General features: G+C 45.5%; 1 protein-coding gene across 3 annotated transcripts; it reads left to right on the top strand.

The window, feature by feature from the left end:
* Window positions 1-65,538: 65,538 nt before the first annotated feature.
* On the top strand, window positions 65,539-463,747 carry LANCL3 (LanC like family member 3). Of its 3 annotated transcripts, XR_011284080.1 has the most exons (6): window positions 65,542-66,425; window positions 127,382-127,505; window positions 194,326-194,523; window positions 362,153-362,360; window positions 441,140-442,649; window positions 460,359-463,747. XR_011284080.1 is itself a non-coding variant. In XM_069639247.1 (5 exons), exons 1-5 carry the CDS (start codon window positions 65,877-65,879, stop codon window positions 441,190-441,192), a joined length of 1,101 nt encoding a protein of 366 aa, XP_069495348.1. In that variant the 5' UTR covers window positions 65,539-65,876; the 3' UTR covers window positions 441,193-444,590. The 3 variants fall into 3 exon arrangements, 2 of the variants coding, with proteins under 2 accessions (XP_069495348.1, XP_069495347.1); XM_069639247.1 differs by lacking the exon at window positions 460,359-463,747 and having other exon boundaries at window positions 65,539-66,425; window positions 362,153-362,329; window positions 441,140-444,590; XM_069639246.1 differs by lacking the exon at window positions 460,359-463,747 and having other exon boundaries at window positions 441,140-444,590.
* Window positions 463,748-552,904: the final 89,157 nt, after the last annotated feature.

Genomic DNA, 552,904 nt, shown 5'->3' with positions numbered 1-552,904 from the left:
TCAATTAACATTCTAAAAAATAATTACAACCAACGTACAAACCCTTCAATACATACCCTCTTTACCCAATGCTCTTCTAACAAACCAAAACCAACATCATACTAAACTAAAATAGCCAGTAGTGCGCCCAGTGTTCAGGATGTCCGCAGACAACTGCGGTGACCGCGGACGCCGCAAACACATCACAGCCTTCTCCCACCTAAACAAATACAGCATTTGACCCATCTCTTACTCGCCCAACCTCTCCAAGCACGCATACACACCAGCACTCCCCAAAATTGCATTTATGCTCACTTCCAGAGCATGTCCGCACATCCAATATGTCGTGCGCATCTAAACAATTTAACCCACCTCACACCTCATCCCAGCCAGTCAGAGAACACGTCTCGTGTCCTCAGACATGATGCAAGCCGATTATCCAATTGGTGTCCTGTCCGCGGAGTGAACAGGGAAGTGTGTCCGCGAGCGGACATAGATATCACTAATATTTTTAGACCTACTTTTTGGTTGTTTTAAAAAAAACTACTGGATGGATTTTCACCAAATTTACAAAAGCAAGCTTTTGGGACCAAGCTGCCGCTCCTGCCGCAAATTCGGTGAAAATCCGTCCAGCGGTTTGGGCTGTAGGCGCGACAGAAATGTGTTCTCCATTCAGTCTATGGGAAAAAAATACATTTTGGGTCCCCCTTTATAACTTTGCTCTCCCCTGGACCAAACCTCACCAAACTTTCAGAGTGGGCCATATACTTCTTTTGCAAAGTTTGGTGAGGATTTGTCCACGGGGGAGCCAAATTATAAGCTGCCCAAAAAGTGCACTTCCTATGATTTTAGCCATAATTGCATGGCCATACCGCAGGCCATGTAATATATATATATGGGATACATTACTCACCGTAATCGTATTTCTGATGCTTGTATCTGCTTAGATTCACATGCTGTGCATAGGCCGACATCTAGTGAAAGCTGCGGAGTATTGCAGTTTGTTTTTTGAAACTTGAAAAAGGGCGTCGACACAGGGCGTGCCAGTAATACTATCCCTAGTGTGACGTCCACTGTACCCATGATCCCTCACGCGTCTCGAACCCTCAGATTGTATTTTTTCTGACATGAGGTAGCATGAGGAGTAGCGCGAGTACAGATAATCCAAGCAGATAGAAAGGTAAGACTACAAGGATCCATGCGCCTTCTCTCAGAGGGGAGGAAGGGTGGGTCGCAAGTGAATCTAAGCAGATACAAGCATCAGAAATACGATTATGGTGAGTAATGTATCCCTTCTGAGGCTTGTGGAATCTGCTTAGATAGCATGCTGTGCATAGATTAGCGAGCAGTACCTGAAGAAGGAGGTGGGATGTGAGAAGGGTCATGAGCAAATAAATGTCTTAGAACCGCTTGTCCCACTTGTGTATCTGTCTTGGAATGAGTGTCAATGCAGTTGTGCTGAGTAAAAGTGTGAATAGAGCTCCAAGTAGCTGCTTTGCAAATGGTGTCAAGGGGTACATTTGCAATGAAAGCCAGAGTGGCCCCAATGCCTCTTGTAGAGTTGGCCCTAGGCGTGTAAGGCAGAGTTTTTTCATAAAGTGAGTAACACAGCTGGATACAGTTAATAATCCAATTAGAGATGGCACCTTTAGAGACGACATCCCCCTCTCTGCCTGTAGCTACGGAGACAAACAGCTGATCTGTTTTCTTTAGCGGTCTGGTCTTGTTTACATAGTAGAGGACCGCCCTACGCACATCTAGTGTGTGTAGTTTCACCTCAGCCGAGCTTTGCGGGTCTTGGAAGAAAGCCGGAAGCTCGATGGACTGGTTCACGTGGAATTTTGAAATAAACTTAGGTGAGAACCTAGGGTGTGTGCGTAAAACCAGTTTATCTTTATGGACAGTAAAGAAGGGATCTTGCACTGACAGAGCCTGAATTTCACGGACTCTTCTTATAGATGTAATTGCTACTAAGTAGGCTGTTTTGTAAGTCAGGTGTTTGAGACTGCTTTTGTGCATGGGCTCGAATGGGGGGCCAATGAGCTTAGATAGCACCACGTTAAGGTCCCATCCTGGTGGTGGGTTAGAAATAGGAGGGTGAAGTCTCTTTACTCCTTCCATGAAGGCTTTAACTATTGGTACTTTCCACCACGACACCTTGTTATGGGAAGTGGTGTATGCTGACAGGGCTGCCAGGTGTACCTTCAGTGAGTTAAAAACCAGTCCTGCATCCAGCAGGTGGAGCATGTATGTAACAATAGTGGAAGGAGTGCAATCAACTGGGTTGATTTGTTTATTCTGGCACCAGATAACGAATCTCTTCCATTTGTCAAAGTAGCAGTGCCTCGTGTTAGGTTTCCTAGATTCCTTTAGGATGTCCATACACCTCTGGTAAATTGAGATGTCCGAACTCTATGACCTCAGGGGCCATGCTGCCAGGTTCATTGAGTTGGGTTGAGGATGCACTGTTTGACCTTGGTGCTGGGACAGTAGGTTGTACCAGCCCGGAAGTTTGATGGGTTTGCACACCGCCAATCTGCGTAAGTGTGGGAACCACGGTTGTCTTGCCCACATGGGAGCAACTAGGACGAGTGTCATTGATTCTCTGTTCATCTTGTTGACCACCTTCCTGATTAGAGGAGTTGGTGGAAAAGCGTACGCAAACATCCCTGACCAGTTCATCCACAGGGCGTTCCCCTGGGAGTCTGGTTGGGGGAACCTGGATGAAAATCCTGGGCATTGTCTGTTTTCGCTTGTGGCGAATAGGTCTATAGTGGGGAAACCCCACTGAGAGAAGATATCTTCTACGACTTCTCTGTGTAGACACCATTCGTGTTCCTCTGGGAGGGGGTCTCTGCTCAGAGCATCCGCTAGGGAATTGAGATCCCCTGGAACATGTTGCGATGACAGGAAGATGTTCCGTCTGAGTGCCCATATCCAGATTTTCTGGGCTAGCTTGGACAGATTTGGCGACCGAGTCCCTCCTTGCTTGTTCAGGAGAACATGGCTGTAGTGCTGTCCGTCCAGATTTGCACTGACAGATTTAACAGGTAGGGCTCGAACGCTTGAAGTGCTCTGAATACTGCCAGAAGCTCTAACAGGTTGATGTGATTCCTGGCCACTGAGTGCGACCAGAGACCCTGAGCTGTGTGGTGGAGATGGTGAGCTCCCCACCCCGTCAGGCATGCATCGGTTGTGACTACCGCCTGTATCTCAGGATCGTAAAAGGGTTTCCCCTTGGACAGATTCTCTCTTGTCCACCAGTGAAGGCTTTGTACAAGTGTTGGCGAAACGACCACTAGATCGTCCCACTGACCACTTGTCTGAGACTTCTGTTTCGCCAACTATTCCTGCATGGGACGCATGCGCAGGCGCGCATGGGGGACCAGGTAAATACATGACGCCATCATGCCCAGCAAACGCATTGCTTTGCGTACCGTTATCTGGCGACCGGACTGATATTGCGGAATTTGCAGCAGTATATTCCGAATTCTTTCCTCGGAAGGAAAGGTTAACCCCTCTTGAGTGTCTAGGATAGCTCCTAGGAACTGTTTGGATGTGCTTGGCACCAGACTTGACTTATTCTCGTTTATTGAGAAGCCCAATTCGAAGAGGAGGTCGATAGTCCTTTGAATGTTTGCTCTGCAAATTACTGGGGTCTCCCCCGTGATGAGCCAGTCGTCCAGGTAAGGCTACACCGGGATTGCCTCCCTGCGTAGGTGTGCTGCTGCCACCGCCAGTACCTTGGTGAATACCCTTGGAGCCGAAGCTATCCCGAAGGGCAGTACCTTGAACTGGTAGTGCCGACTGTCCACCTTGAAGCGCAAGTACTTTCTGTGCGCTGGGAACATGGAAATATGAAAATAGGCATATTTCATGTCCAATGTTGCCATGTAATCCCCCTTTTTTAGGAGGGGGATTACCTCCTGGAGAGTAGTCATGCGAAACTTTTGGGGCTTGACATACTTGTTTGCAGGCCGTAAATCCAATACTGGGCGCATTGTCAAATCTTTTTTTGGCACAAGGAAGTAAGTTGAATAAATACCCTTGTTTACCTGGTGTCCCGGGACGAGTTCTATCGCATCCTTTGCTAGCAGATTGAAGATCTCCTCGAGGAGGATCATCTGGTGGTCCAAGAAATGTATTTATTGTCGTGGAGGATGGTTTCTGGGACGCTCTAACAGTTCTATGCAGTACCCTGCGGATACTGTGGACAGCACCCATCTGTCTGATTTATTTATTTATATATTTATAACGCGCCGGAGCTCGCGAGCATCAGGGCGCGACAAGTACACGAGAGGACAAGATCACAGGACAACATAGAAAGAAGAGAAAAGAAGTGACAGGGGACTCAAGGGAGTCTATGCTGAATATATAACAATTACCGAAAGAGTAATGTTTTCAGCTGCTTCCTAAATGGCAGGTACCTACTTTCACATCTAAGATTATCCGGCAGCTTGTTCCAGAGTGCTACAGCTTTGGTGGGGAAGGCTCTCCCGAGTCCATTAGCTTTGACTTTGGTGTGGCTGGCTTTGAGTAGCCCTTTTTTAGCAGATCTTAGACAGCGGCTTGGTTCGTACCAGCGAAATTCCTTCTCTAGGTATGTGGGGGCCGTGCCATAAAGACAGCGATGGACCAGTGTCAAGGATTTGAATTTAATGCGCTCCTCAATGGCGAGCCAGTGAAGGCCTATGCGTTCATGGGTAATATGCTCACGCTTGGACTTCCCGGTGATGGTTCTAAGAGCATTGTTTTGGATTATTTGGCATTGTTTAATGCAAGAGTTACTTGAACCGAGCATTAGCGCATTCCCATAATCCAGTCGGGATAAAATCGTGGCTCTAGCAATCGTGGCGCAATTTGTGGCATTAAGATACGGCCTAATGCGGTGTAGGAGTCTCTGATAGTATTGACAGTTTTTTTTGAGAAAAGTAACCTGGGCATCTGCACCTAGTGAGGATTGCAGGTATATGCCAAGTGTTTTCACCTTACTAGAAACCGGGATATTGGAGTCCTTGATAGTAAATGATGAGTAGGCTGAGCCTAAATTGGAAAGGGCTTTTGGAGATCCGAATGTCATAAGTTCAGTTTTTGAGCTATTCAGACACATCCAGTGGGCTTTCATCCAACTTTCTATAGTATTATAGATTGCTGAGAGTCTGTTGTTGTCTCTGGAGTGGTCACCGCTGAATTCTATAATCAGTTGGGTGTCATCTGCGAAGTTGGTAAAGTAAATACCCAGCTGTGAGAGGAGGGCGCAAAGGCAGCGGATATAAAGATTGAATAAGAGAGGGGAGAAACTTGCACCTTGTGGGACACCACAATCCACTGGGTTCGTGCCAGAGGAATGTCCACCCCATGTGATTTTAGATTTTCTGTCCTTCAGAAAAGAGGATATCCAATTGATAGCTTCCTCAGCACAGTTACCTGCTTTTCCCAGGGCCTCACGGAGCTTCCCATGATCTAGTAGGTCGAAAGCTGCCGAAAGGTCCAATAGAACAAGCAGGCCGGCCTTGCCTCCATCCAGAATTTCTAGCATCTTGGATTGAAGGTCAAGTAATGCTGATTCCGTACTATGTGCACTTCTGAATCCTGATTGCTGGGGATGTAACAGATCGTGCTTGTCCACATACTCTTGTAGTTGGTGGGTGGCCACTTTATCGAGAACTTTCAACAAAAAGTTGCAGCTCGTGATAGGGCGGAGATTGGCAGGATTTTGCTGGTCAAGGCCGGGTTTTTTAACCAATGGTGTGACTGTGACTGTTTTGAGACTAATGGGGACGGTCTGGTCTCTAAAAGACGAGTTTGTCATACGGCAAAGAAAGGGTGAAAAAACGTCTATATTATCTAGAATGAACTTGGGGGGCAGTATGTTTTCGGGGCATGATGTGATCCCTTCCCAAGCTTGGGTGAAGTTGGAAATGCGTCCCCCTACTGGGGTTGCGTGAGAAGGGACCCTGAACGGAGCGTCACTGTTTTGGTGGAGGCGTGCCGCCTCCTCTACTGGGGCTGCCTCTACCTTTTTCATGTCCTCTTTTATTACCCCTGCCGTAACTCTGGGTAGACTGTTGGTTATTATTGCTCCACGGTGTACCCTGCCCCTGGGAATAGTTAGATCCTCTCTGGGAGTTTTGGCCGCGTGGTCGACGAAAATTGCCAGTCCCTCTCTGATTAGGGGGTTAGTTGGCCTAGGGATTTGAGTGTTTCATACTCGTCAGTGGCATTTTTCAGCGCGTCCTCGACCGCCTTACCAAACAACAGATCCGGCTCCACCGGTTTATCTAACAATGATGCTTGGGTTTCAGCTTTGAATCCAGACTGCCGTAAACAAGCGTGTCTCTTGATAACAGTTCCTTCTGCTATCAATCTGCCGGCGTTATCCGCGGCATCAAAGGTTACTTTTAAAATGCAACCGGACACGGCTCTTCCCTCTGCCGAAACTCGCGCCAAGTGGCTCTTTAAGGGTTCTGGGGCGAAGTCTATGAGTGCCGCGACTTCTTCCCACTGATGGCAGTTGTAGCTGGCCAACAGGGTGGTGGAGTTGGCAATCCTTGCCTGGTAGGCGGAAGTGGAGGCTACTTTCCTGCCCAAACCATACAGTTTCTTGCTCTCCTTGTCGGGAGGAGCTTCGGACGATGACAAGGCTGTTCCAGCCCTCTTACGGGTGTTTGTAACAACCAGGCAGTCCAGCTTCAGATGCCCCCTTATATACAGTTGGTCTGATTGGGCTGCCCTGAAAAGTTTCTCAATCCTGGGGTTCACTGCTCTGGTGAGGTTAGGATTTACGAGTGAAGGGTCTATTCTCCTCTGAATAGACTTCAGGATAGGGATGGCCTGAGCAACAGGCCTCCTTTCTCCCACTAACTCCTCGGCGAAGTCCCTCTCCTCTTGAGCACCCTGGGTGTCAATGTGGAAATGTTCAGCTGCTCGAGACAGAACTTCATTCAGGAGAGGTTGGTTGTCGACAGGGGAGTCGGTAACCGGGGGTTCCTTCTCTACCGGGGAATCTACTCTGTAGGTTTCCGGGTCGTCCTCATCCTCTTCTTGGTCCTCATCATCCCCATAGTAGCCCGTACCAGTTTGTTCTTCCAACATGCCCAAATCTGGATCCTCACAAAAGGATGACTCTCCTTGATACTGAGAGTACGGCTGTACATAGAAGGGGTCTGAAGACCGTGTTGGTGTTTCAAACCTGGACTTTTTACTTGGAGGTATAGGATCCTTAGAGCCTGAGAGTGCTGACCCGTCATCACTAGACCATTTTCTAGAACTGGGGATGACTCTTTCTGGAAGTTTCTCTGACTTATCCTGACTAGACATGGTGGTCGGAGCAGGGGTCTTTGTGATAGCAGAAGACTTGGACTTGTCTGTCTGTTTCTCCAGCATGGGGTCTGGCATGGATTCACATGCTCATGAATATTCCCCGTCGTCAGGCTGGGAATCCTCGGTAAAGAAAAAATCAGTATCAGTTTTGTTTCTGATCTGTCTTTCGTAGTAGTAGCCAATCACGGATCTCTTCGTCATGCTGACCACAGCCAATGACTGCCCTCTACCTAAGCCCCGCCTCTGGCAGCCATCTTCAGATTTTTACCGCACGTTCAAGTGTTGGGATCCTCGTGCTATTGCTCTCGAGCGTTAGTGCTATTTTTTCACGTTTGTTCTCAAAAAACTTCTATTTTTCGGTCAAAAGAGCCTCAAGCTCCACCGTTTCTTCATCCGATCAACGGGGACCCATGTCGGATACGTCTACGCCCCTCAAGGGTGAAGATTTCGTCGAGCCACGCTTTTGGAGGACTCCAGAAGTTTCTCAGGCCCATCTCGGACATGGCCCATGAGAAGGGAAGCTCGACGCCCGGAAAGCTGTTCAGGGTCTGCCCTGGATGCCAGCTTCAGAATGTCTTTAAGGAGGACGAACACTCCCTTTGTCTTTACTGCCTATATGAGGACAAGACGCACGTGGAGAAGGACTGTGCGTTTTGCTGCAATATGTCGGAGTGGACCATGAAGGACCGCCATCAATGTCTCGCCAACTGGCTGGAAGGGAAGAGCCCGTCAGGCGAGAAGAAGAAGTCCGAGCGGTCTTCTAAGACCTTTGAGGACGCCCCGGCGACGGGGGTCCAACACAAGGCCAAGCACCGCGAGTCCGCTGGCACCGGGAGCGCCAAACGGTCGGGCTCTACGGGCGCCAGGCAGGGCGCATCCTCCCCGGCGCCATCAACCACGAGCCAACGCTCTGGTTCGGGTAAGAGGAAGGCCGAGCACCCGGCGAAGCTCCTGGAGAGACCCCGGTCGAGCTCGAAGGCCCCATCGGAGGGGGAGCGAGGCAGTGACCCTCCCTCCAAGGAGAAGGCGGTGAACGCACCTAAGGTGGTGAAAGCCTTAATCCATCCGGCCAAGGCCTCTATCGAGACAGTCGCGGCGGCCCTGGCTCAGCCTGTGGAGGCTACACCAGTGGTGGCAACCTCGGGGCTCAGAGTCTCCCTGCCACCGCAGAGGGAGTCCTCTTTTATGCCCATCGACAGGACCCCCGTGAAACCTCCGACGGAGAAGAAAAAGGGGGGGCAGGAGGTCGTCGTGGATTCGGCCTCAACCTCTGAGGAAGAGCTGAGCGAAGTCTTAAGCCACGGCGTTGGCGTGGAAGAAGACCAGCCCGTCGGGAGGAACCCCGACGTAGGAGACGACAATAACATTGAGGGTGCCGACGGGGCCCCTGACCGCCCGTCGGACTCCCCTCAACCAGTGCCGCAAGACAACTCAGCGGCCATTTTGTTGGCTATACAGTCCTTATGCTCGGAGATAAGGACGAGACTGCCGTTACCACCACCAGCGGAGGAACCGCGCCCGACGGGGGACCCGGAGCCAGGCCCTTCTGGGAGCCCTCCCCCTAAGAGAAGAAGGATTCATCCTCCACCTCCTTTTCAGCCATCGCGCCCTGTTCAGCCCTCCTCCTCGTCCACGACTCGTGGGGATGATACGGGGACTGACACAGCCGCGACGGGTACGGACGAAGAGGTTTACGACGAGGATCTGCCGTCGTCACCTCCCACCCGGGCTTCCCCGCCCGACGAGATTGGATCGTTTCACTCCATGATCGCCAGGGCATCCGAGCTTTTCCAGCTCTGCCCGGAAGAGAAGAAGAAGGAAGGTTTCCATTATCAACGGCGCGAGGCCAAGAGGAAGACGGTCCTCTCTGTACCTCTACTGGACGATATTTGGGATGAGGGCCTCGCCCTCCTCAAGAATCCATCCACGACGCCGGCTAGAAGGGATCGGTACGAGAAGAAGTACCGGGTCCTGGACGCGGCCCCCTTGTGCCTTTGGGCACAGCCGACCCCGGAAGAAAGCGGGGGGGGCGCGGCCTCTACGTCGACCTCCCTGCCGGACGGCGAGGGAAAGAAATTAGATACGATGGGACGCAGAGTCATCTCGTCTGCAGCGACGACAATTAAGGCGGCCAACGCCTTGGCTATCGTAGCCCGCTACGACAGGGAGTTGTGGTACAAACTGGCCCCCCGCTCGACTTCCTACCGGACGACAAGAGGGCGGAAGCCCTAGAGATCTTGCAGGAAGGAGAGGTGGCATCGGAGCACGCCATTACGATTGCGACGGACATCGCTGACACTGGATTTCGCCAGTTGGGCAACGGCATGTGCCTTAGGCGGCCTGGATGGCTCAAGGCTACTGACTTCCGTCAGGACGTGCAGACCAGAGTCTTGGACATGCCGTTCGACGGAAACAACCTGTTTAGGAAAACAGTGGACGATTCCCTTCAACCCATCAAGGCAGACACGGAGACAGCCCGGGCTCTTGGGGTTCTCCAGCAACGGCGGCCGCCCTTTCGGAGCGGCGGAGGCAAACAGGGTGCCTCCAAAGGTTCTGGCGGCGGATTTTCCACCTATCGTCAAGCGGCCCGTTCGTCGTCGCAGGAAGCTTACAGGGGACGAGGCAAGTCAGGCGGACCCCGCCGTCGTCGCCAAGGAGGACAAGGCGGCAAAGCCTCGTCGAAGCAGGACTGAACCGGCCGTGGGGTCGGGCCCCCACCGAAGCACCCCGGTGGGAGGCCGGCTGGCGAGCTTCGTCAGCGTGTGGGAGTCCATCTCCACTGACGGTTGGGTGCTGGACGCCCTAGCTCAGGGTCACGCGCTCGAGTTTCTAAAGAGGTGCCCGCTCGTCCCCCCTGTGGCCAGGAAAGAACATCACGTCCCTCAACTTCTCTTGGAGGTAAAGGCGATGCTCAAGAAGGGCGCCATCGAGCTCGTCCCAAGAGGCTTTGGGGCTCCGGAGTTTACTCAAGATACTTCCTCGTGAAGAAGAAGACGGGAGGATGGCGTCCCATCCTGGACCTACGACGACTGAACAAATTCATCAAGGCACAGAAGTTCCGGATGGTCACCCTCCAACACGTTCTGGGTCAGCTGGAGGAGGGCGATTTCCTGTTTTCGTTGGATTTGGAGGATGCCTACTTCCATATTCCCATCCTAAAGGGACACCGAAAGTTTCTCAGGTTCGTGGTCCAAGGGCGTCACTACCAGTTCAGAGCCCTTCCCTTCGGACTGAGGTCGGCACCCAGGGTGTTCACCACATGCCTCGCACCAGTGGCGGCGCAGCTGCGCCGAGAGGGGATCCACGTCTACTCCTACCTGGACGACTGGCTCATCCGAGCGAAGACGAAGGAGCTCGCCGTGGAGCACACGGCAAGGACCGTCCAACTTCTCACGGACCTTGGATTCTCCATAAACTACGCCAAGTCCCACCTGGTGCCCGCGCAAGACGCACTGTTTCTGGGAGCGAAGCTCGACACAGTGTCGCTTCTGGCCTCTCCGTCGGAGGAAAGGACGAGGGCCATCTTGGGCAAGGTGCCGAGTCCCTCCTCGGAATGATGTCTTCTTGCATTTACCTCATCCCCCTGTACAGGCTCCGGATGCGCCCGTTGCAGGAGTTCCTGGACGCGCGCTGGATCCAGACGATGGGCAGCTTCGAGGAGAGGATCACACTCGACAAGAGTTTCCGATGAGCGATCCGGTGGTGGGGCACCCATGTGCATCTAACGGCGGGCATGGACTTCCAGACCCCCGGCCACCAGGAGACAGTGACCACGGATCCCTCCCTGGAAGGGTGGGGAGCGCACACCGAAAATCTGCACGCGAGAGGCCTTTGGCTCCCGACGGAGAAGTCCCTCCATATCAACGTCCTGGAGCTCCGTGCAGTGTTTTGGGCCCTCAGGTCCTTTCTTCCGTCCCTCAAGGGCAAGGTGGTGAGGATCTTCACCGACAACACCACCACCATGTTCTACATCAGGAAACAGGGCGGAACCAGGACCCCAGCCCGGTCCATGGAGGCGCAGGATCTGTGGCATTGGGCCGTCGCCCAAGGGATGTTTCTAGTGCCGTTTCATCTGGCAGGGATAAAAAACACCGTCGCCGACTCACTCAGCAGGGAGCTGCGCTCGTGCCACAAGTGGGAACTGCGACAGGATCTAGTGGACCGCCTCTTCCGACGGTGGGTCACACCCCAGATCGATCTGTTCGCGACGGCGACGAACTCCAAGTGCCGGAGGTTCGCCAGTAGGTTTCCCCAGCCGAGGAGCATGGGCGATGCTTTCTCGTTCCCCTGGGAGGGCCTGTTTCTATACGCGTTCCCTCCATTGCCATTGCTGATCCAGCTCATCAACCAGCTCAAGAGGTCACGGTGCAGGATGATCCTCGTCGCACCTGCCTGGCTGAGGCAGATATGGTTCCCGGACCTTCTGGACTTGTCAGCGTCCCCGTCAATCAAGCTGCCAGTGGACGCGGATCTTCTCTCCAGGGAAGGAGGCGCCATCCTCCATCACGACCCGAAGTCGCTGAACTTGCAGGCCTGGCTCCTGCAGCGTTAGAGTTTGGAGGATACGACATACCGGCCGACTGTAGAGAGGTTCTTGCAAAGGCCAGGGCGTCCTCAACTCTTAAATGCTACGGACACAAATGGAAGAGGTTCTCTGTCTGATGCCACGCACAGAAGATTAACCCTCTACGGATTACGGCTCCCCAAGTACTGCCGTACCTACTGACGCTGGCCAAAGCTGGACTGGCGCACGCGTCCATCAAGATTCATCTTGCTGCGATCTCCCGATACACCAGAACCACGGGGCGGACGTCTTTGTGGTCTCATCGTCTGGTGAAAGAGTTCATGAAGGGACTGTTCAGATCGTTCCCGCCGGTGAACGCTCCGGCCCCGGCGTGGGAGCTCAACGTGGTGCTGACCAAGCTCATGGCACCTCCGTTCGAGCCTCTGCACTCGGCTCCGTTGAAGTTCTTGTCGTGGAAAACAGCGTTTCGTTTGGCCATCACCTCCGCACAATGGGTGGGAGAGATCCAGGCCCATTCCTGCAAGGCCCCGTACTTGACTTTTCACGACACGAGGGTAGTGCTCAGGACGCACCCCTCCTTCATGCCCAAGGTGCCGTCGGACTTCCACCTCAACGAACCCTTGGTGTTGCCTGTTTTCTTCCCGTCGCCTTCGTCGCCGGCTGAAAGGACTTTGCACTCGCTGGATGTGGCTAGAGCGCTGAAGTTCTACGTGGACCGCACGAAGTGTTTTCGGAAGACGTCACAACTCTTTGTGAACTTTGGACCTGTCAATCAGGGAAAGGCTCTCTCGAAGGCTTCCATTTCCAGATGGCTCTCCGGCTGTATCATGTACTGTCATCGGTTGGCAAACCGACCGCTGCCTGGCTGTCCGAGAGCCCATTCCACCAGAGCGATCGCAGCTACCACGGCGTTCCTATCTGGTGTGCCCTTGCTGGACATCTGCAGGGCTGCTACGTGGAGGTCGACGCACACCTTCACGAAATTCTACTGCGTCGATCGGGATTCCAGGGAGGAGTCCAGGGTCGGCCAAGCAGTGCTGCGCAACCTGTTCGCCTAAGGTGAGCCTGGTGAGGAGGTAAGAATTGCTTAATGTTGAGTTTGATGTATTGCTTAATGTTGAGCCTTTGCCACCTCCCGTGGTTGTGCATGTGTGTATTGCTATGTATTCTTTATTCATGAGCATGGGAATCCATGCCAGACCCCATGCTGGAGAAGGAACACGTTACTTACCTGTAACTGTTGTTCTCCAGCATGGGTCTGGCATGGATTCACATGCGAACCCTCCCGCCTACCCCTCTGCGGCTCTTCACTTGGTCATGCTGCCACTTCACGTGCTACCAAATCTGAAGATGGCTGCCAGAGGCGGGGCTTAGGTAGAGGGCAGACATTGGCAGTGGTCAGTATGACGCAGAGATCAGTGATTGGTTACTACTACGAAAGACAGATCAGAAACGAAACTGATACTGATTTTTTCTTTACCGAGGATTCACAGCCTGACGATGGGGAATATTCATGAGCATGTGAATCCATGCCAGACCCATGCTGGAGAACAACAGTTACAGGTAAGTAACTTGTTCCTTATGAGGAGTGGAGTGTTTTAAAAGTGTGGAAGTAGGCAGAGGCTGCTTCCTTTGTTGTTTTTCCCCCCTCCCCGTGAGTGGAAGAGTGTTTTCCCTGTTTTTTCACCCCTTCGGAGCCTTTCGACGCCTGGCGTCGAGGTTCAGGGGTAGTGTCCCTATCCTTCGAGTGTAGGGGCTCGGGAGCCGCCGTAACGTAGTCTGCGGGCGCCGACTCCTGGAGTGCGGTCTGGGGATGGAAGTCGGCTTCGTCCTCCGACGATCGAACTTCCGTTACCTTGGGGAGCGCGGCACTCTTGGCAACAGTGGATGATTGCCTGGAGTCATGCGGCGATCTTGATCGAGAATGCCCAGAGGATGCCGACTCGGACCGTTCTCTATGTGCCTCTTTCCGAGAACTCGACGTGCGCGTCGAGTCCCGGTTGGACTTTATGTGTTTTGTGGAAGTGCTGTGGGAAGCACTTGTGTCGCCGGGGGTCTTCCCCATAGCCGCCCTGCCGGACGATCTTCCGAGGTCGGGGACTTGCGCTCAGCTGTCTTTCGATGCCATAATGCCCTCGCCGTCCGAAAGCACGGCGTTGCTGCCATCGCTGAAGGCGCCCTACGCTGCCATGGCCTCTTGACGCCTGGCGTGGTGGGCCCAAAGCTTGATCGAACTGTCCTTAAGTGTTTTGGGTTTAAACCTACTACACGCTCTGCAGTTCGCTTCGGGGTGGTCCCTCGGCAAGCAGAGATTGCACGTGGCGTGCCTGTCGACCCAAGGGTACTTGCGGTTGCACTTGGGGCAGAATTGGAAAGGGGTACCCTCCATACGCACCTTGTGGCAGCGGGCTTGTAAGTGTAGGAATATATAAGAATGTACCTATATACCAAAAGAGTGTAGAGTATGTGCACCCCCCACTCTCCCTACTTGCAGGGCCAAGGCCAGCGGCCTTCCAAGGCCTGGGCCGAGGCCAGAGGCCTTCCGAGGCCCAAATCTGTCATGCAGCTGTCGACGGTCGAATTCTTCTCCGGGCCGGCGTCGAGTGTGGAAGTTCGGTGACTCGACGTTGGGGTGCAGAAATCGGTAAATTTAACAATATTTAGCAAAAGTATGGCTAAGGCCAGGGAACTCCGCGAAATGCTTCCGACCAGTATGGCGGAAATAAACTATCTGAGGGTCCTAGACGCGTGAGGGATCATGGGTACAGTGGAGGTCACACTAGGGATAGTATTACTGGCACGCCCTGTGTTGACGCCCTTTTTCGAGTTTCGAAAAACAAACTGTAATACTCCGCAGCTTCCACTAGATGTCGCCTATGCACAGCATGTGATCTAAGCAGATTCCACAAGCCTCAGAAATATATATATATATATATTCACTGAGTGACGTTATGGTTAAGTCGCACTAATAAAAACCTATGAAATTCAATGATAAAACATTGTTAAAGGGACGTTATGGTTACAAGTAAAACCTCAGAAATTTGCCAGTTATGGTAAGCTAAGCAATCATAACTCGCGCCACCACCGTTCACTGCTAAAACCAACACCCAGGACATCAAAGATGACATCCCAAATGTCATTGAGGACATCACTGATGATATCACATATCTGGACCGCTTGGTTTTGTTCACTGACATATCTAGACCTGGAGGTTTTGTTCACTGACAGCCAGAATATTAAAATTAAAAAAGGTGCTATATATCTAGACGTTAACCTTGTCATATTTTCGTAAAAGTACTTTCCTTAGGGTTTGGTCTCAGCTCATGGTGCATATAGATGGGGCCATAAGCAGGCCTCAAACACACAATTCATTTGTATACATGAAGATAAACTTTAATGTTATTAAAATGTTCTGATGATGCGGTTTATTCCTTACTTTACATTTATGTGCCTCTGATTTGTATGCACTGTGGGTCTTCATATGTATTGTTTGTACTAGAACAAGTGTGTAGTATGTCTTGAATTGTTAGCTAGTTATTACATGTTTAACATTACTCAAACCTCCGATAAAGTAGCATTCATTATTTTACTATCCAAAATTACAAGATTATAAATATTGTACTTCTATGGTGCATGCTGCAGCCATTGCCAATGTCTATGTATGATTAGGTTCCTGTATTAACAACACTCCAATACAATGTTGTTTAGATGAGCACATTCTTTAATAGATTAAGTACTTCGTGATAGGTATTCCGATCACCCCTGACATCTTGTTACCAACATTATAACACAACCCCTTTTAAGGACTTTTAATCAAAATTTATTTCACATGTGATGTCATCAGTGATGTCATCAATGACATATGTGATGTCATCTTTGATGTCCTGGGTGTTAGTCTTAGCAGTGCACGGTGGTGGTGCGAGTTATGGTTGCTTAGCTTACCATAACTGGTAAATTTCTGAAGTTTTCCGGTTTTAACAATAACGTCCCTGTAACAATGTTTTTTCATTGAATTTCATGGGTTTCTATTAGTGCAACTTAACCAAAACGTCCCTTTAACCAAGTTTTTCAGTGAATTTCATGGGTTTTTACTAGTACATGCTATTTTCCTACAATTTACTAATATCATACTTACTCCAATATAGCAAAATGTTTGTACAATTTACAAAGTTGCACCTTAAAACTGACCTTTCCCCCTTTCTAGCATCATTTTTAACACATCTATATACTTTTTGCAGCTTTTTCCACCGTTTTAGCGTCCGTCGATGTCCGCGAACGTCTGACGTCATTGCAGACCTTCAGGACAGTGCCACATGACCATGCATTCACGCGTGGCATGATGACGTGTCAGCTAATGCGTCGTGCTTCGAGGACACTTCGGAACTGCATTTTCTACTGATGTAGGAACTTTCAAGCTAAAAATGTACCCTTGCACAACTCCTACAGCTAAGCCTACTCATTATCCATAAACAATCTAGTAAAAAGCACATACTTGAAAGAATATCAGCGAAACTGCTATTTATTTTAAAAATGGCATCAGCTATTTCCATCCCTCCTCCCCAAGAGCCACCACTACCACCAGCTGGAGGACCTACACAACAAAAAAAGGTGCAGTACTTCCAAAGACAGTGAAGACAACCAACTACATGAGGTAGACGAAATGCCTACCTCTCGCACCCAGAGAGAATCATGGGTGTGGCAGTTCTTTACCACTGTAGGGAATGTACCAAAGGCTAAAGCTAGCAATGTGAAATGCACTGAGTGCAATTCATTCATGGACTACCTGGTCAGTACTCCTATGGGACCACCTCCATGCACTGCCACACCAAATCCAACCACTGCAATGCTCTCAGAAAGGTTGTTCCTTTCTCAGCAAGGAGTAGGCTGTCTTCCTCTACCTCATCTTCCTCAACCAATACTGTAACCACACAGTCTACTTCTGTGGGACACAAAATCCCACTAGCTACCTTGCAAGCATTAAAAGAGGCCTTTGATCCATATCTTTCACAGACAACAGTCCTCTATATATACTGCAACACACCACTCTGCGAGGGGAAGCAATTTCGAAGTGCTTTGAAAGCTGTAATTGAGGAGCATGAGAAACACTGCCCCCTACCATAGAAGTAACACACGCGCGACATCTTCTATTGTCGACCGGCCTCTCCAAATTAGTGCTTGGTGCCTCTTCCCTCATTTCCCTCCCCACCTTACGTTCTAACTTCTCCTGCAACACAAAAAAAGACATCAAACAACAACAAAAGGAAGGCTCCTTTAGGAACCACCTTTCACAGTTAAAAAATAGAACTAAGAAAAAAAATCTTATAGGCTCCATCTACTTTACATTTCTCAGTAAAGTACATAGACTCAATAAGATTTTCCAACATTTCCATTATCATTTTGTGTTATGGTAATGTGAATAATGTGGCGTTCATCTGCCGTTCCAGGGACTGGAATAGGGGATAACGGCCCGGCAGCCCGAGTTATCGGTCCAAGTGAAGTGAGGGCTGATAATGAGGGCTCCGGACCGTTATCCCCTGCATCGTCCCACTGTAGGAAGGAAAATCCTTTTCCAAGATGGCCACCATGGAAAGGGAAGGCGGGACTCCGTACAGAGCCCCTATTTCCTTTCCATGTCAGCCAGTAGAAGGCGAAGAGAAAACTCTATGACCATATTAGCACAAGCACACTTTTTTTTTCCCTTTCACACCTATACCACTTTCTAATAACTTTACCACATACCCGGTCCCAGGTGGACATGGCCACTTTCACCCCATTTGTCGTACCTCGTGGTCATGGCCAGTAGCCAGATTGTCCAGGTCATTACCTTATGCCATGACCCAGACAATCTGGTCACTCCACATGGCCACAGGCTATACCTCAGTCACCAAAGGTATATCACTATTTTTTGTACCTACATTATGACACTTGGCACATTTGCAAAACCATGCTTTAAGGTCCTTGCCAATGCTCCTTAAATGAGTTTGCTGGAAATCTGCCCATGTTTTATTTTTTCAAAAGTGTCAAAATGTATCCACATGCAATAGTTATATCACTTAGCCCCCACTTGACAAAATCCATTCAGACTTTACACAAACATTCAAGGTTGGGTCTATAATCTTTCTGGAAACTTTTGTCCACATTTGTCAAACGGCAACAAAAGTTATAAACCATTTAAAAATGTTGATACCCCCTCTAATTTAGCCCCCTCTTGACAAAATCCCGCTAAACTTTACGAAAACATTTATATCTAGATCTAAAATGTTTTTGCAAACTTTTGTGTAGATTCGTCAAATAGCACCACATTTATAACCCTTTACAATATTTCAGGACCCCCCTCTAATTTTGCCCCCTCATGACAGAATCCAAAAACCATTCAGAATCAGGCCTGGAATAAGATTCCAAATTTCATGCAGTTTCATTGAGTGGCGCCAAAGTTATAAGCCATCCAAAACCTGCTTTTCACCAACCCTGTAATGCAGAAATAGGCATAGATGTCCCTGAACATCTGAAGTGTCCGCGAACATCACAGGACTGTCCCAAAAATCTGGACTGTTCGCAGACTTCAGGGATGGAAAACACCTGTTTTTTGGCTTCTTAAGGCCATATTCCATCCCATCCTCATCAGCCCTCACTGCCCCAGAGGTTGTTTGATAAGTTTGACAAGTGCAATGTTGTGTTTTTTAAATGTTTTTACTGTGATGCCCGCGGACGAATCCAACATGGCGGGCATTTCCAAAAATCTGACGCACTTCACGCTTTTCAACATCCAATCAGAGGGCACGTCTGATGTCCGCGGACATCACGTCACACTCTAGGCCAATCGGATGTCCTTCCGTGGACCTAACTGGGAAGGGAGTCTGCTGACCAAACCCAGATATCACTATTTTTTTTTACCTGCTTTTAGCCCGTTTTAAAGAAAACTACTGGACGGATTTACACCAAATTTACAAAAGCATGTCTTCGGGACCAAGCCGGCGTCCTGCCGCAAATTTGGTGCAAATCCGTCCAGCGGTTTGGGCTGTAGGCATGAGCAAAAAAAAGATTTGGGACCCCACTATAACCTTGCCCCCCCCTTGATGGAACCTCACCAAACATTTGAATTCAAATGGGGCAATATACTTTTTCTGCAAAATTTGTAAGGATTCGTCCAGGGGGAGAAAAGTTATAACCCACCCAAAAAGTGCTCTTCCTATGAGTTGAGCAACTTAACCATAACTACAGGGCTGCTACCCACTACCGCAGGCCCAGTAAAATATATATATATATATTTGAAAAAAGGGGAAAAACAGCCAGGCTTCCAGCACCCCAAAAGGATTTGCACTCCAGTCGATCTGCACAGTCCTCTGTGCTGGCCAAATCCCAAAAACCAGCCTAACTCAGTCGAATCCTCACAATGGGCAATTTTATTTAATTATTTAACCATTTAAAAAAAATATAAGAGAGAAGAACGCTTGTACGACGCGTTTCGCAGCGTACTCGCTGCTTGTTCACATACAGATAATCAGCACACCAATGGTGATACATATATTTACACATACCCTGCGTCTCTATGGTTTCGGCTCTATAGTTGTCCCTTTTCTCTTTCCTCTTTTGTCCACATTCAATGCATTGTGTAAGGTGTTTAGCAGAGACACTGTGGCGGCCGTTTTGGAATAGTTTGCTTACTTCTGATGGCATGCTTATAGGGCCTTTATGTGGGCTTCATTATAGTATATTTTCTAATTAGTAAAAGGAGTTTACCATTTTAAACTATACAATGCATGAAAGCTATTCTTTTTAAGAGAAAATTCAATTTAAAAATGCTAAATGTGTAAGAAACATAGCAGCTACAGTCACTATTCAACAGTGCTCAGTGACTGAAAGTGCTTAATAGCTGCCAATGTTATCATTCTGCTCATAAAGTGCTTAGTGCATTCCTGCAAAATGTGCATCTTAAAGTGCATCATGCATCCATTATAGCATCCATAGCGATTGTTTCCAAATTAAAATGCTAAATATCAATCCTGTAGTACAATCCAGGCAGGGAAGAGAGGCAATGATTTCTAGATCAAACTTCATAGTGAACATATAACAACTTCATCAATACCTCTCTGCACTGTATATTGTGTGCCCCCTATTTGAGGCAAGCTGAGAATGACTAGACATGCATATGATGAAGTGCATGATACTTACTCCATTCTAGTAATATGCTTAGGATTCTAGGTTTAACCAGTATTAGACACTTCAATCACATAGATATATGATTCTAATGGGACACCTGTAGACAAATCATCCATAAAACTAACACAAGACTGTGCACCCTGTCTAGTTACCAATTAAAAAAGAAGATAGCATTCAGTCATCTCTTCAAATGCTACAGTGAAAACACAATATTTATGAGGAAAATTCTAATAGCTTCATTAACTACAATTCTCTATTTTTTGTGATAGGACACACTTTCTTCCTTGTTCCTTGAACATACAATTTATAGTCAAAAGGAAACCTGTTTGAGGGAAGATGTCAACAATAATCACACACGCTTCAGGCTTATATATACATTCAAGTTCCTAGGAACGTGTACAATTCTTCGTCCATATTATGACCCCTTGGCTTTTTAGTTTCAAAGTCTAGGATAAATCTTGTTTCCATTTGTCAGAGTTCTAATTCTCGGTTACCCCCTCTAGGGTTTTCCTTCACATGATGTACACAACAATATCTAAACTTTCGATTTTCCCTCCATGGACTTCGTTAAAGTGTACAGCCATTGGATATGAAACATCAAAATTCTTAATTGCTCTCGTGTGCTGTAGGACTCAATTTCAACTTCCCAATAGTACTTCCAATGTACCATAAATTACAAGAGCACGTGAGGGCATATACTACAAATTCTGTGTTGCATGTGATTCTCGTTTTTAGTTCTACCGTGTGGCCCAGAACCGGGTGTGTATAAGTGGTGCTATTAATGGAGTGATGGCATGCCTTACACTTCAAGCACATAAAGAATCCATTTACATTTCCGGTTAACCACATACCGGAGGTTAATGTTTTGGTCACAGGGGGCATGCAACTACTGACAAGTAGATCTTTGATGGAGCAAGACTTTCTGTAGGTAATATTAACCCTTTCTTCTAGGTGTGATGACAAGGCTTCATCTGAGCGTAACACATTCCAATGCGCCTTGAGTATCTTTCGTATGGCACTAGAGTGTGTGCCATATGTTAGGATGAATCGAACAGCATTTTCTTTGTTTAATCTAAAGTTAGATTAGTTAGAAGTAGCTCTCTTCGATTCAAATTCCGAGCTTTAAGATACGCTCTTTCCAATATGGCTTTTGGATATCTTTGTTTTTTGAAGTTCATTGCATTATATCTGAATTCTTTATCGAAACATTCTAGGTTTGAACAATTCCGTTGAATTCTTACGAACTCGCCATATGGGATACTCCATTTCAGAGCAGTAGGGTGATTACTGCTTGCGAGTAATGGCATGTTGGAACTAGTCGGTTTCCGATGGAGTTAAGCAATGATTTCATTTTTGTCCGATTTTACTACAACATCAAGAAAAATGATTGACTACCGACTTTGTGTTTCTGTGAAATTTAATTTCAGATCATTGATATTAATTATTTTCACAAAATCGAGCCAGTCTTTGTCATCTCCATTCCATAGAATAAAAAGATCATCAATGAATCTGAGCCAAAGGACCGCCTGATCGGTGTATTTACTGTTAGTTTCAATCCATACTATTGTTTTTTCCCCACCAGCCCATTGTTAAGTTGGCACAGGACGGGGCGAAGCTAGTCCCCATGGCCGTGCCTCTCAGCTGTTTGTAGAATTTGTTGTTGAATAAAAAGACATTGTTGGTTAAACATAATCATGTCCATGATCATTTGGCCATGTGAGAGATAGTTGAGTGATCTGCTGTCTAAGTAGTGTTTGCACGCTTTTTTCCATCACAATGCTCAATCGAATTGTACAACGACACTACATCTAATGTGGCAAAACATATAGTCCTTCTCCCATGTGATTCTGTTGATTTTGCTCAGAAAATCCTTTGTGTCACGTAAATACGATGGTAAAGTAAACACCAAGTGTAGGAGAGTCTGATCAATGTACTTAGACATATTTTCTAACGCTGCTCCATTTAATGTTACAATAGGCCTGCCTGTGGGATGGGAAAGATTTTTGTGCACCTTTGGCAGTAAATAGATGGTGAGTATTGTAGGGTATTTATTGAATAAGAAATTGCAGTCATCTTCACTGAGAATATCTTGGTCCAGCCATTTATCAAGTAGACCCTTTACTTTAGTTGTGATTTGCTCTGTTGGATTAATGGCCAATTCTTCATAACAGCTAGTGTCTTTCAATTGTCTATAAGCTTCCTTAATATAGTCATCCTTAATTTGGATTACTATATTTGTCCGCATGTCTGAGGCTTTGATCACAATATCCTTTACATTTTGTAATTCTTGCAGGGTTTGTTTTTCTTGAAATGATAAATTGGATTTCACTTGTTTCTTTGACCTGACTTTGAGGTCATAGATTACCAGATCCTGAAATGCCTCTAGATGCCCCCACCCCCCCCCGGCTGAAACATAGGGTTAAACTTTTATTTGGATTTCAGATTGCTTTTAAAGGACCAGTCTGTATCGATGTTAAGCATTTCCAATGTTACTTCGGTCTCATTTCCATTGGCTTGTGCCATTAATTCTAGTTGCACCAAATCTAGTAACCCTTCCAGCTCCTCAATGGGTACTGCTGTTTTTCCTTGCAGTTGCTTTCTAAGTTTTTCCTATGGAGAATTCATGACAAAATATTTCTTTAGTCTTATCTTCCGCATGTATTTGTAGAAATCCACTCTTGTTTCAGCATAATCATAGCTTGCTGTGGTCCAAAAATTGAATCCATGTTGAAGCACTTTGATTTGCTCCTCAGACAATTGATGTTTAGACAAATTGATAATGCTGTTGTCTGTATTCCTGTGGCTCATTCCCTGTTCTTCTGTCCAGAGCGAGTTCTTGTGTTCCCATCCGACTCTGAGCTACTTATTCCTTTGCCCCCTCATTTTCTTTTTCTTCCACGTTCCTGTGGTCTTCCTCTGCCTCTTCCTGAAGTCTTTTTGGTGTTGTTGTGTCCATCTAGTCCCAACATTCTCATTTCATCTAATAAATTTGTTTGTTTAGGCTGGTTGTCACTCTCACTAGCAGTGGAGTCTACATCTGAGCTGGAGGCTAATTCGCTTGTAGTTCCAGATTTCTTCTGTGTGTTTTGGCTTAATATGTTCTTTCTTAGATGGTCGAAACGGCGGGCGAATGTGTAAACTCACCCCTTTTCGTAGTCTTCTTTATAACGAAGGAATTTCCTTTGCTTCTGCAATTTTAGATCTTCTTCATATATTTTGAGACTCTTCGATACTAGCTCTGATTTTATTTCCTTCTTCAGTTGGTGTTATTTGGGAAAGTAATCCACTTATTTCTTCCATATTTGCCATTATTTTCTGCCTATCGATCTGTGCATATTTAATTAGGATGTTAAGAAATTGACCTGAACACAAATTCGTTGAGTCCCCCCATTCCTTGAGCATCTCTGGGTCCTGTTCCTCAAATGAAGGCGAAATTAATATTCATAAACCCCGTGGAACTCTTCCGACGTCTACATAGTTCTGCAGTGAGCGTTCCTCCCAACACTTACTGATTTCTTGTTCTGATTTTTTTCTAGTTCTTTCAGCAAGTTTATTTAATTTTTCTCTTTTTGCACAAAGTCCGGTTGTGTGGCGTTCCTATCAGCTGCATTCCCATGTTGTGTTTCACTGAACAGGGATTGTCTCGTTCACGTCGAGCGCTCTCCCTATATATATGTGTGTTTGGTAAATTTGGGAACTGGTTTGATAATTTGAAAAATGTAACTTGGATTTAATTGTCAGAAATTGCGGAACTTAAGTTAGCCTTGAAGAAGCTCATGGGGGGGGGGCACATGGATTGATGCAATACAATAGCGAAACTCGTGCTGGCAGAGACTTAGGCAATAATATGTAAAGGCGAAAAACAAACTGTATTGTATATAAATGTCTTGACTATGTATATTGAAAAGGCTCCCACCAATCCCCTCACGCCCCTGGCCTAGAGGATCGCGGCCCAGACACCCGCCACAAGAGGAGTTTGCCTATCTACCAGACGACCAAATACCCTGATAGAGGAACATATTGATGTGCCCACCAGCCTGCCCTGCCCATGCCGACACCTGCGGCATGGATGAACTCGACTGAACCATTCAACAGTAAATAAACACATTGTTAGAGATGCCATGACGACCTAGCCAACGGTCAGCACACCCGTGCAAACATGCACACTGGTCACTCCCACACCAATCCACACGAAGAACATATTCAGTGCTATGACATAGGTGACGGACACGCCCACTGACGCGCATCGTTATTATTTTTCACATAGGTTTTCAAAATGCAGAAACGCAAGACGCACAACGAACTCATCTAAAATGCTTGCTGACGCTTCTCCTAACCCATACATTGCAATGAGAAATATAACGAAGACATGATACTGGGGATAAAGCAATATGATATCATAACCTAAAGCGCCGTGCATCAAACATTCCCACCTATGCACCAGGCCCAAGTAGGCCGCAAGCAAGAGCCTCCATTAACATTGAACGAGCAAGAGTACAATTGCCGACCCTGCAGAGTGAGCCCGGCGAGAACAGACAGTCAAGGGCACAATGTTGCAAACTCGCATGCCACAAGCCGAAGCCAAGGTCACACCTGCAAACGAAGCCAGACACACAGTGGAAAATGCAATTTTAAATGTGCAGAATTCTGCCTCAACCACGGTCTCTCCTCACGTGACCAAGCCGAACCTGACAGGGTGCCAGACCCAGGAGGAAGGAGGCGCCTGGATCCCACGTTTTGAGACACAGGCAGCAACAATGAAGCGACTCAATGGACATCTGCGGCGGTGGGAGTAGTCTGCCCTCCAGCATATGAACAAATCCTCGCATTGTCTGCACATACCCATAGTTATACATTGTTGCAAATGACAGGTGCACCGCGAGCTGGGAACAGCGATGGTCCCAGACTGGGGGGCTCGCGAGTGGACCAATCAGAACATGGGGCACTTATCACTGACGCCATTAACATTAGCCAATCCTCAGGGGTCTTCATGTAACAATTTTCATGTATCTAATTGAAGGGACAACCCAAGTATACCTTGCTAACTTTCCCAGGTGACGTGAGTAGCGCGTCATACTGAGGTAAAAAGGGCCTATGAGCCCCACGAAGAGACAGAGTGTCAGGACGGACGCGTACGATCCTTGACCCATCCCTGCCATTTTGTTTAATAAACAGCAGAATCACCTTGCTTCTTGCGTGTGCCTCATACTCATTTTTGGGATACGCGGGAGGAGTTGGGGCCTCCCTGCCCGGAGGTCCGCGGACGGCCCAGCCGACCCCGGGAGAATTTCCCCCCGACAAGTTGGAGGCACTGCTGAGATCTGTTTAAGATCTGCTTTTATTTTATTTTTCCGAGTGCTCCCGTTGCGAGGAGGCCCGGTGGCGCGGCCCGCTCTGCCGCTGCCCCCTTTTGAGGACTACAGGACCATCGCGGAACTGCAAGAAGACCGGACAGCGCAATCCGGATATTGGCCTTCGGGAGCCAGTTGAGAAGTATCCCGCCCGCGGTTGGGGAGTGTCCAGACGTGGTCCAGATGAAGGGAGGTGGCGAGCCGCTTGGAGCGGTGCACGCAGTCGAGCGGCCCCGCATCAAGAGTACTTGGTGAGTATGCCACGCCCAACAAGCAATGTGAAATTGTGAGGGAGGGGGGAGGAATAGAATACGGGAGGCGGGAGGTATTACACAGGTGCGCGACGAAGGTTTGATAAATCAGTATTGACGGTGAAGTGAATGGTAGCTGGACAAGTGCGAGAGCAGTCTGCTACGTTATGGAAGAGGAGGGGGCGGAGCACGAAAACATCATGTGCGGCCGCTCGTAGAAACTGATTGGCCTAGGTCGCGACCACGTGTAGGGGTGTGTGTGTGTGCGGTTTCCTACGATTTGGTGATTATTGATCAATGAGTAGATGAGGATCCCTATTGATCGAGCAGGAAACTCGATAGATAGATGACGTTTCCCTGTAGGCGGTAGCTAGCTGGTTGCCTAATACGGAAGATAATTGGCTGGTTAAGCCCTCCTGTCGAGGGGCGTATCACACGCGAGGCGACGCAGCGTGCGCAGTCCGATTATATTGTTGATTACCTTGTTCCAGGCGTGACAAGAGGACAGCTGTGGGGTTAACGGGGGTGGATTGCAAGCATATTTTGGCCTTTTAAAAAACATGAAAAGAACTTACCAATAGTTTTGGAAGAGATAGGTGACGTCACCAGTAGGGCTTTCATAGGATATCTCGAACGCGAGGCATTTTTCGGAGAGTGGTGGGGAAGAGAATAATGGTAAGGGAACGGAGACGGAGATAAACGGTAACGAGTAGATAGGGGCAAGGTGAAAAGGGGGACGTGGCCGCGCACGGAGAACGCCGGCCACGACAAGTGAAGAAAGAGGAGGAGGGGTAAAAGAAAGTGGGACGGCTGTACAAGAACGTCACACGGGGCACGCAGCCGCAGGGGGCTACGTGCGCCTCGGCCGCAGGGGGCCGTAAAGGTGTTCGGTAAAGGAAGAAAAGAAAGAAAAGAATATAGAAATGCAAATGCTATATTTTACTATTTTGTTTTAGCGGACAATCGCAAATTACGGGGCCAGGTAAAGATCTGAAATTGTATAGCGTACACTATTAGTAAGATAACCACTACTATATAGAGGGAGAATAACAATTGAAGTGCTACTATGTCACACGGGACAGGATCGGGAGGGTGGGGAAACACCCTCACTACCCCGCTTCAGCATATATGTAAAACACTGTCACCCCATAGGGAGAAACTGATCAAATACAGCATAGAATGGACACAGGGGACGGACAACAAAATGACGACACCATGGCCGCCTAATGGCAGTTTCGATCCATATACCCAACATTCACTATTAACCCATCTGCAAAACACATACAAGGGGAAGAAGTTGACACACCACGTGGAGGTGTTTAACTTATGGAGGATATTCCAAGGGTCCCGACCAGGACCAAACGGAATGTTCACTATGGGGGAAACAATGGAAGCGAAGATTAAGGAGGAAGGAGAGAATGGGGAAAAAGAGAGTGAAGGCACACAGAACACGGGGAACGGACAAGAGAGCGGAGAAAAGAGTAACAACTCAAACGAAAATGAAATAAAAAAGGAACAGAGCGACGATATACCCCTAGCGAAGGTAGTGAAAACGGAGGGAGGGGGGTTGTATCCTTTAAGAGAACTAGGAGAAATAGCAAGAGAACAATTAAGGGCGGCTGATGGGTACTGGAACCCGGCATACAGCCCGCCACCATATACAGCTACAGGTGGCCACACGGGAGGGGAGCGGACTAGTACAACGGGGTCAGCTCATAGGAAGATGCCCGCAGGGGAGGGGAGGACTGGCAAAGAGCAGATCGCGGAAATAGGACATGATGAGTGGGTAGCTGCGCAGGTACTATTAAAATTACGAGGTTCATTAACACGAGAAGAGTAGGAGGTAGTAAGGAAAATGGACAAGGATAATACCAGGAAGAGTGAAATGAAAGGGGAAGAGGGGAAAAGAAAGGAGGAAGAGCTGTTACGACAAAGGGAAGAGATTTTGGAGGAACGATTAGCAGAATTAAGGGATGAGCAGAATACACTGATCAAGCAGCTCGAGAGAGAGCATGGGAGAGGAAAGAAAGTAAGAATGAGTTGGACAAAATGAGGGAACGAACTGAGGAGCAAAAGAGAGAAGCCGAAAGGGTAAAGGCAGTAGCAGAAAGGGTATCCAGAGCAGCACTGCGTGACAGGAAAAGAGAGGAAGAAGAGAAAGAAAAAGAAATGGCAATATGGAAGAGGAGATTACTATCAGAATCGACAAGGAAATACGAAGAAGGGAGGATGATAGAGAGTATATTAGAACGGGAAAGAGCGAGATGGGAACGGAAGAAAGAAGATGAAAGGATATTGGAAAAGATGAGTAGTGAAGTAATGGAAGAATTGAAAAAGAAAAGAGAGGAAATTGGTAGAGAAATAGCGGAGAAAATGAAGGGGAAAAGAGAAGATAGGAGAGGGGAGAGTGAAGTAAAGAGGTATGTACACAGAGACACAGAAGTAGCAACAACATCAGCACAAAGGGGAGCAATTGGTAAAAAAGAAACGGGAGGAACGGATCTAATAGACTTAAAAACAGTAACGATTAGGGGGAAAAAAGACAGATTGGGGGTTGCCATTCCTGAATGACTTTTGTAGTGAGGAAGAAGAAGGAATAGAGAAGGAAGGAAGAAATAGTGAAAGGGAAAGCCTAGATAAATTATACATCACCCGGACAAATAGAGACTCACCATGGGCCTGTAGGAGAAAGGAAGAACTGGAGGGAAGTGAGGGGGAAGAGCAAGGAATGGCGGGAAGGCAGACACGTGCAGATACACCCTCATCATCCCGTCCAACATGCTCCACCACCCCACACTCATTACGTGCAACATGCCCACCTAAACTCGCACCCTTCCCCCACGAACTGACACCCTATGCAAGAAGGCTTAGAGACCTCCCTGGACGCAGGCAGGGAGAACGAATACACACGCCCACATTAAATAAAGGAAATGATGAAAGAAGGGGAAGAGATGGAGGAGAAACAGTTACGAGCAGAAGAAATATGGACGCAATTGACGATGTAGAAGACACGGAAGAAGAGGAGGGGTGCGCGGACTCGATTTTGTGGAACCCAGGGCGTCAAACAGGACACAACTTAATGCCACTTCTGGAGAGGGCAGGGGTTAGACCACAATACGTCCCTTGGAAGCATGCAGACAAGGAAAATATAAAGTGCAGGCTCCCATCATTAAGTGGAGGTGCGGGAAAATGGATATATGAAATGGAAAAACACACTGCAGGACAGAAACTGGCAGTGGGGGATGTGAAGGGCCTTCTAATATCAATATTGGGGGATGCAGCAGATGACATCTGGAAGAGAGCAGGCTTCCCCGGGGTCACAATAACAAACACATCACACGATAGGGCACCATTCGCAAACTGTAGACATGCATTATGGCAAGCGCTGAGGGTACAGTACCCAGACACATCAGACATAGGAGCAATTACCTCACGCAAGATGCGTGAGAATGAAGATCTTGTTGATTATATCCAGGAAATTCAAGAGAAGTGGCGTATGGAAACTAGAGAACAATGGGACAAAACACCAGCAATATTCTATCATATACTAACACAAGGGCTCCCAGAAGCAGTTCAGAAACAACTGAAGAAGGTAGTGGGGATGGAAGCAAAAGCATGGCCAGAAATACAACTGACGATAGTACATCATTGTAGGACATGGCAAGAAAAAATGAAACAAAAGGAAGAGGATAGAAAAGCGGAAGAGGCTAAATTGGTACAGAAAAAACGTACTAAATACACGATGGAAGGTGCACTAATAACTACACCTGCAACAATGACTAAAAACCCCACACAAGTAGTGGCTGCACAAGATCCCTCCCAAATACAACCATCACAGATTGTAGCACAACAGCTGCCACCGCCCCAACCATACACGACTAACATGGGAGGAGGATACTCAACGCCAGGAGCTGGATATTATAATTACAACAGGGGAAGGGGAGGAATGATGAGGGGGAGGGGATACGGATATAACACACAACAGCAAGGGGGAGGATTCAGAAATTTCTACCCCTCCGGGCAACCAGTATACCAGGACAATTCAGGGAGCTTTCCATGGCAGAACAGGGAACCGCCGGTATGTTGGATTTGTGGATTACTAGGGCACATGTCACACACATGTAGAATGAGACCAGGCACACCATCATGGGGAGAACAAGGGACAACGAGGGCCTACAAGAGAACAGCAGGACACCCAACAACAGCAGGCACTGCAACCGGGAAATGTGCAGCAACAACTAGTAACACAACAACAGCCACAGACATATTCACTACCACAACAACAGGTAGCGATAACACAACAACATCAAGTGCAGCAAGTACAGCAACCTGCCCAAATTCAAGACCATAAAATAACCTCTACCAATACACAACTACAGCAAACACAACTGGGAAGGGTGACGGTCCTGGGACACAACTCTTACACAGGAAGTGGTCAATCATTATACCCACAATAGGACAGCCCACAGACGGCCTTGGTTTGTCCCATCTTGTCGGTAACACCTAATAGTGCGGAGGAACCACGCATAGAGGTAACGATAGGTGACAAAAAATTGTCATTCCTTGTTGACACCGGGGCGACCCGGTCTTGCATAAGGGAAGGTAAATTTAAGATGTCAGGTGAAGCCATGAACACCCAAGGATTCTCTGGGGCTAGGGGATTGGTTCCCTTTACTGATAACATTCCCTTATCAATAGGGGATTATGACATGTCCGTCCCGCTTTTATATTCTAGGGCCTCACCAGTAAACATACTGGGGAGAGACATAATGAGCAGGTTGAATATGACAATCTCCTTTACGGAGGACGGCATAATTTGCTCCACTCCAGGAATAAACATGCTCACTGCACGACAAATTATGCAAGCCTATTGTGGACAGACAGTGATTAGGGCTGAGCCAGAAGATGGCGAACTATTTCAGTACGGAACAGACATGGCATTTGCATGGATGCCAGGAATAGAAGGAAAGACCTGGAGGAGGCCAACAGCCTATTTGTTTAGACCAGAAACACCAGCCAATGAACCAGAAGGAAAGGTGATTTCAGTGAGCATGGAGAGCATTATAGCAACTGCTGATTATATCGCAGTACATGCCCAAGACAGAGAAGGAAGAGCATGGAGGGCAGTGATAGCCCTAGCAGAGGGATGCAGGCTCACCCAGGTGTCAGACGAGGAGCTCTTTTCAGAAGAAAAGGAAGAAGGTGAAATGGTATTTATGATGAGTGTAGACATATGGCTAAGAGTAACATACAAACAAGTGGCACAGAAAATTGCAATGGCACTTGAAGCACCCACATCCACCCCAGTTCCCTTCTTTGAGGAGGATATGGCAAATGTTCCAACATCATTATGGACTACTAGTCCCTATGACGTGGGGTGCATAAAGAGTATAGGGGGAGTAAGAATAAAATTGAAAAAGGTGCAATACTCCCTAGACTGAAGCAATACCCACTATCAAAGGAGGCAGATGAGGGCATATATGAAACAATAACGGCCCTTATAAATAATGGCATATTGGTACCATCAGAATCACCATGTAACACAGCTGTATATCCAGTGCGCAAAGCTAAAGGAGGGTCTTGGCGTTTCATCCAGGACCTCAGGCCCTTGAACAACATAGTGGAAGCAGAATACCCCATAGCAGCAAACCCGGCCACAATATTGTGTGGCATTCCAGCAGAGGCATCACGATTTACAGTGATTGACCTCAAAAATGCCTTTTTCTCAATACCCCTACATCCAGACTCACAAGATCTAACAAGCTTCACGTACAGAAACACAAAATGGAAACACACCAGATTGCCACAAGGGTACTGCGAGTCACCCTCAATTTTCAACAGAGTAATACAGATGGACTTGGGAAACATTGAAGTGGAAAGCACAGTGTTGCAGTATGTTGACGATATAATAGTTTGCAGCACAAGCGAAAAACAATGCAGAGAGGACTCATTGAAGATGTTGACAATATTGGCTGAAAAGGGTTACAAGGTAGACAAAGAGAAGTTACAGTACTGTCAGGAACAGGTACTATACATTGGCCAGCTCATATCCCAATACAGAAGAAAGATTGCACCACAAAGAGCACAGGCCATATCAAAAACGCCGTTGCCACAAACAGTGAGGAAACTGCAGCAGTTCCTGGGACTGTGCAACTACTGTAGAGCATGGGTATTTGATTACAGCTCATACATAGGACCCCTACTTGAGGCATTAAGAGAAGTTAACAAAGGGGAGAAAAAATTGGGGTGGACAGTGGAAATGAAAGAGGCCTTTGATGAACTGAAAGATGCAATATCAACTGCTCCGGTACTGGCCACCCCAGATTATGAACGACAATTCTTTATATTTTCACATTGCGACTCAGCAGTAATGAAAGCAGTGTTGGCTCAAAAAACAAGCATGGGTTACAAACCAGTAGCATTTTACAGTGGTCACTTGGATCCTGTAATGTTAGGACATTTCCCTTGCGAACAAGGTCTCGCCGCAGCTGCCTTCGCGGTAGAGAAAGCATCATCAATTACAATGGGATGCCCAACCACACCATTTGTGGAACATGCACTATTTGCAATATTAAACAAGCCTAAGTCCACACTAACCACACAGAGGGCGTCAGGTTATGAGATCATCTTGTCTAGACCAGAATTATCAATTGTTAGATGCAGCACAGTTAATCCTGCAAGGTTTATAGTGGAAGTGATTGAGGAAGGCGACTATGCACATGATTGTACGCAGACTACCGAAATGTACTCATGTACTAGAAAAGTTGAAGAGGACGCGCTAAATGGAGGAGAGCTCTTGTTCATTGATGGGTCATCAACAATAGGCCAAAGTGATGGGATAAGGAGAACTGGGGCAGCAGTGGTAAAAATGACAGAGGAATTGGTGTATGTGGCGGTGAAATGCGTACAATTACCACAACATTACTCTGCTCAAACAGCAGAATTGGTTGCACTGATCTTGGCGTTGAAGGAGAGCTTTGACAAAAGAGTAACTATATATTTGTCTACTGTCCACTCAGGATTGTCCAAATGGAGGAGAAGAGGGTTTAGAAGAGCTGACGGCACCCCAGTGAAACATGCTCTCTTATTAGCTGAATTAATTGAAGTAATAAATGACCCCCAAGAATTAGCTTTGGTCAAATGTACTGCACACACTAATGGAGAAGATCATATCTCACAAGGAAATGCAGACGCACATGCGAAGTATGCCGCATATTTTGGTGAGATATGGAACCCCCCAGAGTCAGAGAGAGGGAGAGGGAGGGGGATAGCTAAAGAGATGTTGATAAGAGAAGGGTACACCCATCTCCCAGCCACACAGATAATGGAGTTACAAGCGGCTGCACCAATGGCAGAAAAAGAAATATGGGTAAAAAGAGGATGTACAATGTCACCAACTGACGTACTATGGCGCCAGGGTAACACTGGGAAGATGGTAATGCCATTGGCACTATTGAACACCGCCCTGAGCCAACTCCACCACCCAGCCCACACAGGCAAGGAAGTTATTGCAGCACGAATTAGGGAAGATTGGTTCTGTCCCGAGTTAAATTCCCATGTGATAAATTTTATCAGCAATTGTCTCACATGTCAACAGTTTACGGCCGGCCACACGCTGAAAGTGATAAAAGGCACTATACCCCGGCCAGAGGGACCCTTCCTGCACATCCCTATTGACTATGTTGATATGATCAACGTATGTCAAGGAAATAGGTATTTGATTGTAGTAGTATGCCCATTCTCCAGGTGGATTGAGGCAGGACCCTGCTCACATCCAGACGCATTTAGAGCAGCTTAATTTCTAGTGAGGGAGGTTTTCCCCAGGAGGGGAGTGTGCGAGGTACTGCGGTCGGATAACGGCCCGCATTTCGCTAATGAAATGTTCCAGCACATCACATCCTTACTGAACATCAAGCATAAATTTGCATGTGCATATCACCCGCAGGCCAACGGTGTATGCGAACGCCTGAATGGCCTACTGAAGGAGGCAATTGCAAAGATACAGCAAACAACAAAGAAGAGTTGGTTGTATTGCCTTCCGCTAGCTCTATTTGAGCTGAGGAATAGACCAGGCTCCGACCACCACCTCACTCCTCATGAGGTGGTGACCGGACGACAAATGCGCCTTCCTCTAACGCCAACATCAAGGGCATTCACAGACTATGAAAACACTGCAACTGTTCTTGGTGATGAAATGTACCAATATGTGTCTTCTTTGGTTACTAGTGTAGTGTTTGTGTCTCAACAGCTCGAGCGCACGCGGGGCGGGTCTAAGAGTTACCAGCAAGAAGACGAGGACCAAGGACCGGAAAAGGAAAAACTGTGCAAAATTGCTAAAGGTGACCACGTGCTACTCCGCAATTTCAATAGACAGTGGAACAGTCCACGCTTCACTGGTCCCCAGCTTGTAGAGGAGGTATCTACGAGAGCAGTAAAGTTGCAGGATAAGCGTGCTTGGAATCACCTACACGACGTAAAGATCTGCAAACTCCCGACCCGCCCTAGCGTCACCGACAGGGCCATTGGCAGAACAGCGACAGCGTCACCCACGGAGGAAGATACTTCTACCACAGCTGACGACCTTAGTGTCCCCATACCCTGCCACCCCCCAGATTCTCCAGAGACAACTACTGAAACTGGTAATTCCTATACCGCCCACCCCATGGTCACACGATCAAAGAGTAAAGAGACTTCCGCCAGTTGAGCCCAAACCCTCTGCCCATCGATCCCCTACCCACTACAGTAACCACCCAATTGAAGGACATTGTCTTGCACATATACACATGTAAACACTTGAATGTTCTCTTCTTTCTTTCTCGCACATGCAGGTACCGCGTATTATTGTATTGCTAAGAAAACAGATAACTAACAAAGTTCATTGCCCAGGAGTAGATGCTACCCTCAGACGATAACTACCCTGAAGCCCTATCACACCAATTTGTCTATCACATAAAAAGGCCAAAGTACCTAAAAAGAAGGAGGGCACGTGTCTACTACACAGCATTTATCTTGGCCATAGAACAATCAATGCCCCATCTTCACCAACACTTGCCTGCCCTAAGAGACAGATTGCTTAGATTGGCGTGGGAACAGCTCTTTGCCTGGGCACTGAACGACTACTTGATAGTGAGAGCTTGAAAACAACAACTAACACTAATAACAAGCATATTGAGAATTTTCAGGCGCAAGAATAAGCTGCCGGACTGCAGCAAGGTAAGAGCAAAATGCCAGTGAGACTAGCCTCTGTAATAAAGATGACAGGGATTTTGATGATCACCGGGTTTTTGGCTGCCTCTGTATGGCAGAAAAGTTATGCTATCAATATTTTGGCTGTACCCAAACCTAATATACCCCCACCCACGGCTGCAACAGGTGTTACGTCAGGTGGTACTAGCAAGATTCCACATAAGGGAAATAGAGTTAAACGCAGCACATACTCAGATAATAAAGGTATTGATAACTACATAACAGATTCAGCACACGTCTCGAACAACATGTGGTACCAACACATGACCCAAATAGGTAAGCAGACAACAGAAGAGAGCTGCTACGTCTGCTCATTGATCCCATACGCCATGAGCGCTTCCCGAACATTTGTTGCCACGGAAATAGATGAAAAGACAGCACGATGTATAATATACTTGCCACTGTTCCAAACGAAAGGGAGATTTCAAGGGACGGTGGTGCACCTGGTGTGGAAAACGCGAGACACATATCCATACGAAAACAACTTCCTCAAGACTTATTTGAGTTACCACAAGAGCAGTTTGCATGCTGAAGCATTCAGATACATGACAAGTGGTCCTGAAAAGGGAGAAACAAAGAAAGTAACACTACAATACCTACCATGTGACTGGTACGCCACTGAAGTTCCTGGTAAACAAGGGTGTTGGGAAAGACCACTAGTAACAATAACAGGGAAGGTGTACATGGACAACAAATGGGACATAGGAGTGATTGGCAGCAACATGGTAACAAGAGAAAATATTACAACTATTGATTAACACAATCACAGATGTTGGACGATTTGGGGCAAGTACGTACCCATGCTGACATGGATGGAGAAGGATGAAGACCTAATAAGCATACTGCCGCTGTCTGCACCTAAGGTATGCTACCAACATAGAGGAGAAGTGGACGTGGGATACAACACCAACTGTGCAAGCGTGACAGAGTTACCTGAGGGGGGAGCAGGAACAGCAGTATTAATGGACCATTACTGGGTCTGCGGAAACAAGGCATACCACACACTGCCCCCTCTGTGGAATGGTATATGCACAATGGTACACGTTAATGTACCATCACTAGTGGTGCCCCAGAAACATGTGAACGTGGCGAACTTCCCTAAAATGGATGAAGGAAACAAGAGGAAGAAGAGATCTGTAAAACCTCAGAAGGGGTCAGAGAAGGAAAACAACAACAACAACGATGTCCTGAGTAGAAAGAAGAGACAAGGAGAACCTCTGACAGGAAACTACCTATGGGGAAGGTCGGAAACAGCACTCACTTCAATCCCACCAGAACACAGACTATTCAGCAGAGCAGCAATGTTCTTCTCGTCAATAATACATCCGGGACTACAAGCTTACGCAAACGCAAAATGGCTCCAGATAACTCGATGGGAGCTAATGATGACAATTAATTCTACAGTAAATGGATTCAACGCAATAAAAGAGGAGCTGCGAGCAGTGAGGATGGTAGCACTATAGAACAGATATGTATTAGATCTCCTTACAGCAATGGAAGGAGGAGTTTGCGCAGAGATAGGACAATCATGCTGCACATTCATTCCTGCTAACGATGCTGACAATGGTACACTGACATAAGCAGTATCACAACTGGCCCAGATGCACTCCAAAATTATGGAAGAAAGTAAAGGAGTGAAGAAGGATGACAGCTGGTTTTCAATGTTATGGTCATGGATGCCATCTTGGCTGTCGGACGGACTGAAGATTATAGTTGGATGCATAATACTGGCTGGAGCTGCACTGATCATACTAAGATTTTGGAAGGCCCGGAAGGCATGCACTACAGACGAAATGATCGAAATGGTTGGTATGCACCCCTTAATGCCGGCAGATGATGGCCAGCACACGGACACAATAATAAAAGAAAGAGAAAAACTGCGCAAACAGATCATCACCAACCACCTGGACCCACCATCTGTGAAGCTCGAAAACCCAAGAAACCCAAGGAGCTACATAGGGAAGTGGGTATACTGCACACCTGGAGGAACCTGTGTATATATGTATTGGTCATTTGAAGACCATGTCAACTACTATGGACACTTGGGAGGAGTAACTAAAATATGGAGAGTGAGAGGAGATAAGGAAAAAGATATGTTTGTGGTTGACAAGTCGACCAGAGGGGGGACTGAAGTGGGAGAATGGAACAAAAGGCTCCCACCAATCCCCTCACGCCCCTGGCCTAGAGGATCGCGGCCCAGACACCCGCCACGAGAGGAGTTTGCCTATCTACCAGACGACCAAATACCCTGGTACAGGAACATACGGATGTGCCCACCAGCCTGCCCTGCCCATGCCGACACCTGCGGCATGGATGAACTCGACTGAACCATTCAACAGTAAATAAACACATTGTTAGAGATGCCATGACGACCTAGCCAACGGTCAGCACACCCGTGCAAACATGCACACTGGTCACTCCCACACCAATCCACACGAAGAACATATTCAGTGCTATGACATAGATGACGGACACGCCCACTGACGCGCATCGTTATTATTTTTCACATAGGTTTTCAAAATGCAGAAACGCAAGACGCACAACGAACTCATCTAAAATGCTTGCTGACGCTTCTCCTAACCCATACATTGCAATGAGAAATATAACGAAGACATGATACTGGGGATAAAGCAATATGATATCATAACCTAAAGCGCCGTGCATCAAACATCCCCACCTATGCACCAGGCCCAAGTAGGCCGCAAGCAAGAGCCTCCATGAACATTGAACGAGCAAGAGTACAATTGCCGACCCTGCAGAGTGAGCCCGGCGAGAACAGACAGTCAAGGGCACAATGTTGCAAACTCGCATGCCACAAGCCAAAGCCACACCTGCAAACTAAGCCAGACACACAGTGGAAAATGCAATATTAAATGTGCAGAATTCTGCCTCAACCACCGTCTCTCCTCACGTGACCAAGCCGAACCTGACAGGGTGCCAGACCCAGGAGGAAGGAGGCGCCTGGATCCCACGTTTTGAGACACAGGCAGCAACAATGAAGCGACTCAATGGACATCTGCGGCGGTGGGAGTAGTCTGCCCTCCAGCATATGAACAAATCCTCGCATTGTCTACACATACCCATAGTTATACATTGTTGCAAATGGCAGGTGCACCGCGAGCTGGGAACAGCGATGGTCCCAGACTGGGGGGCTCGCGAGTGGACCAATCAGAACATGGGGCACTTATCACTGACGCCATTAACATTAGCCAATCCTCTGGGGTCTTCATGTAACAATTTTCATGTATCTAATTGAAGGGACAACCCAAGTATACCACCTGACTGACCCTCAACCACTAACAGCGTTCTCTATATGTATGCTATACTAACCCTACCACTCGAGGAACCAATCCAGAGTGGCGATAGGTTTTTTGCTAACTTTCCCAGGTGACGCGAGTAGGGCGTCATACTGAGGTAAAAAGGGCCTGCGAGCCCCACGAAGAGATAGAGAGTGTCAGGACGGACGCGTACGATCCTTGACCCATCCCTGCCGTTTTGTTTAATAAACAGCAGAATCACCTTGCTTCTTGCGTGTGCCTCATACTCATTTTTGGGATACGCGGGAGGAGTTGGGGCCTCCCTGCCCGGAGGTCCGCGGACGGCCCAGCCGCCCCCGGGAGAATTTCCCCCCGACAATATATTGAAAAGAATGAACTAAGACAATGAAACATATTTAGACATATGTAATGGAATAATTTCAGATGTTTAAGGAGTTATTTAAAAACATTTTGCTTTAAATTCTAATGAAATTCGATGTACTGGAAAAATATTTGCGCATTGGGTTGGGGAGATATTGTGAAGTAGTTTGAAAATATAGCTACTATATCATTTAAATGTACACAAAAGAGTGTAATTTCCCGACTCGCTCTCCAATTCAGTTGAGTACATTCATCCATCTTGTAGGGAAAATCTCAAAGGCCACCTCCTTGCCACGTTACTGACTAAGCTATGCCCCTATTAACAGAGTTCCACTTATGGGGCTTTTCTGCAGTTACAAAACAATACACATCAGCTTTGGTGCTGAATCACACTCATGTAGACTCTTGCCCATGAGAATTATATCCGAGACTACCCTGCACCCTGGGACAATTTGAATTTTAAGCACCCTGAGATTTTTTTGTTTGAATGCTCCACTACAGAAAAAAGTGAATAAACAGCAATGGCATATGCCAATTTGCACCAATAAAAATGTTAACCAGACCTCAAAACATGCAGTTTCTTTGAACATAACTGAATGTGTCCTTCCTCTGTATAATACATTCACTCACATAATACCTCAAATAAAACACATTTTAACTGGTGTAAAAAGCAGCCAAGAAACAATAATTAATAATAATTTGAAGGGTGCTGGCTGCCCTTTACATAAAGACTATCGACCTTGGGACACTGGGATTGTATAAACATTTGAAATTAAGGGCCTTGATAGATTCTATGCATACCTTTTGTGGCTGAGAACGGATGCATTCCTGGAGGTGATAAGAGAATAATTTCATGAAATGGTGAACCCATTGAAGTTTATGGGAATCATTTGGCTTATTTGGAAGGTGAAATTGAGTGCGGTGGGGCATCCTCTAAATGAGAGTACGCTGAGAGATATGCTCATACACAGCGGTACACTGATCAGTGGGGCGGGGGCCCGCTTGCTGCCCTAAAGGACTTTATAGTGTCGAAAACCAGAACATTTCAGAGAGATCCAGGACTTTTCCCCAGCTGCTCCCTTCTCGGGAGGGCCATGTGCTGCTCTTTAGTTAGGCATGCTGTACGGCAAAGATTTCACACTTGTCTTTGTTTCTTGCATTGCCCTGCTAACGGGCAGCAGTTTAATGTAATTGCTGCAGCCACTCCCATCCAATTTTGGGCTGTTGTTGAAGGGAACTGCTCACCTTCACAGCTGCAATGAACAGGCACAAAATACAGTTGATAAAAGGCACCTTAATAAAGACCTCTCAATTACTATTGAAAAACATTTCATTCGTTAGCAGTGTCTTTCTTAGGAACGAGTGTTTAATCAATTGGGACAATGATAGGACGTTCACAAATGAAAGATCCCCCCACAACTTTCCAGTTACCTACCAAATCTGTGTTTCAGACCAAGACAATTAAAGTGAGTAACATAAAAAAAAACATCTTTTAAAGATTAATTATATCCATGAGATCTGCTAGCATGACATTGTGAATGTCAAAAAAGAGTGGCCTTAATGTTATGGTTATAATTAGGCAAAAGGTTTTAACCACACTTGATTGCAAGACAAACGGACAGCATCCTAGCATTAACCTATGTGACGATTCACAGGATCTCGTCAATTTGCCCCAGAGAGGACCACTTCCCTGTGAGGCTAGGGAGGTGAGCCTGCTACGCAACTATCCCCATGGGTGGCGGAAATCGGAACCTCAAAGGGAGAGACTCCGCTCATGGAGATAAGGACTCCTGATCCGTGATGGAACTCCCTAAACCCCTTACCTTTGAGAACACGCCATCCTCAAGGTTTTCCAAGAACCAACCTGAGAAGACTGCCATATGTTATTATAAGACTCCCTCCTTCCTTATAAAAAAAACAGTACCAACACAAGGAGGAAAACACATGGTGATCCTGAGTCATCTTTCAAAAGTACTGAGATGAGGAAGATTGATGGAGTGATGCAAACTACTCCTTTTCTTTTTTCCAAGTATAAACAGTACTGAGAAGAGGTGGCCCTAGGAAGCATGAAGAAGGTCTCATCGACACAAAAGAGAGACTGGCACTCCGCTGGTGAGGACCCAGCTAGACACCATAAAAAGCAAACAGGGAGTTACTGAAATGAGCACCTGGCATGAAGCCTGTCAACCCCGGGAAGTTCAAACCTGGGAATGAGGAAGCAAGCTGAATAAGTGGAACCTCGGCTGCGATGACATTGTGGAAGGCTTGGAAGAACTCACCATCTTGGAGCGGAGAACCGACCTAGGCAGAAGCTAGAACCAGGCTAACGGTGGTGTGACCTCAGGGAGGTGGACCGTGCAGGCCTACAGCTACACTGACACCGAAATGCCTAGTAAGCCGCAGAGCCAATGCGGTACAGCAGAGAATGGAGAGAGAGAGAGACGCTAGAGCCCTCAACAAGAAGACGCAAGACCAACACCCCAGAAAGTGTCTGTGACATGGGCCTAAGAGAAAGAAGTTATCGAGAGTCACAGGAGACCCAGTAGGGGTTTGGCCAATACTGAAGGGTACCTCAGGAGTAATCTCCCTCATCACAGTAATTACCAAGAAGGTATTAAGATTGGAGAACATCTCAAGAGTAATCTCCCTAGTCACAGTAACAGTGATAAAGATATGACATGGGAAGATGCATCGGGAGTGATCTCCCTCCTCACAGTACCAGTGCCAAAATGACCAAGAGTGGGAAGGGCATCAAAAGAAAGCTTCCATAGCAGAATAATCGAAAGGAAAATTGCAAAAGCGAAGAGTGCCTCAGGAGAAATCTCTCTCGTCACAATAATCATACGAGAGACATTGAGAGACATAGGAAGTTACAACAGGGGTCTCTTTAACAATAGTGCTGTTAAGGATAGTGGAAGAAGCCAAGGATACTTCTGATTAATCTCCCTTGTTTCTTTGCTCAAGGAGAAGACCAGGGAAGCCTGAGACTGTACATTGTATTAAAAAGGAAGAACTGTTGGACATTTGGTCAAGACATGAAAAGTCGCTGGGAGGAACTACAAGAACGTTTGAAGGCTGTCACCAGAGACTATCCAAAAACAGTAATTAAGATTGATGCAGTTTGACCAGGAGACGGCAGTCATTTCCTGGTCTCACCTTTTGTTGAATCAGAAGCCATTTCAAAATATTGTCAGAAAACAGCCCTAAAGCGGAATCAGCTGAACCAGGAGAAGGAAGTTGTTTTCCTGATGATCTGTTGTTTAGAGCATCTTTTGTTAGTGCTATGGTTAGAGTAGGAGATTTTTGGACAGAGGACGGACACTTTAGTTGACAACCACCCTGATGACGTGCGCCCAAGTTAGAATTCAGTTATGTAGGTAAAACCCTTTATCAAAACCAAAAACAGTGAGCAAGGTCAGGAGAATCTACTTGCTGACCAACGACCAATACAATCTTGGCTGAATCACCCCATTAGTGGGTGGACACATAATTATCACAAAATCTGTATTCTGCAGCTAGAATTTTATTTTGAGTGCAGTTAGTGTATAAATACCCTGCAAATTTTCAACAAAACTGCAACTTTTTAAAAAAAACATAGGACATTCGACATTTAAGACGGACAGAGTGTAATACCTGAGTACTAACAATCAAATGGTGAGTATTTGAGCAACCAAGTTCTTATGTTTGTACATTCTCTACAGCTTCCATGGGAAGGAAGCTAGAGAATTTAGTGGAGTCATAATCAGGTAGATTGCCCTTCAAGTGTGGGCACAATCAAGAGTTGAACAACGACAGATCTCACATGTCAACACAACAGTGTTTTGGCCATTTTGTGGGGAGCTGTATGAGCTCTAGTGGTGTAGGCCTTAATCAGGACGAGAGTTTCAGGGGGTGGAGTATCCTATGTCGTCTGTTGGATAGAAACAGACAGAAAGTGTGTCAAGATAATGTTGGTCGGGAGAAACTAGCAGTAGATATGTAAATGAATACTAAACAAAATGGATGCCGGTGCTTACCGGGTCCGAAGAGCACAGTGGCTCAAAATCTGGAAGTGTCCAAATCAACTTCAGTAAGACAGAATAGTCATCTTGCAGGACGCGCGGTAATTCCTGTTGGGGCTGAGGTAAAGTTCAGTGACTAGTTCAGGCGCATCCTCAAAGCCTGTAGTGCGTCATCGGCTAGAAGAGGGTGAGGGTCATCATAGTGGTGTTATCAATGACCTCGTCTATGGACCCACTGTGAGGTTCTGCAGTGGTGCCGTGTCTAAAAAAGGGAGCAGAGCTTCGTGCGGTCTACAAATGACCAGAGAGGTATTACCCAGGTGGATGTGCCTCCCAAGTGCGATTAAGGCGGCCTGGGTCAAAGTGTTAGTACATGTTGAAACCGCCTCGTGAACCTGGTGATGGTATGTGGAGCGTATTGCTCGGCGATACTGCTCAGTGAGAATGCCCCTTCCGAGTGAAAAACATGCAGTCATGAAAAGCATGCAAGCGTATACCATGCTGCGTAGTGTGGGTTATCACTAATGATAGTACATGCAGTGCTGGTGGGGTAAGGGATATAGTTGACCCCGTGTACTAGTGGGGGAGAAAGAAGCAAGGATGCCAGGGTGTCTAATGAGAATGTGTAGAGTGTCAATCTATGCTTTATAACCCGCTAAATGCAATCTGCGTGACGAGGCTTACCTAGAGCATGCGTGACGTGCTGCCGAACGATGCCGGCGGTGCAGTGTCCTCTGGATGGAACTGCTTCGAGTGCGTGCAAGCAACTGCGTCAGTTATGTTCAGGGTGGCGGCCATGATGGGAGGTGCCTACACCAGTGCCTGTGTCAAGCATGGGCAGGGTATCCACAATGAGGACAATGTCACAATAAATGTAGAAAGGCACGGATATTGTGTCATAGAGTCAGGTAATTCCGTCAGCTGAGTAAAATGGCAAAAAATGGCAATACATGCCTGATGCCGGTTACGTGCAGGCAATCAGCGCGGGCACTGTGTAGTTGTTCAAGGGTGTTGCATGTCAACACGTCATATACATATACACCCTGGCACAACTACACAGTGCCCGCGCTGATTGCCTGCACGTAACCGGCATCAGGCATGTATTGCCATTTTCTCCAGCATGGGGTCTGGCATGGATTCACATGCTCATGAATATTCCCCGTCGTCAGGCTGGGAATCCTCGGTAAAGAAAAAATAAGTATCAGTTTTGTTTCTGATCTGTCTTTCTTAGTAGTAACCAATCACTGGTCTCTGGGTCATACTGCCCCCAGCCAATGACTGCCCTCTCCCTAAGCCCCTCCCCTGGCAGCCATCCTCAGATTTTTACGGCACGTTCAAGTGTTGGGAGTCCTCGTGCTATAGCTCTCGAGCTTTTACTGCGTTTTCTCGCTTTTTTCAAAGAGATTTTCTCATTTTTCGGTTAAATCGAGCCTCAAGCTCCACCGTTCTACTTCCGATCAACGGGGACCCGTTTCGTAATTTTCTTTTCTACGCCCCTCAAGGGTGAAGTTTTCGTCGAGTTACGCTTCTTGGAGGATTCCAGAAGATCTGAGGCTTACCATGGACATAGCCCAGGACAAGGGAAGCTCGACGCCCGGATCCAAGCTGTTCAGGAACTGCCCTGGATGCGGGTTACAGAATGTTTTCAAGGAGGACGAGCATTCGAGATGTCTCTACTGCCTTCATGAGGACAAGACGCATGTGGAGAAGGACTGTGTGTTCTGCTAGAACCTTTCGGAACGGACCATGAGGGATCGTCGTTCCCGCCTCGCCAGCTGGCTGGAGAAGGGCCCAGCAGGTGAGAAGAAGAAAAGGTCTGAGCAGTCTTCTAAGTCCTGTGAGGGCGCCCCAGCGACGGGGGCCCAACAGAAGGCTAAGCATCGCGATTCCGCGGGCACTGGGAGCGCCGAACGGTCGGGCTCTTCGGCTGCAAGGCAGGGCGCACCTTCCCCGGCACCATCAACCACGAGCCAACGCTCTGGTTCGGGGAAGAGGAAATCCTAGCACCCGGGTAAGCTTCTGGAGAGGCCCCAGTCGATCTCGAAGGATTCGGCCGAGGGGGAGCGAGGCGGTGACCCTCCCCCCAAGGTGAAGGCCTCAAGCGCGCCCAAGGTGGCGAAGGCCTTCATTCACCCGGCAAAGGCCTCTATCGAGGGAGTCGCGGCGGCCCTGGCGAAGCCTGGGGAGGCTGCACCAGTGGAGGTGACCTCGGGGCCCAGAGTTTCCCTGCCACCGCGGAGGGAATCCTCTTTGCAGCCCATCGACAAGACCCCCGTGAAGACCCCGGTGGAAAAAGAGGGGGGGTGGTGGCCATTACGGACACGGATTCAGCCTCTGAGGAGGAGCTGGTGGAAACCGTGAAGAACCTCAACGAGAGGTGGTCGAAGAAAGCGACGGTGGCACCGACAAGGCCCCAGTGGAGGAGCAGCCATCCCTCCCGTCGCAGCCATTGGCCGAGCCTCAGGAAATCTCGGTGGCCATTTTGATGGCAATCCAAACCTTATGCACGGAGATAAGGACGAGATTACCACGAACCACGGCGGACGATCCTGAACCGGGCCTGTCGGGAAGCCCTCTGAACAAGCGGAGGAGAGTTCACCCCGCCCGCCCTTCCTGCCCTCACGACCCGTGGAGCCCTCATCCCCCTCACCGGACTCCAGGGATGACACGGCGATGGGGACAGATGACGGTGGTGACGATGGGACGGACCTTCCATCACCACTCCCTCGGGCCTCCCCGCCCGACGAAATTGGCTCCTTTCACGCCATGATCGCCAGGGCGTCCGAGCTCTTCCAGCTCTGCCCCAAGGAACAGAAGAAGGAGGGTTTCCTCTATCAACGGCGAGAGGCCAAGAGAAAGACGGTCCTCGCAGTACCGTTACTTGACGATATCTGGGACGAGGGACTTGCGATCCTGAAGAACTCGTCCACGACGCCTGCCAAGAGAGACAGGTACGAGAAGAAGTACCAGGTCCCGACGTCGCCCCCTTGTGCCTCAGGGCTCAACCTACGCCAGATTCGGTCGTCTCAGCGGCGGCCAAGAAGAAGGCGGCGGGGCGACAGCCTCAACCTCTACTTCCCCACCTGACAGCGAGGGTAAGAAATTGGACGCCATGGGGCGACGGGTCATCTCCTCGGCGGCAACGACAATTAAGGCGGGCAACAATTTAGCGATTGTGGCCCGTTACGACAGGGTGCTATGGTACAAGATAGCTCCCCTACTGGACTTCCTACCAGACGACAAGTGGGAGGAGGCCCTGGAGATTCTGCAGGAAGGTGAGGTGGCGTCGGACCACGCCATAACGATGGCAACGGACATTGCCGTCACCAGGTTTCGCCAGTTAGGCAACAGTGTTTGCCTTCGATGACGTGGCTGGCTCAAGGCGACAGACTTCCGTCAGGACGTGCAGACCAGGGTTTTGGACATGCCGTTCGACGGCAAAAGCCTGTTTCGGAAAACAGTGGATGAGTCACTGCAGGCCATCAAGGCCGACACTGAGACGGCCCGAGCCCTGGGAGTGCTTCAGCAATGACGGCCCTTTCAGAGCGCCGGAGGCAGACAGGGGGCCTCCAAGGGATCAGGCGTTGGCTCCTCTACGTACCGCCAGGCAGCCCGCTCCTCGTCCCAGGAGGCTTACAGAGGTTGCGGCAAGCAAGGAGGATCTTGGCGTCGTCGCCAAGGAGGCCAACGCGGCAAGGCCGCCTCCAAGCAAGATTGAACCGGCCGTAGCGTCAGGCCCCGACCGAAGCACCCCGGTGGGAGGTCGGCTGGCGAAGTTCGTCAGCGTGTGGGAGTCCATCTCCACCGACCGTTGGGTGCTGGATGCCTTAGCCCACGGGCACACTCTCGAATTCCTAAAGAAGTGTCCCTGCATTCCTCCCATGGCCAGGAAGGAAAATCACGTCCCTAAACTGCTGTTGGAGGTAAAGGCGATGCTCAAGAAAGGGGCCATCGAGCTCGTCCCCAAGAGGCTCTGGGGCTCCGGAGTATACTCAAGATACTTCCTCGTCGGAAAGAAGACAGGCGGTTGGCGCCCCATCCTGGACCTACGTCGGTTGAACAAATACGTCAAGGCACAGAAGTTCAGGATGGTCACTCTCCAGCACGTGCTGGGACAGCTGGAGGAGGGCGACTTCCTATCGTCGTTGGACTTGGAGGATGCTTACTTCCACATCCCCATCCTAAAAGGACACTGAAAGTTCCTCTGATTCGTAGTCCAAAGACGCCATTACCAATTCAGAGCTCTGCCATTCGGATTGAAGTCGGCACCCAGGGTGTTCACCAAGTGCCTAGCACCAGTGGCGGCGCGGCTGCGCCTGCAGGGGATCAACATCTACCCCTACCTGGATGACTGGCTCATCCATGCAAGGACAAGAGAACTCGCCATTGAGCACACGGCGAAGACCGTCCGCTTACTCACGGAGCTGGGTTTCTCCATCAACTACCTGAAATCCCATTTGGTTCCGTCGCAGGTGGCACTGTTTCTGGGAGCGAAGCTCGATACAGTGGAACGATTGGCGGCTCCGTCGGAGGAAAGGACGGAGGCCATCTTAGGCAAGGTGCAGCACCTGCTAGCCACGGACGTGGCCAGGGTGAGATCCATCAAGTCCCTCCTCGGAATGATGTCCTCATGCATCTATCTAGTACGCCTGTGCAGGCTACGAATGCGTCCTCTACAGGAGTTCCTCGGCGCCCGCTGGATGCAAGCGGCGGGCAGCTTCGAAGACAAGATCCCACTCAATGAGGTTTTCCGTCAGGCGATTCAGTGGTCGGACATCCGTGCACACCTCACGGCGGGCACGGACTTCCAGACCCCGGCACATCAGGAGACGGTGATGACGGACGCCTCCCTGGAGGGATGGGGAGCGCACACCGGAGATCTCCACGCAAGAGGCCTTTGGCTCCCGGAGGAGAGGTCTCTCCACATCAACATCTTGGAGCTCTGCGCCGTGTTCTGGGCGCTCAAGTCGTTCCTCCCGTCTCTCAAGGGCAAGATCATGAGGATCTTCACCGACAACACCACCACGATGTTCTACATCCGGAAGCAGGGAGGCACCAGATCCCCAGCTCTATCCAAGGAGGCCCAGAATCTGTGGCACTGGGTCGTCACCCATGGGATGTTTCTGGTTCCCTTCCATCTGAGAGGAATAAAAAACACCATTGCCAACTCACTCAGCAGGGAACTACGTCAGGATCAAGTGGATCGGCTCTTCCAACGATGGGGCAAACCCCAGATTGACCTGTTCGCGACGGTGACGAACTCCAAGTGCCAGAGGTTCGCCAGTAGGTTTCCCCAGCCGAGGAGCATGGGCGATGCTTTCTCATTCCTGTGTGCGTTCCTCCGTTGCCACTGCTGCTTCAACTCATCAGCCAGCTCAAGAGGTCCCAGTGCAGGATGATCCTCGTCGCACCGGCCTGGCCGAGACAGATCTGGTTCCCGGACCTTCTGGACCTCTCAGCGTCCCCACCAGTCAAGCTGTCGACGGACGCAGATCTTCTCTCCAGAGAGGGAGGCGCCATTCTTCATCACGGCCCAGAGTCGCTGAACTTGCAGGCCTGGCTCCTGCAGCACTAGAGTTTGGAGGGTACGATATCCCGGATGACTGCAGAGAGGTTCTTGCAAAGGCCAGGGCGTCCTCAACTCTCAAGTGCTACGGACATAAGTGGAAGAGGTTCTCTGTCTGGTGGCGTGCACAGAAGATCAACCCTCTACGGATTACCGCACCTCAAGTGCTACCATACCTACTGTCGCTGGCCAAAGCTGGACTAGCTCACGCTTCCATCAAGATACATCTGGCAGCGATCTCCCGATACACCAGAACTGCAGGACGGCCGTCCTTGTGGTCTCATCGACTGGTGAAGGAATTTATGAAGGGACTGTCCGATCGTTCCCGCTGGTGAAGGCTCCAGGGACGGCATGGGAGCTCAACGTGGTGCTGACCAGGCTCATGGGGGCCGCCTTTCAAGCCTTTGCATTCGGCTCCATTGAAGTTCCTGTCATGGAAGACAGTGTTCCTTGTGGCCATCACCTCCGCACGATGCGTGAGAGAGATTCAGGCCCTATCCAGCAAGGCTCCATACTTGACTTTTCGCAATACGAGGGTGGTGCTGAGGACGCACCCCTCTTTCATGCCGAAGGTGCCGTCGGACTTCCATCTTAACGAGCCCTTGGTGTTGCCAGTTTTCTTTCCGTCACCTCTGTCGACGGCCAAGAGGACTTTGCACTCGCTGGATGTAGCTAGAGTGCTTAAGTTCTACGTGGACCGAACGAAGAGTTTTCGGAAGACATCACAGCTGTTTGTGAACTTTGGACCTGTGAACCAAGGGAAGGCTCTCTCGAAGGCTTCCATTTCCAGATGGCTGTCCGGCTGCATCATGCACTGTGATCGGTTGGCCAACCGACCATTGCCCGGCCGTCCGAGAGCCCATTCGACCAGAGCGATCGCTGCTAATAAGGCGTTCGTGTCTGGTGTGCCCCTGCTGGACATCTGCAGGGCTGCTACGTTGAGGTCGACGCACACCTTCACGAGATTCTACTGTGTCGACCGGGATTCCAGGGAGGAGTCCAAAGTCGGCCAAGCAGTGCTGCGCAACCTGTTTGCCTGAATGTGGGCCTGGTGAGGAGGTAAGAGTTGCTTAATGTTGAGTTTATGTAATGCTTAATGTTGAGCCTTTTGCCACCTCCCATTAGTTGTGCATGTGTGTACTGCTATGTATTCTTATATTCATGAGCATGTGAATCCATGCCAGACCCCATGCAGGAGAAGGAACAAGTTACTTACCCTGTAACTTGTTCTCCAGCATGGGGTCTGGCATGGATTCACATGCGAACCCTCCCTCCTTCCCCTCTGCGGCTCTTCACATGGTCATACTGCCACTTTACGTGCTACCGAATCTGAGGATGGCTGCCAGGGGAGGGGCTTAGGGAGAGGGCAGTCATTGGCTGGGCGCAGTATGACCCAGCGACCAGTGATTGGTTACTGCTAAGAAAGATAGATCAGAAACGAAACTGATACTGATTTTTTCTTTACCGAGGATTCCCAGCCTGACGACGGGGAATATTCATGAGCTTGTGAATCCATGCCAGACCCATGCTGGAGAACAACAGTTACAGGTAAGTAACTTGTTTCTTTTGCCATTTTACTCAACTGACGGACTGACGGAATTACCCGACTCATGACACAATATCCATGCCTTTCTACATTTATTATCCCCATTGTAGATACCCTGCCCATGCTTGACACATGCACTGGTGTAGGCACCTCCCATTATGGCCGCCGCCCTGAACATAACCGACACATTTGCCTGCACGCAATCGCAGCAGTTCCATCCAGAGGACACCGCACCGCTGGCATCAAATCGTTCGGCAGCATGTCGCGCATGCTCTAGGTAAGCCTTGTCGCGCACATTGCATTTAGCGGGTTACACAGAATGGATTGACACTCTACACATTCTCATTAGACACCGTGGCATCCTTGCTTCTCTCTCACCCATTAGTACACAGGATCAACTATATCCCTTACCGCACCAGCACTGCATGTACTATCATTAGTGATAACCCACACTACGCAGCATGGTATACGCTTGCATGCTTTTCATGACTGCATGTTTTTCACTCTGAATGTTTTTCACTCGGAAGGGCCATTCTCAACGAGCATTATCGCCGAGCAATACGCTCCACATACCATCACCAGGTTCATGAGGCGGTTTCAACATGTACTAACACATTGACCCAGGCCGCCTTAATTGCACCTGGGAGGCACATCCACCTGGGTAATACCTCTCTGGTCATTTGTAGACCGCACAGAGCCCTGCTCCCTTTGTTAAACACACCACCACTGTAGAACCTCACAGTGGGTCTATACACGAGGTCAATTGATAACCCCACTATGATGACCCTCACCCTCTTCTAGCCATTGATGCACTACAGGCTTTGAGGATGCGCCTGAACTAGTCACTGAACTTTACCTCATCCCCAACAGGAATGACCGCGCGTCCTGGAAGATGACTATTCCGTCTTACTGAAGTTGATTTGGACACTTCCACATTTTGAGCCACTGGGCTCTTCGGACCCAGTACGCACTGGCATCCATTTTGTTTAGTATTCATTTACATATCTACTGCTAGTTTCTCTCGACCAACATTATCTTGACACACTTTCTGTCTGTTTCTATGCAACAGACGACATAGGATACTCCACCCCCTGAAACTCTTGTCCTGATGAAGGCCTACACTACTAGAGCTCATCCAGCTTCCCACAAAATGGCCGAAACACTGTTGTGTTGACATGTGATATATGTTGTTGTTCAACTATTGGTTGTGCCCACACTTGAAGGGCAATTTACCTGATTATGACTCCACTAAATTCTCTAGCTTCCTTCCCAGGGAAGCTTTAGAGAATGTACAAACATAAGAACTTGGTTGCTCAAATACTCCCCCATTTGATTGTTAGAACTCAGGTACTACACTCTGTACGTCTTAAATGTCGAATGTCCTATGTTATTTTGAAAAATTGCAGTTTTGTTGAAAAATGTCAGTGTATTTATACACTAACTGCACTAAAATAAAATTCTAGCTGCAGTTTACTGGTTTTGTGATAATTCTGTGTCCACCCACTAATGGGGTGATTCAGCCAGGATTTAATGGTCATAGGTCAGCAGGTAGATTCTCCTGACCTTGCTCAGTGTTTTTGGTTTTGATATTACTGTACCCACCTGGGCAGACCAAGGCAGTAACCAGGCACCCTTAAATATATTAGGTAAAACCCTTTAGCTGTAGGGAGAGAAAGTTCCTTTTTCCTTTTTGTTAAATAAAACTCTTATTTGAAATGCCACCTATTTGTCCGACTCCTCCTGACTTACCACACCTACTCCCAACTAACTAACCCGCCCTACCATCCAGACCTGCTCCTTTTATCGTTTGCCAAATGCTCAGCACCATATTTTTCAGAACCCTAAGTGGGCCTTCCAGCATGCTATTCCCACCTCCCGCACAAAGTACTCTTTTGTCCTGAGGGACTAGTCTGCCTTCATTGTTCAAGTCCACTAGATATCACGTGATGGTGCTCTTCTGGGTACAAATGGTGGCGCACGTGTACTTCCGGTCACATCCTCCTCAGATGAGGGGAATGGGGCCTACACCCCCTGACGTTATTCCGGTGCTGATGTGAAATCCATTGTTGGAGCTGGTCTAGACCAGCCTGATCCACTGGCTCAAGCGCGGCAAACTTGCCCCAGTCACCCGATTCAGGCCGAAAGTCTATGCTCAGTACTTTTGGGACTGCACATGTGACCCCACTGTAGTATTCAGCAATGCCTGGTGGCAATAGGGACAGAGGGGTGCCCTAACAAAAGTCTGCATGGATTTAAAAACGAAATAATAAACACTAGGTACATCGGTGACACCATGATGAGAGCGAAAAAAACAAATTCTTCTAATTTTCCTTCTTTCTAAGATCCCCTGATCCCACTCCCTTTCATAATCTTCCCTATCCCCACAATTGATATATATATATTCTCATGCCTGTCCTTGACTGGGGGCTACGCACATCTACTACATGCAAAAAAAGGTTTGCTTTTATGTGTCTAGTCAAATGTTCATAACATCATGCAGAACGGCAAGATGGAAGTTTGCGACAAACACGCTTTATACCCAGGTGACCACACTACGCAGTTTATTGTAGGGGGTGTCTTAATCAAATCCCTAAGGTCTAGCGATTTGTCATGACTAAATAACCTGCAAAATATGCCGTTTTTTTTAAAGCGCAATAACTGTAATTTTAACAAAAGCACCTGCAAAAACTGTCGTTTGAAAAAAAACATAAAATCTGCAGTTTAAAAATAAATCATGCTACTATGAGAAAAAAAGAGAGAGAGAGCGGTGGGCCAGTGAGGGACTAGCGGACCAGAGTCCAGATAGGCAACGTTGGGCCAGAGTCCAGAGAGGCAGCATTGAGCCAGAGAGGGAGTGGTGCGCATTGAGCCAGAGGCCGGAGAGGGAGTGGTGGACCAGAGACAGAGCAATGGGCTTGAGACAGAGCAATGGGCCTGGGGGGGGGGGGTGATTGGGGGAAAGAAGCAGTAAGCAGAAGATTGGACGAGAAGATGGGTGGGAGAGCACAAAAGACTGCGAGAAAGAACGTGAGATGCAGAAGGAACAAGAGATTGGGGGAGCAAGGTGGAAGACTACGACAACAAGATATAGAGAAAGAAAGAAGGACTTCAGAGTGCAAGAGGAGCTGGAGGGTGTGAAGTGTTGGGAGCCCAGTTGGGAGTGTGAAAGAACTTGGGAGTTTGTGTTGAGACTTGCCAGTGCTAATGAGTATGCCCATGACTGGCAGAGTGAGATGTTGGGAATGTAAATTGGCAATTAGTGATTGTGAGGGATGTTGCTAAGTGTGAAGGGCGTGGGTGACTGGAGGATTGGAGGTCAGGGAGGATAGCTCAGGGGCAACGTGCTCGCCTTGGAAGCAAGACGACGCAAAGCAACACAGGTCCAATCCCCGGGGCCGCGCTTAGAATCCTCTGGGTTTTAAGCATGTTATAAATAACCAATTATAATTATATAGAAGGGGAATATTTGCATCAATATATGTAACATTGATTAATAAAGTTAATAATTTAAAATAAACATGGACGTCAAACAAAGAAGGTAGGGAAGAACAAACACTGTTCTTTCAAGCCAGGCACATCTGGGACTCTTTCTATTAAATTGCTCGCAGAGACAACATACAACTGGTGCAAATAATGACAACCTAGCTCTCTTGCACCCTTGTGCACTATCCATTGCTTTCCCGACAGGCTATGCTATACCTAGAGAAGACAGGATAGGCAGCAAAGGAGGCTGGGTAGCTTTCATTTACAAGGATTATATTCCACTTTGTCAGACCACCATTGCTCCTATCCCCAATTGTGAAACCCTAGCCACTAAGCTCAGCTGCTCACCCAACTGCTCTATTTTGCTCTACCTACTGTACTGAGCGCCTGACCCACCCATCATCTTCGAAGATGATCTTTTCCAAATCAGGAGGTGCCAACCTGAAGCCCAACACCCAGTTTATAGTCCTGGGAGACCTCAATCTTGGCTTCAATGACCCCCTGGATATATACGCCTCAGCTGCTTTCAACAAATCTTAAACCACACACATTCCCAAGGCCACGCACTAGACTGGTTACTCGACCACAACTGCAACACATCAATAATCTCCAATGCTGCACACCCTTGGACAGACCACCACTGTGTATCTTTTTCCTTACCTGTGCCACAGAAACAAAGCACCCTGATCTCCCACCTAGCTCCCACTCTAGGGCGCAGTATCCAGAACCTCATGAGTGATCGGCTACTATCACTGCTCACCACCAAACCACCATTGCACCACAATGTCATCAGCCTAGTGGAACAGTACAACTCACTTTTATCCAATGCAGTGGAGTCCATAGCTCTCCTAAAAGCCATGTAAAGAAAAGGATACCAACCACAAAAATACATCGTTTACCATACAACTCCCCTTCCTACTAGCCGAAAAGCAAGTTGCCGAAGCGGCTTGGCAGAAGTCTTTGAATGCATAAAATAATGCTCTATTTGCAGAACAATCTAGAAAATATAAACAAACCATCCTCACTACCAAGGCAGCCTCCTACAACAGTAGAATATCAGAAGCAGCCTCAAGCTTGGGCAAACTGTATATCATTCTCCATGAACCCGAAACCTCTACCACACCCCCACTGACTATCACCAAAATCCTACCTGGTGCAGCAGCATTCAAGATGCCCTTATTGGTAAAATCGCACTATTACGAACCAAAATGAAAGCCAAATCACACAACATGACCTCCAGCCCACCGCAGATCCTTCATAATGTACCTCCTGCCCACACACAGTTCGTCCAGTTCACGCCCATCCCTGAACATGACTTGGACAACCTGATGAAGGGCCTCAAGCCCTCACGTGCAAAGGTGACACCTGCCCTGCCACCATGTAAACAATGCCTGGAACCGCTCACCCCCCTTTATCACCACCATCATACATGCATCCTTCGCCTCAGATACCTTCCCGTCCCGCCTTAAAGAACCCTGGATCACCCCTTTATTAAAAAAGAATTAACTTAACCCTACCATACACACCAACTACTGTCCCATCACCACCATCCCATTCCTATTGAAAATCCTAGCTAGAATTGCCTACATCCAAATTCAGGCATTTTTGGAAGAACATTGCATCCTCAGTCCCCGCCAATCCGGCTTTTGCCAAGGTCATGGAACAGAAACTGCCCTCCTTGACCTAAAGAATCAACTGGACAGTGCCAATGACACCGGAAATCTCTCCCTCCTGATATTACTTGATCTCTCCACCACGTTCGATCTGGTGGACCACCAAACCCTATGCCACCACCTGACATCAATAGTATACTTCTCACCGAATGCAACTAGCTGGGTTGCCTCCTTCTTTGAAAATAGAACTTCACATGTCTTTGCTGGCGAAGCCGCAGGCCCACCTACCCCAATGTCCTCTGGTGTTGTGGGATGTCTTAACCCACTTATGCTCTGCCCTGCGGCATCATTGTGTCCTAGTGGTGCCAGAAATATCAAAATGGCCACAAAATCCTTGTGCACACCAAAACCTATGAAAATGGCGCTCTACAAAGCACAAACAGATGGCTGACAAATCTACAATGCTTGTTGTCAGCGGTGGAACGGAGTTCTCACTCCTGAAACCTATCATTGGGCTTCACAACAAGTAAAAATGGAGCACAGAGGGAACAGCAGTGCTTGCTGAAACAAATCCAAAATCTCGCCTTTAAATCCCTTTTCTTGGTTACTGAAACTGCAGAATGCTGGTACAAAACACCCACAAACATCCAATATTCTTGCTGGGTGTCACAATTAACTGAATTCAAGAAATCATTGTGAAATTGCAATATCCTCAAAAGCTGAATTTGTCATAAAAACATCCACAGCGCCTTCCTGTGGGATCTGTCAAAATCTGGGCGCACGCAGTACTCTCAGCCGCCTGAATGACTATTTTCAAAAGCCTGCATTAACACTGTAAACTTATACAACTGAAATCTAATGTCTGAAATTTAAGTGACTTGTTATTGAGAGTAACCTAGGTTGTAACTATTTAAATCCCATGGTTTACAATCTGAAATAAGGGTTATAGCTGCTTGTTTGGAAATTACAAGTTCATTTTAAAGCAAGAAACATTTGCAACAAAATGACATTTGAATTTAAGACTGACTCCAAGCCAAACCATTATAACAACTCCCTCCACAAAGGCCAGGCCTATCTCTCCACCAGGAACTCACACCCATGTGATGATTAAGGGGTGGGAGGAGAATTTGGGCTGCTGTGGGACGGGGACAATGGACTTCCTCCAGCTCAAGGAGATGCTAATTAGGAAGGATCGTTAATGGCCTCTGCCTGAAGGAACTGGGAGGAGATTGCTCCTGAGCTGCAAGAAGAGGAAGGAGGCGGGGACAGACAACCATTTGTTGATTCACACGGACAAAAAGCACATTTTTAAAAAGAGTGATAATGTACTGTGTAAAATTGTGAAAAATATGTAAACCCCAGACTTATGAATCTAATTTGTGGCTGCACATTTTAAGAGGCGCCAGAACTCTGTGCTATGTTCTGGGAAGTAACAGTGGAAATTATGGTTTTATACCAAATGTATTTATGTCAAAAGCATGAAACTTCACACGTGTATGCCCATATACAATGCGCACATTTGTGGATATTTTCTCCGAAATTGGACCATGTGTTCAGGACAAAAAGGCTGAAATTCGGTCAAAAGCAGACCCAAGATCCTCCAGCGACGGGGCTTGGAAGAGTATCTGCTCCACAAAATATGTAATCTATATATTTTATTGTTACAGAGGTTGCACATTTGTAAATATGTATTGTACTAAAAGTAGATTTTATTCTCAAAAGGCAAGGGGAGGATTCTCTGACTCATAAACCCACATCATCATGGTGACATCCTGTTTTCTCCTCCAATCAAGGGAGAGAGGAGGCTCTAGCCAATAGCCGGCCTAGGGAGCACGCTTAGGATAATCCAGCATACACACCCTCTTATCATAAGCATAAATAGAGACAGCTGAGGACTTAGAAAGACACACAGATTCACCCACCATCCTGATCCTGGCGGAGAACCCTGCGAGAAAACCATCCATCTTCCTTGCTCCAGACTCCAGAAACTTGGCAAGCAGAAAGGCCCATTCCTTTAGATAAACCATTTTCAACTAGGCCTTGAATTTCCAGAACCAGAAAGAATCCCACAAAACTAAAAGGGGAACAAAAAAACAGCCGGACTGTGCTGTAACTGCTTGCCTGCTAAATAATTATCTTCAGAACCAAGAAGGGCAGATTAAACCTGTGCCGATCCTGTCCAGTCCTGTCGTGCGGTGACCAGAGTGCCTTGCTGATTGCAGACCCAGTCCAGTCCGGTGTGCCCAGCAGTCCGTACCAGAACCAGAATCCCTGACCAGAATCACTGACGGTTCCATTTGAAACATATATAGTGAGTATCCATAGAATAGGACTGTGTCACTAGCATATTTACCATCCATAGTCTATCCCTATCTAAATCCATCCTATCTTGTTTTTAGAACCTGATATTGTTAGGAGTACTGTTGAATTGTCAGAACTTTCTTGCGTTAAGTCTCTCATTTGTATTTAAATTCATAAATCATTAGGGTTGTGAATAAATAATTTGAATCCCAGAAAGAAATTGATTATCCACTACATGAAGGGTCCCTGGCCAGGACTGATGGAGATTCATGTGTGGAATTTTCTTTTTCTATAGTCATAATCTAGTGTAAAGAAATTCCATTTGTCTTTTTAAAGCACCTACCTATTTTCCCATTTTTGCGCCTATTTGAAAAAAACGACCTCCACTAAAACGTCCATAACTTCTTCAATTTTTATGCTAGAAACAAAACGTTTGCTTGTAGCTAACATTCTCAGCTTTCCATAGAACCCAAAACCACATTCCAAATCCATATAGTTTTCCTGCAATCGCGATTACCGCGCATGGAAAAGTTTGCAGTGAATTTTGTTTTAGGTAAAATTCTGTCACATGTAAAAACAGCTTTCAATTGCACCCGACCTCAGTTTTAAGTTTTCACATTGCTTCTTACTATCAAATCATAGCTAGTGGTTGTTTGCAACCATATAAAGCTGCTCCCATTAGAATTTAAACAATTTTAGCAATTTAAACCATAGTTAGCATTTTACCCAATCCATTTTCCAGATAACTTTAAAACCATTTCGACAGTTTCCAATCAATTCTGTTTCTCTCTTGTGTTGCTGGGGGGGAATTGGGATTGACATTTTGTTTGAAGTCTGCAATCCTGAATACCTGCTGTCTCTCCTCCTATCTCTTTACATTGCTTGTTTGAGGGTTGAGGGGTGTGCAGGGGGAAATAGTAACCACATTTCCATTTGATTGAACACACACAAAAGTATTATTGCTGTGCTGAATTGTTTTTGCTCATTATTACTCCTTGTGATTAAAGAGATTGCTTAGTGTGATATCACCCCATTGGTGATTAGTGTATGTCCATCAAACAAAGTGTGATACTATTGTGAATACATAAATAAATATTTTAACTTTGCAAACCTGCCTGATTCCTGGGTCAGTGTGACCAGGAGGGCGCGGGGGGTTCCAAGAGAGGGGCGTGATATAAGTGGTACATCGTTCAGAATAAAAGAACTTTTAGACACAAAAATATAAATAAGGATTTCAGTTGTGCATTACACTCTAGGCGTTGACTTAGGTGAAGTGCCAGATTGAAATCACTTACACTGTCCCATAGGGATCCTGTGTCGCCCCAACCCTGTACAACATTTACACAAAACCTTTCTTTGACCACCTTGATTCCATGGGTATCTGCTTCACCAACTATGCAGATGATGCACAATTACTAATCCCCCCAACAGGATCCTATGATCAGGACTGCACGACGGTAAACGCCATCTACGAGACAATCCAAACCTGAATGGCCTAATGCAACCCTTGCCTCAACGACGAGAAGACGGAGCTCCTTCTAGTCGGACCCTCCAACCCGTCTCACGAACCTCAACCCTGCATACATCTCTTCACCATAGATGGTCACAAGATTCCCATCTACACCTCAGTCAAAACATTGGGCATTTACCTGGACGCCTTGCTGAACATGATCCGCCAAATCAACATCACCTCTGCAACAGCATAAACTACAAAATTCATACGAGCAAGCAGACCTTTTTTATCCAACACCAACCGGCTCACGGTTGCCCGTGCGCTCGTGCTGTCCAAATTGGATTATTGTAATGCCCTACTGTGTGGGACCTCAGACAAGAAGCTGAATAGACTTCAAGGTCATTCAAAACAATGCTCTCTGAGCAGCCCTGGATCTGAACAAAACTGGCCACATTTCGGAGGTAAGGCGGTCGGTCCACTGGCTCCCCATATGGAAAAGAATTACATTTAAAATCCCCTCCATTGCACACCGCTGTTTGGATAATAAAGCTCCCTCTTACCTCGTCCAGAGGATCAGAAGATATTTATCAGCCAGATCACTCAGATCTTCCAACAGTCAACGACTCCTCACCATTAGATTCAGACGGAAACAAGCAGGTGGTTGTAGCTTCACAGTTGTTGTGGCCAACCTCTGGAACAGCCTGCCATTACACCTGTGATCTGAGATGTCATACCAGCTATTTAGAAAAAAACTAAAGACTCACTTGTTCATCAAACTCAAGCCTTGTGCCACCTGCCTGGACTCTCCATTCTGTACCTACCAAGGTAACTAGCACCCAGATGCCTGAGGGCTTGGCGTGCTGTTATATATACAAAAATTAATAAACTGCATCTTTCTTGCACCCTGATTCTTACACCCTGGTTTTGACACACACTCCAGTCAATAAAAAATACAACAACAAATATATCGTGCTGCAAAATGTGCTTTTCTATGCCAAAACAATGTTCATTTTATGCAGTGTTATCCTGGAGGGTCTGCTTAAAGTGCTAAAGGTAGGGTGGTGTAAAACAGGACATTTTTAAAGTTGCATTATTTTGCATTCTGGTACTGTATCTTTTCATTCAGGATACAATAATCTTTTGGCTTAATATGTTTCTAAAAGGATTAACATACTGCCAGGTTGCTTTAATATGTGATTTGTGTAGTTTGCAAGTAATTACTATTAAAGCAATATTATTGTAGTCACTGAAAACAAAACTTAAATATACGTACCATGTAAAATGTGAAAAGTATGTGGTCAAGTGCCCAAAGTGCAGAGTGGGATAAAATCCTGAATTCTCTGCTTAACGAAGTGTGACCTCGGGCAAAATAGGTAACATCAATGTGACTCAACTGCAAGCATTGGAGTCCTTAAAAGTGATTAAGTTCACACTACTCTGAAAAAAACTCCCTTTCTATGGCGCAGGTGAGCAAATGATTTGGGTGTGATTGACCGCATTTTTTTTATCCCAGCAAACTGACTGCAGTTGATCTGCTTGGGCCCAATTTAAACACACTTTTTTTTTGGTCCCCTGCCTCCAATTTTAAGGCAACGGGCGACACCCCTGCACCCACAAAATTGCAAAATATCAAACATGGGGAGCGGGGACACCCCCGCAAACCTTGCTCTCCAGGGTTGGTATTTTGCAATATATGCAACCAAATTGCCCCGAAGGCCAAAACACCCATGCAAAATTCGATCAAATTGGTCATTAGGTCAATTGTTTTAGGTCAAAAAGGCTAATACCGGGCAAATTGCTCATGACCCTCTGTTAGTTGCCTTTGAAACCGTCACCTAGAATTGTGTTATTGTTACACTGGCTTGCGCTCCATCCCTTTACACTTACTGCAGGACCAACAGCAAAATTCGATCAAATTGGTCATTAGGTCAATTGTTTTAGGTCAAAAAGGCTAATACCGGGCAAATTGCTCATGACCCTCTGTTAGTTGCCTTTGAAACCGTCACCTAGAATTGTGTTATTGTTACACTGGCTTGCGCTCCATCCCTTTACACTTACTGCAGTACCAACAGCAAAATTCAATCAAATTGGTCATTAGGTCAATTGTTTTAGGTCAAAAAGGCTAATACCAGGCAAATTGCTCATGACCCTCTGTTAGTTGCCTTTGAAACCGTCACCTAGAATTGTGTTATTGTTACACTGGCTTGCACTCCATCCCTTTACACTTACTGCAGGACTAACATTAATTTCCTCCCATGTTGCTGCCAATCATTGAAATTGATTGGCCCGTCGAGAATACTGTCTCACAGGCAAATTAGTGAATCTCTTTGATATGCCTTGTTATGTTATATTTAGTCTTGCATCACAAACCTTCTGCTGTTTTCACAGGTTCTTAGAGCTTCATAGGGGCGTTGCTAGGTCTGGAAAAGATCAGGGGCTAAGCTAATGTCGGGACTATCTATAGCTTTTTGGTTGTAGCCCCTAAGCTTCTATCCTGGGCTACAACCAAAAGACATGGGGCTATAGCCCCTCAGCAACCCACTAGCAACGCCTCTGGAGCTTCATGATCACCACAAAATAGAGGCTTTCATGGAAGCTGGGCAAGTTTCCTTTGTTGCAATGTTGATATGTGCAAACCTGAAAAGCTGGGGCTTTCTGTGGTGTGCAAGTTGTACATATTTTGTGAGATGCCTGGAGCGGTAGTTAATGTCTTCTCTAGGTTTGCTAATGTAAATTGTTACTGTGGTTTCTGTGGTGTCTGTCAGAGTCACTTTTAAGGAGCGTGGAGATTTTTGTTAGTCTATTTAGGGTGAGTTAATGTGATGCGTGGGGAAATTTAGTGTAGACATGTGCCTTTAAATGGTTTATGTTCCGTTGTGTAACGTGTTGCTTCAGGGCAAGAGTTGTGTGACAAGATGTGCTGTTCGCATGGATTAACATAGAATGATGTTGAGGTAGTTATTGTTACCATGTCTTGCCCAGCAAAAAAAAACAATAAACGGGGAAAGGCTTTTTCCCTTTGTTATCAAAGTTGGTCACATTTATTTATGATATACATGAAATAAAGTTCTCTAGCTGATATACCTTATTTTAGGATGTTCAGCTAATTGATACTGTCAGGCGAGACTATGCCATGGCACATATTCAGGGCCCACAGTTTCTATTTAGTTGCCCAGGACCTCCCTTCTGAATGTCCACTGACACCTCAAAGCAACTCCAACTTTGTTACATGGGATTATGGGAAAATACAGATGGACATGAACTAGCAATTGCCAAAGCCACCATTTGAAGCATGTATCTACCACAGTTTTGGAGTAGTTGCGCCCCGGGCAGAAGATATGGCAAACAAAGCAGGGGTAGCCGTTCCTTTAAAAAAATCTCAGCTCTCGTTAAGTGTTACAGACAATTGCTTGATGTGAAAATGTGGGGCACATGATGCATACCTTCGTAAAACGATTTTAAGCAGCTGGGTTTATCACAAAGGCTCTTCTGGGGGTGAACAATTCTTGAACTTATTAAGACGTATTCGACAGTTTATGGAGATCTCCGTTTTTCCAAAGTCAGGTGTGAAATAATGAACCATTCCTGCTTTTTAAGCAGGTGAAAAAGAAAAAGGCACATTTAAAAAATGTTTGTGTGATTGTGTGTATGTGCACATAGGTGTATGCACATGTGCGTTTGCGTGTCTGGGGCAAAGGTGCAGTTTATGGGCACCGAGAGTGACATGACGCAGAACCGGACTCCGCGTTTGCATGCATTGAGGTTGTCGACATGATTTGATTTGCACTCTAGCAGTTTGAAAGGAGGGCGGGATGGACATATATTTTGGAGACAGGTCTTTTATTGACACTAGCAGCATGAACCTGTGTTTAACAGAGGCAATGCTGTCATATATTGTTGAGAAAGGCCTCCTGTTTTTTTCTTTGGGAACAGGCAACATCAATACCTGTTACAAAATGTTCCTTTGTACTGTTGGTGATCTGGTATCTTTTGAAGTGTTTCATTGGGTGCCCTCGGAGTGGAGCGTAAATTCTACATTGTTACTCGATTTTTCGGAAATGATTGCTCTGAAATTGTGGTATCCTCCTTCCTTCCCTGGTGTTCATGTTGGCGTCAGTGTCTGGGCTGTTACTGTGTGTGATGTCATCGGGAGAAGGTTCCAGAAATGTCAGTTGGAGCTGGCTACCTGGGGTGGTGGAAGCTGTGGGTCTCTATGACTTTATTTACTAAAAGATCTACATGTAACAGTAATACGCATATAGGAATTTACCAATAAAACTTGCCTGAAGACTACAGTGTGATCTGTGCAACAAGGACATAACAGAAATGCATGATTGCAACCCATTTTTCTTTAAATGGGTAAAGTACAGGACACATCCTTACTGCATTAGCTCAGGTGCACTTGCTTGTATCAATTAATGTACATCCCTACATTTTACAAATTCACCTGCTGCAACTGCGCTAGACAGTAATGATATTGTTGGAGTGGACATGGACACCCATAAAGATGCCTAGGTAGGCCTAGCTACCTTATTTTACCATGCATTGGGAGAACCCAATTGCCCCCATAAAAAAACAGGACTTTTTCTATAATTCGCCATCCCTTCTTCCCCCTTGTTGGGGGCTGTCCCGGTCCACCGGGCAGCCCCACACTCGGGTCGGGTAGCACCCGACACCACACGCTGCAGTGCGGCGATCACGCCGCGTGATGAAGGGTGGGGGTTCATCCCACCCGCTCCGGGACACCGGAGCTCCCCACATGGCCGGTTGGCAACCGGCTCACCGCGGCCCCGGCTCTGGGGGCACCCAGGCCGGGGTCGCCCCAACCCGCCTCACATGGCTGGGGGATCCACAGGGACGGCGTTGCCCGGCAGGGGCACCGTCCGGACGGCGTTGCCCGGCAGGGGCACCGTCCTCAAGCTGGGCCCCGACCTTGGGCCCAGCACACGTGGCGAGGCACCCCCCCGGCACCAACACAACACACACACGCGGAGTCAGGTTCACTCGTGACTGCCGAGCCGGAAGCGGCTCGGACCTTTTATTAGGTTGGTCACATGGATAACCATGTGACCACACAACTCCATGGAATGTACCATGGCCCCTCACAGGGGTGCCATGCAACACTCCTCCTTTTTCATAACAAAATGCAAAACTCCAAAATCCAACCATAACTACCACTACTACTACTGGAGCCACTCTACTACTTTACACACCCTTTATTAACCTGGGTGAGTGGCTCTCATGTCCCTGAACGGCACCAGTGAGGGCTACTGGCACCACATAAAGCACTCGGAGCCTACAGGTGCGCATCACACAACATTGCCCACTAACTGGACCATTTTAAGCAAGTCCATGTCTGCCGGCTCACAGTCTTCCGGGGAACGTCACTCATGATGTCCATCTTCCTTATGGAGTCGCCGGAAACCAGCTCGCACCCTCACCAGAGTTCATTTAGGACAGTTACACCACGATCACACAAAACACCGGCAAAGCCGCACCTGGGGAGGCCCAGGGGCCACATCGGCTATGTCCACTTGTATGGGGGCAAACCTCATGGCCGGATGGCAGAACCCGCTTCCTTCGCGTTGTTGCATCCGCAGCCGCCACCACCCCTCTTGAGAGAGAGGCAACCCACTTGGTGGGCGGTACCCGCCCCTCTCCTGGACCGGGGCCACCTCAGCTGTGCGGTGGCCCCCCACACCTCTTTTCCTTGCTCCTCGGAGCGGGCACACCCACCCTCGCGGGCCGTCCCCCTTCAGATGGGAGTGGGGACAGCAGAGGGGCAGCTGACTTCCCCACGGCGGCGGATGCCGCTCTATTGCCTGTAGGGGCAAGGCAGGCAGCTCTTCTGCCCGCTCCTCAGAGCAAGCACTTCCCTGTCCTTGCGAGCCCAGCTGGTGCTGGGCCCGCCTCCTTTGTTTCCTTTGCAGGCCCGTTCGATTCGGGCCTGCACCATCCCTTTTTTTTCCATTTTTTTTTTTCCTTTTTTTTTTTTTTCGGGCCCAGCTGATGATGGGCCCGCCTTCCGTTGGGGGCCGCGTCAGCTGTTGGGCGGCCCTACCCCAACTCCGTGCCACGGCCGATGCCGCTCCTCTGTCGGGGCCGCCTCAGCAGTTCCGCGGCCCCTCGTTTCCCTCCTCCCTGATGCCGGGGAGAGGTCCACGATGGGGGAGGGGCGCAGCCACCCACGCGGCCGATGCCGCGGGCTTCTTCCGTCTCCCTCGGGGGACGGGCGGGCCGCTCGCCCACCATGTTTTCCTTGCGGGCCCAGCTGATGTTGGGCCCGCCTCCTTCTCTTTTCCCGCGGCGATGTCAGCCGCACCAGCGCTCCTTGCTGCGGCCGACGCCGGGGCACCCTCCCTCCCGACGGGGGAAAGAGGCAGCCCCCGCGTTCTTCACTGCGGCGCGGGCCGCACACTTCTCCCCCCTCTCGCGGCCGACGCCGCAGAAACTTCTCTCCCCCACGGGGATAGGGGGGAGAGTCGTCTCCGCTCCTCCACATCGCGGCCGACGCCGCATCACACGCAGGGCTCCAGCCCTCGTCGCCATTGTTGGGGGCTGTCCCGGTCCACCGGGCAGCCCCACACTCGGGTCGGGTAGCACCCGACACCACACGCTGCAGTGCGGCGATCACGCCGCGTGATGAAGGGTGGGGGTTCATCCCACCCGCTCCGGGACACCGGAGCTCCCCACATGGCCGGCTGGCAACCGGCTCACCGCGGCCCCGGCTCTGGGGGCACCCAGGCCGGGGTCGCCCGAACCCGCCGCACATGGCTGGGGGATCCACAGGGACGGCGTTGCCCGGCAGGGGCACCGTCCGGACGGCGTTGCCCGGCAGGGGCACCGTCCTCAAGCTGGGCCCCGACCTTGGGCCCAGCACACGTGGCGAGGCACCCCCCCGGCACCAACACAACACACACACGCGGAGTCAGGTTCACTCGTGACTGCCGAGCCGGAAGCGGCTCGGACCTTTTATTAGGTTGGTCACATGGATAACCATGTGACCACACAACTCCATGGAATGTACCATGGCCCCTCACAGGGGTGCCATGCAACACCCCTGGTTACTCCGCTGCCCATGCATAGTCTACCACCCAGTCACATATATTGTTGAGCACAATGGCAGACATTTCGGGAAGTCGGTCCTCACTTTCCCTCCGGTTTGCGGAGGGGGTGGTATAGCCATGAATTTCAACGGGAGTTACAGAATCAACCGCAGGAAGGAGAATCGCCAATTACCGGGAGCCAACGTGCAGCAAGCTGCAGCCTGCTGCAGGTCGTGGCTGTCGTCCACTAAGCCCGTGCACAACCACCTGGGGCACCAGAAATGGGCCAGCCTGGGCCCCTAGCTTCTATTTCGTTCCCAGATTGACGTTTCATGAAAGACACGTGTTTTTTTTTTTTTATTGTTCTTTGTTGCTCTCCGCAGTGCCTGGCGTCATGGAGCCGACATTAAGTACAGAGAGCAAGCGCTGCTTCCAGAACCGCTTCGGTGACTACCAGGATGGCAGCGCGCTAGGCGGCGGGCAGGGCGAGGCGGGGGTCCCGCTAGTCACTGCCACCATAGAGGGCATCCTGCGGCAGGTGCCGGTCAATGACGGCGAGGGCGGGCTGTACAGCGGCCCGGCCGGGGTGGCCTACATGCTCTACCACGTCTCCGAGTGCCCGCTCTTCTCCTCCAGGCGGGAGGGCTACCTCCGCCGCGCCCGCAGCCTGCTGGAGCCCTGCCTGCGGCAAGCCGACGCCGAGCCCGACAGGCACACGCGGGCCGCCTTCCTGCTGGGCGGTGCCGGGGTCTACGCGGTGGCCGCCCTAGTGTACGGGGCACTGGCACTACCAGACTCGGCAGAGGCGCTCAACAAGTTCCGTCAGCTGTGGCGAGTGTGCGCCCAGCTCACCTTCCTGGACTGCGGCTCCGACGAGCTCTTCGCGGGCCGCAGCGGGTACCTGTGCGCGGCCATGATGCTGAGGCAAAAGCTGGGCGTGGAGGTAGGATGCCGCGGTGGCAACCACCGCCTCTATGTTACCCGTTACTAGTGTCACTGTGTGCGTCTTCTATCGAAGGCAAAGTTACTTCATAGTCCAAAACGTAGCCTGTCGTTGTTTTCTTTCATTATTAGCTTTTCATTTCTCCTTTTTCTTTCATATGCTCCCTTCCGCTCGTTTATTGGGAAAAGGAACTACTGGTATTCTGACTGCATCCAAACACGCGGGGAGTGGGACGGCGGGACAGTTTGGCGCAGGGGGCAAAGGGTGGAGTTGGGGGCTCAGGACAGGGCAGGTCAGTCTTGACCTTTTTGGTTTCCAATGTTAAGTGGCTGCATTTTTTTGTAGTGTCCACTGGCCAGAGTAGACATTGACTGGAATAATACCCTAACATGGTGCTAGGTTTGTCCTGGACAGAATATCAAAACAATATATTCATAAATAAAAAAATGTGATACAGCTGTGCATGCAAATTAAACAAGATACTATTTGACAGCCATCTCTTAAGAACATGTGTATTAGTGTTAGCACTTACACGAAAACACACAATTACAATTAGTTCAAACATATTTTGATTGGCACTATAATTTGAACTGTGTAGGGCTCTACACATTGTCAGTAGGCTAAAATGTAATTTTCCTACATGAATAGTACAGGAAGTTAATCCATCTATGACAGGTGACAGTTTATTGTTCATAAATTACTGTATCTTTTCTCTTAATGAATACTTTTGCTTTTTACGGTAAATGAGCCCAACAGATATTCAGTACTTTAAGCAAGCTCTTACCTGTACCTTAAACTCAATACACGTGGCAGTTGGCAGTAGTCATCTGGCTGCATACACTTCTATTGTATCCAAATATTGGCAAAGACAACGGTGGCTTTTGTGTAGGCATGGGGTAGGCATTTGCCATGCACTGTCAAAATGGTAGTACCTGACGATAAAATACAACAGCTAGAACATGGTGTGATTATATAGTCATATGAGTGTCTTGCATATGCCTTTCTAATACCTAAACACAAGTCAATCTGTTGACTTTGTCGATGTTTGTTTAGAAAGGACATTGGTGCAAGGAACATATATAAATGAAGTGCCTGAAGACACGATTTCTAAAGATTTTTTTAATTATACCTGAATCACTTTTGCAGATGCAATTAAGCCATAACTCTGAATTCTTAGCAGACGACTTAGAAATAACACTGGCATGCCAAAGTCTGACGTTACTGCTTGATAGAGCTAGTTTGAATTTTGTAATTTTCTTAAATTATTTGGTTAAAACAATAACCTTTAACAATTTTCTTAGCGCTAGCTCACTGATATCGTTGGAGGATGTGTTTTGGAAAGGTAGTGAGGAGCCAGTAGTCCGTGGGAATGACCATACAGATCAAAATGGCCACAGACAGTCGATGGGTTGGTAAATAAACCATATCCTCAAATTGTGTGTCCCTCCTCACATATCCTCTTCTTCCTAGCTTTACTCCAGCGCAATACTTTTGCCTGATAGCCAAAACTAAAAATGGACTTAAGTAAAACCACGGTACAAGTAAAGCTCTGTGGTTTGGTGTCCCTCTGGTTGCCACCCCCCTGCTCATTGGCTGTTCTGGTGAGTCACTCTGCTACTCTGGTCCACCTGTTGTCTGGTTTTTGACTCCCTGGTGAGTCGCTGTCAAAAACAAATTGAAACAAAAGGCTTCAATGTTCTGATATATGATTTATTTGTATTGCGCTCATACACATTTGTTTCAAAGTGGGACGAGGCAAGGGAGGGGCACAAGGGAGGACAAAACAGCGAACTTACTAGGCCCATTGACATTGAGAACGTGCAAGTGGAGGGGAGGGGGCATGAGGAAAGTGCAAGGGAGAGGGGAAGAGGTGGAACGTGCTGAACAAGGGATAAAAACAACAACTGGTAGTGCAACCAGCAAGGTGGCAAGTGCAAGGATTAAGGCGCAGACAAGGGGTGTCTGATAAGTGCAGGTAAGGGGACTGTAGGGTTACAGATATAGACCCAAGTTGAATGTATATAGACCCAAGTTGAAGGATTGCCAGGAGGCAGTGCGGGTGTGTGTCTTGGCGGGCAGGGACCTGGGCCTGAAATGAGGGTAGCCAGGTGCACAGAGCCAAAGCAGACAATTCAGCAGGGTAGAGGAAGAGCGAAGGCAGAAGCAAAGAGGAAGGTCTTGAGTGTGCTGTTGCTGTTTGAAGTACACCTTGAAAGCCTCAACTTCCCACTCTTGCATGTTGTGTCAATGCAATACAGTTCACCATTGATTTGAGAAAAATATGGTAACAATAGCCACTTAAAAATCACTGTACCTCCCATCCTAATTGAAAAAAGATTGTGGCACATAGCCTGTGCACCGAAAAAATACAGGTTACAAAATGGAACATGCACCATCTGAACGCATACATTTGCACAACATTTTTCCTAAACACCAAACGTACCCACCACAGATACACCAACACAACTCCCCACATTTCTTAAGCACTACTCTGATAGACCCACAGACAACCACACAAACAAGTACTTTAGCAACCTGTAGTACACATTAACTACTGCTCCAGACAGCTCACAAAATATCCAAAATATACACTGCTTAGAGCCACATCTTCAGATCAACACAGATCGGCAACAATCTTGCCCTGGTCCCCCGCTTCTGGATTAGTTTCTTACGCGACTACTTGCAGACCCTGAGGCTCCTAGAAAGTGACAACATTTTAGCATTTGTGCTACACAAGATGCAACAAAATAGCATAACGGACAGAGCAAAACGTTTCACGCTTTCTGCTGTGGAGTAGTACTCTGCATGGCCCAAGCAATTTCTGTGACTAGCAGCAACACGGGAGAAAATTAATGTTGGCTCTGCCACAGTTAGCGTACCAAAGAGTGTAGTAGATTGACTGGCTGCTGAGACTATATATGTGCCTGTCAGCTCAAGTGCTATATGACTGAGGGAGGGCCAGTACACCAATAATGAAATTCTAGGTGACAGCTTTGAGGTCCACTAGCAGAGGAGCAGAACTGTACACTATTTTCTTCCTACTCATTAAATCTGTCCCATTGCAAGGGTGTCTTTTGTTCAAATAGTATGATTGAGTTTACACTATTTGCAGTTATGTCAGAGTGTGATTGAATAACGGACCAGGATCACACTAGCTAAACAGTCAATCAGGGACTTTAACCCACTCTGCAAATTTGGCCACATATCTTCCAAGGTTTACATGGTACAAATATTTAAGTTTTGGATTTTAAGACCTACAATAATGCACGGCATAAATTAGTTTTCAAAAATTGATTAGCATAGTTTGTGAATTAATGTTCTTGATCAGCAAACCAATCAATTTCATTAGCAATGCTGTACTAACATTTGTAATGTCAACAGACATTATTTGTACACAAAACATAAAATGAGCATCAATATAGCATTTTTCGTCTACTGCTGAAGTAAGCCATTAGTGAGATGAGTAAGGCCTGGTAAATTCTTCTGCAAAACCTGCAGGTCTCATAACTTAGTTTATCTGCTCTACCTTAGAGAAATGCACCCGGCCCATGGCAATGGATGACAAAAAATGAAAATCAGCATTCTGAAAATGATACATGTCACCACAAGCCCACTATGTTTGGCACACTGCTGCCACCTAGCGGCCAACCATTCACAGTGAAAAATGTATTTGACATTTATTGCAAACCAAGTAAATGTTAAATAAATGATTCAAACATCCCCAGCAAATGGTACTCGCCTTCATAAAATCTACTTTGCAAGCCCTGAATGAGTGACTGTAAAATGTAAAAGGCCAGCTGCATGAATGGACACAAACAAATAGATATGATAAAAATGTTCTGAAAACAGTTTGGCCAGCACTCGAACGCAGGTGCGAATATATAATGCAATCAATCATAGAGCAAAGCGAGCTCTGGAGGCTCACTACAGTGTATGGTATTGCAGCAGATCTATAGATGTACAGAGTGGATGGAGCTATTGATAACTACTTTGCATAAACATCTAGTTAGCTTTGGCTAGTCATTATGCAATAGAAAAGAAAGTAAGAGACTAATCCAAGTGGATCACGTAACAGACAAAGAACATGGAAAATTAGGTGGTTACAGTTTTCAGCCATCTCACTTTCAGGAATGCTGGTATCAAGCAACAGGGTGATAAGTTAGAATTTCAACTAGTATTGGATCAGCTCATGGGTTGAGTACCAGTTGCACAGATGCATGCAACGAACATGACACCAGGGGCGTTGCTAGGGAGGTGCTGAGGGGGCTATAGCCCCGGATCTTTTGGTTGTAGCCCCGGATCGAAGCTCAGGATCTACAACCACAAAGCTAGCTAGCCCTGAGTCCCGACAGCTTGGACAATAGCGTAGCCCCTATCTTTTCCAGAGCTACCAACACCCCTGCATGACACAGACATAGGTTTTCCACCAAAGCATTTGGTTGTGTGATCATGTACATTTTTAAAATGATTCACTTGTCGATGTGATGCAACTTCCCAATTAAATGAAATATAGTTGAAACTATGAAATTTAGATGCACTAACCCACATTTTGCTGTAAAGCTTGGAGACAAGAGTTTTACAGATGCAATACTGTAATGATGAAACAACTTACATTTTTAGGAATGAAATTACTTGACTGTCCTTCAATACTGTTTTTTTCCATAGAGGATATGGTTAGCTTAATAAAAGTATCATCCCAGTTAAGTCTAGTTAACAATTATTTGAAAAAGAAAAAACATATCTGACCTTGCACTCCCACACAGGAATTTGGCATTTAAGATTGGAGGAGAGGGTTACTGCTGCACCCTCTCTCCATTACCCCTTTGGAATTTGCAGTGAACAGAAATAAGAGGGTGGAGAGAGACCGGGGCAAGAGGAATGTAGGGCGAGCTGTGCTTTCATTGAACAGGGTAATTTAAATAGCTAGTTTTGCTACACACGTGCCAATTTAATTAGCAAACCTGCATATTTGCATACCAAATTGCTATGCAACACTACTTATGTTATGCCTTGTAATGCCGTATTATAGAGTGCACTTACCAAATATGCAAATTGCATAGTAAAGCCACGTGAAAACATGTAAACACTTATAGCAACAACTCAAGATAATGCAAAACTGAAAAAACTATTTAACCTCACTGTACTATCGGTGATTTAAGACACAATAAAAGAAGCTGTCTAATAAAGTTAGATAGCGAAGGAGAGGCTTTATCACAAACTTCCAGCTCGTTGTTCTGCCTGATGTTGAAGGCATTTTTTATTTATTATTTTTATTTTAGTGTGTTTAGTTTATTACAAACTTTTCACTATTTTATTCCAAATCTGTGGTGATAAAAACAATTTTCCATTCCCTTCTTTACGATCACCAATGCCACTTCCCATGTTGCTATACAGAAGTATGGAATTTAATCTAGCCTATTGCATCCCTCTCCCTCAATTTTTTTAAAGGCAGCCTCCAAGAATTTTACAGTCGCTAAATTAATTCTCTTGTTTTGACACCGTATATGAGTACTCACGATTTCTCTGCGTCAATTCCTCCTGGACCATATTGGGCCATGTAGAGGAATCATCCTTAGATCTTTCAATTTCGAGCAGAATAATGTCAAATGTCTCAATGATTCACTTTTCAGTGTACAAAGGCGACAGCTGATAGAACCCTGGTGACTACCGTACATTTGGAGAATAGTTTCATTGTGGAGCACGTTAAGTCTGAATCTTAACAGTAGATCACATTGCTTGCAATGTGGACATTTTTCCAGTTATTGTGGGGCTATATTAATTTCTCTGCAATTTTTCCCTGACAGAGTGTGCGTTGATGATTTTGATCGCACTTCTTCTGTTTTTCGTCAATCATCCCCCAAAGAATCTTCTTTATGAGCAATCAATTGTTAGCTAGGTTATTGACAGAAGATCCAAGGCTTTTCAAGATTCTGGTCACAGTCTGATTTCCATTCATTCAAGACCCAATCTTGTTTCCTGGTTTGTGCATTCCAAGTACTTCAAATTGGGGAGGGCAATCACCGAGGGTTGCCTTTCTGAATAACATCAACTTGTTCCATGTTACTTTGGCACTTAATTATAGCAACCCTAGTTCGTGCCGAATCACGGCTATGGGTGTTGCCATTGGTAGTCGTAAGATGCGTTTCCAAAAGGAACACTCGAGAAGGTCCCATGTCTCTTGCCGAAACCCCAGACACGTCTCTCCGCCAAAAGTGAGTTCCAGGGATACCTTTTGTATGTGAAAAGTTGTTATAGGTTGCAGGGAGAATTTCCCAAATCTTCTATCCACCACCTTTCCTTGTGCAGTAAGTCGTTTTACTTTAAACTTCAGATCATATATACAGGCTTTCTCTCCTTGCGACAAGCTTAACAAGGCACCCAAATATTTCATGTCCTTTGCTGGTTCCTATCGTTTTCCGTCCAATAGCTAGCTTTGTTTATGTTTCTTCCTTCCTCTTGCGTCGCCCAATATCATTATTTCTGAATTTGTGGCATTTATTTTCAGGTCCTTGTTGGTCACCTAACTCACTAGCTGGTTTAGAGACCTTTGGTGGCCAACCTTAGTCTGGTCCAAGAGAATCAGGTCATCGACATATAAAAGTCTATCCACCTCTGTACCATTTAGTTTCGGAGGGAATGAGTGTTTGTTATTCGGTATCTTTTTCATATCTTCTATGAAGAAACTAAATAGGGTGGCCACCAACGGGCATCCTTGTTTTAACCCCTTGGTAGTTTTGATTTTCTTTGACAGGTTACCACTCTGGTCCAGTTTGACTTGCATATACGTCTCGGAGTAGAGCTCTTCTATGGCCTTTAATAGGACACTTGTGCAACTTCTGGATTCACATTTTTTCCATAACGCTCTTCGATCTATACTATCAAAGGCTTGCTGGAGATCAATGCTGGCCATGTAGATTTTTTGTTTGTTATGGAGAACTCTTTTCTTTAGTAGGATAAGTAGGAATAGATTAAGACTGCACCCCACCTCTTTTTACGAATCCAGTCTTTCGGTTATCAAAGGAATTGGTTTCCTTAATCCAGTCTTTCAAATGTTCGAGAAGTAGCATGACAAACATTTTCCCAGCACAATCGAGCAGCGCAATGGGGTGATAGTTTGTTGGTCGCATCCGGTCTACTTTTTTAAAACTAGGGACCACAATCGCTGCTTTCCATGATGCCGGCACTTTGCCCATTTCCACTATTCTTTTGAATAGAATCTCACAGAATATAGACCAGTGTTCTGGATTTGCTTTTAACACTGTGTTCAAGATTCCACCAGGCTCCGGCACTCATGATCGACTTGCTTTTATAATAAGCAACTCAAGGTCTTATCGTTTATACTCCAAATTCCAGGCCTGTGACACTTTATCTCTTTCTTCATTTCCATTTTGACTATTATTTTTGTCTTCAAATAGCGTTTTAAAGTGTTCTATCCGGGCTCTCTCCGCAATTGGGTTTGAAAGACATGGGTCCTTGGAGTCCTTTCTTTCATTTAACAGTTGCCATAGGTTCCTACTATTTGAGTTACCCAAGGCTTTTAACATAGATTCTGCATCTTTTTTGAAGGGGTATTGCTCTGTGGGACTTAGGCCAGTACTTGTATTGTTGTCTTCTTTTCCCATCAGCTCCTTCTTATTGGGCTTGTTTGATGTTTTCAGAAACAAAAGATATTTTCTCAGCAAATGTCTTTGTTTGGCCACTTTAGTGTCGTATGTGTGAATGACTTTAAATCTGGGCTTTAGATGCTGCTCTTTACTTTCTTTGAACGCCATTAACATCTGGTCATACTCCACTGATTGTGGTTCCCGGTGTTGCCACTTACAAATCTTTCATTAACACCCAGATATCCTTTGGTTTAATCTGCAGTCGATTGCGACCTCCCTCTAATTCCACCCAGCTGGTCTTGGGCTCTTTTTTTCCTTTCCGAGATATTAACAATGATGGGGTCATGATCGGTCTGAGGAACAGCTTGTACCTCTAGCGACAAAATGCTTGGCAGCAAGTTTCCTGAGACGGAAAAATAATACAACATGGCTTCTCTAGTACCGTTGGACCAAGTAGGAGCGGCAAACATATCACCTTCAATGTTACCATTAAGTCAATGTATGCCTCTCAGCTCCATCTCTTTCATCCAGGCTTTTCCCCGACAACTTTTTCCTTGTCCTTGTCACAGGTTTTAATCTCGGGGTCCTTTTGCTCTTCTTCCAGACAGTTGTCAGTGAGGACCCCACAAATCACTATTTGGATGTTTTGATGATTCTCTACCATTTGATCAATACAGTTGGTTACCAGATCTAGGAATTACTCTCCCTCCACATTCCCCGGGTTCCAATAGACATTTAATAAGAGGAGGGCATTGTGTCTCGGAATCCTTCTTGCCAGTTTTATTAACGAGATCTGGATATAGGGATTCGGGTTTATGACTTCAATGACTATTATGTCTGCCCCATTTTTTATCATAGTCAGCAGGCCGGACGAGGGTCTTCACGAGGCCCCCTCTTTCCTGGGTTGAGCAAGACTATGTATCTATCCTTCCAAAAGAGGAGTTTATTTAAGCCAGGATTCCTGGATACATATTATTCCCAAATTTGACATCGGTTGTCGAGTCTCATTAAAAACGTGCCTGAAACCCCTAGTGTTCCAGCTCCCTATTTTCAAACTTGTGCAGGTGTTTTGCCTCGGATCCTAGTCCCGGGCTTTCGTGGCTAGCACACTGGCAACCCAGCTCCAAGATGCGAATTTTCTGAGGAGGGTCGATTTGCTCCTGTATGGGGTGCCTCAATAGTATTTGAGTCGAATGTGCTCTCCCCTTGATAGTAATCCGAATCTTGTTTAGGCGTTCCATATCTTTGTTTGATGTTTGAGGATGTTTATTATCATAGTTTCAAATTTGGCTTTAGAGCCAAATGTTTAGTTGAGTCCCGATCCAACCATGGCGATCTCTTAAAAGTGGCAGGCATCGGCGGCGAATCAAGAGTGTGGGTACTTTTTGGGGGCAGCCTGTTTATTCCACCCTCTTTGCTGTCGATTTTGAGGGGCATCACTCCTCTTGATGTCAAATCCCAATGCTCAGAAGTCATCACTTGTGTCAAGCATTAAGGTGGTCAGGGCAGCAGTGTTTAATATCGATACCACTGAGTCATCTATTTTCTCATCCGGGAAACTCACAATCTTTATATTTTCGGACCGGATCACTCTCAGCCGCGGGATATATTGCAGCAGCTTCATTATGATTGACATATTCAATATTAGGCCATCCTCTGATCTCAGAATTATTTCCAATGTTATTGTGACATTCGGGTCCTTACTTACTATTTTATTATCAATTGCCTGGTTATTTGATTTCCCTCGTGAGAATAGATCGGAAGCAAACATTGCATGATCCAAGACGTTTGTGTCCTTATATAAGGAATCCTGTTTTGGTTTTATGAGCAGGGACTTCATTATTGATTCCTGTGAGGAGGCATTAGCAAACAATTTTGTTGAAGGCCTACATTTTTCCTTCTTTTCGCTCAAGGTCATACAATGCGAGGCATCGTCTTGCCTCAGGCACACCTCTCTCTCTTCATCCTTGGTAAAACCATAGATCTTCCTCACAGGGTCTGTGGCTTCCAAGTGTTCATACTCTTCATAAACTGATAAATCGCATAGTTCCAAAATGCTTTCTACAATCTCGCTATCCCAATACATTAGGACTCCTGGGACGGCTTTGTTCCTGCAATGATTTAGATTGATTCTTATTCCCAGCTAACCCTTTCAGTTGTTCTTTGCTGATTTCCTTGGGGGCTGGGGGGACAGACACTTTTCTAAAGAAGCTTCTGGAGCCACAATTCTTCCTTATATTTGATTTCATCATATTTGTTGACTTGCAGACCTGTTTGCCCATATAGATTTTCTTTCTTGGCTCCTCTGTTTCTTTGTTCAAAAATAGAGAACGGATTGTTCTGACCTTTGGGCTTCTGAGTTGCCGGTTTCAGCTGGATTTGATGACAGTCGGTTGAAGAGACTACAATGTCTGTTTCCTCATGGTTCCTTGGACCACTGATAAATTTGCTTCTGTGGGAAATTTGATGTGCTAGAATAGCTGGTTGACTGGAAGTTTCCTGAATCATTGCTCGTCTGCATCATATTTCTGCAGCTTTTTGTGGAGGAATCCACGCCCAGTTGTGACGGTAGGGGAGCCAATGTACGGGTGATGTCAGTTCCCGCCGCATTTTCAGACAGATTTAGTTGTGTGGTGGGGCCCCTATTTTGCTGGTTAGAGATATTAGACCATGAAGCAATTTCTCAGACTCCCTCTAAAAATATATGCTTGTCGGACTTGGCGTCCTCCAAGTGATCTATCAGGGATTTAAGGATAACTTGTTCCATTTCCTTTTCTCTCCCTTTCTTCTCTCGGAGCACTTCCATAACAGATTCTACATATATTAATTTGGAATTCATCAGGGCTATTAGGGTAGTCTGATCTTTGTAGTTTTCACTCAAGTTCTCATATAATTTGAGAAAGGGAGCTAAAGTTATTAGAACTGCTGAAGTGATAGCCACCTGCATCTCTACCGCCCAGGGCATTTTAATGGGGTCTTTTTCAGAGTTGAAAGCTCCAGTTTTGTGTCTGTAAATGGATGAGTGCTTGGGATTTTGGCTCTTTTCTTGATTCCATCCATAAATTGCACGGTCGTCCGAATCATACGAATCCTCGAGGTTCATGGACGTCCTTGGATCCTTCGAGGAAGCCCTGCCATCTCCTTTTCTGGATCTGTCCACTTTTTTCCTGTGTAATGCTGCTTGGGTCGAGGAGACGGCTAGTTCACCTCCTGGTTGATCCTTGTTGTGCAGCCTCTGTTTTTTGGTTGGTATGACATTTGAATCTTCCATAGCCACCTCCTCTGAGTCCATCAAGGAGGCCCGTTGTAGAGAACAGAGATTATGGCCCCTCTCCTGACTGTTGTTAGGTCCATCCCTGGCTCTTCTTGCCAGGTGGTTAGGGGCTTCGAGATAACAAAGGCCCCAGAAGGGTTTTAAACATGGATCCTAGTATTTTGGCCTCTTTAAGGCCTGTCCCCTGGCTTCCATCAAGGTAACCCCTGCACGTGGGGGGGGGGGGTGGGAGACTTTTCTGCATTATCCAGATCGACTCTAGAGGCCCTATCCGGATTCTTTGTTCCGTAGGCTGACGAGGGAACAAAACGAATGGGTGCCGCCATTCCTGAAATGGCTTTATTAGTTGAGTTTGTCACTTCATTTACTTTTTTTACTTCCAAGAGAGGGATTTGTTCTGATTTTACACACTCTGGACCTGCCTCCTTTGCGTCCTGATATGGCAGTAACCCTTCTTCTGGTTCCAGCGTCATCTCCAACATTTTTAGAAGTAATCCTAATGAACTCTGTGATGCTCCGCGTCCGGAGTAGAGTTTTTAATGATGTTATCAACTGTCACTTAAGACAGACTCAGCAAGCGCAGGGAGGCACAGCATGCCTCAGGAACAGCAGACTCCAGCTCCGTCACACCAGCAGGTAGAAATCTCCGCAAACACCTAACTGTACTATCAGTGATTTAAGACACAGAATAAAAGAAGTTGTGTAATAAACTTAGATATGTAAGCAGAGGCTTTATCACAAACTTCCAGCTCATTGCTACGCCTGATGTTGAGAACATTTGGCTAGTGACAAAAGTGCAGCGTTATATTTTTTCATGTCAAGCTAGTAGAGCCTTGATAAAAACAAATCGTTAAAAGGGTGCTTTGTGCTGCTCAGTTGAACTATCATAGATTTGCCAGGCAATTGGTGTTTTGCAAGGTCTTTCAGTTGAACATGTGCCATCATGCATATGAAAGACTCTGCTGTTGATAAAATAAATGTGTCTAGAGTTCGTTATGGTGCACAGGCTGCAAAGCCACGGATGCTGTCTGTGTGTCTATGGCTAGCCGTAACTTGGGAAATTGGCACAGCTTGAATGTCCAGGCTGTGGTGGTTCTATACTTGGCTCGGGAGAAAAGAAACACGTGCAGGAGGCTTTTCTTGAGCCTTTGAACGAAAGGTACGCTCTGTAAAATGCAAACAAACTAGTGGTACATCTTACCAATGATGTATATTACGCTTCCATCTCTGAGTATTGTGAGGAGCCAGGAATGGGATCAGACACAGGCGGTTCATGCTTATGGTCAAATACTTTTATTAAAACAAAAGGGGGTTGGGAAATGCCTTTCTGTCCCTACTTTGAGGTGTTTCTCTGCCTAAACCAGAACTAAGGGTCTGTCCAATGTCAAGATGTCCAAAGCAAACTGTCCTGTGTCCAAAGTACTTTTCCGGCCCTCACATCTAGGAAAACAAACTCTAAGGTGAAAAGGGAAAATTTCTTTGGCCTTTAGTAGTGCACAAATGTTCAAAAAGGAAATGCGTAACTTCAACACAAAAATGTCCTGTCGGACAGATTTCCTTGTTCCAGAGTGTGGTTCCCTGCCCCTGGATTTCTCTTCCTCAAGTTTCTTTTGATCAACCATATAAAGCAACTTGTCCGTTCGTCTGTATCTTACTAGGATACCTGGTGTACTCTCCTGCCAGGGTTTCATTTCTCTTTAAGGTGTTTTCACAGCCATCTTCCTATGTCCGGATATATTCTGATCAGGATTTCCTCAGGTACTGTATACTGCACACTGTTCAACTTGACCATGCCTGGTATGTTTTTCCTACCTGGGCTTTTTCACATAAAGATACTTGCAACTTGTATCTGCTTGATATACTCTCCTGCCAGGGCTTCTCTTATCTGTATATATTCTTATGACTTGAGTTTGCCTGGTATACTCTGCCGCCAGGGATTTCTCACATGTGTATATGCTTGTACCTTCAATGGGCCTGATATACTCTCCAACAGGGCTTTTCCCATGTGTATACCCTTGTAACTTTAATTTGGCGGGTATACTCTCCTGCCAGGGCTTTTTTCATGTGAGCATTGTACACAGTTGCAGACTTCATAGTATTTGTAAGGCGCTCATACATCAAGAAACTGTGTTTCAAAGTGCCCAAAGGGCAACAAGGAGGGAACATTATAATAATAATAATGAAGAGGAAGAAAGAGGCGGTCCTACTAGGCCTTGTGATTATTCAGAACATGCAACTGCAAAGAGAGAGTGTCATGATGCCTACCCTCGGGGACCCAGACCAAGTCCAGCGATCCCGGAGCAGGCATCAAGTTTTCCCAAGCAAGCCCAACAACCCCTGCTAGGGACTATTTGGGTGCAGTCCTGGCGTCTATGGCGCCAGGCTCATATGGAGAGGCAGTCATGGCGCCATAGGCGCCAGGCTCATAGATTAAAACCTACCTGATGCAGACCATGCTGCAAACTTACCTGACGCAGACCATACTGCAAGAGCTCCAAGCCCAAAGAGGCTTGGAAGGGACTACTTTACCTTGGGACTATTTTTTACTCGGGTGGGGCTGGGGAGGAATACTTACCTGGGACTACTTTGGAGGCTATTTAAACCACGCCCGAAGAGCAGCACATGCTTTGCGTTATTCTGCATCCAGCAGCGTAACGCTCACCGTGCCTGCAAGTCTGCATCCAGTCTTTTGCCACGCCCGCCTCGAGTTTGGAGCTCCTAGAAAAAGGGAGAAAGAAGGAGAAAAGGTTAGAACAAGAGCAATACCTTGATCCTTACCTGAATTCGCGATCCATCGTGCCTTCGAGCTGGAAGAAAGAAGTTATTTTATGCACGGCGCCTCGCCTGCTGCAGCGCCGCGCTGAACTCACCAGCCTTCGCAGCATCTTTACATTCAACCGCATCCTCCTGCATGTTCCCGCCGCACTCCGGCACCTAAGGAGAAGACAAGAACAGCAAGGTGAGCCAAGGGAATACACAGAGGAATATTAGATACCCCCTCATAGACTTACCTGATTTTACCACCGGGGATACTATTCCTCTTCACGGGTCGGCGCAGCTTCCACTGCTTCTTCGCCGAACCCCGGCCCTTAAGGGGAAACAAAAGGACAGCAAGGTGAAACAAGGGGACAAACGAGGGGAACCCTCCTCACCACAATAGACTTACCTGATTTTACCGCCGGAGGCATTATTCCCGAGACTTCATACTTTCTCTCAGCGCCTGAATCAGGGAGAAAGCAACAGGTGACATATTGACATTTTATCGAACTGTTGGATAATACCAGTCCTCACCAGAATATTACCGGTTGCCACGAGGAACTCTTCTCTTGGGTCAAGCTGCAACCTGCAAGGAATCGGACAAGAGTGAAAGTCAGGCATTTGAACTCTTACGAACTACATACTTACGGCGTCTTTCTGGGAATCTCGGAGTCAATATTGTTCTGGAACTCACCAATTCCTTCGAGCCAGTGAAGCAACTGGTTATCTATGCGCCCCTGCGCTCAATGCAGGATGGAGAGCTCATCTTTCCAAATCATCAGGTGAGACTATAAGAGGGGACATCAAAGGTGATCAGTGGGGAGAACAGCGGGGTTGGGGGTATTTACGCTCAACTCCACGGGTGGTTAATTCCCTTTCTCCATTTGCAGAAGAATATTCCTACGGGCCAAACAAACAAAGCTAAGTGGGCCAGTCCAGTCCGTCATCTCAGCCCTCCACGTCACCTTGGTGGAGACTGCACCTGTCCAGTTCAGATCGACGCCTCTGTGGGAGCCAGGTGAGCGTAACAAAACGCGAAGCCTACCTACAAATTCCTACCCGGGCGTTATGGATACCTCAGAAACTGACCAATTGGCCCAATTATTAGGGGAACTGAGGGCTGCAGTGCATTCTGCCCGTCAAGAAACCAATGCTCTTAGGAGAGAACTGATTTTGTCAAAGGAGCGAACTGTGACCTTGCTAGGCAACTATTGCAAAGTCAGGCAGGGCAAGAACCCCTACCTGGTTCCGGGGAAATCCAGTTCCTGTGTTATCAAGTAACCCTGTGCAAATAAACCTACCAGGAAATATTCCATTAGCTCCACCTGAACGCTTTGCCGGAGATCCCAAAAGGTTCGCCGTGTTTATGAACCAATGCTGCTTGCACTTTTTATGCAGACCTGGAGCCTTCCCAGACGATCAAGCCAAGGTAGCCTTTGTATTGTCATATCTCAGCGGCAGTGCAGCTTATTGGTCAATTCCACTAGTTACTCAGGATGACCCAATTCTTCGAGATTTTCAGGGCTTTCAAACGAGCATGGAAAGACTATTTGCCCGGCACTCCCAAGGACAGGCCCTGGATAACGAACTTTTGTCCCTACGACAGGGTAACCAGGACCTTCTATCCTACATCGCGACCTTTAATAGATTGATAGTGGAAACTGGGTGGCCTGAGCTAAAAACGAATCACGTTATTTCATCGAGGGCTTCGAGGAGAACTCAAGGATGTCTTGGCTCAAGTCGTGATCCCACCTCAAGACTGCGCTGACTATATAGACATAGTGGTCCAGTTAGATCACAGACTTCAGAACAGAAAGGCTGATCGAGCCAAGTTTGAGAATCGGGTGTTGGTTAAAACCCACGCTAACCCCAAAGGAGTAGATGCTTCAGAACCCTTGCAAATCGGAGGGGTTAAAGGACCCTTAACCCAGAAGGAAAGAGAAAGGAGACGGCAAATGCAATTGGGTCTATATTGTGAAACTCCTGGGCATTTTCTACGGGATTTCCCTGTGAAACCACCTAAGAAGGTGGTAGGAGCTGCTGATAAAAGCCATATGGAGTCAGACTCGGGGAAATGACCACGCCCGACAAGCGTAGAGGTCCGCTTGCCGAGCTTGAAGAAGGATACTCAGACCTCGCATTTCATCATACCAATGGTCTTCGTAGATCCAGGGTAGCCATCGCGTATGCACGCAGTAAGGGCCTACATTGATAGCGGGGCCATAGGAAACTATGTGGACTACGAATTGGCTTCCAGGGTGAATCTACCTCTCTGCCGAAAAACCACCTCAGATGTCATCACCACAGTCGATGGAACTGAAATCGCCTCTGGGCCTGTAACTCATTCCACCGCAGAGATGACACTATTGGGTCAGGATGGGCATCGGGAGACTATTGTGTTTGATCTAATCAAAGCTCCACAGTTCCAAATAATACTGGGGATACCTTGGTTGGAAACACATAATCCTTGTATTGATTGGCGAGAGAAGAGGATAACCTTCCCGGATTGTGCACAAACCTGTTACCCAAAGAAAAATCTGAACGCAGGCCTGGCCACAGTAACCACAGCAGTCATGCAACTACCTCCAGAATACCAAGAATTCCAGGATGTCTTCCAAAAAGATCAGTCAAACACCTTACCTCCTCACAGATCGTATGATTGTCAAATCGATCTCATACCCGGTGCACAACCCCCTTGTAGCAGGATCTATGCCCTTACGGAACCTGAGAACCTTCACCTACGACAATACCTAGACCAGTACCTTGCCAATGGCTTTATTCTCCCATCCAAATCCCCTGCATCTTCAGCTTTGTTCTTCGTGCCAAAAAAGGAAGGTGACCTCAGAACGTGCATAGACTATCGTGCATTGAACCAGATAACTGTTAAGAACCGATACCCATTGCCTCTGATCTCTGAACTACTAGACCAGATGAAGAACGCCTGCATATACACTAAATTAGATCTCCGGGGGGTATATCATCTGGTACGTGTAAAAGAGGGCGATGAATGGAAGACTGCTTTCCGCACTAAGTATGGGTTATTCGAATACCAGGTGATGCCTTTCGGGTTGTGCAATGCACCAGCAGCCTTCCAATACTTCATGAACGATGTCCTTCGTGAGCTCATTGACGTTTGTGTTGTCGTATATATCGATGATATTCTAGTATACTCCTCTTCAGAATCTGACCATGTGAAGCACGTCCGAGCAGTCCTTGAGAAATTGCGCCAGCACAAACTATATGCAAAACTGGAAAAATGCGTTTTTCATGCCACAGAAGTTAAATTCCTTGGGTTTTTCCTGACCCCAAAGGGTGTCCGAATGGACTCACGAAAGGTGGACGCAATCCTTAAGTGGCCATCACCAAATTCAGTTAAAGGAGTACAAAGCATGCTCGGCTTTGCCAATTTCTACCGCAGATTCATCCCAGATTTTTCACATGTCGTACATCCCATCACAGCACTCTTGCGAAAAAATAAACGCTTTATGTGGATTGAAGAGGCTGAAAATGCCTCTTCAATCCACGCGAAATTCACGTCTGCACCTGTATTAAAGCACCCGCGCCCTGAACTTCCATACATAGTGGAAACTGATGCATCCAGTCTAGCCATGGGAGCTGTCCTGTCTCAAAAGGACCCTGAAACTGGTCAGCTTCACCCAGTAGCATTTTGGTCCAGAAAGTTCTCGGCAGCCGAGTTAAACTATGCGGTTACCGACAAGGAGTTATTAGCCATTAAATCCGCCTTCAAGGCTTGGCAGCACTATCTTCTCGGTGCCAGGCATACCATTACTGTGATCACCGATCACCGGAACTTACAGTATTTGAAGACAGCCAAGGCCCAATCGTCACGTCAACTCCGATGGGCATTGTTCTTTGGCGACTTCAATTTCGTGTTTTGTTTATTTTCAAATTTCTTTATTGGCATTTATAATGAGTACAACAGCAGTGTAGCAATGGTTGCTGACTGCGACTTGAAATACAAATGCTTGTATCAGTCAATCATTGAATGAACATATTCAACTTATAACATTTAACAGTAACAAGGGAAGTCTCCTCATGATGGGTGTATAGTTTGTGTGAAGGGTCAGTTTAGGGGGGAGAAGGAAGGAATACAGGAAGGAGGGAAAGAGGATCGGGTCTGTCCAAGCAGTAGTTTATTCGGGTAAAGTTTGATGGACAAACCGGCATGGGGGCAATTTGTTCAAGGGGGTTTGTCATCATTGGAGGGATGGAACAGAGCCCATGTAAGGGCCTTCCAGGCATCTAATGTCTGGCTTGCGTCATCAGGGGAGCTGGCCATGCCGTCCTCCCAAGCTGAAGTCTCTGCCTCAACCCAGCGTAATAGTTCACTGTGCCATACCTGAAACCGTGGGCCACCCGGTCGTTTCCATGCCATGGCTATAGTCCGTTTCGCCAGAATACATGACAGATCCATGAGCTTCACTGTGTGCTTGATCTTGGCCAGTTTAGGGTAAGTCCCCAGAAGACACTCTTTGGGGGTCCATTCGTACCGAATCATACCGGCACTCCTGCAAGTTCGTTCCACTTCAGCCCAGAGCTTTTGAGCCTTGGTGCATTCCCAAAACATGTACATTAGGTCCGCTTCGTCTCTGTTGCACCATGGGCAGTTATGTTGGGGCTGCTCATAAATCTTCGCTATTCTAAGTGGCATTAGGTATGAGCGATATACGTTAAGTTGGATCAACCTGAATCTGGAGTTCCTGGAAACCTCCTTGGGGAACACTAGCGCTCTCTCCCATTCTCCATCAGTTATTTCATGCCCCAGGTCTTTTTCCCATTTAAGCTTCAGAGCGGGGCTGCGGGGATTGGGCCTGTCTATCAGGTGGCTATATATCTGTGACACTGGTCTCCCACCATCTCCCAAACTGTACAGGAGTGTTGCAAAGGGACTGGGCTCGGGTTCTTCGGGCCAAGTATCCCAGTTGGTTCGCGCCAGCTTCCGGATCTTCAGGTACCAGAGAAATTGGCCGGCAGGTATGCCTTCTTCGGATTGTAGTGAGGAGAAGTCTCGGAAGGAGCCCTCGTTGTATAGGTCCCCCCAGGTGTACACTCCCAGTCGTTCCCAGTATCTGATGGTTGCTAGATCGACACTGCTCTGGCACAGGTCAGTGAGGAGCGGAAGATCTGGAGAGTATGCATGATTCAGATGGAGTAGTGATTTAGTTCTATGCCAGATCCGTTTGCCTAGGGTGAGCAAAGAGGGGGCTTGTCCCATGAGATGTTGGGCGACCCAAATGAGTTCGTTCAGCCGAATTGGGGCAACCGGATGTTGCAGGAGTGCCGTCTCAGAAGTGACGTTGTCAGCTAGCCACTTGGTTATGAAGCTGAGCTGGGCTGCCAAATAATATTTCTCCAGATCTGGGAGTTGGATGCTGCCCTGGCTATATGGAAGGGTTAATGTAGATAGTGGCAGTTTGTGTCGGCCTTTCCCCCACAAGAAATCCTTAAGTATCGTCTCTAGTAGCCGGAAGAAGGGAGCTTTGATGTAGTGGAATACATTTTGGAATCCGTAGAGAAACCTTGGGAGGACAATCATCTTAACGATGGATGCTCTTCTCATCATGGACAGGGGAGCCGGGACCAGAACCCTATTGACTTGCGCAGAGGGGGTAGCGCCGCCGCCGTGTTATTCTCGTGCATGAGTTCAGATGTGTGATATACGTTGACTCCTAGGTAGCGGAAAGTAGTGAGGTGCCAGCTCACCCCTAGTAGAGTCAGATCGTCCATGTGTTTGTCTTTCAGGTGACCCAGCGGGAAGAGACTGGATTTATTTCTGCTGAAGTGTATGCCGGATACTTTGGCGAAGTTACCAAGGACCTCCAGTATGGTTGGAACATTCAAATGTGGATCCCTTATATAGAGGAGGACGTCGTCCGCATACAGGGATATTATATGGTCAGTCCTGCCCAGCCGTATGCCGGCATCGAAAAATTGTTTCCGGAAGTAGATAGCAATGGGTTCGAGCCCGAGGATGTAGAGCATGGGGGAAAGTGGGCAGCCCTGTCTCGTGCCCCTTTGTATGTCCCACGCAGCAGAAATGAATCGTCCAGACTTCACCCGTGCTCTCGGTTTGGTATAAAGGACTTCACCCCATCTAATGAATTTCTCTCCGAAGCCGAACTCCCGGAGCACTGTCAGCAGCCACTCCCAAAAGATGGAATCAAACGCCTTTATGGCGTCCAGGGAGAGCAGGGCATAGGATCCTTCCTCTAAGCTGGGATGAGATAAGATGTGCTGGAGCCTGCGTAGGTTGGCCGTGGTGTTACGGTTTGGCACAAAACCATTTTGGTCAGGGGGCACCATGCTTCCTATTACCCTGGAGAGCCGCTTGGCCAAGATCGTGGTAAGGACCTTGACGTCATAGTTAAGCATTGCGAGTGGGCGATAGGAGTCGCAGTCTTCCGGAGGTTTGTTAGGTTTAAGCATTGGTATCACCAGCGTCTCCCGCATACTCTCAGGTAGAATCCCCAGCTCATAAGCCTCTAGAAAAACCTCGTGCAGCAGTGGGGTTAACTCAGGTTCGTAAGTCTTATAGAACTCGGCAGGCAGCCCGTCGCTGCCGGGGGTCTTGCATGTGGCCAGGGAATTAATTGCTTCAGTTACATCTTCCTTAGTGATATCTGCATCAACTGCTTCTTTATGTGCATGCAATAGTTTAGGTAGCCCTATCTCATCCAGGGTATCCAGAATCTCGCTCGGGGGCACCTAAGTGTCAGAGTAGAGCTGAGCATAAAATTGCTTAAAAGTGTCATTGATGCCCTGTTGGGTCTGATGAAGCGTGCCCTCTACATCTTTTAAAGCAATAATTGGGTGCCTGGGGTGTTCCTTCTTACATAACCAGGCCAACAGCCTGCCGGGTTTATCCACCTGGGTGTGGGCCCTGTTGGTCTTAGCGGTATAATCAAACTTAGCTAGTCTGTCCCATGCCTTCCCACATTTAGTTCTAATTTTCTTGAGCTTGTCATCTGCTCGCTGAGGGTCACAGGTATCAGACTCTAGGTGTGTTATTTCAGCTTCCCATCACTCAAGATCAGTTCTTAGGTGCCTCCTGATGCCCCCTGCTTTCGCTATGATTTCTCCGCGCGTGACCACTTTCAGGGCGTCCCAAAATGTGCTCAAATGGTCAACGCTATTTGTGTTTTCGTTTATATAGTTCTCCAGGGATTCCCTGAGATCGTCTCTGAACGCCGGGTCTTTTAGTGCATCAGTGGGCATCCTCCAAGTGGGTATCGGGGATCTAGGCCCTGTGGTGTTCCACTCAATTGTAAGGGGAGAGTGATCGGAGATAGTCCGGCCTAGGTATTGCGACGATTCGATCTGGGGGAGGCTTTCTCGGCCAGTGAAGATGTAATCAATCCTGGTATGGAGGTTATGAGGAGACGAGTAGAAGGAACAGCCCCTATCACTTGGGTGTTGTTCTCGCGAGATGTCCACTAGTTCAAGGCGGTTCAGCATGACATTCAACGCCGTAGTTGATGCTGACGGGCCCCCGGGGGGCGGGCCGGACCTGTCAAGTTCTGGGTTACTGACACAGTTAAAGTCTCCCCCCCCCAGACAAAGAGACCGTTCCTGTAATGTGTGACCTTGGCATACATCCGATCTAGGTGCTCTGGTATGTTGTTGTTGGGGAGGTGTGAGTTAACGATACATATTTCGGTCTGTTCAATGTGGCCCCATAATATCACATACCTTCCTTCCGGGTCTGATTCAACCTTGTTGGGTTGAAAGGGGATCTGGGGACTAATCCATGTAAATACCCCTCTGGTGTATTTGGAGTATGTGGCCCCAAACCCCTGTCCTCCCCAATGCGTCAGGAGCGTCGCAATGGAATCATTTGTGAGGTGGGTTTCTTGTAGGGGGGCCAATCCTATCTTCTTCCTATGGAGGTATGATTTAATCCTATTGCGACGAAGATAGGTACCTAGGCCTCTCACGTTCCAGGTTGCGATCTTGATGCGTGTAGCCATAGCAGTGTGGGGTTAAGTCCGAGTGCCCGTATCCCATTGGCCCAACCTGTTCTTCTGCTGTTTGTGCCCTTTGGGCGTTTCTCCTCATGGGTGATTATTGTTATTGTGCATTCCATTCTCCCCCGTGACCTCAATAGCTGAGTTACTGTAAAAACTGGAGACTTGTCAACGGCTTCAACTTCCACTCGAAAAGGTGGGGTAACAACATATGGTAACTGTAAACTGCCCCCAGCAGCTGTTTCAAGAAGGAAACGCTCGGGGGCTTCCGCCACTCGTTGGCCTATCCAGGTCGTGAGGTGCGGATATGGTGCTAGCAACGTGCCGGCGCCGGTTGCAATGGGGCGGGTCGTGGCGGTGCTTGTGTGTGACTGGCCCAGCTCCCGCTTTAGGGAACACATATTGCCTCCTGCCATGGAGTGTCACCATTGAGATCGGTGTTCTGGTACCATACCTGGGTGCGGTTTTATTCGCGTGGTACGTGGTTTCTGTTCAGTCCTTCCGCCGCTGTGTTGCGCTCGTCACCTTCTGCTAAGTTATTGTGCTCCAGCCACATGTTAGCTGCGGCTGGAGTTTCCATGAAAACTGTTTGTCCTTTATAGAGTATCTTGAGGCGTGAGGGATACAGGAGCATATATTTGAGATCGAGCTTGCGCAATCTCGCTTTAATTGGTATGTATGAGTTCCTAGCTCGCTGCACATTAGGGGTGTAATCGGGATATATGACAATCTTGGAATTGTTTCGCTTAATTTCGCCTCCCTCTCTCGAGAATTTGAGTATCGTTTCTCTGTCCCGGAAATTTAGGATCTTAGCGATCATTGGGTGCGGGTGTGATCCCGGTGGGGGTCTTTTTTGCAGAGAGCGGTGAGCTCTTTCTACTGAGAATCCCTGCGTGAGGTTGCCAGGCCCAACCTCTTGAAGTAGCATAGATTCTACGTATTCTGTTGGGTCGGGTCCCTCCACTCCTTCCGGGATTCCGAGAATGCATATATTGTTGCGGCGAGCTCTCCCCTCCGCCTCCTCAGATCTTGACTCCAGTTGGGCAACTTGCCGTTCAAGCGCACTCACCTTGGTTTTCAATTCTGTGGTGATAGCTGTGGTGTCTTGCAGGCTCCCTTCCATTTCGCCAACCCTATCTGTTAGGTTGCGGGCATCCTGACGTATTAGCTGCATGTCAGCTCTAAATTCATCAATCTTGGTTTCCATAAATGTTTGAAGTGCCGCAATAGTTTGTAGCACCTGAGTGTTTTTAGGGTCATCTTCGGGTGAGGATGGGTCTGTCTGCGTAGTAATTTCGTGCCGAGATTGCAGCTTGGGTCTCGCTCCTGAGAAGTTGTTGCTTTATTCTTGTGTCGTGATGTTGACATTCTGTTCACTATTGCGTGGATCGTTGCAGTGGTTTCTGACCCAGGTCAGCGTGGTGCGAGGTGGCCTTTTGTGATGCACGGTGAGTCGTACCTTGTGTTCCGGTGTTGGTTCACCGTTCTGGCGATGGGCTGCGTGTTGCCTGGGAGCCGACGGTGCTAGTGCCCAATGCTGCTAGGCAGTCCTCGGGGGAGCGCTCTGCTATGGGGCTCGTGCAAACCCGCTGTGTTGTAGAGCACAGAGATGTTCCTCGCTGCTGCCTGGGAAGTGAGGCCCCCCAGGAGGGGAGCTGTCCATTCAAGCAAGAGTCGCACAATGGGCAATATGTTATCAGTGCCCAGGCAGATGTGTCCTCGGGCTGTCTTGGGCGCAATTCAAAAGTGCCTCTGGGCTCCGGTGCCTGTGCGGCTGAGTGCGCGGCCAGGCAGGGAACTCCTCTGCTGCGTACACTCCGTCGCGGTCCCGGAGGCCTATCCGCAGTCCCAATCTTCGCCAGCACAGGGAACGTGCGGATGTAATGAGGTGTGCCTCTGGGCTCCGGCGCCTGTGTGGCTGGGTGCGCGCCCAGGCGGGGAACTCCGCTGCCACGTGTGCTCTGTCGGGGTCTTGGAGGCCTCTCGGCAGCCCCGGTCTCAGTCAGCAGAAGGAGCGTGCGGATGTGATGAGGGGGGGATGTGGGTCCTTGCCCCGTGTGCGCCAGCGCATCGGTGGCCCCGCTCCCGGTGTCCAGGGAAGCGTCCCTGTGTCTCCTTAGTACGTTGGTACCGCTTTGTATATACCAGGTATGCGGTCCGTCAGATCTTGCCATGGTGCGCCCAGTGCGATCTGTTGCGCTCCTCCCAGCAACTCGGCGCCGATGATCCAGAAAGTTGGGCCGCAACAGTGGCCACGAGCGCCTGTTTACCAGTTCGTTTCAGGCCTTCGGCATGGTACAGGCCCTTCCCCCCCGCCAGAGGCTGCGGCTCTGATCAGGCCGCCATTGCAGTGGGACCCCCGGGGCCGATCCGGAGTGCTGTTCCAAGGTATGCGGGCTCCAATTTTTGTCGGAACTCAGTGCGGGAGCTCGGCTCTGCTGCTGGCTCACTCCGTGAGCTCCGGCCACCACTGTACAATCTGGCTATGGTAAGCAGTTCCCGCCGCAGCCACCCGGCTTCTGTGGTTACCGGTGCTGCAGCGTAGAGCACGGGTGTATGCTCACCAGCGCAGCTCAGGCGGCCGACGTGCAGGCAGGCTCCTCGTCTCCAGGGGCTATGGCCCCGCTCAGGCAGACGGCGGAACGGGCACCCGGGCCTGTTCGGCACCGCTGTGTGCAGAATCTCGCCTTCCGTTCTGCGCCGGTGTGAGGCCCCCGCTCCCTATGTTGCATCGGGGGGGGGGAACCGCAGCGAGCCCAGCGCGGTGCAAGTCCTCGGCACTTCAGTTACAGGTGTCCCAAGTGCTTTCTGTGGTCGCGTAGCTTTGGTGGTCTATAGGACCGGGCCGTGGGGTGGGCGCCGGGCCTCCGCTCTCTGGTGCGCCACAGGTCTTTCAATGCGCGAGCAGGCTCCTCCCCCACCAGCAGCTCCCGCTCGGATCAGGCCGCCATCGCCGTAGGTCCCCGGGGACCCTTTAGATATCTCGTTCGGGGCAATGCAGGCTCCGATTTTCGTCGGATTTTCGCTGAGAGGTAGCAGAAATGCTTCTTCTGACTAGGGCTATGATTATTGAAAAGAGTTTTAGTCCATGGCAGGTATAGCAGGATCATTGAAAAGTATCAGGGCGGGAGCTCAGCTTCGCCGCTGCTTCACTCCATGAGCTCCGGCCACGCCCCTCCCTTCGATTTCGTGATAACCTATTGACCTGGTTGTAAGAATGGTAAAGCAGACGCCTTATCTCGAATAGGGATGGGAGAGGCAGAGGTGAACACAGAACCAGTATCTATAATTTCCGAACAAAGGACTCTTGGCATGACTACTCTACAGACAATAGAGGTCATTCAGGTAAAGATCCAGCAACTCTTTGATCCTACATTCCTGCAGGACTGGGTAAAGAAAGGCCCGGACTACTCTGTCACCAATGATCTGCCTTATTACCAAGGGCAGCTATTTCTGCCACACAAGGAACTACAAGAGCTAGTCATTTCCCGTTATGATACCCTAATGGAAGGGCACCCAGGTATTGCAAAAACTGAAGGTAAAATTAAAAGACAATTCTAGTGGCCTACCTGGCGAAAGGATATTAAATCATTTGTGATGTCTTGTTGCATTTGTGCCCAAAACAAAAGTCAAAAGAAAAAATCAGCTGGTCTCTTACAACCTTTAGACATTCCCCCTACACCATGGCACACCTTATCATTAGATTTTATTACTGATCTACCCCATGCAACGGATTTAACACCATTCTAGTTATTGTGGATCTTTTTTCCAAGATGACCCACTTTATTCCTTTAAAGGGGTTACCTTCAGCTTCAATCCTGGCCAAGGAGTTCCTCGAAAACATTGTTCGCATACACGGATTTCCGTCCATATTGGTCTCTGACCGGGGCAGTCAATTCATTTCACATTTTTGGAAAAAATGCTATCAATTGGCTCAAATTGATGTGAGGTTATCGACCAGACCGATGGTCAATGGAGAGGACCAACCAGACTATCGAACAATACCTGCGTTGTATGCTACATCAGACAGAGTAATTGGAAAGACATTCTTTGGATCGCCGAATGTGCGTACAATAATTCAGTACACTCTGGAACTGGACAAAGCCCCTTTTATACCTTTATATTTGCACCACCCTCGAACCTCAGACCTTGACTCTCCCCAACACTTGGAAATGCCCGCAGTGGACCATCTGCACGCTACGATTACACAAGCCTTTAAGGAAGCAACTACACATTTAAAACCGGCGAAAGAAAAATACAAGAAAGATGCTGATCGGCATAGAAGTGATACTCCAAAATACCAGATAGGGGACCAAGTATGGTTAGCCACAAAACATATACCTCTAAAGGGAACACGGATCTTTAACCCCAGATATTTGGGACCTTACTCTATTAAGGCCATTATCATCCCGGTGGCTGTCAAGTTGGACTTACCTGCTAATATGCAAATTCACCCCGTCTTTCATGTGTCACTTTTGAAGCCAGTGCAACCAGGGACAAGATTAACCAAGCCACCAGACCCCATCCTTGTAGACGGAGAACCCAAATTTGAAGTTAAGAACATCCTGGACTCCAAGCTGATAAAGTCAAAACTTTTTTATTTAATCGACTGGAAAGGTTACGGACCACAGGAAAGGTCATGGGAACCTAGCGACCATGTTCATGCACCTCAATTGGTGAAAAAATTCCACCGAAATTTCCCAGACAAACCGAAACCACAGGGAAGAACGACTTTAGGAGGGGCCTTGGGGGGGAGGGGCTATTTGGGTGCAGTCCTGGCGTCTATGGCGCCAGGCTCATATGGAGAGCCAGTCCTGGCGCCATAGGCGCCAGGCTCATAGATTAAAACATACCTGATTCAGACCATGCTGCAAACTTACCTGACGCAGACCATGCTGCAAGAGCTCCAAGCCCAAAGATGCTTGGAAGGGACTACTTTACCTTGGGACTATTTTTTTTACTCGGTTGGGGCTGGGGAGGAATACTTACCTGGGACTACTTTGGAGGCTATTTAAACCACGCCCGAAGAGCAGCACACGCTTCGCGTTATTCTGCATCCAGCAGCGTAACGCTCACCGTGCCTGCAAGTCTGCATCCAGTCTTCTGCCACGCCCGCCTTGAGTTTGGAGCTCCTAGAAAAAGGGAGAAAGAAGGAGAAAAGGTTAGAACAAGAGCAATACCTTGATCCTTACTTGAATTCCCGATCCACCGCGCCTTTGAGCTGGAAGAAAGAAGTTATTTTATGCACGGCGCCTCGCCTGCTGCAGCGCCGCGCTGAACTCACCGGCCTTCGCAGCATCTTCACATCCTACGCATCCTCCTGCATGTTCCTGCCGCACTCCGGCACCTAAGGAGAAGACAAGAACAGCAAGGTGAGTCAAGGGAATACATAGAGGAATATTAGATACCCCCTCATAGACTTACCTGATTTTACCACCGGGGGCACTATTCCTCTTCACGGGTCGGCGCAGCTTCCACTGCATCTTCGCCGAACCCCGGCCCCTAAGGGGAAACAAAAGGACAGCAAGGTGAAACAAGGGGACAAACAAGGGGAACCCTCCTCACCACAATAGACTTACCTGATTTTACCGCTGGAGGCATTATTACTGAGACTTCATACTTTCTCTCAGCGCCTGAATCAGGGAGAAAGCAACAGGTGACATATTGACATTATTTTATCGAACTGTTGGATAATACAAGTCCTTACCAGAATATTACCGGTTGCCACGAGGAACTCTTCTCTAGGGTCAAGCTGCAACCTGCAAGGAATCGTACAAGAGTGAAAGTCAGGCATTTGAACTCTTACGAACTACATACTTACGGCGTCTTGCTGGGAATCTCAGAGTCAATATTGTTCTGGAACTCACCAATTCCTTCGAGCCAGTGAAGCAACTGGTTATCTACGCGCCCCTGCGCTCAATGCAGGATGGAGAGCTCATCTTTCCAAATCATCAGGTGAGACTATAAGAGGGGACATCAAAGGTGATCAGTGGGGAGAACAGCGGGGGTGGGGGTATTTACGCTCAACTCCACGGGTGGTTAATTCCCTTTCTCCATTTGCAGAAGAATATTCCTACGGGCCAAACAAACGAAGCTAAGTGGGCCAGTCCAGTCCGTCATCTCGGCCCTCCACGTCACCTTGGTGGAGACTGCAGCTGTCCAGTTCAGATCGACCTCTCTGTGGGAGCCAGGTGAGCGTAACCGAGAGAAGGGACGAGGGAGGGGGTTAGTGCTAGGAGTTCCACGGAGGAAAGTGCTAGGGAGTAAGTTGCAAGCAACTGTTAAGTGCCTGGCAGAGATCACTTGGTAAGAGTGGCCCACTGCCAAAAGTGCAGGCCTGTGAGACAGCACAGGCCAGTGTTCACCCAAAGGCAAGTGCTGGGAGTGGGCGGAGGCTGAATATGATTGGGGAAAAGACCAGGACCCAGAAGGACACATAAGTGCCCTGGTCACGAATCTCAGCGACTGTGGGGTTTAGCAAGAGGGGGGGGGAGTCAGAGTCTGAAGTGGGAGGAGAAGGGGGATGCAAGCGGATGCAAAAGCAGCAGCTGACACTCATTTCATCAGGCAGATGTCCATGACCGAGGTTGGCAGAGCTGGGGGAGGGGCGGTCAGAGGGCAGATAGGACCCAAGTGAGAGGAGAGGAGTGAGTGGTCTGACCAGGAGAGTGAGGTGGTGAGTGGGATGAGAGCAAAACACCTGTGTGGATCAAGGCATTAAGAGTGTGTCCAGCCGAGTGGGTAGGACTAGAGGGGAGAAAGGAGAGGGAGAGGGAGAGCGAGGTGCAGAGGTCATGGAAGGAAGTGGACACTGTGATTGACAAGTCAAGGTGGATGTTGAAGTCATCTAGGAGAAGGAGTTTAGAGGTAGATGCGAGGAGTGAGGAGGAGAAATCGGCCCATTCTGAGATGAACAGGGTGATAGAGCCAGGTGGCCTGTAGATGCTGGCAATGGTCAGGGAGGGAGGGGGGAGAAATGACCAGCTTGCAGACCAGGCTCTCGAAAGAGGAATATGGCTGGGTGGGTATGAGGGAAAAAGGTACCCACATAGGAAAGATCAGTGCAACTCCACTGCCTGCACAGTGAGGGAGAGGCTTGGAGATGATCTTGTAACCATCAGGGAGAAGGGAGTCAAAAGCAGTGACTGAGCTGACATTGAACCACATCTCGGTAAGAGCAAGGATATCGAGGTCAAGGTCTTCAAGGAGGACGCAGATGTCAGCAAAATGTTTGATAGCAGAGCAATCATTAAGCGTGGCTAAATGCAGCAGGTCACTGCCTTTGAAGGTTTTCCGAAGAAGGGTACAGGGGCATGTACACCAGTTGGAGTAGGGGGGACAGAAGGAGAGGAAGAAGGTGTAGCAAGGAAGTTGATGAGGGACGGCAAGTGCCGGTCGAAGAGGAGAAGGTTGGGTTGAGGACCCTGAGCCACGATAGTGCCATTGCGATAGACCTTAATGATACACCTGGATGATGAGAAGCCTGCTAAGAGTACTTCCCATCTAGTGCCACCATTAATGGGTGAAGATGTGAGAGGAGAGAGAGTAGAGATAAGATGAGTCCAAGGATCTGGAGAGAGGACAGAAAAGAGGATATCAGTGACAATCTGTCTGGAAGTTGTGTTGACGTAGGTGTCTGCAATGGGTAGACTGGGGTTAGTGGTTACGATATCTTTTTTTTCTAAACTTTTTCCTTCCAGACTTCATGAGAGAAGAAGGATAGATGATAGTATATCAGTCAGAATAGATAGGGGAGATGGTGAGTGCCATAGGGGTGGCGGAGAGATAAGGATGGAAGATGGAAGGAGAGACTGCACAGCACGAACACAAACTCAGCAGGCGGCCTAGTAGCCGAAAAGTGAGAAAAACAGATCCAATAGAAACACTTGAGTACCAAAAATGGGGATGTAGAGTTGTTAAAACACACCAGGATTCGAATTTACCAGAAAGCACAGAAATGCAATGCAAAATGGGGGTGACAAGTTGTTAAAAATACACCAGGATTCAAATTTACCAAAAAGAACAGACACGTACTAAAGAGAAGGGATATAGTAAGGCATAGAAAGGCAGAATGCCATAGGCACACATAGACCCTCGTTACGATACTGGCACTAAACCATGGTGCTATTAGCACCATGGTTGGTGCCAGTATCGTAACGAGTCCGCCAATGTTCAATGGGGAATTACCACCCCATTCCAAGGTCGGCGGGGCGGTAATTCCCCATTGAACATTGGCCCTTCCCCATTCCGATTTTTGCCCCATAGGGCTCAATGGGACTGGGGAAGGCAGTAAGTACGGCACCGCAAATTGCGATACCGTACTTACCTCGAGAGTCCCTTTGCGGGTCCCTACTTTAACAGCTCGTCTAGACCAGCCGTTCAGGTCGGGTCCCGCAAAGGGATCTCGTAGTAAGGCGCTAAGGGTTTAACGGCGCCGCAGCCTTTTACGGTGCTGTTAAACACTTACCGCCAGGGTCCTAATGAGGGCCATAGATTCAACAGTTTTGTGAGTTAGTGAAAATGCATAACAATGTCCAGGACATGACTCGCATGCATTCTTATTGGGAGTACATTCTGGCCAGCAGTCGTGGGGACCCCCTACCACGCCATCATCTCTGTTCAATCCACCCAGATTGGCTGTGTCGTATTCCCACCAGTGTTTTCAAGTGGAAAAATGCCAACTTCTATGTGCCTGGATGCTGTTTCTCACATGCAGGCCTCTCCAAGCGCCTGCACGCAAGTGCCAGCCTAGGACAACAAGGATCTACCCATCTTCTGTCTGCGCAATTCAATGGGCCTACTCTCAGTGAATCTGGGCTTTAGCATGCGCTCCGTGCTATGGGTTCCGCCATACTGCGGTACACATCAGGGCTCTGTGAGGTTTCCCTACTGCGGATCACACTGGACGCCACTTCCATACCGGCTTACCGCTTCTCCGCTCCATGACATGCGGCTTACAACCCGCTGTCTCGCTGGGTTCACCACTGCATCTTTGGTACAGAAAACGCCAACTCTCTGATGCCGCACACCCTCATCTGGAGCCCACGATCGCGCTCCCCTTTCTTCGCTTGCCCGCGAACCTCAGGCATTGCACCGGTGATGATTCTTTCGGATCCTTTGCAGCAATCTGCTCCACCGCCAAAAAGCAGACCGCTGCAGCTCACGCTCATGACTTCCGATCTGCCCCCACTCACATTAAAGGAAGAACATTAGATTGGATCCTCTCGCTCAATACTACTATTAGCATTGACTCAATCTCACCTTTAGACTGGGCGGACCACCACAATATCAAGTTCACCCTCATCTCCAATGAACCTCCTCCTATCAAATCTAAAGTAACTGACACCTACGAAACTAAAAATCTTCGCAAGCTTACACCTGAGAATCTTATCCCCATGCTTAGTAAAGCCTTAGATTCCAGGTCGATTTCCAGTGACAACCCCTGCTATCTAGAAGACACTTACCATAACTGTCTCACCTCTCCAGTCAATGCCGTAGCCCCTCTAACTACAAAAACAATACGCATTGACAAACGCTTGTGCTTTTGGTTCAATGATGACCTAGTTATACTCAGGATAACTAAACGTACCACTGAACATGGCCACAAAAAACACCCCACCACAGACTCTGGAGAAGCCTTCCTGGCGGCGAATAAAATCTATAAAACAGCTATCATCACTCACAAAGCTAATGCCTATAATGCTCCGATCAGTAACGTTGCATCTGATTCTAAAGAGTTGTTTTCGATCCTGTGAGAACTGGAAAAATCCCTCCCCGGCTACCAATACTACTATTTCTAGCAAAGAGTGGTGCACCACTATTCAAGATGCCTTAGCCGCTAAGATTGATCTTCTACAAAACAAAATTACAACTAAAAGGCAACTACTAGCCGACAAATCCTCCACTGATAACCACATCTGGAATTCTAATGTGAACACCAACCCCCTTTTCTTCTTCACCCCTGTCTCCCAAGAAGTAGTGCTTGACACTATATCCAAACTCAAAGCCTCAAATTGCAAAGGAGACTCCGTCCCAGCGCAAGTAGTCAAATCATGCGCCCATACCCTCACACCTATCATAACCAATTTTCTTAATACTTCTTTTAATGCCAAACTGGTCCCAGCCAGCATTAAAGAAGCCTGCGTTACACCCTACTAAAAAAACCTACTCTAGATCCTACTGTGCCCACTAATTACCGGCCAATAACGACAGTCCCGTTTTTGCTTAAAATCCTCGACAAAATTGCATACAATCATGTCCAAGCTCATCTGGAACATAACCAGCTCCTTGGCACTAGACAATCCGACTTCAGGCCCAATCACAGCACGGAAACGGCTCTTCTTACCTGAAAATCCAGATGGATACCATCAGGGACACAGGAAAACTCTGCATTCTACTCTTATTGGACCGATCCGCAGCATTCAACCTTGTGGATCACAATAAACTGTGCTCCACGGTAGCCAAAAATTTCAACTTCTCTACTGATGCCACCATGTGGATTAAATCTTTCCTAGCTGAACGAACCTCCAGAGTTTCCATAGGCAAAGACGCTGCAGACCCCATCCCAGTCCCCACTGGAGTACCCCAAGGCTTGTGCCTCTCACCCACCCTCTATAACACAAACACAAAATCCTCTTCTGAGCTCTAGACGACATGGGTGTCATCTATACGAACTTTGCAGATGACGCCCAGATCCTTATTCCACTCTTAGGGAACTACACCCAAGATACTCTGACTATTAACAAAATCTATGCCATAATTCAAAACTGGATGGCACTTAATAGTCTCTGCCTCAACGATGAGCAGGGCTGTCAGAAGATGTGGTGATGCCCGGGGCAAAACATTTGGTGAGGCCCCCTTACAATTTTTTGCACTCGGCCAGCGGCGGCACATCCACAAACAGAAGACTCGAGAAATCTACCCTTGAGTTTGTGTGCAGGATCCCAAATATGGTGTATTAATACAACTCCAAATCAACTACAGCAAAGTTAGATTTCTCTACTGAAGAAAGGTTCATGCCAGACTAACTTTTTTATCATATGAATAAATATATGTAAGATGGCATGAGCTCTCCACTGCGCCACCTCCAATTCTCTGAGGGTCAGTCACTTTTCCAAGCAAAGAGTTGAGGGCAGATCTTTCTTCGGCTGGGGCCTCCCTCTGGAAACAGCCTCCCTGCCTCGCTGAAACTTGAGGAGAACCATCTTCGGTTCCGGAAGCACCTCAAGACCTGTCTCTTTGCTTCTGCCTTCTCTCTTCCTCTCCCTTGCTGATCACCTGCCTGATCCATGCACTGGTCACCTGGTCAAGCTCTGAATTTGGGCCCAGGTCCCTGCCTGTCCTGTTGCAATCCTGCACTGCCTCTTGGCTCCCCTGCACTTGTGGTCTGTATCTGTAACCCTACAGTCCCCGCTCTTGCTCTTATTCTCCATCCGTTGGCTGCACTTATGAGTACCCACACTTGCCACCTGTTGGCTGCACTCTTGTTTCTCCTTTGTTACTGCACTTCTGCATCCTACACCACCCTCGGCACTTCTCCCCTCCCCCTTCCCTGCTCTTACGCGATCTGAATGACACAAGGCCTAGTAACATCTGTGTTTTGACCTACTCTTTTCTTTCTCCCTCCTTGCCTTGTCGCGCCTAGAAACACTTGTGTACAGGCACGTTATAAATGCCATATCATATTATTAAGGAGCACCCTGCCCCCGTGTGCGCATTAAAACACACATCATACACAGTGACAAATGATGTACAGTGGAGGCAGGCACATTTCTGAACTTAAGAGGCTTAAATGTGTGTGCCAATTAGGCAGGATCAACAGAGCACAGTGAGGGAGCCCAAACCAAACAAGGGTTGCTTGAGGGGGGTTCTCACTCCCAAGAAAATGTTTGAAACATTGGGTTAAAAGTATGCATTTTACAGCACTTTCTTTGCAAAATTGGGTAGAAATCCATACAGTTTGCAATTGGTTTTGTATGGAAGCACATGGAAATTCCCAATAGTTGCAAATCACAAATTGTGCATAGGAACATTTTCCAATACATTTCATGCCACCGTTCCATGCGAGATATGCTAGTATAAAAATATATTCATGTTGGTTGTTCTAATTATGTTGATGCAGGCTGCATCAATATATGCCATTATTACCATGCACGGACTCCCAGCCAGTAAAAATGCCATGCCACAGAAAGTATATCCAGGCTGATTGTGTACCATAAGTGTTATTACTGGTTAGATTGGCCTACTTTCAATGTGGGCCAATTTAGCCAAGTAGTATGTTTGCTTTAACCTTCATGCATAGTCCTGTCCATCAAGGGTCAAGCAAAAAGAGCACTGGCAATGCTAACAGTATAGGCATTTGTGTAGGCATGGGAAAGGCACTTCTGTATTGGTATTAGCTGGCCATTGATAGTGCCAGTGCAAAATGGTTTGAGTACCTGAGCAGCTGATAGCAGTGCCTGGTAAATGCCTAATACTTATACACAAGCCAAAACTGTTGTCTTTGCCAATGCGTATTTTTAAAATAACTTCAGTGAAAGACACGCAGGGTGTTTTTAAATTGAGTGGCCAAAGGCAGACCTGATTAAGACATTTTTATTACACCAGTTACGTCTTTACAACTCCAATGAAGTCATGAATTCTCAGAAGACTCCTTTGAGGAAACACTTGCAGGCACATCGAGGGGAACGTTTGATTGCAAGGCATGTTTAAAGCTAGCTCAAAGAGTTCCAGTGAGGAGGTGTTTTGGGTGGTGAAGGCACCTGCATTCATATCCATACATTTTTAGGTAATTGAAATCGTGATGTGGGGTTAGCACTTGCAGGCTAGGGGAGTGATTAGAAGGGAAGTGGTGACATGAGATATCTCATTCTCAAGCAGTCCTTAAGTGTGACGTTTCAGAAATGAAGGCAAGAGGTAGCTGCTTGTAACATTGAAGCTTCACCAGAATAGTCTCATTCGAAATGTGGGAAGATGTTAGGTGCCCCCACACAAGGAATTTTGCCCCTTCCTCACAGCCTCTGATGTTAGCGCGTCTCCCAACATTTGAAGTGTTAGTCCCCTTTCCCCCTGACATTTTAGCCTAGGTGCACCTCTGATGCCATGAACCCACCCCTTAATGAAGTGGCCCCCAGGGCGGTTACATTTAGGGGTGGTGCTGAACACACACTCACAAAAAACACTTTCACCCATGCATTCATCCACCAGTTACACAACTCCATACATGCATGTATACATAAAACCAAACGCAGCATTGACACAAAGACCAACATGCACACATGCATTCATAAATACACATATACATACTAATTTAATTTAAATACACATATACACTTTTAATTTAAAATATAAAACACTTACCTTACCTCTTTGCACCCTTAAAAAGCATCCACACAGCCGACACGTAGACATGCTGCCTGACAAGAGAGAACTCCTCTCCCATCAGTCAGCATGAGCATGCTGACAACATGAACACACCGGCTGACAGGAGAGGAGTCCTCTCCTATCAGTCAGCGTGGTAATGCTGAGCAACGTGAACACACTGACTGACAAGAGAGAACTCCTCTGCCATCAGTCAGCATATTCACGCTGACAACATGAACACACTGACTGACAGGAGAGGAGCCCTCTCCTGTCAGTCAGCGTGGTCATGCTGAGCAACGTGAACACACTGACTGACAAGAGAGAACTCCTCTCCCATCAGTCAGCGTGGTCACGCTGAGCAACGTGAACACACAGACAAGAGAGAACTCCTCTCCCATCAGTCAGCGTGATCACGCTGACAACATGAACACACTGATTGACAAGAGAGAACTCCTCTCCTCTCAGTCAGCGTGGTCATGCTGAGCAACGTGATCACACTGATTGACAAGAGAGAACTCCTCTCCCATCAGTCAGTGTGGTCACGCTGAGCAACATGAACACATTGACTGACAGGAGAGGAGTCCTCTCTTGTCATTCAGCATGTCCACGTTGTCAGCTGAATGACGGGAGGCAGCAGAGCCCACTTCTGAGCCCTGCTGTCTCCCATTATTTTGCTGTTTGTTGCGGAGCCAAACGGCTTCACAAGAAACAGAAAAATCGTTGCAGGGGCAGCACAGTCCCCCGTGTGAATAAAGGACACGGGAGACTGTGCTGCCTTCCACTTAGGAGAGGGGACTGCGAGGCCCCCAGCAAGCGCGAGGTCCGTGGCAGTTTGCTCCCACCTGCCCCCCACTCGTGACGGCCCTGATGATGAGAAGGCAGAGATTCTCATTGTGGGCTCCCAGTCTAAAATATGTGGTCTCCACCCAGACTACTCTTCCATTAACATTGACGGCACAATGATACCAGTACTGAAGCAAGTAAAAACCTTAGGAGTCTAATTCTATGCGAACCTTACAATGACTAAACACATTAGCAATCTCTCATCATCCACCTCTTACACTGCCAAACTAATTGCCCTAAGCTGCCAGTTCTTGACCCCCACAAATTGCATCACACTGGCCAGGGCTTTGATCCTCTCAAGACTTGACTATTGCAGTGTGTTGCTACACGTTACACCTATTGCCAATCTAAAATAAAACTACAACTAATTCAAAATAAGGCCTTAGGGCTGCCTTAGGAATAAGAAAATCTGATCATATATCCAAAACCAGAAGAGATGCTCACTGGCTTCCTATCGAAGTGAGAGTCCTCTTCAAAACTCTATGCATCAACTTCAAGTGCCACCATAAAAAAGCCCCTATCTACTTGAATAATGTTATAACCAGAAAAGAATCCACAAGAACCCTAAGATGTAATAACAACCTACTCTTAGCAACGCCTCGCTTTAGAGACACTAGAGCAGGGGCTAGTAGCTTCCAATACCTAGCCCCTAAACACTGGAACTCCTTTCCATTCAGCATCAAAAAAGAGGATTCCTTCACAAGCTTTAAAAAACGGTTAAAGAACTTGGTTATTTAACCAATACTAAGAAAGCCACTACCTTGAATTTGTAAATAATCACTGCATCTGTGTTGTACTAGTGTCTTGTTGTAAATACTTTGTATGCTTGTAACCACGCTGTAATTGTCTTTCAACTAATGTTTTTAACAAGCTGTCTGTAACCTTGCCGTGATACCCAAGGGTCTGGGTGTGTAATAAATGTAATAAATAAATATAACCATTATATTGGTGCCAGATCAACGACCCAGTTTTCTTCTGGTGTTCCAACACCAATCCAAGCATCAGCCCCACCTACGTTGCACACAGACTGCCCGCCAAGGTCAGCCAGGAATGTAGCCAAGACACTGGTTGCTTCCCCTCTCACTGCGACCACCAGCCAGGGCTCCCCGATGTTTTCCCAAAGTGGCTCGCTGCTTATATCTGCATTGTCCTGTCTTGAATCCCCATGGTATGCTATCCTGTCAGGGTTTCTCTTATAGTTGTGCTGCATACGCTCACAAACCTGATAATCTATTATATTTCAGCATATCTGCATCTAAAGTGTATGGGTCTTCCCTTATGCTTTGTCACAATGTTCATCATGGGACTACCAAGGGGTCTATTGCTTTCCCCCAGTCCTTTTTAAACTTTCAGGTGCTTTTCTCTGTGTTTCATCCCTTTCACACTGGGCTTACCAATGCTAGGAGCTGCCCCTGGTTCTCCGTCGCTTCTTCCAGCATACCAACCCTTCTACAATGGGCTCATAGGCTGTGCGACTTCCTTCTGGCTCTCTGGCTTCCTTAATCTTTGAGTGCGGGACCCCAACTCGCTTGTTGCCTGGTAAACCTTTAGTCTCTTAATGTTCACAAGGCTTTTCGACCACTCTTGTGGCCTCTCTAGGCTTCTCCTCTGGTAAGCCTGGCGTTAGCATTAAGCAGCCCAGTGTCCCAATGTTTGTCCCTTGTGCTCGCCGTTATTTGGTAATTGCTTCGGTGTCCCTCATGCTGCCGGTTGTTGCGATTGTTGTTAGGCAGCTCCCCAGGAGAGCGTCTTGCTTCTGCTTCCTCTCAACTTCGGTCTTCAGCGTCCCCTGCCAGCCGCACGCTGCTGCTGATGCTTCCTCTGCAGACCTCTGCCTTTCCGGCACTCGGGGATCAACGTTTCCCTGAGCCGTCCCAACTTGCGTGATCATGCACCTTTCCTTCACCGCTCGTCGGTCTCTTCCGCAGTTCAGCTTTCTGTGGGAAGCCAACAGGTGCTGACTGCTTGCCTCACATACATTCCTGCAGTCAGGTACTCCATGCTCTCCAGCACCACCTGTTGCAAAATGAAACATCCCAGCAATATGTGTCGTCTTCAAACAACTAGAGCTCTGCGTGGAACTCTGCGCTCTGTAATTCCTCATACCTCTATTCTTCTTCCTTGTCTCAGTGCTTTCAGAGGATTTATATGAATGGAGTGAATAGTTAGCTCTTGTCATTTTATTCTTAATGTATTGTGCGATATTATCAGTAAGATTTGTATGTTTTGGAGGGGGTTTACCACAAACGCCATCAGGGCATGTGGTATGGAGGGAATATTGGAGGTGGAGTTGGCAAATGGTTGAGGGAGAGTATTACAAAAGACCATCAGGGCCTGGGGAGGAGAAGGAACATCCCTAAAAGGAAAGAGGTGGGTGTGTCTTATTCCAATGATGCTGTGTCCTCTCCCCTAGTATCACCACCCTCCATGTGTTTCTCCCTTAGATAACCGCCTTCAAGGTTTGTATAAGAAAGCCTCTGCCCTACCCTGGCCACATAAGGGACGGTTGCCTCAGGAAAAGGAGTGATGACATTGTTGGATTCGTCACAGTATGCAGTGGCGGGTTAGAAGAACATGGACTCTTAGATGATGTGATGCACAGTATTTTCCCTATCACTTTGGGTGTTCCCTGCCTATATTACTAACTAAGGTGCTAGTTCGTTAGTTGTGAATATCAAAATCAACGAGTCCTCTGTACAAACCTATCCTATCTGGCCCTACCACTAAGAAAATATACTTAAATCAGGAGAACTGCTCCCTTCTCCTGAGGGTATTCCTAGTACCAATATGTGTGTTGTTTATTAGTATTTTATTCGCAAATAGTCACTTCTGACTTCATGGATCAGTCTCTTTAGTTCATCAACTGCATTGTTAAATCTTTCTTTCTTCTTAGGAATCCCTTTCGGGACTTTCTTATAGGATTTGTATCTCTCGCCGTGGCTGTTTGTGCATCTTGTGAAAGTGTCATTGTTCTGGTGGGTCTTCCCTCCTGGCCAATTGTATATTCCTTTCATTTGGGCTATTTTTCTTGATAAATAGTCCTATTGCCTAGTTCTCTGAAACTCAGGTTCAAATTTTGTTCTCTCTCTCAAATTGCTTTATCTTATATAAGGTATTTGGTTACTTTCCCCTTTACCCAGGGTATTTCCTCCCACTGTTTTTCTCTAACATCAATAGGATTTACATTCATTTGTTTCCATTTGAACTCTGTTTCATATTCTGCACTGAGACAAGTTATTTGTGCAGTATAGTGATCCCCTCAGTGCCTCCGGTCCTTCCCGTTATCTTTGTTTGTGACGGGGGACGTCATCAGGAGCTTTCTCAGTGTGGCATCACAGACCGCTGTTTGTTTCATTTAGCTGCCATCTCTCTCTCCACCTTCACTTGGTTCTCTGTAGTGTCTCGGTATTTCACTTTGTGACTAGACACCTAGTGGCTTGCTTCTTGCGGTGGTATCATCGATAGTTTATGGATAGACTATACACCACGACTTTGCATTTGTGGTCTCGCCTGCTCTTGCATTGCTGGTTTCTCTCTGTTCGTGTTTGCAGTATCACAGGCATCCCGCAGTGCATTCTCAGGCGAGTTCAAAACTTGCAGGCATCAGGGTTTCCGTCTTCCCCAGGTATGATGAAGCATGGGGTATCCCCAAACCTATGTATATCCTCATCTCTCTCTTCTTGTTGCCTTTTCACAGAGGACTCATTAATCACCCAACTCATCCCAGTAAATTGGCCATTTTTATTTAAAGGGATATGCTCGTTTTCCATAAGATAATGGCACCAGTGTTGTGTTTCTTCTTCCCAATTTTAATTTTTTGTATCTTCTGGTCCTTTTTGAGCATCCCATATAAGCTGCAATGTTTCCAGCTTTAGGGAGTTTCTCATGGGAATGGGAGTCCTTGTCCCCTATCTCCCTTTCTGGTCAGGTTAAACTTGCCTCTACCCAAAGGGTGGGTATTGTGCTGTGGGCTCACCTCCCTAGCCTCACACGGGGGGGGTTTCCCTTTGGGAAGAAGGGACGAATTCCCTCAACTCGTCACATACCTTTCCCCTTATCTCTGTTGCTTCCACTTTTGGATTCATTGGAATGTGGCTTAAGAAATCGACCTTCCCTTGTTCTTGTCCTTTCCGAAGTTCAACTGAAACACAAATGGGTTGCAAGTCCAGGAACCATCGCATTACTCTAGCATCAGTATCTTTTCGCAGACTCATCCAGGTCAGGGGAGAGTGGTCCGTGGTTAACGTGAATTTTACGCCAGTTAGATTATATCGTAAGTGGGTGACAGCCCATTTTATGGGTAAGGCTTCCAATTCCACAAGTTTGTACCCTGGGGAACAGTTATTGAATTGTGTACAATATGGGTTCTTCAATCTCATCATATTCCTGGGAGAGAACAGCGCCACGCCAAACCTTGGAGGCTTCAGTTTGTAACAAGAATTCTTTGTTAAAGTCTGACATCTAAAGGATGGGATTGCTGCAAATGATATTTTTAAGCCCCATGAAACTCTCTTCATATTCCTTACTCCAGAGTAGCCTATGTGGTTGGGCATTTTTCAATGTAATAGTTTGAGATAAATCACCTGTAGTAACCCGTCAACCCCAAGTAGGCACAAAGTTCTCTTTTCGGTCTTGCGAGTAGGTGTTTTTAAATACACCTTAACTTTTTTCAATTTGGAGTTGAATTAGGCCGTTTCCTACAACAAAACCAAAATATTTTACTGCTGACTGGCCCAGATAAAATTTTCTTGGGTTGGGTCTGAGGCCTGCTTGTCTAAGGGCTCGGATGATCGCATATAGCGGGTGAAAATGTTCTGGCCATACATGACCGTGGACCGTAATGTCATCTATGTAAGCTGCACAGAATATGGTTTCAGTAGTCTGTGCATTAACCGCTGAAATGAGGCTGGGGCCCTATGAAGGCCGAAGGCCAAGACCTTGAAATGAAATAGGTCCTGGGATGTCAAAAAGGAATTTATTTTCTCCATTAGCCGGATCCAAATGTACTTGCCAATATACTTTTGTTACAGCCAACATGGATATATATTTAGCTGTGCCCAATTTTTCTATGAATTAATCAATCTCGATCCTCGGCATCTGATTATTATTGCATAATGAGATTTAATTACATTTCCTGAAGTCAATGCAAAAATACCAGAACTGATCAGGTTTTGCTACTAGAACTATAGTGGCTCTCCAGGGACTTTCTGATGGTTCAATTATATTTGCCCCAAGCATGCCCTCTATTGTTCAAACACCTTTTTCAGGCTTCAGGAATTCTGTAAGGCCTAAGATTTATGGTTTTCCCCACAGGTGTCCTAATAAAATGACAGAAGTTGGTAACTCTCCCGGTTGCTCAGAGAATACATCAGGAAACTGGTCTAACTAATCTTTGATATCGGACTGCTGTGATTTTGATAACTCTGGGAAACTCGAGGTGTTTCCCTCATCTGCATTATTAAGGAGAGCCGCCATGGTGACAGTGATGTTCTCACTATTATCTACCTTCCTCTTCTTAAGCAGGTTTACTTGATAGACTAGCGTCTTCTGACATATGTCTGGTTGGGAGATGAGGTAGTTTAATGTACCCTTCGGTTCCAGAACTATATAGGGATCATACCATGGTGAGACCGTTTTATTTTCTGATTTGGATGGAAGAACTAATATAGACTGTCTAACTGAAAAAGTATGGGTGACTGCACGTCTATTATTGACAGTCTGTTGTTGGTCTTGGGCATGTCCCAGATGTTTCTTTACAATCTCCCGTTACTTCTTTCATATGTGACTTCAATTTTTGGGTAGTATGGGGAATTGTCAATATGTATTCTTCTTTCTCTCGCCCCAGGTCTCCTTGAGCATGTCCAAGATCTCAGGGTTCCCTTCCAGAGAAAGGCTCAAATGGAGAATACCCCAGAGAAGCTTGTGGAGTTTTCCTGACTGCAAAAAGGGCCCAGGATCTCATCAGATCCTAATTCTTTTCGTCACCAGCTTTCTTAGTATTTGTTTAAAGTCTAGGTGAAACATTCTATGAGACCGTCTGTTTGGGGATGATAGACAGAAGTCCTTAGTGTTTTGATATTTAGGATCTCTTTTACCTCTTGCATCAGATGGAACATAAAGGTTGTACCCTGATCTGTAAGGATTTATTTTGGGGAATTCTACCCTGGAGAGGAAAGGCAACAGGTGTTTTAAAAATGTGTTGTGTAGTATCATTATGTAGGGGAAAGGCTTCTGGATAGCGAGTGGCATAGCCAAGGATTGCAAGGATGAAATGATTGCCTACTTATGAGGATTCTAGCAGTCCCACAATATCCATAGCAATCCTAGAAACTGGAACCACAATTATTGGCAAAGGCTGTAATGGGGTGGGTGGTACGGAAGTGTTGACCATCTTCTGACATATTTCAAAAGTGGATAGAAAATCCTTAACGTCGGCAAAGACACACGGCCAAAAGAACCTAGGTATTATGTGGTTCTGGGTTTTCTCTATAACCTGGTGAAATGCGGTCAAATGGGAGTGTGCCAATGCCATAAAATACAGACCTTTGTCATTGCGGTATTCATGGAGAATGTAGCTGCGAGTAACGGGTGCAATTTCCTCTCCCAATATAGTGCTCTTCAGTTTCATACAGAAGCAGAACATCTGCTCTAGTGATTCTAGGAAGTACAGCATGCAGGCTGCAGCCTGCGGTTCACGTTTACTAAAGCAAAAGGCAGACACGCAGAAACTGTGTCTCAGCATGCTGTCATGTTATGTTTTTGTCCCTGTCCTCCCCTTCTCTTGGCCTGCTCCGTGCCTTCTTCCTCCTGGACTTTCTACTTGGGTTGCCTCTCTTCCTTGTGTTGGTTCCTACTTCCTTGGTCTTATTGTCTCTTACCATCTGCTTCCTTGGGCTTTTCATCGTTCTCCATCGGGCATCAGTTTGCACATTGTCTGAAAGGTGCTTTTCCTGGAAGTTAACCGCAGTCTCCTTGAGTCTGCTCTTCACTATAGCACACATGTTTTTTACTTTCTTCGGGAAGGTTTGATTTCTCCTGTGTTTTTTCTGGCAATCTCCAGAGGGTTACCTGGCCTGGGTAGTACCTTTCAGGCAGGGTGGTGTCTGGAGAGTCTTGCACTTACCTTAATGATACTCAGTACAAACAAAAGTCTCGTCAAGGAAAGGCCCTTCATAAGCCATCTCTAAACAAATCACAGGTGAGCCAATCGGTCGATCTTGAGAATGCTCTGAAAATTTGAGACGCCAGTTGACCATTGAACCTCTGACAATGGACCCATTGCATGATTGTTACGTGGGATGCAGGAGTTCAGCACAGAAATGCAAACGCCTAATGCCGCCAATGCAGCTCTGCGTCCATTGGTCATGCATAGAGATGTACTCGCCCAGGAAACCCCCTCTTTAGGAACAGTTATGGAGCAATATAATGGTTCCCCAAGGGAATTACGTTCGTTCTTGAATTCTTGTTTGGTTCACTTTACCCTCAAACCTCATTTCTATGCCTCCAATAGAGCAAAAGTGGGCTTTATCATCTCTCATTTAACTGGCAAAGCACTTACCTGGGCAACGCCTTTAGTCTCTGCTGGGGATCCACAATTCGATAACTATGCTGTTTTCCTAGCCACGTTTAAAGCAACGTTTGACCGCCCAGACATTGTTTATACTGCTCAAGAAAAACTGCTGGACTTTCAGCAAGGATATCAGGACAAGCTAACATATGCCACACAATTCAAGCAGTTGGCTAAGGAAGCAGATTGGTCTCCCCACACCTGTTTCACTCTCATTAGACGAGGGTTGAACAAAGACAAAAAATAAGTATTAGCCAGGGTGGCTAGACCTGATAGTTTTCAAGCTCTCCTCGATTTGTCCATGCAGAATGACTTTTGTCCAGATGCGTTGCTAGGGGGGGCTAATGGTGCTATAGCACCAGGTCTTTTGGTTGTAGACCCGGATAGAAGCTCAGGTACTACAGCCAAAATGCTAGCTAGCCCTGAGTCCCGCCAGTCCCGACATTAGCTTAGCCCCTGATCTTTTCGAGACCTAGCAACACCCCTGCTTTTGTCTACATGAAAGGAAAGCAGAAAAAAGAGGTCCTTGCATAGCTGCACTAGATCATCACCAGTGTTTCCCATACCTCTATGGTCTACCTCCACTTCTTCCATCGAACCAGAACCCTGGCAAGTGGGTTCTGTGCGTGGTCCTTTAACTAGTGAGGAAAGAAACTGTAGAATTGAACAGGGCCTCTATTTATATTGTGCCTCACCTAAACACATGGTACGGAATGGTCCAATAGTTCCCCCTCGGCAGGAATGGAGCTAAGAAACAGGAGGATGATAACGGCTTTTTTTTTTTCTTTGACCCTTGATTCACCTATACATACCTCTCTAGTAGTACTTGGAGTTACATTTCACTCAGACGACAAAGAAACCTTTGTGGTCGAAGCCTTAGTGGACTGCAGTGCTATGGGTCTGTTCTTAGATGATGAATGGACAGGACGTTACCACATTCCTCACGAGGAGAAAGACCAAGTTCAGACCATGGAAGGAATTGACAGAAGAATACTCTCCTCTGGCCCCATAACACAAAGATCAAAACCAGCAAGGTTTGTGTTCATCAACAACTGTGAAGTCCTGTGATTTGATCTTAGGAATGGCCTGGTTACAGAGGTATAATCCTTACATTAACTGGGCTGTTTCTGGGATCAGAATGCTGTCTCAACCATTGTCTACTAGAGAAAATCGAATTGACTATGGATACCACCGTGGACTTGAGTAATAAACAGGCAGTATCTCTCTCTAAAATCAGTCATGTACCTAATCTATACCAAGAGTTTGCTGACGTCTTCTCTGAATCCCTAGAAAGGACTTCCCCCCTCATCGCCCAGAGGATTGTACTATTGACACTCAACCGAATGCCATAATTCCCTTCGGGAGAATGTCCATACGCTCTTCACCAGAAAAGGCAGCTTTAAAGGAGTATCTGGATTTCAATTTAAGACACAGCCTGATCCGACCCACCAAATCCCCGGAAGGGGTATCCCTCTTTTTTGTACTGAAAAAGGAAACTACTGAGCTACGCTCCTCTCTTGATTACTGTGGTCTCAGGTTACTCAAAAAAGATAAATATCCATTGCCTTTAATAGCAATATACTTGAAGCATTGCAAGGGGCTGTTCTGTTTTCCAAATTGGATCTACAAGGAGCGTACCACCTCATCTGGATAAAATCAGGGGATGAGTTTAAAACAGCTTTCCGGACGCACTTCGGGCATTATGAATATCTCGTTATGCCCTTTGGATTATTGAACGCCCCAGCTATCTTTCAGCGGTTCATGGACCGGGTTGTTTCTGACATGTTCTTCCATTATATTATTGTCTACCTCAATGACATACTTATATACTCCCGTAAGACAGAAGAACATCAAGATCATGTTACTAAAGTCTTAACCTGTTTTCGAGAAAACCATCTACCTGCTAAACCAGAAAAGTTTCAGTTCCATACCCCCTCCATTCAATAGCTTGGATTCGTCATCCGTCAATCAGGCATTTCCATGGACCCTTGCAAGGTTTCAGCGATTACATGCTGGCCACAACTGGTTTCTGTGAAACAAATACAATTGTTTTTTGGACTGGGAAACTTCTATAGGAAGTTTATTCCTAATATCTCTACCATTGTACAACCTATACAGCTTCTAAAGAAAAACACACCATATGTTTCGTCAAATGAGCAGGAGAATGCCTTTGTCCTATTGAAGAAAATGTTCACGAAGCTCCAGTTCTTTGCCAACCTGATATCTCTAATCCTTTCTTAGTGGAAACGGATGCTTGTGAAGCAGCTACAGGGGCCGTTCTGAAACAAATCCAAGATGATGAGGAGGAACATCCAGTTGCATAGCTATCTAGAACACTTATGGACAGTGAGAGACACTATTTAGTTCTAGAAAAGGAGTTGTTGGCCATCAGACAAGCTTTTCTTGAATGGCAACATCTTTTGTTGGGAGCCTTTCACCCTGTACAGATTAGAACCGACCATCGTAACCTCCAATTGGTTCAGTCTTTAGAATGCCGGACCAGCAGACAATCCAGATGGGCCTATTCTGGGGATTCCTATGGAGTCTGTCGGCTTTTTGTACCATCAAAAAGCAGGCAGACGTCATTGGAATCCATTGCCTATATGGCAGGTGGTGTTTAGTATTTTGCATGGTGGAGTGCAACAGGGTGGTTTACAAGCGTGTACGTGCCTTTTTGCCCTGCCCTTTTGCACTCCACCATGCAAATGAGGGATATTTGGTAGCAGTGCTTCATCTATACTGAGGTGTAAACATAACTGGTCCCTGTCGTCAAATAACAGGGAAATCGAAAATTAGCCCCATTGTGTGTTTTCTCCCTTTAGTGATCTGGGAATTTGTTTTGTCTGAGGTGGTAAAAAGGCACAGGCACCACCCAGATTTTGGTGCCTTTAACCTTCCCAAAAAAAGTGCAAAATCTAACAAAGTTCACCATGGAGGTAAACAAGGTTGTGTAGGCACTTCACTCTGTCAGATTTACAGGCTTGTTCAGAATGAGACTTTAAGTGGGTTCCATTATCAATAGAATACCTGCTTTTCAAGACTGCTTTTGGAGCGTTCTCAGCTTTAAAAGAAAAGAGGAGGCCCTTCCCTGAGGTTAACCTGTACACTCCAGATGGCATTCAAATAAGGGCAGGTGTTACATGAGAAACTTTCCAAAGTGGGAAACAAGACCTTCCACAGACAAAAACACTTTAAATGTCTGTGGTTCAACTTGAGTTTCAGATGACTTGATCAGGAGTCCTGTGCCAAAAAGACCCCTTAAGACTAAGGAACAGAAGAATTTTCACTGGCTGTTAATCTTGCAAGTGCTGCCCAAAAATGGCAGCAAAGTGGCACAGTATCTCAGATACACTGTAACAAGTAATGCAAGCAATAGCTGGGCGGTTCAGCTGTCATACAATGCAAGCAATGTACCTCAGACATCTTTAAGCATGCAACTCGTTAATGAAACTTAGGTGGAAGAGGTGTGACCCGGTGTGAGGTTTGGGTTAGAACTACCACGCAGAACTAACTCCAAAATATCCGGACCAGGCCCCCATGTCACCATACTGTTCTCGATGTCCCCAGGACGATTTCTCCCAACCCGGGTGCTATAATGACGGCCATGTCCAGGAAAGCAATACCCTGAAATGTCATACTTGCATACCACTGACCACTAACCACATACCACTAATATGTTTCCATTGTGCTTCCTTTCTTCCCGGCTGGGCCCGATGGGACACTATGATGCTGCATTGATAATGAATCTTCATGCCATAACACTAACAAAATCGTTCAAAGTAGTTGATATCGGATGTCAACATTTTATGAAATCATGTAAGCTGATTAAGAGTCTCTGACATTAATGTTTAGTTCCTTAATAGAGGATTACCATTTCCCAGCAGCACACATTAATGCCTAGGTTTCTTTCTTATCAGAAGTTGAAAATGCTGTTTTTTAAAGTTTCTTTTACTTTCAATGATTAATAAATATACCTTCTGCATCGCCATATACCAAATGCATACAATAAAATTATATTCATTAAAATATAAAAACAACAGAGTCAAGCATATCTTCATATATAATGCATAGTCACATAGTAGAAGAAATACATCTCTTCAAATTCTTATAGTACCTGTCAACCGGCAGTAATATTACTCCTTTATGTTTCTTACTTAAATGGGCAATTTGGTGGGCGACCCATGCCTCGGGACGACTCCTAGGATAAGGTTATCTGCAGATACGCCTGACAATGCACACAGGGTCACTCATGCTTTGCTCAGCTTTTTCAGCTGATGATTCTTAGGTGAGAACTAATTGGGCCAGATTTGGATTGGTTCAGTTCTTTTACTGGGTGATTATTTTTGTACTATACATACCACAAATGTAACATATTTTTATTGAGTTTCTTTTCATCTTGTGGAGTATTATAATGTTGTTAAAGACATTAATTCAAAGTCGTTAAACACAAGACTGAAAAGTAAACCAGGTTATTCACTGTTGTTCTGCCTCAGCTATTACTATCCAAAATGATTATCCACTGCTATCATGTCACAACAGTCGATAATCGTTTTGCTCTGATAGTGATGCCTGGATCTCGAAGACCCAAGAGAAGCTGTAAAAGGATAGGTCATGAAGCACTTGTCACCAACCATTTTGCTCTTTTTGATTGTCTCTTGATAGAGCTGAAGGATACAAAGGAAGTCCGCATTGCCTGCTGCCTGTTGCAGCGGCAGTCCTCTATCTGCTGCTGATCCGTGCAGATCCTGGGAAACAGGATATACCATCTGTGCTCAGCTACGGGTCTATCACTGCGACAGTAGTGCTTTCTGGCTCATCCCGGAAGTGCAGCACCAGAAATAGAAAAGGTTTTATCACTGAAAGTCTACCAAGTGCAGCACTCCTCAAGCTCTATCAACAGGAGCAACTTATGCTTGAGGTCAGGGAAATAGTGGGACTAGGATTGATTGTGTATGATGTGTCAGGTAAATAATGCTCCGGAGGGAATTTTGGGAGGGGCGTATAGGCATGTTTTCATTGTGCATTTGGGAAATTGGCACAGGTTTTTGCTAATTTGTGAACATTTGAGTGTGGCGGGAGACCCTATAGTGATGGGTGCAGATGCCCAAATATTTTCTCTATTTTATGATAGGGTGAGACCCCAGAGAAGGTGGATTGGGCAACAGGATATCTATTATTCTTCTTTCACCTCCTGCATAGCTGGTCCATAACTTTGTAGCTATGTATATATCAACAATGGATGTTTTCCACCAAGATGTTCTTTGCGACCCCATGTAGTCAATGCAAGTTTTGCATACATTATGTATAATTTCACACTGAATGCTTTTCTGGAAAACATCCCTGTTGTTGACATGTAACGAAGTACAATTCTATATGCATCCCTTGGATGAGGTACGAGGGTACATACAAGAGAGATGTTCTACTCAAAATATGTCCTAATGAAGCTATTGCTGATTTATTTTATTCATTTATAAAGTGCGCTTCAGCCCTTGGGCATCGTGGTGCCGTTGCAGAAATCTTATACATAAGTTGCAAGTGGAAGTCCAGACAGTACATACAGTTTTAGATGACAATCCAATTGAAAATGAGTGCTCACCAGAAGCAGACTTCGTGTGTGATTGTTTCGCTTTAATGTGAGTGAGTCATTTACTTTGACTGATATGCAACTTCTGCGTTATAAGTGATGCTAATTGTGAAAGTGGAGATCACACCAAGGCCCCTTTTAGCAATGCTTATTATGTGCACTGTAAGAATGAAGTAGGCTCTTTTTCTCTGCTATAGGTGACCTTCGTCTGATATTGCATTTGTAACTCAATATCTGCCTACATTAGCTTCTCAGCGACTCTGCCCATGTAACTTACTGAGACTTTTTGTTCTGACCAGCCACCTTATTTCACTGAGTGTTCTTAATTTAACATGGGTCATTACATTCTTTTTAAGGTTGGGTGATCTGGCCCAAAAATGATTTACGATGACAGACTGTCATCCAGGTCATTCGGGTGAAAACAAATGAAAGGTTTAGCAACAGCTGTATCACCATTAACATTATGGTATAACCTCTGTAGTCACATTGATCTTGTATGGCTTCCCTTGGAACACTTTAGTCAAATTTTGGGACATTTATTTCAGGTGGTGAAGAATAGGTCAGGGTGTCTTGGCGCTGTCCTGAAGGAGCAGCAAGCTGATACCTCGATAACGGCAATATTTAGTAAAAGAAGTATCTGGAAAGGATGACCGGAGCTCCTCCATGAAGGAGATCCTAGACAAAAAGACAGTGAGTGGCGTAGGAAGAGGTGGGAGATCATGCCATGTTCATCTTTTGGGGCAGTCTGCATTATTGAATGCTTGAATTCTCTTTTTAGTGACAGAGGAGTAGAAACTGCTGGAGCTATCACTTAGATCTGGCCCTGTGGAGGTAGATCAGCTGGAGACCCTGCAAGGAGGATGAACATTAACTGGGGGAATGCCCTCTCTGGCATGTTTGAATGAGGGGGTTGCTCCTCAGCGACAAGCTGCTACTTCTTGGGCTCTTTATAACACATAAAGAACATGTAATACTTTATTTTACGCATGGGTGAGTGCTGCAGTAAGTCACCCCATTTCAGTACCTTTATGTTGCTTTCCTGGAGACTGGATGTGGGGTCTGCCCCCTGATGAAATTTGGGGCCTTGTCTCCACAGTTTATTCTTCTGGGTGGACCAGTCCACCACGTGGGGCCACCTGAATTCACCATTCATGACCCGCACTCTGTCTGTCCATAGGTGGTCCCAATGCCCGGGTGGAAGCACGCCATGATCAATTCCGAAACACCCTGCACAATCTGTGCTTTTCAGCAGCCCCCTTGCCATAGGGGGTCTGGCCGACGTCACCGCCGGGTCCACAGCTTTATTATGTTCTGGGTGATTGCCCATGAACACAGCCATGCCCTGTTGCCATCTTTTCCTTCAGGCGGTGTCCCTGTTTCCCTGTGCACATTTCAGCACCCACAGCTGTGCCTCCAGATTTGCGGCCGCTCCCTCTGTAATTGCGACGAAGTGTAGGAGGTGAGCGGCCCATGGAGATTTGAGGAGTCCCGGACGGCATGCTGAAGCTCCCTGTTTCACTCAGACTGCTCTGATACAGCAGCCCAGGACTTCTCTTCACCCGGGCTGGCCGGTGGAGCAGCCTGGGTCTTACCCACCTCTCTCCTCTCTTCAACCAGGCTACCCACAGGTTAGGAGGACTTTTCTTTTTTTTGATAAAACATGTTATTGTTTTTTAAACAAAACAAATACAAACACACAACAAATGGAAGGTCGTTATTTGGTTACCTTCGAAATCATACAATTAGTTGCAAACTGGGTCCACATTATACAGAAAACTATACCCCCTTCCCCTGGTATGAGAGTAAAAGGTTACCGAAACGGATCCCAGCAAATTAACTTGATCAATCGTTGAAAACCGTGTTTTAGTGGACTTCTTCCCATCTTTGCCATATTTTCTGTGCCTTCGCCGGGCATCCTCTAGCTGTATACACCCTACGCTCAATTGCAACACAAATGTCTATGTCTGTCACCCATTTGTCATAGCTTGGCGTCACCTCAGATCCCCATAGTTGCGCAATGTTCCTCTTGATCAGCACTGTGGAGGTAAACAGAAACAGTTTTTCATATCTCGACAGCACATTCTCATCCTCTTCACCCAACAATAGCAATTTTGGGTCTCTAGGGACCGTTTTGCCCATGACCCTCGATAGTTTGTTGCAACAAGTCTCCCAGAATTGTTGGATGAGGGTGCATTCCCACAGGATATGGAAGAAGGTGCCCCCCTTGGTTTTACAACGCAGACAGGCTGGATCGCTTATCTTTCCCCATTTATGGAGCGCTACTCTGGGGTAGTATATCCTATGTAATATATTTAGTTGGATCAACCTGAGTCTGGTCGATATAGCCACTTCCCTGGGAAACATCAGTGCGGAGACCCATTCCTCTGGTAGTATAGCACCCAGATCCGTTTCCCACTTGGCCTGTATTCCTGACAGCTCTACTGTGGCAAAAGAGGTTATGGCACTGTACAGGACCGATGTTATTTTGTGTTTGATTTGTTCTGGGAATAGGTTTCGTTCTATTGGGGTGTATTCTGGCAACGTGTTTATTTCAGGGAGGTGGGCTTGTAGTGCATGGCACAGCTGGGTGTAGTGGTATCGTTCCGTTTGCGAGGGACTGAAGTGGAGAGCCAGTTCTGTAAATGGAATTATGTTGCCTTCTTTCACAACATCTCCTATTTTAAGTATCCCTTGGTGTGACCAGTACGGCCATTTCGGGAGCATGTACAATTCCGGGAGGTTCTTATTGTGCCATAGTGGCTGTGCCTGGGACAGTTTGTTTTCCCATTCCACGTATTTGTGTATGTCTGCCCAGATTCGTGTTGTGTGTGATTGCATGGTTGCGGTGGCCATCCGGGTTTTCCCTTTGTAGAGATATTTCATGATGGGTTTTTCCAGGGTGTGTGTTCCTGGTGGTCTATTATGTGGCAATGAGGTATCTCCATGCAGTTTATCATTCACGACTGCCATCGGGCTGGCCCAGTAGTACGTCTGCAGTTGGGGAAGCCTGATTCCACCCTCCCATATGGACCCCTGGAGGGTAGCAAGTGCTATGTGTGGATGTCACCGCCCCATAAAAGCTTCCGGAGTGTTTGGTCTATTTTGCGAAATTCATTTTGTGGGATATGCAGTGGAGCATTCTGTAATATGTTTATGAAATGGGGCAGGGCCATCATTTTAAAGGGTGCCGCTCTACCTAGCAGTGTTAATGGAAGGGTTGACCAGTGTCGGACGTCTTCCGCAAATTTCGTCATCACCAGGTATAAGATCTTGGGTATGTAATCATTGAGATTATTTGTGATTTGTATACTGAGGTATCTAAATTGTTCCCTTTCCACTTGGTAGGGGCAATAGTTGGTACTGCGTCCTCTCCCTGTCCTATTGGAAATAGAGTGGACTTCAGGAGGACTTTTCAACTGGGCCTGCCTCGCCAGCCACGAGATGGGGCATCAAGTGACATGGCCAGGTTGCACAGTTTGGGCTGCCCCCACATGCTGCCTGGCCTGGGCGACTCGTAATTGTTCACACCAGTCAGCACCGCACATGCTGCCTGGCCTGGGCGACTCGTAATTGTTCACACCAGGCAGCACCGCACATGCAGCCTTGGCCCACAGTAGGTATGGCGGGTCGCTCTACCCACACAACGGGGCTCTGGATTTTCTTCAGGTGCTGCAGGGCTACTTGAGGACACCAATGCCTCCCTGGGAACTCTCTCCTTTCTCCTTCCATCTCTTCTCCTCCAACCATTTTCTTCTAACGGTTTTTCTTTTTTTGATTTAAATCTTTTTATTGATTACAAAATATAAACACAAACAGTGGAACCGTACACCACAGAAGAGTAATCAACGCATAGGTCAAAAGGCTCTTTGTCAGTACAATAATTTTGCCACTGACAACTGTACGGCTAATAATGTGACATCCTATCAAAAAGTGTATCTTGGGCTCTGGCTCCCCCCCACCCCCCCAACCCAACAAACTCTGATTCTCCCCCACGCCCAAAACCAACCCCACCAACATATTACCAAACTAAACAAACCCACACATTGCTCTTTGGGAGAGGAAAAAGGAAACGGCAATACCAAGTAATATTCAGTGGTACAAAACTGGGCATCTCATTCAAATAATGCTCCCACACCCGCCAAAAGCATGACCACTTGATCATAGGTAGGCCAGACATAAGATTATCATATCCAACATTCTGCGTCCCCTTCAATTGTATTGTTCGTATAGCTCCCGTAGCCTCTCCATCCTGTCCATTCCCTGCCGATGTACCAATGCCTGTCTCTCAAACCCACAAAGACTAGACACCAAACCTTCCCACAAACCTACACTAGGTCCTTCACAGGCTTTCCACTTAACAAGGAGGGCCTTTCACACGGCAAACAACATTATATGCAATAGTCTAATAAAGCAGTTGTCGTCATGCCAGTCATCCACATCTTTTCCAAAGAACATGACCTCAGGGCCCAACACCAGGCACACCCCTGGAATCCCACTCAGTTTCTCACTGATCAATTTCCAGAACCTTCGTGCCACCAGACAAGGCCATAACATGTGCCCCAGTTTTCCCCACTCCCCAAACCCCCACCAACACAATGGGGACGTAGATAGTTCCATTGCTGCCATCTTAACCGGGGTGTAATAGTATCATTGAACAACTTTATATTGTATTTCTCTGTTACCAATGTTAAACAACACCTCATTAATCATTAGGAAATATGTGTAGATGTCTGTACTGTCTATAGGGATATCTGCCGCCCATTGTTCCGCCAGAATCGAATTCCACCCCAAGTTGGTCGGGATGATAAGCAGATAATGCGATTTCAATTTACGGAAATCCGATATATTTATTTCCAATTCGAGCTTGTAGTCTACTGGGTTTCAAGAGAAAGTTACTTCCGTTATTTGGTCCCGAATCTGTGATATAACCACCCAGCGCTCTAGCCAGTCTGTCCATTGCAGACCCAATACTGCTCTAGCCTCTGAAAGGGGTAACAGAATATCATGCTTGAAGAGCTCCATAATGTGCACTTGATGCCAGGCCTTTGAATCGACCCACCATTCTCTCTTCTTCGTGCATCTATAAAACAACACGCAGAGACTAAGGCATGGTGGCAGAACATTAGTGTCCACCCCAGCCATTTCAACAATTTCAACCAATGCCGCAGTGTAACATCAACATTGGGGTGTCTCTTTATACAGCGCAGGAGGCTGGTCCACAGAATCGAAACGGCCTCCTGAGGTGTGAGTGGTTGGAGATTCACCAATTTCAGCCCGGTGCCAGTATGCTTCCTCATCTGGATTGAACCACTGCTTGATCCAACACGCCTGTGCTGTCAGAAAGTAGGCCTGCCATGAGGGAAGAGTGAGACCCCCCTTCTGGTTTGGCTGTGTATAGCCACTGTACTTTTAACCTTGCCCTCTTATGCTTCCAGATGAATTTCTCCTATTGTCCGTCCAGATCCTGTCTCATATGTATCGGGGTCAGAATCATCTGAGCCAGGTAGACCAATTTAGGGAGAGTGTTAATTTGTACTGCATTTATTCTTCCTGACAAGCAGAGAGGGAGGACATTCCCCCTAATCAAGTCCACCTGAATTTTAGATAGCAGCAGAGAGTAATGAATGCGATCTAGCTCATCTACTCAAGCACTAACATGAATCCCCAAATATTTAATTGCATGCTTCTGCAGCCTGAATGGGGCTACCCCCCACTACCCCAGGGTCCCAAGGGATGTCAATACATAGTGGTAGAATCTCAGACTTGTCATAATTGACCCTATATCCAGCCAACAGGCTAAATACCTGCAAAATTGACTGGATCTTTGGCAAACTATCCCACCATTCCACCAGGTACAAAAGGACGTTGTCTGTATATAACGATATGCAATGCTCTATCCTGACCCTAGTTATGCCTTCAAAGCCGCATCCAGTCTAACTCTGGCCGAAAGCGGCACGATAGTCAATGCATATAAAAGTGGCGACAGCAGGCAGCCTTGATGTGTGCTTGAGTGTAAGGTGAATGGAGCTGAAGTAAACCCATAAGTGACCACTGACACCCTAGGATTGTGATAAAGAAGCCTTACCAGATCTAAAAAGTATCCCTCGAGGCCGAAAGAGCACATCATTACAAACACATAGTCCCACTCAAATGTATCTAACGCCTTCCCGGCATCGAGGGATAACACGACTTGCCCCGGGTCAGCCCCTCCAACTATCATGTTCAATAATCATCTCATGTTTTCACACAAGTGTGTATTACGGATGAAACATGTCTGATCTGCATGGGCCAGTTTAGGGAGAAAACGCTTGGCAATATCAGTTAACCAGAGGGGTCTCCCAAAAACTCAGAGCGTCCTGCCGAGTCCATCACTATGGAGCCTGTGCTTCTCATTGCTAGCCAATCGTGGCCGGACCCTGGGTTGCTTACCCTTTCTTTGCCAACGAGCTTGCGAGTCTGATGGGTCATGCTCATGTTTTCCCTCAGTGGGGGTGGAGCTCAGTGGTTCCAGGTCACAGATAGCCTCAGGACTTAAAATATCATGACAGGCCAAGAAGTGCCATGCTTCAATGGGGGTGTCAAACATGTGCCATTTCTACTCCAGTTAAAAACACCATATCGCCGGGAACTTCAAATAATATCAATGCATGGATCCCTTCAGAGCATCAAATAATTGATTGAATTCCCTTCTACGTTTCGCTACTTCTGCCGAGAAGTCATTGAAAATGCGCACTTGCATGCCATCAAGCAGGATGGTATTGTGTTGCCTATGGGCCTTCAACAGCCGTAGCTTCTGTTGAAAGTTCAGGAAATGCACCCTGATGATCTAGGGGTCTCGTCCTTAGCTGGTTCCGGGATGGGTGCTCTGTGGGTGCACTCAACGATAAGCTCCCTAGGATTCTTGAAGCGAAGTGCAGATCCCCAGATCACTTCCTTCTGCTTCCTCGGGCACTCCAACCACCTGTACATTGTTGTGGCGAGAGTGATTTTCTTGGTCATCCAATTTTGCTCCCAGGCTCTGAATTTACTTAATCGCTGCGTCAAGCTCCATCGCCATTTCATGGTGATCGTCCTCCACCTCACGGATGTGCTGTTCATTGCCTGTGGTTCTTTTGGCTTGAACATTAAGGCGGATATTTATTTCTTTCAGCTCCTTTGCCACATCCGGGACTGTCAGATTGGTCTCCTGAGTGCACTGGTTTAAAGTCCTCATTTCTGTCATAATCACCTGAAATTGCACAGCAGTATCCATTTCGCTATGAATAACGGCGAGGGTTGCTACACTGTGTGAGCGAGTCCGATGCCTTTCTGATGTGACACGACCCAGCAATGGTGTGGACATATCCTGCCTCCACCAAGAGGGACCATTCGCTGACCCTATGCAACTAGCTGTCTAAGGAACTCAGTTGTTGAAAAAAATATTGAGCCATCGTGGCAGTCATTTAGGGGTACATATACAAAGGTTTAATAGTCTCCACAATACAAAGCAGGCAATTAGGTGCCTAACCCACAGTGCACCATCTGACAGCACCATGTGCAGATACATGTATTTTCACCATCCAGCCCTGCAGTAAAGTGGTTTGGTGTCCATCAATCCCATAGGGGCCTCTTCTGATGCCTTGACATATAATTGGTACTTGCCCCCAGGGTACCCCGCGTTTATTGTTATTTTTTTTAAATGTATTGTTCATTTGTAATGCGCCTATATACAAGTGTTTCGAGGCGCAGCAAGACAGGAGGAAGAGTGGGGAAACGGAAAGAGGAAAGTAGCGATCTTAGCAGGCCTTTGCGACATTCAGATCTTGCAAGTGCGGTAGTGAGAAGTGCAGGGGGTAAGGGAGATGGGGTAGTGCAGGAAAGGGATGGAAGGGCCTATGAGAAGGAGTGTGCCAGGGAGGACAGGTGGACATGGCCAGGGAGAAGAAGAGAATGAAGGGGTCCACAATTTAAGTGCAAGTTAAGGGACTGGAAGGGTACAAGAGTACACGCCAACCAGCTAAGTGTAGGCAGGAGGGGGGCGTGAGGGTAAGTGCAGGGTAAGTGCAGGGTATGGGTTAGAAGGAGCGGGGATGGTAGAATAAGTGCAGAGGTAGAGTGGGCAGGAAAGGGCCTGGCATCATGTAAGACTCTGAAGGAACCAGGCCACCAGTCTCAGGAGGAGGAGGAATTAGCAGGGGAGGAGGAGGGGGAAGGAAGGTTTTGAAGAGCTTCTGTAACTTAAGGAGATCAGGATCAAGTGTGAGAGGGGCTGGGAGGCCATTCCAGAGGGAGGCACCTGCGGAAGAGAAAGATCTACCCCCCACTCTCTGCTTGGAAAAACATCTGATTAGCAGGGAGTTGGAGCTAGATGAGCAAAGGGCTCTAGTGTGGAGATATTTAGGGAGAGAGAGTTGGATATAGTGTGGTCCTAGGCCCCAGAAAGCCTTGTGTACTGTTTGTTTTGTTAATTGTATGCTCTGAGGTCCTTGGGCAATTTAGCACATTATAAAAATGTAACTAAACTAAACTAAACTTGTCTAGAAACCTTGTCGGGTATTATGGGAGGAAAAGACGGAAATACAAGTGGAGTTAAGAGGGGGGCCAAGGGAGGCCTGGAGGAAGAAGAGGTAGAGGGATGTGGAGTAGGGGTGAGTGAGGAGAGGATGTCCTGAGTTTTGGAGATTAAGTGAGAGGCATTAGAAGTGCAGAGTGCCAGGGAGGGCAGAGGAGAAGTGGAGACTGCAGTAGGGTTGTCGAGTTCCTTGCAGATTTTGAAAAGTTCAGCCATGTTGTTAGAGGCCGCGGAGATGCAGAGCCGCAGCCTTAGATATTGGCCCTCTTCTTAGAGCAGATGGCAAGTCTGTATTACCTTTGGAGCAGGCAGTAGGCCAGTTCGTCAAAGGATGTGCTCGAAACATACCACTTCCAGTAGGAGGTGGAGTGAAGGAAGCAGCAAAAGCGGCACTCGCTTCATCGGTCGAATGAAGGAGAAGAAGCCTGTAAGTGCGGGCGAAGGCTTAGCCGGGGGACCAAGGAGGTCGAGGTGAGCGGAAAGGAGGGCATGATCAGACCAGGAGAGAGGAGTAATAAAGGCTTGGAGAGGTATGAGGAGAGGAGAGCATCCAAGGTGTATCAGACAGAATGAGTTGGATCAGAGGGAAGAATGGAGAGGAAACGAGTCACAGAGGTTGCGGATAGTCCCAGATGCTGCATCATGGGAGTCGAGGTGAATATTGAAGTCTCTAAGGAAGAGAAGCTTGGAAGATAAGGTCACAAGAGAAGAGGAGATGTCATCCCATTCAGAGAGGATGCGGGGGGCCTGTAGATGGAGGCCAGAGTCAGAGAGAGGCCAGGGGAGACAGCAAGCCTGCAGACAAGGGATTTAAAGAGGAGTAGGACTGAGTGGGTATGATAGTAGCAGGGACCCACTCGGGGACAATTAGGGCCACTCTGCCCCCAGGTCGGTTAAACCTTAGCTTTGAGAGGATCTTGTAGCCCTCAGGTGAGTGTCAAAACTCGTGTCAGAGCTGTCCGTAAACCATGTCTCAGTGAGAGCAAGGACATCTAGGTTGTGGTCCTCAGGGAGGTGGCAGATGTCAGAGGAGTGTTTGACGGTAGTGCGAGAGTTGAGGGTAGCTAAGTGGAGCAGATTACCACTTTTGAAAGTCTTCTGAGGATGGGTACAGGGGTGTGGTACACCTGTCAGAGATGGCAGAGGAGCCAGAGGGATGACAGACGGAGGAGTGGCAGGAGAGGGGGTAAGGCGGTGGGTTTGAGACGGGAGATGCCTATCAAGAAGGAGGACATTGGCTGAGAGCCCTGGGCCATGACAGTGCCATTCTGATAGACATTAGTGAGAACCCTAGAGGAGAGGACGGATACCAAGAGTACCTCCCAGCGGGTGCCACCATTAATGGGAGAGGATGAGAAAGGGGAGAGTACCGAGACCATGAGGGGAAACCAATGGGATGGAGAGGGAATGAAAAAGAGGATATCAGTGAGGGTCTGCCTGGACAAAGCATTGACATAGGTGTCAACAATAGGCAGGCCAGGGTTGTAGACCGGGATATCTTTCTTGAACATTTTCATTCCAGTCTTAGACAGAGGGGTAAGATAGGTGGTAGAGAAGCAGTTATAGAAAATGTGAGAGATTGAGATAACCATAGTGTAGACTGGGGAATGGAAGGAGAGACTGAGTGTCATTGCCCGAGTCCTCGCCAAATGCCACCACTTGGCCATGCGGCTGTGAACCCCCCGGTTACTGGAGCTCTCGTCTCCCGTCACTGTGCTCTATGCGAAAACGGGCACCCCTGGACCACTCACTTGAATGGGTGCACACCCCGAGCAGACAGCTCATAAAGTCACCATGTGAGGCTGGTGGCAGATGCACAGATAGAGCTCCTTTTTCACTGAACTTCACATTGAAGCGGCCATCATGCTCGGGATCTTGAGCACCCCTCACGGTTTTTCTTTTTTGAATGTCTTCTCCACAGCACAGTCAATTCTTGGCCAGGAAGTTCTGTCTTTTTGTCCCCTTTTTCACATTCCATCCAGCCTGATGTTGGTGTGGAGGTGGGACTGGAGACCATGTAAGACCAGGCGCCCCTGTCTCCTGTTTCTGGTGTGAGCATTAAATCAATCCAGGAATGCAGCCACCATTACACATGGCGGGCGAGGAAGAGTGAAATAGGGAAGGATGCTTTCTGCAAAACATCAGTAAGGTCCACATCATGGGGAAGTGGAAAGAGAAAATGCTAGGCCACACGGTTAAAATGGGGAAAGTGAGATTAGGCTGTAAGGAAAAGAGGAGAAGAGGGCTGAACATTGAGCGGGGAAACAGACACATACCTTTCTGTGTAAGTATAGAAGGAATGATAAGGTGGATAGTACAAAACACTCACTACTATGTGTGGCCTGTGGGGAGGGTTGGATAAAAACATGAGAGAAAACAAGAAAAATATGAAACAGAATAAAATATGGAGGAAAAAGGATGAAAGGTGTGGGCTAGGTAATAGATTGGATGGAACAATGAATCTGTAAAAAAATCAAAAGGTGTTATCTAACGAGGAGGCTGGATGTGCTACTCACTCCGCATCTTTCATCCTTTTGCAGACACATTATATCCTTCACTTTTTTCAGTTTTAGTTCTATTTAGTTTGCTAAGGTGCAGAACCACCTATTTACAGTATGGTGACATGCAAGATAATGCACATTTGTAAATATTCTCAACCAACAGTATCCCCAAACAACTGGAGGGCATAGAGGCAAGGGGTAGGGCACTGTAGGGTGTAGGGGGAGGCGGAAGGTTGGAAGACATTACAGGGAAACACAGATATGGTAGTGGGGCCACATTTTACATTTTGTTTTAAAGGAGCATTGGTAATCTGGTAATCTGCACAACAGTATTGTACAGGTTGATGAACCTGCACGCATTCATTGCTAATTTTTTCATTGTCTGCTTTTTGCACTGGCACGCACACAGGTAATAATGTTGAATTATCCATCTGCTGCCTAGTCATATTTGTTATGTTAGTCCACTTAATTGGTAGTAACAGAAATGCAACTGGGAGGCATTATTAACAGGCCCATCCCAGTAATGCCCACAACTGCAGCAAACCAAAACTCAATAATTTACACCACCATATTATGAGGCATTATTTGAAGAGAGCACAATGGAGTACAGCTTTACTAAAACTGACTTGGAGCTATTAAAGTGACCCTAGCCTTAAAACTGAGGAAGATTGTCAAACAGCACACGCAAAGTGTGGTTTGGAGACTTGTCAGTTGCCTTGTCGTAACAATGGGCAATATATCTGCTCCCTTGAACGATAAGACATAAAATATTTTTAATTCGATGCATTTAAATCACACTCTATATTTGATCTTCTTTGAGATTTGGCAGATACATTCTTTGGGAACTGTTCACGCATGATTAAGTGATCTTTGGTTGAAGAACAGCACTGCAAACTATAATTTTTTGTTCTTTTGCTGTTTGTTGTAGGTGCTGACTCCTGCACAGATCAAAGCAATCTGCCAGACTATCATTGAATCTGGGAAACAATATTCAAAGAAGAAAAGGAAGCCATTCCCTCTCATGTACTCCTACTATGGAACTGAATATTTGGGTGAGCGCAGCATGATTGGTTCTGTCTTCCTTATAGTCCCCTTGTCATACTTCATAGTCATGCAAAAGACTCAATTCTAAGATTCATAACAACATAACAGAGCAACATGTCATTGGTAAACATCTAGGATCAGATCGCTTGATTAAGAGTCAGCATTAATGAGTATTTTGCATATAGTCGACCTGGCACTTCTGCGCGCACTCGATCTGGCCTGGGCCCTGTTCTTATGACTTCCTGTGACTCAATTTACCCAGCTGTATTAGGGAATCCATTGTTTATGCGTCTCATAAAAGTGACCATGCTACATATTTTTTTTTGTTGCAGTGCCTAGTGTAGTGCATATCTGTGGCTTAACCTAAATGCTAAGAAGTATTATAAATGCATGTAATAAAATGTAAGAGTGTCATGTCACTAATTATGCTCTTACTGTACTTCCTGGCTTTGATTTCCACATTGTGAGCTATTGCTTGTATTTTCATTGAATGGAGATCCTTGATCCTGTCACTTATTTATTGTGAGACACCTAAAGGTGTCTCACCTGCTAGCCCCTGGGGATCTGTCATCCAGGTGGCCAGGACACAGCCTATTGGATCCGGTTCCTGGGGGTGGAACAGTGCGGGAGGATCACCTGGATAGGAGGGTCTTTGGGGAGTGGAAGTGGGACACTGAAGGGTGAGACGCGGTATCCCCTTCCTTATGACACCTTTAACCGATCCTACCAGGTAGGATATCTAGAAACTCAACCCCCTCTCCCCTTTTCCGACACAAGCACTTTCTCACGGGCACTTCACCGTGAGCGACAACGGACTAACACCAGAGCCGTATACTTGACATGTCCCAACAGAAGGGTCAGGCAGAGTCAGGCAATTACTGATAACTACACACACCTAACTTCCATCACATTTCCCCACACAGATAAAAGGAGGAACACAAAAGCACACTCTGAACAAGGCAAACGCATGAGGAAGCAGCTATTCCAGGATGTCAGTTTAGGAGGGAGATACCCTTGGCCTTTTCCGGACAAGTTGGTTGTAGGTATATGTTTGGGATGTCCAAAGTTGGGGGAGAGGTTTTTATTTTAGCACTGTGTCCGTGTGGCTGGTTTGCGTTTGTGTGTGGTTAGTAAAGGGAAGAGAAATTGAGAGTTAGTCAAATAGTAGGGAGTGTTCTTGGGGGTTTCAAATGATTGGTCTTGCCATTGATTGCGTTATAGTGAGAGGTGTTTGGCTTCAGTGTGTTGATATGTGAAGATGACCTGTGTTGAGGTTTAGATATTCTGGGAGACAGGGCAGGCATTCTCTTATGATTTTCGCCATGCCTCGGTGTGATGTCTTCTAGCCATTATAGGTTCCTGAGTGTTGTATGTTGTGTTCTAGGTGGACGGCCAGGAGATAGTATGGCGTTCCCTTAGGCTGTGTCTGTGCATGAAAGTTGAACTATTGAGGAGTGTCCTTTCCGCTGCTTGATGGGTGTAGGTTGTACTTTCTGCCTGTAAAGCATTGAGGAGTCAGGTTGTTGAATGTTCCTGAATCTCAAGGTGCCCCGTAAGGTGCGGATTTCCCTTGCCTATGGCGTCCCAGTGTTTGGCCACCAGTGTGGAAAAGGTGGAAGCTTCTTGTTGTTCGCTGCATAATCTTCTGGTTTCTAATAGGCTCTTGTTTCTTGATATTGGGTCACTTGTTCGTTGGTAGGGTGAGATTTGAGGAATTCTGCTCCTGACCTTCAAGTGCTCATGGGCAATGTAGAGGGCCTTAAACTGGATCCTTTTTTGGAATAATAGTTAGTGGAGTGTTCTGAAAGCTGTTGATATAGACCCTTCTGTTGAGTCCGAGTTGTACTCTAACTGCTGTGTTTTGGAGCAGATGAAATGATTTTGTGAGGTAGTCCGGCTAGGTAAATGCTGTTTGCGTAGTCGGTTCTTAAAAGAATCAGGGAGATGACGGCCAGCGCTCTGTGGGCAAATGAGAGGTAGGGCCTAATGCGTCATATAATGGGCAGATGGTTGAAGCATTTTTTTTTACTGGTTTGTTGACTTGGGGTTCCAGCGTGTGTTTGTTGTCCATTAATATGCCTATATTCTTGATTAATTTGAATGGTTTAGGGCAGTTACCCATTTCCAAATACCTCGGTAGCAGTGTTTCAGGTGTGGCGTCGGCTGAGAGTATTATTTTTTCCATTTTGTCTGGGTTTATCTGGCCATCATCTACTTGCTTATTCGGGTAAGGCAATTGCTGAGGGTGATGTTGGAGTTTCCTGGTGAATTTTTACTGCAGAATTCTGCGTAAGCATTCAAAGTGGTTTATATTAATTCAAACTTGTTCTGCATTGAGCATGCAGTACAAATCTTTTGCATGCATTGGGATTGTAGCCAATAAATCATTGGATTCAAGCAATAAATGCATGTCTTTGGAGTCTGAACTGGTTGATGATGTTACTTGTAAGAGGACCAACACTGCTTCACTGTTTTCCTTGGGTATCCAAGAACACTACATTCGGGGTACAATGATTGGTATAATTTATTTTGCATAGAAGGTCCCTCCCTAGTAGGCTACGAGGAGGTGATTGAATCAATACAAATATGCAATTGTCAGTAATGGTTCCTAGGATAAAAGAGAATGGTTCAATGACTAAGTGTGACACTGATGTATCGGATATGCCTTCTGCATTGGCAGCCATTGATGATAAATGGATGTCAGGGAAACATTCGGAATGGATCGCTTACCTACTTCACCCATATCTACTAAACATAAAATGGTTTGTTCTCCCACCCAGACAGCACATACAGGCCATCTTGACCTACTGGAACCAGGGGGATCATGATGAGATTATCGCTCAGGCTGTCTCAGTATTGATTTTTATCTGCAGCACTTGGTTCTGGCTTGTTTGACTTGAATATAGGGGTTCTCAGATTTAGAAACAAGTGTGAAGGTGGTACATTCTGCTTGGGTCGATTTGGGCATTTGTTCATCCCGTGGCGCTACTGCTTGCTAGAATTACAGGCTGTAGAGCTAGGGAGCCCCCTGCTGGTAATACTTCAGAGCACTTTTGTCTCTTTCCCGACCCTTCACTTTATTTTACTCTTGGAAATGCCCTCTTCTCCTTTGGGAATTTGACCTTGAATATTTTACAGTTGTAAAGCCATACACTTATTCTCAATATTTTCATTTTCCTGTTCCTGACAAGCGACACAATGATTTGCCACCATCACTAGCTCAGAGAGGTGTTTGGTCTGGCATACAACACAGATCATTTTGAGCTGCTGCCAGAGTTTAGGTTGAAATTGTGTAAGAAAGGCGTGAGCTACTGCCCCCTCTTCAATGTTTGCTGGTTTGAGGATACCTGAATATTGCATTTTGTAGTCTGTCTAAATAGTCCGCTAGTGATTCCCCAGTTGTGGTTCTGCTTACAGTTGTGAACAATCTGTCTTCCCTTTTGCGTACCTCATAAATAGCCTTTTGCTGGCTTGTTCCAGTTCCATATCTATTCATGGGTCTTCATTTGGCCCAATCCTTGTTGGATAGGTCTGTCTGATCTCCCTGGCATAATGACCCTCATGAGCTGGTTCATATCAGCCCAAGTGCGGTTATGGCATTAGATGATGGTGTTTTCAGCAAAATGTTGAGATTCCTCTCTAATATTTGGAAATTCTTTGAGATTCCGAAGATCTCCAAGGGATCATGGCACATGTATGGTAGCCAAGTTCTCAACTCCGTCAATTGTAGGCCACATCAGTTATCTTAGTGTGTCTTGAAAGATGGGTCTCTCCTGCCATTGGTGCCTACCGAAATGAGCGAAGCTGAAAACGGGGATGAGACTTGGATGTGTGAGAACCTGATAGCAGCCATCTGCCCATACAAGTGTGTCAGAGAATGTGCAGGTGGTACTTCAATGGGTCACAACGTCTGCTAGTTGGGAACACCTGGGGGGAAAACTGAGGAGCAGTTGGTCGGTGAGGTAAAATAGGCTGTTCAATAACCAGCTTTTGGGGGCCCCTGAGGCTCAGAAGTCTGGGCTGGCCTAGTCATTGTAATAGCAGCCGTTGGTTGGGCACTGTTACCCCACTGCCTGCTCGCTCTGCCGAAGAGCAATCCACGTACTAGTAAAGAATTCTAGTTTCCTCTACCATTTCCTCATCCTGATTATTTTAGTATGAAGTTACAGCAGGGTGGGTGCTGACCCTGTTTCTTTCCCTGGTTGTTCCTTATTTCTTAGATTTTTTATCTGAGTTTTTAACTTCTCGTCTACAGCATTTAATCCCCTAATTTGAGAAACATTTTGTCTCTCTGAGTCCGCTTTTTACTGATCAGAATATACCCCTCATTGCTTTGGACAGACTATTCTTCTTTTAGATTCTATCTCGCGCTTCAAGTGGCTAGCCTGTCAATATGAAAGATACCTTCTACTGGGAAGTGGTTATGCCTGTATTTACTGTGTTAAAATCACGTTGTTATTGTAAATATTTGCATGTTTGACTGTTCTACCTCAGATACATAAAATGTGAAGGTGTACCTTTAGGTGGCATCAGCACTTCTTTGGACTGTTATGTACCCATGATTTATTTTTATCCTTTTTAAAAAAAACTAGATGCCCACAATGTTAAAGTCACTCATCATCATTCATCCCATATATAAGGAAAACTCCACTTTTCTGCTGCCCATTGGAGGACAAAAAGAGTATGGGATCGGAAAACTCTGGTAAGTGTCCCTGAGAATTAAAAACTCACACTCACCCCACCAAACATATCAAACATACTATTCCGATTTTGCCCACTGAGCATTAAACCTGACATTGCATTTTACAATCAGAAAATTATGTTTCTATATCACGACCACTTCCGATACAACAATTTCTTATTGATTTTCTTATATCTTATAAGATCTTACATAAATCCTACTTCAAGCTTGCACAATTCTTTAAGAATTGAATAAGTACTTCAGTGTCATATAAGTTCTTAGAAAGTTATTATTGTTACAAAAAACCCACTGGTTTGGCGGTCAGAAAGCCGGCTAGTTTATCTTGTGGTACGACAAGTCTAAGTCGTGGCACCAAATTCTAGGAGAAAATGGAACCACACAAATCAATTTAGGGTAATAGCAAAACACACCGTTTTATTATTTTGTAAGATATTCAACAGACCAATATGCTTACGCTATCAGACCAATTCTGCAATAACCTGACCCACCCATAAGACCTCAATCTTTAAAGGGTATGACCTCCATGACCAAATTGAAACTTAGAAGAAGATCCTTTGAACAATAGTCCATTATGCAGTGTCTGAGCAGTGGCCTGGCTCCTCCGACCCACAGTTTCCAGAATGTTCTGATAGTCTGTTGTCAATGCAGACAGCTCTATCACACTGATCATCCACCATCCCCATCCAAAGGGCAATAAGAATCACTATTTTCCATAGTCCACTTTTCAGAAATTCTTTCACTAATACCCGCTTAAACGCTCAGCTCGCATGTTCATCCAAAGAGATACATCTGGTGCCTCACACAAAAATGCTTCATCAGCTGCTTCTATATTTCACACATTATATTATATTGCGTGCATCCGAAGTGCATTGGAAGTGTGGCTGTTGGGCTGGAACGTCTGTTGGTTTCCCGTCTGCAGAGTCCCGTCGGCAAGAGGAAGGCAAACTGCTACTGTAACGCGCCGGATTCGGATTGATGTGTGGGATTTACCCACTGGACTTTGGACTTGCTCCTCCTTTTGACCCGCCCTCCTGCCCCCCTCCAGTCACAGCCACTTCTTAAGCACTGGTGCACACGCATCTCGCGCACGCATCCGAAGTGCATTGGAAGGGTGACTGTTGGGCTGGAATGTCTGTTGGTTTCCCGTCTGCATAGTCCCTTCGGCAAGAGGAAGGCAATCTGCTGCTGTAACGCGCCGGATTCGAATTGACGTGTGGGATTTACCCACTGGACTTTGGACTTGGTACTTTTGCTGTTTTTCTCCCTTTTTTTTTCTTGTTTTGCTTTTTCTATCTTTAACCAAGACCGCGGGGTTACCGCGGGTCTTGCTGCTGTCTTGTGAGAGAAAGCAACAACACTAAAACTCGCTTTCTACTCTGTTGCAGCTACTCCTTTTCACCAGCCCTCCTGCCCCCCCTCCAGTCACAGCCACTTCCTCTTAAGCACTGGTGCACGCGCATCCGAAGTGCATTGGAATTGTGGCTGTTGGGCTGTTAGGCTGGGAGGTGTGGGAGTTTGAAACCCTTCACATTTAGTGTTGCTACTGCAAGTTGAAAGGTAAAAAAAAGTACTTTGGATTTACATGCCAGTAATTGAAATTTGAAAATTATATTAATCAGATTGTTGGAATGTGTTATTTTGTTTTATGAGTTGTGCTGTGACAGCCTTTCATGATGGGTAAAACCTCCAAAGCCATTAATATTATGAAGGACCCGCGTGCCGATTTTTTTCTCGGCGGTTACTACTCGTAGAGCAAGTCTGGCACCAGCGGCTGCATTACCTCTCCCACCTCAATGTATTGAGGAGGAAGAACTACTACAATGCGCACAAATATGCTCTAACCAGTTGAGATTAAATAAGTGTTCTGAATCTAATGAATGTTTGCAATCACTTTATGCTGAAGACTTGGTAATTCAGTCAGAGAAAGAGATATTAAAACGTCAATGGAGAGAGATGATCAATACTCACATTGATTTAAACATTGATAATCATTCGTTTGATGACACTCCTAGTGTTTTCCAAACGGTTGATATGGAGTTCCTTCACTTAGATAATAACCCTGACAATCAAGAAAAGGTGATTGGTGATATGCTGAAGGATACTGTAGTTGACACCAAGTAATAGAGACATATGTACTTTGATGAGGATCTTTAATAGACTGATCCTTAGTGAACTAAGACGACAAACGGAGATCTTAACACAAATTAACATGTCCGTGCAACAGGTACCATTGAAAGTGAATGATATGTTACTAAATCCGCTTGCCATGTTGTTAACATTAGCTAAAGGTGCTGCTACTGTAGTGAATCGTAAAGACTCCTTTATTACAACGGAACTCCAACTCTCTAAGGAGATAATCATGATTGATGACTCCCAAAGTCATATGAAATCGACTGAACTGAGGAGCGACGCTATAGAGGCTTCTGTTGAGTTTATAGAGCAACAGCAGCCTCCAGTTGTCAAGGGTGTCTCTACTACTGCACCTAAAAACATCACTAACGCGAATAACAAAAAAGATAAAAAGAAAAAAGGGCAACAGATTTCTGGGAATCAAAACAAAAATCTGAATAAATCATCTCGAAAGTATTTAAGAGATGTTGCATTTAAAAATACTATTGAAGAGGCCAGAGATGAGATTGTTGGAACCATTAATATACCAAAACCAACGATAACCTTAAATGCAAGGGCAAATAAAGAAAGTAATGAAGGGATTAGACCCGCTATGCAACTGATGCAGGATGGCTATTGTGAAGCGGAAAATTCTATCTCTGAGGAGATGAAAAAGAAAAATGAATCGATGGATATTGCTTCACAGCTGTCATCTCTGAAGTCTGGCTTGGTGGATATTTTTAGATCTTTAAAGCAAATTTGTTTGCAACTCTAAATTCGACTACTTCAAAAACAAATGCTGATATAGTTGCTAAAGAACCTGCAACCATTGAAGGAATAATAGGCAACGATTCTAAGCACAAGACACACAGAGAAACTGAAGCAAATAAAAATACTCTGTGTCAAGAACCAAAGTGTAAGCCAACTACGGTGAATACTGGGTTAGGTGACAAGCAATGGCTCAAGGACGATGACATAGCCAATAAATCTTATGCTGGTTGCTTTACTACAGTTCCTCATGTGGATGATTTTCCAACTCTGGGTAATGTTGATATGCCTGTGTCGGAAACTGGTAAACTACATGAGGGAGATCTTTTAAGTGATGCTAAAATATGGTACATCATACGCACAGGGGTGATATGGTTAATGATGTGACCAATAGAACCAGAAAAGATGACGTAATACTATTGTGAAAATATTTTTGGAAGATAATCTTCTTAGTAAGGAGAACAATAGGCAAATGACTGCTAATAACCAGGCCCCGTCTCGAGATTTTGATATGAACTACCAAGATGCCTATGAACGCCCTGATCTGGTAAATGATATGCAAGATCTGAGAAAACCGGCCTTAAATGATATACCTAGTCTGATACTGACAAGTTTGTTCGGAGAAGGGAAACACATATCCCTGAACCGCCCATATATTCTTTCGTTATTTGCAGCCATTCCTGCACTGTCATTGATATCATCTGCTGACATTGCTCTTGTTGATTTTATACACAAACAAAGATTAGAAGCACAAAAGCAGAGTGCCAGTCCTGTTGGAACTAGAACCCTTTTGAAAATAACTGCATGTAGATTCTTAGTTGGATTAGGTCAGATATTTTTAATTAAGTTTTAATTAGGAGTTGTTTTAAGATTTTACCAGTTAGTGCCGTAATTTGCGTTTTGTAAATCATTGAAATCTTTGTACTAATCATTTTGCTGTGCTTACCTTGTTTTGATTATGAAGACAGCCGCTTGTTTTCACTGCAAGCAAAGCGAGTAGTTTTCCTTGCAACGCTGCCCTCGGCACACGTTTTCAGATGGTAGGAACTACAATGCCCAGCAGGATTGTAGTCCTCCAATCAAATTTCTCCTCAAACTCTCACGGGCAGGCACAGTCTGCTTCAGTGTGTGCAAGGAGGTGCCAGGTGGTTGCTCCCTGAGTGGTTCCTTGAGGTAAGAGAGGTAGTCTCAGGAAAACCAGTCATACATTAGTTGTGTTGTGTTAAATCTGTATCACCCAGTAACTTGTTTACCTGGTTGCCTACAGAGCACTCTCAGGTACCCAGTGGGCAGGCTATAGGAAGAGATGTGGGGGAAACTCCCTTAATGCGGAAAATCAAGCTGGAAAGTGCTGTTCTGCTGCAACTCCCCCATACACCATCTCAACAACATAGTCTAGGGAGTACAGAGCTCGCCACTAAACAGCCACATGTCATGGCAAAGCAGAGTAAAGATCACACATTTGACCCCACAAGCTTGAAAATAGGTCTCCTTAATACACACTCATTAAGTAAACACGCCCTCAGCGTCCACGACCTCATAAAAGAGAGGGATTTGGACTTACTCTGCCTAACAGAAACCTGGCTGAAGGAGCCTATTGGCCCAGTAGTTTCAACTGCCGTCCCAGAGGGATACATTATGTACAACAAAAACGGAGACAAGGGACAGGGCGGTGGAGTGGCAGTTATAGCAAAAGAAGCTTTACAGCTTTTTAAAGCTAGCTTTGAATGCACAGGCTGTGAGGCTATCCAGCTAAAACTGACCTACACACCCAACAACTGTCTACATATCATTGTGGTTTACAGAACCCCTGCATTAACCTCTGACTTTGTAAATGAGATTTCCAGCCAAATTAGTAAGCTAACCTCAGCAAACTCCTCTACTATTCTTGTAGGTGATATGAACAAGTGGAGGGGGGATCCGGTGGACAAAGAAGCATTGGCACTAGAAAAGTCCTTGAATAATACGGGTTTCCATGTAATTAATAATAACCCTACAAAACCCCAAGGAAACCAGTTAGACTGGATTTGCACTAACAGCATACAATCAGAGCACGTTGCCACTGAGCCGTGTATCTGGTCTGATCACAGTCAGGTTTCTTTCGAAATAATACTAGAACCGCCTCCTAAAAGACAGGAAAACCCACATATAGTAATTCGGAGCAGGAATTTCAAGAATTTAGGACCAGAACTACTTAAACCCTGCTTACAGCAAGTCAAAGAATCATTTACTGAAAATGACAGCTGTGAGATTATGCTAGCAAAATACTCTACAAGTCTGCAAACATTAGTTGACAAGTATGCCCCATTGAAAAACAAGTCAGTTAGAAAAAATAATAACCAATGCAAATGGTATAATGATGAAATTAATACATTGAAACAAGCGAAGCGTGCCAAAGAAAGAGTATGGCTACCGAACCAATTGCAAGAGAATAGAAATGACTGGAAATGTAAGGACATGGAGTATAGAAAGGCAGTCAAAGAAGCCAAATTAAACTATTACAATAGAGAAATAGTCAGCTGCTAATTCCACAAGCAAACTCTTTGATATTCTCAAGTCAATTGACAAACCCAAGGCACTCTCACCCATCCAAAGAAGACTGCGAGAGAGTACAAGAAGCCTTTGCTGCAAACATTTTAAAAGCTAGAACCAACATAATACAGGCAAGGGAGTCCACCAGCCCAATAACAGGCACTACTGAAGAGCCCAGAATAGGAAATAGAGAAAGCTTTCTGTTTGAAGCCATAACTGAGGAGGATTTTTGTCAGGTGCTGTCCAAAATGAAGCCTACATCCTGTGCGGAGAACATCCTGCCCACAAAGATCATTTTGGATAATAAAGAGCCTTTTGCACCCACCCTCACCAAAATAATAAATGCCTCGTTTTCTGAAGGGAAAATACCAAACATCATTAAAGAAGTAACGATAACTCCTCTGGTCAAAAAGGCGGGTCTGGATCCGAAAGATCCTTGCAACTTACGCCCGATAACAAACTCCAATTTTGTACTAAAGATTCTGGACAAAATCGCCACGAATCAGTTACAAAAACATGTAGAAACTCTGGAGATGTTACACACCCAGCAATCGGGTTTTAGGACAGCCCATGGTACGGAGTCAGCCATGCTGGACTTACAATCCCACATGCTAGAGCTGATCGACCAGGGCAAAGCTGAGATGCTCATGCTGCTGGACCTCAGCGCAGCTTTCGATCTAGTGGATCACCAACTACTACAAGCTGCACTAGATAAAATTGTAGGCTGCTCCCCATCAGCACTGGCTTGGATAGCGTCCTTTCTAAGTGATAGGAAGGCACGTATCCACTGGGGAGATAAATTCTCTGAAGCAGCTCTTATTTTATTTGGAGTACCGCAGGGAGCCAGTCTGTCTCCTCTGCTTTTTAACCTTTACATGCGTAGCCTCTGTGACCTATTGCAAAGCATTGGTGTGTTCTTTACAAACTATGCCGATGACACACAGCTGGTTTTCGAATTAACAGGAGATTACACGAGAGACAGCGCTAAAATAGAGGAGGTTTATAAGATCATTGACATCTGGATGCAGAGGAACTGGATGTGTCTAAATAATAGCAAGACAGAGCTCATGATCTTTGGATCCCAGCAAGTTAGATCCAAGTTAGGAGTCCCATACAGGGAATTCATTATAAAAGAAGCCAAAATTCCAGTGCTATCTCGTTAAAACATTAGGGATGATGGTAGAAGCATCAGTGGGGGCTGAAGCGCAGGTAAATTATCTATCCAAAAATAATGCATACTACTTGCGCCTGCTGAGAGCCATCAGACCATATATTAGCGAAGCAAACGCGGCAAACATCGCAAGAGCGATCATTCTGTCCAGGCTAGACTATGGCAATGCGTTACTAGTGGGTGCCAACAAGAGGGACCTGCAACGATGCCAGGTCATGCAAAATTATGCCGTTCGTATTGTCAAGAAAGCCAAATACGGAGAACACATATCGGCTGCAAGGACAGATCTCCACTGGCTCAGAATTGAAGAGAGAGTCAATTTTAAGGCCATGACGATTGTTCATAGATGCCTATATGGCAAGGCGCCAAGGTACTTCAAAGAGAAATTCTCACTCTACACACCAGGGAGAAATCTTAGGTCAGCCAATATAGGCCTCCTGGCCACCCCAAGGGCCAAACAAGCAGCAGGTGGAGGTAGATCTTTCCCGATCAGAGCAGTCAATTTCTGGAATAGTCTCCCATGGAAACTAAGACGGGAAGAAAATGTCAGTAATTTCAGGAAATCACTGAAAACCCACCTATTTCAATAGCTCCCAGACAATCCAGGGCGTCTTCTTCCTGGGCATTTCACAATAGACCTGATATGCCTGGTATTTTAAAGGTCTTCTCACTCCCCATGCTTTCTCCTTTGTCATCAGGATGTTCACTGCGCCCTGATGCCTGCGGGCTGTCGGCGCGTTATAAACACACAGAAATAGAAAAAATAGACTACGTACGTTTGGTAATCCCCTCGCCTCTGGTAAGAAATCTGTTGATGAAAGAAGCTGAATCACTACAGTGGAGAGGCTTCGATATTTATCAATACATTCCGACTGAGCAAAAGATTAATGGGGACTACGCAGCAAGTAAGGTGGCTGATAAAAGAGCAATAGATCCAAACAAAAATAATGGGAACAATGTGGTTGATAATTGCAGTAACAAACAGGAATGGAGAGGGTTGACCCTTGCTCTTAGGGAAGCTATTAACTCATTGAAAGATTTGGCGAAACCCCTCTAGCAATGCTGGGAAATCTACCCTAGCAAGCTGGAACTCGAGAGGGCATGTTCATTTGCTTAAGAACACTGAAGTTACAGATAACTTGCAATCTTATGATTTGGTGCTATTGCAAGAAACATGGGCTACTATGCCTCTGGTATGGGAAGGTTTCGATATTTGGCAACTACCCGCCATTAAAGGGCCCAAAGGTAGACCAATTGGAGGTTTGCTAATTACATGTAAACAGACACTGGAAGTTGATAAAACAAGTGAATGGTGAAGCTTGAACTCCTTTCTATCTGTGACATGTAAGATGAAGATTGGATAATATCATGGATATATATTATTAATGAATATTGGAATCCTCTCAAATATATACCGAAACACCGTTGATTAAAGAGCTAAATAATGTAACTATGAAAATTGATGCCTGGCGTGGAGCTTGTGTGAATGGGCTGGTAATTATAACCGTAGACCTAAATGTGGACTGTGACATTGATACCATAAGATTGATGCGCTAATGTGTGATATTGGATCTGCTAGTAACAAATAGACCTGTTAATGGTAGTGCGAAATTAATAGGAGCCATATGGTTGAACTTTCTTGAAATAATGGGCCTAGTCAAAATAACAAATACTACACACACATGGAATGCCAGAGGCTGCACCTCGATTTTAGACTATATTTTCGTGACGAATGGTTTCGATAAATACATTCCCAATCTCATTGTAGAGAAAATGCCTACTAGTGACCATAATCTTCTGTCGATTGAGATTATACATACGAATACAGTAGGACGAACTGAAACCTACAATGAAGGTCTAATTGTGAATGTCAAAGGCAATCGAATACGGTGGTTTTATGCTAAAACAAAAACATGTACATCTGTTTTATTAAAAGACTTTGATGCTATGACTAATGAGGAATGTTTATCTAATTTATCTGCAACTATTTTTACCAGCTATGTCAATGATATCACACTGAAGACATGCATGAATAAGAATATTATGAAACACAGTTCCAAACACGTGCATGATTTTGATATAGAGACCCTAAAACTGAAAAAAACAGTTGAGACGAGAAATTCGAGCTGCATTGAATTCTGTATATACTAAAGGTGAAGCAAGTAAGAAGATAAAAATGATCAAACAACCGTATTTAAACTGGCAAATTAGCAGCAGATCGAGAGAAAATGCTTTCTAAAATTAAAGGAAAAGATATCTCCAATTTCTGGTTAATGATTAATGACATACAGCTAACACAAAAAGACATGTTGTTCATGCAAATTAGTGAAAGAACATGGAAAGACCATTTTATTAATATGTGTGTTAGCAGAAATGATGATGACATGGTCCAACATATAAAAGATCAAGCATGGACTCTAGATATTTCAGTTAACAAAATTGCTAGTCTAATTAGAAAATCGGAAAAGTCAGCTGCCCCGGGACCTAACAACTTATCCAACCAAATTTTAAAAATTGATATATTATTGTGGGAAAATATCCTAAACATATTATTTAAAGATATACTACTAACCAAATCGATACCTGTGTCATGGAGAGTAGCGCTTGTGATTCCTATATATAAGAAAGGCTCAAGAATCTCACCAGAAAGTTATAGACCTATTGCTATTTCAGATCCAGATTCTAAGATATTTGCATCTTGTCAACTCCAGACCTCCCACGCTCTCCCAATTTCCACTCATCCTCACCTGACTCTTCAGATGATGACTTCCTCTTTTGTTCCTTCTTCTTTCGTGGTTTTTTACGTGAGTAGAGGCAAGGCTGTCCCCAGATGGAAGCCACCCTGGCACCCTAACTGGACAGGGATACAGGGGACTCCTCCTCCCCCCCCCCCCCGGAGGGTCCAATGAGAGGAAAAAAGCAAATGCTAAAAGAAAACTCTTGTAGGTGGTGCAGGCAGGGTGCAGATAAGTTCCAGTATCGGAGACCATGGAGGAAGGTAGCAAGAAGAGTCTCGAAGGAACGGAGAGTCAGGGATAATTTCTTTAGCTGTTCTTCTTAGCAGGTAACTTGAACGGAAGAAGGAGACTTCCGTGATTGAAGAACGTGGATGGCGGTACTTTGACGCAGGGTAAAGAGCACACACCAGAACGAAGGTACAGGAAGGGAACAGGACGAAGAGGGAAGGGAGAGGGCAGGTAAGAAGGAGTGAGAAGGTAGCGGAAGCAGAAAGACCGAAAAGGAAGCACCGGGGAAGTAAGGAGAGAGGTGGGAGAAAAACACTGGCCCGGCTAGTAATACCGGAGTCCGGACCGAGGAAAAACAAAGGCGAAAGTAAGGTAGAAGAACTGACACCCGTCTAGAGGAAGACAGTGACAGTGACGGTGAGCAGGAAGCAGAAGGTAGCAAGGGAGGAAGGGAAAGCAATCGGGACGAGACCCGAAAAAAGGCAGGCCGCCGAGGCGAAATCCAAAAAGGAAAAGCGTAGGTACCGGGAGCAAGAAGCGAAGGGTTGCAACGTTCCGAACTGAAAAAAGGGCAGGGCTTAAGAACGGAAACAAAACAACCAGAGGAAAACAACTAGACCGGTAAACAAGGAAGTGAAAGGAGGAAAGTGGAACAAGCTAATGACGGAAAAGCCGCCATCTACTCCACAAGCGCCATGATGAAGGTCGCACAAAGCGCATGACAGTATGCCCCCTCCCAAGGGGAAAACCCCCAGGCTTGCCAGGATGGACGCAATGGAATCTCTGCACTAGCCTAGGGGCATGGATATGTGAAACAGGTTCCCAGGAATCCTCTGCGTGTAGGTAGCCTTTCCAATGCACCAGGTATTCCAATCAGCGCTTTCTATATCTTGAGTCCCTGATAGTAGCCACCTCAAACTCTTCAGGAGCATCATCTCGTACTGTAGGTGATCTTGGTAGCTTACGTTGATAGGGATCTTCCTGGTACACCTTTAATTGGGATGATTGAAAACTGGATGAATATGTTTCATATGCTTGGGTAGCTGGAGGCGATAGGAAACTGGGTTTAGACGGTCCAGGATGGCAAAGGGACCAAGATACCTCAGGGTCAATTTTGAGGGGGTGCAACCAGCGAGGTAAATATCTAGTAGACAACGATACTTTCGTTCCTGTGTCCCATACAGGGGAAGGAAGTCGGTGAGGATTCTTCTGCTGACTATATCGTAACTGACTTGTCTGTAGGCTGTCAGAGGCGACCTTATGTGCTGCAGCTATATTGGATAAGATGGCGTCAACTGATGGCATGGCTGAGGAGGGAAGATTCAAGTCCGGGATGAAGCTGGGATGAAAACCATACGAGCAATAGAACGGACTAAGACTACTGGCGCTGTGTCTAGAGTTGTTATAAGCAAATTCCACAGTGGGCAATAATGAAACCCAGTTGTTCTGTTGGGTGTTCACAAAACATCATAAATATTGTTCTGAAGAAGCGTTGGTCTGTGGGTGAAACCCCGAAGACATAGCCCTCTCAATACCCAACGTATCACAAAGTGTCTTCCAGAAACGGGAAGAGTACTGCGATCTTCGATCTGATATGATCTTCTTAGGTAACCCATGTAGACGAAAGATGTCCTTGGTGAAAACAGATGCCATCTCTGCAGCTGACGGAAGACCCGATAGGGGGGAAACATGAGCCATGTTAGTGAAGCAGTCTACGGTAACCATAATGCAAGAGCATGCTTCCGAGGGAGATAAGTCAACAATGAAGTCCGTGGAAATAATGCTCCAGGGTCTGTCAGGTGGGGGTTCCTGCCGAAAGAAGCCCACTGGCTTTTGTGTACTATATTTAGCGCTGCAACAAACTGGACAGGATGAGACATAGTTTGCAGCTTCTTGTACCATACCAGGCCACCAAAATTGCCTTTTAAAAAGATTGGATTTTTTAGAAATTCCCCTATGTCCTGCCACTGGGTTATCATGGCACCATCGTAAGGCTCTCAGGCGGGTCTTCTGATCAGGTAAATATAAGCGATGGTTGACGAAATAGAGTCCGTTGCTCTTCTGTAAGGTATTTCCATAGCCAAGATATTCCAAGGATGATCGGAAAGTGGGCAGCTCTTATTAGGTCAAATTGAATAGTCTCGGTGTGCTGTAAAATCTTCATTTCCTTCAGTGGAGAGGTGTGTGATGAGACCTGAACTGAGGGGTTTGCCATCCACACCCTCCACTTTCTGATCCACCTCCTTCTCTCGTCGCTTGATTCCTGACTTGTTGGCCCATACTGTGTCCATGAAACAACCAGAGGTCCCACAGTCTATAAGGGCTAGTAGATCAAAGTGTTCTTTACGGAAGGCTAATTGTACAGCTACCACCATCAAGCGATTGTCTTCTGATGGAGTTGTTGAACTTATGGACATTGATACATAGGGACCCGGTGACCCTCCTCGGTAACTTGTCCCTAATAGTTCAGAGGACGAGCGTTTCCCGGCCGTCGTGCGAGTACTTCGGGACAATCACTTAAAAGGTGCTGTTCCGACTGAGAATACATGCACAGGTTATTGTCTCTTCTCCTCTTTCTCCTATGTGTTTATCCTAACCTCCCAGTCCTGCCTCTGCGGAAAGCTACCATTCCACCAAGTACTCTTCATGGCTCTGCACCTCTTCTTCGTCTGAGTTGGAGTCGCATAGGTTTTACTTGGGTCATCTGCTCTATGCACATACATAGGATAGTTGGGTAACATGGACGTGGGGTGTAAGGGATATGTGGATGTATGCGAGGTGGGTATAGGGTTGGAATACCACATTTACCCTGAAATCCTCCTGCTGAGAACCACCCCCAGGGGGAGTTTCGAGTAGCGGCCTCACCTCCCTGGCCTCATGGGAAGGGGCTCTTTTGTAAGGAGGAGGACAAACTATTCCATTTTTCGAGGGCTAAGGCCTCCATAACCTCAGGTAAGGTCTTTTCCCCCAACCACTGAGTCAGCGTGTTTTGATTTTGTGCCCCTAATTCTAAGGGTGTTTCATTATGGTTCAGCTTTACCTCTCGGAACTTATGCTAGTAAAAACATTCTGTCTGTCCTATTCGATGTTACAAACCTTGCTTAATTTCGTTAAAGAAAGTGGTTCCATGAGGGTTTAGGGTTTGAAATGAGGCTTAATCTTCCCCTCGCAACTACTCCTGGAATCTAGTGTCTGTTTGTATTTGGTGAGCAGACAGGCATTCTAATAGGGTCTCTATTGGGTTCATTTTGACAGAAGTAAGGGGGGAAAAGAGGACCTCAAGAACTTTTTTCTCTAATGTTGTTAATAATGGGCAAGAGGGGTTCTGGTTTTTCTATCAAGAAGATCTCCTCCTAGGACTCATTCAGGGAAATTATTTCTTCCTGTGATATCTCAGACTGTTCTGAGCTATCTTCCTTGGAGGTTACTGAAGTCTCAAGAAGAGAGTAGATCCCACAGAGGGTAATTTCAGGCTAGGTTTTATACCTAAAGAGCCTATTGGTGGTAATTCCCTGCTGGGTTTCACTTCCAACTTTAACCTTGAGTTTGGGCTGATGGACTAAGCATAGAGTCGTAATTCATTTACTAAGGCTCTGCCCTTATAGAGGAGTCATTGCTGATTAATGGGTGTAACGCTCACCTGATTCTCGCAGAGGCGCCGGTCTTGACTGGGCGACTACCGTATCTTCGAAGGTGATGTGTAGCACCCGGTTGGCTCTTTGGGCTGGACCTCTGTGCACTGTATGCCTGACGTGTAGAGTAAGATGTCTGCAGATAGAAAATATGGGGTTAATGAACTGGGGTTATTGGGGTGTCCCTATCTCTTTCCTCTTCTCCTCTCCTGTAGACCCCCAAAGGTTAACGCTCTCACCTTAGGTAAGTGAATGCCGAGCTCTCCATCTGCCTCGGGGCAGGGTGCTGTAACCAGTTTCTTCACTGGATAGGTAGCGCAGGCCTCTTGACTTCAGAGGACTGCTGTCCGTCGTTTACTGCACGAACGGTAAGTTTCGAGTCATTCAAATGTCTTTAAAGTCTTTAGTAATGATGTCTCTTGTTTTGCAGGGTTCCGGCGATGGCGGATGACAGGCTGAAGTGAGTTGAAGATGGAGCCCGTGTGATGAATAGAAGCGCCTGGAAGCACGTAAGTAAGCGCTTGTTGCCTGCTTCACTATGCGCTCTAATTGTCTTTTATTTAAGCAGGTACGAGTTCGGAGCGGCTGCAGGGTGCCGGAATACCCACTGGATTAGATGTGGAAAGGAGTAATGGCACGTGAGTATTAAAGTTCCCCAATGTCTTTAAACGCACCTTGTTTTGTCTTTCAGATGCGGGATGCAGCGCCGAAGGCCTCCGGAGCGTGCGAAGAGTTGGTAAACTTTTGTCTTTCAGATGCCGGAATGCAGTGTGAAGACCTCCAGAGCGCACGAAGAGTAGTTAAGCCTTTGCCTTTCAGATGCCGGAATGCTAACCTGTTCTTTCTTGTCTTTATAGGTGTTGCTGAAGACTGGATTCAGGATGGTAAGCCTTTTTCCTTAGGCCCAGGACCGGATGCAGAAGACGCGATGAGCGTTCTGCTGCAGAGGTTGCAGAATAATGCAAAGCAAGATTCATCCACCGGGTGTGGTTTAAATAGCCTCCTGTAGTGCTTAGGTGTCTCCTTCCACAGCCACGCCTAAGTAAGAAAAGAGTTCCTGGTAAGAAAAGAGTTCCTGCCTTCCAGAAGAGTTCCAGTGTTCTGAATCTAGGGAGTGGCTCCAGCCCCACCCAACAGGAAAAGTAGTTCCAAACAGAAGAGGATCAGAGGCTCAACTGGCAGGCAAGTAAGCAGCATGGTCTGCTGAAGGTAAGTCCACCCAAGCATTATGAGCCCGGCGCTTCCAGCGCTGGGACTGGGCACATTTATGAGCCTGGTGCCACTGGCGCCAGGACTGGGTCCAAAAGGTCCCAATTGGGACTGGTTGGCACTCGGGACCTGGGTTATGGATCTGCTTCCAAGGGAGTTGGGAAAACCCTGACCTTTTGGAAGCAGAGATCATGACAGTACCCCCCCTCAAGGCCCCTCCCAAACCGGGCTTCTCCGGGGGTTTTGGCTTGTCAGGAAATGTTCGGTGAAATCTTTTGATTAGGCGAGGAGCGTGGACATATTCAGCAGGTTACCAGGATCTCTCTTGGGGGCCGTAGCCTTTCCAGTCAATTAGGTAGAATAGTTTAGATTTGGAGATCTTGGAGTCCAGAATGCTTTTGACTTCAAACTCGAGTTCTCCATCCACTAGGATAGGTTTTGGAGATTTGGTTAGTCGGGTTTGAGGTTGCACGGGTTTTAATAGAGAGACGTGGAAGACCGGATGTATCTTCATGTGCGGGGGCAAGTCCAACTTGACCGCTACTGGGTTTACTATGGTAGTGATGGAATAGGGACCAAGGTATCTTGGGTTGAATGTGCGTGGCCCTTTTAGAGATAGATATTTGGTGGATAACCAGACTTGATCCCCCACTTGATAGTGAGGGGCTTCCTTCCGATGTTGATCTGCTCCTTTCTTGTATTGTTCTTTAGCCCTTTGAAGGTGAGAAACAGCTTCCTTAAAGGCTTGGGTGATTGTAGAATGCAGGTAGTCTACTGCTGGTGTTTCAAGATCTTGGAGGGGATCCAACTCCGAGGTTCGAGGGTGACTGCCGTACAAAAGAAAAAACGGGGTTTTCCCAGTTCCCGAATGGACAGAGTTATTGTAGGCATACTCGGCTATCCAAAGGATATCTTTCCAAGTTTTTTCAGTTTGTTGCAGCATGCAGCGTAAATACTGTTCCAGAGTTTGATTGGTCCTCTCGGTTTGTCCGTCGGTCTGAGGGTGGTGACTGGTCGATAGTCTCACATCAATATGAGCCGACCGACAGCAACTTCGCCAAAAATGAGAAATAAATTGACTACCTCGATCCGAAATTAGAACCGAAGGAAAACCGTGCAGTCGGACGATGTTTTCGAGAAATTCTCGGGCCAGAGTTGCTGCTGTTGGCAAGCCTTTGAGCGGAATGAAATGCGCCATCTTGGAGAATAAGTCCACGATTACTAGAATCGTATTGTATCCGGAGCATGGAGGTAGATCGGTGATGAAGTCCATAGAAAGCGTATGCCAAGGGCGAGGTGGGATGTCAATAGGGCGTAAGAGGCCTGCTGGTCTTTCCTTTTGACTCTTGTTTTGGGCGCATACTCCACAGGACATTATAAAGTCTCTGATATCTTTTTTCCAAGACGGCCACCAGAAGTAGCGCTTGATCTTTTCTGAGGTCTTGGCTATACCGGGATGACCTTCCATGAAAGAGTAGTGATAACAAGAGATTACTTTTTTCTGTAAATCTGTGCTGGGTAGGTATAATCGTTCTTGGAAATACAATAAGTTGTCCTTTACTGCAAAGTCCTTTCCCTGCAGATGCCAATTCTGTATGTCTGCTGGAGTTACAAGTTGCCTGGCTTTATCCTTAATTTCCTCTATGGATTCTGTGGCGATTACACCCAGAATTCTTTGTTCGGGAATGATTGGTACAGGTTTAGGGTTGACCAAGTGTTCTTCCACTCCCATCCGAGAAAGGGCATCGGCTTTATCGTTCTTTGTACCAGGTCGAGGGGTAATTATGAAGTCAAACTCGGCAAAGAATAATGCCCAACGGAGTTGTCTAGAGGATTGGGCTTTTGCGGTCTTCAAATATTGCAGGTTTCGGTGATCCGTAATCACAGTAACGGTGTGTCGGGCCCCCAGCAGATAATGCCGCCAAGCCTTAAAGGCAGACTTGATAGCCAGAAGTTCCTTGTCAGTAATCGTGTAATTGATTTCAGGAGGCGAGAATTTGCGGGACCAAAATGCCACGGGATGCAACTGATTGGTTACCGGGTCCTTTTGTGATAGAACTGCCCCCATGGCAAGGCTTGAAGCATCAGTTTCCACGATGTAGGGGAGTTCGGGGCGAGGGTGTTTTAAGATTGGTGCAGAGATAAATTTAGTCTTCAAATCCTGGAAAGCTTGTTCCGCCTCGGTAGACCATTCAAAACGTTTGTTTTTCTTTAACAAGGCAGTGATGGGCTGGACTATTCGAGAGAATTCGGGGATAAACCTGCGGTAAAAGTTAGCGAAGCCTAACATGCTTTGCACACCTTTTACGGAGGATGGTGATGGCCATTTGAGAACTGCATCGACCTTCTTTGAATCCATACGCACTCCGCCAGGTGATAATATGAATCCCAAGAATTCAACTTCAGTCACGTTGAAAACACATTTTTCCAACTTAGCGAAAAGTTTGTGTTGACGCAATCTTTCGAGGACCATTTTCACGTGTTTCCGATGTTCAGATTCCGATGAAGAATAAACGAGGATGTCGTCAATGTAAACAACAACACATACATCTATGAGCTCTCTGAGGACATCGTTCATAAAATATTGAAAGGCGGCCGGGGCATTGCAAAGTCCGAAGGGCATGACCTGATATTCAAATAGCCCATACTTGGTGCGGAAGGCCGTCTTCCATTCATCGCCCTCTTTTACTCGTACCAAGTGGTAAGCTCCTCTAAGATCCAGCTTTGTATATATGCATGCTTTTCTGACTTGGTCCAGGAGTTCAGGGATCAAAGGTAACGGATATCTATTCTTAACGGTGATCTGGTTCAGGGAGCGATAATCGATACAAGTTCTAAGGTCTCCTTCCTTTTTTGGAACGAAGAACAAAGCTGAAGAAGCAGGGGACTTGGAAGGACGAATAAACCCATTTGCCAGGTATTGATCCAGGTATTGTCGAAGGTGAAGGTTCTCAGGCTCGGTGAGGGCATACATTCTACTACAAGGAGGAGTAGATCCAGGTATCAGGTCTATCTGGCAGTCATAAGACCTATGAGGAGGTAGAGAGTTAGCCTGATCCTTCCGGAAAACATCTTGGTATTCTAGGTATTCGGGAGGTAACTGGGGAGTCTCTGAAGAAATTGCGGCCAGTGCAACACCAGGTGGAGGGTGACAAGTAGAGACACATTCTGGAAACTGGACCGTTCTTGCTCGCCAATCGATCAGAGGATTGTGTTTCTCTAACCAAGGTATTCCTAGAATAATCTGAAACTGAGGGGCCTTGATCACATCGAACATGATCTTCTCATGGTGTCCATCTTGACTTACTAGCGTCACCTCTTGAGTGGTATGCGTTACTGGCCCGGAGGCTATCTCCGTACCATCCACCGTAGTAATGACGTCCTTTACAGCCTTGGGACAAAGAGTTAGATTCATCCTCAAAACCATTTCATGATCCACATAATTGCCGATGGCACCGCTGTCGACGTAAGCTTCAATTGCATGTAATCGATCCGGATTATCAGGGCTAATGAGGACCATAGGTATCACGAAATGCGAGGTCACGGAACTGGTTTTCACGCTCGGCAAGAGGACCTCTATTCTTGTCGGGCGAGGTCGTTTCCCTGCTCAGAGTTTGTAACTTTGATAACTGCAGCTCCTACTGCCTTCTTGGCAGGTTTCACCGGACAGTCTCGAAGAAAGTGCCCTGAGTTTCCACAATATAGGCATAATTGCAACTGTTTCCTCCTTTCCCGCTCCCTTTGTGTTAGAGGACCTTTCAGACCCCCTATTTGCATGGGTTCCCCGGAGTCTACTCCTTTGGAAGGAGTTGGCGGTTTGGAAAATACTCGAGCATCAAACTTGGAACGATCGGCCTTCCTGTTCTGCAGCCTGTGATCTATTTGAACGACCAAGTCTATATAATCCGAACAGTCTTGTGGGGGATTCACTACTTGGGCTAAAACGTCTTTGAGCTCTCCACGTAGAACTCTATAAAACAGCGTAATCCGTTTGTCCTCAGGCCATTGAGTTTCCACTATTAGTCTATTGAAAGATGCAATATAAGCCAAAAGGTCTTGATTACCCTGTCGCAACGAAAGAAGCTCATTGTCCAAGGCCTGCCCCTGTGAATGTCTTGCGAACAGTTTTTCCATACTAAGCTGAAAGGCTTGAAAATCATGGAGAACCGGATCATCTTGATTAACTAGAGGGATCGACCAGTCTGCCGCATTGCCACTAAGGTACGAAAGTACAAAAGCTACTTTTGCTTGATCAGTTGGAAAGGCTGCTGGCCGGCATAAGAAGTGCAACCGGCACTGATTGATAAATACTGCAAACCTCTTTGGGTCACCAGAAAATCGTTCGGGCGGAGCCAGAGGTACATTCCCAGGTAGGTTGATCTGCACTGGATTCATAGAGGATGTTGAAGGAAGATTTGCCCCTGATGCGGGTAACGCGGTCTGTCCGGCTTGTGACTGTAGCACTTGTCTAGCAAGATTGTCTGTTCTCTCCTTGGAAATAATTAGCTCCCTTCTTAGAGCATTCGTTTCCTGACGAGCTGCATGCACTTCTGCCCTTAGTTCCCCAAGTAACCGGGCTAGGGGGTCAGTATCCGAGGTTTCCATAGCGCCTGGGCGAGAGTTTTGCGGTAGGCTTTGCGTTCTGTAACGCTCACCTGATTCTCGCAGAGGCGCCGGTCTTGACTGGGCGACTACCGTATCTTCGAAGGTGATGTGTAGCACCCGGTTGGCTCTTTGGGCTGGACCTCTGTGCACTGTATGCCTGACGTGTAGAGTAAGATGTCTGCAGATAGAAAATATGGGGTTAATGAACTGGGGTTATTGGGGTGTCCCTATCTCTTTCCTCTTCTCCTCTCCTGTAGACCCCCAAAGGTTAACGCTCTCACCTTAGGTAAGTGAATGCCGAGCTCTCCATCTGCCTCGGGGCAGGGTGCTGTAACCAGTTTCTTCACTGGATAGGTAGCACAGGCCTCTTGACTTCAGAGGACTGCTGTCCGTCGTTTACTGCACGAACGGTAAGTTTCGAGTCATTCAAATGTCTTTAAAGTCTTTAGTAATGATGTCTCTTGTTTTGCAGGGTTCCGGCGATGGCGGATGACAGGCTGAAGTGAGTTGAAGATGGAGCCCGTGTGATGAATAGAAGCGCCTGGAAGCACCTAAGTAAGCGCTTGTTGCCTGCTTCACTATGCGCTCTAATTGTCTTTTATTTTAGCAGGTACGAGTTCGGAGCGGCTGCAGGGTGCCGGAATACCCACTGGATTAGATGTGGAAAGGAGTAATGGCACGTGAGTATTAAAGTTCCCCAATGTCTTTAAACGCACCTTGTTTTGTCTTTCAGATGCGGGATGCAGCGCCGAAGGCCTCCGGAGCGTGCGAAGAGTTGGTAAACTTTTGTCTTTCAGATGCCGGAATGCGGTGTGAAGACCTCCAGAGCGCACGAAGAGTAGGTAAGCCTTTGCCTTTCAGATGCCGGAATGCTAACCTGTTCTTTCTTGTCTTTATAGGTGTTGCTGAAGACTGGATTCAGGATGGTAAGCCTTTGCCTTTCAGATGCCGGAATGCTAACCTGTTCTTTCTTGTCTTTATAGGTGTTGCTGAAGACTGGATTCAGGATGGTAAGCCTTTTTCCTTAGGCCCAGGACCGGATGCAGAAGACACGATGAGCGTTCTGCTGCAGAGGTTGCAGAATAACGCAAAGCAAGATTCATCCACCGGGTGTGGTTTAAATAGCCTCCTGTAGTGCTTGGGTGTCTCCTTCCACAGCCACGCCTAAGTAAGAAAAGAGTTCCTGGTAAGAAAAGAGTTCCTGCCTTCCAGAAGAGTTCCAGTGTTCTGAATCTAGGGAGTGGCTCCAGCCCCACCCAACAGGAAAAGTAGTTCCAAACAGAAGAGGATCAGAGGCTCAACTGGCAGGCAAGTAAGCAGCATGGTCTGCTGAAGGTAAGTCCACCCAAGCATAATGAGCCCGGCGCTTCCAGCGCTGGGACTGGGCACATTTATGAGCCTGGTGCCACTGGCGCCAGGACTGGGTCAAAAAGGTCCCAATTGGGACTGGTTGGCACTCGGGACCTGGGTTATGGATCTGCTTCCAAGGGAGTTGGGAAAACCCTGACCTTTTGGAAGCAGAGATCATGACAATGGGGATCTTTAATCTTTCTAATATTAATGTCTTTATTGTAGAGATTTGGTCATCTGGGGGAACTTGCAAACTGATTTCCTTACCTTGTAATTCTTTAACTGTCGAGATAATAGATTTTTCACATGGGATGCAAAGGATGGTTGTAGGTGTCTTGACCATGGGTATCTTCCACTATTTATCAGGTGGATCCGCATCCCACTACTGACACCATATGTAAGGGCGCAGAAGGAGGAGTCTGACACACAGGCGGCATGGGGCATCTTTGTTGGCATAAACTTTTATTATACCAGAAAATAAAGAGAAAATCTGCTGTCACACTCACCTGGGTCACTGCGGGAGCGAAGAAGTCTTCTGGACCTTTTCCCCGGAGTAGTGGGTGGTACTACTGGTATCTGTGGAGAGAGAAGTCGCTGCTTAGTTTGCCTGGATATGGCCCAAATCCCCCTTTCCCTCCTCCCGTGTGTGTACTGTGATAGAGGTGTAGGGGTATCTGGCTCACCTTTAGGATAGATTGGGCGAGCTCTCCATCCTGAACTAGGCAGGGGCGCTGTATCTCTGAGACCCTTGAAACTTAGTTAGGTTTGGGGTACTTGCTGGTGTTCTAGTTCCAGATTGCAGGTAAGTTCTAGTTGCAATTGCTTCACTGGTTCGGGTTCTATTTGCAGGTAAGTTCTAGTTCCAGAGGGCAGGTAAGTTCTAGTTCCAGTTGCGTCACTGGCTCAGGTTATATTTGCAGGTAAGTTCTAGTTCCAGAGTGCATGTAAGTTCTAGTTCTAGTTGCGTCACTGGCTCGGGTTATATTTGCAGACAAGCTCCTATTTTAGTTGCGTCACTGGTTCGGGTATTCAGCGTGTCTCTGAGAGACCTTACTATGCGGCGAGTTCTGTGCGCGGTTGGCAAGATGATTACTACTTCTGATCCTGTTCTTTCTTTATTCACAGGTGATTCGCTGTGGTTCTCGGAGGGATCCGACAAAGGAGGCGCGTTTAAGAAGTGTGAACGCTACCTTAAGGTTTTCCAAGTTTCGGGTAAGTGTTCCTGCTGACTGCTCGCAAGCTCGCTCAAGAAGGTGGATTGCAGCGAAGGCACTGACAGGTACTGCTTTTCTTATGCTGTCTTTCTGGGATCCAGGACGTGCGCGCGGATGAAGCCGAGGAAGGAACAAGTCGAGGATCGCGGTAAGCGTGTTGCTCGAAGCCACAGTTGCTAAACGAAGCACGGGTCTGCCTTTGGGCGTGGTTTATATAGCCAACCACGGCCAGAGGCTGGATCATGCCCTGGTATTCACAGGACTCACAGGAAGTCTCCTTGGGGCCATCTTGAGTGTACTGGAAGTGTTCCTGGGCCAATCAGAGTCCCTAAAGAGGGCCGGGGCTAACTGTGCAATGCACCTCAGTGCAAGAGTGTGGCAAATGGATCTCGGATGCCTGCAAGGCGTGTTTAGTCTGCCAGGCCCTAACCCATCTAGCTCCTGCCTGTTCCCCAGCATTATGACAGTCGTCCCCCTCAAAGCCCCTGATAACGGTGTACCTCCCCCCGGGGTTGGTGGGATTGTCCCTGTGGAATTTACGGAGTAAACGAGCGGCATGAATGTTCTCCCTGGGTTCCCATGACCTATCCTGGGGTCCGTACCCTTTCCAATCTATTTAATAGTATAGTGTCTTCTTGACGATCTTAGAGTCCAGGATACGTCTTACCTTGTATTCGGGTTATTCTCCTTCTACCACCATTGGTGTCTGGGGAACTTGCATTTGAGTGCCAGGATGTACAGGTTTTAATAGTGAGACGTGAAATACTGGGTGTATTCACATATTAGATGTCAGGGTTAGTTTCATGGTTCCGGGATTGATTACTTTTGCAATGGTCAATGGGCCGATGTATTTTGGCTGAAATTTTCTGGGCTCTTTCAAGGCCATATGTTTAGCTGCCAACCACACAGAATCCCCTGCTTGGTAATCTGGAGCTTTCCTCCGATGTTAGTCTGCATATCTCTTCTGGGTAGCCTTGGCTGCCAGTCAATGTCTGGTTGCCTCTTGTGCTGCTTGTGTTATTCGCTCATGTAGACTTTTTACCACTGTTAGACTGGAAACAACCCTATAGTATGTATAGTATGTATATTATGTTGGCCAGAAACCAATTGCATCATGTGACAGACATCACAATCGCAGAATTGTCAATGTAACCAGAGGGCGTCCATTTTGTGAAATGTCCGCCATTTGCTTTTTTTCTTTTTGTCAAAACGCTTTGCAAAATGTATTCTATGCTTCGAACTCACACACGGTGCAAGGCCATGGCCTGAATGCTGAAAGACTTTGGGCCTCATTACACAGTATGCGGTAAACAATGGCGATATTAGCGCCATGGTTCATGCCGGTAATTTACCAGTACCGCCTTGGAGGAAAGGGGAATTACTGCCCTATTCCAAGGTTGGGAAGGCAGTAATTCCTCCTTCCTCCATTGCGCTTCCCCATTCCCATTTTTGCCCCATAGGGCATAATGGGAATGGGGAAGGTGCTAATTACGGTACCGCAAATTGCGGTACCGTAATTAGCACCCCGGTCCCTTTGCGGGTTCGTTTTTTAACGCGTGCTAAAAGCAGGCGTTAATGTACCAACCCGCAAAGGGACCTCGTAGTAAGGCGGTAAGGGATTACCGTTACTGGTAAAATACTGGTACCGGTAAACCCTTACCGCCTACCGTGTAATGAGGCCCTAAAACAGATAGGAATGCCAAACGATACAGAAATACATTGTTTTCCACCCTCATGAAGTCCTTGGAGGCAGCAAAAGCCGCATCTAATCAGCAGACCAGGTGCCGGCTTGTCTTGCAAATGCTATAGTAAAAGGCAGTTAAAGCATGAATTATATTCTTTTAGTGGTACTCCTTCGTGGAGACTGGTATTTTCTTCCTCAGAACTGTCTGACCCTTGGTTCATGAATAGAAACACATAGATAATGTGCTAAGGAATGTTTCTCTCCTACAAACATGATATACTTGCTGAACTAAGAGCTTTATGATGTCCATAACAAAAAGCTGTCTCTGCTACTGTTGCTAGAATAACTATATTTAGAGTGAATAGAGGCTTGTCATAATGTGTCATAATTGTCAATCACCGAACCCTAGCCTCAACGATACATTTATGGGCGGTTTGAATTGCCTTCAAAGATTGCATGTTATGTATATATATTGTTGCTTGAGTGTTGTTCGCTCTCTTGCGTCTCACGGGATCTGGGTACACACGTTGCAAGACGTTTAGACCCCAGTCGGCCGACTGAGAATACTTTGAAATAAAGCAGACTTGTTTGGAAATGGAACCTCGTGCCTGTTGTATCACTAGAGTATATGGTTATTGTGCCTTAGTTTCCATATGCAGTCTTTATGGCCTCGCAAATATGGCGCCCAAATAGGGACCCTCCCCCTTTTGCTCCATCGTATACATTGAGTTTGAAGAAGGCAAAACGAGTTGAGGACGAAGCCGTCGAGCCGGGATCAAAAGGTGTTCGGGGCACCCCTGTAGACGTGATGAGACTCCTTTGCAGATCTGTACATAGCCGATCCCTGATCGACAAGCAACGGCCAGAGAGCATCGAGGCAAGAGTCCTGAAACGAGGCAGATTGAGCCAGACACGCAGTCACAACAATTTTTGGTTGCGTCTGTATACGGACGAATTGCGTCCTGAGTGACAAATTGATTGATCAGGTGAGTCGTGCCCCGATTCTTAAACGTCCTGATATTGATTGAGGGTTGCTTTTGCAAGATCAAACGCCAGGGTAAGAAAAGTGTAAGGATTAATTATGCCTGGGAAATTGTCTTCCCTCCTAGTGGGATTTTTCCACTGCGGTAGACAATCTTTGGAAACTGACCAGGTCGCACCACCCTCAGGGTCACCAGCATTTGAAATGTACGTAAAATACTGTATAGGGGCAATAGTGTTTAATGCGATTTGGCATAGGCAGACCAGGCATGTATCAGACTTACAGTGGCCTAATGATGGGAGCTTTGAATTAGCATGTATAGAACACCTAGAATCAGTATTGCTATGTAAGAGGCCAGACCAGCAGCGTTCGACGTTGTGAGAGACTGGAGGAAGGAAGCTAATCTCTGTTTGAGAAGTAGAGAGAAACACGCGCGCAGACATAAAACGAACGCAGAGGAAGCGCTAGAGCTTGATCAGCATCAACAGACAGAGGACCTTAGGAAAATGGACAGGGCTTTCCAATTAGGTGTACAGAAAATATATCCGCAGCAAGATTTGCATACATCAGATTAGCGAAGAAGTGAACATCAAGGTACTGACCCAGTTGCACCTCCTCCTTATGTACCTCCCATTCCCGTTATTCCATCTGCACCAGTAGCAAGTTCCTCTCCCCCTGTGCTTGTGACATAATTTCCTCCACCGCCGTCAGAGCATGAGTTAGCTGCTTTGGTAGGCAATTCTACAGAGATGGGGCCTGCGCAAGGAAGCAGTAGAGGGACTCGTACGGTTAGCAAAGACTGGAAAGAGGAGCTGAGAACTTGGTCAGCAACATATGTTGAAGGGTGGCGATGAAGCAGCTGTGCAAAGTTCCATATCTGATCATAGAGGCCATGGTGAACAGCAGGTATTGTTAGAATGCATGGGGAATTAACTTGTGAACATATGGAGTGATTTGACTGACACAGTGGCACCACAAGAGTTGCGTGATTTGGTTGTTCTTTCTCATTTACGGGATAATGCGACAAAAGTACGAGAACATGTAGGCCGAATATTTGTGTTCAAGCACGAGCTTGATCACTTGCATAGAGAAAGATAAACCGCATGTGTCATATGTCCAGCAACGTTTTTTTCCGCCGTTCAAACCTGTTGGTGAAGAGATGAGAATTTGTACGTGAGATGTGCTTAGATGGATTTTGGATGCTGCCATTTCTCCGATGGAAGTGCAAGATACGTTTGGTAAGTATACACCAAAAATGCAGAGAAAGGTATTACTGGCCATGGTAGAGTATTTGCAAGATGAATGTATGAAGAATAAGACATGTTGTCCTGCTGATTTAATGACGATTTATAAAAGAGCATTTTTGTTTGAAATCGGAATGACTGCTTTTTCTCTTGATTTAGCTTAATTGCTCAGTAAACAAACAAATGTAGAAACACCTAGTTTGCAATTACCCACGAGGGAAGTGCCTTCCACGTTTGTCCCGAAAGTAGAAGTTGCTGTCACTGCAACGACTGTAGCGCACACGATAGAAGCCCTTTATACTGCGCAGTTTGTGCATGTCCCTTTTTCTAGACAATAAGTAAATAATATCAGGCAGATGATTCCTGATATTAGGAAAAACCCATCACAATTCTATAAAGAAATTGAATCTGTTTTGAATTCATCTGTTTTTACATTGAGTGACATTGATTTATTGTTTCCCGTGATTCTTCCTGTAGACATATGGAAACAGGTTAGAAATATAAATGACGCGGCAATATTAGGTGATGCATGGGAGAATTTGATTAGAATTGATGGTGAGAGAAAGGCTGGAGAAAAACCGCCGGAAGTCATGTTGGCTTTGCCATCGCGAATAGTAGAGAAATTGAAAACGTTGGTACCCAAGAAGAGAATAGTTCGGGATAAATTGACTGTTTGTTTACAGGGCAAAGAAGAAGGAGCAACTGATTATTTGAATCGATTTGAAGAAGCGTTTGCAGACTTTAGTGGTCAAGACTTGAGTACTGAACTCGGAAAGAGATTGATTGTTGATAAGTTTGTGCGAGGGTTGTTACCAAAAATTCAAAATGTAATAATGACATCTGAAAGTACATGGCAAGCGAAAACACAAAGTGAAGTATTACACATGGCCCAGTATTATGAAAATAAAGTAAATGCAGAGAAAGACAAAGAAATAAAGGACCAGGGGAATTTGAAAACGAGAGTATTGATGCAGCAAGTAGCAAACAATAATAGAGGTGGCGGGAACGCACAATCCAGAGTACAATTTTCCAACCTTCAAGGTGGTCCAATAGGGATTAATCAATGTGCTTATTGTAGACAAGAAGGCCATTGGCGAGCACAGTGCCCACAGATCCAGAATAAAAATGAGACTTTCCCGAGAAGACAGAATAGAGATCGCCCGGGAACACAAGGACAGAATAGGAATCAAAGAGCGCCACAATGTCAGAATAACCAGGGGAATCAGAATTAGAATCAGAACCAGAACCAACAGCGAAACAGCACAAGTGATGGAAATGTTTTTGACAATCAGTCCAATGCATATTACACTGGCGACTTTACATCTGACGATGTATTGTTTTACTAGGACAGCCCGAGACAGGGGTTGGAACCAGTATCTATTCTCGTAGACCAGAAAGGGCCCTACGTAGAAATGAAGGTTGGGAATAGGGAACACATTTTTCTAGTGGACACAGGTGCACAAAAATGTTCGATTAACCAACAGCAGGTTCCAGATATACCACTGTCCGGGCATAACAATGTCTCAGTAGGGTTCTCAGGTACACCAGTAATTAGTCCATTGTCACAATCAGTACCTATAACTCTAGGTCCATTCACTGAGTCTTGCCATTTCTTTTGACGAAAAATTGCAGTGAAAATTTGTTGGGATTAAATTTGTTGAAGAAATTGAATGCCGTTATTTATTGTTCTCCTGATGGTGTGCATTTGACGATATTGCCACAAAAGACCCCTGTATCGCAATTTTTATCTAAGCCATTACCGACTGAATTGAGTAAAGTACCAGCTTGTATATGGGCAGTGAACGACAATGATGTTGGTTGTTTAAAAGTAGAACCAGTGAAAATTGTTTTGAAAGAAGGAATTACATTGCCGCGTATTCCGCAATATAAAACTTCGGCCAAAGGAGAGAAAGCATTGAAATGCATTGTGTCAGATTTGATTAAAAGAAACGTAATTGAAGAAATTTCTGGTAGCACTTGCAATAGTCTGATTCTTCCGGTTTACAAGAAACGAGGTAATGACATACCATACCGTTTCATAATTGATTTGCGCGGAGTAAATAAAGTTGTTGATTCACAATTTCCATTAGTCCCGGATGTGACTACAATTTTGACTATGATTCCAGCATCTGCATCGTACTTTAGTGTTGTAGATTTGAAGAATGTATTTTCCAGCATTCCAGTACATCCAGATAGCAGATATTTTTTTGCTTTTACTCTCAGAGGACGTTCATTTACATTCACACAAATTCCACAGGGCTACACTGAGAGTCTGAGTATTTATAGTAGAACATTAAAGGAACAACTAGCTATGTTGGAACTACCAACAGGTTGTGTTTTGTTACAATATATATACATTTTATTGATTGCAGCAGACACAGAAGACATTTGTAAAGAAAGCACAGTTGCACTATTGATACATTTAGCAGCACATGGAAACAAAGCTTTGCTAAAGAAATTCTAGTATTGTCGAAAGGAAGTAACCTACTTGGGCTGCCTCCTTTTGAAGGAGGGAAGAAGATTGATACCAGAAAGAATAGAAAGCATCTCTGATATGCCTATTCCAAAGACGCAGAAAGAAGTCAGGGCTTTAATTGGCATGGCATCATATTGTAGGCAGTGGATTGCGAACTTCTCTGATTGTGAAACCAATAGTGGCATTGACAAGGAAAGATGTTACCTTACCTTTGCCATGGAACATGGAATGTCAAGAAGCTTTGACCTTCTCAAAGCTGCATTATATTCAGCTCCAGTTTTGGGCACACCAAATTATGACAAGAGTTTTAAGTTATTTGTGCATGACAACAATGGTTGTGCTTTGGCTGTTTTGACTCAGGAACAAGGATGGAGAAATAGACCATGCGGCTAATTCTCTTCCACGTTGGATCCTGTTGCATGCGCATTGCCGCGTTGCTTGCGAGATGTTGCTGCAGCCGCTGCGTCAGTAAAACAAACTGAGGGTATGGTTTTAGGTCACGCTTTAACCGTCATGGTGCCCCATGCAGTGGACGTTCTTTTAAATAGAACGCAGATGCAACACCTTACATCAGCGAGATTAACAAGGTAACAAGATTAGCAAGGTACGAAATTGTCCTGTTTGCACCGCATATCCAAATTACAAAGTGCTGCGCTTTAAATCCGGCCGAGTTAATGCCCACTCACAATGAAAAAGGAGGTGAAAAAGAATTCCCCCATGATTGTTCAATGGTTACTGAACAAGAGACAAAAGGAAGGACTGATCTAACTGTTACCCCACGGAGAGAGCCAGATGGAGAGCTGTTCTTGTTTTAATTTACCAGATGGCACATCAACTGCTGCATATGCCATCCCTACACTGAAAAGTATTGTAGAGAGCAAAAGAATCCCATACAACTCAGCACAAGCCGCAGAGATAATATCGTTAACCAGAGCAAGTGAAATTTCTGCAAACCTTAATGTAAACATATATACGGACAGTCAGTATGAATTTGCAGTGGAACACAATTTTGGTCGACTATGGGCTTTCCTGACATCACACAGAACTAAAATCCAACATGGCACTTTGATAGTGAGACTGTTGTCTGCACTGGCGCTTCCCAAACGATTAGCAATAATGAAATGTGAAGCACATAAAAAAGTAACATGTAATGTTGGAAAGGGAAACGCATTTGTAGACAGAATTGCAAAACAAACTGCCACTGATTTACACACAAAAATGTACGTCGAAAAAATGAAAGAAGTACCATGCATGATAGAAATGGGATTTCCACAGTTAAGGAAATACAAGCAGAAGCTACTGCAGATTAAATAAAAAACATGGTCTGAGGGTCCAGCAGAATTAGACTCTGAAGGTTGTTGGGCGGCCAAAGAGAACAAAAGATGCATGTTGCCAAATGCCTATGTGAGGGCAATGGTCACTATGGCCCACAGTCCAACGCACATATGTGCTAGAAAAATGATTCAACATCTAGATACGGTATGGCAGAATCCACATATTAGAAGAACTGCTGACAGATTGGTTCAAAATTGCATGACTTGTCTACAACATAACATTGGAAAAGGAACAGCGACGCCAGTAGGAAGTTTTGCCCCCCCCCCCTATATGCCATTTGAAGTAATCCATTTTAATTTCATAGAAATGGAAAGGTGCCAAAAGTATAAGTATGTCCTCGTGGTGGTCTGCGCATTTAGCAAATGGGTAGAGGCCTATCCCTTGAAAGATTGTACAGCTATGTCCACAGCTAAAGTTATGCTAAAAGAGTACTTTTCCCCTTTTTGCCTACCCTGTGTCATATGGTTAGACTGGACTCTCCCCCTATGAAGTAGTTATGGGGAGACCAGCAAATGTTTGGAATGCTCCACAGCCAAAACGGCTAAGTGACATAGAATACCCGTTGCTTATTAACTACTGTAAACAGTTAACTCAAAACCTACGTTTAATTCATCAGCAGGTGCAGGAGACTCTTCCTGTCAGATATACCGGCCCAGGACATTGTCTGCAGCCTGGGGACTGGATACTGATTAAAGATTTTGAGAGAAAATCTTCACTCGCACCGCGATGGAAGGGCCACTACCAGGTACTCCTGGCTACACAGACTGCAGTCCGAGTGGATGGTCACAAGTCCTAGATCCACGCAACACACAAAAAGAATTCCGTTTCCTTTGAAAGAGCTGCCTGATCCTGACGCCGAATGAAATACAGCTGCACTTGATCACAAAGATACCATTGCCAGTTCTCTGCCAGAAGTGCTTCCTAAGCCCGAGGAAGGGCCTGGGGAGATTACAACAAAGATCGAATGGCCAAAAGTGCCTCAACCTTGTCTGACTACTGCCACATCATCACTCATTGCATCGCAAGCTGGCACTGATTCTGCATCTGGATATGAGAGTGCATTGTTCATCGATCATACTGTACCTGGAGCCATAAGGTACAATCTGTGTTCACAAAATCGGAAGTGATCTGATTTGTCTTGCCTCTACTCCCAACATGGATGAAGTCGGAACGGAGGCCTAGGGAAAAGGAGCGGATGAGCTGTATCAAGCTGCATCAAATTGAAAGCTCTGAAACGTGGTTTCTCGGTGCTACCATTGAAAAGTGAAGGACCAGTGCGACCCCGTGGGGACAAGCGGGGGCAAATGGTACCGACACAATTGATGCTTGCTCCTGCCTTTTTGGAGCTCTGTGCGAAATCACATCAGCTTGCTGTCATTTATTTAGTAGGCTAGCCTGAACGGACCTGAACGCTTTGCTGCTACTTGAATGCTTTGCTGTTAACATGTATTGCTGTGGAGAACTTTTCTGCGACGAACATTGAAAACTGTTCCTGAGATAAACATTACAGACAATGCATACACTCACTCCTGCTCCCTTCTGCACCAATGCTGTTGATATTGTAGAAATAGAGACTAAGCCTGTTCCTAGAAAAACTTGGTTCGGAAAAAAAATGTGCTAATGATTATGATACCGCTTTGCATTTTGATTACGCTGATCCCAATATTCTGGTATCTGGAAACTGTGCATCCTTTGAACTTTCTTTTGTCTGCTACCAATGCTCCTACTAAGAGCAGCCCCGTGCATGTGCTCTCTTACACTCTCCCCTCACCAGAAGTGAAACATAGAAAAGGTTATGACAATAATACATTGATAGTGATTATGAATATGACATATGCTATCTTGAATAGATCCAACTGTTAGGTCTGCTCCCATTTACCCCAGCATGGTGGAAAAGAAATGGGTTGGTATGTACATCTTCTTCCACATAATACTGCATGTTATGCTTCATTGAGAGCGTTATTTTATGGGAAATGGAATGACAGTGCTACTGGCCAGTTTGATGGAACAAACGTCGATGAATTTGAAAGAGTGGTATTGGAACCAGTGGGCTGTTCCATATTTGCAAGTGCAAGCAAAATAAACACGGTAACAACAAATCCAGTAGATAGGCTCTCTAGGCCTTACAAATCCCTAATTACTTTTAACATGGCTCCAGTAGGAAACAAAGATGCTGTGCCTCCCTCCTATACTGTTAATCACAGTCCGCTTTCTGTCCCGTTTTGCTTATGGAAAAAGGGTTCCTATCCAATGGGAACATTTACTAGATGCATGAATACTGCCGTACTTGGGCAAGAGGAGAAACCATTATATATAGGAGGTTCTGTTTATTTTGTATGCAGAGATCAGGCCTATCCATGGTTACCTAGAACTTGGGAAGGGACCTGTTATTTAGGTATACTTTTTCCTGGTGTATTTCTTTCCAAAACTTCTGAAATATCAAAACTATCCAGATCTAGGCCACAACGAGATGATACCGCAGGACAGATTGCAGGGGATATAATGAAGTCATTCATACCATTTTCGGGACAAGCAATAAATTCATGGAATATAAGGAAACTGTCCAGGGTGTTAGAAAAGACGATAAATGGAACTACAGATATACTCTATAATATGACACTAGAACAGAAAGCAGTTAGATTACTGGCATTTCAGAATAGAATGGTCCTTGATATCATTTTGGCTGATCGTGGTGGGGGTGGCCAAATTATTGGGTCAGCGTGCTGTGTATTCGTAAGTGACTCCTCCCCCACGATATTTGAAGCAATCAAGAAATTGCAGGTACTGAGCTCTGATATTCGTGTCCCCACTGGTGGTTGGAATCTGAGTATAAGTTCATGGTTTTGGGAACTGCTGTGATCATGCGTATGGAAACTAATTGCAATTTTGGTCACGATATTTGGAATCCTCATTTTCTGCTGTTGTTGCATACAATGCCTCCCAAGCCTCTGCTCCCAAATTACAAATGAATGTGTACACGCAATCAAAACGAAACCTCCTCGCGTATTAAATGAATTGTCTTGGGAGGATAACTCAGCGGCAGCGTGCTCACCTTGGAAGCAAGACGACACCGAGCAACACAGGTTCGATCCCCGGGTCCATGCTTAGAAACCTCTGGGTATTAAGCGCGTTATAAATAACATATATCATATCAAACAATCAAAGAATTTATGGCAATTAATGTCTCTGATGACGATTATAATAGTATGCATAGTTCAGAATTAGATACGTGGTCAGATGAAGATGCGATGTATGGATGATGCTCTTGTCTTACGGCCAAAAAGAGGGTTTGTTAGACCAGAAACAACCCTATAGTATGTATAGTAGGTATATTATGTTGACCAGAAACCAATCGCATCATGTTACAGACATTGCAATCGCAGAATACTCAATGTAACCAGAGGACGTCCATTTTGTGAAATGTCTGCCATTTGTTTTTTTCCTTTCTGTCAAAACGCTTTGCAAAATGTTTTCTATGCTTCAAACTCACACACGGTGCAAGGCCACGGCCTGAATGCTGAAAGACTAACACAGACAGGAATGCCAAACGATACTGAAATACATTGGGGGTCATTACGACCCGGGCGCAAAGGGATACCGGGCACCAGTAATCCCTTTGCGCCCTATTTCGAGTTCCCTTTGCGGGTCCTTCCCTTAACGCCTGGTTTTAGCTGGCGTTAAGGACGGGACCCGCAAAGGGAAAACAGGGTCAATAATGGTACCGCAATTTGCAGTACCGTTATTGCCGCCTTCCCCCTTCCCATTGAGCCCTGTGGGGGCTCAAATGGGAATGGGAATGGCATTTCAAATGGGGATTTACCGGTCCCGCAAAGGGCAGAATGGACCGGTAAGTCCCCATACCGCCAGGTCGGTGGGTACCGGTATTGGTGCTAGTCATGCCGCTATTAGCGCCATGACTAGCACCGACCTCGGAATGAGGGCCATTGTTTTCCTCCCTCATGAAGTCCTTGGAGGCGAGCAGAAGCCGCATCTAATCGGCAGACCAGGTGCCGGCCTGCCTTGCAAACGCTATAGTAAAAGGCAGTTAAAGCATGAATTATATTCTTTTAGCGGTACTCCTTCACGGAGACTGGTATTTTCTTCCTCAGAACTGTCTGACCCTTGGTTCATGAGTAGAAACACATAGATAACATGCTAAGGAATGTTTCACTACTACGAACATGATATCCTTGCTGAACTAAGAGTTTTATGTTCTCCATAACAAGAAGCTGTCTCTGCTACTGTTGCTAGAATAACTATATTTAGACTGAATAGAGGCTTGTCATAACGTGTCATAATTGTCATGATTGTCAATCACCGAACCCTAGCCAGAACGATAAATTTATGGGCGGTTTGAATTGCCTTCAAAGATTGTATGTTATGTATATATATTGTTGCTTAAGCGTTGCTCGTTCTCTTGCGTCTCACGAGGTCTGGGTACACACGTTGCGAGATGTTTAGACCCAATTCGGCCGACTGAGAATCCTTTGAAATAAAGCAGACTTGTTTGGAAATCGAACCTCGTGTCTGTCGTGTCACTAGAGTATATGGTAATTGTGCCTTAGTTTCCATAAGCAGTCTTTATGCCCTAGCGGGTCTTCTCCTTCTACCACCATTGGTGTCTGGGGAACTTACATTTGAGTGCCAGGATGTACAGGTTTTAATAGTGAGATGTGAAATACTGGGTGTATTCGCAGATTAGATGCCAGGGTTAGTTTCATGGCTCCGGGATTGATTACTTTTGCAATGGTAAATGGGCCGATGTATTTTGGCTGAAATTTTCTGGGCCCTTTCAAGGCCATATATTTAGTTGCCAACCACACAGAATCCCCTGCTTAGTAATCTGGAGCTTTCCTCCGATGTTGGTCTGCATATCTCTTCTGGGTAGCCTTGGCTGCCAGTAGATGTCTGGTTGCTTCTTGTGCTGCTTGTGTTATTCGCTCATGTAGCCTTTTTACCGCGGGCATATCAATCGTTTCTGGTGGGTCGTACACTGAGGTTCGTGGGTTTCTGCCATACAAAGTATAAAAGGGAGTCTGCTGTGTTGAAGCATGGATTGAGTTGTTACAAGCGTATTCAGCTATCCATAGGAGTTCCGTCCAAGCTTGATCGGTCTGATGTAAGAGGCAGCGAAGGTACTGTTCAAGGGTCTGGTTATTGCGTTCAGTCTGCCCATCGGTTTGGGGATGCTGACTGGTTGACAATCGGATTTCGGTCCCTGCCAGAGCTCAGCATTTTTTCCAGAAGGAAGACACAAATTGACTGTCCAAAATAATCACCGAAGAAAATCCATGTGCTCTTACGATGTGCTCAAGGAAAATCTGTACTAGGGTTGATCCTGAAGGGATTCCTTTTAACGCTAGGAAATGGGCCATCTTGGAGAAAAGATTGACGACTACTAGTATGGTGGTATATCCAGAGCTCGAAGGTAGATCCGTAATGAAGTCCATTGAGATGGTATGCCAAGGTGTCAGTGGTATTGCCATGAGTTGTAACAGACCAGCTGGTTTCTGTCTGGAGGTTTTGTATTGTGTGCAAACCTAAATTAAAGAAAATCCCACAAATCAACTTCCTTCCCTTACCACTCAGAGTGAGCCGACCTAGATGTATGTATACTTAATTCTTTGCATTCTATAACCCAAACAAAGGGCACTTCACCATGTGGTTATCGAAAAAATACATATTTTAATATTTATCACAACATGTTATCAATTCAAATATACAATGTTAAAACTACACATCAATTTGTTCCAAACACATACTCAACCACATATCTTTGTGTGTACATATTTCTTCATTTCTACTGAAAGCATAGAAATATATGCTTAGAAAACCTTTTCTATGCCTTTCTATGGTGTATTCTCCTCTTAGAACCACCACTCTTATTTATGCCCTTCCCAATTTCTCCGGGCAAAAAGGACGGTGCCAACACTTTCATAAGAATGTGTTTCTAGAACCAACATAGAATTGTATCTTTAAGAATAGGCGAGTCAAATAATCCCTATTGCGTATCCTGTTGGTACTGTCTTCAGGGCACTCGGGCTTAATTCATGTTCTGGTTTTCACACACTTAATAGTATGCCATAATTTGCAATCTTTCTCTCACTGGGTCTTCAATCTTTTTGCCCCGATCGAGCTGACTCGCATTTACACCGTTCGGGCAGTGTTGCTTCCCGGTTGTGTTCTCTATATCACGGGTAAAGGCAAGAGCAGTCTCCCTACTAGTTTACAGCCTTAATCAATGAGGTCATCTCTACTGCCTTGGAGTTTCCTTTATTTATATAGGGGGAAACTTCATCTTTCATCACCGTTCGTCTAACCGCTGCCGAGTAGCAGTTGTTCATCGCGAGCAGGAAGACCAGTTGCAGATACATCGCGAGCGGTAGGACAGGTTACAGACATATCTATGAGACCACGCCTTGAGCGGTCTCAAGAGAACACAACCGGGAAGCAACACTGCCCGAACGGTGTAAATGCGAGTCAGCTCGATCGGGGCAAAAAGATTGAAAACCCAGTGAGAGAAAGATTGCAAATTGTGGCATACTATTAAGTGTGTGAAAACCAGAACATGAATTAAGCCCGAGTGCCCTGGAGACAGTACCAACAGGATACGCAATAGGGATTATTTGACTCGCCTATTCTTAAAGATACAATTCTATGTTGGTTCTAGAAACACATTCTTGTGAAAGTGTTGGCACAGTCCTTTTTTTTTTGCCCGGAGAAATTGGGAAGGGCATAAATAAGAGTGGTGGTTCTAAGTGGAGAATACACCATAGAAAGGCATAGAAAAGGTTTTCTAAGCATATATTTCTATGCTTTCAGTAGAAATGAAGAAATATGAACACACAAAGATATGTAGTTGAGTATGTGTTTGGAACAAATTGATGTGTAGTTTTAACATTGTATATTTGAATTAATAACATGTTGTGATAAATATTAAAATATGTATTTTTTCGATAACCACATGGTGAAGTGCCCTTTGTTTGGGTTATAGAATGCAAAGAATTAAGTATACATACATCTAGGTCGGCTCACTCTGAGCGGTAAGGGAAGGAAGCTGATTTGTGCAATTTTCTTTAATTTGTGTATCATTATCCTCACCCACTCAGCCCTGAAAAAGAGGATTATTGTAGCTCACGTAAAACTTGATGAGATTGTGTGCAAACCTCACAAGAGTTTGCAAACTTAGTCACGTTTTCCCTCCATGTCGGCCACCAGTAATGTTTCCTGGCCTTCTGGAGGATCTTGGAAATCCCTGGATGGGCTTCCAGAGGCGAGTTATGGTAGTTGGTTATAATTTCCTCTTGAAGAGTACAAGTGGGGAGGAAAAGATGACCTTGGTAGTAAGGTAGACCATTGCATAGTGAACTGTTCTCCTCTTTTGTCACAGGGCTTCTTTTCGTCTTCAGGGAAGGTATCTCTAACAGTTTGTTGCAAGAGTTCTAGCGACATGGGAGATCCCCCACAAAGCCCCAGGATGTTATGACCGGGAATGATATCCACCGGATCGGGGGTGATGTAGGCAGTCTTCGCCCTTGCCTATGCGAGAGAGGGCATCAGCCTTGCCGTTCTTAACTCCGGGTCGATATGTAATCACAAAGTCATACTCCGACCGGAACAGGGCCCATCAGAGCTGTCGGGATGACTGTGCTTTTGCACAGGGTAAATACTGTAGGTTTTGATGATCCATTATGATGGTGATGGTGTTCTTGGCCCCAGTTAAGTAGTGTCTCCATTCTGACAGGGCGTCTTTAATGGCCGGTAGTTCTTTGTAACTGCGTAAATCTGCTGGAGTAAACTTCCTGGACCAGAAAGCTACGGGGTGTAAGCCCCCCGTTTTCGGATTTTGTTGGGATAGGACAGCCCCCATAGCAACACTGGAGGCATCTGTTTCCACGATAAATGGGAGGTCTGGTTGTGGGTGTTGAAGCACCGCTGCCGAGATAAACTTGCCCTTCAAGGCTCGGAAGGCTTCTTCTGCTTCTTGTGTCCATTCAAATTTTGTTTTTTTGTGTAGAAGGGAGGTGATTGGATGAACCAGATGTGAATATTCAGGTATAAATCGTCGGTAAAAATTTGAGAAGCAGAGGAAGCTTTGCACTCCCTTTACTGATGTCGGTGATGGCCATGTGACAATTGCCTCCACCTTGCGGTTGTCCATTTTAATTCCGCCTGGTGATAATACAAAACCTAAGAACTCTACTTCAGTGATATGAAACGAGCATTTCTCGAGTTTGGTGTATAGATGGTTTTCCCTTAACTCTTAAAGCACAGCTCTTACGTGCATCACATGTTCTTGCACATCAGTCGAATATATAAGGATGTCGTCGATATATATACAACTGCGCAAACGTCCAGCAGCTCTCTGAGAACATCGTTCATGAAGTGTCGGAACGCTGCTGGAGCGTTGCAAAGCCCAAAGGGCATCACTTGGTATTCAAATAGACCGTATCTGGTCCGGAAGGCGGTTTTCCATTCATCGCCCTCTTTGACGTGTACTAAATGGTAGGCGCAGTGAAGATCTAATTTCGTGAAAATCTTGGCTCGTCACACCTGGTCGAGTATTACTGGGATCAATGGTAATGGGTACCTGTTCTTTATCGTTACCTGGTTCAAGGCCCTATAGTCGATGCACGTGCGTAGGCTGCCCTCTTTCTTGGGAACAAAGAAAAGCGTTGAGGCTGCGGGGAACTTAGAGAGCCTGATGAAACTGTTTGCCAGATATTGGTCCAAATAGGTCTTTAGGTGAGCATTTTCCTTTTCGGTCAAGGTGTAAATCCGGCTACAGGGTATCTGTGCCCCAGGTATCAGATCAATTTGGCAGTCATAAACCCTGTGTTGGCTTGCTCCTTGGTGGCAAAAACGTCTTGGAATTCTTGATACTCCGTAGATAAGGTTCCTAAGCCTGATATTTCCTTAAAGGATGCTGGTAGTGGGCGCCTCCCTTCCCGATCCTGGTGATAACAGTGGTTACATTCCCTGGAGAAGGTTAAGGTTCTGGCGCGCCAATCTATAAGCGGATTGTGCAGTTCCAACCATGGTATGCCGAGTATCAACTGGAACTGGGGGCCCGCGATAATATCAAATGAGATGCTTTCCCTATTGCCGCCTTGGCAAATTAACGTTATTGGCGGTGCATTGAGTTGCTGGGCCAGAAAGCAATTGGGTTCCGTCCACTGCTGTCACATTCTCAGCATTCCTCTTCGTGCAAAGGGGCAACCCTATCCTGCCTGCAGTCTCTAGGTCCATGTAATTCCTGATAGCCCCACTGTCTATAAACACTTTTAGTGCGTGCATCTTGTTTGGGTGTTGCTGGGATGCCAGGACCACTGGAATTGCAAAATGAGAGGTCAGATGAATCTTTCTTGTGCTCGACAAACCGACCTCTAAGTCTGCCGGGCATCGGCGTTTCCCGCCTCATCTTTCCCTTTGACACTGTCCATAGCTCCTACTGTCTTTCGTGGAGGCTTTGCGGGACAGTTTCGAATAAGAAAGTGACCTGATTGGCCACAATACAAACATAGTTGTTCCTGGCGTCTTCGTTCTTGTTCAGCCTTACTAAGAGGTCTGCGAAGAACCTCCAGTTGCATGGGTTCGGTATGTGATTCCGTGTGTCACTGGGTCGTGTTTTCCTTAGGTCGTACGTATATTGTCCGACCTTCCGTATGGGCTCGATCTGCCTTACGGTTCTGTAGGCGGTGATCTCGTTGCATAGCCAAATCTATATAATCTGCAAAGTTATCTGGAGGATTCACTACTTGGGCTAGGACGTCTTTGATCTCTCCTCGTAAACCCCAGTAAAATAACGTGATGCGCTTTTCATCAGGCCAGGTCGATTCAGCAATCAGGCGATTGAAAGTGGCAACATAAGCGATAAGTTCCTGGCTACCCTGCCGGATGGACAATAATTCCTCATCAAGTTCTTGACGCTGTGTGCGGCGGGCAAAGAGTTTCTCCAACTCTCATTGGAAACCTGCGTAGTTCTGTAGTAGAGGGTCATCTCTATTGACCAACGGAACCAACGAATCCGCTGCATGACCCCCCTAAGTACGAGAGCACAAAGGCTACCTTTGACTGATGCGTAGGAAAAAGTCCGGGCTTGCACAAAAAGTGAAGACGACACTAAGCTCCAAACCGTCCGGGATCCCCTGTGAACCTCTCTGGGTGGGCCAAGGGTACATTCCCCAGGATGACTACTTATATAGGTGTTACTGATAATGCTGTTGGATTCAGCCCTTGAGGAACCCCCCCGGAAGAGGGGACAACCCTGCCTGAGTCTGCAATAGCTGCCTAGCCAAATCCTCAGTCTTATCTGTGTTTACCACCAACTCTCGTCACAATGAGTTGGTCCGAACGAGCCGCATGCACTTCGGCCTGCAATTTCCCTAACAATTGCCCCAACTGGTCAACCTCAGAAGTCTCCAACGCTCAGGCAGAGTGTTTTAAAACGGCTTTGTGTTCTGTCACACTCACTTGGGTCTCTGTGGGAGCGATCAAGTCTTCTGGACATTTCCCCCGGAGTAGTGGGTGATACTTCTGGTATCTGTTGAGAGAGAAGTGAGCTGCTTAGTTTGCCTAGAAATGGCCCAAATCCCCCTTTCCCTCCTCCCGTGTGTGTACTGTGATAGAGGTGTAGGAGTATGGCTCACCTTTAGGATAGATTGGGTGAGATCTCCATCCTGAACTAGGCAGGGGCGCTGTATCTCTGAGACCCTTGGAACTTAGTTAGGTTCGGGGTACTTGCTGGTGTTCTAGTTTCAGATTGCAGGCAAATTCTAGTTCCAGTTGCGTCACTGGCTCAGGTTATATTTGCAGGTAAGTTCTAGTTCCAGAGTGCAGGTAAGTTCTAGTTCCAGTTTCGTCACTGGCTCTGGTTATATTTGCAGGTAAGCTCTGATTCTAGTTGCTTCACTGTTTCAGGTATTCAGCGCGTCTGAGAGACCTTGCTATGCGGCGAGTTCTACGCGCGGTAGGCAAGATGATTACTAGTTCTAATCCTGTTCTTACTTTCTTCACAGGTGATTCGCAGTGGTTCTCAGAAGGATCCGACAAAGGAGGCGCGCGTAAGAAGTCTGAACGCTACCTTAAGGTTTTCCAAGATTCGGGTAAGTGATGCTGCTGACTGCACGCACACTCGCTCAAGAAGGTGGATTGCAGCGAAGGCGCTGACATTTACTGCTTTTCTTATGCTGTCTTTCTCTTCCAGATGCTGAGATCCAGGACGTGCATGTGGACGAAGCCGAGGAAGGAACAAGCTGAGGATCGCGGTAAGCGTGTTGCCCGACGCCACAGTTGCAACACGAAGCACGGGTTGCCTTTGGGCATGGCTTGTATATCCAACCACGCCCAGAGGCTGGAACGTGCCCTGGTATTCACAGGCTTCACAGGAAGTCTCCTTGGGGCCATCTTGAGTGTACTGGAAGTGTGCCTGGGCCAATCAGAGTCCCTAAAGGGGGCCGGGGTTAACTGTGCAATGCACCTCAGTGCAAGAGTGTGGCAAATGGATGTTGGATGCCTGCAAGGCGTGTTTAGTCTGCCAGGCTCTAACCCACCTTGCTCCAGCCTATTCCCCAGCATATGACACCTACCTCTCACTAACTGTAAGGGGGGATTCCCTGCCTCAACTAAAATACTAAGGATTCGGTCAGGATGTCAGCATAAATCAAAAAGTCTACATCATGTTTCCAAAAGCCTACTTCTGTCCCTTAAACTTATAACTAACTGAACTGAAAAGGTAGTGAATCTTCTTGGTCCAGAAGAATGGCTCCCTTCTTCTTGAAAGCAGATCACAGTTCCAGTTGTTAGGCGAGATCTTTATGTGAGGGAATTACTCCCTTCCCCAGGTCTCAAACCATCTCCAAGGCACAACACAATATCCCACATTGTAAAGAAGTAAAGTTCTCAGTTCAAACTGAAGAGGTAAAGTTCCAATTCAAACATCAACATTCCTTATTGCCCATAGTTATTTCTTCACTATTGGGTTCCCAGAGAATGCCTCCCTTTTCCAGGTATCTTGCTCCCAGTGTTTTCATAATGCCAGGGGAATGACTCCCTTCCCCTGACCTTCTTCAAACTTACTTCGCAGTTCCCAACACCAGGGGGAATGTCTCCCTTCCCCTGGCCTTTTATCATGCTTGCTTTTCAATTCACAAAACCAGGGGGAATGTCTCCCTTCCTCTGGCCTTTTCTCAGGCTTACTTTACACAGTTCACAACTGCTAAAGGGATCTCAGATCCTCATCTCCCTCTCTTTGGTTTGGCTCACTTAGTGCACCCTCCTGACAGGAGGAAGACACCTTTGTTTTGCATTTGACTCACAGACCCTGCTTTCTCTTCCATTTAGTTCTGACCAACTTGGCTCCATCTCTCACCAAGTACTGTCATGAGCAAGAGACCTTGTTTTTGTATGTGGGTCTAAGACCCTGCTTTCTAAGCCTCCACCGGCACCAGTGTCTCTCACTTTACCTTTGCAGGCCTCTGGATACTCTGCCGATCCTCCTTGGGTGCCTGCGGTCGTTTGCCGAGCTGCATGGGTGTTTCTCTGCCTGCCAGCTCTGGTTCCCTGCTTCTCATACCCGGTACCAGTCTCCCGCTCCTGTGACTGCTCTAGGTTTGCTTCATGTTACTGGGTTCCTTGTTCCTCCAAGACCAGTGGGATTTCTTCTTCTCTGCATCTTGTTCGTATATTCCGGGCTGGGCGTTACTTCTTCAGCTGCTGTAGCAGCTGTGGCTTTTCCCAATGCAGTTCCTCTGGCTTCTCAGACAATTCTGTCAGTTTATATCCTAACCTCTCAGTCCTGCCCCTGTGGAAATCTAGAATGGTGATTACCATTCCACCAGGTATTCTTCATGGCTCAACGCCTCTTCTTCTCTGTTGGAGTCGCATAGTTTTTACTTGGGTCATCTGTCCTCTCCCTTGTCTCAATAGGGGTCAGCCCTATAGACACACATGGGATAGTTAGGTAACATGGAGGTGGGGTGTAAGGGATATGTGGATGTATGGAAATTGGGTATAGGGTTGGAATACCACATTTTCCTTAGATGATTATCCTGGTCCCTAGGGGGAGTCTATCCCCATGAGATTCTCCTGCTGAGTACCACCCCCAGGGGTACTATCAGGTAATGGCCTCACCTCCCTGGTCTCATGAGAAAGGGCAACCCCGGGTAGAAGTGACGACACCTAAGGGTTTGTCACACAACATTGTTTCCAGGCATTGTTGCTATGATCCCTAACATTTGGCTTTGATTGGGTATTGTATTGGTTCCAGTGTCAGCATCACAGGTCATCCTGAAGGCTGTGTTGGCCATTTTATGGGAGACAGAGCTTTTCCCTTCTGACTAACACTCGGCACACTCAGCACATACTGCCAATTCTAAATCGCCTCTGACGCCCCTCAATCTTACTTAAATACATGCTTTCACAAAAGAGTGATGGCAAATGGGTGGCTTACTCTTGCACACTTGTAAACTTACTATGGTGCTCTTGTGCATGCCTTGTATCCTTCATAGTCTCAAGGACTCCTGCTTTCATGATAGGTTTGCTGCACTACCCCCTCAGTCTGCTCCACCATGAATCATCATCATCATCATCATCGCTGACCCCATCATCAGACTCTTGTGACAAAGTGCAGTGTTTGAGGCTAGAGCATGGGACTTTGCTGACCCGGGTGGCCACCACCCACTTCATTATATAGTCCCCATAGGAGGTATATAGTGGATCCCCTGGACTTGATAGTCAATCCCTAAGCTCCTATTTTTCCAAAACATAACACCAACTACTCCTGGCATTGTGAAGATAGGCTACAATAACAGCAAAATAGTGGAATGGCAGGAAAGGGTCCTGCTTTTCAGAGACCCACCAGCCTGGGCGTTTGCCTGTTTTCTAAAAGTGAATCCTGGTTTGTTAAAAGGTAGCAGCTCGGAGGGTGTGGCCCGCAGCCGGACGATGAGGACGTGAGTTTTACTGCTCCCGTGCCACCGGCCTCATCCTGTACTGATCCTGCCGTGATATGTGTCTGTGGGAGGCTACAAAACGTCTCATTGGTGCATGAAATCCTACTGCACCGAATTTCTCTGAAACTGCAAAATGGAGCGAAAATCGGACCTCCGGGCGTGTGGAAAACACAGGATCCAGAACGAACACTGCTGCCAAGATGGCCGCCGCGAGCGTATACTAGTCGGAAAGTGCGGCAGAAGAGAGCGAGTACCAGAAGTGGATGGAAACAGTAATTGCTGCTGGTGAGCGTGAGGCGGCGAATTCACGCCCATCGAATTGATCTGCCCGGGAATCCTGTGCAGCAGCCGAGGGCGAGCTCTGCCCGATTCCCCGCCGTGTACCGGTACTGCTAACCGGCGCCGGATGGGCGCACCCGCCTCGTGGGTAATACCCAGTGTGCAAGCCTGGTGATGAATCGCTGGACGGCAGCCAGGGAAACTGTCTTGAGACTTAGGGGAAGCGTCGGAAACTTCCCTTTGCAGCGATAGGAGGAGACAGGGCCTCGGTGGCTTCTGCGATGCTGCAACACCGCGCACTATGGGCCATCAATTGAGAGGACCGACAGTGGGAAAGCGGGCACTCCGCATTGGTAGAGCGCCTGCACTGAATCCCCCTCACTGAGAACAACTCCATTCTGAGATACAAGACGCAGCGGTAAGGAGAGGGGGGTGATGGGATAAGGGGAACCGGCCCTGAGAAAATGAGACATCGTCTGCCACCCCACCCCCTGCTGCTGTTAGATGTTCAACTAGAGCCCGGGATCTCATCAGTGCTCGCCCGTCCCTGGGGAATATTCCAGCACCACCGTCCAAGTGGCTGAAGCAAATACCACAACACCAGAGGCAAGCAGCACACTGGCATCAACAGAAGGTAACCCATAAGGCCACGTCACATCACTGCTACCGGACACGTACGCTGCGCTCTCCTCCGGCTCCACCAACCCTCATAAGCAAAATGTGGAAGGATAAGCCCAGGAAAACCTCTACACAAAGTAGGATTGAACAATATGCATCCACACCAATATCTCGCTCACCAGAGGTGCTGCCTTCGGCTGAACTAGACTGTACGAAAGAAAATATAGCCCTCAGAGATATGAGCGCCATTGCCAGCTCCAGGACCTCAATGGAGAAAAAGATGGACGGTATCGGCGCGGACGTGTCCCTATTACGACATGACCTGCAAAAGCTGACCTTCCACACAGGAGAAGCGGAGGCACGGATCTCGGAAACCGAAGGTGGCTTGCGAGGAGTAAATCGGCAAGTGTCGGGCATGCTGGCATGCATCAAAATGTTCTGTTCCTGGAAGAATGGCTGGTGAACACCTATGACGCAGAGTCCTTCTCCAAGTTCTTCTCGATTGAGCGAGCCCACCGCATTCCAACCGGCAAGGTCACACCAGGGGCTCAACCGCGCACAGTCATCGCTAGATTCCTGAACTACAGGGACAGAGACACAGTACTCCAACTGGCGAGATCGAAAGGGACAGTCACGTTTAACGGATCAAGGATTGCCTTCTTCCCTGACTTTACCAGAGAGGTACAGAAAGCGCGGCAGTCTTTCGACCCGCTCAAGAAACGTCTGCAATCGATGGGAGTCAAATATGGGCTAATCTTCCCCGCCCAGCTCAAGATATTTCACAAGGACACAACTGTGCACTTCACAGACCCTAAGGAAGCATGGAGTTGGGCTGAGAGACATATAGAGGGTGATTGGAGCACGGAGGGGAGAAGAAGAGGAGAACGCGACAGCCCACGCCCGGAGCGGCCACCGGAACAGGGACCGCAGCAACAACCACGACCGGACAACCCGTAGCAGGGAAATGTATAAACTAAGCGCAGTTTTGCGCATAATGCTAAAACCACCGGGAAGTGAAATGCAACAGAGCTCTTGCTCCCCATAGCAAGTTAACCACAGAGCACATCTAGGCCGGTGGCCAACCAAACACCCGCCCCCGGACCAAGACTCAATCTCCAGCACCACGCAGCGGTGCTGTAAAGTTTGACTGTTCACGAGTTCATGTTGGGTCGACAGATGCTTCAGTTGGGGGTGGAGTATAGGGAAGGGGGAGTTGGAGACAATGTTTGTTTACAATGTTTAGCATACAAAGGTATTAAGAGCACAATGAGCATGGCCTATGCTGTAATCTTGCTGCAAACGCACCCTAGGAAACACACCCGTGAGCCTACAGTCAACACACACAATGGCACCTGAAGCAGCTCCAAACACAAGGCGCCTAACGCTCATGACGTGGAATGTCAATGGGCTAGGTTCCAGTATCAAAAGGATGCTGGTACTACAAAACCTAAACCGTCACTCCCTGGACATGGCTCTCCTGACTGAAACCCTTCTGTCGGGAACCTCATACAAGTTCTTCTAAAGGTGCAATTACTGCATAGCAGTACATGCAGGTTTCTCAATGGGTGTGAGAGGGGTGCTAACATTGATTCATAAAAGGCTTCCGCTGGAGATCGCGCACATCACACAAGATAAAGGTGGTCGCTATGTACACATTCAGGTAACACTCTGGAATCAAACCCTGGCGTTTATGGCAATATACTCAACCCCCCCCCCCCCCATCCCTACTCAGTGCTCTCTTAGCAGACATTACTCCGATCCTGGCAGAAAATGCTGCAGACACGTGGGTGATGGGAGGGGACTTCAACAAAGTCATGGATAATGTCTCAGACCGCTGACACCTGAGAGCCAGGAATCCTGTCGCCACCACCAAACTGGCAGCCTTTGCGTCCGCAATGGGGCTACGAGATGCATGGCGAGACATACACAAGGAGGAGCGGGAATACTCCTTCCACTCCGGAGTGCACGCCTCAATGTCCAGATTAGACTATTTCTTCCTTCCGAATCAGAATGTGCACAAAATATGCAGCGCTTCCTTCCTCCCACGAGGTATCTCGGATCACTCCCCGCTGATACTTGAATTAGAAACGGTGAGACCGTGTCCCCCGCCTACATGGAAGTTGAACTCCTATTACCTAGGGTTCCCAGAGCTACAGGAGAAGTTAGAGGCATCCACTTCTGACTACTTCGAGCTAAATTCAGACTCGGTCAATGACCCCAGCATACTGTGGGAGGCCTACAAGTCAGTCCTAAGAGGCGAAATCATTTTGTGGACGTCCGCAAACAAAAAAGCACAATGTGAACTGATCAAAACGGCCGAAAAAGAAGTGAGCAAAGAAGCAGAGCACATTGCCAATGATACCCCTCAGTCCAACCGAGCCCTAACGCTGGTGCATAAGAAACTGCACAATCTATCGCTGGACTGCTCCAGAAAAGCACACCATGCCATGAAGGCACGCCTTTATGAAACGGGAGAAAAAGCGGGGAAGATGCTTGCATGGCTGGAGAGACGAGAAGAGGGCAAAGGAAGGTGAGGTGTATTAAGACAACACATGCAGAACTAACCTTCACCGATGTGGAAATTGCAGAACGATTTGCGGATTTCTACGAAGATCTCTACAAACCCCCAACAACCACACCAACCTCCGCCATGATTGACAGCACTGATCTCCCAACACTCACCACGGAACAGCTCACTATGCTTGCTAGATAGCAAAATAAAGTGGACGAAATATCAGCGGCCATCTCCCAACTTCAAACAGGCAAAACTCCAGGACCCAACGGGTTCCCAATCGACATCTGGAAAAAACTGAACCACCTAGACATATCCACCCAGCTTCTCAACATGTTCGAACACTCCCTAACAAAGGGTAGGCTCCCTCCAGACCTCCGTAAGGCCACCATAATAGTGATCCCCAAAGAAGGCAAACCCTCAGATGAGTGCAGCTCGTATAGGCTCATATCCCTAATTAACAGTGAAACCAAAATACTTGCTAAAGTACTAGCCAATAGGCTCCAAACGGTCATTACAACACTGATACATCCAGACCAATGCGGCTTCATGCCCCAAAGGTCAACAAGAATGAATATTCGTAGGCTTCATCTGACACTAGAGAGAGCACCTGTATTACAACAATCACTAGCACTACTGGCCATAGATTTCGTGAAGGCCTTCGATTCAGTTTACTGGGAGGCCCTATGGGCAATCATGAGGAAGATGCAATTTGGTGAGTCCTTTATAAAATGGGTCCAGCTCCTCTATAACTGCCCAACTGCAGAGGTGAGGGTGAACGGTTGGCCTTCGAGCGAATTCCAACTGGCAAAGGGAACCAGGCAAGGCTGCCCACTTTCGGCTATGCTGTTTGCATTAATAATAGAACCACTAGCAGTCATCCTGCGGGGCTCGACCACATGGAGTGGTTTCCGGTGGAACTCAGACTGGGAAGACAGGGTATCCTTGTATGCCAACGACCTCCTAGTGTATCTGGGGGATACGGCGGTCTCCTGCCCTATAGTAACTCAAATACTGAAAGACTACGGAGTCTTTAGCGGACTAAGGGTGAACTGGTTGAAGTCAGTGCTCTTCCCGGTGAAAGGGGTAGACTGCATCCCACCACTCGGCTCCCCATATCTTATAGAATCCACACAATTCTGATATCTCGGCATCCTGATTGAGGATAAATTAGATAGCTATGTAACCCAAAACCTGCAACCACTGATCAAAAGGTATGCCCAAGACGTGGCACACTGGACATCTCTGCCGCTAACACTGTTGGGCAGAGCAGCATTCTTCAAGATGCTGGCCCTGCCCTGATTCCTCTATGTCCTCTAGAACGCCCCTCTCCATATTCCCTCGGCAGAGTTCCGCTTAATAGATAGAACAATACGTAATCTCCTATGGGGAGGGAAACATCCGAGGATAGCGCTCCAAACCCTCCAATGCAGTCTGGGAGGGGGGGATAGGGCTCCCGAACATTCGGGTCTATTACTGGGTGACCCAGATGGCGACGATTAATGACATCCTGCATGGGGACGCAACACTTCCCCATATACAGGCTGAAATTGCTGCCCGACATGATATGACCCCGATTGAAAGCCTATACAACAGAGTGAACCGCCACCCCGGTGGCACGATTAAATCACATACGGCCTAATATGGAAAGAAGCTCATAAGCACATAGGTTGGGACAACACACTCACCCCAGTCCAGCCTATGTGGAATAACGCCCATCTTGAGGGTCTCGGCACTCTCCCTAAATGGCCAACTTGGGCAGCAGCTGGTATTCATATCATCCAGCAAATATATGCAAATAACCAAATTACCCCATTTGCAGAGCTCTCGACTACATGCAGCCTCCCTGGCGCTGAAAGTTACCACTATAACCAACTACATCATACACTCACGGAACAGAGACCCCTCCTGCTGGAAACGCCGGAGTGCACGCCCATAGAAAGAAATGTAGTCATTGACAGTGTGAAGAGCAAGATCATATCCACCATGTATAATGCTATCTCCTCGTTTGCCACCAAAGAACTGACGAGCCTGAAATTGAAATGGGAAGGGGATGTGGGCCCGATTCTACCTGAAGACTGGATTTGAGACCCTGATGTATCCCAAGGATACGGCAATCCCAAGGATACGGCAATCTCGGCGAGAATCGGGCTCATTCATATGAACATACTTCACAGAATTTACTACCCTCGAGTGGCACTATACAACTGGGGCAAAACATCTGAACCAAAATGCTTACGTTGCAACCGGGAGGAAGGGACATTCTATCACATCCTATGGCGATGCACACGTATACAACACTTCTGGCGAAGATGTTGCGAAAGACTCTCCAAGGTCTTAAGCCGCCCTATCCAACTGACCCCAAACTCCTTCTCCTGGGTATCAATGCGGAACAGGACCTATCACGCTTTGAAAAGCTGTTACTCTCGATGTCCACAGGAATAGCTAAAAGAAACATTGCGCAGCCATGTTTGAGCCATGGGGCTCAGAAGTCACTCCACAATATGATCAATGGATATCGGACATTGATGCATTTATCCTAATGGAACGTCGTGTGTACCAAGCAAGAGGTTGCCCGAGCAAAGCAGACAAAATCTGGAGGAAATGGGAACTAACGTTGTGAAACGCATTCACACTGAACTAATGCAGCCCGATGAACAGCACTATCGCTGCCCCGGGGCTTTACAATTATGTCAATAATACCTCTCTTCACCCTAAAGAACCAAATGGGAAAGTGTCAATTGACATTTGATGTGTTTAATGTTTCCTGCACTTCTACCCTCACTGGTGCTCCGAGATGGGTGCACATATATGCAGCAATACCTCAAACAGCTCTACCACATGTATGCAAAGTTATATGTTTGTGAGTTAAATGTCATTGTATTGTAAGACGAAAATACAATAAAATATGTTATCAAAAAAAAAAAGGTAGCAGCTCATGAGAGCACTCTTGTTCACACAGATCACGCTCCATTGGAGTCAGGATGGTGCAGAGCATTAGGCTGCAAGCCTTAGACACATTATGGTCAGTTTCTGTGTAGAAAGTGTAATGAAGATGATGGCTGTATGTTTTGATAGATCATCTCACAGAGCTGCATAGTGGGCTTATTGCTGAGTTGTCTCAGGTGCTGATCCTGTAGTCCAAACAAGAAATGGAAAATCCCCCTCCCCCCGAATCACCACCGCAGCTGAGATACTTTTCCACTTGACAAACATAGACCCATGCTGTTGCAGGTATTGAAGGGATTAAATGGGTCCAAGCTTGATAAGGGTACGAGTGTTGTGATCCAGTGAGGTTGAAAGAAATGTGAGAGAAAGAGAAGTGGATGAGGGTGAAAGAGGAACTGGGGTGGGAGAAAGAGGTGCAGAGTTGTTGAGAAGAGTGGAGCTGGCCAGTAGAGCAGATGAGGGAGAAAGAAGAGTGGAGGAGGTAAAAATAGGAGAAGAGGTGGGAGAAAGAGGAGTGAAGTTAAGGTGATAACCAGAGGGAAAGGAAATGGAGAGCAGTGGGAGAAGGAGGGTACCTTTCCCGCAGGTAGCCTCTCCCCATGTGGCTAAGTGACGGCAGCCACTACCTAATCCTGATCCTAGGGGTGGCTATGCGAAAGAGGATCACATGCTTGGAGGTGAATCTGGGAGGAGCAGGGGGTTATGGTGGAGTGAGGGAGTGAGACATTGTCAGATGAGACATGGTATTAACCTTTCACTTTTAGGGATATCCCCTCCATTCCTCATGCCTTGATGGCAAATTGCAATCCCCTTCCTTTAACAACCCACAAGGCCTGCTGACAATATCCTTTGATATTCTGTAACCAACCAAATGACAAAAACTAACATGAGGAAGAGAAGAACCAGAATGAAGATTGCTCGACTGAAGCAAAACGAGCAGTCTAGCAGTTGGAGAAATCTGATTGGCTCTGAACAACTCCCTTCCTTGGTGCGGGAGTTCAAAGCTGGAACAGCTGAGCAACACAGGGAGATCTGACCGGCTAGCCATTGCCTGGGAAACCAAGCTGTCAGTTGGACAGGTGAACACAGAGACACGAGAGAACCGTGGAGAATTCTTCCCAGCTTGGCTGCGAATCCAGGAGGAAGCAAGCGAAGCTGAAGAGGGGACAGACAGCCGGATAGGCGGCGTCTGTGTTGGCAACGCACTCCCACAGGCATCGTAGAAGCAGATGAGGAACGCGAAGCAGAGAGGAAGCTTTGTGCCAGCAAGAGAAGCTGGGGCGACACGCAGACCACCATCCGCTGCAGATCTGAGCAGTCTGAACTGAAGAGAGAGAGCATGCGCGAAGCAGGACCGGAATGGGGGACGGAGAAGCTATGGAAGCTATTCAAGGAGCGATGAGCCTGCAGTGGAAGATTGGGGCACTGGGTGGGAATGGGAGAAAGCACACCCAAGCACAAGTGGAAGGTGAATACCTACAGCTTGCAACGTGGCTAATCTTCATAGTCCCAGTACTTGTGGAAGAAGGAAAATACATGCACCCAAATGAAAAGGGGAATTTGGGGAAGCTAAAAAATAAACCCTTGATTCCAAAGCTGCTGACTGTTGTGTTTAAAGTCCTGGCAGGAGAGTCCACCAGGCAAGCGGTGAGTCTGGGGCTCTCACCCAAAAAGTTGAATTGATTTTCTTGGCAGGAGAGTATACCAGGCAAGCTGCAGAATTAAGGCAAGACGAAAGGAAGAGCAATACCCCTTCTTGAGAAGAACGGTCCAAAAATCTAGCAGGGGAGTACACAAGGTGTTTTGTCAGCCTAGGACCCACACCCATGTTGTGGGACTTCAAAAAGGGAATGCAAAGGAGGATTCATGCCCTTAGGATTTTGAACTGCATTGCATGAGAAGAAGACCTGAGGAAGGGAGTCATTTCCATGGGAGTGAATTGCAACACCAAGAGGGTTATCCTCTTGGGCTACAGGAACTTGGTTATTCTTTTTTGAACTTTTGCTTTGGTGGAGAGAAACCTGTGGAAGGGAGTCATTCCATGGAACTGTGACCACTATCCATTGGAGATTTCGGTTGGATTTATACCTTTTTGTTGAACTTGAACATTTGTGCACTTTTCAAGCCAAAGACATTACCCATAGCACCTTATGATTACTTTTAGAATGAGAGGGCTAGGGTAGGATTTCGGACACAGGATGTTTTGTTTTCTTTGGATATCCTGAGACAGGACAGACCCTTAGTTTTTGGTTGAGGTAGGGACATACCTCCTAGAGTAGGGACAGTGAGGCCTTTCCCAACCCCCTTTTATTATAATAAATGTTTATAGCCACAAGTGTGAGTTCTCTGTGTCCGCGTCTCATTTCTGGTTCTTCATAAGGGGCAGAGTTGGAGAGAACAGTGCAACAGGGTGAGAAAATACAGAAGAGCAGGAGGAAGTAGAGAGAATGAAAGTCGCAAATAATGGAAAAGTATTAAGGGGGGAGGTTGGAGATGACAGAAAATAAGGAGGGGTAGAGAGGTGAGGTGAAGAAACAATCTGTGTGGCAGAAGGGCGTGGAAGCCAGCAAATGGGAGGAAGGGATTAAACAGAGAACGCAGGTGACAGCAGAAAAATAGACAGAAAGGAATGAGGAGGAGGAGAAAGGGAGAGTCGAAAGACAAAAGGGACAGTCCCAATAGTGTCAATCCATAACCTGAGCACCCAGTAGTGGGGATTGATATGGTGTCATTGGAAGGCCTGGAAGAGAAACCAGTTGCGCCAAGCCAGCACCACTGATAGGAGAAGATAATCCCATGAATCCTAGGGTCTAATACCAGCACAAGAGTCTTCATGGCCTCATCAAGATAGTCCAAGGCACCAGGGGTGGTGGTGTCAGGTATTCCAGGATTCCAGTTGGATCGATGTGACAACTTGACAAGACCAGCCCAAAACAAGATTGATTCCTCCAGCTCTCAAGAAGGAATTGTAGGGGCTTAAAGACCCAGAGAGGTGAATGGCTGCTTTTCCACCAGGAAGTGGATTAGTTCAGGGGCTAGTAGAACTGACTGAGGGCAAGGACTCTAAAGAAAAGCTTCTCCATTTGTATATGCTCCCTAACCCCATCCCTTGGGGTTAGTCACATGGATCCAGTTAGGAAACTGAACTGAAACCTTGAATTTGAGTTGTCTAGTGAGCCCTAGCTATGACACCTTCCAAAAACCCCAGCAGCGGGCTCTTTTCGCCACGAGGACTCTTGTTTTCCTCATCACATTTACAAACCGTGCATCCCCTTCCAAGATTCCTCTTCTGAAGAGAGTAGGTAAATGCCAACATCAAGATCACTGTACTCACCGGGACTGTATACTGAGTCAACCCCTGATCTGGCCACTCCTTTCAACAAAATAAAACCAACAACATAATAATCAACTTGTGCAAAGGAAAGAGGAAAAGCCTATGCTTGAAATGTGGCTTAAAATAAATTAAAGACAAATAAAAACACTGAAATGCTTCTAAACACACACTAATTAAGCTTTCCCCAGCATCAAAAGGGACACAAAAACATGTTTTCACTAGCAAAAAACAACCCACAACTAAGTATGGTTCTTCCCACTAAAAAGGGAAGTTTTCCCTAACTAAAATAAACCATGCCATGCATGAAGATCAGTTGAATCTTCCTCATAAAAGAACCATTACCTACCTTAAGTGTCTACCAGCCATCCCCCAGACTTTGGTAGCCAAACAAACCCCACAAAGGCAGAAGGAAATCTCTGGGCTATGTCTGGACACACAAACTGGCTATCATATACTGTAGAAGCATCAAGCAAGCATACAACTTTTTTAGATTTACCTCCATTTGTATTGGTTCTTAAAACAGTAGCAACAGTATAAAAGGCATTCATCCAATAAGCACATAAATGTGCTTCTCAGTGAGAATAACCATGGTCACAAATTCCAGTGTCTTCAAACATGTGCAAGCTTCATAAACTTGTTTAAAATCACACAAGGATTTTGAATGGCCTTATTTGCCTGAGCCCAAATCTACAAGAAGGAAAAGAGTTTGTATTTCCCTTTTTTAGAAAAATCATTGCCGCTGGTATATCATAAAAGAAATGCATATTGATATCAATGGGAAGTTAAAAATCACTGAAAGACATCGGAGAGATATTCAGACCACATGAAAAATGGTGGACAATATGTTTGAAGCACTAGATGTTCACACCAAGTTATTGGAATGTCAAGTCGCACAGCGGTGTAAGAGAAATCGGAAAGTAATTCAGATATGATCAGATGAAGAATAAAGCATTCCAATCAAAATGGAGGAAAGGCTGGAAGCCATGGAAAACTGTATGCAGTCAGGAACCGCTGGTATTTTGAGATCCAAGAAGAAGCCAAGTAATCAACATTAGGCATGGACGAGTTCATGGTAAAGATATTGAAGGACACTGCTGAAAGATGAAAAAGCTTTAGGTTAGCATAAATTGATTATGATCCATTTGGGCTATCACAAAAGAGAAATGAACCAAGGAAAACTCTTGTTTCTTTCATGTCTAGTTCTTTTGATGAAGACAGTTAACAACTCAAGCACATCCCAGGAAATGCTTCACTTTTTATGCAATATCTAATGTGTCTTGCGGTACGGATGAGAAACATTGGTGGTTTGGGCTGATCACTAGGATGGTGCATTTCTTTTGAAAAAAATGTTTCTTCCCGGCCTGGATAAAGGTGATAAATAATGGTACATTGCATTTCTTTAAATTTCTTTTATCTGCAAAAAATGCTTAGAACATTTGTGGCCTGTTTTGCTGAGGAAATATGGCAAATCCCTCCCCTTGTCTCCAATATCGAACAAGGAAGCTCTGAGAAAGTTATTGGAGAACAAAACATTATAATAGGGTTGTTCTTTAGTAGGGATGGGCTAGTCTCAAATTAGCAGTATCATAATCATTGCACAACCAGGAGGAGCTGGGAGGAAGAGGCGTGAGAAACCATAGTAGTGACACATTGGGTGTGAGTGTGGTAGTGAGCTTTCATCCACGTGAGGGTATGTTGAAAATAAAAAATCAAACAGGTAAGTGAAGTTACTTATAGCGACAGACAAACCAATATGAATTATTTTGGGATGTTGAAGATGTAGGCTTCAGTATTATATTCTCTCAGCACTGCTTTGTGGATGCCATTTTGCTACCCCTTCACTTTCTGCTTTCTCTGCCCACCTCTCCTCGGCCTCCCTCTTCAATCCATGCTTTCTCATTCCGCGGTGGCTCTGCCTTTTCTCCTCCTTTCACTTTGCCCCTGAAGTCATGGGTCTGGCAAGAAATATGATATAATGTGGTGCCATGGAATCGACCTCATAAGAGGCATCTCAGGACACCTTCAAATGCACGTGTTTTGTTTAAAAGAAATGGCAGTTGTTTTATATACTATGTTTTACAATTACCACAATATTAATAATGTTGCTATTACTGTAAATGCACCAAGGATGTAAGAATGCACTTTGTAGATTTGGGGCTGTGAAAATCTGGATTATTGCAGGAGGTCTTTTATTCACTTGTCCTGGCCTTGGGGATCCTGCTGTATAGTTAGACCAAACCTCCTCTTGTAATTTATTTCATTTTCTCTTTGTTTATTCTAGATGGCGATTTCAGAGTTATTTATTAAAAGAAAGAATGGAAAACTAAGCAAAAAGATGACAAACTTACAGAACCTACAGTGCCAAATAAGTCTCTTGAGATCTAAACTCACCCATTTGTTGGTTAGTTTGATCATTCCTTTGAGTGTCTGATCTAAGATCATTGAATAATGTTCAGTTATCCAATCACAGTAAGATGTTTGGTGTTTTAATGTATTTTCAAAACCGCTCCAATAAAACCATGTGCCATGAGGAACAAAACATACATCAAGAAAATGACACAGCAACAATTGTAGTGACTGTAATGTCACCGTAAGACCCCCAGAATATCCCCTTCATATCATAGTATCCCAAAGAAGATAAAGGTTAAGCAGCTATAAAAAAAAAGTTGCACTCAATGTCTGTCAATATAGTTCATGCAGGGACCAGGATAATATGATCCCCCAAATGTTACTAAATTGCAAAAATCCACTCTTCATGAAATTCCCACAGAATTCAGACAAAGAATCCCCAGTAGAAATCATAATTAATAGTAACACCTCTTCCGCCACCCCGGGTCCTAACAGATATTCCCTATCCTTCCGTCCATTTCTTGTGGAGATTATCTGGTCGCAGGAGAGTCCCTCAAGCCTGTTGGCACAAACCAGAGCCCTTATCTGATTCTGCTATTCAGTATTGTCTAGTTGTTCAGTTCTGAAAAGCAAAGGCTTGTCTTCCATTTATGTCCAGATCCCATTTCTTGTCTTAGAAGTTTTCACTGTGGCTTGCATATGAAGATTTCCCCAATGAACCACTTTGACCCAAAGAGAGCCGGTTCTCATTTCAAATGGATTTAACCGTTCATTGGGCTTATCAAGCTTGTCTTCAAGCTGTAATATACTTCTGTATCGTGTTTAAGGCAGCCATCACCAGGTCTCGGGCAGAAGCAATGTCCCATGCTTATGTGTTCCATGAGTGCTGCATGTGGCAAAAAAGACTGTGGGCCTCAATACGAGGAGGGTGGTAAGGGGTTAACAGCGCCGGTAAAGTGCCGGAGCCGTTAACCCCTTACCGCCCCATTACGAGGGGCCTCATTACGACCCAGGCGCTCCCGTAATGAAGGGTGCCGGTATGGGACCGGCACCGTTCATTACGGGATGCCCTATTACGAGGTTCCCTTGCGGGACCCACTCAGACCGTCTGGTAAAACCAGACGTCCTTAGCGGGTCCCGCAAGGGGACCAGGGGGCTAATAACTGGCCCGTTATTAACAGGCCTGTTATTAGCTCCCTCCCCATTCCCATTGAGCCCTATGGAGGCTCAAATGGGAATGGGGATGGGTTTTTTCAATGAGGAATTACCGGATCCTCCAAGGTTGGAATGACCCGGTAATTCCTCATTGAAGGAACCCGGTACTGGAATCCGGTATGGAGGCAGCCATGCTCTTGTTAAGGACATGGCTGCCTCCATACTCATAATGAGGCCCGAGGTCTGCTTGCGGGAACCCGCTAAGGATGCCTAGCATCCTTAGCGGGTCCCACGAGCAGACCAGGATGCTAACAACGGGCCTGTTAATAACGGGCCCGTTGTTAGCATCCTCCCCATTCTCATTGAGCTCTATGGGGGCTCGAATGGGAATGGGGATGTACCGGGTCTGGTTTCCTTGAATGAGGAATTACCAGGCACTCCAAGGTCGGAATGGCCCAGTAATTCCTCATTCAAGGAGCCCGGACCCGGTACCCGGTAAGGGGGTAGCCATGCCGCTAAAAGCGGCATGGTTACCCCCTTTCTTGTAATGAGGCCCTGTGTCATTAAATGACCACTTTCCTGTAGGAGTACAAAAATGAGTAGGGGCTAAACCGCTAATACAAACCCAACAGTAATCCCAATCATAAAGGCGAAACCGGTGCAGTCCAGTGATGTACCGCCTTTGCTTTTTGTTTTAATGTGGGCCAAGTGCACACTATACTCTTACAAGGCGTTTGAATGTGAGGACAGCAGCCACCCAACCAGCAATAGTACAACAGTCCAAAATAAAGGAATCTCCATTCATGGTTCTATATATATATATATATATATATATATATATATATATACTTTAATTAAACACACCACATGCAACACATGTACTATCAAAACATTAATAAAAATCCACATCTGTGGCAAGAACACAGAATTTGCAGAATGTAAATGATGCAAGCCCGCTGGGTAATGCTGCAGAGGTGAACTGCCATAGATCACAACAATGTTACCAAAAGGAAATGTCTTTGTTAAAATAAATTAGAATGGATGGCTTAGCAGTCTCTAGGGTCCCAAACATGGTCCAAGGAAGCTGGGCCCTTGCAATGGCACCTTTCTCAGTTCTTGGCAGTTCAATGGCATCGAACCAAGCTTTTAGGTCAAACTGGATTCGGATGAGGCGAACCGTGCTGTCAAAGCAACGAGCTGGTGTCTAGTTGGTTCAAAGAGATTGCTCGCTGTGGGTTGAACGTGGCATTCACCAGAGTCAATTCAAAGGTCGAGTCACTGCGAACTGTTGGTAACTGCTGGTTAGGCGCAACTAGTGACGTGATGCTTCCTGTGGTTCGAGTCGCGGTTTGGCAGTTTGAAGCAGTGATCTTGATGATCCAACGCAATGGTCAAAGAGGTGGTGGTCTGCCGCGGAAAGCTTGTGTTTGAGCTTGACAGGAGACATGCTCTGCTTGGTATGATGCAGCAGCGAGGCGGGTTGATGGATGCAACAACAGCGGTTTGGGTTTGAAGAAGGTTCGGAGAACTGCCAAAAACAGTGCTGTGGTTCCTTGTGGTTCAAAGATGTTTGAATGCTGTTGAATCACACTTCAATGACTTTTCAAAGCTGTAAAATGCAGGAAACAATCTGCTCTGCATCTTCTGCTATTGTTAGTCCAAAGCCAGGGGCTCAGGGACAAGATAGGTCCCCTTTCTCTTCACTCTGACCCAAGAGCTAGCAACCACCTACAGGAGTCCTTCACCTCCAGTGAGGGGCCTGCTTACCAGTGCAGCTGGCAGAGAGGCAGGTCTTGCTCCAAGACCAGTTCACCTCCAATGTGCCTTGGATGTCTAGGGAGTAGAACTTGCCTTTGCCTTGGAGCAGCTGTCTTCATCTCCGGCAGAGGGCTTTGGAGAAGACTGCTCTCCCAAGAGGGTCCAGAGGAATTCTTCCTGTTGTCCTCGAAGGTTCAAAAATGAACCAAAGAAGGAGTGGGAGACCACTCCCTTATAAAGCCAACAAAGCACAGGGAAATTGATAAAAGCAACCCTGCTTTAAGGCATCCAATCCCTGTTATTGTATTGTATTATATTTGTCATTTAGATAGCGCCATTTCCCCATTTGTAGGGCCTGAATACGCTTTGTGGTTGGAACGCCCTCGAGGACCGAAGTCCATGTATGGGAGATTCTAAGAGTTAACTGTAAGATGCGTGTGTGCATTCTGCCAGGTTAGGGCTTAGGACAACTGGCTAGGCTCCAGTAAGAAGCCTGGAGCTCAGGCACGTGGGCGTGTGGTTTAGTGGTTTAGTGGTTTAGGATAGAGTGCTAGTGCAGGAGACTATGTGTGTCTAGCCAGACCGAACATTTTTGTAGGTTGTCGCTGTATACTAATGACGGAGGTGTTGCAGCACGTCAGGGGTTTCAGTGTGAATGGCTATGCGCGCTGCTAGACCAGATTTGCAAAGCCATAGCTGCATTCTATAGTGCATTGATGGGTGGCTGTGCCTGCGGCATGTGTCCACAGATGTAGTGCAAGTTATACGCACCTTAAACTCGGATGGAGTTCATCTTCGATTTTGCTTTCCTAGGTCCAATGCAATGATTGGTCTATGTCCCTAGACCTAGCGCCTGAGCATTAGGAGGGGCCCGGAGGGACGGGGGGTGCAAGTTTATCACAGTGTGCCACTGCGAATGCTGCTGCCATCCGTGGTGGATAGGGAGGATAGGTGTGTTGTCAGGTTTGGGCCAGTGCTTCTGTGCGGGATCAATCACAGTACAGGGCACAAGAAAATGTCAAGATGAGGAAGGGAAGAGTCAGGTTTTGAGCTCCTTTCTGAATGCCAGGTGATTGTTAATGTTGCAGTTGTGGAGGGGCATAAAGTTCCAGATGATTGGAGCTTGGACGGAGACAGAGGAGGTGCCCAGTCTGGTGCAGTTGTAATGGGGGACAACTAGGAGGGGATGCTGTGCTGGATCTGAGGGTCCTGGAGAGGTGGTGGCGAGTGAGTTTGTCTTGGAGGAATTCCGGTTCTGTGTTGTGGATGGCAAGTTTAGTGATGAACATGGCTTTAAAAGTAGTTCATCGATCAATAGGGAGCCAGTAGCATACTCTTAGTGTAGGGCTGATATGTTCTCAGGGATGGAGGCCAATTTAAGCAAGTTGTTTTTGGATCAATTATTAGTTGTTTTGGGTATCAGATCTTTACTCCACCAGAAACCCTCAGAGAATATTCTAGTGCATCACTGGTCATTAGGTGACAATGCTGATGTAAATTTAATCGATGGGGAGTGTGGTGGGGATCCCCAACAATCAGCATGGGCTGACCAACTTGCTGGTGAAAGATGTCCTCATTGACAAATTCTGCTTCATCAACTTCATCCTCTTCTCCATTCTCACTGGCGTTCGATACACATCTTACTGCAACTTCCTCCACAGTCTGCCCAGCCTTAAGGGTATATTTGGGAGTAAATTTGTAAGCAGCCTCTTCACCATCTCCAATCTGTCGCTTTAATCTCCAGTTACCCAGAGATTGATCCATGTCAGAGTAAGGTAACAAGTGACTCTTTCATCATACACAAAGTGGGTATCTGGTTATTCCATTTAATGCCATTCCATCAAGTTTTTTCCATCTAAATAATTTACATCAAATGCATGTTTTTGGGGGATAAAGGGTTAATTTTTGTTCAGGAGGATTTTAAAAGGTAAAAAAACAGGGGTTTGGAGGGGTAAAAATGCATTTGATGCACATTTTTTAGATGGAAAAAGTTTGATGCAAATGCATTTAGATGCAAGGAATTTGATGCAATAACCATAATCCCACAACGTGTTTTGCTGTAAAGAAAGTGAGTGAGACAGGAAGGAAAAAGGGCTCTTTGGTATGCAACACCATGGCATGAGGCTGACCCTTTTGTTTAAGGTGTGCATTCCCCTGTGGGCATTTCCTGGGCTGGAGAGAAGTGCTACTCAACCTCACAAAGTATCAAAGAGAGGCACACTCTTCCTGCATAGTGTTCAGCTGCCTGAGGAGAGGCGGCTGTCTGACTAAAATACATTGAACCCTTTCATGGCTGGCCTGGGCTCACAATGTTGACAATTGTATGATTCAGATCTGGTTTGGCTTCAACATTTAGGTGAACTATCAGCCACCATACCAAAACTCTGTTATGGCTTATATTTCCAGATTACCCTGCCACCAGGTTATAGTTTATCATAGTTATTATGGTTTAGGTTTAGAGGAGCATAATTAAATGCAACCTCTGCACTGCACTGAGTTTTCTGTCACAGCAGCTGCCAAACAGGCCTCTTGTGACTTCTGAACCTGTTCAGTTGCACTGGAGAGCGTGGACTGCAGATCAGGAAACTTATGCAACAGGGCACAGGTGTTCAGTATGCCTTTTTCATAAAGTTTACTGAAAGGGCGGTCTGTTCTGTAGACCACTGTTTTTTCATATGGATTACCTGCATAATTGTATTATTTATAAAAATCACAAAGCCAGGCCTTCTTCACAGTCTGTCATAATCTGTGCTGGGGCCTGATTATGGGCTATGTGTTGTCATGAGGGTAGTGATGTCACTGATAGAGAATGTGGAGTGTTGGTGGATGTTTGTAGTGCTGGGTTTCACGGGAGTCAGTTGGACCTGCTGGGCTGGGTGGATGTCCCAGTATTTTCTCTACTGCACAACTACAGAGAATAAACTTACATGTAAACTTACCTTCTGGTTCCTGGCTCTGTGTAGAAGGTGGCTTTGTTTACATCACAGTCCTTCACAGTCATTGTCCAGCCCTTTACCTTTTTCCTGCCCTTTGAATAACTTGTTTTCTCCTCCATACTTGCTATGCATCATGTGTGGGATGTCACACCAGAGTGTCGCTGAACTATAACCTTAAAAATGTCAGTGTAGTCATTACCTCTTACATTGTTGGTAGTAATGGCCTCTTGGGGCCATCCCTCCTGCAATGTTCCGCGGAGATCGCTCTAAACACTGCCCTGCTCACTTGTGTGGGGTTTAAAGCATGAACGAGATTCTGAGGCCCTCTGACATGCAGACCACACCGCCCAAATGCGTTCTGGGAGTCCATTGGCTGGACCCAAGGCCAAGAGCTATTGTTCCCCTGGGGTTCGACTTCTGGAGTGAAACCCATTATTCCGTTGTGCAGTGTTGAACTGCACTGCTGTTACAGCTACTCAAGACAGGGAATGTGGCCACCACAGCCCACCCCGCCACTATCTAATGAGCATGTCCATCAAAGCAGCCTCAATCCAACATGGGTGCCCGGACCCACGAGTGGCACAAAGCCAGATGGCATTAACCTTACACCTTATCCAACTGGCCAGAGGGTAACTTCAGAGCCAATGGCTGAGTGCTGCTATGAATCACTCGGTTAGTCCAGGTGCAGTATTAACTGGCTCTGGACCAAAGCCAGGTTAAAGAAAGCCTCCAGTGCAGGTTCTATGGGGTTTAACTCCCAGCTCTTATTTCCTTTGCTGTGGGGATCGGAATAAAGTGGACATCTTGATGGACAGGTAGCAATGCCCCATTTTTAATATGTTTTGATTGTTTTCATACATACTCATGCTCAAATCTCGAATGGACCAGACTCTTTAAATCGGAGATCACAGAAATAATTTCATATCAAAATAAGCCCGCCATTATTAAACTGTATAATGAACCAAGACGGCTCCTGGTGAAATTAAGCGTATGATTCTTATTTTTAGGTGCAGCTCATGGCCTTTCCTCCATCCTACAGATGCTGCTTTCACACCAGGAGCACCTGCAGCCTGCAGATCGAGAGCTTGTTTGGCAGAGTGTGGATTTCTTGATTAACCAGGAGCAGAACTGCAATTGGCCGCCAGAACTTGGCGAGATGATTGAGAGAGAGAACGAGCTTGTACACTGGTGTCATGGTGCTCCAGGTAAGATCCTCTTTTGTTTTCTCTCGGGAAAGATCCAATGGACTGGCTTTGTGTTAAAGGGCTGGCTTGCAAATGCACGCTGCAAAATTTGACCTCTAATAGACAAATAGTGATAAGAAGTGAGTGATTAGAGAATAGATGGTGAGTGAAGGGGGACTGAAACATGAATGGAGCATTTAAGGAAAGAAAACAAAATAAGAATGTGCAATTGAGAGGGTAAGAGAGGGTGGTAAGGAGATTAGAGATTTACTGAGAAAGAGTGAGAACGATCAGAGAGCAGCAGTCAGTGTACCTATATGACCAATCTGCAAGCAGAAAGTGGTTTAGAAGTGGTCACAACTTGGAGAAAACAAAACCCTGGTGAGAATCTCTGGGCTGTTTCAACAGGGCACATTGCATCTGTGTGTGTTTTGAATGCCTACACCTTCAACCTCCTAGTTCAAAATGTGCAATTCTTTAGCCCAATGTCTTTCTTCTATATTGGCTCAGAGCAATATTCAAAACTTCCTACCATTAGCCTGACATTTCAGTTCCTATCATTGGTACATAGTGAACTTGCAGTACCAATGGCATGCATACGCTTAACCAAGCAGGTGATTTAATACATGTGACATTACCCTGTCAATAGAATAGACCTTTCAGGCTAAGATTGTTTTGGACTTTTTTAAAGTATTTGGTATCGAGCTGACCTAGCTCTAAGGAGTAGCAGATCACTGTATTCATTGTAGCAGAATCATCTTGAAGTTGAGGAGCTGTATGTAGAGTAGTATTATGGGTGGTGTCTGGTTGAGACTCTATAGTAGAGCTGTATTGGGAAGGGTGGTCAAAGAAACCACATTAGATGGCAAACTGTACAATTGGTTTCCATAGTTACATCATATTACTCAGGTATTTACAGTTTTGAGGGTAGATAAAGTGAACAGTCAAGAATCACTGAAACAGAGATTAGAAGTGTGGTCTCCAGGTGCCAAGATGAGCAACTTGGCCATATGACTGCTAACTCTCTTATGCTATAAACTGGACATCTGACTATCTGCTCTCAGAGAAATCTTGTATTTTCTTTGTGGGAAAAATTGAAGGAACATGGGTTAAAATCTGTTGTCGTAGTGATTACAAGCACACAAGCTTGTGCCCCCCGTTAACCCCTTCTGTGTTGCAGCCGAGAGCCACACACAGGATATCTCCGAAGCTGCCTTACTCTAGCCTGTAGGAATCAAAACAGTTACGAGAGGGAGGCAAAGAGATTGTATTGAAGAACAGCCATTTGATCTTGGGCATACACTAAACTTGCTGAGATCTTATTTATTTATTTTATTTATTGTTCGCTTGTTAGGCGCTTATACAGGAAGTAAATACTGTTTCAAAGCACCCACAGGGTTACAGGGAGGGGACAAGGGGATGAGAAACAATTAAAATACCTAAGAAAAAAAATATTAAATACAGTTGGCGGGGGGAGAACCTATTGTGCCTTGTGAGTATTCAGAACGTGTAAGTGCAGAAGGGAGGGGGAATGGGATAGGTGATGGGGTGCACATGGCAGGGCAACAGGTGAAGTGCATTGTAAGGTAAGTGCAAGCTAATTGTGCCGGGATACTACCCAACATAATTAGCGTTACCGCAACTTGGTCCGGCGCAATTTGCGCCGGGTCCCGAGTTGCGATAGGGCGATAAATTCCCATTCCCAATGGGTCAGATCTAGTGTGGGTTTCTCTGCGCTTTTCACACTGGTGCAATTAGCGCTGCACTGATGGCACAGAGAATGGGCAGAAAGTGGTGATTTTACCTCCAGCAAAAAGCTGGAGGTGAAACTCCCATTTTCCACTCAACTCGAGATTGGGCGGAGTGGAAAATGCGGCAGTAATAGCGTTACCACTGCATTTTACTGCTCCGCCCAACTCGTGCTGACCCCAAATCTCCCACCATCTGCCCAACTCGAGATTGGGCAGAGCAGTCAATGCGTCGGTTATAGCGTTACCGCCGCATTTTAGCGCTCTACCCAACTCATGATGAGGCCTGTGTGTTTCCAGAGAGCTTTCATCCCGTTTCTTCCAAAAAAGTATTAATGACCTGCTGCTGCTCAGCATTTGCATTTCTTCAACTGATGCACCATGAGGGCTGCATCAGCAGCTCAAGATTTTGCAGAGCAGAGAAATGAAGATGAGATTTGGCTAGGGGATGGGGAATGGGCAAGGCCAGCTATATTATTTTGGTTCAGGACTGTAGGTCCAATGTTTGTTAAAGTGTTGGGTCATCGTCTCCGTTAGTGAGGGTTCATGTTGTTCCAGTTTGATTTATAGGGCAATGAAACCATAATTCTATAGTTCTTGGTTGCCACTTTGGCCCAATTTATGGAATTTATTGTGCGGTAAATAGGGGCTTTGCATGCCAAACCGAGTGCCAAATCCTGTTTGTCGATTCATAGAATCGACTGCGTGGTACTTTTTCATACTTTGCAGGGACTTTGTGCAGGCTCAGCACGTCTCTGTGAGCGGCCGAGTGCCTTGCGCAAGACAACACACAGAGTCTGGGCATGGCCTACACAGAGGGCAGAGTAAGGAGTGGAACTCCGAAAATGAGGAAAAACAAGGGAAAATGTGGGAATTACTAGGGACGGTCCGCAGGTAGTCCATTGCACACCCACAAATGCGTGGAACAAGACATATTCATGGATCCATCGCTCAACCTCTCGTTGGGGAAATGGCCACGCAAGGCACTCATTCTATCCACCAACTGAAGACAGGCGTACACACACTTGCGCATAGGATTCACTGCACGGAGGTAAGATCGCATGTTGGATTTAGGGATGCTTGCGCGCAGTCTGGGTTCCGATCAGACTGAGGGGTGCACGTAAGCAGTGTAGCAGGGTGAAGGCACAGTTTACAGGGGTATGCACGCATATTTACCGGGAAATTACAACTTTTACGATGCATTTTACGCATGTTGTCGGGGTGCTGTGAGCAGTTACCTGGAAACCTATGCAGTGTTGCAGGGGTGTTGGCTTGGTTGCGGGAGACCCCACGCGGGGTTACTGAGATGTATGAGTTTGTGCCAGACGACTGCGCATAGGTAAGTATTAGTGGCTACATTTGTTTTGCGGGGGGTGTGTCGGGAGCGTTCCGGTTGCGACTTGCGCATAGGGTTGCTTTGGGGGGCAGATTCCATGAATACGCAGATCACGCACAGGTGCCTCATGCGACAGTGGGAACATGAAGTGCCTTCCGCTGCGTGAACTTTGCCGGGTCTATGCACACTTTTCCATGAAATGAATCAGGCCCTTTGTGTTCTGTCCCATTGCATGTTTGCAAGAGGGTCTGTTTGAGTCTCTTTGGAAGTAATGAAGAGACTGACTTGATAGTGCCTGAACTCCCATAGTTCTTGTCGGATGAGTTGTGTGTGGCTACATGAAATATTTGTGTAATTTTGTAAAGAAGAGGTTCTGTCTGGTCGATGCTACAGAGAGGGTGCGTTGGATGAGAATTTTTTGCTGTCTACCTGCTGGTTTTAATTGATTAGCCAGGGATTTTCTGAAGGCAAGGTGATTTTCCACTGTGTCCAAATGTTTGGGTATCGAATTCCAAAGTTTGATTAATTGGAAAGAGAAGGAAGACACTTTTCTCACATGGGGCAAACATATATGAAGTTTGGCTAGTTTGAATGCACACAGTGCATTGCTGTTCGATCAGAAAAGGAGGTGTACTTCCAAGAATGGCTACTGGGTCGCTCTGTGGCATGTGTGCTTGTTGGCTGAAATCTCATATTCTACTCTCACATTTCAGATAGGGGAGTTTTTCCATATATTATTTAAACCAATCATAACCTTGATCACGTTTGGTAAATGCGCCCCAATGCTCCAATCACAAGGATGCCAGACTACATCACATTGGTGATCTCCAATGTGGGTTGGAAACGTGATTGTCTGCATCCATCAGAGCTGTCTTTCTGTCTGTCTTGCATGAATACAATACCATTGCCCATTGACCTGCAAGATGAGCACATTTTAGTCGCATGGATGCTTTTGTATTCTTTTTGGCAAATGTGCATACCCAAAATGCATTTGTCAATGGTTCCAAGGAGGGGGTAGCGCAGTAGCGTGTGCGCTTTTTAGCTAAAATTGCCTATTCTCTAACATTTCAGATAGAAGGGGTTCACCATCCATTTTTAAAAGTCACGTAACTTTGATGGTCTTTAGTTGAATCAATTGAGGCCTGGGGAACCAATAAGTTCCAGGAGCCTGGTAATGAAGGTGTTAAAAAGGAGAGACAGTAGTCTAGGGCCTAGGGGTACTCTGCATATGCGTTATGGGGAGGGGACATGACCTGAAGGGGCCATGTGTGCTATTTTGACAGTAAGCAATGAAGTGATCAATTATAAAGCAGGTTGTTTAAATCTGCCGTCCAGAAATCTTTTCAGCAGTATCTTTTGGCTGATAGTGTTGAAAGCAGTGCAGATGGCATGAAGGATTAGTAAACTGAAAAAGATGGCTTCCCTGATTGTTTGGCTGTCTCAGATAAAGCATGTGTGCATTCTGTTCCTCTTGTTGGTCTGAATCTGTGTTGTGATTCGTGGAAGAGGTTTTTGTTTTCGTTGTGCTCTGATAACTGTTGGTAAATAAACATCTCAAGAATTTTTTTTGCAGTGAATAGTGTATTGGAAAACAGACTGTTGGGTCGTTGGGAACCACTTTGGGGTCCCTGAAGAGAGTTTTGATGTAGTCTGTTTTGAAAGTGCGAGAGATGATTCATTGTTTAATGGAAGTGATGAGGAGGGATATGAAGGAGGGCGCTAGATTGGGTTCTTTTGTAAGTGTAGAGGGGCACAGGTCTTTTGGCCGGCTGGCTGGATTGCTAGGACTGAATGGGGATAGGAGGTCCTGAATTGAGAAGGAATTATGTGCTCTCAACGCTAGAGTAGGTGGCCTTCTTGGTTCTGTTTCCATTTCTGGGATTGGAGGTGTTGGTCATTTAAAATCTACGTGATTCTAGATGTTTCGAAATGTTGTTGCCGAAGTGCGCTGCAATAGAGTCCCAGAGATCTTAATATGTTGTTGGTCCGGTGGTATAGGCTGCAGTGTTTTTGAAGTTGTGGATCATTTTTAAAAAAACTTTTTCTGACTTCATTGTGCTACTACTATTGTGTGTGTACTGAAACCTGTTAACTTTGCTTGTTTCCACAGTGTGTATATTTCTATCTGTTGGTGGTAAACCATTTTGTTTGTTGGTATGTTATTTTTTCTACAGATTATCTAAAGCCTCTAGTTTTCTTGTTTGAGCGGATTAAATTTGGTGGCGATCCATTTAGCAACTTGTTGGACTTGATTTAATTTGTTTATTTTCAACACGCAAATCCTTGAGAGGAACCAAACGGAAAACTCCATCTAGGCGCAGATGTTAATAACAAATCAAAAGTCAGGAAAAGTGAACCACAATATACAACAAGAAATACTGGAAAAGTTGAGTTTTCAGCTTCTTCCTGAACAAGGAGAGTCTCCGAAGGTCAAAGGGCAATGAGTTCCAGGCTCGGGGGCTGAAGACAGAGAAACACCTATACCCAAGATGCAGAGAGTGGGAAGAAGGGATTGCCAAAAGATTTTGACCACCTTAGCGAAGAGATCGATTTGGATGGTAGGGGGAGATCTTGGAGACAAGATAGATAGGAGCCAACCCATGAAGGCACTTTTAAATACAAGACAGAGAATCTTAAAAAGGATCCTCTGTTGTACGAGTAACCAGTAAAGGGTTCTACGAAAAGGTGATACCAAGCATTTCTAGGTAAGTTAAAAATAATGATGACAGCTAATTTTATGAATATTTGAAAGGCTTGTTTGGGGCTATAGTGCTGAGCGTGTCTGATATTCAGTTATGAACGGATGAAATTGCAACCATAAAATTATGCATTCCAGACACTGTAAGGGGTTACAAATTCCTGTCACACCACAGTCGCAAGCCCCGTCGCCGTTCAAAGCTCCATAACATAAGCATCTGGTAGAAGATACTGTAGTTCTGCTAAGGGCAAGGCAATATGTTCCTCCTACATGACGTTGTTCCAGGGATGCCGTGTTTTAGTGTGAGGAGGAGTAGGCAGAATTGACAGCTATTGAGGCTGCAGACAGATATGTTTGCAAGAAGGTTGTAGAATAGGTCTTAGCCCATTTATGTTTGAACTTGTGTTTCATAACACCATCTGAAGCTTCCATATCAGAGGGCAGGTTTTGCCAGTATTGTAGATGACTACTGACATTTCTCTGAAAAAGGTATTCAGGACTGAAACCCATCTAATGTAAAGTTTGCCTCTTCTAGGTTTCTCCAGGTGAGCGACAACATCCTTTGAAAATGCTGCACCTTCTGATAACCAGCAAGAGAGTGGGAGCTTTACTGAATTGTTCCCATGCACCACCTTAGTGCTCCCACCGGACTAGGATTTTTGTTGCATAAAGGGCCCAGACCTTATTTCTTGATTTGCAGTGTTTGCTGCCAGTAGTGGAAACAGGAGCTGATTGTTCATTGTTAGCCGACATCATGGAGAAACAACTCTGTTATGGCTGACCGGGGATTTGGTGGACTAAGAGCTTTTTAGATGGACTCTCTAACTAGTTTGTCACAGTAAGTTGAGAACTTTGGCTGCACATGTTGAACCAAAACTCACTCAGAAGGTAGCTGTGGTGCATCAACCTTTAATGAGGCAGATGTTATGTGGGCAGCAATTGGAAGAGAGGGCAGTGAAGGCAGCAGAAGACCAGGATCTGGGTATTTTGGCTCCTTCAAGGTCTTCGTCATCTTCATTTTCACAGAGGGCTCCTGCTTTAAGATATTCTCTTTGTACTGCTGGCCTGAAAATGTCCACATCTTCTGTGAAGGAGGGGCGTTCAGGACATGACACTTCTTGATTATCATTTAATCAGCCACTGACTTTGCAGTGGCTCTCACTACACTGATCTTAGAGTAGAAAGTTGAGATGACTTCATACAATTATTTGACAGCTTGGCAGTATCTCTTGCAGATAAAATGTTGGTAGACATTTTGAGCAATTTTTTTCTGATAAGATTCAGTCACTCTGCAGTTCTTGGAATTCCCCATTGAAATGCGAGCTCTGCATCAGAGTATCAAACATTTCTTGGAGAAGGTAGAAAGCATGCATGCGTTCAATAAAGAGTTACGCTTGGGCTTTACCTCCTCCTGCTGTTTGTGTTGAAAGTGACTAGGGTCTTCTGTCCTGATCTAGAACTAGACCTGGAGAAGGATTACTACCAAATCCTTCTCACAGGTTTCACCACGTTTCTGGTCCCTGTGTGGGGCTTTTTCACAGAAGAGGCATTCTTGGCCATCCTTACCTAGTCGTCAGTAATTCATGGATAGATATGGTGGCAGATTACGATCCCCTAGAGACCTTAGAATAAATCATCAACTAGATTAAATATTATCTTCTATGCTGCTAGAGAGTAGAATTTATCAGGGCTACATTTGGTTCCATAGCTGGCAAAATCTACCCTCCTCCCTTCAGCCTCCCTGTATTTCAAACCTTCTGGGTCATCTGAAGCTTTTGCTATCCAACTCTTTGACAGTTCATCTATGGCTACAAACTCAGAGAGGCACTGCCCTTTCCATTGAATGGTTCCATGGACCCCTCTCCATGTCAGGTTGATGGCATATCATATCCTGTGACATTGCCCTCTGTGTTTATTTTGATCCATCACAGCTTCCGTACTTACCATAAATGCGATCAGCAAAGGCCTGGGAGTAGTTTTGTCGATGGACTCCACCTAATATGGTTGGTCTTTAGTAGAGGCATGCTGGTAGTCAAGCTGAAGTATCTTTTCTGCAAAGGAAACAATACAATAGATGCCAAGTCACGAACAGTGAATGTCAATATTTAGTAGCATCAGGAGGAGAATAGCAGAATTCTGAGAGCCTTTTCACTGGCCAGGTGCTGATAACCACATTACCCTCAGTCGTAAGCATTCTAGTAGTTATGTGCCTTGAGCCCTTCTTATGCTCCCTCGCTTTGCTGAGGCACATACGTTGAGCTTCTGAGCACTTAAATCATAACTGCCCTTAATGCCCTCAGCCATGGACAAAATGCTTCATGAAGCCGCACTGTACCCAATTAATCCGTAAGTGAGGCCTACTTCAAATTAGTATAAAGTACACTGTGAACTGAATCTCTTCTGTGGTAAGGAACAGTGCAATGAAATGATTTGACCACGATTAGACACGTTGGTTAGGTGGCGATGCCGGGAAACTCAGACCGGAATTTAGATAATTGATCACTTCTCTTTCTAGCACAAGCAGTACAACCAAGTACACCTATTTGTGAATGGTTAGATTCCAAGGCCTACAATTATTGTTTTAAAGAGTTCACTTTCATAATTAAAAAACATTTCAGAGTATACTGTAATCCTATTGTCCCCATCATAAATTGAAGACTTAAGTACCAGACTGCATTATGATGTTAGCCTACAAAACCGCTCATATCACCTGCTTACAGTAATCTTACACTTTGGTTTGGGATCCACTCATGAGTAAAACATATTTGATTTACAAGAGGAAAACGAATTGCAAATTATCCTACTTTCCCAGAACCTGGGAATCTGCCTCATATGTGTCAGAGTAGTTTGCACTTCTGTTTATTTTCAGATTTAGGGGTTGCTTATTGGTTTATAAAATTGCTATACAAAGGGGATGTAATTCGTACTTCATTATCCTTTTTAAGAATTGGTCCAAGAATGTTTTATTTCTTAAATGGTTTTACTCATATAGATAAATGCAAAGTGCTACAACATATTCTTTTGGATTTTCAAAGTGTTTTCATACTTCCTTAATGAAACACGCTTGTCCTGTTGTTTATCAAAGTTTCAGGAACCTTTTATTCGAGGGTACTTCAAGGACATTCACCTGGTATCTGGAATCGGGTAGGCTAGTGCGTTTGTCTGCATTCTCAATAATCAATCCGAAGAACCACCTGTTCAACATTGCAAAAGTGACAGTACCCAGAGTGAGCTGCGGGTAATTGGTAACCATATCCATGTCTGGCATGTCAATCCAAGCCAGTGGAAGCTGGTAAATGGTTTCACTGGAGGAGTGTAAATATTACCCGCAAATGAGCGTGAGCAACCTGGAGGGATCCCCGACCAAACCAAGGGGATTTGGGCTCAATCCTCATCTGAATTTCTGTCAAATAAAGGGTTATAATGATATGATCTGATATGGCACAGCACTTGTAACGCACCTATACACAAGAGTTTCGAGGCGAGACGAGGCAAGGAAGGGGGAACAGAGTGAAGACAGAGACAACGATCTTACTAGGCCAAGTGACACCGAGATCGCGCAAGTGCAAGGGAGGGGAAATGTCAACACACTTAGGGGTGTCCCCCGGATGAACCATTCAAAAGCAAATACAAATTTAGTGGCCCAGTCTTAACTCATACTGGGTCCCACTCTGTAGGTTATTCACATCACCACACAGAATGTAATACACAGTGCACTAGAGTTTTCATTTAATATAAAAAAGTTTTTTAAATTTTATTGCATAGGCATGAGTCCTACGTTTCACAGAGTAAAACAAACCACATACAAACATATATTAATGTGGAGAGTGTAAATATGCATCTAATAACATTATTATGATTAATTCATAAAAGTTCAAGGTGACACAGCCACAATTCTCTAAGATGGAGGAGACCGGGCACACATGCTGTCTTCCTGGCCCTATCTGGCTAACAAGTCACAGAAATACTCCATAAAGCAGTGTCACCTTATGCAAATTCTAAAATTACTTCAACATGGCGAAGTGAATTGCACCTGACCAAAAAACACACATCCCAGGTCACATGGCGAAGTGAATTGCACCTGACCAAAAACACACACATCCCAGGTCAAGGGAGGGGAAATGTGCCAGGGTAAAGGGCGGGGGCAGTGCTGTACATGGGATCAAAACAATAACAAGAAGTGCGCCCAGCATGTGGCAGGTGCAAGGGTAAGTGCAGACAGCAGGTGACCAAAAGTGCAGGAAGGGGGACTGTAGGGTTACAGATACAGACCCACGTGCAAGGGTTGCCGTGAGACAGTGCCTGTGTGCAACTGGACAGGCAGGGACCTGGGCCCGAAATCATAGGGTAGCCAGCTGACCAGAGCAGTATCAGACAGGAAATCAGCAGGGGAGAGGAAGAGAGAAGGCAGAAGCAAAGAGGAAGGTCTTGAGGTGCTTCCGGAACCGGAGATGGTTCTCCTCAAGTTTCAAAGAGGCAGCAAGGCTGTTCCAGAGGGAGGCCCCAGTCAAAAAAGGAGATCTACCACCAACTTGTTGGTTGGTGAAGCGACTGACCTGAGGGAGTTGGAGGGGGAGGAGCAAAGAGTTCGAGTAGGAAGCTATTTACGAAGAGAGAGTTGGAGGTATTGAGGACCCAGGCCCCAAAGGCCTTGTGGACAATGCAGAGGGTTTTGAACTTAATACTTGCAGCCACTGGGAGCCAATGCAGGCATTTCAGTGCTGGAAAGATACGATCCCTGGGCTTGAGGCCAAGGACAAGTCTCGCAGTCTTGTTCTGGATGAGTTGCAGAGGGCAGAGAGTAGAAGCAGGCAGATTTAGAAAGAGGCTGTTGCAGGAGTCAAGCCTAGAGAGAACCAGAGCTCCAGAGACTGTGAGCTTCTGGGGGAAGGAGAGGAAAGGAAGAATACCTCTGAGGAGGTGCAGTTGGTAGACATCAGAGATTTCAGGAGATAAGGAGAGTGTGGAGTCGAAGATGACCACGAGGTTCTTAGCCTCACAGGTGGGAGCAGGAAGAGGGAAAAGGGAGGCCAGCCAGAGAGTGACAGGAAAGGAAAGTGCAGGTGTGCTGATGAGGAGAATCTCTGTCTTACTGGCATTAAGGCAGAGATTGTTGGTGGCACAGCATTCCTGGATAGCAGACAGAGAGTTAGAGATGAGAGAAGGAGAAGAGGTGGCAGAGGGGAGCCGGAAAGCGAGCTGAGTGTCATCCGCATAGCACTGAAAATTGGAGCAGGGAGCGGCAATGTGGTGGGCAAGAGGTGCCAGGTATTGGTTGAACAGCCAGGGAGAGAGGTTAGACCCCCTGCGGAACACCACAGGTAGAGAGTGAAATAGAGGAAAGGAAGGACTCAAGTTGGACCTGGGAGGGTCGATCAGAGAAGAACGAGGTCAGCCAGGCAGGGCCTGATTGGTGATGGCCATGTTATCACAGAAATGTTTGAGCAGGATGGCATGTTTTTTTTTTAAATGGTTTTTATTATTTTTTTTAAAACAAACAATACAAACCAAAATGGCAGCGCTTTTTGCAACAAACACACCTCCCCCCTCAAGAGCTTGTTTGTCCTTCTCATTCCGTATCTGCTGCGTGTGGCAGGGTATCACCTCCTTCTGAGACTGCAGAATCCGTTATTGTTCCAAACAGTCCTGCTATTAATACTCTCCATGCCAGCAGGGTACCCACTTCTGCTTCCCCACACTTGCTACATGCCTCCTGCCATACCACCGTTTCAGCCTCCGCCCATTTCTGCAAATCCCGCCACCATACCTCCATCCGTGGCTTATGGTGCTGCTTCCATCCCATGGCAATCATTCGTTTTGCGAGCACATATGCCAAGTCCTTCAATTTCCCAACATGTTTAAGTTTCCGTGGTCTGGGAAACCCTCCCAACAGGCAGGCCCAGGCCGTATCTATGAGCGTGACCCCTTTGTCCGCTAGTGTTTGCGCCACTTCTCCCCAGAAACTCTCAATCACTGGGCAAGACCAAAACATGTGTGTCATATCAGCATCTTCCTTGTCGCATTTTGGGCACGCTTGTCGTCCCGCATTTACAAACTTCGATATTCTCATCGGGGTCATGTAAGCTCTGTGCGTTATATACAACTTTATTTGTTGTAATCTGGCATTTCTTGACACCTTCTTGTGGTATCCCATAGCACGCTCCCACATCCCATCTTCCATCTGTGCTCCCACCTCTGTTTCCCAGTCCAACCTCAAATGCGTCAATTCCTTCCCAACCCGGGTCATCACCATCTCATACAATCTAGAGATCCCATGCCCCCCTTCTGATATGTCATATATTGTCCCCATAGTGGCGTCTGGTTCCTCCGCCAATACAGTCTCTGGCCAGATTTTACGAATATTCTGCACCAGCCTTAGATACGTGACATACTGGCCTCTATGCAAGCCCGCCTCCTCCCCTAGTCCTTCAAAATCCCTAATGGCCCCTTCTTGCCAGACATCCCCCAATGTAACCAGCCCGACCGACTCCCAGTAGGTCCTGCTTATCATCATTAGTTTGTCTTCCCCTGCCAAAGCAACCAACGGCACCTGCGGGGAACACGGGTACGGGTCAGCAGGATGGCATGGTTGACTGTGTCAAAGGCAGAAGAGATATAGACTGAGATGAGGACACAGGGGAGATTAGAATCAACGTTAGAGAGCAGGCCTTCACAGATGATCAGAAGAGCAGTTTCCGTGCTTCTGGCTTCTCTGAAGGTCATGGAGACAACCAACAGATTCAGTGTGAAGATTAAGCTGGCAGGTGGCCAGCTTTCCCAGGAGTTTTCCCAGGAAAGGAGTGATGGAAATCGGGCAACAGTTAAACCTGTTTTGACAAGACTTTGATAGATCTTAATTGTCTAGAAACCTTGTTGGGGGAGAACAGCGGAAAGGAAGAGGGAGGAGAGGTGGCCACAGGGGGCCGGAGGTAGAGGAGAGAGTAGAGGGAGGAGAAAGAGAGGACACGAGGGTGGACAGGATGTCCTGGGTTTTAGAGATGAAATGAGAGGCCAGGGCCACGCATAGGGCCTGGGAGGGGACAGGGGAGGTAGAGACTGCAGCAGTATTGTCCAGCTCCTTGCAGATTTTAAAGAGTTCGGCCAAGTTGTTAGATGCCGCAGAGATGCTGGCTTGGATGTGGTCTCTCTTCTTAGTGCGGGCAGAGAGCCAGTATTGCCTTTGGAGCAGGCGGCAGGCCAGTTTGTCAGAGGATGTGCAAGAAGCTAGCCATTTCCTCTCAGCCACCCTGCACTTGCGTTTAAGGGTGACGAGGTCAGAGTTATACCAGGAGTTGCACTTGGTTTTGGGCTTCAAGCAGATCCTCATGACAGGGGCACAAACTTCAAGAGTATCAGAGATAGAAGAGTGGAGCATGGAAAGGGCTGTGTCAGGATGTGAGTCAGGCATAGGAGGAGGAGGAGAAGCAGGGGGAGAGAAAATGGCGGCGAAAGCCTCAACTGACACACGCTTCATGGGTCGGATGACAGAGAAGGTAGGTGGCAGTGCTGGAGTTGGCTTGGCCTGAAGGGTAGAGAGGGAGAGATTGGAGGAAAGGAGAAAGTGATCACTCCAAGAGAGAGGAGTGATATGGGGGATAGAGAGTTAAGAGTGGCAATATGGAGAAGGTTGTCAACCTTGAAAGACTTCCGGGGAAGGGGTATAAATCAGAGGTACGCCCTGCGGAATAGTAGAAGGAACCCAAGGGGGGGCAGAAGAGGAAGGAGGAGAGGGCAAGGTAGCCAAGGAGGCGGCAGAGGGGGGAGCCAAGGAAGCTGAAGAAGGGAGAGAAGGGACAGCAGGAGAAGAAAGGAAATTGATAAGGTGTGGGGAGCATCTATCAAAGAGGAGAAGGTTGGCCTGAGGACCTTGGACCAAGAAGGTGCCGTTCAGGTAAACATTAAGGATGACCTTAGAGGACTGGAAGGGGTCAGGAGGGCCTCCCACCGGGTGCCACTATTAATGGGAGAAGAAGAGAAGGGAGAGAGCACAGAGACCATATGTAGAGTCCATAGGTCTGGCGAGGGAACGACAAAGAGGATGTTGGTGAGGGTTTGTTTGGAGGAAGCACTGATATAGGTGTCAGCGATAGGAAGGCCTGGGTTGGAGACCAGGATATCCTTTTTGAACTTCTTCCTACCAGACTTAGTGAGGAGAGCAGGATAGTCGATAGAGAAGCAGTTTGAAAAGATAGGAGAAACAGAGGGCACCATAGAGTAAGTGGGAAAGAGGAGAGGGGAAGAGGGGCGGAGGGGAAAGGTGTGGAGGAGACACTAGGGGACGACACAAGGAGGGGTGCAAGCAGATGAGACAAGACAATAGTGGACGATTGACTAAGTAGACAAGAGCTCAGATAGAAGAGCAGGCAGAAAACGAGGCAGTCCGTTAAGCAAATGGTGTCTTGTACAGCAACATTTTCTAAATAAAATGCACAAAATTCCATACTAGGTAACAGATGAAAGAGTATGATAGATGCCAGGACACCAACAATAAAACAGGAGCATTTCTGCGTGATAACATTACTCACAAAATAGGCTAGCATTGTCACTATAAAACACTTCATGATGCCGGTTTTCACAATATATGTCAAAATGTTGCCAGTGTAAGAATATGTCATGATGTCTGACCCAACATATGGCAGTATTGCCATTGTAAGAAAACACTCATGTTGATGCACCCAATAATGTCAATATGACACCTGCAAGATGACATGATCATGGTGGCCGTGCCAATATATGCCAGTATTGCCACTGTAATGACACATTCATTTTGCCGGTGCCTGATAATGCCAGTATTGTCAATGTTGTTATTTATATATTACAATAATATGTATTTTATTATAATAATGCAAAGTGGACAACGCATAATTGCACATACTATTTTTTCATTTCCATCATCTTTATTTGCTCATGTTAAACCTATTGACTCTCATGCTTACCATTGTTCTTTGTTGAACATTCTCGTCAGCCCCTTACCCACAGTTTCTTTTGCCTGTATATATTTTCCTCTCACCTTGCCTTCAAACATGCTCAAGCATGTGCTGCTATATTGTATGAGATCGCTCAAAATTCTGCTAGACGGGTAAATGAGTGAATATTATAATTGCTCTATAAATCAACTTTACAGAACCATCCTTCTAGAATAAACATGCCGACCAACACACTGCATCACACAGGTAGCTGATGCTTTTTATTTCCAGAATGATTCTTGAAATGGCAGGTCAGACATTTAACTAACTGTTATGAGGTTGGCTCTGTAACATGAGGCACTGTCTTTACCTTTGAATGCCTAGATTACTTGTGGTTACTGGGCATGTGATAACAAAGCAAATGTCAGATCAAGATGAGATATTTTGTAGCATGGTAATGGCAGTAGAGCTTTACAAATATACCCATTTCAAGAGTGACTTACTATGGTGCACTAGTGAATAACATGAATATTTGTTTTCTTCCATTTTTTTTATAATTTGATTTTTTCATAAACTGCTAAATGAAATGAATATTGTTTTTTTTGTTTGTTTTTTAGGACTAGTAATACCTTTCAACTGGATGCACATTAGCAATCTGTAACAGAGCCTATTAATAATGTGTAGATAGGTTGTATGATTTGGACCTCAGTACAGAGTTACGCAAGCTGAATTTTTCTTTATTGTAACTCACTTTTACTAACATCACAAATTGTATGTCCCGAGGGAGAGTCAAGTGCTTGAAACATGTGTAGGCCCAAGAGATGGAGCCTCATTACGAGGTTGCCGACAACCTTGTATTACCGTTTCTGCCACCTGACATCTCGGTGTTACCGGGATATCACAAGCTGCGGCGGTACAGTAAATTCCCATTTCCATGGAGTCCAATACGACTAACGGTGCTGGTGCTTCAGTGAGAACCTGCCGGCAGGGGCCTAAACTACCAGCAGGTCAGACTTGCTGGTTGTTCAGTGCCTCTACCAGTAGACTCGAAGTGACCCAGTCTGGGAATAAAGCTGCTGGTGTTGTTACTGGCACCTTTATTTCTGGACCCGGTCACTCGTAATGAGGCAGAGTGGTATCTGCATAAGAGGTACAGTGGTATCATTAACATTAGAGTTACTACATATGAGTGTACTCATTTGTGGGCTCATTCAGTGCATCCAGTTGACAGGCATTATAAGATTACATTGTTCATGCAACGAGGCACTAATTAGGCGACATATTCAGGAGACAGCAATAATATTTACAGAATTACCGCATGTGGCATCATTTGTTTCACATGATCCCAGCCCTACAGATAAGGGGTGTATTGACCACGTTGACTCCCTAAAAATAGCCAAATACTCCCAAAAAATGAAAATGGGGAGTCAAAATACTCCCCAAATAAAATAGGAAAAAGACATGTAGAATCCTGTGCCCCCTGGTTTCACCCTCACTCCTCCATGGATATGTTTACTCCAGCAGTGCACGTAGTACCACAGACAGAAACTACTATTTTAACTGCCTGATTGTAAGAAGTAAATATGTGTCTTTTAATGTGCATGAATAACTAGGTTCAAAGAAATAAAAATGACAAAAATATTTCAGTTTCAATTAAAATACTCCCATTGGGAATTGGAATTACATTTTGACTCCATATAAAATCTCCAAACTTTAAAAACGTCCTTCGACAGTTAGGCAGAGGCAGTTTGTGATACAGGAACCCCACGTTGCTTTACATTTTTCAATCATTTTCAGGGCTACTCTTGCCAACACCTCTAAAGGCACTGGATTCTCCAAAAACCTTTTGAGCATTACTCAAGTCTGCCCTTTCTGAGCTGAAGCTGAAGGCCATTAGGGAGTGTGTGTGAAGATGTAAGGACTTTGATGAAGAAAAGTAGGACTATGAGAAATTGGGATCACTGGTAAATCCTCCAGGCATTACTCCCAAGTCCATTTTCTGTGTCACAGTCCTTACAAAGTGACATATACTAAAGCAGAAGGACCGGCTGCAACCAACCAATCAAACAGAAGTCAAGATACAGGGCCACAGTGCTTCAATAACTGTGAGCTTATTACTCAATACTCAGATCTCATTAGCAGTCGCCGATAGACTATGATAGACTATGATCTCATATACTGCAGTCCCAGAAACCCTGATGTGCAGACGTCCACAGGACCTGAAAGAACATGGGGGGACAAAGGTATCTGCTCAACAAATGTAAATACTTGGCTCATACAGAGCTACAGCTTAAGAAACTGCACTTTAATTTGGCTACCATGCAGAAGGAAGATCATGTGCTCATGAACATGCATGAGTTAGGGTTGTATGATTAGCTATGAAGAATCATCAGCCAGGGTCCATGGCAGCGACCAGCCAAATGCAACTCTCTTAATTGCCAAGGGGTCATTTCAGATAGAACAGAGTAGGTATTCATGTATTAAACATTTAAACAGAAGTCTGAAAAGCCATCCCAGAGACCACAAAAAGCATCCTATAAATTAAAAAAGGAATTTCTCTAAAAACTCAGACGTAGACTGCAAGGAACAGAATACCCAAGACCTGCTTCAAGGTGAATGAGAGACCTAGTAGACCAAGTAAACTGAAAAATAGGAAACTCAAAAGGCACTTGGCAGCTAAATATTCTTTGGCTGCCAAACCACACCAATATATCCAAAATTCTCTAATAGGGGTCCCTAAAAAGTGGGGATGGGGATTGTAGTCCAAATCATAACTGGCCTGAAAGCTGTGAAGAATGTGATAAATGAATGAAAGAGTTGGCATCCCCACAAAGCATGATCCAACATAAGCAGCTACCCCAGTGCCTCACATAGGGAGACAGGGTAGATTGTGGAATATAATGATCAATCTCAAGGCAAACCCTAACATTAAAGTCCCATCGGACCCACTTCCCAACAATGATGTCAAACTCTATGAGCCATGAAATTGGTGTAAGGGTAGGGGAAGATTCAATGGCAGAGCCCGCTCCAGAGGTACTGGAATCTGTTGCTAGAAGGCTAACATTTAGGACGAGAAAGCACTTACTCAGAAGACAAACAACCCTAACCAGCATTATCCAGACTACTGACAAAAGTCTGTCAACCTCTCTGAAAGAAGACAAAACACCCAGAATGAAGGTCTTGCAGACATATATGCCATGACTTCCGAAGACAGTAAAGATGTAGCTTGGCTCATTGCTTTACAGAGATCCAGAAGGCTCAGCAATCTTAAGCATGCAGCCTTTGTTAACACTGCTACTCTCATGGCTTAGGCAGAGGCTCTATGAGATACATTAGCCTGGATGCCCACTCTTCAAATGCTTGGACCACGTAGCATCATGTCTGAATGAGAAGTTTGTCTTTGAGAGGACGTCTGGAGTTGCAGGGATTACGGGTGGGTCAGCTGCATTGGAAACAGAGGGTAGGGGCGTGGAAACGGAAAGATGATTCCCTGCAGTGCCGAAACCTGGTGTAATCTGAACCTGAGTTATTTTGATGTAACTTGACCATTTGGGGCAGTGCAACCCTATATAGTTTTGATGTGCTTCTTGCAAAACAAGCACGCGCCTAGGGCCAGCCTTTGGGGTCGCCCTCACTTTTAAAGCATACTATTCTTGTGAAATAAATGTGAAGAAAGAGGACACCTGTCAGCATTCACCCCTTCCTGTCTCCCAGCACGACTTCTCGTATAACATAACGTCATGCCTCAAAATGTGCACTCTCCACTAGCCATTGGCTAGTGATCATTGATTCTTGCTGAGTAAGAAATTGAGTGCTGTGTGTGTGGTGAACTGAGAGGGTGAGTGACTTTTTATGCTCGGCTAGTGGCTGACAACTTGAACTATTTACCCCTGATCAAGTAATGGCTTCAACAGGGAAGTCGTCTGATCCTGGTTACTGTGCTAATTCACCTTCCTACTTTCCCCTCACATGCTGGAGATCTAGGAAGGGCATCAGCACCTGGAGACCATCAGAGGTAAACTGTGCTTCATAAATATCTTTATTCATTCATTAGTAGGCACTACCTCCTTGCCTTTATGATTGTGCCAGTAAGAGCCATCTTATTTGCTATATATCAAAGATGGGTGATTTTTCCAGATACATACAGCTCTGTTCTCTGTACTGGTGTCTTGACTCTCTTTATTAGCCCTTGCTGATTGATACCAATGGCAACCCCAACCTTCACCACAGATCTCTAGACATAATGGCGATACAGAGTGTGGTCCTAAGTGAAAAAATAGTTTTAGTAAAACCGAACCAAAAAAAGGTCGATTTAGAAAGACTGAATAAAATCGATAATTCGGTCTTTCTTAATACTAAGTGCTTCTACCGGGAGCACTTATGCACTCCTTACATAGTGCTGTTTCTCAATATGTTCAGCCCCCCCCTGCAGCCTGATGGTGTCTTGCCGCACTTAGAGAGGGAGGCAAGACAACTCCACGCTACTATGACGGTGCATCCATGCTTCCTCTTTCAACACATAATATTACAATAAAGTGCATTATCACAAGTGAAGCAAAGCAAAACAGCATCTCTCCCAAAATGCACTAGAATGGAAAATGGGAATGTGCTAGTCACTTCTGTCATCAGGTTCTGCAAGACCTTGCTTGCTCGCTCTGTAGGTAAGCGTTGGTTTTGGTTTCACTGCATCTTGTGAACACTGTGGGTTTGTGAACTCCTTGCCCCTGTTGATAGCATGTCTACGGCTCCTGTCCTGAGCTAACTGTTACCTTTGGCTAGGTGTTCTGGTCTGGATATTGTAGTACAGCGGATTTGACTCCGGAATGAGACACCCAGTGGGCCAGTAACATGTCTCGAGGGGAGCAAGCTTGCTGAATCCCTCCTCAAGCACCCTCTGGGAGGCACATTGGTTAGCAGCTGGACCAGCCAAGTTCTTGGCCGCTCACTCCCCCCTCACACAAGGATGGGCAGTTCAGACAACTCAACACAGACTGTAAAGTCATACAGGGTCTAGATGAAAAGAAAGTAATAGTCCAAATGCCAACATTGAGGCAACTTGCCTAATGATAGTATCCACCCACTAATCATTTACAGAAGCCTGATTCTTTTTGATGCAATTAGATTACGGCTGACTTTATCTTTGGGGCAAAAATCTGATTGATGTTCGGAAAGAACCTAGCATTGATATGCCATTTTGAAACCATTAACCATGTAGCGGTTATTACTCTTTTATATTTTGTTTGAAAATAACTTGCCATTTTGATGGAGTTCTTTTAGTCAACTTATATTAGGAGGTTGAGCTTTGTGTGTTTGCTTTCTTCACATTTTGCTGCTCGCGAACATCTAGGTCCAAGTGAGTAGAGCATTTGTACCTAATCACTGTAAATTAGCATGAGATCCTTAAAATTCACTACTACCAAAACCTTGTTCTGCATGTCGTAAGTTGGCCAGTAGGATGCTGTAAACACTGCAGCACGTGAGAATACTGTGTGATGCCTTTGCATGCACCCGGGCTGCCTTGACAATAGCACACACTTTTACACCTTGGACTGCCTCTGCTAGCATGCCTCGCTTGTACAGACTTGTCCAGTGTCCTTGGAAAAGACAGACTGGAGAAGGTAAGCATATGTGTGTACTTTTCTGTTGCATTTGTATAGCTTTGTAAGACTGTGCTGTGATTTTGCAGTCCTTCCATCCATGCTTTTGTACTGTTCCTAGCCATTGTATGTTCCAGCAATGCATAGTCATACCATTAGTTATTTTGTGGTACTATATATACTATACATTCTATGTTCATTCCATTTAATGATAGGTATTATTCTATCTGTAAGCTTTGCATTGTTTAGGTTGCTTGTCACTACATATGAACTTTTCATATTCTTCTACTGTTGCAGATAAAACTGGTGTGTTGGTGTTTGGGTTCAGGTAGATGAGGGAATGCTCAAGCAAGTGGCACCTGACCAGATGAAGGTGATCGCGTTCCCCATGTGTGGCACACATCTGGATGGAGTGTTCCAGATATGACTGGAGCTAGACTACCATGGTGTGTGTTCGGTCAGCCATGGGTTGTCAGCAACATCACAAAGGTACTGTAATTCATCGCATTCTTTGTGAAGATTCGTTTTTGAAGACGAGTCAGTAAAATATAAGCAACATTACCATTTTTGTTTCTCAATATTTATAGAAACCATATGTAGAATGTTTGCTTTGCAGATGTGAAACTGGTGCTTTGCTTGGGAATTGTGGCTGCATGGTATATTTTAGATAGCATGCTCTATGCTAAATCCCCTTCTTGATTTAACAATCCAACCATCATCATTTGTGTGTGTGTGCGTCTATGTGTGTATTTGATATACATATAAATAATATATACTATGGATGTCTGTGACAGACGTTTGCAAGCAAACACTTTCACCACTGGAAGGCAGCTTCATTCTACTCATTGCAGAGCGATTCTCTAAATGGCACTCCGGTTGAAAGTAGAAACAGTCATAGTGAGGAATCTGCTGGTTTGGCATATGTACACTGTAGACAGCTAGTAACATTTGATATTCTTAACAACACAGAGTACATGGGCATGCCAAATCTGGTCATGGCTAACGTTGATGGGGAAGCTAAGAGGTGACAGTGTGACATAACGCCAATGTGATTTTAAGGTTAATTCATAGTCTTTGCTCTTAAAACCCTTAAAAAAATGTGACGTTAGTGTTCATCAAATTTGGTAGGGCTTCAGAGAACACTGTGGCAGCGTGATAGGTTCAACCATATAACTATTCCCCATTAAAAATAGATTTATTTCAAAGGTCCCTTTTCTTCATTTGCCCTTAACATTGATTTAGTTGTGAGTGTGAAATGTAGTTAGTGCACTCTATTTGTGTATTGGTGCCACCTGTACATGACCTTTACAGGTATTAAATTTCTGAGATTTGTACACTTCCTGAGCTACTAAAGGTCCGCAATCACCAGTCTGGCGTCAGAGCTGCCAGAGGGACGGAAACTGCATTCCTGAAGACTTGCTCTCAAATCTCGATTCCAACACTCCTTCCGTTCTCATCCTTCTTGAACTTTCCTCTGCCTTTGGTCAATCATGCCACCCTTATAAATCAGCTCCATGATATCCTTGGCAACACAGACCTGGCTCTGAACTGGTTGACCTCCTCCTTCTTCTCTGACCGACCTTCCCAGGTTCAACTAGGCCATTTTCTCTCCTCCATCTTACTCTACACCTGTAATGTGCCCTCCTGGTTCTATCCTCTCGCCTTGGCTTTTCAACATCTACTTTGCCGCTGTAGCCCATTTGATCTCTGCCTTCTTTCCTAACTTCCAGTGTTATGCGGATGACACGCAGCTCTCCTTCAAGCTTCCCTCCTCTGCCTCCTCTTCTCCCTCTCTCCTTCCTGACTGTTTGTCTGCTATCCAGGCATGGTGCACTGCTTACGATCTCTGCCTTAATGGCAGTAAGACTGAGATCCTTCTCATTGTGACCCCAGCTCCCTCCTTCCCTCCTACACTCTGGCAGCCCTCCATGGGCCCCTTCGCCTCACCCTCCTATGAGGCAGAAAACATTGGTGCCATCTTTGATTCCTCTGTCTCCTTCTCTCCTCATATCACAGACCCTGCCATGAAAGCCCACTTTCAGCTTCACCTCCTCAGAGGCAGTCTCCATTTCCTTACCTTCCCAAGAAACTCAATGTCTCCAGAGCTCTGGTCCTCTGCAGGCTGGACTACTGCAACAGCCTCTTCCTCAATCTGCCCAACTCCTCCCTTCACCCCTTTCAACCAATCCAGAATAGGACTGCAAGACTTATCCTTGGCCTCAAGCCTAGGGACTGCATCTCTTCAGCCCTAAAAGCTCTCCTCTTGCTCCCGGTCACTACGAGGATCGAGTTAAAGACCCTCTGCATCATCCACAAGGCTTTCTGGGGCCTGGGACGCCACTACATCCAACTCCCTCTCCCTAAATACCTCCCTTTTAGAACCCTTCGGTCTTCTAGCTCCAACTCTCTGCACATCAGACGCTTTTCCAAGCAGAGAGTGGCAGTAGATCTCTCCATTATGCAGGTGCCTCCCTCGAAATGGCCTCCCTGCCCCTCTCAGACTTGAACTGGATCGCATTAAGTTCTGGAAGCTTCTCATGACCCTCATTTTCTCTTCCTCCCTCCCTCATCCCCTCCCCTGCTAATGTCCTGCCCCTTGACTGGCTGCCTGGTTCCTCGAGGCTCTTACAGGGCACTAGGCCCCCATCGACCAGTGTACCCCTGCACTTGGTCTCCTCTGACCCCCACACCCCTCAACCTGCACTTGCCCTTCCAGATTCCCTCCCTCTGCACTTGCCTGGTTAGGCCTACACATCTTGAGCCCTTGCAGTCCTGTTCCTCGCACGTAGCACGTGTACCTTCCTCCCTTGCACTCTCTGCATTTCTCCGGCTCTGTTCACCTGGCCTCCCCTGGCCTTCTCTGAACTCACTGGCCCATCTGCCCTGACCGGCAATTGCCCCCTCCCCGCTACCCACACTTCTTGTTACTGCACTTGCACGATCTGAATGTCACAAGGACTAGTAGGATTGTTTGTTTGGTCACCCATGTTCCCCCACCCTCTTGTCTTGTTGCGCTTTGAAAATGTTTGTGTATAGATGCATTATAAATAACCAATAAAATAAATAAATAAAAATCACATTCAGTTCCATCCTATGTCTTGTAAAGAGAACATTACCCCAAAACCCATGTGGTAAAAATAATTCAAGAGACCAAATGATCACTGCACCATTTTGCAAAGGAAAGCAAGGTTTATTACATGCAAAAGATCTCAGACGGTCCGGGAGAATGGAACGGACACGGAGCTCGTTACCCCCCAAGGGGTTACAGGTTATATAGCAGAAAACCGCAAATCAGCATACATAGGTTACAATGCCATCCCGCCACCCTCGTTGGCTACCACCTCTAGAACATGCTAATACCCCCTTATATTCCCTGGACTGATTGGCCACACCTTATCTAAACCCATTGCCCTATTCATGTGGCCCACTACATCGCCACTATTGAATCAAGGTACAGGATTGGCTCATGAGTATTTTGATGCACTAATAAATCGTGACCATCACGTGATGTGCACCCCTCCGATCCAGATATGTTCAAAGTAAACGGGCGAGGCCAACTCTGCTTTGATAAGACAATGGGCACCCTCATTATACCAGACGTCGCGGCACACACATGCTGCACCCCTGACCTTATATTAAATGTACTGGCACCACAGCTGCTCCTCCTATCCCAAATCATGGCACGTTCCAGACATGGCTCCCCCTTATCTCCTTTAAAAACCAGGTGCCCAGTAATGACATGAACAGAGCACCACTGTTGAGTCTGAATTTCAGGGATGTATTTGCTTTTGGTTCTTGCGTCTACTTGTAATTCAAATGGGATGACCGCTCCTTGGGTGGGAGCAGTAGTGGTCTGAATCTTTTCCTGACCTTTTGGCGTCACAGAACCTCATATCCTATTCTCATGAATGTATCCTTCAAAGCGTGCATCCCTGCCTGCCCTCCATACAACTAACATTCTGTTCCCATCACGTTCAGGCCCTGCAGCTGGATACAATTAGCGTTAATCTGCGCACTGTCAGTGCCTCTCACCTCAACTTCTCTCCTGGGGGACAAATAAGGGATTTGTCTTAGGGCTGAACTAAATGGAGCTGCCGCTCCACATCAAGGCCTGTGTTTCTATACTGCTCATCCAAAATGTGGCACTCCTGCCATTTTAACATGCTGGCCTTGCACTTGCCAAAGTACCTTCCTGACTCCATCTTCACCCTCCTTCAGCTCTTTCCTCGCACCTTACTGAAAAACATAACTTCATATACAACTCCTAAACACAGGGCCTATAACACTGCCCTATCTATAACCTCTGCATCCACAACATTAATATATTTCTTGCTCCTTCTGTGTTGCTTTATATGGGTATCTAATATTTGTCAAAACTAACTACAAGTGTTAGGGTGCCTTTTGCAGCACAAAACTCACCCTGCTCAGAATGTGATGCGTGAAAGTAGATTTTTCTTAGCCCAGACCGATTTACCTGGCTGTGAAGCTTTACATGCATCCCAACAGTCTGTTGCTGATGGTCACTGTTGGTCACTGGGAAAAGAGGGGGGTGAGGGGGCACTACTGAGTAAATGTTGAAATGTAATACTAGATAGTGTTTTTGACTATATATTAAGATTAGTGCAAGATATTTCAGGTGCAAATGGGTTATACAGTCTCAAGGCCACCCAAGACTGTGGAGAGAAAAAAAGGGCAAACTGAACCTGTTAGACACTAACAGGTGGACCAATGATGCACTCTTGTGGGGATAGTATCCCTATGAAATTTTGCAGTAAATGTTAAGCATAAATTCATGAAATTCTTGATACAAAATGACATAAGTATACAAAAGGTAAATGTAACTGAGTGAGCCCAACGTGGCTCTTCCAATGCATTAGTGTACTTCACATTCATGAAACAAATATAGTTGTATTATCAAAATGGAATATTCAATTTAATCAACAAAAAGACGACCGGTACATGTTTACACATATGTATATGGTTTTTCACAGATGTATTTGTAAACACAGATGTAGCAAAATATATCTGAAATCATAATAAGGACAATATCCATTGTTGTGTTAACATTTCACACTTCCAAGTCCTTTTTAAATCCAAAACAAGATTTGTTACAACATTCACAAACTTGTTGTGTCAGAAACATAAACATCTAATAGGCTCCTTGGATAAAGAGCTGTATATTGCCGACGCGTTTCAGTTTCATAGGGATCCGTCTTCAGGGCTGGGGTGCTTATTATTTCAAAGAAGTAAAAGTGTCCATGCAGCGGTCCGTGGTGAGGACCTGTAAATAATAATATGTAGGGCTCAATGTCAAGGTATACGTATTTAATTTTCAGAAAAACAATCTGGATAGGTCTTTAAATTATAACTACTTAAATCGCTCCAGTAGGGGTAATTGCGCTTCACAGAGTCCAGTAGTCGTCAGACCACATAGAGTCAAGGGCCGGGAGTAGCCGGTTCAGTGTTGTTTTCCGAATCCAACAAGAAGGATACCAGAATATCTGGGGAAAAATAAAACACTATAGGGGCACTGTTGAGCAGCCAAGCAAGATGGCCGCTTAGCTTTGGAGCTCCGTCGAGACCCACCTAAATCCTTGCCACATCAGCGCTAATCCTATCTGCCTACTGCAGCCACGGCAACGATTTTTCTAACGGCGTCGTCCTCTACACCCTCCTGCAATTTTGGGCCGAATTGGTGCACTTCTGACACCCGAGGCCTCCCGGAATCATTTGAGGCCGCTGGCCCCACCGCCGCCGCCGGGAGGTGCTGCGGTTCCGAGGGCCTCCCGCGCTGCTGCCGGCGGCCGCCCGCGGTTCCTCCTTGCGCTGCTACCCGTGGAGTCTGCACCCCGGGACTTCCTGACACCAGCATCTCCATTGTCGGGAGGAGCTGTGGCTCCCGCTCCTCCCGCGCTGCTGCCTGCGACCGACGGCGGCGCTTCCGCACTGCTGCACCTGTCCTCCTTGTTGCGGCCCTGCGGGTTGCCCAGCTGCTGCGGGCTTGCGATGCCTGGTGAGCCACGTACGCTGGGGCTGGGCGGTGACCCGCTACCTCCGCGAGAGGACTTCTCGCCCGCTCCTGAGCTGAGGGGGCCCTGCTGGCCGTGGAGCCGTCTGCTGAGCGGGCGGCTGCGCCCCTGTGGAAGCCACACAACACATCCTGCGGGCGCCGCCGCTGGGACCCCCACCACTCACCTTCTCCAATCTGCTACGGGGATCACCCCGACGAACTGCTGCCGCTGTGGGCCTGTACCCATCATCCTTCAGACGACGAGCGGGCCTAGCCTCCCAGAGGCCGCAAGGTGGGTGCTGGGGGCTATGCCTCATTCTCCCTGCTGCCTGCCTGGGTGGGCCCCTGATTCCTCCGGCCACCTCTACCCCTGCCTGGGTGTCTTCCTCGCTCGCTGCTGGGCTGCCGTCATAGGGGCTTGGCCCCCACCTGCCTTTTCTACTCTGTGAAGTGGGGCTCTGCATCCTGCCTCACCTCCGGCGCTACGGCCCACCTAGGGGGGGTGTTCGCACGCCCATTCCCTTGCATCTTGCCGCATCTCGCTCTGGATCTCTTGGGCCTGGGCCCGCTACGGAGGGCCGACACGCCGCAGGGTGCCATTGCAGGCGGAGTTGCCCCCGCTCACTCTACTGTCCGGCAGCTGGTGGTGTCACTCCCTGGGCGGTGTGGGGTCTCCTCTCCAACTGTTTGTCGCCTGGTTGCCGCCCGGGCGCTCTGGGCCCAGCCCGGCATGGGTGATCCTACGCCCGCACAAGATATGCAGGGCCCCTAAGCTCCCTTGACTGGCGAGGCCTCCGCCTCCCACGAGACCCGCACTGCCCTGGACCACGCATACCCCCTGCTGGCCTACATCATCTCTGCAGCCACGCTGTGATCCGCCTTCCCCACCCTGCTGGCGTACTATCAGCACCCCTGAGCCTACAATACTAGGGATTGGCGGCTACAGCCCTGTCTCCGTCTCCTCCGGCGACTCCTCAGCCATTGCCCATCTCTGACTCTGCCAGATTTGCTGGAGACCCCCCACCACTATAATGTCCAACAGAGCGCGGGGGGCTAACAAAGTGGGCGCCATGGACAAATTTGCCAAGGCGGCCCCTCTGGCGGATCCTGCATCCTCCTCTGTGACACAAGAAGACGGCGAGACATTGCCGGACTCCCCGCAACCAGACCTCACCACCATGATGGAGTCCATGGCCAAAAACTTTGCATCCTTTCATGAAAAGCTGGACGACATCAATGCCAATGTCGCCTCCCTACCGCTCAAATCGACCAGCACGAGTCCATGCTCACGGAGATGGAGCAACTGATAGGGACCAACGAAGATCACATTCATACCCTCCAGACCACAGTTACGGAGCTCGTCTGCGACATGAAACAGGTCAAGGCCAAGAACGATGACCTCGAATCGAGGTCACGACGGAATAATATTCGAATAGTGGGGGTTCCCGAATCAGCACTCAAGGGCCGAATGGAGCCTGCTGTTGAGCAGCTCATCAAAGATCTCCTGGGCAACCCTGAGCTCTCACCATTCTTCACGGTTGAAAGAGCGCACCGCTCCCTGGCGCCCCGCCCTAAACCTGGAGACTTCCCCAGGCCAATCATCGCAAAATTACTCAGCTACAAAGATAGGGATCACATTCTCCGTTTGGCCAGAGAGAGAGGGGAACTGAGGCTTGAGTCCCAAATCATCAGAATTTTCCCTGACTTTTCGGTGGGGGTCCAGATGGAGCAACGCCGATTTAGCGGGGTTAAGAAGATGCTGAGAGATAGGAAAATTGAGTACTCTATGCTTTTCCCTGCTCGCCTGAAATGTATTCATCGCAACAAAAGCTATTTCTTTACGGTCCCGGATGAGGCCGTCAAGTTCATTGAAGCACAGGTCCCCCTGTTGAATCCACCAGAGGAACAAATGGACGACGATTGACCTCGCACTCTCTAGGTTCCTCCGCTGACCTCGGGCGGATGATGAGGCCGTCACACTGTTCACCTGGCGCAAGGCGCCCCCCCCCCTGTCATCCCACTTGCTGGCCGGCCAATGGCCCCTGGCACCTTAGCTACTATTTCTCATCCTGTGGGTGCCGCCTCTCTATGTTTCACGATTCTATTGCCAAAACCCAGGCCACTACTCCAGAAACCGGGCCGCACCGTTGTCCACGGACCTGCGGTAGACCCAATTTCGTCCTTGCTATTCTGAAAACCATGGTTATCCTTTATTCGTAACCTCTACTCTAGTAGTCGAACAATGCTGGAAAATATGTATGTTGATATTCATCCAAAATTTTAATATTGGTGGGATAGACGGCAGCAGCAGCCCCCACTGCAGCTGCAATGCCGTTTATGGCGGTAAGTTTGTGTTCGAGCCCCTTTTGGGCTACTTGTCAGGCGTTGCCGAGTTGGGGATGGCACGCAGTTTCGCTTCAGGGTGGTTGCTTATACACTGCTAGGTATTACTGGGCGGTGAGGGTGGGGGGTGGGACAGTTGGGGTTTGTTTTTCGCAAAAAGGCGGGTTGGTCTTGACCGGCGCGGCAGGGTGGCAGGCCTGCCTCATCACAGCGCTCCAATGAAAGTTCAAAGTGAGAATACACATCTGGGATGTCCCTTAACTCTTTAATATGGCTATTAGGATATTGACGTGGAATGTACGGGGGCTGACCAATTTCACCAAATCTCGTAGAATTACTGCGTATGCACAGAGGCATGGGGTCAAGATTCTCCTGTTGCAGGAGACACACGCTAAGAAACTCTTGGCTTCAAACCTCGCACAGTCCTGGGGCCCCAACAGGTACTATACTCAGTACTCCACTCAGTCCAGGGGAGTCCTCACTCTCATCCACAAATCAATCAGATTCACACTTCATACATCCCACATTGATCCTGAGGGCAGATTTGTGATCCTACACTGCACCTTAGCCGGCGAAGAATGCCTGCTTGTGAACTCGTATGCTCCCGATATTGATTCTCCCGACTTCATGGATACGGTGTCTTCCATTCTCATGAAATATGTTGATGTCCCCATTGTATGGGGCGGCGACATGAATCTCATTCTTGATATAGCCCTAGACAGGACAACTACGGCCCGGAGGCTTGTAACCCGAGCGGCCAAGCGGCTGCTAATCCACATGAGCTGCTTGAATCTACATGATGCTTGGAGAACACTCCACCCCCAGGAGAGGGACTACACCTTTTACTCCACGGTACACGACAGTTCCTTGAGAATAGATCTATTCCTCCTGTCAGGTAGCCGGATGGGCAGGGTGTCCGATGTTAAGATTCTGGCGCGCACACTCTCCGACCACTCCCCCGTGCTACTTCAGATCCAGCTGGGTTTCGTCTCGGGGGCTCGCCCCGCCTGGAATTTCAAATCCGACGCCCTATCAGATATCGTTTTTAGGGCAGAGATACTGGCTGACATAAACCTGTTCTACGAAAACAACAAGGTCTCTGACACGTCCGAGGGGACTCGTTGGGAGGCATTCAAAGTTTACATTAGAGGAATGTGCATCGCTAGAGAAGCAGGGGTCCTCAAATCCATAAAACCGGCCTTAAACCTCTCCGGATCCAAACTTAAAACTTTAGAACAAGAGTATACCTCCAAGCCAGCACCTGCCACCCTAGCAAAAATTAGGACGGAACTGGAACTCTTTGAAGCACATGCCCTTAGCGAAGTGAGATACTATACCCGCCCTGTGGCCGCCCGAAGATATGGTGAGGGGGACAGGCCGGGTAGAACCCTAGCCAGGCTGGTCCGGTCTGAGGGAGGTGGGACTCGTATAGATAGCATTATCGATGATAATGGGTCGAGACACTGGTCAGACCATGCTATCCTTGACACTTTTGCCAAATTTTATGACACCGTGTACGGCCCCCAACCAGAGCACATGTCCCGTGACCTTGACAACCTGCTAGAGTCCATCCCTATGACCTTGATCTCTCAAGGCACCAGGGAACTTCTCGATGCCCCGTTTTCATTAGACGAGATAGTCCGGGTGATCTCGGATCTCCCTAAGGGCAAAGCCCGGGACCCAACGGACTCACATCTGAGTTTTATCAAGAGCATGTTGCCATACTAGCGCCGATACTGCATGGGGTCTGGACCGAATCACTCCGTTCACACACCCTCCCCCCCTCTTTAAGAGAAGCATTAATCACAGTCCTCCCCAAACCAGGGAAACCTCCAGACGAATGTGGTTCCTACAGGCCCCTGTCCCTCATCAATTCTGATATGAAGATCTTTGCTAAAGTAATTGCCAATAGATTCCTCCCACTCATGCCTCACTTAGTCCATGCTGCCCAGAGCGGATTTGTCCCTGGCCGCTCTACGGCACTTAACGTCCGCCGCCTATTCAACGTACTGTCTAGAATCGACCCACACGCGGACGCAGTGGCAGTCACACTAGACGCCAAAAGGCGTTCGACATGGTCTTGTGGCAATACTTGTGGGCTGTCTTGGAGAAAATGGGAATTGGGCCAAACATGATCGCCTACATAAAACTGTTGTACACGAGACCGTCGGCAAGGGTGCTAGTTAACTCCGTCCCCTCTTCCCCCTTCGAGTTACACAGGGATACCCGACAAGGCTGCCCATTCTCCGCCATCCTCTTTGTGCTTGCCATCGAACCCATGGCCGATCATGTCAGAAATCGTCATACTCATAAGGGCGTCCGGTTGCAGGGCACACCGGAAATCATCTCGCTGTACGCGGATGATGTACTCCTCTACGTCAGACAACCCTCCATATACTTGGACCCTATCATTCGAGATATAACAAAAATAGACACCTATTACGGCTTCACCATAAACTACTCAAAATCCGAAATCTTCCCCCTCACTAAAACAACGCAGCAACCGTCCTGCGAGTTCCCCCTACGCTGGTCCCCGGCTGGGATCAAGTATCTCGGGGTTCAGGTGTCACGGGCTAAAGTCTCCCTGCTGACAGAAAATTATGAAGCAACGGCGCAGCTCATCGAATCCAAGATGCTTAGGTGGCGCAATCTCCCTCTATCCCTCGCTGGTAGACTCTCCCTAATAAAAATGATTGCGGTACCTAAGCTACTCTATATATTTGTAAATGTGCCAATGTGGCCAGGCAAGCAGTATTTCAAGAGGCTCCACGCGTCGTTTGCTCAATTCCTCTGGCACTCGGGGGTGGTCCGTAAGAAGTGGCAACATATGACCCTGCCCTATGAGAAGGGGGGCTTTACTGCCCCCGATTTAACTCTCTACTGGAACGCTGCACAGGCCCAACATGCTACCCATTGGTGCACACACCCCAACCCGCCCCCACATGTTAAATTGGAAAAAATGGCGGGTGACGGTACCCACATCATGACCCTCCTATTACACAATGGCTTCCACGCGGATGCCCCATGGGACCCGGTAGCTTCCACGATTAGGGCATGGAACAATATCCTTTCCCCCAGTCCAGTACAGTGCCCATACTATAAGTGGCTCCCCTTATTGCAATTTCCCGGCCTCACCCCCACATATGACCAACACCTCTCTCAACGCTGGGAGAGCCTGGGATATCGTGCCCTGACTGACCTGTACCCTGATGGCTCATTCATTACCCCCCGAACATTGCGCCCCGGGCACTCCAGCTCTGCGCTCGACTTGTTGCAGTACTACAGATTGAGAGCAGCGGTAAGGACAATGTGGCCCTCCTTCCCAGAGGAGCCTCCTGACTCACCTGAACTCCTGTACATAGCGAATTCCACAGGCTGTAGGGGCATAATATCATCCCTGTACAAAATGCAGATGGGCAAAATAGAGAATACCTCCCCGGCACCACGGGAGGCATGGGCCAGTGAACTCGGAACAGAGATCACTGACGAAATGTGGGGCAAAATGTGTGCACACACGCGCAAAGTATCACTCAGTGCCAGGTTCCGCTGCATCCAATACAAATTACTCAACAGGCTCTACTACACGCCGTACAGAGTGGCAAAATTCACGCTTACTTCGACACATAAATGCCCGAAATGCGAATCAAATGATGCAGATCATGCTCATATGTTTTGGTCCTGTGCTGCGCTGCGCAGGTTTTGGGGGGAGGTGACAGAGGCGCTCTCTGAGATAATTGACGTCCCGGTAGAGATGGACCCATTGGCCTTGCTATTTGGCATTTGGTCGGGAGAAAATGTGAGGAAACTGTCAAAATTCTTGAATGTTAGTGCTATTGTTGCCAAAAGATGCATATTACAATGCTGGAAGCGCCACACTCCCCCCACCCTCAACATGTGGTTGAAGGCCCTCACATGGGTACAAACATGCGAGGAGGAGTACAACGGCACCTTGCCCGCTCCATCCCGCCCTGCAAATGTTTGGACTGAGTTCTGTAGTTACCTAAACAGCAAGGATGGGGCCGAATGGACCTCCGCCCCTTCCCCGGCACCACCGGACTCATCTTGACACTCGCCGCATGAGTACTATTCTGCTGTTCCACCATGTTCTCCCCTCTAAAATGTGAAGTTGACATTATTTGTGAGGCAATGTATATTGATACTGCAATGCTGTTTTTTTTCTTGCTTACATGCTAACTGTGCTGTACCTGTCTTAACCACCTGCCAATAAACAGAAGTTTAAAATAAATAAATAAATAAATAAAACGCTGTATGAATGTCAGGTCTGGCGTGGATGATAAATGCAAAGTTGCAGTGCATCCATAATCACTCGGGAGTGACATCAATATTGTGTAGCTCAGCCTAAAAAAATATGTGAAACGAAGGTTCACTCATGCCATGATGTGCTGAGCCGAGTGGCTGACACCTTAATAGTCACTAGTCGGTAGAATGGTTAAAAACTGAAAGTTAAACCTGCAAAACGATAGCTAATGCGTTCAAATCGTTATAAACAATTACAGCAGTGAACCGGTGAAGGCTCTGCTTTTTTTAAAAATGGAAGTACGGCATAACATCAGGTACCTATGCTAGTCAGGTGAGCGGGCTCCATACTGGATGGAGAGACCCATCTTACCTAATCGAAGTGCGGCTGACTCTTGGTCACTGTCCAGTGCCTCGATTTAGGGGCAGGCAACTCAGAATTGTCGTTTAAAAGACTACATTTGTTCGAAGTCAACTTTGTGCATCCTGTCAAGTCAATCAGAAGTTCAAAGGTAGTCAGACGTCCCATAAATTATTTCTGTTACACTTGTCCCTTGCCCATTGCCTCACTTGCATATAGAGTAAATTGCCAATTCTGTGATGACTAAACTTCACTTTGTACTGGTCAACTGGTTTAATCACCCCTTTTTCAAACAGCTATACAATTAGAATCATGCATGGAGAAAAATCACAGGTGACCAAGGGAAAGGAATCAGTTTAATGGGCTTGTGACAGAAGACAGAAGAAAGGGAGCAGTTTAAAAGAAGCACACAATGTAACACTAAACAAGTATTGGCAAAACCAGTAAATTCCCCCCTAATAATAATCCAGACAAGTGATGCATACATGTATCCGACAGGTCACACCCAAAAAGTGTTGTTATCGAGGGGTCTGTGATATAAAAGGGTAAGCATAATGTTATATATAGGAACCACAGACTACCCCATTCTCCTGTGTTTCTCCTTACCCTCTCCGCCATACGCGCTGCAGGAGCAGCTGCCTTCCCCTGATTCCTGGACCACTGCAGGAGCAGCTAGGATCCATCGTGAGGTGAGCAGCATAGCACTCACCACCACGAGGCACAGCAACAGAAGCTAGTGCATAGCCACTGCCCTCAACAAGAACCCTGCAAGCACCTTCGGCGACTTTGCCCTTCCGCCATTACACACGCAGAAACAATGTTCTGTGTCTCTACATCTCCCCGCAAAATGGTCGATTCCCACTTTTGCTAAATTTGTTTATTTTGGTTGCTAGGCAACCGACACGGACCTGCCTATAGGCCACAACAGGAAGGCGTGAGCCGGGACCCCTAAGAGGAAGGCCCAGGAGAAAAAGGCCCTATCTGTCTGGACCTGTCCGGACCGCAACGGCCCTGGCCCTACTAACATTAATTCAATCACCCGAGCTGCCCGAGCCATCTCCCAATACATAAGCAAACGGGAGATTACTGTCACCTGGATCTACATGAGCTGAGATCAGCCCTGCCCCCACGCTGACCTTTAAAAGCATCGAGAGAAATTTCTCGCCATCCAGATTATGCCGCTTGATGCCTTTCCAACAGCGTTCCATTGCCCATACTCCCTAAGGCCTTACATCAGCAGCACATCCTTCGGTGCATTTGAGCACATACCAGGCTGCAGCTCGAATCTTCAACAAAGATGGTGGCTTTACCATCCGGCACCTGAGTGCCCGCCTGACTTCCTTGTTTGGATCAGACTGCTGTCTCCATAGGTCCACCACCTGTTGAAAAGGCCAATAGGCAGCCGGCAGGCGAATGCCGGCCCCCCACCAAAGACCCTCACTCAAGACCCCTGCTAGTGCCATTGTGCAGCATGAGGCACAGTTCTCTGGCCCCACTACCCCAGAGATAAGCCCTCACTTTGCCTCTCCCACCTACAGTGTATGGCACCACGCTGGACACAACAGGAACTCTCCTCCTCCATACAACAACGCTGGATATCTTCACAGCGGCGATCAGCTAACGGGAACACTGAACAACCTTTATATCTGTACCCTGACTGTGCCGACCATGCCACGCTCATCCATCATAGTCCACTATGACATCCCAACACATGCAAATGTAAGTTACTGCAGCTAGCTTTACCACTGAGACCTATGCATCTAGCCTGCACTGATTTTTTAATACATTTTTTATTTGCATTTATGACCAAACATACAATGTTAATTTAGCAAATTGTAGTAATCATTTTGTAGCATAATGTCTGTAATTCTGGTAGCTAACAATAGTTAAACATTAAACAACAACAAACAGTGTCTGTCCTCATTGCTGTGTTAGGATCGTAGCAGTTCTTTTGTGTATGGTGGTGTGGTTCAGGGGTTAGAGTACTTTTCGTGGGGGTGCCCATTCAGAGAGGCCTTTCAGGGCCCGCCTTATATTAAGTCGCCCATGTGCAGTCTTTTCTGTACAGGTTTCAGGGGGGCTTATCGTCTGCTTGGAGGAGCATGTCTCTTATTAGGGCTTTCCATGCCTCAAATTTGACCCTTTTGTCTCCAGACCTAGTGATTCCCTCATTCCAAGCAGTAGTCTCCGCTGCGGCCCATCTCTCCAGTTCTTTACTCCATTTCTCATATGTGGACCTCCTGGTGATTTCTATGCCATTGCAATTGCCCTTTTTGCTAGTATGCACACCATGTCCATTAATTTCACAACGTGTTTGTTTGCTCAGTCTAGGGTATGTGCCCAATAGGCACTCCTTTGCGGACCAATCGTATATATGCTCACTCCTGCTTTCCAGCAGGTTCGCTCAATTTTAGCCCAGAAACCCTGTACTTTACGGCATCTCCAGAACTGGTACATCAGGCCAGCCTCTTCGTTACTGCAAAAGGGGCATGTTGGTCGGATTTGCTTGTTGAAGCTGGCTACTCTGAGAGGGGTCATGTAGGTCCTGTATAGGACATTCAGCTGGATTACCCTAAATCTGGCGTTCCTAGACACTTCTTTTGGAAATATCAGTACCCACGTCCATTCTTTCTCAGTGATAGTGGCTTCTAGGTCTTTCTCCCATTTTTCTTTTAGCGTGGCGCTGCGGGGGTTGGGCCTGCCTGTTAGTTGGCCATATAATCTAGACACAGGTCTCCAGCCATCGCTCAAGCCATACATCTCTTTCAGTAAAGGGTTCAGTGTTGGCTCTTCTGGCCATTTATCCCATTCCCTTTGGCAGTGTGTTTAATCCGCTGATACCAATGGAAATTGTCCCTTTGCCTGCCCCTCTTGTGCATGCAATGAATCAAAGTCTCTAAAGGCTCCTTCGTCAAACATATCTCCCCAGGTGTACAGTCCCACCCTTTCCCAGCTTCTTATTGTGGGTAGATCGGCAAGCACCTTGCACACGTCCACCAACATCGGGATGTCAGGTGAATAGGGATGTTGCAGGCGAATCACCGATCTGGCCCTATTCCACACTTGTGTACCCAGGGTTACAATCATGGGAGTGTTCGCTAATTCGATTGGCGGCTTCCAGAGTATTTCTTTGAGGTGTGCCTGAGCGACCAGTCGCTGTGTTCGCTAATTCGATTGGCGGCTTCCACAGTATTTCTTTGAGGTGTGCCGGAGCGACCAGTCGCTGCAGGAGACCAGTCTCATCTGTGGTCTCATCTGACAGCCATCTAGTTACATGACTGAGTGAAGCTGTATCCCCCCTTCCTTATGTGGCCGTGTCAGTATGTCTAGGCACAATTTATGGTGAGTATATTATATTATATCTTCCTCCCACCTTTATCCCTGCATCAAAGAGCTGCTTCCTAAAATATATAGCTATCGGTTCAAGCCCCAGGATGTATAACATGGGGGATAACGGGTAGCCATGTCTGGTACCCCTCTGTATTGCCCAAGCCTTCTACACCATTCTCCCAGTCTTCACTCTGGCCATTGGAGCATTCTATAGCACTTTAACTCATCTCACAAAACCCTCTCCAAACCCAAATTCCCTCAGGACTTCGACTAACCATTCCCAATATATAGAGTCAAACGCCTTAATGGTATCCAGTGATAATATCGCCATGTGTTCCTCGCTCTCTAGGGTTTATGCCATGACATGTTGGAGTCGGCGTAAGTTAGCCGTTGTATTGCGGCCCTATAACAAATCCATTTTGATCCTCATGTATTAGGCATCCCACCACTCTTGCCAATCGCTTGGCCAGTATGATGGTCAGTATTTTACTGTCGTAATTTAACATCGCCAGTGGGCGGTACGAGTCACAGTCTTCTGCGGGTCTGTTTGGCTTGAGTATCAGAACTATCAGTGTTTCTCTCATACTTTCCGGCAGAGTCCCCGTCTCATACTCTTCCATAAATACTTAATGTAGCAATGGGGTTAGGGTTGGCTCGTAGGCCTTATAGAACTCCGGTGAGAGACCATTGCTTCCCAGGGTCTTACAAGTGGCTAGGGATCTGATGGCCTGTCACATCTTCAGTGGTGATTGCCTCGTCTAGTGCTTCTTTTTGTGCTTTCCTTAGTTTGGGAAGTCCTATCTCCTCGAGTGTATCCCTTATATCCTCTCTCAGCACCGGGGTGTCGTGGGTGTATAGTTTAGAATAGAATGCAGCAAAAGTGTCATTGATCGATAGTTGTGTCTTGTATACCACCCCTCCTTCGTCTTTGAGCCCAGTTGGTAGGTGGCTCGGGTGCTCTCGTTTGCACAGCCATGCTAATAGCCTGCCTGGTTTGTCTGCCTCTTTGTTTGCCCTGGTGGTGCGTGTTGTGTAATCAAACTTGGATAGCCTTCCCCATGCCTCTTAGCAGCTGTTTCTGATCTCAATCCATTTTGCCTCGTCTACTCTGGTGCTCTGGGTGTTAGTTTCCAGCTGCTTTATTTCCTCTTCTTGGCTCTCCAATTCTTTTTTTTTAGTCATTTGCAGATACCACCTGTTCCCGCTATTATTTCCACCCGTATTACCACCTTCATTGTTTCCCATAGTGCGCTCCATCGGTCCATGCTGCCTCTATTAATTCGTACAAATTCCTCAAGTTTGTCCCCAAGTCTTTCTCTAAACATTTGATCCGTAAGGGCTTCAGTGGGCATACGCCACATCGGGATACGGGGTCTGGGGCCTTTTAATATTCCAGTGCATAAGTAAGGGTGAGTGGTCCAATATCGATCTGCCTAGATACTGTGCAGATTCTACTTGTGTTAGTTGGTCTCTATCAATAAAAAGGTAATCTATCCTAGTGTACAGGCCGTGGGGGGGGGGGGTGAGTAATATGAGTAGCATCTGTCCATGGGGTGTAACTCCCGCCAGACGTCGACCAGATCTAAGTGGTCTACCATTGCATTTAGCATCTGGGGAGTTGTGTTCGTTCAGTGTTGTGGTGGATCAGATCTATGAAAGGCCACATCTTTCACATAATTGAAATCTCCCCCCCATATGAAAATAAAGTCTCTGTGGTGCGTTATGTTTGCGCATATTTATTTGAGATGCGCAGGTATGCCATGGTTGGGGAAGTAGGAGTTCACTATGCAAACCTTGATTTGTTCAATGACTCCCTACATTATCAAGTATCTGCCCTCTTTGTCAGCCTCTGTCCCCAGTAGTTGGAATGGCACCTCTGGGTTCACCCACGTGAACACACCTCTTGCCCCTGTCCACCCCACCCCGCATTCTTTCAGTTTGGACGTGGCTTCTGTCGTGAGATGCGTTTCCTGGAGTCGGGATATCAATACTTTCTTCCTTTGTAAAAAAGATGTGATCTGATTTCTTCGCAAATATGAGCCCATCCACCTCACATTCCATGTCAGTACTCTAAGTTGTGTCGACGTGGCAGTACCTGAGCATCCCACTAGTCTGCCTCCAATTTCCTCCCCCATATGTCTGGCATTCCCAGTTTGGAGCCCCTCCTTCCGGGCTGCTCCCCTTCTTGTCCTCATTGTCGCTGAGGTTTGTACTGCCTACCCCACCATATGTTTGTAGCATGAAGACAATACAACAAGTGTAACAAAGAACATAAACCAAACCGTTACGCCCAGCAGCTGAATTTCTCTCTCAGCGCTCAGGCGCCCTCGCGCTGTATGGTCCCATCTTGGGTTTCAAGCGCGAGTATCCTTGTGCTGGCAATAGGCCGCACTGATCGATCCGTGGGTTAGGACTATGCGCTCAGTTGGGAAGGCCGAGCAAGTCTTAAAGCCGTTTTTTATTGTATCATGTTGTTCCAGTGGTCCTGTCGCATACATAAACTATTCCATCCTTAGTGGCAAAAAAATAATTACAAAAAATAAGAAGTAGTTGTATATTCCCATGTCCGCTTCATTTTTGGTACCAAAGTCCTTCAAGTGGCCACTTCCGACCCATCCGCTAGGTTGTTGTGCTCCATCCACATGGTGGCTGCAGCCGGTGTTTCCAGGAATACTGCTCGCCCCTTATATATCACCTTCAGTATAGACGGGTACAGTAACATGTATTTCAGATTCAGCTTCCTGAGCCTGGCCTTGATCAGAACAAAGGAGTTTCTCGCCTTTTGTACTGCTGGTCTATAGTCAGGGTAGATGGTTATTTTGGAGTTGTCGCGATCTATCACTCCACCCTCTCTAGAGTGTTTGAGGATGATCTCCCTATCCTGGAAGTTAAGTATCTTTGCGATCATCGGGCGGGGGTATGAGCCCGCTGGTGGTCTCTTTTGGAGTGATCGATGAGCCCTTTCCACAGCGAAGCCCTGTGTCAGTCGGCTCGCTCCAATTTCTTGTTGTAGCAGTGTTTTGACATATCCAGTTGGGTTTGGTCCCTCTGTTCCTTCGTGTATTCCCAGTATCTTGATATTGCTGCGTCTAGCACGCCCATCTGCATCCTCAGATCTCGCTTCCAGCGTAGCCACTCTTTTATAGCTCAGCCACTCTACTTTTCAGGTCCGCTGTGCTCTCTGTTGTTTCTTGAAGTACTGTTTCAGTATTAGTGACCCTCTCCGCTAGGTGTCCTGGCGCATCAGTTGCATTGCAGATTTTACCTCGTCAATTTTGGTTTCAGTGAATGCTCTCAATGCAGCTATGGCTTCGAGCACTTGTCTATCTTTGTTGTCTCCCTCTGTTGTTTCCTGGGTTTCAGTTCAAGGTATCTCGGTTTGCAGTGGGGTGTGGGATTTAGTTGCTCCAAATGAGTCCATTATTGTTGTCTTCCCTTTGTTTCTGGATGTCGACATGTTTGCTTTGAGAGTTATTCGTAGCGTAGCCTTGTTGGTTAGGGTACTCGTGGGTCACCCCTCGTAGTTTACTCTCAGCTTGGTAGGTATTTGAGTTGTGCTCTAGCTGTGTTTCTTTCAATGCTCCAGTCGTTCATGGCGGGCCCAATCTGGTTTAGGGCCACTTAAGCTGCCCTATCAGTGGTTATCGTGTGGTAGGGTCTTGTGTGTAGAGTGGGGTTGCTAGATTGTGCCGCCGCTTGGCGTCCGGCTCCTCTCGACCTATGTCAGCAGGTTACACCAATTCTACCTTTGCTTCTCGAGTCTGTGTTATGGTTTGTTGCGCCTATGGAGCTCTTGTGGTTTATATCACTTAGCTTGCCACTTGCAATGATCCCAATGGCGCATTACACTGGTGGTCTTTTCGGGTGATTTATTATTGTGTCAGCACACCTTCACACTTTTCTGTCCTTTAGGGTTCATGGTCTCGCCCTTGCAGGAACTGTTCGATCCCACCACAGTCTTGCTCTAAATCCTGAGTTCACCCTGGGCCTGTCCGCTTGTCTCCCCGATTTGCCTGGCGCCTCGTTCAGGGGCTGCAGCGTTGCTCTCCTCAGTGTCCCAGCTTTTGCATGAGCTCACTATTTCAATAGTAATAGGCTCACCAGCCTTGTGGAGCACCTGAGGATCAAGCGGGGTGCAATGCTGTTGGGTTTGCTTATTTGTATTGTCCTGTACCCAAGGCCCGCGATAGCTGCGCTTTCTTGCCGGTCTTATTAGTGAGGTGTACCCCGTCCCCCGCCGCGGTTGAGTTAACGCCTGGATTGCGCTTCTGGCGTCGGCTAATATTTAGGCCTGGTCTCACTGCTTAACCTTTAATAGCTCCCCATGGGCTGGTGGCTCACCTCAGTTCTGGTGGTGTTGCTGGTCTGTGCATCTCATTCCGCGTTGTAGCTCCCCGTTGATCGATCCTCGTTATGGCTTCTCCCATTGCAGGTGGGTTATCGGGTCCTGGATCTCCTGTTTCACCCTGTCCCTCTCTTTGGTCCACTGTCCTGTTGCTGGAGGGGGCCCCCCACCGTCTCCGCTTGGAGCACGGGATACCGCATTTTACTCCATATTCAGGAAAGACCGCACCTCTCAGAGAGGTGGTGGCGTGGCCCTCATCGCTAGGGAAACCTTTGCCATCAGAGAAGTGGCAGGGCAACTTGACCACAATAGTGACTACCTCCCAAATATTAATGTTTCCCCTAATTGCACCATAACCGTGCACATTGTCTACAGACCTCCGGGTCCCTGCACTGACTTCCATGACACCCTCATCTTCGCGCTATCCAATAACATCAAAAAGACTTCCCAGGTCATACTCCTGGGCGACCTCAACCTAGGGCTCAACGACCCTAAGGACTCCCATGCCAAAACCCTCAAGAATACCCTATCCACCTTGGGCTTCGCGCAATCCATTTCTGACTCCAAACACATCAAAGGGCGCACCCTCGACTGGATCAGTCACCATAACTGCTCCTTACTTGTCACTGACAACACTCCAATCCCATGGTCTGACCACCATTACATCCAATTCAAACTTCGCACCAAAAAAGAGACCATCTCACCTCCCGCCCGTGCCCAGCTACTTTCGCAAGGAGCTCCCGCCAGCTCACAGTTGAGAATTTAGCACCCTACCTCCGCAACCCGGCTTTGCAGGCCTCATTCTCCAACAACCCAGAAACGCTAGCCAACACATTCAAAGGAGTCATCACCCAAGCAGTTGACGCCGTTGCGCCACTGACCCTAAAAAAAGCAAAGAAACCAAACACGCTAATTCATGGTTTTCCAAAGAACTCCTTGAACAACGCGCGTAGAAGAGGACTGCCCTCTCCACGTGGAAAGCCAACCCATCTGAAACCACCAAAAATGCATTCAAAGCCATTTCAAAATCCTACAAAACCAACATCACCCTAGCCAAAGCTGCCTCCTTCAACGCCAGGATTTATGACGCCAAATCGGGGTCAAAGGAAATCTTCACCATATTTAGGGAATTGGAAAAACCATCCTCTCCTCCTCCCTTTCTCATCAAAGATGATAACTGGTGCAATAGTATTCAATCCGCAATGCTAGACAAGCTTAACACTCTTCAAACTAAAATTTGTGGCCATCAAAAAGCCCTCTCCCGCCTCATAGCTAACCTGCATAGCCAAACTACCACACCCTCCATCACCAATCCCTCTCCACCATTTGACTTCAAAGATATCACTGAGCACGAGGTTATCGCCCTCCTCAAGTCCATCAAACCCTCCAACTGTAAGGGAGATGCCTGTCCAGCTAGTCTCATTAAAGACTCAGCACAGATCCTAGCACCATTCCTTACAGCATTCATTAATTCATCCTTCCAGTCTGGCCATGTTCCAACTGGATTTAAGGAGGCCTGGGTATGCCCAATCCTCAAAAAACCCTCGCTGGACCCAACGATCCCGGGGAACTATAGACCCATCACCACTGTACCCTTCCTGCTGAAAATTTTGGACAAAGCAGCTCACCTGCAAGTCCAAAAGTTCTGTGAAGAAAACCGTCTCCTCGGCCTGCGACAATCTGGCTTCCGCCCACGACACAGTACCGAAACGGCTCTCCTGGACTTAAAGAACCAAATGGACGATCTAAGAGACGCAGGGAAACCTGCTCTCCTTCGCCTGGATCTATCCGCCGCCTTTGAGTTGGTGGACCACAACACCCTGTGCCACCATCTAGCGACCCAAGCTAACTTCTCCCCCAAAGCCTGTGAATGGATTACCTCTTTCCTCCAAGAAAGGGCCATGAAAGTCTTCTCTGACTCAGCTTGTGCCACCCCTAGCCACATCACTTGCGGTGTGCCTCAGGGCTCGTGTATCGCGCCCACGCTATACAACCTCTTCACAAGGCCCCTTTTCAGCATCCTTGATTCCCTGGGCATCTCATATACGAACTATGCGGATGACACACAGGTTCTCATCCCACTCACGAGCGACTACCTGGCGGATACAAAAACACTAACCACCATCTACTCCACTATCCAGTCATGGATGGCAGATAACTGGCTATGCCTCAATAGTGAAAAAACTGAACTCCTCCTCATAGGGGCACCCTCCATCCTGGGGAACCTCGGTGAACAGTACGCTTCCTTCACGATTGACAACATTCCCATCAAGGTCTCCAATCACGTGAAAACACTCGGAGTCTACCTAGACTCCGACCTGTCAATGGATAGACAGGTCAATGCCATCGCCTCCTCCTCAGCCTACTACTCTAAAGTCCTCAACGCTGCCAGACCTTTCCTGTCACGCCAGAATTGCCTCACCATTGCCAGGGCAATTATTGGATCCAGGCTAGACTACTGTAATGCCCTGCTCGTTGGGACCTGCAATAAAAACATGGACAAACTTCAGCTAGTTCAAAATAATGCACTCAGGGCGGCCACAGGTACCGCGAGAAAAGACCACATCTCCGAAGTCAGAAGACAGGCACACTGGCTCCCGGTGAAAGAGAGGATTGTTTTCAAAACACTCGCCCTCACTCACAAATGCCTCCATGAACTTGCTCCACCCTACTTGACCCAAAGAATCACCAAGCATTCTGCCACCAGACCATTAAGAATGTGCTACTCCAACACGATTGTCACGCCCAAAACACGCAAGGTGCGCGCTGGTGGCGCCAGCTTTCCCACACGGGCCGCCACCCACTGGAACGCACTGCCACCGCACATAAGAATGATTGAATCCCACCAAGCCTTCCGCAAAGCTATTAAAACCAAGCTCTTTGTATGAAACGTACCTGACTGCATTCTGTAACTGTACTATGAATATCATGCTTCACCTGTAACTATGCCTGTATTTGTGTATCCATAAGACCTCTGGTCACCTGCATAACCGCTGAATTAAGAATCCAACATTTACTTCTAACAGCGCCTCGATGTCCATAGGCTGCAAGTGCGCTATACAAATGCGAATAAATAAATAAATAAATTATGTCCAGATCACCCAGTGGCTCGCCGAAGCTTAGTCCTCGCTTCGGCGTTGTAGCTCCAGTCTCGTTGCAGCTACCTTTGCCTCCTGCACCACTGCATGTTTCATCTCCTTCCGGTTCCAGGAGCCCAGAGCGGACCGTATCCTCTCTTGGCGCGGTAGCGCTACGCAAGGTCCTCTGTGTCCTCTATCCGGCGCTGTGTGTTTCGCTGACGAAGCTGGTTGTTTCGGGTCTCTCTCGGGCGGCTTCCCACTCAATAGGACCGCGGCAGCGCTCCGCCCTTCCCCCCATATCTCCGAAGGCTCCTGATCACGTCCGCCATTTTGTGCAGCCCAGGAGATCTTGCTCGTCTTCTCCAGGTTCGATTTTGATCAGATTTGTTGCAGCAGCACGGGGAAACGCTTTATCTTTCTTTACGTGCCGTTCTTTTAGCTTATAGTGCCTATTGGCCACCGTCACAGGATCATATTCTAGGATCTTGGCTGGAGCTCAGCACATCTGCCTCCTCACACCATGTGCACCAGGCCACGCCCCATGCATCTAGCCTGCACTGATATTGTGATCTGTGCACCTAGCCTGCCCTGATATTGTGATCTATGCACCCAGCCTGCCCTGATACTGTGATTCGCACCTAGCCTGCCCTGATACTGTGATTTGCACCTAGCCTGTCCGGATATTGTGATCTATGCACCTAGCCTGCCCTGATATTGTGATCTATGCACCTAGCCTGCCCTGATACTGTGATTTGCACCTAGCATGTCCTGATATTGTGATCTATGCACCTAGCCTGACTTGATACTGTGATTTGCACCTAGCCTGTCCTGATATTGTGATATTGTGATTTGCACCTAGCCTACCCAGATATTGTGAATTATACACCTAGCCTGCCCTGATATTGTGATCTGCACCTAGCCTGCCCTGATACTGTGATCTGCACCTAACCCGCCCTGATATTGTGATTTGCATCTATCCTGCCTGAGACTGGGCATCACTGTACGCACCCACGGTGCCCACCTGATACTCACTTAAACTGCCTGAAACTGCCCATCTCACTTAACCTGCCTGACACTGCCCATCAGACAGCTCACGCACCTCCACCCAGCCATGCATATCAAACATCAATCCACCATCTGTCAAGCCAGAAAACACCATAACACAACCATCTCAACCGCCAATACCTCCTCCACACCTTCCAACCTTCAGAGAAATGAAAGACTCCGGAACAAGACTACAACCTCTCAACACTCTAGGAATACCCATCAATCCAAGGCAAGCAACCTCACCACACCCATAACAAATAGGACCCACAACAAGAACAAAGAAAACAACTAGCCATCTGTCATCAAAGGAGGCCTCATAAACGCCAGATCTCTCCTGGCGCATGCCCTAGATATCTCTGACCTCATCACTGTCAATGACCTAGATTTCATCTCCATAACAGAAACATGACTACACCCAGCAGCCGGCCCATCCCTTGCGCTCGCCCTACCAGAGAGCTATTCCATTATCAGAAAGGACAGAACCACCTCCAAGGGAGGCGGAGTCGCCTTCATTTCCAAAAACAACCTAATCATAAGGGAACTACCCAACCCAGCTCTCCCATCAGGGGAATCGCTGTCGGCAAAAATAACACTCTGCCACTGCCTCCATCCTCCTCCACTTGATCTACAGACCACCAGGCCCTACCACTTCATTCGAAGAGCATATAGCCACACTACTGACATCTGACCTCAAGCCCACATCCAAGGTCATCATGTTTGGAAACTTCAACCTGGGCCTCAACAGTAACAATGACAATCAAGCTTCTGCTCTAGCCAACACTATATTGAAGCTCTAGGCTTCTCCATTTGCTCTACCGGCCCCCCACACACCAAAGGCTGCACCCTATATTGGCTAGCTGATCACAAATGCACCATCAACATATCTAACAATGACGCCTGCCCTTGGTCAGACCACAACACAATACTGTTTACCATCAACACACCTTCACGTTCTAGCAGACCCACCTTTATTGGACCTGCAACCCAAGTTTGTAACCATCGCAACATCACACCAGCCAGCATGCTCCCACTACTCTCCACAATCATAGACCACAAGGACACGATTGCCAACCCCACAGCACTAGTAGATACCTACCATCAGACTATGGAGACAGCCATTAATAAAATAGCCCCCCTTGGCACCTGCAAAGCCAAACCTCAAGCCCACATCAACCACTGGTTTACGCCAGAGCTTAAGAACCTGCGCAAAAACAAAAGAATTGCAGAATCTAAATGGAAATCAAACCCCACCCATGATAACAAGACCCAATTAGCCTCCTTAGCCTCAGAATATAAAGAAGCCACCCTTCAAGCTAAGAGCAGTGCGTACAACACACGCATAGATAATGCCAGGTCCAGCTCCAAAGAGCTTTTCTCCGTGTTGCGAGAACTAGAATCACCGTCCCAGGCCCCGGACACGGCCACCAGAGATCAGGCTTAGTGCGAAAGCATACAAAGAGCACACCTAGACAAAATCACCTCCTTACAACAGAAGATCAATCTGAAAAAAATGAAACGTGCCCCCCCGTCCCAACCATCTACCGCAGAACACAACCCCACAAAATCCCTTCCTAAGTTTGAATTCTCACCTATTACGGTAGAAGAGACCATAACAACCATAAAAGGCCTTGAACCCTCAAAATGTCAGGGAGACATTTTCCCGGCTACTCTAGTTAAAGACTGCGCCGATAACATTACCCTGTTCATCACATCCTTAATTAACAACTCCTTTACTTCCAACAAAGTACCAAAAAACCTGAAGAAAGGATGGGTACTTCCACTATTGAAGAAACTCACCATGGACCCTAATGTTCCAATAAACTACAGGCCCATCACTATAGTTCCCTTTTTACAAAAAATCTTAGATAGAGTAGCCTATGTACACATTCACAACTACCTCGAAAAGCACAACCTACTTGGCCTTCGCCAATCAAGTTTTAGACCTGGCCACAGCACGGAAACAGCCCTGGTTGATCTCAAAACCCAAACGGATCAATTTAGAGACAGATGTGACCTGGCCATTCTCCTGCTACTGGACCTCTCTGCAGGTTTCGACTTGGTGAACCATAATGTTAGGACAATTTCCCGGGGGGCCGGCAGGGCTGTCCGTGGACCTCCGGGGTTGGGGAGGCCCCAACTCCTCCCACGTCCCAATGAGCATGAGGCACACACAAGAGCAATGAGTTACTGCTGTTTATTACATAGAACAGACAGGGACAAGCTCTCATGTCACGGGCATCCGGGAGAACTCTTAATCTAGGTGGGCTCGCAGGCCCTTTTTCTAGCTGTATGACGCGGCTACATGCGTCACCTGGGAGAACTAGCCCCAAACCTAACGCCACCTCGGGTTGGCTCCCCAAGTGGTGGGGTCAGTATAGATACATATAGGAAAGATTGTTAGTGGTGGAGGAAGGGTCGGGTGGTACGCTTGGTCCATCCCTAATAATTGCTACAAGAGAATTGTTACAAGGGGACAATTAGTGATTGGCTAAACTATAATGGCGTCAGTGGTGGGCCCCTCGTATTCTGATTGGTTCACCTGCGAGCCCTCAATCCTGGGACCATCGTTGTTCCCAGCTCGCGGTGTACCTGGTGCTGGCAACAAAGAATGACTATGTATCTGTGGTAGACAATGGACAGGTCTGACTTTTAGCTGGTGTGCGTGCCTTTCCCATCGCAGTCGGTGTCCAATTTGTCACTTCATTGTTGCAGTCTGTGTCCCAGACGTGAGACCCCAGCTCTTCTCTGGTGCATGGGGCTTGGCATCGTATCGGGTCAGCCTGGTCACGTGTTGTGAGACCGCGGCTGGAGCATAATTATGAGCATTTGATTTGTATTTCGGTTCTGGGAGCGTTTAGCAGTGGCAGGTGTAGCCTTGACGCGGGGAGCGCGGCATGTAGGTTGCAACATTGAGACCTTGGCTGTGGGCTCTTTCTGTGTGATCAGCAACTTGCAGCTTTGTCTGAGCTGTGCCGGCCTGGGGACTCTGGCTTTGCGGCCTACCTTGGCCTGGTTTATGGGTGGCGGTACATAGTCCACGTTATGGGGGTCACGAGGAGCGACAGAGACTTATATGCATTAGTCCATATACAAGGTTACATCTTCATGGTTTTAGTGGCGAGGAGGCGTCTGCAAGCATGTACACAAGCTCTTCTGGCGTCTTGCGTTTCTGTGGTGCTGTAGTTGGCCTATGTGAAAAAGCAACGATGCATGTGTGAGTGGTCCTCTACGTCCTAGCACTGAGTATGTTCTTCGTGTAGATTGGTGTGTGTGTGACCAATGTGCTTGGTGGCACGTGTGTTCGTGTCCGCTGGCTATGTTGTTGTGGCATCTCTAACGGTGGCGGTATTTTGCGGTTGCTGTCTAGTCAAGTTGATCCATACGGTCAGTATCAGCTTCACCTGAGGCTCCGGCACGTGGTTTGATTGACAGGCAGCTTCCCTGGCTGTGTGGGGTGTGGCCACAGCGGATTTTGACATCTGGAGCGGCCGTGAGCGGGTCGAATTCCTCTCGCAGGAGGTGCTTGGGTCGTGACGTCTTAGGCTATGGTCTGGATGAGAATCGGGGGAAGGGATCGTCCCATTTTCCCTCTTCAGTCCCCCCTCTGGCCGACTTGTCGACTACAAAATTATCCACTCTTGTCTCCTTGTACTTGCCATACCTTCGTTATTCCGGCCAAGTGCCCGTACCGGTCCACATGATCTTCAAATGACCAGTACATATAAACACATCCACCACAGGTTTGCAATAAACCCATTTCCCAACGTAGATTTTCGGGTTCCTTGGGTTCTCAACCTTTATTGATGGTGGGTACAAGTCTGCTTCTACTATCTGCTGGCGCAGTCGTTCACGTGCCTTAATAATTACGTCTGTGTGTTGGTCATCTTCAGCTGGCATTAGGACATGCATACCAATCATTTCTTCAACAGTACGTTTGGACCTTCCTTCCATACCTTTATCCCATCACAAAAGCCATTCCTAAAATTATGCATCCTGCCATAACCTTAAGACCATCTGAGAGCCAAGATGGCATCAAGGACCAGATGTAAGAGAACCAGCTACCGTCTTTCTTCACTCCCTTTGCTTCTTCTTCCATCTTGGCCAGCTGTGATACTGCCTCAGATAGTATGCCGCTGTCGTCGTCGTTGGCAGGAATAAACGTGCAACACGAGCTTCCAATATTTGCGCAAACACCTCCTTCCATTGCTGTCAGGAGGTCTAGCACATATCTGTTCTGTAGGGCCACCATCCTGATCGCCCTTAGCTCTTCCTTTATCGCGTTGAATCTGTTAACTGTGGAATTTATTGTCATCATTAGCTCCCATCTTGTTATCTGTAGCCATTTCGCATTTGCATATGCCGGTACCCCTGGATGTATGATGGAGGAAAAGAACATAGCCGCTCTGCTAAATGGTCTGTGTGCTGGTGGAATGTCGCTCAGGGCAGTTTCTGACTTTACCCACAGGTAGTTCCCTGTCAGTGGTTCTCCTTGTCTTTTTACTCTGGATAGGTGGTAGTGTTGTTCCGTTTCTTTCCTCCTCCCATCTTCAGTGACCTTTTCTTCCTTTTATTTCCTCCGTCCATCTTAGGGAAGTTCTCCATGTTAACGTGTTTTTGCGGTAATACCAGTGATGGTACGTTGATGTGTACCATGGTGCACACTCCATTCCACAACGGCGGCAAGCTGTTGTATGCCTTCGATCTGCAGGCCCAATAGTGGTCCATCAGAACTGCTGTTCCTGCACCCCCCCTCAGAAATCTTTATTGTTCTCTTGCAACCTTAATTTGCTCCAACGTCAACTTCTCCATCATGCTGGTAACATAGTGTTTGTGCTGTGAGTGGAAGTATTGTTATGGGTTCTTCCTCTTTATCTAACCATGTCACCAGTGCTGCACTCTGTCTATTCCTTATAGCATTTGTCGTTTGCTTCTTGCAATGTCATCACCGGTGACTTTGCCAAGGTCAAGATTTTGCTTCCCACAACTGCGTACACCCATCCACCTTTAGTGTACACCTTGCCATATGTTAATATCAGTAGGAAAAGTTGCAACTGTGCCTGCACTTTATTTGCGCCAAGATAAATTACTGGTGTATTTCCTTTTGCTATGAATGACAAATCCAAAAGTTCTGTTGTATTTGATAACGTTTTTTATTTTGAATTTTAAGCCCCTCTTGGGTGACACGTGTTTCAGTGTACAACCTGCGCCTTTTTCAAATCCGGGCCTTTAATGTGTCATTACGATTCACACAAAGAATAATGTTCTTGTTGTAAATGTAGCACTTTTAGTCTTGGGCTCAATCCCACCTCAAAATTCTGATGCTCGCGCTTCAAGCGTCGGGTTTCCTCGGGAGAGAGGAAACCCGACGCTTGTAGCGCAAGCATCAGAATTTTCAGGTGGGATTGAGCCTCAGAATTTTCAGGTGGGAGAGATTCAAAAGACAAAAAGCAGGCGGCTCTAACTTCCCGGTTATTGTTGCCAACTACTGGAATGCCATGCCCCCAGAGCTCAGGACTGACACCTCACTTTGGTCGTGCCAAAAAAAGCTCAAAACCTGGCTCTTCAAACAAGACCTCAAAAATAACCACTAAACCCATTATCTTCAGCACCCAGCCCCACCAGATGGTAACCAAATCTTTTAACTCAAAGTGTAACGATAGCTTGAATGTATCAGGATGCAACCTAATTCCTATGTACCAGATTAAAACAAAGTGGAAAGTATGTACTAGATTATGACTAAGGTGAAAGTAACTGGATGTAACCAACTCCTTAAGCACACAAATAAACTGTAAATATGTACAAGAATATGACTAAGTTGAACGTAACTGGATTTAACTTAGCCACTAAGCATATACATATAAGTAAGCCTACAAGTAACTGGATGTAACCAAATTCATGATGCCTGCTTGTAACCATATTCTTAAGCACATGCGCCCAGATGCCCCAGGGTTAGGTGCGCTATGTAAATGTAATAAATAAATAAAAATAAATTTGTTAGACCCAAAACAGCTACAACATGTTAACACAAATATCAACTGGCATGGACCAGACTCAAAACCTCATGTTTTCAAAAGGAAACCATCATTTTATTAATTTCTCAAAAAAGTTTCCTTTGTTCAGAGCGCCATTGTAAGTGCGGCAATCTTCAGTGTGTGCCCTCCCAACCAATATGAAGACTTTTGATCTCAAAAACATCAAGTGGGATCTTGAAGAATTCACCAACTGCAAGACGACATGGGCGGTGTACGGAATAAGATGCCCCTACAATCTTTTATATATAGGGAAGACAAAAAGAGCAGTGCGTCAACGCATCTGCGAACATAGATCTTGTCTGAAAACAAAGTGGCAGATAAGCCACTGGTTGACCATTAACTGGATAAAAAAACACACATACACAGACATAAAATGGTTCGTAATGCAGACTGTGAAAGCCCAAACAAGAGCGGCGACAGAGATCTGGCCTTGACAAGGGTTGAGCAGAAATGGATCCAAAAACTAGACAGTGTGCGTAAGGGATTGAACACTTGTATAGAAAGGAGCCTGGTCTTTTGAAGATCAGATCGCAGTAATCGTCTACCATGGAGACACCAACATAGATCACTATATGGTAGATTAAATAGTGTAGTGTCTGGATAGTGTAGTGAAGAGATGAGCTCTTTTCCCAATAGATGTCCATTAACAGTCCACCTCCACGTGATCAGGCTAGAGTTTCCACCTTAAAAGCAAGTGAGATGCCCGTGACAGGACCACATAATGGGAAACCATGCTTACAAAAAAGAGACATTGTCCTCCGTATCCAATATCCGAACGTAGTGGTAATGATGAGTTAAAACATGTCTGAGAAAATGGTGATATGATTATCTGTACATCCATGGAGATAATTGTTTAATTGTGATTGAGAAAGAAATGTAATTCATCTGGCATCAACATCTATAAAATGTGCAGAGGCAAATAATTCTTCCAAGGTAAGAACCCGGGAGAAAGTGGTTTTTGGATATCAGTAATCCCTGCATGTACCCAGGACTCACCTGCATACACGTGTACGTAAAGCACAAAACAAACACAATGGGCCTCATTACGACCCAGGCGCTAAATTGGGTCGTACGTTTACACCATGGTGGTTGGCGGATTTACCGCCCCATTCCAAGGTGAGTGGGGCGGTAAATCCCCATTTCCCATTTACCCTTCCCCATTCCCATTTTTGCCCCATAGGGCATAATGGGAGTGGGGAAGGAGATAATTACACCACCATAAATTACGGTGCCGTAATTATCTCCAAGGTCCCTTAGCGCCATGGATTTTAACGCCTGCAAAAAGCAGGCGTTAAACTCGCCATGGCGCTAAGGGACCTTGTAATCAGGCGTTAAGGATCAGCGCCGTTTACGGCGCCATAAACCCCTTAATGCCTGGGTTGGAATGAGGCCCAATGTGAAGATCGTGCCATTAAATATGTCATCATTTATGGCCCTTTCGACCATAGAATAATATTCACGCAAGATTGCTATACGATAACATTGAGACGTGTTTACATTAGCAACTATGCTGGACAGCATAGAGGACTATAATGAAGAAAGAAATGGAATTCATCTGGCATCAACATCTATAAAGAGTTCCTAGGAACTAATCCAGGCAAGGGTGCTTTTGGATATAACAAACACAGTGTAAAGATAGTGCCATTAAATATGTTAAACATACATGCGTGATTGCAACATGATAACATCGAGATGCGTTTACTTTAGCAACCATGCCAGACATTATAGAGGACTATGACACTTTGATGTTTTTAAATCATTATCATGGTAAGATACAAGGTTTCATTTTAATTATAGACACTTAAGGGTGTGTGAAGTGTAATTAGCCCAGACAACCAATAAGGAAATAAGAAACATGCTCTTTGCTCTCACAAGCAGTTGCCATGCCTCCGACCTGAGGCCTCAGAAACGAAAGACGAAGTCCGCTTTCTAGTTTCATAGTTGCCGGTCAGCTGACAGCACCCGGTAGCTTTAAATATAGATAGACAACAGAGAGGCGAGGGAACATAACTCACCGTCTAGCATTAGAATTGGAGGATTTTCAACCAGCTGTCAAATAAGGTAATAGAACTCACTCAGGCACTGCAATTATTTGTGCAGTAGTAGACACGCTCGACCACCTTTGGCGAGTCAGAGTGCTAGTAACATACAAACTAAGACGTGTGTCCGGCTTGTTACCACATTCTAAAATATGCAGTATATTCTTTTGAAGTAGAGCACAGCGAAAGAAAGGGTGCGACTAGCATCCTTGGAATATATAATAAATATATATAGAATTGACTTAACATATGAAACATTATGTAGTCATAATATGTAAATCTACGCAGGGCCACCAAAATTGAGATCCTTTCTGTGACCTTTCACGTGGAGCATGCAAATTAGGTGTTCTTCACTTTAGGACACTCTAATCACTAAGAGATAATAATATGCTAACTCTGAGAGTGCATTAGTTTCAAATTGAGATCTCATTTTATGCTCAAATTTGTTATATGGGAGACTATATAATATGCTAACTCTGAGAGTGGATGAGCTTCAAATGGAGTTCTCATTTTATGCTCTAATTTGTTATCTGGCAGACTAAGCAGCTCTCTTTCCCTGCAGGACTACACTGTGCAAGAGGATATTTGGCCGCCTAAATTCTTACGCAATACCATGCCAACAGCAAATGTGTAAAGATAAATGATCAGATAATGGAGGCATTAACCAGGCTTCTATCTATACTTCTAAATGCATTTTTGCAATGTGATTTTATTCCACAGAAAGAAATACTGCCCCGAATAAGCAGCTTTTCAACAAGAAGTCTGTCCCTGTTTTGTCTACTGAATAAGGTCAGTAGTCTTAGAACTATCAGCCACAAGTGGCTCTAAAAAGAAGAAAGAGAATGACATACTCTTATACCTATTGTTTTAATTTTTGTAGATTGTCCTAATAATGTGGGGTTAAATGATTAAGTATCAGTGAAGTATTAACCACCCTTTGTCCTGACGAAGGCCTTATGAAATCACAGGGGAAATCTGCTAGGATGTGTTTTACCTTGTGTAGGATATTTTGACCCACTCAGCTATGCTTCACTACATAATTTTGCTGCATTGGGGCAAGAAGCAGCATCAAATGGCCATGCTGACTCAGGTGCACGCCAAAATCTTGAAACTGCATTTTGTAATAACCAGAAAATGGCTGCACTGCCCTACCAACCCCATTTCAGGTGGGGTAAAACAGAGTACTCACTGCAGGAATGTGCCATTGTGTTCTGTAACATTTTACATGGAGCAAAGGAAAGAAGCAACATTACCTTGCTGTATACCCAAAATGCCTCTTTAAAATATCATCTTTTCAACCTTCAAAGTGCTGTTTGGCACTAAATTCAACAATTCCTCCTGAACCACTATGATAAAAAAAGGCCCTGCAGTGCCCATGATCATTCTTGAGTCTCAGAGGAACCGGGCCTCATTTGAATGACAGCCCCTATCAAAGGTATATGCAGCTATTTCTTTGCAACAAGTATCATGAATCAGCTGTCCAGAGAAAGACTCTAAACAGATGCATGATACATGTATCCATGCTGCAAACAACTCCAGCACTCGAGGAAAGAAATAGAGCTGCCCAAAGTGTGTATTTGCTGCAAATGAAAACCGAATTTAAAGAAATAATTTAAATGTGTTTTTTCCTGAATGAAGAGCAAAATCGCCTATTTAAAGTACATTGTTGTGTAAAGGCATGCTCATTTAGAAATGTAAACATATTTATTGCTGGTAAAAGTACTACTATAAACTGTTTTGATTCCTAGGTTTCAGTCAAGATTTAAAATGAGAAAATAAAAGCTAAACCCAGGATAAGTTGGTAAGCTATATATAAGAAAAAAACCTGCTCTACCAGTGCTAGCCCTGAGAAAGGGTGATGCCTCATAAACTGCTGGCACAGGAAAGGCTAATTGCTAGCTTGGAGGCTTTGAATACCCAGGACAATGGAGCTTTCCAAGTTACATTAGACATTCGTCTTTTCCCCAGGTTGAGACAATATCAGGCTTAGGCTCTCATCTTTCAAGAGGGAGGGTCAGGAAACTTCAGTCAAGGGAGAGGCCCCTCATTCTGCTTCAAAAGAATTAACATTTGCTGGCAGTTGGAAGAAAAAAAACTGATCAAGTGACATTTGGTGTTTAAAAAGCCTATTTGTAACTGAACTTTAAAGACATTTAACTTTGCCACAACAATGAGGAAAAATATGAAAAATTGTAGTTTTAAATCTAATTATATGCTATTCATTTGAACACTTGGTAGGACTCAGCACTACATAAGGAACGAAGTTATAAAGAATGACCGATTGCGCGGAACGTATTAATGTTGCAAACATAGCATTTTGTACACACATCCCTGGGGTAATTGCACATCGATGTACAAAATTGGGAAATTTTAGGTCAAATCTTTCATGGTTAAAATTGTCAAAATGTATCAAAGTCAAAACCAGGTCCCACAGACTCGGGTTTGGATTGAAATGTGACCCACAAAATATGTAACCTGGATGTCTGATTTTCTCAGAGGTGATAACTGTATAAATATGTATTTGTGGGAAAATTAGATTTTGGTCCCAGTAGCTAGGGGAGGTTTCTAGACATTGTAAAAGTAACATCATAAACATGACATCCTTTTCTGGGATCCAATCAGCGAAAAGCAAGGCAGAAACTGTGCTCTTGCCCAATCCTAGCATTAGGGGTGTGGACAGTCAGCCTGCCCCTGCCATATACTTTAGTGATGTCATTTGACATGATAAATAAGGGAACCTGACACACACAAAGAACTGATTCCTGACTTCTTCCTGATTTCCTGTGTGGCGTCTTGTTCCTGATTTCTTCATCTTTGATCATGATTCCTGATTTTCATTGCAAAATCAAGGCCTATGCATTGCTCAACTCCTTTTTCAGCTAGGCCTCAAATTCTAAACAAATCCCAAAAACCCAAGGGAAGCATTCTGATCCAGTCTGGCTTGCTACTAAATGCATGCCTGCTGCAAACTCGCCATCCCACTGATCTCCATCCTCCAGTAACCAGAAGAGCCAATCCAATCCAGTCCAGTCCAGTGCCGTCCAGGTGACCAGAACCACCCAGCTGACCCTATCCCACCAGATGTGCCCTGCTGTCCTTGGTTAGACCCGATCCGTGTGATGACAAGAACCCTTGACCGTCCAAAATCCTAAATTAAAGTGGACTGTAAGTATTAATAGGAAGCATAGAAAATCATAGCATATCCTTACCTTAAGAACTTGTAATATTGTCACAACCATTCTTGAAACCTTGCCTTTGATTCTTTGCGCTAGTGCTAACTTCTTTAAATAATTGTGTCTTGTGAAATCCTAAACCCTCAATCCTCCTTCAGGTAATCGGATTGGGTCCGCCAGGGCGGGCGCGGAGGTGCTGGGGTTGGTTCCGAGAATCAACTCTAGAGATTACTGTGTTTCAATCTTGTAACCTATCCTGAATGCCCTAGTGTAGAGCATAACTATCCGTGTAAAAATGGATTTCTGTTTTCTTTTTTGCACCTTTATTTTTCAAAAACTCCTCTCATTCAACATTGCATAACTCACTCAATTTAATAGCTAGAGACTTAATTTCAACTCTGGATTATACCTAAGACCCATAGCTACCTCCCAACCTCCAAATCAGTATATTTCACCCGTTTTTCTGAAAATCCGTTTGGTTAATTTTAGGCGCGAATCCGCATTTCTGCAGTTTTACACGTGTGATTTTCATTCTAAATTATTTTCAACCTTCCATTAAGATTCAAAGTGTTTACTTTTGCTCAAACTATAGCTCATAATTGTTAGCATCTTTCCACTGTTGCTCCCATAGAAATTTGTATTATTTAAGAACTTTTGCACACATTCATTGTTTTACACAGTCATTTTCGAATGTCATTTTAAAAAATGTAATATTTCAAACCCGTTTTTCTCTCTTGCTTGGGGAGGGAAGGTTGTATTCAAATTCTGTTTGCTGTTCTTTATTCCTGAATACCTGCTGCTTCCTTATATCTAACTAGACTTGCTTATTTGCGGGTTGAGGCATATTGCAGGGGGAAATCCTAACTTAAGTGCTATTCTTCCAAACAAGCCAAAAGTGTTCTTTTCTCTGTGTTTTATATTTGTGTTGCTAAATAGTGAATTTAACTGCCTTACATTCCTTCTTATCTGTTATTGTCACCACATTGGTGATTGCTGCTCCCTATTAAAAAGTATTAGTTTGATTTGAATTTTAAATAAATAAATAAATATTACCTTTACCAACCAGCCTGATTCCTGGTCCATTGTGACCTGGGGTATTTTGAGAAGGGGTGTGATATGAGTGGTATATCACTCAGAATATTGAACCTATAGACACAATAAAATAATAATTTCAGTTGTGCGCTGCATACTAGGCAGAGACCGGGGTATCTCGCCTGACTGAAACACTTGGAACAATAGGCCGAAAACGCAGTACGTCGACACAACACTTCCAAAACATCCATCCATAATTACAATATGTGGGGGTAACGGACATTCAGTATCCTTCAGAGACAAGAAAAGGCAGTGGAAAGACAGGGCCACAGGATACAATAAGGGATAGGTCCACTTGTAAATGTGTATGAACATGAACAAATGTGATGGTATTAGAATATGTCATTAATGTGGATGATAATTTAGTAAGATATCATTTTGTGAATGTGCCCCTCTCTCCGAGCCTTTTTTGTTTGCTCTGTTTAAGATGTTCAATAACCAAGTGAACCTCTAGAATTGGTGCTTGTTGGAGAATCATTGACTCTGTGGCATTACAGAGATGCCTTTGTATACTAACTCAGAGACAATGAGAGTAATTGTGATATGTGAATTTGTATATCATATTGTGTTATATGTTTTTTTAAATGGAACGCTCTGAACAAAATAAACTTTTGCGAAATGAATAAAATTATGGTTTCCCTTTGAAATCATAGGTTTTGAATCTGGTCCTTGATCAGTTGATATTCGTGTCAACATTTTGTAGCTGGTTTGGCTCTAACAAATTTGTTTTGAAACACATGAGATAATCCGCATACAGTAAGATATACCCAACATGTTCAGCTGCTTCCATCCAATTCCATGCATTGCCACACACACCCCAACAATATGCTATATAAAACTTTCAAATGATAAAAGAACACATGTAATCAAGCATGAAACCTCTGAGTGTAAGTTATGATTGTTTGGAAGTGCTTTTGTTTGGAAGTCTGGTGTTGCATTCTTGCATGACAACATTTTGACTGCAACCTATAAGAGCACTCACTTTTTGAACTTGCTTTAAAATATTTGTTTCATTAGCCAACATAGTTTCTCCCCCTTAGCAAGAGGAAGGAAAGCATCTCCTCAACATCCACTGACCAGCCAAGTTAACATGCGCCTATATGCTTCGCAATCTCACTTTTCTAGTTTGAAATGTCAGTATATTGAGTGTACTTTATAGCAGCCTCAAAGCAGCTGCAGGTCCTCACTATATAAAATGAGAATGGAGTTTCACTTTGGGGCAATGCAAATCCAGCGGGTCTGCAGACTCAGGAAAATACATTCTTAAAATGATTACTGGGACTTCCTGGTCAGCCCCTAATTCTGCTGCCCGCGCTGAATTGGGAGTGGGTTTCCTAGAGGATGACTGGATTCTCGACCTGATCTTCATTGATTGCATTTATGGTCAAAAGCGGGTTTAACCCATTTTATTATTAAGGCTTTATTGGCCAGGGAATACTGGCATACGATTCCCTGGCTTTCTTTCAGAAGCAAATATTTGTTACAGCTGAAGGCACTTGCACTTTTTTCACCATTTATGTTACTGCCTTCTGCACAAAAACGTTTTTTAAGCGTTTGTTTCGGCAGATAGAGAGGCATGAGTGCAAAGAACCGCGTGTCAATGCTAATAGTGTCACGACTCGCTCCCTTCACTCCCGCCACTTGGGGGCATATTTTGGGGTTTATTCCCTACTGGACATTTCCTCCGAACCTAATGCTACAGTGCTGTGATGAATTGGGAGCGCTAAAACCTTATTTTCCAAGTTACTTCCCTTCCGGATCCATTCCAGGTTTTTGGCAGCCAGCATGCTTCTTTAATCTAATGACTATGCTTCCCAGAATGCCTGGCTCACTGCTTCATCTCCTACCTTGCAGGAAAAGGTTGGGTGGAGGATAGGCAACACCTGTGGCTGTAGGTGCAGCAAGCGGCACACCTGAGGGGTGTGCTCGTTAAGCAGCTTTAAAAGCCTCAGTTTGCTTCAGTCCAGCGCTGGTCATTGTTGCAGTGTTCCTGTTGTGACTGGTCCCTTGTTCCTGGTTCTTAGCTTTGCGCCTAGTTCCTAGTTTCTGTTTCTTGTTCCGCTACCCTGGATTTCTAATTTATGTGCTTAATTGATTTCTGCTTTCTAGATTTCCCTTTCTGTCTTCCTTTGTCTGCAGGCAGCCTTTCTCAGTGCTTTCCCCTTTGATGCAGCCCAATTTGCCTGTGTTCTCTTTTTCTTTGATGTTGTCCTTTGCTACTGAAAAGGTTGATGCTTTAGTCTTTCCCTTTATAGATTTAGCTTCCTGCCTTTATTCCCTGGAGGGGTGGGAGAAGTTTGCCTTTTGTAATATTGTTTTCCCTGCTCCTGCTCCTGCTCCTTACTTTCTATTGGAATCCATTCCATGTTTTCCCTTGCACTTCTGCATTTATTTCCATTGATTATTAGGTGTGGTGTGCTGTTGTAGCTAGCTCCTGTGTGAATGCCTTTGTTTTCCTCACTATTCTATAATCACAATTCTTACTTGCCCCTTGTCTTGAGTCTTATGTATTTAGTTATCCTCCACCCATTTCTGTTATAGCCTTCTGGGTCCCTGTTTGATCAACAGGGTTCATGGGCTTACTGACATTCTAGTGGTATTTCCAGTCCTCGTGAGCACTGTTTTTAAGTTCTTTATTTCAATATCATCAAGAGTGTCAGCTCACAGATCCTGTCATTGCTTGCCCTCTATGTGGGTTTAGCGCTGTCAGTATCTGTAATAGCACAGTGGGTAAGGAGTTTGCTGACTTTCCTTTCAGTCATAAGGAGGTTCTAAGTGCTTACCCCACATCCCTTTTCATATATTTGTATTATTCTTTCACTCTATCTGCACTCCTGGGTTTTAGTATACATGAGTCTTGGTTCTTGTGTGCACGTTGTTTGATTCAAGGTTATTCACTGTGCGATTTTGTGCACATTTCCCTTGCCATATTCGCTGCCTTTGTACTCACCTGATTAATCCTGACAAATAGACCGCACACAGGAATCGGTCGGGTAGATTCTTTGCAGCTTTATCTTACATTCAGCCACAAAAAAGCTGATCTTTGGCTGATCACTGGAGCCCGATTCTACTGTTAAGGAATGACACTGTTAACTGGAAGAGTTTACCTGACACTTCGAGGTGTCGAATGTGTTATGACGCTGTAGAAGACCTTTTGCATCTGGGTGATGTTTTTTCCAGCTTACAAGCATATTAGAAATGTAGCTATTCTACCTGTGCTCAGGCATTTTAGACGATGTCATCCTGCCTTATTCTTTCTTCTTTCAGCCGATTCTGTTTATGTGGCCTGGGCTTTGTTGATCTTTTTTTAAAAAATCATGTATTTGAGAAAAGGTGTGATCAAAAATGTGTCTCGACAGTTCTAGAACTGTCAGCTCCAGGAATGGCAGCTTGAAGACTGTGATCCTGTGCCTAGATTGAATCCTTATTCCTACAATGGCTGAGTCAAATACAACTGAATCAATTCAACCACCAAAAAGTCAAAAAGGGGGAGAGGATACCCCTGAGGGAAGAGAAGGCAAGCTACTGGAACATTTAACTAAAGTAACCTTGGACATAGCTGAGATCAAGGAAAAAGTATTCAAGGCTAAGGAGACATATGTAGAGCTGACATTAAACATGGACAGAGTTGAGATGCATCTAACTGAAGTGGATGAGAAGGTTTTGAGGATGGCGGATCAGATAAGAGACTTACAATCTAACAATGACAAGTTATCCTTAAAGATCTCTGAACAAGAACATTTTTCAAGAAGAAACAATGTCAGAATTGCTGCTTTTCTGAAACATAATGAGAAGGGCACACCTATGGATTTCTTGGAAAAAAACGTTGATTACTTTACTCAAGCTGGATCAAAAAATAAAAATGGAGCTGGAGAGAACACACAGGAGTTTGGGACAGAATCCTGCGCTTGGTCAGAGGCCTAGACAATTTGTGCTGAAATTCTTGAGATTTCCTCTTAAGGAGATGATTTTGAAGAAAGCGTGTGAGCTTGGTGATCTCTCATGGGGGGGTCACAGAGTCATGATATTTGGAGACTTGAGCCGAGATGTGTTGGAAAGAAGGAAAGAATTTAACATACGAAAAGAGAAAGCAAGAAACAAAAATCTCAAGTAGTAGATGGTGGATCCAGCTATATTTCGTGTTGTCATGGATGGTCAGTTACATTCTTTCACTGACTGTAAGAGTGCTGTAGCTTTCCTAACTGACTTGGAAAGCGGACAGGAGCCCATGGAAGCAGCTGGGACCTCACAAAGGATTTTTCCAGTAACGAAGAAAAGATAGTATGGTGTCTTAAGAGGCAACAGTTATTGGTTTTATTAGATTCACCATAGGAGATGTAACTTTGAATATTAACTTTTTATTTCCACAATTGTAAAATATTCAGTATGGTAACGTATGCTGTTTCTTTTTACCGTTGGAACTGTTCCCAGTTGTTTTCTTTTGCTCCGTGAGTTCGGAGATATTTGATGGAAGGACCTCACTACGACGTCAGGTCATCATGCGGGCACGTTTCAGGAAGTTGCTTCCTGCTTGAAGTTCGGAGATGAATTTCACAGAGCGGAGTATCTTTATTCAGCAAATGAGAGAGGAAGTGTGTGGCTTATATTGTTTTTGTCGGCCAAATTGTGATTCACACTACTCCTGCTTGTGCCTTTACTCGAGGGTTTCGCCTGTGCATCGCGGAGCACTGGGGCAGGCTGGAAGGCACTTATGGACTGAGGCGGCTGTAAGGTAATGCGCGAAGGACAACAAATGGCTGAACTTGGATGCAACGCTAAAGGTATTGAAACTGAAGGCTGGGGATAGTTTGGAGAATGGGGGATCACTGTTATGTCAAGGCAAGATGATGGGAGGCCTTGATATTGCCAGCGCTCTGCAGCGTGTGCCTGTTAACATTTGGGCGTTTTACACTCTAAGAACTACTATTCCCAGGCTTGCTCACTGGCCTTGCCTGCATATTTTAATAAAAATAAAAAAGGTGAAAAAAAGAGGGAGAAAGAAAAACGCAGCAACCAATAAACCAAGGAAGTGCTAGGAAGCAAGACAGCCCTCCCCTGAACTAACGGCTTCAATAGAAATAGGAAAACCTGGCAAATATGCTAGGTTTTGTCTTCTCCTTGCCGGACACCACAATAAATTTCATCTCTTTAAACAGGGACTCCATTTATGTGCATAATGCTTTATGCGCAATAATCTGCATTAATCCATGTTATATTAATTCAATGGCTTGGCAACAAAACCACTGGATTTTCAGGCACAGTCACGTGACATTCAGCGCAAAATACCATGAGCCAAATTGCAGAAGTGTTTATTTATATATAGTGTTTGAACCCAGGTAGGAATTGCTTAATGTGGGAATGTTTATGGCTCTAGGTGGTGCTGCTTGAAAACACATATACTAAGTGATCAACGTGATCAAGACATGTTGACATTTTTAAAATAATTTATCAAAACCTTCTTTGAAATTAATGAAGGTACAGCTGATGAGTTAATGGTTTGGGATAGTTTCAAGGCTTCTGTTTGTGAGGAATTGATGAACATTACATCTCGTACAAGGAAATCCAGGATGGCAGAATTGAAACATTTGGTGAATAAGCTAGGCAAGTTACAAAAGAAATATCAATTGTCAAGAAGTAGCGAAGATAAGGTAAGGATGGATAGAGCACCAGAATCCCTGAGAAGTGAAATGGATCTACAAAGTGAGAAATTTCTGTTTTATATGAAACTGAAATATTGGGAGGAAGGTGACAAGGGTGGTAGGCTACTAGCTAACAAATTGAAAGGTATGGTGGATAGGTCATATGTCCAGAAAATAGTGAATGTGCATGGCATGTCAATGGTGAAGAGGGAAGATATATGTGAATGATTTAGGAACTTGTATACATCTTGATATGCTGAAGTCCAATTTCCATCACTGGACAATTTAGAGGATTTTTTCAGAAAAATCGATTTGCCAAAATTGACTGTGAAGCAGGAAATGGCCATTGAGCAGCCAATTAGGGAAGTGGAGCTAATGAATGCAATTGACCAGCTTAATACAGGTAAATCACCAGGCCTGGATGGGCTGTCAGTTGAATTTTATAGAGCCTTTGGGCCTGAACTGGCTCCATTTCTATGTGGCCTATATAATTATTTCCTGATAGAGGGTGTCTTATGCCCAACAATTTGGGAGGCATGTATTACAGTAATTCCTAAACCAGGCAGGGATCAAACTAAGTGTAGTAATTACAGGACAATATCATTGCTAAATGTGGACGCTAAAATATTTACCAGGATACTGACCAATCGGTTGGACAAGTACATTGTTCTGAGGTTGAGTTCATGCAGGGGAGACATGGTTATGATTATATTAGAACTATTATAGATTTATTGGGGCTTCCTAAGGATGAGGTGGCCAATATTTTATTAATCTTTATGGATGCAGAGAAAGCATTTGATCGCGTGAATTGGAGATTCTTAGATTATACGCTAAACAAAATGGGGTTTGGAAATACATTTTTGAGAGCTATTAAAGCCTTGCATCCTCAATCAGTGCCAGAGTTTGGGTAAAAGGGGAACTTTAAGCTTCTTTTCCTTGTCTAGGGGTACTAGGCAGGGTTGTCCACTATCCCCTTTTCTCTTTAACTTGGCATTAGAACCCCATATAGCTTATATCAGGCAGGAACATGGTTTGTGGCGGCTTAGAGTGGGGGAAGGTGTTATTCTATGCAGATGATATGACGATAATTCTGGCTAACGCAAAAGAGGGTGGAGGAAGACTTAAGAGTATGTTTGAGGAAGTGGGTCTATTGTCAGGCAACAAAATCAATTGGGAGAAGACAGTGGTTTTTCCATTGGGTGTTGCACACCCGAGCAGCGACTTGAGTGTTTGGAATCGTCAGTGGGCTACCATGAGTGTCAAGTACTTGGGAGTCCATTTTGTCCAAGATCTGAAGAGGACAGTAGAGTTTAATGTAGTCAAGTCACTAGAGATACTTCAGAGAGATGTACTAAAAATGTACAAAAATGGACTCTTAATATTTGGGCCAATGTTAATGCAATCAAGATGGTGAATTTACCCAAAGTTCTTTACATCATTCAGTCTCTTCGACTTAAGTTTACAAAGAAGGTCCTCAGACGCATTGACAAGGTTTTTCAGAGAAGGCAAGAGTCCTGGGATTCTACAATATGTTTTAATGTGTGCAGTGCGAGAAGGGGGGTTTGGATACCCCAATCTGGAGTATAACTACAGGGGGGTTTTATTGAAGAAATCAGCATTTTACTTCAATGGGAGAGATAATTGTTTGTCATTATGGATGATTATAGAAAAAGCTACATTTTCACCATATTCCTTGCAAGATGTATATACTATGGGGAAAATGCCTAAATTGGCTGCTAAATGAACTACTATACAGGCCACTAGAGATGCACTACTGATATTGGTGATCAGTGGTGGAGAAAATGTATGGATTTATTATGAAGCATCCTTGTGGTATAAATCAGGACTACAAATTAGGAATAGACCTTGTGCTGGCAGAGTTGGATAACGAAAGGAATTCTAAGGGTGCGCGATGTATGGAAGGATGAGCAAATGATTTCTTTTGAATCACTCAGAAGAAATTTTGGTTTAGGGAAAAGGGAGCAAAGGCATTATACAGAGTTAGAATCTCTTCTCAAGCAGAGGCATGGGATGTTAAATAGCCCAATGAAAGATAGCTGTTGGTCTGCAATGTATTTAATTCCTCGCCACGTATCGTTTCGACCTTTCTGAAATTGATGCCCATGGAGAGCTCATGTGCTGCCTTGTGGGAAAAATTACGGCAAGCATGGGTGAAAGAGCTGTGCAATGACATAACCATCAAAGATTGGGATAAGAGTAGGTACGAATTCGAAAATGGATCTGAATCTGCGATTTGTTTGTCAGAGGATTTTGTGTCACCTGTATTGGACCCCAGTACGGATGGTTGATTTGGGTGTGACGAATGAGGACTCTTGCTGGGGTTGTGGCCAGACGTGGGAGGTACCTTATTGCATATGTTGTGGGAATGTACAAGAGTGGTGGGTTTTTGGGTGGAAGTTTTAGACAGGATGGACATAATTCTGGGAGTAGAATTTCCAAGATCATCATATTCAGTAATTCTGCTCTCAAATGCTGGGAGGTGTATGAGAGCTCGAGAAGATGGTAGCTGGATTAGTAGACTATTGATGGTGAATCTTGAGGGTCTGGAAATCAAGGAAAAAGCTAAAAGTTGAGGGATGGTTCTCTGATTTACAAGTCTTGTCCAGTTATGAGAAACCCATAAAAACTAGAAAAATAGAAACAAGAGGGCGAACATTCAGAGATATGGAGGCCATTCAATTAACTGTATAATTGAGGCTACACTATTACCAAGCGATGTACAGAAGGATGAGGAGAAACAGAGTGGAACTTGCAAATCAATGTCTTCACATGTTTGGACAAGGAGAGGCAGGGACAAAAATCGCCACTGAATACTTCTTCAAAGCGGTTCAAGAGAAGAAAAACCCATATGAAAAACCAGCATGTCAGCAAGTAGAGCCAGTAGAAACTATTTAAAAATGTGCTTTTTTTATAAGAGAATGTGCCTGACACATATTTAACAATGCATACCAAGACCACACTTTTTACACTACGTTTTACACTACGTTTGGATTGCGTTTGGATGGCTTCAGGTCACTTTGGCCTCTGTGTCATTACTTCAGATTGACTTCAATTGACTTAACCATCTTGGCTTCAACCATAAATTATGGGATAACCTGGCTGTACTGTGGTGATGCCAATGTTTACTTTCTAAAATATATATATATATATTTTTTTGAATATTATTATTATATTTTCAAAAGCAAACGAGACACATATTACAGCTGTTTCAATACGCAAAAAACATCATTAGACCATCACATTTCCATTAGAACTCCCCAACTCCCCCCTCCCCTAAACTAGAGCCAATTCGCACATGTCTTCTACTGGAGCATTATCAGGTGGCACAATACTTAAGCGGTCATCACCGAGTCCTCTGTTCCGTTGTTGCCCTGGTAAGGATTTGCCATAGAGGCCACCAATTGCCGCCAGGCCAGCAGGGGCCCTACTTCCTCCTCGCCCCCTCTGGTGACCGCTTCAAACCAGACAACAGATTCAGCTTCTGCCCATTTCAAGAGGTCCGCCCACCATCGCTCCACCTTAGGTCTATGGGTCACCTTCCAGCCCATTGCAATCCTGCGCTTGGCCAAAACATAAGCCAAGTCCTTCATCTTGCTCATGTGTTTTGAATGCCGGGGTCTAGGAAAAAGCCCAAGCATGCATGACCAGGCCGATTCCACATCCAACACCACTCCCCCACCAGCCAGTTTCGTTCTAACCTAATCCCAGAACCTGAGCATTTCCGGGCAAGCCCAAAACATGTGTAGCAGCCCCGCATCCGCCTCCCCACACCTGGGGCATTGCTGCGTAGCTGGTCCCCCAAACTTTGCAATCTTCCCGGGCGTCAGGTAAGCCCTATGAGTAACATACAGTTGAAGTTGTTGGAATCTCGCATTCCGGGACACCTTTTTATGGTACCTCTGAGCCCACACCCAATGCCCGTCTGTCATGGGTCCTCCCACCTCCTCTTCCCAATCCTATCTTATTTGGAGCAACTCCTTCCCCGCCCTTACTCGCAGGAGCTCATATATCCTCGATATCTCGTGCCCGCCCTCTGATACATCATACATGGTTTCCAGGAAGGCATCAGGATCCTCCGCTAGCACTGTCTCGGGCCATCTTTCTCTGGTCTTTTGCACAAGCCTAGCCTAAGTTGTATATTGGCCACCATGCACCCCCGTCTCTTCCTGCAACCTCTGGAAGTCCAATGCCTCCCCCTCCTGCCATATGTCTCCGAGGGTGGCCAGGCCTACCTGTTCCCAGTATCTCCGTACCGATTTGAGTAGTTGAGAGTCGCTCCCGCACAGTGCCACCAGTGGGGCCTGCTGGGAGTACGGCTCCAAATCCCCATCATTCTCCAAGTCCTTTGCCATATCTCCCAGCCCAGCCTCAGCAGGCGCTCCCCTCTACGCAACCACACCACTTCCTTCAAAAAGTATGGGGCTGAATCCCCACGCAGAAGCCTAGCCTCTGCCGAGTCTTCCGCCGAAAGCCACCTGGCTACATACAGCAGCTGCCCTGCCAGGTAATAGAGTTCAAAATTTGGCAGGCCTATACCGCCCTTGTCATACGGGTTCTGGAGCTTCCACAGGGCCCCCCTGTTCCTGGAGTTACCCCATACAAAACCCCTGCACACGCTGTGAAGTTTGACGAATAGGCTTCTGAATATCAAATACGGGACATTCACAAAAAAGTGCAAGAGTCTAGGCAATACCACCATCTTGAGCAAGGCCGCTCTCCCCATCATAGTCAGGGGCAATCTAGCGTAAAACACCATGCTATTCTTGATCCTCTCTATTGCTCTTTCCGTGTTATGTTTGTGTTCCGCCTCGATCTTGTGGTAAATATTTACTCCCAAATACCTAAATGTCTCTGTCTGCCATGGTATTGGTAGGATAGGCAACCTCTGCGACGGGACATTCCTATATCTGCCCAAAGGAAACAGACTAGACTTTCTGGGGTTCACCGATATGCCCGAAAGGGTGGCGTACCGTTCCATTACCTCCAAAACATACTGCATATTTTCTTCCGGATAACACAAGTAAAGAAGCATGTCATCCGCATATAGTGATGGTGCCTACCACTGACAGTGCTTATGCCCACCTCCCCATATTGTTGTCGCAGGCATATCGCCAACGGCTCTAATGCCAGTATGTATAGCATGGGTGACCAGGGGCATCCCTGTCTGGTCCCCCTACTACGTTGCCAGGTGTCTGAGACCGTGGACCCCGTTTTGACTCTCGCCATCGGGGCGCTGTAAAGCAACTGGACCCACCTGAGGTATCCAGGTCTCATTCCGTATCCCCTCAGGACCGCTTTCAACCAGGGCCATTTTCTCGAATCGAAGGCTTTGACCGCGTCTAACGACACTATTGCCAGCTCGCCCGTATCCTCCTCAGTTTGGTCAATGATATGGTGTAGCCTCCTATGGTTATCGGTGATGTTCCTGCCTGGAACATATCCCGTCTGATCTGGGTGGATCAGCTTCCCAATAACCTTCTTCAACCTATTAGCCAGCACTGCAGTAAGTATTTTGCCGTCCTGGTTGAGCATGGACAACGGTCTGTAAGACCCGCACTCCACGGCCGGCTTACCTGGTTTCAAGAGTGGGATGATCACAGCCTCGCGGAGGGACAGTGGGAGTTCCCCCTGCTCATAGGCCTCGTTGAAAGTGGCAAGCATTGGCTGGAGCAGCTCCTGCTTATATGTTTTGTAAAACTCAATAGGCAACCCATCTGAACCAGGTGCCTTGCATGTGGGCAGATTCTGAATCACCACCTCCAGCTCATCTGAGGTGACAGGTGCGTCTAATTCTGCGCGTTCTAGGTCGTCCAGGGTGGGCAACTCTATGTCCTCCAATGTGTCCAGTATGTCTCAGCACATATCCTCCCCCATGTCCACGTACAAGTGTCTGTAAAACTTAAGGAACTCCTTGTTTACCCCATCTTGGGTGTTGCAAATGCAACCTCCCTCATCCCTAACCTCACTGATCACCGAGAGGGGGGTCTCACTCTTACACAGCCAGGCCAGCAATCTGCCTGGCTTGTCGCCCCCCGCATGTATCCTCTCCGTGTATTTCCTGTAATTGAGTCTGCACAGCCTATCCCAGAGTGCACTACAGGACACCCGTAGCTCTTTTATCTTGGTTCTGTTATTATGGGCGGTGTTTTCACAACGCATGAGATCCTCCAGCTCCCTTTCCGCTTCTTGGAGTTCCCTTTCTATACCCCCCTGGAGCCCTTTAACCTTGGTGATGGCTACCCCACGCACCACCACTTTGACCCCTTCCCACAGAGTGCCCACTGAACGTACGCTTCCCGTGTTTATATCAAAATATTCTTTGATGGCATCCCGCAGAACCTCCCGGAACCCCTCGTCCTGCAGCGCCGCGGTCCTGAGCCACCATGTTGGGATCCGCGGTCTTGGGGGCTGGTGTCTCCACTCTACCACCAGGGGCGAGTGGTCAGATAATACTCGGGCCTTATATTCCGCTCCCACTATCTCGGCCGTTACAAATATATAATCTAACCTTGTGTGCAAATCATGTGGCGCTGCGTAGTGTGAATATTGCCTATCCACAGGGTGCAACTTCCTCCACACATCCTCTAGGCTTAGGTCTTCCAGTAATGTTCCCAGCACTTTAGCCGCCGGCGCCGTTTTTCCTTCCCTGTCCATTGACCTATCCATCCTGGGATTCAGGGTACAATTAAAGTCCCCCCCCCACACCACCGTACCCCCTGCCAGGGGCCCATGTTTACTGTAAAGGGTCCTAAAATAAGCCGCTGTGTCATTATTGGGGGCGTACAAGTTTATGATGTGCACTTCCCTGTTTTCCAGGAGGCCCGTTCCCACCACCATCCTACCCTCCGGGTCTACCGTGGAGCCAAGCACCCGAAACGGCACATGCAGCGCCATCCAGGTGGTGACCCCTCTAGCATACGCCGAGTACGCAGCACCTACAACATTGCCCTTCCATTTCCTCGTGACCACCTCCAACTTCTCCCTAGTAAGGTGGGTCTCCTGCAGCAGGGCTTTGTCTATGCGCATTCTCTTTAAGTACAGCATCACTTTATTCCGTTTCAGGTAGCTGTTGAGGCCCCGTACATTCCAGGTCACAACTTTGAGATTACCCGACGCCATCTATTCGGACTATCCCCATCCTAACCCTTCCTTTAATGCTCCCATTGCTAGTTCATTTTCCGGCTCTCTCCCTACTATTTACAAACAAAACCCCCCTTCCCAATCCCCCAAATCTACACCACAGCACACAACTCCCCCCTCCCTACCAACCCCCAACAATTGCCCAGCTCCATCCCTGGATCTCAGGCCTACCCACGTCTGGACCTGCCTCGTATTCGAGAACAATAACCCCGCAGGGCGTCACCAATCTAACGATTGGGTTCAGAGGGCACTTCCAGGAGCTCCCAGTCATTTATTTTAGGAGAGGTGCGTCCAACGGGACCCGCCGGCAGATACCATGACTTCCTCCCCACAAGCACAATACCATTCTATATTCCAGTCCCAGTGTCATGACTATGGCACCACGGGTGCCCTCGCAACATGCTACTTATCTCCAGCCGCTTCCGTCTGGACATCAGGTTCCTGAGGTCGACCCTGCATATCCAGCCAATCCATCGCTTCAGTCGGCGTCTCAAAGAAAAGGGATCTGTTCTTGTAAAACACTGTTAGCCTGGCGGGATAGAGCAACGTGTAGCGATGGCCTGCTTCTCTGAGCCTCCTTTTCACCGATCCGAAGTTCATTCGACTACGCTGCACAAGAAGCGTGTAGTCCGGGTACGCCATTATTTTCGCTGACCCCCTTTCTATCGTTCCTCCTTTCCGGAAAAATTCGAGAATCTTCTCGCGGTCACGATAATTCAAGATCTTCGCGATCAGCGGCCGCGGGGGGATCCTGGGGCCGGTCTCCTGGTCAAGGCCCTATGCGCCCTTTCAACCGCGAACCCCTGGGTCAACTCCCCGCCTGTAATCTCCTGCAAGAGCATGGTTTCGACGTATTCTGTGGGGTTCGATCCTTTCATCCCTTCCAGTACACCCACTATGCGAATGTTATTGCGTCTGGCGCGCCCTTCTGCTTGCTCTGCTCTGTCCTCCAGGTTGCCTACTCGTTGCACGAGGGCATGAAGCTCCTTAGCATGTGCAGCGCATGCCTCCGTGTTCGGGGCCAACTCCTTCTCCAGTGCCCCAGTGCGCTCCGCAATGTCAATGTCTCAGCAGGTTCATCTCTTCCTGGCCCGCTCCGATCTTCCGGTCTAGGCCCTCCTGCAGCTCTTTCATGGCTAGGCCCAACTTCGTTTCCCAGGCCACCTTCAAGTCAGCAATTGCTCCCAGCACCTCCTGGATAGTGCCCGGTGGGTCCGCCGCCGCTGCAGGGGTCTCTTTACTTTTGCCCCCCTCCGCGCCCGGGGGCGACTTGGCGTAGGCCTCCATCGTGGGCTGCTTGATCCGGGGTCTCACCACTTTGGAGGACATCCTGCCGCGTCAGTTGAACCCGATCCCACCGTGCTTCTCCTCACACCACTGTTCGCGTGGTCACAGACCACCCACTGCTGTCCAAACCTACGCTTGTCCGCCGCACACGCCCCGAGTGGGCTGTGTCCTTCCACGTACTCGCGCACCCCTGGCATTATGTTACCGGGCTCTGCCGTGTATGATCCCTGAACAGCGCTCCCCAGTCCCTTGGTGCCTCCTCTTTACAATCACAAAGTCATCCGTCGTGTGGGGTGGTCTAAACGATGGTGCTCCCGCTCCCATATTCCGAAGGGCCCCCGTGAGCGCCAAAAAGGGGGGCCCCAGTAGGCAGCAATGGGCCCACAAAGGTCCAGATCAGCCCATTCAGGAAGCCCGTGTCGATGCTCCAATATGCGGGCACAGCACCAGCAATCCAGTGCACACTTATCTGGTGTGCCGTGTCTATGTTGGGCCCTTCCGTAGCACGGCCTCCACTGCCCCCAGTGTCTTCAAGGGGGGGCCCAGGGGCACCCCCCGGTGCACACAAGTGCCCTCCTATCAGGCGATCCAGCTCAAGGGCCTGCAGGGCACACAGAAGATCTGCCACTGTCCGTCGGCAGTTCCGACGGGGTTTTTTCTTTCCACACCCCCGAGCAAAAACACAGTGCCTGGGGGCCCGCAGCAACAGCCGCTCCCGTGAGTTCGCCACTTGCAGGATCGCGGCGACTTTGTTGCCAGTAAGGATCACGCTGGCCTTCCCCCCTGCGCAGCAACAATGCATCTTCCTGGGTGCCGGTGGTATTCAAGCAATTCCGCCACGGGCCCAGTCACTGCAGGCAGGTCGTCCAGCAGGATCTCGGCTGCATTGCAGCCCATGGGTCAATCCTGTCGTGGATGCCTGCAGCCTCCGACGTGCGCTCTCCCATCGCTCCTGCTCCGCTTCTCAGTCTGCCTTCGGGCGACGAACGGAAAGTTCGCCGCGGGGGCCCTGCAGGTCCTAAGCACGCGACTGCAGCGGCGCCCCCGTGACTCCTGCCGCCTTCTTTGTTCTGGCCGCCATTTTGTCTGTGTCCCCAATCCGGGACCCGCGGCAACACAGTGGGAATAAGTCGGGATCCGAGCGTTCCCCACCCACCAAACCTTCAGCGAGTGGCACCACAATGTTCATACACTTGTGTGTAATTTTTCAGCGCCGGCTGGTCGCCGCACGTGCTTCATTTCCACAGGATCAGTTCAGGATCTACAGAGCTCCACGAAAGCACAGCCTCCTACATGGCCGTCCAAGCCACGCCTCTAAAATATTGCTGTAAAAACAGCCATGAGAACAAAACAATCCCTAAAGTTGAAACATGCAAACAACTTGTGAGATTTATGCACCCCAATGAGGCTAAACTAAGTGCTTTAATGCAGGCCTGTGTGCTGAGATACTCTATTGCTTAGAAATCAAGTGAATGAAAGGGGCACACTAGGTAAAGGCGTTTCTTAGTTTAACTATCTGTAAATAACCAATTTTCTTTCAGAGAGTCTGTCTTGTTCTAAGTTAGATGTGCAAGAAATTAGTTAGGCAGAGGCTAAATTATCACAGTTAACCCATTCCCTTTTCTGACAGCCGATTTATCAGGCCGAAATGATTATTAAGAAACACATGGTTGAAACAAACAAGGAATTAAAACATCATCTGATACTGCTAATTTTAACGGAGTAGATGCATTTTCCCCTCTTCTTATAGTACACTTTAGCAACATAGCTGTTGCTGAAGTGACACTATGGCCCAAACCTTAAAATGTGAGAAAACAGCAGTGGGCATGAACAGTTGTTAATGTTGAAATAAAGGGATACTTGTTTTTGAGGTGAAATGGTTACCCATGTTTTCTAAGTAAAACTCTATTATTTGGTCTTGAGTTAGGCACAGCTTTAGTTTGCTGGTGACTGAGCAGTGTTTCCCTGTTTTAACATGTCTGCATTGAATAGATAGTTCACCTTTTAAGAACACTTTGCAATGCTTTGCACATAAATGCCTTGTTAGTATTAAAAACTAAAGACTAATTTCAGGTTTTCACTTTCAACATTTTCTCTTCATTAGTACTACTCACATTACTTGCGGTGTCCAAATCTGGTATTTTTACCTCTTCAGTTTTACATTTAGTTATTTTCCCAAGATTGTGTCAGCATAGGGTCTGCCTCCTTGCAAACATTTGCTTCCCACTTTGTAAATGTTTTCTTCTGATAAGCCCAAACACAAATGTGATTATAAAGACTACGGCTATCAAGGCCTGGGAACATGGTCTGCTTCATTCTTGCTGCTACCCAATCCCAAATACTAATAGTTAAATATGTCATCAGTTTGCGATGTTGTGATGGAGGCGTACCCATCCTCTGTTAGCACAGTATGTGATGTTGGAGAGTCCCTGCAGCAGAAGATCACATATGCTGCCACCAACCGTATCACTGCCATTCTAAAGCTACTGTCAATTGGGCTGCTATAAAAGTCTCTTAAGTAAGGGCACTGCTGATCATTTTGGGGTTCAAACAGGAGTGTTCTTGGTGCACTCGATTTCAAATTACCCCCTGCAAATACTTTATCTTTTTGTGTGGCAACAAGAAAAGTGAGTGTGAAGAAAATGCAGTCTGGGGAGAACATTCATTTTTACTGATGTGAATCATCTCATCTACAAAAATGCTAAACCCCTCCAGTAGTTAGGATCATTAATGTTTGCAATTCGCTAAGGGTAATGAGCGTTGTACAAAGCTTTGTTGTTAATGTTACCCAATTATCTTCCAGAATATTGTTCTTGGTATGTTTTTGCCTGACAGCTTCTCTTCTTCTTTCACCATTGTAAAATGTAATATATTTTAAAAAATTCCTTCAGGGCCTCTCCTTCAGACCCCCCTTTACATAAGGGGCTACGCAAAGCCAGACTTCCTGGTGGTGACCTCTACATGATAGAGAGCTGGTGTCCCACTCTCAACCTCCGAACAACCTACCAAAAAGGAGTGCAAACGATTGTACACGCTGGGAAAACGTATCACGACCTCTGCTGCATACATTACCAGGATAGCAAACAATACTACCTTGCTTGCCATCTACAGCAGCACCCAATGGGATGAGGTCTCACAACATCTGGACTCAGTACCAGAACTAACATGATCTCCTCTCCTTAAGATTGCCTCTGAGGGAAAGCAAGTCTCCCGAAACATCCTGAAGAGTGTACTGGACTCTGCAGACACCTCAGAAAGAGTAATTGCAGAGGGTTCCCTTCTTCAGACATTCCTAGTTCAGAGACTCAGGATTTAAGACACAGGCAACCCTGATTAATATGCCCATCGAGGAAGGTCTCCTCTTCGGCAAAGCTGTCAAAGACCAGCTGGAAACGGCCATGAGACCATTAAGACTCTTGATCAAATTTCCAAGAAGCCCTTCATCCCCAGGGGAACGTTTAACAGATGCCATAACGTTCGGGTGCAAAGCACGGGAAAACAAGGCCAGGCCCGAGCAAGCACATCTGGTCCCTCTTCCTATAGCCCACACACTGTCGTCCTACCAATACCAGCAGCAGGGGTTTCACCATGGAAAAGGACAAGTCAGGGCTGCAGCCTCTTGAGGCGCAGCAGCCCCTGCCTCCAAATGATTTGCTGATGCCCATTGCCTCCCATGCTTCCCCTGTCGGGGGTCGCATTACACTCTTTGCCCAGGAATGGGAGGGAATAACGTCAGACCGCTGGGTTTTGGATACAGTGGCCAAGGGATACTCTGCAGAGTTCCTCGAAACACCTTGCCACCATTCACCGTGCGTAGGAGGCATGTTCTCCGCTCACCTTGATATACTCAAGGAGGAAATCCAAATTCTGTTACAAAAAGGAGCCATCAAGCTTGTGCGCCTCATGCAGCAAAATCAAGGTATTTATGCAATGTACTTCCTTGTTCCAAAGAAAGATCTGACAATGCAGCCAGTGCTGCACCTGAGCCCCGCAAACATGTATCTCAAGCCACAAAAACTCAGGATGACAACGTTGCAGGAAGTAATTCCATTATTAAAAAAAGGGAATTACATGGTGACATTGGACATGAAAGATGCATACTTTCATATTTCAAAGTTGCCGGCACACAAAAAATACCTCAGATTCAAATTGGGAGACAAGCACTATCAATTCAAAGTGCTAGCATTCGGCATAGAATCAGCTCCCAGGGTATTCACAAAGGTCCTAGCAGTGGTGCCCACACACTTGCAAAGACAGTCCATTCTAGTCTACCCTTAGTAGACGACTTGCTAATTACCTGAGATTCTCCCCAGAGGTGCCTTCAAAACATGCAGCAAACAATTAATCTGCTGTTCAAATTGGGCTTCTTCATAAACGAAAAGAAGTCAAGCCTAGTACCCAGCCAAGTAAAGCAATTTCTTGTGTTCTTCTTTGTCCCAGTTTCTGTATTTGACTCACAGGGGTAATCCCTGCTCTTCCTTGCCCCAGTACACTCAGGGGAGGGGGTTCACGTTATCCGCTTTACAAACCTGTATGGAAGTGTATGGAATTGTGTGACTGTGTGGGGTAGGAGGGTGAGGAAGATGGGGATATGTCTTGGGCAGACCACGTTCTTCCTGAACAGTCACCCATAGTCCCATATGGGGGATGCCTTCCCATGACATCCACCCACTGAGTACCACCCCCCCGGGGGACTATCGGATAGCAGCCTCACCTCCCTGGTCTCGTGGGAAGGGGCTTCATCTCCAGTAGGGGAGAAGGGACAACATCTAAGTATTCATCACAATACATAGCAACAAATCCTTTGAAATTCAGTGAAAAAAGATTGGTTAAGAGAGAGTTAAGGTGATCAGATTTAACGCAGCAAAAACCCTGAAATTCAGTAATCGCATTTCGAGCAAGTCCTCCTTAACTATGTGCCCCCTGTTGTGCAGTGTATGACCACAATGATGTCATCACAGATGAGATTGCTAATTATATCATACATGACATCACTGATGAAGTCACTAATTACAACATGCATGTCATCACTGATGTCACTGGTTTGATTAATTACATATTGAAATATGACAACTTTTTAACATAACATATGTGTACATACAAGTCGGAGAAGGCTGATTGTATGCCAAATACGGCTTGGGTAAGACCCTTGAATTGTGATACGTGGATTCAAACAGTTGAATTCTCTTGTTAGGATTTCTTTTAGTTTTCTGGAAGCCTCTTTTCTAAAAACGATTATCTTGCAATATTTTTCTTCTGATGTACATTGAACGTGGACACAATTGTATGCTAACGCAGCACGATTATTGCAGGTTTGTGTCTGTTACATATCAAATGTTCTAACACGTATTTGCCTTGAAAAAGACCCAGGCGGGTCGAAACACGTGTTGGCTGACCTTTTGAACTATGCATACACAATTATTTACATTAATTTGCTTGTTGTGCTTTAATCATATTCATATGGATGTTTGACCGTGGCGCTTTAGGGGCGTAAGCTATTTTGTTGTGTGTGCAATGTATTCTGCCCTTGAATCTTTAAATTTAACGTGCAGTATACAATTACGTAGCATAAGTAACTGATTTTTGTTCGTATCCACCAAACTTCGAATTCTTAGATCATATATTATCACAATGCACATAGGCACATACTTTCTTTGGTATGTGATTATCTTTTTTGTAAAACTTGTCATCTAGAAAATGTGTTCATGTAATGTTATTATAGTAAGGAGAATTGTAAATTTAAATGTGAGCATTGACTATTTTTATAACACTATCAAATATGTTTCTACTTCTATCTATTACTACTACATATACTTATTCTATTATTTCTGAAATACCTGAAATAGATTGACCAGAATCGGGTACTTTCTCTGCAATTAAGTATTGTAATTGTTTACTAATACATGAAATTCAAACTATTTGTTTAACGTTACAAATGAATGTGCCACACATAATCATATCATATCTCGACTCTGCAGCATTTTGCTGCGAATGTACCTTAACCTGTACCTGGATGTGACCTGTAAGCTACCGATTTCGACTATGCAGCATTTTGCTGCTAATGTCCCTTAACCTGTACCTGGATGTGACCTGTAACTTACCGATTTCGACTCTGCAAAACCCTGCTGAAATAACATTTTACTTACCTGCACTGCACTTACTGTAACTAGCGCCTAGATGCCAGAGGGCTTTGTACGCTGCTATAAATGCAAAAATATATAAATAAAATAAATGTTGTTATTATTAAGTGTAAGAAAATGTATCAAAAGAGGTCAACAAAAATATTCTAATTTATTTAATCAGTAATGTCACATTTGATGTAATTAATGATTTTATCGCTGATGTCATGTATGATGTCACAAGTGATGTCATCAGTGATGCCACCTATGATGTCATCATTGCGGTCATACGCTGTGCAACTTGGGTGCATAGCTAAGGTAGACATGCTTGTTTATTCTCTCTTGTCACTCCGTCAATATCACCTGACACTTCTTCAGCCTCCGAAGACAGGTTCTTCGAAAGGTTCCTATCACTGATGAGAACCCCTCAAATGGGGGCCATCCTCTGGGATGCTATCAGGGCATGCTCCCTCTGGTCACTCCACCGCCGCCCATAGTCATTCTTCCTATGGCTCCAACGCCTCAGGCCCCAGTGCAGCCCCTGCTGCCCGTGCCGGCTCCTCCGACTCCGGCTCCAGTTCAGGCGGTCCCGCATCAGCCTCAACTGCAGCCACCGGCCCCAGTCTCCACACCGCAGCCCACGGCGCCCAGTACTCGACCCCCCCCCCCGCACTGGACCCTCCAGACACTCGAGTGGACACAGATGAGGAGGAGGACACACTGTCCTCCGCCATGGTCTTCCACGAACGCCTTGCAGGTTTGGCAGAATATTTGGGCCTTTCTCAGCCTGAGGTCAAACAGCCCGAGGAGGGGGTCTTGGCAGTAGTCCTCACCCTAAGACCCCCTACCAGAACGGGGATCCCGGTGCAGAAAGAAGTTGTTGCCCTAGCCAAGAAGAGGTGGCTCAAGCCACACTCAGCCCTAACTGTCAATCGGCGCCTCAACGCCAACTATAGGCAGATGGAGGGCATGGCCATCTGTCATTCTGGAAGTCCCCCTTTTTCTTTCCAGCAAACTACTAAAGGATGCTGTTCTCTGCTGATGTGAAGTCCCTCTTACCCACTTGACTATAATCATCCTCCATCAGGTTATCCCGCTGTTGTAGCATTAGGTCTGAGGTGTTATGCTTTTCATGTTCTTTGCCGACCCCATTATCTTTCTCACATGGTCACAGCATTTCCATTTATCATATTCAATACCCTTGTCAAGTAGGATCTGGTCGCTTGTTCGGCTGCTGATAGTTTGGTAGGTGTGCACCAGTTCCAGACATACGCTCCAGCCCCCACTGGTCGTCCCACCAGCAATAACTGTTTCAACCTCTTCCCGTTCACCCGCAGGGCCCAGCGCCGGCTGCAGGTGGCGGTTATGGCATAGTTGTCAGACTGCATGGTCCACCCATTACAGGTCACGCCACCACCAGGCCGGTTCCACTCTTTCAATGCACCGTACCTCGATTGATAGGTTGAGCGGGCTTCTGGCATCCATTGTCGGTTCTCATTCTTCCTTTCGGACTGCTTCACAGTAGATTCATGCTGTCTGTCTTGCACGGTAGCTTCACGCTGTTCATCTTGAACTCCTAGGGTGGCTTTGCTGTTCGACCGAGTGAGCCTTCTCTCAGCCTTTCTGCTGCCCTTTGTTCTCTGCTCATCGTTTCCCCTCTCGTGCTTTCTCTCTATAATCTCTCCACCTCGCTGTGTCGACGTCCTGTCGACCGTCAAGACTTTCTCTTCTATTCTTGTTTGATAGCTCTTCTTTCTTCTTTTGATACCGAGCTCGAGACCCTTCTCTCTTCTCCGGATATCGCTCACCTTTTTCTACTTTGCTGTTTGATATAAATAGTGGCGGCTGCTCTGGGGTTACATTAGTCTTATTGACCACAGCTGGTCGAACACGCTTCATGCCTGACGGCATTCTTAAGTTCTTCTTTGTTCCGGTGTTTATCGTATGAAGACTATCTGAAACTTTACACACTTTACAGCACACTTAATGATATGTAAAGGAGGTTTGGGATTGGGAGTAGCCATTACTCTATGGGTTTGGAATTTAAAGGGATCGTTTCCCAGACCTACGTCCGTATCCCCAGGAGGGGAGTTCCTCCCCATGAGGTACTCCTGCATGTTACCTCCCATGGGGGACTATAGGTTAGCGGCTGCACCTTCCTAGCCTCATGGAAAGGGTCTCCCCTCTGGGGAGAAGTGACGCCATCTGAAGGATCGTCAAATCCTCTTTCCCTTAACGTTTTGGCTTCCCCATCTGGATTGGAGTTTGTAGTTATATCTCCAACTCCTGTCAGGGAGATCTGTTCATTCGCCAGCTCTTCCTTCTTCTTTCAATACCAAGCTCAAAACCCTTCTTTTCTCTCTGAATATAGCTCACCTTGACCTTCTTTGCTGTTTGCTATAAATAGTGAGGCTGCCCTGGCGTAACGTCATTCCAATTGACCACAGCTTGTCGAACACTCTTCATGCTTGACCATAGCATTCTTACGTTCTTCTTCATCCCTGTATTCATTGTATCAAGACTACCTGACACTTTACCATAGCACTTGGTTTTGAAGTTTATGACACGTAAAGGAGGTTTGGGAGTTGTCATTAATTTATGGGTTTGGGATTTAAAGGGACCATTTCTCAGATCTACGTCCTTATCCTCAGTAGGGAAGTTCCTCCCCATGAAGTACTCTCGCATGTTACCTTTCTTAGGGGGACTATTGGTTAGCGGCTTCACCACCCTAGCGTCAAGGAAAGGGGCTCCCCTCTGGGGAGAAGTGATGTCATCTGAAGGATCATCACAGATTCCTGTTGGATTAATTGAAATTCCTGGAACAAAAGCATGGTCTGGGATTGTTTTTTCTCTCAGAACAATGGACCCTTGTGCTCTTTCAGGACATGCAGGGCTTATTTCCTCTGTCTTCCCCTTTCTCTCTTCATTCATATGCCATCTCCTTTCACTCCTCTCCAAAAATGCTAGGAGCTACTCTCCCTTTTCACTGCACAAACATTTCTGGGAAGATCTCTGTGGGATTCCGGGTGTTTGGGAGCTTTGAGAGCTATCCTAGCCCTTTCAAATAGATCAGTAATCTTTTTCTGAGAAGTTAATTTTACGATCGGTGTGCTGTTAAGCAAATCACATCATATAGGTTGTATGGACCATAATGGCCACTATTGGTATTACAGCTGGAACAAATAAGCAGAATGTGTCTGTTTTGTTTAATACAATCTTATTATTGGCATTCTTGTAATAAGAACGTGTAGCAACAGGTAATGTTCGTAGCAACTGTGACAAATACAATTGAAACAGCAGGTCTATAAACTAACTGTACATAAGGCAAGATGACTGGTAAGCTAAGTTGATGTATTTTCAACACTACTCAAGAGTAAGTCGTGCAGCATACATCCTTCTGGCAGTGTTTAGCTTTAAGGGCCTTACTGGGACAAAATGTGTGCCACTTAGAATGCAACTAGCGATGGAAAAAAAATGAATAGCTGTCATTTTCATTCACTAGCTCCTATTCTTATAATTAGCATGCCCAATTCAATTGCCCGTGAACACTTCAGCCCCTTCCTGCCTTACATCTAACGGTCCAACCTTATGTCTCGTACTGTATACGTATTTTAGCATAGAAAAGGCATGCCCTGAGCAGCATACCACCTGTCCGAGTTTGCCGATACTTCAATGGGGTCTGCCAGTGACCTTTACAGCCTCTGCACCAGATCGGCATCGCCCTGGAAAACCTGAGCATCACAGCAAGAGGGCGGCTATTGGGGAAACACGAAATAACAGTATGACAGAATGGCAACAGACAGCAAGCCACACACTACCTACTGTGATATACCTGTGCAGCAAAAACAGGATGAGCCAAGGAATAAAAACGGGGAAGGAAAGACCAGGAATAATCACTATATTGCCAGCCTACACATGTCGCTACTTGCGCGCCTCCACGGTTGTCTCAGCCAGTAATGCCTGCTCAGTTAACATGAAAGATTCTGCTACGTCAAATTGAAAGAATAACTTAAACTCTCACTTCTTTGATATCATCCCTAAACACCACCCTTTTCAATTTCTATTTTTGTCTCCCCCCATGATTAGAGGCATTCAAACCTAGGATATTCCTTGATCTTCTCCCTTTTTCAGACCTTTATTACAAGATTTGTAAGCAGAGATGTACCATTCTATGAGATGGCTGATTCTTTGGGAACAGGCACAGCAAAGTTGACCAGACTGTGGTCCAAGATAGGCATGGAATCTGTTTCTGTTTTCTAGATAATAGAATCCCAGGAGGTACTCACCAACCAATAGTCTGCACAGGACACCTTGTGGGCTATAAAAGTAAAACTTGATCCACAACGTGATAAATTGAAGGTTTGAAAGGATCACAACCACTGGAATTACTATGGACAACCTTGCATACCATTGATTATTAGCCTGTCTGCATCATTACTAAAGGTTACCAGTCATATGCATATCATTCTTGTTTCTATTACAAATGAGAGCAGTCCACTCCAAACTCCTAGACAGCGCATGTTCTGCATGTGACGCAAGCAACCACCATATGTGTTTCTGCCTTGAAAAACCTAATCAGTGTTCAGATCACTTTTCTATGTTATGTTATGTGATTGGGGTGTGTACCACTTGGCACTTTCAATTTCATGGTCACCAGGTGCTCTTGTGCATCTGACAGAGAAAAAAGGTGCAAGGAGGTGGTTAGGGAATTAGGGGGAAGAGAGAATGATGTGTGCTCAACTGTTGGTGCGGTTAGAGCCAGGGATAACTGGCATATGTGAGTTCACCAGGTGATTTTTGTAGTCTTTCCACTGAGTCTATGTTTGCAGATTGTATTTATGTTATTGTTTGCTTGTTAGGTGCTTATTCAATAAGAAAGTATTGTTTCAAAGCGCCCACATGACAGGGAAGGAGCAGCAGTGGGAAAAACATTAAAAAAAACTATATTTAAGAGCAGAGAGTAGAAAAAAGGTAGAAGGGACAAACCTACTATGCATAAAGGGGGTAAGTGCTGGGGAGTCCGAGCTCATGGGTGAGCCACAGATTGAGTGCTACATGGACTGGGGCTGCGGGAGGTGTAAGTGCGAACCTCCAGGGCAGAGGGTGTGCAGATGCAAATGCTGTGGATAGAGAGGAGCTGGGTAGAATTGGTGTGGGAGGTCAGGGCCCGAGGATGCATAAAGGCCCAGGACACCAATCGCAGCAACAGTGGGATTAGCAGAGGAGAAAAGAAGGAAAGGAGGAGAAAGAGGAAAGTCTTAAGGAGCTTCCGGAATTTGAGAAGATCCTGCTCAAGGCACAGAGCGAGGGGGGGCTATTCCATAGGAGGGAGCCTTCTGAGGAAAGTGAACGACCACCTAATCTCTGTTTAGCAAAATGCTTTACACACAGAGAGTTGGTGCCAGTGGAACGTAGTGGTCTAGAGGGAAAGTATTTGGTGTGATAAAGTTGAAGATAGTGTGGTCCCCGGGTCCAGACAGCCTTGTTGATGATGCAGAGGGATTTTATTTTAATCCGTGCAGCAACCGGGAGCCAGTGAGACTTTTTAGTGCATGAGGGTGACCTGAGAGGGCAGGTTGTTCTGTGCATTGTGTGTGGGTTTTAATGTTTTTTGTTTGGAGAGGTGTAGAGTTTTGACTAAGTTTCGATTGTCTGAGGTATTTGTTTTAGCCATAGCTTGTGTTTGTGAGCTTGTGTTCAATGAGGTGTTTGAGAAGTGAGGTTGTCAGTCAGTCAGTTGGTTTCTTTGGACAGATCTGCTAGACTACAGTTTTGTTGGCTTGTTTTACTTTTTCTTGTATATGTGTTTCTGGTCGTATTTTTGCTCCGTTTCTTAATCCTGCCATCTCTGTGGTGGCTATGGTGGCTCGGGAGGAAGACAAAAATGTGCTAGCCTTGGGAAACTACTGCTGTTTGGTGATGGTCCTGTATTTCCGAAGGTTCATTTTGTTGTTCCTTGGTCCTTGTGTCCATTTTGATGTGTCATTTGTTGAAAAGGTGTCAGGTCGTGCAATGGTGACAGCATTATAGCTGTCTATTATAGTCTGTTTACTGTTTTAGGGTTTTGCATACGTCTCTGTTCTGGTGTTGAACAGCCAGGATTTTTCCAAAATGCCAGATGTTTTTCTGTTGTCTGGATTTCTTTTGGGATTGAGCTCGACAATTTTGCAATGAGGATAGAGGGGGCAGTACCTCCATACTTCTTTTTCTGATAGTGCCTTGATTCTGTATATATGTCACTGCTTGATCTTAATGTCCTTGGTAGGTGGTAGGGGGCAATTCTTGATTAGAGGAATTCAGCTGCCTGCCAATGCAGTACTCTGTGAATGATGCAGAGCGCTCTGATGTGGATTCTTTTGTTCGTTGGTATCCAGTGTAGGCTTCTCATGGCCAGTGGGATGTGTTCCCTCCTGTTCATTCTTAGTAGAAGTCTTGCTGCCGTGTTTTGGGTGTGCATTAGATGCACATTCCTAGGTATTGGATGTTTGCATAGTCTTTTCCTGACAATCTCAGTGAGATTATGGTGAGGTTCTGTGTGGGAAGTTTAGGCATGGAAAGATGCATTTGACTGAGTGTAGGTGGTAGAATTATTTTCATAGTATTGCATTGACCTGTGGTTCTAGTGTAAGTCCTCTGTCCATGAGAATACCCAGATGTATTTTTTTGTTAAATAAGTTTTATTAGATATTTGTATGGTACAATGACAAAGTGTTACAGTCAACAGTTGAAAAGATGTTAGAATATATCATAACAAATAATACTGGATAAATACTTAAAGTGTAAACAGCTCAAAAAGAGTCAAAGTAGCATATCAAATTTACAGCAAGCATAATACATTAAATTGATACTGTCATGTTCAGTATAGAAATATTCAGCTGATAAATAGGTTAACATGGATTATATAAACATGAAGTCAAACAAAGGGAAACAAAAGATACATTAGATAGAATCCAGTGAAGGGGCATTAAGGTATTCAATGTGAGGATTCCATTTTTGATTATAATTGCGAACATACATAAGTACCCCAGGCAGCATAAGATAAATGCTTCAGACATTTCCAACTGGAAGATATAAGATAAAAGCGAATAGTAACAAATAAATTAAATAAATTAGAAGAAAGAGTAGCCAAATCAGGATTACCATATGAGCCAATAAATAAGTTATCACGATTGAGCTGAGCAGTATAATGAAACATTGTTTGCAATGTTACCCATATCCTCTCCCAAAAAGTGAATGCAAATTCACACTGAAAAATGCAGTGCTTAACATCAGTATTAGATTCTTTACATGACCAACAAGAATTTAGCAAATAAGGACCCAATCTTGCAAAACATTTCGGGATGAGATACACTTTATTCAAAAGAAAAAAAGTCAGTTTGGGTGAGATTAGAATTTTTAAAAATGTGTAGTACAACATTTTCCCAAATATCAGAAGTGTATCGACAAGCAAGATCATTGAACCACCCATTGGTATCAGAGTACTCAGTCTGAGAAGAGTTAATATTGGAAATCAAGAGTTTATAAAAACAAAGCAGATTTCGTGGAAACTCTCTCCAGTTGTTTCTTTACATGGGGTTAATTGTGAAAGATTCGGCAAGTAGAAATTCATAATTTTAGCAGTATCATTATACAAGGCAAAGTCCGAATGATCAAGTTTAAAGATATACGCTAATATATGAAAGGAAATTAAACTATTGTAGTGCAGTGCATGATAAATACATGAAATCCCCTTTTTTTACTATCTGTGAATGAGTTAAATGTCCACTTTAAATGGCAAATTCTTAATAGACCATAAGTGTCATGAGTAGATCTTGGGTTGCCTCCATTTTGTCTTCCAAGATGGAGGATAGAAGTACTTTTGACAGCCTAGTTGTGCTGACTCCAGTAGAAACTGAAGCTCCACCCCCGTTGCCAGGAAAGTATTATCAGTCGGCAAGGACAATACACGAGTGCGCTGCTACTCTTACCTTTCAAAGCTCTGGAAATCTTTTCATGACACACTCCGATCCCTGGATCTTTGCTAGCGTTCTGGGTACTTCCAGCAAAGACACGTACACGGCTTTACCTGCTCCGAGGGTTCCTCCTGGTCACAACCGCATTCGTTTATCACTCCTAAACAGAGGTCTCTGCAACATTGTATTTCACATGGCTCCAGCGACCTTTTCTGCCGAATGTACACCGTGATATTCTGCATTTTAGGGCAGCCCCCGAAATCAATCTCTAAGAGCCCTGGGAGGATTACCTGATTTCTTGGAAGAGAAGCGCCTCGATCTTTGATAACTTCTTAATGAAAAGTATAAAGAGAAAGACCGGCAAGCAGCCTTGATGACTCCAGACAAGACCAACCCCAGCCTGTAGAACTGTGTGGGAACCAAATCACAGACCCAGCGCTTACCAGACAGCCAAAGACAAGCGACTCTCAACATCCACAGGATTTCCTTCCCCAAGGGGTTTCCCTGCTGTTCTCTTTTCCATCTAGCCTTTGAATCTGACAGAGGGAAAAGAGAGCACTACATGAACTTATCATTATCTTCTTACTACCTTCTCACCGGATCAGGTTAGTGGAAAATGTCTTTGTGGTGTGGAATTATGGCTTAATGAAAAAGGATTGAGAAAGTTTATTACAGATAGCAACACACGTTGATTGACCTAGTTCACCCTAAGACATAGCCCAACAATGGATCCAGCTCAGCAGCAACAACTATTTGCTGCAGTTCAGTCTTTGAAAGCTGAACTCCAAACCTTTAAACGGGAGAATGCTTTATTAAGGCAACACATGGTTAGATCCCCCAGTTGTTCTGAATTTCTACCTGGTACTTTACCAGGAGGAAGGTATGATGGAAAACCACATAAATTAAAAGAATTCCTGGAGGCATGCACAGTGCAGTTTGCATTTAAGGAAGCTTTCTTTCATAGTGATAGAGGTAAGGTTGGGCACATGATAGCTCATCTTACCGGTCCAGCATTGGCATGTGCGACACCTTTAGTCACCACCAACAACCCTATTCTAGATTCTTAGCAACACTTTGTGAATAGCCTGAAGACTGTTTGGCAAGAAATCAGTCTCAGCACAGGAACAATTACTTGATTTCAGGCAGGGTCCTCAAGAATTGTCAATTTACATCATAAGGTTTAAACAACTGGCTGCAGGCACTGCCTGGGCAGATGATGCCCTAGTAACTTTATTCCGGCAAGGTCTAAATGACAAACTTAAGGACGAGATTTCTCGAATTCCACGTCCTGCTAATTTAGCTGAAATGATCACTATGGTCATGCAAATGGATTACAGACTTCAAGAAAGACATCAGGATAAACACAAACATTGTGAATTTTGTATTCCCTTTGACTCTACCCGTTACTGCTCCTAAATCTCTTTCAACCGAAGAACCCATGCAAGTCGGATCTGCCCGAGGTCCGTTGTCCCTTGAAGAACGCAATCGGCGCTGCAACCTATGTCTGTGCATGTATTGCGACTCAAAAGATCAATTGGTGCAGAATTGTCCAATTATACCCCAAGAAGACAGGGAAACGCTCAAACCCGACCATCCGAGGAACCACGGTTAGGGAATCGGTGAGTGGTTCCTCAAACACTTTTTCTTCATCACTGGTCACTGAGGAATCTGAATTTCCAATGGTGGTAGAGATGGTAACGTTTACATGGAATTCTGTCAAGTCTATTCAAGTTACTGCCTTGATAGATAGTGGTGCAGCAGGACATTTCATAGATGAACTCTGGGCAGCAAATCATGGAGTACCACGTTCTTCCAAAACTGTTGCCATTCCGGTGGAATCCATTAACGGAAGTCCATTAATCTCTGGGCCAATTCGAGAACAGACAGCACCTCTTCAGATGAATATCATATCCCATGAGGAGACACTTATACTGGATATTATCCATACCGCTCATTACCCGGTTATTCTCAGGTTACCATGGCTACGGGTCCACAATCCCTTTTAGAAACTGGTCTGTGGGTACTTTTTTCTTAGGATCCGATTATTGTTTAGAACACTGTCTCTCTAGTGGGGCTATGAGGTTCCACTCTACATCCATGCTTGCCGGACATGAACCAAAGGCCACCGTTCTGAATCAAATACAAGAAATCACAGACTCTTATCAAGGGTTTCAAGGAGTCTTTTCTAACACAGAATATGCAGACCTTCCTCCACACAGGGGCGATTGTGCTCTTAATTGGTACCTGATCAACCCATACCATTTGGCGTATGTGTGTCCTGTCAGCACGAGAGAAGGAAGTCCTGAAAGAATATCTTCAAAGGAATCCACATAATGGTCTGATTACAGAATCCACTTCTCCCGCAGGAGCATCCTTATTTTTTATTCCAAAAAAAGGTACCACTGAACTCAGACCATGTATAGACTTTCGAGGATTAAACAAGATTACTATCCCAGACAGGTACCCCATGCCATTAATCCCCGGCATCTTGGAAGCAGTCAAAGGAGCAAAGATCTTTACGAAGCTAGACTTACGAGGGGCTTATAATCTCATTCGAATTAAATCAGGCGATGAATGGAAGACAGCATTTCGCACTCTTATTTTTATTTATTTTTTACATTTGTATAGCGCACTGCAGCCCAAAGGCATTGAGGCGCTTGTTACAAGAAGGTGTACGTAAACAAGATTGCATAGGAGGCAGTGGTTACCTAGTTACAGCATATTGGCAGGTTACAGACAAGTAGCAGTTTAGACAAATAGCGTTGTTTTGATGGCTTTGTGGAATAAGTGGGAGTCAATTCCAGTGGGTAGCTGCAATAGTGGGGAAGCTGGAGCCGCCTGCGCATACTCTGCGTGTTATGGGTTTGGTGATCATGTTGGTATAGGCAAGTCTGGATGGCCTTGCGGAGGTGGGCATGGTAACCTGCTGAGCCAAGTATGGGGGGGCCAGATCATGGAGGCATTTGTGTGTGAGGGAAAGGATTTTGAATATGATTCTTTGCTTTACGGGAAGCCAGTGGACTTGTCTCCTCAGGTCTGAAATGTGGTCCCTTCTGGGGAATCCTGTAGCGGCCCTAAGGGCATTGTTCTGGACAAGTTGTAGTTTAGCAATGTTTTTACCTGAAGTCCCTCCAAGGAGAGCATTACAGTAGTCAATCCTCGAGCCGATAATAGCCCTGGCAATGGTGAGGCAGTTCTGTGTAGTTAAGTACGGTCTTCCTGCATCAAGCAGTTAAGCGTAATAGGTGGATGATGAAGCAATGGCGTTGACCTGTCTGTTCATGTTGAGATTAGAGTCTAAGTAGACTCCCAGGGTTTTAACTGTGTGGGACACTGCTATGGGTATATTGTCGATGATGAATGAGCAGTATTTATTGTCAAGGTTACCCAGGATGGCGGGTGAGCCGATCAGCAGAAGCTCTGTTTTATCGCTGTTGAGACAGAGCCAGTTTTCTGCCATCCAAGCTTGGATGGTGCTATAGATGGAATTAAGTGTGGCCTTGTCTGCTTCGTAGTCGCCCGTGAGTGGAATGAGCAACTGGGCATCATCAGCATAATTGGTGTATGAGATGCTCAGTGAGTCAAGAAGGTTGAAGAGTGGTCTTGTGAAGAGGTTATAGAGTGTGGGCGCGATGCAGGATCCCTGCGGCAGTTCGCAAGTGATGTGACTTGGTGAGGAACAAGCGGAGTCAGAGAATATTTTCATGGCTCTTTCCTGCAGAAAGGAGGTAATCCATTCACAGGCTTTGGGAGAGAAATTGGCTGCAATGGAAAGGTGGTTGCATAGGGTATTATGGTCCACAAGGTCAAAGGCGGCCGATAAATCTAGGAGCTGCAGGAGCGCTGGTTTGCCGGCGTCTCTAATGTCATCCATCTGATTTTTTAGGTCGAGAAGGGTAGTTTTGGTCCCGTGTCGTGGTCTGAAGCCAGACTGCTGAAGGCCAAGAAGGTGGTGGTCCTCTATGAATTTTTGGACCTGCAGGTAAGCTGCTTTGTCCAGAATTTTAAGCAAGAAGGGGACGGTAGTGATGGGTCTGTAGATCCCTGGTGCCGATGGGTTAAGAGAAGGTTTTTTGAGGAGTGGTCGGGATCAGGCCAGACTGGAAAGAGGCATTTATGAAAGCTGTCAAAAATGGGGCGAGAGTTGAGCCACAGTCTTTGATGAGCTGAGCAGGGCATATGTCGCCCTTGCAGTTGGAGGGTTTGATGGTTTTAGAAGAGAGATGACTTCAGACTCGGTCATGTCCTTAAAGTTGAATAAAGGGGCGGTGTTGGCTTTAAGGTGCCTCTCCTGGTTGTCGTTCTGTGAAGCAATAAGGTGAGAAAGAGCCTTTTGGTGGGCCAGGATTTTAGTTTGCAGGGTATTAAGTTTGTTGAGCATGGCTGATTGGATCTTATTACACCAGTTTTCATCCTTCAGAATGGTTGGTGGGGGGGTGGACGGGTATTCTAGCTCCCTGAAGATGGCGCAAATTTCCTTTTGTATCTGATTTCGCATTGGCTACCCTAGTGTTGAAGGAATTGGCCTTGGCGGTGATTATTCCTGATTTGTACTCTTTAGAGATAGCTTTGAAGCGTAGTTTGGTTGAGTTATTGGGTTTTGCTTTCCAGGCTGCGAGGGCGGTTTGTTTTTTTGCGCGCAGCTGCAGGAGTTCCTGTGAGAACCAGGCATTAGTGTGCTTGTTTTTTTTAGCTTTCCTGAGGGTGAGGGGGGCGATAGTCTCACTTGCTTTGGTGATCGTGGACTTAAATGCTTCAGCTAGAATTTCAGGGTTGGTTGAGAAAGGGGCCTGAAGGGCGGGAACTTTGAGGAGGGGAGTGATCCTTTCCACAATGAGTTGGCCTGAACTTCTGGTGAAACCTTGGGGGAGGGGGATGGAGGGGTTAGGGGGTTCTTCCGAGATGTCAAAGTCAAATTGGATGTAATGGTGGTCAGACCATGGGATGGGAGAGTTTTCAGTAATAGTTACTGGGCAATTGAGGTGTGTGACCCAATCCAGTGATCGTCCTTTGAGATGAGTGGGATTGGAGATGGCCTGGGTGAATCCTAGGGTAGATAGCGCTTTGTCCAGGGTAGCTGCATGGGTGTCAGCGAAATCATGGAGGCCTAGGTTAAGGTCTCCTGTGAGTAAGACTTTGGACGTGTTTTTAAGGTTGTCTGATAGTGAGTGGAGGAGGGCATCATGGAAATCCGAAACTGGGCCCGGTGGTTGGTAGACAATGTGGAGGGCCAGAGTTACGTTAGGTGAGAGGTTGATTTTGAGTGAGAGGAGGTCGCAGCTGTTACCAAGGTTACCTTCCACTCCTCACGCATAGGCATTCTTTGGCAATAAGCGCTACTCCACCACCCCTAGTGAGGGGTCGGTCTTGCCTGTAGATGGTGCAACCGTCAGGGATGTCAAGGGTGAGGGCTGGGCCTGAAGTTTCGTTCAGCCAGGTTTTGGTGATCATGAGGAGATCTAGTTTATTCTGTAGAATGAGGTCATGGATGTCTGGTGCCTGTGCTAGGACAGAGCGTGCATTGACCAGACCACATTTGAGCAAGGTGGTCATTGGGGGTGTGTGATGTGCTTTGCAGGCAGAGTTGGGTCTTTGGGATGGTTGTGGGGTGACATGGGCGGTGTGGGCCGCAGGGCTGGTAGCAAGGAGTGTAGTAGTGGCAATGGGTGCATCAGGCACCAGTTTACATGCAGGCATAGAATTGGCAATGGGTGCATCAGGCACCAGTTTACAAGCAGGCATAGAATTGGCAATGGGTGCATCAGGCACCAGTTTACATGCAGGCATAGAATTGGCAATGGGTGCATGGGACATGAGCTTTGTGGGGTGTGCAGGAGTATCTGGCATTTGCGTAATACCAATGCTGGTGTGAGGATCAGCGAGGGTAGCAACTTTTGGCAGTGACAGTATACCAACAGTTATAGGCAGCAAAAGTGTAGGGTTCTTTTCTGGAAGTCCAGTGGATGATGTTGATTGTACCTGCCCAGGGTAGCATCTGAGAACTGTGTCCTGTGTTGATCTTTGTGCGCGGGACATCATCGCGGTTGTAGGGTAGGGTTTGTCTCGGAGTGTCACGGTTGGATTGTTAGGGGGACCTCGAGAGGGGCCAGGACATGCTGGAGGCGCGGCATGCAGTGCGCCGAGGTAGGCAAAGGGGTGGTGCATGGTGTAGACCTTCATGCGGCTAATGGGGCAACGGGCGGTACTGGAGGTTTTTGCGCCCACCCTTGCGTTACGTACGTGAGTGGAGGGCGCATGTGTGAGGGGGGGTGGTGGAGCGGTGCGCGATCGCAGCCGCAAGTTCCTGAGGAATGTTGGGGGTGGGAGTATGCGGCGCGTGGCACAAATGGGTACATTAAGGCTCCTGAGTGCAGCCTTACCTGTAGTGGGATTGCTTGCGGCATCGACCAGCGTCGGAGAGCAGCAGAGCAGCTGAGAGTGGAGAAGGCCTTTTCCTCCGGCCTTCTCCGCACGGTTTCGCCTGGCGGTGCACTCCCTCTCCCTTTAAGGCAGGAGGGGAGGCGCTGGCATGGCGGATGGGCCAATCCTGGCCTGTTGGGTGAAATGCAGGGCTTCCTGCTCCAGCAGTAGCATTGCTGGTGTCCATGGCGACCGGAGCGGCCATTTTGTTGCATGCTTGGTCCTCGAGGAGCAGGGAGGGCTGGTATGCTCAATTGGAGCTCAAAGAGCCTTTGACCCTCTTAAAACAAGATTTACCACGGGTCCAATACTCCTGTCACCAGATCAGAGCAAGAAGTTTATCGTGGAATCAGATGCTTCCCACCATGCTTTAGGAGCTGTTCTTCTCCAAGAAAATGAACAAGGGGTGGAATGTCCGGTGGCATATCTGTCCAAGACTTTCTCACCTTCAGAACTAAATTATACCGTCCTGGAAAAGGAATTATTTGCTATTAAGCGACCCTTTGAAGAATGGAGACATCTGCTCTTGGGGGCCTTCCATGCCGTGGAGGTTCGCACAAACCATCATAATCTCCGGGCCTTACAATATGAACAAACCAGAAATAGTAGGCAAGTTTGGTGAGCTCATTTCTTTTCCCCTATAAAATGATCTTTACATTCATCCCAGGAAGGGTGAATCTCAAAGCTGATGCTTTATCAAGAAAGGATTCAGTTTTACTCACCACAACATAAAACGTTTGGGGCGTTGGTAAGACTACCTCGATGAAAGGAGTGGTATACAGAGTGGATTAGGATTCAGCCTCCAGGACTCCAGTTCCCCTGAATTCTAAGATTCATGCTTCCTCCAATTGAGGGACTCTTAACTCTGTTGTTTATAAGTAAAACAAGCAGAGGTGTCTATTGTACAAAAGAGCGGGGAAAATACGCACCGCAAAAACCAACGCTGTAAAGGAATCACAGAAATGATTAAAATTGGTACAATAGAGAAGGATGACAAAACAGACAACAAAAGATTAGGAATACCTAGGGCAAGGTTTGTTCAATGCTGAATATGGTATAGATTCTAAACCTACAAAGAAATAAACACCAAAGCCATGAGCCAGCTGCCCAACCCAAATAAGACCCTACTATTTTCAATAAGCAACTAGACTGACCTGGGTAAGGGTTCTGAGCTCCTAACGTGTAATAGTTGAAAGGAAATGACAACGGAAGGAGAAAATAATAAACAGCGTAGTTAGTACGGGATGAGTATACCCAGGCGGCACGAGGGACGCAATAGGTAGACTGGAGAGCATTCAAAGAATTCACTTAGGAGGATCTCTCAGCAGGTCCAAAGAGTACCAAAATAGTAATGACCCAAAAATCCCAGTTCAAGTACGAAATGGCATTTGTTGTAGGTCGGATATATGAAGGCAGTGCAGGATTATCCACAGAGATGTAAACGTTGCAACAAAGACACAACACCCGCAATGAACAGTACTCACTTTCCAGGTGGGAATAAGTCTTCTGTTCTGTCATATGCGTGATGTTCACATAACACACGGCACTCTGGAAGGCAGGGAGGCACCAGCGCGTGTAAACAATCCAAAAAGCGTTCTGAGCCGGGCACCAGGAGATCCTTAACAGCAGACAAGGGAAGTGGCAACAGCAGTCCAAGAGTTCCGGGTTCGGCAACGGAGTAACAATCAAAACCAAATGGAGAAACACAGAGGCAATCCAAATAGACGTAAGCAGGGTTCAGGAGCCAGGAAATCAATAGAACTTTCGGAGAGTAATCCGAACAGTAGGAGGTATTCAAAACAGGAACAGTGGGAGTAACGCCACGATTAGCAGCAACAGGCACCCGGGAGAAGCCTGGTTTAAACTGCAGGTGGGCGGGGCTTCTTTGCACGTATTCAACACGCGGAACACATCAGATGACACGACCGTTGCTGCCGAACAAGCAATCTCCATGGCAACCTGTAACTATGCCAGAGGGAAGCCCAGGAAAGCTTCTTTCCATGCAAATCTGATGTAAAATATATAGGAACGGGAGGAGACCGCTGCCGACATGTAACATTCAGTCAGACAGTCACAGTTTAGAACGCAACCCATCTTTCCTAAAGCCCGATTTGTTCATGAGGTATCCAGTTTTCTACAATCGGTGTCTAAAGCTACATTGAAACTATGAAAAGATGATGCTCAAGGCTTTCAGGCTCTGGGTCTGACCCTCATCGAAGGTTGTGGATATTTGAGACGCAAGTTATTCATTCCTACCCCAGAACTTCAAAAGATGTTTATGTTACTGTGTCATGATTCCAAAATGGCAAGTCATCAGGGAATTTCAAATACAATTGAATTAGTCCAAAGACATTTCTGGTGGCTGAGGCTTTCAACAGATGTGCAGGAATATGTATCTGCCAGTGACATCTGTTTACAGACAAAAACTCCACGTCATGCCCCATTGGGACTACTTTAAAAAAATGCCGGTCCCGGATCACCCATGGTAAATGATAGCTATGCATTTTATCGTAGATCTGCCGATCTCGGAAGCTAGTAACTCCAGCCAGTTTGGCAATGCAAAGCGTGCAGCTGCAGTTCCCATCTGTGCCAACAGGCACTGTGCCACTGCCCTTAAAACACAGACAAAAAGAGGTAAGTGTCTGTATTTTAACAGGCTTTTCTGGCTCCTAGAGCCATTTCAGATGTTGTAGATAGTTCTGCCACACATTTCCACATTCTTGGTTTACCCGTGCCACCCCTTCTTCTGAGAATTCCTCATTCCTTCAGCTCTGTAACTCTTCACCCATTGCTCCCATCACTTATTGGTAATAACAGTCCCTTTTAATCTCAATTGGACTCTTTGCGTACACCGAACATTCTTCTGCACTTAACAATCTGTAGCTGAAATTTTCGTCAACAGGTAAAATTAATGCTATGACTAAAAAGCCCTCAAACCCTGCACAAAGTTAGAAGCACTAGATACAGTGAGCCTCATTACAACTGAGGCGGAACGGGTTAACGGGCTCCGCTAAAGGAGGTGGACCCGTTAAACCCGTTCCACCTCATTACAAGCTCCCCTCGCGGGACCCGGTAAGGAACGCCTGGTCAAACCAGGCGTCCTTACCGGGTCCTGCAAGGGGAAGAGGAGCAAACAACGGGCCGCTCGTAATCGGCCCGTTGTTTATCCCTCTCCCATTCCCATTGAGCCCTGTGGGGGCTCAAATGGGAATGGGGAAGGTCCGGGCCCGGGTTCCTGGAGGGAGGAATTACCGGGCCCTCCGAACTCGGAATGGCCCAGTAATGCCCCATTCAGGGAACCGGGACCCGATTTTGGCAGCAGCCATGCTGCCAATAGCAGCATGGCTGTTGCCAAAGTTCTAATGAGGCCCAGTGTCTGCCAACTCTATTTAATTCAGGATAAACCGCCTCAGGACACCAGAAGCATGGGGAATGGGAGAGCAGGAAGTAGCAAAGTACTACAGATCTTTCTCTCCCATCCCTGCTCATGTGTCTGTACCATACATTATCTGCTGCAAAACCATGTGCATCTACTATTGGGTCCACATTTTCATTACCCTCATTATTCAGGAAATCAACATCAATATTAATTTTTGGCTTAATAATATATCCTCAAATTTATGAGACTGGATACATTTAAACCATTCCACATTGTTTGCCATTTCTTAACATGATGACAAAAGAAACACAAAACACATATACACAATTGTTATGATATACATTATAAATTCAAAGTTTTCTTCTTCTTCCTCTTAAAACAAAGAGATTCAGTTCCTGGATTTTTATCCACACCCTCCTTTTCCACTGGAGTTAACTATAAATCCCTAGGGCATATTTGACTTTGAGCCGGCTCCTGTGCCAGTGGAGGGGTTCTGTTATCCCTTCATTTGTTGCTGGTGTAAATCCAGCTCTCGTTGTCCTCCACCTTCACAGCAGTTAGAGTCGCAAAAATCACACGGTGCGGAACATGGAAACGCCACTCATTCCAGCGACGTACAAAGGTCTGGACATAAATCTAGTCCCCGGGGAGCAAGATGGCTGGTGCACATCGTCAGATTCTTTTTTCTTCGTCCTGTAGACTGTTGATGAGAAGACAAAACCTGTGAAGCTATAATTCTGACATTTTTGGTTAAAGCCCTACGTTACTCCCGAAACTCCTCACCCAGGATGTCTGCAGTTTTATGTGCATTTGATGCTGTGCGTTCAGGTGAGAGAAATGTGTGTAATCTACGCTCCATCATGATCTCATGAGGACTGAGGTGGTGGTCTTTCCCTGGCTGATTTCTCAAATGTAACAACACCAAAGGCAGGCAGTGCAACTATTGTTTTCTTAAATCATTGCACATCTTGTCCAGACGGACCTTAAGGACCCAGTTTAACCTTTCCACGATCCTGTTGGCCTGCGTGTGGTACACTGAACATAACCTGTGCCTGATTCCCAAGAGCGAAGTATTTTCGAAGAACACGGCATTAAAAAAGTGGGTTCCATTGTCAGACTTCAAAACCTCACAAATTCCCCACTAGGGAAATACCTCCCTCAGCAGATTTTCTTGCTGCAGACTTAGCAGCAGGGTGTATGCAGGGACCAACCTCAAGCCACTGGACAAACTATCACTATTTATTTTATACATTTGTTTTATTAATTTTACAATGTTGTTACATTAGCAATTCATAATCTTCCAACAGGTACAATATCACAGCTTCTTCTCAGATGAATATATGACAGTAACAAAATCCCATTTAGAATATCTGTGTACTTGCCAAAAACTCAAACATAAAAAACACAATAAACCAAAATAGTTAACAAAGAGCTCAACTGGACTTTTCTACCAGCAGATCACTGAACTAGGATAAGGGTTCATGGAATAAGTATTCATGGGGCTGTCCCCTCAAGCACCCTGTTGCTGGGCCATCTCAAAGCCACTGTGGGCCTGTCTTTTCCATACTGCAACCCATAACATGTTATACTTCACGCTCAAGGTGGTTTGTCATCTGAGGGTGGGAACATTAGTACATTCAGGCTTTTCCACGCATCAAACGCGTCTGATTGTTCACCTTCTCCACCCTGTGTAGCCCCAGCCCACGCCTTTGTCTCTGCAAGATACCAGCGCTCAAATTCTCTATACCACTGGTTGTATTGGGGGCCCTGTTTACTTTTCTATGACATTGCAAGTCGCCTCTTTGCTAAGACTCACGCCAGATCCATGAACTTAATTACATGCCTATATTTGTTGGGTCTAGGATACATTCCCAAAAGACACTCCATTAAGTTCCATTCAAACATAGTAATGCCAATTCTCCTACATGCCTGCTCTATGCAAAGCCAAAATATCTGCACCTGAGTGCATTTCCAAAGCATATGTATCAGGTTTGCCATATCAGCATTACACCAGGGACAGTCAGAGACCACTTCTTTGTTAAATTTGGCCACTCTACTTGAAGCCATAAATGTCTGCTGCAATATATTGAGTTGGACCAGGCGAACCGAGCGTTTCTTAATTCTTAATAATCAAAATCAAAGCCTGCTCCCATTGAGTTTCTGTAAACTGTGTCCCCACATCAGTTTCCAATTTACCTTTCAGCCTCTCATGTGTTTTATCTGCCCTTCCCAGGAGACATTCATAAATGTGTGTTGTCGGCTGCAGCCATCTTCTAGATCATATAACAGAGATAAAAGCACTTCCTCTACATGTTCAGTAGGCCATCCCTCCCACTTTTGCTTGGCCACCTTCCGTATTTTTATGTATTGTAGGAATTGTCCCCCCGGTAGTCCATCATGATGCATCAAATAATCCAGCTCTCTGAATTCCCTGTTCCCAAACATATCTCCCCAGGTGTATATGCCATACATTTCCCAAATTCTGGCTGCCCCTAGTTCTGCCAGACTTCTGCAGGTATCTGCTATTATACGGACATTTCGTGAATAAGGGTGTTCCTAATGAACTATCTTCAGTGCCCTGGCCCAGATCTGTCTGCCTAATCCCACTATCAAGCATTTGGAGCCCATGCAAGAGCAAGGGACCCATAACATTTCCCTAAGCCTAGCAGGTTTCACTATGTCTGCAGGAGACCACTTTCAGCAGTTACCCTATCCCCTATTCACATAGTCACATACCATAATTGTGCTGCCAGATAATACAGTTCCATGTTTTGGGAGCTGCCCCTTAGTATGGTAAATATAGCATCTTAAGTGCAATACTGCTGAGGGTTCCTCCCCATAGAAACCCCCTAATCATAGCTTTGAGATCTCTGAAGAACCGTGGCTGTACGTAGTAGTGCACATTCACAAATGCGTACAACAGCCTCGGCAGAATAATCATTTTGGTAATGGAGAGCCTACCCATAAGTGAGAGTGGCAAACGGGACCAAAATCTCATGGACCTTTTAATCCCATCTGTTATCCTGACAGTGTTATATCTGTGTGTCTTGTGCCTTATGTGCAATTTGGACCCCTAAAAATGTAAACGTTGTTGTTTCCCACTTCAGCCCAAGGTCTGGTAAATCCGCCATAGCTTCCCACCTGAGTCCCGCCAGAGGGAATAGGCACACCTTCTACCTACTAAATGTGATCCCGGACAGCTTTGCAAACTCTTCCAGAACATCTAACATAATGGGAAGATTGTGAGTCGGTTAACATAGGTATAATAAAGCATCATCCGCATATAGCAATACAAGATGTCTTGTGCCTCCCACGTCTACTCCAGCTTCCAAGTACTCTTATCTCAGGTACACCGCCAGGGGTTCCAATGCCAGTATATATAGCATCAGTAATAGCGGGCACCGCTGGTGAGTTCCCCTCTGGATGTTCCATACCTCTGATACACTTCCCAGATTTTGGTGGTTTGGTGTACAGTATTTTAACCCAGCAAATGACTGCCCCTCAAATCCGAAACCCCTAAGCGCCACATACATCCACTCACAGAACACCAAATGAAGAGCCTTGATGGCATCGAGTGACTCAACCCCCAAGTGTTCATGCCGTCTATTGGTGTGGTCTATAACATGCTGTAACTGACGGAAATTGAAAACAGTGGTACGGCCAGTCAGAAACCCTGTTTGGTCATTGTGTACTATATTGGATATGGCTCTGCGCAAGCGACCCGCCAGTATAGTAGTGAGTATTTTGGCATCATAATTCAGCATGGCCAGCGTGCGATAGGTGCCACAGCTCTCCATGGGCTTCCCAGGTTTAGGAATCGGTATCACCAGCATCTCCCTCATACCTGGCAGGAGAATGCCTTTCTTGTATGCTTCTTCAATCACCCGCAGGAGTGGCTCTGCTAGCAATGAGCTATATGTTTTATAGAATTCTGACAGTAACTCGTCACTCCCCGGGGCCTTTCCTTCGGCGAGTGCCACTATGGCCTCCCTCACCTCTTCCAAATAGATAGGTTGATCTAGGGCTTCTGCCTGACTCTCTTCTAGTTGCAGAAGTCGGATCTGGCCAAAAACTGCCTCAATCTCCCCCTGTGGTCCTGCGTGTCGTGTCTGTACAGCTGAGTGTAAAAGTCTTTGAAGACCTCATTTATGGTCATCTGAGACCTCCACTTAGCACCGCATCCATCCAACAACATTGTAGTCAGTAACCTAGGCTGCTCCTGCTTACATAACCATGCCAGAATCCTACCAGATGTATCCCCCTCGGTGTGAGTCTGTGCCACCCATGCCCCATAGTCAAACTTGGAGAGCCTGCACAAGCATGTGCGCACTGCATTCGTAATTTTGTAAGTTCCTTTTCCAACTGCCCTGTCTTGGGCCATTGGGCCTCTGTCTTAGTGATCACATTCTCCAGTGCCTCCAAATCTGCCATCAGCTACCTGCGAATGCCACCAGCCATCGCTATAATATCTCCCCCAACTACTACATTCATTACCTCCCAGATAGTGCCCCAGCTGCCCACACTACCAATGTTGGTCTCCAAATATTGTTCTATTGTGCTATTTAGCGCATTTTTAAAGAAGCCATCTTGTAGGGCATCCGTGGGCATACGCCATGTCAGAATAGGGGTCGTGGTTCCATCTCCCATATAACCATCACTGGGGAGTGAGCTCAGGTCATGCCCTCCAACAAACTATCACTATAAGGTGCTGGTAGTTATTCAATTCCATAAGCATATCAACAAAATCTCCTGAAATGGCCTAGGTAAAACTCCCCTAGCTGACCTCATGGGGGTTCCAGGATGTAATTCCTTATAAACTACGCAGTTTTATACAAATCTAGTTACCTGTTCCTGGAGGTTCAGTATAAACCATTTTTCCTAGAGCTCTGCTGCAATTTGCTGTAGAGACGTGTGCAATGGGAAATGTGGTTGCTCTAAGCAGCTCCACATGCATTACTACCTTCCCCATCAGCTCCTGTTCCTCTTTAGGTGGTTTTCCTTTCATTTCTAGGATTTGAAGCAACATGACTGCAGTATATGGAGCTTGCAACTGTACCTGCTGGGACATGGTTTCCATTTTCTGGTAATCTGTAAATGGCAAATGTGCGGCTTCTTTCATCGCGTTGTCTGCAGCATCATTTCCAAGTGCTATTAAGTTAGTACAATTAGTGTGCGCAGCACATTGTACAATTCATACCTCTGTCTATGGGTTAACGCTTCAATTAATCTGGATAGCAGTGCAGCATGCTGCACAGGGGTCCTGTCAGATCTCCTAAACCCTCTTCTCTGCCACCTTTATAACCCTGAATGCACAGTGGAGGTTACATACGCAGAGTCAGAATAAATAGTGACTGCCTTCCCCTTACTCATTTCTAGCACCTCTATAAGTGCCAATAGATCCACCGCTTGCACAGAGTAATGCGAAGGCAACTGTTTCTTCAGGCTGACCTGGTATTGCCTATCCACAAGGACCACAACGGCTGCACCCGTATGCCTCTCACCAGTGTCCTGATTGATTGTTGAGGACCCATCAACAAAGAGTACCTCACCCCACTCCAAAGCATCCTCCTTAACACGCGTCCTCTCTTCCTCTTCTCCCTCATAGGTTGCACAATCATGGACAATGTCATCAGGTTTCACTGGCTCAGCGAAAAATGTCACAGGTTTGTCTAGGTAAAAAGTACGGGATGTATAGATGCATTTGATAAAATAACCTAATACCTGAGAATCTTTCTGTCGTCAAAGTTGACTTGAACTTTCCAAGATCGTAAAGACTGCATACTCCACGTACAATGTCACTGGGCAAACCATGGTAATAGTTGAAGACTTATGAATCGCAAAAGCTGCTGCCACTAAAGCTTGCTCACAAGGGAACTGCCCCTGTATTACTGGTCTAGGAGTCTGCTATAGTATGCTAGAGGTTTATGGCCTAACAATGTTTTCTGGGTCAGGAACACTGTCATTACCTGCCTGTTTGAGTGAGAAAACAAATAAAATAATTTCAAATGGGTTGTGTCCTCTGACGTATTCCACATCTATGCCAGTGGAGTCCCATAGCTGTGCACTTCGGAAACTTTTCAGCAGAGGGCGTCCTGCGTCGATGGCATCGATCCCATGTCCCTCAAGGGCCTCCGTTGAGGGTCGACATCACCGGATGTTATATATAGGACGCATGGCGCCCGTTGCCTCAGTTCCGTTTTTTTCCGACAGCGAACGTGTTAGCTTTGTGAAACTCGGCGAGCCTCGTGGATTCTTGGAATCTCTTATGATGTCTATTTCTTCAACCCCTCCGACTCCAAGGTCCGGGTTTAAGACTTGCCGGGACTACAAGTCCCAGATGTTGTTGACTGACCCGCACCGTATTTGCTTATGGTGCCTGGGTGAGTTGCACGACACGGACGACAGCTCCAAATGCCAGTCTCTTACAGCCAAGGCCTTGCGTGAAAGGAAGGGGAAGCTCTGTGCAGGTAAGCCATCGAAAAAGTCCCGTAAAACCGGATCGAAGTCTAGGGTTTCCACCGACGACTCAAGGGGCGACTCTCTGCGTCGGGAGGAAGCTTGAGGTTCTCGGTCCCGGAGTGGTTCCCGCCATTCCTCATCTTCGCTGCACTCTCGGAAGCTCTGCCACCAGTTTCCTTCCCCGTCCTCTTCAGAGGATGGTGCCGTGCGTACGGTCACCTGTCCCATGAAGTCCTCGACACTGGAGGAGTGTGCAGCGTTTAAAGAACAAATGATGGCGGTTTTTCAGTTGCAATGCATGGTTCCTGTCGTGCCTTCTCACGAAGCCGGCAGAGAACGCTCTTGATCTGCGGCTCGCACGCCTTCGGGCTCGGGCTCGCGTCGCGACTCACACCGGGAGCTGTGGCTGGGTTTTCCGAGCCTTTGCCTGACATTTTTGAAGAGGAGGAAAGATCAGACATTGAAGATCCTGTTGCTCAGGATGATGCTCTGGGATTGTTGGGTGACAGTCCATTGGAGGAGTTGCGGCAGTCCCTAAATGACGCCAGTGGCCTGGATACTTCTCCAGAAGTTAAGTTTGAAAGGCCTGAGCCGGGGGCTCCTGCAGACTCTTCCTATAGGCGGCTAATGTCTAGGGTTTGCGAATACCTGGGGTGGTCCAGTCCTCCTGAGGATTTTGTTCAGGATGATCTTACTGATATCTTGGACCAAGGTCCCCCCCCTCTGACCGGGTATTGCCTTTCCGTATTGCAAAAAAGGGTGTCCTCGGCTTGGCAGGACCCGTAATTGCTTCCGGCGCTCAATAAGAATTTGGCGAAAAAGTACCGACCATCTGTTAGCGACCCCAGCTATTTGTCTACTCACCCCACTCCAGAGAGTTTGGTAGTTCAGGCGGCTATGGCCACCTTGAGGCAGCAGGCGTACCCTACCATCCCTCCGGATAGGGACGACAAGCGCTTCGACGGATGGGCTCGGAAGGTCTTTTCGTCGGGGAGCATGGCACTGAAAGTTGTCAACTCCACATGTGCCCTGGCAAGATTTACACACACTCTCTGGACCTGTGTTTCCTATGCGGCTGAGCATTTTCCCGAGGGGTAGGAAAGGGATGGCTTCCTAGCCATCGTGCGTGACGGCAAGGATACTATGTGTGAATCCCTTCAGTCGGGGTTGGACACCGCAGACTGTGTCAGCCAGTTCATGGCTATGAGCAGCGTACTACGCAGGTTTGCGTGGTTGCGGAAGTCGGGGTTTGCTCCTGATGTGCAATCCCGTCTTTTGAACATGCCCTTTGATGGCGTTCATTTATTTGGCAGCAAGGCTGATGAGAGCCTTGAGAGGTTGCAGACCTCCAAAGCTGCAGCAAAGTCTTTGAGCGCTGCAGTACGTCAGCCTACGCCTTTTTGTCCTAGGGAACAGCAATGGAGGGGAGGTTTCTTTCATTTGTACTCATCCTTTGGTAGATTGAGGGGAGCTGCCAGTCAAAGGGGCTACCGTAAGAGTACCTGTAGTGGAAAACAGGGTGCCAAAGCCGCTCGTGCAGTTGCCTCTTTGCCATCAGGCACTGCCGCAGCCGTGACAGCTCAGTCATGAGGCCATGTCCCATGGTTCGCCGATTGGGGGCAGACTTGCGCAGCATCTTGGAGAATGGCGTGCCATTACTTTGGATGTGTGGGTTCTGGATATCATAGCCCACGGCTATTGCCTTCCCTTCCTGCAGCAGCCTCACAACAATCCATCGTGGAAGCTCTCTTTGACGCATCCAGATACGCTCCTTGCGCAGGAAATACTATCCCTGCTGGAGAAAGGCGCCATATAACTGGTGCCTGTCACAGAGAGGAACAAGGGATGGTATTCCCCTTATTTTCTGATCCCAAAGAAAGACAGGGGATTGATACACATTATGGACTTGCGTTGGTTGAACAAGCTTCTCAGGAAGGACAAGTTCAGGATGGTCACTCTTTCTCAAGTCCTCCAGGCCCTTCAACTTCAGGATTAGTTGGTGTTTCTGGACCTCAAGGATGCTTACTTTCATGTGACGATTCATCCTAAGCACAGGAAGTACCTGAGGTGTCTGGCGACTCGCACTTTCAGTTTCAGGTCCTGCCATTCGGATTGACCTCCACCCTGAGGGTCTTCACCAAGCTGATGGTGGTGGTGGCAGTGTAGGGGGGATTGACGTCTACCCCTACCTGGACGATTGGTTGATCAGGGCGCGTGCTCCCGAGCAAGCCCTGGATCAACTGTCCATCACCTGCCATTCCCTTCACAAGCTGGGCTTCTCCCTGAATTTAAAGAAGTCGCATTTGACACCTTCCCAGTGGCTCCAATACATTGGAGCAGTGCTCGACACTTCCCTGGGGCAGTGTTTGCCTCCCCAGGTGAAGGCTTGTCACATTCTGCAGATGGTGGACAAGTTTCAATGTGCCCAGTGTCTCCCGGCATTCGAATACTTAAGGTTGCTCGACCTCATGGCATTCTGCATTTTTCTGGTGCCAGACTGCGGATGAGATCCCTGCAGTGGGCTCTCAAGATGCAGTGGTCGCAGTTCTGCGGCAAGATTTCGGATCCCGTTCAGATTCCGATCTCAGTTGCACAGGGTCTTCTATGGTGGGCCGACGAGGGGAGTCTGATGAAGGGGGCACCGTTTTGGCAACCATGGCCAGAGGTGACAATCGGGATTGATGCCTGCCTCACGGGATGGGGTGCTCCTGCCAACTAGTTGACAGCCAGCGGCCGTTGGTCTCCATCGGAGTCCAGACTCCACATCAATCTGTTAGAGCTGAGAGCCATCAGGCTGGCCCTGAAGGCTTTTCTGGTGGCTGTTCGGGGGAAGACTGTCCTGATTAGGACGGACAACACAGTGGCCATCTATTACCTCAACAAAAAAGGGGGGGGCAGGGTCACTCCTGTTGTGCAGGGAGGCAATGCAGCTCTGGTTCTGGGACATCCAACAGAAAATCTCGATCTCAGCAGTTCATCTGGCCGGAGATGAAAAAGGCGGCGGCGGACGCTCTGAGCAGGCAGAGCACAGTCTCTCGCGAGTGGGAGTCGGCTCAGGAAGTCCTTTTGGAGATCTTCGCCCCTTTGTGGAACCCCACAAGTGGAACTCTTTGCCACCAGTGTCAACTGGAAGTGCCAGAGATTCTGCTTGCGGAAATTTCCACCAAGAGGAGCCTTAGGGGACGCGTTTGTAGTGGAGTGGTCCTTCCCACTGCGGTATGCGTTTCCTCCAGTCCCCGTCATATTTCAGGTGTTGCGGAGGTTGCAGAGGTTTGGTTCCTGAATGATCCTCATTGCTCTGGATTTCTGGATTGGTTCAGGAGCGCGTGGTACCCGGACCTTCTCGACATGTCCATCTGCCCACCACGTCGTCTTCCCTTTGGAGACGATCTGCTCTCACGGGAGGGGGGTCAGGTTCTCCATCCAAAGGTCAGGTCGCTCAACCATCACGCTTGGTATCTGAAAGGTTGAGATACAAGGATTGGGACCGCCCGGATGACGTGATGGAGGTGTTGGTTTCGGCCAGGCGGCCTGCAACAAAATCCCTGTACCGTTGCCCTTGGCAGAAGTTCTGCGACTGGTGCATGGGTCAGAATGTGGATCCTTTCCAATGTTCCATTCCTATAGTGTTGTCTTTTTTGCTTTCGTTAGCCCACAAGGGCCTTCAAGTGGGTACCATTACGGGCTACCTGGCGGCGTGGCTATATTTAAGCACTTGTCCGAAGAGTGTTCTTACTTTAAGATTCCTTTGATTTTACAGTTTATGAAAGGTCTGTCTAATGTGTTTCCACCGTCACCTATCCAGGTGCCGGGTTGGGATTTAAATTTGGTTTTAAAGTTACTGATGGGAGCTCCGTTTGAGCCCTTACACTCTTGTCTGCTGAGACTGTTGTCTTTTAAAACTGTGTTATTAGTTGCGGTTACGTCTGCACGCAGAATGAGTGAATTGCAGGCACTTTCTGCCAAGCCACCTTTTACTGTTTTCCATAAGGACAGGGTTGTCCTGCGGGTGCAACCTTCTTTTCTTCCGAAGGTTGTGTCTGAATTTCATTTGAGCCAGAAGGTGCTTCTTCCGGCTTTTTATCCTCCTCCGTATCCTGGTAAGGAACAGGAGAGGCTCCATCGGTTGGATCCTAGGAGAGCTTTGAGCTTTTATCTTTCACGGATGTCTCGGGTCAGAGTGGACGATCAGCTCTTCGTAGGTTATGCTGGACCCCGCTTGGGTCAGGCTGTTTCCAAACCGACCTTGTCCAGATGGATTGTTTTGACTATCTCTGAATGCTACCGTTTGGCACGGAAGGACCCTCCGGTAGGCTTACGGGCTGACTCTACTAGGGGTGTGGCTGCCTCCACTGCTCTACAAAGGGGTGTTCCTATTCGCAATACTTTTGTTAAACACTATTCCCTGGACTCCATCCATGGGCATGATTTGGCCTTTGGTAAGGCAGTCCTCTATTCAGCTATTTTAATTGGGCACTCTAAATTTCACATTCTAAATTCTTTCCCTCCTCCATAAGTATGGTACTGCTTTGGGAGTCTGTCATAGATGTGGAATACGTCGTATTCCACATCACCCTCCCAGCCTGCCCCTCTGGAGAATTTCCTCTGTGATTGCAGCTTCCATTCCGCAAGGCTGTAGGCTGTTATACTGGCAGAAGACTGGTGTCAAACGTTCTGACGGAAAAAACTAAACCGGGGCAATGGACGCTGTGTGTCCTATATATAACATCCGGTGACGTCAACCCTCTGCTGAAAAGTTTCCAAAGTGCACAGCTGTGGGACACAACTGTCATAGATGTGGAATACGTCGGAGGAACATCCCATCGAAAGAATGTTACCAGTTTGGTAAGTAACTTGTTCTTCTTGTAATTCAGGGTCGCCAGGACCGGAGCATTGCTGATCACCACCTTAAGTTACCTGAAGCAAGTCACCATTTCTTCAGACCATTCTATCGGTCCCTTTATCTTCTGCGCTTCCTTAAGTCCCTGCAGTAAGGGCCTTGCCTAACTAGAGCAGTCAAAGATATAGTTACAGAGTGCCAAAAACTGCTGTGTTTGTTTCACTGTGACTGGCTGAGGCATATTCTGAACTACAGTGGCTATCTCTGCCATTACCTTTCTTCCTGCAGGCGATATCACTTGCCCCAAATATACTTCATCTGTCTGGCAGTACTGCGCTTTTTATTGTCCACTTTGTAGCCCTTCGCTGCGAGCAGGGTGAGGAGTGTTATTGAATCTCCTTGACACTGCTCTTCTGAAGTGCTACAGACTAGGAAATCATCCATGTACTGAATTACTGTACTGGACACATGTAAATTCCCCAAATCCATTTAAACCACCCTGTTAAAAACACTCTGAGATTCACAGTACCCCTGGAGCAACCTTGTGTGCTCGAATCTCTGACCACAATACATAAATGCTGTAAGGTACTGAGAATCGGGTTTTAAGGGGACCGAGAACATTTTATTTTTTAAATCAGTCACTGTGGGTCGGTCCAGTAGGGATATTACAGAGAATGGTGACAGGATTTGGTACCACCGAAAATTCCACCTCAACGCTATTATTGAGGGGGCCAAATCCTGGGCCATCCTACAACTGGACCCCTTCGCCTTCTTCACAGGGTAGATGGCCGTGTTACATGGGACTGCAGAAGGTTGTAATATGCCTTGCTTCAACAACACCATAATGGTCTTATAAATTCCTCTGTCCACCTCTCTAAACATGGGGTACTGCTTAACCTGTGGTAATATCGCCCCAGGTTTCAATTTTATTGGCACTGCCCCAACACTCTTTAGCAGCCCCATATCATGAGGATTGCTGGTCCATAAATGGCCTGGCACTTTCTCCAAATCCTCCTTTCAATGTTGAAATTTATTTCTAACAATGAGCATGGTGTGTAGTACTTCCCTCTGCTCTATCGCTATCTGGCAAGGCTCCCCAATCTCAAAAACCATCTCTCCTGAGTCTTCAGTGTCTTCGAACAGTTGCTTGTCGGACACGTCCCTTAGCGATAAGGTTGAATCGATGCACAGACCTTTGCACCACTCTCCGCCTTCCTCATCACTGTCTGAGAGAACCACCATGTTTTTCTTGATCACTACTGCCTCTAGGAGAATCATAACAATGCTGCCTGGTGTAACCACCTGCGGCACAAAAGGCTGATAAAAAAACTCAATTGGTACCCGCCATGTCAGATCTCTAATTCAAGGGACCCAACTCAACAAAAACCCTTACCCCATAAATTAACAAAGTTGAATGCACAGACACCTCCTTATCACTCTGTCACTACAGTATGCATGCATACGCAGTGCTTCTCTTACAGGATACAAACCTGGAGTAGAGCATACTATACCTTCCTCCGTGAAAGCAATCAACATACAGAGCTTGCTCAAGAGATCTCTTCCCAAGAGATTTGCCGGGGTATCTGGACAATATAACAAAGGAGCAGATACATTTTGTGTACCTACCTTGATACGTAGATCTTCAGTATAAGGAACCGACAGGATAGTCGCACAGAATCCCTGCCTGTCCATTGTTTTGCCCGACAAGGGGAACTCACCTTCCTTGATGCAAGATTGTGTAGCTCCTGTATCGACTATGAATCAAAGCGTTTGGTCACCTACCTGCACACCTATCTGGCATTCCTCTTCCAGATCGGTGGCAACAGACAGGACTGGACCCATGAGGGATCCTGGTACATATTAGCACCGTGGAGCAAAAAAGGAATCCCACCAAAAACACTTGTCCAGTGTAATGAGTGACCGTTCCTTGAGGTAAAAGCTTTTTCCCCCCATGTCTGTACAGTTGCCTAGGCTGGCATGGTTGGTTGAATCACATAGGTGTGTGCAGCCCCAGTCGCTGGGTTCTGTTAAACTTGTGCCTGCTGTGATTGCACAGAGCCTGGAGCAAATGGCATGGTTGGGGATTGCATTTGCTGGGCTCCTATATCAAAATACTGTGGTCTACTCTGGCAATCTCGTGACACATGTCCCAGCCTTCCGCACACCAACACTGAATCCCATACAACCCTCCAAAGTTATGTCTCATTGGCCTGTTAAACCAGGGCCCCATTCATCTGAACCTGCCAAATTACCCACTTCCTTGTGAAAATCCTCCCTTTCACCTCAGAAACCTTCTCATTTGCTTTGGACTGGGGCATACCCGTCCATCCAACCCTGTGTCATACCCGATTCACCATGTCCCTGTTGTCCAAATTGTCCCTGATGTCCCTCCATGCTGGTAATCACTGCAAACAGATTTTCACTCACTTTTTCTGAACAAGCCTGGCCTTTGCTTTTTTTTGCCTGCTCTATACTTTCATGTTCCTTCTCTTAGCTTCTTTTACAAAAATGCATAATGCTTGCCTGAATTTCCAGCCAACTCTTGGGCTCCATCCCTACTACTTTATCTAAATAAAGCTGGACTTCCTTGGGAAGTCCCTTCTTAAGCATGTGGTAAAAAATTGCAAAATTCTTATCCCACACTTCTCCCAACTCTGCACTCCACGTCTCCTGAATTAACTAGATGTGTGTGCGGCAGGATCATCATCCAACTCCATCATTTAGCTAGAATTGAATTTATATCTGGTGTATTGGGATACATATTTTGCAGGGCCCCCCAGACCTGTGCCCTGGAATTATTAAATGCTGCTCCATCGTGGGCATTTGTATTCAACTGAACTCCCTTATACCCTGCTCTCCTCCAAAGCTCATCTCACTGTTCCCCCATTAGAGTTGCAAATAAGCTTTTCATGCCCACTATGGCCAACATGACACTGAAGTGTGTTTCTCTAATGCATAAATCCACTTCCCGACCCCTGCAGTGAGTGAAGGGAGCATCTTCATCAAATTATTCCGGTTCGTGTGTGACCACGGGACGTAATATGTCTTTCCCAGACCCTTCTGGCGCAACGGAAACTGAGTTGCACCCGCTTTTACTTGGGCTTATGCCATCTCTCCCCTGCTACTTACTATGGCAATGCGAATACCACAGCGCGTCCTCAGACCCCATGGTGTACTCTCTGTTGCTGCTACTGGAGCAGGAGGAAGGGCTTCTACGCCCTGCTCAACATCCGGTTCCCATTCCCCTTCATCACTTCCCTGACACTTCTACAGGCCCAGAAGCATACTCAGCACTACCATAGGGTGCTGGTTCCGATCCTCCCTGCTCGAACCCTGCACCCATAGCAATGCTTCTGTACTCCAGGTACACATTCACCTCTTTGATAATTGATTTATCCAACCTAACAAGAACTTGTGCATGCCTCCACCTTCCTTCCTCTACGTTCTTTGCCTGTCTATTCACCTCTTCCTGCTCTTTACTTCTCTGCCACTGTACCAGCACTACCTGTTCCTCCACTAGCCTCATTGCTTCTTCCAATTTTTCTATTCCTGTGACTCGACTGTCATTCGCAGCCTATCCTCATCCTATCAGAAAAAGGTATAGTCTCCCCTTTCCTCCTCATTCTCAACCCTTGATCTACTCTTCTAACTGCCTGCCTAAGCTCTCTCTCGCTCCTCCACCCTTACTCTCTCTGCTAACCTAGCAGTCGGGGGAGTTGTTCCCTTTCCGCTCTCCATTCTCAAACTTTCTTCAGCCCTAACCATTGAAGGAGTTACCCTTCCACTTTCCTCACTATCCCACTTTCTAGGCATAGCTGATGGAGGCATTACCTGCGTCCAACTCGCAACAAATAGAGTGGCCGGTGTAGAAAATGGAGGTTAGAACTTAGGGTATGTATACCCCCCTACAGGCGATACAGGTTAGCATCCAGATGGGGGTGGTGCGGAAGGAATTCCTGCACCCTCCTTTTTCGGCCCTTCCTCTGAGACTTTAACATTATGGGCCTTCCTGCCCTTTTCATATAACTGAAAAAGTCGAAAACAAACTAACAGGGTCAACATGCCCCATTCACAAAACCCAAGAAGTTGTACTCTCTAGTACAAAAGACACATCGCTGAATTGGTGGATTTCTTTTTATAAAGAGAAGACAAGACCTAATGGTCTGATTGCATACAGTACAAAGAACATTACAATGAACAACAAACATGCAGTAAATGCTAGATGTTGAAGTACATGGAATATCGAGCTACATGGGACTCGAGCAGAAATACAGACATTCTAATGACTGCAAGGCCTACTGCTCTGTAATGAAAAAACAGAGGTTACAATCAAACAATGTGAATACACAACATAACGTTGAAAAATGAAGATAGTGATGTGAAAAGCACTGAGGTTGGAAAAGGTCTACACAAGAGTGTTTCGGTCCCAGTGGGTTGCAGTTTTAAGCCTTTCTTGAGCGGGCCTTCATCAGGACGGATAAACGTTCAACGGTAGAATGTTCTATGCGTGTGTTGCCTACAAGACAAAATAATGCGGCAGTGTCAGCGCTTGGGTCAAGTAAAATGGGTCAGAGGAAAATAAAACTAATTATTTAATTAAATCCAAATGAATGTATGAATAACTTACTGTGTCAGTGTAACAATGCTGCACGTTTTTTTGAAATAGGGTGGCACCTGTGGCAAATTAGGTGATCTCTGGTGAAACTCCAAGATTTCATATTGAGTGGTTCAATCTACAAATAAGTTGCTGAAGATCTTACACTGTGACTGCGCCACACACATTTAGAAATAATGAGAATTTTGAACCACTAAAATAATTTTTCAAAAGCCAATTGCATGTCACATGTCTCCCGTAGGGGGCCCTTTTTATTCACACGTGTTTCGGCTCATAATGAGCCTTTCTCAAAACAGGGCATGTATTTTGCTCATTCTATCACTGTTTTTACCACAATGTAATTTCAATACATAGTTTTTACAGAGATTGGGAAGAGGTAAAAGGTGGGATTAGTAGGAAAAGAGAAAAAAGAGAAAAAACTAAGAAAAATCCAAAACCTCAGGTTAGTTGCATGTTCAATCTCACATGCTAATATTGTTGGTGACATTGCAAGTACATACATTAATGTTCTGTTTGGTGTACTATGCAGTATTCAATTGCACAAACACATGAGTAACTTCTTTTACCAAATATAATTCACTGTAGCTAACATCGAGTAAAAGCAGTTCTTGCCATCACTGTACTGTTACAAGTGTGTTCAAATTTGCAAAAAGCATAAGTGACTTATTTTGTTCAGTACATTTCACATTTAGATATTATTGTGAGAATGTTCTTACCATCACTGTAATTATTCAAGTGTAGAGCGAAAATGATAATCTTGTATTCTAGTCCCTGGGTTCGAACCCTACCTGAAAATTGTGTTAAAGAGTTCATTTCATACCGTGATTCCTAATATATTGCCTCACTATTTCTCCCAGTTTGAGTTAGACAACATTGTCATGCACTAGTTACAAGTGACCATGTGTGCTAATGTCCCATCTAATTTGTCTTTTGTGCTCACTGATACTGCATATGTTGTTCTCGTGCATTGGCTACGTGCATATTGATGTTGGGTATCTGTGCTGATGGTATCAGCCATGCGTGCAACCAGAGGATGCGTTTTGAACATGTACTTGGATTTCTGTTAGAGCTCCATGATACAGGATTGTAATGAATAACGCTCACTATAGCGTGCGAAAAATCTCAGCGCGCTTTATAAAATTAATTGCGATCTATCTGTGTGTGCTTGGGGTACATTCTAAACATTTTCATTCAGAGGTCTATGCTCTCCCGTGACAAGGACTACTGATAGTCAAGCACTACTTTAGTCAGACAGGTATACTGCCTTCCTATACATTAATGTAATGCATGATACCATCTCACACCTCTAACATAACAAACAAGGTAAAAATATATACAGAGGTCTTACAACACAAAACATTTCACTCACTCCTTCAAAGCATTCACCCCTTCAATTCCTGTAACCTCAACTAACTCCACGCACACACTCTGATTCTACCCTTACCAAACCCCTTAATTTATAGAAACAACCCTCTTTTTCGCCTATTTTCCCCTCTTTGTTTATCTCCCAAAAGTGCACTCACATGAACCTGAAGCACTCCGAAGTGGTGCTCTGTCAGTTCGTCATGCACAGCTAAACCATGGTACCACTACTCTGGGGAACAGACAGGCCTTTACCCAATATGGCATCCGTAAACCTTTCTTTCTCACTGTGCACAGAAGTCTTGTCCCCGCAGAGAGGTGCTGCAGCCGAGTTGTGTGGACAGGAGACCCTCAACTTCTCGAAAAGCTTGGGGTCCCTTCATGGTCACCAAATGTACAGATGGGCCCCTAATCACCATAACTCAAAGCACGCCCACCACATAAGGAATGAATGCCCATTTGTATGTAAATCAAGTTTATTGTACAATCGTCCGGGGAGGGGCTAGATGGCACTGTAGGGTCAAACTAACCCAAGTGTCCTCGAACCACATAATTTGACACATTATATAAATTTTGCAACAGTAAAACACTCCAATATATTTTACTACAATACACACATAATTGGTCAAAACCTATACAAATAAATTCTATCTTTCTCCAATTCCTCCATTCCCATTGGTCCCTGTTATCCTAACTACCATCTTTAGATCATATTCATAGCACACCCCTTTTTAGGATTTGTCCGTGGCAGTTCATGACATCATCACACAGTTAAACATTCCCATACAAGCATAATTCACTGTAAGTCCCAGCTGGTCTGAGACCTCTTTACCCTAAATGTAATTGCACATGGTTTGCACAAATACTTAAAACAACATGAAGAAGACCAGAATAAAAAGGTTCCCTTTGAAGTGTCGATAACCATCTCACCCACCCCGGCTTACTGGTGTCATTGGAAAATTCTAATTTATATGATTACCAATTCAACACTCAAGTCCTCTGGCCACATCCTGAGAAAACAATTGAAACACAGGAAGTATCGATCACTCTGGCCTCAAGTGTCACCTCACCTCATGTTTAATGTTGGTCAAAAGCAAATGGCCGGACCCCTCTGCAAGCTCCCATTCACTTAAACGAGATTACATCTGCTCTCTGTCAAATTACCATGCCATAAACATAGGCCAGTTTGCTAGCTGCACATACGCTCGGTTAATAATTACTCCTTCAGCCTCCAACCCTGCAGAACTAAATTTTCCCAGTCACTTAAAATTCACCTTGCGAACTCCTGACTGCAGAGTTTAATAGATTTATGAAAGCCCACTACATATAGATTCATACATGCCGTGTATATGTATCTTAGTGTGCATGCATGTTTAATAAATATTGTCTCTTCTTTACAGTGGATCCTCCGTGACCAGTCCCTTTCCTCACATACGCATTATGAAAACTCCTTGTCGCCCAGCTTCTAGGCACTTTTTCGCATACCATATCTGGATCGTGTTTTATATTTCATTTGGCGGTTTTGGCATTTATCTTTCTACGTGCGAGCAAATCTAATATGTCTGAATCTTGAACACAAAGTAACACTTGAAGTAACACATCCCTTTCACATTAAATTGGGAGTTTTTATAAGCAAGTGACCCTATACTTCAATAAGATGTTCTCATTTGATTGTTTGTTGCCTCTTTTTATGTTTCAAAATATGACCTTTTGCAACTAAATGCACTTAACATATATCTTCTAAATTGATACCTGTCACCTTTTGGATATTTATAATGACATTTTGCAACCTTGTTTTCGCTTCTCGTTTTGTTACGTTATGCAGTTTTGTAGTATTGTTGTGTCGGCATTAAGCCATATTTGTGTTCTCAATGTATTTGAACGCAACTTTGTAAAAGAATGCACTCCAAATTAAATACCTGATACTGATCTTCAGTAAAAAGTACTTGATATTATCTTCAGTTTAGCATTAGATGACTACTGGTTGCCTCGAGTAACACATTTCTGTGAACTTTTGATTGTTATTACATTATTGTGTAAACCGTTCCCAATGGGAACAACTCTTTGTAAAGATAATTGCTCTAAACAGCCCAAGTCTTGGAGGCTTTGAGTTGAGGTGAGAGGTGGCCATTCCAAGAGAGTGAGCAAACAACTGCATTTATTTTGCTGGGGTTGTTAGGCTCCTAATAAATAAGCATATAAAGTGATCAAGGAATGTCATGACAATTGCTACAGCCTGTGAACACTGACTATTTCCTTCAAGCTGTTCACATGCATCAACCTTCTTGGCAGACTTTTGTTTGTAAAAAAAAAGAAACCGCTTTCAGTGCAATTGCCATGTCTCCAGGCTGCATAACTGCCTCATACACACTGCAGGCCTTGAATTCAACACAGGACTGAGGCACTTGTTACTGAGCACGCTGTAGAACGTTGTTGCATGTTGTAGGAGGGCATGTGAAATGAAAAGAACCAGGCCTCAACAAGCTCCACCCATCTGATTGAGAGAGGGGTCTATGCGGATGAGCCTCTGATTAGCTTAACCCAAAGCAGGCCCACCACTTAAACAAGTGCACGTTTGTACATAAAGCAAGTTTATTGTACAAGCGACTGTAAGGGGCTAGATGATTCTATAGAGCAGTGGTGGACAACATGCAGCCCTTTGGGACAACATTTATGGCCCTCCAAGTCACATGAGTTTAATGATGAATTGTTGTCTGGCCTGAAGTCAGTCTCTAAGTCTGTCATGTCTTAAGCCTCTGTGGTCCAGTTTTTGTCTTCGCATGATACGTGCAGTATTACTTCTATTTAAAAACATGATTTCAGTCGCATAATACATATAAATCAAAGTGGTAATGTCATTAAAATGCTGTGTATGACGTGTTACACAAGCAATTTTTTAAAAATCACGTTCACGCACTGAAGCACCTTCCACTCGCTCATTCCCATGGATACTTCGGCCCACTGTATGTTACTTGTGTGGTATATACGGCCCTCCAGCAAAACAAGTTGTGCACTGGTGCTATAGAGTCAGACTAACCCGAGCCTCCCTGAACCACACAAGCACATTATATACATTTTGCAACTGTTAAAACACTCCCATATATTTTATTACAAGTCATCAACCCCCCCACACATGATTGGTCAAACCTATACAAAGGAAATCCAATCTTCTCTTAAATCCCACATTCTCATTGGTCACATTCATTATCTACCATCATCAGCTGATATTTGTAGCGCATCCCTTTTCTGGAGTCTTCCGTTGTAGGTCATGTCATCATCTCCTAGTTACATATCTAAACATAAACATAATTTGTTACAAGTTCCAGCTGGCCTGGGACCTTCTAACCCCAGACATAACTGCACATGGTTTGCAAAGACACCAAAACAATATGGGGAGGGGGAAGGTAAATAGGTTTCCTTTGAACTGGTGATAACTATCTCACCCACCCAGACTTGATAGCGTCTGTTTCATTTATAATTTAAATGACTACCAATTCAACACGCATGACCTCCGGACACAACCTGAGAGAACAATCGAAACACATGAAGTATCGGTTACCCTGCCCTTAGGTGTCTCTTCACCCTAGGTTTATTGCTCAGCCATGAACAGATGGCTTGACCTATCTGATCAATGAATAACAGACTCTCATGTACTTCAAAGGATTGTATCTCCTTTCCGTGATACTGCCAATTCATTAAAACCCAACCTGGTTGTAAATACTACAGTTACTCATTGCCTTTCCTTTGGCTTCCAAACCCTGCAAAACCAGTTTTCCAATCGCACAGAGTTCACTTTGCAGAGCCCTGGCTGCAGGTTCTGGCCAAACTATGAAAAACACACAGCATACAGATTTGCACGTTCCCCATGTACCCCAAACTGCCCTCCGCATATATCCCTTGAGAGCCATGTATGTATTTCGGAGCATGCATGTTTTAAAACTACTGTATCCTCTTCACCGTGGTTTGCTCATGCCAAATCTCCTTTCTCGCATGCGCATTATGAAGCTCCTCGTTGCCCAACTTCTAGGCGCTTCATGGCACACCATACCCAGAATGTATTTATTTTTCAGTGGTGAATTTGACATTCATTTTCCTGCACATGTGCAAATCTTAAATGTATCAACTTAAACACAAAGTAACACATATCCCATTCTCATTAAATAAGCTGGATACATGTAAAATTGCAACACCACCCCAACTTCGCCGCTCCCCCAGTCACCAATATGGCGCAGGCAACATGAGCCCCTCTTTATCATTGGGACCTTTCCTGACCACCCCAGCAAGTCTAAACACCAATCCTGGAAAGGCTGGGGAGAATACGGTAGCAGTAGACTTTCTTCTTTTTAACTGAAGGTTGCACATACAGCAGCCGAGGATTCTACTAGACACATTCACCTTGGGGATCAAATAATTCTTGCAAAGGCCAGTGAACCCAATGCTGCATTGTTAGACCCCGAATGCAGCAAGTGAAAAGTGCTGGTGCTCCACCGTGCCTATAAAAAAGGTTCCTGGGCTGAACACCTGAAAACACCTGCACAAACTAAGCACTGGTTGAGAGGAGGTAAGTAGATTATTTAAGTTCGAACTGTGAGGAAGGATGTTGACCATTGCAGGGTGGAGTTTTGAATGTCCAATTCTTGTAGTCTCGTGATTAGAGTTGTGTGGCTGATGGGGTTGAAAGCTGCTGATATGTCCAGTAGAATAAGGGCTGATGGTATGTTGTTGTCAGGGATGCGCCAAATAAGGATTAGCACAACAACTTAACTGGTTAGCATAGTTTCATTTTTATTTTATTTTAAGGTGCCCTTAAACTGACACATGTTTCCGCTGGTTGCAGTCTTTTTCAAAACTGGGCATAGTCTATAGTTTTTCAGTTTTTGCAATTCAGTTCATTTGATGTACATGAACACATTTTAAGCATCCAGTCGGCTGTGAGAGATACAGCGAGTTGCAGTAGTCGAGCATGCTTAAAATGAGAGACGCTACCACTGGAGAACATAGGACGGGCAGTAGAAACAGAAGTACTCTGCGCAAGGTTTTGAGCTTAAAATGTCCTTGTTGGCAAACTGAGCTTACTTGGGCTTCCCTGGAAATTGAGGCAGTAATTTTGATGCCCAGATTCTTAGCCACAGATACTGGCTGTTGAAAGGTGCCTAGGGATGGGGGCCAAAGGTTAGGGGTCTAGCGGGACACGACGGATGGCGAACCGATGATCAGAACTTCTCTTTTGTCACCATTAAGTTTCAACCGATTTTGGCCCATCCAATCCCCAACCGCCTTCAGGCAGTTGTTAAGATTGGAAGCTCCAGCAGGGTTGTCAAGAGTAGAGGGACAATGATTTGCGTGTCATCAGCGTACATGTAGCAGTGCAAACCAAAGGATTGAATTAAATGGGCAAGTGGTTGGACATCGACATTGAAAAGAACCAGTGAAAGGGCGGAACCCTGGGGCACCCCGCACGTGACAGACTGGTGGGCTGAAGCGAAAGTACGGAGAGGGAGAGTTTGAGATTGCTCACTAAGAAAGGAGCCGAAACATTCCAGGACTGATCCGGCAATGCCGGCCTTGGACAGTCTGCGAAGCAGAATGGCATCATCTATGGTGTAGAAGGCGGCTGATGGATCTAGTAAAATCTGCACGCCTCCGCCACCCAGATCCGTTAGCCTCACCAGATCATCCATGACCGACACTAAAACTGACTCAGTTCCAAGCAAGAAAGCAAAAAGGGACTATGGTAGGTGAGCCGGGTATAAGACCTGGTAGTCCCAGCAGTGAGGCCAGGCACCCCCATCCACGAGTAGTGCGGCGAAGTTACAAGGAAAGTAAATAATAATGCGAACACAATGAACTAAACAAAATCTAACTAAAGTAAAGTGCACGGGTGTGCGCTTTGAAAAGTGAATGACAGACCTAGCTCGCCGTAGTTAAAAGAGCAACTGTTCTCGCCCAGATCCAAGTCTCCTTCCTTCTTGTAGAAATACTCCCTGCCTTCTGCTCGTCTCCTGCTCTTCCTCCTCACACTAACCTCTCCATCGTTCTCCTTCAAAATGGTATCCTTCTCCTTTGAGATCTCTGTCCATATCCACTCCACTCCTCCTACCCTCTCTCCCTTTCATGCTCTCTTTCCCTCTTAAAATCTCTCCCTGCTTCAATATCTCCTTCCTTCACAAGAATCCTCAGTTTCACTATTTCTCCCCTACTCCTGTCCCTCTATGTCACCCTAACCCGTTCTCCCTCCTTCACCGCAACAAATATTTCAACTTTCCTCTCCAATTGCTCCTGTTTTGTTTCAAGGTGATAGCTCCTTTGTCCGTTCAAGGCAACTATCTCCCTCCTTCTCCTCTGGGAACACACAGTTTTTCTCTGCCTTGCAAAAGTGTATTCCTTTTAACTCGCAGTATTATATCCCCCCAACCTCTTGATATTTTCCAACTCTATACTCCATTCTTCTTTTGCCTCTCTGTTCATTACCTTCTTCTAAATCTCCAACTTCAGCTGATCATACTCCAAATGTTCACAATGTGGGGCTTTCAGTGTCTGCTGTTCCTCTACTGCTATCTCTCCTGTGGACTGACCAATACTGGCTGGGATTTAAAGGGCGCTTGCTCCACCTCTTGGGTGGCTCAAGGTGTATAGGCTTCATATGCGCAATATAGGTTGACCCTGGCCTTTGATTGGATCATGTGCCTGTGGTCATGTGGGCTGCAGAGGTTGAGCCTGAGGCTATAATAAGGTTGGTGGCCATCTTGGGTTTTGAACTAGTTGTAGCCAAGGGTATAATCTCCTCTACCCCACTGAAGGTCGATTGGCATCGCCTGCTTTGAATTGTGACCTTCTCTTTTCTCAGTGTGCAAAGGAACAGTTTGGGAAACATTTGGTAGCCTGGGACCTTGGTTGTATTGAAAAAACCTTTTATCGCTGGGGAATTTCCACCTAGTAACCCCAGCTGCATTTGTATTAATGGGAAGGCATTGTCTGATTGTTTTGACCCTTCTGCAGTGAACATTCTTAAGATTCTTTCCCTTTGAAGTCTTCCAGTGCATCTTTGTAACTGAGGGAGTCCCGAAACACCCCTCTGGTTCAAGGGAGGTTTAATCTGATTGAAGTCCGTGGCAGCGTTGCCGAAGAATTCAAAGTACCTGCACACTCTCAATTGAATTCCAAAGCTTGTAGTTTGGGTCTCTTAAAGGGAAAGGCCTTAATTATGAACAGCAGGGTTTAGTATTGTGGGGATTATCAAACTATACCAACAGTGTTTCGTCCCGGCCATATTGTATGGCTTGGAGGCATTAGCGATACAAGATTTGAACAGGCTCAATATATTAGAGGGCCAGTACTGGCGTGCAGTATTGGGCATGGCCCCAGCTTGCTCTGTTCAATATCTAAGGCTGGAATTGGGTCTAACTTCACTTAAAGGCATGGCCTTGCGGGCACGAGGTGTGTTTTACCTGAAAGCTATTTCCACTTTTACATGTACACTATTGAGCTTGGCTGGCAAGAATTTTGATGACAAAGTCACCCCAAGGTAACAGTTACAAACAGTTAAATGAATCCCTTTTTGCTGACATAGATTGGCTTATGACAAGAAGAGAACAATGTAATTTATGCACTTAAAAAAATGATTTATACAAATAATGAACAGATGGGATTGGACTCAGAATTACACCCATTTGTCCACTTTGAAGGGGTATGAGGCCGTTACACATGTAATCCATAAATACAGAAAAACCCAACAATATTTGATATTATGCCCTGATCCGGAGGTACGTCAATTTATGCTAAAGCTACGGACGAATCCGCTCCAGGTATTGGCAGTTGTTGCACCACGGATGAGCATTCTACCAAAGGATAGGTGTGGTCACATCTGTGAAATGGGAGAACATCTAGAAACAACTAGGCACGTTCTAACCATTTGCCCCCTTTTGGGCCCTCTGTATATGTGCATGCTGGGAAAGTTGGTAAGTAACTATGATACCATCAAGGGAGAGTCTTTCTGGGACTACTGTTTGAACTCTGACTCTATTGGGACACAGTGGCATTATACAGGGTATGGGTTAGAGTTAAAAGTGTATTACCAAATCAGCCTGCTGTAGCTGAATTTAGAGTGGAATTGGAACAGGAGGCAATACCATCATTACCTGAAATTGACACTAATCTGAAGGATATAAGTGTAACCTAATCCAAGAGCTATTATCCTCTGAATGTTGTTGCGGCCACATTCCCCAGGTCCTAAATTATTGGGCCCCCCCAGGAAGCTGGCCCCTATGCTTGGCGCTTAGCGCTTAATGTTATGTGTACAGTAACACAAGTCATGTATCTGTATTTTGCATTTTGTATTTTGTGCCTTGGATTGTACATGATGTTTTGTATATTCTACTTATGTATTGTATAGAGATTCACATGATATGTATTTATTTAAGTGGAGATTGAATGTATTGGATATATTGGTATTTTGTATTGTTCGTATAAAGTTCAAATTCGAACTAAATCACAATAAATGTATTATTATTATAATGTTGGTGGTTTGTGTCTGGCTAGTGGTCAGGGGTTGACACACAAATGTTGTTAAGGGTGTCCTAAAGGTGGCCAGGGTTGTTTTCCTTTTTTCAGGGGGTTAGTGGACAAAGTGAGTAGTGTCAAATGTGGCAGATGGATCCAGCAGCAGGAGTGTGCCTATGTGCCCATTGTCTCAGGAAGTGAGAACCTCTTTTCTAATGCCCAGTAGGATTGTTTTAGTCGCAGACACTCAACAGAGGCTTGATTGATAACCCTTAAATAGAACGCTGGATTCCAAACTAATTAAGGGGGTATAATGAAGTGACTTCACGGTCATCATCACCTTCAAATGGACCTGGAGATACCATATCCTGGTCCCGAGACTAGTGGTATCCCCAACCCAAGTCACCCAGTCGACCCTGGAAAACTCAAAAATCTGAAAACCACAACTCCAAGAATCCACCTGTTGGTCAGGTGGAAACCTGAATCGGATCACTTGTGGATCCAGAAGAAAGATGCCTGTGGAAAATGTCCCACGAAGTACCTAGGGCCAAGAGTGACATTTGAGAACCCATCCCTAACCCAGGCTTCACAGACTTGTCAGCAAACCAGTAGGAGAAGGTCTACTGAAGAACCCACAACTAAGATTGCATTTGTTCTCTCAAACTGGAGATGTCTGAAGATCGTTGACAAAGGAGTGGGAATTTTCCCCACCGATAGTCCAAGAGGTTGGTACCCCACCTTTACTTCACCCAGAAAATGTCTTCTATACTTACTTCTTCTACTTTCACTTCTTCAGGCATGTACTGCCTCTTGCATTTACCTTTTATTGCTCTTACTTCCTCTTCATCATCACACCGTCAAAGTGGCAATTCATATGGTTAAGGTTAGCTTTGAGTCTGGTTAGGGTCAAGGGTGGGGTAAATTGAAAAATATGAGTTAGAAAAGAAGGAGGGTCCAAGGGATCTTCTCCTGTAATGACAAAGTGAATGTTAAAACAAGGGAAAGGCAGAAGAAGTAAAGTTAAGAAGAGGTGAGGGTGGCAAAAGGAATGCATGGCAAAGAGAATGTAGAAGAAGTCAAGGTATACATCCCAGGGGGTCATTTTTGTGTCTCAGTCACCAGAGAATGCTAATGTTCAGCTCCACAGTGACACCATCAGTGATCAACCATATTGTATGCAATCAGGTGATGAGGAAAGCACATGGGAACCCAAACCTGTAGAGGGTGTGTGGGACTGTTTGCTTGCAAACCTCCAGGCAAAGGCAAAACATCCAATGCCCACATGGATCTGACTTCAGTTGACATGGAAGTTATGCCACGGGTTTCGACTTAAACAGCCTTTGTAGAGACCCTGGGACTCAGAGACCTGATGCTACTGGAAAGGTGACCGACATCCTATGAGAGCCCTGTTCCTGTCGAGCTGGGAAGCATATGAATTGCAGCGTTGGATCAGAAGACAAGCTTTTCAACAGAGTGGGCTGCTGGGGATGCCGACCTTGTTATCACCAAGGTACAAGGGAGCCCTGCCTTCTGGGGAACTTATGAGATGTGAGTAGAAGAAGAGTCACTGAAAGATGAAGATTGTGCGGTGCCACTACCCCCGGAGGACCTACATGGTGAATAATGGCACAAGATACCATGAGAAAGATCTTCTGTATGGATGCTCATGGCCCCTTTCAACAGGGAGAACGCGTCTCCTTTCAGGCAAGAGACTGACATGACCTGTCGAAGGCGCAGTGAAAAATGTCCCCAAAGAAGGAGTCATGTCTCCTGTACCCAAATATCAAACTGTGTTTCAAATAGTCCTCTTTCCAAGCCCCTACTGAAGAGAGAGCCCCATTCTTTTACACTCACCGTCTTGGTGGTATTGAAGTGTCCACAGCATTTCTTTCTTGTCTTAGTTTCCTTCTTTGTCTGGGCCATGGTGTCTGTAGATCACAGAAAGGTCTCTCCTACAAGTCTCCAGGCCATAGCTTGATAGACTTGGGTGGTTGCAACTGTTGTGCAAATGAGGCACGTACCATTCCAAGATACGATGTCATGGTTTTGAAAGCCAGAGGCTCCCTATTGGTTAGAGAATGTCTTTCTCTCCACTTCCATATCCCTGCGACCTGTCTCTGGTCCCCCCTTCTCATCCACATCTAACTCCTTGATATATGGACTCGGCTTCCTTTCAGCTCCCCTCCTCCATCTGTTGCCTTTCTACCTTCTTGCCACCTTGCCACATCTGCCCTTCCAGTAAAAACCCTTAGATAGGGCATGTCACCACCTCTATCTCTTCCTCAAGCCCCTGTTCTCCTTTGTGCCCATGTTCTCCTTTGTCCTCCCTTTGTCTCTGTTTATTTCCCTCCTCATCCTTCCTCATAACTTTCTCCTTACCTCAAACTTGTTATTCTCCCCTTCCTCCTCCCACCCCTTCACTGTTATAAGCACTTCTTTCTCCTTTCTGCTTTCTTCTGCTGTTCTTCTTCTCCACTCTTCCTCACCCTTCTTCCGCCACACTGTAATCTACCTCTTCTTGACTTCCGTTGATGTTCCATTTTCCAAACGTATTCTTATCTTTCACCTTCTTCCCTCCTCCAGCATTCACCCCTGATCCTGCACTCTATTCTCACCTCTCTGCTCTGCTTGTTTTTAATCAAAGCCTTTCTTGACCTCAAGCTCAGAACCACTTCTCCCAAATGCTCTTTTTCCAAACTCCCACTCTATCCAGTTGGACCCTCCACTTTTTATAGTGTTGGTGGGTCGGTTATTGGTGTGCTAAAGGCTTTTCAGGTTTCACTTGCAGGAATACGGTCTGGGTCAGATGGATTGTCTGGTTGTAAAATGTACTACAAATTCCACATGTGTGGTAGATCTGCTGTGTCCTGTTGTTTCTAAGGGGAAACACAAGCCTTTGGGTAGCCAGTGGTGTAATCTACTGCAACTAGAAGGTATCTAGAGCAAACTCCATACCAAGGTGATGGGCTCCTAAGGACTCTGCTTCTAGACTAGGTGTGGGCAAAGGTGGGAGGAGACAAACCTTTGCGCTCTCTTTCCATTCTACTCAGGAATGTGACCATCTCTAATAGGGGGCTTAAAAGCTTGCAAACTACCTGTGCTATATTATCGCACTTTTGACCAAAAACCTTTCCCTCTCCAGATTAAAAAGCAACACTTTGACTACTCTCTTATAGTCCTCGTTTATTACACCAGCACCAGCAGTGATGCCATACTTGACCACAAGTCGTATTTAACTACTATAAGACCATTGGTACCATTTGGGAGCTGCATACTCAAATCAGTGGAAATCAGGCCATGTCTTCCTGGGGAAATGTACACATTGTCAACACTGTAGAGATCAAAGGTGAACACGCCTGGAGTGGCTTTAAAGGGGTGGTTGGCCCTTTTTGTGACCCTTACCAACTTTTATGGTGGGATTTGTGGAACCTTTTGGTAAGGTCCCATTGATCCCACATGTGACACCATATTTCATGAAGCTGAGTAGGATCAATGTGGGACAGACACAGAAGTACAGCTTAACGGATTTGTGTATTTGGACACAAACTTATTTTTCTCCTGAAACAAGATAGCTTCTCCCAAGCTCCAGCAACAAATTGGGTTTCAAACAGTCCTCCTTCTAGGCCCCTCGGTCCTTATAAATTCAGTTTTGATAATGTTTGGGTGTCCTCATCGCCTATTTCTATTCTTGGTTTCCTGGGTGATGTCATTTCTTTCTTCTCTGTAAGGCCTTAATGTCCAAAGGTCGCAATGAGTTCCCTCTCCCAATACTGGCCAATAGGCTTGGACAATGGTGCCATTGAGCTGATGAGGCCTATACTAGCCCTAAAGAATATGCCAAGGTCTAGGTAACCAGACAGGATATGCCCCACTTCTGTGCTCCAGGAACCTGTCTCTTTTTCCCCCTGGGTGTCCTGTCTCGGCCTTGCCTCCCTTCTTGAATTGGCAATGATCTCATTCTTATTGGGGACTCAAAATTCTCTCTGCTCCTCCACTTGTCTCCTTTCTACTCATCTTGCTATGTTTTTGTACCTCCTCCTTTTTGCTGTGTCCCACCTTTTTCTGTTTTTCTCTTTTGTTCGCCCCCTCTAACCACTCTTTCCCTTTCTCAGTCACACCATACCCGACCTACTTGCCTCCTTACTTTTCACTTCTTTCCCTTCTCCAGCACTCACTTCCTCCTCATCTCTCCTCTCCAACCTCTAGCCTCCTGATCCTCCATCGTCTTTCTTGACCTCCACCTTACCACCACCTCTCCCCCATCTCCAAAACTCCCACACTATCCAGTGCTAACCACCCCTTCTAAAGTTCTTGATGGTCAGTAGTTAGTGTGCTGAAAGCTTGATTGACTTTAGCTGTGGGAATACAGGACTGAGTTGTTGGGATTTGCTGGATTTAACATGTACTACACATGTGTTTAATTCTGCTCGGGTTTGGGTTGATTGAGGCGGTGGCCATCTTGGATCCCGACGTCTCCCTGCTTTTTCTCTTCAAGATACATATCTTTCTCTCCTTTTGGCACATGTGCCAGCCACAAATCCGCATGAGCAGAACATTGTTACTGCTCTCACTTTGCATCTATCTACTTCTTACCCCTCTTGTACATTTGGTTTATCTTGCTATATGTGTTCGTGGTCTTGGACGGTTCATCTCTTTGAGGCTATTTCTTTGGGATTCAAAGGGGTTTAAATGTATTTCTTTTAATGGAACATTGCACTCTGGTGACCTCATGTGGAAAGCCCCTGCCCATCCCCCTCCTCCCTTGCATTGTGGAGGTATCCAGGCAATGCTCCGAATGCAGCCCCTGCCCCCAATGGCTATCCCACCATCCACCTTTAGGGTTAGGCAGGGGACTTTGTCGCAGTACATCTAATTTGACTGAAGTAAAGGACCACAAAGCTCCCTGATAATGACCAATCTAGACAAATTGTTCCTATAATTGTTGCAATAATCATAAATAGCAGTGAAAGATTTTAAAGGTTACCCAAATTTAGATGTAATTTAAAAAAACGATGATGTCCTATTTCTATGTTTGTTATATTGACTTTGCAAAATTGTTTTAGATTTTGAATCACTAATTCTGGTCAATCTAACCATTTTTGTTTGTTTTCTTTAGCACCAATCCCTCTGCTATGCATAGCAGTGGTGGGAATGAGGTCTACAATTGTCATAGAGGAGGCATTGCAGAACAAGCAGCTGAAAACACTACTGAGTTGGAGATTGAGCAGGTGCTGAAACAACATACTGACAAACTTGAAGATGCAGCAGAGGTGCAGGACATACAGAAGGATTCGGGAGGCCATGGAAGAAGGTGTCCAGTGTCAGAAAAATAATTTGGGGGGACCCCAAATAAACCTGAGACCTAAAGAGCTGTCCCTGCACCGCATGCTCATGGTTGAAGCACATGTACAATGGACGTTGCAGACAGAATCGACATTTGTTCCTTCCCCGGAACACTGCATCTCTTAAAAGGCACTGTGGAAAAGGTGCATGGGGATCTTGCTGCACAGCTGAAACAACTTGCTGAAGCACAAAGACATTGGCATTATCGAGCACAAACCTATTCATGTATCCCAAGACAAAACCCTCAAAGAGTAGTTTCTCCACCACACTAAAAAATTATACCTAGAGTCCCAGCACACACCTCTCCTCAGCATCCTGCCCTTCTGCCATGATTGTTGCCTGAAATGTAGCCTTCAGAGACCAATGCAGCACCCCAGGGGACAGCATGCACTAGCCGCCACCCGTGTGCACCAGACATGGATATGCCAGGGTATGTATTGCACAGTCTTCCACACTCAGGGCCTGATTCATGGCAGTGTTTTATAATGGCGCAATCCCATAGGAAAACGTTCCTTGAATCAGGCCCACAGTCTCTTCTCCTGGTTTATGGCTTTGGTAGCACATGTCTCTCTCTCTCACCACCCATGGTTCCAAGGAGGAATCATAGAGGTGTCCCTTTTCCCTATTAAGCATTACTGTGGTGGGCAAACAGGTTGTTCACATTTAAATAAACTCTCTGGATAACATGATTTGCATTCTCTCCAAATCTTTGGTGATTTTTGAACTGTAAGAAAAATGAACTTTGATGTATTAGAAAACCTGGCATCTTGATTTGACCACATTTTTTTGTCTTTTTCCACTCTTTATTGGCTTCCAGAACCAGTAATGTAAGAACAAGAAAGATGAGGTATTGAGGATGGAAAGGCACAATCCACGGCTCCCATTGTGACGGCTCTCACTGCTAAGCCATTGTGGCAAAGCTCTGCTTCACCAACGTCCATCTAACACACACAACCGCAGCACTCCACAATCACCACACCAACTCCTTCAACATGACTGCCACAAAAGCACCCTCTGGCTGAAGAATCATCAGATAGTACTGCAGTACCAATGCCACATAAAGTATGTACATTATTAGACACACACTACAGTGGACCGGGTACTGCCATGAATGCTGGTAATATACTCCCTTCCTCAGCACAGCCCTACCTGTTCTCTCTGCTGCCCATTCAGATATGCACAGCTATGACAGTCTCCTTACAGTAGTGCACCCCAAAGACAGCCGTCCCTTTTGAGACTACACAGCAGCTTCAGAAATGTGAAAAAGGGGTGTGACACACCAACTATTCAAGCACTCACACAAAGCATGCAGTGCAAAAGGGGGTCGCTTAGCAATAACAAAATTGCTCATGAACACATGAGGGTTCATTCATGCAAAGAGACCAGGACTAAAGTGTTTCCTATTATCACTTGAACAAGTAACTTAGAGCGGTTGACACAATTGGCCAGCATCATAATGCTGCAGAAAGCAGCGTAGAGCTGTAACACAAATCAAATAGCTGCTCTGTACTGGTGGGTGAGTGAACATTAGAACTGGACACTACTTTAGGGTGGTGAAGATGTTAAATAAAGTAAGAATGTGTGAGATGTCTCCCACAGTATACGAAGGAAGGATCACTGGCCTTGGCATGATGCTTCAAACTCATACAGTATGAATGTGAAACTGGATAAGACAAGATGGTGGAGTTTAGTTTGCCAATGAATGTTACAGGGCATGGAGGGAAGAGAAGAGCATGAAGAGAGTGACCTTGAAATGGTGGAAAGTGCTGAGGACGGAAGTCACTTTGACAGGAATGTATAGTAGCTTGCACTCCTGATGAATATGTCAGGACGGATGAGACTTCATGTAAACCTGCATACATATTCTCCTGTACGCCTTTGAGCTGAATTAATCAGACTGTTTTATATTTATTTTACTAAAAGTGTTTGTCATCAAAGCATAGTTATTCCATGGGGCATATACTTTGGTGTATGCTGTAGGTTTCATGCAGTAGAACACTATGATTGGACTGTATCTCTGCTCAAGGCCACAGTGTACCATGGCACCAAGGACATTAGCTCTCCCTCTCCTGGGGCCACCTTGATGTGGTAGGAAGCTGTGGGACGGTATTCATAGCACTTTGTGGTTTAGAGTTTAATTGATTTATTGAGCAATATATTGCACATAACAATGATCAGAGCCACTTATTTTTTGTCTCCAAGTAGATAGGTATGGCCCACATAAAAGCTGCAAATACACATCTTGCAAAAGACTCTCTGGTGACAACCATCTGTAGGGGCACCTCAAACAAAGTATGTATCTTGTAGTGTTGAAAAATGCAAGAATTATTTTGTGGTCATTAACCTTTTTTTCAATGCCATACACATTACAACATATACTATTATGTAAAGGTTTTACAAATGCAGTGAGAGGTTTGGCTAGAAGATTAATAGTTAGCGTATGGTAGGCCAGTTTTTTTAAATTTTGTTTTTTAAACTTTTATTTATTGGCACAGAGGTCAAGACAGGCACATTTCAACTTACATAGTAATAAGATAACAACATAATCGTACAATCGGCACCACATCATGGTCAGGGTATACATCACAGGCTGATAATAACTGATATCGCGGGGAGGCGTTGAAAAGCAAGCGAAATAGCTAAAACCAATAGGAAAAGTTAGGTCATCTGTGGCATGTCGGGTTGTCCTGGCAGGGGAGATGAGGTCAGTTCCACTTCATCTCTGCCATTTAGATAGCTACAAAATTCTGACCAGACGTTTTTGGGTCGAGATGTCGGGGGTAGGGATCCAATGTATTCCTCCTCGCACATTTGTGTCCAGGTAAGGGCTTTCAGCCACTTCGTAAAAGTGGGAGGATTGCGGCGCTTCCAGTATTGCAATATACATTTTTTGGCCACCATAATACTTACATTTACAAATTTTGCCATTTTCCTTACATTCTCACCCTCCCAAGTACCAAATAGTATGGCAAGTGGGTCCATAGACACCGGAGACCCCACTATTTCAGAGAGTGCCTCTGTCACGGCCGTCCAGAACGTGTGTATATGGTCTGCCTCACAGGATTTACATTTGGGGCACACAGGGGTCTGGGTTCCTGTGAATGACGCCACTCTATGCGGTGTATAATAGAGCCTATGAAGGAGCTTAAATTGTATGCAGCGGAATCTGGCGCTTAGGGAGACCCTACGTGTGTGTGTACACATTATGCCCCAGAGATCGTCGGTGATTGCAACTCCTAGTTCCCTGGCCCAAGCCTCGCGTGGTTTAAGAGAGTTGTCCGCAGTGTTATTTAGTTGCATCTTATACAGATTAGAAATTATGCTTTTGGCACCTCCGGAGTTTGCTATATATTGTATTTCGGGAGAATCGGGGGGTTCAATAGGGCATGAGGGCCACATCGACCGCACTGCAGCTCTAAGCCTATAATACTGCAGCATTTCGAGTGGAGAATTGGAGTGGTCATGGCGCCATGTTTGGGGGGTAATGAAAACACCATCGGGGAAGAGATCCGCAAGGGCACGGTATCTCATGGTTTCCCAGTGGCGTATGAGGTTTAGGTCATGTGTGGGGGGGAGTCCGGGGAACTGCCACAGGGGAAGCCACTTGTAGTATGGGCGCTGTTCCTGGTCAGAGCCTAGGATGCTCCCCCAGGCTCTAATCGTAGCGGACACCGGGTCCGCATGAGCATCTGTTTGGAAAGCTCGGTTCAGTAACAGGGACATGATATTAGTTCCACCTCCCGCCAGTTTCTCAAGTTTTACGTGTATAGGCGGATTCTGGAGCGTGTACCAATGGGAGGCATGATGGGCCTGTGCAGCATTCCAGTATAGGCGAAGGTCTGGGGCCACGAAACCCCCTTTGTCGTAAGGCAGCGTCATGTGTTGCCACTTCTTGCGGACCGAGCCTGGATGCCAGAGAAATTGTGCGCACTCCGAGTGGAGCTTCTTAAAGTATTGGACCCCAGGCCAGATCGGCACGTTAGCAAAGACATACAGAAGTTTGGGGACCACTACCATCTTTATTAGAGAGAGTCTGCCCGCTAGGGATAGAGGTAGATTGCGCCATCTGGAGAACTTGGAGATGACCAGGTGGGCCACTGCCTTGTAGTTGTCCGTCAATAGAGAGGCCTTGGTTAATGATATTTGTACCCTGAGATACCTAACCCCACCCGGGGACCAGCGTAGAGGGTACTCACAAGACGGTCGTTGGGTTGCCACAGTAAGGGGAAAAATTTCGGACTTGGAGTAGTTGATTGTGAAACCTGAGAACGTACCTATCTTAGTGATATCACGGATGATCGGGTCCAAATGTGTGGAAGGATTTCTGACATACAAGAGCACGTCATCTGCATATAAAGAGATGATCTCTGGTGCATCTATTATTCGTATGCCTTTATTGACGTGTCGGCCCCTTATATGGTCCGCCATGGGTTCTATGGCGAGCGCAAAAAGGAGGGGCGAGAATGGGCATCCCTGACGAGTGCCCCTGTTTAGCGTAAAGGGAGAGGAGGGAACCGAGTTCACAAGAACTTTAGCTCGTGGGTCCGTGTATAACAGTTTTATGTAAGAGGTCATTTTGGGACCCACACCCATTTTTTCCAACACGGCCCACAGATATTGCCATGAGACCATATCAAAAGCCTTTTGGGCATCTAGTGTTACCGCCACTGCGTCCGCGCCTGGGTCAATTCTGGACATCACATTAAACAGGCGGCGGATGTTCAGAGCTGTGGATCGACCCGGGATGAAACCGCATTGGTCCTCGTGTATCATGTGGGACATGAATGGGAGAAACCTATTAGCAATTATCTTGGCGAAGATTTTCGTGTCGGTGTTAATAAGAGATAGGGGCCTGTAAGACCCACATTCGTCTGGGGGCTTTCCAGGTTTGGGGAGGACAGTTATTAAGGCTTCCCTAAGGGAGGGGGGGAGGCAGTTCAAACGAAGTGATTCGGCCCAGACCCCGTATAGCACAGGCGCTAGTATAGCCACATGCTCCTGGTAGAACTCGGAAGTGAGCCCATCCGGGCCAGGCGCCTTGTTTTTGGGGAGGCCCGATATCACCTGAACTATCTCCTCCAGGGTGAATGGGGCGTCTAATATTTCCCGGGTCTCTTGGGAGATAAGGGTCATAGGGATGCTCTCAAGGAGGTCGTCCAGGTCTTGGGCGGAGTGTTCTGGTTGGGGGCCATACAGCGTGGCGTAGAAGCTAGCGAAAGTGTCTAGAATGGATTGGTCTGACCAGTGCCTCACCCCACTACCATCTATGATATTGTCAATGCGGGTCCCCCCAGTCTCAGCACGCACTAGCCTGGCCAGGGTTCTACCCGGCCTGTCTCCTTCCCCATATCTGCGAGCCGCCACAGGGCGTGTAAAGTATTGCACCTCCCTCATAGCATGTGACTCAAATTTTTCCAGCTCTGATCTGATTGCAGCTAGGGTCACTTGGGACTGCGTGATCAGGTAGTCCTGTTCGAGTGCTTTGAGCATGGTCTCCGAGTTGGTTAAGGCCCGCCTTATAGTCTTCAGGACCCCAGCTTCTCTAGAGATACACATCCCCCTGATGTAGACCTTGAACGCCTCCCATCGAATTCCCAAGGGTGTATCAGTTGTATTGTTCTTTTCAAAGAATGTAGTTATATCGGATAGAATCTCGGCTTTAAAGACAATGTCTGATAGGGCGGTGGATTTGAAGCGCCAGTGGGGTCTCAGCGGCACTGCGTCACCGAGTTGAATCTGTAGGAGTACAGGGGAGTGATCGGATAGCGTACGGGCCAGTATCGTGACATCTGAGACCTTCCCTACCAGTCTGCCAGAGAGTAGAAATAGATCTATTCTCGAGGAACTGTCATGTACAGTGGAATAGAAAGTGTAGTCTCTGTCGTGGGGGTGGAGCGTTCTCCATATATCATGTAAATTGAGAGAATCCATATGTGAGAGGAGACGTTTGGTCGCTCGTGGTGTGGGTCTGCGACTGGACGTCGTCCTATCTAGTAAACTGTCCAGTGCTAGGTTCATGTCTCCTCCCCATATTATGGGGACGTCAATGTATCTCATGAGTATGGCCGTCACTCCGTCGAAGAACTCGGGGGAGTCAATGTTGGGCGCGTATACGTTGACCAGTAGGCATTGTTCGTGAGCCAAAGTGCAATGCAGGATCACATATCTGCCTTCTGCGTCAATGTGCGATGAGTGGAGGGTAAAATGGATAGACTTGTGGATGAGAGTCAGGACCCCTCTGGCTTGGGTGGAGTATTGGGTGAAGTATCTATTAAGACCCCACGTTTGTGCAATGTTCGATGATAGGTGTTTAAGGGCATGTGTCTCCTGCAGTAGGAGAACCTTGGCCCCGTGTCGTTGCGCGTAGGCCGCAATCCTGCGAGATTTTGTGAAATTTGTCAGGCCACGTACATTCCATGACATCATTTTAATCGCCATGTAGGCAGCCTACGGGACATCCCAAGTAAAGGTGCAGCCCTCGATAATCGCCATGAGTGCTGCCATGTCGCACCGTTGCCATCGTGTGTGACCCGCCCTAACCCCTGCGCCATTTTGAATGTAACCATCCCCAACTTTCCAACCCCCCACCCTCACCGCCCTGTCCCAACTAGCAGTGTGTAAGAACCCACCCTCGAAATGGACCACTGGATGCCAACCCCAACTTGGCAATGCATGAACTAAAGCCCAACAGGGGCGCAAACACAAACATTTCGATTCTACAGGAAATGCAGCTGCAGTGGGGGCTACCGCTGCCGTTCCGCCCACCAGTTTGGATACGAATCTCGAATAAACCATAAAATCACAGGTTCGGCTAACATACATAAGGTTACAGAGCTAGGATGCACGTATTAGCGGGTTTCAAGACTAGCTCGTAGAGAGAGGACAGCGGCCAGTTCTAGTTGTTGTCCATCGGGGCCTCAGGCGGCTCCGCCAGTAGAATCTGTGCCTCTATGAACTTAACGGCCTCGTCCGGGACCGTGAAGAAGTAGAGCTTGTTACGATGAGTGAATTTAAGGCGTGCGGGGAAAAGCATAGCATATTCAATCTTCCTATCGCGTAGCATTTTCTTCACCCCAATGAATCTGCGTCTCTCCGTTTGCACTCCTACTGAAAAGTCGGGGAAGATCCTAATTACTTGTGAATCCAACCTTAATTCCCCCTTCTCCCTGGCCAGGCGGAGTATATGATCCCTGTCCTTGTAGCTGAGCAGCTTTGCTATGATAGGTCTGGGGAAATCCCCTGGCCGTGGTCGAGGTGCCAAGGAGCGGTGAGCTCTTTCGATCGTGAAGAATGGCGAGAGATCAGGGTCATACAGGAGATCTCTGATGAGTTTTTCCACCGCTAGTTCCATTTGCCCTTTGAGTGCAGTTTCGGGGACCCCGATTATGCGAATGTTATTCCTCCGTGACCTCGATTCGAGGTCATCGCATTTAGATTTGACCTGTTTCATGTCTCGGACGAGCTCTGACACTGTGTTTTGCAGAACATGCACGTTGTCTTCAGTGGTGCCAGTCCTTTGCTCCACTTCGGTAATCCTAGCCCCGTGCTGGTCAAGCTTAGCCCTTAGTGACGCCACATTCGCGTTAATATCATCCAGTTTTTCATGGAATGCTGCAAAGTTTTTAGCCATGGATTCCATCATAGTGGCCAAGTCCGGTTGAGGGGGGTCCGGCAGGAGGTCGCCTTCCTCCTGGACTGCAGCGGGTGATGCCTGGTCACCCCTGGGTGTCGCCCTGGCGAACTTGTCCATAGCCCCGGCCTTGTTAGTGGCTCGCGATCTGTTAGACATTCTTCTGGGGGAGAGTCAGGGCTAGTACAGCGTTATAGGTGGTGGAGAAGGCCCGGATGGTACCGTACTGTGCCGGACCGCACTGAGGTCCCGTCGCGGCCACAGGCGATGCTGGCGGATTGTCACCACAGGGGCCGAACGGGCGAAATTGTTCAAAGCTACTTGCGTCTAGATAGTGGGATGATTTCCCCCTTCTGCAGCCTCCTGGAACCAGCCGTTCCGAGTGGGAGATTCCCAGCGCTTGCGCATGTGGAGTCCATTCAGCCAGGGCCCCTCCAGGTGGCCATAACAGCGAAAGGATAGCAATTCCCGGTGGGATGAGCGCGGAGGGCCCCAGGCACCATGGGACAGAGAGTTGGGGGAGCGTGGAGCAGGCTTGTGTTTAGGCAGTCCCCCCCGGGCTGTACCCCAGCACCGTGGGCACAACACTAGTAGCGGGGTGGATGGGGGACCCCCAGCGGTGCATATAACAGCCACAAACACCCACCTTATAGCCTGTAGGGTGGCTGGACCCGTATGTTCCTCGGCGCAGGATTGGGGCCAACAAGGTGCGGGAGCTGCGGCCAGCCAAGGGGCAGTGTCGGGATCTTCATGTAACAGGTGAGTGTCCCAAAGTCGGCACAGGTGCGCCACAGGGGGGGGAAGCGCCGGTTGCTCCTCAGTGGGTCGATGGGGCCAGTCCCGTTTCTTACTGCAGGCCGGAGACCACGCTGCGTGGGTGGTGGGCGAAGCAGGAACGCTCTCACGGTGTCTCCGTGTTGTCAGGCCTCCGAGCGTGTGTCCCGCCGCCTCTCCGCACAGTCCAGGCAGTCCGGGATCTCCCAGTCCGGGGGGGGCCGCACACGTGTGCCAGTGGGCGCCGGGGCTCCAGCCCAGCCCATGGCCGCAGGAACGGCCCGGCAGCCGATGGAGCCGCCGCGCCGAGCGGGCGAGCCTCACGCACACGACCGGGGCTGCGGGTGTCTCAGGCCCCGCCTCGCCTGGCACGCACGGGGAAGAGGATCCAGCCGATGCAAGGGGGCCGCAGTAACCAGCCGATGCAAGGGGGCCGCAGGCAATCAGCCGATGACAGTGCTCAGAGATGGAGCGCGGCAGCGTCCCGGCAGCCGACACTGCAGCGGGCAAGAGCGGCCACTCGAGGAGGCCGGATGCCGCCGCAGGCCCGGGCGCCCGATACTAAGGACGCCAGCTCCGATTCCACCCCAGATTTCAGGCACGAGGAGAGGAAAGTAGCAGCAGCAGGATCGTGGCCGTGGTGGTAGGGGATGATTAGGATTAGCGCCGATAAAAAGCAGATTCTGGTGGGCAGGAACGGAGCTCGCTGGCTAGGCAGCCATATTGCTTGGCTGCTCAACAGCGCCCCCTGGTAGGCCAGTTTTAAGGAACAAGTACGTACATTGGATCATTCGTTTAGACTTTCCTGTTATTACAAAAGTATGTTCCTATCCAAGGATATTGCCTCTATGTGCTCTTTATTGGCCATAAGGCCGTTTTGGCAGCATCCCAAGAAGTTAACTTCGAAAATGTCATCTATCTTATATTCTTCACTTACCTTTCCTTAGAGAGATCATTGATCGTGTCACAGATGGCACAGAAACACTCAGGCACTCAAGGGCAGTTCAAGGGGTTCCATTGTCAGATTTGTGGGGACTATGGCAGTCCCTCCCTTTCTTGTCTGATTCACCATCCTCCCTAGCCCAGCTGTCCTTATCCCTGGTTAGTGCTACCGATTGTCACACTATTAGTATGCTAAAAGCTAGAACTCAGCTGTATTGATGACGTAAAGGCCCATGACTTTATCTGCCTAAGGCTCCTGCAGGGACTTCCTAACTCCCTGCACTAGCCACTGGGGTAGTGTTTTAGTGGGGGTCAGGGAACTGCCTTGCACTTACTCTGTTGGATTCAGCTTAGTTCAGTCATGCCTGCTCACCACTTCTCTTCCACTCTTACTGCTACTCCCCTCCAACTTACTCCCCCAACTAATACTTCATCCCTCAGATGTTCCACTATTCTTACTGCTTGCATCCCCCCTTGATGTTTCCACTCTTCCCACTCCTCTTTACTACTCTCCGCTCCACCAATACTTTCCTCTGCCCACTAATACACTCTTCCTCCCACTGCTACACTCCTCCTCCTCCCCTTCTACTATTACTACTCCTTCTCCCACATTACTACTCGTCCACACTCCTTTCATCTTGCAGCAGTCTTCTCACACTCCCACCACCATTTCTAAATACTTGTCTCACACACATTCACACTTTTATTAAATGACCACTATCACTCCAAAGCCAGTGCCTCACCTCATGCTCTTCTCCACAAGCCACTTCTCCCTCCTTTCTCCTGCTGGTTTTTTGATCATTGTCCACCTCCAAGGATCTCACCCGACACACACACACATTTCCTGTTCCCTGGTTTTATATCCCTCCTTCTGCGACAATTGGCCAATCCTCCCTACCCAATCTGGCCTGTTCTTCCCCTCGTTGGGTGTGTATGTCCACGGGATGTCTTTAAAACAACGGCTTAGCCCCACCTACTTTTCCCACGCAGGCTTGCTGCTTGGTAGAATTGGCAGAATTGGAAACTCCTGGTTACAGTATGTGGGTTGGGCTCCCTTGCTGAGGACTTCCTTTCTAAGTTTAGGGAACTGTCCCCATTTTAGTCTGTAGTGGTCTAGCGGATTGTGATTCTCCATTTCGGGATTTTGCGTCGGGCATTGCCAGGCCTGCTTTGTGTGTTTCGATTCTGCAGCGGTCTGCAGCTAGCGTCGCTCTCTCTTTCGTCATGCTGTCGCTACAACCAGGACTCTGTGGCATTGGGGCTTCATTCGTGTAGGTTGCTTATCTTAGATTTACCAACGTCTCTCCTCTCTTCTTATTGCTGGCATTTTGTTGCAAGGAACAAAATCACTTGCAAATATCTGCAGTGAGAGATAAGGCTGGAGATAGAGTTCTGCAAAGAAGCATTCCAACGCAAGGGGGTGCAGGGGTTCAAGAATTGTGATTCTCTGCTGCCGCCGTCATGGATAGTACTGGCTGTGGGTGGCTCCATGGTAGGCCTCCCACCCTTGGCTGACAAGGGTTCCCATCCCCTCTTGACAAGGCCAAGTGCCTTGTCACAATCGGTACAGTGAATGTTATGCCTAGGTCTGTTGGGATGTGCACTTTGTCAAAAAGGATGCTTGGCAGGGATGCTTACTTTCACCCTCTGTTTTTGCATTTTTATGAAAGAGCTTTGTGACAAAATCCCCCACCTGACCTTGTGAACAGGGTGGTCTAAGGGGCCAGGGGGATGCCCTGAACTAGTGCATGCTAGACCAGAAGGAGGTATATGGGGATCCCTAGGTCACCCCCACTGGGACCATGCACTAAGGTCTGGGTCAGTTACATGTGCACTATTCCACCCACACCCTCAATGACCATTTGGGTGAGGGGGCAGGTACACACTCCTTGAGGAGCCATCTATTTATAATGATCTGGTTCCTGGTGAGTTGTTCCAGTCCCACAGCAGACCCAAACACCCAGCATAGAAATTCATATATTTTCCTCTAAGGACACAAAGTTGTAATGTTTTGAGTTCACTGGACATGAGGAATTTAACAGTTGCAATTCTAACACATGTAGACTTAGTTTGAAATACAAAATTCCATAGGCACTTGAGATAATTCTCAAATCTTTAAAATAAGGTTTCAAGTATTTAACTTGTTTTTGCACTAACATCGGACTTTCTGCCACTAAACGTTTTAATGTCTCACAATGGTCAGGGCTGCACCCGAATCTGCAGAAGTTGTTGGATTTGGGGATTTGCCCCCGAATATGGATTATTTCTTTAGTTTTCCATAGATTGAGCCAGAATCAATGCATTTCAATATGCAGGTGATGGAAGTCTGCTTAAGTATGATTCTGGTCCTCGTTTTGTAATGGCAAATGGGGTATTCTTGAATGACTTATAACTTAAACATGATTCATGTCTGTGTATCCAATCGTATTCCCAAAGGTTGTATTCTTTTTGTGCTTAGGCACATTTACAAATTCTTACAAATATTTTTTTACAAAGTAAGTAAAAAAAAAAAGTTTTTTACAAGACAATACATATTTTTACAACACAGCACTTATAATAACAGTCAAAAATAAATCCACTTTTCTAGAGAAGAGTATGAACATCCATTTCTACTTCACTGAAATATGAACGAAAAATAACTAGCAGAACAGAATCGATCACCATTAAGAATATAAAACAAGAGACATTCCTAGCATGGCATCTTGACTAAAAATCTTGTAACAACAAGATGGAGCCTTCCCAAGTTATACCTTCTTTAACTCAAAATATGATATGATTCTACTTCATTATAATTTGAAAGAAAGTCGAGCAATTATTAGTTTAGTGCAAGATTCCTGCCCTCAGCGCATCTAATTCTGCTTCAATATAACGTAAAAAGCACACAGTCGCTAGGATAATGGCATTGCTCCTACCCCACATGCATCCAATTCAGATGAAATTTCTGGCTAAAACAGTATTTGCATTCTTAAAATCTTTCAACATATACAGTCTGATTTGCTCAAAGTATCGACAGAAGAGAAAAAGATGTTTTGTGGTTTCATTGGCAACTGTACAAAATCGACATCTCGTATCGCTAATCAGCTTTTCGTTATTATTAAACCAATGCTTCGTCCGCATCTTTGTGTGCAATAAATCAAACCGGAATCGCATTTAAGTGTTGCAAGATTCATTACAAGGAAATAGTCAAATATGAAAGGGGAGGATTTTGAGCATGCCTGAATTTCGCATATTCCGAAAAAGAGGCATAGGACGAAATTAGATCAGAAGTAGCGGCCCAATCATTTGAAAAGTGTCTTTGTTTTGGCAAGACCCATCTGCCATCAGGCTGCATATTAATCTTTTCTAATAATTTAAGCATACATTGTTTAAATTGTGCACTAGACACAGGATGGTAATTAACAAGCATTGTAGAAAAATCCTCATAGAGGGAATTCAAAGTTTGTATTTGGCTCTTGTTGGATTTGTTGTCAACAATTCTACAGAAATATCAGCTGCAGCCATGATTCGAGATATTTGTTTTCTCTGTTCTATTATATGCTGATATTAAGAGAACTTTAGATAATTAAACAATATCTGCATGTCTAACCATACACACAGCTTGTGATTGAGGCAAGGACAGTACTCTCTTCCTAAACATCCCCTCATAAGGCAGCCAATAAGTCTCAGTTTAGATTTTTTTTGTTTCTGCAGCATATAAAACTACAGGCACTATTTTCTGATTGTAAAAAGTTAATAGAGGAGCACATGAGAATTTCCCATACTTAGCATGTATAATTCGTGCTTGTGATATCGCTGTTTGCATCTTTTGTTGGATTTCGACCAAGTATGGATGATCTGAGGCATGGTTGTTAATATTGAGTCCCAGACATTTATATTCATTGACTGTGCTTAGTCTGTTTTCATGCAGAATCCATGAGTATGAGCTCTGTCATTTTTGGTTCATCTAACCACACTTCATTATCTTTGCCTTTTCTTTGTTAATTACTAGCAAATTATCTGTTGCATAAGTGTTAACTGCAGTTAGAAGTTTTTGCAATCCCTTCAGGGTTTTTGACATAAAAACCAGGTCATCTGCGTATAGCACCCATGGTATCGGGTTAGCACCTATTTTCGGGGGATCTGATATTACTGAATTGAGAGTTTTGCTGATGTCTGATATAAAAAAGTTAAATAATGTGGATGCTAAAACACAGTCCTGTTTAAGGCCTCGGAAGGTAGATATTGGATTGGATAATTTCCCATCTAACGATAGTCGCACTTGAACTGAGGTGTGTGAGTGCAGTTAATTTATTAGGTTTTGAATAACAATCAGGCGTGCAGCCTTCATAAGTTTACCCACTAACATTTTATGCAAGACGGAGTCAAATGCATACTTAAAATCAATGAATGCCACATAAAAACACTGTTTCATTTTTAGCCCATATGAATGGATGACATTGACGACTGTTAGATTAATTGTTGTGCTTATGCCAGCTATAAACCCAGTTTGGTAAGGATCCCATAAATCATGAGAGGGAAGCCAATTGTTAAAATCTCTCAAAACTAACCGGGTAAATAATGTACCTGGTGCATCTAATAATGCTATTGGTCATTAGTTGCTAGTTGTTGTCGATTACCTTTTTTAAACATCAGCATGATGACTGATTTGCACCAAGATGGTGGGATGGTCTGAGACTGCATTGTCTGTTGAAATATCACAAAAACAATATTAGCCCACTATTCAGGATTAGATTTAGCAAAAACGAAGAGGTGATGGCTGGAAGGTTTAGAATGAATCTTAACCTCTGGCATTGCTCTGGGCAACCCTCCAGACCCTCGTTCTTCGCCTGCCAAGCCATTACAGAAGGGGAAAGACCATATGCAAATCAGGCTTGGCCACACCCCAAAAGGGGCAGTCCAGCCCGAACTGCTAGGTCACATCCCTTCTGCACGAGACCACAAGCATCCCCAAACATGTTTCAGCTTTGTTGGGCCTCATCAGTGAGGAGTAGATTATAGACCTTCCAGCCATCACCTCTTTGTTTTTGCTTTGTCACCCCAAGTGGGACGGGTATGCCCATACGTGGATCTCGTGCCTGCTGGGCCTAGAGACCCAAGCTACTCCTCACTGATGATGCCCAACAAGGCCGAAACATGTTTGGGTGACAAACAATGAATATTCAAATCTCCTGTTACGGTCATTGATGTTATAGATGAATATAAAGCAATTAGTTCTAATGCATTTTCCATGTCATTAAAAAATATACCAGGGTGAATTGCCAAAGGGTTCCAATAGCTGTTTATCAGCACTATTATTTTTGTGTTGGATTTTATTTCTATTTTAACCAGCTTTATATATTAATTGGGTTCAGCCCATCTTTCTAGTTGAAGCCCTGCAGCTATGTTTGTAGCAATTAAAAGGCCCGCCATTGGCCTGCCTTTGGGAAGAGATATGGCTGGTAGCAATAAAATATCATGCCCAGCCTAAATCGGAGTTTCACATAGCCAGGTCTCCTGCAGGGCAATATCAAATTCATTTAATCCACTTGCTTTGGTGTTTAAAAGATGCTTATATCCTCGGCCGTTCCAGCTGGTCAATTGATAATGCTGATAAACCTCTGACTTGAATTGTTAACAGGACTTGCCAATTCATGGTTTTATTTGAAAACCATCACTTTCACTTGAAACGATTAGTGATCACATCTGCGACAGATTCTGGGTACAACTGATTTGCATTGAAAAAATGCTAAGGGCACGTTGCTTGGTTGATTAAATTGCGTTTTAATATATGGTGATGAATCATGGGTTAAAATAAACCCCAGTTCAAACAGTGGGTATCGAGCCTGCCATATGGTGTTCATTACTATCCCAGATTGCAGCCATAGGTGAGCTATTGACAAATCATTATCCCTTATGAACTCTACTTTGTATACATCGGATGAAATCAAGTCCTCAAGACTGGGCACATCGCTGAAGATGTTAAGAATACAAGTCCTATTTAAATTGTAGATTGCGTGCGGGGAAGGTCTGCATTGTATTATTAAATGATGAAAGTATGCAGCACCATTGTCTTTTATTTGCTTAGAGAGAAGTGATGGGCCCTTTACATTTCCAAGGCCCTTGATGGTTGTAACATTTTTTATTTTATTCATTGGGTTATACTGGACTTTTTGTTGCTGAGGCAAGGTTTGCGCATTTCTCCTTGGTAAGAGAGTTTCTCAGTTTTTTATGTGTTATGCCACAGATTTAGCTTTTTCATTTCTTCTCTGTTCTAACGTTAGAAATAAAGGTTTAGATATGACAACAGAGGGCACCTCAATTCCCATTGGAAAATGTACAGATGCTACAGAGCCGTGAGGCAATTGATTATATTGGGAAGAGATTTATACTGACGAGGTCTGAGTGAGGGAGTTATCTGGAGAGGAGAACTGGAAGAGATGGGCAAAGGAGAGAGCAAGTGCTTTCTGGGGAGGGTGAGAGAGAAATGCTGCTGGGGTAGATAGAATTCCAGGACCTGAGGAGGAGGGAAGAAAGTATAATAGCCAGCGAGACAACGGAGGTTCTACCAGACCAGATCAATCCAGGAAAGACTTCACTGTTGGGAGGAGAGAAGAGATGGTGCAACCTCACTGAGGGACAGGGAAGCTACATCAGTGTTAGAAAAGAGGGAAGTGTCCCAGAGCACCAGGACCATACAGCAGGGAGTTGGTCAGGTGACAGCATGCCCGGCCAGCTCATCCTTAAACCCAGAGAGAAGGGACATATGCCGGTAAGGATCCTTCTCAGTATCAAACTTCCCAAAAACATTCAACCTGAAGACAAAGACCTGAGTTTTCCTTTGGACTCTGGAGTGGGGCCAGAAAAATCCCAAGCCTACAACTTTGTAAGAGATCCATTCTTTGCACATGATTCATTATTGACGAATCCATCTTCCATTTGTGTTGCATAAATAAACTTTACTTTCTTGGGAGATAAGCGTTGCGTCAGCCTCTTTGTCCTTCCTACACGTGGCTGCCCATGATGGCCTGCACTTTCAATCTCGACCCTAACCGCAGATGTAACCGATTTCAGTGGAGAAAGGGGTAGCATTTTGTTACATGCTGATGATGCCGTCCTTATTTAAAAAGAAGCCCGAGTGGTGAAAAGGGCGAGCTGTTGTCTGCTGTGCGGCTGCTACCCTTGCTCAAGACTTTATTTGCGCAAAGACTTGGAAGACCTGAAAATCATCCGCCTTGTGGACAGGAGGAAGATTGATTTCACAACGCCCCCTCCAAATCGCGTAAGACTCCCAGCTCAGCTGCGAGCAGTTTGAAGTGAGGGGCATCCCTCCTGCAACACGTGACCCGCGTCACGTGACTTTCGGAAGCCACACCCTCTGCTTCAGCCTCATAAGCAGAACAGCTCGACCCTTGCGGCGAGAAGCCCGAGTGGTGAAAAGGGCGAGCTGTTGTCTGCTGTTGTCTGCTGTTTGCGGCTGGTGGTGGCTAAGTAAGACACTGATCGCGCACACCATAGTTTCTCCCAGGGAGGAGCGACCATAACCCTTGCATTTACGTAAAGTGGCACGCGGAGTTGGCTTGCCAGAACCAAGAGTAATCTATAGCAGTACGTGACCGTTCCGGCTGATATGGCCTCCTCAGTCAACTTGAACTCACTTAATTCATCAATAACACCAACAACACCGTTAGGCCGCGTCCTACGCAGTCAATACACACGCCTGGAACGAATTGATCGACGCAACACAAAAGACAGAGAAAATCTACGATCCCATTGCAACGTAAGGAAGGCAAAGGGGGAGGTTAAATCCATCTCATCCTCCTCCTCTTCCTCCTCTTCTCCATCGTCTAGGCCAAGCTCGCTAGACACCCAGTTACTGCGTGAAGCAAGCTCTCAAGCCGACATAGAGGAAGAATCCGCCGTCCAAACTGAGTTACACCTACTGGGGGACGAAGTCTTCCATCAGCTCCCCGCCGTTACTGGACCCCCTTTGCAGTCAAATTCTGTTGTGACCTCGCCAGGAGGTTCCATAGACCAGTGCGAAACGACCACGACAAACCAGTCTGACCACACACCGCTCCTGACACCGCATAATCAGCTTGCAGTCTCAAGAGATCGATCTGCCTCCGTTGTGGCAAATGGGACCAGACCCGACAATGCTGAAGGACGCAGTCAAGTCGACCCCAGCGCTATGGTCTTACTGAGCCGACAAAAATCCCTGGACCTTCCAACTTCTGTTACAACGACCGGGATTGCACTGCTTCCCGCTCAAAGGTCGCGTTGATCTGACCCTCGCGCTTCGGTCCAAGAAGAAGCACAGACTTTCGAACCCCTAATTGACTTAACCCCACAACAAATCTACAAAAAGCGCAACATCCATCCGCACGCTTCACATGCTACAAACCTGGAAGAAACCTGGTGCCATGTGCTGACTCTGGAAGCACCACTCAAGTGGAATGGCATGCAAATTCTGGCCAGACGACCACATTAGACGAAGGAGACGACACCGAATCACCTCCCATTTCAACACCACACCCATCGCTAACTCCACCGATAATAGAGAAGTCGGTAGGTCCCTCGTCTCTCCCTTTAACGGTGGCTTCTTCCCCTCCAGTTGTGGAAGCGCACCCAAACTCAATCTTGGAGAATGAACCACCCATAGAGCGCTACGCTTTACAAAGACAAACTGCCATAGCTTTACTAAAACGAAAAGCACTTCGTCAGAAAAAACCCCATGAACCTGGGACTTCACAAAGTTCCAATTTCCATCAACTGAAGCAGCGCCAAACAGCAAAAAAAATCGAGATTGGAAAAACGTTACTTGCCAAACCCTTACCTTGTCATGCATTAAAAGACTTCTTCGCTAGACAGACTAAGAGAAAACTGGTGAGGGACATCGAGCTTTCAGACGCAGAACTATTGGACGCAATCACCGAAATTCCCCCGGCTCCTAAACAAAAGAAAACGGGGGGGGTAGATTCACAAAGCTTACCGTTAATTGACCTACGGCTCTCCCCGGTAAGAGCTTCAGCCTTGTCACATAATTCGGACCACTTACACCCAAGTCCACCCACTGGACCCATACAACCAGCTCTCAACCTGTCTGTTGAGTCATCCGAAGACCGAGTGCTAGGATCTTCTGTCCTGGCTCCAGATAAACATAATTTACCAACAAAAACTAAAAACGACACCCTGCCTCAAAGATCTACCATAAACCAACTCGCTCCACGTACACGCCCTTTAGATCACCAGAGAAACTCCTCCACTCCGGAAAAAGACAAATTCAGTGAGTCTTCGCCTCCAAAATTCCCCCCGTTTCCCCTCATACCGAAAACAATACAGTGGATACGCAGATACAATTGCCGGGTGATTCTAGTGACACCATACTGGCCGAGGCAACCGTGGTTCTCAGACCTCCTCCATCTGTCGCTGGAACATCCCATAGCGTTTCCGAAAGTCCCGTACCTTCTATCCTGGGACAGAGGCACGGTGTGGCATCACGACCCGGACAGTCCCAACCTTACGTCCTGGCTCCTGACTTCTCGGAGTTCGGCGCCTTAGACATTTCAGAGGAGTGCCAAAAAATTCTACAGGCGTCTAGAGCCCCTTCTACAAACAAATCCTACTCCTATAAGTGGTGGAGGTTCTGTGAATGGTGTAAGGGGCAACATGGCCTACAACCGTTGTCGGTGACGCCGGAACAAGTTCTACCTTACCTGCTCCTCTTAGCGGAGAGGGGATTATCCTTCACATCGATAAAGGTGCACCTGGCGGCCATCTCGAGGTTCACAAGGAAAAGGCAGTCGTCTCCTCTATTTAGCGACAGACTTGTAAAACACTTCATGAGGGGTTTATTTCGAGCTTTTCCCCGGGAAAAACGTTTCCCCCCGACTTGGAGTCTCAACACAGTGTTGGCAGGCTTAATGAAACCGCCTTTTGAGCCTATGGCCACGTCCAACATAAAATTCATTTCGTGGAAGTTGGCATTCTTGATTGCTATCACATCGGCTAGAAGAATCTCGGAACTGCAAGCGCTGGACGTAGACCCGCCATACCTAAGATTATTTAAGGACAAAGTAGTCCTGGCAACTAATCCTATGTTCGTCCCAAAAGTTCCGACAGTGTATCACAAACACTCGTCCATTGTTCTCCCTACTTTCTTCGCCACACCATCATCGGCAGCAGAAAAAGCTCTTCATACCCTGGACGTTAAGAGGGCTCTGAAATTTTACCTACATCGTACACAGGAATTCAGGTCTACTAGACAACTGTTCGTCGCGTATGGTCCGTCGACGAGAGGAAAAGCAATCTCTAAACAAGGATTGGCTCAATGGGTCTCATCGACGATTGCGTTTCGTCACTCTAAGGCCGGAAGGCCACTGCAAGGACATCCTAGAGCCCATTCTACAAGATCGATGTCCTCCTCAACAGCTTTGTGGGCAGGAATTCCGTTGACGGACATATGCCAAGCTGCAGCATGGTCAGTGCCCCACACGTTTACCCGCCACTACTGCCTTGCTAGGCAGCATGCGGACGAGGTGCAGATGGGAAGAGCTGTCCTGCGCCATCTGTTTCAGTAAGGTAATGAATATTCAAATCTCCTGTTACGGTCATTGATGTTATAGATGAATATAAAGCAATTAGTTCTAATGCATTTTCCATGTCATTAAAAAATATACCAGGGTGAATTGCCAAAGGGTTCCAATAGCTGTTTATCAGCTATTGGACTCTACTTTGTATACATCGGATGAAATCAAGTCCTCAAGACTGGGCACATCGCTGAAGATGTTAAGAATACAAGTCCTATTTAAATTGTAGATTGCGTGCGGGGAAGGTCTGCATTGTATTATTAAATGATGAAAGTATGCAGCACCATTGTCTTTTATTTGCTTAGAGAGAAGTGATGGGCCCTTTACATTTCCAAGGCCCTTGATGGTTGTAACATTTTTTATTTTATTCATTGGGTTATACTGGACTTTTTGTTGCTGAGGCAAGGTTTGCGCATTTCTCCTTGGTAAGAGAGTTTTTCAGTTTTTTATGTGTTATGCCACAGATTTAGCTTTTTCATTTCTTCTCTGTTCTAACGTTAGAAATAAAGGTTTAGATATGACAACAGAGGGCACCTCAATTCCCATTGGAAAATGTACAGATGCTACAGAGCCGTGAGGCAATTGATTATATTGGGAAGAGATTTATACTGACGAGGTCTGAGTGAGGGAGTTATCTGGAGAGGAGAACTGGAAGAGATGGGCAAAGGAGAGAGCAAGCGCTTTCTGGGGAGGGTGAGAGAGAAATGCTGCTGGGGTAGATAGAATTCCAGGACCTGAGGAGGAGGGAAGAAAGTATAATAGCCAGCGAGACAACGGAGGTTCTACCAGACCAGATCAATCCAGGAAAGACTTCACTGTTGGGAGGAGAGAAGAGATGGTGCAACCTCACTGAGGGACAGGGAAGCTACATCAGTGTTAGAAAAGAGGGAAGTGTCCCAGAGCACCAGGACCATACAGCAGGGAGTTGGTCAGGTGACAGCATGCCGGCCAGCTCATCCTTAAACCCAGAGAGAAGGGACATATGCCGGTAAGGATCCTTCTCAGTATCAAACTTCCCAAAAACATTCAACCTGAAGACAAAGACCTGAGTTTTCCTTTGGACTCTGGAGTGGGGCCAGAAAAATCCCAAGCCTACAACTTTGTAAGAGATCCATTCTTTGCACATGATTCATTATTGACGAATCCATCTTCCATTTGTGTTGCATAAATAAACTTTACTTTCTTGGGAGATAAGCGTTGCGTCAGCCTCTTTGTCCTTCCTACACGTGGCTGCCCATGATGGCCTGCACTTTCAATCTCGACCCTAACCGCAGATGTAACCGATTTCAGTGGAGAAAGGGGTAGCATTTTGTTACATGCTGATGATGCCGTCCTTATTTAAAAAGAAGCCCGAGTGGTGAAAAGGGCGAGCTGTTGTCTGCTGTGCGGCTGCTACCCTTGCTCAAGACTTTATTTGCGCAAAGACTTGGAAGACCTGAAAATCATCCGCCTTGTGGACAGGAGGAAGATTGATTTCACAACGCCCCCTCCAAATCGCGTAAGACTCCCAGCTCAGCTGCGAGCAGTTTGAAGTGAGGGGCATCCCTCCTGCAACACGTGACCCGCGTCACGTGACTTTCGGAAGCCACACCCTCTGCTTCAGCCTCATAAGCAGAACAGCTCGACCCTTGCGGCGAGAAGCCCGAGTGGTGAAAAGGGCGAGCTGTTGTCTGCTGTTGTCTGCTGTTTGCGGCTGGTGGTGGCTAAGTAAGACACTGATCGCGCACACCATAGTTTCTCCCAGGGAGGAGCGACCATAACCCTTGCATTTACGTAAAGTGGCACGCGGAGTTGGCTTGCCAGAACCAAGAGTAATCTATAGCAGTACGTGACCGTTCCGGCTGATATGGCCTCCTCAGTCAACTTGAACTCACTTAATTCATCAATAACACCAACAACACCGTTAGGCCGCGTCCTACGCAGTCAATACACACGCCTGGAACGAATTGATCGACGCAACACAAAAGACAGAGAAAATCTACGATCCCATTGCAACGTAAGGAAGGCAAAGGGGGAGGTTAAATCCATCTCATCCTCCTCCTCTTCCTCCTCTTCTCCATCGTCTAGGCCAAGCTCGCTAGACACCCAGTTACTGCGTGAAGCAAGCTCTCAAGCCGACATAGAGGAAGAATCCGCCGTCCAAACTGAGTTACACCTACTGGGGGACGAAGTCTTCCATCAGCTCCCCGCCGTTACTGGACCCCCTTTGCAGTCAAATTCTGTTGTGACCTCGCCAGGAGGTTCCATAGACCAGTGCGAAACGACCACGACAAACCAGTCTGACCACACACCGCTCCTGACACCGCATAATCAGCTTGCAGTCTCAAGAGATCGATCTGCCTCCGTTGTGGCAAATGGGACCAGACCCGACAATGCTGAAGGACGCAGTCAAGTCGACCCCAGCGCTATGGTCTTACTGAGCCGACAAAAATCCCTGGACCTTCCAACTTCTGTTACAACGACCGGGATTGCACTGCTTCCCGCTCAAAGGTCGCGTTGATCTGACCCTCGCGCTTCGGTCCAAGAAGAAGCACAGACTTTCGAACCCCTAATTGACTTAACCCCACAACAAATCTACAAAAAGCGCAACATCCATCCGCACGCTTCACATGCTACAAACCTGGAAGAAACCTGGTGCCATGTGCTGACTCTGGAAGCACCACTCAAGTGGAATGGCATGCAAATTCTGGCCAGACGACCACATTAGACGAAGGAGACGACACCGAATCACCTCCCATTTCAACACCACACCCATCGCTAACTCCACCGATAATAGAGAAGTCGGTAGGTCCCTCGTCTCTCCCTTTAACGGTGGCTTCTTCCCCTCCAGTTGTGGAAGCGCACCCAAACTCAATCTTGGAGAATGAACCACCCATAGAGCGCTACGCTTTACAAAGACAAACTGCCATAGCTTTACTAAAACGAAAAGCACTTCGTCAGAAAAAACCCCATGAACCTGGGACTTCACAAAGTTCCAATTTCCATCAACGGAAGCAGCGCCAAACAGCAAAAAAAATCGAGATTGGAAAAACGTTACTTGCCAAACCCTTACCTTGTCATGCATTAAAAGACTTCTTCGCTAGACAGACTAAGAGAAAACTGGTGAGGGACATCGAGCTTTCAGACGCAGAACTATTGGACGCAATCACCGAAATTCCCCCGGCTCCTAAACAAAAGAAAACGGGGGGGGTAGATTCACAAAGCTTACCGTTAATTGACCTACGGCTCTCCCCGGTAAGAGCTTCAGCCTTGTCACATAATTCGGACCACTTACACCCAAGTCCACCCACTGGACCCATACAACCAGCTCTCAACCTGTCTGTTGAGTCATCCGAAGACCGAGTGCTAGGATCTTCTGTCCTGGCTCCAGATAAACATAATTTACCAACAAAAACTAAAAACGACACCCTGCCTCAAAGATCTACCATAAACCAACTCGCTCCACGTACACGCCCTTTAGATCACCAGAGAAACTCCTCCACTCCGGAAAAAGACAAATTCAGTGAGTCTTCGCCTCCAAAATTGAACCACGAGTCGAAAAACCAGTCTCCAGACATGTTCGCCGTGATGTCAGCCATCACGGTGGCCTTGTCCCCGTTCGGAAAAATGTATGAATCGCTCAATGAATCAATGAAAGATCTGGTGACAATAGTAACCTCCACAAACTCAAAAACGATTTTCTTGGAAGGCTTCATCACGGCCCAAATCCAAAAAGCAACGGAGTTACAACTTCAGTGGGACCAAAGAATGTCACTCCTAGAAACCCAATCAAGATTAAAATCCCCACATACACTCTGTTCATCAACAAACAGACAGACATACAACTATTCAGGAAAAAACAATCGAAGCAAACAAGGTCCACCAAATTAGTGAAACCCAAATCACTCCTAAAATTGATTTATCCAAAGAAGACCATCATCAAATAGCCAATGCTTTGAAAAGAGCTGTGGACGAACATAGCAGAAAAACGACACCGCTCATCGTAAAAGCAAAAACCAATTCTAAAAAATTGGAACCCAAACCCGTACTAAGCCTTAACTGGAGTAAACAACGAGAGGAGCTACACCCCAGAAAAACGCTATTACAAACCACGATACAGACTTTATCAAAAGAAGCACCACCTCTGAATCATCAGCAGATAACAGAGGTGGACGATTTGCACTCATCGATCCTAGATTCCTCCTTGATGAACCTTACACAACATCTAGAACCAAAAGATCCATCAAATCTACATATCACTGTGCGAAAGCCTTTGTCATCAGAACCAACAAACGCTCCTATCGATCCATCTACACTGGGCTCCACAAAAGCGTCCTTGACCTCATCGAACTCAGCTGTTTCATTTGCAGTCAAAGCGGCAAAAGAACTACCGCCTGAGGTACAGTCAGCAAAAACACACACCTCATAGCCGCTGTCAAAACGACACCGCCGAAGAACTACTCTCAGGACAATAATAAAGAGTCCATTAACACACCAGTCCAGTCAAGGTTTGAATTAAACAAACCAAAAAAGACCTCCAAACATACATCCAAACCAAAAACCAAACCCGACTCTTTAAAATGGAGCAACTGACCCCAGGAAGAAATTCTCTTGTTCTGAACAGAAAAACAGTTCTAACAATCGTGGCTAAAGTGCCTAGTCTGACTCATCTGTCTACTACGAACTTCATTTTAATTGAACCATATCATAGGCAAAAAAAGGCCAAAGCATATCTACACGTAAAAACCATCCCTCAACATGAGCCAACTAAAGACACGCTTGACGCGCTGCTCCACCTAGGCTTCGGCCTGTCAGAAATACAACTACCTCAACCGACCTGCCAAGCTGGATCAACACATTACAAGACCAATTCTCAAACCACAAATTATAAAAAAAACGCGCAGGTAAAACAGAATACCGACCACCGAAGTCACCACACAGAAACACGAGAACACCAACGTGAAAGACCGAAATATACGCCACGGACCTGGACAAGTAGAGCTCACCTCCTTAGACAAGAAGGGGGTCAAAATTGGAAAAAAACTCGTCTCAGGTCAGACAGATCCCCAGTGAAAGTTTGGGGACCATCGGACCACAAAGAACCATTGAACCAATTGCAATCACGGACTCCATCGGGTCCCTGGTCTTGGCTGAGAAAAGTGCTAAAACCAAATTCCCAAAACTAGCAACTACCTTCTACAGAACGGCAAACCTCGGACAAACTTTTGAACTAAATCCCCGAATACCCTTCCCTGACCATCGCCATGTGTTCCTGGAATACAAGAGGTCACGACCATCTGCTAAACCCAGAAACACAAGACCTAGCAAAATTCGACATAATCTGCCTCCAAGAAACTTGGCTGAGGGAAAAACCAATTCTTGATGGATATGACACTGAAATATCACCAGCTACAAAAGGTATTTTTGGACGACCATCATCTGGCCTTCTGACCTCGATCAAAATCGGATCCGGAATCGACATCAAGGCAAAGATAGCAGAATCATATGGAATCCTTGCTCTTCAGACAGAATGGTCTCACCCGAACATAAACGTAAAGGGAAACCAGAAATCAAAACTGGCTATTATTAACACTTATTGGAACCCGCAAAGATACACAAACACGGAATTTTGCGACGAAATGACCACCCTGCTAGATAAGATCACTGCCGAACTTTGCATCGATTTCATCATAATTTGCGGTGACCTGAACGCAAACTGTGATCACTTTAGGAACGTAGCATTACCGACAGCCGCAAAAGCAAGAGGAGACCTGTGGCTAGAACTGATGGACGCAAGAAATTTCCACAACATGGCAATGGTAAGGGGCCAACTTCCCGCATTTCCAACATGGGAACGCGATTCGTCAACAGCCACACTTGACTACATCTTCACTTCACTCGCTCTATTACCCTACGTATCCACCTTTGAGATTTACAAAACGAAAGAAAGTGATCACAATCTCTTAACCACGACGCTGGAATCCAAAATCCCGGTGAAACCATTTTATACACCGAAACTGCAATTGGCAGCAAACCAAAAGCGGCTTCAGCTCACATCATCAAACATCAAAGATATAACGAAAAACTACAACGAAGCTCAACAAAATGCTACGGGTATTCTGGCTAGGCCAAATTACCTGCCCCTCCTTATACCCCACTTACAAAACCAAAAAACCAGCAAAGCCACAGTAACAACCGGCCATCACGAATACGACAAAGTTCTAGTGCAAAAACGAAGACAACTGAGAAAACTACAACGCGACTTCAAAAGAAATCCCAACGAAAAGGCTAAACAATCACTGGCCACGGCGACCAGATCTTACAGATCATGGATAAGACATCGGAGAGCGGAACTTTATCAAAAGGATGCAGAACAGATGTTAAAAACTTTAGCGTCAAAAAGTGTCGGAGATTTTTGGGCTTTAATAAAGAACAACGGCATCCGAACCGACGACAAACTCTTCAACTTGATACCGGAATCATCGTGGATAGCTTTTTACTCTGCCCAATTTGCTCCCACCTCCAGATCAGACACGGTGTTGAGAAACCAAAAAGAAGCCACATGGATAAATTTAGCAGTCCTAGACGAAATCAAGTTAGCAATCTCAAAGCTGAAAGCGTCCAGAGCACCCGGGCCAGACGGTCTGACCAACATAGACCTAAAGAAAAACCAAACGGAATGGTCCCTTTTGATAACAAAAATCTTTGATCATTGCAGATTATCCAGACAAGTCCCGAAAACATGGACAGAGACAATTATTGTACCCATTTTTAAAAAAGGAAGCAGAGATAATCCGGCGAATTACCGACCCATAGCCCTACTGGACATCATGGGCAAAATATTTGCAACTCTACTCCTATCAAAATTTCAAAATTGGGTAAGAACCTCTCCTTCAATCGATCATTTCCAAACGGGATTTCTCAAGACGGCCTCCACAAGCATAAACATCTTGATCTTGAACATCATCAAAGACAATGTAAAAAACAGAGCTCCAAAAGTCTTCCTCGCATTTATCGACTTATCTAAAGCATTTGATAATGTAAACCGTCAAAGACTATGGTCGAAATTATCCAACTGGAACTGTCCAAAGGAAATATTAGAACCAATAATCGCACTACACAAAGAGACAACTATGCGAGTTCGACTAAACCGACACGGCTTGCTATCAGAATCAGTAAAGGTCGAAAGAGGGGTCAAACAGGGGTGTCCCTTAGCCCCCGCTTTATTTATTACATTCTTAGGTGACTTTCAATATACGCAAACTTCATTGAGAGTATTTCCTCCGAAAGTTGGAAACAGCGCGGTGTCCAGGTTGCTCTACGCCGATGACCTGATTCTGATGGACCAAACTCAAGTCGGTCTGCAGCGCCAGTTGACAAATTTGGCCAAATTTGTCATCCAAAACGACTTAGAAATAAATATAGAGAAATCAAAAATCTTGACCTTGGGGAACAAGCGCTCAAAATCTAACTCAGGTGGTACCTGGTTTTTAGACATCGCAAAGATCGAGATAGTCACAAACATCAGATACCTGGGTGTCATGATTGATGAATCAAGAAACGAGAACTCATCCATCCTGGCTCTGTGGGCAAAAGTCAAAACACTTACCACGCAAATAAGACTGATTGACAACAAATATGGTAAATTTTCCTTAATACCAGCAATCCAGTTTTACAAACAAAAAGTGGTTCCTGCTTTGATCTACGGAATGGACGTAGCGCTCAACATGCATGACTCCATTTGGCCAAAACTAGAGGGATACCTCTGGAAAGCTGTCTTAGGACTGCCAAAATCGGCTTCTATTGCAGCCATACGACGAGAACTTGGCTTATTATCTTTGTCAGCATCTTTAGAACAAAGCCAAATGAGAGCACTAAGGAAAATCATTGACCCGGACTCGCTCCCAATTTACAAAATGATTCGAGAAGAACTTAAGACGGGGCGCTGTAAAGCATTGACCCTGTGGGAAAAGAAATTAACTTTAAAACTAAAAGCCCTTGCTTGCACCCACGAGGACTTAATCCAAAACCCAGAAAAAATTAAAAGAAAAGTAGCACATGAGGACTGGATCACCACATGTAATCTGGCAACGGCAAACAAATTGCTTTACCACCTTCCACCAACCACCAACAAACTAAACCTTCCGTTGAACTACTGCATCAAATTTCCAAACAAAAATCTCCGAAAAACGTTCATGCGAACAAGACTAAACCTAATACAAACACAAGAAATTCGAGCAATCCGTACCCAAGCAGCAAATAAAACCTGCAGATTATGTCAAAACCCAGACATCACAGAAACATCAAGACATCTGATCTTAAACTGTCCGAAAACCTCCCACCTCCGAACGACATTCCTGCTACCGCTACTTCAGGACTCTACTCTTAGAGAAGAACAGACTTGGTGGCCCAGACTGATCGCCGGGGAAAAAACAAAATGGGTTATAGTGGCAGTCAAGATTCTCGAAGCTGCTCTAAAACAAATCACAGAACTTTGATTCAAACAATGAACTTAGCTGAGATGAAAAACTGGCGAAATTGCTGATCTCTTTTTCTTCTTTTCTCTACACCTTGTAAAAACCATTTCTTTTTGGTTAAAATCAAGTAAATAAAAAAAAAAAACTCTTAAAGTACTTGAAAAACTACTTAATAATTTCCATGAGATCTGTGAAGAAAAGGGTCTAGCAAAGAATGAGAAGAAAACACAGTTAATGGTGTGTTTCCCAGTGGAAACAAATACAGAAATGTATACTTGTACTTATTCAAGATGCTGAAATTGAGGACGTGAGTTATTTTGATTAACTCTGTTTTGCAAGAATGGCAAATTGCGCCACCAATAAGTGAAAAACCATCTGTTATTGTCTCGCTGTAATGTGGCCACTCTGAGATTTGAATATTTAGCAAAGAATAGGGCTATACAACTCTCTCTAGATATGCATGAGGTGCAAGCTTTACCTACTGTATAACAGGAGTCTTACATTTTGGTGTTTTGTAAGTCCCCCAAATTAAGCAGTGCAGAAAATTAATTTTGAAAAGAGCTTTTAATACTTTCCAAAAGTGTGACAAATTCTTTCATTTATGTTGCGCTGTATCTAGTCAATTTGGTGTGCCAAATTCGTTCATTTATGTTGAGCTGTATCTAGTCAATTTAGGGTGCCAAATTCTTTCATTTATGTTGAGCTGAATCTAGTAAATTTAGAACACAAGATAAGTTTAAGGCCATTACAATTTTGGATCTGTCTATGGGTATCTCCTGTTTAAAACAAGTCAGGGATGAATGAATGGATGTTCTCAATTTACCAAGGCAATCAATTTACATTGGCCACTTATTTGAGAGATCTGGCCTGCCTCATTGGGTTGCCAGTCCTACGGTCCTATGCTCCATCAATTCTAAAGCTCAGAGTTTGATTAAATGTAGCGTTTTTGTAATAATGTAGGGGAAGGCCTTTTGGAGAATTATTTCAAAAGCTCTTTAGCACAGTAGTCTTCCCTTTCTAAATCGTGGTCCTGGTTTGAAACCTATCTTGATGTCATTTAACCAATATATAAGCACAGTTTATGTTTTAAACTTTGTTTGGGGGTATTACAATTGCCCACTGTAAAAAAAAGTGGCAACCATGGATCAGTGATAACTGTGTTTTTGTTGTTTGTTTGTCCATTTTACTCTTCGCAGTAGAAATTATTTGAAACCATGCCTACATGTTTTTGAAAGGAGTCTAAAATGGCATTCTGAATTGGTGGAATGAAGGTTCTTTTTGGTCTAATTTCAAGATATTCTGATTCAACTCTGTTGGGATTAGACCAGGTTTCCGAAACAAAGAACAATTTGAGTTTCATTTTAAGAGTTAATTTGAAGAAACTGATTTTTTCTTTGAGGAGAGAGCTGTTGTGGTGTGGTACGAAAGAGATGCCTTTCTGTAGAGCAGCTTGTTCAAATTTAGTGAGTGAGTGACTTGAAATATTGATGACTTGGTCTTCTTGGGAAGTAAATTCACTTTGCGAGCTGTATTTTTTCTTTTGGCCTCTTCGTGTCTGACGCATTCTAAAAAAGTGACCGGGCGGGAGTTGAATTCTTGGATGTAGTTGCGACCTGAGAGTCAGAGACAATGTTCGGTGTTTGATTTGAGATGGGTACTTCAGTTTCACCGCTAGATATATCCGAGGATGAGATTTCTGGATTAAGAATTATTTTGCTTTTAGGATGGGGACTCTTCCAGTTCTTGTTAGATCTTTTTGATGGTAATACTCTTTCCACGTGTATACTATATCCAATTTGTAATCCAAGGTATTGCGTCTGAACGTACAAATCTTTTTAAATTCGATTTCCTTCTAATATCCATCGAGTTTAGTGTTAATCTCTTCGAGTCATAAGCCTAGTTCTTCTTTGGAAGTTAAAGATGACAGTTGTGCCTTTGTGGATTCCAGTTCAATGTCTATACAATCAAGCGATTTTGAGAGTTCTTCAATTGTAAGAATGATCAAATGTAGGGAGCATTTGTTTAATACAAGTCTCGACCATTTTATGAACTCAGGGTTGTCTTTACAAAGAGTTGGTTCTGGATCATTTCTCAAACTCCTGGGAATGCACTGTGCTTTGTAGTATTTGGACAAAGTTGTTGCATGGAGTTTCTGGCAGATTTCTCTACAGATCAGTCAATCCAATTTGTTCACTAATTCCTCTGGTTTATTGGAGGAACACAATTCTTGGTCAGTGTCTTTAATTAAATTCATTTAATTTCTATTGGATGTAAGAGCTTCTATTTTTGAAAATGACATTACTACACAGAGTAATAGATAGGTGCAACCTCTAGGTGTGGAGTAACCTCGGCAAAAGAGAATCACAGAAGAAAAATGGTTGTGGAGGTGCACTCTGGAAGTATGTGTTGTTCAAGAAAACAATTTAGGGAACTTACTTCTAGTTTTAGGTGCTCCTGTGTATGTCTTGGTTACAAGACAGGTAATGACGTAAAGAACAAAAGGTCCACCCAGTGGGTGGGGGGACAACCACATGGCACACTATAGTCTCATGATGATCAGAAAAAATATTAAGATAAAAGATAATGGAGTACTGAAGTGCAATCAAAAAAACAATTTAATGCAGACAGTTAGCAATTTAGCACAATTATTAGTGACGGAATTCGTAAATCATGAATGTCAAAAACGTTCATATAGTGCTGACAAAGCAGTGTGGAAACTCATAATAAGAGATATCTGTTTCCAGGTTAGATAACAAAAATCGGCACAGTGAAGTTAACAATTTTTCCCAAAAAGTCAATATTTCAGAGATTGAAAATATATATAGTCTCATGTAAGGAACATAAACACTGTCACAGCACTGTAAGGTGCAGTGTTGCTCCTTATGCGTACAATGCGTTTCGGGCGTTGCCCTTCATGAGCGGCAGGGAAGGCCAGGTGGACGAAGAGAGGGAATGCAGAGAGTGCAGGGGTAAGAGGGGCCACGAGTTAAGTGCGAGGCACGGGGCTGGAAGGACTCGAGGGGTGCAGGCCCAGCCAGGCTAGTGCAGGGAGAGAGGGTCCAGAAGGGCAAGTGCAGGATGGGGGGGCAGGGGAAACCAAGTGCAGGGGGAGACGGGTCGAAAGGAGGGCCTGGTGCCCTGTAAGAATCTGAATGAACCAGGCAGTCAGTCAAGAGGCAGAAGGGGACATTAGCAGGGGAGGGGGAGGGGGAAGGAGAAAGAAAAAAGGAGGGTCTTGAGAAGCTTCTGGAACTTATGGAGATCTGGCTCAAGTCCGACAGAGGCAGAGAGGCTATTCCAGACGGAGGCACTGCGGAGGAGAGATATCTACACTCACTCTTTCTGCTTAGAGAAGTGTCTGATCTGCAGAGAGTTGGAACAAGAAGACCAAAGGGCTCTAGAAAGGCAGGTATTTTGGGAGAGATAGAGTTGGATGTAGCGGGGATCCAGGCCCCAGAAAGCTTGTGGATGATGCAGAGGGTCTTGAACTTGATCCTCGCAGAAACCGGGAGGCATTTTAGAGATATTAGGACTGGAGAGATGCGGTCCATGGGCTTGAGGCTAAGTCTTGCAGTCCTATTCTGGATTTGGGGCGAAGGGAGGAGTTAGGCAGGTTGAGGAAGAGGCTGTTTCAGTAGTCCAGCCTAGAGAGGACCAGACCTCTGGAGACTTTGGGTTTCTGGGGAAAGTGAGGAAAGAGAGAATGCCTCTGAGGAGGTGCAGCTGAAAGTGGGCCTTCTTGTCCTGTGGGAATTCTGGGCACATGCATGTCAGTTGCAATTTCATGTGTGATGTCATGGGCAGTGCATGGTGGTGATCAAGTAATTGCTACCTTAGGTACCATAACTGGAGATGTAATGGGATATTGTTTTACACTGAACCCGTAACATTCCTTTCCCAATGTTGTTTCACAGAATTTCAAAGGATTTTGTAAGATAAATTTAACCATAATGTCTCTTTAACCAAAGTTTGTTTACTGATTTGTTTTTTTATGAGACATGGTGTCATGCCTACTGTGGCCATTGGGCATGATCTGGGGCCAAGCCCATTGTGAACTTTGCCCACAGCATGAGATTTGGCTATGCCGCAGACACCACAAACCCAGTGGTTGCTTTCTTTGGGGTATGGCATCCTCCCATGCCATTCTCCCATGCCAAAGGAGGTTCTATATCTATTTGATGTCTGCCCAACGCCTCCATCTCCCATTGCCGTTGCTATTATACTGCTTAACCTTAGGCCATGCCCTCTCCTTTTTTCATGAAAAGCTGGTGGCTCTTTCTGCAGGGGTGTCCCCTGCACGTTCAATGTGATAATGTCCCTCAAAAAACGGCAAACTTTTGGCGACTTTTTTGCCAGGCGACATTTTTGCAGAGACATTATCACATGGAACAGAGTAGGGTCCATACACCTGTGTTTTCTAAAGCTCTTGCACTCCCATTTCACGGGAGCTTCCCACACTCCCTTTTGTGTTCTGCCCCGAAAGGATCCACTTTTTTGCAGTCAGGACTCTGCCCCACCAATTGCTATGCAATTCCTTCCCCTAGGTGGCCTTCTGCCTTTGCTGTCAGTCCAGTTCTACATGTGCCTGTGTCCTCCTGTCTGCATTTTTCATAACGGGTACTACTGCCGGCCTACCAACGTACAAGGGGTAGGCACCTCCTAGACACGTACCTTCTCACTCGGAATAGCCGGAAGCAATGTGCAAGGGACACTCTGCCTTGGGCTCATTTATGATATCAAATATATCCCCTCGGTTTGCCTTCAGTTATGCCCCAGGCACTCCCTAGATATCACTTGTGTAATTTCCTTGGGTAATGCTCAGGGGTCTCACCAAAGCCCCAATGTAGCCACTGGGTATAGCCTGTTTTGGTGGGCATGGAGTGGAATGTAAAGTAACTTGGTCTTGTAAAAGATTATATAGGCCCTCATTATGAGTTTGGCGGTCTGGAAATAAAGGTGCCGGTAGCAATGTGCCATCACCCTTTCTGGACCTTCAAACTATATGTATGCCAGTAGGGGCACCGGCATGCCTGACCTGGCGGGAGTTCAGGCCCCTACCGGCATGTTGTTTACTGAAGCACCGGCACCGTTAACAACGTTGCCAGTGCTTCAGGTTTCCCATTCCCATGGAGTCCTAATGGACTCCATGGGAATGGAAATAATTGTAGCACTACCGGCTGTAATATCCCGGTAGCACTGGGATGTCATGCAGTGGTAATGGTGTTACAGTGTTTTACCAGAAGCCTCGTAATGAGGGCCATGTCTGCCATACTGATGGTCTTTTGATGCTTGTTGCTGTAAGGAAGGGAAGGGGTAGAGTCATTTGGAACAGATGGAAATGCAGTACGCAAAACCTTAGGTGTTGATGTTTGTATATGGGATACACTTGCTGTGTGCTAGTGATATTCTAGTTAAATTGGCTTAGGGTAAATGTGGTCTGTGATGCAATAAGAGAACCACTGCTGTTGTGCTCAGTTCTGTACTAACAGGTTTTGCGATGTTAGCCTGGGTGAGTCTGGGGGTTGTGTAGCGGGGGAAAGGATGGCAAATTGAAGATTGATAGTGTTTTATGTGTAACTGTTCGAGCGGCCAAGCCTCTGATGTGCTTGTTTGCTGGTTGATGTATCTACTGTTAATTGCTTAGTTATTGGAATGGTTGGTTATTAACAGTGATGTCCATGGGTATTAATATTGAGTTAGGCAGTCCTATGGGCCTCCTTCTGCTTCTTTGTGGTTACCTGATTGCTTGTACTGACAAAGCATTTTCTTGCCTATGGGACTGCAGGGATAATGCTATCCGCCTTTCACAGGCAGCACCAGAAAGGTTTCCGAGATTATTTGTGATGGTGTGGGATCTCATCTAACCGCGCGAGTAGCCAATATCAACTAGATGTTTCTTGTTCTTGGTGATTTAAGCGGCCATTAAAGGTGTGTCCAGATGCAGTGTTGTTTCAGGTTTAGGGATGTTATCTGTGGTCTAAATGATGTGTGTTGTGGTTTATCTGGTTCAAAGGCAGCACCATAAGACGTTCCTGCTTATGTTTCTCAATGTATTAACAATTGAGAATTCTAATTCATTGGGATCCATTCAGAGCGCATGTGCTGTTGTTGGGCTGTCTGGGTAAGTGGATGTTATCCTAGGCACCTTCTGGTGTGCATTGTTGCTGGCCCAGTTGAATAAGCAGTACCATAAGACATTAATTCTCATTTGTCTATGTTTTGGTTATCTGAAGTTTCTGATTTCCTTGGAAATGGGTGTGACATCTGGTGCATCCTCTGAGCTGACTGGGTGTCACAAACTGGGGACCCTTCCCTTAAATCCACCTCACCTGAATCTTTGGATGAGCTGTCTGAAGACTCTGGGCCTCATTACAACCTTTGCGGAATGGGTTAACGGGTGGCGCTAATGGAGGCGGACCCGTTAAACCCATTCTGCAAGATTACGAGGGTCCTTACCGGGTCCCGCGAGGGGACCAGGGAGCTAACAACGGGCCGGTCATAATCGGCCCGTTGTTAGCTCCCTGCACCCATTCCCATTGAGCCCTATGGGGGCTCAAATGGGAATGGGGAAGGTCCGGGCCCGGGTTCCCTGTATGGGAAATTACTGGGCCCTCCAAACTCAGAATGGCCTGGTAATTCCCCATTCAGGGAACCCGGACCCAGTTTTGGTGGCAGCCATGTCCTTGTTAAGGGCATGGCTACCGCCAAAACCGTAATGAGGCCCCCTGTCTTCTTCGTACTTCTACTGATCGGGGGCCTTCAGTTCTTCTTTCCTTTCTTGTCGAAGAGATAAGGGTGGGCTTCCCCCGAGGCCACCTTGTCCAGGTGACAGACACCTTAGTCACAGGAGGACTCGGAGGAGCCGACCCCAAACAGGGAAAAAGCCTTATGGCTGAAAAAACCCTGAGGTATATCTCTGCAAATTCCTGAGATGGTTCATAACAGTAGACTGTAAATCCGCCTTCCAGGGACGATTCCGGCTCCAGAGTAAATGTATCCAGTCCAGAGTAGAAGGGAGGAGCAAGAGATGTTCCCTTCCAATACCCAGGGTGTGCGTGCAGTGATGAACAAGGATTCCCACAGCAGAACAATAATCTGCGCTTAGCGAGAGAAGCAGGTTACACAAGGTAAGTAAGGACAGGGGTGAGCACTTTTGATGAGAAGAAAGTAAGCTGAACAGACTCAGCCGTGAATGACAACAGAAGCACGGCCGGAACTTAGACAAGCAGGAGTCACAGCAGCCGGCTTTCAAAACAGCGAAGGAGCAAACGGATCACAAGCGGTCAGGAAGCCAAGTCGGAGTGGAAGAGAGAGACCAAGGCAAACAAGGAAAAGATCCACCTGGCAGGAGGATAAGGCAGAGGAGCGTAAATATAGGCATGCTTACTGACAGTCCGCCAGGGTGTTCTGCTTACCCGGAATGTAGGTTATTTTAAAGTCAAATTTAGTAAAGAAGTATGCCCAGTGGGCGTGCCGGGAATTCTTGCACTCCATTTGACTGAGAACCCGCAGGTTACAATGGTCTTTTCTCACCAAAAACGGGAAGGCAGCTCCTTGCAAGAGATGGCGCCATTCCTCGCAGGCTTGTTTGATGGCTAGTAGTTCCTTTTCTATTACTGCATAATTCTTCTCACTGGGTGTCGGGGTGCAAGAGTAGTATGCCACAGGATGTTCAAATCCGTCCACTCCCTTTTGAAGAAGAGCGGTTCTGATGGCGCCTTCTGATGCATCTTCTTCTACAATTAACGGGAGTGCTTGATTCGGCTGAACCAGAATGGGAGCTGATACAAACAGTTCGTTCAATTTCCAAAAGGCAGAGCTGGCTTCTGTGTCCCATTCGAATTTGGCTCCTTTCTTTAGGAGTGAAGTAATGGGAAGCACTATTTCCGAGAATCCAGAGATGAACATTCGGTAGAAGTTTGCTAGGCCTAAAAACTTCTGAATGTCCTAGGTTCTGGCCTTAGTCGTATGGCCTTGATCTTTCCTGGATCCATCTGTATTCCCTCCTTGTAGAGGATAAAATCCAAGTAGGTGATCGAGGTGGCCTCGAAGATGCACTTTACCGGTTTGGCGAGCAAGTGATGAGTCCGTAGACGTGACACACTTTGAGGACGTGCTGTCTGTGTTCTGTGATGTTGGCAGAGAAGACAAGAATATCATCCAAGTAGACCACGACTGTAGAAAAAAGGAGCTCTGCAAATATCTTATCCATAAAACGTTGGAAAACAGGGTGGGCGGTGACCAAGCCGAAGGGCATCACTTGATACTCGTAGTGGCCCAACGGGGCACGAAACGTGGTCTTCCATTCGTCTCCCGTTCGGATCCTTAGTAAGTGATACGCGCTGCTGAGGTCCAATTTAGTGAACATACTGGATCCCCGTACCGCTTCCAGTACTACTTTGATGAGAGGCATGGGATATCTGTTTGCGAATGGTTTGACAATTTAGGCTGCAATAGTCGTTGCAGGGCCTGAGTTCACTTGTCCCCTTCTTAGGGATGAAGAATAGATAAGCGCTCATGGGAGATCTGAACTCCCTTATCAGGCCGTCGGTAAGGTTGCTGTCCAGGTATTCCCTCAATGCCTGTCTTTCAGGTAGGGACAAAGTATACATTCTCCCAACGGGAATGGTGACTTCAGGCTGTTGTTCGATGGTACAATCTTCTTTTCTGTGTGGTATTAAAAAACGGGTGGTGACATCCTCAAAAATATCAGCATACTCTTGGTACTGTAGTGGGATGGTTTGTACCACTGTGGTGGTCATGGATACTCATACCCCAACCCGAGAGTCCTCCTGTGGTTGGGAAAGACAATGTTGATGGCAGTAATCGGACTGAAAGCAGATGGTGTTTAAGGACCAATCAATGTTTGGGTTGTGTTGTCTCAACCATGGCATACCTAAAATGATCGGGAAGTGGGCAGCACGAACCAAGTCGAAGCACATATGTTCCTGATAATGAAACATAGACACTGGGAGCGAGCAGGATTCCTGGATGATGGGGCCAGAGTTTAATGGAGATCCATCCACGCCTTCTACTGGAAAAGGGTCTGGCTTAGGCTGCAATGGTATACCCTTTTCCTTAGCCCAAGTAATGTCCATGAAATGTCCTGCCGCCCCGCAGTCCAGCATAGCTAGTGCCTCGATGGGAGAGGACGACTTAATGAGAATCGTGATACTGAACACAACAGACGGCCGTCTGGTGGCACTTCTTTCAACTGTGTCTGATCAAAGGGATTCATGTTCCTTCCCCCAACCTTATTCCTGTCTAGGGCCCGGGGTTGCTCGTTTCCAGTCCAGCGTGGAGGTACTTCCGGGCAGTTTCTCAACAAATGTCTTGAGGAGCCACAGTGCATACAGAGACCAAGTTCCTTGCGTCTCTTTCTTTCTTCTGCGGTCAGGGGTCCCCTGGTGGTGCCTATTTGTATGGGTTCTTCACCTGAGATCTTTTCCGGGGATACTGGTGAGTTAGTCACGGGAAGCTGAAACAGTCTGGTTCTGTGTCCCTCCTGTCTTTGTTCTGACATCCTGTATTCAATCTGAAGGGACTGGGTCACCAGTTCTTGGAACGTGGCTAGTCTTACTACTCTGGCGAGTTCAGCTTTTATGTCCTTGTGTAACCCTCTTCGGAACAAGGTCTGTTGGGCCGAATCCGGCCACCCTGCTTCAGTGGCGTGTTTAACAAATGCAGGTACATAGGATTACACGCTCTGTGATCCCTGTTTGAGATTCAGTAAAGCTTTGTAGGTGGACTATTGTGCTTCTGGTCGATCAAACCGAGCACTGAAGTGTTGTATGAATAATCCATAGTCGTTCATGGAGGGATCAGCCAGGATGATGAATGGAGTGGCCCAGGCTAACGCGTTCCAGACTAGATTGGAGATTAGAAAACCAACCTTAGCTCAGTCCCCTTCATAGGCTTTTGACCGAAAGGCGAAATATGAGACAGGTGTCGAGGGACTCTTTCAGCTGTCTAGGATTTCCATCATACTTCCCAAAAGGGAAGGTCAGTGGAGGAAGATCACCGCGTGATGCATCCTGAACAGAGAACTGCTCTCTCTAGAGTGTTGTTCTCATCTCTCAATGACTGGACTTCAGCTGTTAGTCCTTGTAGGGCCGCTACCAATTCCTGGTATTGTTCGAGGGAGGCCATTGAAGGTTCCGGGTGTTGCAATCTGTCACAAACTGGGGACCCGTCCCTCAAATCCATCTCACCCGAATCTTCTGATGAGCTGTCTGAAGAATCTGTTGTCTTCTTACTTCTACTGATCAGGGGCCTTCGGTTCGTCTTTCCTTTCTCGTCGAAGAGATCAGGGCGGGCTCCCCCGCAGGCCACCTTGTCCAGGTGGCAGATACCATAGGCACAGGAGAACTCTGAGGAGCTGACCCCAAACAGGGGAAAAGCCTTGCGGCTGAAAAAATCCCGAGGCGTATCTCTGCAGATTCCCAAGATGGTTGATAACAGTAGACTGTGTAAATCCGCCTTCCAGGGATGATTCCAGCTCCTGAGTAAATGTATCCAGTCCAGAGTAGAAGGGAGGAGCAAGAGATGTTCCCTTCCAATACCCAGGGGGTGCGTGCAGTGATGAACAAGGATTCCCACAGCAGAAAATAACCTGCGTTTAGCGAAAGAAGCAGGTTACCCAAGATAAGTAAGGACAGGGGCGATCACTTTTGATGAGAAGAAAGTACGCTGAACAGACTCGGCTGTGAATGACAACAGAAGCCCGGCCGGAGCCTAGTCATGCAGTGAGTCACAGCGGCAGGCTTCGAAAACAGCCAAGTCGGAAACAGAGCACAAGCGGTCGGGAAGCCAAATCGGAGCGGAAGAGAGAAACCAAGGCAAACAAGGAAAGAATCCACCTGGCAGGAGGATAAGGCAACGGAGCGAAACTACAGGCATGCTTACTGACAGTGGGAATGGTTGCGCCTTTCGAGTGACGCTCCGGAGGCATGTAAAAAATGGCGGCGGCCATCCTGAAGTAATCTAGACTGCTGCAGCATTACGGATGACCAACGTAATGGCACATCAATAGAGGTGCCAACGCTTCCAGATTCGTCACGGGCGGAACGTGACACTGGGCTGAAGCATACAATGAGGTGTACTCGGTTATGATTTTTGTAGCCAGATTGGTTGTCACAGAGTTAGGTTGTGTTCATTTAATGAGTCAGTAGTGGTGTCCTATGTGGGGCTGGTAAAGGCTTCATTATCTCCCTAAGGCATAGGAAAGACCCGACATTTCATGCATTTCTGAAAGCTCAGGTGGTCCTCCTGTATGTAAGAAAGCAAATCGTATGTGGCATTATGCAGTTCACGGTTTAAACCATCATTTAAATGGTCTAGTTTTTGGCTACTCCTTTCACGCTTCCTTAGGTATGTTTTCTCTTTTGTGGCCATTATAGTTTGGGTGTGTATTTATTTTACTTATTTATAGGGTATTTATAATGTGCCTATACACAGTGTGTTTCGAGACACAACAAGACAAGAGTGTGGGGGAACAGGGAGGACAAACAAAAACAATCCTTCTAGGCCTTGTGATATTCTGATCGTGCAAGTGCAGTAAAGAGAAGTGCAGCGGAGAGAGGGTTTAGGGGGAGTGCCGGTCAGGGAAGAGGGCCTGTGAGAAAAAAGCAAGTGACAGGGGAGGACAGGTGGACAGAGCCAGGGGAAAGCAGGGAATGTAGGGGAAGAAAGGTCTACAGCTAAGGGAGGGGTAAGGGACTGGAAGGGCTACAAGGGTGCAGGCCCAGCCAGGCTAGTGCGGGGGGAAGGGAGTCCGAGGGGAGCCCAGAAGGGCAAGTTCAGGTTGAGGGGTGTGGGGGGGGTCAGGGAAGACCAAGTGCAGGGGTAGACTGGATTAGGAAGGCCTGGTGTCCTGTAAGACTCTGAAGGAACCAGACAGCCAGTCAAGAGGCAGACGGGGACAATAGCAAGGGAGCGAAGAGGGAAGGAAGAAGAGAAAAGGAATGTCTTGAGAAGTTTGTGGAACTTAAGGAGATCTGGCTCAAGTCTGAGAGGGCAAGGGAGGCCATTCCACAGGAAGGCACCTGCGGAGGAGAGAAATCTACTCCCCATTCTCTGCTTGGAATAACATTCAGATCTGCAGAGAGTTAGAGCTCGACGACCGAAGGGCTCTAGCAGGGAGATATTTAGGGTGAGAGAGTTGGATGTAGAGCAGTCCCAGGCCCCCGAAAGCCTTGTGGATGATGCAGAGGGCCTCGAACTTGATCCTCGCAGCAACCAGGAGCCAGTGGAGAGATTTAAGGGCTGGAAAGATGCAGTCCTTGGGCTTCAGGCCAAGGATAAGTCTTGCAGTCCTGTTCTGGATTAGTTGAAGGGGGCGAAGGGAGGAATTAGGCAAAATGAGGAAGAGGCTTTTGCCTTGAGAAGACCAGAGCTCTGAAGACATTGGATTTCTGGGGGAAGGTGAGGAAAGGGAGAATGCCTCTGCGGAGGTCCAGTTGAAAGTGGCCTTCTGAGGAGGTGCAGCTGAAAGCATTACACATACACAACTGACTTCTATGTGTGTACGTGTACATTGTTCTTCTAATTACTCTTTTGAATCATGTAATGCATTAATGCATTGATGCATTGCAGTGTTTTCCAGGCGCTAGTCTTACTTTCACCCAGAAAAGTGTAATGAATATTCACTTATATTTTTTATCTGAGAGATACTTACACTGCAGTGTAAACACCTGTTATGGCGGGGACCAGTGTTGCTATACCATGTTAAAATGTTTTGTTGTAAAGAGCTAGTGCCTGTCCATACCGTACATAAAACCTATTTACCAAAGTGTTTTTTTTTATGTTTCAATAGGAATTGCATACCTTTTTGCCAAGGCATATCTGCTTTCCAAGAAGCCCTGTTACTTGGACACCTGTATACGCTGCGGTGAGCTGACCTGGCAGAAGGGGCTATTGAAGAAGGGACCTGGGATCTGTCATGGAGTGGCTGGCAGTGCCTATGTCTTTCTCTTGCTATACAGACTTACCGGTAACTCAAAATACATTTACAGAGCACAGAAGTAAGTTTCTTGGCATGTTGGTGCCTTTTCTTTGACCTCGTTGCATACAGTGTGCAGTTTCGTTCTGGACGATCCACGCTCAGACTCTGTGATGTCTAGATGCCTTAATTTGGTCAACTTTGCCATTGAACTATTTTAGTGCCCTTTAGAACCTACATATACATACAATATAAATGGTTCCATTTTGCTCTTAGGACATCAATATAATAGGGTGACAGCCATTTCCCTATAGTTAAGGCAAAACCTCAGCACTTTTTACAGCATTCTGTTTCTTAGCTCTTTTGAACCCTTTGACAATTCTGCATGAAATTTTACAGAAAAGGTTCACAAGCTTCTAGCAAATGTATGGAAATATTTGGTGCAAATCTATTCGACAGTTCAAAAGTTATGTAATGCTGAAAGACATTGTGTTTATTTGCCTTTTACAATGCTGTTCCCTTAGGGTGAAAAGCAAAACATTTTGCATGCACACAGCCTATACTACTGTATGATTTTCACCAGTTATTTAGTTGATGGAATGTGCAGGAATAGGTCTTTTCATTGTTTGGTGGCAGTATGGCATTTGCTATTTAAATATCTCCTCTGATGAAGTCCCCTGTCTGGTTCTGGGGATTTGACGTGTCGAGTACAAAGGCTGTGAGGCCGAGTTGGCGGTTCTCCTTGCGGTACCCGAAAAATTCATCTGGCACAGAGATATACCACAGTTGGATCAGTGTTTTAGGTTGATCCAAGTGGCAGTGTCAATTAGAATACCAAAAGACTTACTTGGTTGGTTGGGTGAACCGCCAAAGGTGATGGAGTGACCCCAGGATTTCTTCTTAGAGAAATAAAAGCCACCTTCACAGCCTGGCCTGTCCTAAAGCCCAGAAAGTGAGAAAGGGGGGGGGGCATGTGATGAAGACTGCTATTGATTGTGAACAACACCATCGTTGTGACTCAGGGGCCTGGGTTTACGTACAGTTACAGATTCACTCACTAAATCCGATGAGTAATTTCCTAGAGATTGTGGAACCCGCAATCAACACCACAAGTCAGCAGATCCTGTGTAGTCTGTGATTTGCCAAACACAGAGTGCTCATCGGGGGTATCAAAGTTACAGAAACATGTTGTTTATATTTCACTGCATACTCAATCTGAATATAGAATGGATATGCTCTGAAAGCGTATCCAACGTGTTTTCAACCTCTAATTCAAACACTATAAACACTGAAAACCTCGGCTCAGCATAAGCATCACTCGAGAGAATGAGGAAGGTTAACATGCAAGACGGTGAACTGGCCAGTCATAGACATGATCTAGCTCCTTGAGCCCAATGCAGCAGCATGTGCATTCAGGTACAAAGGCCAATTGTATGCCTCATCCAATTACATGCCACTGTGCGGACAATCAATGAAAGTCTCACCGAGAGGAAGGAGAGAACACAATATGAAAGCACCCATCCTACTTGCCCAGGGTGGGTTGCAGGAGCAGGAGTCTTGCGTTTGCAGAAGGCTGGAGAATGTAGAGCTGTAAAAGGAGAAGAGGCTGGAGGAACAGAAGAGTGGAAAGGTTACAGCACTGGAGAGCAGTAGAAGGATGAGAGAATTAAGAGGGTCACAGAGAGGGTAATAATATCAGAGGGTGAGAGTGGACAGAAGGCGTTGGTTAGAGTTAAGAAGGTGAAGATTGAGGAGGTAAAAACAGAGAGGTAGAGGACAGGATGAGGGTGTAAGAGTTAAGAGAGTGACAGAAGGTGGGAATGTCTGAAAGGGGATGGTTGCAGGAGGGGGTGATGGCATCAGGACACAGGAGTGGATGTCCATAGGAGGTGGTATGAATCAGGGTGACGGAAGAGGTGATAAAACCAAGGGAGAAAGAGGAGGTGATCAATTTAGAGGCTGACATTTACACAGAGGAGGTAATATCAGGGAAAGAGTCTGATGCAGATGAGGAGGAAAGAGAGGAAGGTGGCACTGTGAGAGAAAGGTGAAAGTGAAGGTGGTATGAAGAAGATTGGAAGGTTAAACACCAGGTTGAGCGAGGGATACTCCAGGGGAGGTAAAGCCCAGAGGAGGTAGGAGCTTAGAGATAACAACGGCAGGCAGAGAGACATGAGCAGACTAGGCTTTAACATTGTAGCAGCTGGAAGAAGAAAAAAGAACACCAGGAGGTGAAGGAAAGGTTCAGGTGAGGTGAGATAACCAGCTTCCAATAATCCAGAACAGGAAGGTTCTCGTGGACCCACTCGGCCCTCGGAAGGATCAGACAGTGGGAAGAGGAACGACACAAGGCAAGAAAACTACTATGTGATCATAGAGGTAAGGTGACAGGACCCAGGAGGAGGCCCAGCCAAATCTCTAGCTCCTTCTGCCAGCTCTGTCCATTGACTCCTCTGTTTTTGAGATTGTACTCCACAGTGCGTGGTGTGGCATGGGAGTCCAGAAAGCCTGCATCTATTTCAGATCAAGAAGAGTTTGGGTCACCCTGAAGACCACATTGCAAGGAAGGAGTGATGTGACCCCTTTTCAACTGTTTGAACTGGGACATTTGTTCAGAGGCTGGTAAGGCATAGGAACCTGCATCCCATGGAAGAGACATTGTACAACAGGAGGGTCTCTGAGGGGAATGGGACCCACTCTCACTTTGGCGAGAACCATCATAACTATTGTTTTGCTTGGGAATATCCCATTTTCCTTTGCGTTCCCCAGTCTTGTAACACTTGTAACAAATCCTCCAATAAAAGATAGTAAACTAAAACATATGGTCTGGGCATCCCTCTTGGTCCCAGGTGAAACCCGTGTCTGCTGGCATCAGTTGTGGGAATTTTTCATGCACTTTTTCTTCTCTAATTGATCCAAAAGTCAACTAATTCAATACCACACAGCCCCTAATCAGGGTTATTGACACACCCTAACAAAACCAGAAAAAAGTTCACAGCCCAAACCCAGGGAACTGTCACCCAGGCACTGAGTGCAGGAACATATTCCTCCACCCTGACAGGATTTTCTGGGGCTTCCTTTAGATTCGAGGCATCCCCATCCCAACTAGTCCACCATCGATGTGGACTCTGATGACCTCTGGGACCCCGAAGACCCTGGCAGTGTTTTGGAAGGGGAGCTGTTGGGTACCTGAACTCAGATTAAATCTAGAGGGCTCCAAGGAAGCAGGATCAGCAGCAACTGTGACATCCACTTATCTGGCCTGCTGTTCTGCAAAGCCCTGCCCACCCCGGTAGCGAGAGACAAGAAGGAACTAAGAGAGCTGATGTCTGTCCGGGTCTCAATACCTTTGGACAGTAGCCATCAGGCGCCACCAAGATGCAGACTGACAAAGGACTTTAAGCCCTAAGAGGAGCTGGTGCCAAAGGAGAAACTCAAAAATTGGTCCGCCTCCTTGACAAACTGGTGAAAGAGCAACTGACCACCTCTGCCATTTGCAGAGCAGAAACTGGCACAAGCTGAGTATCTTCTATAGGATTATGTAGAAGTGGTACCCCCAGGCGTTCTTGCTGAATTTTGAAAGGATAGCAGAAGCTGTACAGTGGGAGAAGACCAGTAGGCTCACTACACCTCTTAAAGAACTGCTCCAGGTAGCATAGAAAGTGTTCAATGCCAATGAGTGGGACCAATTTAAGCACTCTCCAGAATAGCATCCTGGAGAAACTGGGCAGGGACTCAAAATATCACCATCAACACCTTAGGGATTTCCATTCATAGACCCAAGAAAAGTCCCAGACATATGCCGTACCGGATAAGGTTTCTTATAGAGAAGTGGATGGGAAGGAAGCAGCTGAGTTTTTTAAAAAAAGGAAGAGCTTGTCTTGGAGCAGTTTGTGGCTCCCATGCCCATCCCCCTGCAAAGACCAGTGAGACAACTCAACTAAGCAGCACCCGAGCAGGCCATCCAAACAGCTACAGGGATCCACCAGGCACAGCAGTGGAAACTGTTGGGACAAGACCCATCACCCGAGTAACCAGGTCCAGTACCATCAAGAAGAGACCAAGGATTTGTAGAAGGACTGTGACCTCAGTTGGCTGTCAGTGTTACTCACCGAACGGGGAGTATGCTAAATCGGAGACCAGGACTGTACTGATCTGGGTAGTTGATTGACGAGCCCGGTTTGTAGCCTCCAACCGAGCCTCCTCTCAGTGAGGAAACAAGTTATTTTCAACAATATGATTCTTTGCTGGGTAGAACCAGACAAAGAGACGGATCGCTTAAAAGAGCGGGGAGAACGCACCGCCACAGAACCATCTGTAAGGGAAGAACAAGAGGTAAGTAACTGGGAGTAACAGGTATGCCCTTTATCCAAACACTCTTCCCTAGAAATACCTGAGCAAGGCCCTCCCCTTGTATTGAGGCAAAATGCTGGAATACCACCTATAAATGAAGGAAGGACTTTACCAGCTATTCTGACTATGGATGCCTAACAGAAAAGGGTTTACCGATGATCAAAAAAGGCTTGTTATGAAATAGCTGATAGTCATATCTTTGATATCCAAGAAGGAAACGGAAGTACAAAACAACAAACAGGTAAGTTAGTAAGGAAGCTAAACCCGGGCGGAACGAAAGGTGCACTAGTGCCGGGTGGTGCACTATCAGTGTCCTTGCGTCCATCATTAGCGTCCTTGCGTGCACTAAAGGTGAGGAAACAGAAGTCCAATCGGGATGGAATGGCCTAATGCAGCAGGTGTTATCAGCCAATGGGTGACTTGATAGCAGCAGTTTTCATGGATGCAGGTAGGTAATTTGTCTGGGAGTCTTAGCAACCAGCAACTGGGTAACGTGGCAAGAGATGGTGAAATTGGGCACAAGCAGAGTGCACTGAGCGTTATCAAGTCAGAGCAAGAAGTGACTTACCGGTGCAACAGTCGTCAACAGCGGGTGTTCTGTATGCCAACGTGCTGTGGGCAACCAGAAGGAGTTGGATGAACACCAAAAGGCACCGAAGGACCCGTGCAGCGTAAAACAGCAGTCAGCAGTCAGATGCTGTTTCCGATGCAGGCAGAATGAAAAGAACCAGGAAAACCAATCTGGGAAACGTATGCAGGGCCTGGTACACAAAACAGGCAGCAGAATACCGAATCAACAAGCAGAGCAGTCCGGGGACAAAGAGTGCTCGGAACACGAACAGAGACAAAGTCTTTCAGAGAGCAGGACAATCGGAATCCAATAGGGTAAGCAAGGTCTGATTCACAGAGAAAACAGGTCTGGAAGGCAGAAGACAGAACTTCAAACAACTGGCTGCAACTTCAATCAGGAGCAGTGTTCTGCCCCGTGCCAAGGTTTAAGTTGAGGAGGAGGCGGAATCAGACGAGAATGAGGCTCAGGTGTCATAGCCTCAGGAATCATGGCAATTGTGGTCCGTAATTGCCAATGGGCGTGCTGCAACAACTATTTTCCAAGGCAGCTGCCAGAGTTAGTAAAACAGGGCTGCACAACACCGTACACCCCTGTGGAGGGCAACAATCTTCCTATGAGCCCGACGATGCAAGCGCTGAGGTGTAACAGTCAGGCTCAGTAACATTCACCTCCCACAAAGTCCATCCAGTGACTGTGCCAGATCTTTACCAAAGACGTCCAGAAGAGGCAGAGATATCCGGAAAATAGCTCCAAAACCACTAGCGCCTCCCTCAGTCTGATTGTATGACTACAGTGAGCCTGTACATATAGCTTGTGTCTGTCCCACTCTGTCATCACCAAAACCAGTTGACATGATGAGCTTTTGTGTTTCATAGGACACAGATAACAACTGCTGGCTTGAACCAGAATATAAAACTCCAGAGACAGCCGAAGAGGTGGTCATCCTTTCCAGGGTTGTCCAGGCACACCTGCTATGACCACATCAGCCCCGATAGCCAACACATCCACACCATGTTGGATATGGAGAGCTGGCAGATGGCTGTCCAGTCAGATTTTGTAGTTGCAGAGCAAGTGAATCCACGTCCTTTGGTGCTGGTTACCTTTGTCCTATGTGAATTCAACGTGAAAACTTGCCATGGGAAAAGAACAGTGTAAGGCAGGGATGCTGGTTCTACCTGGATTACCCAAAGAAGTCCTGTTGGGCACAGACCTACCACAGTTCAATCTGTGGTGGCCGAAGTGGAAGAACCAGCTGGTCTAGAAAAAAATACTTAGTTGACTAGGTGTGTGCACTGCCTAAGGTGATGGAGTGGCCTAAGGGAATTATTTCTAGAGAAAGACAAAAAAAGGCCTGGCCCTATCTAAAAGTACAAACATAGAAGAGACAGTGGGAAGGTGGGAAGATATTTGATTAAGTCTCCTGCCTCTTCTGGGGACCACGATCTGATAGGATGATATCTGCTAGGGTGTAGAAGCCTATGCTTTTTTTTTAGTTTTTATAAGTAAAATCCTGCAGATTCTGCAATCTTTGAAAGCGGGCTCTGTTAATCAGGCTAACTTTCATATATGCTTCATGCCAAAAAGCATAATGTCATGTACCTGGCAGAGACTGTCTATTGACATACCCTAGCAGCTGGCTAGCAGGGCAGGTTCAAATGTCCCATGTATATTCCTGAATTCAGCAGTTGGAACACAATGTACCAACAGGCAGAGGCGGCTTATTAACTGCAACCAGCTTGGATTCAAAATGTAATCATTGTGTGCCCCTAGTCAACCTGGTGGAAGTGGCATAATAATTAAACATAATGAATGTCTAGACTAACATGATAGCTGCTGGAATTACAGAATCATAAATCCACGAGTATGTGGATGTCATACGAGTGTAAGCTTGGTGAGGTGACTCATTCATGTCAGGGTTGTGTGTGTATTATCAATCTGGCCTTGATGTTACCACAACCATGTGAGACCCTACTAAGGAAGCGTCTCTTTAATACCCCTGAGGCAAGTCAACACCTTTCTCAGAGGAACAGTAACACTCCCTTGGAAGGCCCCTGGGAAACAGTGCTTCAAGAGATTCCTCACATTGCATTGTCATTAGCCCAGAGCGGGGTTGCACTATTGCGGATTCGGCTAGGTTTTGCTAGCAGACACACAGGATAGGATATGGGTAGGACTGGGTAGGATATCAGAAGGCAAAGGACACTTGTTACAGAAGCCTGTATTTGATCCCTAACAGGTTTTCTTAAGACCAATCTGCTGTAGCATTTTGCCTTCATAAGGGGGGATTCCACCCCTTAGTTGATTAATCTTTGGACTTCAAGACAAGGATACACCTGGAACTCTTTTAGGGGATACAGTCGATTCCAAAGAGGCAGGCACTTGCCCCTAACCATCTCCAGGACCTATGTGTTATGCCCAGCTGGCTGGACAAGGCAAACTGCAACTGAGACACTGGTACCCAGGACCCTGCTCACTGGAAGTGACAGAACCATGCAAGTGCTTTCTAAAACCCTTCCTGGCTCGGAATGGAAGCAGAAAGGACTCACATTACCTCTGAGACGCAGTGCTGCGCCTCACAGCAACCACAGACACAAAACAATTGACCACTGGCTCTATCTGCATCTCTGAAATGCATTGAAGCTGGTTTGGGCCCCTTTGGTGCAGTCCAAGCTACTGCAAGTGACCACCAGAATCATCTTCAACCTCGACACTCGACTTGCTCCGCATCTCCAAGTCCCTCTCAATGCCAAAGCTCAGTCTTCCAGCATCCCCAACTCGACTTTCTGGTTACCAGCTTCTACGAGCTCCAAGGCGTTGCCTCTACAGTCCTGCGATGCTGAGCCAGCCGAGTGCCCTTACCGGCGAACACTCACCAGCGAAGACTAGACTTCTCCGTACCTAGGACCACAGAGTCTTCCAGCACTGCCTATGCGACATCACCTGGCCACTGGTCACCAACTCTACACCAGTCAGGTGCCGAAAGCTTTCACACTCCCTGGTTCACCTTAAAAGGGCCGTTACAACTGACAATACCCTACTCTCTACCTTTTAAAGACACCGTCAAGTACTTTTGACATTTCAAGATCAAATCAATTGCCTGCTCCCTTGTCTTCACCCAGACGGCCCCCTTTGTTCGTAAAGACTGCATTCTCTGTGTTTCATTTATAGGAGTGTGTCTTTAGTGTTTTTAATTAGTTGTGTGTATTATTCAAGTTCCTATTTTTATAGGACCGTGGTTGGACATTTGTTTATTTTAGTACCATCGTAGGATTGTTGTTTGGATTGCTTCTGTACCAACTCACACCCCTCCGGAAGGGAATAGCATGTCCTTGGCGCATGTTGCCAAAAGAGGCAGAGGATGTATACTTGTCGAGCTGTGCCTGTTTCCCCACCATAATTGGTATCACTGCTCCTTGATTAGTAGTGTGGGGCCGAGTTGGGATTTTAGACCCTACTCATCCCTTTATTGCTGTAAAGCAGTAGTCATTTCATCACACATACAGGTGGTGGTTCAGGGGGCAAGGTGCCGGCGGCAGTATGTGGCTGGTCCACTGGTCATCCAGTCTTAGTCGCTGTCACATGACCAGGAACAATTAAAAGCCATTGAAGCTGTTCCAGTTTAACACATAAAAAACCCTGAAGTTGGCAGTTGAGGTAGGCTAAGTCACTTTAACTCTGATCCCCCCGTGGTGCAGCTCATGAACACACTGATGGCATCAGAGAGGACGTCACGTATGCCACCACTGGGAACTGCGTGTACATGTAAACAGTTGTGGTGTATTTCAGTACAAATGCAAAACGTACTCTACCGCTGTAAATGCTAACAGAGTCCTCTCTCATGCCTTTGAAGTTGAATGCAGAAATGTAATCTTTAATCGTGAAAGAAGGAAGAAAACATGCTGTTGTAAAATCAGTATTTCTAGATAACCTTCAATTTCATGTATCCAACAAATACAACTTCAACTGTTAAAGGGCCTCCTCTTCCATTGCAATAATGTCCTTTTATAGCACAGGATACATAGCAAGGTGTCCACCCGATTGACCTTTGCAAGTCCTGGGTAAGCACTCCTTTTCGACAGGATTGGGGGCTACCTTCTTCTGGGTTGGGATTGGCAGTAAGCTTGATCTGATGAGAAATACAGAATGTAGTAGCATGCCGATGCCTTGAAATGTGTTCTCGCCATTAGTCAACTAACTCTTGGCACGTAGGAAATCGTATACTCTGTGCATGGGATGAATTGAGGGGTTGAGTGAATTCTTTGAGGCCTGGCTAGCAGCGAACAGCTTGACATTTCTAGCCCTGACAGACCTATCACCACTCACTTATGTTACTACTCATTCGTGTGTTGCAGCAGAGTCATACTAAAACTGTTGGACGCCACGAATTGCTTAATCATCATGCTTTGGAAGACAGCAGTATAAACCTTTCAACACAGGACTGCTTCCATAGCATTGGGTTTGGACATATGAGGAAGGCCGAAGTTACTGCTGAACACATGTTTCCACTTCCCAAATAGTAGATGGGATTTATAAGCTAAATGTACCAATTCAAGGACAGAGAGAAGAAGTCGTTTGCAAGAACTGGAAAATCGTTTGTTCCCTGTTACTTGCCCATAAAGAACTATCTGACAAAAGTAAACGATGACAAATCTATGTATATTGAAGTGTCTGCTGATAGGTGTGAAGTTAGGACAAGCAGTGCATATGCCGCTTTAAATAGCATTTTCAAAAACAAACCTCTCACTGTTAATTCATAAGTGATGTCATGTGTGATGGCTGCCATGTCATCAGTGTGCTCTTGAACTGCGCATCAGGGGGAATTGCAGTTAAGCTTTTAAAAGTTATATCCAACTTTACAGAAAAGGCAAAAATGTTTTCCTCTGCAACCAATCATGAAAGTACACCTAATTTGTCAGACAACTGATAGGGCCACATCTGAATACTCGCACCTCATGTGGCAAAGTTTCCTCAACCTTTTAATGTCTACAATATTTACTGAAAAAAACATGTTTTTTTGCAATGGGCTTCATGCAGGTGCTGAAATGTCATTAGATAACCCACAATATCCGATAATTGACGAGACATTTCTGTAGTCATGTCATGTGTAAACGTAACGAAAAGTATATACACTGAAAACTACAACATCCAAAACCCAACAAACGCACAGGCACATACCTTTATTCAGTCATGTGCAGTACGATTGAAGGGACATTATGAAATTTAAAAAAAAAAAGCAAAATGAAAAATATTCCACAAAACCCAGAAGATGACCAGCCACACCAGCCATTCCATATGGTCACTGTACAGTATGGTAAAGGGGTCAAAACGAAATTAAAAATATTCTGCAAAATGAAATATACTGCAGAAATGCACAAAATACCTGCATCCCAAAGCACACAATACCCCTATCATGGGGACTAAAGTCAAAGAGACTAAACAAAAAGAAAAATATTCCACAAAGTGAAAAATATTCCATAAAACACAAAAACATCTCCAGCCCCACACACACTATCCATTCATGCACACTAAGTTAGAAGGCCAAAATGAAATACAAAACATTCTGTAAAAAGGAAAATATTCAGCAAAACAGATGAAAACATCTGCAGCCCACAATACACACATGTCTCAAATTAGTTATGAATCGAATCATGGGATTTTAGGGACAAAACATTCATTCAGTTAAATTAATTTCTATAAAAAAAACACATAAATATGTAGCCACAAAAATATTCTTACTGTGGCAAGCATTTGTACTGAGCATAAATGGTAAATCAAACATAACTGTCTTTATGTAGCTACTTTGGTGCAGCCAGTCTAGCTTTGTTTTCTTCCTGTGGTATGGCATTTATTTTATCGAGCATCAATGTTAAAGTTAACATGATATGGGTTATTATGTGGCTAGATTGGCCCCAATTGGGGTATGCAGTATGGGTATGTTTTCTTACTGTAGCATGGAATTTCTACTGGGTATTAATGGTAAAGCAAACATTATAAGTGTTAGTATGTGGCTATACTGGACTACTTTGGTGCAGCAAGTCTGGCTGTTTTATTACTGTGGCGTAGTATTTTTACTGGGCATCAAGAGTAAAGCAAACATGATAAGCACTATTAGCTGGGCAGACTGGCCTCCTTTGGGGCATCCAGTCTTGACATGTTTTCTTACTATGGCATGGCATGTCATATTGTGGCATGAAGATGTTTGCTGACAAAGCCAACAGGAGTATGTTTTTACATGGGGATAGAGCCAGAATGGACATGTTTTCTTATAGTATCATTAATGGCATTTTGCACACATCAAAAGGGAGTATGTTTTTGTCTGGGAATACTGGCATATATGAGTGAAACAAGAATTGACATGTATGGGCAAAGCCAGGATGAAATTTTTGTTGTGGGAAAGGCAGCATGAAAATGCTCCTCTGCACTGCGGATGACTTGCCTCTATTGGATTTGTTCACAAGCTATTCTACAAACTGTGGTTTTCTACCCAATTTTACACAGAAAGTGTGATCTATAATGCACCACTTGAACCCATTATTTACAAAATGTTCTCATGGGGAGAACTCGCCTGTCCCCTCCGAACCATCCTGGCCTAGATCATGCTCCATCACTGTGCTCGGTAGCTTCTGCATATTTGTGGCAAACAGTTACCATTTACATCCCTCCTCCAATTAAAACATATCGCCAGCCGCTCTTGCTGGAACATGTTGTCTGTCCCCAGGCAGGGAAAGCAGCGGGAGCCACAGTGAAAAAAGAGTGTCCCTGAAATAAGTCACCAGCCCCATCCTCTGATCCCCTACACCCGGAAGGGAAGAGTAGATCATGAAAAGGAGGGGAGTGACAAAGAGTAGGCAGCAATCTGGGCTAATGTCAGCCTCGTTGTCCGTGAAGTTTAAAATGCACCGAACACATTATGGATTTCACTATGAGTGGCATTGATTTTAACATTTATGGATACACAACTGTTTACGTGGACCAGGCACACTATTTGTAAACCTTTGATCTGCATTTATAATTATTTCTGGAAAGTCACCATGTTCATATTCAGTGTGGCACGGATTCGTCATCTGGTTACCTTTACATTGGGAGTGATTGTGCGCTAAGTGATTCTCTTGGCAGGCCAGTGCTTCCAGAAAACAGCGGCCAATCTTAAATGGCAGCCTACCGCCGTCACACTAAATTTGCACTACATTTAGATCCAAATACATACTGTGGGGCCTCCCTTGTAGAGCGACTTCTCAAGCACAGTGATCACAAAGAAACATGTGCTGCACCTGCATTTAAAGCGGTGTGTAACCTGGTTTGAATCTGAAACGCTTGAAAACCCAGTAGAAGCTAGCGCTGCATTTTACAACTGACTGCAAATGGTAGTTCCATTATCGACCAAAGGAGGAAGAAGGAAAGAGCTAATGTGTGCAGAATAACCCAGCTGGGGCTATGCCAAGACACTCAACTCATCAATGCTGCACATATATTAACTGCCAACAATTCAAGACCCACATTATTTACAGCTTTTCAAAGCAACGATCTGCCAACCTGAACTGGATCCAATACCTCCCTATCAGAGCGCGCATAGCACGGAGAGCGTGCAAGAGCACATCAAGTGGCTTCAAAAAGCTACGGGATTACATTTCATTATAAATATGACCATCTCTCAACTCAAGGGAAATCTCTTCCCTGACTAGATTTGATTAATATGTTGACTGCAGACCCACTCCCGCTTTCACGGGCCCAGACTGCCACGGCCAACAATACCGAAGTATTAGGTACTTTCCATGGCGGGCACTCTTAGATGTTCTTACTCAGTCCCACAACCCAAACCACTGGATGGATTTTGAACATTTCCTTCAGGTGGAAGAAAGCACTGAAATATGTGCTTGTGTTGCTTTAGCAGAAATATGTCTAGATGTTTTTTTCAAATTAAGCATAGAGTAGGGTGGCCCCTGCCACCAAAATCTTGTATATATTTCCCGTGATGCTTTGCAAGAGCAGAAGCTTTGACATTCTGAAAATCTGACATTGGGCTTCACTATGTTTTTACAAAATACAGCAAAGTCCCTAAATTAAAACATGCCTTAAATGCTCCCCCAATCGGAAGAATGTGGGCAGGGTAAATGAGGAGGACCTGAAAAGCTTTGGGGTTCGTAAGTGGGTGAGAAATGTTTACAAGCATTTTCCCACTCTGTATGGTCGAATCACAAAGTTTGCCACACGGACGAAAGAAAATAGTAATTTTAGTTTTAATAAGCGCAATTTGATTACACAAAACAACATATACCTTATTTAATAGGCCATGATTTAAGTAACCTTAGACAAAATATTTGTCATGGATGACGCTGACAATTTTGTGTATGGATTGTGTCCTAAATTCGCTTAAGTGATTGGGTCAGGGATTATGGTATGGGGGTTCAGTGAAATGGAGGTAGGGTAATCGTTATTACATTTCAAGTATTTTGGTAATTACACTACTCCATGTGTATCTGTTCTACGCGCAACGCATGAGGTTGTGGAGTTGACGGGATCATGCAACTTCGCTAGGTGGGGTAATGAAACCACAAGGCGTTTTCAGGGTAAAGGAATTCTTGATGGGTTGGACAGACAGTAGGGTAGTTTCTAACCCCCTCGCATGGTAAAATCACATTACGGTGACGTTAGCATTTGGGATGGTTTGGTGTTTTTAGGTGGATGCGTGCCATGCACTTTTGGGAAATGTACAGACATTGCAGTGTTTTGTGACAGCAAAACAAAGTTAACAAACACATACGAGAAGGGGGTTTTAGAAACTTTCCCTTCTAGGTAAGTTAACGGCTGGTGGCAGAGGATGAGCTGTGAGTGGACAATGCCTTATGACAAATAGAATAAGTCGATTGGATGCGTTGCATGTACTTTTGGGAAATTGTTAGACAACGTGGCGTTTTAAGACACGAGTAATGGTAAACAAACTAAGTACAAGAAAGGAATTTATGGCAATTTGCACACCAGTGGGGATGTGGAATGATGGAAGTGGAGATTTTTCGGACCTTTGCATCTACATGTGTACCATTAAAAAAGTTGATTTGTCCATTTTTGAACAAGGTTGGCAAAGTTCTCCTGTTTGGGTTGTAGAAACCAGTGGCATAGCCATTGCAACGCTGATGAAGTGAGGCATATCATTTGGATGATTCCGTGATATTTACCAACTGCACATGTACATCGCAAAGTTTGAAGAGTCTGTTCCGAGTTTGCATTCGTTTCTGATCGTTTGAAAGCACTGAATTATGGGAAACTGCCAAATACTGCGAGGTTTGGTGTACTGTGCGCAGTTCACATGTATAGGTGATGCCTCTCTTTTAGTGGGGTTTCATGGAGAGCCAGTAGATAGACATGCATTCTGTTCTCTACCTAATTTTATATTATTGACGTTTTTTCCCCTATCCTTTCTATTCCTTCTGTCTATCCTCACCTTGTTACCGTTTGTCTTTGAGTAATTTGTCTAGTTGCATCATTTTTGTTTGGGGGTGGTTATTTTAAATGTTTTGTTTTTTTTTACTTCCTTTTCTTGACTATGGAAGGTGAGGACACGGAGAGCTCAAGGTGGCTGTGGTGCTGAAGATTGCTAATCTAGTTCCACTGGCAGTGAGCCTGTAAAGGTTAAACAGGTTAGCTCTGGTGAGAAGCAGGACCAGCGGATCAGCCTGTGGGTGGCCTGAGGCCACCCAGGCAGTACCAATCATCTTAGCTGGCACCATCCGGATGCTGGAGTTACTACCGCGCCTTGGAAGGACAACCAAGGGCCGAAGTAAAGCATGCCCAGTGCACCTTTTACCAACACTTGCTGAAACTTAGTTATACCTCCATCTATGCTCAGAGCTTTGGAACGTCTTCCTTAATTCAGCATTCAATCAGGTGCCACTAGGCATAGGTGGACTCCAGTTTGTGCCAAAGGTATGCTGCTAAATATCTTCAACTGACAGGGTTGTATGATTATCGAAGGACACCTGTTGCAGTAGCCACGCTGTCAACATCATCGGTGGCACCTCCTTCAGCACCTGTTCATGCAGCAGTACTGATTCCTCCATTTGCCTTTTCAGCTGTTGTCAAGCCTGGAACCTCCTCAGCAGCAGCATCAATGGTGATCCTAGTGCCATTCTGCCTAAATCCATAGGGGGCAATGATGATTGGATCTAGGTGATGACTGCGCAGCGTGAAATTCCGAATTCGAAAATGTCAAATTCGAAAATCACGCTGCACAGTGAACACATAGATCAATTTCTCCGGCATCCTGAATCCCCGCCCCGCTACTGTCCTCAATCCCTGTGACATCAGCTCCCTCCCACTAACGTGGGACAGAGCTGGCGTTGCTAGGTCCTTTCTTCTTCTTTTTTTCCTTCTTTTTTTTCAACTTTATTGTCCCCCACTTTCATTCTCATGGATGAGGGGGATACCACCAAAGCCCAGAGTGCAAATATTTTAGTTGTTGTTGTTTTTATTGGCGATGGGCCCTGCGTGTAAAGCGCAAGCCCAATCTCCCATAAAAAACAAGATGGCCAACGTCATGGGAAAAGGGAGCCATGGGGAGGCAACAGGAAGAGGCTTCATGTTGAGTCCCCACAACCAAGATGGCACCACCTGGTCAAGGCCCTCGGATGGCTGGAAAACAGAGTGTTTTCTGGTCCGCTTTTCCAGGCACCTGTTAAGCTGAGTGCCCTTCCCTGAGTGCGAATGATCCACCTTGACAGGGTCTGTTTGGTCACAGCCCTGCTAGCACGTGCACTAGCATAAGCAACTAAAAGCTAGTAATCTTTATTGACGTCCTCCTCCGAGAGCCATAGTAGCTGTGAGCTCACACCGGGTCCAGCCAATGGAAACGTTCCTCTGCCTTGGAAGCCTGCGACAAAGGAAAAACACAGGAAGATGGATTTTTTGAGAGATGAAAATCCGAGAACACTTTTGAAAGAAAAGAGGGTCTCACTCTCAACGGCACTTTCTCTTTGGAGAATAACAAATAGGAAAGTTTAACAGACAACGCCTGGAGATCACTCACCCATTTTGCGGAAGGGATGGCAGCCAGGAAAATCACTGTAAAAGTGAGCAACCTAAAAGAACAGGAATGGATGGGCTCAACCAGAGCTCTCATAAGGAATGCCAAAACCGAATTTAAATCCCCCACCAGAACCACAAACTGTCGGGGAGGAAACTTGTTACACAACCCCCACAAAAACTGCATAACAGTGGGGACTGGGAAGAACGAACCCTGTTCTGGGGACCTCTTAAAAAAGCAAAATAGCAGCGAGGCATCCCTTGACAGTGCTAATCTGTAGGCCTGACTCGGCCAAGGTGTAACAGCCCCCCGTCGCTTCTGCGAGGGGTCAGGGGTTTCATCCCCCTGCCTCCTACTTTCCATACAGTTGAGGTGAGGCAGCCCTTGGAAGACTGCAAGACAGGTGCTGCCTGAGGGTATGGGGAGAAACTGTGCCCCCAGCGGTCGCGTGGCTCCAGCCACCGTCCCCTCAGCACCACAAGGGGCAATAGCTCTGTGAGATCTTCTGCCATGAATCCGCTGTGGCCGGCAGGCTTTCCCTGTTCAGCTCGGAATGGTCCAGGACCACGTTCAATGCTTACAGGACACCTCACAGGACAGGGCTACTGCCTCTTTCATGCTGCATTCCACGGACCATGGCGCTCACAGCAACACCTTGCTCCCGGATCCCCTCCTTCTGGAGGAGATCCGTCGGCTTCTTTCAAAGAGCATGATAGCGCTGGTACTGCACTCTGAATGAGGCAAAGGGTGGTAGTCCTGAGGCCAGCCTTTGCATATCCTCACCTTCCTCACAGCACTCCTCTGGGAAGTTTTTCTCTTCCCCAGAGACCAAAGGTTCTAACCCAAAGGAGACCAGGTCTCTTTCTTTATCGTAGATGTCATACATCTTTGACATGAACTGTTTTAAAGGAAGAGGAGCATATTCCAGAGGGGCGGTGTCACAAGGTGCTGGGAGACTTCGTCCCTCTTTGGTGTATGGGAGTGAGCCCATAGGTGTGTGGGAGTGATCCCCAGTGGGTACCCTACCGGGCACAAATGAAGCAGTGGGTCTCCTCTGCGCCTTTGCCGACACCAAGGCTGAAGCCCTTGGCACCTTGCCGAAGATGTCAATCATCTTGAGGTGAACATTTCCCTATTCCTACAGGGTGGTGGATTGGGTCGGAAAAGGTACCTTAGCCGCCTTCTCCGGGCATTCCCTGGATTAGTGGCTCTTCTTTTTGGATGAAGAAGAATGCCAGTGCGCAGAGCAGCTCAGTGAGTGGCATCTCTTGCAGTGCTTCTTCTTTCTGCCTTTCTCCTTTTCCTTTTCATTGCACAGCAAAAATCTCCCATTGGATCGAAAAGGACTGCACGACTTCAACCTAAAAACCTGCTATGCAAGTACAGTTGGCCTACTGCATGTAGCCTGTGGCCACATAATGACATTTATCATGTTTGATTTACCATTGAATCTATAAAAAATAAATGCCATGCCACAGGAAGAAAACAAAGCTAGACTGGCTGCACCAAAGTAGCCACATAATGACAGTTATCATGTTTGATTTACCATTTATGCTCAGTACAAAATGCTTGCCACAATAATAATATTTTTCCAGACGGCTGCCAAATAAGTGCCCTTGATCACTCATTGCCACAATCCTCCAGCCACCAGCCTGGCACAAATGCAAGCAGACACACATTCACACAGTATTCAATCGCTCATTCACAAGCACAGCCATACAGTCACACCCATGCAGCCATGCTCTTACTCATTCATACACTAATTCACAGCGCGCCCATAAACCATATGCTCACACTCGTACACTTGCTCATTCATACACTTTATGATATGATATGATAGTTTATTTATATAGCGCCTATACACAATTTGTTTCAAAGCGCTTGACTCACACATGCACCCATATGCCATACACTAGCTCACTCAGGCATGCTTACACGCATCAATAAACACATACATCCATGTTTTAATTTGTTTATTTTCCTTCCCTGCAGCCCCGTCCAGACTCTTCCCAGCCTGACACCACTTGGCATGAAAGTCCTCTGGCGCCTGTGCACAACAAAACAGGCACCAGGAAGTAGGGAGAGCTTCCTTCTTCCTGCAAATGCGCGGAAAAGCCAGCCCGTTCCTACATTAACCCCCTGGGCACCCTGAATGTGTTCGGGGCACGGGCGCCGTGTTTGGCACTACTCAGGGCCCTGGAATCCACTGTGTGGTGCAGCTTAGCCGAGGCCACGCCCCCCCTGGACATATTGAGGCAGCTGTAGCACCCACGGCACGGCAAGTGCCTGGTGGTTGGCGCCACTCTGGGCCCTGGAATCCACTCTCTGGTGCTGCTTACCTGAGGCCCCCCCCCGACATATTAAGGCAGCTGTATCCCGCAGCAGTGAATCCAGCAGCGGGCAAGTGTGCAGTGTTTGGTACCTCTCTGGGCCGTGGAATCCACTCTTTGTTGCTGCTTACCTGAGGCCATGCCCCCGTGGCCATATTGAGGCAGCTGTAACCCCGCAGCGGTGAAGCCCGCGGCAGGGCAAGGGCACAGTGTTTGGCACTGCTCTGGGCCCTGGAATCCACTCTCTGGTGCTGCTTACCTGAGGCCACGCCCCCCTGGACATATTGAGGCAGCTGTAGCCACGCAGCAGTGAAGCCTGCGGCAGGGCAAGGGCACAGTGTTTGGCACTGATCTGGGCCCTGGAATCCGCTCTCTGGTGCTGCTTACCTGAGGCCATGCCCCCCTGGACATATTGAGGCAGCTGTAGCCACGCAGCAGTGAAGCCCGCATTGGGGCAAGGACGTGGTGTTTGGAGCTGTGGGGGTGTTCGGTGTAGTGGGGGTCCAAAATCAACCTGGGACGGACCTGAACGAAGACCAAAGTGAGGAGCGGGGAGAGATGAAGTCGATCGCGGAAGAGTGTGGTGGGCCACTGTTTGGAACATCAAGCCCTTGGGTCTCAGCTACAGAACATTCCCCTACTTCCCCCTTTACCGTGCTCCTTTTCTGCTCCCAAATTGCTGCCCAAGACCATCCAGTAGATAAATCACAAGGCAAAATATTGGTTGTGAGGAGGCAGCAGCAACAGGGGGGGATGTGCCTGGCTGCTGCTACTACTGACCTCGTTTTTGTGGGGGCAACTAGGGCACTCTTTAACAAGCCCATTGATCTTGTACGGTTGGGCACCCTACAAAAAGAAGAGGTCCATCATTCTCTGGGGGGGATGGGAGGGGATGGGGGGAGTCGAGACGCTCTGAGAGGGGCCTCAGTAGCGTCGGCTGATTGTAACCAGAGGCTAATGTATAGTAACTTGGAAGGTCTGTTTGACATGTACCCTGGAGTAGGAGGCAATGATAAGACCCAGGAAGACCCTACCACCATCGGATAAGTGTTTACCATCGAAGAGAATTCCATGTGTATGGACACTACCAATGACATTGTGAATGACGAGCCCAAGGGACCTGTGGGAATTAACGGCCTTTACACCTCGTACCTCTGTTGGCACCACCCTGTATTGTGACCCCCCCCTCCCCCAGACTTCACCCTGGTCCCTATTGTGTCTACCTGGCAATCGCAACCTGACCTAATGCCCTGAGGGGTAACAAAGATGTCACCACGGGCATGGGAAGCAGTCTCCTCAGCTATTGTTGCTGGCCATATTGTGTCCTCAAGCCCTGCTATGGCTTCCAGTTTGGTTCCTGATTTTGCATCCATTACTGGCTCTCTTACTGGCCTCATTCCCACCCCTGTTTCACCCTCCTTGGTATTGGGGCACACAGTGATCCATGATGCAACTAGCGATAAACCGCCCATTAGCTCTTATTGCAGCTCTTGGGGTGAGCACACGTCGTCTATGAGCTCTGGGGCTGGCACTTTTCTTCGTTTAACCCCCCTCTGGGCTTGTAAGCCCCCTAATCCCCTAAATCATGTAACCAACCATGGCACTGACGTGACCATCGACCCACTTATTGAGGATGCCTACCCAGCTAGGGGGTGTAGGTGTATGTCACGACCACAGCCCCTGGCCGGCACTACCCAACCAGATGGGCTGCATCTAGTACCCCCATCAAGGCCTCAGGGGCATTAACATTCTCTCCCAGACTCACTTGGAGTCAGTCTTGGTGCCTTTGGCACCAGGCTCATGTGATAAGGCAGTAATCTGGGCCCATAGGACATTGCGCAACAACATGGAAGCTCCCACATGGCTCAGTTCTTGAACTGAACCATGCAGTCTGGATTTTTGGGTGTGGCAGGCCCAGAGACACCTTGGATACCTGCAGGCTATATAAGCCACACCCAGACTCCAGCACACGCTTCGCGTTGCTCTGCCAGTGGCAGCGTGACGTTCACCGCGGTCAGCTAGCATCTTTATCCGCACGCCGGCCCGATCACCTGCAAGAACAAAAGGAGACATCATTAGAGTTCGCTCACCTCCTGGGAGCAGCCTCAGCATTCCGCTCCAGGATCCTGAACAGACAACATCTCTGCGTACTTCGTCCATCATCTTGAAAGGAATAGACAGAGAAAAGCAACTTAGTAAGCGTTTACTTGGACATTCAGAAAACATATCTTACCTTCATTGAGTAGAAGGCCCGGCCCGAATCCAGAGTACCAGCGAGCGGTCCACTCTTCTCTACTTACCGCTCTTCATCAGCTCGGCGCACGCATTCCGGACAGCTTGCTACCTGCAGAAAGACAAAAGTTTAGCACAAAGAAGCACATAGCGCTGCTAACTTACCATCTTGTGCACAAACCTGCGCGACATCATAAGAACAGCATCCACACCTACAAGGAAGAGAGAGAAGGGAACAATTACAAAACAAGAACAGCATTCACACCTACCATAAGGAAAGGAGAGAAGAGACAATTACAAGAACAAGAAAGCATTAAAAAAAAAACTTGCCTGAAGAAGCTGAGTTTTAGCTGGCCTGGACCCGTAATGTTGCCCCAGTGAAGTAACTAGGTGGCGACAACTAACCCAACACACCCCTGCTTGGAGAGGCAGGACGGAGAGAGCGCTCCAAATCAAGAAGCAAGGTGAGAGAAGCGCCAGGGGTTCTAGGGTCCAGAAGGGAGGCAGGTCCTGGGCCACCAGAGACAATTAAGCTGATATTACTCCTGTATTTCGGACCTGGTCATCAACCACACGAGGGGTCAAAGGGGAAAGGTTCAAGAGTGCAGCAGTCCAGACCGGGTGACGCCCCCGTGGATACCAGGTGAGCGTTACAGTGTAACCAAGGGCTTGTTGAGCTGGCGCTCATTCGAAAATTGCTTCTAGAAGTGATAGAGGCCCAGGCTCAGGGAAGGGGTAGAGAAGGACTACAGGGGGAGCCCCTCCCCACTCTAACTGTTTACAACGGTTTAAGAATCCACCCCCGGAATGCCCCCATTGAACAGCTTTCCTTATGCACAGTAATCGTTGGAGAGAACTTGGTTCGCCAAAATCTGGCTCCCGGGAGACAACACACCATCAATCCCTCTTGCAAATCTAATGTTGAAATCAGGGAGAATAATAGTTGCCCCAATATCAGGGCAATGACCTCCTTACTGGTGGATCAGGCACTAGGTACCATGGTCATAGAGGGATTCAGCAGGGAGGAGAATAGAGCTTATAGCCCACGTAGGAGAGGGAGTATGACCAAGCACCCTGTCCAAGGAGGGCATAGTTGGGCCATAGTACATCTTCATGGGGTACTCAAACTGGTAGCAAATAAGCTAGAGGAAAGGGATGCCCTCCTAAACAAGTGCTTGCACTGGTTGTGGACCGTCTGAGGTTTTGCCTTTGTTTCAAGGGAAACTATGGCAGAATGCAGCAGAATTCCATGTAAAGGCAAGATGCCCTATGATATCATCAAGTTTGCTTTTTGGGATCGTAGAGTGGCGAATGGAGTCTTGGGAAGTAGTGGGTGGGTTGGTCGGATGGCCAGGAGCAGGATTTCAATCAGCCTTCACCCATACCCAGTACCTGATGGCCCCCCTGGAATTCCAACATCCAATACCCCTCTAACTGGTGCAAACCTCATACCTTTGGGACAACTTCAACCAGGGTTTAATGTGGCGAGGACTATGGAGTTTTTGGTATTTTGAAGAGGGCTGCCTTTCTATACTGCTGTCCCTTCTTTTCTCCAATTGATGTGGTGTATTGTGGATCACTGTGATTATGTTTATTAAGCACCCTTTGTGATAGGATGTACTTTGATGGACCACGGGCGAATAAAGTTATGATGATAATGAATGTGTGAGGAGGGGGTGCATGAGGCCCCCCCTATACACATTTAGACCTGCAGTTTCCAGCCTGCATCCCCAATGAGCCATGGAAGGCTAGAGAACTAAACTGTCAAAGGGAAACCACGTTGCCATGTATAGTTCAAAGCCAGCCTAGTAGCACTCCCTCATTTGCTTACTTCAGCTGAACTCAGTATTTTCACTGGACTGGCTTGGCTCATCTACAAGAGTGAGGTGGCACCTCATTGCCCCTCCTAGACGAGCTGCTCATTTGTCCCAGACTTTCTGGGACACACGGAACCCACTGCTAATGCAGATGGCTGAACTCCAGGAATCGTATGCTTCTAACATTTCTTTAGGCTGTCTTCTAATTTTTGTTTTTTGCCCCCATTTGAGCTGCTTATTGTCCCTCAGCACAATAGAGATCATTCAGAGGCACTGTGTTGTCTGTTTCCTGCTTCTAACAATGCCTGAGTTTTTATATCCCAAACTTCCCAGGACACACAGAAACTACCACAATTCAGGGCAGCTGCACTCTTGGAAGCAGGTATGTACATTCTCGCCTCTTCATGAGTGTACTCGCTTGGGCTTGAAAACAAACAGTGGCAAGAAATGGGAATGTATGCAGGCCATGTGTCAGGGCTTTCAACTGTTCTTATTGAAATGGGTTTCCACACTCTGTGGTGAGGATGTGACTCTTGAGAAAGACATTTAAATAGCTTGTCTAAGTACTCATTTAGAGGTTCAGCTGACCCTGTTTGTTCTACTGTGCAGAGGCCAATAGCCCTGTCCTTGATCATCTGCATATATTCACTCCTTCCCTTGTGAGAAACCTGAAGGTGTCTCACCCGCTAGTCCCTAGGGATCTGTCATCCAGGTGGCCAAGACAAGGCCATCGCTATTGGAACCAGCTCCTGGGGGTGGACCAGTCGGGGAGGATCACCTGGATCGGGGGTCTTCGGGGAGTGGAGGTGGGACACCAAAGGGCGAGACGCGGTATGCGTATCCTTCTAACACCTTTTCGCAGGGGCGTGTCCTGGGCTCATGCAGTAAGGATGTGACTTGCAGAAGCTCCCATTCAGATCCTGGCATTTGATCCTATCTGTGGTGTTAAATGGTGAATTGAGCACTACTACTGCTCTCAACAAAAGGACTTGACTGAGAACGGCGTCTGTGTTTCTTTTTCCTGAAAGAAATTGGTGCTTGTAAGCCCTCTGGGTGAATATAGCAGGCTCTGTGATCCGTGCTCAAAATGGTGACCAGAACGCACTTTGGAGACTAAAGGGACTGCTGCCCCTGATGCCATCGTGGGGCGAGTGTTGGTGACAGGGTGCAGAGACCAAAGGGACCGCGGCACTGCCACAACTTGGATTTGCACCGGGTGCGACATTGAGGGAGACCTTGCTGGTTAAGGGTGCTGTGAGGGATGCTGCAGGAGGCTGGAGGTCAGAGAAGCGGATCATCCCCAGAGCTGTGTGAAATCTGAGATGGCTGGGTGCAGCGCTGCTGAAGGTATGGTGACTGCTACAATGCAGCGTGGGCGCGGTGGCAGATTCCATTGATCTTTGTTGGAGAGGAGGTGAGGGTGTGCCAGCAATTGTGAAACGGCAAGGGCTGGCAGCATTTGAGGGATTGTGCTGGACACTGAGCCTGTCATGCTGGTGCTGTGGGGATGATCTAGCACATTTGTCACGACATTGATCACAAGGAATATGATCACTATGGCTACAGTAGGGGCACCAGGATATCTCTGGGCCAAAATACGTTCTGAATAGTGGATAGGCTGCCTGTGGCTGCTCTATTTACAATTTGAAGCATAACATTGGGCGCTGCATGAAAGCAATGTCTACTTAATTATTAATCTGACATTAAAAGTGTGCTCGGGTATTGTATTGTGCTAGCCTCCGCGTGACTGTTGTGTGGTGGACTGACGTCTCGTGGGGACTCATGAAGTAGCTACACCTTTACTATGTGCTTTGGAGACTGGGCATATTTGCTGGGGTTCATAGGCAAGCAGAGTTAAGCTGTTGGACTCTTCTAATAGTGCTCTGGACATTGGGCAGTTTGGGGATAAACTGCCTACTGTGACTGTTGTCATAATATACCTTGCTATATACTGATATAGTATATTCTTTGAGGCACTGTGAGTCTCCACCACAATATACCTTCTGACATGTCTCCCAGTAAAAATAAACATAAAGGCACAATAATGGAATTCTTTGTCAGCAAGGGGAAACCTTGAAGTCTGGTTATTAACACAGAAGCTATGTAAGCTGTGGCGCAGTTGCCACAGACCCTAGAAAGACAAAGTGCTAGCAGCTATAGCTGCCCTGCGATCCTCGCTGGAAAATAAAAGAAGTAAAAGGTAGATGTAAGCTGCTCTGACAGGATGTGTGGTCGCTTGCGGAGAGGGTGAAAACAGAGTCACTGATGAAAGACACTGCTACTGCTACTGAGGACTTGGTGTCCTGTATGAAGACACTGGAATCGAGGAATGCTCTTCTGGAGCGGAGGGCTGAGAACTCCGAAGGACAGTCACGTCAGAATAATGTATGTATACTGGGTCTACCGGAGGGTATTGAAGGCCGAGACCCAACAACCTATATAGAGACTCTGTTGCTACAGGAAGTGGGCCCTGTGAAACTCTCTCATGGATTTGCTGTTGAGCAAGCACATGGATCTTTACAAAAAAAGGCCCCCACCTGGATCACACCCTCGACCCATCATAGCCAGAATTCTGAATTTCAGGGATCGGGAAGTAATACTTCAGTTCTCGCAGGAGGGTGGGCAGATACAGAGGGGCAGCTCTGAAATATCTAAATACCATGGAAACCCTAGGTACCATACGGCACGGGCCATATGAAATATTGGAACGAACAGGGACCTGTACTTATAACATATCCCAACCGGACAGGAAACAGACGGTCCATCTATGTCATGCAAATATTTTAAAAGAGAAGAGTGGAAGGAGAACCCGTCAGCCACCCATGCCACAATTCTATCCTGTTTGGTTCCAGAAGAAATAGACAACTTTGAATTAATTCCTCCAGAGCGGTCTATTCACCAACAAGATTATGTAAAAGATGTAGTCACATCATTTCCCGATGTATTCTCAGAAAAACCAAGAAGAAAAAAAAGGCACCTATCACTAGATTAGAACACCTAAGGGAAAAGTGGTTCATCTAAGACCATATAGACTCCCGGAAGTCCGTAATCAGATAGTGGTTGAGGAAGTGAATAAGATGTTAAGAGCAAATATTATTGAGCCTTCTTCAAGCCCATGGGCCTCCCCTATTGTATTGGTCACCAAAGTTGACCATTCCTGGAGGTTTTGCATAGATTTCCGTTAAGTTAATGCCATTTCTGACTTTGAGGCCTATCCCATGCCACACATCGATGACCTAATTGATAAACTCGGAAATGCCACTTTTCTATCGACACTAGACTTAACAAAAGGGTACTGGCAGGTCCCAGAGTATGGGCTTGATGAGGAAAAGACAGCTTTCTCGATGCCCCAAGGACTGTTCCAGTTCAAAGCCCTCCATTTTGGCTTACACGGGGCTCCACTTTCCAACGACTTATGGACAACATATTACAGCCCTACTCTGATTTCTGTGGAGCTCATATTGACAATATCGTTATTTATAGTAAAACTTGGGAAGACCACCTTTTCCATCTCTTTACTATTATGAGAGCCCTCAGAGAAGCTGGCCTAACTGCCAATCCATCCAAATGCAGACTGGCCCAATCAGCCATGAAATACCTCGGCTTCCGTGTAGGGAATGGTAGTATGCAACCCCAACGCGAGAAAGTGAAGGCTGTCCAAGATACACCTACACCTACACCTAAAAAAGATCTAGGGGCATTTCTATGGTTAATTGGTTATTACCGTAGATTTATCCCAAACTTTTCGGATAGGACAGCTAGGCTGACAGACAAACTAAAGAACGTTGAACCCCAGAAAATTCATTGGACTGAGGAGAATGATATATGTTACAACAACATAAAACAAAGCCTGTGCCAGAACCCGATCCTAAAGATAGTAGATCTCTCAAATAGGCCCCTCCCCTACAGGGTTAGGAGCAGTCTTATCACAAATTTGCGACGGATTGGAACATCGCATCCTGTTTATGAGTCGCAAACTTTTCCCACGTGAAATTACTCCCTGCTGGAATTTGAAGCCCTTGCCATCAAGTGGGCCATTATCCACCTTAGATATTACCTCCTAGGAAGACGGTTCACACTTGTCATGGACCATTCTCCATTAGTATGTATTGGCCAACAGAAAAACTCCAACCCTTGAGTCATGCAATGGTTCTTAGACCTACAACCCTACTGTTTCACTGTGGAGCACAGAAAGGGTAAAGACCAATGGAACGTGGATTTCCTCTCTCGGTTCCCCTGTGAAACAGATGTGGCTACATCGCATAGGGGAAGGGTATGTGAGAAACCTGAAGGTGTCTCCCCCGTTAGTCCCCGGGGATCTGTCATACAGGTGGCCAGGACATGGCCATCACTTTTGGATCCAGTTGGACCAGTGCGGGAGGATCACCTGGATGAGGGGTCTTCAGGAAGTGGAAGTGGGGCACCGGATGGTGAGATGTGGTATCCCCTTCCCTGTAACACCTTTTCCCCATCCTACCAGCTCAGATACCTAGGAACTCAACTCCCCCTTCCCCCTTTCCTGACACAAACACTTTCTCACGGACAGTTCACTGTGTGCGACAACGGACTAACACCGGAGCCGTATACCTGAGATGTCCCAAAACAATTGCCAGACAAGGTTAGGCAATCACTGATCATTACACACACTTGACTTCCATCACACTATCTGTAACGCTCACCTGATTCCCACGGAGGCGCAGGTCTGTCTTCGAGTGTTGATGCTTCTTCAATGGTGAAGCGCAGGACTCTGAAGATGGACAGGAAGGGCCCTCTGCTCTGGCTTCTCCGGCTCGCAGGAATATTCCCCTGTGCGTGAAAAGGGAGTATTACCCACTGACTGAGTTATGCTCAAGCCTCCCACTCTCTTCCAACCCTCCACGATTCCCCGTGAAGTCTCACCTTAGGGTTAGGAAGGATGAGCTCTCCATCCTGCTTCTGATGCAGGGGCGCGTTGAAACCCAGTTACTTCACTGGATTGAGGATTGTTGGGCGTTCAGGTAAGCTTGACTATTCAGGTAAGGCTCTGTAAAAGTTCTGTTGCAAGTTCAAAAGTCCAAGCTTAATAATAATGTTCATTGTCTTTTTGCAGCAAGCGCTAATGCTTATGTCTTTTTTCCCCTTAGGGGCCGGGGTTCGGAATGCCAGAGATATGGCGCCGACCCGAAGTGAAACGTGCAGTTCCAGTAAATGGCAGGTTAGTTCTGGATGAGCGCTCGGGAACTGTCTTTGCATACGCTCATTCAATGTCTTTGACTTTTTTCCCCATAGGGGCCGGGGTCCGGAAAATGCCTAGAAGCGGCAAGACCCGAAATGAAATGGGAATGACCCAACAGGTAAGTCTTATTCCCTTCCTTCTCTCACCTCTTATTCTTGTCTTTTTCTCTAGGCTCTGGGAAGTGGCTGTGTATCCGAATGATCGCTGGTGAAGATGGAGGAACCCAGGAAAGGTGAGTGGAATGCAGCGCTGCAGCGATCGTAACGAAATGCTTTTAAAAATTATGTCTTCCCTTTCAGGATCGTCGGTGATGTCTCAGTGGTGCAGATTAGCTGGTAGGTCTCTTGTCTCCCTTTGCAGGTGACCCAGGATGCTGACAGGCGTGGCTGAAGTCCAGATGCAGGAGCTGACACGGTGAGCGTCCATCTGCGAGGCGCAGAACAATGCGAAGCGTGAGTTGCTGATCGGGTGTGGTTTAAATAGCTTTGGAAGAAGTTCCAAGTGTGTATCCTTCCTCCGATCAGGTATGTATCCTTCCCCGACCACACCCGGGTGGAAAGTAGTCCCACAGGTAAAGTAGTTCCATTCAGGCCTCAAGAGGGCCTGGATGTGGCAGCATGGTCTGCATCAGGTAAGTGCACATTAAAACACTTGAACACATGTCTAGCTTTATGAGCCTGGCGCCTAAGGCGCCAGGACAGAGGTCCAACATGAGCCTGGCGCCTAAGGCGCCAGGACTGCGTCCAAAGGGCCCCAGCTTGGGCCCGCTGGCACTCCCCTGGGGGAAATGAGGCCTGCCTCTGGGGTTGCTGGGTCGGACCTGGCTCCTTGGAGGTAGGCATCATGACAGTACCCCCCCTCAAGGCCCCTCCCAAGGTTCTTCCCTCCGGGGGTTTGGCTTGTTCGGAAATCTCCGGTGAAACCTTTGTACTAATCGAGGAGCGTGGACATGGTTACTAGGCTCCCACGATCTCTCCTGAGGTCCATATCCCTTCCAGTCAACAAGATAGAAGAGTTTCGACTTTACCACCTTGGAGTCTAAAATGTCTTTAACTTCGAATTCTAATTCCCCTTCAATTTGAACTGGATCTGGAGGCTTGGACAATCGGGTTCCTGGTTGTACTGGCTTCAAAAGTGATGCATGAAAAACTGGATGAATTCGCATGTTGGACGGTAGATCCAGCTTAAAGGCCACTGGGTTGATTATAGCTTTGATGGGGTAAGGTCCTATGAATCTGGGATTGAAGGTTTGCGGGCCCTTGAGGGGTAAATGTTTAGTTGCTAGCCATACCTGGTCTCCTACTTGGTAAGGAGGAGTTTTACTTCGGTGCAAATCAGCGTTTTCTTTATACTTTTTCTTGGCTTGCTGTAAATGAGTTGCAGCTTCTTTGAAGGCTCGGGTTATTGTGGAATACAGATGATTTACTGCGGGCATTTCCAGGGTCAGAGGTGGATCTAGGTCAGAGGTCCGAGGATGGTGACCATACAAAGTATAAAAGGGGGTTTGTCCGGTTCCAGAATGCACTGAATTGTTGTATGCATATTCTGCGATCCAAAAGATGTCTTTCCAATTTAACTCGGATTGGTGTAACATGCACCGAAGATATTGCTCGAGAGTCTGATTGGTTCTCTCGGTTTGTCCGTCGGTCTGGGGGTGGTGGCTGGTGGATAACCGCACATCTATTTGTGCTAGTTGGCAACACTTCTTCCAAAAATGTGAGATAAATTGACTTCCACGATCCGAGACTAATATGGAAGGCAAACCATGTATGCGAACTATATTCTCCAGGAATTCCTTGCCCAAGGTGGAAGCTGAAGGAAAACCCTTTAAAGGGATAAAGTGGGCCATTTTGGAGAATAGGTCCACAATTACAAGGATTGTGTTGTAACCAGCACAAGGAGGCAGATCTGTTATAAAGTCCATTGACAGGGTGTGCCATGGTGCCGGTGGAATATCCAAGGGTTGAAGTAGGCCGGCTGGCCTTTTCTTTTGAGCCTTGTTTTGGGCGCAAATTCCACAAGACAGTACAAAAGACTTTGTCTTTTCTCCAAGAAGACCACCAGAAGTGGCGTTTGATTTTTTCCTCCGTTTTAGCGATCCCAGGGTGTCCTTCCATTAAAAATTCATGATGATGGGCAATAACAAGTTCTTGCAATTCTTTACTTGGCAGAAACAACCGCTCCTGGAAGTAGGGTAAGTCATCCTTAACGGTGTAATGAGGACCCTTTTGACTCCATTCCAGTAAGGTTGAAGAGTCTAGAAGTTGTTTTACTTGCGTTTGGATATCCTCAATAGTTTGCAATGAAGTTAAGCCCAAGATTCTTTGCTCAGGTATGATGGGCACAGGTTCTAAGCTCGAATTAGGTTCTTCCATGCCAATCCGGGATAAGGCGTCCGCTTTTCCATTCTTGCAGCCAGGGCGATATGTAATTACAAAATCAAATTCCACAAAGAATAGAGCCCATCGGAGTTGTCGTGAAGATTGAGCTTTGGCCGTCTTTAAATACTGTAAGTTTCTGTGGTCCGTAATTACGGTGATGGTGTGTCTTGCCCCGAGAAGGTAGTGACGCCAAGCCTTGAAAGCAGATTTGATGGCCAGTAAATCTTTATCGGTAATTGCGTAGTTGATTTCAGGAGGAGAACATTTTCTGGACCAAAAGGCCACTGGGTGTAGTTGGTTAGTTTTTGGGTCTCTTTGTGACAGTACAGCTCCCATGGCCGAACTGGATGCATCGGTTTCCACTATGTACGGGAGATCTGGGTGCGGGTGCTTCAAAACAGGTGCAGAGGTGAATTTGGTTTTCAGGTCCTGGAAGGCTTGTTCGGCCTCAAGAGTCCATTCGAAGCGTTTGTTTTTCTTTAGGAGAGCGGTGATGGGTTGGACTGTTCGGGAAAATTCCCGGATGAATCTTCGATAGAAATTGGCAAAGCCGAGCATGCTCTGAACTCCCTTCACCGAGCTTGGAGATGGCCATTTGAGGATGGCGTCCACCTTTCGCGAGTCCATTCGGACTCCTTGAGGTGTCAGGATGAATCCGAGAAACTCAACTTCTGTGGTATGAAAAACGCATTTTACGAGTTTTGCAAATAGTCTGTGCTGGCGCAGTTTCTCAAGAACTGCCCTAACATGTTTTCTGTGATCAGATTCTGAAGAAGAGTACACAGGGATGTCGTCAATGTAAACAATGACACAGACATCGATAAGTTCCCGAAGAACATCATTCATAAAGTACTGAAAGGCGGCAGGTGCATTGCACAAACCGAAGGGCATCACCTGATATTCGAAGAGCCCAAATTTGGTGCGGAATGCAGTCTTCCATTCGTCGCCTTCTTTTATGCGCACCAGGTGATAAGCTCCTTGGAGATCTAACTTGGTCGATAAGCTCAGGGATCAAGGGCAGAGGATAACGATTCTTAATCGTTATTTGATTTAGGGCGCGATAGTCTATACAGGTGCTAAGGTCACCTTCTTTTTTCGGCACGAAGAACAGAGCTGAAGAGACAGGAGACTTGGATGGGCGAATAAAACCATTGGCTAGGTACTGATCTAAATACTGACGCAAATGCAGGTTCTCAGGTTCCGTAAGAGCATAAATCCTACTACAAGGTATTTGAGCATTGGGTACCAGATCAATTTGGCAATCATAAGACCGATGGGGAGGTAACGTGTTAGCCTGTTCTTTCTGAAAAACGTCTTGGAATTCTTGGTATTCTGACGGTAGCTGTACAGGGGTGGAAGTTGCTGAGGCTAGACCCATAGCTGGATTTCTTGGATAACAAGTTGGTTCACAATCAGGAAAACTTATCTTCTTTGCTCGCCAGTCAATTCTGGGATTATGTGTTTCTAACCAAGGAATTCCAAGAATTACTTGAAATTGTGGGGCCTTGATCACATCAAACACAATTGCTTCCCGATGTCCATCCTGACCCACCAGTGTCACTTCAACAGTGGAATGCGTTACAGGCCCTGAGGCTATTTCGGTTCCATCTACTGTAGTAATGACATCTTGGGTTACTTTCGGGCGGAGAGGAAGCTTAATCCTGGAAGCTAATTCACGGTCTACGTAATTTCCAATAGCTCCACTGTCGATGTATGCTTTTATAGCATGCAACTGCTGAGGCTGTTTTGGGTCCACGAGCACCATTGGCATGACAAAATGCGAGGTCAAAGAGTTAGTTTTCAAGCTCGGCAAGCGGACCCCTACGCTTGCCGGGCTAGGTCGTTTCCCGAATCAGGTGTCACTAATTTGTTATCAGTAGCTCCAACCACCTTCTTAAGTGGTTTAACTGGACAATTTCAAAGAAAGTGACCGGAAGTCCCGCAATACAGACAAAGTTGCATTTGCCGCCTTCTCTCACGTTCTTTCTGCGTTAATGGTCCTTTAACACCACCGATTTGCATAGGTTCAGATACGTTGGTACTCTTGGAGTTAGCGTGGGTTTTGATCGGTGCTCGGTTTTCATACTTGAGCCGATCTGCTTTTCTATTTTGAAGTCTGTGATCAAGTTGAACCACCAAGTCAATGTAGTCTGCGCAGACCTGGGGTGGGTTTACTATCTGAGCTAGAACATCCTTAAGCTCTCCGCGCAGGCCTCGATGAAACAATGTGATCCTTTTGCTTTCTGGCCATCCAGTTTCCACAACCAGTCTGTTAAAGGTGGCTATGTAGGACAGAAGATCCTGATTACCTTGTCGTAAGGATAGCAGTTCGTTATCAAGGGCCTGTCCTTGAGAGTGTCGAGCGAACAATCTTTCCATGCTGGCCTGGAAGCCCTGAAAATTCTGGAGAATGGGATCATCCTGATTTACCAATGGAATAGACCAATCGGCAGCACTGCCACTGAGGTAAGATAGTATAAAGGCTACCTTGGTCTGGTCGTTAGGGAAGGCTCCGGGTCTGCATAGAAAGTGTAAACGACATTGGTTCATAAAGACGGCATATTTCTTGGGATCCCCCGCAAAACGTTCAGGCGGCGCCAAAGGCATGTGTCCAGGTAGATTAATTTGTACCGGGTTACTCAAACCCATTGATGTGGAAATGTCTCCGGAATTAGGTAAAGGAGTGTGCCCTGCCTGGGTCTGTAATAACCTTTTGGCTAGGTCATCTGTTCTTTCCTTGGATAAGATCAGTTCTCTTTTGAGAGCGTTAGTCTCCTGGCGGGCTGAGTTGCCCTCTGCCCGTAATTCCCCCAAAAGCTGGGCCAGCTGATCAGTCTCGGAAGTCTCCATAGCTCCCGGGTGGGAAATTGTGGGTAGGCTTCGCGTTCTGTAACGCTCACCTGATTCCCACGGAGGCGCAGGTCTGGCTTCGAGTGCTGATGCTTCTTCAATGGTGAAGCGCAGGACTCTGAAGATGGACAGGAAGGGCCCTCTACTCTGGCTTCTCCGGCTCGCAGGAATATTCCCCTGTGCGTGAAAAGGGAGTATTACCTACTGACTGAGTTATGCTCAAGCCTCCCACTCTCTTCCAACCCTCCACGATTCCCCGTGAAGTCTCACCTTAGGGTCAGGAAGGATGAGCTCTCCATCCTGCTTCTGATGCAGGGGCGTGTTGAAACCCAGTTACTTCACTGGATTGAGGATTGTTGGGAGTTCAGGTAAGCTTGACTATTTAGGTAAGGCTCTGTAAAAGTTCTGTTGCAAGTTCAAAAGTCCAAGCTTAATAATAATGTTCATTGTCTTTTTGCAGCAAGCGCTAATGCTTATGTCTTTTTTCACCTTAGGGGCCGGGGTTCGGAATGCCGGAGATATGGCGCCGACCCGAAGTGAAACGTGCAGTTCCAGTAAATGGCAGGTTAGTTCTGGATGAGCGCTCGGGAACTGTCTTTGCATACGCTCATTCAATGTCTGTCTTTTTTCCCCATAGGGGCCGGGGTCCGGAAAATGCCTGGAAGCGGCAAGACCCGAAATGAAATGGGAATGACCCAACAGGTAAGTCTTATTCCCTTCCTTCTCTCACCTCTTATTCTTGTCTTTTTCTCTAGGCTCTGGGAAGTGGCTGTGTATCCGGATGATCGCTGCTGAAGATGGAGGAACCCAGGAAAGGTGAGTGAAATGCAGCACTGCAGCGATCGTAACGAAATGCTTTTAAAAATGATGTCTTCCCTTTCAGGATCGTCGGTGATGTCTCCGTGGTGCAGATTAGCTGGTAGGTCTCTTGTCTCCCTTTGCAGGTGACCCAGGATGCTGACAGGCGTGGCTGAAGTCCAGATGCAGGAGCTGACACGGTGAGCGTCCAGCTGCGAGGAGCAGAACAACGCGAAGCGTGAGTTGCTGATCGGGTGTGGTTTAAATAGCTTTGGAAGAAGTTCCAAGTGTGTATCCTTCCTCCGATCAGGTATGTATCCTTCCCAGACCACACCCGGGTGGAAAGTAGTCCCACAGGTAAAGTAGTTCCATTCAGGCCTCAAGAGGGCCTGGATGTGGCAGCATGGTCTGCATCAGGTAAGTGCACGTTAAAACACTTGAACACATGTCTAGCTTTATGAGCCTGGCGCCTAAGGCGCCAGGACAGAGGTCCAACATGAGCCTGGCGCCTAAGGCGCCAGGATTGCGTCCAAAGGGCCCCAGCTTGGGCCCGCTGGCACTCCCCTGGGGGAAATGATGCCTGCCTCTGGGGTTGCTGGGTCGGACCTGGCTCCTTGGAGGTAGGCATCATGACACTATCACACACGGATAAAAGGCGGAGCACGAAAGCAGACTCTGAGCGTGGAAAAGCACACGAGGAAACTGCAGTTCCAAGATGCAGAGACCAGAGAGGGTTGCAAGGAGGGAAGCACCCTTGACCTTTAAAGACCATTACTTTCGCGAACCTTGGAGAGTAAGAAGCCCAAGACCGGGAACTAAAGCTGAACAAACCTACACTGTGCATTGAAGGTACCCGGGGCTCTCCCGCGTCGATAACTAAGGCGGGGAGGAACTGTCATGACCACTTCCAGAGTTTCTGGTTTAGATTTAGGAGTTCGAGCCAGGCAGGATTCTTTGTAAAGATATGTAGGCTCTAGATAGGTTTTAGCATTGCAAACCTGGCATTCTCACAGTCCACAGTATCAAGTTAACCATAGACTTCCATAGAAACTCAATAGTATCCCAATACCCCTAAAATGGCCGCCCTTTGGGTCACTGATAAGTCACAATAGAGAACCAAACTTTGGGCATTGATGGCTATATAAGCCCTGCCTCCACAGTAATGCGCTTTTTTCGCGTTGGGTCCGCTGACAGCGGTGTAACGCTACCGGCGCTCAGCTCACAGGACCTGCTGAATAAAAGAAAAGTAATGTTTATAATCTGAACTGCCCACAGAATATCTACAGACCACAGACTAGTATTACCTGACTAAAGTTTCCACAGCCCTCCAAGAGAAGATTTCTTCCATCGTCGTTCGCAGTTCAGTCAACAGCTTTCATTCGCAGCCGCAGCAACAGCCCAAGATTTTTCGACTTCCAAAGACCTGCAAGACAAAGGTACCATAGATAAATAATGAACATTACAGAATTAAAGGTGAAGGAAAATACCATACGCGTGAAGCTCCCATGAGTTTTTCTTCACATTCCAACACTGCGCTCCACAGAAGAAAGCTTTAGTTTCAAAACCAATTTACGCAGTGCAGCGCTCCTTTCCCTAATACGTGTGCATACTTAACACAATAGAAAAACCATATTAGGTTACCGAAGACACTCCGTGCCTTTTCACTATTGCAAGCGCGCCAACTTACCTCAAGAAAAGGTTTCATGTTTTTTTCCTCGATAACACTGAGTTCTTCAGTTAAAGTTTATTCTTCAGAGAACCTGCAAAAGGGAAAGAGAATTAGTAAAGTCAGCAAGAGAGATCTCTCCAACTTTAGCATTTTTCTTTCGCAGAGACTTCTGCCTTCCCCTTTTTCTGACTAGAGACTTATATCAAATATTATCACACTTACCTTCAGAGGGTTACCAGTTTTCAACACCATCATAATCTTCTGAACCTCAACATCTATGCGCCCCTCCGTGAATGCAGGACGGAGAGCTCCAAAACAACAAAACACAGATGAGGAGAGTGTGGGCCTTAGAAGTCAAAGGGGAGCTTTTTTCAGGGTGGAAGGCAGGGGAGAGCCCTAGTAGAATTTACCATTCATAGTAATTATAATTCCCTCTTTCTTGTTATCTCTCTTTTATGATAAGGGGAAAAAAAAACTTGATAACCAGTTTAGCAGATCAACAGTGCTTCTGGATAATTATGCTCCTGTGGAGACAAGGTAAGCGTTACAGGAACGATTGCCGCTGGGGTACTGTCCTTGGCTCCTACAACAAAGCAGTGCCATTAAAGACAGCACAACCAGTGAGTCAGAGAGACTGATACCAAACCAGCTTGTGTTTGAACCAAGGTTTCAAGTGGCAACATTGTATGAAGAAATCCAAAGAGGACAGTGTGTGAAACGCATATGATGAGCGATGCGAGTATAATTGGAAACCAAAGTAGTGAATGAACTTTGAAGAGGCCAAGCGAGATACCATATACAGAGTGGTCCAGCGCCACGTAGGTGCTCATTCGAAGGTCTCTGTCAGGTGTCCAACTGAATGGCGACTGTATTATAAAACAAATATTTGTATCAAAGTGGTCCTGCAATGAGTCAAGCTAAACCCTGTGCACATTTGAAAGTCTTCGATAAACCAAGGTGAACTACAACTGGCCCGAGCCTGGCTGAGGGCGACTAATTGGAAGAGGGGACAGATCTGAGCCCGGCTGAGGAGGATCCGGGTGAACTGTGAGTCACCCGAGAAAACTAATATTCTCTGAGCTTTGTTTGAAAAGTAGAATCTGAGCCCGGAAGAGGGAGATCCGCAGTAATGATTGTAAAATAACAGGGATCTGAGTTGAATACTTGTAAGAAGAACAGAACTATATATTGTATTTTTTGTACATCATGCCCTCTGAATCAAGAGACTTTGATGGGTAGAGACTTGGGCACAGAAGGGCCGGTTGCTGGAATTAGACATCCTTGTGCCGAAGAAGCCAGAGTGTGTGCTTTGCTCGAGTGAACCACGTTGCCCCGTCCTGAAAACGTGGGGAAGGGTGGCCGACCGCCCGAACATCTTGACATATCATTTTGTGAACACTTTCTTTTTCATGAAAATTACCCCACACTATTCGTAAATTATTAGTATAGGCCCTATTATTTTGACAAGACTCCACTAGAACTGCATTATTATTATTTGATGCTAGTTGCTTGCTCCCATCTGAAGATTTAGGTATAGATAGGCATTTATCACACCCTTGTGAAAGTTCAATATTCGCCCTTGAACTGTGGTCACTAGTGTATGTCTTACTTGATACCATGCCTTCTTTACGGTACCCACAAGTATTCTAGCAAACCTACTTCCATCATTTTCAGCATTTATAAAGGTTCTTTCTATCCTAGACCTATATCCTACTATATCTTAAAGACATGTAAAACGGTCGCCTTTTGGAATTCAATGTTGCACAATAGCAATCGTGAAGATCAATCAAGTTCAAAATAATCTTCTCTGTAACTATAGAAAAGACTATGTTTCTTTTCCTGCCTCAATGTGAGTTCCCGTGAAACTCAAGGAATATGTGACTGACTACTCAAACATCTTAATGGCTATAAATTCATAGATCAGATAGCTTTCCTCATGAGGATCCTTCCATAACTACAATAACCATCATAACTGGCTCCCATATTAAAAGTAAATATGACGTTTCCAACCAATTCTTCCCATATCTACTCTAAACATTTGTGCAAACATAACCCAAAAAGGTCATTGCTTGGAAGTCAAGTTGCAGTATACAACTGTAAGTCATTCAACTGGAGAATTGGTATTATACTTCCAATTGAGATAACTTTTCTCTATCATTCCCAATGTTGTGCTGCCAAAATGTCTATTCTCCCCTATGGAACCTTCTTTTTTTTTTAAACTTTTTTTTATTGAGGCAGCGGTTTCACATCAAGACAATTCACAGAAACAATGCAATGCAACATGAGCATATTTCCAGTATTGATATACATATGATAGTCAAGCATACATCACAGTTTAAGGCGATGGGGTGGGTGTTACATCTGTGTCAGGCATCAAGTCACATAGGTATAGGCGTAATAGCAACCATATATCTTTGGGGCGGCAGGGTGTCGGGACTGACAATACAAAGAGTTCCTCATCATCGTTTACCATGCATAAGTCTTTCAGGAAGTTGGTTCGGGTTGGTCCAGTGGCAGATTTCCAGCATTTAAGGATACATCGTTTGGCAATTATGCATGAGATATTAAATAATGTTCTTGTGGTTTCCTTCACTTTCCCAATGTCTATGGAACCTTCTTTGGTACAGGCTAATGCAGTCAATTCATTTTTCGAGAAAGAAATTCAGTAACATTTAGAATATGAACCTTCTCCTAATGAATCTTCCATGGCGACGGAACCGAGAAATGTTCCCTGAGGGTCGCCTTTTGTTTTTTCGTTAGTTTCAGAGGATGTGGTCTGTCGTTATTGGAGTGTTGCAAAATGGTTGGCTTCTGAGATCTCACCCTACAGGACTCAAATTATAAACAAATCTTTGTTACTTGCATCAGTACCATCAGAGCTGAAAAGTGCCATTGTTACGCCCCTACTAGAAAAATCAAATCTAGACCCTGAAAATGTGCAGAATTACCTTAGCCAGGCAAGATACTGGAAAAGGTTGTTCCATCCCAATTGCAGCAACATGTTGAGAGAGAATCTTTATAAGACCCCCTCCAATCCGTATTCGGGCCAAGGTTTGGCATGGAGGAGACCGTGTTAAAGGCGGTTTAGGATGATCTCCAGCTGGTGGCAGACCAAGGAGAATTAGCTTTATTGGTCATGTTGAGTCTCTCTGCAGCGTTTGATATGGTGGATCACTATTTCTTACTCAACCACCTCAAAGAGGTCGGAAATGTTTCCAAACAAGCCATTAAATGGTTTGATTTCTTTCTAACAGACCGGCAGCAAAAGGTCAGATTGGGAGGGTTCATTTCATACATTTCAGACCCCCTTCCTCAGAACTGCAGGGCCTCCCAGGTATCTTCATTGTCCCCTCTTGTTTTCAATTTATATATGCGCCCTTTGATGGGTATATTGAAGAGGCACAATGTCAACTTCCACACCTAAGCAGATGACACCCAGGTGTTCATCAAAATTGGTAATGTGGACTAGTGATTTTTGAAGGTCAAACAGTGTTTGGATGAAGTCAGTGGGTGGATGTCCTCCAACTGTTTTCAACTTAATTCTAGTAAAACTGAAGTAGCACTGTTTGGGCCCAAACATCTTCTTGCCCCTAAGAGGTGTCCTCATCCACTGTGTTTTCTGGGCCCAGAATTACTGTATGTCTCTAAAATAAAAGATCTAAGATGCATTTGGCAGGAAAATGTGTGTAGTGAAGTTCAGGTGAGTACCAAGGTAGAGTCAGTGTTCTATACTTTGCGTCTCCTGCGGCATGCTGTGCCGTTTGTTCTTGCAGAGGGCCACGCATTGGTGGTTGGAGTTCATTACTGCAATGGCCTTCTTGCAGGTATTCCATCTAAACAAGCCAACGTCTGCAAAGAGCGTAAAATGCTGCAGTGAGACTGATATTCGAAGTGGGGAATTCCTCTCCGATTTCAAGAATACAGCGATCTGTACACTGACTTACTGTAAAAGAAAGAATCGATTTTTAAGTCCTTTGTTTCATTTTAAATGTTTAAACAACTTGGATCCACCATACCAGTCAAATACAATCTGTAGCTATCATCCTCCTCGTTGGTTGCGGTCATGGGACAAATTATTGTTGGTTATTCCCCCTTACAACTGTGTTTTATGGGGTGACTGAAGATTTGGAGTCTATGGGCCCAAATTGTTGAACAGTCTTCCAATGGAGATTTGTGTCCTGAAATCCCTTTCTCAATTTCGTAAGGCCCCACAAATCTACTTGTTCAAGTGATTGATGGGCGGTAATTCCACTAGGGTTTGGCTCTCTGATTGTATTGATTGCCTCTAAGTATGACCCTCCGCCACCCCCCAATGCCTATTGATTTAGTGTTAGCAATCTGCATCTAGATATTATTTCATTTTGTTTAGTGCACTATACAAAGGTGTCAAATCAAATCATGTCTATTCTCATGGATAATGCAGGTAAATCAAGCAGTTTACAATAATCCAGCAAGTTTATTATCAAAACACATTTAGTCTTCACACATTTATTGAAATATAACAGTTTAAGTCCCAGTAATTGTTCATACCTCTGGGTTGCATAGCTGTCAGGAAGGGCCTAAAGGTAAACGCGTGCCCACTAAGCCAAAGGGAGAAAGACACACAAGAAGCTGGATTACAAGGAGTCCTGCAGACAAGAAAGGATAGGCAACAGAGGCTGTTAACAAAAAGGGGCAGGGAATACAATGAGAACAAACACGTTTGGTTCCGTCTTGGGGTGTATGCAGAATGGGGGAAGAGTGTCCCACGGAACCAGGGAAAATCCAGCCTTCTGAGCAGATTGCTATTACAGGGGCCCACTCTGAATGCTCATGGAAAGGAGCAACAGCAGTGGGTGTCTGTGTCTGGACCCTAAGGCACGAACAAGGTAACAGTACTAACAAGACTAAAGCCTGTACAGGTCCAGCAGGAACCGAACAATGACTGCTTCCTGAAACAGGAACCAGTACACTGTTAATGACACGAAGTACAACACTGAAATGCGACAAGGGAAGGGGCAGAGATTGCCTGCTGGAAATCCAGAAGCCAAACTCTGTACATAGGCATTAAATAAAGCACAAGTGAAGACAAGAACAGAAATATCCAGGGGAAATTAAGTCAAAGATAGCAAGGTTCAGGACAGAGAACCGGAAGAAAGGAAGGGCAGAAAACTAGTATCTAAATGCAGGGAACGACGACCGGAAACTGTACACAGGAATCAAGAACAGTAACTCAGGGCTGGAAAAACAAGAGTAAGCTAGCAGAGAGAAAACAAGGAAACAGTATTACTTAAGTGGATGAAAAAAGGGGAGGACTGAAGACTCAAGGAAGCTAAGGACAGGAATCATGGGCAGTGGGCACAGCACACGGCAAGGAACAAGATAATTGATGGTAGAAAGTAAAGTGGGTGTAGCCAGGGAGCAGAGGGCTTCAAACAAGGAAGAGAGCAAGGGGGCTGTAGCCAGGGAGCAGAGGGCTTCAAACAAGGAAGAGAGCAAGGGGGCTGTAGCCAGGGAACGGAGAGCTGCAAACAAGGAAGCAGGGCTGCAATATGGGAAGCACAGAGGTGCAGGCAAAAGGCAGGGAAGAGAAGGCTGAGAAGCAGGGCTGCAAGGCAGGAAGCACAGAGCTCTGGAACAAGAGCATGAACTGGAAACCACAGGACACAGCAAATTACCAAGGAACAAGGCAACAAAGGGCTAGTAGAAAGCTCAATGCAAGAGATATATGCTCCTGCAGGCAGCTGTTTAAATACTGACCTGCCCTGTGCTGAAGTAGGCTAATTAGCAGCACCTGGAGCAGCATACCTGAATGTAATTGGCCTCCTCCCTCTCTAGTCCTGGGAAAGCGAAAGCTGCACTGTTCTCCAAGGCTTCTGGGGATTGTAGTGCTTGAACTGCTGCATAGGAATAGCCAGGGAATGGGAACTGCCACAAGGTGCATTATGGGACATGTAGTTTGTAAAAGTAAATAAGAAAGTTCCAAAGCCTTGCAAACAGAAAGTAAAGACAATAAATGAATAGGTGTTGTCCAGGGAGTATTATGGAAACAAATGAGTCCCAAATAGTCCAAGATGGGTGCCAATTGGTGCGCCAGTGGCACATTCGTGACAATAGCTTACATTTTACGATCCAAAATACCTCCCTCTGTCAACAGCCTTGCAAGATTACCACTTCTCTGTTTTTTGATTACCTCAGAAATGACAAATGTAATCTGTGCCAATGTTTGTTTTATCTCAGCAAAATGCAATGCCACTGTCGAATGAGGGTTTTGAAGTCTGAAATTGGACTTATGTTCAGTCCACCTCAATTTGACTTTACAGGACGTAATCTCTACGTAATATCTGCCACGTGAACACTTTAATCCATGGATGACATCTGAGGTGTCACATGTTGCAAAATGTAGGGCTATCAATTTGCTCAAGTTGGGGTGTCCAAATGACGGACCTTTTCAAATGTTATTACAATGTCGACACCCTAAACATGGGTATGTTCCTTTGTTCCGTACATTCTCCTCCTGTGTCTTTGTTCCTTCAGCTGTCATTTCTTTTTTCTCAATGAAGAATGATTCCTGTAAGCATACAAAAAAGCATCACTGGTGGACCCACTCATCTATGGAAAGTACAAGCATAAATACAACACTCAACTGGTTGTATGCCGTCGTTACTACTACCAAATGTAATTCCTTACCTTATGACACAAAAATACATACTTCTTTAAAAGGCGACTGAGTCATGAAAGTTGTTATTAAATGATGATTTCTGCGCTAGCCTGCAAAACGCTCTGTTATCTGCAATATTTCTCTGGTGCTGAGAGAGCTGCGATGATGAAAGGGCTGGCCTATCCTGTTTGTGAAATTAAAGAAACCAAGCTAAAGCTACGTTTCACCCTGGTTTGTTAAGGAGATTTTAATTTTGTAGTGCACAGATTACATTTAGCTTTTCATAGCAATTGCAAGATCGATAGAAAATGGTTGGTCTGGGGGGCGCTGTTGCACACAGAAGAAATGGCTGCCTGATTCGAGAGCTGAAAAGTAGATTTGCTGATAGCCCAAATGCCCGTGCTCATGCGGTGGAAATCCTAATAAGCAGCAATCAAGTTTGCCAAAGTTGTGGCTGTTTAAACATCAGCCGACATACATGGCTGACGCGATCCGGCTGGGAGAACCATGAGGAACCACCCAAGAGCCGGGGACGCAGAGAGACGGAAGGCTGCGGATGGGAGGAGCCTGATCCTACGACTCGTGGCCAGAGTCCAGAATCCTACACATGCAGCTGGGACGCGGGTGCGGAGAAGGCGACTGAAGCAGAGGTGAGCCAGCAGACCTCCCGGTTGGGCCGGGGCTTGCGTCGTGCTCCCGCTGCTGGGGTACGGATACCGCCCTCTGATCCTCCTGAGCACCATATCGAGCCAGAACCAAACTACCACTGTAGAAGTACACACTAGTCCTTCTGAGACCGCGGAGCCTGAAATTGGGGAACGAGTAGACAGGCTGACGACAATAGTGCAAAATGGGTTCCTCGCAGTTAATGTTAAGCTGGATGATATAGTAGCCACTATTGGCTCCCTGCAGTCCAGAGTGGACAAAGAAAGTGCACGTGTCACGCAAACCGAAAACAGAATAAGCACCAATGAAGACACCATTGCACACCATGGTCACGACATCACCCAGCTTAAAGAGACTATGTCCAAACTACAGAATAAATGTGAGGACCTCGAATCGAGATCAAGGAGGAACAACATCCGAGCAGTGGGCATGTAGGAATCCTTTGGGAAAGGTCAAATGGAAAAGCAACTTGAAACATTACTCAAGTCCTTATTTGGGTCGGAATCATTCTCTGAACACTTCCTAGTCAAGAGAGCACATCGCACACTGGCGCCAATACCTATGCCGGGTGCACCGCCACGCACGATAATTGCCCGACTTCTTAATTACAGGGATAGAGACGCAATCCTGCGGATGGCGAGAGAGGTTGGAATGCTGCAATATGAAGAAAACCGGATACACATATACCCAGACTTTTCTGCCGGGGTTCAGGCGAGCAGAACATCCTATAAGCCAGTCAAAAAACTCCTGAAGGAACGCCAAATCTCTTTGCTTTGATGTTTCCGGCCAAGAAGAGAATTCAACATGCAGGAAGAACGCCCTTTTTTTAATCCCCGGCTGAAGCCATGACGTATATTGAAACCTCTATGCCCCTGCCTCCCAGAGGGGGCAGACCGGTACAGAATAACAGGCCTGACCGGCGTACTTAAGACAAGGAGGAATATATACAAGAGCTACCGTAGCCTTATGACTGCAGTTATGGTAAACTAGTTGCCAAAGGCGGTCCCACGAAACCCTGGTTAAGTGGAGTAGCGGAGCCGAAGTTGGCGGTCATGTGAAGCAACATGGCTAGCCCTGGAATATTCCACAAGTTCATGCGGGAACATCGTCAAGTTGGGGGTGATGATGATGAGGGTGGGTGGGAGGGACGAGGGTATGAGATTGTTTTTGTTCTGAAACAGACCTATTATGGTATAATTTGGAGGTTTGTGGCCACTGGAAGGCGTTATGTCCCAGTGGGAGGTTGACAGTGGTGAAATGTTTGTTGATTGTTAAATTTGTGGGTGCTCGGATGCTGGCGCTACCCATATTGCACGAGTGTCATAACCCTAAGAGACGAGACATCGGCAAAACACTTGTCTATAATGCACTGGTGACGGGTTGAGGATACGACTGCTGTCATGGAACATCCGGGGACTGAATAACCAGATAAAAGCTAAGAAAATTGGCTACCATATTGCCAGACATGGCCCCCAAATCTAATGTTACAAGAAACGCACACAGTGGGAACGAGCAATATGCACATACTGCCCAAATGGAGCAAATTAAGGTTCCATACTGAATACTCATCCCAGTCTAGAGAGGTTATCACCCTTATTTATCCAAGCATGGGATTCAAGCTGGAAGGCCAAAAGGTGGATCAGCTCGGTAGATATGTTATGGTATGGGGGGAGGTCGCAGGCCAGCAACTACTGCTGGTTAACACATACGGGCCTAATGTTGGTGACCCAGCCTGCAATCTGAATGTGTATCAGTTAATTACTTCAATCAATGTGTCCAATATAATTAGGGGGGGGACTTCAATGTGGCCCTGAATCCCCACACTTGATAGATCCATGACAACTATCAGGGCACCGAATAAAACAGTCCTGACCCTGGGTCACATTCTTCCGCAGCTGTCACTGGTGGATGCCTGGCGCGAAATACACCCTGGTAGTAGGAGATACACGTATTACTCTTCGGTTCACGACTCTGAGTATAGAATTGATTATTGGTTTGTTTCCTCTGCTGTAACTGCTGCACTGAAAATGTGTGAGATTTTGCCCCACACGCTATCCGATCATTCCCCAGTGTTGTTGGAAGTAGTGCTCTGAGATGCCCCCAGACCCGTAAGAAGGTGGAGGATGCCAAATGGAATGCTGAGTGACCCCTGGGTGGTGGAATCACTGCATGTCGAAATAGCAGAGTTTTTCACTAATAATGTGGGAACAGTTGGTAAGTACTCCACTGTGTGGGAATCCTTCAAGGTTTGGGTCAGGGGAGTCCTGATATCCAAGGGTGTGCGAGCTGAGGTAACCGAAATTGAAAGTAAATTAGATACATTGGAGGAAGCCTACACTCGTACACAAGACAAAGGAATACTGGCTGAAATACATACACACCTCCAGGAATTTGACAACTTGGCCACTAGAGTAATGTGTTATGTAGCAGTACCCATACGGGCACGTAGATACGGGGAGGGAAAAAGGTGGGTAAAACGCTGTCCAACCTGCTAAAACACGACAAACAACCGGATCAGATCACTAGCATACAAACAGCACAAGCGGAGGTACTCCTGAGGGAGGAGGGGATCAACGGGGAATTTATTAAATTCTATAAAGAACTATATGCAAACAAGGATACAAAATCGGACATTGAAATTAAGTCATACCTTGCGGCACTCTCCCTGCCAAAACTCCCAGATGAGGACCGGTTGGCAATGGACCATCCTGTAACTTCTGAGGAAATTACGGAGGCAATCAAAACACTCATCAGGCAAAGCACCGGGGCCGGACGGGATAGGCGCCGAATTCTATAAAGAGTTCCGCGAAGAGCTAGTGCCAATACTGATGCAGGTATGGGAAGAAGCCCTCGAGAGTAATATACTACCCCCAACAATGAGAGAGGCTTTGATAACCGTGCTCCCTAAGCCTCTGCGACCACCACAAGATGCGTCATCCTATAGACCCCTGTCACTTATAAATACTGACGCTAAAATATTTGCAAAAGTACTGGCCAACCGACTTCTGCCGCCAGTGCCTACCCTAGTCTATCCTGACCAGAACGGGTTTATCCCCATAAGGTCCACGGCCTTGAATCTTCGTAGACTTTTTGGTATAATGGCACAAATAGACCCGGAGAGACTATATCTCTCGACGCCGAAAAGGCCTTTGATTCGGTCTCATGGGTTTATCTCCTAGCTGTGCTGGAGGCGTTTGGGATAGCCCCCAATTTTATTAGATACGTGAGGCTGTTGTATACTGATCCCGGCGCTCGGGTACTAACTAATCGAGCCATCTCCGAATTGTTCCTACTGGGCAGGGGTACTAGGCATGAGTGTCCATTCTCGCCCATGCTATTTGCATTAACCATAGAGCCAATGGCTGCTGCAGTGAGACTAAGACATGCAGATAGGGGGATAAAGATGTAAGGCTCCACCCAACTAATCTCACTATATGCTGATGATACGCTATTATATGGCCATGAGCCCGAGAAGAACATTGCACCCATCATGGCAGAAATACAAAAGTTTGCTGCATACTCCGGGTACACTATAAAATGCCCAGACACGATAAGCGGACTCAAGTGGTCGGAACAGCATATCGGATACTTGGGGATCCTTGTTTCCAGGGATAGACTTACAATATACTCAGATAATCATGAAAGCGCGCTACAATCACTAAACACTAAGCTTCAGATGTGGGGGCGCCTCCCAATTTCGTTATATGGTAGGGTCGCAATTCTCAAAATGATAGTCTCACCCAAGTTACTATATTTTTTTGTGAACGTCCCCATATGGCCGGGAAGGACCTTCTTCGCCAGACTCCGATCTATGGTGGTAACATTCCTTTGGAACGGGAAAACAGTGAGGATATGGTGGGCAAAAAGGACTGAACCGTACTCCTCTGGTGGTATAGCTGCCCCTGACTTTGAGCTTTACTATTATGTTGCTCAAGCACAATTTGTGAAATATTGGTATAATGCTTCAAATGGACCACCCCATACATGGATAGAGGAATACACCACACACCCTACGAACATTCAATCTGTAATTTTTCATCCACGATACAAAGATACTTGCGAATATAACCCGGTAAGTTGCACAGTCAGGGCATGGGAGGCTATGTACAAGAGGCTGAGATTAGAAACACCCTAAAACCCAGAAACATCCCTATGGAATTTCCCGGGCATACCGCCATCGCATGATAGCAACTTACAAGAATTATGGGACCCAAATAGAGAGATGAAACTGGGAGACATGTTCATCAATGGGAAATTTGTAGCCCTGAGGGAATTGGTGAGGGCGCTGGGTGGAGGACCACTTAAGACACTGCAATATTACCGTATGAGATCTGCATTTCAAAAAATGGGGCCGCTCTTCCCGGACGCACCTCCCTCACATCCGTGTACACAGTTGGTTACGGCTAAGCAAGACCTGGGAATCTCTAAACTATATGTAGCGGTGCAGACCCATACCTCCACAGTAAACCAGGTCAAGGAAAAGTGGGAGGGAGATCTGCAGATGCCCATCGAGGAGAATGGGGCAGGTACTGCTTGCTCACAAAAAATGTGTCACTCAACGCTGGGTTACGTTTAATTCAATTTAAGATTTTAAACAGATTACACTACACACCGGTTAAAATAGCAACATTTACAGTAGTTAGCCCGGACGAATGCCCCAAATTCAGGGCGCCTCGGGCGGGATCCTTCCACATGTACTGGGGGTGCCGGGGTGCCCGGTGGTGGTGGGATTCTGAAATGCTGTGGCTGTGATGTTGGAAGAGATCACGCAGGTGCCCCCTGAACTAGCCCCTCAACAATACTTGTTTGGAGACATTGGCAAGTGCTCTGAGAAAATCAGCAGATTGTTCAACATCTCATGTGCAGTGGCCAAGAAATGCATCTTACAAACATGGAAAAGCGCCGGGCCACCAAGCATGAACCATTTTCTCTGCGAACACATGTTAATGAATCAGAAGAACAGTTTGTCCTGACCCAACCTGTGACAAGTAGGCCCAAGGACATTTGTCACATTTGTGTGACATGATTTCTGATGACGACGATTCTCTGTAATATCTAATGTATTAACAAACCATGTAATGTATTCTTGTACAATATGTGAGGTGCGATGTGGAATAGTGCTGTGTATCTTTTGTGACCACTAATAAAAAGAGTTTTAAAAAAAAAAAGTAAATGGTTGGTCTGTGTAGTGAATTGTGGCTGTTGGGTCATCAAATCGAATTTCCCTTTGATGTTGATGACGCACAACGTGTCAGGAACAAGTAATGAATATGGGATACCCTTGCTTCTGAGCAGCTATTTAGCTTCTTAAAATGTCTGCTAGGGAATCCTGTTGGAATGCCTCTGATAATTCCACCTTGTCCTGATATTTATAGGAAAGGTCCACTCACATGTTTAATTCAGTCAATCAGATTGAAATGTACATTGCACTGTATATCAATGTATTACACTTTTTTTCCACCGTGCTTAAGTGACATTTTGAAAGATGAATATGTGGGAACCACACCTGTTCCCATCCGCCATCTTGTGATAATATCATCTGCTCCATGATCAATTTAAGGTCAAGTGCTGTGGCAGCAATACATCATAGCATATGGCTCTGTAAGTGACATCAGCTGCTGCATCCGCTATGTAACCCCACTTGTCATGACATTGGTGCATGATGGAGCAAAATGTACTGCCTACGCATTTCTGAAATCACTTTTCTGTATGCAAACGCGGAAGACTTTTACTAATGCAACGCATACCCACATATATTTCGTTCCATTGCTTCGCACAAAAAACATTATTTCATTATTGTATTTGATGCAGAATTAATCAAAGGAGTCGAGGTGTTACTACATCTGTATGGTTTGTATTCACATTTAAATTGTGAAATAAATCGATGGGAGTCATTCAAACAATGTATTGTCATGAATATACAATAAACAGCACATCTCTGAACCAACCTTTCATTTTCGATTCAGAATCAGCACAGCTCCAAGAAAGTATGTGGAATTATATAGCACATTTTTCTTTTACGATAATTTACACCAAAAGCAATGCAGATTTTCCAGTTGTTATGCCAACACTCAATCCAAACCCCAATGTAGCAAATCTATTTCATTTTGACGTGCAGCTTTTAATAGAGGTACTTGGAATTCGCAATGCTCGATAGACCGACTGCCAAATCCAAATCTCTCAACCATTTTTGCCCCCAGGGCAGGTGAAGGGCTGGTCGTATAAAGCGCTTGTTGGGTGAGTGAACTAATTACATGGCGTGGAACACCCACCAAAACCATGTGAGTTGAGAGTCATGCCAAATCTTCTTAAGTTAGTCCTTGGATCGGCGCATTGATTTTGATTCCGGTGACAGAAAAAAGGAAGTCTGCCCTCTAACCTCCCATGTGATTGTCATGATCCAACCATTAGAGTGCCACATTGACATGTTGACTGTAAACTCCATCTGCTGGAATATAGGTTCCATGGCAAAGACAGGTTATGAAGATTTACCTTTTGGTTTATAAAGAAAACTTTAATATTCTGCCCTTATGAATACATGATACATCACTATCAGTTGTATATGTATACTAGTACATTTCTAAGCCCCTTTTATATTGTCTTATTTATATACCAAGTTGTAATTAATAACAAATGATGTATTTACAACACACTAGCTTGTTCCATGTTCATTGTATTCCGTCGTCTATCCTTGACTGAATGTGAAATTTCATTTTTTCTGTGTTCAGTATTTTCTATTCAAAACAAAGAACTCCTCGTTCTAAATAAATGCATCTTATCCAGCTACACATCCGTATATTTTAATGGTTGCGTCTTCTAGAGAACCCATTTGATGCAAGATGGCTTCTCTAGAAGACGCAGATATTTTTCTCCCAAGTTCACATTTTACAAGCAGCCATTCACAGGCAGTCGCTTGTATTGCTAATTTAGCCATGTAAATTAAAAATGCATAATATACTATGACTGTGATTTGAAGGGCCCACTGTGAGAAACCTGAGGGTATTCTCCCAAGTAGACCTCGGGAAACCCTTATTCAGGTGGCCATGGGAGGGCTGGCGGTCTCAGATCCGAACCCTGGATCGAGCGAGGATCACCTGGGTAAGGGAACCCAGGGTAATGCTCAGAGTTTTTCCGCAGGTGAGACGTGGTACTGTACCAGGGAAGATGGAGTGGAGGACGATATACCTGAGGCCTTTGTATGTAACAAATCGCCTAGGATCCCACACCTTGTTGCATTCAGAAACCATCTATCTCAGAACAGAATCCCTGCTTTCCTGTTCCCTATCCGAATACTCCCAATCATTCCTCCTCACGTCCCTCTGGTTATTCTGTCCCAAACACCCAGCGGCATTAACAACACACTACCATTCCCACAACCCCCCCCCCTGTTCAGAACACAATAAAAAATCTGGTCATTCTTGTTCATTTCACAACCCCCTAGTAAGAGAACTATAATCCTTTGTAACATCTTTTCTCCATTCTACCCCATAGGATACCCCAGAACTCTACCGCCCCTGTTTCCAACATGAACACTTCTTTACCTTGTAACAGACAACAGACGTGTAATAAAACTGTTTGCCTGACATGTCCCGACACAAGGGTCAGGCAAAGTCAGGTAGTTAACTTAAATCACACACACCTGATGTCTCTTCCTTTTCCCCACAGGGATAAAAGGTGGAGCAAGAGAGCACAGTACGAGCAAGGCAGGCCGCACGATGAGACAGCTACCCAGGCCTGGCAGTTCAAGAGTCGGAGAAAGGTGGTGAATATCGAGAGGCTGGCAAGGAGAGACACAACCTTGCCCTTTTCGATGCAGACCCGCAAAACCTCTGCAGAGGGAATCGTAAGACCGAGGACACTAGCCCAAGTGTCATGCAACAGATGTCAACGGTACACAGAGAGTGTCTATGCTGAGAAGCGGGAGCAAGGGAGGCTCCTGCTTCCGTGGTACCAGCGTTGACTCCAGTAACAAGGAAAGCCAAGCGGTTCATCACAGCCGGTGAGTCGAGACGAGAACCGATAAGAGCCGGGCTGCAGTGAATGAATGTTGCAAAGTGACAACTCAAACTAAGTTCAAAGAACTTTAAAAGTATTGAGGGGAGACCAGATGCAGAGGGAACCAGCATCACGTGGGTGCTAACTCGAGAGACTCTGGTCGATCCCCGTCTGAGTGAAAGTACAATTACCAGAATGCTATAGGAGAGCTGCCAAGATAGGTCAATGTGGTCATACAGAAGGTCAAGCAAAATCCCTGTACAGTCGAAAGCCTTTGACCTAAGAACTATAAAGAAGGCAAGGGGAGTGAATCCCGCAAATCGTTGAAAGCAAAGTGAGTGTGTAGTTGGCAAGAGTGAACCCAGAAGAGGGATGCTGACGTGAAAGGGGCAGGTCTAAAGTCCAGCTGAAACAGTGTGTTGACAAACATGAACCTGGCCGAGGGATGTCCACTGGAATTAGTAAATACATTAAGATTAGTGAATAAAGGATAAGCCATAGTGAACCCGGAGGAGGGTGGCTGAAAGTAAAGAGGGGTGAGCCATTATCACCCTGATCAAGTGAACCCAAGAAAGGGAGGTTCACAGTGAACTGTTGAAAAGACATTGGATGAAAACGATAGAGGAAGACTTTGTTGAAAGCCACAGTGAACCCGGTTAAGGGAAGCCAGCAGTCGATAGGGGTCCGAGCCCGAACGAGGGAGATCCAGGGGTGAAGCCATCACCCAAAGTCCATTAAGAAAAGGAACTATTATTGACATATTGAATACGATTTGTGAAGGGTCAGCACCTGGAAGAGGGGGACCCAGGGCTCAATCCACCACCTAAAGAAAACGTGAAAAGGAACTTTGTGTTTGTTTGTTAATTTTCGGATCCTCAAAGACAAGAGACTTTTTGTAGAAAAGAGACTTGGCCCTCGAGGCTCTGGCTAAACTGAAACCAGAACTGTCATCTTGTGCTGCGGAAAGTTCGAGAACTGTGCTGTGCTTCAAGATCCCACCTTACACTGTGCTCAAAACGTGGGGAAGGGAGACCCAAGCTACCGCATCCTGACATATTATTTGAGACCACTTCTTTCTTTCCCTGAAAACTATCCGCACCCTTTTTGTATTAGTTGTAAGGTTTGGCAATAGGTTTAGTATAGGCCCTTTTTATTTTGACACTACGCCACTGGGACTGCCTTATTTTTTATTTGATGGTTGACTCTTGCTCCCATCTTAGATTAAGGTTTAGATTAGGCATTTTTCCAAACGGCATACAGTTTATTAAACACACTTGAACTGTGATCACTTGTGTCTGTCTTCACTGTTGCCACCATGAGTTCCTTACACCACCTACTGCATAAATCTTAGTTCAAGATGAAAGCCATAACTTTATCATAGTTAGATAAGCATGAAAATATGTTACTTGTAACTAATATGATGTGGCATTTCATGTAGATTATTACACTCTAGGGTCCTAAAGTTGGATTATAAATAGAGCGCCAATATTTTATTTGAACGTTTTATTGTTTTTCATGATTCAGAGGTATTAGCAGGAACTTGCCCCAATGTTACCTGAAGAAGGAAGAGATGCAAGGCTCAAATTGAAGCATCGTGCTTTCCCATTGGAAGCGTTTGTTTCCCCCATTTCACTGCTTCAAGCCTGGAGATTGTTAGACCAGAATGAGTGGCATGTTAGTTAACAAGATCGCTTTGTTTTTACGCATTTTATATTCATGACCGAAACATGATGTCAAACAACACTTATATGAAACCATATATGTTATTTAGTATTTGTACTATAATGTAGATTTATTATGTCAGTTGCATTTTATTCCTATACCATTCCAATGTTTTATTTTCTATATGTCTCAGGAATGGCAGTGTAGTTCTTATAGTGGACATTGTTACAGTTTAAAACAAATGTCAAGGACCTCATCACTGTTTTATTTAAATCTGCTGGTTAGTTTAGCTACAATGGTGGACTGGGAAGCTATTTCCTGGAGCAATGTTCTTGGGAATAGAGTCTGTTTGTGGCTTCTAAGACTGTGGGCCTCATTACAAGTTGGACAGTATCCTGGCAATAAATCTGCCAGGGTACAGCCCAACGCAAATAGCGTTACCGCAACTTGATCCAGTGCTATAAGCGCTGGATCTCGAGTTCAGGCAAGGCTGTCACTCCCTATTTTATTAAGAGTCCATAGGACTTGATGGGGCAGTATTGGCACAATTACTGCGGCGCAAATTGCGCCGCGGTAATTGCACCACAAATGGGCGTAAATTGGGCAGATTAACCTAAAGCTGGGGGTAAATCTCAAACTTTCTGCCAAACACGGAATTGGGTAGAGCGGTAATGCAGCAGTAATAGCGTTACTGCCGCATTTTTACTGCTCCGCCCAACCCGTGATGCGGCACTGTGTGTTTCCATCACCAAGACACAAAGTGAAATCTCTCACAAACTCAAATTACATTTGTTAGAATACAGACTTGGTGATCCAGTCCTTTTTTCTTTTTTTGAAAGCCAACCTATGATGCAATTCGCCTTCAATACAAGCAGCTCTAGCATATTGCCTACCAACATCCTCATTATGAACAAGGACCGTGAGTTGTGTGCATGCCACCATAACACCTATACTGGAATTCAAACTTTTGGGCCTGTATTTTAGACACATGTTGTGGAAAACCTTCATATTCCGTTCATCAAAATTCTGTGAAGCGCTTCTTATCGCTGGTGAATACACTATTTGTACAAGCGCTGTATGAGGATGGTTCCCTGGCTCCAGCCACTTTTTCCTCTGCTCCCCTTCCTTGCTCAGACGCAGATGTGTGCACTCATGACAGTGTGTGTTTTCCCACAAGAATGTTTGTTTGCAGCAGGGTGATTTAGTGATTGCCACTTTTCCATCAATATGTCCACTGAACTTTGATGGCATCTAGAACTCAGCAGAGAGGATTACTTATAGACTGCAACCATTTCAGTATTTCTTCATAGCCCTTTGGGTCCCTGCAACATGGATTTTCTTGGCAACAGACTTTGACAATTGCCTTACATCAAATTGATGTCTACCTGTGGGAACCTCTCTCCCATTACTTTGGCCATGCCCACATATCTGACCGTGGCTATTACTTTGATTTGCAATACTCTGGATTGAAGAAGTTCACTGGCTTGCATAAAACCTTGCTTCTCCATGGCAACAGAGGGTGTGCATTCAGTCACCTGGACCACCGCAGAGCTTACTGTTTTTTAGTGTCCAAGTCCTGAAGGTGAAACGTGCTAAAAATCCAGGATTTCCACACTGCCCATCAACTGCGAGCCAAAGCCTTTTTTCAGCGAGTGCATTGCCTAGTGCTACCTGCTCATGATTACATGCATCCTGTAGTGCAGATAATAAGTGACTGTGCTGTGCTGGTATTTATAGTAAGAAGTTATTTAAAGGAACTCCAGTCCAACACATTGACAAAGCTTGAGATTTTTCTAAATGTGGAGCCACTATATAACAGTGCAAAAAACATTTTAAATTTCCTGATGAAACTTTGACAAGCAGTGGTTGAACGGACCACAAAAAGCTGCAGTGTTTGTCCTCACAGCATCCTTGAATATTCAGGTTTGTTCCAACTACTTGTCTTTTATGAAATGTATCAAAGGTTTTCCACAACTGTTGCCCCGTGTTGATGTGTTCAATTTCAGCATCTTAAAATGCCAAGAAGGCAGTAGTTAAATATAATAAATTTGGTTTCTCACAAAAGCCACTTCTTGGGCAATGGAGTGTCTGCAGCCTCAAAGGTGGTGGTTACTTACTCCACACATGACACGCTGTAGTCATGGCCTTGTCTTTTATTATCAATTAATTCTAGGGTTGCTTCTATGGTTGCTGTCTATGACTGGGTGGCTGTCATTTAATCGGTGAAAAAGGGAAAGCATCCTCAGAATACTGCACAAAGCCTTTTCATGGTGTTGATTGACTGTATCCACAAGAAATGCCATTGCCTCTTCTATAGATAGTGGCAGTTGGGCAGGACATGATGTGGAGTAGCAATGATCCTTCATTAATTCCCGTGGCTCTGCAGTGATGTTCAGCTCAAATTCCAGTCACTGAACATGGGCATCCATCATGACAACATTCAACCTACATTTTGAAATCTACAACAACAGTTCCTACCAAGTCAACCTCGTTTGACTTTCAGCATTCCTAAGTGATGGTGTAGGTTATTCCTTCCTGTTCATCTTATTCATAGGCCTCTATTCAGGTAGATACAAAACAAATGATAGGCTTGGTGTGTCAGTGCTACCTGTAGACGTCCAAAAGATAGCAATGCAATCTTTGCTTTCGGAAGACATATTGGAAGTCCTTGAACCAAAAAAACAGTGGATAACAGTTGTTTATTTTGGTGAATCCTATACACATGCCCTTGTTTTTTGATGCAATGGGAAACAGTAACTGATCCAGGCCCTGATTCTATGTCATGCCACAATATAGCACAGTGACAATAATGCAAAATAAGACACACAGAATACTTTGTCATTGTGCAGACACTAATACATTTCAAATTTCATTTGATGTGCAAGTTCCCATTTATTTTCACAAGCAACTGCAAGTTATCAATTGATACACATTTAAATTGATTTGAACATAATTTCTTAAAAAGAATAACAAATATAGGAAGCAAATCATAATGTCACACCTGTGTTCTGTGCGTGGGGTCATGTGGTCCGGAAGTAATACTCGCCAAGACTTTGTCAGCCTTCTGTGGAAGGAATCAACCTTCACTTTAAATACATGGAGAATAATGATACAAGAACAGGGCTTGACAGTATTCATAAACATTTACATACACACAACTATAACATCAAAGTCTATCCATGTATAAAAGGTCCACCAGAATAATAAAAATGCAATATACCAAGTGTAGCTGTTCTCCTTGTGTTTGGTCATATTGTTCATGCATTATAGTTGACTCCTTTCAAACAACAAAGATAAGACAAGTTAAAGAAATAATATTGATAAGGGTAATAGTCACGGCAATATGGATTTCAATAGAAATATAGAGGTAGCAGTTTCTTTCACATATGATATTGTTGAATTCAACAAGACTATAAACCCCCAGCCCCATGTATAATGCACAAAGCAAACACTAGCAAAATAGCTGTTCTCTTTGGGCGTAGTCGTTCGATCCTTAGGTAAGACTACCCATTACAGTATACTCTTTCAGTACAAGAAGTGAACAAAATAAAAATTAAAGTTGTGTCTAATGGCTTGATTCTGTGCATGCCAATAGAATTATGGATTGAAAACAGATGTAGCATACTGGCAGTTTTGATTATACCGCTCCATTTTTAAAACTTTCAAGATGAATGCAATAACAAATATATATCAAGTACCTGTTGTACTTCACCAGTGTTATCTGGTCCTGTCATAAATGTAAGCGCAATACTTTCCTCATGTGGGTCAAAAATATTAATATGGATGATCCTAATCAACATTTAAGTATTGAAAGGGCTTGTTTAAATGCAAAGTCAAGACAATCAAACATGCACATTGGTGAAATGCACTATGATACTGATAAACACTGAAATTAAAACCCACATAAAGAGAACTGCATACCTGCACACTGTGGGCCGTGCCCGATGAGACGGATAACAGAGCAGACATATGATGAAGACGGACAAGACTATATTACATATTGATTATAGGAGGAAACAAGATTGCCTAATAAATGTAAATCAGGCAGCACACTATCATGACTTACAACATCAATGACTGTTACTTGCTTTAATACAGAAATGAAACAATTTACAGTCATTGCAAAACATAGATCTAGATAGGTTTCTGAGACACATGAAAATGATATGACAACACATTTCTTTTTATGCAATATGAGGAATTAATTTGTAACTTTTTTTTTATAAGAATTCAATATTGGACAATGAAAAGGGATAGGCACTTTCAAAACTAACGTTGACACCAAAAACGAACAAATAATAATTGATGGCATTGTATCCCCCAATAATATTATCTTAAAGATACCTACAAAAGTCACAAAACAATGGAGGGTGTCATACCTTTGCATCTTGGGTAGTTTGCAATGAAGCTGTGAAAGATAAAGATGTCCCAGTTGGCCTGTGCATCATTGACGCTGTAAATGAACATATACAAATCTACATTTTTACTTAGACCTTATGTTTAGGTTGCAATATGTTCAATTGTGAGCACACAATAAGGAATGTGGTTTTGTTTAATGACAACACAGGTTTTCCAATCTATTAAAGATAAAAAACGGTGGGTGTCAATACACCAAGAACATTTCCTGGGCGTACATGAATACACAAATCAGATTAACAATGACTACAACAGAATGTAATAATATAATGAAACAGAATAGCTTCAAACATAGCATCGCACACAGAATAAAATTATTATTGAAAGAAGAATAGTATTAATCAATCAGCAACATACAGAATATTATAGAAATTAAAATCACTTTACGCTTAGAAGCATGGGGTTATATAGTGTACCATTTGCTTGTGGCAGACACTTTATAATTACATTTCATAGAGTCTTATGAAGATGTATACATTTGTGACAAAAATCATATCTGTGTGGTGTTGTAGGAATGCAATGAAATCCTCTGTTATGTTGAATTTGGTGATGGTGTGCAAATGATGTGAGGCGAAGTTTCTCCAGTGGTCAACAGGATGAATTACATGTTTTTTGGTGGGACGGTTCTATCTGCTGACACTGTGTCTGCAATTGCCATTTGGCCAATGATATATGAACCTTTGGTCCATTGACTTGTACATCGGCTGAGAAAGAAGTGTCTTTCTCATAATATTCAGGATGAGTGGCACACATTCCTGGTTAGATGTTTGCTAATGTGAGCCTACCCTTTGAATTTGATGCAGGTGTCAACATAATGTGCTGGGATAGGACTCTAGTGGGCATCAGGACCAGTGAAATATGTTTAATTGGTTGGACCGTCTTAAAAAAACTAGCTGTAGATACTGTGTCTACAGTGTCATGTGGCCCATCGTAAAATAAACCTTTATTCCACTGATTGTAAAAGGAGGACTTTCTCATATCCTTCAAGACCAGTGGTGCACATGCCTTGTCAGATGTTTGCTTACATAAGCCTATCCTTTGAATTTGGCAATGTGCCAAAATGATGTGAGGAGACATGTCTCCATTGGCCAGCAGGACCAATGTCATGTTTATTCAGGGAGACGTCTTCAAAGTAGTAGCTCTAGATACCTCGTCTGTGGTGGCCATTTGGCCAAGGGCATGTAAACCTTTATTCCAGTGACTTGTACATTGAATGTGAAAGGAGGGCCTTTCTCACAATCTCCAAACTCAGGGGTGCAAATGCCTCACCAGCCCAAAGCGAGCCTACCCTTTGAATTTGACAATGGTCTCAAAATGATGTTAGGAGAAAAGTCTCAAGTAGCTAGCTGGACCAATAACCAGGGGCGTTGCTAGGGGGGAGCTAAGGGGGCTATAGCCCCTGATCTTTTGGTTGTAGCCCCGGATAGAATCTCAGGAGCTACAGCCAAAATACCAGCTAGCCCCCAGTCCCAAAAGTTCCGACATCAGCTTAGCCCCAGGTCTTTTCCAGACCTAGCAACTCCCCTGCCAATAACATAAGTTTATTGGGTTTGACCGTCTTCAAAGTACTAGTTGTAGACACCATATCTGTGGTGGCCATCATGCCAATGGCACATACATCTCTATTTCTTTTTGCTGTAAATCGACTTTGAAAATATTCCCTTTTTCACTTCCTCCAAGACCAGTGGCACACCTGCCTCGTTAAACACTTAGAAATAAATTAGCACTTCATACAGTATAAAGAATTAGGTGGTCTGAAAAGGATGTCAAGCAAGCAAATGCCCATGGCGGACAGGCATGTTCACTTATGTTTGAAGCATTGTTAATTTAATGTGATTGTCTGCATGACATTTGATGCCACATAGCATTGTCAAATGTTTGGCTCCTCACTATGGATAAACATTAGATGAATTTGCAAAGCAAAAACACCAATGATAGAAGAAGCAAGGATACAGAGTACCTGTCCTGATCCACACAACAGGTTTCACATCACCATTTCCAACAGTCCTACAAAAAAACACCTCTTTCCTTTTTTCTAAAAGTCACGTGAAGCCAAACAATATATAGTGGAAGCAGGGATGCATACAGTATCACTTATATTACAATTAAAACATGACATCATGGCATTTATGTACATGCCCTACCTATAAAAAATCTTTGTGAAATGATTTCATATCTGTACATCAGCAACTTCTATTAACTTTTTCTGTGATGTGCTTTTGGTGCATTCAGCTATATATTTCTCATCTTGATCACTAATGGATATTTGGATTTCAGAATTTTTATATTGACAAGCATTAACGAACGTGTCCATGGTGGCCCCTTTTAGACAGATATATTTTACACTGAACAGTGTAAGTGACTGGGTTATGAAAACCTGTATTCATTTTTTCTGTCGTGAGAGACATACCCAGGGCACCTGAAAACAATAATTACAATATATTGGCATTAAAGAGAATTTCCTTTGTGAATGGAATAGAAGTAGTGCACCCTAGTCATATATTGACAAGTGTATGTTTGTCACATACTGTGACTTGACAAGTACCCTTGGCTGAGTTTCCCCTGTACCCACGTTCTCCTCACCTGAGCTTTCCGAGTCAATGGTTCTTTGCAGTCCTCGACGTGCCAGGTAGTCTCTCTCTCTTTTCTGATGCGTGGGCTTGTCACAGGGAGAAGCCACTGTGGCCGCTGGGTGAGAACAGCGGCACAGTGACCTCCTGAGGGGCATGGACTTGAGAAGCAGGCTCCCAGGAATCCTCCAATACCGGGTAGCCCTTCCATGACAGGAGGTATTCCAACCGGCCACGAAGAAATCTAGAATCGCGGATGGCAGAAACTTCGTATTCCTCCTGGTTGGCAGCAGTGACAGGAAGATTCCGTTGAGAGGCCGGCGATGTGGATCAGAGTAGTAGGGCTTAAGAAGAGAGGTGTGAAAGACAGGGTGTATGCGTCTGAGAGATGGAGAGAGTATTAGACGGTAGGCAACCGGATTGACCTTGGAGAGGATGGGGAAAGGTCCCAAGAACCGCGGAGACAGTTTAGAAGGTCTCGTCCAGCTGGGAAGGAATCTGGTAGACAACCACACCTTGTCCCCGGGTTTCCATGAAGGTGCTTCCCTGCGGTGTTTGTCAGCTTCAGTCTTATTCCGCTGTCTACAATCCTTCAAGCTTAGCAATGCACTGTCCCTGGCCTCCTTGACATTTCTTAGCACCTCTTCTACAGTCGGAGAGTTAGAGAACCTGGGCACCTCGGGCATTAGATAACGCGGGTGAACACCGTAGGTACAAAAAAAAGGGGATAGGCCTGTGGCAGTGTGCCTGGAGTTATTGTAGACGAATTCTGCAGTAGGGAGTAGAGAAACCCAATTATCTTGACGCTGGGATATAAAGCATCGCAAGTACTGCTCTAAGGTTGCGTTGAGTCGCTCCGTTTGGCCGTTCGTCTGTGGGTGAAACCCAGAGGAAAGGGCCCTTTCCACTCCCAAACGAGAACACAAAGTTGTCCAGAATTTGGAAATGTACTGGCTTCCTCGATCGGATATTATCTTGTCGGGGAGGCCATGAAGCTTGAAGATATCTCGGGCGAATGTCTCTGCCATCTTGGTGGCAGAGGGAAGTCCAGGAAGAGGAGAAAAATGGGCTAACTTGCTTAGAGAGTCCACCGTAACCATGATACATGTGCATGACTCAGACTCAGGAAGCTCCACTATGAAGTCCGTGGAGATGAGTCCCCATGGGCGAGTCGGTATCTCCACTTGGGTGAGAAGTCCTAGGGGCTTCCCCGAGGCATATTTGATTCTGGCACAAGTTGGGCAGGTCTTTACGTAGTTGAACACGTCTATCCTGATGTTGGGCCAAAGGAATGACCTCGAGATAAGTTCCATCGTACCATTTCCGCTTCTGTGACCGCCTAGACGAGAGTCGTGACACCATTTAAGGATCTTCCGGCGCAACGACCCTTCAGGGATATACCACCTCTTCTTGTAGAAGACCCAACCGTCCTTGATTTGGAAAGGGGAATCAGCTGAAAAAGAGATATGAGGAGCCTCTTGCGCAACAGCAGCCTTGACCTCCTGAAGAAAAGAACTCACCATGGCTAGGATCCGATTTCTGTGGAACATTGGCTCAGACTTGACAGCTACCGTTTCCAAGTGGGAATCCTTGCGAGACAAAGCGTCAGCCAGACGGTTGAAAGACCCAGGGATGTACGTGATCTGGAAGTCGTACTGCGAAAACAGGTAGGCCCATCTGGCTTGTCTGGAGTTTGAACATTCCATGTCCTGTAAAGCCTTTAGGTTCTTGTGATCAGTACAAATGAGGAACCGATGGCGGGCACCCATGAGAAGGTGCCTCCATTCCTCACAAGCCAGTTTCATTGCTAACAATTCTTTCTCCAGAACCGAGTAGTTGAGTTGGCTGGGAGAAAGAGTCTTGGAGAGATAGGCGACAGGATGCTCTACCTGGTTAAAGGACTGAAGCAACACTGCTCCGACAGCTATGGCAGAGGCGTCTGTCTCCAGAATAAATGGAAGAGTTTGGTTGGGATGCTGCAGAATCGGGGCAGAGCAGAAGAGGGTTTTTAGATAACAGAAACTCTTTTCCGCCTCAGTAGACCAGGAAAAAGGATAGGCCGTCTTCTTGAGTAGGCGGGTGATGGGGTATACCACCTCCGAAAAGTTAGGAATGAATCTCCTGTAGTAATTCGAAAGACCCAGGAACCTCTGGATCTCCCGGACGGAGGTCGGGGCTGGCCAGTCAAGAATAACGTGTACCTTGTCAGGATCCATGGCTATCCCTCCTTCTGATAGAACATATCCCAGATAATGTACCGATGGTACAGCGAATCTGCATTTCTCCTCTTTGACCAGTAGATTGTTCACCTTAAGACGCTCCAAAACTCGTCGTACTTGTGTGATGTGTTCTCTCATGTTAGGGGAAAAAACCAAGATATCATCTAAATAGATGATAACCGAGATAGAAAGCATGTCAGAGAACATCCGGTCCATAAACCTGTGAAACACTGCTGGGGCGTTCACCAAACCGAACGGCATAACCTTATACTCAAATAGGCCCAGGGGAGTACGAAAAGCGGTTTTCCATTCGTCACCCTTGGCAATCCGCAACAGATGGTATGCGTTGCGAAGATCCAGTTTGGTATATACTCGAGCACCTTGCACCGCCTCAATAATGTCCGTAATAAGGGGCATAGGATACCGGTCACGGACTGTCACTGTATTTAGGCCCCTGTAGTCAATGCAGGGTCTAAGATCGGTGGAATCTCTCTTTTTAATGAAAAACAAAGGGGCTCCTGCTGGAGACTTTGAAGGTTGAATGAGACCATTTTCCATGTTGGTATCCAAGTATCTCCGTAGGACTTGTCTCTCGGTTTGGGTGAGAGCGAACATCCGTCCAAACGGAACCAAGGCATTGGGCTCCAGATCGATAGTGCAGTCCTCTGGCCGATGGGGTGGAAGTCTGGCATGGAGGCACTCCTGAAATACCTCAGAGAAACCAGAGCAGAAATTGGGTAAAGCATGGATACCAACATGGTTGTTGGAAAACACCTTGACTGGCTGCAGATCAGCTCAACCTTCCAGTAAAAAACAGTTGGTTGCGCAATACGGGGAACTGAAACTTATTTGATTTTCGGTCCAGTTGATCAGAGGATTGTGTCGACGGAGCCAAGTAATGCCCAATATGATGGGGAAATGGGCGGCCCTGATAATATCAAAACTCAGGACTTCCTTATGTTGGTTAATCGTCAAGGAGAGATCTTCGGTGGTATGGGTGATGGGACCTGAGGACAAAGGTGAACCCTCCACACCTTCCACCTTCTGACCTTCTGCCCGGGGAATCCTACGGAGACCCACCTTGTCTGCCCACAGGGTGTCAACGAAGTTTCCTGCCGCGCCACAGTCTAATAGGGCCAGTGTCTCCACCTGATGTTTTCCGAGGTTGAGCTGTACTGGAATGACCATCAGCCTGGAGTCCTCCTTGGTTTCAGAAGAGGTCACTGACAGAGAGACATAGGGACGATGAAGATTGCTCAAAGCCCCTCGGTCGCTTGTCCCTACTGACGCCGAGGGTAGTCGTTTCCCGACCTCTTATTGGACAGCTCTGTACAGTCTCTGAGAAAATGTTGATCTGATCCGCAGTAGGGAAACACAGTCCTTTCTCTCTTCTGCGACGTCTTTCCGCTGCGGACAAGGGCGCCCTGGTGGCACCGATCTGCATGGGTTCTTCAGTAACGATGTTAGTAGAGCGACTAGGGAGAACGGGTACAGAGGGGTCTGTGATATGGCCAGGAATCCTTTGCTTCCGACGTTCAACTCTTCTCTCTTGAAGGCGATACTCTATATGAAGTGCAGCAGAAAGTAGATCTGAGAAAGTAGGGGAACGAGGAGATCTGGCCAGCTCGTCTTTCATTTCCTCCTTCAGCCCTCTTCTGAAAATGGCATACTGTGCTGTCTCGGGCCATCCTGCTCCGGCTGCTAATGTCTTGAAAGAGGAAATATATGATAAAACGTCAAGCGAGCCTTGCCGGACATCCAACAGATCTTCGCAGGCTGTGAAGGAGAGCTCTGGTCGTTCAAAGGCCTGTTTGAGAAGATTCTGAAATCCCGAATAGTCTTGCAAAATGGCGTTTCCACTAGTCACCAATGGGGTGGCCCAGGACAGAGCGTTTCCAGTCATGTTGGATATTAGGAAACCCACCCGGGCCTGATCCGTAGCAAAGGTACGAGGTCTGAATGTGAAATGTACCAGGCTTGCTTCAAGAAACTCCTTCACCTTCTTGGGGGAGCCATCAAACTTCCCAGAGGACAGCGCCATGGGTGGCAATTCCGAGGGAGTCGGTTCCCTAGCCGTAACCATTTGTTTAAGCAAAGCGTTTTCAGTCTTGACCCCTTGTAGTTCCTGGGACATAGCTTGAAAAGCCTTCCACAGCTCTTGGACCTGTTCCTCAGCTGACATCGTGATACTCTTTGGCGTTGCAATCTGTGACTTGACAAGTACCCTTGGCTGAGTTTCCCCTGTACCCACGTTCTCCTCACCTGAGCTTTCCGAGTCAATGGTTCTTTGCAGTCCTCGACGTGCCAGGTAGTCTCTCTCTCTTTTCTGATGCGTGGGCTTGTCACGGGGAGAAGCCACTGTGGCCGCTGGGTGAGAACAGCGGCACAGTGACCTCCTTTCCGGGACCAAGCCAGAAAATGCAGGGAAAAACCGGCAAAGGGGAAAAAACCCTGATAAGAGGTGCCAAGACTTGTCGGTGAAGGCCAGTTGTTCCCAGATGAAAAGAAGGAAGCGAAGGATCTCCAACAACTGACGGGGGCAATAAATGTCCAAGTCCAACAATAGCAGTAGGCCTGAAGCGCAGGCGGAGAAGGCAGCGGCTGAGGAGGCTGCAGTGGAGGTCGATAATGTTCCAGGAAAGCACTGCGGAGGAGCACGGAAGGAACCCTCACGCTGACTGGACCAAAAAGAGCAAGGTGAGGGAACAGGAGAAAAAGTGGGAGAGAGAGAGAGAGAGAGAGAGAGAGAAAAAAAAAAAAAAAAAAAAAAGCACAGCTAGTGCCGCCCAGGGACGGCGGCGAAGAAAAAAGGGAAACAAGTACGGTGTTCTGAAAAGCCGGAACCCCGGAGTAAAGTATCCAAGGGGAAAATCCCCTGAGAAATTCCAAAGCGAGGTGTAGAGGAAGAGCGAAGGACCCAGAGTCGAAAAGTAAACAACAGAGGAGGGTTGCAACGCAACGACCTGCCGGGAGGCGGGGATTTAAATGGTCCCGGCAGCGTCGCGTTCGGAGCTGCGGAGCGAAACACAGAAAAAGGACTAAAGTAATCCTCCTCTACGTTCTCTCAAACTCCAACGAGGAAGAAATCGCCAGTCGTGGTGATGACCGCGACTGCGAGTGACACATACTCTTAAAGGAGTTCTCATAACAAAATGTGAATAAATCAGTGGACCATAAGCAATAGGATCGCAAATAAGGTAGTTATGGTCATGCTTTGTAATTTGACATCTCCTTGTATACGGTGGCGTACTACTGAAAATATAATTATTGTATAACAGTGTACCAAGTAACACAATGGAGTTTATGTGAAATGTTGGGACCATAGTTAATTGAACACCAAATCATTAATCGCATCAAAGGAAAAAAAAGAAAGCAATTAACATAATAGATCATTTTTCAAAATTGTTCTTAAACATTTAGTGTGACCCAAAAATATAATTGATAAAAACACAGATAATTTTGGTTCAGTAAAAAACGTTTAAAATGTGTTTAAAATAAATGTTATCTCAAGCTTAATTTCCCTGTATTTCGACGAATCATCTGTAAATACCAGTCACGCTTGGAAACTCCTCCCTTATGGCTCATACAGGTATCACTATCACTCTATAGACTCTGACCCCCAGTCTTCCGTGAATCCACTATGCACAGGCTGTGTATGCCACAAGCCTGTACCATCTGTTGAAAAAACTGACATTTTTCTATTGACAGAAGAAAAATAAAAAGTACATTTTTGCTGCGTTTCTTTTAAAAATGTATGTCATGCTAGAACAGCACAACGTAAAATGTACTGAACCCCAGGAGTCGACAATTAATACATACAAATTAAGCAATCTAAAATTCAAATATGAAACCATATAAACATTAGGTGGAAAGTGTAAAAAGGAATATATTGGACAGAAAAGACATTTGTTGTTTTTTTTGGTTTGTGAACATAAATTTGGGTCATTTGTCTTGAAGAAAAAATAACACAAGAACAATGATTTGTTGACTGTAACGTAAAAATAAGAATGATTTGATACCAAAGAAATAAAAGACTTGAGATTGTTGGAAATCTGGATGGTACAGTAATTTCCAATTAATTTCAATTTGGTTAACTCGTAAAAAGGATCGACACAATTCTCATTACTAAGAATACATGAACGAATGGTGCCACGAAGATCATGTATATGGGCCGTCAGCATTCGAAGAACAGAACGTGTAGGTATGCTGGCCTGAAGTCAGTTTGCTGGTTCATGCATAGTGGTGAAGGCTCATCTTTTGATATGTAGACCATGCAGGTGGAGTGTTTGCGGCAATATGTATTTTCTTCTAAGCTGTGCCAACTACACCAATTGCAAATGTCTTCCACTCTACTCGGTTATGGACTGGGAGAATCTTTGTCCTCTGTATCAGCCTTTTCCCCCATTTCTTCCTGGCTCTGCTTTGACTGCATTCCTTTGTCTGTGAAGAAGAAAAAACAAAACTGTTGGGAAAGAAAGAAAATTGAGAATGACATTTAAAAACTACAATGTAATTCCCAATAAGGTCAAAAACATGCCGTTAAGGTAATCGAGAATCTTAATTTAGAAACGAACAGACAGGGTCAAAGTGATTTTAAAAAATCATTCAACAACAATGATATTATACCTTATCAATTAGCCCATGGTGCCAAAAAGACATCAGTAGAGACATTTTGGGATATATAGCTTATTTACAAGGTATAATGTATTAATTAGAAGCCCATGGAGGCGGGCATTTTGCAGTAGCAGAAACTCAAAATAAAACATAGTTGTTGCAATGTGGACAGATGGTGGTGTTAGCAGGAGTTTACCACAATTTACAATTCTTGTAGCTCAGAAATAAATACAACAAACACTGAGCGATGGACAACAATAATACTGGCATCAGAGAAAGGTTTTGTTGGTATTTATTGAACAGGGTGGTGTCTTGCGCATTTTCATGGCGACACATGAATGCATTATGTACTGTGATGAATCCAATGGAGTCATCACTAATCTCCTGGTGTTAACCTCCTCCCATGTGGCCAGGAGACGGCAGACACTACCTGACCATGTGGCGGCTATATGAGGGAGGATCTCATGGGAGCAGACAGCCTCCGGGGAGATGTCTGTCGTAAATCTCCCCCGTCTCACCTGGGATCGCTTCTTGCTCTGTTCCGCGGGAGGATTCCTCTTGTGGACGGATCGGGTCTTGTATAGACTCGCTCGAGATTCGTCCGGCTGCAGAGCGCGTTCAGAGTTCCGGAAAGACCGCTGTTCCAGGATGTCCAGGAAGGTAGGTAGCGGTCGCTAAGAATGGGGATTCCAGGAGTCGAAAAGAGGGAAAGGGAGAAGGAAGGAGGAAGGGAACTAGGATCTTGGATAGAAGATTCGCCAAACAGCACACACACGTCAAGTCTCTACCTAATGATAGCGTTGAGACGTGTGGGGCAGCGGGGGCGTGGCCAATTTATAGGACGTGCCGTGTGCGACGTGAAAGCTGGTGTGAGGCAAGTCGCTTGTTGCGGCCATGTTGGGAGTAACAAGGAATACAAGCCCCGGCGGGACAAGTTCTATGGTTCATGACAGCATGCCTCCTCCGAAGACCTGTTCCACCAGGTTTGCCCGGGTGTATGAGATGGAATCTTCTAAGTAGCCGAGGGGTATTTAAGTTAAAAACTGGTTCCCAGGTTCTCTCGCTAGGAGGGTATCCTTTCCATTCAACCAGGTATTGAAGTCGACCCCGTTTATACCTGCAATCGCATATTCGGGACACTTCATATTCTAGCTGATCAGTCACAACAACAGGACTGGGTCTGCAGGATTTTCGGGAGGATTGGAAGTAAGGTTTCAATAGGGAGGTGTGAAAGACTGGGTGTATTTTCTTCCAGGAATCGGGTAGCCTGAGTCAGAATGAGACAGGATTGATGATTTCCTTTATGGAAAATGGTCCATAGTACTGAGGAGCCAATTTTTTGGGCCGTAGATGTCGGGGTAATAGTTTCGAGACCAACAGAATAAGAGGGCGCTGGTCTTCTCTTGGAATCTGCATAGAGCTTAGTGCGTGTTTGGGCCCCTTTGAATTGTTCCTTGGCTTCCTTGTGAATGTTGATGAGAGTCTGTATCCAAGAGTCGAGAGTAGGTACTGGAGTGGGATGTGGAAGAACAGAAGGTAAAATGGACGGGTGAAAACCTTGACTGTAATAGAAAGGGCTGACCTTGAGTACTGAGTGGTCGGAATTGTTGTAGGCAAACTCGGCCATGGGTATGAGGAGAGACCAGTCATCCTGAACCTTGGTGGCAAAACATCGAAGATATTGCTCCAGAGTTTGATTTACACGTTCCGTGGCTCCGTTGGTTTGTGGGTGATAACCTGATGAGAGAGCGCATTGGATCCCTAGAATATGACAGAGATGTTTCCGGAATTGTGAGACATATTGAGGTCCTCGGTCCGATATTATCTTGGAAGGAAGTCCATGGAGACGGAAAATATGTTCCAGAGAGATTCCAGCAAGTTCTGATGAGGATGGTAATTTATACAAAGGTGTGAAATGAGCCATATGGGTGAACAAGTCTATGGTTACCATGATGGTTGTGTACCCTCGGGAAGGTGGAAACTCCGCAATGAAGTCTGTAGCAATAAACTCCCATGGTGGTGTTGGCAGCGATGTTTGCAGTAGAAGACCCGCCGGTCTCTTGTTATCATGTTTGTTTTGACTGCAGACAGTACAAGCCTTGACGTACTGTTGTATGTCAGTCTTCATTTGAGGCCACCAAAACTGTCTTTGTATAAAACGGAGGGTGTTAGTTATACCACGATGACCGGAGTGAGGGGTATCATGGCAAAGGGTTATCACCTTGTGTTGTAATTTCTGCGTAGGAATGACCAGGGCATTGTCCTTGAATAGATATTCTTCCTTGACTCTTCGATTCCATGGATTCTTCCTTGAAATTTCCTTCCAGAGGTCAGAGGACTGGGTTTGCGCTCGAATTTCTTCCAGGCGGTTGATTGCTTGAGCTACAAAGATAGTTTGGGGAAACATCTTAGGATAGGCCTTGTCCTCAGTGGCTGCGTAGTCTGGACGTCGAGATAAGGCATCAGCAATCATGTTTTGTGATCCGGGAACCTGAGTGATTTAGAACTGGTATTGGGCAAAGAAGTATGCCCAACAGGCCTGAAGACTGTTCCTGCACTCCAAAGACTGTAGGATTTGGAGATTCCGATGATCTGTGCGGACCTGGACTGGATATCTAGCACCCAGAAGTAGGTGTCGCCATTCAGTGAAGGCTTGGCGGATGGCCAAGAGTTCCATTTCCAGGACGGAATAGTGAGTCTCACTGGGGGACAGGGTTCGTGAAAGGTAAGCAATGGGGTGTTCCAATCCATCCTCAAGTTCCTGTTTCAAGACCGCCCCTATGGCGTAATTAGAGGCATCCGTTTCCACTAGAAATGGGCGATTGGTGTCGGGCTGGGTCAGGATGGGGGCTTGCGTGAACTCTGTCTTCAATCGTTGGAATGCTTTATCTTGCGATGTAGACCAGATAAAGGGGGTGTCCTTCTTCAATAGAGCTACGATCGGCTGAACAATCTCGGAAAAGGTAGAAATAAACTTCCGGTAGAAGTTGGCGAGCCCCAGGAAGGATTGCACCTGTTTCACAGAAGTGGGAGCGGGCCAAGCCAGTATGGCCTTTACCTTCGAAGGGTCCATGCCAATTCCTTCTGGGCTAAGGATGAATCCTAAGTAGTGAACAGAAGAAACGTGGAACAAGCATTTTTCAGGTTTGGCTAACAGTTTGTTTTCACAAAGTCGTTGTAGTACTGCCTTTACGTGTTCTTCATGTTTTAGAGGATCTTTGGAAAAAAATCAATATGTCATCCAGATAGACAATGACGAAGAGGAACAACATATCAGAGAACACCCTGTCCATAAAACGCAGAAATACTGCGGGAGCATTGGCTAGTCCAAAAGGCATGACTAGGTATTCAAAGTGACCAAAGGGTGTTCTAAAGGCTGTCTTCCATTCGTCCCCTTCCCGGATTCGAATTAAATGGTAGGCTCCCCGGAGATCCAGCTTTGTGAAAATTACGGCTCCTCTCACAGCTTCCAGGATATCCAAAATCAGGGGCAGTGGGTATCGATCTTTGAGGGTGCATTGGTTTAAGCCTCGATAGTCGAGACAAGGTCTGAGTTCCTTGGTGTCTTTCTTGCGAACAAAGAACAACAAAGCACCCGCTGGAGATTTCGAGGGTTTTATGGTGCCGTTTTCAAGATTGATGTCGAGGTATTGCCAAAGGGCCTTTTTCTCAGGTTCGGAAAGGATGAACATTCGGCCGAAGGGAATTACAGCTGAGGGATCTGTATCTATGGCACAGTCTTCAGGCCTGTGAGGGGGTGATGCTTGGACTATGGCGGTAGAAAATACATCAGTAAACTCCTGATAGGACACTGGAACTTGTATGATATTGGAAACCATGAGCAGTGTGTCTTGGTCTCTTGGAGGTTCTTTAGGAGTTACCGAGGAAAGGTCCAGGGAGAGACAGTGGGACATACAGAACTCTAAGCCCAGGAATAATGATCCTGCTGTCCAATTGATATACAGATTGTGCTTTTGTAACCAGGGCATACCCAAAACCATGGGGTATTGGGCTGACTTAATGATGTCGAATGTAATCCGCTCTTGATGATGATTTATGGAAAGTTGGATCTCTTTAGTCTGCAGGCTTATGGGTCCTGAAGAGAGGGGTCTTCCGTCAATTGCTTCCACCGGCTGCATGGTGTTTCGTGCCTCGTATGGAATATGATGACTAACAACCCAGTCTTGATCAATGAAAATTCCCATAGCTCCGCAGTCCACCAAGGCCAGAATGGGATAGGTCTTGTCTTTGGAGGGCGAGAGGAAGGCCTGTAGTATCACCAAACTATTTTGTCCAGGAGAGTTCAAGGATCGAATTGATGTGGATCAAACATCTCTCTCCCGACACCTCGCTCCATCTAGGATCGGGAGCTGGCGTTTCCCGAACGCTGTGGAGGGGCTAGGGGGCATTCTCTAACAAGATGTTTATCCGAGGCACAATACATGCACAGGCCTGTGTGGATCCTTCTCATCCTTTCTTGAGGGGAAATAGGCCCACGGAAGGCTCCGATTTGCATGGGTTCCGGATCTGTGTCAGGGGTTGGGTCAGAATCGGTTTTAACAGAGGTCTCAAGGGAATTCTTTTGAAAAGGTGTCTTGGTCTTTCTCCTTTCAGCCTTTCTTTCCTGGATTTGAAAGTCTATCTGCAGGGCTAGATCCATAAGATACAAACACCATCTAGAGACATGGAGCCAATTTAAAGACGCAATGACCAGGCTCCTAAATGCAAATTCGGGACAATCCTAACACCAAAGGTCAAACCACGTCACCCTGTTGCTCCCTCTTATATCATCCAAGTCAGCCAACACCTAAGTGCTTTTAACAAATAGGCACTCAGTCAAAATTAACATTTATAAATCACATTTTTTAATTTCATAAACATCACACAAATCAACTCAACTTTATAAAACATCATGAAGATATACTATACAAAAAAAGGTATGCACAACTGTCGAAGTAAGAGTAGCACCATGTAAATACAAGAAGTCCCGCCAGGAGAGTAAACCAGGCAATTACAATTGTGTGTGAATACAAGAAGCCCTAGCATTGATATTGATATTGATATTTTATTTCTAAGCCGCTCGTACACAAGTGTTTCAGAGCGCAACAAGGTAAGGGAGGGGGAACAGCGGAGAACAAAACAGCGATCTTACTAGGCCCAGTGACATTGAGAACGCTCAAGTGCATGGGATCGGGGAGGGGAAAAGTGCATGGAAGGGTGGAGAAGTGGAAAGTGTGGAGCAGATAAATAATAAATAAATAAATAAATAAATAACGCAACAAACGGTGGTAGTGCAGCCAGCAAATTGCAAGTGCTAGGTTTAAGGCAGCAGACAGGGTAGGTCTAATAAGTGTAGGAAGAAAAAGTGGGGGGCTGTATGGTACAGATACAGACCCCAGTGCAAGGGGTGGCCCGGAGACAGTGCAGGAGACTGGCAGGGTGAGCAGGTACTTGGGCCCGGAGGACAGAAGGTGGCCAAGTGCACGGTGCCAAGAGAGATCAGATCAGCAGGTGAGAGGGGGAGCGAAGGCAGAAGAAAAGAGGAAGGTCTTGAGGTGCTTCCGGAACTAGAGATGGTTCTCCTCAAATTTTAAAGTGGCAGGGAGGCTGTTCCAGAGGGAGGCCAAAGCTGAAGACAGAGATCTACGCCCAGCTCGTTTCTTTGAAAAATGACTGACCCTGAGGGAGTTAGAGGTAGAGGAGCAAAGAGCTCGAGAGGGGAGGTATTTGCAGAGGGATAGCTGAAGGTATTTTGGACCCAGGCCCCAGAAAGCCTTGTGAACAAAGCAGAGGGTTTTGAATTTAATCATTGCATCCACTGGGAGCCAATGGAGAGATTTCAGATCTGGAGAGATACGATCCCAGGGCTTGAAGCCAAGGACAAGTCTTGCAGTCCTGTTCTGGATTAGTTGCAGAGGGCGGAGAGTAGAGATAGGTAGATTTAGAAAGGGGCTGTTACAATAGTCCAACCTAGAGAGAACCAGAGCTTGGGATACCATGAGCTTCTGGGGGAAGGAGAGGAAAGGCAGAGTACCTCTGAGGAGGTGCAGTAGGAAGTTTGACTTTTTAGAGACCTCAGAGATAGCAGGAGAGTATACCATGCAATGATAAGTATGAATGCAAGCAGTCCTGGAAAGAGAGTATACCAGGAAAACACAAGTGAATGAGAAGTCCTGGCAGGGCAGTATACAAGGCTGTTGCAAGTCATAAGAAGAAATATGGAACTGTTTTTACAAGACAAAGGGAACTGTTTGAAAGAAGTGGTACTACAACGCTAAGCAGCTTTGTAAATAACAGCACTGTTGTAGAACAAGAAAGACACAAAGAACTTTTAGTCAAATAATCATTTGTTTTGAGGAGAATTCCAGTGGAAGGGTGCCATCCCCTGCAGCCAAGGCTTTTCACCCTTGAATAACCTTTGTGTTGGAGCTGTTTATTCTTCCTTTACAAACTCTGTTGCAATCACCTAAGGATAAAGACATTTCCCTTTCACCTTATAGTTTAGTTTATAGTGTGAGGGTCAGAATATAACTTTTGAGCACAATGACAGTTTTGATTTTGACATCCTGACACAGACCGATCCTTACTTTTTGGTTTAGGTAAGGAAATTCCTTTTAGAGCAGGGCTAATGAGGCCGATTCCCAACCCTTTTGTTTTCAATAAAAGCCTTTGCCAAAAACATGTCTAACTTGTGTTTGAGTTTCATTCCTGACCCTTCACAGTGCACACGACGTTTAGCTGCATTGTCCGCTAACATATCAACCTAGAGTGTCGTTTTGAGGCTGAGGCAGTTGCATGGGTCATGCTATGATTTATTACCACCACACCACTTGACCGTTCAGTGATCACTCAGTAGATTACGTTATTGGAAGATGGTGGATGGGAACATGTGCAGTTGGCAGATATTAATCTTTCAAAATGTAAGTTAAGCATTGTTGAAGAACTAATTTGGATAAATAAATATATGGTGTGATGTGTATTTCATTCCAACTGGCTGAAATAAACATGTAAGAGAACCTTTCCTTTAAGGGAACAAATTAAAAACATCACGGGCAAGGAACACTGGCTGTATTTGTGTAGGTGCCATGTGTTCGTGGTCTATTCATTTATCCTTAGGTGCGCATTTCCTTCAAATATTTCCACTGGCTTTGTTAATTAGGTTTGGGGAAGGCATAACCCCTTTCTATTAGGGGATGGTATCAATGTTATCAATGTAGGGCTAGTCTTATATGCAAATGGAATTGTTGCTTACTCCCATTATCCTTTAAATGGGACTGTCAAACATCTGGAATGCATAGAGCTGCCCAGGATATGTCTTAAATTCCGATCAACTAAAATTCAGACTCTGGTGATTATCATCCCTGAATATAACGCCAATGCAACTGAACAATTCTTTAATCTAGGAGATATACTGTGGAAGCAACTTGTTAAAACCAGAGAACTTCATTTTGAGACGTTTTAGTGAGTCAATGCCACATTTTGCTGATGGTCCTCTCCGCACATCCTCAAACTATGCAAGTAAAGTTGGCAAAGAAGCTAGTTCAACCAACATTTTTGAGTATATAGTCCAGGCCCATCTACCTATTCTTATTAGAAAATAGACAGCCTAAATAATGCGTTCTTATATAAACAATAAAGACATTTTCGAACCTTTAAGCACAAATGAAGGGAATCAACTAAGTTTTGGACTGTAAAATTAGGTGGCGCACACAAATCATCCTTGATCTCTTTTCAGCTGTTGAACTACCTCTATTTAAAAAGCTCTTTTTTACTATAATAGGGATACCAAATTCAAATATACTGTAACAAAGTTTGTTAAAAAGGTCAGGACTTGGTCTGAAATGTGATACTATGTTGCAGTCCTAACTCCACACTCTTTCATATTTATGGTATAATAAGGGGCTGGCAGGCCTCCTTTTAGATAGTACTGTTAAGAAACAGGATATTTTGGAGGGTGGTGGGTTTGACTTGTTTGAGCAACTTTAGTCACAAAATCATCGACATCTGACAACTTTTTTCATATTCTTCCAAGAAGATGACAAATAACAACATGGTAGAGTGGCAGTATTATTCCCCATTGCAGAGTACCAAAAGGCTCTGTTGGGGTATGGAAGGATTTACGCCAGTGATGATTACTCCATTTATTGGTGGTAATGTGGAGAAGAAACCTTGGGCCAATTGTAGAGGTTTTTCCTCCACATCACCTCCAAATGTAGAAATGTAGACTGTTGTGGGGCAGAAAACATGGCAGCAAATCTGCTACTGTCCTTTTTATGTCGCACCACCATACTTGGAATGAGGTCCTTTGTTTTTTTGCAAATCGTGGCTTATATTCCCTTGGAGAACATTCATATAATTTTTAAGAAAATGATGGTGGGAAGAGGGTAATTTCTACTTACTATATTTATTATAACCACTTAATTGGGCATAGGTACGACTCATCGTTAATCAAGTAGAGTACGTCCTTCTGATGAGGTTGATATGGTAGCTGTATAAATGAGTCGAAAGTTCTGTTCTATGGAAAAGATTACTACCAAATACAAGGCTACGTACATTGCATAAAAAGCACAACACCAGAGTTAGATTCATACAGGGTGTTTATTAGGTGGTATTATTTACACACTGGGACAATGAAAATGCCAAAGGTTTTATATATATTTGGGTTCTTATCAGGTCATTCAAATTTTCGGGACTCCCACATTTCTTTCTTGATCTTGTGCTTTACTAGCATCTTCATCTCTGTCTTGTTTTGGTAGTTGGACACTCCCCTCTGTCTCTGGTCCAGATTGGCAGGAAGCATTTGAGGTTTTCTAGATGTCACAACAGTGCCAAGGTCCCACAGGGGACCAGCGTCATAGCTAAACAGTGCTTGTTGATATCACTGAATAATTTTAAGTGTCTAATCTCCTCCCTATCTGAGGATGCTAACTCGATGGCCCACTAACCCACTCTGCTCCTTGACATCTTGCCATATGCTCGTACTTGAGCGAACCTTTTCTAGTGACACCGTTTTTACTATCCTGTTTCACCAGAATCTCTTTGCTGCTCCGCCATGTGCTTGTTCCTCCACTCTTCCCATGCTTGCACTTCACAAACTAATGGTTTGTCCTGCCAACCTGTATCAACTTAAAATTCTCAGGGCATGTCACTCTTTCTCCCTCAACCTCCATTTAAAGCCTCTCCTCTCCTCCTTCCTGAATATCACCTCCAGCTACTTATCTCTGCTCTTCCTCTTTCTTCCAAAAATCTTCAACTCCACCACTCCTCTTCCCCCCTCCTCTTTGCTTTTGATGCTCCATCTCATACTTGCCACTCGTCAGTCCTTCCTCTCCCTCACAAACATTTGTCCTCTCCACCTCTACACTAACCCTCCTCCTCTCTTCTAGGTCTTACCCGCTGCCCTCTCTCACTGTCTATCCTCTCCTCCAGCCATCTCCAAATGTGCTTCTTCTCAAAAAATCCATTAATTTCTGAAATCCCTCCTTAATTAGGGCCTGAACCCCACCTACCAGGACCACTCCAGTCTAATGGGACCAGGGTATTTATTATTGTGTTCTCTGAAACATGATTGATTGGCTTGGTCAAGCGGTCCACCTCACACCATGGGTGGTGACACCTCAGACCCTTGGCCACCCTAATCATACCCAGGAAAGGGGCATCATTATATATTAGTTCTGCCACATCACGGGTGTTATTTGTGCGGGGAGAGTGCTGCAGTTCTAATCCATATATTCTTTCAGTGTCTAGAATTGGGCTGATTCTAAATGCACATTATTGGTCCAACAATACAGATAAAGCCATCTGACTGTAGTGGTCTACTTGATAATAAAGCAAGTCATAAATATCCTTCATATTTTTGAGATTTTATTCCAGCAATCTGAAAAAATCATCAGAAACCCTAATTGTATAAAACTGTATCTAAACTCTAGCTTGTCCTGTTAAGCAAAACAGAACATTGAAACTTTTTTCCTAACAAAAATTCACATAAACCAACCTAGGAATGGCAGCATATCCCACCAACACATAGACAATGACACAGAAAAAGAAGAAATTGCCAATTGTTTAGTAATATCTCATTTCATCTTAAAAAATGAATCATATCAATTTCTTCCAAAAGACCTAAAACCCCAACAAGTTTTGATTATAAAAATGAGACGGCCCATCACAGGCAAGATGTTAAGTTGAATTGACAGAATGTAGGAAAGAAAGAAAAAAATGAAAAATCCCATAATTGTGTCCAGCGACCTAATTTTCCCAAAGCACTTCCAGAATGAGGTGCATATGTATTCTGGGGTAATTGAACCAGCCATTCCTAGGCACATCCATCCTGTCCTAGTCCCCTCTCTGTATTGTGGACATGCCAGTCAGAGCATGAGCAAAATATTCGCTATTCTCTAAATGCAACCTCCTGGTGTGGGATGATATACTCCGCCCGAAACCCACTATCACCCAATTTTCAGCAGCTGGAGTTGGAGAATCTTTATAAATTGGTGGCAATACATCTCTGGATATAGATATGTGTATGATAAAAGAGCAAAGGAGAGTTTCCCGCAAATGTATCCATTTGACATAAACATACAACTCAATCAAACTGACTGAAAGCCCATCCCATATATAGGATTAATAAAACAGAACATCCAAATAAAACAGCTCATAGCTACCCCATTTATTCACTTATTTGTATGTCCCCTTGTAAGTTAATTAATTTATCAATATTGCTCATGTGGTTGTTTCTAGAGAGATGTTGCTCAAGATGGGGGCTTCGTTCCATGGTTCGAATACTGAGGGTTGTTACTGAAGCCATAAATGCTATTTTCTTTACTTCCCCTGTGAGCAATTCCTCACTGTACCATCTGGGTTTGAGCTTACAACCAAGTTGGCTTGGCCACGATTCTGAAGGGTGGCTTCCTCTGTCAGAGATGAACATCTCATCGATGGGCCTGACCCTCTTGCTGAGGGGGCTGGTGAACCTGGTGAGGATTTTGACTCTGAAAACAGGAAGTATCTGGCGTGGCATGGCCTTAGTTGCTTGATGTCATTGGAGGAGCTGTGGACCTGCCTCTCCACCCAGGCTCTTTGGCGCTTGACTTCCTGGGAGACCGATATGCCTCTGCACTGCACCGAGTGGCATTTCATGTGAGGATCGGGGACACTGGTGAGGGAGCATTGCAATTGAGCCAGGCGCTGGGGGTCTGGCTTTCACTTCTGGAGGGACTGCAGCCCTGGGGGTCGCAATTAGAATTGTCTTCCACTTTACATGCATGCCATAAACAAATATCATGCCACTGAGGTCTTAGTCTTAGATTTGTATTGCACTATTAAAACTGCAGCTTAGTGGTTGGAGTATAAGACTGTAAAATGCATGTCTAAGACTGGGTATTTTTCCTGGCTGTAACAGCTTCTTCTTGCACTAATAGTGATGTCAGGGTCATTTGTGTGGTCTAAGCTTTTCTTTCTAATATAGGTGTGACCCACCTTAAACTTGATTCTACCTTTTTTCGTCTGTACCATATCACAAACGCCATACCTATTCCTCATCCTCTTTCTTCAACGTACACATCTTTCATGTGCATTTAACTTTACTCCCTCTTTATCCTCTCCTCTGCTGCCCAATAAGGGATAGAGGAGTTGTTGGCTGCCTTTGAAAGGGTTATGCTCCCAGTGTAGCATTTCCTTGTGGTTTTTACCTGTCTTACCGGAAAACCCTCCCTTTCATATTCTCTGTGATTTCTACCCTGCAGTAGTTTTTTTTTAATCAAGGAGTGTTTTATTACCTTGCCTTGTCTTTATTAGGCCAACCATCTATGCGTCTCTGCCCGGTCCTATGTTGGGCCATACATTCTCATGAAGGTGACGTGCCTCTTTGTATGCCATGTTCCGTATCCTCTTGCCTAATGTAGTGTTGCTCCCACTGAGACCTGCCATGTTATTGAACTGGTTTCCCAAGCAGCTCTCTTAAATCTTGCAATTGTGCTACTGCAAAGATCTTTGTTTTCTACAAAGACGGCAGAGAGAATGTGTTTGAATTTCGGCAAGGTTACCTAATTGGCAGGCGCCTCTCTCACGCAAACTAATATTTTTCAAAGTGCACATTCATGTCCAACCTTTTTTAAAAAAATGTTGTTTCTTGGCTGTTCAGGGATAAGTATATGCTGATACTTTTTAAAAGAACAATTTAAATAGAAATAGGTGTACTAAAAGCCTTCCTGACAAAAAGGGTGCATGTTTGATCAATCATTAATGTCAGCACCTTAACTGGGTGGCTAGAAAGGATCTATGATTAAGACAGGTTTGTTTTTGAACATTCTGGTTCTTTCTTAATAGCATTTTTGTGTACCTGAATGGAGGTTTCCCAGTAACTTATCTTTTTATGTATTACTGCATCACCACATTGATAATATTGCACCATGTCCACACCCCTGCCTTCTTCAAGTGTGGTGCTAACCAGCTCCAGCTTTTAGCCTTGCACCCAGGCTTTTAGTGTCCACTTACATTATGCAAGCATCAAAATGTGTGTATTCTACAACAATTTCACATGTGTAGATTGACTTCATCTTCACAATGGTGTTATTACATTACAGTATTCAGTGCTTTGGATTTTTCAGCTGGGGTCTTTTTTGAGTGAAAGTGGATCCTTTTAAACCTGAGATGTCTGTGTGCTTATGAGAACACCATTAGCCCCATATTGTCCTTCTGATCCCATTTCTGCTGCATTATGCTTACTGTTGTGTGGCCAGGAGAATGCATATACTTTTGTGATCACCAGGAAAATGTTGAACAGTAGATAATGAATGACAATTAATTGCGGCATAATCATTGTAACACATTTTGTTTTTCTTTTCATAGGTTTGCCGAGTTTGTGTTTTCAGAAGAATTCAAGGCTGGCTCTTGCAAACTAGAAACCATGTACAGTCTTTATGAAGGCCTGTCAGGAACAGTCTGTTTTCTGGTCGACTTGCTGCAGCCCGATCGGGCAGAGTTTCCTCTTTTCAGCGTCTTCATCTAGCTAACGCTGACCCTGCTCCTGGAAAGGGTCCCAAAGTGATTATACAAGTGCTTTCACCAGTTGGAGGCAAGGGGAAGAAGCTTGCAAGATATTTCCAGCATGGACTAGATTTTGAAATCGTTGTGTATTGTCAGATCAACGATACCACAACTTGCTGTGAATTTTCTAAAGGGAATAAGTGTCAAGGCAACACTACTAATCCTTTCAAGGATCCCTAGACAAAAAACAAGTGGCTACAATGTAATGCTCTTAACTGTAGTTATAGCCCTAATACTATATATCAGACAATCCACTTTGGTAAACCTCATAAAGACAAAGCGCTGAAACACCAACCCCTTTTTGATGTATCCTATTATTCTTTCCACGTAGTATATATTATTTTTGTGTTTCTTTTTTTCCAGGTTGTATAAAGTTCGAAACCTCTATGTGTCATGCTGTGAATGCCCTGGTTTAGCTGCTTATTTTTTAGTTTGAAGAATAGGGAATGCCATTTCCCAAAGTCACCATACTGCCTCTGAATCTTACACAAAGGCTAGGCTCCACTGCCAAGGATGACCCATCAAACAGTGACACTGAAGGGTTTTAAGGCACTGCCAATCTTCTTATCGGCCGCATGTATAAGTACCAGGCAGTCAGGAAGAAGGGGTGCACACTAGTCAGTCCTGGTGAAGCAGGAAGGATGCCACACGATTCACCACTGTGCCCCTAATAGAACTAGAGGGCTCTGTTCTTTCCAGATGTCTGGATGCCATCAGAATCATGTCTTCTTCCTACGGTCCAACAGGCCCTAGCATCACGCCTATCCACAAACTCCATCTACATCTATCCCCAATGCTTCAACGCAGCAATGCCGCACTGCCATGCTCAGCCCAGAAGGAACTCACTTGCCAAAGGTCCACACTGATCCTGAGGCCCAGGCACACAGATGAACACACCCATGGCCTCAATGTTCCATACAGTTCTATAACTCCATAGGCTGCATGCTGATGGTGACTTTCAGGATCAGGGAACTCTCAATAAAAGTGGTCCCTGATCATTTAGTAAAAATAGCAAATCAACTGTGAGCAATGAACAAAAAAAAGAAAGCACCAAGACTGATAAGTAACTGAAAAGCATGAGCTTCATCAATTGCAGACAAATCCAATTCCTCATGGCCAGCAATCAGATTCCACAGAAGAGGGAAAAGATCACGCTTAAAAGGGTCAAGATCTGCCCATTTTATAGATCCACAAGGGACGCTGGATGATAGATGGAGTTAATAGGAAATTAAAGTTATTCAATGACTGGTTTAACAGGATGCAATACAACAAAGAACCAATTCGACCATTGAGTGATCTTTACTGGTGAAAGGTGAGCAGGAAGAATTTGTGAGGACAAAACAACCGTCACTCAGATAATATATATGTGAAGGATTTCTAAACCTATCAATATTCTCTGTTAAGGAGTTTAGTTACATGTAAATTCTCAGCCAGCAAAGTAAGAGTCATTTTCAATTCTTACACAAAGGAATCAGAAGCAGGTAGCTTCTGTTGCATGTTATCCTTTTTAGATTAGTCAGCATAGAGTGCCCCAAATTGTTTTTATATATTGTTTGAGGATAATAACGATTGGAGAGGGGCAATTCTGCACCCACACCTCTATAAACTGATTTCCTAATCCTTGATTTGCATTGGATTCCTTTCCCCAAAAATGTATTGTACTTGAAATACCATGAGCGTGGAGCACCAGAACCAGAAACAAATCTCCAAGACATTTATTTCTTCAAAGAAGTAAAATGTGACATTTTCGTAAAAATATCTGATTATTACAGAACATCCTTGTAGGTCAATCCTTCCACAATAAAATCTACAAGGATTGTATTGCTCATTTGTGCTGCTACCTCTATAGTTACTAACAATACATGTGTTGATGTGAAGATGCACGCTGTGCATAAATAGGAGAACAGGTCACATATATGCAAACACCACAAACCGAGTTAGTCGCCAAAAGTGATCTCAAACCAGCTCTAAAGTACACATAACACCCAAGTGCCCTCACAGGAGCAGCGGCATGGCAAAAGCTCAAGACTTGGACTGGCCACTCAAAATCATTTACAAGCAAGTCTTACCCAAGAAAAGTGGTTGAAGTGTTACAAAAAGAAGTAGTGGAACTATATTCCCTACTGGCCTGAACCCCCCCTCCCGCCCAGAAACCCCATTGCCACGCCGCATCCCACGCGCAAATCAAATCCCCCCAAACAAGCATACCTGCTGTTTAAGGGAATGTTCAGTGCAGTCCACTGAATTTTAAGTTTCAACTTCCTCCTACACTTTTATTTTAAAAACAAAACCTTCCTGTAACTGTTTCTTTTTCAAATAAAAGTATAGGAACAGTAAAACCTAAACAAAAAGTAGAGGAGCACGCTCCCAACCACTCCCGCCCACTTCGACCACTGCCCAAGAATCGCAATCCGTCCTTTACAGTTAATTGAGCAGTGGTGAGCACATATTATAATGCAAAACTGTGGTTCATAGTGATAACATCAAAAACAAAAAAGTTGAAAGTCATAATTTCGAGAGAAAAAAAGTCGAAAAATAAAAAGTCGAATTTCTTTTTTAACACGTTTTTTATTCGAAATGGGGGGTTCCCCCAACCCCCCCTTTTTTTTTTGTTTTTACCTTTTTTTTATATACTAGAGCCAAAAAATGAACATAAAAAATAAAAAAAATCAACTTTTTATTTTTTGACGTTCTGTTTTCGACATTATTGTCTTTCGACATTTTGTTTTCGATATTTTGACTGACCACCCAAAACTGTGTAGTCTTACCTCAAAGTCTCCTTTGCCTTAGAACAAATAGTGTGTGTGTGTGCCAACTCAGTAACCTGTTCTGGTGGTAGTATTGTCAGAGCTGGAAAAGCTTCACAGATACATTCTGAGTACTGACTAGATAAATCATATGCCTTAACATTATTGGTACTCAAGATTATAAACTATAATAAAATCATACCAAGCAAGGAAACATACCCAGCGAGCTTGACGGCCACACGTCACTGCATGTTTACATTCCTATCATTGTTCAAATATGAAAAGGAGAAAGTGCTCCCAACAACAGATGTTTCCAATGTGAACAAGCCACTTTCATCATCAATAACCGGACTGTGTATAAATGAATAGCTTTAACACAACATGTGAGTATGTGGGACAAATGCAAATTAGGCTATTCTGCCTGATAATCATTCGCCATGTGTAATGAAACAGTGTCAGCTGCCCTGTAAGAGCATTAGACGAAGTAATAAAAGGTCTCATACTCATACTCTGTCAGTGTGTTGGAAGTGGCTGAATGAGACATGCTGTTTTGCTTCTTGCATGTCCTTCTCTGGATTCAGTGCGACTTGACTAGCTGGGTGTGCTAGGTTCTTTCCTCTAGTAGGAAACAGAGGCAGTGGAAGAATGAAACTCAAACATCGCTCCTGAGAAGTCTATTGAAGGCGAGGAGCGGATCACCAAGTGAGCCGCAGTTTGCTGCTGCACCATCTGCCTTTTTTCTTCTCCTTGCTCCGGGCTGCAATTACGTGTAGGAGACAACCTTGGCATAGGTGGCATTTGGGCTTGATACTTAGGCTTGGCTGAGCCGGGCGTGTTGGTTGCCTGGCAGGGCTGTTTCCTTCCTCATCTCCCTCCCCCCTTTCCCTTCCTTAAGAGGTTCCCTGTCGCCCCTTCTAGACGGCGTTGCAGCCCTTTTGATGCCCAGTCTTTTGGATTAAAGTAAGCCGGTTTTATTAACTTCCTTCAGGAGTGTGTGCTGGAATGTGGTAACCTACCGGAGCCATAGCCAGCCACAGCCCGATTTGTATCTCTTTCTTTCTTTTTGTGTTTCGTTTTGTTACTGCAACCGTACCTCATTGGTTATATTTGGAGATAATATAACTCGAGTTATTTGGCGACTCAAGTGTGATTGCAGTCTACAGCAGTCCACTGCAGGACAGAAGTGGACGGAAGCCTTTATTAAGGTAAAGCCATCTACAGCGCGCACATATTATGTAATCGCGTGCTAACATACCATCTAGCTCCACTGTGAACCTTGGGGAAAATTGATTCGGTGCTCTTGCAGTAACACACAGTGGCCTCTCAACAGCCAAATTAGAGCCGCATTGAAGAAGCAATAACTTTTGTTGAAGCAAGACGAGAGAGTGCTGGTCAGATTGAGGCTCTAGGACAGTGTAATTTTGTCCATTCAGAGAGGTGGGCTTCTCCAGTATGGGGTCTGGCATGGATTCACATGCTCATGAATATTCCCTGTCGTCAGGCTAGGAATCCTCGGTAACAGAAAAAAGAGTTTCCGTTAATTTTCTAAATTGTCTTTCTCCTATAAACCAATCACTGAGCTCTGGCTCATACTGCCCCCAGCTAATGAATGCCATCTACCTAAGCCCCTCCTCTGGCAGCCATCTTCAGATTTTTACTGCACGCTCAAGTGTTGGGAGTTCTCGTGTTTCGCTCTTTGAGCTTTTTTCTGCATTTTTCGCGTTTTGATAGTTAAACTCTATTTTTTGGTCAATCGAGCATGTGTGCTCCATCGATTATCCACCCGCAAGGTCTGTTTTCGTCGCGTGTTCTTGGAGGCTTCCAGAAAATTCTTCAGGCCTACATGCATGGATCATGTTGGACGAGAAGGACAGCGCTTCCCTCTTGAAGCTTTGCTCCGACTGCAGTTTGCGTAATGTGTACATGGACGAAAAGCATTGCCAGTGCCTCTATGCACCAGACGCATAAGGAGGAAGATTGTGTGATTTGCCATGACTTCAAGAAGCGCACGATGAAGGATCGACACCTTTGCACCGGGTGGTGCCCACGGGCATGCTTCTCCCGGATCCGGCAAACCTGAGCAGACTTCTAAGTCCTTTGAGGGCGGCCTACCCATGCGGGCCCAACACAAGTCCAAGCACGGCAAGTCTGCTTCCGTCGGGGGCCGCCACTGCCGCGGGTCCCGCAACAGTCAGGGTGCGATTGGCATCCCCATTTGCATCGATCTCCAGTCATTTCTGGCTCTTCGTCCAAGAGGAAGTCAGCTACCCTGGCGAAGCTGAGAGAGAATCTGAAGAAGGCCAAGCAGGAGAAAACCAAGCAGGGTGTGGTGTCCGACCCACCCGCGAAGGAGAAGGCCAAGGTGGACAAGGGATCCGACAGGGCCCTGAAGGAGGAGGCCAAGCAGGACGAGGTGTTCTACACGGCCATGAAGGAGAAGGCCAAGCCAGATAAGGAATCCGACCTTCTCGTGACAGCCCTGGTGTACCGGGCAAAATCGCCGTCCTCCATCGAGCTGGTGGTGGCGTCACTCACTAAGGCCGTAGGGGCAGATCCGGTCCAGGGTACCCCGATGACGGCCAGGGTGGCCCTATCTCCCAGGAGGGAGGTTTCGAGCAAGCCAGTTGAGAAGACCCCAGAGAAGAGGATACCGAACCTTAGCCCGAGACCGACCCCTCAGGACCCGAAGAAAGGGGGGAGCCTCCAGGGAATGGACATTTTTTCGGCTGAGGGGAATGTTGGGGAGTCACCCCATGGTAGGGGTGATGACAACGACGGGGCTACCATCCATGGAGGCAATTAAGAGGAAGGGCCCCAAGACGACGAGGGCCCTGGACCTAGCACTCCTACACCCCAGATACCATCGAGGGATCTTTCGCTGGACATCCTTTTGACCCTCCACACGCTGGTGTCGGAGATACAGAGTAGAATGCCGACCACCCCTCCGCCCGCTCCACACGCAGTGCCAGTGCCGGCCACCCCGTTCACACCAGGGGAACTGCCGGTCAAGAAGAGGAGGAGGCACCCTACGCTTCATTGCCACCCATCACCCCCCTCTAGCCTGAGGGAGACGGAGTCGGACAAGGCAACAACGGGCAACAATGACAACGGCGGGAAGGAGGACCTCCCATCACCTTCTCCCAGAGCCTCTCCACCGGATGAAGTAGGATCTTTCCATGCGATGATCGCCCGAGCGTCAGAGCTTTTCCAGCTCACGCCGGAGGAAAAGAAGATGGAAGGCTTCTTGTATCAGCGCCGGGAGGTGAAGAGGAAGACCATCCTCTCGGTCCCACTCCTGGATGATTTTTGGGATGAAGGGCTGGCTCTGTGGAAGAACCCTGCGACAGCGCTAGCGAAGGCAGACCGGCTAAAGAAAAAGTACAGGGTACCAGACTCTGCACCCAAGTGTTTGCGATCTCAACGGTCGCCGGACTCGGCGGCCGCCAGGAAGAAATCGTCAAGCTCTGCGTCGTCGTCTTCTTCCACCCCTCCGGACAACGAGGAGAAGACATTGGATTCTTTGGGTAGAAAGGTTATCTACTCAGCGGCAACGACGGTCAAGGCTGCCAGCGTCCTCGCGATCGTGGCCAGATATGACCGGGAGCTGTGGTTGAAGTTGCCTCCACTGCTGGACTTCTTCCCCGACAACAAGCGGGCAGAGGCTTTGGAGATCCTTCAAGAAGGTGAGATGGCATCAGACTACGCCATCATGTACAACATTAGGGTAACCACTTAATCAAAAAAGAGACCAAATGGTCGGTAGCTCATTAGTTCCTTATTAATAAAGGATACTACTCTACAAGTCATCTATCTTTTGAGTGTGCTCCTAACCCCATTTATGCTACCTTGGGGAGGATAGGTATCCGAAATATCGGAATACCATTTATATTGTAACTCAATCACAATATACTTCATTGCCCAACATATTTCGTTCAAAACCATTCAGTTTGACAAAGTGTTAAAGAACTTCATCAGGGGGACCATCTGTGCCCTTAAACAATATCTCTTTGCATGAGGTAGATCCAATCTTAAAAGAACTTTTAGCTGTGCACCACTAACTCTGTGCCACACAATTCATGACCTGGGGAAACAAAAAGAGGGAAGATAACAAGGAACAACAGTCAGTATCAACAAATTCACTGTCATTCTTCCTAGCCAGTACCTACGTTTACTATAACTAGGGCTTACCGTATCATTCTTTGCTATAATTAGTTCAACAACGGTTTCTGCAGGGGAGTATCCAAACAAATATGTCTGACCGCTCAAATCCTGAAAAACACGAGAGATGCCAAACGACTCAAAATGGTGTGTAACATCACATCTGGACAATATACCAAACGCTTTCAATTTTTGACAGTATAACATATACTGCTAATGAAGAAGATCTAATTACATTCAGTTCTCGTCCTCTCATCCTATCTCTCCTTTCACATAGGTCATCTTAAGATAATTCCATCTGATTAGGTTACTATCAAACTAGACGCCATTATGTTCAGTCTGGTCATTCACAAGGTTCACCACAAAGGTGCAATCAATACCTGTTCATAGGAGGTCCCATTCTTCTTAACGTAGAAATTACGGCAACCACGATCCCAATTTCTACGCTGTTATCTACTTATGGAGTGGTTCTCTGTACACATTACGGCGTAAAACAGTCAGCCGCTCCGAATTCTATATTTTAAGGGGCCCTGTGTAACAGAAAAACACCCGTCATATATCAGGTTTCACATATCACTGTGTCTACAGTTTTCCGCATAGTCACTGACTACACACCGCATACGGAATGGCACAGCACAATGGACTCACCCCTCCTGTGGCTAGTGCTTGATCTCTCCGTCTCACATTCCTCACTCGGTGCGACGTCGCTCTATAACTGATTGGTATCTGAGCGTTCTTTATGTATGTACGTTTGTGTCACATGACCAATCTAATGTCACATGAGCTTGTCACGTGATTCTATTCAACCTAACGTGCTGCGTATCACAAGTCCAATGGTAACAGCAAAGAATGTCCTTAGACGACACGTGACTGCATCCAATCTCACGTTTCTTTGTGTCTCAAGTTTCACGTGAAAACAAATCATGTCCTCACGTGACGCGAACTCCGTACGTTTCACTGTCTGCAGCAATCAAAGTAACACAACGGCAAAACAACCTTGCTCCACATCTGTAAGTACTAGTCCCCCACAATAGTGTCGGTCTTAATTATGCTGGTAACCTCACTCTTCTAGCGGCGGCACTCCACCGTGACTACAACTAATGTGTATATCTTTGATGACACTAAACGACCATCCTCGTTAATTCTCAATGCGACCTCCTATGTATAAGAACCTATGGGACAACCAAAATCAATGTCTCCAATTAAATTCTTCATTAAGTCCTATGACTGTTGACCTAGTTAGAAAAATCAACCACTGTTCTTTGTACTGCAGTTTTCTGAGGTCCGCATCAGCATTACTGGTTCTGTCCAATCGCCACAAGATAGTCCATTTCAATTGATTTGCATCATGGTGCATTACCAAAAAATGACTCACCACCGGAGCCTGCACATTCTGGTTGCAAATGCAACTCCTGTGTTCCCCTATACGTATGGTTACTTTGCGCTCAGTCATTCCAATATAAATTTTATGGCAAGAACACCACACTGCATATACTACATGTGATGAATTGCAATTTGTGAGACTAGTTTGTTGCCACAACTTTGTAAGTCCCAAGTCAACCTCTCTTGTTCTACTGGTGTATTTACAATTAACACACTTCCCGCAAGGTACGTGCCCTATTGCTGAGGGTAAGCCCCACGCTTTTGTGATGCTGATCTGTTCTTTTCATTTTTAAAGCAATATCATTTTTAGTCAATAGTTCTTTCAAATTAGATGCTCTTTTATAGGCACACATTGGACTGTCTAACGGGCTCTCACCTCCTGCCAAAACGTGCCAGATCCATAAGAGCCTAGAAGGAACTAGGACGAGCCACCCGGCTAATTCATCCTTAATGTCCTCGTTTAGACCCCTGCGAAATAGAGTGAAACTTGCTTCAGAGGACCAATCCGCTTCCTTGACCAGTTGTTTGAATCTAGTAACGTACGTTAGCATATCCTGGGTACCCTGTCGGAAATCAAGTAAGCGTTCTTGAGCACTAAAAACCTGTTCTGGGCGGTCGAACATAGTCTTGAGTGCCTGAATGAATCCTTCATAATCATCCAGGAGGGCATCCCCTGAGTTGACTAAGGGCGTAGCCCAGGTTAACGCGTTCCCTGTGAGGTGCAAGATAATGAAGCCCACCTTCGCCCTAGAAGTTGAAAAATAATAGGGCTTAAAGGTAAAATGCACCAAGCAGGAATCCAGGAATCCACGTAAGGATTTTGCCGATCCATCATATTTGTCCACCACTCCACCAAGTAACACACTGTCCTTGTTAGCGGGGTTGCGAGACAAAACTAGCTGCTTTAGCGCAGCATTCTCAGCCTTTAAGTTCTGTACTTCAGTTGTAAGCTCTTGCATGCCACGCATAAGGTCCTGGACTGCTTTCTCCATAGCTGTATCTGTGTCGGTCGTTTGGCGTCTCAAACTGTCGTAAATCTCCCCCGTCTCACCTGGGATCGCTTTTTGCTCTGTTCCGCGGGAGGATTCCTCTTGTGGGCGGATCGGGTCTTGTATAGACTCGCTCGAGATTCGTCCGGCTGCAGAGCGCGTTCAGAGTTCCGGGAAGGTCGCTGTTCCAGGATGTCCAGGAAAGTAGGTAGCGGTCGCTAAGAATGGGGATTCCAGGAGTCGAAAAGAGGGAAAGGGACAAGGAAGGAGGAAGGGAACCAGGATCTTGGATAGAAGATTCGCCGAACAGCACACACACGTTAAGTCACTACCTAATGATAGCGTTGAGACGCGCTGGGCCGCGGGGGCGTGGCCAATTTATAGGACGTGCCGTGTGTGACGTGAAAGCTGGTGTGAGGCAAGTCGCTTGTTGCGTCCATGTTGGGAGTAACAAGGAATACAAGCGACGGCGCGATAAGGACCAGGAGGTCCAGAAGGGACAAGTTCTATGGTTCATGACAATGTCATGGGTTCATTGGATGAGACATGGTATCCCCCATTTGCCGTGAAGATGACCCCTTTATATCCAATACGCTCATGGCCTATTGCCATACATCTTCAACCTCGGTTAGGGAAACTAGATAAAACCATTCGTAAAACTCTGTAGATCAAACTTCCATCCCTGGTCTACAATGTGGAAAATCCAAGACCACCTTTTCCAGTTCTAATTATTCACTATATAAAACTGATCTATCATTTAGAACTGTGGAAAGTGATTTTCCAAGTAATCTATATCACCGACAACAATGGACTCCTTTTCCCACAATCACCCAAATACTGGGATGAGGAGGATGGAAAGAACAATGAGAACGAAAGGAGCCACAAGCTCAATGAGCGTTCTAGTTGTTTTCAAAGTGCACCTGTATTCAGGAGATTTAACGATGGGAGGCCAAGTCATAGAGGCTTATGCTGTTTGGAAGAAGATGTCTCATTCACCTGCGAGGCTTGTGAAGCTTGGAAGCCCGAACCGGTGTGGTGGATCCTAGCGGATCACCTGAAGGGGAGAAGAGAAATTCTGCGTGGACAGGTCATGCTGCATACACGCCAGGAAAAACAAAGAGATGATGGCTGGAAGGTTTAGACTGAATCTTAACCACTGGCATTGCTCGGGGCAACCCTCCAGACCATCGTTCTTCGCCTGCCAAGCCATTACAGAAGGGGAAAGACCATATGCAAATCAGGCTTGGCCCCACCCCAAAAGGGGAAGTCCAGCCCGAACTGCTAGGTCACATCCCTTCTGCACGAGACCACAAGCATCCCCAAACATGTTTCACCCTTGTTGGGGCTCATCAGTGAGGAGTAGCTTGGGTCATACACGCCAGGAGCCAGTGAAAACTCCTGGGTGTGCAGCAACCACAGAAAGCAGCGTTTTGCCTACCGGGACCTGGATCAAGACAGACATGCTGAGGCAAGGTTGTGGGAGATGCCAGAGTGAAGTGAGAGCAGTCCATAGAAGAAAGCAGGCAGTACACATTTGCTGCTTGAGCGCGAATGGGCCAGGAATGCCAACAAGAGCTGGTGAGTCAACCCAAACACAATGGGGACCCCGAGGCGTTTTGGTGACTGTGCCAAATACGAACTATAAAAGTGACAAAAGGAGAGAAAGTAAAGAAACCGAATGAGAAACAAGAAAGTATATTGTGAATAATTGCCCTAACAAGATATGATTGTATGAAATACAAATATGTGTGGGATCCAAATTGAATGATGTATCAAGAAGATATACTATACAAAAAAAGGTCTGCACAACTGTCGAAGTAAGAGTAGCACCATGTAAATACAAGAAGTCCCGCCAGGAGAGTAAACCAGGCAATTACAATTGTGTGTGAATACAAGAAGCCCTAGCATTGATATTGATATTGATATTTTATTTCTAAGCCACTCATACACAAGTGTTTCAGAGCGCAACAAGGTAAGGGAGGGGAACAGCGGAGAACAAAAACAGCGATCTTACTAGGCCCAGTGACATTGAGAACGCTCAAGTGCATGGGATCGGGGAGGGGAAAAGTGCATGGAAGGGTGGAGAAGTGGAAAGTGTGAAGCAGATAAATAATAAATAAATAAATAAATAAATAAGGCAACAAACGGTGGTAGTGCAGCCAGCAATTTGCAAGTGCTAGGTTTAAGGCAGCAGACAGGGTAGGTCTAATAAGTGTAGGAAGAAAAAGTGGGGGGCTGTATGGTACAGATACAGACCCCAGTGCAAGGGGTGGCCCGGAGGCAGTGCGGGAGACAGGCAGGGTGAGCAGGTACTTGGGCCCGGAGGACAGAAGGTGGCCAAGTGCACGGTGCCAAGAGAGATCAGATCAGCAGGGGAGAGGGGGAGCGAAGGCAGAAGAAAAGAGGAAGGGCTTGAGGTGCTTCCGGAACTAGAGATGGTTTTCCTCAAATTTTAAAGTGGCCGGGAGGCTGTTTCAGAGGGAGGCCAAAGCTGAAGACAGCGATCTACGCCCAGCTCGTTTCTTTGAAAAACGACTGACCCTGAGGGAGTTAGAGGTAGAGGAGCAAAGAGCTCGAGAGGGGAGGTATTTGCGGAGGGATAGCTGAAGGTATTTTGGACCCAGGCCCCAGAAAGCCTTGTGAACAAAGCAGAGGGTTTTGAATTTAATCATTGCATCCACTGGGAGCCAATGGAGAGATTTCAGATCTGGAGAGATACGATCCCAGGGCTTGAAGCCAAGGACAAGTCTTGCAGTCCTGTTCTGGATTAGTTGCAGAGGGCGGAGAGTAGAGATAGGTAGATTTAGAAAGAGGCTGTTACAATAGTCCAACCTAGAGAGAACCAGAGCTTGGGATACCATGAGCTTCTGGGGGAAGGGGAGGAAAGGCAGAGTACCTCTGAGGAGGTGCAGTAGGAAGTTTGACTTTTTAGAGACCTCAGAGATAGCAGGAGAGTATACCATGCAATGATAAGTATGAATGCAAGCAGTCCTGGCAAGAAAGTATACCAGGCAAACACAAGTGAATGAGAAGTCCTGGCAGGGCAGTATACAAGGCTGTTGCAAGTCATAAGAAGAAATATAGAACTGTGTTTACAAGACAAAGGGAACTGTTTGAAAGAAGTGGTACTACAACGCTAAGCAGCTTTGTAAATAACAGTACTGTTGTAGAACAAGAAAGACACAAAGAACTTTTAGTCAAAGAATCATTTGTTTTGAGGAGAATTCCAGTGGAAGGGTGCCATCCCCTGCAGCCAAGGCTTTTCACCCTTGAATAACCTTTGTGTTGGAGCTGTTTATTCTTCCTTTACAAACTCTGTTGCAATCACCTAAGGATAAAGACATTTCCCTTTCACCTTATAGTTTAGTTTATAGTGTGAGGGTCAGAATATAACTTTTGAGCACAAGGACAGTTTTGATTTTGACATCCTGACACAGACCGATCCTTACTTTTTGGTTTAGGTAAGGAAATTCCTTTTAGAGCAGGGCTAATGAGGCCATTTCCCAACCCTTTTGTTTTCAATAAAAGCCTTTGCCAAAAACATGTCTAACTTGTGTTTGAGTTTCATTCCTGACCCTTCACAGTGCACAGGACGTTTAGCTGCATTGTCCGCTAACATATCAACCTAGAGTGTTGTTTTGAGGCTGAGGCAGTTGCATGGGTCATGCTATGATTTATTACCACCACACCACTTGACCGTTCAGTGATCACTCAGTAGATTACGTTATTGGAAGATGGTGGATGGGAACATGTGCAGTTGGCAGATATTAATCTTTCAAAATGTAAGTTAAGCATTGTTGAAGAACTAATTTGGATAAATAAATATATGGTGCGATGTGTATTTCATTCCAACTGGCTGAAATAAACATGTAAGAGAACCTTTCCTTTAAGGGAACAAATTAAAAACATCACTGGCAAGGAACACTGGCTGTATTTGTGTAGGTGCCATGTGTTCGTGGTCTAATCATTTATCCTTAGGTGCGCATTTCCTTCAAATATTTCCACTGGCTTTGTTAATTAGGTTTGGGGAAGGCATAACCCCTTTCTATTAGGGGATGGTATCAATGTTATCAATGTAGGGCTAGTCTTATATGCAAATGGAATTGTTGCTTACTCCCATTATCCTTTAAATGGGACTGTCAAACATCTGGAATGCATAGAGCTGCCCAGGATATGTCTTAAATTCCGATCAACTAAAATTCAGACCCTGGTGATTATCATCCCTGAATATAACGCCAATGCAACTGAACAATTCTTTAATCTAGGAGATATACTGTGGAAGCAACTTGTTAAAACCACAGAACTTCATTTTGAGACGTTTTAGTGAGTCAATGCCACATTTTGCTGATGGTCCTCTCCGCACATCCTCAAACTATGCAAGTAAAGTTGGCAAAGAAGCTAGTTCAACCAACATTTTTGAGTATATAGTCCAGGCCCATCTACCTATTCTTATTAGAAAATAGACAGCCTAAATAATGCGTTCTTATATAAACAATAAAGACATTTTCGAAGCTTTAAGCACAAATGAAGGGAATCAAGTAAGTTTTGGACTGTAAAATTAGGTGGCGCAAACAAATCATCCTTGATCTCTTTTCAGCTGTTGAACTACCTCTATTTACAAAGCTCTTTTTTTACTATAATAGGGATACCAAATTCAAATATACTGTAACAAAGTTTGTTAAAAAGGTCAGGACTTGGTCTGAAATGTGATACTATGTTGCAGTCCTAACTCCACACTCTTTCATATTTATGGTATAATAAGGGGCTGGCAGGCCTCCTTTTAGATAGTACTGTTAAGAAACAGGATATTTTGGAGGGTGGTGGGTTTGACTTGTTTGAGCAACTTTAGTCACAAAATCATCGACATCTGACAACTTTTTTCATATTCTTCCAAGAACATGACTTTGGGCCTCATTGTAAGTATGCCAGTATTTCTGCCAAATAACAACATGGTAGAGTGGCAGTATTATTCCCCATTGCGGAGTACCAAAAGGCTCTGTTGGGGTATGGAAGGATTTACGCCAGTGATGATTACTCCATTTATTGGTGGTACTGTGGAGAAGAAACCTTGGGCCAATTGTAGGGGATTTTCCTCCACATCACCTCCAAATGTAGAAATGTAGACTGTTGTGGGGCAGAAAACATGGCAGCAAATCTGCTACTGTCCTTTTTATGTCGCACCACCATACTTGGAATGAGGTCCTTTGTTTTTTTTGCAAATCGTGGCTTATATTCCCTTGGAGAACATTCATATAATTTTTAAGAAAATGATGGTGGGAAGAGGGTAATTTCTACTTACTATATTTATTATAACCACTTGATTGGGCATAGGTACGAATCATCGTTAATCAAGTAGAGTACATCCTTCTGATGAGGTTGATATGGTAGCTGTATAAATGAGTCGAAAGTTCTGTTCTATGGAAAAGATTACTACCAAATACAAGGCTAAGTACATTGCATAAAAAGCACAACACCAGAGTTAGATTCATACAGGGTGTTTATTAGGTGGTATTATTTACACACTGGGACAATGAAAATGCCAAAGGTTTTATATATATTTGGGTTCTTATCAGGTCATTCACATTTTCGGGACTCCCACATTTCTTTCTTGATCTTGTGCTTTACTAGCATCTTCATCTCTGTCTTGTTTTGGTAGTTGGACACTCCCCTCTGTCTCTGGTCCAGATTGGCAGGAAGCATTTGAGGTTTTCTAGATGTCACAACAGTGCCAAGGTCCCACAGGGGAACAGCGTCATAGCTAAACAGTGCTTGTTGATATCACTGAATAATTTTAAGTGTCTAATCTCCTCCCTATCTGAGGATGCTAACTCAATGGCCCACTAACCCACTCTGCTCCTTGACATCTTGCCATATGCTCGTACTTGAGTGAACCTTTTCTAGTGACACTGTTTTTACTATCCTGTTTCACCAGAATCTCTTTGCTGCTCCGCCATGTGCTTGTTCCTCCACTCTTCCCATGCTTGCACTTCACAAACTAATGGTTTGTCCTGCCAACCTGTATCAACTTAAAATTCTCAGGGCATGTCACTCTTTCTCCCTCAACCTCCATTTAAAGCCTCTCCTCTCCTCCTTCCTGAATATCACCTCCAGCTACTTATCTCTGCTCTTCCTCTTTCTTCCAAAAATCTTCAACTCCACCACTCCTCTTCCCCCCTCCTCTTTGCTTTTGATGCTCCATCTCATACTTTCCACTCGTCAGTCCTTCCTCTCCCTCACAAACATTTGTCCTCTCCACCTCTACACTAACCCTCCTCCTCTCTTCTAGGTCTTACCCGCTGCCCTCTCTCACTGTCTATTCTCTCCTCCAGCCATCTCCAAATGTGCTTCTTCTCAAAAAATCCATTAAGTTCTGAAATCCCTCCTTAATTAGGGCCTGAACCCCACCTACCAGGACCACTCCAGTCTAATGGGACCAGGGTATTTATTATTGTGTTCTCTGAAACATGATTGATTGGCTTGGTCAAGCGGTCCACCTCACACCATGGGTGGTGACACCTCAGACCCTTGGCCACCCTAATCATACCCAGGAAAGGGGCATCATTATATATTAGTTCTGCCACATCACGGGTGTTATTTGTGCGGGGAGAGAGCTGCAGTTCTAATCCATATATTCTTTCAGTGTCTAGAATTGGGCTGATTCTAAATGCACATTATTGGTCCAACAATACAGATAAAGCCATCTGACTGTAGTGGTCTACTCGATAATAAAGCAAGTCATAAATATCCTTCATATTTTTGAGATTTTATTCCAGCAATCTGAAAAAATCATCAGAAACCCTAAGTGTATAAAACTGTATCTAAACTCTAGCTTGTCCTGTTAAGCAAAACAGAACATTGAAACTTTTTTCCTAACAAAAATTCACATAAACCAACCTAGGAATGGCAGCATATCCCACCAACACATAGACAATGACACAGAAAAAGAAGAAATTGCCAATTGTTTAGTAATATCTCATTTAATCTTAAAAAAATGAATCATATCAATTTCTTCCAAAAGACCTAAAACCCCAACAAGTTTTGATTATAAAAATGAGACGGCCCATCACAGGCAAGATGTTAAGTTGAATTGACAGAATGTAGGAAAGAAAGAAAAAAATGAAAAATCCCATAATTGTGTCCAGCGACCTAATTTTCCCAAAGCACTTCCAGAATGAGGTGCATATGTATTCTGGGGTAATTGAACCAGCCATTCCTAGGCACATCCATCCTGTCCTAGTCCCCTCTCTGTATTGTGGACATGCCAGTCAGAGCATGAGCAAAATATTCGCTATTCTCTAAATGCAACCTCCTGGTGTGGGATGATATACTCCGCCCGAAACCCACTATCACCCAATTTTCAGCAGCTGGAGTTGGAGAATCTTTATAAATTGGTGGCAATACATCTCTGGATATAGATATGTGTATGATAAAAGAGCAAAGGAGAGTTTCCCGCAAATGTATCCATTTGACATAAACATACAACTCAATCAAACTGACTGAAAGCCCATCCCATATATAGGATTAATAAAACAGAACATCCAAATAAAACAGCTCCTAGCTACCCCATGTATTCACTTATTTGTATGTCCCCTTGTAAGTTAATTAATTTATCAATATTGCTCATGTGGTTGTTTCTAGAGAGATGTTGCTCAAGATGGGGGCTTCGTTCCATGGTTCGAATACTGAGGGTTGTTACTGAAGCCATAAATGCTATTTTCTTTACTTCCCCTGTGAGCAATTCCTCACTGTACCATCTGGGTTTGAGCTTACAACCAAGTTGGCTTGGCCACGATTCTGAAGGGTGGCTTCCTCTGTCAGAGATGAACATCTCATTGATGGGCCTGACCCTCTTGCTGAGGGGGCTGGTGAACCTGGTGAGGATTTTGACTCTGAAAACAGGAAGTATCTGGCGTGGCATGGCCTTAGTTGCTTGATGTCATTGGAGGAGCTGTGGACCTGCCTCTCCACCCAGGCTCTTTGGCGCTTGACTTCCTGGGAGACCGATATGCCTCTGCACTGCACCGAGTGGCATTTCATGTGAGGATCGGGGACACTTGGGAGGGAGCATTGCAATTGAGCCAGGCGCTGGGGGTCTGGCTTTCACTTCTGGAGGGACTGCAGCCCTGGGGGTCGCAATTAGAATTGTCTTCCACTTTACATGCATGCCATAAACAAATATCATGCCACTGAGGTCTTAGTCTTAGGTTTGTATTGCACTATTAAAACTGCAGCTTAGTGGTTGGAGTATAAGACTGTAAAATGCATGTCTAAGACTGGGTATTTTTCCTGGATGTAACAGCTTCTTCTTGCACTAATAGTGATGTCAGGGTCATTAGTGTGGTCTAAGCTTTTCTTTCTAATGTAGGTGTGACCCACCTTAAACTTGATTCTACCTTTTTTCGTCTGTACCATATCACAAACTCCATACCTATGCCTCATCCTCTTTCTTCAATGTACACATCTTTCATGTGCATTTAACTTTAGTACCTCTTTATCCTCTCCTCTGCTGCCCAATAAGGGATAGAGGAGTTGTTGGCTGCCTTTGAAAGGGTTATGCTCCCAGTGTAGCATTTCCTTGTGGTTTTTACCTGTCTTACCGGAAAACCCTCCCTTTCATATTCTCTGTGATTTCTACCCTGCAGTAGTTTTTTTATCAAGGAGTGTTTTATTACCTTGCCTTGTCTTTATTAGGCCAACCATCTATGCGTCTCTGCCCGGTCCTATGTTGGGCCATACATTCTCATGAAGGTGACGTGCCTCTTTGTATGCCATGTTCCGTATCCTCTTGCCTCATGTAGTGTTGCTCCCACTGAGACCTGCCATGTTATTGAACTGGTTTCCCAAGCAGCTCTCTTAAATCTTGCAATTGTGCTGCTGCAAAGATCTTTGTTTTCTACAAAGACGGCAGAGAGAATGTGTTTGAATTTCGGCAAGGTTACCTAATTGGCAGGCGCCTCTCTCACGCAAACTAATTTTTTTCAGAGTGCACATTCATGTCCAACCTTTTTTTAAAAAATGTTGTTTTTTGGCTGTTCAGGGATAAGTATATGCTGATACTTTTTAAAAGAACAAATTAAATAGAAATAGGCGTACAAAAAGCCTTCCTGACAAAAAGGGTGCATGTTTGATCAATCATTAATGTCAGCACCTTAAATGGGTGGCTAGAAAGGATCTATGATTAAGACAGGTTTGTTTTTGAACATTCTGGTTCTTTCTTAATAGCATTTTTGTGTACCTGAATGGAGGTTTCCCAGTAACTTATATTTTTATGTATTACTGCATCACCACATTGATAATATTGCACCATGTCCACACCCTTGCCTTCTTCAAGTGTGGTGCTAACCAGCTCCAGCTTTTAGCCTTGCACCCAGGCTTTTAGTGTCCACTTACATTACGCAAGCATCGAAATGTGTGTATTCTACAACAATTTCACATGTGTAGATTGACTTCATCTTCACAATGGTGTTATTACATTACAGTATTCAGTGCTTTGGATTTTTCAGCTGGGGTCTTTTTAGAATGAAAGTGGATCCTTTTAAACCTGAGATGTCTGTGTGCTTATGAGAACACCATTAGACCCATATTCTCCTTCTGATCCCATTTCTGCTGCATTATGCTTACTGTTGTGTGGCCAGGAGAATGCATATACTTTTGTGATCACCAGGAAAATGTTGAACAGTAGATAATGAATGACAATTAATTGGGGCATAATCATTGTAACACATTTTGTTTTTCTTTTCATAGGTTTGCCGAGTTTGTGTTTTCAGAAGAATTCAAGGCTGGCTCTTGCAAACTAGAAACCGTGTACAGTCTTTATGAAGGCCTGTCAGGAACAGTCTGTTTTCTGGTCGACTTACTGCAACCCGATCGGGCAGAGTTTCCTCTTTTCAGCGTCTTCATCTAGCTAACGCTGACCCTGCTCCTGGAAAGGGTCCCAAAGTGATTATACAAGTGCTTTCACCAGTTAGAGGCAAGGGGAAGAAGCTTGCAAGATATTTCCAGCATGGACTAGATTTTGAAATCGTTGTGTATTGTCAGATCAACGATACCACAACTTGCTGTGAATTCTCTAAAGGGAATAAGTGTCAAGGCAACACTACTAATCCTTTCAAGGATCTCTAGACAAAGAACACGTGGCTACAATGTAATGCTCTTAACTGTAGTTATAGTCCTAATACTATATATCAGACAATCCACTTTGGTAAACCTCATAAAGACAAAGCGCTGAAACACTAACCCCTTTTTGATGTATCCTATTATTCTTTCCACGTAGTATATATTATTTTTGTGTTTCTTTTTTTCCAGGTTGTATAAAGTTGGAAAACTCTGTGTCATGCTGTGAATGCCCTGGTTTAGCTGCGTATTTTTTAGTTTGAAGAATAGGGACTGCCATTTCCCAAAGTCACCATACTGCCTTTGAATCTTACACAAAGGATAGGCTCCACTGCCAAGGATGACCCATCAAACAGTGACACTGAAGGGTTTTAAGGCACTGCCAATCTTCTTATCGGCCGCATGTATAAGTACCAGGCAGTCAGGGAAGAAGGGGTGCACACTAGTCAGTCCTGGTGAAGCAGGAAGGATGCCAAACGATTCACCACTGTGCCCCTAATAGAACTAGAGGGCTCTGTTCTTTCCAGATGTCTGGATGCCATCAGAATCATGTCTTCTTCCTACAGTCCAACATGCCCTAGCATCACGCCTATCCACAAACTCCATCTACATCTATCCCCAATGCTTCAACGCAGCAATGCCGCACTGCCATGCTCAGCCCAGAAGGAACTCACTTGCCAAAGGGCCACACTGATCCTGAGGCCCAGGCACACAGATGAACACACCCATGGCCTCAATGTTCCATACAGTTCTATAACTCTATAGGCTGCATGCTGATGGTGACTTTCAGGATCAGGGAACTCTCAATAAAAGTGGTCTCTGAACAAAAAAAAAGAAAGCACCAAGACTGATAAGTAACTGAAAAGCATGAGCTTCATCAATTGCAGACAAATCCAATTCCTCATGGACAGCAATCAGATTCCACAGAAGAGGGAAAAGATCACGCTTAAAAGGGTCAAGATCTGCCCATTTTATAGATCCACAAGGGACGCTGGATGATAGATGGAGTTAATAGGAAATTAAAGTTATTCAATGACTGGTTTAACAGGATGCAATACAACAAAGAACCAATTCGACCATTGAGTGATCTTTACTGGTGAAAGGTGAGCAGGAAGAATTTGTGAGGACAAAACAACCGTCACTCAGATAATATATATGTGAAGGATTTCTAAACCTATCAATATTCTCTGTTAAGAAGTTTAGTTGCATGTAAATTCTCAGCCAGCAAAGTAAGAGTCATTTTCAATTCTTACACAAAGGAATCAGAAGCAGGTAGCTTCTGTTGCATGTTATCCTTTTTAGATTAGTCAGCATAGAGTGCCCCAAATTGTTTTTATATATTGTTTGAGGATAATAACAATTGGAGAGGGACAACTCTGCACCCACACCTCTATAAACTGATTTCCTAATCCTTGAATTGCATTGGATTCCTTTCCCAAAAAATGTATTGTACTTGAAATACCATGAGCGTGGAGCACCAGAACCAGAAACAAATCTCCAAGACATTTATTTCTTCAAAGAAGTAAAATGTGACATTTTCGTAAAAATATCTGATTATTACAGAACATCCTTGTAGGTAAATCCTTCCACAATAAAATCTACAATGATTGTATTGCTCATTTGTGCTGCTACCTCTATAGTTACTAACAATACATGTGTTGATGTGAAGATGCACGCTGTGCATAAATAGGAGAACAGGTCACATATATGCAAACACCACAAACCGAGTTAGTCGCCAAAAGTGATCTCAAACCAGCTCTAAAGTACACATAACACCCAAGTGCCCTCACAGGAGCAGCGGCATGGCAAAAGCTCAAGACTTGGACTGGCCACTCAAAATCATTTACAAGCAAGTCTTACCCAAGAAAAGTGGTTGAAGTGTTACAAAAAGAAGTAGTGGAACTATATTCCCTACTGGCCTGAACCCCCCCTCCCGCCCAAAAACCCCATTGCCACGCCCCATCCCACGCGCAAATCAAATCCCCCCCAAACAAGCATACCTGCTGTTTAAGGGAATGTTCAGTGCAGTCCACTGAATTTTAAGTTTCAACTTCCTCCTAAACTTTTATTTTAAAAACAAAACCTTCCTGTAACTGTTTCTTTTTCAAATAAAAGTATAGGAACAGTAAAACCTAAACAAAAAGTAGAGGAGCACGCTCCCAACCACTTCGACCACTGCCCAAGAATCGCAATCCGTCCTTTACAGTTAATTGAGCAGTGGTGAGCACATATTATAATGCAAAACTGTGGTTCATAGTGATAACATCGAAAACATAAAAGTTCGAAAGTCATAATTTCAAGAGAAAAAAAGTCGAAAAATAAAAAGTCGAATTTCTTTTTTAACACGTTTTTTATTCGAAATGGGGGGTTCCCCCCAAACCCCCCCTTTTTTTTGTTTTTACCTTTTTTTTTATATACTAGAGCCAAAAAATGAACATAAATAAAAAATAGAAAAAATCAACTTTTTATTTTTTGACGTTTTGTTTTCGACATTATTGTCTTTCGACATTTTGTTTTCGATATTTTGACTGACCACCCAAAACTGTGTAGTCTTACCTCAAAGTCTCCTTTGCCTTAGAACAAATAGTGTGTGTGTGCCAAATCAGTAACCTGTTCTGGTGGTAGTATTGTCAGAGCTGGAAAAGCTTCACAGATACATTCTGAGTACTGACTAGATAAATCATATGCCTTAACATTATTGGTACTCAAGATTATAAACTATAATAAAATCATACCAAGCAAGGAAACATACCCAGCGAGCTTGACGACCACACGTCACTGCATGTTTGCATTCCTACCATTGTTCAAATATGAAAAGGAGAAAGTGCTCCCAACAACAGATGTTTCCAATGTGAACAAGCCACTTTCATCATCAATAACTGCACTGTGTATAAACAAATAGCTTTAACACAACATGTGAGTATGTGGGACAAATGCAAATTAGGCTATTCTGCCTGATAATCATTCGCAATGTGTAATGAAACAGTGTCAGCTGCCCTGTAAGAGCATTAGACGAAGTAATAAAAGGTCTCATACTCATACTCTGTCAGTGTGTTGGAAGTGACTGAATGAGACATGCTGTTTTGCTTCTTGCATGTCCTTCTCTGGATTCAGTGCGACTTGACTAGCTGGGTGTGCTAGGTTCTTTCCTCTAGTAGGAAACAGAGGCAGTGGAAGAATGAAACTCAAACATCGCTCCTGAGAAGTCTATTGAAGGCGAGGAGCGGATCACCAAGTGAGCCGCAGTTTGCTGCTGCACCATCTGGCTTTTTTCTTCTCCTTGCTCCGGGCTGCAATTACGTGTAGGAGACAACCTTGGCATAGGTGGCATTTGGGCTTGATACTTAGGCTTGGCTGAGCCGGGCGTGTTGGTTGCCTGGCAGGGCTGTTTCCTTCCTCATCTCCCTCCCCCCTTTCCCTTCCTTAAGAGGTTCCCTGTCGCCCCTTCTAAACGGCGTTGCAGCCCTTTTGATGCCCAGTCTTTTGGATTAAAGTAAGCCGGGTTTATTAACTTCCTTCAGGAGTGTGTGCTGGAATGTGGTAACCTACCGGAGCCATAGCCAGCCACAGCCCGATTTGTATCTCTTTCTTTCTTTTTGTGTTTCGTTTTGTTACTGCAACCGTACCTCATTGGTTATATTTGGAGATAATATAACTCAAGTTATTTGGCGACTCAAGTGTGATTGCAGTCTACAGCAGTCCACTGCAGGACAGAAGTGGACGGAAGCCTTTATTAAGGTAAAGCCATCTACAGGGCGCACATATTATGTAATCGCGTGCTAACATACCATCTAGCTCCGCTGTGAACCTTCGGGAAAATTGATTCGGTGCTCTTGCAGTAACACACAGTGGCCTCTCAACAGCCAAATTAGAGCCACATTGAAGAAGCAATGACTTTTGTTGAAGCAAGATGAGAGAGTGCTGGTCAGATTGAGGCTCTAGGACAGTGTAATTTTGTCCATTCAGAGAGGTCAGCTTCTCCAGTATTGTTCTGACTTGAGTGTCGTGTAGACCGATGAGATCTCCGTCCCCAAGTGACGCACAGGGGAACAAATAGAAACCCGCTGTGCGACCCTTGAGGCCACAGGTGAGAGATGTCTTCCCAGATCCACGGAGCCTCTGGAACACCGATGCTGCTGTCAAGAAGGAATGAGGTTAAGCACCAGGCAATCACAATACAGGCAGGTAAACAAAAGAATCTAAAGTGTCTTACCTATCTGGTGTAAGGGAGACCCAGGTAACCTAGTAGGGAGGTTCGAGGCTCAAAAAGATACAGCGGTCCCTGGAGTGGTAGAACCGCAGGTAAGCGTGGATATGGGTAGGCCACCTGTAAGATAGGGCTTGACTTGGGCGTAGAAGTACAGCAAGATACTCAGGGATGATCCAAAGACAAGTCGATGTGCAGTCCAAAAATCCGGCAACAGGTAAACAGTTCCAAGCAAAGGTACAAAGGGGTGTCCAAGAGAGTCCAAGATAGAGTTCCGTGGTCGAGGTAGCAAGGAGCAAGTAGTAACGCCAAACAGGGTCCGAAGCCAGCTGAGAAGCAATGATCGTCCTGCCTCTCAGTTCTTTATACTGTGTGTCCCTGGGTCATGTGACGTCTCTGGGCCATGTGACGTCCACCAAGATCACGTGAGGAACGCCACACTGTATCACGTGACCGACGTGATGACGTAACGCCGCCCCTTCGGCGATATATCCTCCAAGGCAGTTGCCAATGCAGGAAAGGTTGTAATCGAGCCCGTACACCAAAGAAGGTACGGTGTTTTCGGTTCTGTGGGTTCACCGAATCCCTTGAGCCTCGAAGCTGGGGTGGAGATGTTGGGGGAATGTGAGCAGTGTTCTGATGTGGGGAGGCCTGATGTGCTGAGGATCGCCTAACATAGCCCCTCCCCAACGGCCCACGACCCCGTGGGCAGGATGGATGGTCTAAATGGAAACGGGCTACCAAGCGAGGGGCGTTCAGGTCAGAGGCGGAAACCCATGAACGTTCCTCCGGGCCGTAACCCTTCCAATCCACCAGATACTGGATCCTACCCCTAAACCATCTGGAGCCCAAAATGGCCGACACCTCGAAAACATCAGGAGAGGTCAAGGACACCGGCGCAACAGGGGTACGAAGACGGACAGAGTCGGGACAAGGTTTGAGGAGGGAGACATGAAACACAGGATGGATGCGCCAAGAGCTGGGAAGCACTAGACGGAAAGCCACCGGATTCACAACCTTTGATATCACATAAGGACCGACAAAGCGAGGTAGTAACTTCCGACAACCCACTAGGCGAAGATGACGTGAAGACAACCAGACCCTGGAACCCACCACCAGAGGGGGAGCAGCCCGACGTTTGCCATCCACACGGGCCTTCATAGCAGCCTTTGCTTCAGTGAGATGAACCACTGTACTAGCGTGTAAGGCAGAAAGATCCCTAAGACATGTCGTGGCCGCAGGGTTCGCAGAACCAGAAGCATCAGGGACCGGCAAGACTTTGGGATGTTGGCCATAGAGGGCGTAAAAAGGAGAATAACCAGTGGCTGAATGAGCCGCATTATTATATGCGAACTCCGTAAGCCGTAAAGCGGCCAACCAAGAGGTCTGATGTTGCAATATAAGGCAACGAAGGTATTGTTCCATAGATTGATTCGTCCTTTCGGTCTGTCCATCGGTCTCAGGATGATAGGCCGAAGAATACCTGGTATCAATGCCCAATAGCTTCGTCATATCTCCAAAACCGAGAGGTGAACTGTGACCCTCAATCAGATATAATGACCGAAGGAAGGCCGAATAGCATGAATACATGTTCAAAAAACAATTCCGCTAATACAGGAGCCGAAGGGATACCTTTGCAAGGAACAAAACGGGCCATTTTAGTGAACGTGTCCACCACCACCCAGATGGAGTCAAAGCCCTTCGACTTGGGGAGATCAGTAACGAAATCCATCGGTAACGTATGCCAGGGCCTGGGAGGTACCGGAAGCGGAAGCAACAACCCAATCGGTCGACCTCTTTGATGTTTAGCCTGAGCACATACTGCGCATGATCTAACATAACATTCTACATCGCGCTTCATAGAAGGCCACCAACACCAACGCTTGAGAAGATCTAAAGTGCGCTCTTGTCCGGGGTGAGCGTTAAAGGGGGCGTCATGAGACCACTCAAGGGCCAGATTACGTGTGTCAGGTGTGGGAAGGAACAGGCGTTCATGTACGAACGGTAATCCATCAGAATACACTGGGTCCCATTCTCGCAACTGGTCAGAATGATTGCTAGTCCAGGATCGAACCGAGTCTATCAGTGACAATGAGGGAGTACAGAGACAAATCACATGACTCTTTCCGAGAACAGTGTCGGGGAATGTAGGCAATTGGACCCCCCCCGGGGAACGTGACAAGGCATCCGCCTTCCCATGTGCCGTTCCAGGACGGTGCATAATACGGAAGTCAAAAGAGGAAAAGAAAAGATGCCATCGAACCTGTCTGCTATTAATGCATTTCAGAGAGGCCAAATCCTGTAGATTCCGATGATCGGAGTATACTGTGATGGGATGTTTAGCCCCCAGAAGATGATGACGCCAAACACGGAAAGCGTCCATGACAGCCAAGAGTTCTTTCTCCGTAACGGTATAATGAGACTCAGTACTGGAAAACTTACGGGAGTGGTATGCCACTGGATGTAATTTGCCTGTATTAGGACATGTTTGTGACAGTACCGCCCCGAGGGCAAAGGAAGAGGCATCTGCCTCGACTATGAACGGAAGATCAGGATTGGGATTTTGGAGTACCGGTGTGGTAGTAAAGGCGGTTTTCAAAGTCTCAAAAGCCTCCTGCTGTTCTCTCTGCCACTGATATGGTACCCGAGGACTAGTCAGGGCCGTGAGTGGGGCTACAATCGTAGAAAAGGAAGAAATGAAACGCCTATAAAAGTTGGCGAATCCTAAAAAGGCCTGCAAGGACTTGAGTGTTTGAGGTACTGGCCAATCTAAGACTGCTTTGACCTTAGACTCGTTCATGGATAACGCCCCAGGGGTGATGTGGAAACCCAAAAACTCAACAGAGGTCTTATGGAACTGACATTTCTCAGGTTTGGCAAATAAGGAATGTTTTCTTAAACGGGTTAATACTTCTCGGACGTGTTTTACATGGTCATCAAGATCACGAGAGAAGATCAGGATGTCGTCCAAATACACAACCATGTACACATCCAGAATATCCCTAAAAATGTCATTCATGAATCGTTGGAACGTGGCCGGGGCGTTACATAAGCCAAAGGGCATGACAAGATATTCGTACAAGCCGTAACGAGTACAGAAAGCAGTTTTCCACTCGTCTCCCTCGCGAACGCGTACTAAATTGTATGCGCCGCGTAGATCAAGTTTGGTAAAAATGGAAGCATGTGTTAAATGATCTAAGAGTGGTGTAATTAACGGGATGGGATATCTATCCTTCTTGGTGATCGCGTTAAGACGCCGATAATCCACACAAGGACGTAAATCCCCCTCCTTCTTGGGTACAAAGAAGATAGGACTTGCCGCTGGTGAAGTGGAGGGGCGGATGTGTCCTAAACGCAGGGCGTTCTGTACATATTCTTTTAACACCAGTTCCTCCGAAGGAGACAAAGAGTAGATCCTGCCCGAAGGAACAGTGGAATCATGAAGCAATTCGATTGGGCAGTCATAAGTTCTATGTGGAGGAAGTACCTCAGACGAGCCTCGATCGAAAACTGATTCGAAAGCCCGATATTCTGGCGGAATCCCAGACATCAACCCCCCAACAGTATGGGACTGTATGACTTCTGGATCGTCAACGGTCAGTGTGAGTTGTGCTAAGGCTCCCAAGACCCGAGAGGGTGTGTCAGGGGCTTGATGGACCGGGAGACAATAATTCTGACAAATATCGGACTCAAAGAGTACAGTGCCTGCTTGCCAATTGATCAGTGGATTATGTTCACGTAACCAGGGAATCCCTAGTATGATACCGAATTGAGGTGCGGTGATCAAATCAAAACTTAAGGTTTCTGTGTGTATGTCTTGTATGTTCAACAAGAGGGGTGCAGTTTGATGTCTAACAGGACCAGAAACCAATGCGGAGCCGTCTACGGCTTGGACATGTTCCGGTCGTGTTTTTACCACTAAGGGTAGATTGAGGGAATGGGCCAAATCAATATCTATGTAATTACCAGTGGCACCGGAATCAATAATGATATTGACTGCATGAAGAAGGCCAGTAGAGGGACATAGAGTAGCCTTTACGGAGATGGGTTGAACACGAGCAAAGGCAAGAGGGGTACCCGGAGAAGATGATGGGACACTCGACCTGTTCTCCGGTTCTAAGGTCGAGCCATCCGAAAAACCTGACTCTTCTTGGGACGTCGAGGACACTCTTTCACGAAATGTCCAGTGGTGCCACAATAAAAGCATGCGTTATCTACCCTTCTACGTTCCCTCTCAGATGTTGTAATAGGACCGCGTAACCCTCCCACTTGCATAGGTTCTTCAGTACTGGAAGCGGGAGTACTAACAAGAGTAGGAGAGGAAGAGGCCCCCAATTCAGCTCTACGCTGCGATCGTCGTGCATCTACCTGCAGGACGAGATCAACCAATTTCTGATACTGAGTAGGCATAGAAGGGATCACTGCTAAAGCGTCTTTCATGGTGTTACTCAACCCCCTATAAAAGACCACCGCCCGCTTGTTTTCTGGCCATGATGTTTCCGCAACTAGCTGATTGAACCGGGTGATGTAATCTATCAGAGTCCTTTTGCCCTGAGTCAATTCCAACAACTCCAAATCCCTAGACTGTGCCTTGTGTCGGGTATCGAATACTCGGGACATTTCTAGGACCAACAAATCAAAGTCATAAAGAACTGGGCTATTGTTCTCTAACAGGGGATTAGCCCAAGCGGCAGCTGTTCCAGCTAAATGGGAAAGGGCGAAGGCGGCCTTAGCAGTGGACGTGGGAAAAGCCAAAGGCCTGCATAAGAAATGTAACTTGCACTGGTTAACAAAGGTTCTGAATTTCTTGGGATCGCCTTGGTAGCGTTCAGGAGCAGCCAGGGGGGAAGGAGTTGGGAGGATTATTGGAGTCGGGACTGTAGAAGTAGCCAAGGGAGGGGGTGTAGTGGAGGAGCTGCCATCTCCAAACTCAGGGTCTGCAGGAAGGGAATGCTGAACGCTCTGTATGGTATCCAACCTTTGATGGATCACTGTGTTCGCGGCGGCCATATCTGCCCTTAATATTGTAATTGCCTGAACTAAAGCAGTTATGGGTTCGTCCGTGGATCCCTGCATCGTCTAACACGACTATACGGCTTCTCAGTCTGTTCTGACTTGAGTGTCGTGTAGACCGATGAGACCTCCGTCCCCAAGTGACGCACAGGGGAACAAATAGAAACCCGCTGTGCGACCCTTGAGGCCACAGGTGAGAGATGTCTTCCCAGATCCACGGAGCCTCTGGAACACCGATGCTGCTGTCAAGAAGGAATGAGGTTAAGCACCAGGCAATCACAATACAGGCAGGTAAACAAAAGAATCTAAAGTGTCTTACCTATCTGGTGTAAGGGAGACCCAGGTAACCTAGTAGGGAGGTTCGAGGCTCAAAAAGATACAGCGGTCCCTGGAGTGGTAGAACCGCAGGTAAGCGTGGATATGGGTAGGCCACCTGTAAGATAGGGCTTGACTTGGGCGTAGAAGTACAGCAAGATACTCAGGGATGATCCAAAGACAAGTCGATGTGCAGTCCAAAAATCCGGCAACAGGTAAACAGTTCCAAGCAAAGGTACAAAGGGGTGTCCAAGAGAGTCCAAGATAGAGTTCCGTGGTCGAGGTAGCAAGGAGCAAGTAGTAACGCCAAACAGGGTCCGAAGCCAGCTGAGAAGCAATGATCGTCCTGCCTCTCAGTTCTTTATACTGTGTGTCCCTGGGTCATGTGACGTCTCTGGGCCATGTGACGTCCACCAAGATCACGTGAGGAACGCCACACTATATCACGTGACCGACGTGATGACGTAACGCCGCCCCTTCGGCGATATATCCTCCAAGGCAGTTGCCAATGCAGGAAAGGTTGGAATCGAGCCCGTACACCAAAGAAGGTACAGTGTTTTCGGTTCTGTGGGTTCACCGAATCCCTTGAGCCTCGAAGCTGGGGTGGAGATGTTGGGGGAATGTGAGCAGTGTTCTGATGTGGGGAGGCCTGATGTGCTGAGGATCGCCTAACAAGTATGGGGTCTGGCATGGATTCACATGCTCATGAATATTCCCTGTCGTCAGGCTAGGAATCCTCGGTAACAGAAAAAAGAGTTTCCGTTAAGTTTCTAAACTGTCTTTCTCCTATAAACCAATCACTGAGCTCTGGCTCATACTGCCCCCAGCTAATGAATGCCATCTACCTAAGACCCTCCTCTGGCCGCCATCTTCAGATTTTTACTGCACGCTCAAGTGTTGGGAGTTCTCGTGTTTCGCTCTTTGAGCTTTTTTCTGCATTTTTATGTGGGTGAGATCCAGGCCCTGTCCTGTAAGCCACCGTACTTGACTTTCCACGAGTCAAGGGTGGTTCTGCAGACGCACCCCTCCTTCATGCCCAAGGTGCTGTCAGACTTTCATCTTAACAAGCCCTTGGTGTTACCTGTGTTTTTTCCGATGCCTTTGTCGCCGGCTGAAAGGACTTTGCACTCGTTGGAAGTGGCTAAAGCGCTGACGTTTTATGTGGCCCGCACAAAGAGTTTCCTGAAAATCTCTCAACTTTTTGTGAACTTTGGTCCTGTGAACCATGGGAAGACCCTGTCCAAGGCATCCATTTCCAGGTGGCTCACCTGCTGTATCACTCACTGTCACCAGTTGGCAAACAGACCGCTGCCTGGCCGTCTGAGAGCCCATGCTGCCAGAGCGATCACTGCTAATACAGCGTTCCTGGCCGGTGTGCCCCTGCTGGACATTTGCAGGGCCGCTACGTGCAGGTTGATGCACACCTTCACGAAATTCTACTGCATTGACAGAGATTCCAGGGAATGTTCACTTGAAGGTGAGCCTGGTGAGGAGTTAAGAGATTGCTTCTGTTGAGCCTTGCCACCTCCTGTGGTTGTGCATGTGTGTACTGCTAAGTATTCTTTATTAATGAGCATGTGAACCCATACCAGACTACATGCTGGAGAAGGAACAAGTTACTTTCCTGTAACTGTTGTTCTCCAGCGTGGGTCTGGCATGGATTCACATACAAACCCTCCCGCCTGCCCCTCTGCGGTGTTGCCGGTCACCAATGGGTTAACTTGCTTAGCCCCCGCCGTTGGAGAGGCAGAGTTTATAATGAGGAGTTGGGGAACGAAGGGAGTTCTGGGTAAGGCGCGAGAAGCGCCAGTTACTGTGTGTGAAAGTGAAATAAAGACGTGCTCAGAAATCCCTCCGTGTGCGCGTCCTCCTTTCCTTTTCAGGCAATACTGGCAACGAAGGCTGTCCGTGCGCACAACGGAGTCCTCCTTTGGCAATCCGCCATATCCTCTCTCGGATGTCCGCCAAGTCTCCTCCTACTCCTCCTCCTCCAGTACGAGTAACGGCAATCCACCGTGTGCACGTGGGCGTTTGCTTACACGCCAAACTCCTCTCCTCCTCCGTCGTCCGGCCTGGGGCGGCGTGCCAGACGGCCGCGCGAGCACTGGGAAGAGCGCATTCGGTCAGGCAGTCCGCCAGGTCCGCTCCAGCGACGCCTGCCGGTGATCCCATCCACGCCCTCCTTGTCACCTCCAGCCCTCTTTTCTCCAAGGGCCCATCATGGACATGAGGGTAGCAAACACCGCCATTCAACGGGAGAGGCATCCGGGCCTGTGCATTGAGGACATGATTGTGCAACTAAACAATGCCCGGATGTTCTCCAAGCTCGACCTAATGCAAGGCTACCACCAGCTGGAGCTGCATCCTGACTCCAGGCCCATCACAACGTTCACGACGCACGACAGCCTCTTCAGATACCGGAGACTGAATTTTGGCATCTCGTCCGCCGCAGAGATTTTCCAGAAAGCCATACGCCAGGTCATCAGGCCCATAAGAGGCACGCTGAACTACAGCAACGACATCCTCGTTTTTGGGTCTTCAAAGGAGTCCCACGACAAGGCACTACACGCCACTTGTGCAGCGCTCCAGGAGGTGGGCCTCACACTCAACATCACCAAATGCCGATTCAGCAAGACAAAACTAAAATTCTTTGGACACATCTTCTCCAGTGAAGGGATGATGCCGGATCCCGACAAGGTCGACACAATCACCAACCTCGGCGAACCACAGCAGGTTGCGGATGTTCGCTCCTTCCTCGGCATGGCGGGATACTGTGCGAGGTACATACCCCATTACGCCGCTCTCACTGACCCGTTGAGGAAGCTACTGCAAAAGGACTCAACCTTTGAGTGGACCCCCGCATGCTGCCAGGCTTTCACCAGCATCAAACACGCCCTAACAGAAGCCCACCGCCTTGCCTACTTCAATCCCTCATGGCACACAGAAGTGGTGGTTGACGCGAGCCCAGTTGGCCTTGGCGCCATTTTAGCCCAAACCAGCGGCGAAGACATCAACCCCAGACACGTGGGCATTGTCAACCCCAGAACTGGCCTATTCCCAGGCGGAGAAGGAGAGTTTGGCAGCGGTCTGGGCATGTGAGCATTTTCACAACTTCCTCATTGGGAAACGGTTCACGTTGATCACTGACCACCAGGCTTTGTTGTCGTTGTTCGGGAACCCGCACACCAAGATGCCCCCGAGAATTGAGCGGTGGGGCATCCATCTACAGGAATACGACTATGACATTATACATCGTCCCGGGGGTGACCTCAACCCCGCTGACTATCTGTCGCGGCATCCAGTCGGATCTCCATTGACCCGGAAAGGCGATGCCGCCTATGTGCAGTACGTAGCATCCAACTCGCTATCTCCAGTCCTATCCCTTGAGATGGTCACCACCGCATCAGCTGCTGACCCTACGACAGCCCTCGCTATCAACCTCACGTTGACCAACAAGTGGAAAGACCATCACAGAGCAATGCTGGCACACCCGGGAGCGAGCAGGCAGGAGATCGAGAGACTGGGTAGGGTGCACAAGGAACTGGTTGTCAAAGACAACAACATTCTGCTCAGAGGGTGCAGGATTGTCATCCCTGCCACACTAAGGAGCGAGGTTGTCTGCACGGCCCATGAGGGACACAGAGGGGCCGAAAACACCAAAAAACAGCTGAGGTGCCACGTCTGGTTCCCTTTCTTAGAAGTAGCAGTAGAGGAATGGTTGAAGAACTGCCATGCCTGCCAGTCCTAAGCCCCGGCTGAAAACCCACCACCACTAGAGCACACGCAGATACCCGATCGCCCGTGGGAGCCAGTAGCCATGGACTATTATGGGCCCACGGAAGCGGGTGACTATCTCCTGCTGCTAATAGACGAACATTCCAGATTCCCGATAGTCAAACTGGTTACCACCACAGCGTTTCTCCAAGTAGCAGCGGCACTGGAGGAAGTATTCAGCGAGTGGGGAATCCCCAAACCAGTCAAGTCTGACAATGGACCACCGTTCTGTGGCCACGACTTCGGGGCACTGGCGAAGCATCTGGGCTTCACACACATGAAGATAACCCCCTGCCACCCGCAAGCGAACGGAATGGCGGAATGCTTCATGGCGTCAATTAAAAAGACGATGCAGAGGGCCAGAGTCGAAGCAGTCAATCACCACCAGGCACTGTGTCGACTCCTACGAGACTATAGAAACACACCCCATGAAGCCACGAACAAGACACCTGGCGAGCTAATGCTCCGCTACGAAGTGCGAACCCGCATACCACGCAACCCGTCAAGCGATGAACCGCCGGACATGGACATACTCCAAAGGGATGCAGAAGCCAAAGACAGAGCAAGACAAGACACCGACACTAGCCGCCACGCAGTGACAAAAGATTTCCACATAGGAGATGAAGTTCTCGTCCAACAGCCAACGCCCAGAAAGACAGATCCGCGGTTTGCCCCAAGTCCCAAGAAGGTAACCGCAGTGAAAGGTACAATGGTTACAGCCGAAGATCAAAACAGAGCTGTCACCAGGAACTGACATCAATTAAGGCACTATGTCAGACGAGAGGGAATGGAGCTACCTCAGAGACCGTGTTCCCCAGATCCGCGGGAGCCGTGAGACGACCTGTGGACCCCTCCGGTAGGAGATCCTGGAGGGACAAGCCATGAAGCAGGATCTCAGGGAACGTCAGGGCCAGTTGCCCAAGACGAGAGACCACGGCGAACCATCAAGAGACCTATGAGGCTTATTGAAGAATGTTAAGTTTATGTTTGGACGTATTGTTCGGGGGTGGTGTTGCCGGTCACCAATGGGTTAACTTGTTTAGCCCCCACCTTTGAAGAGGCGGAGTTTATAATGAGGAGTTGGGGAATGAAGGGAGTTCTGGGTAAGGCGCGAGAAGCGCCAGTTACTGTTTGTGAAAGTGAAATAAAGACGTGTTCAGAAATCCCTCCGTGTGCACGTCCTCCTTTCAGGCCTTGTAAGAGGCAACATGCGGCTCTTCTCTTGGTCCTACTACCACTTTATGTGCTACCAAATCTGAAGATGGCTGCCAGAGGAGGGGCTTAGGTAGAAGGCAGTTATTGGCTGAGGGCAGTATGAACCAGAGCTCAGTGATTGGTTTATAGGAGAAAGACAGTTTAGAAACAAAGCTGAAACTGTTTTTTCTGTTACAGAGGATTCCCAGTCTGATGACGGGGAATATTCATAAGTATGTGAATCCATGGGCGTGGCTTGGCAGCCATACGAGAGTGAGCGAGTCACCGAGAGCTCCCGGGTGATCCGCTACACGATCCTTATAAACAGCTGAAAAACGGCAGGAGACCCTGAACAAATCGAAGGGACGGCACACGGACGGTCCAGGGCACGCACGAGCGAAAGCCCGAACAAAATCGGAGGTCGGAAAGACCAGAAACGAGGCGAGACGGAGGCGCAGGGCCACCACACAAAATGGCAGCTGCGGCCCACTGAGGATCCGCCTGCGCTCCGAAGGGCAGAGGAAGCTGAGTACTCAGACGGCTGGGCACAGGGGCGCGAACGGCTGCCCACCTGATACCCACACACCACCCGCGGAAGATCGAGAGAGGCGCCAAGCCCGACCGCCCTCCCTAACAGGGACGTGGAACGAGGCACAAACCGCCACGCAGCGTGAACACAGGCGGAGGGGGAGCAGGCAACCGAGGATAGTGGCAGAGGAGAGCGGAGTGCCGAGACACAGGAAAAAGACAGCGCCTGTGGCCCGGGGCACCGATAGGGCCCCCCAGCACACAGAAGGCCTACCTGAGCGTGCCCACGCAGTGGCAGCCCGGAGGGGGGGGACCCTGGCCCTGTTCCGGCCCTTGACGGCAGAGGGCAAGAGGGCCGCAGCGGCGCAGCAGGCAGCAGCAACCAGCGGAGACGCAACCGCAGCCCCCGGTAAGGACGAGACAGCGGAGGCAGGAGATCGCAACGCCCCTGGCAAGGCTGCAGCTGGACAGAGCGGCCACAAAGACACTTTAGCTGCTGTGCGCCGGGCCCAGGGAGGTGCTGGAGAGCGGCAGGGCCGACGAAGGTCTGGGGACGACAGGGCCACGTTTGGGAAGGGAGAACACTGACTACAAAGTGGAGGCCGCCCAAGGGCACACCGCCCACATCCAAGCACAGACTCACGAGGCCACAAACATCAGCATGCCTGACAAACAGGAAGGCAGCAGAGGGAGGCAAACAAGCATGGAGACATTTGCCCGCAAGAGCGAAGACTCACAACCTGGGACGGCGGCGGCGGCAGACACAGCCACATCATACGCTATGCAAGGGGAGCTCAAACAAGTGGAGGGCAGTATCCTAGAGGCCATAGAGGGGCTAAATGTCTCAATAGAGGGCAAGCTGGATGCATTGATCGTGGACATGGGACTCCTCAGGCAGTACATGAGGAACCTAGCAGAGAGAGTGACAACAGTGGTACAACAGGTGCAGAGCAATACAGCAAACATGACCACCTCTCAGTCACAAATGTCGGATGCACTGGAACAGATTAAAACACTAGAACGCAGGGCCGAAGATGTGGAAGGCCGAGCCAGGCGCAATAATGTGCGCATCATAGGGCTGCTGGAGAGGGCGGAAGGTAGAGATCCCACAGATTACATAGAGAACTTACTGCTCCAGGAAGTAGGTGCAGGGACCCTGTCCCACGGCTTTGTGGTGGAAAGGGCGCAATGAGCACTAACCACGAAACCCCGCCCGGGTGCGCCACCGAGACCCATGATCGCGAAGATCTTGAACTTTAAAGACAGGGAGAAAATCCTGACATTCTCGAGGGAAGGCGGGGGGAGATAACACGCAACGGAGCCAGGATAACCATCTACCGTGACTATACGGCACTTGTGCAAAGACAGCGAGCCCAGTTCTGGCCGACCAAAGAGCGCCTTCGGGCAGCGGGGGTGAAATTCATGTTACTTTACCCGTCCAAGCTCAAAATCCTGCACAACGGGAGGACACAGATCTTTGAGACCACGGCAGACACCGAGGAGTGGATGGACCAGCAGGGGATCCCACAACTAAGAGAGGGGGTCGAGAGGAACCGTGAGGCACCCCGGCGAGGCAGGGAATGAGGGTGCAGACAAAACACTGAGGACACAATGCCGAATTGAGATACAGCAAGACAATTAGCATAAGGAGAACCGAAAGCATAAACTAGTGGATCAACCCGGGAGCTCGAGGCCTCCGGCACTGGACCGCCAAGACCCACAGAGGGGACCCCAAGTAGCGACAAGTTAGCAGTGTCAGTTTTAAGGCACTACGCCACGAGGAGTGCGCCCGTGGATTGAGGGCGGCACCTGGAATGCGGCGGGGCCCGAGCAGGGGGAGCGTCGGTTTATAGTAGTTGTAGTAGTGTGGTTAAGTTTGTTAAGAGAAGGCACGAGAGGAGGCAAACATAATGAACGAGGAGGTCACGGACACGGCAAAGACAACGCAAGGGCGCAAGTGAGGCTGCACTCAAACGCGGGAACTCGGCGCGGAACACCAAAGAGCGGAGGTGGAGAGAAACGGACACTGGTGGCAGGGCGGTCCGCCAGGAAGCGGAAGTAAAGAGGGAAGGCGGACCCGCAAGCTACCAGGGGAATAACTGGGAGAAGATGATTGACGGACCTCCCAGGCCAGCATGCAAGAAAGGGAAAACTAAACAGGCTGATGGGAACGAGTGGGCCCTAGGAAACTGTAAGACACAGGATCCGAGATGAACTAAAAGTGGTGACTTGGAACATCATGGGGCTAAACGCCTACGTGAAGAGACTGAGGGTCTACGCATGGCTAAACAAAGCGAAAGTCCACATCGCAATGCTGCAGGAAACCCACCTGACGGCGGAAAAACAAGCCAAGATGGCCAACAAATGGGGCGGCCAGACATACATCTCCACATACTCTAACTATGCGACAGGGGTAACGACCTGGATTGCCCCGGGCATCCCTTTCCAACTCATCAAGCAGGAGAGAAATGCCGAAGGCAGGGTCCTCATCGTACACGGAATGCTGGAGAACCGGGAAGTGTGTCTGGTGAACACCTACGCCCCAAACCACGATGCAACAGATTTCTTTAAACCACTCACACCCCGGCTGGCCCCGTACAGGAACGCTACGACCATCTGGGCTGGAGATCTGAATTGCACATTGGATCCAAGGCTGGACCGGTCGGACGACAAACACAAAAGGGCCGCACCACCAGCGCGGGTGTTGCAGAAGACACTGGACCAGCTCGAGCTAGAGGACGTCTGGAGGAAGGTATATGGGGGTGAAAGGGGATACACGCACTATAGCGCCCCACACGGGACATTTACCCGCATTGACTATTTATTCATGGGCAAAGAGACACTAGGCGAATTCACTGGGGCACACATTCATGCACGAACCCTATCTGATCACGCCCCACTGGAAGCAACATGGGCACATACATACAGGAAAGCCCCCATACCCACATGGAGACTTAGGGCGGAAGCACTTCTAGAGGGGGATTTCCAAGACCATATCCAAACTTCAATAGACGACTACTTCGAGCACAACATGGGTAGTGTAGACAGTACGGGAACGATATGGGAGGCCTTTAAGGTGGTGATCAGGGGGGAGGCAATTGGGAAAACGGGAGGCCTTAGGAGAGAAACCCTGGCTGAACTGGATGAGATAGAAGGGAAGATAGAGAGGTCGGAAGCACAGGCAGGGCGAGAGGGGGGGAAACGGGCGACCTCACCACTCTGAGACAACAGTGTATGGCGGCCTGGGAGAGATTAGGGCTGTTAGACTATGGGAAGTACATACAAAGGCTGCACGCAGAAGGGGATAAACCTAGTAGACTTCTCGCCTGGCTGACCAAACAGGAGACCAAGCGAGAACCGATAAACGCAATTCGAAACAATCAGGGGGCGATTGAAAGGTCCCAGGAGGGTATAAATACGTTGTTCTCTCAATTCTATGTGAAACTATATACCAGAGTACAGGAAGCAGAAGAGGGAGACCTTGAAGATGCATTTGCAGAAATCAAACTCCCACGACTGTCAGAAGAGCAGGCCCAGATGTTGGACGCCCCCTTACTGTGGAGGAACTGACGGAGGTTATTTCCCAGTTACCGACAGGGAAGTCCCCGGGGCCCGACAGGTTACCTGGGGAATTCTATAAAAGATACAAAGATAGCTTGGCTCCGAGATTGCTAGAGACACTCGAGGAGGCGTACGAGTGCGGACGACTCCCGAGCAGTATGTCAGAATCTGTAATAGTCCCGATACTTAAAGCAGGGAAGCTGCCCTTTGAGTGTGGGTCCTACAGGCCAATTTCTCTGATGAATCAGCATTCCAAGATACTGACAGCGGCATTGGCCAACCGGCGAAAAAGGGTGATACCCACACTGGTACACACAGACCAGACGGGGTATGTACCAGAACGAAACACCACATGGAATCCCCAGAGACTCCATCACGTCATTGACAGGACGAACCAAGAGGAGGGAGAATACACAGTGGCGTCATTAGATGCAATTAAAGCGTTCGATTCAGTGAATTGGGACTGGCTACTGGGGGCGCTTGCCCACTTCGGGATAGGCGGGAGGTCCCTACATTGGATAAAGCTGCTGTACAACGACCCGAGGGCCAGAGTTAAGACGGGTAGGCATGTCTCAGGGGAGTGGAGCATAGGCCGAGGTATGAAACAGGGGTGCCCGCTGTCCCCGATGCTATATATATATATAAGGGCGGAGTACGGAGACACCGGCAAGTGATAGATGGGGAAACACACCAGATTTCAATATATGCAGATGACATGCTGCTTTATGTTCAGGACCCACGAACCCACTTACCAGACCTACTGGAGGCACTGTGAGCGTTTGGCAGGTTATTGGGAATCACCATCAACAAGGGAAAGTCCTCACTGTTCCCCCTGTTGCGCCTGAGGGCGACGACATCAGACCAGCTGCCACATCTGGGCCTGACATGGACCCCAATCACCTTCAGATATCTGGGGGTGGACATATATCACGACACCGCGGAAACACACATGGCCAACACGCAGGCAGCCCTGGACAAAATAGAGAACGCCATGCAGTTCTGGAAAACACTACCGGTGCGGATGGTAGGCTGGGCGGCCCTAATGAAGATGATAGTTTTACCCCGACTCCTATATTATTTCACCAATATCCCTTATAACATCCCCAGATCCTTTTTCAGACGATTACACTCCATGACAAGGACCTTTCTATGGGGAGGAGGGAGGAACAGGGTAGCACTGAGCACATTACAAAGGGGCTACGAATGGGGAGGGATCAAGCTCCTGGAGTTTGAGCGTTACTGCTTGGCCGCACAACTTCAATTCCTGGTCCGATGGCTGGGGGAAGACCCCTCCATTGTTTCGACCATCGCTCCAGCTATACTATTTGAAAGAACTAAAGTGGATAAATGAGACCCAAGCAAAAACCCTTCCCAGTATAGTCCAACTAGGTCGAGCACTATGGAAAAGAGCATGGAAAGCGCAGAACATAAGAGACCCCTGTTCAAGGCACATCCCCCTGGCGGGAATGGTAGATACCCGTATAGCAAGCATGGCAACGTTCAGAGCACAGTGGGAAGACAAAGGAGTGGCCCAAGTAGGTGACCTGTGGCAAGAAGGACATTGGGTAGACTTTCAGACCCTGGCGGAGGAGCAGGACATACACAGTGGCCAATTCATACTGTATAATAGCATGGTCCAAGGAATAAGAAAGAGGTGGGAGCCCCTGCCGGAAGAGGAAGACATGGATGGGCCTCTGGACGCCTGGTACGATGTATCGGAGGGGGGACACACTGTGGCCATACTTTACAAACAATTACTGGGCACCATCAATTCTAGGACACTGAACAGCCGGACAAAATGGGAGGAGGAACTTCAGCGACCCCTCAGGGACGAAGAATGGAACAGAGCCCTTCAATATGCAAAGAAAGTTTCCAGAAATGCAAGGTTCTGACAGCTGCAGTTCTACATAGTGCACAGGGCATATTTAACTCCTAAAAGTATGTCAAACATGGGGGGACAGTCAAATACGGAGTTGCCCACGCTGCCAGGAAGAACAGGCAGATATGGTGCACATGTTTTGGACATGCCCGGGTGTGACAGCCTTCTGGAATACAATTCAGGAAAGAGCGTTGAAGGCAGGAATCCGTATGCGAGCTTGGTCGCAGGCGTCCTATATACTGGGCCTGTTCCCGAGGGGCGACAAGCAGAGGATCCATATAGCTAAGATGATAGACCTGATGACAATACTGGCGAAACGCTGCATTGCAATGGCATGGAAAGCAAGCGCAGGACCATCGATAGAAGGCTGGTGGGCGGACCTACAAAAATGGGCAATAGCAGAAACTACCTTCTGGACCAGAACCTTGCAGAGGGGAGAAGAGAACAGTGGGGCCAGAATACTAGCGTGGAATACCTTGGTACAAGACTTATTTGGGAGCGACGAGGAAAACAGCACAACTGATTCGAGTGAGCCGGGAGGAGAGGAGACTTGACCTGCCCGCACCTGTGCGCAGCATGCAGACAGGAACGGGGACAACACGACGGAGGAGGAGGGAGCCTAGCCGTGACCTGAGCAGATAACGTACATTATGAACTTAAACCCAAAAGTGCCAGAGCAAATGTTGAGAGTTGTTGTTTATTTGTTTTGTGTTTGTTTGTTGTTAAATGAAAATAAAGAAAATTGTTTTAAAAAAAATAAAAAATAAAAAATAAAAAAGTATGTGAATACATGCCAGACCCATACTGGAGAACAACAGTTAGAGGTAAGTAACTTGTTCCTTATCCTATTGGATCTTTAACTTGCAAAACTGTCAGCCTGTTTTGTACAGTTGGTTTTCCTTACTTTTGGGATGCCTGCTGCAAGTATTATATGCACAATCGTGGGAATCAAAGTGCAGGTGTTAAGGCCGACTATTGGTTGGCGAGCCGAGTTACAGTACGGTTACTGATAATTGTTATCTTGCACCATGCCTTGAAAAACTCAACGCAAAGCAACAAAGAATTTAGGAAATAACAAACCATACGTAAACGCACAGGGCAATAAAAGAGCTGGTGACCCCATTCCGCGTCAACCGAATGACTCTCTCCTACAAAATGGGCCTGTGGTGTCCACAGTTCTCGAGGCCAGATGTGGACATTTTACTACTTATTTTAAAGTGAACAACCAGGAGAGTAAGTCCAACAATCCCTTTGAACATGAGTCGAGGGAGATGAAGAAATCAACCGATGCCTCATGTGTTTTACCGCTTGTAAGTGATCTCAATTTTACTCGAGAGGACCTTGATAATGTAGATAATAATTCTTTGCTTGAATTATGTTATTCCATGTGTCAGGTCAACTCGTGTGTTGCACCAGATAAACAAGAAGCTAGTACTAAACATCTAACTGATACTAGCACACAGACTGGTCAAAACACACAACTATTGACCCCAGACTGTCAACAACCCCAATGATGTTTATGTACAATTGCACTGACCACGAGACTCTAATCCATGCTTTGTCTGAAACCCAATGCCAATGATTCCAATATACAGCCTATTGTTAAATCATTATCATGGAGTGATCAAATAAGTGATGACCCAGCATGGGGGGTTCTTAACTTTGCTGTAAAAATATTATTGAAGTTATGTGGCCATATTTATGAATACATATAGAAACACAGTTTACTTTTTGACCAACTATTACCTAATAATCTTCAAGCACAATATAGTGAAAATGACAATGCAAAAAATGTAAATGCTTGTGACTTAGTAAACCACTCACTAGATAATGTTAGTGTTTTTTAAACAAGTTTTTTTTAATTTTATAACTCCATAACATACAGACTTAATAAACATCATCCGATGATGCATCACATTATTCGTCTGTTCAACATTCCCAACTCCCCCGATCCCTCAGCCTATTCCACCTCTTATATCCTCCTGTGATCCGTGTTAATCTGCGTGGACTCCTCACCGAGATCTCATTCCGCTATTTGTGATGGTGCATGTAATTGTGTCTGTGTGTCCTCCTGTGCTGGGGCCGCCAGTTACTGTATCATATGTTTCCAGGCCATCAGATTTATGTTTTGTTCCTCTGGCCTTTTTGGGATGCCTCTGCCACACAGCCGTCTCTGCCAGAGCCCATTTCTGGAGGTCTCTTAAGCATGCGTTTATCGCTGGGCCTTTACGTGCCTTCCACCCTATTGCGATCCTCTGTTTCGCTAGAATGTACCCAAAATCTCTCAATTTGCTAACTTGTCTTGTCTGCTTAGGTCTTGGAAAAATGCCTTGTAGGCACGCCATGGGGGTGCCCAAATCTGCCGATAGGACAATCTTGGTTAATGTCTGGGATACTTCTTCCCAAAATAAGCGTATTTCAGCACAGGCACAAAACATATGTATCAGGTCTGCGTTGACCAGGCCACATTTCTGGCAAGTTTGTATTGTCGCTATGCCTAGATAATGTTAGGAGGTAGTTGACTCACCTCTTAGCTACCCTACCCATAAACAAAGGCGTAAAAGTAATAAATTAAAGAAAAAATTGGACACATATACTAAGAAGAATATTGAAGCAGACATGATAGATGCTGGCCCAAATGAACACATGAACTCAACAATTGAGACGGTGATATCACAGAGCCAATTGACTAAAAAAGCTATAAAAAGAACAACAAGGAGGAAAAAGCTGCGACATCAAGGTGCCGGAATGCTCACAATTTGGCTCTTATGAGAAAATGGGACTAATGATTCGATATTGAATGCAAACAAGATACAAGCTGAGGTAGTAATTGTGAACACAGTGAACACAACCTCTTCTGGTCTTCCGCCACAGACCGAGACCCGTACCCTAGAGAGGGCAGGCCCTGTTTCTAGTCAAAGTTCTAGACAGCCAGTAGCCAATAGACAATGTGAACCTGTGATTACTCTAGATTCGCAAATCTTAACTATTAAATATAAAGACTATTCTGGAACTAGGAACATATTAATAAGCCTAATCTGTTTGCCATTTTTGCAAAAATACCTTGTCTAAGAATTTTGAACTCTAGCGATTTTGATTTTATAGCGCCGGAGCGAGGGGGAGCTGGTGGAATGGCAAGTGTACATTGTGTATCACCCAAAACTGCTGCCCTGATTAGAAACCAGGTTGATTCATTGGAAGTTTTAGGTTTTGAGTTGGACAAACCTTGTGTATTTCCTGCTATCACAGCTTGTTGTGACCACAGTAGCAAAGATAGGTCAATACACCCATTGGCTAATAAGAATAGCACTTAGCCAAATGAGGAATATAATGATAGAAGGGGATGGCTAAGGTTAAGGAAAATGATACCTGGGATTGACCAACCACAGAAGTGATATATTGACATTGCTTGTTGGAATACTCGTGGCCATTCCTACTTTTTTACATAAAACTCATTCCTTTGATGTGTTAGATAAAGTAGTGATATTTTTGCTACAGGAAGCATGGATGATTAATCAGCTGATATTTGATGGCTTTGTTATACACAAGTGGTAGCGAAAAAAGGTAGCAAGGGTCATCCTTTCGGTGGCCTGAAGATTGGAGTAAAGCAAGAAATCTACTCAGTGAAAATTGAACATTCTGGTGTTAAGGATTATGTTCTGGCTATTGAAGTGATGCTGAATGATGGGATTAAAAACCAACGAATGCTCATCAATGTTTATGACGCCCCAGGTAGTGAAATGATTGATAATATTCTTGAATCTATTGATTCAATCACACTTCTTGGCAGGAAGATGTGGTCTCTGAGCTGATTGCTGGGTGGTGATGCTTAAATTTACATACTGTGGATGAGATTGAGACATGGTTATCCAGGTTAAAATGCAAAAATAAAAAATAAAAGTTTAGTGCTGCCGATAAAAAAGAATGCTTGATCATTTAATATTGAAATTCAAAGGGAAAAGCAAAAATTGCATGTATGTATTCGCCATCTGAAAAAGGAAGTTAGGCCAAGCTTCAAACAAAATGCCAAAATTTGCACATTAAAAAATAAATACAGAAATTGGTTAAAATTAAGAAAAAAGTTAAATATTATGACAAATTGGCAAAAATGATAACCTTGAATAAAAAGGATACCAAAAATGGTATGACAAATTTTAAACAGGAAAAGTCATTCTGCTCGGAGCTTAATTGTTAACCCAATTGCTGAGACGTCTGGCTATCATTTATTGAACAAAAAATGAAGAAAGTTGACAACACAGAAGCCCCCTTTTTTAAAAACATATAAAGTGGCAAATGACGTTCGAAATTGGGGATATGATAGCCCACATAACCAAACAGAATAATTCATGAGCTCCATGGCCGAATGGACTTTCTTCAGCAGCCATAAAGGGAAATTGGGAAATATGGGTTATAGTCTTATGTGACCTTTTTGAAAAAATATGTAGGCACAGGTGTATCCCCGGGTCATGGACCAAAGCTATATATATATTCCTGTGTACAAAAGTGGTGATCGGTTATTACCTGAGAATTACCGACTGCTATCTCTCCTTGACACCACAGGAAAGATTTTGGCAGGATTTGTACTAACACATCTACAAGCTTGGGTAACTGACCAAAATATTTTGCATCCACTTCAGACGGGTTTCCATAAGGGATCTAGCACTATACATAATGTGCGCCTGTTAGATGCAGTTGTGGCTAAAGCAAGAACAAAAAGGCAACCAATCAGTGTACATAACTTTTATCGATTTTGTGCAGCTTTTGACCAGGTTAAACACAGTTTGTTATGGAGACAACTTCGGTCTTAGGCTGCCCCAAATGGCTCCTTCAAATAATTGTGGCCCTGCATACTGGAACTACAGCCCAGATACGACCGAGTCACAGTGGGCTCTTATATGGGAATATCCTCATTGATAGAGGTGTCAAACAGGGATGCATGCTTGGCTGTTATTTAACATCCACATAGCTGACCTCCCTTTGAGAATGATGACATGCGCCAATGTCCCCCAAAAATTGGCAATTGCATCATTTCAGGTATGTGGACGGGTGTTATGTGACCAGATATTTATGGGGATGAAAGCCATGCTGTCTGAGCTTGTAAATTATGCTGAGGAAAATGGGCTCATGATTAACCTTAAGAAAACGAAAACTATGCCAGTCAGTGCTTGTCATGTTAAAAAGCAGTCCCTGATTACTGCACTGGGACATGTAGAATATACCCAGCAGTACAAGTATCTGGGAGAAGAGATTTTGGTGTCTAGTGGCTATCAGGAGCTGATTAGTATAGAGACACAAAAAGCGAAACTCATCTTCCTAATGGTGCAAAGGTTTGTTTACCTACATGCAGGTTTTTGGTTAGGGGGTATTCTCAACCTATATAAACAATGGTTTTGTCCAGTAGTCCTATTCGATTTGGAGGCCTTAGAGTTGCATGATTTGGATTGGCTAAAGGTACTTAAGGGGTATTTTTGGCGATTTGTGCTGCGCTTGCCACCATCAACATCTATTGAATATATTTGCCTAGAATTAGGTCTACTATCGCTGCGTACAATGGCGATAAAACGAAGAGGGGAGCTATTTTTGAAAACTAAAACATCTCCCATATGCTCCCTTTTGAGAAAGTTAGGAGCAAACTATTGTTTAATACATGGAACTAGAAAAGATTGTGGCTTCTTTAGATTGGTAAAGAAGCTGTTTCATAACCTTGTTTGGGTCCCTAATTTCCAGCGGTGCTCCAATTTTAAAACGTTAAAAGACGCGTTTTCACAGCAGATGAGCAAGTAGGATTGGGTCTCAAACTACGAGCATTTATGCGGAAGTTGAAGAATTACAGTCAAGCCGTTCTTGTAAGTCATAACTATATGAAGCCCCATCGTTATCTTTTCCGATGCCCAGACCCTGAGGTACGTCGATTCAGATTTTTATTGCGCACAAATCAACTCCCGGTGAGAATGATCCGGGATGGTCAATGGAGAATTCAAAGAGACTGTATATATTGTAGAATCTGTAAGATACTGGTGTGGATGGAAACAGCCAGACACGTGTTAACCGAATGTGCTAAAATGGGCCACATATACATGATCGTCCTGGGTAATTTTACGCATGACTACAACTCTAAAAAAACAGTAGCGTTTTGGACATACTGTTTGAATGCGGAATGTGAAGAGATTCATATTGCCATATATAAAGTCTGGTGTATAGTAGAGAGTCAACTGAGCGAAACTCATTGAAGGTCCTTTTGACCATGCGGGTACGACACAGTTTTCAGGTAGCAAAAGGAAGTGTTCTATTTTTAAACCTGTTATGTTTTTATGAGGTTAGACAGCTTTTAAATATTAAGCAAGGAATAATTGAACTGAAATCGAACCAGTGATGTTAGTTTTATAAATATGCACCTGTACATCAATTGTCACGTGGCGTTTTTGAGATCTTAATAGTTTAGCATGACATTTTAATAACACTGTATTTTTGTATGTGTTTTAGGATTGTATTGTGATGATTATATGTTGATTGCTTGATTGAATGAACAGTTTTTTTCATGAAAGTGTGAATTTATTGTTTTGTAAAAGTTATATTGAACTAAATACAAATAAATGATGATAATAATAAAAGGTCACTGGGTATTTGTATAGGCCTTTGTAAGCGCAAGTGCCTGGAAGTCTTCTTCAGCTTGTTCAACCTAGTTAAGCCACTGAGCTAGGTTTTCTTTCTTCAAAAGACAAGTCATCTCAGAAGCTTATTGTGAGTAGTTCAGAATAGAAACTCTATAAAGATTTGGGAGCCAAACCAACACCTAGGGGCTCATTACAAATGTGCCAGTCTGGTAATAAAGAGCTGGTATCACAATATTCCGGCACTATTAACGGGCCGGTGTATCCAGACACATTTAGCCGGAAAAACCTGCACCAGTAACACTGTACACTGTACACCGGTAACACAGGCAATGGAAGCAGCAGCCACTTCCCTGGCACCTGCCTGTAACACCGGCAATATGGAAACACAGGCACATTACGAGCATGAACTTGCCGGCAATACAGGCAGAAAAATGCCTGTACTACTGGCAAATCCACCACAACACTTCTGCACTGCGGAACAGCTGGTAAATGGGCCCATGTGGGGGAAATAGGTCCGCAGGTGCACCCAATCCACCCATGTGCACCCAATACACACAGGAACAGTGCTAAAGAGCCACTCGCATCCCAAGAACACTCCCAAACACACACATGCTGCCACTCATTGTCGTAGCTATGGACATGGAGGCGCTGCACGCTGGAGTACAGCTGATTGAGCTGAGCTGCATCAGTGGCTACAGGAGGACAGGGAACGGAGGAGGCGGAGGAACTTGATGATGATGCCTGGGATGCAAGTGGTGAGGCAGAGACGTGCTGTGGTTCACCGCACAAAGGCTACACCTTGGGCCCTGACAAATGGCCACCTTGTACGCCTAAACAGGGAGACAATACGTAAACTCGTTAACCTTATCCAGGATGACATTGGGAGCAGGATTAGCATCAGGACAGCCATATCACTGCTGTTGCAGCTGGTGTCTGTCCTGCACTTCCTCGCCACATGCACGTTCCAGTACTCTGTGAGCCAGCTGCATGGCTTATCGCAGCCTGTATTCTCCAAAGTGCTGGTGCAGTTACCGGTGGCCCTCCTGCGCCGTGTGGGCCAGCACATCGCCCTCCCAACAACCCAGGCACAGGTAAATGTTACCAAAGCATGCTTCCATGCAATTATAGGCATGTGCAATTTGTTGGCATCATTGGACTGCACACATGTAGAGCTGGTGCCCCCCCCCACGCCTCACAGGAGGTGAGGAGTTGTACAGGAACCCAGCAGCAGTACTGTTCACTCAATTTCCAGGTGCCTGTGATGCCAACTTGACCATCATGCACTGCTGTGCCTGCTTCCCAGGATCCTCCCACGACTCCCTGGTCTAGTGTAACAGCACTCTACGGCATGCATGGCGAGTTACGGAGGGCAAAGGAGCTGGGTGTTGGGTGAGTACATGTACAACTACCCACATATTGCTGCATGGGTCACAGGCTAAGGCACTTGGTGATGGCATACATGCATGTCCAACAATAACCCTGCATATTCAGGACCAACTAGCGCATGCCCAGTTGACTTCCCACAACTAACCGCAGTATCACAAGACTGGAGTAGTATCATTAAATTACCAATTCATTCCTACCCATAAGGACATAAACATGCAATGCACTACGGGTACCAGAATGTAACACTGGCACTCCACTGAATCAAGTGTACCAGTACACTGTCCCACCTAGGCCCATGAAACACATGTCCTGAAGAGACATGGTGCATGCATGCACACACTGACTGCATAGAATCCGCAGTCACAAGCAACACCACTGTCATGCACCATCACTCACACATGTCAATGTCATTGTCAATGGGAACATCAGTGGTTCTCATATAGCGCACTGTTTCCACTTGGCGTAGATTCTTGGCACTCAGGTAGTTTATGCAATGTGAGCAGGTTGGGGGTTAAAAGTCAGTGGGATTGGAAGGCAGAGAGCCATGATGTCCATGCTGTGCCATTGCCAGCTTCAGTGTGGCCAAACCAGTAATTGGTTTCCCGGCCCTTCTGTGTTTGCGAGCTGTCTCGTGGCGTTGAAGCATGTCAAATAATGTTAAGTCCACTTTGTGGGTGCTATGACGTGTGTGCAGTTACTGGTGTGGTACGGGCATGGCGATGTCCACACCAGACTATGAGTATACATATGCAGACTGGTGAGTCCTCACTAGGGCCAGTCAGTGACAAGTCATGTACTACCCCCAGCAATCCCTCCCGGGGAGTAGAACAAAGCACAGAATGGATGCCACACAGAGGCTGTTCCAGGGTGAAGCAGGCTGCATGAGGCACGGCCATACCACAGTTCCAAATGCATGATTTGACAACAGACGGGCTAAGTGAAAGACACTGTCCTGCTACATGTATGACATGGCTCACCTTGTGTTCTCCCCCCTTGCAGGCGATTCTGTATATCCACTGCTTCTCTGGCTGATGACCCCTCTGAGAGATCCCCAGACCCAAGAGGAGATGGCCTACAATCGTGCACATGTGCGAACCAGGACAACCATTGAGCAGACCTTTGGGCTATTGAAGGCACGTTTCCGATGCGGTCTGGGGGTGCACTCATGTATAGGATAGAGAAGATGGGGCAGACAGTCTTGGCCTGTGCATTGTTGCATAATATCTGCATCAGATGCAACATACCTCTGCCCCTAGATCTGGATATGCAACTGCCAGAAGGTGAAGATGATGGTGGCGAGGCAGCACCAGCCAGGCACAGGCATGTGCACATAGATGCCAGGGATGGGCGTATTGCCCGTCAAGAACTCATTAACAACTTCTTCTGACTCCCCCTCCACAATGCACTAACCATGCCCCTTAATGCATCTGGTGCACACACTCAATAAATTCTGACACATGAATAAGGATTGCCCACTCATTGTTGCAAGTGTTAAACAGGATCTATTGATACAAATGTACTACTAACATCCTGTGCCCCCCGCTCCACACACAACCCCCTTCCCACCCACCCCTCCCAAAACCCCCTCCCCCTCCACACACACCACCTACCCCTCCTCACACACACCCAAAAACAAAGTCATGTCTGCAGGGCACCAGTGTTATTTACTGTGCTGCTTGGTGTCACGGCCCTTGGCATGGGCAGGTGAGCCCATAAACCGCTGGGAGCTACGCCTTGGCCTGCCCTGGTGAGAGCTTGCCTGGGTGGTTGCACTGGATGGGAAGTCAGATCCCTGGGCACCCATGCGATTCAGGGTGGCCTGCAGGGTGTTTGTTAGGGACTCTGCAAGTGCAGACACCCCCTTGTTGCCTTTCCGGACCCTCTGTGCCAGTACCACAAGGGCAGAGATGGTGCAGCCCAGGGCACATGCACACTGCTGGCTGCTGGCCTGCAGGCACTCCTGTATCAGTCGGGATTATGCAAGTTGCTCCTGGACCATGTCCGCCATCTCGGTGTGCCTCACCTCCATCCCACAAATGCAGCCATCCATTTTGCTTATGTTGGGTATAGCTGGTGGAGGGGCTGTGCAAGTTTGAGGGGGTGAAGGTAGGCCTGTGGTAAGGGGTGTGATCCTGTGAGTCAATCTGTGAAATTGCCTTCATCCACCGCCTCATCATCATCGGAGGAGGTGCCGGGATAGGCAGGTGCCTGGTGTGGAATAGGCACGTAGATTGGTCATGTTGGCTGGGTTGCAGGCTGTGGTGGTGCAGCTGGCTGTGTGGCTGGGGCAGCAGGCTGTGGTGGTGCAGCTGGCGTTGGCAAGGATGTGGTTGGGGGTGGTGGTGCAGCTGTCCTGTGTGAGCTTGCTCGGGCTGTGGACGGTCCAGCACTGTCGCTGTCAGAGGATGTACCTGTTAGGGTTAATGAGCATGCAGTTAGTCTCCTGTGTCACATCAAGGGACTTGCATTACACAGGTACAACACTGTGTGTGCCCTGGCCTAGACATGATGTCTGGTAGTCAGACTTGCTCTTCTGGGTGCAATGCTATGTGTGTGGTGAGAGTACACATTGGTTGTTGTCCTGTCACAGGGGCTTCTAGTTGTGTGTAGATTGTGGATGTGCCCATTGTCATGTTCTCCCTTTGCGCACATGGCCAGTTCTCATGTGCCCATGTGTGTGTCAATGCATTTTGTGTGCAATGCTTGTGCATGGTGAACGTGACCCCTGCCGTGTGTGTGTGATTGTGCCATTTTGCTGTGGTCTTCGAGTGTTGTACCCATTTACTTGGACATGTCTCCATAATGTGGTAGGTGAATTTCCAAATCTGTATCATGATTGGCATTTAATTGTGGCTTGTTGCATTCGCCACCGTCTCCTTGGGTCACCGCTCTGGCCTCTGCAGACCCTACTCTCGCAATCTCCTCCATATGCATGACCGAGCTGCAGGTCTCTTCCCACAGCATGTGTTTGAGGGGTGAGTCCGTCCCACCTCCAGTGGCCAGGGATTGCCTCTGACGTGCTGCCAAGATGTTTCGGACACGTGGGCACAGATCATCCCACCTCTTGTGGCAGTTTCTGGGTGTGCGGGGTACCAGACCCACTGCTTGACCTTCTGGGCAACCTCCTCCCATATGGCTGTCTTGCGCCTCTGGCTTGTTCACCTGTTATCACTCCCAAACATGGCATCAGCTTTGGCCACTATGTTGTCTGTCACCGCTGTTCATTCTGGCTCGGTAAATCAAGGCTTGCGTTGCTGGACCTCTGGCAGGTGTGACTTGGAGCTTCCTGACATGTTGCTGGTATTTGCGCGAGTGGATGGCAACAAGAAGTGCTGATTTAAATGGATTGAGCTTTTCAAAATGGCCACCGGTAAACTTCCAGTGCTCTGTTTACGGTATCGGTTGCAATGATGCTGATGTTTCTGTCAGGAGTCATGCCAGAAAAGCTGTTACTGTCATATTTGGCCACGAAAACACTGTTGTTTTTATGTTTTGACAGTGATTCCGTCATGCCAATCGTAACGTTTCCGGCTACGGGGGAGGCGCACGCCAACGGAGTTGGAATTGGCCAGTGATTCTACCTTTCTGGGTGCCGGAAACAGTCGGCATGACAGAATCACCAGCTTCATTCCGGCAGACTCTTAACAAACACTGGAAATGATCCATCCATTGCTGCCATCACCTCTGTTAGACCCATTGACAGACTCACAAAAGAAAGTAGCACCCACATTCAAACCCCTTCAACCTACACAAGTGTTCAATTGTAATATATTTTTAGACAATAGATATAAAGCCTCATTACAATTTTGCCGGTATTTTGGTGGTAAATCTGCTGAAATACTGCCAAATGGAATTACCATTACCATCACTTTCGAATTACCGCTGGATTACACGTGGTGGAATGGTGGTGTTAGTCACCATATATGGGGTCCATAGGACCACATGGGGATTTTGGCAAAATTACCCCCAGCTATAATTCCGCCATCAGTAATTCCACCAAATTTGCCGATTTGGCACAGTAAGGCAGTGGAATTGCTGCCAACATATTTCTGGCGGGTTCTGGTCTGCCTCACCACCAAAGTTGTAGTACGGCGTTGTGGTAATTCAGCGGTTACCAATGCATTATTGCCTTTTTTTCCTGCACCAACATATTTGTAATGAAGCTAATAGTCTTGCCTTAGCTAGCAACTTAGAAGGAAACACAAGTCATACATTCTTCTGCAAATATTCTCTCAACATGTCTTTCTCTTTCTTAGACAAGTTGCACTTTCCTCCACTCATAATTACAGGACATAGCTCAATATCTTTTGCACAATTATACTTCCAAGTTGAAGGCAAAGCAAGATACGACAGGCTTCTGAAGCACATTCAAATTCTGGGATTGCGCTATTAAGGCATTAGTCATTACCAAATGTCCCAAAAAAAGCTTAACCCAGTAACCTTATGCTTTTCTATCTCTTTGGTTTGATGGTGATCCTCTGTCACACACCTTAATTGATCCATAATTACTGAGTGGTCTTGTGAAAATAAGCAGTATGCTTTTGCAACTGCAGAAACACAAACATCAAAGGAGAGGTGGGTGAAACTACAAAAAGCTCCTATTACCAAGCTAAACCTCTTTGTTTGAGTATCCATAGTTTGGGAGGCCAAAATTGCTTTAACTGCAACATTACATAACAGGTGTAACAGGTTCATCCCCAGAGGGGTCACATGGCGCTATTGACAGATAACAGATGTTTATTGTTATCCAAATGAATGGTGCACATTTTATCGACCTCGGAAGGGTGAAGGGCTGAGTGGACATCGTGAGGAATTCGACCATCTGCACGGTGGGTGTGCACTGGCCTGAGCTTTTCTGAATTTTTTAAATGAAATTGAATGATGATAGATCAACCTCTGGAAAATGTGTGGGGCTAATTCGTAGACCTGTTCCTATGCTCATCGCATGATATATACGCATAGACATGTGCACTCTGGGTGGATTCCAGCCTACAGGCGCAGTCCCCCTGTCATAGTTAGTTGGGATATGACAGGAGGAGTACACAATGCATCTCCAGGAGGGGGGAGCACCAAACCTTCCCCCTGTAATGGCCAGCTTGATTAACTAACAAAGGCTCCATGGATCCACCCGATCCTTTTGTTGGGCCCTGCAGCTACTGGCAGCAATTTGCATACCATTCATAAGGTAATTCAAACAGGCCCACATGGGGCTTGGCTACAGAGGCCAACAAAGGACAAAGGAAACCCGAATAACCTTTCATATGCTCTGTGTCAAACTGAAGCACCCTCCCTCGGAGTATCAATTGACAGTGATCTGTCATGTCTGGGACTGCATGTTTACAGTAGTGGGACCCCATTCATAAGGTACGAGAATGTGGTTTGCAGCAGCCAGGGAGCTTGGTCTCGCTGCAGCTTCAAGGGAGACCTGCCACTTTAATCAGGAACCACAGAGTGCCCCATTAACCATCAAGATCCTTTGTTCCACAACAGGCAAGAAGATGTTCTCAACCCTTTACCTTTTCTGTTGCAAAGGACTCTGGTGCGTACAGATCTCCAGAAGCGTCCCTAGCAATTAAGATGGGCTTGAGAACTAACTGCACCCTCCCATGAAATATACTCAGAAGATAGGCCCGCGTCTCTAGGGTTATCTGCGTCGCAGAGACCTCCTGCTCCAGCTCCATGATCTCCTCCCAATACTTCTCTCATTTTTGAGTGGGGGGGTGACCAGATGCGCATATACAAGCAGTCTCCTCGGCAAACCAGTAGCAGCATAATCCTGACCCCACTTTTGAAAAATGTTTGGTCGTGTCCTGGGTGCGGTACAGACTGGACAAGATTTTGAAGCCTTGCTCTGTATAATAGGAGCTCTTAGACCTTTTCCTTGTTCTCTGCCATATGTCCTCCAATGTCTTACCAGAGAGGTCTTTCCCAGAACTGCATGCCAAGCTTCTATGTATTGTGGGGTGGGTTGTCGGTTACTATTGTTAGGTTCTTTAAGACAAAGCCCTTTCATGTAGGGGAGATAACATATCTTTCGAATGCAGTAAGCAGGTAACTAGCAGCCTCCTTAGTTGGCCTAAAAAGGGGCCCAATGCCTCAATTGATAACTTCTGATCTATTCATTTTCGGTGATCCCAAATGTTTCCTTGCACGCTTCAAAGGATCTGATGTTTATCCTTTGGCACCAATGCGAATGGAATTGACATCCTCCCTCTCCTCATGCTTTGAATTCCATTGAACCATTCGCCAGAGAGAAATAAGGGTTAAAGTGTATGGTTTTAAGTGGGCCTGGGAATAATGTTAATGTTAAAGGATATTTGTACCGCGTACTATAACCACTAGAGTGGTCCCCTGGCGCTCTGGAGGATCTGAAAAGGAAAAGGGGATGGGGAGTGAAGTTAGTGGGAATGAGCGGGATAAGTGCAAGAGAGCAGTGATGTGCTGTTGGCAGCTTCAATTCGGTTTACACCGTTTGCTGAGCTTGGGGTTGCTTTACCAGTCGATAGCCAGCATGTGCTGTTGTGTGAAGCAATGTGTGGTTTGTTTTGTTGTTGAGGTGTAGTGAAGTCGTGCGGTTTGTTGTGCTTTAGGGTTGTGGTTGTGTTTGTTTAGAGTTTGAGGGGTGTTTGCAGAGGGGTGAGATTGTTAGTGCATTGGTTATTGGTCTCGCTATCAAAAGGTGGTGTGCTAAATGTCCATATTCTTTCTAGGTGTGGCTCGTGAATATCTCTGCATTTCTATCTACATCCCGCACTGGCTAATGTTCACAATCTTGTCTACGCATGCATATATTCACTATTATATCCAGATGTGGCACTGAGGTACCTTAAAAAATCTTTCTGGATGTGAATCAAGCTAGCATTCTCAATTCTAACTAAGTGGCATTGATAATATTCCCGGTGCAGTCTAGATGTGGCAAAGGTTAATATTCGCTATTCTATCTAGATGTGGCACTGGCCGACTTTCATAATCCTGTCTAGATGTGACGCATGTATATGTTCACAATTCTATCTGAGCGTGGCACTTACTAACATTCACAATTACATCTAAGTGTGGCACTTGCTAACCTTCACAATCCTATCTAGATGTGACGCATGCTAATGTTCATAATTCTAACTAAAAATGGTACTTGCTATCATTCACAATTCTGTCTGGGTCTGGGGCAGGCTAATGTTCACGATTCTATCCAAATGCGGTACTTCATATCATTTTGCAATTCTGTCTGGTTCAGGCGCAGGCCAACGTTCACAATTCTATCTAAATGTGGCACCTGCCAAACATTCACAATTCTATCCAAGCATGGCACTTGCTAATGATCATGGCATGGGTAGGTTGTTGGATAGTGTTGGGCATGTATGATCATTTCTGTACTCATGGGGTTGTTGTTTGTGTTCTGTTCCACCTAGCGTCGTCTCTCTTGTTGTTATAAGAGTTTCCCTTAGTCCGTTCTGAGTGTTGTCTGTGCCATCATATATTCTGTCAATCTGTTCTTTGTGTTTCCTGTTTGATTGTTTAGTTGTTTGAATTTGGTTCCAAGATGTTGAAGAGCCAGGTTTTTAGGAGTTTTCTAAATTTTAGGTGGTCTTTGATGTTTCTTATTTCTTTCGGGATGTTGTTCCAGGTTTTTGCAGCCAGGTGCGAGAAAGAGGAGCCCCCTAGTTTTTTCTTGACAAATGGTTTTGGTTCCAGGCGGATTTCATTGCTTGATCTGTGAAGTCTCGTTGGCTTGTAGATTGTTATTTTCTTTTGTAGGAATTCAGCTCCCTGTCCACTGATTTCCCTGTGTGTTATGCACATTGTTTTGAACGTGATACAATGTTTGATTGGGAGTCACTGTAGTATTTTTAGCACTGGAGTGATCTGGTCTCTTCTGGATAGTTTGAGGAGGAGTCTGGCTGCTGCATTTTGGATGCGTTGCAGTTTCTTCAGGAGGTATTCTGGCAACCCCGAGGTAGAGGCTGTTTGCGTAGTCGATTCTTGACATGATGAGGCCTACGATTGTCAAGTGTTTTGTGGGTGAAGGAGAGGAAAGGTAGGATTCTTGTTGTGTGAAGGAGGAAGAACCATTTCTTAATTATTGCATTTACTTGTGGTTCTAAGGTTAGGGAGTTGTCTCAGATTTTTTACTACCTTAGATGGTGTCGGCGCGGTTCCCATTTCTGTCGGCCAGGGAATGTAGGTCTTGTTCTCTTGGTTTTTGGATATAATCATGATTTATGACTTTCCTGGGTTGATTTTCAAGTTGGTGGCGTTCATCCAGTCAAATACTTCTTTTAGACATTCTATTAGGGTTGAGTGATCGGCTTGAGTATCTTCGATTTTGTAGATGATTTGAGGGTTGTCTGCTTAGTTGTAGAATGTAATTTTGTATTTTTTGAAGATCCTGATTACTGGAGTCTGGTAGATGTTGAAATATAGTGGTGATAGTGAGGATCCTTGTGTTACTCCACAGTCGTTAACTCGTGAAGTAGATTTGAAGGGTTTTATCCATACGGTTTCTGTTCTGTCTGCTAGGAATGATTTAGGCCATAATAGTGCCATGTCCGTTATACCTATATCTTCCAATCTTTTGGTTAGGGTGTCATGGCTTACTGTGTCGAAGGCTGCGGAGATGTCGAGCAATATCAGAGCTGAGGTTGTGTTGGGGTACGCGATTGTTTTTAGGTCGTCCCAGATGGATAGTAGTGTCGATTCTGTTCCTCCTGCGGGTCTGAAGCCGACTTGTGCTTGTCTAGCAGGTGGTGTTTTTCTACATGTTCCTGGGTTAATTTGTATACGTAAGTTTCCAGGAGTTTTGCTGTGTAGGGAATGTTTGAAATCGGTCTGTAGTTGGAGAGGTCTTCCACGTCGCCACTTGTGTTTTTTAAAAGCATCTTAATATATGCTGATTTGAAGGATCGTGGTACAGTTCCTGTTGTGAGTGACAGATTTAAGAGGATTCTGTAGTATTCTGATGGCATTCCTTGTGTGAGGATTGATTTGTAGATGTCACGGGGGCAAGGATCCATGGGTGATCCCGCTTTCTTGCTGTGTTTTACTAGCTTGACGAATGCCTCTGCTGATATTTCAGAGAAGTTTTGGAGTTTGTGCTGTGGCTCCTCGTCAGGTCCGGTTAGTTGAGTGTTAGGGTTGGTTGGTCTGTTTTGTAAGATTTGTTGAATGTCGTTGATTTTGTTCTTGAAATGGTCTGCCAAGTTGTTGCATAGTTTCTCTGAGGGGGTTAGAGTGCTGTCGCAACCAGGTGGGTTTCTCATTTCTTTTGTGATGTTGAACATTTCTTTTTGTGTGTTGGTGGCATTGGTGATTCTGTCATCATAATGCCTTCCCTTAGCCTTTTGAATTTCCTTCTTGTATGATCGGATTTGTTTCTGGAGCTGGGTTTCATTATCTTGGTTGTATTCCTTACTACATTCCAATTCCAGCTTCTTGTTTTTTTCATGGTGCTCAGTAGTGGGGTGAACCATTTTCCCATTGCTCTTTTTCTTGAGGGGGTAAATGGTTTTTCTGGGGTGATGTTTTCGATTGTATCAGCAATCCATTTGTCGAGTGGCTCCACTTTCTCGTCTAGGTCACCTTCTACAGTTCTGCAGCTGAAGGTTTGGTCATCTCCAGTTGTTCCATTCGGTTTCTTGCTTTGATGGTGTTCCAGTTTCTTTTTGTGGTGGTTGTGAGCTTGAGGGGCTGGATGCTGACTTGAGTTGATAGTGTAATACTATCCTTAGTGTAAAGTTAACTGTACACATGGTGCTTCACGTGTTGAGGTCCCTGAGATAGTTGTGTTCCGCCATCGTGGGCAGACGCTGAAAGCACAGTTTATTCTGGCTATTGCCATTTTATTAATAAGCTAGTTCTCCAGCATGGCTTCTGGCATGGATTCACATGCTCATGAACACTCCCTGTCGTCAGGCTGGGAATCCTCGGCAAAGAAACAAAAATCAGTTTCAGTTTCACCCCTGAACTGTCCCTCTCCTAACAACCAATTAGTGAGCCCTGGGTCACACTGCCCCCAGCCAATGACTGCCCACCCCCCAAGCCTCTCCTCTGGCAGCCATCCTCAGATTTTTACAGCATGTTCAAGGGTTCGGGAGTCCTTGTGTTTAGCTCTCGAACTTTACTGTATTTTTACGCTTTTTGGAAGAGTATTACTCTATTTTTCGGTCAATCAGGCCTTGTGCTCCATCGATCAACTTTCCAATTAACGGGGACCCATTTTTCAGATTCTTCAACGCCCCTCAAGGGCGGATTTAGTTGAGTTTCTTCGTGAAGGCTTCCAGAATATTCTCAGGCCTACGCCCCCTGGACTATGCCGGAGGAAAAGGATTCAGCTCCCCTGTTCAGGATTTTCTCCAGCTGGGGCTTGCGGAATGTCTTTTTGGATGGCAAGGTCAAATTCAATGTATTTGTAATCCCATCCCAAGTCTTGGCACATGTCCTTATGGTGGAGAGGTTGTACATTGTTTTCGGTCTATGCTTATTTATTTATTTTTGCATTTATATAGCGCTATCAACCCTCAGACATCTGAGCGCTGCTTATTTCCCACTGGGTGTGGTGCTCATTTATCGACCTCAGAAGGATGAAAGGCTGAGTTTGGCCCTGCCGAGATTCAAACATGCGTTGGCAGGCTCTGCAAGGATGTCAAAGTGAGCGCTCTACTCACTGTGCTATCTGACCGGCATATGATTAGCTAGTCATGCCATGTAGAGCAGAGGTTTCCTCGTTATGATGGCCTCTTCTATATCCTTCCAGGTTTGTCGATGACATGGGATTATTCCTCTCATGCAAAGCCTGCAGCAGGGAAGCCTGATAGTCCTGCAATATATTCAGAAATGCAAGCCCCCAACATCCTCCCTTTGTCCTAGGCCTCCAGAGACTCTCACTAGGAACTGTACAACAAGCCCTTGCACCAAAAAGCTAGTAAGATATGATAGGTTATTTATAACGCACTTAATACCCAGCGATTTTTAAGCGCGGACCTGGGGATCAAACCTGTGATGCTCCTTGTTGTCTTGCTTCCAAGGCGAGCATGTTGCCCCTTAGCTATCCTCCCAAGACTAGTACATTTCATTGACATATTGCCTTTATCTCTGCTGTACAACACATGTATCTATTGTGCTTCATATCCCTTTCCGCACCAGCTTCTTGTCCTTTGCCGACGGCTTCTCTTTACTAGAGTCGGTACTCCGCCTGCCCTCTCCAGCTGGACCGTACACATATATATTTTTGTGTAGTTTTTTCATTATCACAGCCATAGCATGACAGACATGCAGGACGCCTGGGTGGCAGCCCGGCTACTTCAAGCTAAGGATTTATTCTCTGAACAGCAGGAACCTGCAGCCTTACTGCCCACAAGTGGGGCTAATAAAAAGGCCAATATTAACAATAGCAGGGAAGTGACTTTATTGAGGGAATTTGAGAAGCTTCGAAGAAGGGAAATATCCAAGAGGTGGGAGGAGCATTCCCTTCAAAAGTATTTGGATATTGGCAGAATACCACGTGGTCTACGCATTATGACCACTCCGTCTTTCGAGGACCAAGATCCACTGATGCTTCAGCAATGGGGTGAAGCGAGTAAGGACTGTTCTGCCAAATTTTTGAACATTTTGGTAAAATATGCCAAACTGGACCGTGAACAAGCACTTAAAGACTTGGGTAAAACGGAGTCTGAACTTACCAAAGTTCCTATAACAGAGGAAGGCAAACAATTACGTGCCAAAATCGATGAAGTGTTAATTGTTTATGAAGATGACATTAAACAACGAAAACATAGAAAATTCCTCAGAGATAAAACAGACTATGAGATGGGTCGTGTTTTTACCTTTGCTAAACGTTTTGATTCCCTCCGTAAAACTAATGGCATACAACCAGCATCCACTAGGCCTGCAGATCCAGTTGCTGTTACATCAGAGTCTGACATTTCTGCATCTGAGACTGACAAGCCTATACCTAAAATGAATTTTTTAGAGGAAATGTGACTGCTGTGCCAGGATGGGAAAAATCAGAAAAGGGGCAGGGGTCGCGGCAAACCAAGAGGAAGAGGACAGAAAACAAGGGCAGGAAAGCCATCCGCCGAGGCCGACGTGGGAACCGGTTTAAACGGGCAGCAACAGGGCAGGTCAACGCACTCTGGGGCCAAAAATCAATAATGGACAATATGCAGAGTTGTCAGATCATCAACCTTTCGTCCCATGTCCTTACCAAACCTCAGACCTCGCTTTTGTCTTTAGGTCTTAATTTCTGTCCCACCGTGAATTATGACTATGTACAAGCACGCATCGATTTTGACAAATTTCTGCGCAAAATCAAGCCTTCAGAAATTCTTTGCCAATACTGATATTATTGCCAAGCATTCAACACCACGGACTGGAGGCACTGATCTTCTTATTTCAGATATTCCATCACTCATGGATCTAGCATGCCTTGATGATGACAAATTTGATTCTACTAATGTTGATTTTTTGGACTTTGATATCAATCCCAATTGGGATATACGCACCAAGCTTAAAAATAAATCAAGATTCAACCCACAATTCCCAGTAGGGGGTTGTGTCGAGGCATTCCATGACCTCTGTGTAAATGATTTGAGAAGACTCCGCCAAAAAACAAGCACTACCAAGCAGAACCTTACCATGGCCCAGCGCATGGCCATTGGTGAACTCCAGCAGTTGTCTAATATTGTCATTAAACCGGCAGATAAGGGTTCTAATATTGTCATTCAGGACCGTACAAAATATGTCACTGAGGCAAATCGACAATTACATGACCGTCTGTGCTACACTAAGTGTAGCAAAAGGACCCCTTTGAAGAAATAAGGACAGATCTAATTACTCTATGTACCAAGTGGGCAAGTGAAGGCTTATTGGAGGATGATCTGATTAAATTCCTCACTCGGGCATGCTATACTATACCCACGATTTACTTTCTCCCTAAAACACATAAATGCCTTACTCATCCCCCAGGCAGGCCTATTGTTACTCTGTGTGGTTCACTTTTGGAACATCTGGCCCAATTTATCGACAAAACACTTCTTCCATTCGTATCAGTGTTACCATCCTACCTGAGGGATACTAAGGACTTTCTACAACATGTAACAAACACACCTTGGGAGGAAGGTCTGCTTTTGGCTACATTGGATGTAGTTTCTTTATACACGTCTATCAGTCACACGGTAGGGATTAATGCATGCAAATATTATTTGGACACTCGCTCCCTTAATTATTTTGGGCACAGCTCTATGATTTTGGATATGCTTTTGTTCTGCCTGCATAATAACATTTTTCTGTTTGAGGGTTCCTTTTTTCGACAAGTGAGGGGGACTGCTATGGGCAGCACCTTTGCACCATCGTATGCTAATCTCACGATGGGGTGGTGGGAGGCTACTTTTTTGTCAGACTTATTGCTATCTTCTTTTCCAACACAAATTGTTTCTTGGTGGCGGTATATTGATGATGTTTTTATTATTTGGAAAGGTTTGGAAAGTGATTGGTTGTTGTTTGTTAAAAGCATCAACAGTAATCAGGCCAATCTTGCCTTTACAGAATGTCATAGTCGGTCTGAGATTGTGTATCTTGATGTCATTGTAATGATGGATAACTCAGGTCTTCACACGGCGCTTCATAAGAAACCGACTAACACTGGCCTACCCCTTCATGCCAACAGCTGTCACCCGGTATCATGCAAAAAGTCCATTCCATACGGTGAATTTATTCGATATCGACGTAATTGCTCAAACATTGCCAGTTTTGATCATCACTGTGCATTGACAGCTAGGGATTTCCTGAAACAAGGGAACGATAGGAGAACTATTGAAATGGCCTATCTCCGAGCACGTGGCATGTCCAGAGACAGACTGCTCTATGATATTAACTCTAAAGATATTGCCAAAGATGACCCCAGATTCATCATCTCATTTGACACTGCTTCCAACAACATACGTAAAATCATTGAAAAACACTGGAGTGTCCTCACCTTAGACAATGATTTGAGGCCTATTCTGGCCAAACACCCGACGTTGACATACAAACGTGTACCGTCCCTTAGAGATAAACTTGTGTCCAGTTTTCTACTTCCTGCTGGCAAGAATCAGTCCTCTACCACTTGGCTTCCAGTTTCTCCATTGGGGTTCACCAAATGTATGAAGTGCAAAGCATGTGCCCATGCCACAGCACAGAAGCATTTGTTCATCCAGTCACGAAAACTCAGCAAAAGATCAAATTTGCTATTAATTGTGACACAACATTTGTCGTGTATGTGCTTTCATGCCCTTGCTCGAGATGGTATGTCGGAAGTACAACATGTAAACTGAAGCTTAGAATCTTGCAACATCTGAGAGCTATTAAGAACTCTGACCCGGCGTACCCAATGGCCAAGCATTTTAAGTCTGCACATGACAATAATTTGAAAATGTTAACTTTTTTTGCAGTGGCACATGTACCTCCACATCCTAGGGGAGGTGACCGTGTGTTAAAATTGAGACAGCTTGAAACCAGATTTATCCTGGATTTCGATACAAAGCATCCCAGAGGACATAATGTTGATGAGGAGATGTACACTTTCTTGGGCACTTGACATTCTGATTTTTGATTTTCGTTTACTTGATTATGTGCTCTTCATACATTCATGTGATTTTCCTCTTGCCACCTTGGTCCTGATTTCCCTTCTCCATGGTTTTCTGTTCCTTCATTTGTATGTTCACTTTGGACTTTGTTCTTGTGTTTTTGATGGGGGGTTCTTCCCAGTCTGGACTGATTAGCCTATATATATTTTTTATCCCTTTCCTTAACTTTATTTAATTTATGATTTAGCTGTCTCTTTTTGCATATTTGGGGAGCGGTACACATCATGTTATGTTTTCCTCACTTTGAGGCTCATATGCAGTTTTCCTTGTATCTGTGATTCTTGCTCATGCTTGCACACCGGTTTCGCCAGCCTTTTTTCGCAGTCTATTTACGTGGGGTCATTTGGGGCCTTTCATTTGAAAATTACATCTTGTCCTTGGACATTTTTCTTAATGGTATTGGACCATTGAACATGTTAGCTTGCTGCTTTCACACTTGCACTTTAGTACAGCCTCATTAGTTTGAGGCTGGATAGACACACTGCTGTTTGACTGCTTTCCATGCACTTTAGCTGGGTAACTCCTCTGCACTTGCACTTTTGGACATGTAGAGTTTTATTGGCCGTTTTTATTGACCACCCCGGCTGAAACTCTGGCTGGCTTCTCTGTGTTGCATGAATGGGAATAGTTCAACTGAGGATTAATAAGATGAGGTTTTATTATTATCTCTGCGGTTTCAATATCTATATTGTGGCTCAGATCTTATCAATTATATGTTTGGATGGTTTTAACTTTGAATAATTGTGATTCTTACACCATTGAATCATTAATATGGGGGAGTGGGTTGTTTGATATGTATGTATATTGTTATGGATGCAAATTTTGCTAATTATGTGATCATTTTTGTTTGATTCATCAATTATATATACTTATTTGTTTTGTATTTGATTTAACATATCTACTGACCATCTTTGCATTGAACAGCTCTTCTCCTTCTGTCCTGTTAGGGGCGTGTTTTAGTGCTTTTATTCATCTGCACTATATCTTTCCATATATTCTACTCCTTTCTATAATGGCTGCCTTCTTTTCCTCCTATATCCTTTACCTTGCAATGTCACAGACATAGTTGTAGGACTGCTTTTCCATTGTTTATATGTACCGGTTAATCCCTTCTCCCCTTACGTGATCAAGCGCTGAGTTAGCGCGAAACGCGTTGATTTGCAGGCTGGCTTACCATGGCGTCCTGCTTTTGTCTGTCTACCTGTTGCTGTGTATGTGTTGTCAATTATTTTGTACAATGCAATTTTTATCTTTTATAAAAAAAACATTAAAGACATCTGTTTTCCAGGCAGTGTCTTTGTAAGTTTTGTCCGGTATTTTGGAGTGCGTTTTTAACGCCTGGCCCGCGGTAGTGCGGTTCACCTTTTCCTCTCGCCTTTTGATATATATATATATATATATGTATATATATATATATATATATATATACATATATATATATTCAGTAAAAAAACTTTGTTAAAGGGACGTTGTGGTTCCAGGTAAAACCGAAAAACCACTGAAATTCGCCAGTTATGGTAAGCTAAGCAACCATAACTCGCACCACCACCGTGCACTGCTAAGACTAACACCCACGACATCAAAGATGACACCACAAATGTCATTGATGACATCACCGATGACATCACATGTGCATTTACTTTTCATGAAATGTCTGTACAAGGGATTTTTATTATAATGTTGAGAAAAAAGTGTCAAGGATCATTGGAATAAATATCATGAGCTAATTAGTGCATTAAGCAATGCATTGATATAAATAGCATTCTATTATGAAGTTCTATCCAGTATACTAAGCTACTCACGCAGAAACATAGACATTGTGTGCAGCATACATGATGAAGATACAATATTCATAATGTTGATATGTTGAATAACGAAATGATAACTGCTTTCTTATTAGAGTTTCATAGTTTTTTAATAGCACAACTTAACCATAATATCCCTGACTTTATATACATGTAACATGGAACATACTGAACCCCAGCTAGTGATTTTGATGTCCGCGGACTGTGCGAATGTCCGCGGACGGACGCGGACAACAGCAATACTACCCAAAAACTCAGGGGGTATTTTAAATTGTTATATCATGCCATATGAACACTTCATAAATTCAAAAACCAGCACACAAACACATTATATGTACTAATAAATAAGAAGTGGAACCTATATATCTAACACATCAACCGTTCATTTAAATACAATATGTTATAAAATGGAATATACCAAAAGAAAAAAAATAGCCTTCTAACATGATTACTTCACAGAAACTCCACAACTAAGAGCAACAGCAGATGTACAGACCAGTAAGAACACACCTTACCAGAAGCTAGTGAGTGTACTTCATTTTTCTCATATATTTCTAAAATGCCCGCATTAGATACAAAAAAAGTGATATAATTTTTTTTCTCACAGAAATGTCTAGTACTCTGGAGTGGCTAGAGGAGCATTTCCCTCGTGAGGAAATGTCTGAAGATAGTGAACCTAATGGTAGACACTTTTCTGTATAAACCAATTAATAAATATTATTTTATATATATTTAACATATACATTTTTTTTTGTACAGACCATACAAACATTGAAATTAGTAAACAAAAATAATTATTAGATAAAACTCTCCAGCACATGGAAGAAAAAATGGACATACTCATGGAAAATTTCAACAATTTAAAAAACTTTGTGGAGGATCACTTGAAAGAAAAAACTGGATACCATTGTCCCACATGTACCTGCCCCCCTCGCCATATCCCACTCAATTATCCCCAAATCCTCTCCATGAACAAAAAAGTTTTGGTGAAACTTCCATCCCTTCTTCACCTCATATGAATCCTCTTGAAACCCCCAATTCTCCTGTTTTTGTTTCAGTTTCTGCCTCACCTTCTCTGTCATAAATTTAACATCAATTATTATATTATATTGTGTCCTAATTCATTTCTTGTCTTTTTTTAAAAAGCAGTTCAGGTGTCCGCGGACAGCGCAAGTGTCCGGAATGTCCGTAAAGAAACAAAAATGGGGGCGTCCTAAGGACACTATATCTGTCCGTTCTGTTCGCATGCAAGTTGAAACTTTTGTAAGAACACACCTGGTGTTCGGGATGTCCGCAATCAAACTACCACATGCAGTGTCCTGAAATGTTCGTAAATAAACAAAATGGGGGTATCCTGAGGACGCTAGACCTGTCCGTATTGTTCGCAGGCGAGTTGAAACTGTTCTAAGAACACAGGCAGTATCCTGAAATGTTCATAAATAAACAAAATGGCGGTGTCCTGAGGACGCTATACCAGTCCGTATTGTTTGGAGGCAAGCTGAAACTGTCCTAAGAACACACACGGTGTCCTGAAATATTCGTAAATAAACAAAGTGGGGGTGTCCTGATGACGCTATACCTGTCCGTATTGTTCGCAGGCGAGTTGAAACTGTTCTAGAAACACACGCAGTGTCCTGAAATGTTCGTAAATAACCGAAATGTGTGTGTCCTGAAGATGCTATGCCTGTCCGTATTGTTTGGAGGCAAACTGAAACTGTCCTAAGAACACACGCTGTGTCCTGAAATGTTCGTAAATAAACAAAATGGGGGTGTCCTGAGGACGCTAGACCTGTTTGTGCTGTTCGTAAGCAGGTTCAAACTGTTCTAAGAACACATCAAGTGTCCTGGGATGTTCGCAAATAAACAAAATGGGTGTGTCCTGAGTATTCTATGCCTGTCTGTATTGTTCGCAAGCGAGTTGAAACTGTTCTAAGAACAAACGCCTGTTCGTAACTGTTCGTTTCGCTTGTGACACACTTTTAATTAGTTTCAGGACCCGAACAGTATTCGTAGAACACCAACGCGCATGCGCAAAACAGTTTCAGTGCATTTGATGTCCTGCGGACACCCGCTCCCTTCGCGGGCATGTTCGCGAAGTTATCATATGACCGCACCCACGCTGAGCGTGTGTTCTGACTGCGGACACTGTTCATGTCCCCGAACAATTTAAAACTACCTTTTCAAGTAAGCCACAATATTTTTCAATAATAAATCACCATAGCACAAGTCCCAGACAGTAATCCTGATTTTCTACATACTTTTTGGGACTTTTTGAACCTTCTTTTGGTGTTCGATCTGTCCGCGTACAGCGTGTGTGTCCGTGAACCGCACACAAGCACCCCTATAAAAGGCCACACCCTAGAGCTCATTCTCATTGTGTTTCCGGCTATCTTCCAGAACACAGTGCATTTTGCTGCCAACTTTCCAGATTTTCATCTGAAACCTGATGGCATCCATGGCTGCAGTTCTGCCACCTGGTGCTACATCTGCCTCAGCACCACCCCCACCCCCTCCACCACCACCACCACCCCAAGGGCCTGAAGAGACGAACAGAAGGGAGGATGCAGAGGAGGATGAAGAGGATGACGAGAATGAGTTAGTGGAAGTCCTTACTACCAGCACTCGGCGTGAGTCTTGGGTGTGGCGGTTATTTACCGTTCGTGGTAATGTACCTAAGGCGCGTGTGAACCAAGTCACCGGCAACAAATGCAAAATGGTACTCAGTCGCGGGAGGCTTGGTTCATACAGCTTTGGGACAATTACTAGGAAGCGACACGTAAGGTCACTCCACACTGGGGCCATTCGCAAGGTTGTACCTTGCGAGGAGTGTAGTAGGTTGACTTCCTCTACTACATCCTCTGTTTCCGATCCTGTCACCACAAGGCACACTCCTGTGGGACAGCGTATTCCTCAAGCTGCCTCACAGGCCATACGCAATGCTGATGACCCTTACCTTTCGAAGGTCACAGTTGTGTGTATGTACTGCGACGCAGTACTCTGCAGGGGCGAGAGACTTCGAAGTGCTTTTGAGACTCTGGTCTCAGAGCACGAGAAGATCAGCTCAGTACCCAAGTAAGACCCACTCTACATCTTCCTCTCTCTACCCGCCCTTCTTATCCCCGTGGTTGGTGTCCCCCACTTACCCTCCTTTTCCCTCCTCTCCTAATGTGTCATGTATAAAAAAATAAAAAATATATAAAACAACAAAAATCAAAACAAAAAAAGGCTCTTTTCAGAGACGCCTTTCACAGTTTAAAAATAGAAGTGAAAATAAATGAAGCAGGGCCTTGTGTATTTTTTAGAAGTCCGCGGCCAGTCCGCGAATATCTAAAATTTTGGGGTGCTGCCTTATCATAACCATTGCAGTTTTGTCTGGGAGCAAGTGGTGTTTGTTTGTGTTTGAAAAATTTGAAATGCTCAACACCTACTACATAATGGATGCTGTAATTCCAAAAAAGGTTGCAATGCATTTTGTACATTTCTCAGAAAAATCTGATTGCCAGCATAAGTAAGATGGACTCCATCTCTGCGAAAAATGTATGTGCTACGAAACATAATATTTTCATTGTGAAAAGAGGACATGCCAAAATTTCTTAGAAAGGCACAAACAGCCTTATTGACATTGTGCCTTGCTTTCTCCATTTTATGGACCAAATGAAGAAGAATGAAGCCAAATTTGTCTCTGCGCAATCCTTGAAAGAATTACTTGAGAATTTGGAAACATGTCCATGACCTTCCCAAGTCCTTCTTTCATTGCAAATTGCAAAGAAATTCCAGACACATGTCCTAAACTGTTCCTTCCACAATGAATTACAATTATGTCTGGGTGTTGCTCTGTCTCCAAAGTAGCACAGAGAGGTAGCAAGTCCAACAACTTCATTCCACGTACTCCATGCCAGTGCACTTCCACATGTGGGAATTCAAGTTCTACACCTACTCCACAGGTTTCTGCATGCACCTTCAACCAATGTATCCACGAGTCTCCCAAAATCCAAACAATCTGTTTTCTGAAACACACAGCCAAAGCTATCTGTTCTTCTCTCAGCAAAAATAGTATCTGAGAAACTCTCTCCTGGCACAACACACCCACTAAACTTTACTGACCAATCCCTTGCTCTGCTCATTCTCATTTGCATGCCTCCCCACCCCAAAATGCCCAGATGTAACACGCGATGTCCGTGGACTACCGCCATGTCCGCGGACATATCGTAACATGGACAGTCCGTCTACCATTGCCATTTCACTTTCTGTGCCATTCCCTCATTGGATATAGCTAAGCAATCACACGACCATCCACCAATCACATCCAAGACCTCTACATCTAACTGCATCATCATAGATCAGCACTTCAAATGTACTGTTAATCTCTCTGAGTACAAGTATCATATCATTGGAAAACACCTTCTACAAGAAAGACTGTACAAGTCTCCAAGATTTCTACTTGCAGCTGCATGCATATCCATATTCATGAACACAAACTACAGGTATACATATTTTCTGTATAGTACATGTACAATTCTTATAGATTCATATAAACAAATTAACTGACTTTTAGCTTGTATAACCTATAAAATGAACTTACTGACATTTTTCCCATCTCCTATAATCAACTGTCACTTCCAACCTTATCTGCTATTTAGTTTCTTTTTACACACACATTCGCAAAGCATGTTGAACTAACATATTTAAAGTACAATATAAAGAGTTGACATACTCAAACAAAATTGCATGCACACACTATGTTCAAATATCAAATAACAATACTTGTACAAAAACATGAAAATCAATCTCTAAATTAAAATCAGTGCTATATACAAACAAAATTACTAATTTGTTTCCTTTACAATTGCAGTGAAGACCACTCTCCTGAAAAGAATCAGCCGAATTTGAAGTACAAAGAACTAAGAAGAAGAAACCTGCTCATTCCAGAAAAAAACTAAGTTAAATACAACCATAATATTTGTACTATTACTCAAACACACTGTAAGGTTAATTCATGCTATTTCTGCGCCTAAAAATAGAGATTGTGCACTATTCTGGCCACAAATCCCCATATCTTAAACAGAGATTTACAGGCAGTATGGTGCACAAATTCCCATTTTTCGGCGCACAAATGACCTAACTCAGCCCCTAGAATTTTGATATTATAGAACAAACAAATGTTTAATTGTATTCCATTAGATTTACTATTTGTACTTCTCCACACCACTAGCTTACATTCTACTGTCATCTGAACCCCAGTTTAGTAGCACATAAATTCAAGAATACCCATCCCAACTAGTTGTAGTTGCCAAATGCACAATCACACACCATCACATACATCTTTATCATCATACTCAGACACTCATGCACACAGCACACATACATTGCAGAACACCCCAACCCATACCTTCTTTATTTTTTTCAACAGACCCTAAAGAATGCCTACCAAAAATCAAGTCCGTAGAAAGCAACGCAGAAGTAGAGCAAATGAAAATAGAAGTGTCCAAAATAAGCATCCATCTGTAGCAGAATTTGTAAAAAAAAGTTAAAACAAAACAGCTAATACAGTCATTTAGCAAAACAAAACAAGCTTCAAGTACAGAAACTTTGCCTCCTCTATCAAAATGTAAAATGAAACAAAAAACAATTAACAAAAATTCAGCTACCACTACTGATAAAACAGCTCCTATAAATCTTGATATAGTGCCAAGTAAGCATACCAAAAAAAACATTTTAGCAAAAATGTTCTGTCACAGAGTCCTTCAAAATCTTATAAAAACAGGAGAGAAATCAGGCACAACCCTTAAAACCTATCGTAGAAAATTAATCTTAGAAGCTTTGATAGACACTGCAATCCTTCTCAAAAGAAAGTTATTTATTTTAGTGTTAAACTAAATGAAACCACTAACAAAACTAATGACTAAATTACAAAAAAGACTTCTCAATAAACGGAATGTCAACAGAAATAACTTCTTAAATATCTGTGGAGGTGAGTGGAGTCACACTACAAGCACAGAACCATATTTTAATGAAGAAGCATACAAACAAAAGCAAACAAATACAATTGCCATACATAGCAGTGGACAAGGTTATGAAAAAGTTAATAATACCATAATGAAACAAGAAATACTGCTTACAAAAATATCCCCAGAAAACTTAGAATTACCTCTCCATTCAACTGAATCAGAACGTCTAGTATACAAATGGGCATGCACGTCAATATGTAACATTCCCAAAAAATCGTTCAAGTCTTTACGCCAATTCCTCAATTAATATGTGAAAGGCAAAGACAAAATCAAAATTAAACTACTGCAAAATATGGATACCTGTCCAGTGCGCAAGTACACAGGACTACAAGGACATTCATTGGCCTGCATTTCAGGACCTACTTGCAAAACCACCTTCCATTATATCAAAATGATATCAACACATCATTCAACTATAAGAAATCTAGTCTATAAACTGTACTATGCTAAAAGTCCTGCTTTAGCACTAGCCAATTGAAATAACATTCTTCTACATGGTACAGCAAAAGACCTACTTGAAGAAATCGACTATATCCAGAAAAAATATTTTGGAAGTGAAAGCCACTTACAGAATGAAATAGCTTTAAAAGAAATTAGCAACAATTCTATGCATGGCAACCTTCTACTACACACATACAAAAAAGAAATACTGACATCTAAAAGTACATCTGCTGAAGTACCAAACCATGTGTGTGTATGTTGCCGCAGAACTTAAAAGTAACACAAACAGTAGACCTAACATACAAAATAGAAGACAATGAAGATTCTAAATGGTTTGAATTAGCTCTTTACCTTATAGCAGAAAACAAATATGAAATAACTGCCCCTTAATACTTTGCAGTTACTGCACTACAAAACTTGACAACAACCAAACTCATTCACGTGCTATCACAAATAATTTGGAATTATTTCCACTACCAAAACCCCTACAACAACTCAATTTATATGAGAGCATCATAATTCAAACAGGGCACCCCTTTCAAGCAATAATACACCTTTAACCAAAAACAGCAAAATTACCTCCCTCTGAATTAGTGAAAGGTATTGTGGAAAAGTAGTGTATTTACCATTAGATCTAAAACAAAATGTGCGTACTCTGGGAGTGCAACGTCCAATGGAGCAATCTTTAATTATATTAGTAAATGGTGTACCTACAAAAGACAAAACAATTTGGCAACAACTGGTAGATTTACATAAAGTTAGACAAGCCTTGCAATATCTAAAACAGAATAATGAATACTACAAAGAAATTAATATTGAAGAAAACTTGAAGGAAACCACTGAAATAATTCAAGAGTCACCAGAAGCTGGTCAATTTGAGCTTCTAGATCCTGCTACAGTATCCGATACTTTAGACCATTATACAATTCATCCATTGCACTCTAATGACACTGTAGAAGATGCACTAGAAACGTACCAAATGCGACAAACAAAAGGATCACCAATCAGCATATGGGAAAAAAGTATAGAAGCATGTGCTTTTCCTCTACGCTTTCCTCCTGGCAAAGGAGGAAGATACGATGATAGACCTTTTCAAATAACAGCATCAGAATACCCTTCGTTACGGATGTATTCTGAAGATCCCCGATTTAGACAAAATGTGGAATACATATTCCACCTACTCTTTGAAAGTGAACTAGCAACTTTATTTTACGGAGTTGCACACACATTAAAATCAGGATCCCACTTTCAAAATATGTCAGCTACACAATTATTACAAAAAGTGCAACAGAAAGATGAGGTTTTACAATCAAGTATTAAAATCTATTAGCAAACATGCATGGTACTAAAGAGTACTGGTTTCAACGTCATGGAGATGTACGTTGTATGATAAGAAACCTTGGCCCACCCACTTGGTTTGTTACATTAAGTTGTGCAGAATATGCATGGGAAGGTTACATGATTTCCTACGCATATCAAACAAAAACAAAACAAACATAGACATACTAACACCTGGAGAACTTTGTTCTCTAGATCCTGTTAATGTTTCAAGATATTTTCACCATCGCTTCATTGCTATGCTACACTTTATTTGTAATAAAACTGTTCCTCCCCTCGGAGAAGTGCAACACTTCTTTTGGAGAAAAAAATACCAAGCCAGAGGAGCACCACATATCCACATGCTTTTATGGATTAAAGATGCTCCTAAATTTGGTCAAGACAATGACGCCACTGTGTTACAGTTTATTGAAAAATATGTCACTTGTGAAATTCCATCAGAAGCAACAAATAGTGATCTTCATGCACAAATTTTACAATTTCAAAGACACAAATGTGTCAAATATTGTCGTCGCAAATACAAAAACAAAGGGAAATACTTCACCAAATGCCGCTTTGGTTTCCCTAGACCGGTTACAAAAACAGGTCAAGTAAAGAACTTCATGTCTTCAATTAGACATAGTGTTAAAGGTAAATCACCTAAAAATACATATTACATAAAAAGAACAGAAGAAGAAAAATATATCAATAATTACAATGCAATCATTGCCCACTTATGGAATGCAAACATAGATGTGCAGTACATTGCAGACAATTCCACTGCAGTTGCACGATATGTTACAGCATACTTAACCAAAGCAGAAAAATCAGAGCTCCAAGACCTCTGGAATGGCCTGTCATCAGACAAAACCCTTTCTCAGAAATTATACAGTTTGGGCATAAAAATGCTCTCCCATAGAGAATGTGGCTCCTATGAAGCAGCAGATCCTGTAACTGGTACTGCTTTGTATGGAAAATCTGAAAATATAGTATGGCTAAGTCTTGGTCCTGCTAAATCTAGAAAAAGAGTTCTAAAATCATACAACGATATGGAAACAATAGCCAAACATGATCCCAACAGCCAAGACATTTTAAAAAACAATTTACTGGACACATACTACCCAAACAGAAGTACCACTTTGGAAACCATGAGTCTATATCACATAGCCCAAAACTTCACATACAAAAATAATACAAAACCCGATGAAAAAAAAGGTAAATACAGAGTGTCAAATTGTGAAGGCAGCTTAGTAAAACTCACCAAACCAAATTTAAGTAATCATATCAAATTGTCATTAAAGACTCCTCAACATAAAGAACTAAATTTCATGTCCCTGCAATAACTCATTAAACCATGGAGAAAAGAAGAAGAAATACTAGATAACTATGACTCCTATGAAGACGCTTTCAAAGCAAATGAAAGCACTATAACTGATGTAAACTTTACACAGTACAAAACAATGTTGCACAATGAACAGCAACACGAAGAAGAACTCCAGGCCCAACTAGATAAGGACACTCCGGACAGTGGTCAACCTTCTGTAACAGGAAGCCAAGAACCACTGGGAGAGCCACTAATAACAAATGAGGCAGAATTAGCTATGATGGAAGTAGAAAACACCATGTGTCACTATGAAGATAAAGAAGACTTAACTATACTACAATCAAAACTAAACAATGAGCAACGTAGCATTTTTCAAGAAGTAACAAAAGAAATTGCACATGGTGTACAACATGAAAACAAAGAATGCCCCTGCCAAAATTACAAACCTATACTACTGTACGTCAATGGTGAAGCTGGTTCTGGCAAAACATTCTAAATCAAAATCATCAGTAAATTCCTTCAACAATTGACAAACAACAAACTGTCAGCTGTTTTCACTGCCCCCACAGGTTTAGCTGCCTACAAGATAGGCGGTGTCACTTTACACCGATTACTACTCCTGCCAGTAGAATACCAAAATAAATTAGACTATTACAAACTTTCTACAGAAGCTGCAATGGAACTACACAGAGTATTAAAACAAATGAAAATGCTACTAATAGATGAAGTGAGCATAGTCTCCAAACTAATGTTGGCTTTGATTCACCTCAGATTACAAGAAGTACTCAAAACAAACTACGGAGAGCTCTTTGGAGGAAAACACATTATTGTTTTTGGAGATCTTCTTCAATTGACACCAGTGAAAGGTGAGACTATTTTTAAAACCTTAGGACACAAACTCTGCCGTAAAACTGTTGGCAGCATTGGAAATGTCAACCTTTGGCAACATTTCCAATACAGAGAATTAACAGAAAACATGCGGCAATCTGCAGATCTCACTTATGCCAACATCTTAAAAAGTATTAGAGTTGGTATATTATCTCAAGAAGCACAAGCAATATTAAAAACACGGCACATTCATGCCCTTTATGGCGATAATGCATGTGCTACGGATGTTATGGAACAATTAGCCCACAAAAATGTCAATTGTATGGCCTTAATGTCAACTCTTGCAAGCTGTTTCAAATTCAATGAAACAATGTTAAAAAAGAAATGCAACCAATAATTGAAATTAGCGCCACAGACAAACTAGACATCCATGGTATGACACTACCCATGTGTGAACAAGCCACAACGAGACTAAATAGTTTAGAAAATTCAATCTCCAACACAGCTGGATTGGAAAAAATATTAAAAGTATCCTTAAATTGCAGAGTAATGCTTAAAAGTAACCTTGACGTGGATCAAGGACTAGTTACTGGAGCATTGGGTACAGTTGTTGGCTTTCAAACATACCCACGTGACAACAACATTCAGTTTGTCAATATTCTCTTTTACAAACTTTAAGAAGTGAAAAGGATAGGACGCTCAACAGCTCGATTCTTTCTCTTCAAAGACATGTATGTACGCAGAGAACAATTTTCTCTAACGCTTGCATACGCAGTCACCATTCATAAATCACAAGGTCTTACCCTAGACAAAGCATTGATAGACATTGGTAACACAGTCTTTAAAGAAGGCATGAGCTACGTAGCACTATCATGGCTATGTACACTTGACAAGCTATTTGTAATCAACTTTGAAGCAAGTAAAGTAGACGCTGATATTCCTTGCATTTTAGAATACAATAGACTTCATTCACTATACACCCCATCTAAAAATATATCCTGTTCCACAAAAAGTCAAATGTTCTCAAAGAAAACTAAATCAAACAGAAATGCAACAGGATGTAACTGCAAATACTCCAAAGAGAATAAAAAAATGAATACTTCATCAAGTACCACAAACAAAAAAGAAACTATTAGGGAAAATAAACCAGGTACTTCTTCAAAAAAGGAAGACAAACTCACAAAAAAGCACTCAGATACACAACTACCTGTTCCATTTAAACTTTCAAATGTAATTGGTGTAAATTGCTACGCAAATGTAGCAATTAATATTCTATTTCAATGACCACCAATTGTTGACAACATTTACTTACACAGTACAGACCAATTGTGTTTGCAAATGTTAGTACTTCATAGAAATGCAACAAACAATCCTGACAACACGTATAGTGTTTATGGAATAAGACAACAATTGGACTACTGTGCTGGAATGGTGAAATTCACTATAAACTCACAGGAAGATCCACAAGAATTTCTAATGCACTTACTAGAAGTACTGGAAAACAAAAACATACCTATAAATTAAATCTTCCAGATTTCATACATGTGGAAACATACATGCACTCTATGCCACAATGTGACACAAGAACAAATCCCCAATGAGCGCTTTGTGTATGTATCAATAACTAATTGTGAATCCGTTCCATTTCAACAAGTTGTACAAAATGCAAACCATGGTACATTATGTACTACCTGCAATTCGGATAATCGCTCCACCTTACTAATACAAACACATAGTAAATACGTAATACTAATGCTTCTACGTTACAATGCAGATGGTACCAAAAACAACTGCAAGCTGACTGGATTCACACATGGTCAAGTGCCACTTGGTAAGAAAACCTTCAGAACAATAGGTATAATCTACCACACAGGAGCCACAGCAGAGATTACCTGCAAATCTTACAAACGCTTATTTAATCTTCTTAAAACCAAAATGTATTAACTAAACTGTAATTAAACATTAACTAAACTTCTATTAAAAAACTATAAACTGTTACAATATTCCAACAGCTATATAACTGCCCCAAGATTCTACAACAACTAAACAGATAAATGAATACTACTAAATTATATAAAAAAATAGATAGTTGGAATACGCCAACTGGTATCTAACTGCCCCAAGATTTTCAATAACCAAACAGATAAATCAATACCACTACATTATAACAAAAAATAGACAGTTAGAATACGCCAACTGGTATCTAACTGTCCCAATATTTTACAATATCCAAACAGATAAATTAATACCACTTCATTATAACAAAAAATACACAGTTACAATATGTCAACAGGTATCTAACAGCTCCAAAAATCTGCAACAAGCCAATATATAGAGCATTAGCCAGAAACAACAAGTGAACACTGAAAACAAAGAAACAGGCTGTAGCATAGCAAAAAAAGTTTTTTTTAATACAACATGGATTTTCTTTTCTCCCACAGACCCAATGATTTTAGCAACAAACACAGAAACTGAGCAAATTGCACAGTACACTGGTTTGTAATCTATTAAATATGAGGGTAAAAAAAGAAAATGTTGATTATTCAATGTTATAAGTCGTTACAAAATACCAATACTAACATGATCTTTTCTTTTATCACAGAAATGAACAAGAAATACATGTACTCCAGTTACTAAACCAAACAGTAAGTATATTATAATAAGTACAACCATCGCAGCAAATCACACCCATAGTGACTTATAACTTCAGTGCTTATAAATTTGGTCTTGTCCATGAACCCAAGACTATAGGCCCTGCCCACAACCACCACAGCATATCACACCCATAGTGGCTTATAACTTAATTGCTTATAAATTTGTTCTTGGATCCCAAAGTTATAAGCCACTATGGGTGTGATATGCTGCAGTGGTTTTGGCCAGGGCATAGAGTCTTGGGTGCATGGCCATATGGCCATATTCCTAAGACTCTATGCCCTGACCACAACCACCGCAGCATATCACACCCATAGAGTCAAACATTTTAACTATGCCATATGGGCACTTTTAATGTCTGCGGACATGATGAGTGTTCTTAGAACAGTTTGAACTTGCCTACGAACAGTACGGACAGGCATAGCGTCCTCAGGACACCCCCATTTTGTTTATTTACGAGCATCCCAGGACACATGATGTGTTCTTAGAACACTTTCAACTTGCCAGCGAACAATACGGACGGCATCCTCAGGACACCCCCATTTCGTACATTTACGAACATTTCAGTACACTGCATGTGTTCTTAGAACAGTTTCAACTTGCCTGCGAACAAAACGGATAGGCATACCGTCCTCAGGACACACCCATTTCGTTTATCTTTGAACATTTCAGGACACCGCATGTGTTCTTAGAACAGTTTCAGCTTGCTTGCGAACAATTCCGACAGGGCTAGTGTCATTGGAACACTCCCATTTTGTTTATTTACGAACATCCCAGGACACTTGATGTGTTCTTAGAACAATTTCAACTTGCCTACGAACAGTACGTACAGGTATAGCGTACTCAGGGCACCCCCATTCTGTTTATTGACGAACATTCCAGGACAGATTATGTGTTATTAGAACAATTTCAACTTGCCAGCGAACAATACGTACAGCGTCCTCAGGACACACCCATTTCGTTTATTTACAAACATTTCAGGACACTGCGAGTGTTCTTAGAACAGTTTCAGCTTGCTTGCGAACAATACGGACAGATGTAGCGTCCTCAGAACACCCCCATTTTGTTTATTTACAAACATTCCAGGACACTTCATGTGTTCTTAGAACAATTTCAACTTGCTTGCGAACGGTACGGACAGGCATACCGTCTTCAAGACACCCCCATTTTGTTTATTGACGAACATCCACCGTCCTCAGGACACACCTATTTTGTTTATTGACGAACATCCCAGGACAAATGATGTGTTCTTAGAAGAGTTTCAACTTGCCTGCGAACAAAACGGACAGGCATACCGTCCTCAGGACACACCCATTTCGTTTATTTTTTAACATTTCAGGACACTGCGTGTGTTCTTAGAACAGTTTAAACTTGCCTACGAACCATACGTACAGGCGTAGTGTCCTCAGAACACCCCCATTTTGTTTTATTAGAACATTTCAGGACATCCGTGTTGTCCGCGGACAAAGCGAACATAACAGGGGGGTCTACCACCTAAATAAATACAACATTTAACCCATCTCTTACTCCCCCACCCTCCCCAAACAGTCTTAGACACCAACACACTCTACTAAATAGTATCTTTCCACCAAGTTTCACCGCGCTGTCTGCGGACATCCGCAAATCCAAGATGGCGGGCGTTCCCGAAAATCTGACGCGCTTCACGCTTTTCACCGTCCAATCAGCGAACACGTTGCATGTCCGCGGACAAAGAACTTCATAATAGAATGCTATTTATATCAATGCATTGCTTAATGCACTAATTAGCTCATGATATTTATTCCAATGATCCTTGCCATTTTTTTCTCAACATTATAAAAAGAATCCCTTATACAGACATTTCATGAAAAGTAAATACATATGTGATGTCATCAGTGATGTCATCAATGACATTTGTGATGTCATCTTTGATGTCGTGGGTGTTAGTCTTAGCAGTGCACGGTGGTGGTGCGAGTTATGGTTGCTTAGCTTACCATAACTGGCGAATTTCAGCGGGTTTTCGTATTTACTTGGAACCATAACATCCCTTTAACAAAGTTTTTTCACTGAATTTCATAGGTTTTTAGTAGCGCAACTTAACCATAACGTCCCTTTAACAAAGTTTTTTTACTGAATTTCATAGGTTTTTAGTAGCGCAACTTAACAATAATAACTCTGACTTTATGTACAAGTAACATAGAACATACTGAACCCCCTCTACTGAATTTGATGTCCGTGAACTCTTTTAATGTCCGCGGACATTTGCGGACAACAGCACCACAACCCAAAAAGTCTGGGGGGTATGTTTAATTGTTATATCATAACATACGAACATTTTACAAATTCACAAACCAGCACACATACACATTATATGTAGTAATAAATAAGAATTGTAACCCATATATATAACACATTAACCATTCATTTAAATACAATATGTTCTAAAATGGAATATACCAAAAGAAGAAAGATAGTCTTCTAACATGATTACCTCACAGAAACTCCACAACTAAGAGCAACGGCAGATCTACAGACCAGTCAGAACACACCTTACCAGAAGCTAGTAAGTGTACTGCATTTTACTCATATATTTGTAAACTTTCTATATTAGATACAAAAAAAGTGATATTATGTTTTTTTCTCACAGAAATGTCTAGTACTCTGGAGTGGCTAGAGGAGCATTTCCCACATGAGGAAATGTCTGAAGATAGTGAACCTAATGGTAGACACTTTACTATATAAACCAATTAATAAATATTATTTTATATACATTTAACATATACATTTTTTTTGTACAGACCATACAAAAATGGAAAATACTAAAGAAAAAGCAGTATTGGATAAGACTCTTCAGCACATAGAAGAAAAAATGGACCTACTCATGGCAAATTTTAACAATTTAAAAAACTTTGTGGAGGATCACTTGAAACAGACAACTACATACCCTTGTCCCACATGTACCTGTCCCCCCTCACCATATCTCACTGAATTATCCCCAAATCCTCTCCATGAACCAGCACGTTTTGATGAGACTTCCATCCCTTCTTCACCTCATATAAATCCTATTGAAACCCCCAATTCTCCTGTTTTTTTTCAGTTTCTGCCTCATCTTCTCTGTCATAAATTTAACATCCATATAAAATAAAGTAAAATTATTACATTGTGTCCTAATTCATTTCTTGTCTTTTTTTAAAAAAGCAGTTCAGTTGTCCGCGGACAGCGCGGGTGTCCGGAATGTCCATAAAGAAACAAAAATGGGAGCATCCTAAGGATACTATATCTGTTCGTAATGTTTACATGCAAGTTGAAACTGTTCTAAGAACACACACGGTGTCCTGAAATGTTCATAAATAAACAAAATGGGGGTGTCCTGAGGACGCTATGCCTATCCATATTGTTCGCAGGCAAGTTGAAACTGTTCTAAGAACACAGGATGTGTCCTAAAATGTTTGTAAATAAACGAAATGGGGGTGTCCTGAGGACGCTATGCCTGTCCGTATTGTTCGCAGGCAAGTTGAAGCTGTTCTAAGAACACAGGCTGTGTCCTAAAATGTTCGTAAATAAACGAAATGGGGGTGTCCTGAGGACACTATACCTGTCCGTACTGTTCGTAGGCAGGTTGAAACTGTTCTAAGAACACATCAAGTGTCCTGGGATGTTCGTAAATAAACAAAACGGGGGTGTCCTGAGGACGCTATGCCTGTCCGTATTGTTTGCAGGCAAGTTGAAACTGTTCTAAGAACAAACGCCTGTTCGTAACTGTTCGTTTCACTTGTGATGCACTATTAATCACTTCAGGACCCAAACATTGTCCATAGAACACCAACGCGCATGCGCAAAAAAGTTTCAGTGCATTTGGTGTCCTGCTGACACCCGCTCCCTTCGCGGACATGTTCGCAAAGCTATCATGTGACCGCGCCCACGCTGAGCATGTGTTCTGATTGCGAACACTGTTCGTGTCCCGAACAATTTAAAACTACATTTTCAAGCAATCCACAATATGTTTCAATAAAAACTCACCACAGCACAAGCCCCATATAGTAATCATGAGTTTCTACATACTTTTTGAACCCTTTTTTGTGTTTGATCTGTCCGCGGACAGCACGCATGTCCGCGAACCACGCACAAGCACCCCTATAAAAGCCCACACCCTAGAGCTCATTCTCATTGTGTTTCTGGCTATCCTACAGAACACAGTGAATTTTGCTGCCAACTTTGCAGATTTTCATCTCGAACCTGATGGCATCCATGGCTCCACTACTGCCACATGGTGCTGCATCTGCCTCAGCACCACCCCCACCCTTCCACCACCACCACCTCCCCAAGGGCCTGAAGAGGGGAACAGGAGTGAGGATTCAGAGGAGGATGAAGAGGATGACGAGAATGAGGTAGTGGAAGTCCCTGCTACCAGCACTCGGTGTGAGTCTTGGGTGTGGCGGTTATTTACCATTCGTGGTAATGGTCTTAAGGCACGTACGAACCAAGTCACCTGCAACGAGTGCAAAATGGTACTCAGTCGCGGGAGGCCTGGTTCGTACAGCTTTGGGACAACTACCATGAAGCGACACCTAAGGTCATTCCACACTGGGGACATTCGCAAAGGTTGTACCTTGCGATGAGCGTAGTAGGTTGACTTCCTCTACTTCATCCTCCGTTTCCGATCCTGTCACCACAAGGAACACTCCTGTGGGACAGCGTATTCCACAAGCTGCCTCACAGGCCATACGCAATACTGTTGACCCTTACCTTTCAAGGGTCACAGTTGTGTGTATGTACTGCGACGCAGTACTGTGCAGGGGGGAGAGACTTCGTAGTGCTTTTGAGGCTCTCGTCTTAGAGCACGAGAAGATCTGCTCACTACCCAAGTAAAACCCACTCTACATCTTCCTCTCTCAACTCGCCCTTTCTTATCACTGTGGTTGGTGTCCCCCCTTACCCTCCTTTCCCCTCCTCTCCTAGAGTGTCGTGTATAAAAAAACAAAAAAAATATAAAACAACAAAAATATAAAAAAGGCTCTTTTCAGAGCCACCTTTCACAGTTAAAAAATAGAAGTGAAAATAAATGAAGCAGGGCCCTGTGTATTTTTTAGAAGCCCGCGGACAGTCCGCGAACATCTAAAATTTTGGAGTCCTGCCCTATCATAACCATTGCAGTTTTATCTGGGAGGAAGTGGTGGCTCTGAAAAGAGCCTTTTGGTGGTGTTTGTGTTTGAAAAATTTGAAATTCTCAACACCTACTACAAAATGGATGCTGTAATTCCAAAAAAAGTCACAGTGCATTTTGTACATTTCTCAGAAAAATCTGATTGCCAGCATAAGTAAGATGGACTCCATCTCTGCGAAAACTGTATGTACTACGAAACATAATATTTTCATTGTGAAAAGAGGACATGCCAAAATCTCTTAGAAAGGCACAAACAGCTTTATTGACATTGCGCCTTGCTTTCTCTATTTGTGGACCAAATGAAGAAGAATGAAGCCACATTTGTCTCTGCGCAATCCGTGAAAGAATTACTTGAGAATTTGGAAACATGTCCATGACCTTCCCAAGTCCTTCTTTCATTGCAAATTGCAAAGAAATTCCAGACACATGTCCTAAACTGTTCCCTCCACAATGAATTACAATTATGTCTGGATGTTGCTCTGTCTCCAAAGTAGCACAGAGCGGTAGCAAGTCCAACTACTTCATTCCACGTACTCCATGCCAGTGCACTTCCACATGTGGGATTCCAAGATCTACAGCTACTCCACAACTTTCTGCATGCACCTTTAACCAAGGTATCCACAAGTCTCCCAAAATTCAAACAATCTGTTTTCTGAAACACACAGCCATAGCTATCTGTTCTTCTCTCAGCAAAAAGAGTATCTGAGAAACTCTCTCCTGGCACAACACACCCACTAAACTTTCCTGACCAATCCCTTTCTCTGCTCATTCTCATTTGCATAGCTCCGCAACCCAAAATCCCTGGATGTAACACCCGATGTCCGCGGACTACCGCCATGTCCGCGGACATATCGTAACATGGACAGTCCTTCTACCATTTCCATTTCACTTTCTGTGCCATTCCCTCATTGGATAGAGCTAAGAAGTCACATGACCATCCACCAATCACATCTAAGACCTCTACATCTAACTGCATCATCATAGATCAGCACTTCAAATGTACTGTTAATCTCTCTGAGTACAAGTGTCATATCCTTGGAACTCACCTTCTACAAGAAATACTGTACAAGTCTCCAAGATTTCTACTTGCAGCTGCATGCATATCCATATGCATGAACACAAACTACAGGTATGCACATTTTCTGTATGGCACATGTACAATTCTTATAGATTAATATAAACAGATTAACTGACTTTTAGCTTGTATAATCTATAAAATGAATTTACTGTCATTTTTTCCATCTCCTAAAATCAACTGTCACTTCCAAACCTATCTGCTATTTAATTTCTTTTTACACACACATTTTCAAAGCATGCTGAACTAACATATTTAAAGTACAATATGAAGAGTTAACATACTCAAACAAAATTGCATGCACACAGTATGTTCAAATATCAAACAACAATACTTGTACAAAAACATAAAAGTTTATTAATTAATTAATTAATTTACTTATATTTATATAGCACGCAAGCAGCCCATGGCATTGAGGTGAAGTTACTTACAAGAGCTTAGTTACAGAAATAGTGGTATTCAGTGGTACATTATGAATTCCACAAGGCATAGAAATGATATTTTGGTTGGTACAGTTAGTCATTACAATACAGTTTTTGAGGAAGGCGCTGAAGGTCAATGTCAATTAAAAAAAATCAATGTCTAAATTAAAAACAGTGCTATATACAAACAAAATTATTAATTTGTTTCCTTTAGAAATGCAGTGAAGACCATTCTCCTGAAAGGAAGCAGCCGAATTTGAAGTACAAAGAACAACTAAGACGAAAACTGCTCATTTCAGAAAGAAAGTAAGTTGAATACCACCATATTATTTGTACTATTATTCAAACACACTGTCAGGTTAATTCATGCTATTTCTGTGCCTAAAAATAGAGATTGTGCACCATTATGTCTACAAATCCCCATTTCTTAAACAGAGATTTACAGGCAGAATGGCGCACAATTTCCTATTTTTCAACACACAAATGACCCAACTCAGCCCCTAGAATTTTGATATTATAGAACAAACAACTGTTTTAATTGTATACCATTAGATTTACTATGTGTACTTCTCCACACCACTAGCTTACTTTCTACTGTCATCTGAACCCCAGTTTAGTAGCACATGAATTCAAGAATACCCATCCCAACTAGCTGTAGTTGCCCAATGCACAATCACACACCATTACATACATCTTTATCATCTTACTCAGACACTCATGCACACAGCACACATACATTAAGAACACCCCAACCCATACCTTCTTTATTTTTTTCAACAGACCCTAAAGAATGCCTACCAAAAACCAAGTCCGTAGAAAGCAACAGAGAAGCAGAGCAAATGAAAATAGAAGTGTCCAAAAGAAGCATCCATCTCTAGCAGAATTTGTTAAAAAAATTTAAAACAAAACAGCTAATACAGTCATTTAGCAAAACAAAACAAGCTTCAAGTAAAGAAACTTTACATCCTCTATCAAAATGTAAACCGAATCACAAAACAATTAACAAAAAATCAACTACCACTACAGATAAAACTGCTCCTATAAATCTTGATATAGTGCAAAGTAAGCATACCAAAAAAAGTATCTTAGCAAAAATGTTCAGTCAAAGAGTCTTTCAAAATCTTTTAAAAACATTGAGAAATCTGGCTCAACTCTTAAAACCTATCGTAGGAAATGAATCTTAGAAGCGTTGATAAACAGTGTAATCCTTCTCAAAAGAAAGTTATTTATTTTAGTGTTAAACAAAATAAAACCACTAACAAAACTAATGACTAAATTACAAAAAAGACTTCTCAATAAACGAAATGTCAACAGAAATAACTTCTTAAGTATCTGTGGATGTGAGTGGAGTCACACTACGAGCACAGAACCATACTTTAATGAAGAAGCATACAAACAAAAGCAAACAAATACAATTGCTATACATAGCAGTGGACGAGGTTATGAAAAAGTTAATAATACCATAATGGAACAAGAAATACTGCTTACAAAAATATCCCCAGAAAACTTAGAATTACCTCTCCATTCAACTGAATCAGAACGTCTAGTATACAAATGGGCATGCACGTCAATATGTAACATTCCCAAAAAATCTTTCAAGTCTTTACGCCAATTCCTCAATTAATATGTGAAAGGCAAAGACAAAATCAAAATTAAACTACTGCAAAATATGGATACCTGTCCAGTGCACAAGCACACAGGACTACAAGGACATTCATTGGCCTGCATTTCAGGACCTATTTGCAAAATCACCTTCCATTATATCAAAATGATATCAACACATCATTCAACTATAAGAAATCTAGTCTATAAACTGTACTATGCTAAAAGTCCTGCTTTAACACTAGCCAATTTAAATAACATTCTTCTACATGGTACAGCAAAAGACCTACTTGAAGAAATCGACTATATCCAGAAAATATATTTTGGAAGTGAAAGCCACTTACAGAATGAAATAGCTTTTAAGCAAATTAGCAACAATTCTATGCATGACAACCTTCTACTACACACATACAAAAAAGAAATACTGAAATTTAAAAGTACATCTGCTGAAGTGTGTGTATGTTGCCATAGAACTTTTTATAAAAGTAACACAAAAACTGTAGACCTAACAAACAAAATAGAAGACAATGAAGATTCTAAATGGTTTGAATTAGCTCTCTACCTTATAGCAGAAAACAAATACGAAATAACTGACCCCTTAATACTTTGCAGTTACTGCACTACAAAACTTGACAACAACCAAACTCTTTCACGTGCTATCACAAATAATTTGGAATTATTTCCACTACCAAAACCCCTACAACAACTCAATTTATATGAGAGCATCATAATTCAAACAGTGCAACCCGTTCAGGCAATAATACGCCTTCAACCAAAAACAGCAAAATTACCTCCCTCTGAATTAGTGAAAGGTATTCAGGGAAAAGTAGTGTATTTACCATTAGATCTAAAAGAAAATGTGCACACTCTAGGAGTGCAACGTCCAATGGAGCAATCTTTAATTATCTTAGTAAATGGTGTACCTACAAAAGACAAAACAATTTGGCAACAAGTGGTAGATTTACATAAAGTTAGACAAGCCTTGCAATATCTAAAAGACAATAATGAATACTACAAAGAAATTAATATTGAAGAAAACTTGAAGGATACCACTGAAATAATTCAAGAGATACAAGAAGCTGGTCAATTTGAGCTCCTAGATCCTGCTACAATATCCAATACTTTAGACCATTATACAATTCACCCATTGCACTCTAATGACAATGTAGAAGATGCACTAGAAACGTACCAAATGCGTCAAACAAAAGGTTCACCAATCAGCATATGGGAAAAAAGTATAGAAGCACGTGCCTTTTCCTCTACTCTTTCCTACTGGCAAAGGAGGAAGGTACAATGATAGACCTATTCAAATAACAGCATCAGAATACCGCTCATTACGGATGTATTCTGAAGATCCCAGATTTAGACAAAATGTGGAATACATATTCCACCTACTCTTTGAAAGTGAACTAGCAACTTTATGTTACGGAGTTGCACACACATTAAAATCAGGATCCCACTTTCAAAATATGTCAGCTATACAATTATTACAAAAAGTGCAACAAAAAGATGATGTTTTAAAATCAAATATTACAAATCTATTAGCAAATATGCATGGTACTAAAGAGTACTGGTTTTGACGTCATGGAGATGTACGTTGTATGATAACAAACCTTTGCCCACCCACTTGGTTGGTTACATTACGTTGTGCAGAATATGCATGGGAAGATTTACATGATTTCCTGCGCATATCAAACAAAAACAAAACAAACATAGATATTTTAACACCTGGAGAACTTTGTTCTCTAGATCCTGTTAATGTTTCAAGATATTTTCACCATCACTTCATTGCTATGCTACACTTTATTTGTAATAAAACTACTCCTCCCCTCGGAGAAGTGCAACACTTCTTTTGGAGAAAAGAATACCAAGCCAGAGGAGCCCCACATATCCACATGCTATTATGGATTAAAGATGCTGCTAAATTCGGTCAAGACATTGATGCCACTGTTTTCCAGTTTATTGAAAAATATGTCACTTGTGAAATTCCATCAGAAGCAACAAATAGTGACCTTCATGCACAAATTTTACAATTTCAAAGACACAAATGTGGCAAATATTGTCATCGCAAATACAAAAACAAAGGGAAATACTACACCAAATGCCGCTTTGGTTTCCCTAGACCGGTTACAAAAACAGGTCAAGTGCACAACTTCATGTCTTCAGTTAGACATAGTGTTAAAGGTAAATCACCTAAAAATGCATATTACATAAAAAGAACAGAAGAAGAAAAATATATCAATGATTACAATGCAATCATTGCCCACTAATGGAACACAAACATAGATGTGCAGTACATTGCAGACAATTCCACTGCAGTTGCACAATATGTTACAGCATACTTAACAAAAGCAGAAAAAACATAGCTCCAAGACCTCTGGAATGACCTGTCATCAGACAAAAAACTGTCTCAGAAATTATACAGCTTGGGCATAAAAATGCTCTCCCATAGAGAATGTGGCTCCTATGAAGCAGCAGATCGTTTAACTGGTACTGCTTTGTATGGAAAATCTGAAAATGGAGTATGGCTAAGTCTGGTTCCTGCTAAATCTAGAAAAAGAGTTCTAAAATCATACGAAGATATAGAAACAATAGCCAAACATGATCCCAACAGCCAAGACATTTCAAAAAACTATTTACTGGACACATACTACCCAAACAGAAGTAACACTTTGGAAACCATGTGTCTAAACCCCATAGCCCAAAACTTCACATACAAAAATAATATAAAACCTGATGAAAAAAAAGGTAAATACAGAGTGACAAATTGTGAAGGCAGCTTAGTAAAATTCACCAAACGAAATTTAATTAATCATATCAAATTGTCATTAAAGACTCCTCAACATAAAGAACTATATTACATGTCCCTGCTACAACTCTTTAAACCATGGAGAAAAGAAGAAGAAATACTAGATAACTATGACTCATATGAAGACGCTTTCAAAGCAAATGAAAGCACTATAACTGATGTAAACTTTACACAGTACAAAACAATGTTGCACAATGAACAGCAACACGAAGAAGAACTCCAGGCCCAACTAGATAAGGACACTCCTGACAGTAGTCAACCTTCTGCAACAGGAAGCCAAGAACCACTGGGAGAGGCAGTAATAACAAACGAGGCAGAATGAGCTATGACAGAAGTAGAAAGCATCCTGTGTCAGTATGAAGATAAAGAAGACTTAACTATACTACAATCAAAACTAAACAATGAACAACGTAGCATTTTTCAATAAGTAACAAAAGAAATTGCACGTGGTGTACAAGATGAAAACAAAGAATGCACCTGCCAAAATTACAAACATATACTACTGTACGTCAGTGATGAAGCTGGTTGTGGCAAAACATTCTTAATCAAAATCATCAGTAAGTTCCTTCAACAATTGACAAACAACAAACTGTCAGCTGTTTTCACTGCCCCCACAGGTTTAGCTGCCTACAACATAGGCGGTGTCACTTTACACCGATTACTACTCCTGCCAGTAGAACACCAAAACAAATTAGACTATTACAAACTTTCTACAGAAGCTGCAATGGAACTACGCAGAGTATTAAAACAAATGAAAATGCTATTAATAGATGAAGTGAGCATGGTCTCCAACCTAATGTTGGCTTTGATTCACCTCAGACTACATGAAGTACTCAAAACAAACTACGAAGAGCTCTTTGCAGGAAAACACATTATTGTTTTCGGAGATCTTCTTCAATTGACACCAGTGAAAGGTGAGAGTATTTTTAAAACATTAGGACACAAGCTCTTCCGTAAAACTGTTGGCAGCATTGGAAATGTCAACCTTTGGCAACATTTCCAATACAGAGAATTAACACAAAATATGCAGCAATCTGCAGATCCCACTTATGCCAACATCTTAAAAAGTATTAGAGTTGGTATACTATCTCAAGAAGCACAAGCAATATTGAAAACCCTGCACATTCATGCACTTTATGACGATAATGTATGTGCTACAGATGTTATGGAACAATTAGCCCACAAGAATGACAATTGTATGGCCTTAATGCCAACTCTTGCAAGCTGTTTCAAATTCAATGAAACAATGTTATATAAAGAAATGCACCCAATAATGAAAATTAGCGCCACAGACCAACTAGACGTACATGGTATGACACAACCCATGTGTGAGCAAGCCACAACAAGACTAAATAGTTTAGAAAATTCAATCTCCAACACAGATGGGTTGGAAAAAATATTAAAATTATCCTTAAATTGCAGAGTAATGCTTAAACGTAACCTTGACGTGGACCAAGGACTAGTTAATGGAGCACTGGGTACAGTTGTTGGCTTTCAAACATACCCACGTGACAACAACATTCAGTTTGTCAATATTCTCTTTAACAAACTTTCAGAAGTAAAAAGGATAGGAACCTCAACAGCTCGATTCCTTCTCTTCAAAGACATGTATGTACGCAGAGAACAATTTTCTCTAACTCTTGCATATGCAGTCACCATTCATAAATCACAAGGTCTTACCCTAGACAAAGCATTAATAGACATTGGTAACACAGTCTTTAAAGAAGGCATGAGCTACGTAGCACTATCACGCTTACGTACACTTTTCTGTCTATTTCTAATCAACTTTGATCCAAGTAAAGTAAACGCTGATATTCCCTGCATTTTAGAATACAATAGACTTTGTTCACTATACACCCCCTTCTAAAAACATATCCTGTTCCACAAAAAGTAAAACGTTGTAAAAGAAAACTAAATCAAACAGAAATGCAACAGGATATCACTGCAAATCCTCCAAAGAGAGTAAAAGAAACTAATACTTCATCAAGTACCACAAGCAAAAAAGAACCAATTAGGGAAAGTAAACCAGGTACTTCGTCAAAGAAGGAAGACAAACTCAAAAAAAATCACTCAGATACAGAATTACCTGGTCCATTTAAACTCTCAAATATAATTGGTGTAAGTTGCTACGCAAATGTAGAAATGAATATTCTATTTCAATTACCACCAATTGTTGACAACATATACTTACACAGTACTGACCAATTGTGTTTGCAAATGTTAGTACTTCATAGAAATTCAACAAACAATCCTAATAACACTTATAGTGTTTATGGAATAAGACAACAATTGGACTACTGTGCTGGAATGGTGAAATTCACTATAAACTCACAGGAAGATCCACAATAATTTCTAATGTACTTACTGCAAGTACTGGAAAACAAAAACGTACCTATAAATGAAATCGTCCAGATTTCATACATGTGGAAACATACATGCACTCTCTGCAACAATGTGACACAAGAACAAATCCCCAATGAGCGCTTTGTGTATGTATCAATACCTAATTGTGAATCCGTTCCATTTCAGCAACTTGTACAAAATGCAAACCATGGTCGATTATGTACTATTATAACAAAAAATAGACAGTTAGACTACGCCAACTGGTATGTAACCGCCCCAAAATTTTACAATATCCAAACAGATAAATCAATACCACTTCATTGTAACAAAAAATAGACTGTTAGAATATGTCAACAGGTATCTAACTGCTCCAAAAATCTGCAACAAGCCAATATATAGAGCATTAGCCAGAAACAAGTGAACACTGAAAACAAACAAACAAATAGACTGTAGCATAACAAAAAAAGGTTTTTTTTTTAATCCAACATGGATTTCTTTTCTCCCACAGACCTAACGATTTTAGCAACAAACACAGAAACTGAGCAAATTGCACAGTACACTGGTTTGTTCTCTACTAAAAATGAGGGTAAAAAAAAAATGTTCATTATTCAAAGTTATAAGTCATTACAAAATACCAGTACTAACATGATCTTTTCTTTTATCACAGAAACACAATACATGTACTTCAGTTACTAAACCAACAGTAAGTATATTATAATAAGAACAACCATCGCAGCAAATCACACCCATAGTGACTTATAACTTCGGTGCTTATAAATTTGGTGTTGTCCATGCACCCAAGACTATAGGCCCTGCCCACAACCACAACAGCATATCACACCCATAGTGGCTTACAACTTTATTGCTTATAAATTTGTTCTTGGATCCCAAAGTTATAAGCCACTATGGGTGTAATATGCGGCGGTGGTTGTGGCCAGGGCATAGAGCCTTGGGTGCATGGCCATATGGCCATGTGGCCAGGGCATAGAGCCTTGGGAGCATGGCCATATGGCCATGCTCCCAAGGCTCTATGCCCTGGCCACAACCACCGCAGCATATCACACCCATAGAGTCAAACATTTTGACTATGCCATATGGGCACTTTTAATGTCCGCGGCCATGATGAGTGTTCTTAGAACACTTTTAACTTGCCAGCGAACAATACGGACAGCGTCCTCAGGACAGCCCCATTTCGTCCATTTACGAACATTTCAGGACACAGCAGGTCTTCTTAGAACAGTTTCAACTTGCCTGCAAACAAAACGGACAGGCATACCGTCCTCAGGACACCCCCATTTTTTTTTATTTACGAACATCCCAGGACACATCATGTGTTATTAGAACAATTTCAACTTGCCAGCGAACAATACGGACTGCGTCCTCAGGACACTCCCATTTTGTTTATTTACGAACATTTCAGGACACTGCGAGTGTTCTTAGAACAGTTTCAGCTTACTTGCGAACAGTACGAACATTCATACCGTCTTCAGGACACCCCCATTTTGTTTATTGACGAACATCCCAGGACACATGATGAATTCTTAGAACAGTTTCAACTTGCCTGCGAACGAAACGGACAGACATACCGTCCTCAGGACACCCCCATTTCGTCCATTTACGAACATTTCAGGACACCGCAGGTCTTCTTAGAACAGTTTCAACTTGCCTGCGAACAAAACGGACAGGCATACCGTCCTCAGGACACCCCCATTTTGTTTATTTACGAACATCCCAGGACATATCATGTGTTATTAGAAAAATTTCAACTTGCCAGCGAACAATATGGACAGCGTCCTCAGGACACTCACATTTTGTTTATTTACGAACATTTCAGAACACCGCAAGTGTTCTTAGAACAGTTTCAGCTTACTTGCGACCAGTACGAACAGTCATACCGTCCTCAGGACACCCCCATTTTGTTTATTGACGAACATCCACCATCCTTAGGACACCCCCATTTTGTTTATTGACGAACATCCCAGGACACATGATGAATTCTTAGAACAGTTTCAACTTGCCTGCGAACGAAATGGACAGACATACTGTCCTCAGGACACCCCCATTTCGTCCATTTACCAACATTTCAGGACACTGCAGGTCTTCTTAGAAGAGTTTCAAATTGCCTGCGAACAAAACGGCCAGGCATACCGTCCTCAGGACATCCCCATTTTGTTTATTTACGAACATCCCAGGACACATCATGTGTTATTAGAACAATTTCAACTTGTCAGCGAACAATACGGACAGCGTCCTCAGGCAACTCCCATTTCGTTTATTTACGAACATTTCAGGACACTGCGAGTGTTCTTAGGACAGTTTCAGCTTGCTTGCCAACAATACGGACAGATGTAGCGTCCTCAGAACACTCCCATTTTGTTTATTGACGAACATCCCAGGACACTTCATGTGTTCTTAGAACAGTTTCAACTTGCTTGCTTGCGACAGTCATATCGTCCTCAGGACACACCCATTTCGTTTATTTTCGAACATATCAGTACACTGCGTGTGTTCCTAGAACAGTTTCAACTTGCCTACGAACCATACATACGGACATAGTGTCCTCAGAACACCCCCATTTCATTTATTTAGAACATTTCAGGACATCCGTGTTGTCCGCGGACAAATCGAACACAACAAGGAGATCTACCACCTAAATAAATACAACATTTAACCCATCTCTTACTCCCCCACACTCCCCAAACAGTCTTACACACCAACACACTCTACTAAATAGCATTTCTCCACCAGGTTTCACTGCGATGTCCGCAGACGTCCGCAAATTCAAGATGTCGGGCTTTCCCGAAAATCTGACGTGCTTCACGCTCTTCGCCGTCCAATCAGCGAACACGTTGCATGTCCGTGGACATGACGCAAGCCGGTTGGCCGCGGACCAAACCTAGATATCACTAATTTTCTTTGACCTATTTTTTGCTCATTTTATAAAAAACTACTGGACGGATTTTCACCAAATTTGCAAAAGCACGCTTTCGGGACCAAGCCGCTGCTCCTGGTCCAAATTTGGTGAAAATCCATCCAGCGGTTTGGGCAAAGTTTTCTCCCCATTCAGTCTGTGGGAAAAAAAGAAGTTTTGGACCCCCCCTTATAACTTTGCCCCCCCTGGACCAAACCTCACCAAACTTTTCAGAAATATTCAGAGTGACCCATATACTTTTTTGCAAAGTCTAGTGAGGAAAGCGAAGTTATAAGCCACCCAAAAAGGGCTCTTCCTATGGAAACAGCAACTTAACCATAACTATATATATATAGTGAAAACCTCCCTGTTGAAACTTCCCCAGTTTGAATAAATCTCCTGCACTATGCAATAACAGTCACGCGACACAATCAAAAACTTTTTTTCTGCATGCATTAAGGGTCAAGAGAACTGCCGGTATTCGCTTCTTTCTGGCTATGTCTGTTAGGCTCATAACTTTTCCTATATTGGTATAGGCTTACCGGGTCCTCAAAAATCCTGATTGTACAACATCCACAGCATCCAGGAGAAATCTTGGATATGGGTTGTTTGACCGCAAAAAAAATGACCTACTGCTGAACTGACCTTTTTTTTTGGGGTCAAATGTTTTTTACCTATCACAGGGGGAGACCCCCTGCCACCCCCCATAATGTGGGGGGAGACACCCAACCACTGACTCCCCCTACCTTAACTTATTCCCTTACCCCACATCTATTTTCTTTATTAAAATGTACCAATTATGATACGATATAGCGCCTATACACAATGTGTTTCAAAGCGCTTCAAGGCAAGGGAGGTAACAAGGGAAAATACAATGACATTCTTGCGGCCATTAACAGTAAGGATGTAAAAGTAACTATCGTACTTGGCCTGAAGACATTTCAGAGAGTGCAAGAGCTAAGACATAGATAAGGAAGGGAGGGAGAGAGTGGCAAGGAAATGGAGACAGACAGGCGACTACCGTACTAGGCCTGACAACATTTCTGGTAGAACCGGAGAAAAAAAATGGTGAGGGAGAGGGGTGCAGAAAGGGAGGGGAATAATAAAACAAGTGACTATCGTACTAGGCCTGATGACATTTCAGATAGTGCTGCGTGGGGGGGACAAGCAGGAGGAGGGGGGAGGAGACAGACGAGGTTGCTATCATAATAGGTCCAGGGACAATTCGGATAGAGTAAGTGCACAGAAGAAAGTAAGGGGAGGAGGGGAGGAGATAGGGAAAGGGAGAGGAGGAGAGAACAGAGAGTAAGATGTCAAAAAGAGTGGAGAAGCAAGAGGGGAGAGGGAATACAATTGCAGAAGTCAGTAGTAACACATAATGTTGCAAGCCTGGATACAAGATGAAGATGGGAACAGCATGATTCAGGGCCACCATGAGAAAGGGTGACGCACCGTGAATCAATGAAGTCCATAAAAGTCATTAGCCACAAGACGTGATGGTGAAACCAGAATGTATCAGGACAGACTCCTGCAGAAGTAGGCTGGAGGAGGTGCAGGGGGAGCAGGGTAGAAGAATCAAGCAAAACATGCAACACCTTTGCGCGAGAAGGGGGGGCACAAGGGAACATCACGGGGAGACCAGAGGGGTGGGGATGGTCTTTGGGGACAGAGGGAGTAAACACATGTTGGTGCATGCTTACCTGCTGTCTGAGCAGAGGTTCGGGTCTTGGGTCCCCCTGGTCCAAACAGGAATTGCACTTTTCTTTGCCTGCCCTTCGCTTCCGACGCCCAGGCGAGCGATGCCCTTGATCTAAGAGTTAAGAGCAGGAAGGATCTAAGAGTTAAGAGCAGGAAGGAAGAGGCAGGGCTAAGAAGGTGGATGGTGCATAGGCCAGGTGACCTAGATCCACTTGCACCTGCTCCCCATCTGCAAAGGAAAAGCGGCTGGAGGGCTCCTTAAGTAGGGAAAAAGAGCAGTAACCTGGAAGGCGCCAGGTTGGCGGGGCTTGCTAAGTGGGGAAAAAGAGCAGCAACCTGGAAAGTACCAGGTTGGCGGGCCTTAGGATAGGTGACCTACATCCACTTGCACCTGCTCCCCATCTGCAAAGGAAAAGAGGCTGGAGGGCTCTTTAAGTAGGGAAAAAGAGCGGCAACCAGGAAGACGGCAGGTGGGCAGGGCTTGCTAAGTGAGGAAAAAGAGTGGCACCCTGGAAGGCAGCAGGTGTTCGGGGCTTGCTATGTGGGGAAAAAGAGCGCCAACCTGGAACGTGCCAGGTGGGCGGGGCTTAGGCCAGGTGACCTAGATCTACTTGCACCTGCTCTCCATCTGCAAAGGAAGAGGCTGGAGTGCTCCTTAAGTAGAGAAAAAGAGCGGCAACCAGGAAGGCTCCAGGTTGGCGGGGCTTGCTAAGTGGGTAAAAAGAGCAGCAACCTGGAAGGCACCAGGTGGGCAGGGCTTAGGCCAGGTGACCTAGATCCACTTGCACCTGCACCCCATCTGCAAAGGAAAAGAGGCTGGAGGGCTCCTTAAGTGGGTGGGGGGAAAGCAGCAACCAGGAAGGTACCAGTTGGGCGGGCTTGCTAATTGGGAAAAAAAGAGCAGCAACATGAAAGGTGCCAGGTGGGCGGGGCTTGCTAAGTGCGGAAAAAGAGCGACAACCTGGAAGGTGCCAGGTGAGTGGGGTTTAGGGCAGGTGACCTAGTTCCACTTGCACCTGCTCCCCATCTGCAAAGGAAAAGAAGCTGGAGGGCTCCTTAAGTATCAACTGTGCCTTCATTCAACAGTCCTGTCGCACCACCCATTTCTGCACACTCATAGCAAGTGGATATCTGCTTACATGGCAAGCTCCTCTACAGGCAATGTCTTTCACACCAACTTCATGTACTCGCATACAAACTGCCTACATTCAACAGTCCTGTTGCACCAGCCATATCTGCACACTCATAGCAAATGGACATCCGCTCACATGGCAGGCAATGTCTTTTAAACCAACTTCACGTACTCGCATTTTAACTGTGCCTGCACTCAACCGTCATGTTGCACCAATCATATCTGCAAACATACACATACTAAATACGCATCCACTAACATGCTAACGATGTCTGCATTGATGGAAAAGCGCATTCACAGCAATCTTATCTGCATGGACAGATCAGCTTTACCTCACTCACGCACCAATCACATCTCAGTAATTCTAAAACAAGACATTGCAGTCACGCAAAACAGGAATTTTATGGAAAAAAAGTACAAAAATAAACATGGCAGGGTGGTACGAGTTAGGCAAGACACTGCTGTCATAAACATGGTATCCAGTTCCCACTTTCCTTTCACTTAGCCAACATGGGGAGGGAGCGAAACTGGCTTTTCCGTATTTTGAAAGACACACCCTGAGGGAAGGGAGCTAGTATGGTATTCCTTTCGTGTCCAAGGCATGCCTAGAGTGGAGGGAGCTGGACTGAAGCTACTTTCTAAGGCATGCCTCAAGCGGAGGGAGCCAGAATGGAGTTCCCTTTCAAGGTACGCCTCGAGTCGAGGGAGCTGGACCAGCATTGCTTGCCAAGACACGCCTTGAGAGGAGGGAGCATGAATGGTGATCCCTTCTAAGGCACGCCTCAAGTGGAGGGAGCCGGAATACTGTCCCTTTCTAAGGTACGCCTCAAGTGGAGGAAGCCTGAATGGTGTTCCTGCCTTTTCCAAGAAACAAGTAAATTGGGTGTTGCATGAATTGAGAGTCTATGGGTCACTTTGTAGGAAAGATGGCCATTTCAGGAAATCACTCGATCTCCCAATATTTTTTCTTTGTATGATACAAATCAAAGCAAGGCTGTTGGCTTTGAAGGGCATTGGGGACAGTACACCCGAGTATTCCTCTTTCTTCCTTGTTTTGTACACACCTTGCATCTTCTGTATGGTTGTGTCTTCCTGGGTGTGGCAGACACATAATCAGCAAAGTGTCGTTCTTGCAATCTGGCTACATCCTCTACTTCTGCAAAGTTGAGAGTTGGTACATGCACAACAGTCAGCGAAGTTACAACTGCTTTTTCAAACTTCAAAAATGTCTGTTTTCCAGAGCAGCTACACGATATACAACATATGCATTGTATGTAGCTACATGCATAAGGTAAACTGCAAACTTCTTGTAACACTGCAAGTCTTACGTGCTACATGGTGTGGCTCAAGTAATTGGTCTGTTTTGTCTACTCCACCCATGTACCTGTTGTAATCCAAAATACACTTGGGTTTTAGCACTTGCTGAGCCTGCCCCTGCACAGTGACAAGGGAAATACTTTCATCATGAATAGTACTCAGCATCTGCACATCCCTTCTGTCGCACAATGTTACTGCCAACAGTTCACCATGCCATACATGCTCCCTTGTCCAGCTTCTTAGACACAAGTTGTCGGGGGAAGCCTTTGCGGTTTCTGCGGTTTGTACCGCATGCCAGTGTGCCAACATTGTACAATTCCGTGAACAGTGGTATTCCTGTGTAGAAATTGTCCACATACAATTGGTGACCCTTGTGGAACAATGATATGGCAAGATCCCACACAATTTTGTCACTGGTCCCTAAATGGGCTGGCCAGCCGGGGGGGTTTATGCTTGAGTCTTTTCCAATGTAGACTTTCATGTTGTAGGCATACCCAGTGGTACTTTCACACAACATATAAACCTTGATTCCATATCGTGCTCTCTTGCTTGGAATGTACTGCTTGAACAGTAGCTGGTTTTTGAACAATACCAAAGGTTCATTAATGGATATGTTCTGGCTAGGAGCAGACACCTCAGAAAATCACTGTATAAAGTGATTCAGTAATGGCTGAATTTCGAATAGCCTATCACAATTTGGGTCAGTTCTTGGCAATGCTGCAGAGTTGTCATTGAAATGCAGAATACGTTGCAGTGCTAAGAAGCGATATTTAGTCATTATTGGTGGAAAAAAAGGGCTTGCAAATACAGCTTCAGTAGTCCAGTACAGTGAGATAGACAGCTTCCCCACTAGGCCCATGAGCAGAGTGAGACCCCAAAATATTCTCATCTCAACGCTCGTAGTTGGAACCCAAATGTGTGCTCGAGAATGGGGTTTCAGATTGGCATCTCGTTCCCTCAAGAACTGTTCAGCATACAGGTGGTTTGCTCAACCATATCTGAAATTAACTCATCATCCACAAAGAGGTTGAAAAAGTCAATAGGCTCAAAATCATCTGTATTTTCTGTGCATCATGCTGGAGGCACCCAGTCAGACTCATGAGCCATGTGATAAACTGGTATATTCCTTGCATGTCCCCTCAACCTTGCAGGTGAACTTTGTGTGGGAAGTGACACACAAGGTGCATGTACCCCTCCATTCCCTTCCTCATCAGATGAGGAGGTTGAACTAGCCTCAACATAAAACTCACTTACCGAATCTACTTCATGCTTACCCTCAGAAGCAGATTCCGTTTCAGATTCTGCTTCTGTGCCTTGCTACGAGTCAGACTGCATCAGTAAGTTGATAGCCTCCTCACCTGTCATCTGACGTGGACCTACCAAACTTGACCAAAAGAACCAGTCAATTCGGAGTAGGTCAATTTAGCATTAGGTCAAATTGGGCAATACTGAAATCTTTCAAGCCTATTTGCCAATTTTTTAGCGTAAAGTTTCACATCTGTATTGATGACCGCTATAGTTCTATAGGAAGAGAACAGTGTAGCATCTCAGCTCAGTTTATGAATAACCATGGTCCTCTCTTCACCCGTTGAGCATGTAATCCTCCCTGTATCCCAAATATGAATGAAGTGGTCATGGAGGGGCCCAACCGTTGAGTAATAAATGACATCTACAAGAGACTTGTAATGTCATCTAAACCTGGCTCTTTGTTGTTCCTCAAAGACTGAACCACTACCAGGATTTCTTCCTTGGATATATTGCTAGTCAGCATTTCCGTTTGAGCTTCCGGTGGTGTGGGGAACAATCATCAGCTCAGGACCGAGTCATAACTTCTGCTCCAGGGTTCTCAGACATATAGAAGCTCTCACAATATCTGCAAAATGCATCCGATTTAGAGTAAATTGGTTACATTTTCTCATATTTAGTCTCCTCTCCTTGGTTCACTTTGATTTTTGCTTTCAATTTACATGCAAGCAATTTTCTAGCTTCAACACTCTATTTGAAAAAGTGCGGTTTAGATTTTAATATCGGGTATTCCGCTCTATTCCAAGACCTTATATGACCCAGATGACCTATATTTAGATTCCTACCTCCAAAGTTCATCATTCATGGTATTCAGTTTCAATGTACGGATCATATTGAGTCTGGACAACTTTTTCAATGAACAGGCAAATCATGGTCACCTTAAAGGCGCTCCATCCAGGCTGAAGAAATTGCAGACATTCCGTGCTATTTCTTCGGTGATGTCATGTTCCCTCAACACCCCAGGGTTCAACTTCCAACATCGTGGCCGCTTCTCCTGGGGTAACAGATCAAACAGTCCCATAAATGGGGAATTGTCTAAGAAGCCTATATCTCCAATGAGATCATGATTCTTGGAGGTCATTTGTAAACAAATATATAATCTCACCTTGAATATATTTGGTGTGAGTGGGAAAGGAAGGCTTACTCTTTAGTATCATGGTGGGCATGCCTCCATGTGTTGACCAACCCTGACACCTGCAACATGCTAATTGTTTTACCCTGCTTGGTTGAAGCCCCCATATGATCCCCTTGAGACATCCCAATTTGCATCTATTATGCTATTTAGTTGACCTGATAGAAAACAACCTTTAGCAAATGTCACAAGCTCCCTCAATTCTCACTTAGGAACTATTTCTGGCTACTGTTAGGGGTGTATATGAATGCCAAGTTGACAAGGATCGGGTTCTGCTCTCCTGCCACAAATATAAATCTCCCCTCTTTAGTTTTTTTACAAGCCTTACAAGAAAAGCTGATTGAGCAGCCAATTAGAATTCCCACCTCCCTCCATTTGTTTTTAGCTTTTTAGCTTGGAGCAGAGCCTATTGATATCCTTCTGAGTAAGGTGGGTCTCCTGGGGGAATACCAAATATGCTTGGGCATCTTTAAGCTTCTGGAGTAACTGTATTATTGTGTTAGGAGTGTTCAGACCCCATACATTATAAGTCATACTCCTGGATCTTGCCTGTTACATGTGCATCTGTGGACCCCCAACCCCTGCGATTGCTTCCCTAATTCTTGCCTTAACAAAAATGCTATTGTGCCATGGTCGGGTTGCTCCCTCCCAGTCCAGAAAATCCCCCTTAACCCTCAAAGCCAACAAATATAAACTCCATATAGGCTGGAGGACGTCTTTAGCAGTTGCACCACGCTGCCTGGAGTGTGCGCTGGTGGCTCCGCCTATTCTGTGCCTCGGGCACTTTTTCACTTCTACAAATTCCCATGGTGCAGCGCACTCGCGCGCGCACCGGGAAGCACAGTAAAGCGCTGTTTGCTGGCCAGTCAGGATTGTCTACACAGTGCCCGTAAAGTCTCCTACTGGATTCACGAAGTATCGGGCTGGAGGACGTCTTTAGCAGTTGCACCACGCTGCCTGGAGGTGATTGAGCGTGTGAAACATTCCTCTTGGTTTTCTTTTTTTTTTCTCTTTCTCCTGGACTATAAACGGACTTTGCCATATGGACTTGGCAGTACATTGTATTTACAATTTCTTTCTGTTTTTCTAGTGTGCGCTGGTGGCTCCGCCTATTCTGTGCCTCGGGCACTTTTTCACTTCTACAAATTCCCATGGTGCAGCGCACTCGCGCGCGCACCGGGAAGCACAGTAAAGCGCTGTTTGCTGTTCGCGGTTTGTGTTTTTTGTTTTGTTAAACGATTTTGTTTTAGTTTTCAAATTTATATCTTAGGTGGTGCCAGGCTTTTGAAGGTTTCCTAATGAGAGTGAATACTCTGTTGTGCAGGGGAAAGTTTCTACTAATATCTAGTCTTTATTAGACTGTGATAGAAGACATCTTTCTTCCAACAATAATAGCGATATGGGTAAATTTAAACTAAACGCTCTTCGCAAAGATCATAGAGCTGATTTCTTTAATGCCGTCAGCACTCGCAGGGCTAGTTTAGCCCGTGCGGCTGCCCTACCCCTACCTGCCCCTTGTGTAGATGAGGAAGAATTGCTACAATGTGCGCAAGATTGCTCAGCAGAAATCAGAAATAATGATGGAAATTTGGACCCTTCCCAACCAATGTTTGATCATGAGATAGAAGGGATATGTGGCGAATTACAGCGAGGGGCCGATATAACTGAAGAGACGCGTAGTAACACACTTAAAGAAAAAATCACTGATGGGATGGGCATTCTTGATCTAGACACTCCCGCCATCTTTATTTCGGATGTTAACTTGCCGGACCCCATATATGACATAAACTCTCGGGGTGTCAACGATTTTCCATATATGGAAGATACCATGACCATGTTGGGTATCTTTAATAGAGCCATTCTGGTGGAACTGAGGAAAAATAATGAATTGCTGACGACATTAGTATCAGCTTTTGACAAGATTCCAAAATCTATATCAGATGCCTTTACACCAATAGTGAAAAGTATAAAGGTATTACCTAAAGATTTATCTGATTTGTTAATGCCCCTATTAAAGGAGTCTATGACAAAGAGGGCAATCGAAAAGAAATGCTGGGGTAATGCGGAAGATAAAGAACAGATATCGAGCCCATCTGATTCCCCCGAATTGATGAAAAAAAAAATAATATCCATGAATACCGAGAGAGTCCCCACTTTTTCAGATATTGTGACAAAGAAGGCTGTAGCTATACCCAATAATGACCCAAAGATCATAATTATAGACCCAGAGACGGGCAATACGCTATCCAGGGCAGCTAAAAAACAAGCCAAAAAAAATAATAATAAATCAAAAAAGGCTGACCTCAAGAACAAATCCTCAAGGAAATACTTAAGAGATCTGGATATGAGGCATATGATTGATGAGGAGGTAGAAGATGCAACTGCCGATATGGCCTTACAAAAGGGTGACAGGCATACGATTATGTTGGAAACTGGGAGAACCTGCTTAGATCAGGCGACCCAGAGTGAGTATGAAGAAGGAATGGATGGCCTATATGAAGTGATGAAAAAGAAAAAACCAATGGATTTACTTGTGGAGAACAAGAGACTGGAAAATGGGCTAAGTGACATTTTTAAGATCTTTAAAGTATCATCTACCATTGAGGGTAAGGGTGTAACTATACGTGAGACGGATGAAATTAACAAGATCTTTGAAAATAACTCTGGTACTGATCAAATTAATAAAAACCAACTATCCAGTGACCATGGTGAGTTAACTAAGCCCAGAATAAGGCCAATTGTTCACTCGGTAAATACTGGTTTATATCATAAAGATACTCTGAAAGATAACACTTTGTCAATTAAAAGCAAAATGTTTGTTAATTCTGGTAACAAACTAGATGAAATATCCTCACCTCAATGTAATAAGGAAGGATTTCCCAATTCCAATCCATCCCCAACACAGATGCAGCTATATATGGAGGATATTCTCAGAAACATGCAGGATTTGATGAGTGAAAACAAAAGGTTAAAAGAAAAAAACAATGCTAATAATGTTATGAGTGATATCCCAAACACTGAAAGTGATGGACTGGTATCACAAACAGAAAAACCAACTAGGATTGTATCGGATAAATTTAAACCAAATGAAGCCTCGACTGACACAACGAAAGATCATAAGGCTAATGAACGAGATCTAATTGGTGAACTGCTAAAAAATATGCAGGATATTGTGGAAGATAATAAAAGGTTGCGGAATACATGTGAGAATAGAGAAAAGGTCTTGTCATATGAAGAGAGGAACGAACGTGAATATCGCTCTTATGTAAGAGGGGAAGATAAATGGTACAACGAAAAACCTCCTTATGATCAAAACCAGGTTCAAGAGTCTAGACCTTTGGCTTTTCCAACGCTGCCGGGACTGATTCTATGCTCATTGTTTAGAGATGAGAGAAATTTACCATTGAATAGATCAAATATTCTTTCATTATTTGCGGGGATACCGGAACTTAAACTTATCACTTCAGCAGATATTCATCTGGTTGATTTTATAGATAATGAAAGAATAGACTTTGTAAGGTTGGTAATTCCATCCCCTTTAGTTCGTTCAATGATTTTGAAGGAGGCAGAAGCACTGCAACGCATGGGGTTTGATCTTTTTCCCTTCAATGACTTATCAACCACTGAGCAAGCCCTGGATAGAGGAAGACCCTCAGTGCAAGAAGGTTTTGAACAGGTAAAATACCCCCCGAAACAAAGTAATGATGAAGTATTGGAAAAACAAGATTGGAGATGGCTGGCACTGTCATTGCGTGATGCAATCTCTAACTTAAAAGAATTGGTTAAACCCGCATAGCTAGCAAACACAATTTGAAGCTGCTTTGCTGGAATTCGCGAGGCAACTTCAATCTTTTCAATAATGAACAACTGATGAAAGAGTTACATGGTTTTGATTTCTTAATGTTACAGGAAACTTGGCTTACTTCGCGTGTAGGTTTGGTAGACTTTGTAGTGGACAACCTATGTGCCAAAAAGGGACCAAAAGGCAGACCAAAGGGTGGCATATTTACGGCATCCAAAGTTTCCTCTAGTATCTCGAAGATAAATTCTCAGAAACAAGGTCACTCGTTTCTCATTACGGAATATGTTGTTGGTGAGAAGTCGAACTGTTTCTCTTTACTGGTCATTAATGTATACTGGAATGCCAATGAATTAAGAGATCAACAGCTCAAAACTAATTTAATCGACCTAGGTACTATAATTGACCAGTGGACATTAATAAACCTTGACGGCCAGATTATTATAGCAGGTGACCTTAATGCCGATTGTAGCGTAGATAAACTGACAGGAGAACTTTTGTATCTCCAAATAGCATCTAGTTTGTTTGGCAATCAGAAACTTAGAGGCTTCCTATGGCTAAAATATACTGAAATGTGGGGATTAAAGCAGGTACCCAATGATCATTATACTTGGAATGCGAGAGGTTGTGTGTCCACGATTGATTATATTTTTTTGAGTGCCAAACTGAGTTATTCAATGTCTAAATTAGAAGTAAGAAATGTAGCGACGAGTGACCATTGTATGCTGATAGTGGACTTTGAATTTACAATTTATGAGAAAACTAAACGAAGCTACAATAAGGAACTATTGGTCAATACTGCCAACAATAGAATAAAATGGTCTTTTAACACTACCAACAAATTTATATAGATTATGGTTGCGGAATACGATAACACTAAGCTGGAACAACGTCTCCAAATGTTTTCTGTATCAGAATTTAATACTACTATTGGAACCAAAATTAAAAGTGTAATGAAGTATGATAAAAAAATTCAACCCATGCTCCATAGACACTCTATGGATATAGAGGTTTATGAAAGAAAAAGAGAGCTGAATAGGGAGATCCGTAGACTATGCAAATTGAGTAGAACTGATGCCAGTGCCTGGATTGATATTAAACGTCTGAAACAATCATATAAAAATTGGCTGATTAGCCATGAAGGTATCACTGCCCAACGCGATGGAGAAAGTATTTTGAATGCTATGAGGGGGGTGACATCCTCAAACTTTTGGCAATTAATGAACAATGTGGATTCATCTCAGGCGATGACAACGGTAAACCCAATTCCTGAAAGTACTTGGGCGGGTCATTTTGCAGAGCTATATAAATCCAATGAACAAAGTCAAGCATTTCTGAGATTGGGATCTTCTGAATGGTCTATGAGATGCGAGGTGGATATAATTAGGAGTCTTATAATGAAATCTAAAAACACGGGGGCCCCGGGCCTCAATAACTTAAGTAATAAGGTATTGAAATGTAACCCACTATTGTGGGCAAAAATATTATGTATTCTATTTAAGGATGTGTGTATGTCGAAAACTATCCCTCTTTCTTGGAGAGTCTCTGTGGTTATTCCGATATTTAAAAAAGGCTCAAGATTATTGCCCACCAACTATAGACCAATAGCGATTGCAGATTCGGACTCTAAAATATTTGCCTCTTTGGTTCTTATTGATATTCAGAGATGGATGGATCAGAACCATATCTTGAGTATGAATCAAATTGGCTTTAGAAAAAATTGTGGTACTGACTGTGGTGGATTGATTTTGAAATGTCTACAAAGTAAAACCTGGACTAAAGGAAAGGGCCAAACTTACGTTGCATCTATGGACCTTAGCCAGGCATTTGATCTTGTGGATAGACAAAGGCTATGGCACAAATTACAATCCTTAAAAATGCCGAATCATTTATTAGATATCGTTATTGAGTTGTATACGGACACAAGACTAGTGGTACGAATGAATGCTGGGGGAGATCTATCCACGGAGTTTGTAACCAATAACGGATTACGCCAAGGGTGCATGTTGGCACCGACAATCTTTAATCTGTATGTTAGTGGAGCCCAATCTGCTTTTGCAAATGGAGGTTTGATTTCGCCTAAATTGAATGGGAAGGAAATATCTTGGTTGGCTTATGCCGACGATTTCATTCTTATGGATAATACCAAGGTGGGTTTACAGCGACTGATTGTCATTTTTGAACAATTTATATGTAATTTGTTTTTGAAAATCAATCCTGATAAAACGACTATCATACGAATGGGACGAGTAAACAAGAAACAAGATTCTTACTCTTGGTTTTGCGAGGGTAAACGAATTAAGATACAGAAAGCATTTAAGTTTCTTGGATACTGTTTTACAGGCGTAGAATCAGTCAGTTTACTCAAAAATCAATTGAAGACTAAAGCAGAGGTGGCCCTAAGACAGATGAGAATGCTAGAAAGAAAATTTGGGGGGTTTTCTTTGAAACCGATGAGAGAGTTTTATTTAAGAAAGGTGGTCCCGCGGATCACTTATGGTTTGGAATTCTATCACGTAGGCATTGCAGACTTTTTGAAATCTCTGGAAAGTCTAATATGGAGGGGTCTATTATTCTTTCTGCCGAGCTGTATACCCTTTGAAGTGCTAAGGTATGAATTGGGTTTACAATCACTACATTCACTTGTTGTAACCAAAAGATGCATGTTATGGAGAAAATGTAGGTTATTAGGCCCCACAAACTATTATTTGGAAGCAGGCATTGACACTTCATGTCCTTTTATGCTTGACCTAAATAAATCCATTGAATCCACGATTGAGGACTGTGGTATAGCTAAATGCACGGTGATAAACAAACCTAACAAATGTAAAAGGATTTTAAAAGGGATGGATTGGTCTCTTACCAAATCAAAAGTATATGCTTCTAAATTGTACAATCAGGTGCACTCTTTTTGGAAACTTGATATGGTTATGGAAAATTATTTAAACAAATATCCATCTAGAAGGTATAGAAACTCTTTCATGCGATTTAGACTTAATGTTATGCACACTCGTAGTATATTAAACCTAAGGAATCCTTTGGAAGAAAAGAGATGGTGTCGCTTTTGTAACATTTCAGAAATGGAAGAGACTTTAGAACATATTTTGGTGAAATGTTCCTATTTGCGTAAACAAAGATCAGAGTATTTTATGGAGTTATTTGATAATGGTACTTGTAATGACCCGAAGTTTATATGGTACAGAATGAGAAATGGTTACTCATCGACTCTGATTATTCGATTAATTACGTTTTTAAAAACAGTATGTGATTTAAGTTAGAAATGTTTTTACCTTTTCTAAATGTGTATATGGTTCGGTTTCTGATGCTTTCATTATGATTTTGATTGTAAATTCTTAACAGTGTTTTGTTCTTTTTTTTCCTTCCTTTTTCATTGTAAAAAAAGTGTTATTTTGTAAGATTGACTTTGTAAAGGTTTGTTTAAACCAAGAACAAATAAACAAAAAAAAAAAAAAATATATAAACTCCATAATGCACATCAGGATCAGGAAATACGCCCTTAATCGGGTGTATATAGATCCCATTTTCAGGAGACATCCAAGGGTGTGTAAAAGATGAAAGCCACCCTTCCTCAGACTTACAGAAGGAGCAGAGAGAAGAAGATGGAAAGAGGGCCAGACATTCAGCCTGAACCCAGAACTGTGCCCTGCTGCCCTTGATATCCAACTTGGTGCCCACAATAAAGTTAACTCAAAATGCCCCTCCTCACTGCAGGTTTTTTTAATAGGATTATTGTAAAATTACACACAAGGCCTCTGTCTCCCTGACCAAAATAAGGGGTCAGAGCTAGTCGCTGCTCATTTCCTGACTTGCATGCCACAATTGCCCAAGCTCTTTAATTGGACATCATTTTGCACCCGGCCACAATGTTGAATGAGATAGGACCTTGTTACTGTGGTTTCCCTCAAGTTGAGGTGCTTTCAGTGGTTGCTGGTATTGTCTTCACCCACTCCCATTTTTTCCCCTCTTTGGTGTGTTGCTCTCCTTAATTTTCTTTCCTGGCTTGCACCTGTGTCCTTTTGTTGATCCACACCAATCAAAGATTCTGCTCCGTAGAAAGTGGAGCACCAAATTAACCAAATTAACGTGCCTTCCCAGTTAAAGATTAGCCCAGAGTGGAATTACCACAGTTTATATGATGTCCATCTGACAAAAATGTTCAGTTATGGGCCAGAACTCTTGTCTCCTTTATAGAGTGAGCATAGCATTTTCCTGGAAGACAAATACCATGTGTCCTAGATATGAGATAGGTTGTATGTCTCTGGATGCTCAAAGGAGCTGTTTGGTCCAATGTATTGTAGGAGTGGAATTTCATGAGTATTTTCCAGGGTGGAGCAGCTAGCCCCCTGCATGGTATTCCCACTCAAATGTATTCTGTCCAGCAGGTTCCATTCTACAGGTTCACTTGTCAACAGGAATCATTCCCTGGAACAGGAACATTCCCTTCTGCATCCCTTATGGTCTCTCTCTTTAATCCATCCAAAAAGAACAGGTGGTGTTCTTTCAAGCAGCTTTTCTCAGTTTCAGAATGTTCTTCTCTGTGCTCCAACTATATTTAAGATGTCCACAATTCCCACCTTATGTCATCATTATATCACACTATGTGGTTGGCCAAGTTCTTCCTTTGGCTTACCTCATAGTTAGACACTCCTATTGAATACACAGCACCGGACTACATTATAATTTCTGTACTTGTGGTGAGAAAATGTAGGGGCCTAAAGCCACTCCTAAAACTTTGGACAGCAAATTGGTTTTTCTTCCATAATTTATGGCAGCCAAATGCTAATGAAATAAAATGTAGTAATTATAAAAAATTATACACACTGTGAATTTGGTGTCAAAAGTGAGATGAGCATCTTAGCTTTTCCAGATGAGTATTAGAAACATATTCTAACCTGTTGCAGACTCCCAAATGTGGGAGCTCTTACTGTCTCCGAGTTGAAACCCACTGCAACCTGAAGTCAGAACACTATCCAGCTGAATCAAACAGCAATGATATCCAAACCACATAAAAGACTCACTGTTGTTCTACATATTTATACTGTAGGGTATTATTTAAGTTCACTATATGTCATAAGGTTTGTACAATAATCTGACAGTTGTTGGAGACACTGGCTGTCACTGCCTATAGCCCAGATCCTGGTGGTAGCCTTGAGTCCAGAGAGCTGGAAGGCGAGAGCTTGTGTGATCCTGTTGAAATTGGAGCCTGGCAGATGCTTGTGATCATGAGAACCTGAGGAAAGTCTGTAGCAGGTTGCAGCCCAAGTGGGCACCCATTGACTGAGGTGGGGTTGTCACAATTACTGCAGCCTGAAAAGTACCTATGTGGAGCCTATTCATCCAGATTCATTGTTCGTCAACAATGTCGATGTAGCACAAAATCATGTGTTGTCTTTCCGGGTTATCATGGCCGTCCAGGTGTACTTCTGGTCCTGTCCTCCTCAGAAGAGGGGCATAGGGTCTCCACCACCCTGGCGGCTTCCTATCCCGATGAATAGCTCATTGTGTTATCTGGCTTATGCCAGCCTGATACTGGAGGCCAGTTCCTTGTCCATAGATATATAGTCTAACCTTGAATATATCTGGTGTGAGTGGGAAAGGAATGTGTAGTCTTTCATATTCTGGTGGGCATGCCTCCATGTGTTAACCAACCTTAGTTCAATTGCCTTGTCCCAGTGCCCTTAAGAGACTGAAAGCTTGCAATCAGCAGTTTTGGCACACATTTGCAGTTGAGTTGATGATGAGCAAGGGTTGCCCAGTGCCAATAGGGAAGAATTGGCCTTTTGCCTAACCAAAGTCTGCTAGAAAGAAAGATAAATAATAAACACTAAGGGGTTCAGGAATACAGGATGATGTCACAGGGAACAAGAAGTGTATATAATTGTTTTCTGAAAAAGAAAAAAAACACTTTTCTTAACTCTTGCCCCAAGATATATTTATTTACTTTATTCAATAAAAGGGTTTAGGTCTGCGTTCGTCCACAGTACAAATATAAAGGAAGACAATGGGCCTCATTACGACCCAGGCGTTAAGGGTTAACGCCGTCGTTAACCCTTAACGCCTATTCTGATTTTAACGGCTGCTCTTAGCAGCCGTTAAAATCCATGGCGCTAACCTGCCATGATGCTAATTACGCCACCGTAATTTACGGTGGCGTAATTAGCGCCTTCCCCACTCCCATTATGCCCTATGGGGCAAAAATGGGAATGGGGAAGGGAAAATGGGAAATGGGGATTTACCGCCCCACTCACCTTGGAATGGGGCGGTAAATCCACCATCCACCATGGTGTACACGTAGTTTACACCATGGTGGTAAAGTTGGCTCAATTAGCGCCTGGGTCGTAATGACCCCCAATCTCACCTGGTCAATCATTATAATGCAAGTGTTCTTAGAACAGTTTTAGCTTACTTGCGACCAGTACGAACAGTCATACCGTCCTCAGGACACCCCCATTTTGTTTATTGACGAACATCCACCATCCTTAGGACACCCCCATTTTGTTTATTGACGAACATCCCAGGACACATGATGAATTCTTAGAACAGTTTCAACTTGCCTGCGAACGAAACGGACAGACATACTGTCCTCAGGACACCCCCATTTCGTCCATTTACCAACATTTCAGGACACCGCAGGTCTTCTTAGAAGAGTTTAAAATTGCCTGCGAACAAAACGGCCAGGCATACCGTCCTCAGGACATCCCCATTTTGTTTATTTACGAACATCCCAGGACACAGCATGTGTTATTAGAACAATTTCAACTTGTCAGCGAACAATACGGACAGCGTCCTCAGGCAACTCCCATTTCGTTTATTTACGAACATTTCAGGACACTGCGAGTGTTCTTAGGACAGTTTCAGCTTGCTTGCGAACAATACGGACAGATGTAGCGTCCTCAGAACACTCCCATTTTGTTTATTGACGAACATCCCAGGACACTTCATGTGTTCTTAGAACAGTTTCAACTTGCTTGCTTGCGACAGTCATACCGTCCTCAGGACACACCCATTTCGTTTATTTTCGAACATATCAGTACACTGCGTATGTTCCTAGAACAGTTTCAACTTGCCTACGAACCATACATACGGACATAGTGTCCTCAGAACACCCCCATTTCATTTATTTAGAACATTTCAGGACATCCGTGTTGTCCGCGGACAAATCGAACACAACAAGGAGATCTACCACCTAAATAAATACAACATTTAACCCATCTCTTACTCCCCCACACTCCCCAAACAGTCTTACACACCAACACACTCTACTAAATAGCATTTCTCCACCAGGTTTCACTGCGATGTCCGCAGACGTCCGCAAATTCAAGATGTCGGGCGTTCCCGAAAATCTGACGTGCTTCACGCTCTTCGCCGTCCAATCAGCGAACACGTTGCATGTCCGTGGACATGACGCAAGCCGGTTGGCTGCGGACCGAACCTAGATATCACTAATTTTCTTTGACCTATTTTTTGCTAATTTTATAAAAAACTACTGGACGGATTTTCACCAAATTTGCAAAAGCACGCTTTCGGGACCAAGCCGCTGCTCCTGGTCCAAATTTGGTGAAAATCCGTCCAGCGGTTTGGGCAAAGTTTTCTCCCCATTCAGTCTATGGGAAAAAAAGAAGTTTTGGGACCCCCCTTATAACTTTGCCCCCCGTGGACCAAACCTCACCAAACTTTGCAGAAATATTCAGAGTGAACCATATACTTTTTTTTGCAAAGTCTAGTGAGGAAAGCGAAGTTATAAGCCACCCAAAAAGGGCTCTTCCTATGGAAACAGCAACTTAACCATAACTATATATATATAGTGAAAACCTCCCTGTTGAAACTTCCCCAGTTTGAATAAATCTCCTGCACTATGCAATATCAGTCACGCGACACAATCAAAAACTTTTTTTCTGCATGCATTAAGGGTCAAGAGAACTGCCGGTATTCGCTTCTTTCTGGCTATGTCTGTTAGGCTCATAACTTTTCCTATATTGGTATAGGCTTACCGGGTCCTCAAAAATC

Source organism: Ambystoma mexicanum, chromosome 7q (genome assembly GCF_040938575.1).
Source record: "Ambystoma mexicanum isolate Mex_15411 chromosome 7q, UKY_AmexF1_1, whole genome shotgun sequence".
Lineage (NCBI taxonomy): Eukaryota > Metazoa > Chordata > Amphibia > Caudata > Ambystomatidae > Ambystoma > Ambystoma mexicanum.
This window is presented reverse-complemented; position numbering and strand designations above follow the sequence as displayed.

Excerpts from the sequence above, each read along its gene's own strand:
- LANCL3 (XM_069639246.1), top strand. The coding sequence starts at position 65,877 with ATGGAGCCGACATTAAGTACAGAGAGCAAGCGCTGCTTCCAGAACCGC. Across the intron at positions 66,426-127,381 it reads GGCAAAAGCTGGGCGTGGAG|GTGCTGACTCCTGCACAGAT; the intron begins GTAGGATGCCGC and ends TGTTTGTTGTAG. Across the intron at positions 362,361-441,139 it reads TACATTTACAGAGCACAGAA|GTTTGCCGAGTTTGTGTTTT; the intron begins GTAAGTTTCTTG and ends TTCTTTTCATAG.